Source organism: Oncorhynchus clarkii, chromosome 25, assembly GCF_045791955.1.
Source record: "Oncorhynchus clarkii lewisi isolate Uvic-CL-2024 chromosome 25, UVic_Ocla_1.0, whole genome shotgun sequence".
Classification (NCBI taxonomy): domain Eukaryota; kingdom Metazoa; phylum Chordata; class Actinopteri; order Salmoniformes; family Salmonidae; genus Oncorhynchus; species Oncorhynchus clarkii.
The window spans coordinates 14,464,741-15,041,456 of NC_092171.1; the positions used below are offsets into that span (position 1 = coordinate 14,464,741).

General features: G+C 43.9%; 9 protein-coding genes, 2 long non-coding RNA genes and 1 pseudogene across 26 annotated transcripts in view; 6 read left to right on the top strand and 6 right to left on the bottom strand.

Annotated features, from left to right (window-relative positions):
* LOC139383828 (AT-rich interactive domain-containing protein 1B-like) overlaps nucleotides 1-5,879 on the bottom strand; it is a 225,264-nt gene extending 219,385 nt beyond the window's left edge. Inside the window, exon 1 of the mRNA XM_071128404.1 lies at nucleotides 4,400-5,879. Coding sequence (XP_070984505.1) covers nucleotides 4,400-5,656 — 1,257 coding nt within the window. The 5' untranslated portion in view covers nucleotides 5,657-5,879. The remainder of the gene's footprint in view (nucleotides 1-4,399) is intronic.
* A 68,481-nt stretch (nucleotides 5,880-74,360) lies between these two features.
* On the top strand, nucleotides 74,361-120,147 carry LOC139383470 (transcription factor B1, mitochondrial). Of its 4 annotated transcripts, none has more exons than XM_071128021.1 (8): nucleotides 74,361-74,418; nucleotides 81,164-81,309; nucleotides 81,984-82,135; nucleotides 82,255-82,363; nucleotides 82,522-82,673; nucleotides 82,808-82,927; nucleotides 118,245-118,372; nucleotides 119,016-120,147. In XM_071128021.1, the coding sequence occupies exons 2-8, from the start codon at nucleotides 81,177-81,179 to the stop codon at nucleotides 119,260-119,262; spliced, it is 1,041 nt and encodes a 346-aa protein (XP_070984122.1). In that variant the 5' UTR covers nucleotides 74,361-74,418; nucleotides 81,164-81,176; the 3' UTR covers nucleotides 119,263-120,147. The 4 variants fall into 4 exon arrangements, with proteins under 4 accessions (XP_070984122.1, XP_070984121.1, XP_070984120.1 ...); XM_071128020.1 differs by having other exon boundaries at nucleotides 74,374-74,418; nucleotides 81,161-81,309; XM_071128019.1 differs by having other exon boundaries at nucleotides 74,383-74,437; nucleotides 81,161-81,309.
* LOC139383471 (claudin-20-like) lies at nucleotides 108,631-117,192 on the bottom strand. Of its 2 annotated transcripts, XM_071128024.1 has the most exons (3): nucleotides 117,079-117,192; nucleotides 110,226-110,277; nucleotides 108,631-109,608 (listed from the first exon to the last, which is right to left on the bottom strand). In XM_071128024.1, the coding sequence occupies exon 3, from the start codon at nucleotides 109,492-109,494 to the stop codon at nucleotides 108,721-108,723; it is 774 nt and encodes a 257-aa protein (XP_070984125.1). In that variant the 5' UTR covers nucleotides 109,495-109,608; nucleotides 110,226-110,277; nucleotides 117,079-117,192; the 3' UTR covers nucleotides 108,631-108,720. The 2 variants fall into 2 exon arrangements, with proteins under 2 accessions (XP_070984125.1, XP_070984124.1); XM_071128023.1 differs by lacking the exon at nucleotides 117,079-117,192 and having other exon boundaries at nucleotides 110,226-110,480.
* Nucleotides 120,148-120,774: 627 nt separating the features above from the next.
* LOC139383466 (rho guanine nucleotide exchange factor TIAM2-like) lies at nucleotides 120,775-247,588 on the bottom strand. Of its 2 annotated transcripts, none has more exons than XM_071128011.1 (27): nucleotides 247,518-247,588; nucleotides 200,426-200,546; nucleotides 198,550-199,704; nucleotides 192,558-193,023; nucleotides 191,825-191,988; nucleotides 188,657-188,881; nucleotides 185,740-185,925; nucleotides 185,341-185,487; nucleotides 177,386-177,442; nucleotides 167,119-167,286; nucleotides 163,608-163,712; nucleotides 163,393-163,471; nucleotides 163,158-163,247; nucleotides 162,795-163,028; nucleotides 155,545-155,648; nucleotides 142,513-142,698; nucleotides 138,845-138,913; nucleotides 137,727-137,852; nucleotides 137,158-137,266; nucleotides 133,971-134,150; nucleotides 133,725-133,843; nucleotides 133,261-133,369; nucleotides 132,831-132,889; nucleotides 124,410-124,512; nucleotides 124,221-124,308; nucleotides 123,837-123,982; nucleotides 120,775-123,093 (listed from the first exon to the last, which is right to left on the bottom strand). In XM_071128011.1, exons 3-27 carry the CDS (start codon nucleotides 199,696-199,698, stop codon nucleotides 122,405-122,407), a joined length of 5,157 nt encoding a protein of 1,718 aa, XP_070984112.1. In that variant the 5' UTR covers nucleotides 199,699-199,704; nucleotides 200,426-200,546; nucleotides 247,518-247,588; the 3' UTR covers nucleotides 120,775-122,404. The 2 variants fall into 2 exon arrangements, with proteins under 2 accessions (XP_070984112.1, XP_070984113.1); XM_071128012.1 differs by lacking the exon at nucleotides 247,518-247,588 and adding an exon at nucleotides 230,111-230,302.
* On the bottom strand, nucleotides 246,101-285,875 carry LOC139383467 (SR-related and CTD-associated factor 8-like). 4 transcript variants are annotated; one of them, XM_071128015.1, is made up of 21 exons: nucleotides 285,699-285,815; nucleotides 284,250-284,333; nucleotides 276,982-277,066; nucleotides 257,964-258,008; nucleotides 257,668-257,829; nucleotides 257,220-257,370; nucleotides 256,892-257,019; nucleotides 256,252-256,434; nucleotides 256,032-256,111; nucleotides 255,550-255,649; nucleotides 255,312-255,443; nucleotides 254,678-254,790; nucleotides 254,333-254,529; nucleotides 253,787-253,887; nucleotides 253,397-253,510; nucleotides 252,928-253,084; nucleotides 251,886-252,046; nucleotides 250,372-250,510; nucleotides 250,208-250,264; nucleotides 249,831-250,043; nucleotides 246,107-249,679 (listed from the first exon to the last, which is right to left on the bottom strand). In XM_071128015.1, exons 5-21 carry the CDS (start codon nucleotides 257,791-257,793, stop codon nucleotides 247,518-247,520), a joined length of 4,314 nt encoding a protein of 1,437 aa, XP_070984116.1. In that variant the 5' UTR covers nucleotides 257,794-257,829; nucleotides 257,964-258,008; nucleotides 276,982-277,066; nucleotides 284,250-284,333; nucleotides 285,699-285,815; the 3' UTR covers nucleotides 246,107-247,517. The 4 variants fall into 4 exon arrangements, with proteins under 4 accessions (XP_070984115.1, XP_070984116.1, XP_070984117.1 ...); XM_071128014.1 differs by lacking the exon at nucleotides 276,982-277,066 and having other exon boundaries at nucleotides 246,101-249,679; nucleotides 285,699-285,875; XM_071128016.1 differs by lacking the exon at nucleotides 285,699-285,815 and having other exon boundaries at nucleotides 276,982-277,063.
* A 148-nt stretch (nucleotides 285,876-286,023) lies between these two features.
* Nucleotides 286,024-359,786, bottom strand: LOC139383525 (connector enhancer of kinase suppressor of ras 3-like). 3 transcript variants are annotated; one of them, XM_071128092.1, is made up of 26 exons: nucleotides 359,511-359,786; nucleotides 331,295-331,458; nucleotides 318,184-318,386; nucleotides 317,404-317,491; nucleotides 310,749-310,790; nucleotides 309,029-309,148; nucleotides 308,829-308,888; nucleotides 307,937-308,005; nucleotides 307,579-307,725; nucleotides 305,647-305,780; nucleotides 304,808-305,028; nucleotides 304,601-304,687; nucleotides 304,087-304,152; nucleotides 303,699-303,961; nucleotides 301,251-301,288; nucleotides 299,782-299,824; nucleotides 293,523-293,576; nucleotides 292,930-292,969; nucleotides 290,308-290,477; nucleotides 289,906-289,979; nucleotides 289,587-289,658; nucleotides 289,427-289,488; nucleotides 289,158-289,276; nucleotides 288,619-288,973; nucleotides 287,861-288,051; nucleotides 286,024-287,682 (listed from the first exon to the last, which is right to left on the bottom strand). In XM_071128092.1, the coding sequence occupies exons 1-26, from the start codon at nucleotides 359,569-359,571 to the stop codon at nucleotides 287,482-287,484; spliced, it is 3,144 nt and encodes a 1,047-aa protein (XP_070984193.1). In that variant the 5' UTR covers nucleotides 359,572-359,786; the 3' UTR covers nucleotides 286,024-287,481. The 3 variants fall into 3 exon arrangements, with proteins under 3 accessions (XP_070984193.1, XP_070984194.1, XP_070984195.1); XM_071128093.1 differs by lacking the exon at nucleotides 304,087-304,152 and having other exon boundaries at nucleotides 359,511-359,764; XM_071128094.1 differs by lacking the exons at nucleotides 310,749-310,790; nucleotides 317,404-317,491; nucleotides 318,184-318,386; nucleotides 331,295-331,458; nucleotides 359,511-359,786 and adding an exon at nucleotides 310,048-310,203.
* A 6,684-nt stretch (nucleotides 359,787-366,470) lies between these two features.
* LOC139384216 (glutaminyl-peptide cyclotransferase-like) lies at nucleotides 366,471-374,868 on the bottom strand. Its single transcript, XM_071128944.1, has 7 exons — nucleotides 374,630-374,868; nucleotides 372,089-372,235; nucleotides 371,607-371,888; nucleotides 370,917-371,084; nucleotides 367,812-367,911; nucleotides 367,577-367,693; nucleotides 366,471-367,493 (listed from the first exon to the last, which is right to left on the bottom strand). Exons 1-7 carry the CDS (start codon nucleotides 374,744-374,746, stop codon nucleotides 367,315-367,317), a joined length of 1,110 nt encoding a protein of 369 aa, XP_070985045.1. The 5' UTR covers nucleotides 374,747-374,868; the 3' UTR covers nucleotides 366,471-367,314.
* A 473-nt stretch (nucleotides 374,869-375,341) lies between these two features.
* Nucleotides 375,342-381,066, top strand: LOC139383434 (uncharacterized). The gene is made up of 4 exons (XR_011628735.1): nucleotides 375,342-375,523; nucleotides 376,186-376,236; nucleotides 377,952-378,125; nucleotides 380,058-381,066. It is a non-coding gene; the product is annotated as an uncharacterized lncRNA (long non-coding RNA).
* A 104-nt stretch (nucleotides 381,067-381,170) lies between these two features.
* Nucleotides 381,171-386,285, top strand: LOC139383432 (adenylyltransferase and sulfurtransferase MOCS3-like; annotated as a pseudogene).
* Nucleotides 386,286-387,135: 850 nt separating this feature from the next.
* Nucleotides 387,136-451,785, top strand: LOC139383431 (serine/threonine-protein kinase D3-like). 2 transcript variants are annotated; one of them, XM_071127980.1, is made up of 18 exons: nucleotides 387,136-387,488; nucleotides 388,074-388,838; nucleotides 428,172-428,310; nucleotides 432,093-432,224; nucleotides 434,906-435,069; nucleotides 435,793-435,985; nucleotides 436,122-436,199; nucleotides 436,300-436,480; nucleotides 438,817-439,018; nucleotides 444,867-445,143; nucleotides 447,432-447,487; nucleotides 447,917-447,989; nucleotides 448,162-448,268; nucleotides 448,399-448,560; nucleotides 449,264-449,362; nucleotides 449,476-449,743; nucleotides 450,184-450,269; nucleotides 450,451-451,785. In XM_071127980.1, exons 2-18 carry the CDS (start codon nucleotides 388,536-388,538, stop codon nucleotides 450,622-450,624), a joined length of 2,694 nt encoding a protein of 897 aa, XP_070984081.1. In that variant the 5' UTR covers nucleotides 387,136-387,488; nucleotides 388,074-388,535; the 3' UTR covers nucleotides 450,625-451,785. The 2 variants fall into 2 exon arrangements, with proteins under 2 accessions (XP_070984081.1, XP_070984082.1); XM_071127981.1 differs by having other exon boundaries at nucleotides 435,796-435,985.
* A 25,865-nt stretch (nucleotides 451,786-477,650) lies between these two features.
* LOC139383722 (hepatocyte nuclear factor 3-beta) lies at nucleotides 477,651-480,183 on the top strand. The gene is made up of 2 exons (XM_071128278.1): nucleotides 477,651-477,889; nucleotides 478,629-480,183. The coding sequence occupies exons 1-2, from the start codon at nucleotides 477,818-477,820 to the stop codon at nucleotides 479,808-479,810; spliced, it is 1,254 nt and encodes a 417-aa protein (XP_070984379.1). The 5' UTR covers nucleotides 477,651-477,817; the 3' UTR covers nucleotides 479,811-480,183.
* A 2,592-nt stretch (nucleotides 480,184-482,775) lies between these two features.
* Nucleotides 482,776-506,731, top strand: LOC139383784 (uncharacterized). 5 transcript variants are annotated; one of them, XR_011628794.1, is made up of 4 exons: nucleotides 482,776-482,903; nucleotides 499,315-499,507; nucleotides 501,225-502,531; nucleotides 503,032-506,731. It is a non-coding gene; the product is annotated as an uncharacterized lncRNA (long non-coding RNA). The 5 variants fall into 5 exon arrangements; XR_011628792.1 differs by having other exon boundaries at nucleotides 482,783-482,903; nucleotides 501,225-502,658; nucleotides 502,782-506,731; XR_011628793.1 differs by having other exon boundaries at nucleotides 482,783-482,903; nucleotides 499,318-499,507; nucleotides 501,225-502,658; nucleotides 502,782-506,731.
* The last annotated feature ends 69,985 nt before the right edge of the window (nucleotides 506,732-576,716 follow it).

A 576,716-nucleotide genomic window follows, 5' to 3' on the forward strand; every position in this document is an offset into this window, starting at 1 on the left:
AAAATGTATTTACCAATTACAATTTGAAAGGCGTTATTCTCTGAGGCTGAAGGAGAGGCTTATTATCTAAATGGCTGCACAGCTCGGCTACGGTATGTATCATATCCAATCATTACTTTCCAAGGACTAACTATTATTATAGCCACGGCAGTTCATATTGTTTGGATGGCATGGTAAATTGTAATAAATACACCACACTGCTATTCTGAAACCTGGCATAATCTTACAAATGACTTTGAATTATTTTCCTGTACAGTAATGTAAGACAAAATGCATGACAATGTGGGGTGTATGATGTGTTGTCGATACATAGAACAGCGGTTGGTGTGCATCCCAAAATATTATTAACAATTGTGGAATGAAACCTACTGTGGCATGTGGTAATAAAGAGTATTACGAAATAGGCCTTCACATTTCCTAAATTATGACTGTACTAAAACTACTTCAGACAAAGAGTTTATGATCTGTTGAATGACATGTCTAAGATATAAAATATGGGCTATAATTACTATGGAATTACTAGGCCCACTACAATGATAACAGTAATCAAGATCCCCCATGCACACAGGTCTTCCTGGGAACTACAGAAATGTACCGTTTTGTTTGGAAGAAGGAGACCGACCGAGAGTAGGCTACACCTCCACTTTGCCCTGGGGTCAAATATCTGGGTCATAATTCAGCAGAGCGCATCATTGAGAACAAAAATGCAATCACACATAATAACACAACCAGAGGCATACTGTTTGTATTACCACTCTTCTTTATTCAATAGCTTAGAAGATAGGGCTGGGCGATATGACCTAAAAATCATATCTAGATTTTTTTGGTACATTTTCTCTACAATTAATTTGTTGCACAATTAAATACACTGCATTTCTAACGGTCAGGAAGAATCTAATGAATTATACCTAGGCTAAATATAAGCCTTCCACAACCATAAGACCCACTAATAATTCAATGTTGGTATTTTACCCCCTTTTTCTCCCCAACTTTGTGATATCCAATTACGATCTTGTCTCATCGCTGCAACTCCCCAACGGGCTCAGGAGAGGCGAAGTTCGAGTCATGCGAAACATGACCCACCAAACCGCTCTTCTTAACACCCGCCCGCTTAACCCGGAAGCCCCAATGAGTCAGAGGAAACACTGTTCAACCGACGACCAGAAGTCAGCCTGCAGGCGGTCGGCCCGCCACTAGGAGTCGCTAGAGCGCGATGAGCCAAGTAAAGCACCCCCGGCCAAACCCTCCCCTAACCTAACCCGGATGAAGCTGGGCCCTATGGGACTCCCGGGTTATGGCCGGTTGTGACACAGCCTGGGATCGAACCCTGGTCTGCAGTGACGCCTCAAGCACTACGATGCAGTGCCTTAGACCGCTGGCGCCACTCGGGAGGCATAATTTCATCATTTTGTTTAACCTACTTTTTTTTGCAATAATCACTGATCTGGCTTTCAAGTCTGTCTATGAAAATGCCCTTTTTGTTACAAAGTTAACACGATGCACATCCACTAATAATGGCCAACTTGTTGTAGCAGGCATTATAGAAATTTAACACAAGTCTCAAACAATCTCTCAAGCACAAGCTCACGTGCTAGTGAATAGCCAGCTGATATTTATATTTCAAGTCTAGCCATCGTGGATCTATTTGCTTGCTAAAGGTAGAACAGTTGGACTGTTATGAACGCACCCTTCTGTCTGTCTCCAACTGTTTGAACAACATAACTTGTTCACTTTGTTTAGATATTGAAATCAAGTGGCCTTCCTGGATAGGATGATGCTTATTTCTCAGCATGAGAACGAGTTGCCAATTCCTTATATAAATGCATATTTTTATACCGATTGCACATGTATAAAACACAGACTAACTCAGTTAGCACAAAACAGTCTGTGAAGGGCCGGCTCTAGCCTTTTGGGGGCCTTTTGCCCCCCCACCAAGTGGGCATATATTGTTTTGCGCTCCCCTCTTGACGGCAGAGAGAACAATGACTCCCCCCCTTTTTTTTTGTTTTTACACTGCTGCTACTCACTATGTATTATCTATAGTCACTTTACCCCTACCTACATGTAATATTATCTCAATGACCTCAACTAACCTGTACCTCGGTACCAATGTATATAACCTCGTTATTGTTATTTCTACTTTGCACATTCTTCCACTGCAAATCTACCATTCCAGTGTTTTACTTGCTATATTGTATTTACTTTGCCACCATGGCCTTTTTGCCTTTACCTCCCTTATCTCACCTTATTTGCTCACATTGTATATAGACTTGTGTATACTGTATTATTGACTGTATGTTTGTTTTACTCCATGTGTAACTCTGTGTCGTATGTGTCAAACTGCTTTGCTTTATCTTGGCCAGGTCGCAATTGTAAATGAGAACTTGTTCTCAACTTGCCTACCTGGTTAAATAAAGGTTAAATAAAATAAATAAATAAAAAATATATATTTTATTGCGTTCCTTTTTTAAACTTTAGTTTATTTAGTAAATATTTTCTTAACTCTTATTTTTCTTAAAACTGCATTGTTGGTTAAGGACTTGTAAATAAGCATCTCACAGTAAGGTCTACACCTGCTGTATTCAATGCATGTGACAAATAAAATTTGATTTGAGTTTTAAAGCACGTTTTCTGCAGTTATACACATTTTGCCACGTGTCAGAGAGAAAATTGAGCAATTTTATAACACATTTCATGCAATTCTATTCATTTTTCCATGGGGCAGAGAGACATTTTTGCAGTTTCAAAACACGTTTTCAGCAGTTCTACACATTTTGGCATGCGGCAGAGAGACAACCTGAATGTGTAAAACAAAAAGTAATTTTTGGGGGGTCGGAGACCCCTAATGGCCGGGTGTCCTAAGCAACCGTTTATGTCACCTGGAGCCAGCCCTGAGTGTGTGGCTAAAATGCTGCCAGTGGTATGTGGTACAGCAATGCAGCACACAACATTCATTTTCCACATGTTCATTCATACAGTACTCTAGTTTTCGTAGGGTCTGCTCTGTTCTACATTTTGGGAGTTGAGACATAAAAGGGTATCATTAGAAAGGTTAAGGTCTCCTCTATTACGGTACAATAATGTCTCTGTGTTTCGGTGTCCATTTGACCCATTCTGTCAGACCAAACCTAAAATGGAAATGGGGATGGGGGGGGGGCTTGGTGTCTGTGTGCAAGTGGGAAGGTGCACAGTGCACACAGCACAGAAGGAGACCAAAAAGACAGAATGCTCATAAAAACAAACAAAAATAAAAACCTAATTTGGAACATCGAGCTAAAACATAAAATCGAGTTAATCGAATTCATTCGATATATCGCCCAGCCCCATTAGAAGACGACATTCTATCTGTAGGCAGAGTTGTGAATGGTCCATCCCGCTCTCACCATGCCCCGGGTCGCGCACCTGAACAGAGGGTTCAGCTCGATTTACATTAGCAGCGCTCAGCACACAGTTGGGAGATGGAGCGCCAATCAGATGGCAGATTTGATGTCAACTCAGAGGCAGCCGTCTGGAGAGTATTACAGCCACTTTACCTCCAATTCAAATTCCAAACCTTGCGATGGAGACCAATAGCGCAGGCGGACAGCGTGGTACACAGACACGTCTCGCCTTTGATAGTCATAGCAGCTATTCTATTTGTGCAAACATCGATTAATAATTAAAATATATGACATTTTGAAGATAGCAATATGACATTATTGTAATTCAAACCAATATTCATGAATAAAGTCTATAATTCGACGAGAGCCTATACAGCGCGTCCTTCCAGAGGGCGTTTTGCAACGTGTCTCCAACCACGTCAGCAAGAGAGCGAATCTCCAACGCCATTAATTGTTTTTAATTTAAAAAATAATAATAGCATAATATCTTACACAAATAAAGCTCTTCAATTCAAAAGGCTGTGGTAAAGAATAAACACATAGTATAAGCAAATGCATTGCATCGATTTTAACCAAATAAACATTAATAATGATCATTTTACTCCGTTTTACGCGCCTTTACGCGCAAAATGATATTTAGTTCCCAAGCCTATATTTACGCTTCATGGACTAATAAATTCATTGTGTAAAAAATATGTTATGAATGACAATGTATTGCATTCATACGTGACTGACAGGCTATTGTTTTTCTCGCAAGAGTGACCTTGAGCAGATCTGAAACTAGACAGTATTCTCTTCTACAATTACTTTACCTGTAGATGAATATTAGAAGTGCAATATTCACCAGCACACAGCATATTTATTTGAATTCGAGAGGGACAAGTTATTGCAGTGCAATAATACATGTAACCTAGGCCTAGTGCATTTCAACAACTCTGCCAGACAGCTCATGCCAGGTGTGACACAGAGTGCCTCTCAAGTTAATGAGCTACAGCTGAGTTTGTAAAACTAGTACTCACCTGTGGTCTGCTGATACCTTGCCCTCCGTTTCCAGGACTCATGGACGGGTGGTTTCTCTGTTGCCCTGGCCAGCCATGGGTTGTGGAGCCATACTGAGAAGTCATGTCTTTGCCTAAACCGATGCCAGCTTGTTGTTGTGCAGAGGGACTGTTATAGTCTTGATGATAGCCACTGCCATAACCTCGCATCATTGGACTTGGAGACGTCAGCAGTTGGTTTAGAGTTGGGGTGGCTCCCGAGGGATGCTGAGTATGTCCTGGGAATCTCTGAAAGCCCCCAACACTTCCACCAGAACCGGAGGAAGCAGCTCCCATAGCAGCCTTGACATGGCTAGCTGGAGTGTTGCTGCCAGGGCCAATCAGCATGTTACTGCCCTGTCTGGACGGGGCCATCATACCGTAGCCCGCTCCACCGTAGCCCTGCCGGTAGCCAGGGTAGTGGTTGTACTGGCTGTTGTGGTATCCTTCGTGGGAGTTGTGCACTGGGTCCATGTTGTTGGGTCCCGAGGAGTGCATCATCCCCATCCCAGTGTTTTGTCCGCCATGTTGATCATAGCAGGCCCCTACTCTGGAAGTGCCATAGTAGTTATTAAACTCTGAAATAGCGCTGTTCCCTCCTGCGCTCTGGGGCTGGCTGCTGATTTCGGTCGTTGGTCCCAAGTTGGCATGTTCATACCTGGCACCCATTCGCTCCCCTGGTTTACAGGTATGATCCCCTTCACCTTTACTCAGCATCTGCTGCTCTGTCTGGCTCGCCAAAACACCCCTCTTCCCTCCGTGGTGCTGATTCTCACTCTCCCCCCTAGTCGCTTGGCTGTTGTTGATGTTGTTACTTTGTATCTGGCGCTGCTGATGCTGAGGAAACGGGTTAAATTGTGACTGCTGTTGCGGCGGCGTGAGGTGCAGAGGGGGATCTCCACTCACATTGTTCTGTTTATGGTTTGCTATCAAACCCGTCTCCATTCCCTCCAGAGAGGTCGTCGAATTTGACGATGTTATGTTATTTCCACTCTCCTTCTCCCGTGTGTCAGAATTGTTATTCGGAGAAGTTGAATTGACCATGTTGAGCTCGTTTTGATGGTGATGGTCTATATTATTCATTGTGTTAGTCCCATCTCCAGCTCCAAGCATTGCTCCAGATCTCGATATAGTTCCTCCTCCCGATTTCCCCGAATGTATCTCTTGCCCCAAACTGCCAGACAATTTATTTTTCTTATTGTTAGTTGTCGTCGGTGCTGATGCCACTTGCGCAGCCATTGTCACTTAAACATTTCAGACAGGGACACTGACCCACGAGAAGAACACACAACAAAAAAAACAGACTGAGGAAAAAGTCAAGCAGGTAAAAAATGTTCAATTGAAAAACGAAGCTCTGTTCTAGCGCTGTAATGCTCGTAATAATCCGCGGTGAAATGAGTCGCTTACAGTCGCGGCTGTGGCGCTGTCAGTGAGGCATCATGCTGAAAGTTTGTTGTCCAGGTTTAAATGAAACTTTTTTCCTCCAACCCGGATATGGGTAAGTGCATGTCTCCCGGAGCCCTTCTGGCCCAGCATGGCATGAGAGAGAGTAGGCTCCACCAGCTATTATCCCCCTCCAGGGTCCAACGCGCATCACAAGGAAAACCCGGACTGGAGTTTCCTATGTTATCCATCGAAGGAAAGTCACTATTATTTTGCAAAAGACAAATGTTGAATTATAGCATGGTATCAGGAGGAAATATTTATATTGAAAAGAGGAATATCCGCCATAATATTATGTTGGAACGTAGGCTAGGGCTACCTCTCAGAGTGGCTTGTGTCCTCTAAAGATGGGCAGCTCCATTTTAAATTCATGCCAAAATTCCAGATCTGGGTTTGAGTGTTGCCTGCTCTACTCCGCTCTGCACTCCCTCGGCTCAATCCAGTTTCTGCAGCTCTGAAAGACAGACACGCAACCACAGACGCTGCTGAGCGCAATAATGTTGCCATCAGAATAAGTATGTAATCACACGCTGTAACTGCCCTAGTCGAGATGGGAAATGTAACCACACACATTTGAATCATCTTCAGCCGTTATGAGCACATTTCTTTTTATCCCCTTGATGTTGAATAGGCTCCAGAATTTAAACCCGAGTGACGTCACTGCCCTTGCTTATTAGGTCCCTTTATTTTCCCTTTGTCTGTTCTCTCAGCTTGTTTCGTTTTGGGTGAAATGTATACATTGATCTAACGATTTCAGGGTCACACCGGACAGAGCACAGGCCTTTAGAACAGAGTAACTACCAGTGGATTATCTGATGTAAGCCTCTTTTTGTATTTTCTTGGAAAACAGAATTCACCATAGTAAGTACTATGTAACAGACTGCATTTACCATTTGTACTACAATATAATTGCATACGTTACTCCCTGGTAGTTCCCTACAATAATGACTGGGCCTATGTAATTAATGTAACATTTGGCCAAATATAGTAAAAGCATTGGATGCGAGAGTCCTTTGGGGTTTACATAGGTAGAGGGAGAGCAGCTCACTTGACGGAGATTACTAACAGCGGAAACGCTGTATCGAATTGATATGGAGACGGTTCATTACAGAAGTAGGATGATGATGATAGCAATAATGGCGAAGATTGGCGCTGATGAGGATGACAGTAAAAATAGTGAAGATGATGATGATGATGATGATGACGGCACATTATATCCCATGTCATAGCAAGCTTTTGAATGTGACAGTTTGACCTGACTGCTCTGAGTGAATGAGACTCCTCTCGCTCACTGTCATCTGCAGCTCCCATCGACAGTAGGGACCTAGAAAGACCCCTGGTGGGGACAGAGTGTAAGCACAAGTAGACCAGACATGAAAAAGAACATTGAAGTGAACCTGATGTTATAGTTAAGAAATAAGGCATGAGGGAGTGTGGTATATGGTCAATATACCACGGCTAAGGGCTGTTCTTATGCATAACGCAATGCGGAGTGCCTGGATACAGCCCTTAGCTGTGGTATATTGGCCATTTACCACAAACTCCCGAATAACCTTATCGCCATTATAAACTAGTTACCAACTTAATTAAAACAGTAAACAAGTAGCGGTGGTATGCGGTCTGATATACCATTGCTTTCAGCCAATCAGCATTCATGGCTCCAACGGCCCGGTTTAAAACACTCGTTGGAAAGCAGAAAAGTGAAAGCAAAATACATCAATAGAGTCTCTTCCCCATTAGTCTTGATGGGTCCATATGGTAAAGAGTAACAGAGATTAGATCATGATAGTAAACTACACAGTCCTGACACTATCTAGCGTTTAGAACTGCCTGCCTGCCCAGACATCACAGCATCAAGAGCAGATGGCAGAGAAGGAACAGCTTGATCAGGTGACTCTAGGACATCCTGGGTAGAGTTCACCTTTACGTTGGTGTGTAGTTTGTGTGTGTGTGTGTGTGTGTGTGTGAAGATTTGCAAGGACATTGTAACAGCATTATCTTGAGGGTGTTACAGATCATTAAGAATATTATAGTTAATGGTGAAATATGTGGTTATATGACACATTGCTCTTGTATATGAAAGTGTTGCTTTGGGTGTGTCATGGTAGCTTTACAACTAAAATATTCCACTCTCATTATCAAGCGCACTGTTCTCGCATTAATCCGCAGACACACTGATCTGTTTGAATGGGAAGAGGAACAATGGCTCAGCGCATTTGCATTTATGTTTAATTTATAACTTTCAGGGCCTCCTGATGCAGCAAGATTGAAACAATAATTTCACACAAACACAGTGAAGGGGAGGGACCAAATTAATACAGATCTGGGTTTTAATGTATTTCTCAATGTCTGTGTGTACGCACGCGTGTGTGTGTGCGTGACAGACAGACAGAGAACACACACACACACACACACACACACACACACACACACACACACACAGAGAGAGAGAAACAAACAGGCGTAGGCCTTGAATCCATGGGGGGATAACATGCCACTATTCTAGTCTGTCAGGAGGCTGGGGGCTGTTCAGGGGGAATCTGCCGGGATCTTCCTCAGCAGAGAACACAGCACAGCAGCAGCACAAGCCTGCCTGCCTGGCCAAGCACAGAAATTGGGTCAGCCCGAAAAACAGCTCAGGATGCAGCCCTCTTCCACAGCGCCAGTATGTGAGTGTGTGTGTGTGTGTGTTTGTGTGCACGCACGCGTTTGTTTGAATGTGTAAGAGGGAGACAGAGGGTTATGAGGGGTTTGCGTGTGTCTCTATGTGCAAGAGATAGGAATAAAATTGCAGCCGTTTCTATGGGTCTTTCAGCACATGTAAAAAAGCCAGCTTGCCATTGTGAGCACACCTTGGCTTGAGGAAGCAAGTCAGATTGATCCATAGTCTTTTAATTTCAGGGTTGGGTAAATAACAGCATTTGCATTGATCCGTCTGCAAGAACAGGCAGGGAGGCAGTGAGGACCTGAGTGTGTGTATGTGTGTGTGTGTGTCTGCATACACAAACAGGGAGCTTTAGTCCCCAGGCAGGTGGAATGCAATAAACAATACATTACATACTATTTGATAAAAAAATGCATAAAGTGAGTAAAACCTAACTAGACCTGGAGACCACAAGCGACTATGTGTGCCATACTGCATGCTAAGACCGCGTTTCAGTACGTTCAGTGTATGTGTACGATACAAACACGATACACATGATACAAACACTAATTGTTCTCCACATGAAGAGCGGAGGAAGAGAGAAACAGAGAGAGAGAAAGATGGTGAGAGGGGAAACAGAGTTCCTGTCCATGCGGCGAGGTGGCAGAGCCCACAGCCTCCCTTCTTGATGGCTGTCACTTGTCCTCTCTTCACAGAGACTCCTGTGCAGAGCACTGTGTGAAGTGTCCCCCAAGAGGCACACATCCAAAGACTGCCTTTACAAGATCCCCACCGAGCTGAGCCCACTTTTAACTGCCTGGGAAGAACTTCTACTGCTTTTGATGATGTCAAAACGTAATGGGGAGAGTTTGCAGCTTAGTCCATACAGTACTATACCATACTCACTTACACGGACTTCAGAAAGTATTCACACCCCTTGAATTTTTCAACATTTTGTCATGTTACATCCTGAATTTGAAATTTATTGAGATTTTGCGTTACTATGTCATTATGGGATATTGTGTGTAGATGGGTGAGAGAGAAAAATCTATTTTATCCATTTTGAATTCAGGCTGTAACAAAACAAAATGTGGAATAAGTCAAGGGGTATGAATACTTTATGAAGGCACTGTATACTTCAAAGTGAAATACCTCACAGGCATGGTTTACTGACATGATTTAAAAACACTGAATATAGGTACTTGTCTTTCATTTTGATTTTCCTCTTGGAGCGATCATGCCTACACGGATTCTAGAGTTCAAAGGTCGTATAGCAACGCAACATTTTAAGGGCACGTCTGCCAACAGTGCCCACACCATGTCAAGGTCCTAGCTGTAGAGAGAGAATCCATGCAAGGGTGTGGGACTGGTTTCAACTCCTGTTTTCAACTCCTCCAAGTCATAGAGCACTTTCATAACAAACCAGGGCATTTGGAACGATTCTGAATGAAGCTAATTAGGTTTGTGCTTTGTTTGTTGTTCAGGAGGCAAGATCAAAGTGATATTTCACCAATTTGTGTCATCAGCTGTGGTGGAGGGAGAGGAAGGTTTGAGAGAATGCATGCAGATGAATCTCCTCAGGTTGGGCTTATGCTAGGGACACAATCAAAACAAAAGAATAATAAATAATAATACAAATGATCAGAAAATGAAACAAAATAGAAACATTTTGGCTTTATTACCATTTTATTATTAGGAACACAATTTGATTGCTTGAGATTTGGATTTGTGTTTTTCAGAGCTTCCATCTTAGTTCAGAGCACTTTCCTTTCAGGCCTGCTGTCTCGTCCACCACTCAGCCCATGTGGGACAAATCAAAGGGATCTCGATGGCTTGACCCAGGAACTTGCCGCAGGAGAGCAAGCGGCTGTTTTGATCTCATCTAATATTTATGAATAACTTCCTTGGTATTTCATACGCTCTGTATCCCTCTGCTTTCACGGTGTTACACAATGATGTCTTAGGGATATGGCTGAGATCAAACACACGCCACGCTTCAGAATACAAAATGCGTCCTCCGTAGCCTGAGAGAAAGTAACTTGTCTAACGCAGCGTCTAACGCAGTGTGATTGAAACACAAGCTCGGCTAGCCCAGGATACAGTTTGATGATATTTGTTTTTGTGTTGCTGTCAAAGGAATGAAAGAGCACGGAGAGAAAACGCTGTCACTGTATGAGGCCTACTGTACAATACCGATGGCTCTCTGTGTACACTGCAGTGAATCCAGAGATAGTTTAAATCCCACTGTCTGCCTCTCTCACTGTAGCACCGAAGACTTCACCAGCCACAGCCAGGCATTCAAGGCTTTTTGTTCGGTAATGGCGTCAGATGTGAGCGACGATCTCTCCATAAAAGTCAAGTGTGCTCCCGTTATTTGCCGAAAGTGGCCTGATTCTGAGGCCCTTTTGTTAGGCTAATGGAGGCTAGGCGACACAGATACTGTAATTACAACAGAGACGATTGGTCTGATAATATTCAGAGCCAAGTGGGTAATTTGAGGCTGATGCGTTGAAGGGAAGGAGGGGAGTGGTGGGGGAGGAGAGAGGAGGACGGGTTGTTGCTTTCTTGTGTCGTCGCCTATTGCCCGTCAACCTAATCATTCCCCAGTGCTGCTGAGACAAGAGAGCAAAGAGCCAAGACACAGGCTCAGCTGTTAGAATACTAATGACATGGACCTCTCCGCTCTCTCCTGTTAGACAGACAGACAGGAGGGATTATAGGGCATCAACAGGTGTTGACATTAACACCACATGTTACTCACAGGCCTTCACCTTTAGGTACGCTCTCATACCTTTTCTCATATACAGTACTCAGTCTTCTCAGTCAGCCATTTCATCCAAAATTAGATTGACAATTAGGCCCACTGATAATTGAGTATAGGCTAAGTAAGTCCAGTTGGTTCATTCTTAGAACATGACATTTTAATTTCCCTAATGTAACCGATTTTAAGAGAAGGCCCATAAACACCAGTGTGTCAGGGGTTCGGGCTATGGCTTCCCTTTAGCCATGGTGAGGAGGACTGAAACAATCAACCTATCACAATCAATGATAACAGAGCGGCAGAGGAGCAGGCCGACATGCAGACACGACAGTCACTCAGCAAGCCTGTGCCTATTCTGCCAACACACATAATCAAAGACTTCTCCCCTGAGTGATCTGTCCAAACAATTAAAAAAGAGCCTCTTTGTATCACACTGGCACTTGTGTCACCAAGGATATGAAAGCAGTCTGGTATCGGCAAAATTGCACGCTCCCCGCCTCTAGTGACAACCAGGAAGAGAGGCATCCCCACACAGGAGACAGGGCGGTGGTGTTAAAATTTAAATATGTTTTGACACAAAATCAAAAGTTTATCAATATTTGAATAGAGAGACTCCCTGATCCATATGAACATTTGTTAAGCCACAGCGTGAACCAGACAGACAGCCTGAACAACACACCCAGCTAGACGCTTTTGACGTCCTCACCAGATATGTCGTTTTTCATCTTATTATTTTTCTTTTGAAAATGAGCTATCATCCCCCAGTCACATTCATCGCCCATTTCCTAGCATCTAAGTCCCATGAAATAAAAATATCCAATGATCAATGACTTTTGTGTAATACCTGTTTTAAACCAGTTCAAACATCCATAGGACACTGTCCACTCCATTCTGGACTAGCTCTGTTCTAATCTAGTTAGTCACATACAAGTATAGATGTTTGGGACAAAGATCACATGCTACAGTGTTGACGTGATCCTTCTGAATGTTGAACTGATCAGTTTGAGAATGCCGACCTGCAAATCACCAACATCCACCTGTTATCTGGGAGCCTAAACCAGAACGGAACTCAATTATTTAAACCAAAGGGGAAATGAAGTCTAAATGGCACACCGTCACATTTAGTATGACAAGGCTTTTGGCTATGACAAATGCTCTTTTTACGTTAATAAGCTTGATTCAGCCTTATAAATAATTGGAACCAAGTCCATTTCATGGAACTGAACTCTACCAAAATGTAATCCACAGGATGAAATTCATAATCTTCTGACAAATGGGGAGAGGTTTTTAAAAGCAGGACCTCAATTACGCACAGTTACAAATTAGCATGTTTAATGCACCAGAATGTTTTAATAAAGAATAAAAGTCAGGGAGCTAAAAACAAAAAGACGACCAAGTAATAAGATTATCTCTACAGAGCGGCCAGTGGACATCATTGTGTTTCATACAAATGGGAGAGATTACAAGTCACATTCAAAATGCCCTAATCCATGAAAGACTCCATTATGATTATTCTTTCATTAAGTTTGGTGACGGAGAGAGATGGATTTAACACTGAATCCATAAGTGAGAGTCTTAGTATTTCAAAATGCAACCAAACGCGACAGGAAAACTCAGTTAAAGATTTTGTTCAGTTGAATTTGAAGTTAAATGAACGAAGATACTACTGTTCCAATAGGCATAATCTTCCTAGTTCTGTACACAACCACACAACCACACAAACAGACAAACACAGACACCAACCAAGATCAAGGTCTAACATGCTAGACACTTCACACCAGAGAATTACAATCACTTCAAAATAAAATCTTATTCAGATGTACAGCAGCAGTGGTAGAAAAAGTACCCAATTGTAACACTTGAGTAAAAGTAAAGATACCTTAATAGAAAATGACTCAAGTAAAAGTGAAAGTCACCCAATAAAATACCACTTGAGTAAAAGTCAAAAAGTATTTGGTTTTAAATATACTTAAGTATCAAAAGTAAAAGTAAAACTATAAATCATTTCAGATTCCTTATATTAAGCAAACCAGACGGCACGAGTTTCTTGTTCAATTATTTTACGGATAGACAGGGGCACACTCCAACACTCAGACATAATTTACAAAAGAAGCATTTATGTTTCATGAGTCCGACCGATCAGAAGCATTAGGGGTGACCAGGGATGTTCTTGTGTGTGAATTGGACAATGTTTCTGTCCTGCTAAGCATTCAAAATGTAACTAGTACTTTTGGGTGTCAGGAAAAATGTATGGAGTAAAAATTACATTCATTTCTTTCGAAATGTAGTAAAGTAAAAGTAAAAGTTGTCAAAAATATGAATAGTAAAATAATGTACAGATACTCCAAAAAACGACTTAAGTAGTACTTTAAAGTATTTTTTACTTAAGTACTTTACACCACTGTGTAGAGTGTACAGTACCAGTCAAAAGTTTGGACACACCTGCTCATTCAAGGGTTTTTCTTTATTTTTACTATTTTCTAAATTGTAGAATAATAGTGAAGACATCAAAACTATGAAATAACACATATGGAATCATGTAGTAACCAAAAACGTGTTTCATATTTTATATTCTTCAAAGTAGCCACCCTTTCCTTGATGACTGCTTTGCACACTATTGGCATTCTCTCAACCAGCTTCACCTGGAATGCTTTTCCAACAGTCTTGAAGGAGTTCCCACATATGCTGAGTACTTAGCTGCTTTTCCTTCATTTTGAGGTCCAACTCATCCGAAACCATCTCAATTGGGTTGAGGTCGGGTGATTGTGGAGGCCAGGTCATTTGATGCAGCACTCCATCACTCTCCTTCTTGGTCAAATAGCCCTTACACAGCCTGGAGGTGTGTTGGGTCATCGTTCTGTGAAAAACAAATGATAGTCCCACTAAGCGCAAAACAGATGGGATGGCGTATCGCTGCAGAATGCAGTAGTAGCCACGCTGGTTAAGTGTGCCTTGAATTCTAAATAAATCACTGACAGTGTCACCAGCAAAGCACCCCCACACCATCACACCCCCTCCTGAATGCTTCACGGTGGAAACCACACATGCGGAGATCATCCGTTCACCTACTCTGCATCTCACAAAGAGATGACGGTTGGAACCAAACATTTTACATTTGGATTCATCAGACCAAAGGACAGATTTCCACCGGTTTAATGTCAATTTCTTGTGTTTCTTGGTCCAAGCAAGTGTCTTCTTATTGGTGTCCTTCAGTAGTTGTTTCGACCATGAAGGCCTGATTCACGCAGTCTCCTCTGAACAGTTGATGTTGAGACGTGTCTGTTACTTGAACTCTGTGAAGCATTTAATTGGGCTGCAATTTCTGAGACTGATAACTCTTATGAACTTATCCTCTGCAGCAGAGGTAACTCTGGGTCTTCCTTTTCTGTGGTGGTCCTCATGAGAGCCAGTTTCATCATAGTGCTTGATGGTTTTTGCGACTGCACTTGAGAAACGTTCAAAGTTCTTGAAACTGTCATTTCTCTTTGCCTATTTGAGCTTTTCTTGCCATAATATGGACCTGGTCATTACCAAATAGGGCTATCTTCTGTATACCACCCCTACCTTTTCACAACACAACTGATTGGCTCAAAAGCATTATTAAGGAAAGAAATTCTACAAATTAAGGCACACCTGTTAATTGAAATACATTCCAGGTTCCTCATGGTTGAGAGAATGCCAAGAGTGTACAAAGCTGTCATCAAGGCAAAGGGTTTGAAGAATCTAAAATCTAAAATCTATTTTGATTTGTTTAACGCTTTTTTGATTATTACTTGATTCCAAAAGCGTGACTGGAACTGTATTTATTTACACATCGTTTTCTTACTATACTGTAGTAAGAATGCTACAAATGTCCAAAATGTGTGTTTGACTGACATTTTGGTACCATCAAACCTACTTAATTTTCATAATAAATGACATGTTTGCATGTCTTGGCCATGTAACATCTCTCAAGGCAGGGTATTCTAGGTGTTTTTGCCATCTTCTCATCCACTACGTCCTCTTTACTTCCTCTCTCTCTAGAGTGAAGTGAAGCTCAGCCTCCTTCATTCCTGACCTCCCTGCGTCTCTGACAAGGTCAAACTTTTCCCATTAGAGGGAAGTGTGAGTACACACGCTGCAGAACGATCCCAGTCATATATCCTGAAGGTCAGGGGCTGCATAATGAACTGGAAAATGTCAATTATATTACGTACCATTTAAATAGCGGATTTCCCTGCCACAGGAACAAGGGTGATATTTACCCTTTCCCAAGCAGGCCTTGAGCAAAGACGCCTCTTAATCTATCTAGCCAGAGGTGTCACATAGAGCAGTACGGAGGGAATGTCATTCCATCGCCTGACATGAGGATGATGTGTTGCTATATGCAGTGATGCACTCACAGTAGAGGGGAAAACACAACCTAAAAATAAGGTATTAAATGTTCATGACTGCTCCAAAAACATACTGTATAACGTTGAGAGTTGACCAAACTGGCATGATGATATAAGTTAGAAAGTTAAATAAAAGTGATAGCACAATTACTCATTATCAGTATAATAACTCATATTTGCTCATGCAGACACGATGGTTCCTCAACCCCCAACCCACAACAGGAAAACCTGCGTACATTTCTCAAACATGAAAAAATAAAAAGAATAGTGAAGAGAATCTGTGGTGATGTGAAGAAGAAAAAAAACACATCCAAAGGAGAATGGTAATAATGATCCCTCGAAAACAATTTCCATTCATTTTGGTTCTTATCACTGGGGAATAATATCTACATGCCCCAGGCAGGTTTAAATTGCACAGTGTGGTGGTGAAAAGAAAAGGCGACTACCCCGTGTCCATCCAGTCCATTAGAACAGAGAGGCTGTAGGAACACCCAGGAAACAGAGACAGCACTGGACGAGCTATTATGATGGTATACTACAGAACTATAACCAAGCCTTTACTAAAGCCATACAGCACTGGAAGGACAAGCAATTAAACTTACTTAAAGCTTATTTCTCAAAAATGTTGGGCGTGGGCCAGTTCCCGCACATATCCAGAAACTTCTCACAGCCATTGAAGAGGAGTGGGACAATATTCCACAGTTCACAATCAACAGCCTGATCAACTCTACGCGAAGGAGATGTATCGGGCTGCAAGAGGCAAATGGTGGTCACACCAGATACTGACTGGTTTTCTGATCCCACACCCATACTTTTTTTTTTAAGGCATCTGTCAACAATAGATGCTTTTCCATATTCCCAGTCATGTGAAATCCATAGATTAGGCCTAACAAATGTATCCTGATATGAACTATAAAATCATTGAAATTGTTGCATGTTGCATGTATATTTTCGTTCAGTGTAGTTAGTTACAGTACTTTCTAGTTTTTTACAGCATCTGTGTGAATTATTTGTGTTTTGCTGATCGAAATTCACCCTGTCTCGAACATTACCGTCCCAAAGAACGTCTGGAGGGTTGTCAACAATGATGGAGAGGTCTTGGAACGGGCAGGCCTTCCATGGGAGGAAGAGCAGCTCCGTTGTGTTGAGATCATGGCTAGGAGGGGCTTGGCCTTTGGGGTGAGGGAGTAGTTTTCTCAGGCTCAATAGATTTTGTCTCCAGGTTTGAAGACCCAATCCCATTGGGTCATTTTTTGAGGGGTCTCCAACACAGAATGCACATATAGATAACAGGTGTTGTGTCTGCGATACATTTACATTCAGCTACTTGCTGTTCACGCAAACCAACACTGTTTCGGCTGGGAATGGTCTTTCTACTCGCTATATGAAAATCGCCATATGTATGCCATATGTATGCAGTGGTATAAAGTATTTAAGTAAAAAATACTTTGAAGTACTACTTAAGTATTTTTTTTATGTATCTGTACTGTACTATTTTTTTTTACTTTTACTTTACTACATTCCTAAAGAAGATATGTACTTTTTACTCCATCACATTTTCCCTGACACCCAAAAGTACTCGTTAAATGTTGTATGCTCAGGCAGGACATCAACACCAATTCATGCACCTATCAATATCCCTACTACGTCTGATCTGACAGACTCACTAAACACAAAATACTGAATTTGTAAATGATGTCTGAGCCCACCTGTAAATAAAAATGTTCTATTAAGGTATCTTTACTTCAGACCTAACTCAAATGTAAATATCTGGCTGTGTCATTATGACTTTGGATAATTATTTGACACATTGCTCTTATTTCATTTGAACAATTAGGTGGTAGGTGGTAAAGGGGGAGAAAAAAGACTGACTGGATCCTGAAAAAGTGACCGCAGTAGTTTTTGTTCATTGATTGTTTTAAAACTAATATAACACATAAATGACTCATGGCAGAAAGAGTGGTGGATATTATTACAGACACTGACATGGCTTAAAGGGAAACTGGGAGATTTAGAGATGTAGGTTGTCTTTGCATGCGTGTTTAGAGATGTAGGTTGTCTTTGCATGCGTGTTTAGAGATGTAGGTTGTCTTTGTATGTGTGTTTAGAGATGTAGGTTGTCTTTGCATGCGTGTTTAGAGATGTAGGTTGTCTTTGTATGCGTGTTTAGAGATGTAGGTTGTCTTTGCATGCGTGTTTAGAGATGCAGGTTGTCTTTGCATGCGTGTTTAGAGATGCAGGTTGTCTTTGCATGCATGTTTAGAGATGTAGGTTGTATTTGCATGCGTGTTTAGAGATGTAGGTTGTCTTTGCATGCGTGTTTAGAGATGCAGGTTGTCTTTGCATGCGTGTTTAGAGATGTAGGTTGTCTTTGCATGCGTGTTTAGAGATGCAGGTTGTCTCTGCATGCATGTTTAGAGATGTAGGTTGTCTTTGCATGCGTGTTTAGAGATGCAGGTTGTCTCTGCATGCGTGTTTAGAGATGTAGGTTGTCTTTGCATGCGTGTTTAGAGATGTAGGTTGTCTCTGCATGCGTGTTTAGAGATGTAGGTTGTCTTTGCATGCGTGTTTAGAGATGTAGGTTGTCTTTGCATGCGTGTTTAGAGATGCAGGTTGTCTTTGCATGCGTGTTTAGAGATGTAGGTTGTCTTTGCATGCGTGTTTAGAGATGCAGGTTGTCTTTGCATGCGTGTTTAGAGATGTAGGTTGTCTTTGCATGCGTGTTTAGAGATGTAGGTTGTCTTTGCATGCGTGTTTAGAGATGTAGGTTGTCTTTGCATGCGTGTTTAGAGATGTAGGTTGTCTTTGCATGCGTGTTTAGAGATGTAGGTTGTCTTTGCATGCGTGTTTAGAGATGTAGGTTGTCTTTGCATGCGTGTTTAGAGATGTAGGTTGTCTTTGCATGCCTGTTTAGAGATGTAGGTTGTCTTTGCATGCGTGTTTAGAGATGTAGGTTGTCTTTGCATGCGTGTTTAGAGATGTAGGTTGTCTTTGCATGCGTGTTTAGAGATGTAGTTTGTCTTTGCATGCGTGTTTAGAGATGTAGGTTGTCTTTGCATGCGTGTTTATGTAACGGTTTTCTTGATGCGAAGGAGAGTCGGACCAAAATGCAGCGTGTAGATTGCGATCCATGTTTTAATGAACAAATGTAAAACACGAATCAATACAAATACTACAAAATAAAGAACGTAATGAACGTAACGAAAACCTAAACAGCCTATCTGGTGAAAACACATAGACAGGAACAATCACCCACAAACACACAGTGAAACCCAGGCTACCTAAATATGGTTCCCAATCAGAGACAATGACGAACACCTGCCTCTGACTGAGAACCATATCAGGCTGAACATAGAAATAGACAAACCAGACATGAAACATAGAATACCCACTCAGATCACACCCTGACCAATCAAAACATAGAAAATACAAAGTAAACTATGGTCAGGGCGTGACAGTACCCCCCCCCCAAGGTGCGGACTCCGGCCGCAAAACCTGAACCTATAGGGGAGGGTCTGGGTGGGCTTCTGTCCGCGGTGGCGGCTCTGGCGCTGGACGTGGACCCCACTCCATGACAGTTTTAATCCCCCTCCTAAACGTCCCTAAATAGGTTACCCACCACAATGATAACATGGGACAGAGGGACAGCTCGGGACAGAGGTAACTCGGGACAGATGGGTAGCTCAGCACTGAGAGGAAGCTCAGCACTGAGAGGAAGCTCAGCACTGAGAGGAAGCCCAGGCAGGTAGTAGAAACTACCAGAACCTGGCTGGCTGGCGGTTTCAGCAGATCCTGGTCGACTAGCAGATCTGGAAGAATCTGGTCGACTGGCGGATCTGGGAGAATCTGGTCGACTGGCGGATCTGGGAGAATCTGGTCGACTGGCAGATCTGAGAGAGTCTGGACGACTGGCAGATCTGGAAGAGTCTGGACGACTGGCAGATCTGGAAGAGTCTGGTCGACTGGCAGATCTGGAAGAGTCTGGACGACTGGCAGATCTGGAAGAGTCTGGACGACTGGCAGATCTGGAAGAGTCTGGACGACTGGCAGATCTGGAAGAGTCTGGACGACTGGCAGATCTGGAAGAGTCTGGTCGACTGGCAGCTCTGGAAGAGTCTGGTCGACTGGCAGCTCTGGAAGAGTCTGGTCGACTGGCAGCTCTGGAAGAGTCTGGTCGACTGGCAGCTCTGGAAGAGTCTGGTCGACTGGCAGCTCTGGAAGAGTCTGGTCGACTGGCAGCTCTGGCTGCTCCATGCTGACTGGCTGCTCCATGATGACTGGTAGCTCTGGCTGCTCCATGCTGACTGGCTGCTCCATGCTGACTGGCAGCTCTGGCTGCTCCATGCTGACTGGCTGCTCCATGCTGACTGGCAGCTCTGGCTGCTCCATGCTGACTGGCTGCTCTGGCTGCTCCATGCTGACTGGCTGCTCCATGCTGACTGGCTGCTCCATGCTGACTGGCGGCCCTGGCTGCTCCATGCTGACTGGCGGCCCTGGCTGCTCCATGCTGACTGGCGGCCCTGGCTGCTCCATGCTGACTGGCGGCCCTGGCTGCTCCATGCTGACTGGCGGCCCTGGCTGCTCCATGCAGACTGGCAGCTCTGGCGGCTCCTTGCAGACTGGCAGCTCTGGCGGCTCCTTGCAGACTGGCAGCTCTGGCGGCATCCTGCAGACAGGCAGCTCTGGCGGCTCCTTGCAGACTGGCAGCTTCATGCAGACTGGCAGCTCTATGCAGACTGGCAGCTCCATGCAGACTGGCAGCTCCTTGCAGACTGGCAGCTCCTTGCAGACTGGCAGCTCCTTGCTAACTGGCAGCTCTAAGCTAACTGGCAGCTCTATGCTAACTGGCAGCTCTATGCTAACTGGCAGTTCTGAACAGGCGGGAGACTCCGACAGCGCTGGAGAGGAGGAAGGCTCCGACAGCGCTGGACAGGCGAGGCGCACTGTAGGCCTGATGCGTGGTGCTGGCACTGGTGGTACTGGGCCGAGGACACGCACAGGAAGCCTGGTGCGGGGAGCTGCTACCGGAGGGCTGGGGTGTGGAGGTGGTACTGGAAAAACCGGACCGTGCAGGCGCACTGGAGCTCTTGAGCACCGAGCCTGCCCAACCTTACCTGGTTGAATGCTCACGGTCGCCCTGCCAGTGCGGCGAGGTGGAATAGCCCGCACTGGACTATGCAGGCGAACCGGAGACACCGAGCGCAAGGCTGGTGCCATGTAAGCCGGCCCAAGGAGACGCACTGGGGACCAGCTGCGTAGAGCCGGCTTCATGGCATTAGGCTCGACGCTCAATCTAGCCCGGCAGACACGCGGAGCTGGAATATACCGCACCGGGCTATGCACCCGCACTGGAGACACCGTGCGCACCACTGCATAACACGGTGCCTGTCCGGTCTCTCTAGCCCCCCGGTAAGCACAGGGAGTCTGCTCAGGTCTCCTACCTGGCATAGCCATACTCCCTGTTAGCCCCCCCCCAAGAAATTTTTGGGGCTGCCTCTCAGGCTTCCATCCGCGTCGCCGTGCTGCCTTCTCATACCAGCGCCTCTCTGCTTTCACCGCCTCCATTCTACGGTAACCTTCCTCGCACTGCTCCAGCGAATCCCAGGCGGGCTCCGGCACTCTCCCTGGGTCGGCCGCCCACCTGTCGATCTCCTCCCAAGTAGTATACTCCATACTGTACTCCTCCTTGGGCTGTTCCTGTTGTTTCTTCTCCCGCTGCACCTTAGTGCGGCTACACTCCCCTGGTTTAGCCCAGGGTCCTCTCCCGTCGAGGATTTCCTCCCATGTCCAGAAATCCTTATTGCGCTTCTCCTCGCGCTGCTCCTGCCTGTTGACACGCTGCTTGGTCCTTTTGTGGTGGGTGATTCTGTAACGGTTTTCTTGATGCGAAGGAGAGTCGGACCAAAATGCAGCGTGTAGATTGCGATCCATGTTTTAATGAACAAATGTAAAACACGAATCAATACAAATACTACAAAATAAAGAACGTAATGAACGTAACGAAAACCTAAACAGCCTATCTGGTGAAAACACATAGACAGGAACAATCACCCACAAACACACAGTGAAACCCAGGCTACCTAAATATGGTTCCCAATCAGAGACAATGACGAACACCTGCCTCTGACTGAGAACCATATCAGGCTGAACATAGAAATAGACAAACCAGACATGAAACATAGAATACCCACTCAGATCACACCCTGACCAATCAAAACATAGAAAATACAAAGTAAACTATGGTCAGGGCGTGACAGTACCCCCCCCCCAAGGTGCGGACTCCGGCCGCAAAACCTGAACCTATAGGGGAGGGTCTGGGTGGGCTTCTGTCCGCGGTGGCGGCTCTGGCGCTGGACGTGGACCCCACTCCATGACAGTTTTAATCCCCCTCCTAAACGTCCCTAAATAGGTTACCCACCACAATGATAACATGGGACAGAGGGACAGCTCGGGACAGAGGTAACTCGGGACAGATGGGTAGCTCAGCACTGAGAGGAAGCTCAGCACTGAGAGGAAGCTCAGCACTGAGAGGAAGCCCAGGCAGGTAGTAGAAACTACCAGAACCTGGCTGGCTGGCGGTTTCAGCAGATCCTGGTCGACTAGCAGATCTGGAAGAATCTGGTCGACTGGCGGATCTGGGAGAATCTGGTCGACTGGCGGATCTGGGAGAATCTGGTCGACTGGCAGATCTGAGAGAGTCTGGACGACTGGCAGATCTGGAAGAGTCTGGACGACTGGCAGATCTGGAAGAGTCTGGTCGACTGGCAGATCTGGAAGAGTCTGGACGACTGGCAGATCTGGAAGAGTCTGGACGACTGGCAGATCTGGAAGAGTCTGGACGACTGGCAGATCTGGAAGAGTCTGGACGACTGGCAGATCTGGAAGAGTCTGGACGACTGGCAGATCTGGAAGAGTCTGGTCGACTGGCAGCTCTGGAAGAGTCTGGTCGACTGGCAGCTCTGGAAGAGTCTGGTCGACTGGCAGCTCTGGAAGAGTCTGGTCGACTGGCAGCTCTGGAAGAGTCTGGTCGACTGGCAGCTCTGGAAGAGTCTGGTCGACTGGCAGCTCTGGCTGCTCCATGCTGACTGGCTGCTCCATGATGACTGGTAGCTCTGGCTGCTCCATGCTGACTGGCTGCTCCATGCTGACTGGCAGCTCTGGCTGCTCCATGCTGACTGGCTGCTCCATGCTGACTGGCAGCTCTGGCTGCTCCATGCTGACTGGCTGCTCTGGCTGCTCCATGCTGACTGGCTGCTCCATGCTGACTGGCTGCTCCATGCTGACTGGCGGCCCTGGCTGCTCCATGCTGACTGGCGGCCCTGGCTGCTCCATGCTGACTGGCGGCCCTGGCTGCTCCATGCTGACTGGCGGCCCTGGCTGCTCCATGCTGACTGGCGGCCCTGGCTGCTCCATGCAGACTGGCAGCTCTGGCGGCTCCTTGCAGACTGGCAGCTCTGGCGGCTCCTTGCAGACTGGCAGCTCTGGCGGCATCCTGCAGACAGGCAGCTCTGGCGGCTCCTTGCAGACTGGCAGCTTCATGCAGACTGGCAGCTCTATGCAGACTGGCAGCTCCATGCAGACTGGCAGCTCCTTGCAGACTGGCAGCTCCTTGCAGACTGGCAGCTCCTTGCTAACTGGCAGCTCTAAGCTAACTGGCAGCTCTATGCTAACTGGCAGCTCTATGCTAACTGGCAGTTCTGAACAGGCGGGAGACTCCGACAGCGCTGGAGAGGAGGAAGGCTCCGACAGCGCTGGACAGGCGAGGCGCACTGTAGGCCTGATGCGTGGTGCTGGCACTGGTGGTACTGGGCCGAGGACACGCACAGGAAGCCTGGTGCGGGGAGCTGCTACCGGAGGGCTGGGGTGTGGAGGTGGTACTGGAAAAACCGGACCGTGCAGGCGCACTGGAGCTCTTGAGCACCGAGCCTGCCCAACCTTACCTGGTTGAATGCTCACGGTCGCCCTGCCAGTGCGGCGAGGTGGAATAGCCCGCACTGGACTATGCAGGCGAACCGGAGACACCGAGCGCAAGGCTGGTGCCATGTAAGCCGGCCCAAGGAGACGCACTGGGGACCAGCTGCGTAGAGCCGGCTTCATGGCATTAGGCTCGACGCTCAATCTAGCCCGGCAGACACGCGGAGCTGGAATATACCGCACCGGGCTATGCACCCGCACTGGAGACACCGTGCGCACCACTGCATAACACGGTGCCTGTCCGGTCTCTCTAGCCCCCCGGTAAGCACAGGGAGTCTGCTCAGGTCTCCTACCTGGCATAGCCATACTCCCTGTTAGCCCCCCCCCAAGAAATTTTTGGGGCTGCCTCTCAGGCTTCCATCCGCGTCGCCGTGCTGCCTTCTCATACCAGCGCCTCTCTGCTTTCACCGCCTCCATTCTACGGTAACCTTCCTCGCACTGCTCCAGCGAATCCCAGGCGGGCTCCGGCACTCTCCCTGGGTCGGCCGCCCACCTGTCGATCTCCTCCCAAGTAGTATACTCCATACTGTACTCCTCCTTGGGCTGTTCCTGTTGTTTCTTCTCCCGCTGCACCTTAGTGCGGCTACACTCCCCTGGTTTAGCCCAGGGTCCTCTCCCGTCGAGGATTTCCTCCCATGTCCAGAAATCCTTATTGCGCTTCTCCTCGCGCTGCTCCTGCCTGTTGACACGCTGCTTGGTCCTTTTGTGGTGGGTGATTCTGTAACGGTTTTCTTGATGCGAAGGAGAGTCGGACCAAAATGCAGCGTGTAGATTGCGATCCATGTTTTAATGAACAAATGTAAAACACGAATCAATACAAATACTACAAAATAAAGAACGTAATGAACGTAACGAAAACCTAAACAGCCTATCTGGTGAAAACACATAGACAGGAACAATCACCCACAAACACACAGTGAAACCCAGGCTACCTAAATATGGTTCCCAATCAGAGACAATGACGAACACCTGCCTCTGACTGAGAACCATATCAGGCTGAACATAGAAATAGACAAACCAGACATGAAACATAGAATACCCACTCAGATCACACCCTGACCAATCAAAACATAGAAAATACAAAGTAAACTATGGTCAGGGCGTGACAGTTTAGAGATGTAGGTTGTCTTTGCATGCGTATTTAGAGATGTAGGTTGTCTTTGCATGCGTGTTTAGAGATTTAGGTTGTCTTTGCATGCGTGTTTAGAGATGTAGGTTGTCTTTGCATGCGTGTTTAGAGATGTAGGTTGTCTTTGCATGCGTGTTTAGAGATGTAGGTTGTCTTTGCATGCGTGTTTAGAGATTTAGGTTGTCTTTGCATGAGTGTTTAGAGATGTAGGTTGTCTTTGCATGCGTGTTTAGAGATGTAGGTTGTCTTTGCATTCGTGTTTAGAGATGTAGGTTGTCTTTGCATGCGTGTTTAGAGACGATTGAAGTTAGCATGTCGTTAATTTAGTGCAATTACTGGAAGTCTCCCACAGTAGCCTGCTCCTCTCAAAAACAGGGAACGAGATCAATCAATTAATCAATCACATTTTTTTACATCAGCCGAAGTACACTTCACTGTTACGCCCTGACCTTAGAGATCCTCTATTTTGGGTTTGGTCAGGGCGTGAGTTGGGGTGGGCATTCTATGTTTTGTGTTCTATGTTTTCTATTTCTGTGTGTTTGGCCGGGTGTGGTTCTCAATCAGAGGCAGCTGTCTATCGTTGTCTCTGATTGAGAACCATACTTAGGTAGCCTTTTCCCACCTGTGTTTTGTGGGTAGTTTTCTGTTTTTGTGTCTGCACCAGACAGAACTGTTTCGGTTTTTGGTCGTTCTTGGTGTTCTTTTTTGTAATTTCAGTGTTCAGTTTAATAAAAATCATGAACACGTACCACCCTGCGTCTTGGTCCTCTCCTTCCAACAGCCATTACAGACACCTTCTAAGTACTCCAAAGCTCGGTGGTTGGTCATTTATAGTATTACAAAGCTTTTCATAGTATTTTCAATATTTTATAAATCGTTAATTTAACTGATAATCATAAGAAACAAGATTCTATCCATTCTATCTCATTCTCTGTCGCATAGAGATCGCAGTGTTGTATCTGTCTCGCTATGGCGGCTGTGAGCGCATGGGCAGCGCCATTGAGACAGATACAACGTTGCGATCTGCTGGCTACTATACCGGGAGACTTCCAGCAATTGTGCTATGCTAACTTCAATAATCTCCAAACTGCAGGCAGAGACATAAAAATGAGATTCATGGGTTCATCTATGGGAACTGCTGAAAACAGTCAAATGGCTGAACTGCCCTCAGAACAGCTTAATTTCATCAGAGCATGGACTCTACAAGGTGTCGAAAGCGTTCCACAGGGATACTGGCCAATGTTAACTCCAATGCTCTCCACAGTTGTCAAGCTGGCTGGATGTCCTTTGGGTGGTGGCCCATTGCTAATACACACGGGAAACTGTTAAGTGTTTAAAAAAAACAGCAGCGTTGCAGTTCTTGACACACTCAAACCGGTTCACCTGGCACCTACTACCATACCTCATTCAGAGGCACTTCAATCTTTTGTCATGCCCATTCAGCCTTTGAAAGCAACACACACAAAATCCATGTCTCAATTCTCTCAAAAATCCTTCTCCTCCCCTTCATCTACACTGATTAAAGTGGAATTTAAAAAGTTACATCAATAAGGGATCATAGCTTTCACCTGGATTCCCCTGGTCAGTCTATGTCATGGAAAGAGCAGGTTCATAATGGTTTGTACTCTGTGTAAAAGGAATAAACATTTGAATACAGCCAATTCTTGTATATTTCAACATATATATATACCAATATGTGTGGATACATATACACTATATAGAAGAGTATGTGGACACCCCTTCAGATTAGTGGATTCAGCTATTTTAGACACACCCATTGCTGATAGGTGTATAAAATTGAGCACACCGCCATGCAATCTCCATAGACAAACATAAGCAGTAGAATGGCCTTACTGAATAGTTCAGTGACTTTCAACGTGGCACCGTCATAGGATGCCACCTTTCCAACAAGTCAGTTCATCCAATGCCCTGCTAGATCTGCACCGGTCCACTGTAAGCTCTGTTATTGTGAAGTGGAAACGTCTAGGAAAGCTCCTGGACCGCCGAGTGCCTAAGTGTGTAGAAATCGTTTGTCCTCGGTTGCAACGCTCACTACTGAGTTCCAAACTGCCTCTGGAAGCAACGTCAGCACAATAACTGTTCATCAGCAACTTCATGAAATGGGTTTCCATGCCCGAGCAGCTGCACACAAGCCCAAGATCACCATGCGCAATGCTAAGCGTTGGCTGGAGTGGTGCAAAGCTCGCCGCCATTGGACTCTGGAGCAGTGGAAACGCGATGACTGATGCTTCACCATCTGTCAGTCCGACTGCCAGGAGAACGCTACCTTCCCCAATGCATAGAGCCAAGTGTAAAGTTTGGTGGAGGAGGAATAATGGTCTGGGGATGTTTTTCATGGTTCGGGCCTTTTAGTTCCAGTGAAGGGAAATCTTAAGGCTACAGCATACAATGACACTCTGTACGATTCGGTGCTTCCAATTATGCTGCAACAGTTTGGGGAAGGCCCTTTCCTGTGTCAGCATGACAATGGCCCCATGCACAAAGCGAGGTCCATACAGAAAGGTTTGTCGAGACGGGTGTGTAAGAACTTGACTGGCCTGCACAGAGCCCTGACCTCAACCCTATCGAACACCTTTGGGATGAATTGGAACGCTGACTGCGAGCCAGGCCTTAATGGAAGAAAGTCCCTGCAGCAATGTTCTAACATTGCGTGGAAAGTCTTCCCTGAGGAGTGGAGGCTGTTATAGCAGCAAAGGGGGGACCAACTCCATATTAATGCTCATGATTTTGGAATGCTTTTGGTAATGTAGTGTATTACCATGCAGTGCCTTTGGAAAGTATTCAGACCCCTTGACTTTCCCACATTTTGTAATGGTAGTGATAGTGTAATGTAATGATAGTGTTACAGCCTTATTCTAAAATGTATTAAATAAAACAATTTCCTCAGCAATCTACACACAATACCTCAGAATGACAAAGTGAAAACAGGTTTTTAGACATTTTTGCAAATGTATTAACAATAAAAAACGGAAATAGCTTATTTACATAAGTATTCAGACCCTTTGCTACGAGACTCGAAATTGAGCTCAGGTGCATCCTGTTTCCATTGATCATCCTTGAGAGGTTCCTACAACTTAATTGGAGTCCACCTGTGGTACATTCAATTGGTTGGACATGATTTGGAAAGGCACACACCTGTCTATATAAGGTCCCACATTTGACAGTTCATGTCAGAGCAAAACCCAAGCCATGAAGTCGAAGGAATTGTCCGTAGAGCTCTGAGACAGGATTGTGTCGAGGCACAGATCTGGGGAAGGGTACCAAAATATTTCTGCAGCATTGAAGGTCCACAAGAACACAGTGACCCCCATCATTCTTAAATAGAATACGTTTGGAGCCACCAAGACTCTTCCTAGAGCTGGCCGCCCAGCCAAACTGAGCAATTGGGGGAGAGGGCCTTGCTCAGGGAGGTGACCAAGAACCCGATGGTCACTCTGACAGGGCTATATAGTTCCTCTGTGGAGATGGGAGAACCTTCTAAAAGGACAACCATCTCTGCAGCACTCCACCAATTAGGCCTTTATGGTAGAGTGGCCAGACGGAAGACACTTCTCAGTAAAAGGCAGATGACAGCCCACTTGGAGTTTGCCAAAAGGCACTTAAAGACTCTCAGACCATGACAAACAAGATGGTCTGATGAAACCAAGATTGAACTCTTTGGCCTGAATGCCAAGCGTCACGTCTGGAGGAAACCTGGCACCATCCCTACGGTGAAACATGGTGGTGGCAGCATCATGCTGTGGGGATGTTTTTCAACAGCAGAGACTGGTAGACTAATCAGGATCGAGGCAAAGCTGAACGGACCAAAGTACAGAGAGATCCTTGATGCAAACCTGCTCCAGGGTGCTCAGCACCTCAGACTGGGGTGAAGCTTCAACTTCCAACAGGACAAGGACCCTAAGCACACAGCCAAGACAAAGCTTTGGTACAAGTCTCTCTCAATGTCCTTGAGTGGCCTAACCAGAGCCCGGCTTGAACCCGAACAAACCTGAAAAGACCTGAAAATATCTGTGCAGTAACACTCCCATCCAACTTGACAGAGCTTGAGAGGATCTGCAGAGAAGAATGAGAGAAACTCCCCAAATACAGGTGTGCCAAGCTTAGCATAGAGTCATACCCAATAAGACTCAAGGTTGTAATCACTGCCAAAGGTGCTTCAACAAAGTACTGAGTAAAGGGTCTGAATACTTATGTAAATGTGATATTTCAGGTTTTTGTTGTTGAAAAAACAGTTTTTGCTTTGTCATCACGTGGTATTGTGGGTAGATTGATGAGGGGGAAAAAAACAATTTAATCATTTTTTGAATAAGGCTGTAACGTAACAAAATGTGGAAAACATTGAGGTGTCTGAATACTTTCTGAAGATGCACTGTGTGTTTTCATCATATATACCCATTTAAAACATAAGTAACATACATACAGTATTTTTCCATATATAACTTTTCCGTATGGTTACCCACGACTGTGTGGCCTCACACTGTTCCAACTCCATCATCAAGTTCGCTGACGACACGACAGTAGTAGGTCTGATTACCAACAACGATGAGACATCCTACAGAGAGGAGATAGTCACTCTGACGGCATGGTGTCAGGTAAACAACCTCTCCCTCAACGTCAGCAAAACAAAGGAGCTGATTGTGGACTTCAGGAGGAACCAGGCTGAGCGCGCCCCTATCCTCATCAACGGGGCCACTGTGGAGACAGTCAAAAACTTCAAGTTCCTTTGCATACACATCTCCGAGGAGCTGGAAGGGAAAATCAACAAGGACACCGTGGTGAAGAAGGTATGACAGCGATTCTTCAACCTCAGGAGGCGGAAGAAATGTGTCCCGTCTCTTAGGGCCCTCATAGTGTTCTACTGTAGCACCATCGAGAGCATATTGTCAGGTTGCATCACAGCCTGATACGGTAACTACACTGCTGCTGACCTTAAGGCTCTACAAAGGGTGGTACGCTCAGCCGGATGCACCATTTGGTGCACACTGCCTGACATCCAGGACACCTACAGCATCAGGTGACCCAGGAAGGCCAAAAAGATCATCAGGGACCTCAGCCACCCAAGCCACAACCTGTTCTCCCCCTGGTTCCATCACTCATACGCTGGCAGTACAGGAGCATCATGGCAAAAACTGAAAGACTGGCCAATAGCTTTTTACCCCCCCCGCCCCATTTATCATTGTTACAGATCTATATTATTGTCCCATTCACATCTTTTGACCTGCACTGTTGGAGCTCAGAGCTTAAGAATTTCAGTGTGAGCCCACAATTACATCTGTGACCATGTGCATGTGACTAATAATCTCTCCAAACTAAACTCTAAACTTGAACATGAGTTAGCCAATGTCTTTCCCACAAGATTTCTGGGGATACAGTTTCAGGTCACTGTAAAGAGTAGCTGCATGCATTTAAATCAATGCTAGAAAAACGAGCTGCAACAAACGCATTACCAGAGGACAATGTCAAAGGTACAGCTTTAATAATATAATCATTTCATATTCTGATCTCCTGCCAGAGAGTCCGTCTCCCGGAGACACGAGGTCACTTATACAGTCAGTGTGAATACAGTCCTGGGGATCGAGTCGGAGAGGGAAGTCAGCCAGAACATGTCACCAACAGGCATCAGGGATCTTCACGTTCTCTCTGTCAATGACAAGTCATTCTGTACCCAAACTGGCATTCATGCACTCTGCCCGGTTACCCTGGGCATGTCTCCTGGGTGAGGGCACACCTGGCAGTCTGTCACAGGTTTAAAACAGACAAGCTGATTCATACACAGTCTACCATTGGTAATCAATCACTTCAGGAAGATCTGATCTCGTCTTGAATATGGATTTGACAAGAGGTAAAATATGTTTGCCTGTGTACTCACTTTACTGTGAATGTCCACTCTCTCTTCGCTTGGAAGAAACATGTTGTCCCCCATCAAACTTTTTCATGTCGTCCCCTCCACTGTGAAGTGGACTGTCTAATTTGCAGGCGCGTGCGTAGACATGGTGGCCAGTCTGTCCGTTGGAGGTGCTCATGGGGTTTGTGTGTTGATTAATTTCTGGAGGGCAGTGCTGAGGCCGGCCCGTCTGCAGGAGGACAGTTCTCCTCACAGACTCCCAGGGAGCAGCCTGCTGGCGAGAGGTAATGATGCATGAGGAGCGGAGAGGAGGCACAAGGACAGGCATCTCTCTCTTTCGCGCTCACCATTTCATTCAGTTTCTCTCTCTCTCTGTGTGCATCACATATACACTCAAGCTTGAAAGACACTCACAAACACACGAACGCAATTGAGTCTCTCCCTCTGTCATTCAGACAGCCTTTGTCATCCCATTTAATGTAAAACCATAATTCTCCCTTTGCCCTCTAACACAGGCCCTGAAACAGTCTGTCATGCAAACAGAGACAGGCACTCAAGGTCCTTTAACTCTCCCTGTCTGACCACATCAACCACAGACACACAATGACAATGCTACAGCCATTAAAACCACAGAGCCTGTCCTTAGTTGTGATACGAGGGCACGGGTGCGGATTAAGGGCGAGCGGCGGTGATGCAGGGGGAATGTCAGGGCCAGTCATCCCATGGGGAGAAAGGATTACCCTGCTATGAATTTTGAAAACTCCCCACATAGCTGCTCTCTCGGGATGGAATTTGACTCTCAGAGACTGCTGAGAGGGTACATCTACAACAGTGTTAACTTCGTCAAGAAAAATACTGACTAAAATATTTGTCAAACACCTATTTTTTAGTGCAGTTCTGTGGGAAGGGCGTGTCACACCTGTCAAACACAGCCTACATCAGTTGGTGTGCTGCGGGGGAGCAAGCGATGAGTGTGGGCAGACAGGCGCTGCTCCAGCTCTGCCTCCGATTATACACATCGTGCAGGCGACTCTCTTGCTTCACTTTAGCTAACCAATCACCACCAGCCTTCTAGTTAGCTACCCTTTGCCTGGTTAAGAAATACAAGCGGATTTACAAAATTAAAAACAATAGCAGCATTGAGTTTAATAGTTAAACAGTCTATCTAGCTATGTTTTTCTGTAGCCAAAATAGCCAAGTCTCCATCTTTTGGCTTGATTCTTGCTGTTAGGCTACCGTTCAAAAGACATTGCCCATAATACCATGCTGTTTTTTTTCTTTCTATTGTGTTTTGGTGGGCCGCATTTTGCATTTATAAAGCACATTGTGGGCCCTTCTAAAACTAGGCCAATTGTGAACCGGATCGTTCACCATTTGTTTAGGCTACACCTTATTCAGTCATGTTACCTCATTACCTGGGGCACATTCAGCAGGACAAGTTCAGATAGAAATATGCTATGTAGAACAAACATGCCTTTGGCATGTTGAATAAGGAATAACGTCGGCTCTACTCGTGGAATTTCTATCTGCAACATTCAAGAAGGTTTTTCAACTGAACGTGGCCCTGGTACATTGCCAGTAGCCTATGTGCAAACATTTGGTGGCACAGAAAGAAAGGAAAAGGGATAGCAAGCTATTTATTGACTAAATTCCTCTTGCCACTATGCTATATCTGACTGGGTAAAGAACTTTGAGTTAATGTGGACCCAGTGACTTAGACTTGAGCACTTGGACCAGGACTCGAGCACTGAGACTCGGATTTCAGCCACAGGGACACGTGTCTCAACCATTGGTGACTCGGACTTGGACTCGATCACAGGGGACTTGGGACTAGATTCGGACTCGAGGTTTAGTGACTCGACTACATCACTGGGCGAAACAGTCATTAGCTCCTGTTCTACTTTTGGACATTGATGTGGCTGCGGCGTCTGTGGAACGTTGTTGATAACAATGGCAATGACTCGACCGAGTGATGGAGGTGCAACATATACTACTTTGCGGTAACCCATACTACCGTCTGTTGTCTTGTGTCTCTCACTTTCTGTGTCTCTCACTATCTGTGTCTCTCTCTCTCTCTCTCTGTCTCTCTCTGTCTCTCTCTCTCTCTGGCTGTGTCTCTCTCACTCTGTGTGTATCTCTCTCGCATTGTGTGTGCCTCGCTCGGTGTCTCTCTCTTTGTGTGTCTCTCTCTCTCTCTCTATCTATCTGTGTCTCTCTCTCTCTGCCTCTCTCTCTCTGTGTCTCTCTCGCAGTGTCTCTCTCGCTCTGTGTGTATCTCTCTCGCATTGTGTGTGTCTCTCTCTCTTTGTGTGTGTGTCTCTCTGCATCTCTCTCTCTCTCACACATGGCCAGATAATTCTTATATAATATAATTCTTATTTGTTTGTTTTTAAAAATCAAGTATGATTTAGATGATTTATGATTTAGATGCCAGGATGTTATACTCATTTCAGTTCTTTGTCTAGTAGAATTCGATGCACACTTTTCCACAATGCATTGGAAGAGGTGGGCAGCGAGTGATAGTCCTCTTATAGTTCTCTTCAAACAACAAAACAAGGCTACTTAATTGGGAAGATGGCGAATAGCAAAACTTCTGCGGTGGTATTCAAATGTAGGCTAAGTAGTTTTTGTTCTCCTTGAAATGATCACCAGTATTGCATCGTAGGCTACATCTTTGAAAACAGAAGTCTTGTTTCTGTTCTCAATGAAAAGGGTTTCTTGTTCTCTTTGCCGTCGTCAGAGCTTTTAAGTGAAATACTAAACCATCTTTTTATTTCAGAATGTGTCGGCTCCGGGGACTCGGAATGTGGCTGCGTTATTGATGTCATGTAAATCAGGCCTTTTGATTAGGAAATATGGATTGTTTTAGTTTTGTCGGCTAGGCTACCTATTGAATTACTACATTTATGGATCTAGCCTTAACAATCATTCTGGTCTCGTTCTCAATGATCATTATGTTACTGTCCAGCTATTCAGAATTTGCGATGCACTGTCCACGTTTTTCTGTGCAATAGCCTTTTGATTTGAAAAGTTTTGGTGTGTGTACTAGGCTACTTAAATTTCACCAATAACCTGGGGCGCATCACTAATAGTCACTTGCCGGGGCGGCAAGTAGCCTAGTGGTTAGAGCGTTGGACTTGTAACCGAAAGATTGCAAGATCGAATCCCTTCTGCCACTGAACAAGGAAGTTAACCCACTGTTCCTAGCCCGTCACTGAAAATGAGAATTTGTTTTTAACTGACTTGCCTAGTTAAATAAAGGTTAAAATCAAATTAAAAACTCTACCTACATGTACATATTACCTAAATTACCTTGACTAACCGGTGCCGCCACACATTGACTCTGTACCGGTACCCCATCACTATTGTTATTTCTTACTTTTATTTCTTATTTTTTACTTCTCAATTTTTTTAACTGAACACATATTTTTCTTAAAACTGCATTGCTGGTTAAGGGTTTGTAAGTAAGCATTTCGCTGTTGTATTTGGCGCGTGTGACAATTACAATTTGATTTGATTTGATATAAATGTGTTGAAATGCAATCAAGTGATCAGTTTCTGTCTTCAGTCCTTTTTAAGTAGGATATATGGGCTATATGGGCTGCAGTATAGGTCGAATGTGAAAGTCTGCCTATATACCAGCCTAAGTAGGCCTATAACTCCATTCCTATTCTATTCAGAGTTTAGAGAAATTAATTGTATTGGAAAATAGCTATTATCAGCCTGGTTGGTGTGACGCATGTCTGTTAAATTTGGCCCCACCTACTCAGCCAGCCAGGAGCCACAACTATGTTGTGGCCGTGGCATACTGCATACTTTTTACTAAACGCTACATTTTAAATAGTATGCGACAATGAGTACATAGTATGCAGTTTAAGTATGCACAGTAGTATGCTAGTATGGGTATTTGGACACGGCCAGAAATGTTTACAGTGGGGAGAACAAGTATTTGATACACTGCCGATTTTGCAGGTTTTCCTACTTACAATGCATGTAGAGGTCTGGAATTTTTATCTTAGGTACACTTCAACTGTTAGAGACGGAATCTAAAACAAAAATACAGAAAATCAAATTGTATGATTTTTAAGTAATTAATTTGCATTTTATTGCATGACATAAGTATTTGATACATCAGAAAAGCAGAACTTAATATTTGGTACAGAAACCTTTGTTTGCAATTACAGAGATCATACGTTTCCTGTAGTTCTTGACCAGGTTTGCACACACTGCAGCAGGGATTTTGGCCCACTTCTCCATACAGACCTCCAGATCCTTCAGGTTCGGGGCTGTCGCTGGGCAATACGGACTTTCAGCTCCCTCCAAAGATTTTCTATTGGGTTCAGGTCTGGAGACTGGCTAGGCCACTCCAGGACCTTGAGATGCTTCTTATGGAGCCACTCCTTAGTTGCCCTGGCTGTGTGTTTCGGGTCGTTGTCATGCTGGAAGACCCAGCCACGACCCATCTTCAATGCTCTTACTGAGGGAAGGAGGTTGTTGGCCAAGATCTCGCGATACATGGCCCCATCCATCCTCCCCTCAATACGGTGCAGTCGTCCTGTCCCCTTAGCAGAAAAGCATCCCCAAAGAATGATATTTCCACCTCCATGCTTCATGGTTGGGATGGTGTTCTTGGGGTTGTACTCATCCTTCTTCTTCCTCCAAACACGGAATGGAGTTTAGACCAAAAAGCTCTATTTTTGTCTCATCAGACCACATGACTTTCTCCCTTTCCTCCTCTGGATCATCCAGATGGTCATTGGCAAACTTCAGACGGGCCTGGACATGCGCTGGCTTGAGCAGGGGGACCTTGCGTGCGCTGCAGGATTTTAATCCATGACGGCGTAGTGTGTTACTAATGGTTTTCTTTGAGACTGTGGTCCCAGCTCTCTTCAGGTCAATGACCAGGTCCTGCTGTGTAGTTCTGGGCTGATCCCTCACCTTCCTCATGATCATTGATGCCCCACGAGGTGAGATCTTGCATGGAGCCCCAGTCCGAGGGTGATTGACCGTCATCTTGAACTTCTTTCATTTTCTAATAACAGTTGCCTTCTCACCAAGCTGCTTGCCTATTGTCTTGTAGCCCATCCCAGCCTTATGCAGGTCTACAATTTTATCCCTAATGTCCTTACACAGCTCTCTGGTCTTGGCCATTGTGGAGATGTTGGAGTATGTTTGATTGAGTGTGTGGACAGGTGTCTTTTATACAGGTAACGAATTCAAACAGGTGCAGTTAATACAGGTAATGGGTGGAGAACAGGAGGGCTTCTTAAAGAAAAATGAACAGGTCTGTGAGAGCCGGAATTCTTACTGGTTGGTAGGTGATCAAATACTTATGTCATGCAATAAAATGCAAATGAATTACTTAAAAATCATACAATCATACAATGTGATTTTCTGTATTTTTGTTTTAGATTCCGTCTCTCACAGTTGAAGTGTACCTATGATAAAAATTACAGACCTCTACATGCTTTGTAAGTAGGAAAACCTGCAAAATCGTCAGTGTATCAAATACTTGTTTTCCCCACTGTATTTACTATTGGTTGATGAGGCAATACAAATGTAATGTAACTAAAATGAAAGGGCATTCATTTTACTAAAATGGCCCACTATTTTCGTCCGTTTGTCAATATAATTATTCAAATGACAAAAATGTGAATAAGACAATGATATTTTTGTCAAAATGAATAAGACTAGAATAAATAAATAAAGTGTCAACATGAACACTGATACACATGGACTTATGGGGAGAGAGAGGAGAGGAAGAGAGAGAGAGAAAATATAATTTCATAAATGAGAAGGGAAAGGGTGTAACTTCTCAAATCATCTGTAAAGAGAGGGAGAGACAGGAAAGGAAGTGAGCCCGGAAAGAGCAAGAGGCAAGAGAAAGGGAGAGGGGGGAAAGATTCAACGGTAGGGTTGCAAAGGGAGGGTATATTACTGGAAACTTTAAAAGTTTACCAGTAAACGACCATCATTTTGGTAACTTTCAAGTTTTTGGGGGAATTTTATCAGATGACATCTGACAACCTTTTTGGGCACTTCAGATTATCACAGGTGTCTAATTATCTCTGGCCCTCATTGTGCCATTATCACATGTAAAATATATAAAATACAAAAATAAGATGATTTTTAAATAAACAATAGAATGACAAAGCTGTTAAACATTATCCTAAATATAAACCATCAACTTAGTGAATACTATTGATGTTAAATAAGAGGGTTTCAGCATGAAATAGAATTGATATATTTATTTATTTTACTGTCAATATGTCTTTGTTGTAAATGTTTTGGCTCCAAACTGGTGGCAGTTTGGTGGCAGAGTTTCAGTTAATTCAAAATAATGCCATTGTTGATGATGTTTTGTTCATTAATGAGGTTATTTTCTCTTGAACCATATGGTCTATCCACTGGAAATTTATGGACAAATATATATAAATAAATATGGACAAGTTTATAAAAAATGTATACCATATATGAGGACATATTCAAGTATAAATTACTAAAGTTAACAGATAGATTGTTAATTACCTGTTAATTACCAAATTTGATCAATATTCCGGTAACTGGTAAATTACCAGTAGTTTTGCAATCCTACTCAGGGGGCAGATTTCCCACCAGCTGAGAGTCTAGAGAGAGAGAGAGAAAATACGTGATCAATTTCATGAATGGAAGGGAAAGGCTAACTTCCCACATCATCTGTAGAGAGAGGGAGAGGGAGAGGCAGGAAAGGAAGCGAGCCTGGAAAGAGCGAGAGAGATGGAGAGATTCAGAGGGCAGGTTTCCTACCAGCTGAATGTCTGCCTCTATCTCTCTCTGTCTTTGTCCTGTCTCTGCCTCAGCGTGTCATTCCCTCACATCAGATTAGCTGCAGCCCTGAGAGACAGTAAAACTCCTCTGTCAAAGTTATTTAGAACACATCTGACGGCGGGCCACGCTCCGCTCCCTCTGCGCTCTGCTCCGTCCTCGTCACCGCCAACCCTGGGCCAGCTGTGTACAGGCAAGACAAATGTCTCCCTGTGGCTCCTGAAGACGCTAGCAATCAAAGCGTCACTGGGAGAGCCTGACAGACTGCGAAGGTGTGGCAGGTTGTGATGAAGGGACTGCGGGAGACATGCATACATTAAATCCAAGCAAAATAATGCTGAAGACAAATGAATATACTATATTCTTTTTAGACATAGGGCTTGTAGGATGATGGTTCTTTGAGAAGGATTTTCAATGCCACGTTCCAATTACATTAGACTAACGTAAACCCACATCGTGCACAAATAACAGAAACCGAGTTAACACATGACAGTGCATTCTGAGATGAGTTATTGGGCCAGTCCATGTCAGCAGCCGGCTCCTGTGAAACACCCAGTCCAGCCTAGCCCAGGTCTGCCTTACTCTGACAGAGAGCGGTGGCTCAGCCCCCAGTCATGTCCTCCATGATGAATAGCCTCCACTGTTGGGGAAGGGGCATGAGAGCCAAAAACAGGATCGATACACAAACACGCACACCAGCACACACGCACACACACACACACACACACACACACACACACACACACACACACACACACACACACACACACACACACACACACACACACACACACACACACACACACACACACACACACACACACACACACACACCTGCCTCGCATCTTAAACCTGCCCTGCCCGCCATCTCCTGTCTTACTGTTGATATTTGTGCAATTCCGTGTGTGTGTGTGTGTGTGTGTGTGTGTGTGTGTGTGTGTGTGTGTGTGTGTGTGTGTGTGTGTGTGAGGGGTGGGGGTATACACATCTGCATGCATGAAGTGTGTCAGCAGGTTTCTAGAGAGGCCTGCATGTCAGCAAACTCAAGGTCGACGTGGCGCACACACACACACAGTAGGATGTGCTCAGACTATGCTTAGAGCGTATTGCTGATATTTCAGAAGCAGCAGTGGGGTGACATGTTAATTCGGAGGTGTCCGAGACGATGGATCTCTCCTTAATGAGAGCAAAACAATGACTGAACTAATGAGTCTGATAATGGGGATATTGAGTGATGGGGACTGAATTGTGTCCTGGGAGCTGCTAGATTTTGAATAAGAGCCAGTCTGAAGGCTAGGGCTGAGTCCAGATGAATGCATGCTGTGTGGGGAGGGAGGTGCAGAGGGGTGTGGGGGAGAGGTGGAGGAGAGGTGGAGGAGTGCACAGTCAATCTAAATCAATACAGCATAACTGATTTGCCTCATTGGGCCAGATATATACGAGATCCATACAGTAGCTGTTCCTCGGAGCGTAAACAAAACTTGACAAACCCACAAATTATTAAGCTAAATGAGACCCCATATTTTGTCACGAGAACTTGAGGTGCCCGGGCCGAGATGTGATTTGTTTGTGAGTTAATTGGGGCAAGAAACAAGACGAACAGAAAACTGTGACGGGCTAATAGCTGGAAAGGAATTACAGTCCAATTGCTCAGTCTTTTTCCAGGCTAATGCTACAGAGGCATTTTACCAAAGCCCAGACACTTAATATATTTGATTGACAATTTAGTCAATTAGAAGACGCTCTTATCCAGAGCGACTTACAGGAGCAATTAGGGGTAAGTGCCTTGCTCAAGGGCACAGTCATATTTTTTGAAAAGTCAGCAAGGGGAGTTAAACCAGCGACCACTCAGTTACTGACCCAATGCTTTTAACCGCTAGGCTACAGTACCTACCACTCATATCTTGATGCAGTGTGGTGGTGTCTCTCTTATCTTGATGCAGCGTGGTGGTGTCTCTCTTACCTTGATGCAGCGTGGTGGTGGCTCTCTTATCTTGATGCAGTGTGGTGGTGGCTTTCTTATCTTGATGCAGCGTGGTGGTGGCTCTCTTATCTTGATGCAGCGTGGTGGTGGCTCTCTTATCTTGATGCAGCGTGGTGGTGGCTCTCTTATCTTGATGCAGCGTGGTGGTGTCTCTCTTATCTTGATGCAGCGTGGTGGTATCTCTCTTATCTTGATGCAGCGTGGTGGTGTCTCTCTTATCTTGATGCAGCGTGGTGGTGTCTCTCTTATCTTGATCCAGCGTGGTGGTGTCTCTCTTATCTTGATGCAGCGTGGTGGTGTCTCTCTTATCTTGATGCAGCGTGGTGGTGTCTCCTATCTTGATGCAGCGTGGTGGTGTCTCTCTTATCTTGATGCAGCGTGGTGGTGTCTCTCTTATCTTGATGCAGCGTGGTGGTGTCTCTTATCTTGATGCTTTGTTTCCACAGTCTGTCTGCTGATGTATCTTTGCTGTTGCCAAGTGTGTTGTGTCTAGGTTTTCCAGCTTGTCTTACACATTCTTTCAAAGTTCCCCCCCTGCCAAAGGCTTTTTTGACTCTTGCCAGGCCATCATTGTAAAGAAGAATGTGTTGTTAATTGACCTGCCTGGTAAAGTAAAGAACATTTTAAAAAGAGGTGAGGGTGGGGCAGGCGGGGAGCAGGGCACAATGCCGTGAGTTGGATGCTGAGGCAAGGCATGGAACATCACCAACTCTAGTGTCCACAGAGTATACACCGCCAATTATCCCCCTTAATTATCTATCGACTGGGAACAATTGACGTTTCAGAACACTGATTGGATAATCATGAAGATTGGTCACAGTCATTTTACCTGGCAGTTCTCACTCATCTGTGCAGCCTGGGTCCTAACGGTACTGTTTTCAATATGTGTATTCGTGAGAGGAGAAGTATTTGGGGATTTATTGATGGGTTTTTTTGCCATAAAAGTATTTATTGTCCTGCTGTGCACAATTTGTTTGCATTAATCATAGGCAAGCATACAAAAAATGTATGATATTCAGTCTGATGACACTAGTTCTTTGTTAGACTGTCCTATTCAGCTTCCCCACTGTCTTTCACAAGCAGCTTTTCTTAAAAAGAGGGATGTCTAAGCCTGTACAGTAGCAAGACCTTTTTCCATTTTGCCCCGTTCATTACCCCTGAACTCTTCCAGCAGGCAGGCCCGTTCATTACCCCTGAACGTTTCCAGCAGACAGGCCCGTTCATTACCCCTGAACTCTTCCAGTAGACAGGCCCGTTCATTACCCCTGAACTCTTCCAGTAGACAGGCCCGTTCATTACCCCTGAACTCTTCCAGTAGACAGGCCCGTTCATTACCCTGAACGTTTCCAGCAGACAGGCCCGTTCATTACCCCTGAACTCTTCCAGTAGACAGGCCCGTTCATTACCCTGAACTCTTCCAGTAGACAGGCCCGTTCATTACCCTGAACTCTTCCAGCAGACAGGCCTTTGCTTCTCCAGAAGTTCAATTTCCAAAACAATCCTGTTGAGGACAAAATAAGCCACTGCTGCTCTCCTTTCCTATTTTTTTCAGCAGCCATTTTCTTGCGACCCTCTTGAAGGGAGTATGATTGTACTGTCACGGACCAGGCAGGCAGACAGGCCGGCAGGCAGGAGACCGAGAGGAATGACACTGATTGTGCTTCCCCTAATTAAACCCGGGCTGACCCTACGGTTGGGAAGTCAGTATTTTGCTCTCCTAATCATCACACAGCAGCAATTACATTCTATTTGGCCCCATTGCATTTACAAGATTTCCCAGAACAATCAAAGAGAACACAAAAGAGAAAAAATAAAGCCAAAGACAGTTGCACAGGTGCACTGTGATTCCAATGGATACCAGCAGGGTGCCTGGTTTGGGAATAAAATGGGCATAATATGTGAATAATACGTAATTAGCTCTGGATGTCGTAAGGGAAGAGGGGAGAGAGGTTGTTCTCAACATGCCAGTGGTCATGGGGCAGACATGCTGGGTCACAGTGCCTGGATTCTCAGCCTGGGATGATGTTCTCTACCACAGGGCCTAAATAAGATCCTGATGCGCTCTGTAAGAAGAGGGAGGAAACTATTCACCCTGGCCTGAGGAGAGCAAACCGCAGCTATGAGCTATCAGCAGACCCTGTGTGAGAACTAAGCACTGGGTGGAGGAGAGAAGGACTGGCACAGACTACAGAGACAGAACCACAAAACCTTCTCATATATACTCTCATGGAAACACCATGTATTTTATTCATATTCTGGAGGAAAAAAGTACATTCCCCATTACAAGATAGAGCTATCCATGTGAGTGTACTTCAGAAGTGCACGAGGACAGATTGTCCATCTGTATTCTGGGTGACAGTGTTCTGCTGGGATAGCAGTTCTCTCCCAGAGAGAGATGGCATCTATGGAGAACAGTTCAGCGGTACTGTGTGTCACAGCATAAAAAGCCTCTTTGAAAAGGCATGCAGCTGGCATCCACACAAACTGATTGAAGGAGATGTTTTACCGCTTATTTTCCCATGCTACCTCCGTGACTAAATCGAACGACAAGAGAGCGGTCACAGCAAGGTCGTTTCGTAAAAAAATGTAATTATGCTTGCAGATAGGCTTACCCCAGGGCCTTCAAGCTTTCCAGGAGAGAGACGGCTGTACATGCATTTTTTATACAGATTCAAATCATTGTCATTAGAGTTAGATAAACAATAGCATTGATGTAAAACACAGTAAAACATACAGTAAATCAATAGGCTCCAATTAGTAGATTTGTATAAGACTTGACTTGTAAAACAACATCAGCCATATATATCAGGCCATTCCCTCATTCCCTCGCTAAAGTTTTACCCTTTTAGGCTTCCTACGACAACCAGTATAATGGAGGATTCTACTGACCTTCCAACACCCCTCCACAGATAATATGTTGCCTGTTGGAATTGTCATGCAGTGTGCTGGACCATTAAATAATTAAGACACACAAATGACTAGAGGTAGTCCGACCAGCAATTGATTTGATTGTGCCGGGCCGGGCTCAGTGTTTAAAAACGACAGTGAGTGACTGTGACTAGCACCCATTGTCTCCCTCTCCTCCCTGCTGCAGCGACCACCACACATCAACAGTGTGCATAGTGTTGTCTCCCTCTCCTCCCTGCTGCAGCGACCACCACACATCAACAGTGTGTATAGTGTTGTCTCCCTCTCCTCCCTGCTGCAGCGACCACCACACATCAACAGTGTGTATAGTGTTGTCTCCCTCTCCTCCCTGTTGCAGCGACCACCACACATCAACAGTGTGTATAGTGTTGTCTCCCTCTCCTCCCTGCTGCAGCGACCACCACACATCAACAGTGTGTATAGTGTTGTCTCCCTCTCCTCCCTGCTGCAGCAAACCACCACACATCAACAGTGTGTATAGGGCTCTCCGTGTTGCTGAAGCTGAGAAATAATTACAGCCATTTCTGACTGAAAGGTTCTGTTATCGAAATCCCTCATTTGTTTAGGAAAAACATTCCATATTCCCTCAAACCTTGCTCTCTTTACGTGACCAATAGGGTCCGACTTATGACATATCATAATCACATCAATAAATTGGTTATAACAACCTCCAAACACTATAACAGCAAAATGGATGCAGAAACGGAGGAATGTTTTCTGGTTGCTCATGGGGTAAAGGGGAAGTCAGATGTGTGGAATAAATTTGACTAGTTGTGGAAAATACTGGAGATCAAGAAAATAAGTCAAGGAGCAAGCACTGAGTACGTGTGTGTGCCAAACAGGTGCTGTATAGATCACAATATCATTTTTCTGACCGTTTGGAACAATGTAAACAACGCTAAATACATTATAAGCATACCTTAGTCTTGTGTTGTTTTTGTCAAGTCTTTATTACAGCAAAGACTAAAAACAGTCGCATTCATTCGTGAATGCAATTTCTGAAATTAAATGGTTTAATACTTGTTTAAGCTAATTATTTAAGGCTCACTTTATTTTATTTTAAAACTAAAATGCTTGATTGCAGTTCAAATCAGTAAACAACTCCTATGCTGTGTGATGATATGAACAAATGAATGATTCTTTGATACAGTAGCATATACCGTGACGATATTAGCATGTAAATATTGGTGGGACAAACTCCCCCAAAAATTTTGACATGCATTCCAGCAAAGCCACTACACAACACAACACTAAACAATAATTAATTGCACTATAACAGTGACAAACGGTGCCCCCATCTGTTAGGGCCTACATAAAGCTGTCCCAACAGCAGAGCTATCTTTTCATTACCATGGAGTGAATCCTTACCACCGCTACACCTGGCTATCAGCGGAGCCTTGTCTGGCAGTGAAATAGTTATTTCAGCCTCATTTACTGCCTTTTTTTAAAACATAGCTGATATGGCTGACTTGCTTAAACAAATGTGGCTTCTACTGACAATTGAGATGTACAAACTATGGCATAAGGGAACGATGAGCGTCAATCCCTAATTTCGATTAATACATTACTGAGCGAGCTAAAACGAACGTAGTAGTATTGTTCAGAACTTTTCAAATGTATAGCAACAGAATTCAGAATGTGGGCCATTCTTACAGTATTCTCCCTGTACACCAAGTCAGAACCGTAGGATAAATAAAGGGGGCATATAAGCAGACAATGAAAGCTCTTACAATATTCGATGATGACATCTCTCTAAAACAGGCTATCGGCTACATCTGCACCACCAAGTCAGAACAGTAGGCTAAGTTATGAGGGGGAAAGGGACCAAATTATTAGGGTGAGGCACATGGACTACTACCAGCTTACTACACAACATACACTTAGTATTACTTTCTTAGCTACAGTATACATACAGTATTCAAACCCCTTGACCTTTTCCACATTTTGTTATGTTACAGCCTTATTCTAAAAATAATTCAATAGTTTTCCCCCCCCTCATCAATCTACACACTATACTCCATAATGACAAAGCAAAAAGAGGTTTTCAGAATTTTTTATTAATTTATTTTAAAAAATATCACATTTACATAAGTATTCAGACCCTTTACTCAGTCCTAAATTGAAGCACATTTGGCAGCGATTACAGCATAGAGTGTTTTTGGGTATGATGCTACAAGCTTGGCAGACCTGTATATGGGGAGTTTCTCCCATTCTTCTCTGCAGATCCTCTCAAGCTCTGTCAGGTTGGATGGGGAGCGTTGCTGCACATCTATTTTCAGGTCTCTCCAGAGATGTTTGACAGGTTCAAGTCTGGGCTCTGGCTGGGCCACTCAAGGATATTCAACTACTGCGTTGTCTTGGCTGTGTGCTTAGGGTCGTTGTCCTGTTGAAAGGTGAACCTTCGCCCCAGTCTGAGGTCCTGAGCGCTCTGGAGCAGGTTTTCATCAAGGAACTCATTGAAGTCTGAGATTTCCAAGTTCTGAGGTTCCAGTTGTTTTGAATGCATCAGAAGTCATGCTGGATTGACAGCATGGCCAATGTATTCAACCTTTTCTGGCCCATGGTGTTGCATGTGAATGTTTATCCTTTTAAGCTTAGAAAAGAGACTCTTAAACCCAGACTTGGACCACACACCCTCTTCAGTGAATAGCAGACTAGGGATTGCTTTGCAATGCTTGCAGTTAACCACTGATTCCTTCCAAACCCCTCATTGTTGAATTTGTTGTGTTGTGTAATGTTTATGTCCAGTGGCCGATGAGCACTTCATATGATAAGGATTGAAAAGGATTTGCCAGTAGATTGTCGACTTGATTCATGATGATTCATGATGATGACTGCTTGTCTAGCTTGCTAGCTAAGATTTTGAAAGTAGGATGTTGACATGATCAGTCCAATCAAGCTACGGTAGATATACCGTGATTTGATGTCATTTTATCTGTGGCCAATGACCTTGAGCCTTCTTAGATGGGCAATTCTAATGTGAATCTATGGCTGCACCCAAGGGGCTTGAATTTTCGTGCTATCCCCGTAGATTTTGCGGCGACATAGTGTCCCCATGAGTGACAAAACACTGAGCCAATCACGGCGCAACTAGAGAACATTACCAACCCCTACGCTCTGTATTTTTCGCTGGTTGGCCCACCACCACAGAAAACACTGAGCTAGGTGCTACCTTAAGAAATCAAAAAAATATTATATTTTTTTACGTTGTTTGCAAACTGATATGTGATACTTATTAATGCCCAAATAACATGCAAAACAGGATGCGCTCTTAGGCCTACAGCTCTGTGGTTATACAAGGCTGCTATACTAAGCCTACTAATGATAATGACATTACTTATTATTATAATAATAATAACAATAAGGAGATCAAGAAAAGGGAGAGTTATTATTATTATAAATGTTATTTCTCTGAAAATGTACAAAAAAAAAAATTGTAAAGCCTTTTTTACAGCAAAGCAAAGATTTAAAACAGCGAATTTGTGAAATTGTTTACTTGACATGTCGTTGTGTGAGGCTTGGTGCTCACGGAATCAGTAGGCTATTAAACAAACACTGTAGATATTACAGGAGGCTGCTGAGGGGAGGACAGCTCATAATAATGGCTAGAATGGAGTAAATGGAATACCATTCCGTTCCAGCCATTACTATGAGCCTGTCCTCCCCAATTAAGGTGACACTAAGCTCCTGTGGTATATATGCATTATAGGCACATTATTATTATTAGTAGTAGTAGTACTTTTTACCCATTTTCCTCCCCAATTGGTAGTTACAGTCTTGTCCCATCGCTGCAACTCCTGTATGGACTCGGGAGAGGCGACGGTCAAGAGCCATGCTTCCTCCGAAACACGACCCTGCCAAGCCACACTTCTTCTTGACACACTGCTCGCTTAACCCGGAAGCCAGCCACACCAATGTGTCAGAGGAAACACTGTACAACTGTTTTCTCATCTCCTCATTCCGCTGCTGTCTCCGCCACATTGTTCTCAACACCAATATACTGGTTAACTTTGCTATTATGCACATAACAACATTCAACAGCGCAGTGATGTGTTTCAGAACTGCAGACAGCAACCACTATCCAACGGGGGAGAATTTGTTATGAAATATTATTATTTGTATTAGTGTTGCACCATTGTTCCTACGTAATAGTAGCACATCTTAGAGTAATGGACTCCACAACGGATCAGTCCAATCAGCGCGAATCGGAGAGGTGTCTTGTACACAATGATATTTTGTTGTTGTTGTTTTGCTACTGATCGACTAAAGAAATCTAGGTTGCCCAACAACCTGTCGACCAAAAAATAGACCAGTCGATTAAATGGGGTCAGCCCTACTGGACCCTACCTAACGTTATACTTGATTGAGTGATGTGTGACATGCTGTTAAGGCCTTGTTTTGACCTTGACATATATAAATGTTTAATACACTGAGCAGTAACAGATTTGGCGGAGAGATATAGGTGAGAACTGACTATTGAGCCAAGTGTGCTATAAAATGTTGAATGAAGCATGTGAAACTAAGTGTACCCACAGTTACAACACACACAGTTTAGAATCCAGCCTGCTTGGAGAGTTTGCACTGAGGCCCGGCCACCACCAGTATATCTAATGATCTTCCCCCCAGTGGGTTTGCAGAAGCCTTCCCTCAAAAACCAAAACTCGGACAGTTAACACAAGTGCACCATTAGAGATAATGATTCCACATTATGGAGGCTGTTAAATTTAAGGGGTGCTGAGTTTCCCGTGGTATAGTACAGGCTTCCAAAACCCAGAAACCCAGTATGACCAGAGAGATCCAGGCACTAATGTGACCCTGTCTGCCTCCCTCCCAGGCCTCTGAAGCTGCCTGCCTGCCACAGGGCCTAACAAGTAGCGTTCCATCACTGCTAAGCAGGTGATAATGGGTGCCGTTTAGGCAGACAGGGTGTTCGCATGCTGAGTTTTTTGAGTCCCCTCCACACAGGGAAGGGAGGAAGGGATACACAGTTAGTTACACAACTGAATGCATTCAACCGAAATGTGTCTCCTCTGAATCAGACAGGTGCGGGGGGGCTGCCTTAATCAACGTACAATTCATCACATGTTGTTAGGGGTTAGCTGCTTTGCTCAAGGGCAGAACAGCAGATTTTTCCACTTTGCCAGCTCAGGGATTCGAACCAGCGACCTTTCGGGTACTGGAACAACACTCTTAACCGCTAGGCAGCCTGCTAGTGCTCTCCTCTCTCCTGGTCCAGACTGAGGGCTGGGAGCCAGGGCTGGAGGGGAAAGAGGATGTAGGCAGGTGGGAGGGACTTAGATGATGTGCTTAAAGGTTTGAATATTGATATGAAACTTGAGTGACATGGTGTACATGCTAAAGAACCATAAAGTATGTTCAGAAAGAGGGGAGCAGACAACACTTCTTGCACTTTTTTTTACCCAACAAACACAGTGAAAGTAATCTATTATTTCTGCAAAGTTTTCATCTTGTTCAATGTTCCGTTTAGTTTGTATTTCATAAATTCCAGCACATTATTTTTGACTTTCATTTATGTACATAGACCTAATAAAATAAGCCGTCCTTTAAAAAAATACTTGAATTACTTTGTGAGGAAATGAATCACATAAAGGCACAGCGTGATAAGGACTAATAACTGGTTATTACAGCATGCACTTTTTTTTATCTCTGCTAATAACTTGCCTCATTTCATCATGAGAGAACAAAGTGCATTATGGAGCCAGATTTCACATTAAGGCAATTTGGAATATTCCAGACTGCCTAATTCAGGGTCAGACTTCTGTGTAACTTAAATTGACAAGATTAATTATACAATTAATTCAAAACTCCTCTCAATTATGTAGAGAAATGCTGGCTGCCTGCTCAGACTGACCTCTCACCTTCTCTGAGGTGAGGTACCCGATAAGCATAATTTCGATTTGAGCTGAAGAAGTTGCTGCATATTCATGTCTCCGTGCTAGACTCAGAAAATTACTATTATTCTTTAATTATAAGCAGTCTGTGACTGCCCTTGATATGAAAAGGCCAGACATTATGTCATTCAAATACTTAAATGAACACAAGAAATCAAACCACATTTTATTTGTCAAATGTGCTGAATACAACTGGTGTAGAGTTTACCATAAAATGCTTGCTTACAAGCCCTTCCCAACGATGCAGAGTTTAAAAAGAGGAACAAAATACACACAAATGGAAAAGTATTCAGACCCCTTGACTTTCCCCCTTTAGTTACCTTACAGCCTTATTCTAAAATGGATTAAATAAAATAAAATGCCCTCATCAATCTACACACAATACCCCATAATAACAAAGTGGAAACAGGTTTAGAAATTTTGCAAATGTATTAAAAATAAAGAACAGAAATACCTTATTTACATAATAATTCAGACCCTTCGCTATGAGACTCAAAATTGAGCTCTTGTGCATCCTGTTTCCATTGATCATCCTTGAGAAGTTTCTACAACTTGATTGGAGTTCACTTGTGATAAATTCAATTGATTGGACATGATTTGGAAAGGCACTCACCTGTCTATATAAGGTCCCACCATTGACAGTGCATGTCAGAGCAAAAACCAAGCAATGAGGTTCAAGGAATTGTCCGTAGAGCTCGGAGACAGGATTGTGCAGGCACAGATCTGGGGAAGAGTAACAAAACTTTTCTGCAACATTGAAGGTCCCCAAGCCTCCATCATTCTTAAATAGAAGAAGTTTGGAGCCACAAAGACACTCCATAGAGCTGCCTGGCCAAACTGAGCAATTGGGGGAGAAGGGCCTTGGTCAGGGAGGTGACCAAGAACCCGATGAGTTCCTCTGTGGAGATGGGAGAACCTTCCAGAAGGACAACCACCTCTGCAGCACGCCACCAATCAGGCCTTCATGGTAGAGTAGCCAGACAGAAGCCGCTCCTCAGTAAAAGGCACATGACAGACCGCTTGGAGGCTCCTAAAGGACTGAGATCATGAGAAACAAGATTCTCTGGTCTGAAACCAACTTTTTGGCCTGAATGCCAAGCGTCACGTCTGGAGGAAACCTGGCACCATCCCCTACGGTGAAGCATGGTGGTGGCAGCATCATGTTGTGGGGATGTTTTTCAGCGGCAGGGACTGGGAGACTAGTCAGGATCGAGGGAAAGATGTATGGTGCAAAGTACAGAGAGATACTTTATGAAAATGTGCTCAAGAGCGCTCAGGACCTCAGACTGGGGCAAAGGTTCACGTTCCAACAGGACAACAACCCTAAGCACACAGCCAAGACAACACAGGAGTGGCTTCGAGACAAGTCTCTGAACTTCCTTGAGTGGCCCAGCCAGAGCCCTCAACAACCGTTTTTTCCGGTTTTCATGAGAAATGGGAAGAGATCCTGTGACTCATCTTCTGCTTTTGGACGTTAAGGCGACACTCCATCTTAACTACTCCTCCCCATTTACTGGATTGGTTGAGCAGTGCAGAAGAGAACCTCTCGACAGTTTTTCTCAATCTCGTTAAGTCTAGTATGTAGGGGATCTAGTTTCAGGCGGGTTTTTTTTTTACGCCTGCTACGTTAGGTTACCACATTACTCTACATGGCACATGCAAATTCATGAGCATCATGCTCTCTCCCTCCTCTGTGTAAAGAAATGTGACTCCAACCAACCACAGCACACACAAATTGTACCGGGAGGCGGGACAGACAGCAGACTGCATTTCCCTGTCATCGCTCGCTTTGTGACTGACAGGCACCTATCCTATCAATAGATTGCTAGAAGACATATTGTTCATTCTAGAGGGCTCGACAGACTGGTGAATTGAGCATTTTAAATGAAAAGTAGCCTAGTTAATATGAAGTGGAAAAAGTAGCCGGTTGAAAATTTGTCTGTAACCGGCTGATTAGCCGACAGCCGTCTTTAATGGAAAACACCAATAGTACCCGTAAAGACATTGGAAAACATACTTTTTATAAAAAAATCACCAATTTTGACTATAAAAAATATACTGAACAAAAATAATAAATGCAACATGCAATAATTTCAAAGATTTGACTGAGTTACAGTTAATACTGTATAAGAAAATCAGTCGATTGAAATAAATTCATCAGGCCCTAATCTAAGAATTTCCCAAATTGTCACAAATACCTTAAAAAGAAGTTTGGGGCGTGGATCAGAAAGACCGTCTGTGTCTGGTGTGACCATGTGTGCCTTATGCAGTGCAACACATCTCCTTCGCATTGAGTTGATCAGGCTTGTGGCCTGTGGAATGTTGTCCCACTCCTCTTCAATGGCTGTGCAAAGTTGCTGGATATTGGCGGGAACTGGAACAAGATGTCATACATGTCGATCCAGAGCATCCCACACATGCTCAATAGGTGACATGTCTGGTGAGTATGCAGGCCATTGAAGAAGTGGAACATTTTCAGCTTCCATGATTTGTGTATAGATCTGAGACATGGGGCTGTGTATTATCATGCTGAAACATGAGGTGGATGAATGACACTACAATATATATATTTGCATTTATTGTTATGTATAATTCAGGCCTTTTCATTAGGTGAGCAATGTTAAAAATTATTACAAATTGATTTGTTTATTACTTTTATGGACTTAAAACTTTTGCAGTAAAGATAATTTTTGCATTGGAAGTTGTGGAAATTGTGGTAAAATGCATAATATCTGATCAATAAGCATAATAATAATAATAAAGATATAGATAACTATAGATCCTAATCTTAGTGACCCAATAGGCATCATGGTGGAAAATGTCATTTTCCACCAATGTTTTTCTGGTCAAGTGCCAGTTTCGTGAGAATCACCCACTCAGCAGCTATGTCTGGCAATCCAGTAGTAGGGAGTACCATTACCAGATCAATGTGCAGAGGTACAAGGTATAGTATTTGAGGTAGATATGTACATGAGCACAAATTGTGTCGATATTTCAATGACTCATTACACATTACTGCAAAGGCGAAAGTTGATTTACTAAGTATTTACTAAATTCTTGAGAGAGAGAAAATTGGGGGTAGCCTACATTCTCAACATATCTGCCTCTTGTAATCTATTCATGGACATGTGTGAGTCACATTCAACAGCAATGAGATCAACATGGCATTTCTTTCATAATTCATGTGTGTAAAAGGAGATCTCGTAGTCGGCCTGAGAAACAGCAGGTGAGTTCTGAGCTCATCGTCCCTGACAAGCAGCCATTATCAACGTTTAAAGGGAGAAAATCACCAGGGATGGCTGTAAAACCTCTTTGAAAGACCTTCAGAATCCCTCTCTTTCCCTCTAATTCTCTTTCTGTTTCTCCCCCTCTTTCTAGCTCTGCCTTCAGAGCAGAGTAAGAAGGAAAATGGTCTACTTGACCTTAATCTGCCCAGCGGTGAGTGGTTGAGAGACGACATGCAACCGCAGAGGTAAAGGGCAATTGTTTCTTTTTACTCTTCTGAGAGCCAATTTGCACCCCACCCCCCCCCCAACCCGTGAAGCTGTGAACTATTTCAGGTCTGCCACATTGTTTCTCATGCTTTCAGCGGGACCGGGGCTATGGAAAGCTAGCTCCACTTTTCTGATCCTCCATCACCTCCTGACCCATTTTAGTCACTTGCTGAATTATGGAGTTCATATGAATATGCAAATCAGAATGAGATTATCCTGGCACTGGTTGCAGATGTCTGTTGGCCTCAAGACTGTGTTAACCCACTGAGCTAAAGCCTATGGGCATTAGCTTTAGGAGCAAACATGCATAACAGTAATTACACTTGTATGGACTCACTATTTAAACCAGTCTGTGAGGTCTATAAAAGAGCAAAAAGACCATAGCTGTTTCCCTCAAAGTCAGCAAAGAGCTGATAGATCTGTCAGCCACACTTATATAAGAGTCAAGAGGTGATGCATATTTAAACAACGTATAAAGCAGAGAAATTAACCTAGAGTCAAATTCGGCACAGACCATGAATAAATAATTGAAAGTTATTAAGTTATTTGTTAACAGCAAATGTTCTGTGTGTGTCCCTGAAAGCATGACTTTTGAATAGTTTGAGGTTTTTAAAACTTTAATGCCAGGATCTCCGTCTGGTAAAAATGAGGCTGAGATACAATTGATTCTTCAGGCGGGGATAGATAATTATAGTGGCTGTGTAACCTGGACCATTTAGCACTGTGTGGCTGTGAAGCCTGGACCATTTAGCCCTGGGTAAAGCAGCATTCACCCCTGATACAGCACTCTGCTCACTCACCTCCCCAGTGTCAGACTCAACACCCACACACTGAACACTGACAGGGCAACTAAAGGTTAGCTATCTTCCATTCCTCTCCCACAAACCCTGTCTCCTATTTACTTGGATATCTCCCACTGCACTCCTTTCCCTCTGCTCCCCTATACACTATATTCTTATTCTTTCCCCCTTTTTCCAAATCCTTATTGTTCTACCATTCCTCTCCTTCACTTCTCTCCTCTCCACCGTCCCATCCCAGTCACCTCTGTGAGTGTCTCCGGTGATAGCAGCAGTACATCTCACCAGGGAACGGTTTAATTCATCAGGATCTCTGTGTAATTCACTCCATCACAGGGCTCTGGGCTGGGCTGAGACTGGGTTACCATGCCCAGACACTGGAAACTTCTGCTTCTAGCCTGAGGTCAATGAGTTATCCCACCACATGTGGCCATACTGCACACTTTTCTCTTAATACAAGTCTCTGTATTGTTGCCTTCACATGACACACACAAACGTCTCTTTCTCAGAAGGGGTGGGAGGAGAAACAAACACACAGTGGCGGCTCCCCCCGGCAGGTAAAGGAGGACGGTGATCCGCGACTGATAGGGTTTCACACAGGTCAGCGTTACACACCGTTTCCCAGGGCCGCCTGCTCACCCGCTCGCCATCGTGAGAGAAACGCCAATTGTCTAGCGGCAAGGCCACTGTGGCGAGGCCGTCCCCCATCTGGAGTGGCACTGGAACAGCAGGCCTTGGTCACAGCTGCTCTCCCCCGCCTCGGGAGGAATTGCTTCCATTTGCCCTGTCAGTTTGGCCAGGCCGGCGGAGGCTTTTCTCATTTGTCAAAGAGCGGGGGCGCTCCTTTGCCTCTCAGAGCTAATCTGGGGCCGCTGGCTGGAGAATGGAATCGCTCTCTTTTTTCTCTCGCTCTCTCCTGATTGATACAGCCTTTCAGTCGCCAGGGTCTCTTTATTCTCCTTGTTGGTTCAGCAGGGAGAAGCAGAGGAGTCATGTTGACAGGTAGAAAACATCAGGGTCAGGTCAATAACCTCACATGGTCATGGTGTGTTTATAACAGCAGAACATCATACTTCACTCTATCAGTATCACAGGCTGGCTGAGAGAGAGCGAGAAAGGCTGAGAGAGAGGCTGAGAGAGAGAGAGGCGATGGGCTGAGAGAGAGAGAGGATGAGAGAGAGACGCTGAGAGAGCAAGAGGCAGTGAGACCATTTTCACATGTATTCATAAAACGTGTATATCGACTCGTGAACAGAAATGTAATTGGACAAGGTTCTGAAAATGACCTTCCGCTGAAACAAACAACGCTCAAATATCACACCCAAAACAGTCTTTGTTCTTCATTCACTTTTTATGCATGAGTGGTGCCTGGTATCTTCTTGTTTATGGGAAGATAAATACCATGATTTAATCATATTTAAAATGCCTCGCATTGTATAATAGGAGTATCAAAACAACCTTGTTTAAACTTACAGTATATAAACATATTCAGCTAACAGTATTCCATGAGTTTAAGGTTTCCTTTACTATGGTAAATAACAAAGTAATTAGTCGGCAGCAACTTCAATAAGGTCTGTGCTAATAACATTTTACAACTGAGGGAATAGTGCAGTGTAATTAGTGTGCTGTCACATGTGCTTTGAGCTAAACTAAACTAGCTAGAGAAAATGCTGTAGCCCAGAGACTGATCCTATCATTGGAGCCCAGCCTTCCTTCCTTTGAGCAAGAAACACTTTCAAGTCTTCCTCCGTTTCATTCAATGCACTGCATCCAACAGGTGCTTTTAGGAGATTGGTTTAAACTGATTAAAAGTCCAATAAAAAGCCCAGAGTCACCCTCAACCTCAGAAGTGATAAATACCTTCCCTTTGTACTGTAAACACGGTATTCACACTGTTCAGCAGTATGATTGTGTTATTAGAGTATTAAAGAGCTCACTGCAGTGTGTTGATGATCTCGGCAAGATAAAGACAAGAATATATCTGGTTGACTTATCTTGTGCTAGATCATTTCTCACAGATACTCTCGAAGGCGAGTACATACACTACCGTTCAAAAGTTTGGGGTCTCTTAGAAATGTCCTTGTTTTTTGAAAGAAAAGCACATTTTTGTCCATTTAAAATGACATCAAATTGATCAGAAATACAGTGTAGACATTGTTAATGTTGTAAATAACTATTGTAGCTGGAAACGGCTGATTTTTAATGGAATATCTACATAGGCGTACAGAGGCCCATTATCAGCAACCATCACTCATGTGTTCCAATGTCACGTTGTGTTAGCTAATCCAAGTTTATAATTTTAAAAGGCTAATAGATCATTAGAAAACCCTTTTGCAATAATGTTAGCACAGCTGAAAACAGATGTACTGATTAAAGAAGCAATAAAACTGGCCTTCTTTAGACTAGTTGAGTATCTGGAGCATCAGCATTTGTGTTTTCGATTACAGGCCCAAAATGGCCAGAAACAAAGAACTTTCTTCTGAAACTCGTCAGTCTATTTTTGTTCTAAGAAATGGAGGCTATTCCAACCGAGAAATTGCCAAGAAACTGAGGCTCTCGTACACACTGTGTACTACTCCCTTCAGAGAACAGCGCAAACTGTCTCTAACCAGAATAGAAGGAGGAGTGACCCCAATCTTGTGAACGGTAGTGTACATAGATTGTCACTTGCCTGTTTATTTAGGTGGACATCATATTAAGTCTAGATTATATTTTGTAAGTGGAAACAGTGACCAAAAGTGCTGAGTGTAATGAAATGCATCAGTGTCATTTCCAACGTTGCTCTCGCCTGTAATACAAAACGATTTCTGGCCAATAACATTCAATCAAAACAACGCATATACTGTATATAAGCACCACTGTCTTGAGTAATTCAAGTTTTGAGTAATTCAAGACAGATATTTAAGACTTACCACGTGGTATATGGGGATCCTTTTGCATCCTTGTCTTGATAGACCTTGTCCTCTCTGGATCCAGCTTTGACCTTGTTGTCCACTCTGGATCCAGCTTTGACCTTGTTGTCCACTCTGGATGCAGCTTTTTGAGACTCAGCTTGCTTCAGCTCAGAACCTAAAAGAGTAAAATGACAAGAGTTAACTACGGTTGCAGCTAGTTTAGCGGTTAAATTGTTGGGCCACTAACTGAAAGGTTGCTGGCACAAATCTTGAGCCGATAATATGAAAAATCTGCCGATGTGCCCTTGAGCAAGGCACTTAACCCTAATTGCTACTGTAAGTCGCTCTGGATAAATGACTAAAATGTACCAAGATTCACTAGAACAAATTCAGGTCACCTAACAACCACTACATACAAGAAACCCTGGAAATGATGTCCTCAAACAACATTGGAATGGTGTCAGAATGAACAATCGTCGCCTGGTGTAGAACCATATGCAACTTAGTAGCAACTCGGTGGTAGCCTAGTTGGTGAGACGCAATAGGAAATACAGTTGAAATCGGAAGTTTACATACACCTTAGCCAAATACATTTAAACTCATTTTTTCACAATTACGACATTTAATCCTAGTACAAATTACATGTCTTAGGTCAGTTAGGATCACCACTGTATTTTAAGAATGTGACATGTCAGAATAGTAGAGAGAATTATTTATTTCAGCTCAAATGTTTCGGGTAGCCTTCCACAAGCTTCCCACACTACGTTGGGTGAATTTTGGCCCATTCCTCCTGACAGAGCTGAGTCAGGTTTGTAGGCCTCCTTGCTCGCACAGGCTTTTTCAGTTCTGCCCACAAATGTTCTATAGGATTGAGAACAGGGCTTTGCGATGGCCACTCCAATACATTGACTTTGTTGTCCTTTTGTCCTGTTGTCCATTTTACCACAACTTTGTAAGTATGCTTGGGGTCATTGTCCATTTGGAAGACCCATTTGCGACCACGCTTTAACTTCCTGACTGATGTCTTGAGATGTTGCTTCAATATATCCACATAATTTTCTTACCTCATGATGCTATCTATTTTGTGAAGTGCACCGGGCCCTCCTGCAGCAAAGCACCCCCATAACATGATTCTGACACCCCCGTGCAAGCCTCCCCCTTTTTCCTCCAAACATAACGATGGTCATTATGGCCAAACAGTTCTATTTTTTTTTCAACAGACCAGAGGACATTCTCCATAAAGTAGGATCTTTGTTCCCATGTGCAATTGCAAACCGTAGTCTGGCTTTTTTATGGTGGTTTTGGAGCAGTGGTTTCTTCCTTGCTGATCGGCCTTTCAGTTTCCTCCAGAATCTTCACAGGGTCCTTTGCTGTTGTTCTGGGATTGATTTGCACTTTTTGGCACCAAAGTACGTTGATCTCTAGGAGACAGAACGCGTCTTCTGCCTGTGCGGTATAATGGCCCCATATAATGGTCCAATGGTGTTTATACTTGCGTACTATTGTTTGTACAGATGAACGTGGTACCTTCAGGCGTTTGGAAATTGCTCCCAAGGATGAATCAGACTTGTGGAGGTCTACAACTTTTTTTCTGCGGTCTTGGCTGATTTCTTTTGATTTTCCCATGATGTCAAGCAAACAGGCATTGAGTTTGAAGGTAGGCCTTGAAATGCATCCACAGGTACACCTCCAATTGACTCAAATTATGTCAATTAGCCTATCAGAAGCTTCTAAAGCCATGACATAATTTTCTGGAATTTTTCAAGCTGTTTAAAGGCACAGTCAACTTAGTGTATGTACACTTCTGACCAACTGGAATTGTGATACAGTGAATAATAAGTGAAATAATCTCTGTAAACATTTGTTGGAAATATTACTTGTGTCATTCACAAAGTAGATGTCCTAACCGACTTGCCAAAACTATTAACAAGACATTTGTGGAGTGGTTGAAAATGAGTTTCATTGACTCCAACCTAAGTGTATGTAAACTTCCAACTTCAACTGTAGGTACTTTATTGCAATTCTTGGTGATGGGGTCATTCTAAGACAGTAAGGGGTCATATACAATGAGTATCTCCTTGGCCACGTCGTCTATCTGAGCTTTGAACTCAGGGAAGCGGATCAGGACCTTCCTGTAGTCCTTGACGTACAGGGAGTAGAGCCGGCAGGTGGCCAGCGCTGTCACTTCGGCACTGCTCTTGCCGTTCGGCATCACCAGGCACAGCTCTGAGAGATCAAAGGACAGATGAGAGAAGAACAGCTATTGTTAAATCAGTATATTACAAATACTCAGGAGAAGCCTCCGAGTGGATAAGCCCTACTTTTATTTTCTCTCACAAAACACATGACACGAGATATCATTTGAGTGATGGTTGTAAACATTTAAGGAGTAAATGTGACAACCTTAATTTATTCCTAAGTTTAATTATTTCTTAATATTGACATTTCTAATTAAGCAGTGTAATTGGAAAGCCAGTGCAGTAGCAATGATTTTAGTATGCGCTGATAAATTAATACAAAAATTATTAATGAATGCTACAGTTTTTAATTGCTGTGCACCCGTATTCATAATTGCGGCACCATCCTCCTTGAAGTGACATGATGACAAATACAAGTGTCATGTCAGCGCTTTTCCTACTCATCAAATTCCTCAATAAAAATCAAACCTATTTTGCAGAAGCCATGAACAGAAAACAAATTAAGCCTGCATTTAATTTTCTACCTTCATTAATGCATCTTTTGCCTTGGTTACAATCATTATAGTAACTGAAACAAAACAAATTAATAGCACAAATGCATTTGCTGTGTAAAGAAGTAGTTGGACTCACTAAAAACACAGGTCAGCTACTTATTTCAACCTAAATGATCTCAGTGGCTCTATAAATGTTTTGCATAAAACAAACCTTTTTAGTTCTTAAAATGTTATGTAATAATAATGTTCACAGCATGAAGTAAAAAAAAATGTTTTTGTAGTGAGCGTGACCAACCATACTAAATAGCTATGTTAAAACCCTTGCCACTAATGCTTGGCTGGGTAAAAACTAACATCACCTCACAGTCCTCACAGAATTTTATGCACATAATACAACTTTGGCGTATGACATGTTACTTTTGAAGTGTATTCAGTGTGCAGATTTTCTTTGCTTGCATAAAAAGTCAAAGAAAGCCCAGAGAAACGCAAAGAGGCTGGGGGTTGAGAGGGGGAAATGATGAGCTTTCAGACTGGCCTCTTTTGCATGCAAATCATATCTGAATTTCTCATTAGCATAAATGCATGAGCAACTCTAAATGCTTTTAATTTTCAATCTCGCCAAGCAGAGGAGTAATTTGTCACTGTCAGGGTGAAAATCTAAAAGGGGAGAACCAAAGGGAGCCAAGGACTCCACACTAAATTGGAATCATAGAACGTTTCTGATTTGGTAATTGACTGATGTGCAGTTCAATCGGAGCTGTCTTGAAGGTGTAAATAATTCGGTGTATATTTAAATGGAGAAAGTGTGAGGTGGATATGCTGAAGCACATTACAACAGTTTCACCCAGGATACCCCAGGATACTCTTTTCCTTGTATACCCACGACTGCGTGGCCTCACACTGTTCCAACTCCATCATCAAGTTCGCTGACGACACGACAGTAGTAGGCCTTATTACCAACAAGGAGGAAACAGCCTATAGGGAGGAGGTAGGCGTGGTGCCAAATAAACAAACTCTCAATGTCAATAAAACAAAAGGAGCTGATTGTGGACTTCAAGAAGAACCAGGCTGGGCACACCCCCATCCTCATCACCGGGGCTGGGGTGGCGACAGTAAAAAACGTCAAGTTCCTCTGCGTACAGGTCTCAATGGTGAAACGGTCTAACCACAAGTACACTGTAGTAAAGAAGGCACGACAGCGACTCTTCAACCTCAGGATGCTGAAGAAATTAATTCTATTCCCGTGGGCCCTCAGTGTTCTACAGGAGCACTATCGAGAGCATACTATCGGGCTGCATCACAGCCTGGTACGGCAACTCCACCGCCGCTGACTGGTACGCTCAGCCGAACACACCATTGGGTGCACACTGCCTGCCCTCCAGGCCACCTACAACACCAGGTGTCACAGGAATGCCAAGAAGACCATCAGGGACTCCAGCCACCCGAGCCATGTTCACCTGCATATCCATCACTCAGACGCGGCCGATATATGAGCATCGTCAGTATATGAGCACCCCCCGCCCTCCCCCCACCGGCCATTTACCCTGCCCCCACTCCAATGGACATTTTTCATTGCCACATTTGTTAAAATGTATATATTATTTATTCTTATTTGTATGGTTTTATTTCACTTTGGCCTGCATTGTTGGAGCTCAATAATGTCACTGTACCCTGTAATTACATCTGCAACCCTGTACATGTTACTATAAACTCTAAATCACAACAACAAAAGAATCACTGATGTTTTCACATTCGGCTTATTATTTAATGAGCACACATTTTTTATTTTATTCACACACAATCAACTGGAAATCTTCTTTCACTATAATTTCCCCATTAAAACATAGAGTGCCATACATGAGCCGCACTATATGCAACAGCTCATCAGCTCTATCTCATCTACAGGCCCCATTATCTTGTTTCATATAAAAAGATCAGTCTAGTAGTTCTGATCTAGAATACTAATGATCCATGTGCTTTACAAAACCAATCAGATGTACAACCTTACTTGTTTTGGATGAGCTACCACCATTTTAGACACTTGGTCCACAAAGTCAAATAGTGAGGCACTACCTATACCCCACCAACACCGATTAAAGTTTGATAGTGGTGCCGTCCGTGATGCTGTGTCAAAACTACCTCCAAAGAAGTCTCCATCAGACAGTCTATTGGTGAATTTGAAGGTCTCTACCTCAAAGGTACCCCTGTCGATGAAATACATGCAGTCTCCCAGAAACCCCCTGCGGATGATCAGGCCCCCTGTTTGGTAAATCTCAAACTGCAGCACCTCCAGCAGCTCAGAGATGAAGGGGTCTGCGTCTTTAAGCACGGCATGTTGGAAATGAGGTTGGCACAGTTGTAGCTGATCACCTCCTGTTGAGACAAAACACACATCATAAGAAATGAAGTGACTCATTTAATACAAAATCCATTACGAAAACCAGATACGGAGGAAGACCAAAATCACAAAATGCGTCAGTGCAAAACTCTAGCAGTCTGTTGTTCTTCATGTTGGGTTAACAGTGTTGTAAAAGCTCATTATTTGGATCATTCCAGTTCGGACCCGTCTGAGATGTGCTGAGAGCTCCATGAGGGTGGGGTTCTCGTCAAAACCACTTGCCCTGGTATCTGTTCTCCAGGTGGCTGATGATCCTGGGGTGCAGGTTCACATTGTTAACCTGCACCACAGTCACAGACACACACACACACACACACACGCACACACACACACAATAAGCGATCATCTGTGCTAGCGTGGTTGCGTAGAGTAGACACCAGAGGGAAGGTATTTAATAAGTCTTGAGAAACCCATGTGAATCTTGTCGTCATGAGCTAGTGGACAGAGCGCATGGGTAAAGTTGAGAGAGACAGCACATCCACCAGTGGCAACAATAAAGCTTCGTCTTATCATCATGCTCATACTGCCCTCCGGTGTTTAAGAGACGAATGTGTAACACTACCTTATATTATGTGTTTGCTGACGCTGGTCACTATGGCAGTTATTCTGGCCACCATCAAAGCATACATCATTGTTCCAATCATCAGGCTCATGATGACTACCCACACTTCTGGTACTCCTGAAATCAAAGAGGGAGATAAACGGTATCATCCATACGAGTTGTACATTTGCACTGTATAACACAATTAAACAATGCCTATACAACTAAGAAATGTGTAGGCCTACAGTGAATGGTCTTTGGGAATTCCGATGGACCCATAGTTCAGAGTCATTATATGACATAAGGAACGAAACATGTACTTACCCTGACAACATGGAAATTCAAATGGCTGTGTTGTTCATTGCTATTGCTATGTCATTAACACAATCATAATGTAAGGTTACTGGACTGGAGCAATTAGCACAGACACTCTGAAGTAATACAGCTTGAAAATATGAACAGTGGTGCTGAGTGATATGTTTTGTTGGATTTGCCCCAAACATAACACTTTGTATTCAGGACATAAAGTTAATTTCTTTGCCTCATTTCTTGCAGTTTTACTTTAGTGCCTTACTGCAAACAAGATGCATGTTTTATGGATAATTCCTGGTAGCATCCACATTCATGTAGAAGTGTTTAGAAACATATTCTATTCTTATTTACAATAAAAATGACACATTTCACTCTGTTATTTAGGTTCGTTTTCTGGAGTAAATACAATGTTGTTGATCCATCCTCAGTTTTCTCCGATCACAGCCATTAAACTCCGCAACTGTTTGGTTTCATGTTGAAATTCCTAAGCTGTTTCCTTACTCTCTGACAAATGAGTTAGGAAGGACACTTTTATTTTTGTGGTGATACACCATCCAAAGTGTAATTAATAACTTAACCTTTCTCAAAGGGATATTCAATGTCTGCTTTAAAAAAAAACATGTTTTACCCATCTACCAATGGAGCTGGTTGGTGGTCATTTTGTAAAACTGATGGGGTATTGGGGTATTAACTGCCACTACAAATAATGATGTGGCTAGGCTATGTAGGGTTTCTATTCCATGTAGTACTTTAAGAATAGCAATGTAATTTGCACTTTGAATATTGATGCTAAAAAGCGTCACTAATCCACACAAAAAGGAGCTATTTGTACGGAGTGAGATTTGTTTCTTTATTTTGTAATGTTTACCACGATCTGTGTGTCATTATTTACTATTCGGTCTAAGGCACTGCATCTCAGTGCTAGAGGCGTCACTACAGTCACCCTGGTTCGAATCCAGGCTGTATCACAACCCGGACTTGATTGGGAGTCCCATAGGGCGGCGCACAATTGGCCCAGCGTCGTCCGGGTTTAGCCGGATTTTGTCTCGTTAAATAAACGCTAAATCATTTGTTTTTTAATTTTTATAATCCGTAATCCTGGTAGCATCCACATTAGTGTAGAAGTGTTTAGAAACATTCTTATTTACAATAAAAGTGACTCCAAAATGATACAATACATTATTTACCATTAATTTGGGACCAAATACTTAACTTTTTACTACTTTAATACACATAAGTGAACTTGTTCCAATATTTTTGATCTTCTAAAATGGGGGGACTATCTACAAAAAGTGCCGTAATTTGTAAACGTTCACCTGATATGGATGAAAATACCCTCAAATTAAAGCAGTGTGCACTTTAACCTCATGGTCATTGTGTCATTTCAAATTCAAAGTACTGGAGTACAGATCCAAAACAATAAACAAATGTGTCACTTTTCCAGTACTTTTGGATCTCAGTGAATCTCGATTTGTAGAGAACATAACATAATTCACCGTGGGGATCAAACTTGATCATAATAAACTAATTTTAGAGCCCAAAACGGCCGTCTACAAATGTTGGTTTGTCCGTTCTGGTGATCTTCATTTACATAGGCTTTCTAGGGCAAAACAAGGCACTCTTTCCTGACTGGGGTGGAGGTAAGATATTGTAACATTATCTCATTACAGTTTTTTTCGATTGCTAAACGACAGTGGGCACAACTGGAGTCACATGTGCAAAACTCTAACTACAGTCTGCACTACCAACAGTCACCTGAGCTAAACAGTTCACATCACCTGCAAAACTCATTCCAAGCAACACAACTCTTAACACATGGCTCAAAACACGCTCAGTGCAGCCAAACACTATGCACAACCCTCACTGAGATAACACACACTGTCACTCAGAACACACTGAGAGTAAAAACACTAGCATCAAACACCAATACAGAAAATACAAACTTTTCATCTTTACAGTTTGAACAATTTCAGTGACTTCATACAAAGTAATATTTTCTTCAAAGAAAAGAGTGACATTCTTTCACATGATTTATTACAATTTTTAGAACATAACAATTCTTTAAGGTAAATGAAAATTAGCAGTTTGCTTCAATAGTCTGTAGTAATTTACGGAATTACAGTAATGAGAAAAAAAAGGTAGAAACTAAAAGTACATACTGTAATTCGAACAAATAATTGAGGGGCTAATCCTGCCTCTCTCTAGCATCAGGCCACAGGTTTTCTTCAACATCACATCTAATGTTTTCTCTTGCCATGCACCTGGGGAAGAACCTTCTGGAGTGCCTTATCCATCCCTGGCAGTCCTCTGGACTCGTGTCCTCACATCCGGCACTCATGGCTTCCAAAAGAGACATTTGGTCATGTGGGTGGTGACCAAACACTTTCCACCTCCAGGCAGAGAAAAACTCCTCTATTGGGTTCAGGAAGGGTGAATATGCAGGCAGGTACAAAACCATAAATCTGTGATGTGCTGCAAACCAATCTGTGACAGCTGCAGAGTGGTGAAAAGCAACGTTATCACAAAAACTTGGGGGTTTCTTACTGCGCTCCCTGTTCTGCTGGCACTAGCTGAGCATAGAGCTGTTCTAGGAAAGCTATAAGCCTTTCTGTGTTGTATGGGCCAATGAGTGGTGTGTTGAGAAGCAAACCATCATTGGCCATTGCAGCACACATGGTGATATTTCCCCCCCTTTGGCCTGGAACCTCCACAGTGGCCCCTTGACCTATAACATTCCTTCCTCTGCGCCGTGTTTTGGCAAGGTTAAATCCAGCTTCATCGATAAATACAAATGAATGTGGTCTTTCCAGTGCTTCCACCTCCATTACTCTCTGAAAAACAGTAAGTGCACAGTTTTACTGTAGAAATGGTAGTGTTTTTTTTTACTGTAAATATTTTGTATAGCTGTGTACGTAACCTCAGACGTCTTACCTGGACATATTGGTATCTTTGCTCTTTTACCCGTTCACTGTTTCTCTCGAACGGTACAGTGTATATGTCACGTTCTGACCTCTATTTCTGTTGTTTTGTATTTATTTAGTATGGTCAGGGCGTGAGTTGGGTGGGCAGTCTATGTTTGTTTTTCTATGTTTTGGGGCATTTCTATGTTTTCGGCCTAGTATGGTTCTCAATCAGAGGCAGGTGTCATTAGTTGTCTCTGATTGAGAATCATACTTAGGTAGCCTGGGTTTCACTGTGTGTTTGGGGGTGATTGTTCCTGTCACTGTGTTTGTTGTCATAGGATAGGACTGTTTTGCGTTTTCACATTTCTTGTTTTTGTTAGTTTGTTCATGTGTAGTGATTTATTAAAACATGAATAACCACCACGCTGCGCTTTGGTCCGCTTCTCTTCCTCCTACAGACGAACGCCCTTACAGAATCACCCACCACAACAGGACCAAGCAGCGTGTCAACAGGCAGGAGCAGCAGGAGAAGCAACAGCGGCTGCAGGAGATACGTAGTAAGGAATTCTGGACATGGGAGGAAATCCTCGACGGGAGAGGACCCTGGGCTAAGCCAGGAGAATATTGCCGCCCCAAGGCCGAGCTGGAGGCAGCAAAAGCAGAGAGGCGGCATTATGAGGAACTAGCACGGCAGAGCGGATGGAAGCCCGAGAGTCACCCCCAAAAATTTCTTGGGGGGGGGCACAGGGGGAGTGTGGCAGAGTCAGGAGTCAGACCTGAGCCAACTCTCCCCGTTTATCGTGAGGAGCCAAGGAGGAGCTCAGAACCAGAGCTGGTGTTGGAGGTGAGCGAAGCAGAGACTGTGAAGGAGTTAATGGGGAAATTGGAGGAGAGTGATATGAGGGACTTGCTGGTTTGGTGCATGAGGCACGACATTCGCCCGACGGAGCGTGTCAGGGATTTAATGGCACCGGGGTCAGCTCTCCATACTCATCCTGAGGTGCGTGCGAGGGGTCTGGTGAAGACTGTGCCAGCCTCACGCACCAGGCCTCCTGTGCATCTCCCTAGCCTTGCACGTCCTGTGCCATCTCAGCACTACAGTGCTCCTAGCAGTGCTAACTGTGGCGGGCGTGGTGCTGGTCAGGCACCGTGTTATGCAGTTGTGCGCACGGTGTCCCCAGTACGCGTGCTTAGCCCGGTGCGCTACATCCCAGCTCCCCACATCTGCCGGGCTAGGGTGAAGATCCAGCCAGGGCGGTTGGTGCCAGCCCTGCTCTCAAGATCTCCAGTACGCCTTCACGGCCCGGTCTATCCGTCACCACCTCCACGCACCAGCCCTCCGGTGGCAGCTCCCCGTACCAGGCTGTCTCTCCGGCCCATCCTTGCAGGGGCTCTCTCCTCTCCAGCGCTGCCGGAGTCTCCCGCCTCTCCGGCGCTACCAGAGCCTTCCTCCTCTCCAGCGCTGCCGGAGTCTCCCTCCTGTTCGGCGCTACGAGAGCTACTCAGTCCGGCGCTTCCAGAGCCTTCCTCCTCTCCAGCGCCGCCAGTGCCGCTCGTCAGCCCAGCGCCGCCAACGCCGCCCGTCTGCCCAGCGCCGCCAGTGCCGCCCGTCAGTCCGGCGGTTCCAGAGCCTTCCTCCTCTCCAGCGCCGCCAGTGCCGCCAGCGCCGCCCGTCTGCCCAGCGCCGCCCGTCTGCCCAGCGCCGCCAGTGCCGCCCGTCTGCCCAGCGCCGCCAGTGCCGCCCGTCTGCCCAGCGCCGCCCGTCTGCCAGGAGCCGCCAGTGCCGCCCGTCTGCCAGGAGCCGCCAGTGCCGCCCGTCTGCCAGGAGCCGCCAGTGCCGCCCGTCTGCCAGGAGCCGCCAGTGCCGCCCGTCTGCCAGGAGCCGCCAGTGCCGCCCGTCTGCCAGGAGCCGCCAGTGCCGCCCGTCAGCCAGGGGCCGCCAGTGCCGCCCGTCAGCCAGGGGCCGCCAGTGCCGCCCGTCAGCCAGGGGCCGCCAGTGCCGCCAGTCAGCCAGGGGCCGCCAGTGCCGCCAGTCAGCCAGGGGCCGCCAGTGCCGCCAGTCAGCCAGGGGCCGCCAGTGCCGCCAGTCAGCCAGGGGCCGCCAGTGCCGCCAGTAAGCCAGGGGCCGCCAGTGCCGCCAGTAAGCCAGGGGCCGCCAGTAAGCCAGGGGCCGCCAGTGCCGCCAGTCAGCCAGGGGCCGCCAGTAAGCCAGGGGCCGCCAGTGCCGTCAGTCAGCCAGGGGCCGCCCGAGCAGCTGCCCCCCTGTCCAGAGCAGCTGTCGCCCCTCTGTCCCAAGCTGCTGTCGCCCCTCTGTCCCGAGCAGCTGTCCCTCTGTCCCGAGCAGCTGTCCCTCTGTCCCGAGCAGCTGTCCCTCTGTCCCGAGCAGCTGTCCCTCTGTCCCGAGCAGCTGTCCCTCTGTCCCGAGCAGCTGTCCCTCTGTCCCGAGCAGCTGTCCCTCTGTCCCGAGCAGCTGTCCCTCTGTCCCGAGCAGCTATCGCCCCTCTGTCCCGAGCTGCTATCGCCCCTCTGTCCCGAGCTGCTATCGCCCCTCTGTCCCGAGCTGCTATCGCCCCTCTGTCCCGAGCTGCTATCGCCCCTCTGTCCCGAGCTGCTATCGCCCCTCTGTCCCGAGCAGCTGCCCCTCTGTCCCGAGCAGTTGTCCCTCTGTCCCGAGCAGCTGCTTCACCTCTGTCCCGAGCTGCCCCTCTGTCCCGAGCAGCCCCTCTGTCCAGTGGGGTCATTGAGAGGGGTGGCCATGGTGAGTAAGCCAGGGAGGCGGACAATAAGGCGGACTAAGACAATGGTGAAGTGGGGTCCGCGTCCCGCGCCAGAGCCGCCACCGCGGACAGACGCCCACCCAGACCCTCCCCTATAGGTCAAGGTTTTGCGGCCGGAGTCCGCACCTTTGGGGGGGGGTACTGTCACGTTCTGACCTCTATTTCTGTTGTTTTGTATTTATTTAGTATGGTCAGGGCGTGAGTTGGGTGGGCAGTCTATGTTTGTTTTTCTATGTTTTGGGGCATTTCTATGTTTTCGGCCTAGTATGGTTCTCAATCAGAGGCAGGTGTCATTAGTTGTCTCTGATTGAGAATCATACTTAGGTAGCCTGGGTTTCACTGTGTGTTTGGGGGTGATTGTTCCTGTCACTGTGTTTGTTGTCATAGGATAGGACTGTTTTGCGTTTTCACATTTCTTGTTTTTGTTAGTTTGTTCATGTGTAGTGATTTATTAAAACATGAATAACCACCACGCTGCGCTTTGGTCCGCTTCTCTTCCTCCTACAGACGAACGCCCTTACAGTATAACTGTTTCATTGTAACTTGGTGTTTCTTTAGGACTCGAGCAATAGTTGTTGTGCTGACAGAATGAACATTTTCAAATATATCATTATCAGCCAGCACTCTATCTTGAATCTCCCGCAGTTCTATTGCATTGTTGATAACAACCATGTCAACAATAGCATTTTCCTGCGCATCTGAAAATATTTTTCCACTTCCCCCTGTTGGGGGCAGCCTTTGGGTCCTGTTGTAAAAATATATTTTACAGTCAAACTTACTGTAATATATATCTGTGTAAATATTCTATAATTGCAATACAAAATAGATTCCTGTAATGTATTAATTTACTGTAAGGATGTAACTCTCACCTGTTTGCATGATGGAAAATTCGCATTACAGATGCCACTGTGGATCTTTGCAGATTGGGTTGCACCCTCAACCCTGCCTCTCTCAATGAGAGACCATGGTTCACGACATGGTCTATAAGTGTAGCCCTTATTTCATCTGAAATAACAGCTCTTTGTCTTCTTTGTCTTCCTCCACGCATCCGCCCTCTCCCTGCCACCCTTCTCCCTCCACGAACCCATCTTCCTTGTTCCATTTCCAAAATGAGTCTTTCTGAGCTCTACCTACAGTATATATACTGTAATATGTGTGTGTGTTCACTAACAAGTCTAAAACAAGACACCTGCTTAGCCTTTCAGCTGAAATTGCAATCAGCAGTGTTTGAAAGGCACAAGGCTGAAATCTATTCCGTTTTGAATGTGTGGTTCACAGTTTTGACAGCAGTGTGTTAGCATTTGAACAAAGTGCTGTAAATCCACAGTGTTGTGCAGGTTGTGGTTAAAGTCATGGGATAAGTGTGTAGAGTTTTGAAAACTGTGTTCAAGCAATGAAAAACGAACTAGAGTTTGGTCCACATGAACTGCTGCTGTGCAGACTGTAGTTAGAGTTTTGCACATGTGACTCCAGTTGTGTCCACTGTCGTTTAGCAATCGAAAAAAACTGTAAAACTTTAGAAATTCAGCTAGCTGTTTCCTGCTCCATGTAGCTTGCTAGCTAGCCAAGTCATTTGCTGTGCATCCTTTATTAATATGTTGTTTCCTAGTCAGGTCAGGAAAATATTTGTCCTCAGATCGAGAGCATCCTGGTTGCATCACCGCCTGTTATGGCAACTGCTCGGTCTCTGACCACAAGGCACTACAAAGGATAATGCTTACGGATTTGCCAAAGACTCCAGCCACCCTAGTCATAGACTGTTCTCTCTGCTACCACATGGCAAGTAGTACTCGAGCACCGAGTCTAGGTCCAAAAGGCTTCTTAACAGCTTCTACCCCCAAGTCATCAGTCTCCTGAACAGCTAATCAAATGGCTACTATTTGCATTGACCCCCCCTTTACGCTGCTTATACTCTCTGTTATTATCTATGCATAGTCACTTTACCTCTACCTATATGTATATATTACCTCAATTACCTCGACTAACCGGTGCCCCCACGCATTGACGCTGTACCGGTACCCCCTGTATGTAGCCTCGTTAGTTATTTTATTGTTGCTCTTTAATTATTTTTTTATTTTTCTATTTTTGTTTATTTTACTAAATACTTTCTTAACACTTTTCTAAAAAAATGCATTGTTGGTTAAGGGCTTGTAAGCAAGCATTTCACTGTACGGTCAACACCTGTTGTATTCGGCGAATGTGACAAATACAATTTGATTTGATTCAATGTTTTGGTTTGAGACATGTATTCCGTGTTTGATTACTGTCAGTTCAATCCCTCTTTGCATTGTGTTGAAGGGGCAAAGTTATTCTACTCATACCGTAAAGACTTTTATCAGTAAAAATGATTAACCTGACAATAATTACGTGAGGGTTTAATTATAAAACAATGCACAGGCCATGTTAGGATAATGGTTCAAGATAATCGGATAATTGTTCTGAAGAAAATGTTTTGAAGTACGAAATTACCAATTAAAAGTAAACCTGTGACAACTTGATCAAGCTTATGAATATGTAAAACTGCATAATGATGGCAGAAACACTACATGCACCGATCAACACACATTGACACACCCAGTCATCCATTCACACACACACAGGGAAAGAGTTTAACAAGTAATTAGGAACAGCAAGCGTGTGCTATTGGCTTGGGTTTCAGTATGAGGTCCACTTGCCTCCTTTTCTTGAGTGCTCCCACACTGCTCGCGGGCGTCGAGCATCTGCGTGGCGAGGCGCTAAAATAGAAACTGGTTCTATTTGTGACGCTCAACGAGCTGCAAGTCCGGCCTCTCCCATCTCCTCATAGGTTTTTAGGAGCATATACCCATGTGGGTGATTGACAGATTAATTTAGGTCCACACTCTGATAAGTTGTAGTAATTTGTATGTATTTTTGATTTCACCTTTATTTAACCAGTTAGACCAGTTGAGAACAAGTTCTCATTTACAACTGCGACCTGGTCAAGATAAAGCAAAGCAGCGCGACACAAACAACAACACAGTTGCACATGGAATAAACAAGCGTACAGTCAATAACACAATAGAACAAATAAAGTCTATATACAGTGTGTGTAAATGGCATGTGGAGGTAAGGCAATAAATAGGCCATAGTAGCGAAGTAATTCCAATTTAGCAAATTAACACTGGAGTGATAGATGTGCAGATGATGATGAGCAAGTAGAAATACTGATGTGCAAAAGAGCAGAAAAGTAAATAAAAACAATATGGGGATGTGGTAGGTAGATTGGATGGGCTATTTACAGATAGGCTATGTACAGCTGCAGCGATCAGTTAGCTGCTCAGATTGCTGATGTTTAAAGTTAGTGAGGGAAATATAAGTCTCCAGCTTCAGCAATTTTTGCAATTCGTTCCAGTCATTGGCAGCAGAGAATTGGAAGGATAGGCGGCCAAAGGAAGTGTTGGATTTGGGGACGGCCAGTGAGAAATACCTGCTGGACCATGTGCTACGGGTGGGTGTTGTTATCGTGACCAGTGGGCTGAGATAAGACGGAGCTCTACCTAGCAAAGACTTATAGATGACCTGGAGCCAGTGGGTCTGGCGACGAATATGTAGCGAGGGCCAGCCAACTACAGCATACAGGTCACAGTGGTGGGTGATGTATGGGGCTTTGGTGACAAAACAGATGGCAGTGTGATAGACTGCATCCAGTTTGCTGAGTAGAGTGTTGGAGGCTATTTTGTAAATGACATCGCCGAAGTCGAGGATCGGTAGGATAGTCAGTTTTACGAGGGTATGTTTAGCGACGTGAGTGAAGGAGACTTTGTTGCGAACTAGGAAGCCGATTCTAGATTTGATTTTGGATTGGTCTAGCCAGACACCTAGGTATTTGTAGATTTCCACATATTCTAAGTCAGAACCGTACAGAGTAGTGATGCTAGTCGGGCGGGCAGGTGCGGGCAGCGATCGGTTAAAGAGCAAGCATTTAGTTTTACTAGCGTTTAAGAGCAGTTGGACGCCACGGAAGGAGTGTTGTATGGCATTGAAGCTCGCTTGGAGGTTTGTTAACACAGTGTCCAAAGAAGGGCCAGATGTATACAGAATGGTATCGTCTGCATAGAGGTGGATCAGGGAATCACCCACAGCAAGAGCGACATCGTTGATATATACAGAGAAAAGAGTCGGCCCGAGAATTGAACCCTGTGGTACCCCCATGGAGACTGCCAGAGGTCCGGACAACAGGCCCTCCGATTTGACACACTGAACTCTATTAGAGAAGTAGTTGGTGAACCAGGCTAGGCAGTCATTTGAGAAACCAAGGCTGTTGAGTCTGCCGATAAGAATATGGTGATTGACAGAGTCGAAAGCCTTGGCCAGGTCGATGAAGACGGCTGCACAGTACTGTCTTTAATCGATAGCAGTTATGATATCATTTAGTACATTGAGCGTGGCTGAAGTGCACCCGTGACCAGCTCGGAAACCGGATTGCACAGCGGGAGAAGGTACGGTGGGATTCGAAATGGTCAGTGATCCGTTTATTAACTTGGCTTTCGAAGACTTTAGAAAGGCAGCGCAGGATGGATATAGGTCTATAACAGTTTGGGTCTAGAGTGTCCCCCCTTTGAAGAGGGGGATGACCACGGCAGCTTTCCAATCTTTAGGGATCTCAGATGATACGAAAGAGAGGCTGAACAGACTGGTAATAGGGGTTGCAACAATGGCAGCGGATCATTTTAGAAAGAGAGGGTGCAGATTTTCTAACCAAGCTAATTTGTATGGGTCCAGGTTTCGCAACTCTTTCAGAACATCTGCTATCTGGATTTAGGTGAAGGAGAAGCTGGGGAGGCTTGAGCAAGTAGCTGAGGGGGGTGCAGAGCTGTTGGCCAGGGTAGGTGTAGCCAGGAGGAAAGCATGGCCAGCTATAGAGAAATGCTTCTTGAAATTCTCAATTATCGTGGATTTATCAGCGGTGACAGTGTTACCTAGTTTCAGTGCAGTGGGCAGCTGGGAGGAGGTGCTCTTATTCTCCATGGACTTTACAGTGTCCCAAACGTTTTGGAGTTAGAGCTACAGGATGCAAATTTCTGTTTGAAAAAGCTAGCCTTGGCCTGACTGCGTGTATTGGTTCCTGACTTCCCTGAACAGTTGCATATCGCGGGGACTATTCGATGATAGTGCAGTCCGCCACAGGATGTTTTATTGCTGGTCGCGGGCAGTCAGGTCTGGAGTGAACCAAGGGCTATATCTGTTCTTAGTTCTACATGTTTTGAAAGGGGCATGGTTATTTAAGATGGTGAGGAAATTACTTTTCAAGAACGACCAGACATCCTCGACTGACGGGATGTCCTTCCAGGATACCCGAACCAGGTCGATTAGAAAGGCCTGCTCGCAGAAGTGTTTTAGGGAGCGTTTAACAGTGATGAGGGGTGGTCATTTGACTACGGACCCATAGCGGATGCATGCAATGTGGCAGTGATCGCTGAAATCCTGATTGAAAACAGCAGCATTCATCGCCGCTTGCACGGTATGTGCACAAAACAAGACTCCTCGACAAGCTCCGGCTGGTCCCTGGTCCCACATCTCCCTGGACTTTGTCACGGTTCTTCCCCCATCTGATGGCAACACCACCATCCTGACTGTGGTGGATCGATTTTCCAAAGCCTCCCACTTAATTTCTCTCCCCAAACTACCCTCTGCCAAGGAGACGGCCCAGCTCATGGTGCAGCACGTCTTTCAGATCCATGGACTACCAGTCGACATGGTCTCTGACCGGGGCCCTCAGTTCTTGTCTCGGTTCTGGGAGGCGTTCTGCACCCTTATTAGGTCATCGGTCAGCCTGTCCTCCGGATTCCACCCCCAGTCCAATGTCAAAGGCATAATGATTAGATTGCAGCAAAAAGCTGATTCAAGTCTTTGAAAAATGTGCACATTTTAATCAGTCTGGAGAGCACTGATTTGTCCCATGCTATTCAATGCTAATTAAATAATGGCATTTTAACAGAATAAATTGTCAGAAAGGTGACTTTCCGGGAGTGACAGGGAAGACAGTAGGTCCATATGAAGCATTCTTTGAAGTTTGTGATTGGTCGACTTGTTTCCATAGCAGCAGCAGCATTCCAGACAGACTGCTTTTTACTGTCTCTCTCCTCTCAGCAAGGTCGGCCACAGAGAGATCTGTAACTGCCACTCATCTACAGACCCTCGAGGGGAGCGTTTCCATCTCAACAAAAAGAGTTTGTGACACCCTGACCCTCCCTGTACTGTGAACAGAGCCGTCAGGGAGATGAGGGACTCAGGGCCACAGGGTTCATTATAACCAACAGCTGCGTGTGCACAATGGATCCTCCTTAGTCAAAACCTGATATGATGAATCTCTCTTCTACAGTAGCTCCATCTTGCTGAGAGGATAATGTAATTATTTGAATGTGTTGTAACGTCTGAAGCTGAATTTATAATGATGTTTATACCAAGATGTTATAAGAAATCTTTATAATAAGTTCCCGAGTAAATGTTGAAATTATGCATCTCCCCATAACTGTATAACTGTACTCATCCATAAATTGTTGCTTCTGCCTGCAGGGACATTCAAAAAGGGCTCTATATGATGTAACATTGTATTGTACTAACAAATTACATTTAGTAGTAATAGCACTGCATGAAAATTGGATCACAATATATTCCATTCTCATCCCATGTCTGATTCATGCATATACAGTAGTGGTGCATTTGCATCACTATACACGTAGACAATAAACATGTCAAAATCTGTTCACCTTTCTGCCATGCATCTGTCAAATATTAATTTTTATTTCAAAAACATCTTTGGGTTACTAGACGCTCGCGTTATATGCCCATCCACAAAGATGAGTCAATGTTGTCCACAGTTGTAAATAGCAGACAGATCAAACATGCTGATGATGAGAAATCATGGCAGAACACTTAATTGACTCTCCAGGGAATACATCAATCGATAATGTATATTGTATGTAATGCACACCTTTGGATTAGGGACAGACATTTCATGGCACTTCGCTACAGCTATGACCGGAAGGGATTTTCGTAGCAGGTTAGGAAAATGTTTTTCGCTAACCCTAACCCCTTTCCTAACCTTAACCTAATGATCATATTTTCCTAACGTGTTACGAAAAAGTAACTTCTGGTCGTTACTATATCGAAGTGGCGTGAAAATAGTTTATTTCTCTTTTGAATTATACAGTATGTCAAATGTCGAAACTTGTTATCAAAATGCATCCTTCCCTCTGTTGCCCATAACCTAGATGTGGACGTTCAAAAGGAAAACTGAAGGAAACTGAAGTCCCGCCTCTCCCCAATTGATTGGTTGCAGAAGCAATCCCATTGGACGTCAACCTGCCAGTTTCCTGACGAAAGCAATATTTCAGGAAAGGACATCAACGTGGTGAGAAACGTGTTATCAGGTTAACGCTTTTACCTTTCTAGGCTTGTGGTTTAAAGTTCGCGTTTAGCAGTCATATTGCACGGACGAGTAGAGTGAACCTAAATATGTTGTTACTGTTTCAGGTCAGAGGCTTTTGACCGAAAAACAAGGAAAACGTAGCTACATGCTGCTGGCTAGTTAGCTAGTATAGCTAACGTTACACGGTTTGCGTTGCTAGCTACAGTTTCAGCAAAGTTAGTTTAGTATGGTTTAGAAACTGTGGTTTCAATTAAGAGCAAGATCTCTTCATGGTCACACTGATAATCATTAGTTACAATATATCACGTTTCCTGTTTGACGGTTACCTGACGAACGCTCCATTCTCTTATGTCGAGGAACGTTATTGATAACAGATTGCTCGATTTTCTAGCAACAACATTGAGTCACCATCAGTCGATACTTGTAAATTATGAAAACGCTTACGGAGCGGTCGAAATGTACACAATTGTTACTCGGATAAAAATGGCGGAGGTCGTGCTTTTTAAACATTTCAATCAGGGGCAGGGTTTAGTTTTTTTCTTATTTGTCCAGGGGAGGGTCTAGGAGGGTGTCCAAATGTTCCGGTTTGTGCGGGACAGTCCTGCATTTTGGCCCTTTGTCCCATATCCAAACAATTGTCTCGCATTTTATGGGTGGCCCTAGCTTTTTCCTGCGAGATGCTTAAGTAAGTGCTATGTATGTACACTGCTCAAAAAAATAAAGGGAACACTTAAACAATACAATGCAACTCCAAGTCAATCACACTTCTGTGAAATCAAACTGTCCACTTAGGAAGCAACACTGATTGACAATACATTTCACATGCTGTTGTGCAAATGGAATAGACAACAGGTGGAAATTATAGGCAATTAACAAGACACCCCCAATAAAGGAGTGGTTCTGCAGTTTGTGACCACAGACCACTTCTCAGTTCCTATGCTTCCTGGCTGATGTTTTGGTCACTTTTGAATGCTGGCGGTGCTGTCACTAGTGGTAGCATGAGACAGAGTCTACAACCCACACAAGTGGCTCAGGTAGTGCAGCTCATCCAGGATGGCACATCAATGCGAGCTGTGGCAAGAAGGTTTGCTGTGTCTGTCAGCGTAGTGTCCAGACCAAATCAAATTTTATTTGTCACATACACATGGTTAGCAGATGTTAATGCGAGTGTAGCGAAATGCTTGTGCTTCTAGTTCCGACAATGCAGTAATAACCAACAAGTAATCTAACTAACAATTCCAAAACTACTGTCTTGTACACAGTGTGAGGGGATAAAGAATACGTACATAAGGATATATGAATGAGTGATGGTACAGAGCAGCATAGGCAGGATACAGTAGATGGTATCGAGTACAGTATATACATGAGGTGAGTATGTAAACAAAGTGGCATAGTTAAAGTGGCTAGTGATACATGTATTACATAAGGATGCAGTCGATGATATAGAGTACAGTATATACATATGAGATTAATAATGTAGGGTAAGTAACATTATATAAGGTAGCATTGTTTGAAGTGGCTAGTGATATATTTGCATCATTTCCCATCAATTCCCATTATTAAAGTGGCTGGAGTTGAGTCACTCAATGTTAGTGGTGGCTGTTTAACAGTCTGATGGCCTTGAGATAGAAGCTGTTTTTCAGTCTCTCGGTCCCAGCTTTGATGCACCTGTACTGACCTCGCCTTCTGGATGATAGCGGGGTGAACAGGCAGTGGCTCGGGTGGTTGATGTCCTTGATGATCTTTATGGCCTTCCTGTAACATCGGGTGGTGTAGGTGTCCTGGAGGGCAGGTGGTTTGCCCCCGGTGATGCGTTGTGCAGACCTCACTACCCTCTGGAGAGCCTTACGGTAGTGGGCGGAGCAGTTGCCGTACCAGGCGGTGATACAGCCCGCCAGGATGCTCTCGATCGTGCATCTGTAGAAGTTTGTGAGTGCTTTTGGTGACAAACCGAATTTCTTCAGCTTCCTGAGGTGAATGGAGGCGCTACCAGGAGATGTGGAGGAGGCCGTAGGAGGGCAACAACCCAGCAGCAGGACCGCTACCTCCACCTTTGTGCAAGGAGGAGCAATGCCAGAGCCCAGCAAAATGACCTCCAGCAGGCCACAAATGTGCATGTGTCTGCTCAAACGGTCAGAAACAGACTCCATGAGGGTGGTATGAGGGCCCGACGTCCACAATTGGGGGTTGTGCTTACAGCCCAACACCGTGCAGGACGTTTGGCATTTGCCAGAGAACACCAAGATTGGCAAATTCGCCACTGGCGCCCTGTGCTCTTCACAGATGAAAGCAGGTTCACACTGAGCCCACATGACAGTCTGGAGACGCAGTGGAGAACGTTCTGCTGCCTGCAACATCCTCCAGCATGACCGGTTTGGCGGTGGGTCGGTCATGGTGTGGGGTGGCATTTCTTTGGGGGGCCGCACAGCCCTCCATGTGTTCGCCAGAGGTAGCCTGACTGCCATTAGGTACCGAGATGAGATCCTCAGACCCCTTGTGAGACCATATGCTGGTGCGGTTGGCCCTGGGTTCCTCCTAATGCAAGACAATGCTAGACCTCATGTGGCTGGAGTGTGTCAGCAGTTCCTGCAAGAGGAAGGCATTGATGCTATGGACCGCCTGTTCCCCAGACCTGAATCCAATTGAGCACATCTGGGACATCATGTCTCGCTCCATCCACCAACTCCACGTTGCACCACAAACTGTCCAGGAGTTGGCGGATGCTTTAGTCCAGGTCTGGGAGGAGATCCCTCAGGAGACCATCTGCCACCTCATCAGGAGCATGCCCAGGCGTTGTAGGGAGGTCATACAGGCACGTGGAGGCCACACACACTACTGAGCCTCATTTTGACTTGTTTTAAGGACATTACATCAAAGTTGGATCAGCCTGTAGTGTGGTTTTCCACTTTAATTTTGAGTGTGACTCCAAATCCAGAACTCCATGGGTTGATAAATTTGATTTCCATTGATCATTTTTGTGTGATTTTGTTGTCAGCACATTCAACTATGTAAAGAAAAAAGTATTTAATAAGAATATTTCATTCATTCAGATCTAGGATGTGTTATTTTAGTGTTCCCTTTATTTTTTTGAGCAGTGTGTATTAAGCTGATCATTTTTGTAATCTTATCAACACATTCAATCTCTATAACCGTCTCTTGCAGTCACGTTACACTTCTCCAATCATTGTTGAGATCTGATATTCTGTGTTATATTTCTAAGAAAATGTACTTCCTAAGTTTTTGCACTGCTAGGATGGTGCATATAAAACTAGACTACACTATATTACACCCCCATTGCTGCAATAACAGCCTCCACTCTTCTGGCAAGGCTTTCCACTAGATGTTGGAACATTGCTGAAGGAACTTCCTTCCATTCAGCCACAAGAGCATTAGTGAGGTTGGGCACTGATGTTGGGCGATTAGGCCTGGCTTGCAGTTGGCGTTCCAATTCATCCCAAAGGTGTTTGATGGGGTTGAGATCAGGGCTCTGTGCAGGCCAGTCAAGTTCTTCCACACCGATCAACAAACCATTTCTGTATGGACCTCGCTTTGTGCACAGGGGCATTGTCATGCGGAAACAGGAAAGGCCCTTCCCCAAACTGTTGCCTTAAAGTTGAAGCACAGAATTGTCTAGAAAGTCATTGTATGCTGTAGCGTTAAGATTTCCCTTCACTGGAACTAAGGGGCCTAGCCTGAACCATGAAGAACAGCCCCAGACCATTATTCCTCCTCCACCAAACTTTATAGTTGGCACTATGCATGGGGGCAGGTAGCGTTTTCCTGGCATCCGTCAAAACCAGATTCGTCCGTCGAACTGCCATATGGTGTAGCGTGATATATCACTCTAGAGAACACGTTTCCACTGCTCCAGAGTCAAATGGTGGCAAGCTTTACACCACTCCAGCCAATGCTTGGCATTGCGCATGGTGAGCTTAGGCTTGTGTGCGGCTGCTCAGCCATGAAAACCCATTTCATGAAGCTCCCGACAAACAGTTCTTGTGCTGATGTTGCTTCCAGAGGCAGTTTGGAATTCGGTAGTGAGTGTTGCAACCGAGGACAGACAATGTCTGACATTGAGGCAGTGCTACAACCTTTTATTGCAGAGGAGAAGTACAGTAATGTGATTATGTCACAATCAATTGACGTTCAACATTTTAACAGGTTATTAAACAACATACTATCTATAAATTAGTCAGGAGCAAACCTGACTTATTTAGGCTATAATATTATTATTATTATTTCAAGGCTATAGCTTGCCATTTTAAGAAATCATTTGTGAAGCGTTTGTGACAGCTATAAGCTGGCAGGAGCGCTCAGCATTTCAACAACAGCGTTTCAACACGACTATAAATGTTGCATTTAGGCTGTTAAAATGAAATTGGATTGAACCAAATGCCTTATTAGGCATACATTCATTCTACAGTGCCATTGAATTCTCTTTTAGAAACAGGAGTTTGGCCTGTCTTTGGTTTGAGGAGCATACGTGAGCTATTCATGCTTAGTTTGTTAATTTAGCCTAGCAAATGCTCTTATATTCCCATGCCCTGATCACAGTCAACACATCTATTTTGTAACAATATCATGGAATAGAAATGATAGTTTCCCAAGTGAATCTTTTTACAAGTGCATAGACACTGAGTATACCAAACATTAGGAAAAACTTCCTAATATTGAGGTGCACCCTCCTCCCCCTTTTGCCCTCAGAACAGCCTCAATATGTCGGGGCATGGACTCTACCAGGTGTCGAAAGAACGTTCCACAGGGATGCTGGCCCATGTTGACTCCAATCCTTCCCACAGTTGTCAAGTTGGCTGGATGTCCTTTGGGTGGTGGACCATTATTGATACACACAGGAAACCTTTGAGTGTGAAAAATCCAGCAGCGTTGCAGTTCTTGACACATAAACCGGTGCGCATGGCACCTACTACCCTATCCTGTTCAAAGGCGCGTACATTTTTTTTGTCTTGTTGATTTACCCTCTGAATGACACATACACTCTCCACGTCTCAAGGCTTAAAAATCCTTCTTTAACCTGCCTCCTCCCCTTCATCTACATTGATTGAAGTGGATTTAACAACTGACATCAATAAGGGATCATAGCTTTCACCTGGATTCACCTGGTCAGTCTGTCATGGAAATAGGTGTTCTTAATGTTTTGTACACTGTGTAGGCCTACTTTAAAGTATACGGCTGCTGTGTTAAAAAAAACTAATGACGTTTTCTAATTCATTGATGATCAGATACTTCAGATGTAACTGGTTCTGTTGTCGCTTAATTCTTACAGTTGACGGACAACTTTAAATCTGTTCCAGACTTAGACTATCCTCTTTTTTAACAATGGCCTGTATAGAAATCACAACGTCTGGTGCTGCAGCATGCGCTCATTCGTTGTCATGATGCTCTGTTGTGGAACTTGCGTACAGTCGTGTAAAATGACATGGAATTGAATGAAATGCGTTTATAAAATGCCATTTTTTTCACGGACCGCAAATTAGATGATAGATTCATGCAGTGCTTTTACTAAAATGGTGATCATTTCACCCTTGTCTGCGGTGGTCTGCAAATCAACAATCTTCTGGCTACTTTTCCATGTAATGCTTACAAAACAAATTTTCTAAAACTTCATATGGAAGGCTCTGGTCTGACCTAAGAGTGAGAGTATATGGTAGGCAAGTTCTCTGCTATTCATTTTATGTTTTAATGATTTGGTATGGGGGCGGGTGTCACTTGTTTTTCAAGTGTTCAGGGAGGGTCGGGTAAAATGATATTTGACTAAATAAAGGGAGGGCCATCCATTTTTATTTCAGAGTTCAGACTTCCTCCAGGTATCCGTCATTATAAATAACATACAGTCCCTTACCTGTAACCTACCTATGTTTGTCCTGTACAACTGCGGTTCTTCTGCGTGGGTGCTGAAATTCATACTTTTTTAAATAAAAATGTTGGTGGTTGTATTCAGTAAAAGTTTTTATTAAAAGTATGAATTTCAGCACCTCGCATAAGGGCCACAGTTATACAGGACAAACAAGTGTTTATAGAATTTACATTTTTACAAGTATTGACTGATGGTGACTTAATGTTGTTGCTAGCAAATCGCTCGACCAGGTATCAATACTCAACTCTGCCTCGATATAAGAGAATGGAGTTGAGCGTTCCTCAGCTAGTTGAGGGTCTGTCTATCTGTTGTAACGTTAGGTCCTATGCTCTGATTCATTTATTCAAAATTAATAGTTTGACATTGGGTTGACTTTGACTGTTTTAGCATATGACTGTTGTAATGGGTTTGACATTGTGGGGCAGAACCACCACAGAGTCATTCCACTATCTTTGGCAGGATACATCCATAACTGCCCAATATCAATTTCATAACACAGTGTAGGTTGATCCACTGGGTGGCGATCAAGATCATGTTTTTAATCCTCAGAAATGTTACACCATGTATTTTCTCTGGCTACCGTTGATCATTCCTTGACAATGGCAGTTGTGCTTTTAATAGAGTATCTTATTTCGAATTCCTAATTCATATTATCGTTGAGCTCTAAAATGGAGCCTGGATGCATGAGCATGATTGTCGTCATTATGGGAGATTAGCAGATAATCCCCGGATCTCTAAACTGTCACTAATTACTCTGACATTTACCCTCTCAGCGTAATTGCTCCCCTATTGAAGAGGTGCATTAATCATCATATTCTTACTACAGTACCGCCCTTTATATTTGCACAGCAGAACGGTTTGAGGGATGGCGGGTCCCAGAAAGATTGCATCATTTCGCCTGCCTCCCCTGCCCACCATTGGGGAGGTAATCAAACTGTACAACCTGCGAGCAGAGAAACAGCTGTCCCAGAACTTTCTACTGGACATGAGGCTCACAGGTGAGTCAGCTGCCTCCTCTAGCTGCAATGCACCAACACCTGGTACACTGTGTCTTCTACACAATGAGGACGCGATGATGTTTTTCCTTCCCCCTGTTCACATCACATTTAGTGTACTGGACTGAAGTGCCCACATAGGCTTGTCCACAAGCAGCAGACACTACCGATGTGATTCTATCAGTGATGCAGTGCTGCAGATCTGATCTGGTGCCCTTGAACAAGGTTTCTGTTTTAGATAAAAGCATTAAAGAAGCATAGCCAGCTTTGCCAAGGAGAGCTGGGAGCCAGGCATATGCCTATGCTAAAATACAGTGCCACTACCCTCCTTTATTTAGCCTGCAAGTCATATACATATGGAAGCCACTATTCTTGAATATCAGAATGTCATAATAAAAGATGCATAGTGCATTGATACAGGTAACTGCCAAAATAAAGGAAACACCAACATAGTGATTTAATAGGGTGTTGGGCCACCAGAACAGATTCAATGCTTAGGGCCCAATTACATTTATTGTTATTATTATTTATTTATTTATTATTTATTTATTTATTACATTATTGTTTCCTGTAATTTGGCAGTTATTTGTACATTGTTCACCTTTATTATATCCAACCCATTCCAATGTGAGTAAGTAGTACACCCTGGTCGCTGTGTGTTTTCTCAACTTGTGTAGATAAGATTGTGCGCCAGGCAGGCAGTCTGAGGGACGCCCATGTGTGCGAGGTGGGTCCTGGACCTGGAGGTCTGACCCGCTCCATCCTCAACGCTGGGGCTGCAGACCTGCTGGTGGTGGAGAAGGACAACCGCTTTATACCTGGACTAAAGGTACCTAACAGGAGAACATGCAGGAAAGGGTTGTCTTTCAAATAATTATAGAAATTAGAAACGGTAAAGTAGTTTTTAAATTCTCAAGTACCTGTAAGATGCCATGTCCGTTTCCTCAGCTCTTGTCTGAAGCAGCACCAGGGAAGCTCAGGGTTGTCCATGGTGACATACTCACATACAGAATGGACAGAGGATTCCCAGAAGTCATAACCAAGACATGGGAGGATGGTGAGTGAGATGAAAAAGTAGATAGGTAGATTTGTCACTTGCCTGGTTGATGGAAGTGCCTACTAGATTGCTTTATGTCTGGAACAATAAGTACATTGATTTTGTGCCATGTTTTGCAACATGCAACAGTGTTGTTGACAACATCTGTCCCTGCTCAGATCCACCGGACCTGCATATCATAGGGAACCTTCCCTTCAGTGTGTCCACTCCTCTCATCATCAAGTGGCTGGAGAACATATCCAACAGAACTGGACCCTTTGTTTACGGCCGGACCAGACTGACCCTTACCTTCCAGAAAGAGGTGGCAGAAGTATGTGTGCTGTCCAGTACTGTTTATTCTCACTCAGACGGTTTTCCTGAATTTCCATTTGTATTATTCAGCGATGATCTACTGTTCAGGGGTATAAATTATACAGACCGAATATGTTGGGTTCTCCTCTCCAGAGGTTGACAGCCAGCACAGCCAGCAGACAGAGGAGTCGTCTGTCCATCATGGCCCAGTACCTCTGTACTGTAAAGAGCTGCTTCACTATCCCAGGACGGGCCTTCATCCCCAAACCTGAGGTAGGACCCCACGCTCTGCTTTACTCTGCCCACTACACACGCACACACCATCTTAGCTGTATATCATAGATGATAATGACAATTCTCCATGGTGACAAAGATGATGATGACAAAAATCCAGACCGCGATAAATTGACAATTATTTGCGATAATGATAAATCTGCTCTAAATTACGATCAATTATTTTTTGGGGAGGTGCTACAGCTGGGCGATATGGACAAAAAGTAATAGAACTGTTTTTTGCTCGATAACAACAAATACAATGATAACGTTTTAATGGACAGTTACTTAGCGGCAGAGCCCGAGATCTTTTTTTTCCAGTGTCAAGTAAGACAACTGAAATGGTCTATGATTAAAAAAATTAAGCTATTTCATCGAACATATCCAGGAAATATATGATTATATTTTGATGTGCAACCTGTCAAAATTGGATCCAGAATTAGCAGACTTCTTTTTGGCATCTTTGTGCATATTGGTCTATAAGCTACACTGAGTGTACAAAACATTATGAACACCTGCTCTTTCTATGAGATAGATTGACCAGGTGAAAGCTATGATCCCTTATTGATGTCACCTGTTAAATCCACTTCAAAGCAGTGTAGATGAAGGGGACAGGTTAAATAAGGAGTTTTAAGCCTTGAGACTGTTTAGACATGGATTGTGTATGTGTGCCATTCAGATGGTGAAGGGGCAAGACAAACATATTGAAGTGCCATTTCAACTGGGTATGGTAGTAGGTGCCAGGCGCACCGGTTTGTGTGTCAAGAACTGCAACACTGCTGGGCATCAAAACGATACTAACTACAGCCTACTCCAGTTGTAAATGGGTGCCGTGAACTCAATATTAAGAGGTGAGAAATGCATGATATACTCCCAGAAAGCTGTGACTTTCCTCTAGAGGTCGACCGATTAATCAGAATGGCCGATTAATTAGGGCCGATTTCAAGTATTTTTGGGCGCCGATTTGCCGAATAGTTTTTTTATACCTTTTTATTTAACTAGGCAAGTCAGTTAAGAACACATTCTTATTTTCAATGACGGTCTAGGAACGGTGGGTTAACTGCCTCGTTCAGGGGCAGAACGACAGATTTTCACCTTGTCAGCTCAGGGGATCCAATCTTGCAACCTTACAGTTAACTAGTCCAATGCAATAACGACCTGCCTCTCTCTCGTTGCACTCCACAAGGAGACTGCCTGTTACGCGAATGCAGTAAGCCAAGGTAAGTTGCTAGCTAGCATTAAACTTATCTTATAAAAAACAATCAATCATAATCACTAGTTAACTACACATGTTTGATGATATTACTAGATATTATCTAGCGTGTCCTGCGTTGCATATAATCTGACTGAGCATACAAGTATCTAAGTATCTGACTGAGCGGTGGTAGGCAAAAACAGGCACGTAAACATTCATTCAAACAGCACTTTTGTGCGTTTTGCCAGCAGCTCTTCGTTGTGTGTCAAGCATTGCGCTGTTTATGACTTCAAACCTATCAACTCCCGAGATGAGGCTGGTGTAACCGATGTGAAATGGCTAGCTAGTTAGCGCGCGATAATAGCGTTTCAAACGTCACTTGCTCTGAGCCTTCTAGTAGTTGTTCCCCTTGCTCTGCATGAGTAACGCTGCTTCGATGGTGGCTGTTGTCGTTGTGTTGCTGGTTCAAGCGCAGGGAGGAGCGAGGAGAGGGATGGAAGCTATACTGTTACACTGGCAATACTAAAGTGCCTAGAAGAACATCCAATAGTCAATGGTTAATGAAATACAAATGGTATAGAGGGAAATAGTCCTATAATTCCTATAATAACTACAACTTAAAACTTCTTACCTGGGAATATTGACGACTCATGTTAAAAGGAACCACCAGCTTTCATATGTTCTCATGTTCTGAGCAAGGAACTTAAACGTTAACTTTCTTACATAGCACATATTGCACTTTTACTTTCTTCTCCAACACTTTGTTTTTGCATTATTTAAACCAAATTTAACATGTTTCATTATTTACTTGAGGCTAAATAGATTTTATTGATGTATTATATTAAGTTAAAATAAGTGTTCATTCAGTATTGTTGTAATTGTCATTATTATATAAAAAAAAAAAATAATAATAATTAAAAACATTACTTTTTTTATTTAAAAAAAAAAAAAAATTTAATCGGCCGATTAATCGGTATCGGCTTTTTTGGTCCTCCAATAATCGGTATCGGCGTTGAAAAATCATAGTCGGTCAACCTCTACTCTCCTCCCTGGAACTAGAACAACAGTAGCTGCTTTGAAAACTGCCTTTCCAGCAATACCCCTTTAAGCAACGGTCACATGCCTGTGCTGCTCAGAATGCATCTCTCCCTCCTCCGTGCGCACAGTGGGGAGAGGGAATGAGAGTCAGCAGGCGACAGTGAAACAGGGACAGGCAGATATTTTCAAAGTAGGAATCAACACAATGCATATATTGCCGTTGACCATATAATGGTTTTAGAACAATCTACAGAAACGTTGTGTAGCAAGTCGCAGAAAATGACCAACGTAAGCAAAATGCTTTGGAAAGAGGAAGGCCGTGTTGGTATAAGTCATTTTTTTGGTATATCGTCCCAGCTCTTAAACCTTACCCTTGTTCAAAACACTAACCGTAACTTTAACAAGCCGTTGGTTATCAACAGATAGTTTGTTGATAGTCTGTTAGAGCATCTACAGACGGATAGTCCGGACTATCCACATAACGTGTGGCCCCTGTTTACTCTCTGTTCTCCTCTTCCTCCATTGCCCCCATTTCTTTGTCATTCAAGTCTTTCTGCTACTGTCACTTGACTCTTTGAGACACGTACAGTACAAGGGTTCATTACGGCTGCGTTAAATCAATGTTGTCTCAGAAGTGTCTTCGGAATTGTGACAATTGGGTAATTATGCCTGGTGGGTATTTGAGATGCAGTGCTATCACACAGAGCAGTAATGAGAGCTCGATCCCTTTCACAGTCTTAGGTCTGTGAAACTGGTGAGGGGAATGATTATTATGTACAATTATAGGCCTATGATACAGACTACAGAGAATGATGTTTCTCTGTTCTTGGGGATGGGCTTTAGGTTGGACTTGGGTCCCCTGAAGAAGTTGTCCCTCTTTGAAAGCCCTCTGTTAGTAAATATTTCATCTGTATGGAATGGATGGAGTAAGGGAAGAACAGAGGAGCAGTGAAGTGAATGAAACTAGGGCTGATTGTTCATTCTCTTAGAAGAAATAGCTTCAATGATTATTTTATCACGCTGAGGCGGCTTTTACTCTATCTCTGTGTGTTCTTGTGTGTGTGTCCGAGTGTGTCTAAATGTACACGTGCCATGCGTGTATGTGGGTCTGAGTAGTATGTGTTTGTGCTGCAGTTGTTCATTTGTGCTCATGCATGGTTATGTAGGGTATCCGTGATTTTAAGTTTCAGTCATTTAGCAGACGCTCTTATCCAGACCAACTTAGTTAGTGCATTAATCTTAAGATACAGTAGCTAGGTGGGAGAATCACATATCACAGGCAACATTTTTTTCTCAAAGTAGCTGTCAGTAGAGTCAGAGCTAGAAGGGGGGGATCAAGGGCAAGTGCTGGCTAAGTGTTATTTATTTTTTGTGTGGGGGGGGGGGGGGTCGAGGTGAGGAGGAGGATAATTTAAGGTACTGTTTGAAGAGGTAGGGTTTCAGATGTTCTCGGAAGATAGGCAAGGACTCTGCTGTCCTAGCTTCATGGGGAAGCTGATTCCACCATTGGGGTGCCAGGACAGAGAAGAGTTGAGCGGGAGCTGTCCTCCCATAGGGGTGGGAGGGCCAAGAGACCTGAGGTGGCAGAACGGAGTACTCGGGTTGGGGTGTAGGGTTTGAGCATAGCCTGAAGGTAGGGAGGGGCAGTTCCTCTTGCTATTCCATAGGTAAGCACCATGGTCTTGTAGTGGATGCAAGCTTTCAACTGGAAGCCAGTGGAGTGTGTGGAGGAGCAGGGTGATGAGAGAACTTGAAAGGGAAGGTTGAAAAACAGGCGGGCTTCTGCGTTCTGGATAGTTGCAGGGGTTTGATGGCACAAGCGGGGAGCCCAGCCAACAGCGAGTTGCGGATGTTGTAGGGCAGGTATGTTGTAGGGCAGGTATTCCCAAACTGGGGACAATGCCATCGGGGGTACGCCAAATAAAAATGTGATACATTTTTTTTTTTTTTACGGGGCTATACATTTGGGTGAGATTTTTTCACTGCCAAAAATAAAATTAAACCATCTAGTGTTCAGCGAAATAACAACACAATGTCAAATACAGGTAGCCTAGTCAAATAATTAATAAAGAGTACCTGAATCTAGGATTACAGGGACTCTCTGCAACTATATTCAATGTGCGGGACAAAATGGAGGTTATGATAAAGAAGTCTGAGCTATTTTCTGTCTGCATTAACAAGGACAACACACAGGTCTTTCCATCATTGTATGATTTTTTGTGTGCAAATGAACTCACAAATGAACTAATTTGACAATGTCAAATGTGATGTAGCAAAGAACCTGAATGAGCTGGGTGCGAAATTACGCAGGTACTTTCCCGAAACGGATGACACAAACAACTGGATTCGTTATCCCTTTGATGCCCTGCCTCCAGTCCACTTACCGATATCTGAACAAGAGAGCCTCAACGAAATTGCAACAAGCAGTTCTGTGAAAATTTCATCAGAAGCCACTGCCAGATTTCTGGATAGGGCTGCACTCAGAGTATCCTACCTTGGCAAATCGCACTGTTAAGACACTGATGCCCAACTACGTACCTATGTGAGAGTGGATTCTCGGCCCTCACTAGCATGAAATCTAAATACAGGCACAGACTGTGTGTGGAAAAAGACTGAGACTCTCTCCAATACAACCCAACATTGCAGAGTTATGTGCATCCTTTCAAGCACACCCTTCTCATTAACCTGTGGTGAGTTATTCACAGTTATTGATGAACAAATAAGGTTTTATATGTAAGATGGCTAAATGAAGAGAAAAGTCATTGATTATTATTTGTGTCCTGAAGAGCTCTTTGTCACTTCCCACGAGCTGGGTCGTGACAAAAACTCACACTCTTGTCAATTAACTGCTTCTGAGGCAGTACAGTAGTATGAGAGTACATCAGTGGGAGTTATTCGGCCAAGAAATCTACTACTGACCATATCAATGCTAAGAAGCAATGCATACGAGGTAGGATGGGTATTGGAGAGTGAAGCTGTATTGCGGACGGCTGTGTGTCTCTGTCTGGGGAGGCCTGGTGGAGCAGGGTGCGTTCTTAGATAGAGGAGAGCGTTCACATAGCCGAGCTAGACAAATCCAACACATCTAATCTAATTGGTGGTGTTATCTTGCTCTCTCTGTAGCTTTGGATCAATTCATTAATACAGATGAAGGAACATTGCTGCTGCGTAGCTGTAATTATACTCGTCAACAGTTCTAAGAAAATGTGTCACAAAGAATCTGATGCCCCACACAACACACTGCTAACTCCCATTTTTAGAAGCAGGGACCGTGTCAGCCCCCCCCCCCCCCCCCCCCTCACCTTGGTGGTGAAAATGCATTTAATAGTTGTACGCTCTAACCAACAAACAACAATTAATCCATTGAATATTTTAAAACCCAATGGAGAGAAAATGGCAATTAATTAAGTGTTTAATTAAGCAATAAGGCCTGAAGAGGTGTGGTATATGGCCAATATACCACGGCTAAGGGCTATTCTTATGCACAATGCAACACGGAGTGCCTGGTAAAGCCATTAGCCATGGTATATTGGCCATATAACACAACACCCCGAGGTCCCCTATTGCTATTATATAAACTGGTTACCAACGTAATTAAAACAGCAAAAATGAATTTATTTTCATATCTGTCGTCTGATATACTACAGATTTGACCCAATCAGCATTCAGAGCTTGAACCACCCAGTTTATAATACATTTTAACCTGAGGGAAAGAGAGGCACATTGTAGCTGACTGGTGATTAGATGGGAGGAAACATTGAATCCATTTTACATTAGCAGCTGCTGGCCCATATTGACCTGTCGTGAGGAGATGGGCCTTATCCTTTGCATTATCTCACCTTTGGAATTAACGTACTGGCTACCTCTGTAACGTTGGCTGCGTTTAGACAGGCAGCACAATTCTGATATATTTTTTTAACTATTTGGTCTTTTGACCAATCAGATTAGCTCTGGAAAAAGATCTGATGTGATTGGCCAAAAAACCTATTAGTGGAAAAAATGTCAGTTGCGCTGCCTGTCTAAATGTAGACAATGTTACAGAGGTAGCCAGTGCGGTGGTGAATGGCGATACAGGTCATTTGTACATTTTTAAATGACACTACCGTTCAAAAGTTTGGGGTCACTTTGAAATGTCCTTGTTTTTGAAAGAAAAGCACATTTCTTGTCCATTTTTAAAATAACGTCAAATTGATCAGAAATACAGTGTAGACATTGTTAATGTTGTAAAGGACTATTGTAGCTGGAAACGACAGTTTGCGCTGTTCTGTGAAGGGAGTAGTACACAGCGTTGTATGAGATCTTCAGTTTCTTGACAATTTCTCACGTGGAATTGCTTTCATTTCTCAGAACAAGAATAGACTGACGAGTTTCAGAAGACATGTCTTTGTTTCTGGCCATTTTGAGCCTGTTATCGAACCCACAAATGCTGATGCTCCAAATACTCAAATAGTCTAAAGAAGGCCAGTTTTATTGCTTCTTAAATCAGAACAACAGTTTTCAGCTGTGCTAACATAATTGCAAAAGGGTTTTCTAATGATTAATTAGCCTTTTAAAATTATCAACTTGGATTAGCTAACACAACGTGCCATTGGAACACAGAAGTGATGGTTGCTGATAATGGGCCTCTGTACGCCTACGTAGATATTCCATTAGAAATCAGCCTTTCCAGCTACAATAGTCATTTACAACATACAACAGTATCTACACTGTATTTCTGATCAATTCAATGTTATTTTAATGGACAAAAAATTTGCTTTTCTTATAAAAAACAAGGACATTTCTAAGAGACCCCAAACTTTTACGGTAGTGTACATTTTTATGCTCAGAAAAAAACGAATGGTTTTATTGGCTTAATGGAAAGCACATGAAGTACATTAATGGCCGTGTCTGATTAATATTCTGACGGAGGGTCAAGGAGTTTGTGACCTCAGCTGCAGAGACCGGAGATCATGTGACACTGTTGTGGTCATTTGCCTTCAACATCATAGCGTGTTGTTTTTCAGCCAACCCTGCTTTTCTCACTGCCTTACTTAAAATTGAGGTTGATTTGTATGAAGAGTGGAAAACATATCAGCGAGACTTGCCCATCCATTTCATCCTCTCTTCTAGCCTGCACAGTTCTTTCCTGGCAGAATGTGATTAAAATCTGCCTGTAATTGACGGCTCTATAAGTCTAAGAGCCACTCCATCACGTCCTAGAGTGCTGCTTCTCCACAGTAGACCCCCAGGCCTCCAAGCTCCACACACAGCCCTGCATGAGGAAAGGGTAGGACAGAGATTTAGAGATGGAGAGAATGGGAGGTGGAGAGGGAGTGGGGGAGACAGAGCAGTAGGAGTTGGAATGCTGCGGCTTGCAGTCAGTGTGTCCTCCACATGCCGTAGGAGAGGAGAACCCCCGGAGACAGATTCATGACGTTGATGGAACTAAAGGGAGAGTGAAGCGGACCTCCAGCAGATGGTTGTCTGGGGCCGTCACCAGCCACCCTGAGTAATAGGAAACCCACAGTCTCTGTCTCTGAGGGGGAGGGCCGTACAGATGTTTTCCTTGTACACAGCCCCTACTGAGGGCCACGGGCCATATGACTGCTGGTGAAATGAATACTGCTCGCTCTGCATTGTGGATCTCTTGTGGCTCATTGGTGTCAGATACTGAGATTTGGCCAATGAAGAGCCATTCCAGACTGCCATAGATGCAGATTCCATATGCTGTTCACCATAAATGTATTGTATACTGAACATAAATATGATTTCACTGAGTCAAAGTAAGTAAATCAGTCAATTGAAATTAATTCATTAGGCCCTAACCTATAGATTTCACATGACTGGGCAGGGGTGCAGCCATGGGTGGGCCTGGAAGGGCATAGGCCCACCCACTAGACAGCCAGCCCTACCCACTGGGGAGCCAGGCATAGCCAATGAGTTTTCCCCCACAAAAGGGCTTTATTGCAGACATAAATACTCCTCAGATGATCCCACAAGTGAAGAATAGAGATGTGGAGGTGGCGTGGTTACACGTGGTCTGCGGTTGTGAGGCTGGTTGGACGTACTACCAAATTCTCTAAAATGACATTGGAGACAGTTTATGGTAGAGAAATGAACATTAAATTCTCTGGCAACAGCTCGGGTGGACATTCCTGCAGTCACGCTCCCTCAACTTGAGACATCTATGGCATTGTGTTGCGTGACACATCAACCAGCATCAAGGGGCAGGGCAATTTGTGACTTGTTTTAGTAATCAGTGGCTGTATTGGAGGGGGAGTGGTTTCATCTCTTTTCTGAGTGTTTATAACCAGCTTCTCAAGCGCCATCTTGTTTGCTTCTTTCTATAGCTAGAGGACTCCTGATATCTCCAGGAGTGAAAAGTATATAATTTTGTCTTTATCTGTTGTGGTCTAGTACTTTTTTTGTTGCTAGCTAGGGCCATCTACTTTCAGTGCAGCCTGTCTTCACAGTGGCCTACTTGGTGTGTGAAATGCTGGATCAACCAGGATCAAGGGGCAGGGCAATTTATGACTTGTTTTGGGTAATCAGTGGCTGTATTGAGGGGGGGGGGTTCACCTCTCCTAGGCAATCAGCAATTAGTGCAGGGAAGTGTGCTCTCCACCTCTGCTAGGCAATTATTGTTAGTTCTTCAGTCTCCCCTGGTTTCTCAGCGGCAGCTGTAAGCAGTGGTCGTAGTCAGTGGCTATTTTGTCTCAACTAAGACCGTCGCCGAAAAACTAAGACGGCTTTGCCGAGTTGTTCTGTGAAGTTTAGAGGAAGGAAAGAGAGGAAGGCTCCACACCCAGCTCTCACTTGAGTATCTTAGCTAGTTGTTTACAGATCTCATTTTGCTCTTTTGTAGCTTTGTCAACTGTGTGCGTTTTCTAAAGGTGTTCGCACGTCTCCCTGTAGGCTTTACAGACGCTCCCCACCACTTGGCTGCAACCCTTCTAATTTTAGTGTCCCCTGCACGCACAGCCCATGTGAAATTTCGGATCTCTGGCAGTGTTTGGGAATGGCTATCTGCGGTCAAGAACGTAGAGTTCATCTCAGCCTTTGCTGCCCTTCAGTCTCCTGACTTTTTGGCCCTGACAGAGACATGGATCACCCCAGAGAACATCTGACTATATTTTCTCTCATATTCCGAGAGCATCTGGTCGTTGCGGTGGTGGCACAGGTCTACTCAAGTGGAGATTTTCTTTCTCCTTCTCTCACCTGTCCAACTCCTCATTTGAATTCCATACTGTCACTTGTCCACTCACCTGATTCTGCCTCTTCGACCCTACTCTCCTGCCTTTTCTGCAATCCTATGACTCGCACTGTCCCCTTTCCTCCCGGCTGGCTCGGCCCTCCTGCTCCGTGGCTGAGTGACTCATTGCGAGCTTACAGAACAAGGCTGTGGGCAGCTGAGTAAAAATGGAGGGAAACTAAACTTCCGGGGGACCCATCTTCTCTTCCTCTGTGTCTGCTGCTAAAGCCACTTTCTGCCACATTAAATTTCAACCCTAGGAAACTCTTCCACATTCTCCTTCCTCCTTAATTGGGCTCCCGAGTGGCGCATCGGTCTAAGGCACTGCATCTCATCACTACAGACCCTGGTTCAATTCCAGGCTGTATGACAACCGGCTGTGATTGGGAGTCCCATAGGGCAGCGCACAATTGGCCCAGCGTCGTTAGGGTTTGGCCAGGGTAGGCCGTCATTGTAAATAAGAATTTGTTCTTAACTGACTTGCGTAGATAAATAAAGGTTGAAATAAAATAACCCTCACCTCCCTATCCGCGGACGACTTTGTCAACCACTTTGGGAGAAAAAAGGTTGACGACATCCGCTCCTCATTCACTCAGCCTATTGAGTTCACTGGTCCCACGCCTTGACCTCTGACTCCCCTCTATCTCAGGCTATGCACACTCTTGGATTGCATCCTACCTGACAGGCCACTCCTGACAGCACCACATACTCTCACTACTGGTGTCTCACAGGGCTCGGTTCTAGGCCCTCCTCTTCTCTCTATACACCAAGTCACTCGGCTCAGTCATATCCTCACAGGGTCTCTCCTATCATTGCTATGCGGATAACACTCAATTACTTTTCACACTCAACTTGGATGTCGGCCCACCACATCAAGCTCAACCTCGACAAGACGGAACTGCCACAACTCACTGTTGACTGGGCTCCCCGCTTTTGCCAGCAAACCCCTGCAATTTATCCAGAATGCATTAGCCCACCTGTTTTTCAACCTTCCCTTTCAAGTTCTCTCATGTCACCCTGCTCCTCCACACACTCCACTGGCTTCCAGTTGAAAGCTTGCATCCACTACAAGACCATGGTGCTTACCTATGGAATAGCAAGAGGAACTGCCCCTCCCTACCTTCAGGCAATGCTCAAACCCTACACCCCAACCCGAGCACTCCGTTCTGCCACCTCAGGTCTCTTGGCCCTCCCACCCCTATGGGAGGACAGCTCCCGCTCAGCCCTTCTCTGTCCTGGCACCCCAACGTTGGAACCAGCTTCCTCCCAAAGCTAGGACAGCAGAGTCCCTGCTCATCTTCAGAGAACATCTGAAACCCTACCTCTTCAAACAGTATCTTAAATTATCCTCACCTCAACCCCCTCCCCCCTCCCCCCAAAAATAAATAAAAAAGAACACTTAACCAGCACTTGCTCTTGACACCCCCCCCCCCCCCCTGTCTGTCTAATGATCATGCTGTTTAATCAGCTTCCTAATAAGCCACACCTGTCAGGTAGATGGATTATCTTGGCAAAGGAGAAATGCTTTCTGACAGGGATATAAACAAATTTGCACACAAACTTTGAGAGAAATAAGCATTTGTGGGATTTCTTTATTTCAGCTTGTGAAACATGGGACCAACACTTTACATGTTGCGTTTGTATTTTAGTTCAGTGTAAAATGTACTGTAGTTTTTTCCCAGTTTTGTATAGTGGCAAGGACACTGATGGCAGATCATTGTCTTTCTCAGTATCTTTGTAAGGGAAATAGCCAAACTCTCTCCTCAACAAATATAACCAATAGATTTATACAGTGAGCCTGTATAGGTGTTCCTCCTAGAGCACGTTGTACAACAGCACAATTCATCTAAGCCTATTCCTATCCTATAAACGGGGTCAACCATGGTATCAAGAGTATAAGAAAGTTATTTCAATGACTCGGTGCAGAGCGGTAAACGCCTGAGGGCTTGGACTCGATTCATCATAGTCCCAAGGTAAAAAAAAAGCTAAAAATACTTCACCCTCCCTCAAAAAATGCCTAGGTTGGTCGGAGTTTGCTTATCAATATCTTGAGAGATCTATTGCCCCTCTTATCTTAAATGAATGCTGGTTTAGCCGCTACTCAATGGCGTGTGTTTTCTAAATCCTGTCTGTTTAACATGAACAACATCCCATGCCAAAAAACATTTAGGTATTCTGAAAACAAGCTAGTGGAGGAATCCTGGCCATGTTTCAGGAAAAGAAGGTCAGCTTCAAACAGGCAATCACAGGCGGGTTCTGTGAAACACTATGCAAGTCGGAGAAAAAGGAGCTATAGTATTGAAAGGATCAGTCCATAAGCTGTCTACTCTACTGTGTTTTTTGAAGATACTAATTAAAACTTCAAGCGCTGTGATTTTACAACTTCTTTTCAGCCTGTTCAGTGAGCGCTTCAATTGAGCCGTGTGTTTTTCACACAAACACAATACAGTAAGCCTCCACTTCTGGGAAAAAATGTGTCTGTGGTGCAAAAACATAATTTTATATTAATTTGTTTCAGGCTTTCTAGACTAATGAAAGTACTGTAGCTCAAAGGACTCTGCATTTCACAAACAATATATATGTTTTGCAGATTCCACAATGCGTTTTTGTTTCTTTAACACTTTCCAAACCAGTCTTATCCCTCTTCAGACCATGCTTAATAATTAAGTGAGGAAAGGCCTGTTTCAATTCCCACTGTGTTTTTGTAGTGTACCTTACCTTTAGCCAATCTTTTCTGATGCTTATGGTGATCTGAAATATTAAAATGCTCCTTTGAACTGTCAGGGTGTCTTGTTTTCTTACAGCCCCCCCCGTTTGTCATCTAGCCTAGCGTAGCTCATACTGCTTCTCTCAGCGCTTTACAGCAGCAGCAAGGTCATTGCCATTACTCCCCCCAGCCTCTCGGATGTGTGCTGGAACAGGAGGGGCATAGTCTTGGACAATGCAAGGTCATTTTCAGCTGCTGTTGATGACCATATTTTATCTCTAATATGGACTCTCATGAAGATGATGGTTGTCAGGAAGAAAAAGCCTCGCATTAACGATGGTGAAATATTGGCGCGCTTTGGGTGATTTGTTTCTCAGCAACGCATTACAGCACTGCAGTTATTGCTGATTGGGTTTTGATGACTGATAGAGCGTTGAGATTCTTGGCCCAGCCTAAGTCCGTCTTTGTACCTGTCAACATCACGACTCCCGAGGTGTTTCATGGAAACATGTTTAGTGATATCATCACCCGCGCGCCTATGATTCAATCATTTTTATTTAATACCTCTGTGGTGAACTATGAAGATACCAGCTGTGAAATGTTATTGATAAAAATGTTTATGGATGAAGAGCTGATTTACGCGCACATGCTTAGTTTGTCTCATAACCACCTACATCTATACAACCTATATCATGCATCTCTTGTTGTTCGCTGTTCAAGTTATACGAGTCGACTTGATGCTCAAGGTGGGATATACAGTTAGATTAACCCTATACCTGGAAGTCTGCAGGGTTCAAAGCTCTCATCCCAGAGCTGAGCCCACATCCCTGAGCTGTCATGACGGCAACTCAAGGTGAGAGCCTTTTGAAGGAAATGTACACAGAGGAGCGGATCTTATTAACGTTTACCCAAGAGGGGAGCTGCTATTTGATCTCCACTCTGTTGCATAAACAAGAGTGCATAAACAAGAGGAGAGAGAGCCTTGAATAATCCATGTTTGTTTCAGGGAAGCACATTTCTCCTAACATCCCACTGCTGACTTGGCTGTAATCAGCTGTAATGAGAAAAGAGATAGTTACTCTGAGAGAATCTCCTATCTAGTTATCGGAGTCCTCTTGCATTCGCATGTTTTTAATGGACAATAAACCGTGTGTATAAGTGTTTAAAATAATTAGAAAATACATGACTGATTCTAGTGCAAAATAGTTTTTTGTTTTGCAATGTCTAGATCCTTTGTAAAAAGTCAGAAATATCCTCCCGGGTGGCGCAGTGGTTAAGGGCGCTGTACTGCAGCGCCAGCTATGCCACCAGAGACTCTGGGTTCGCGCCCAGGCTCTGTCGTAACCGTCCGCGACCGGGAGGTCCGTGGGGCGACGCACAATTGGCCGGGTTAGGGAGGGTTTGGCCGGTAGGGAAATCCTTGTCTCATCGCGCACCAGCGACTCCTGTGGCGGGCCGGGCCACGGTTGCCAGATGCACGGTGTTTCCTCCGACACATTGGTGTGGCTGGCTTCCGGGTTGGATGGCGCTGTGACAAAACTGACAGAGAAGTAGTCAAATGTCTAGAACAGTTTTTATTTAGCACTGTATCAAAATACCTTCTATAGACGCTATTGTAAAAATCCATACCGGTATGTGGCTCCACGCCAGTATACCTAAAAATATGATATATCACCCACCCTACAGGCTAGCACAGATATGGGGGCTTAAGACTTGAGACGCATGGATTTAGTCCCCAGCTGGGAGTAAGACCAGGATTCTTGGGTTCTTAGTAGGGTATATTTCTCTCCAGTCTGAACTGGCATTCCTGTTCATATTAGTCAGATTGCAAGTTAGCTAGGCTGTTTTGATGCTGGCTTGGCTGATGTGATGCTCGGTGGACCCAGAGGATGGGATGGGGGATACAGATGACTCTCCTTTATGGTACCCATGCTGAACTGACTGGCTCCAACAGCTGTTGCTTTTTGTTCCAGTCTACTTGTATAAACGCAGCAGCAGCAAGCCTACACATGCTGTCATTCATTATGATGATGTTCAGGCTCAGACTGAACATAAAATCCCCATTTGCAACAACTCTCCTAGGGTTAGTTATTTCATGCCACTTGCTAATGCAATAAGCGATACCTGGATTCTGAACCTGCTTTATAGAGTGATTCTGCTTTTTTCAATCCCATTTGCAGACGGTCTGTAATGTTTCATGACCACGTGTTATAAAGGGAGTGAAACCTCTTGTCTCTTCTGTCTAATTCAGCTGTTTTCAGACAGCTGCTGTGTGTGTGTGTGTGTGTGTGTGTATGTTATATACAGTGCCTTGCGAAAGTATTCGGCCCCCTTGAACTTTGCGACCTTTTGCCACATTTCAGGCTTCAAACATAAAGATATAAAACTGTATTTTTTTGTGAAGAATCAACAACAAGTGGGACACAATCATGAAGTGGAACGACATTTATTGGCTATTTCAAACTTTTTTAACAAATCAAAAACTGAAAAATTGGGCGTGCAAAATTATTCAGCCCCTTTACTTTCAGTGCAGCAAACTCTCTCCAGAAGTTCAGTGAGGATCTCTGAATAATCCAATGTTGACCTAAATGACTAATGATGATAAATACAATCCACCTGTGTGTAATCAAGTCTCCGTATAAATGCACCTGCACTGTGATAGTCTCAGAGGTCCGTTAAAAGCGCAGAGAGCATCATGAAGAACAAGGAACACACCAGGCAGGTCCGAGATACTGTTGTGAAGAAGTTTAAAGCCGGATTTGGATATAAAAAGATTTCCCAAGCTTTAAACATCCCAAGGAACACTGTGCAAGCGATAATATTGAAATGGAAGGAGTATCAGACCACTACAAATCTACCAAGACCTGGCCGTCCCTCTAAACTTTCAGCTCATACAAGTAGAAGACTGATCAGAGATGCAGCCAAGAGGCCCATGACCACTCTGGATGAACTGCAGAGATCTACAGCTGAGGTGGGAGACTCTGTCCATAGGACAACAATCAGTCGTATATTGCACAAATCTGGCCTTTATGGAAGAGTGGCAAGAAGAAAGCCATTTCTTAAAGATATCCATAAAAAGTGTCGTTTAAAGTTTGCCACAAGCCACCTGGGAGACACACCAAACATGTGGAAGAAGGTGCTCTGGTCAGATGAAACCAAAATTGAACTTTTTGGCAACAATGCAAAACGTTATGTTTGGCGTAAAAGCAACACAGCTCATCACCCTGAACACACCATCCCCACTGTCAAACATGGTGGTGGCAGCATCATGGTTTGGGCCTGCTTTTCTTCAGCAGGGACAGGGAAGATGGTTCAAATTGATGGGAAGATGGATGGAGCCAAATACAGGACCATTCTGGAAGAAAACCTGATGGAGTCTGCAAAAGACCTGAGACTGGGACAGAGATTTGTCTTCCAACAAGACAATGATCCAAAACATAAAGCAAAATCTACAATGGAATGGTTCAAAAATAAACATATCCAGGTGTTAGAATGGCCAAGTCAAAGTCCAGACCTGAATCCAATCGACAATCTGTGGAAAGAACTGAAAACTGCTGTTCACAAATGCTCTCCATCCAACCTCACTGAGCTCGAGCTGTTTTGCAAGGAGGAATGGGAAAAAATGTCAGTCTCTCGATGTGCATAACTGATAGAGACATACCCCAAGCGACTTACAGCTGTAATCGCAGCAAAAGGTGGCGCTACAAAGTATTAACTTAAGGGGTCTGAATAATTTTGCACGCCCAATTTTTCAGTTTTTGATTTGTTAAAAAAGTTTGAAATATCCAATAAATGTCGTTCCACTTCATGATTGTGTCCCACTTGTTGTTGATTCTTCACAAAAAAATACAGTTTTATATCTTTATGTTTGAAGCCTGAAATGTGGCAAAAGGTCGCAAAGTTCAAGGGGGCCGAATACTTTCGCAAGGCACTGTATATATATAGTTGAAGTCGGAAGTTTACATACACTTAGGTTGGAGTCATTAAAACTCGTTTTTCAACTACTCTACAAATTTCTTGTTAACAAACTATAGTTTTGGCAAGTCGGTTAGGACATCTACTTTGTGCATGACACAAGTAATTTTTTTGCCAGTTTACTGGCTAACGTTAGTATTCAGCTAACCACGGTTGATGGTCATCAGCTATCCTTTAGCTCGAAAAGCTATCGCCAGTTTTGTACAACACAAATCAGACCAGAACATACCGGACCTATTTTCCTCTCCATATCCCCGGATTTCAACTGAAAGCTCTGGACATTTACACCTGAATCTCGCAGCTAGCTAGTTGCTATCTGTGTGACTATTGGCTTACGTCGATCCCGGAGCAAACATAAATTATTCCGGAGCTAACTTAGCCAGCTGAAGAGTTCCATCAGCCACTCCTGGGCTACAATCACCTATCCGGACCCGTTTTGCTGCCGATGCGGAGCCCTACCGGGCCTTCACGACTGGACTACCGACGTTATCTGCCCGCGGGAGTTATCCAACTGGCCCCTCCGTCACGACGTTACCTGAACGCCCATCTGCGGCCCGCTAATCGTTGGCTGTCTTATTGGCTGCTATCTGAATAGGTCTATTCTGACAATTTTTCTTGGGTCACTAGAACTATAACTATTTTGCCAATTGGATTGATCCCCTCTACCACACGGAACCCCACTAATCTACCCTTCCGAAACGCACGAGGTGGCTAAAAACAGACCTCCATCCTATGCTAGCTTGCAACCGATGGCCCGGCTAGCTGTCTGAATCGCCGTGACCCCAACCAACCTCACTACTCATTGGACCCTTATGATCACTCGACTAAGCATGCCTCTCCTTAATGTAAATATGCCTTGTCCATTGCTGTTCTAGTTAGTGTTTATTGGCTTATTTCACTGTAGAGCCTCTAGCCCTGCTCATTATACCTTATCCAACCTTTCAGTTCCACCACCCACACATGCGATGACATCACCTGGTTTCAATTATGTTTCTAGAGACAATATCTTTCTCATCATCACTCAATACCTAGGTTTACCTCTACTGTATTCACATCGTACCATACCTTTGTCTGTACATTATACCTTGAAGCTATTTATCACCCCCAGAAACCTCCTTTTACTCTCTGTTTCAGACGTTCTAGACGACCAATTATCATAGCTTTTAGCCGTACCCTTATCCTACTCCGTTCCTCTGGAGATGTGGAGGTTAACCCAGGCCCTGCAGTGCCTAGCTCCACTCCTGTTCCCCAGGCGCTCTCTTTTGATGACTTCTGTAACCGCAATAGCCTTGGTTTCATGCATGTTAACATTAGAAGCATCCTCCCTAAGTTTGTTTTATTCACTGCTTTAGCACACTCTGCCAAGCCGGATGTTCTAGCCATGTCTGAATCCTGGCTTAGGAAGACCACCAAAAATTCAAAATGTTCATCCCTAACTACAACATTTTCAGACAAGATAGAACAGCCAAAGGGGACAGTGTTGCAATTTACTGCAAAGATAGCCTGCAGAGTTCTGTCCTACTATCCAGGTCTGTACCCAAACAATTTGAACTTATACTTTTAAAAATCCACCTCTCTTCAAACAAGTCTCTCGCCGTTGCCGCTTGCTATAGACAACCCTCTGCCCCCAGCTGTGCTCTGGACATCATATGTGAACTGATTGCCCCCCATCTATCTTCAGAGCTCGTGCTGCTAGGCGACCTAAACTGCAACATGCTTAACACCCCAGCCATCCTACAATCTAAGCGTGATGCCCTCAATCTCACACAAATTATCAATGAACCTACCAGGTACCACCCCAAAGCCGTAAACACGGGCACCCTCATAGATATCATCCTAACCAACTTGCCCTCTAAATACACCTCTGCTGTTTTCAACCAAGATCTCAGCGATCACTGCCTCATTGCCTGCATCCGTAATGGGTCAAACGACCTCCACTCATCACTGTCAAACGCTTCCTGAAACACTTCAGCGAGCAGGCCTTTCTAATCGACCTGGCCGGGGTATTCTGGAAGGATATTGATCTCATCCTGTCAGTAGAGGATGCCTGGTTAAACTTCCTCACCATCTTAAATAAGCATGCCCCATTCAAGAAATGTTGAACCAGGAACAGATATAGCCCTTGGTTCTCTCCAGACCTGACTGCCCTTAACCAACACAAAAACATCCTATGGCGTTCTGCATTAGCATCGAACAGCCCCCGTGATATGCAACTTTTCAGGGAAGCTAGAAATCAATATACACAGGCAGTTAGAAAAGACAAGGCTAGCTTCTTCAAGCAGAAATTTGCTTCCTGCAACACAAACTCAAAAAAGTTCTGGGACACTGTAAAGTCCATGGAGAATAAGAACACCTCCTCCCAGCTGCCCACTGCACTGAAGATAGGAAACACTGTCACCACCGATAAATCCACTATAATTGAGAATTACAATAAGCATTTTTCTACGGCTGGCCATGCTTAACACCTGGCTACCCCTACCCCGATCAACAACACTGCACCCCCCACAGCAACTCGCCCAAACCTTCCCCATGTCTCCTTCTCCCAAATCCAGTCAGCTGATGTTCTGAAAGAGCTGCAAAATCTGGACCCCTACAAATCAGCCAGGCTAGACAATCTGGACCCTTTCTAAAATTATCTGCTGAAATTGTTGCCACCCTTATTACTAGCTTGTTCAACCTCTCTTTCGTGTCGTCTGAGATTCCCAAAGATTGGAAAGCAGCTGCGGTCATCCCCCTCTTCAAAGGGGGGGCACTCTTGACCCAAACTGCTACAGACCTATATCTATCCTACCTACCCTGCCTTTCTAACAAACAGATTACCGACCATTTCGAATCCCACCATACCTTCTCCTCTATGCAATCTGGTTTCAGAGCTGGTCATGGGTGCACCTCAGCCACGCTCAAGGTCCTAAACGATATCTTAACCGCCATCGATAAGAAACAATACTGTGCAGCCGTATTCATTGACCTGGTCAAGGCTTTCGACTCTGTCAATCACCACATCCTCATCGGCAGACTCAACAGCCTTGGTTTCTCAAATGATTGCCTCGCCTGGTTCACCAACTACTTCTCTGAGTTCAGTGTGTCAAATCGGAGGGTCTGTTGTCCAGGGCCTCTGGCAGTCTCTATGGGGGTGCCACAGGGTTAAATTCTTGGACCGACTCTCTTCTCTGTATACATCGATGATGTCGCTCTTGCTGCTGGTGAGTCTCTGATCCACCTCTACGCAAACGACACCATTCGGTATACTTCTGGCCCTTCTTTGGACACTGTGTTAACAACCCTCCAGGCGAGCTTCAATGCCATACAACTCTCCTTGCGTGGACTCCAATTGCTCTTGAATACAAGTAAAACTAAATGCATCCTCTTCAACCGATCGCTGCCCGCACCTGCCCGCCTGTCCAACATCACTACTCTGGACGGTTCTGACTTAGAATACGTGGACAACTACAAATACCTAGGTGTCTGGTTAGACTGTGAACTCTCCTTCCAAACTCACATCAAACATCTCCAATCCAAAGTTAAATCTAGAATTGGCTTCCTATTTCACAACAAAGCATCCTTCACTCATGCTGCCAAACATACCCTTGTAAAACTGACCATCCTACCAATCCTTTACAAAATAGCCTCCAATACTCTACTCAATAAATTGGATGCAGTCTATCACAGTGCCATCCATTTTGTCACCAAAGCCCCATATACTACCCACCACTGAGACCTGTACGCTCTCGTTGGCTGGCCCTTGCTTCATACTCGTTGTCAATCCCACTGGCTCCAGGTCATCTACATATACATCATGGGAAAATCAAAAGAAATCAGCCAAGACCTCAGAAAAAAAATTGTAGACCTCCACAAGTCTGATTCAACCCTGAACTAATTTTACTGTGGATATAGATACTTTTGTACCTGTTTCCTCTAGAATCTTCACACGGTCCTTTGTGGTTCTGGGATTGATTTGCACTGTTCGCACCAAAGTACGTTCATCTCTAGGAGACAGACCGCGTCTCTTTCCTGAGCGGTATGACGGCTGCATGGTCCCATGGTGTTTATACTTGTGTACTATTGTTTGTAAAGATGAATGTGGTACCTTCAGGCATTTGGAAATTGCTCCCAAGGATGAACCAGACTTTTTCTGAGGTCTTGGCTTATTTCTTTTGATTTTCCCATGATGTCAAGCAAAGAGGCACTGAGTTTGAAGGTAGGCCTTGAAATACATCCACAGGTACACCTCCAATTGACACAAATTATGTCAATTAGCCTATCAGAAGCTTCTAAAGCCATGACATCATTTTCTGGAATTTTCAAAGCTGTTTAAAGGCACAGTCAACTTAGTGTATGTAAACTTCTGAACCACTGGAATTGTGATACAGTGAATTATAAGTGAAATAATCTGTCTGTAAACAATTGTTGGGAAAAATGACTTGTGTCCTGCACAAAGTAGATGTCCTAACTGACTTGCCAAAACTATAGTTTGTTTACAATACATTTTTGGAGTGGTTGAAAATGAGTTTTAATGACTCCAACATAAGTGTATGTAAACTTCCGACTTCAACTTTTGTGTGTGTGTGTGTGTGTGTGTGTGTAGATAGACATCTATTTAGGGGCTATAGGAACACAGAACAGCCTGACTGAAACCCTGACTATGCACAGTACAACCCATACCATCCCCAACTGTTCTCACACCCAAACACACACACGATTGAATAAAGGCGTGTTGCTTCCACAAAATAGTTTTATTATAAAAAAATATAACTAGCCTACTTGCACAAGCACATTGAGACAACAGTTACCAGAACACTTGAACTGTTGATAATCCTCTGGCAAATTTAAGAAGTGCATCCACAAAAATAAGCTGCAATTATCAAAATGATAACTCTTGTATTGGTTTTTGCTCGAGAGTGGCAACTGTTTAGACATCTAGAGGCTGTTCTTTGTTCCCAGGCAATTTGAAGCTAATGAAATGGTGCGCTGGCTGATGAACAGGCTGCACATCTATATAACGAAACAAACCTCCAGCTCACATTGACCGGCTCAAATCGCATCAGACAGAAATGGCTTTACTGTTTTTCAGACTGCCAGTTGTATTATGTACACTTGAACCGGTCCAGAGGACTTTGCAATGCTCAGCCACTTGAAACAAACTGCTGTCAAACAAGGTAACACAAGCAAAGGTGCAATTGAGTAGTGAAGAAGATAGTGTAAGACATTAGAACAAAATAAGAAAGCATGTTAGCTTGCCAGAACAATGTTTTTATAATTAGGTCCACAAATTTCCTAGACAAATGTGTACAGTTATCTGTAGAGTTGTAATGAGGAAATCCTGAAGCATGATTTAAACATTACCCAAAAAATAACGTGTGCAAGCCTTTCCCGATTTTAAAGTAAAATTGTTTATGCCTCTGGAATTGTGTGCTTTGGAATAATAAGGTTGAAAAGCCAAAGCTGGAAAGCTGCATCCTACTGTAAACGATTGCCTAGTTTACTCAACTTAGTCTTGCACAACAAACAATGAATCCATAAAACATTTGCGAATATAGAATTTATATACAAACACGTACAATAAAAAGTAAACCGCATGAAGTACAACACTGGATCAAACTTGACATGAGTCGATTTGGCACTTTCTCAAACACATACAGTACCAGTCAAAAGTTTGGACACCTACTCATTCAAGGGTTTTTCTTTATTTGTACTATTTTCTTCAAAACTATGAAATAACACATATGGAATCATGTAGTAACCAGAAAAGTGTTAAACAAATTCTTCAAAGTAGCCACCCTTTGCCTTGATGACAGCTTTGCACACGCTTGGCATTCTCTCAACCAGCTTCATGAGGTAGTCGCCTGGAATGCATTTCAATTAACAGGCGTGGATAATTAAAAGTTAATTTGTGGAATTTCTTCTTAATGCATTTGAGCCAGTCGGTTGTTGTGACAGGGTAGGGGTGGTATACAGAAGATAGCCCTATTTGGTAAAAGACCAAGTCCATATTTTGGCAAGAACAGCTCAAATAAGCAAAGAGAAATGAAAGTCCATCATTACATGAAGGTCAGTCAATACAGAAAATGTCAAGAACTTTGAAGGTTTCTTCCAAGTGCAGTCGCAAAAACCATCAAGCGCTATGATAACTGGCTCTCATGAGGACCGCCACAGGAAAAGAAGACCCAGAGTTACCTCTGCTGCAGAGGATAAGTTCATTAGGGGCGGCAGGTAGCCTAGTGGTTAGAGCGTTGGACTTGTAACTGAAAGGTTGCATGATCGAATCCCCGAGCTGACAAGGTAAAAATCTGTCTTTCGGCCCCTGAACAAGGCAGTTAACCCACTGTTCCTAATTTGTTGTTAACTGACTTGCCTAGTTAAATTAAGGTAAAATAAATAAAACATTTAGAGTTACCAGCCTCAGAAATTGCAGCCCAAATAAATGCTTCACAGAGTTCAAGTAACAGACACATCTCAACATCAACTGTTCAGAGGAGACTTGATTTGAAACCACTACTAAAGGACACCAATAAGAAGAATAAACTTGCTTGGGCCAAGAAACACAAGCAATGGACATCAGACCAGTGGAAATATGTCCTTTGGTCTGATGAGTCAAATTTGAGATTTTTGGTTCCAACTGCCGTGTCTTTGTGAGACGCGGATGATCTCTGCGTGTGTGGTTCCCACCGTGAAGCATGGAGGAGTGATGGTGTGGGGTGCTTTGCTGGTGACACTGTCTGTAATTTATTTAGAATTCAAGGCAAACCAGCATGGCTACCATAGCATTCTGCAGCGATACACCTTACCATCTGGTTTGCGCTTAGCAGGACTATCATTTGTTTTTCAACAGGACAATGACCCAAAACACACCTCCAGGCTGTGTAAGGGCTATTTGACCAAGGAGAGTGAATGTACTGTATCAGATGACCTGGCCTCCACAATCGCCCGACCTCAACCCAATTGAGATGGTTTGGAATGAGTTGGACCACAGAGTTAAGAAAAAGCAGCCAACAAGTGCTCAGCATACGTGGGAACTCCTTCAAGACTGTTGGAAAAGCATTCCTCATGAAGCTGGTTGAGAGAATGCCAAGAGTGTGCAAAGCTCTCATCAAGGCAAAGGGTGGCTACTTTGAAGAATCTCAAATATAAAATATATTTGGACTTGTTTACACTTTTTTGGTTACTACATGATTCCATATGTGTTATTTCATAGTTTTGATGTCTTAACTCATATTCTACAATGTAGAAAATTGTAAAAATAAAGAAATCCCCCAGAATAAGTAGGAGTGTCAACTTTTGATAGGCACTGTATGTGTTGTATGTGTTCAGTTTGTTAATGAGGGCACATTCACATTCTTGTCTTCATTTATTGCATTCGTAAGGCCTGGCAGGGGTTGGGGAAGTGTGTTATTGTACGGATGCCCGTCCGGTCCCCTCTGCTCTATCCCTGGCATGTTGCTTGGGGTGTGAAACCTGCCCCTTCCGGGCTTCCAGGCCCTAAAGTGATGCCTGTGGCGATGCCCGCGTTGTGCAGGCAGCCGCCTGAAGGTGGCGAGCTGGGCTTAGCCATCTGCTCTCCCCATAGGAAACAATGTGTGAGAGAATGGGAGGGCCATTGCCGGGGCCTGTCACCAGAGCAGCCATTTCAGGCCGGAGACAACCTACCTCCCTCTCCTCTCAGCCGTGTTAGACACACATGAGAATGTGACTGTGTTAATGTGCAATAGCACCCTTGACATATGAGTAGGCAGCAGGGGTGGTGTGTCAGTGTGTGTGTTGGCCAGCATGCTCTCAACATGCAAAAGTGTTCCCTGTCAGTCAAAGAGAAAGTCCACGTGACTTCAGTAAAAGGGGGATATAGGTAGAGAGAAATGGTAAAAGAGAGATTGACAGGAAGGAAAGAACAGAATGGCACAGAACGTCCTTGAACTTCAGCTGCAGGGTCTCCTGCAGGTATTACATGGTAGCATATGCACTGCTGACGGACTTGGTAAACAAGTCACATGTGGAGGAATGACTCAAACCATTTCTGGATTTGGAGGCAAATCTGCCACACCACTGCAGTCAACCATGACCGTTCAAAGCCTCTCTCTATGCCATCATACAATTCCAATAATCAGCCAGATTTGTCACAACACAGCCATTTTCCCCATCAACCCTAATTGCACGTGAAATACACTAAGGAAGGACAACAAAAAGAGAGCAGTTCCCAGACAGACCTGGGTGTAACAGTGGCTTGGTGCCTCATGTCACTGGGCTAATAAAGGGGATTAGAGGAGCAGCTCTGTGTGTGTTGAGGTTCTGCACAAGGCTTATGGGGCCATGCAGAGAGAGAGAGAGAGATGCCCCCCTACCCAACCTCAAAGCACTGGTTGACACAAACACACCCCAGACAATGAAGACATTAGGGCACAGGATTCCGTTTCCATGGCAGTGAGGAGGCGGACAGCAGGATGAAAAGCACATGCAGCCCAGTGTGTCAAAAAGGTACAGTGTGTGTTTCTGTATATTTCTGTGTGTGTTTCTGAGCATGTGTTTGGGCTTCTGTATCTGTGTGTATGTGTGGGGTTTTGTATCTGTGTGTGGGTGTTTGTACTCTATGTGGGTGTGAACTGTATGTATGTGGGGGTGTGTGTTCATTTTGTATGCCTAATGCATGAAATCAGTAGCGTGTAGCCTAGCCCAAGAAGGTAGCTTGTTTTGGGAGCTAAATGGGAAAGCAACAAACATGTCAGACAGTCCACTCTGCTGGAGGGGGAGGCTCTCTCTCTCTCTCTCTCTCTCGCTCCGTTTCTCCCTCTCTGTGTGTCTACCTGCAGGGTGAGATCCAGGGGTGGGTTTGTCTGCAGTTCTGTTCCATAGCCCAGCACCCTACTTACTCATCCTGACAGTCCTCTTTTGAACAATTTCCCCGGGAAGGATAATGTACTACGTCTTTTTAGGCACAGGCATTGTGTTTGGTTACACTACGTACGTCTCATTCTCTACCAGGCAGGCATTCCTCTGCATTATACACAGACAGGCTCCAGACAGCATGCTTAGGCAAAATATCAATGTCTATTCGCTACCAAAAATAAGACAATTTATTAAATCAGTTCCAACAACTACCATATCTTATGGATGGTTGAAAACTACAATGGCTGGCTAATGAAAAGGGAATTTCACGTACTGTTATTGCCTCTTTGAGACAATAATATCAATATTGACGACTTAGCAAACTAAATGAATGCTTATCAATTCAAACCTTTGGCAAGGAAAAGAACAGGAGGCTTGCTATCAGCTAACCCATTCTCCCGGGAACTCTTGTGATTTACTGATGATCGCTGGGGTATCTGCATTTGTTCAGCTGCGGCTCCCCTCCCATTCTGCAGCGCCTTCCTTCGTCCTCCGGCTGCGCTGCATTTCACATTCACCATCCGTCTGTCTGTTCCAAGGGGCTGCTCAGGGAATACCTCCACTGCTTGTGCTCATAGAACAGAAAGCAAAGAAAGAGGGGAGAGAGAGAGCTACAATGGGGGGGAAGAAAAAAGCCCACCCTCAAAGTCCTTCCCCCTCCTCTCTCATCTCCTCCTCTTTAAGAGCTTGGTTGGTTGGTGAACTACATGTAAGACGCAGCGGTTTTCCCAAACTGCCTAACAGTAGCGCATGGCGTGCAGTGTTGCTTTAGCCTACACATAGTCCTGCAGACTGTAGCCTGTTTTATTGTCTAGTGGGGAGAGGGAGCAGTACTGGTGCTGGAGCTGGTCCTGCTGCTGTTGCTGTAGGAGGTGCTGTTGCTGCTGCAGTAAGAGTTTATCGGGGGGCGGCAGCAAGATCATGTCCTGGTGGCCGGGCCTCTTCCCCGAGCACGACACGCAGAAGATGGACCCCCCCACAAAGAGGAAGCCTGCCGACAGGAAGGCCACGTACACGGCGCCCCCGGGCTCAAACTTATTGCTCTCGTGCACGCTGCGGTCCAGGAAGTTAGTGATGACCTCTTTGGTGAACCAGGAAGCAGGCACCAGGCACAGGAAGCCGGCGGCGATGAAGCAGCCCCCGCTGGCGATGGCCGCGTGCCTCTTGGCGCGCCGGCCGCCCCCCCAGCGAGTACATTTGAGCCCCAGGGATGCCAGGCACAGGCCCATGGCAGCCATCACACAGGACAGCACCATAGTGGTGCGGGCAGTCTGCAGGTAGGCGGGCAGCGACAGCACCGAGTACTTCAAGGTGCAGCTGAACATGCCGGTGCTGTACCAGGTGCAGTCCATCCACAGCCCCTGCATCTGGGAGATGGCCGTGATGATGTTGGAGCCTACATCGGCGCTCACCTTCCAATTGGGCAGCAGCGTAGCCATCATGGCCCCCATGATGCCCAGCAGCGCCAGGACGAAGGCAAAGATCTGCATGCCTGTGGATGCCATTCTCCTCCTTCTGCCGTGGCCCCCTACTCCTCCAGTTACCATCCACCCAGCCCCAGCCAGGCACCTCGGCTCCTCACCCCAGACGGCTGTAGAGGATTCTGGTGCTAGAACTGGCAGCAGCCGACGACTCAGTTCCTCAGTGCCGGCTCCAATGGACTGTAGAGGAAAGAAGACCAGAATGAGAAATTGAATTAAGCAGGTCTCTCTGTCTGTCTTTCTCTTTCCCCTCACTTACCCCACACACGCACAGACTTTTTTTTACAAGAACAAAGGAGAGCGTGAAACCGGACCAATTGGAGAGAGACCGCTCTTGCTGATTATTGGAGAAGGAGACACAGGTTTTAGTGCGTGTGGGCATTTTCTGTTGCGCCTGCCTCTTCCTTATGCCAGCGCCTCAACTGTTACTGGAGAGGAGAATGAGTTTCTGATATTTGCAACGCTCAATATGTGGACTTAAAGCTGCAGTGTCCTCTTCACCTCACTATAATAAGGTTACCCAACCACAGTGACTTCAACATATTAACACAAGGTAAATTCTGACATTTTGAAATAATTTTACACTGATACAATAATATAGATTTTCGTTTTTAAAAATTGTAAAAGTTTGAAATTAGACCGTTTTTTTCTCCTTCTCAAAATTGCCAGTATTGCGTTTAATTTAAAAATATATTAATTATTCTTGCCTGCAGAAAGTGTACAAGGGCAAACAAACCATCGGTTAATTAGAATTGTTTACAATGTACAGCAAGAGAGAGCAATGTTAAGGTCCTTACCTCGGCTGGTGCAGAGCTCCTTTTTGACGCGTCAGGTTGTTCGCAGTGATTTCTGTAAACACACAAAAACACGGGGTGAGGAGGGGGCGAGGAGGATTTCAGCCTTAGGGAAGCCATTCATTTCATCCATTTCCTTAGCAACAGTATATTAGAGGACATCATAGTGGTGGACCACACATGCTTGCTTGGCGCTTCTGAAGATGGGTTGCGTTGCTTCCCTTTCAGTGACGTAGAATACTCTCTCTACGTCACTTGGGTCGTGAGCTGAGCTAATACAGAATAGTGTGTGGACCGTTAAATTCACTACGGCAAACCGTACACCAGCTTTACACTCACACCGTACCTGGTTGTGTGTGTGTGTGTGTGTGTGTGTGTGTGTGTAAACTGTCTTCACACTATATTTATTTGTCTATGTGCGTTACATTATAATTGAGTTGGTGTTGGCAGTGTCACTTGTCACTCGATGCTTCATATATGCAGCAGGTGATGAACAAGCAGACGTGTTGTCATGGACCAGCTAAGTCAAACCGCAATCAATCATGAGCCAGAGCTTCTTCATTCCAATATTGACCCATATTATTAGCTGGCTACAAGACGTTGCATCTAGCTAGCGGATTGTTTGTCATAACTAGCTAGATGGCTAGCTATTGATCTGAAACAGTGCGCATTGTTGGCTTACGTTAGCGTTACTTTAATTATCTATTAACGTTAGCCTAGCTAGCTAAACTGTTCACAAATGTTTTACATTTAGCCTAATAATGTGACAGATACCCCTGTTTTCATAATGACACCGATCATGCTTCACTGGTCTTACCTCCATACTCAAATGTTTAAGCAAAATAAATGACAACTTTGGCTAACTTTACTTACCTCTAACTATTGAAACCCCAAAATAACGGAATAGTCTAAACGGGATCATTGGGACGTCCCAACTCCCTTTGAAGTTGACGTTTACAACTGGTAAGATTGGGGTTAATGTTAGGTAAAGGTTATGGTTAGTTCTAGGGTAAGGGTAGGGACGTCTCAAGTTTTTTCATGGACAACACAACCCCCAAATAACGGTCCACGAGCTGCCGAGTTTCTTTCAACCATGGGATTCGTAATAATGAACCCATTGCACCCTGCGAAGTATTGTTTAATCAACATGATCTTTACCGGTCTACCCAACACCTACAATCTCATGTCAGATATACTGAAAACAATAGGCATACAATATTACAATAATAACCATTAGAACATTTCATAGTGGCTTCTTTTATTTATGTGGTAGGAGTACATCAACGGGTCAGAGCAACACTGTTTTGTTAACACCCCACTATGCCAAAACTGACCATCCCTAGAGCAGTTAGCATCAGCAACCACTCAACGGAAGGCTAAACTCACAGCTGCTACCCCCTGCTCATCCCTCTTCCACTATTCTGCAGAGGATGTCTAGTCTAGAATGACAATGAGAGCGAAAAACAGACCAGGCTAAAGTACATGATAGCCTTTAACGCAGATGTGTGTTTCCATAATGTTGCTGCATGGGTAAGATCATCATAAACAGCCGAACCATGAAGGAAATCATCTCCCCTCTCTCTCCCCGCCTGTAATGACTAAACAGGAGTTGAGTGAGTGATTGATTGGTTTGGTGATTGATCTGCTTGTTTAATTTCGTCCAATGGTCTACCTCCATTTTGTCCCCCCCAATAACAGCATACACACACACACACACACACACACACACACAATACCACAGTATTACCTGACGACTTGGCACTGCTGACCTTCAGACTTCATACTGCAGGCCGTTGTGGGTTGGTGCGGCAGGATGAGAAAGAGCCACACTCATTTCTACACAGTAGTGTGTTTGAGTGTGTTTTACCGATGAGATTCTGATTCTGGTGTTCTATGGGGAATAAAATAAATAACAGGGACGGGAGAGGGGGGCTGTGAGGAACCGCAGTTAACATGTACCCAGGGAGTGATGTGTGATGCTGTGATGTGTGAAGACATGGCAGGCTATTATAAGCATGGTCCCTTCTTTCTCACCTCATAGCTCAGTCCTCCACAGTATAGCTCCAAGGCATGACTGGACGCAGAGATGGCCCTTTCCTCAGATGTGGGATTTTATTGTTAAATTTTCATATTGTTTATTTCACGGTGTAATTGCTTTTGTGCTCATCATTTTGTAGAAAGAAGCCTTGTTGTTCGGTTATGGTCAGAAGTGTCACCTGATAAGTGCCATGTAGTTGTCAACACAATCTTGTCCCGTGTATGGGCATGCCCATTTTCAACATGCAGGACATTTGTACACTGTCACGGGGAAAACAGACATAATATGAAATGAATTATGTTTTCTCTATTAGTTCAAGTTTTATTTGTCACATGCACAAGTACAGTGAAAACTTACACGGCCTACATTTACTCCCAAGTATACCAAGTGGTCAGACATTTTGAGTGTTTTTAAATGTCATGTAAAAACGGTGTAGCCTCCATTTTGTTTGTTTGGTAGGCTAATTTTTCCCCCAGTCCTCGTCTCTCTTCTCGTGACCTTGTGGAATTCTTAATTTTTGCCTAGTGGTATTCTCTACTGTGATGTTGGAGAGTGTTCCTTGGGAAAACATCTCAGGGGACCTGAGAATGAGATGGGCATGGATCGGGAGATGTTCTTGGTTTGCCTGTGCTGTGTGCCCAGGGCTGATCTGCGAGCGTGGGAAGCCCTGGCAGGCAGCACAGCACAGTACAGCGCAGCAAGGCACAATGGCAGGGCCCCCTCCAGCAAGATCTGCCTATAGCTTTAGATTTAGTGGTGCTGACTGCCTAGTGTCTACTCCTCGTGAGCCTGTCCTCCCCAGCTGCTGATGTAATGGAGGTTGTCTTCTGAAGGTATTGTTATGATTAATGCATCTCTTTCCCCTTGGAGGAATCTTTTTTATCTTCTTTTAACTTTCTGTATTCCCCAGCTGAGTATCCCATTGTTCCTTCCTCCCCCCTCAGAACCTGCAGCAGTTACGTAAAGAGAAATGCAGGTTGCTCAGGTGGTATCGGCTAGCCACCCCGAGGGCCTGCCATCTCATCTTGGTTACGCTCAGAGGGAGATGACAAATTATTGCTCAAACACCATTGGGTAAAAGAGTAGACTCTGGGGAAGGAGTAGAAGGTGGAAATGGGCAAGGGGACGAGGGGACTTGGAGCTACAGGGCAAACGCCAGTGTCATAGAGTTCCTGCAGAGCTCTGAGAAGGTCATACAGATGACATGTATAAGTGTTAATATGCATATATGTGCACGATTCCATATTATTGAGATGAATTGGGTCAGGGTCGCTGAGGGGGACAAAGGCAGAGCTGGGATTTTTCAGATGTGTATCGTGATACCTTGCCAGATATGGAGGGAAAGACTACTGTGTGTAAAAGAAAGGTTGAGTTAGTAAGATTATTTAGCATACAATATTAGTGTGCAAGAGGGAAAGTTGGTTGGTTCAAAGTCTCTGTAAATGTTTGACGTTTAAAAAAGGCAGGAGGACTAAATTAGCCATGGAGAGAGCTGTATCATTTTTCTTTATGTGGATCCTTATATAATGAGCCAATTTGGAGTAGCAAAATTCATCTAGATATCAATAGGGGTTATGATTTGCTTCTTTCCGCGCCGTTAAAAAGCATGTTCGTTACATCATGAGGACCTATTTACATTCCAATCATCCCAGTCTCCTCCAGCCAGGCCTCATCATACACCCTCCCAGTAAGCTGAAAGGAAGGGGGATGACGGATGAGAGTGAGAACCAGGGAGAGATATTAATGTGGTCACAGAGGCAATAAGTCAGTCTCGGATTCCTAGTTCACCATCTCCCACTACATGCAGCCTATTTGAGCAGGAGCATTTTCAAAGCACTGGCATGCAGTGTGGAGGAGGCAGCACGTGAATTTAAGATGGAAGTTTCTTGTGTGTTAAGGTTATCAGAGGAGGATTAATGGCAGGAGGGGATATATTACAGCAGAGCACCTAGTCAGGCCATGTAGCGGGCCGTCGTTCATAAATCACAAGGCAAAGTGAGTCGGACAAGCCTATGGCTGAAACGCTGCTGCCTGTATAGTCTGAATATCGACATCCCCCTGCTCCTTTTAAATCATGAAGTGCGGAAAATAAATGGCCTAATTACTCCGGGAGAGTGAAATTAAAGCCATTCTTTTCTATTACCTCTCGAGACCAGATGGTGGTCTGATGCTGCATCACTCAGTGTGTGTGTGTTGTTAAAGGCACACTGCAGTACCAGGGTATGAGACTACACCTCACTCCACCATCCTAGCATTTTTGGGTAACTGGTGGAAGAATAGATTTTCCTAATGTCAGCCTCGTTCCGCACAATTGATGCCGATGAGTCAATTTCTCATGAAGGCTCCTGTCACAAATACTATTTCCAGCCCCAGTGTATCACAAAGCAATGCAGCACTTCTTCTCCCTGCCCTGAAAGTCTATTGTAACTGGTGTCCAAAACCTTCTCGTCTTCCTCCAACTCAGTTTCTTAAACTGTGTCGGGACCAAAAGTGTGCACGTGAGAGGTGGGTCATGAGTTATGAGAATAAATCTATAATCGCACACAATTTCTTCTTAATTTGGGTTGTTGGAGGATGATTTGGGTCACGGGAGGACAGTACATTTTTTAAATTCGGGTCCTGAGCTGAAAACGTTTAACCCCTGCTCTAACTTACAGTGCATCTGAAATTATTCAGACCCTTTGACTTTTTGGGGGGGCATTTTGTTATTCTAAAATATATCAAATAGTTGTTTTCCCCCTCATCAATCTACACACAATACCCCATAATGAAAAAGCAAAAAGTTATTTTTTGCAAATGTATTTAAAACTGAAATCACATTTACATAAGTATTCAGACCCTTTACTCAGTACTTTGAAGCACCTTTGGCAGCGATTACAGCCTCGTCTTCTTGGGGATGACGCTACAAGCGTGGCACACCTGTATTTAGAGAGTTTCTCCCATTGTTCTCTGCAGATCCTCTCAAGCTCTGTCAGGTTGGATGGGGAGTGTCGCTGCACAGCTATTTTCAGGTCTCCAGAGATATTCGATCGGGTTCAAGTCCAGGCTCTGGCTGGACCACTCAAAGACATTCAGAGACTTGTCCCGAAGCCACTCCTGCGTTGTCTTGGCTGTGTGCTTAGGATCGTTGTCCTGTTGGAAGGGGAACCGTCGCCCCAGTCTGAGGTCCTGAGTGCTCTGGAGCAGGTTTTCATCAAGGATCTCTCTGTACTTTGCTCCGTTCATCTTTCCCTTGATCCTGACTAGTCTCCCAGTCCCAGCCCAAAGAGTTCAATCTTGGTTTCATCAGACCAGAGAATCTTGTTTCTCACGGTCTGAGAGTCCTTTTAGTTGCCTTGTGTCAAATTCCAAGTGGGCTTTTGTGCCGTTTACTGAAGAGTGGCTTCTGTCTGGCCACTCTACCATAAAGGCCTGATTGGTGGAGTGCTACAGAGATGGTTGTCCTTCTGGATGGGCTTTCCATCTCCACAGAGGAACTCTGGAGCTCTGTCAGAGTGACCATCGGGTTCTTGGTCAACTCCCTGACCAAGGCCCTTCTCTCTCGATTGCTCAGTTTGGCCTTGCGGCCAGCTCTAGGAAGAGTCTTGTTGGTTCCAAACTTCTTCCATTTAAGAATGATGGAGGCCACTGTGTTCTTGGGGACCTCCAGATCTGTGTCTCGACACAATCCTGTCTCGGAGCGCTACGGACAATTCCTTTGACCTCATAGCTTGGTTTTTGCTCTGACATGCACTGTCAACTGTGGGACCTTATATAAACAGGTGTGTGCATTTCCAAATCATGTCCAATCAATTGAATTTACCACGGGTAGACTCCAAGTTGTAGAAACATCTCCAGGATGATTTTATATATATTTTTTTTATTTAACTATGCAAGTCAGTTAAGAACAAATTCATATATACAATGACGGTCTACCCCGGCCAAACCCGGATGACTCTGGGTCAATTGTGCGCCACTCTATGGGACTCCCAATTACGTCCGGTTGTGATTCAGTCTGGAATCAAACCAGGGAGTCTTGCACTGAGATGCAGTGCCTTAGACCGCTGCACCACTCGAGCCCTCAAATCAATGAATCAATGGAAACAGGTTGCACCTGAGCTCAATTTCAAGGTGTCTGTTTTTTATTTTTAATACATTTGCAAAAAAAATCGAGCTGTTTTTTGCTTTGTGAATATGGAGTATTGCGTGTAGATTGATGAGTAAAATGTTTAATTTAATCCATTTTATTAGGCTGTAACGTAAGAACATGTGGAAAAGGTCGATGGGACTGAATACTTTCCGAATGCACTGTACAGTGAAGTGAGCAGCCCAGGAGTTAGCTGTACTCTATAGTCTACAATATAGCTGGCTGCTCTGACAACTAGGCTCCAGTATAGCGGTGGTGTCCCATACCACTGCGGCAGGCAGGCAGCAACATACGGAGCTGTAGATCAGATGAGATAGTAGATAGCTATCCTGGTTTACAAGCCCAGCAAGACACTGCAGCACGCCACGGCACAGGAGGGACAGAATCTAAATGGCTCATTAGAAAGCCTCCATCACGTCCTTGGACCACTTTAGTTCTCCTCCCCCAATTATCCTGCCCCTCCCCTTCCCTAGCCCAGAATAACAAAGCAAGATCGAGTAGGGTGAGTCACAACCAACACAGACGCAGAGATGCTGCGGGAGGTTGTTCCTTGGGGCAGGTTGTCTCAACAGGAGAGCTGTGCTGTAAATGAAACGCCCCGGCACCCACATACCTGTGTGGTTTTTGTTTTCTATCCATCCACTCTGTACCATCTGCCTCATATTGTATCGTCTGTATCCCCTTTCACATACCTGTGTAAATATCTGTATGTGTCCAGACTGTATCCTTCTGGCACTGTCGTGGTGTCCTCGGCTGTATCAGGCTGCACCTCCTCTCCCCTCCCCGTGGACAGAGAAGTGAGCCGTGCTGGTCCCCAGAGTAGGTAGGTCAGTCAGTCAGTCAGTGGTCCCCTTGAGCGGCGCTCACACCAGAGAAATACGGATATTACCAGGTGAAAGCAGGTAGGCTACAGCGCTCCGCTCTGTTGCCCAGTGTCTCGCTGCCGTGTCATTGGTCTATAGCTCCACTCCTCAGGCTGGCTGTGCTTCATGTCTGGCTCCCGATCTGCATTAGACCCCCCTGGAAGCCTCATGTAAGAGAGAGGGAGGAAGCTTTGCTTTCCTACTGCACATTCACAGATCCACCAAAAGAAGTGTTGCGAGTCTGAGCTCAATCCCTTTATTACGCTCAGACAGGCATAGAGCAAGTGAGGAAGAGGAGGAGTTTGTGAGGAAGAGGGGGGGAGTAGGACTAGGCACTGCAGAGTCTGGAACAATTACTTCAACAGTTTGTCATATCAGCTTAGCTATGACATGAGGATTGGGAGGGAGGCGGCTAGAGAGGGGAACCACAGCCAGGATTCCCACTGGCCCAGCGCTCCCCTTGGAAGATCTGTGTGCTGGGCCAACCCTGCCTGCTGTGTTCCCCTGTCTGGTTCCTCCATCCCTCCAAGCTACAGTACAGCAAGCCGCTGGAACAATGGAGAGAAAGGCTAGGGATTAAGAAGTGCGTTTGAACGTGTCGCCTTGTGTCTTGTCAGGCTCACTGGTATTGAACGTCGCCGGCTGAGTGGCAGCATAACAGGAAAAGGGATGGCTTTTTCTGCTATTTTACACTGGTGTTACTGTGGCAACCGTAACTGGCTTGCCATCCATCGCACGCTGCATCACCTGTTTTGTTTCCATTTCCGTTTCCTCTCCTCCACTCTCTTTCCCTCTCTCTCCACCCTGTCTCTCTTCTGCCTCTCCTCCACTCTCTTTCCACCCTGTCTCTCTTCTGCCTCTCCTCCACTCTCTTTCCCTCTCTCTCCACCCTGTCTCTCTTCTGCCTCTCCTCCACTCTTTCTGCTACAATGAGAGGATCCTATTCAGTGTTGCATACAGATCTATTTGAACCCCTGCTGCTTGTGTGTGTGTAGGTGGACGTGGGGGTGGTACACTTCACACCCCTGGCTCAGCCCCAGATCCAGCAGCCCTTTAAGCTGGTGGAGAAAGTAGTCAGGAACGTCTTCCAGTTCCGGAGGAAGCGCTGCCGCAAAGGAATCCAGTAAGCAATATTTCTACCTCCTCCCACTTCACACACTCCAGGTTCTCTCTCTTTGTTACGTTCCACATTAAGGGAACTGTTCATCCTTGACCAGCTCTATACAAAGCCGCTCATGGCTCTCTCACTCCTCCTCTCCCCTGCCGCCCCCATGCCTGTGAGGAGGCCCAGAGAACAAAAGAGAGCAGCAGTTCTGAGTCATTGGGGTGTCATAGGAAGACGAGGCATGATAAATGATGTACCTGCAGGGGGCGGAGTGACAGCTTGTGAATGAGCTCTCTGATGCTGAGCAAGCATCTGTACTGAGGATGTGGCTGTTTGGCTGTTCTGTATGCTAACTGTGAAAACCTGTGGCGTTGGTGAGGGCATCTGGGGCTATGTCTAGTCTATAGTCTGAGAACTGAGTAGAGTTATTTCCATCTACAGTACGGTACGATGGATTCTTTACTGATTTTATTTTTTTACACCCGTGTCTGCATATTTAATCATAACATTGTTTATTTGTGGCAGCATTTAGTTTGATTTAAATGAACTTGTCTGTTTTTTTTTATTTAGAAAATGATTGGTTGTAAAAACTCCTTCTAGACCTGACTGTACCTATGAGTGGCCGTGATGCCATCGGAGACTATATGTGTTATTTTCCCAGAATGCTGTTCCCGGAGGCGCAACGGCCGGAGCTGGCGGAGGTAATGATGCGTGAGGCGGACGTGGACCCCACCCTGCGCCCCACGGAGCTCTCCATCCCTGACTTCAGAGCCCTGGCGGATGCCTACAGCCACCTCTGCTCTGAGAACCAGGGTCTCCTCACCTACGACTTCAGAGAGGAACTCCGACTCAAACACCTTAACAGACGCCCGGGCAGCAGCTCTAATGGTACTCAGCAGCCCGTCTGACAGAGGCGCTTAAAGGGCGGAGTGGAAGGAACGCCTAATAGTCTCCGTTAGTGACGAGAGAGACAACGCACTGCTCTTAGCGCTGACATTTCCACCTGGCACACGCATGCATTTTTAAACGCCATTTCACTGTAGTCCCGGAGGCGCTGGATGAGACCGTGAATCTTAGATGGGATAGAAGAGAGGGACTGTGATGGAAACAACAGGGGAGAACTGAACACTGGGCTGTGGCGGGAGAGGGAGAGACTATGGGCCTCGGTCCAAACTGGAACAGCTAACACACATACTAATCTAGAGCTCGGGCACTCGTCCAGTTGTAAAGAAAGAATAGTGTGTGTGAAATTACCAGATTTGTGGTAATCTTTATGTAGGTTCTTATATTTTACATATCTCAACTCTGATTCACATTCAGAGAGTGGAGTCACAGCCAGGGTCAGCCTAGAGCAATTAGGGTTACATGCCTTGCTCAAGGGCACAGCGGCAGATTTTCACCTTGTCGGATCGGCAACTCAAACTAGCGACCTTACGGTTTCCAACACTCTAGGCTACCTGGCGCTTCAAGCTCTCGTATATTATACCCTGGTTCTTACCTCGTACTCTGGGAGATGGAGTCCGGAAACATTTTCAGGACGATTTAGAGAATGAGAACATGTTCACGTTATTCAGGCCATTCCACCTCCCTCTCACTAACTGGAGAGGAGGGACATGCTGTTGGAAAGTTGTCAGCTCTTGGTGAGGCTATTCAAATCCTAAAAAGTGAGGACTCTGTGTGCCTTGTTATAAATAAAACACTGGCCATCCGTGATGATAGTACAATAATGTTTCATTCATTTGTTTGTGCTGCACAATCCTCAGATGTGTACAAATAAAAATCCTGGCAATTTTTTTTTTTGCACGTTTCTTCCTCCAACTCTATCCTGCTTCTGTCAATGACCTATTAATTATTATGTATCGTTGGTCCAATGTAGAGGACAAGGAGTCTTCATTTTTCTTTCAGCTCAACAAGGGATGGAGCTGAAACAAGCGTTCAATGAGATGAGCTTAAAGGCAGACTGAGGCAGCTTTGAAATGAAACAAGCGCTCTCGCAGATAACGTTTATTTATAAAACAGTTCCATAAGAAAAGGGGCTTTTCACATTCATTGGTACGCAAGCGTTAAAGTGGAGTCGAGGGCAAACAGTAGCTTCCAGATGCAACGGCTAAAAAAATAAAGTACCTTTACAAAAATATACCCAAACTACTTGTGGTACTGTATTTATTGCAAATGACAGCCGTATCTACCTGTAGAAATGTCAAGTATGTGTAAGAATATAAAAGATTCAAATTAACTTACAGTACAGCTATTCTGTAAAAATATGTACACAAGTACATGGAAAAGAAACGTATGGGAGCTGCAAACAGGGCAAGTTGACAACGCCTGTACACACTGGAAGCTAGCTTTAGGAGGACGACAACCATACTCATTCAATACACTGAAAATAAATCTAATTGGGTGAAAAAAACATTCTTCAATTCAAGCCTTAACCCCATTTATTTTGCAGATCAATAAATAAACATTGCTTAAAAACAAACACAAATCCCATGATGTTTCAAATATAGGCAAACAGTGTACTTTAGTGCACAAAATACAGAAAGGCAGAGTCGCAATAAAATCTATGTCCATTCAGATGAAGGGCTTTGTTCAGTCTATTGATAAAGCATCACAGACTAAGCTTAGAAACGTAAGCTTCATTGAACATATGCAACATTTACCCAGAATGCAGTCTTCGCTAACACAGGAACATTCCCTTTAAAAAGTTAAATCACGTAACGCTGAACTTCCGTCGATACGGATTGAACTAGAGCCCTAACTCCTACAGAAAGTCCCGAGTTAAAGTGAAGCTTTTAGGGTGAATCTCAAGTGGCATCCTCATCTCCTTTCCTCTGACTGATGAGAGCAAAGTCTATCCATCAAAATTATACTCACCTCTCCTATATCGAGGAGACGAGGGGAGGAAGCCAATTGAGATGGCCCCTTAGAGAAGGGGAGAGTGAGGCATATACAGTAGAGCGCTGGGTGGAGGCGGAGCTACGTTGTGCATCAGTGCTCGGCAGATTCATTGCCGTCATTATCAGGGACAGAGTCACCTCGTCTCTCTCTAGGGGGGAAACCAACTCATCTGTCCTTTTACACCTGTGCATAGCTAAGCAGGTGGGATCTGCCTTGGTCGTTCCACGTAATGCGTCCCTTTGATATTTTCAGTAGAAATTGTGCACCAATATTGAATTTTAAAAGCCTGTTGTATGAAATGGAAGTGCTCAACTTGGAACATTCAATAAATATGCATGTTGATGTGTACCATATACGACTTCTAGAAAGATGTTAACCTACTACATTTCTCCAAGTTTCACCACCATTGTAAAAGCCCTACTTATTTTTGTTGCTTTGACAGTCATTTCTGAAGAGGATTCATTTAATGCGATTAGTGATTCATTTACGTCTGTCCCTCATTTTAAGATCGACCCTGTTACTTGAAGTGAACTCTCATTTTAACATGGTGAAACTAGTCCTTTTTAAATACAGTACCAGTCAAAGGTTCTACACAAAGAAACACCTAATAGACAAATAAAAGTTTAAAAGCAGGTGAGCTAGTTGTACTAGTTTTGTACCATTTTCTGGTGATTTGTGGTGGAAAACTGAGTGGGTCGAGCATAACACATTCAACGTGTTACTCAGACAGGCTAGAAGCTTGCATTAAATTGTCCCTCGATGTTGCACACAGCATGCTTCCATTTCCCCAGTCACAAGGGGATTTATGTCTGATTTAAGATGAAATCCTCAACCCTGTTACTATATTTGGCACTTACTATACATTGTACATCGTAGAACATGTGCTCTTCATGACAATTTTAAAATTAGGTGAAATAACCCCCCCACCACCACCAAGTTATCCTACTCAAAAGGACAAATTTCATGGAACGACCAGCCTACTGTACGCACTCACAGGAACACAGTTTAACTTCAGAGCTGAGGCACAACAGAACCCTGTGATACCCTGGGACTAGGACAGAACAGAACCGGGATTGCCCATGCCCCGAGGCAGGGAGCAGGGGCTGGGCAGAGGTTTGGTCCTTCTTCCTCTCCTTGTGTCCATCCCTGACCCTACGAGGCGTTGGGGGCACTGCCAGTGTATGTGGTGTCTGAGGAGTCCGTAGGGTCGTAGAAACAGTCTTCGTTAACCACAGAGGTGAGGCTCTGCACACTGAACTCTCTCTCCAGTAGAGCGTTGAGGTCCATCGTTGCCACGTCTGTCTGGCTGTCCAGGGAACGGCTGTGTTCCCCCAGGCTATGCCGCAGGCTGCTGCTGCCTTTCCTCTTCACGGGCCAGATGTGGCCCTGAACCAGTTTGGGCGGGCTCTCCGGGGTGTCCACCTCCGCTCCCTCTGGCTGCACGCGGGGAGCCGGCGCCCGGGAGGACGCTGCTTCCTCCGACAGCCTCAGACTGAGAAACTGGGCCTCGATGGCACTCGTCGGGGAGCTCCCTTGCCCCTCCTGCCGCCCCCCAGACTCACTGAACTCATCATTGTCCTCATCACTCAAGATGTCTGACTCCTTCACAGAGCTAGAGACAGAGGAGCGCTGGCTACCCAGGGAGCCCCGGGACCAGGCCTGTCGGGTGGGCAGTGTCTTCGGCTGTGTGGGACCGTTGGCTGGGGGAGCGCCAGAGGAGCTGTGGGTGCCGCTGCTCAGGCTGCCCTCGTCAGAGTCAGGCTGGCCAGGTTTCAGTGTGCTGGTTGGTGAGGGGAGATCCAGCAGGGGCTGCTTACACAGCCAGGAGGCTCTGGTTGAACCTGGTGGGGGATGGAGGGGGGAGAATGAGAGAACTGCTAACTGAGCAATAAACTCACTCATATCTGGACAATGAGGGCTTATAATCTTTAAGTCAAGGTCATATAATTTAAAGTTATACAACGTGTGGGTCTAATCCCGAATGCTGATTGGCTAAAACCGCATTCCAGCCAGTGTCTCTTTCAGAAGTTACAACTGGCTAAATCTATAACTTTAAAATGCCTATTTACTCTGTTCCATCTGACTGAGCAATCCAAAGTCTAGATGCTATAAAAAGCATCTAGACATTATCACATTTCTTTCAGACTAACATTTCGTTTTCAACTGCAGAGATTTGTATAGACCTTGCTGTCTGTCTCTCCGACATTTGCAACATTATTTCAATATTCAAATTCTATCTCTAGCTGAACGACTGGGTCGCGTCTCTGGCAACAGAACCGATAACACAAATGGCTTGGGTAGCAACCCTAGATTTGTGTTGGAACTATATCTTGTGGAACGATGAAATAGTATGATGAATTTATTCAAAGTAACTTTTTTAATGAAAATATGTCAATCAATATTTGAATATGTTGGTGATGATGCCCTGGAAGCCGGTATTTGGAGGATATATTGGCACAGTTTTCCAGCCCTAGACTAAACCCCCGTGCCAATATATCCTCCAAACACCGGCTTTGAGGGCATCATCACTTAAGTAGAAATCAAAGCAGTGATTTTTTTGGAACAGGGTAGGGATGGGACTCACCTATCCTGGCAGAGGAGGGCAGGGTGCTGCGTAGAGGCGTGAGGCGCTCCTTACACCCCCTCTCGGCCGGACGCATGTTCCGCCTGACGTTTTCCCGGAGGATGGAGCGGATAACCTTGATAATGTTGACTTTGCACTCTGGGACACTGGGAAGGAGACAGCGGAAATCTTGATATACCATACGCTGATAGAAAGGGGCTAATTCATTCAGTGAGTCTACAGTAGGGGGGGGGGGGGTGTCCTGCTGGGGATCATCTCCCCCTGACACTCAATGGACCACTGATTGGCTAGAGAGTCCATGCACATCCCTGACCTTGTAGAAGGCAGTCAAGGATGAGAGCTATAGATCCATAGTCTCCAGTCAGAACTGCTGCTCTCTCTTACCTGCTACACAGTTGGAAGACAGTCTCTGGCCTTCCCTCCAGTTCAGACTTGGTATGTATCAGCTCCCAGATGCAGGTCGTCTCCGTTCCTAGGAGGAAGGGATTGGAGAAGTTCAAAAGACTGTGATCTCTTCTATAGTTAATGAGAGCCACGATGGTATGTGCATGTTTGTGTGTCTTGCTCTCTTACCTGTAGTGTTGCCTAGTCGGACCTGCAGTGCAGAGAGCGGGATGAGCCAGCGGAACTTGAAGGGGTCTAGGTCTCCATGGGAGTGCGCCAAGCGAGGGGCGGTCTGCACGCACACACACACGAGAGAGATGTTAGGCACTATTGACATCAAAGGCATATGAAAGCAGGGGTGAAGGTACATTTCTTATCAGCACGGGACATGCAAGTGCTCGCACAATGTAGTGTTTTTTTTATAGCCTAAGTGTAATCATAGAATTCTATATAGAGTCCCTATTCATTTAATATCTGATGTCTGTGGGCCTAGTAGCCTGGGCCTAGTAAAGATTTGTCATATCATTTTAACATGCAATGCCTTTTAACATAGGCGGTGTGTGGGTTTCATGTTCAGGAAGCACATTTTCACCATAAAAATGCACCTTTAGAACAAAGCATTTCCTGCATCCTGGCATTTGCGCATGTAAGATATCACATTAGGAATAGTAGGCTGATTGGATAGTCATAAATTATGCTAATAATATACACAGTGTACAAAACATTAGGAACACCTTCCACCTTCTTAAAAATGTCATGTCATGGACTCGACAAGGTGTCGAAAGTATTCCACGGGGATTATGGTTGAATATTGTCCTGGTATTTTTCAAATGTTCCATCCTGAGAATAAATCACTTTTCTCCTGGGTAACCTGGTATTTTCCGTCAAAACCAGATGTGTCATTCAAAAGCCTTATAAAGCATATAAATAGTCGTGTCTGGATTTCATTTGAGCTTTGATCAAAAATCAAGCCTGATGTGCCCTACATTAAAGACATTTCATGAGCCCAAGCCAGAAAACACATATATGATATAGGCTACTGGACATTACACACAACAGAAAAACAGAAAAGCCCTTAGATGTAGCTAGCTGTATGCTCTTTTGGGTAAATAAATGAAACTAGCTCCAGTAAGCTAATCTTTTTGAGTGTGAATTGTATTACTGTACTGTATTATAATTGACAGGAATTACACACATCTTTCAAACCACACGGCCTACAAAGTTACAAGTATAGGCTAGCAAATGGCATTTTATTTTTTAAATATAATAAGTCCTATTTGTATAATTAGTAGACTGACGCATATATACCTTTAATAACATTAGGGGAATATTATGAGCCTACCTCTATCTATTGTTGCTTAATTCAAAGATTAAAGATTGAATTGTTATGGGTCTGAATAAATAACTGCTATAGCCTACCGCCATCGCGTGTTCGCTCGTCTTTCAAGCTACCAGTGAATTCTATTGGCTGCTGCATTTAACATGTAGCAAACAAGAGCTTGAGTCCCTCTTTGAATAGTCTATTGGTATAAGAAATTATATGAAAAATAAAAGTCCAGTCTAGCTTTTCCTGCATGGGACTGCATGGGACAAGAGCTAAGGAGCGTTTTTTAAGGAGAGTCCAGTGGAGCACAGGTGCTTGCTTATTGCGCAAGAGACAGAGGCTACAAGTTAGAAGCGCATTATGCATAACCCATAATTCATTAGCTAAGTATAAGGCTAATATTGCATTTAATTTATTGCCTGAAAGAGGTAGGACATCTAAATATTGGACTACATGTCAATCTAGAACAGGATTATCTATTTTGGATGTCATTTGAATGGAGTTGATGGAGAAAGACAGAGTGCTGATTTAAAGCAACAATATTGGAGTGATAGGCTGTTGTAAAGCTCTGCAGCTGCAATTTTAAAACATCTTTACCATTAAAAAACATGACCCGCTAAAGCCAGATGGAGCCAGATGGAGATGGGCACCAATGTTGTACTGGACTGTCAGTTGAACAACTGTAGCCCGTCTGTGCACAATGTGCGTCAGCCTCCTTTGTCCTCTTTCATCAATGACCCGTTTTCGACCACTGGCCTGTTGTTGGCTGGATGTCCTTTGGGTAGTGGATGATTCTTGATACACACGGGAAACTGTTGAGTGTGAAAAACCCAGCAGCATTGCAGATCTTGACACACAAACCGGTGCGCCTGGCACCTACTACCATACCCCGTTCAAAGGCACTTCAATATGTTTGTCTTGCCCCTTCACCATCTGAATGGCACACATACACAATCCATGTCTAAATAGTCTCAAGGCTTAAAAATCCTTCTTTAACCTGTCCCCTTCATCTACACTGATTTGAAGTGGATTTAACAGGTGACATCGGATGAAAGCTATGATCCCTTGTTGGATTCACCAGGTCAGTTTATGTTCCTAATGTTTTGTACACGCCGTGTAATTGCAAGAAATACTGTTCAATGCCGTGCCTAGTGGTGTAGAGTAGGCCTAGGTTATATCAGATACATTTATTCTCCTTATGTAGCTTAAAAAATAAGGTTCATGAAATCAATAACTTGCTAACATCAGATAGCATTCATATACAGTGCCTTGCGAAATTATTCGGCCCCCTTGAACTTTGCGACCTTTTGCCACATTTCAGGCTTCAAACATAAAGATATAAAACTGTATTTTTTTGTGAAGAATCAACAACAAGTGGGACACAATCATGAAGTGTAAGGACATTTATTGGATATTTCAAACTTTTTTAACAAACCAAAAACTGAAAAATTGGCCGTGCAAAATTATTCAGCCCCTTTACTTTCAGTGGCGCAAACTCTCTCCAGAAGTTCAGTGAGGATCTCTGAATGATCCAATGTTGACCCAAATGACTAATGATGATAAATACAATCCACCTGTGTGTAATCAAGTCTCCGTATAAATGCACCTGCACTGTGATAGTCTCAGAGGTCCGTTAAAAGCGCAGAGAGCATCATGAAGAACAAGGAACACACCAGGCAGGTCCGAGATACTGTTGTGAAGAAGTTTAAAGCCGGATTTGGATACAAAAAGATTTCCAAAGCTTTAAACATCCCAAGGAGCACTGTGCAAGCGATAATATTGAAATGGAAGGAGTATCAGACCACTGCAAATCTACCAAGACCTGGCCGTCCCTCTAAACTTTCAGCTCATACAAGGAGAAGACTGATCAGAGATGCAGCCAAGAGGCCCATGATCACTCTGGATGAACTGCAGAGATCTACTGCTGAGGTGGGAGACTCTGTCCATAGGACAACAATCAGTCGTATATTGCACAAATCTGGGCTTTATGGAAGAGTGGCAAGAAGAAAGCCATTTCTTAAAGATACCCATAAAAAGTGTCGTTTAAAGTTTGCCACAAGCCACCTGGGAGACACACAAAACATGTGGAAGAAGGTGCTCTGGTCAGATGAAACCAAAATTGAACTTTCTGGCAACAATGCAAAACGTTATGTTTGGCGTAAAAGCAACACAGCTCATCACCCTGAACACACCATGCCCACTGTCAAACATGGTGGTGGCAGCATCATGGTTTGGGCCTGCTTTTCTTCAGCAGGGACAGGGAAGATGGTTAAAATTGATGGGAAGATGGATGGAGCCAAATACAGGACCATTCTGGAAGAAACCTGATGGAGTCTGCAAAAGACCTGAGACTGGGACGGAGATTTGTCTTCCAACAAGACAATGATCCAAAACATAAAGCAAAATCTACAATGGAATGGTTCAAAAATAAACATATCCAGGTGTTAGAATGGCCAAGTCAAAGTCCAGACCTGAATCCAATCGAGAATCTGTGGAAAGAACTGAAAACTGCTGTTCACAAATGCTCTCCATCCAACCTCACTGAGCTCGAGCTGTTTTGCAAGGAGGAATGGGAAAAAATGTCAGTCTCTCGATGTGCAAAACTGATAGAGACATACCCCAAGCGACTTACAGCTGTAATCGCAGCAAAGGGTGGCGCTACAAAGTATTAACTTAAGGGGGCTGAATAATTTTGCACGCACAATTTTTCAGTTTTTGATTTGTTAAAAAAGTTTGAAATATCCAATAAATGTCGTTCCACTTCATGATTGTGTCCCACTTGTTGTTGATTCTTCACAAAAAAATACAGTTTTATATCTTTATGTTTGAAGCCTGAAATGTGGCAAAAGGTCGCAAAGTTCAAGGGGGCCGAATACTTTCGCAAGGCACTGTATTAACCATTTCTGAGACTCAATTAGACAATTCATTTGATGATACAGCAGTAGCAATACAATAATATAACATCTATAGAAGAGACATAAATGCTTGTGGGGGAGGAGTTGCTGTATATATTCAGAGCCATTTCCTTGTAATGCTTAGAGAAGATCTTATGTCAAGTGTTATGGTTGCAGGTTTACCTGGCACATCTAAAGCCTTTTCTTTAGGGGTGTTGCTATAGGCCACCAAGTGCTAACAATCAGTATCTAAATAATATGTGTAAGAAATGCTTGATAGTGTACAGTTGAAGTCGGAAGTTTACATACACCTTTGCCAAATACATTTAAACTCAGTTTTTCACAATTCCTGACATTTAATCCTAGTAAAAATTCCCTGTCTTAGGTCAGTTAAGATCACCACTTTATTTTAAGAATGTGAAATGTAAGAATAATAGTAGAGAGAATTATTTATTTCAGCTTTTATTTCTTTCATTACATTCCCAGTGGGTCAGAAGTTTACATACACTCAATTAGTATTTGGTAGCATTGCCTTTAAATTGTTTAACTTGGGTCAAACGTTTCACGTAGCCTTCCACAAGCTTCCCACAATAAGTTGGGTGAATTTTGTCCCATCCCTCCTGACAGAGCTGGTGTAACTGAGTCAGGTTTGTAGGCCTCCTTGCTCGACACACGCTTTTTCAGTTCTGCCCACAGATTTTCTATAGGATTGAGGTCAGGGCTTTGTGAAGGCCACTCCAAAACCTTGACTTTGTTTTCCTTATGCCATTTTGCCACAACTTTGGAAGTATGCTTGGGGTCATTGTCCATTTGGAAGACCCATTTGCGACCAAGCTTTACCTTTCTGACTGATGTCTTGAGATGTTGCTTCAATATATCCACATCATTTTCCTACCTCATGATGCCATCTATTTTGTGAAGTGCACCGGGCCCTCCTGCAGCAAAGCACCCCCACAACATGCTGCCACCCCGTGCTTCACGGATGGGATGGTGTTCTTCGGCTTGCAAGCCCTCCCCCTTTCTCCTCCAAACATAGCGATCATTACGGCCAAACAGCTCTATTTTTGTTTCATCAGACCAGAGGCCATTTCTCCAAAAAGTATGATCTTTGTCCCCAAGTACAGTTGCAAACCATAGTCTGGCTTTTTATTGGTGGATTCGGAGCAGTGGCTTCTTCCTTGCTGAGCAGTCTTTCAGGTTATGTCGATATAGGACTCATTTTACTGTGGATAGAGATACTTTTGTACCCGTTTCCTCCAGCATCTTCACAAGGTCCTTTGCTGTTGTTCTGGGATTGATTTGCACTTTTCACACCAATGTAGATTCATCTCTAGGAGACAGAATGCATCTTCTTCCTGAGCGGTATGACGGCTGCGAGGTCCCATGGTGTTTGTACAGATGAGCGTGGTACCTTCAGGCGTTTGGAAATTGCTCCCAAGAATGAACCAGATTTGGAGGTCTACAATTTTTTTTCTGAGTTCTTGGCTGATTTCTTTTGATTTTCCCATGATGTCAAGCAAAGTTTGAAGGTAGTTTGAAGGTAGGCTTTGAAATATATCCACAAGTACACCTCCAATTGACTCAAATTATGTCAATTAGCCTATCAGAAGCTTCTAAAGCCATGACATCCTTTTCTGGAATTTTCCAAGCTGTTTAAAGGCACAGTCAACTTAGTGTATGTAAACTTCTGACCCACTGGAATTGTAATACAGTGAATTATAAGTGAAATAATCTGTCTGTAAACAATTGTTGGAAAAAGTACTTGTGTCATGCACAAAGTAGATGTCCTAACCGACTTGCCAAAACTATAGTTTGTAAACAAGAATTTTGTGGAGTGGTTGAAAAATGAGTTTTAATGACTCCAACCTAAGTGTATGTAAACTTCCGACTTCAACTGTATGTGATGTAAACAGAGAGGTCTACTTTCTTGGGGACCTGAATATTGACAGGTTTTCATCAAGCTGTCCGCTCAAGAGGAAGCTTCTTACTGTAACCAGTGCCTGTAATCTGGTTCAGGTTATTAATCCACCTACCAGGGTGTTTACAAATACTACATGAACAAGATCATCCACATGTATCAATCTCATTTTTACTAATTCTGTAGAACTTTGTTCTAAAGCTGTATCTGTACCCATTGGATGCAGTGACCACAATATAGTGGCTATATCCAGGAAAGCCAAAGTTGGGCCTAAAATGGTGTAGAAGAGATCATACAAAAGATTTTGCTGTGACTCTTATGTGGATAATGTTAAAAATATTTGTTGTTCTGATGTGATTAATGAGGAGCATCCAGACACTGCACTTGATGAAATTGCTTCTTCTAATTATTGATAAACATGCACCTGTTGAGAAACGAACTATTAGAACTGTTGAGGCTCCATGGATTGAGGAGGAGTTGAAAGAGATGGGGCAAAAAGAGTGGCTAATAAGTCTGGCTGCACATCTGACTGGCTGACTTACTGCAAATTGAGAAATTATGTGACTAAATTCAACAAAAAGAAGAAACTGTACTATGAAGCCAAGATCAATGATATGAAGAATGATGGGGGAAAAAAACTTGTCAGAAAGACAAATTCAACTCCATCTTTCATCAAATCAGATGGCTTATTCATCACAAAACCATTTGATGTTAGCAATTATTTTAATGATTATTTCATTGGCAAAGTGGGCAAACTTAGGCAGGAAATGCCAACAACGAACAGTGAGCAATTGTATTCATGCATAAAAAACAAATCATGAAAGAAAAGCATTGCAAATTATAATTTCGTAAAGTTAGTGTGGGAGAGGTGGAAAATGTATTGTTATCGATCAATAATGACAAACCTCCTGGCATTGACAACTTAGATGGAAAGCAACTGAGGATGGTAGCTGACTCTATAGCCACTCCTATCTGTCATATTTTTTATCTGAACCTAGAGGAAAGTATTTGTCCTCAGGCCTGGAGGGAAGCCAAAGTAATTCCGCTACCCAAGAGTGCTAAAGCGGCCTTTACTGGTTCTAACAGAAGACCTATAAGCTTGCTGCCAGCTCTTAGCAAACTGTTGGAAAAAATTGTGTTTGACCAAATAGAATGCTATTTCTCTGTAAACAAATTAACAACAGACTTTCAGCGTGCTTATAGAGAAGGGCACTCAACATGTACTGCACTGACACAAATGACTGATGATTGGTTGAAAGAAATTGATAATAAGATTGTGGGAGCTGTACTGTTAGACTTCAGTGCAGCATTTGATATTATTGACCATAACCTGTTGTTGAAAAAACTTCTATGTTATGGCTTTTCAACCTCTGCCATATAGTTGATTCAGAGCTATCTATCTAATATAACTCAAAGGGTTTTCTTTAATGGAAGCTTCTCTAATGTCAAACATGTAAAGTATGGTGTACTGCAGGGCAGCTCTCTAAGCCCTCTACTCTACTCTCAATTAAGTTGAGAATTTTGATAACTAAATTTTTTTCATTGTCATCTCTACAGCAATAGCCATTAGCTTTCCAAACAGTTTATCCGCGATTGTATTTTCAAATATTGCAATATGCCTGGCTGGGTCTCTCTGCTTTTCACCGACAGTCACAAATCAACAATCATTTATTTGGTATTTGCAGCGGAATCTCCCCAAAATGCGGGCCATTCCAACTGTAGGCTATGCAATTTTTTTAAGCTAATGATCCTCTGTGGCCAAACCATGCTTTCTGATGAAGTAGCCTATTTTGAATGGTTGTATTTATTCCTGTTTAGATAGGACACAAGATTAGGCCTAAGCTAATTTGGCATTATCATTTTGAAAATGTAATTCTTTACTTTAGGGAAAACTTTATGGACACGCCGTCTATGCCTTTTAATGTGGCAGAAACACAACCAGTCATGAAGTTTTCATCTGATTGTCAAACAATCACTTCAAAAGGGGGCTTCTGTAGGTGAACGCTCATCCGCTCAGAAAATATTCCCAGTATCCAACCCCAACACTGTGCACCTGCCATTTGATGAATGGAAAGAGACCTCTGTTATAAAACACCTACATGTACTGTAATGACAATATCTGAATGTCATTAGGCCTACACTTGTAGCCTGATTTGCGTCCACGTGCACCTCAGTGTCGGGCCACTCATCTCTGCCTTTGCAAAATGTAAGTATTCTGGTCAAACCATAAATCAATTTGGAGCGTATACCACCCAGCTTCAAGTCAGTTCGCTCCTTTTCCATGCGGCTGACATGCCGTAATGTTAAATAATAGTGTAATGATCTATAGTTTTTAGACATGTGGTATTAATTATGATAGGGTGACATTTAACCGCTACGGCGTACCCCCTCTATTTATTTTGCCGAGGTGCCATACCGGCTAACCTTCACCCCTGTATAAAAGTAAATGAAAGCGATAGAGAGAGAGGACTCACCATCTTCTTCTTGAGCTTGTTGCTCTCCCTATAGACGAGTATCACCGCCTTCTTGAACACTGAAGAGAAACGACATGAACACTGAGGATGAACACAACTTTGGGAATGTACACGGGGAAATCCATCCCCTCAGAAGCGATCTGAATTTACAACATATTGGCACTATATCCATAAAGCCCCAAATCATAGTGGTGTAACAGGGTTAATCAGTACCATTAATATTCAGGTGGATATACAATACATGTATCTAAAAGATAGTCATTAAATGTGTGTTGGGTTTACATGCGTTTGTCTAAAGCCAGTGGACTCAGCATTTCAAATGGAATTTGATCAGAGTCCAGGCAGACAGACTGCCAACCGCCTCTGGCAGGGGCCAGGCAATCTCTTTCCCATAATGCTGCAGTAGCAGTACAGTGTCTCTCCAACTCACCAAACACGGTCAGGTCGGGGTCCTTTCTCATGCGGCCCAGCGAGACATGGGGGTTGAGCCAGACGACAGAGGAATGCATGAGGAATTCTCCCATGGAAAGCTCTGTGACCTGGGAGAGAGAAGAGCCATTGACCACAGTGTGTGAGGGACATACTAAGTACTGTATCTGTACAGGGAATGAGGCTTCGGCTAGCTCGACCAAGTGCTATCTATGTGGGGTGTATGTTGAGTATCTATAGGAGGAAGTATCTACAGGGGAACTTAGCTATTTCCAACCAGTTTCTGGAAGAGACGTATCACCAAGAACCCTTGAATAGACTGAATTGACCTTGACGGTTATGCAGCAAATGCAGGCTGTGCTGGTTTTAGCCTAAGTACGTGTCCAGATTAAAGATATGAGTGAGTGTGATGAAAGCTGCTGTAACAGAGGCAGAGGGTAAAGCAGCAGGGTACAGTTTAGCTACCTCCTTCTCAGGGCCACTCTGCTCTGCCACCAGCTGGTCAAACACAGAGCCATAGTCCTCATAGATCTTCTGCATCTCATTGATGTGGCTGGCCACCTTCTCCATGGCCTTCAGGGCCTCTGGGGATACAGGAGAGGAGAGGGAGGGGTTATTGTGTGTGTGTGTGTGTGTGTGTGTGTGTGTGTGTGTGTGTGTGTGTGTGTGTGTGTGTGTGTGTGTGTGTGTGTGTGTGTATCTTCAATGTACCTGTGAGGTGGTAGTGCTCCTCGCTGTCTGTGTCAGTAAGGGACACTAGCTCTCGAAGAAGTAGAGGGTATTTCAACACTCTCTGGACTGGTTTGATCAGGTAGGACTCCAGGGTGGACGAGTGCTGCTTCGTTGGGTTCCTCGCATCCAGAAACTCCTTAAAGGCCAGGTCAGTCTTCGCTGTAGACAACAGACAAACATACTTACTTTACCAAGCCCTGTACATGTCAGTACTTTTAATCACATCTCTCATACTGCAGCAAGCTTGGAAGACTGTGCTTGGTGGTGCTAGCATTAGACCTACCATGGTATCTTGGTGCAATAATACTTGTCCACAGGGGGGCAGTATAGGCTACTTCTCACCCTAGCATGACCACTGAAGTAAAATGGCAACGCTGCATGTATGTACAGTGCATTCAGAAAGTATTCAGACCCCTTGACTTTTTCCACATTTTGTTACGTTACGTCTAAAATGGATTATATATATTTTTTCTTCATCAATCTACACACAATACCCCATAATGACAAAGCAACAAAAGGTTTTTAGAAATGTTAGCAAATGTTTTAAAAATAAAAAACAGATGCCTTACTAACATAAGTATTCAGACCCTTTGCGATGAGACTTGAAATTGAGCTCAGGTGCACCCTGTTTCTTCAACTTGGAGTATACCCGTGGTAAATTCAATTGATTGGACATGATTTGGAAAGGCACTCACCTGTCTATATAAGGTCCCACAGTTGACAGTGCATGTCAGAGCAAAAACTAAGCCATGAGGTCAAAGGAATTATCTGTAGAGCTCCGAGACAGGATTGTGCCGAGACAGCTATGGGGAAGGGTACCAAAAAATGTCTTAAATGGAAGAAGTTTGGAACCACCAAGACTCTTCCTAGAGTTAGCTGCCAGTCCAAACTGAGCAATCGGGGGTGAAGGGCGTTGATCAGGAAGGTGACCAAGAACCCGATGGTCAATCTGACAGAGCTCCAGAGTTCCTCTGTGGAGATGGGAGAACCTTCCAGAAGGACAACCATCTCTGCAGCACTCCACCAATCAGGCCTTTATGATAGAGTGGCCTGAAAAGGCACGACAGCCTGCTTGGAGTTTGCCTAAAGGCACCTAAAGATTCTCAGACCATGAGAACCAAGATTCTCTGGTCTGATGAAACCAAGATTGAACTCTATGGCCTGAATGCCAAGCGTCACGTCTGGAGGAAATCTGGCACCATCCCTACAGTGAAGCATGGTGGTAGCCACATCATGCTGTGAGGATTTTTTTCAGTGGTAGGGACTGGGAGACTATTCAGGATCGATGAACGGAGCAAAGTACAGAGAGATCCTTGATGAAAACCAGTTTCAGAGCGGGGCGAAAGTTCACCTTACAACAGGACAACGACCCTAAGCACGCAGCCAAGACAACGAAGGAGTGGCTTCAGGACAAGTCTCTGAATTTCCCTCAGTGGCCCAGCCAGAGCCCAGACTTGAACCCCATCGAACATATCTGGAGAGACCTCAAAATAGCTGTGTAGCGATGCTCCCCATCCAACCTGACTGAGCTTGAGAGGATCTGCAGAGATGAATGGGAGAAACTCCCCAACTAAAGGTGTGCCAAGCTGGTAGCTTCATACCCAATAAGACTGGAGGCTGTAATTGCTGCCAAAGGTGCTTCAACAAAGTACTGAGTAAAGGGTCTGAATACTTACGTGCATGTGATATTTCAGTTTATTATTTTTAATGCATTTGCAAACATTCCTAAAAACCTGTTTTTGCTTTGTCATTATGGGGTATTGTGTGTAGATTGATGAGGGGGGAAAAAAGATTGCATCTATATTAGAATACGGCTGTAACGTAACAAAATGTGGAAAAAGTCAAGGGGTCTGAATACTTTTCAAATGCACTGTAGATACTGTAAAACATGGTGTCGACATGAGCCTGCCACTCCACTCAAAACACCATTCAAAAGACACCGTTTCAAAAGAATCGCTGCAGTGATTTTCATTCACAGTGTATAGAGTGGAGAGATGCTAATATTGGGTGCTGTGTGGTCTAGCACCGTAACGCATTGAAAGACTTTCTAGAGGTCAGGTGTTGACATTCCTCGCCACCTCGCTGTTCGTCTCACTATGTGTGGAAGGATTGAGATGCCATTAGAGTATTCATTATAGCACTCTGAGCCACAGACAGACATCCGCATTGACACTTCACACAGTAATTGGCAGGCAATTAACGAGTAAACGCAAAGTGTGTGTGCAGCGAGAACCCAGGGAGAACGAGAACGCGTAATTACTAGAACCGCTGACAGACACCCACGGATTCTCTGTGAGTGCCCGCATTCAGCTGTGCTGAGTTCCACTGTGCTAGGCTGTGCTGTGTACTGCTGGCCTGTGCTGTGTGTTGTACTATACTGTGCTGCAGAGTTCTGCTCTAATGCACTGCTCCCCTGTAACAGTAGTGCTGTAGTGATTTATCATGTTTACTCTGCTGTTTCCTACTCCAGTTCATTCTGATTCATCAGAGACTGTTGTGGAAAAGGCCAAACCACTTGCCAGATTCTCCCTGTGCCATTAAAACTCAATTTCGGTACCTGCTTCAAGGAATGCCGCACAGAATCTTGTAATGGGAGGAATTTAAGAGGCACAAGGGTGCGATTTTCCCACTCTGTTTAATTCATTCTGCACTGGGCAGTGTGCCCAAAATGGAGGAGGCCAACGTCATAGAAATAAATTCAGTTCAACGTTTATATTCAATCATATACACAGGGCCGCTCAAAATTACTAGCAGTCCTCGTCAGCGTTTAATAGTCTCTCTCTCATTATAGACCAGCTTCAGCTGTGCAGCGCAATGGGGGAGACTTCAGCTAGCCTAGGCACTTTCACAGTTTTACAGTGGGAAGCCTTTCACAGTTGAATTGATATGAAAGACAACGTAGGGAGTCCAGATTGATAGAGTTAAGACAAGGAGAGAGGAGGTTGAAGTGGAATTGCATCACATCACTTTTACCAAGCGAGTAGCTCCTCTCAGAGACATTTTACCGGAGTTCCTTGTTGATGCTGGACCATAGGAGCCCAGTCAACCATGTTATTTACATGGGGATGGTGGGGATGATGTCATGGAGGTACAAGTGGGTATTGTGTGCAGGTGTGGGGTTGGGGGAGGGGGGGGGGGCAGCGTAGGGTAGAGGGGAGACCCGTACCTCTCTCCAGGACTTTCTGGACCTTGATGTGGTTGGCACAGAAACCGCTGTAGAGCTTGAAGTGATCAGCGTAGTACAGGAAGGATCCACCCAGAGAGAAGAGAAGCTTCTGGAATTACAGAGAGAGAAACAGACACCCAAGAGAAAGAGCGAGAAAGAGAGACGGAGAGAGAGTGTGAAGGAGAGAGGGATGGGAGAGAACATTTGAAGTCGTGACCTGACCACGCTCACCTGCCTCCCATGGGACAGTGTTTAAAATCCCCCAGGCCCCACCCCCTCTAACCTCTGAGTCCAGTGCTCTTTGACTTGGAGATACAATTCTTCAAGTCAACATCACAAAATCAATAGGCCACACATGGTGCCTTGTCGATGCAGTAAATCAACCATGCGTGAACCTGTGACATCTCTTCAATAATGAATATCCCAAGGTGTGACAGAACATCATAGCTAACTGGTTAATAAGCCTGTGAGTATGCGGTTTCATGTCAAGTGTGATTACTGCAAGAGATGTTTAGCAGAGGCAGCTGTAACATAAGGGGCACGTGTGTGTGTACTCCAAACTACCGTACCTTAAACTGCTCAGGGGTCTCCAGGGTTCGGAAGTCAGGTGAAGAGGCGATCCTCTCCTCCAGTGTCTGCAGGAACACCCGCTGGAAGTCCAGCATCTCTGGCAGGCTGCCAAACAGACTATCCATCTGAAGGAAAGGAGAGACAGGAGCCTGGTCAAAGACCTAACAGCAGGCAGTCACTCGTTCACCTCCACCTCAAATGTCCCACGTGTGAGAGGCACTTAGGAACAGCCTCTCTTTCCTTCCACCTCTAATACAATCTCCCACTCCCTGGCTCTCCCACACCTTCATTAAAAGATATTCAGGGTGTCTTGCTCTCTCCTCCGCTGTGTACCTAGACACGTCGGAGTGTCCATAAACGGTGGTTTAATCAGCCCCCCTCCCCAGTGTGTATCGATGGATCTCTCCTGTGAGAGCATCGTCCTGAGACTGAGGTTAGCCTCAGTTTACATCAATGTCCCTAGCTCAGTGGGACTTAAGCTACACTAAAGCTACACATCAGCATTCTCCAGCCATATAGCCTTGTGGGCTCACAGGGAGGGACAGTCACACAAGGACTAATCCCAACCTGAGAGAAGAGTCAATTGTGTATCGAACAATGGAAGACAACAATGCAATTGGAGATATAAACAGAATCCTGCGCACGCTTTCTAATATGTGGGCCTATGTCAGAAAGGGACTAAATAAGAAGAGGTTGTGAGAGTTCATTACTAGAGGTCATTCAACCTCACCACCACTCCAATCTAATAAACTATCCATCTTCATCATGAACCAACCTCATAAAATTCTCCATCTCTATTACCTCCCCCGTCCTCCCCTACACCCCTCCACCCATCCCACCAACCCCCTCCCTCCTCTACCTCATCCAGAGATCCTTTACTCCCAAGTGGCGCAGCGGTCTAAGGCGCTGCAATTGCAGTGCTAGAGGTGTCACTACAGACCCTGGTTCAATCCCGGGCTGTATCACAACCGTCCCTGATCGGGAGTCCCATAAGGCGGCGCACAATTAGCCCAGTGTCGTCCGGCTTAGGGTTTGGCCGGGGGTGTAAATAAGAATTTGTTCTTAACTGACTTGCCTAGTTAAATAAAGGTTCAATATTATTATTATTTTTAAATACCTCATCCAGAGTGAGGAAGGTCTCATTCTGCAAGGGCTTCAGGTAGATCTCAAAGAGGCAACTCAGGTCCTGTAGGAAGACAAGACAGACAAGAGGTGGGTTAGTGAATCCGACAACACCAATGCCACTCTCATGACACATACAGTACATCATCAGTGCATCATATCAGTATCAACAGTTACTCCAACCGCCCAAAACTACTCCTTCATCTTCCTCTCTGCCTTTCTCCCTCCCTGTGTTTTAATGGGGCTGCGGCCCATCAGGGCGTCACTGGAGATATACTCATTAGGCTGATTTACGGCCTCCGCCGCCCAGCCAACGCAGCACATCACAGACAGATGGTTTCAGCCGCAGCAGAGGACGTTGGGAAGGCATTCCCTCCCGCCTACAAATCCCCCACCCACCGCTCGGAGCGATAGAGTGATTGAGAGGGAGAGCGATAGGGTAGAGAGAGAGAGAGAAAGATAGGGTAGAGAGAGAGAGAGAGCGAGAGATAGCGTAGAGACTAGAGAGAGAGATCATGAGAAAACAAAAATGATAATTACTTGACACATTAGAAAGAATTAACAAAACGGAGCAAACTATGAATAGAAGGACTATAATGGAATGCTATTTGGCCCTAAAAAGAGAGTACACAGTGAAATAATTCCTGACCACTGTGATCGACGCAAATTTGAGGAAAGCTTTGACTATGTACAGACTCAGCATGAGCATAGCCTTGCTATTGTGAATGGCCGCCATAGCCGGTCTTCTCTTGAGAGCCAGGTCTGCCTATGTGCACACTGCCCACAAAACCGAGCTGCACTTCCTAACCTCCTGCCAAATGTATGACCAGAGAGAGATATTTCCCTTAGATACCACAGACCCACAAAGAATTTGAAAACAAATCCAATCTTGATAAACTCCCATATATTTTTGGAGAAGTATCACAGTGTGCCACCACAGCAGCAAGATGTGACCTGTTGCCACAAGAAAAGGGAAACCAGAGGAGCACAAACACCATTGTAAATACAACCCATATTTATCTGTTTATTTGCTTTCCCTTTAATACTTCAACTATTTTCACATTGTTACAACACTGTTCAAATAATATAACATTTGAAATGTCTATATGCGTAAAAAGAAATAGTGAGTGTAATGTTCATTTTTGATTGTTAAATTCCCTTGTTTATTTCCTATTTCACTTGCTTTGGCAATGTAAACATGTTTCCTATGCCAATAAAGCCCTTTGAATTTAATTGAAATGTTATTGAAAGGGTAGAGACACGAGCTATAGGGTAGAGAGAGAGAGCGAGAGAGAGAGAGCTAACCACTTCTGCGAAAATTGAAAAACACTAAACAAACATGAAGAATTACCTATCCAAAATGGAGATATGGGTAAACAGCTTCTCTAATCTTTGTGGCCCTATAACAAAGAACAAACATCAAAACCATATACATGATCAAATACAAATCTGCGAATCAACTATTAAAGAAAACCAGAACCCACTGGATTCTCCAATTATCTTGAATGAGCTACAGGACAAAATAAAAACCCTCCAATCCAAAAAGGCCTGTGGTGTTGATGGTATCCTCAATTCAATTATAAAATATACAGACAACAAATTCCAATTGGCTATACTAAAACTCTTTAACATCATCCTTAGCTCTGGCATCTTCCCTGATATTTGGAACCAAGGACTGATCACCCCAATCCACAAAAGTGGAGACAAATTTGAAACCAATAACTATCGTGGGATATGCGTCAACAGCAACCTTTGGACAATTCTCTGCATTATCATTAACAGCAGACTCGTACATTTTCTCAGTGAAAACAATGTGAAAACAATTATAAAATCCATGTACACAAACAACAGGTGGCAAAACACACACATTTCTTCCCGCCGTGGGGTGAGACAGAGATGCAGCTTAAGCCCCACCCTCTTCAACATATATATCAACGAATTGGCGAGGGCACTAGAACAGTCTGCAGCACCCGGCCTCACCCTACTAGAATCTGAAGTCAAATGTCTACTGTTTGCTGATGATCTGGTGCTTCTGTCCCCAATCAAGGATGGCTTACAGCAACACCTAGATCTTCTGCACAGATTCTGCCAGACCTGGGCCCTGACAGACCTGGACCCTGACAGACCTGGGCCCTGACAATAAATCTCAGTAAGACCAAAATAATGGTGCTCCAAAAAAGGTCCAGTCGCCAGGACCACAAATACAAATTCCATCTAGACACTGTTGCCCTAGAGCACACAAAAAACTATACATAACTTAGCCTAAACATCAGCGCCACAGGTAAAGTCCACAAAGCTGTGAACGATCTGAGAGACAAGAAGGGCATTCTATGCCATCAAAAGGAAAATACAATTCGACATACCAATTAGGATCTGGCTAAAAATACTTGAATCAGTTATAGAACCCATTGCCATTTATGGTTGTGAGGTCTGGGGTTCGCTCACCAACCAAGACTTCACAAAATGGGACAAACACCAAATTGAGACTCTGCATGCAGAATTCTGCAAAAATATCCTCTGTGTACGTAAAACACCAAATAATGCATGCAGAGCCGAATGGGTAACCAGTGAAGAAGGGCAACCAGTGAAGAACAAACACCACTGTAAATACAACCCATATTTATGTTTATTTATTTTATCTTTTGTACTTTAACCATTTGCATGTCGTTACAACACAGTATATATACATAACATGACATTTGTAATGTCTTTATTCTTTTGGAACTTCTGTGAGTGTAATGTTTACTGTTCACTTTGATTGTTTATTTCACTTTTGTATATTATCTACTTCACTTGCTTTGGCAATGTTAACATATGCCAATAAAGCCTTGAATTGAGAAAGAGGGGGTAGAGAGAGAGAGAGGGGGTAGAGAGAGAGAGAGAGGGGGTAGAGAGAGAGAGAGAGGGTAGAGAGAGAGAGAGAGAGGGGGTAGTGAGAGAGAGAGGGGGTAGAGAGAGAGAGAGAGAGAGGGGGTAGAGAGAGAGAAGAGAGAGGGTAGAGAGAGAGAGAAGAGAGAGAGAGAGGGGGTAGAGAGAGAGAGGGGGTAGAGAGAGAGAGAGAGGGGGTAGAGAGAGAGAGAGAGGGGGTAGAGAGAGAGAGGGTGGGTAGAGAGAGAGAGGGGGGGTAGAGAGAGAGAGAGGGGGTAGAGAGAGAGAGAGAGAGAGGGGGTAGAGAGAGAGAAGAGAGGGTAGAGAGAGAGAGAAGAGAGAGAGAGAGAAGAGAGAGAGAGAGGGGGTAGAGAGAGAGAGAGAGAGAGAGAGAGAGAGGGGTAGAGAGAGAGAGAGAGAGAGAGAGAGAGAGAGAGAGAGAAAAAGAGAGGGTTGTAGGACAATCAGCCGACTGACACAAATTAAGACTGACGAGGTGGAGATCATGAGAGGAGGTCCTTAATGTACTCTGAGAAAAGGGGTGAGATGGAAAGTTGAGCTGTACAGGGCCTCTGAATGATGAGCCTATGTACTGTAGAGCATAATGAAACAGGCTACTGCTGTGCGGTAGGTAGGGCTTCTTTGTTACTCCCCATGACACCACAGAAATAGATCATGTCTTGTTACTCTTCAGTGGCTTTGCTTTCCTATGCCCTGTCTCTTTATCCTGGCTCAACTAAATAAACTGAATTGGGAAATTGGCCATTATCTTCAAGAACTATAAAAAAGAATGACCTTGACGTAGGACTTCTCTGTGTCCACCAGCTCCTGGATGACCTTGCTGAGCCTCTCGGTGGAGCTCATGTGTCGGGGGCAGGTTCTGAGCAGGGTGGGCTCAGCCCCTGGGTTTGGGGGATCTTTGTGGCCCTCCATCAGGCCCCCGGAGCCCTCTTGGAAGGTGTGGTACAGCGTCTCCACGCTCTGCAGGGGGCGATAGAGAAACAGAGTGGTTAGGGACCACAGGAGAACAGTAACATGTAGACACAAAGCTTATTAGGATCACAAGGACTTTTGTTAATACATCAATCATAAAACAATATCCCCATCAATCAGAACAGTAATACGGTATCAGACAGAGCTGTCATCGGCTCCTGTAGCTCTATGTTTCCAGTACTCACAGGCTGCTCTCCACTGCAGAGGAGCTGCCAACATGCCCTGCAAAACCTCTACTCAGACCTATCGCGCTGTGTGTGTGTGTGTGTGTCCAGTGAGTATGCATAGAGACACTGCAGGAGAATGCGCTTTTGAGTGAGAGAGACGCTGATTGTTACACAAGCAATTCTCAGAAAATACCCTGCCTGTCACCATCAATATTGCACAGCAACAGCGCAGATACATTCACACACACACACAAACCAAATCGATTAACAGCCCTCACAGTAAAACAACCCAGCAGAACCCAGATAGTGTCTAAAACCCAGTGTGGCCTATACCATAGAGACAGGGGACAAATCAAGTCCTATATTAAGCTAAGCCAGTAGTTCATCAGGTAATTAGAAACCGGGTGGTTTGAGCCCTGAATGCCGATTGGCTGAAAGTTGTGGTATATCAGACCGTTTACCATGGGTATGACAAAACAATTGCTTTTACTGTTCTAATTACATTAGTACTCGGTTTATAATAGCAATAAGGCTCCCTCGGGGGTTTGAGGTAGTTGGCCGATATACCACGGCTAAGGGCATCCAGGCACTCCGCATTGTGTCATGCAAAAGAACAGCTCTTAGCCGTGGTATAATGGTCATATAACACACACACACACACAAACACACGCACACCCAGGGCCTTATTGCTTAATTATAGCATGGTTACTCAGGAGGGTGCCAAATCAGCTTCCATACTAATCTGTAGAGAGGACAGAACTAGGCAGCACTGTGGGAGCAGCATGGCTATGGCAGGGGTCTTGGGGCAGGGGGCTGGTGGCTCAGGCCCCCACTGAGGGGAATGGGATTCAGGCTAGGAATAGGCTAGGCTTGGCTGGCCTCTAGACATGACCACCCAGCCAGCAGCTCTGGGTCTCCGCGTGAGCTAGGATAATTACAGAGACTAAGCTGACCCACTGTGTTAACACACTGAAGGCTGTACACTGTAGATACACAAAAGAACAGACGCAGGGCAAGCATCGGCATCCACACACACAAGCTCAAGCACACTGAATGTAGTGAATATGTTTCACCCACACACTAACACAGACCAAAGCTTCTCCATATTGCAGCTGAAAAGACTATGAGACTTGGATAGGATAACTTGTTGACATATTAATCAGATACCCTGAGGCAGCTTCAGAGGCAAACTAGCCTCACACAGACAGATAACGTTCGTTTCTGATGCCACACTCACAGGCGCACACACACAGAAGGATTTTCCCATTCTCGCAGCATGACCTTTCAGCAACTTAATACGGGCGACCTGTGAGAACGACTAGGGGGGGGGGTTTGACTCAGAAGTCTCCCTGTCTCACACAACAATCTGACCAAGTCTGAGCCGAACGCCTGACGGCTAACCCAAATATCCAATCAATTAAGATCTGCGAACAGGCCGCTCGGGAACCATGGAAAGGGGGAGCGGGAGGCAGCAATGCACCCGGAGAATGGACAAGCACATCCGACAGCGCTAGTCTCAACTCTCCCTCCCTATTCTGCTTACGCTTGACAGCTCCTGCTACATCTGGGCTCCTCTCACAGTTTTAGCGCTTATACTAAAGCCCACTTACACAACATAGGGAACTGACTGTTTTCTTCTGATTAAACAACCATGAAGCCTGTGGGGATTCTAAGAAGAATTATCTAAATCCTATCCTACCAATTAGCCCATCTGCTCTCCCTGTTGTAAAGCCAGACATCTCCCTCTCCCCATGAGGAATAGTTTTAACCTCTCTGTCACAACACCTACAGCCCTAAAACATGTTGAGCCCGAGGTTGATACCCATCGCCACACTTGAACAACTAAACAGTGAAAGGCTAAACCCCACTAATGCTGTCCTTCCTTCTTTGGATGGTCATTTCTACTCCCATGGCAAGCCTCTCGTCCCTCTCTGTCCTACTCACCATGAAGAGTAGTCTGTAGAGGAGCCTCCAGGCTGCTGTGGCCTGTCTCTGGGTCCTACAGGCCAGGTTACAGCCTTTCCTATGCAGCCTACCTGACCTGCACGCTGGCATCACGGCTGGACTGGACCTGACCACTAAAATGGCAATTAGTTGTTCTTGAGTGGACAGTACTTGATAGTCCTAATCAGATCCTCACGTTCAGTATTCCCACACTCCGCCTCTTCCTCATTAGTAACTGAACCCCCCTGTCTGTCACATCGTCTTCCTCCTCCTCCTCCTCCACCAGGCCAGGAGAAGCCTCAGTCTACAGAACACCTCACTCTCCAGGGGCCATTTGATGGGAGCTAGCCATTGATCCTGAGTCTAGAGGTTCTGTGAGCGTAGGCATTTGACTAAAAACTGCTGCCCGCACCAATCTGCATATCTATCAATCAGACGGCCGGACCGAGCGGACAGTGCGAACGGAGGGGAATTCCTCCCTCGCTCTCTTTTTCTTTCTGTCGGTCTCTCTCACCCCATCTCTGGTCCACGTGACCCTTGTCAGCTTCTAGAGGGTATAATGCAGAGGTCAGGCTGCCAGTGTCATGCTGCCACAGGCCTGAGGCCTGGCCTCCCAATACATCAACACAATGAGGACTCTTCTGGCCCGCAAGCCTCACTGTTGCACTGTCACACGGTCAGGAACAGCGGTGTCTGTTCAACAGGCCAGAGGTGGTCCTCGAATGAACAATTGTGGGTGCTTTTCAATAAAAACATGAGTCCAAGCCTATGTTAAGAAGCTATGCTTCCTGGTAAACAACATCGTACTGAGGGGTGTCCTGCTGCTGGGTCTGCTGTTTGCAGACAAAGCCGAGTGACAACTAGCTGATTGTTCCAAATCCAATCCAGGACTGGAAGCTTAGGCCTGTGTGGGCAGACCATTCCAACACAACAACACAATTAACTAGCCTAACTACGGTCTCAGTATAGAAGCAACATATTCCATTAGATTCCACTACGTCCCCACCCCTTGAAGTGAACAGCATTCTCACAACGCAGCACAAATGTGTGTCCAAAAAGGTGTCGGAATGTCTGAAAGTGTGTGGATAACTTTGTTGAACATTTAACACTGGAAACAGTTGGCTGATATTTATTTGGGTATTGTTCATGTGAAGTCCTAGACGTGTTGACATGGGAGATGTCAGAAGAAGCGGTTTGTGAAGAGGAGTCGTTTGTGGAGAGATTATCGCTCCTGCTTGACGTGCCAACAGTGCGATTATCCAGTCTGGTATTTTCCACCCACGGGCAAGGTGTCATTCACACACACACACACACACACACACAACCTCTCTTCTGCTCGCTCATACACCCAGTGGCAGCCAAACACACCCAAGAGGCTCCTAATCCAAGGTCAAAAGGCCTCCACTGACGTCATATTAAAATAGTACTCAAATACAGTGAGGTTAGAAACAAACCCAGCCCAAAGAGAAACAAGAGCTGTCAAACAGTTGAGTGACGCCGGATACTGTCCATTCTCCCGTATCTCTGCCAGACATTAAAATAGAGTAATTAAAAGCAGAAGGGTAAGCCTACTTTAAGAGATGAATCGCTTTCAAATTAAAGAAAAGAATCCTCCCGGCGCCAAAAGACTCTCTTTAAGAAAATAAACAATCCCAAATGGAAAGTCTATAAAGTATAAAGCCAGGGATAAAATATGGGGTGTCCCTCGGGCCGGCTCAGCCCATTGCTCAAAGGAGAGTGTCCTGTCACACCACAGTAAGGCTCTAACAGAGGCTGATTCATCCCTCAGGTTAGGCCCATTGTGCAACGTTGCCATCTGCTTTTTAAAGCTCAATAAATAAAGAGAGTTTCTCATAAATCAAACAGGGAGGGAGGGCCCCAGTCTTCTATTCCCATTATACGCTTTATTTTTCATTCTAAACAAATATTATTCCACCGGTTCTTCAGAGTGCGTGGAATACTTCAGAGAATGTCGGAGACTTCAGAGTGCATGTTTCATGATAAGTCCCCATAGGGGTGTGAGACAAAAAGCATTACACCCCCCCCCCCAGATCACATCAATATCAAATGACAGCAGAGGAACGGTAGCATAGCAGCAAACCACTTCCCTCAACATGAAACCAGGTCCAATCAATTGAAAGCAGTCGGGAGCAGTCAATGATGGGTAAGCCTTCTCCTAGCCGCATGACCTGGTGCCCGGATAGAACATGTAGCTGGGTGATAGCAAACACTACCTACCGCTGGTCCAGAAACCTGCCACAGGGGATGTCTGATAACATCTGACTGAACATCTAGCAGGCTATGGAAAGGACAGACTCTGATATAAAGCAAAAGCATAAAAAAAGAAAAGCCAAGTCAACCCTCCAGAGACAGGCTGGACAACCAGTGGACTGAGTAAAATAAATAATACTAGAGAGTAAGAAGAGTGACACAGTGACTCAGTTGTAGCAGCACACCCTCAAGATCTACTGCAGTATGACAGTGAATTGACCATTTCTCCCATGGGGAGCTGCTACATGCACTGTATACAACATACTTAACTATAAACTGGTTGGTTCGAGCCCTGAATGTTGATTGGCTGACAGCCGTGGTATATCAGACCGTATACCACAGGTATGACAAAACATTTATTTGTACTGCTCTAATTACATTGGTAACCAGTTAATAATAGCAATACGGCACCTCAGGAGTTTGTGGTATATGGCCGATATACCATGACTAAGGGCTGTATCCAGGCACTCCGTGTTGCGTCGTGGATAAGATCAGCCCTTAGCCGTGGTATATTGGCCATACACCACACCCCCTCATACCCTGACTACACCGCTCGCGTTGCAAAATAAATTTAGAAATCTATGTTATTCAATTATTGCACCCACACTGCTCCTGCGCGCCAACGAGCGTCTGCGTTGCCAAGGGTTAAAATAGAAGTCCTTTCCCATCTCCTCATTGGTTTATAGAAGCAGGTACCCACGTGCCATCTCCTCATTGGTTATACCCACGTGGGTGATTGAAAGACAAACTGTGTTGCCGGTCGTCGTGGTAATACTATGAAAGTTAAGATGCCAATCACCATATAAGTTCAAAGATGAAAAGGCCTGGAAGGAGGAGAGATGACTAGAAACGATTCGGTTGACCGTTTTGTGTGTGGATTCATTGTCGGAGTAGAGGACCTTGTGCATTTCAGGTAAAATAACAACTCAATGTTATATCCCAGGACAAATTAGCTAACAGCAAGCTAGCTAAATAGGACAAATTAGCTAGCAAGTGCAAGCTAACTAGCTAAATTGCCATAAATATTTCATGCTTTTTGACCTGTCCCCAAATTAATGTAATTGGTTCAGAGTTTGTTTTGATATTTTAAACTGCGTGTCGTGATCGCGTTTGGTGTAGGGGAAAATTAATTTATACACGATGGCGCACAAGCGCAGCCGGTTTGGTTTCCATGTCAGGCCTTATTGCTTAAATTAATCATTAGTAGAGGCAGGTTGGACAAACAGGGACGTGTCAGCACATAAAAACATTGACACCTACTAACACTATGTGACCTGTCCTAAACATACTAACTAAAATAACCATGGCCAAACAACTAGAAAGGACAGTGTTGGGTTACCAGGAGTCCAGCGCGTGGGTTGGGTACTGTAGGTTTCTCACAGGCCACACATCCAGCCATGTCATCCAGCAGCAGGTCCAGCTTGTCTTTCAACAGCTGTCTGAGGGTGAGCAGGGCCGAGCCCAGAAACAGATCCTTCTCCTCGGCCTCACAGCCACCTGACCAAAACCAGCACATGGCCAGCATGGAGCACAGGGCCTGGGCTGGGGACTGGTCCCTGATGAACAGCTGGATCAGGGTGGTGAGGTAGACGCAGGGCCTGGCCTCTTCCTCCTGCTCCTCCGCCACCGTCCCCCTCCTCCTCTCAGCAATCAAACCTCCACCCGGCCCTGAGCCATGGTATAAGGCTGCCATTCCAATGCACACCAGCTCGCCTCTTCTTCTCCTCCTCCGGCGAGCCCTCTTAAGCCTCTCTCGATAGGTCTATCCCTCCTCTCCCTCAGTCTCTCTGCATTAGGGCCGCTCCAGACGCTGGGGCAACTTCCCAGCAATAAGCCCAGATTATTAGGCTAGTCACAGCCATATGGTGACTGATAGACTTAGTCATCATCACCGCCACCCACTACACCCCCTCCAATAGGCAGGTCCCGGAGGAGGGACTGGGGACGTCGGAGTTTCCCAAGGAGGAGGTAAGTAGGTGGGAGAAGTTTAATGAGGCTGTAGGTCTTTCTTTCTAGAGTCCATTGGTCTTTGCTGGCTGTTGTGGTTCAAAAGTCGTAAAGAGTTGAGTAGTAATAACGCAGTAACTGGAGAGCATGTCTCACCTCTCACATTCACACAGTTTAAAAAGGTGATGAAAACACCTTTCTTACGTTCTTAGCCTAGAACAGAGCAACGGATTTCTTAACGGGTATAGCACCCAAAATACACGCTGCCATTTACAGTACGCTGCCCAGTCAGTTCCTGTAAGGATCATTTGTGGATTTCCCACAATCACTAAATCATTGGTGAAGCAAACCAAGTAATTGGATTAGGGCTGACCCCATTTAGTGGTTGATTGTTTGGTTGGTCGATAGGATGTTGGTTGACTGAGATTTCTTTAGTCGAGCAGTAGAAAACAAATCATGGTGTACAAGACACTGGTCTGATTGGCGCCTGTCTGAGTGGACTGATCCATTGTGGAGACCGTGGGGGTGGCACAGTCCATCACTCTAAGACATGTGCTACTTAAATTGTATATGGTTATATTACGCAAGAACAATGGTGCAACAGAAATGGCTGTAATTATGTTGCAGCTTCAGCAACACGGACAGCCCTGTACACACTGTTGATGTGTGGTGGTCGCTGCAACAGGGAGGAGAGGGAGACAACACTATACACACTGTTGATGTGTGATGGTCGCTGCAACAGGGAGGAGAGGGAGACAATACTATACACACTGTTGATGTGTGGTGGTCGCTGCAGCAGGGAGGAGAGGGAGACAACACTATACACACTGTTGATGTGTGGTGGTCGCTGCAGCAGGGAGGAGAGGGAGACAACACTATACACACTGTTGATGTGTGGTGGTCGCTGCAGCAGGGAGGAGAGGGAGACAACACTATACACACTGTTGATGTGTGGTGGTCGCTGCAGCAGGGAGGAGAGGGAGACAACACTATACACACTGTTGATGTGTGGTGGTCGCTGCAGCAGGGAGGAGAGGGAGACAACACTATACACACTGTTGATGTGTGGTGGTCGCTGCAGCAGGGAGGAGAGGGAGACAATGGGTGCTAGTCACAGTCACTCACTGTCTTTTTTTAACACAGTGGTGCAAGTCTGAGCCCGGCCCGGCACAATTAAATCAATTGCGGTCGGACTACCTCTAGTCATTTGTGTGTGTAAATGATTGAATCACACAGTGTGCTTAAAGCATCAGACAAGCTCAGTGAATAGAGCTAAATGTGATTAAAACACATAGGATGTGTCTATATGGAAAAATTGGACAGGCCTACTTTCGATATTGGCGGCGAGCGAGGCTACAGTAATGGAAGGATGTGGTTACTGCTCTATGCACTGTCAAATCCCTCTTAGTTAAGGGTTGGAGGAAGTTAAGGAGCTTACTCTACTCAGCCTGTTGGCAAATGGTATGTGTAGCACAACAACTTCACGCCATTGCCAGCCATTTCATACAGTTGTACAGCTCCTGTTGGGAGTTATGAGGTTTACTACACACCCTCATGGAGCTGAAAAACTATCACGAGGACTGTGCACTAGAACCTAACGCACTGGAACCTAACGCACTGGTACCTAAAGCACTGGAACCTAAAGCACTGGAACCTAAAGCACTGGAAGCTAACGCACTGGAACCTAACGCACTGGTACCTAACGCACTGGTACCTAACGCACTGGTACCTAACGCACTGGTACCTAACGCACTGGTACCTAACGCACTGGTACCTAACGCACTGGAACCTAACGCACTGGAACCTAACGCACTGGAACCTAACGCACTGGTACCTAACGCACTGGTACCTAACGCACTGGAACCTAACGCACTGGCACCTAACGCACTAGAACCCAACGCACTGGAACCTAATGCACTGGTACCTAAGGCACTAGAACCTAACGCACTGGTACCTAAGGCACTAGAACCTAACGCACTGGTACCTAACGCACTAGAACTTAACACACTGGAACCTAAAACACTAGAACCTAACGCACTGGAACCTAACGCACTGGAACCTAACGCACTGGAACCTAACACACTGGAACCTAAAGCACTGGAACCTAACGCACTGGAACCTAACGCACTGGAACCTAACGCACTGGAACCTAAAGCACTGGAACCTAAAGCACTGGAACCTAAAGCACTGGAACCTAAAGCACTGGAACCTAACGCACTGGAACCTAAAGCACTGGAACCTAAAGCACTGGAACCTAAAGCACTGGAACCTAAAGCACTGGAACCTAACGCACTGGAACCTAACGCACTGGAACCTAACGCACTGGAACCTAACGCACTGGAACCTAACGCACTGGAACCTAACGCACTGGAACCTAAAGCACTGGAACCTAAAGCACTGGAACCTAACGCACTGGAACCTAACGCACTGGAACCTAACGCACTGGAACCTAACACACTGGAACCTAACGCACTGGAACCTAACGCACTGGAACCTAACGCACTGGAACCTAAAGCACTGGAACCTAACGCACTGGAACCTAACGCACTGGAACCTAACGCACTGGAACCTAACGCACTGGAACCTAACACACTGGAACCTAACACACTGGAACCTAAAGCACTGGAACCTAACACACTGGAACCTAAAGCACTGGAACCTAACACACTGGAACCTAAAGCACTGGAACCTAACGCAACGTCCTAAATAATAAGGTGACTGTCCGAGGCAACATCATTCCATATGGAGCAATGTAGCCAAAGAAATGCTACTGGTCAACTACCCCAACCTCACAAAGTCCAATAAGAAATATTACACTGGTATTAATGACTACAACAGCCTGGTGTTACAACAAAATGTGGTAAATGTGGTTTAAAAAGAGTTTTGGTTGTGTCATGGTGTTGATGTAAACAGTGTTGCTGTAGCAGAAGTATCTAGGTGATATTCTGTGATATTCAGTGTCAGCTCCCTCAGTCAGGTGTGCTGCTGCTGTGTGGGCTGGCCAGGGTGTCAGTCTGCTCCAGGCCATGGGACCTACAGTACCATACTACCGGGGGGGGGGGGGGGGGGGGGTGTGTCCCAAACAACAACAACAACTTGGCAGCATGGCAGTGGGGAACCTCATCTAGTGTCAGAGCACTAGGGTAAATACTGAGTTAACTGTGCTTTGGTAGCAGCTGCTCACCGTTTTAATATGAGAAAATTGGAAACCACTAGACCAATTAATCAAAGTCAGTCAGTGTTCCGCGGCAGGCTGTGACAAGAGGCTTGAAATGAGTCTTTCCTTCCCATCCATCTCCATTCAGTCACAGGCTGGCTGGCAGGCTGCGGTGGGCACTGATTCTGCCTGAAACACAGGTGATTTTCTACCCATTGACTAGATTGTTTTGTTTCCGCTCCGGGGCACAAACTGACTCCGGTAGTGAGGCGAAATTCCAACCGTTCTTGACAGCTATCAGATTTGCCACAACAAAATCTCACAGTGCTCGCTTTTACTGCATGGTACCTATTTGTCTCAGTATCTCTCGTTCACACACGCATGCAATTGTACAAACACTCCTTCCCACACACACACCTTCCAATTACACACAAGCCCACCCGCACAGCCTCCGGTACCGCTCCGCTGGTACGAAGACAAACACTGTGTCCGGTGCAGCAGCAGCAGTCAGAGGTACTGCAGTGCAGATCCCAGTGCAGCGGGACTCATTCTTGTCACTGGGCAAACAGAGCGAGAGCTGAGGAGCCGGTCTTTTCTAATCCACCTCTTCACTGACCTCAGACCTGCTATTACAGAGACTTAACAGAGCCCACTGGGACATACCATGCCTATATGGTTTAGTGCATAGTATCACTGTAATGTCTAATGGAACAGTGTATAGGGGCATTACATTACACATTGACAACCTGCTGTCTACAAGTTGTAGACACAGGGGTGCAGGCAAATGGCCAGCCTAGATATTCACTATTTCCAGCCCGTGTTTACAGTCTCGAGAGAGAGATTTTTAGGAGCATCAAACAGCATACAGATCGTTCTCTCTCCTCTGAGCTGCAATGTTACGTTTCTGTCCACTGAAGTGAGGATCATTAAAACCTGGCCCTCCAGATGACTGGTCTCATTAATGCAACCCTATAATAAAGCTTGGCATAGATACTTTTCCCCATCTCTAAAATCGGTCGGTTTTATTACCATAATGCAGAAAGCTTTCAAACATGACGCATAAATACACTTTAATGACTTAAATAAGTTATTATTTACATAAAAAAACTTTTAAAAAACTGACAACAACAAAAACTCCCTGAGACAAAAATAAACATCAATTGAATCATCACTGGACAGCAGCCATTTGCATCCTTACAGTAGGAAAAGTGGAGCTGTGATGAAAGCTGAGGTGCACTAGCCGTCACCTAGTCTTTCCCTGCTACAGAGATAACCTAGTCACTAAGGACTCCCAAAACCGAACATGATCACACAACAAGCTTGAAATTAAAAAAGTAGGCTTGATTATAAAAACGCTTGCCAACAATTATTTACCAAGATAGGAAGGAACAACAACCTCCAGACTAATCTACTGTTCTAATTCTAATACCTACAGAGAGAGAACAGCTTCACGTCTATTCTCCCTCTATGCCAGGGGTCGAGCCAGGGAGCTAGCAGAGGGCCAGGCTTTCAGGTTCAGTACAATGCCTCTGCTGCTTCTACTGAGGGCTAGGACCCGGCATGGCCAACCCTGACTCTGTCATTAAAACTTCCTGCTATTCTGGGTGTCTATCTAGGGTGTTGGGGCCTCAGACAATGACAGAGTGAAGGTTAGTAGCAGGCAGAGGGAGTGTTGACAGTATGGGCGTTAGACTGAGACAAAGGGCATCTCTCTCGGAGTGTGACAGTAATAAGCTGTCTGTAGACTGAGGCCAGCGTAATTATATGGAGATCTTTAAGGGTGGTGCCAAGACGTCTTCAGCCCCGCTGCCACAGCTGTCCCTGATGAGGGGTTCCAAGCACACATTTATATATGCACAGCTCACACACTAATTTGCACACATATATACTTTATTAGGTACACCCATCAAGTACTGGGTCAGACTACCCTTTTGCCTCCGGAACAGCCAGAATTCTTTGGGGTGTGGATTCTACAAGGTGTGGCGTTCAAATGTTGCTCAATTGGTACCAAGGGACATACCATGTGCCAGGGAAACATTACCCACACCATTACACCACCGCCACCAGCATGTACCGTTGACACCAGACAGGATGGGTCCATGGACTCATGATGCGTACTTCAAATCATGACTCTGCCATCAGCATGACGCAACAGGAACCGGGATTCGTCGGATCAGGCAAGATTTTTCCACTCCTTAAATTGTCCAGTGTTGGTGATCGCATGCCCACTGGAACAGCTTCTTCTTCTTTTTAGCTGATAGGAGTGGAACCTAGTGTGGTCGTCTGCTGTGTATATTGATTAATGGGACCTTAAGATTCACATGCTTGTACTGTTGCTATGTGTCGGAACTCTGCCACTATACTTTGCACAAGCTATCTGTATTAGTCTTTGCGGTTAAGCCCTAGCTGTTGCAAGAGTGTGCTAGGTGTGTGTCTGGTTTTGACATTTTGATCTTGTGTGACAGTGGACAATGCTACTGAATTCAGAGAAGCTACTGTCCTAAGTTACTTTATAAAAGGTAACCTCAGCTTATTGCTGCACAAATACATTGACGTAGGTGATCACACCACCAGGGAGTGATCACGTATATAATCAGCTGTGCCTCTTGGTTGGTTGCAGAACTTACTGAGACATACGCGCTGTGCTTCTATTGTCAACTTCTGTCTGCCCATTGCATTAATAAAGGTTTGCTTGATTTACTTATTGTCTGATATCGTCTGATTGCTGATTTCCCCAATAAGCCAATGATTGACAAGGAACCTACCCCGACAGCTGCAACAGCCTATCCTATCCACTGTGCCGTTGCTTACCCGTTTGTGGCACACCTGTTAGCTTGCAGGATTCGTGCCATTCTCTTTCGACCTTTCCCAGCAACGGGCTGTTTTCACCCACAGGACTGCAGCTGACTGGATGTCTTTTGGGTTTGTCGCACCGTTCTCTGTAAACCCTAGACACTGCCAGGACGCCCTGGCACCGATGATCATACCACCCTCAAAGTCGCTTTGGTCACTCGTTTTGCCCATTCTAACGTTCAATTGAACAGTAACTGAATGCCTCGATGCCCGTCTGCTTTATATCGCAAGCCACAGCCACGTGACTCACTGTCTGTAGGAGCGAACCATTTCCGTGAGCGGGGCAGTGTACCTAATAAAGTGTGTACATTAGTAACTGTTTTTCAAAATTGCTTGGGGCTTGTAGTGTGTTGGTTCATGGTCTCAAAGATCTTGATTATTCTGTCTCCCCCGCTCTGTCTCTAGAGCTCTCCGACTTCCTCTCAGTATGTTTATGCCGACTCATTGAACCCAGTATGGGCAGTGCCAGCGGGCGCAGCGTTCATTCAATCTTACCTTGCTGTGTTGTACGGCCCTGTGGCTGTGGCGGGAGTGTTGTAGACGATTCTCCAGCCCAGAACCTAGGGACTCACCAGGGACCTCTGGCACCAAGGACACATCTGAGGAGAGAGAGACACAGCATTGTTCAGTGTTTTTTCTTTAGTTGACCATCTTGGCCATGCAGCATTCTAACAACCGTCACAATAAACATCACAGAGAAGAGGTCTTCCCACTAGTCAGACAAAAAAACAAATCCTCTAGTTTGTTAGACGTGGTCTTAGGAGAAAGCTGTTGATAATATACTCTTGTTGTATCTTTCCTGAAAATCCCATTTTGGGAAAGGGCTCAGCCACACGCTGCTCCTGGTTAAAAAGGCACCTGGCTGGATTAACTGGGGCTAGATCGGATTACAGTTACTGGGGCTGGTAGGGACATCTACCCTCCCTCCCTGTTTCTAACAAACTCACAGGCTTGTGGGAAATCAACTCAGCACATGAGCACAATCAACGGGCTTGACCTTTTCATTGTATTCTGAGAGATAAAGATTTGGTTGACACTCAGCGTTACAACACTTTTTATACATTTTATTTGACCTTTATTTAACTAGGCAAGTCAGTTAAGAGCAAATTCTTATTTTCAATGACGGCCTCGGAACAGTGGGTTAACTGCCTGTTCAGGGGCAGAACGACAGATTTGTACCTTGTCAGCTCTTGGATTTGACCTTGCAACCTTCCGGTTACTAGTCCAACGCTCTAACCACCAGGATACCCTGCCGCTGACACAGTCATAACCAGGTTATCACATGTCATAACAGCTGACATAACAAGGTCATAACACTGTCATGACATATATTTAGACCTGTCATGACATATATTTAGACCTGTCATGACATATATTTAGACCTTTAGACCGATATGTACGGCTGGTTATGACACCTACACAAGAGTGTCAAAACCCACCACACATGGCAACAACATTACACCATAGCCTATTTGTCAACACTATGTTCATGTTATATACAATTTTCTGAAATTGACCATATTAAAATGAATATTATTGTAATTGTGCACACATTGATGTCAGACACGCACTAAGTAAAGTGACACAGGATGGTCATAATGCTTTATGACAGTGTCATAAAGTGTATTTCCTGTAGGCTATTTCAAATATGATGAAACAAACATGACTGTAAATAATTCATTACAACAACAGAGGACTTAAGAAGCAACCTAAAACGAGAGGAAACGTCTTGGCAGGGAAAAAACATTTCAATAAACGTTGGTTTTAACCCTCTTATATAAGTGTCATAACCAACCGTGCAGTGTATGTCACAACAGGTGTAAATATATGGCTGATGACAGTGTTACAACCATATTATTTCAGGTTATGACAAAATATGACTGTTATAACCCTGCCACGCACATCTCAAGTCAATATAACATGCCACAGAACATTTCCAACACACACCAGGGGTGCTGCCTTCTACTATAGAGTGGTATAGCGTGATGTTGGCACACTCCAGGATGGTTCAGAGTTTACCTCTCATCACCCTCATTAGCCTGACTGGGATAGCACCCCCTCTAGAGGTAAAGGAGGAAACTGCACCCATGTTGCTGGCCTCTATCTCATCTCTCACTAGTGTGTGTGTGTGTGTGTGTGTGTGTGTGGGGGGGGGGGGGGCACTGTGTAAGATGGTTTTATCTTCAACTAAGTGAAAAGCCAGTGGCTACACAGTTTTCGGTAAGTTTTACTGCATGTCATCACCAGTCCTGCAGTGTGAAGTGTTTGCCTGTGGTTTTGGTTCAGGATGTTGTAGTGACAAATTACTGTATTTAACTCTCTCCAGTACAGTGGTTTTCAACTAGTTGATGGCAAGATATTTTATATTATAAATATTCCGCAACCACGCAAATGGTGGTCCGCGAGAGCTTTTGATGAGGATTCGGTGGTCACCAGAACGGAACAGGAACCGCTTCTCTAGTACAAACTGTGAGAACTCAACACCCCAAATACTCGAAAGAGAAACCTTCTCAGTTCTCATACTCAGAATAAATTAAGCATAATGACATGAAAACCCTATCTGTATAAATAGCATGGTGAGAAAATCCCTCATATTTAACTTGCTGCATGGAAATTCATCCTAATTTCACTATCGAGCAAAACTACACAGTGTTCAAAAGATTAGGAACTCTTCTCATTTCATACACTGACCAGGTGAATCCTGGGGAAAGCTATGATCCCTTATTGATGTCACTTGTTAAATCCACTTCAAGCAGTGTAGATGAAGGGGAGGAGACAGGTTTAATAAGGATTTTTAAGCCTTGAGACAATTGAGACATGGATTGTGTATGCATGCCATTCAGAGGGTGAATGGGCACACAAAACATTTAAGTGCCTCTGAACACGGTATGGTAGTAGGTGCCAGGTCAACCGGTTTGAGTGCGTCAAGAACTGCAACGCCATTGGGTTTTTCACGCTCAACAGTTTCCTGTGTGTATCAAGAATGGTCCACCACCCAAAGGACATCCAGCCAACTTGACACAACTGTGGGAAGCATTGGAGTCAACACGGGCCAGCGTCCCTGTGGAACGCTTGACACCGTGTAGAGTCCATGCCCCGACGAATTGAGACTGTTCTGAGTGCAACTCAATATTAGGACGGTGTTCCTATTTTTTTTGTCCACTCAGTGTAGAAAGACTATAGACTGAAGCATCACCAGCAAAAGAAATGACACAAACTTCATTTCCAGTCTATAACAGGCACTTCTTTAAAAAGACGTGACACATATAGATGTGTGGCGAAAAAACATGGCCATTTACTATGATACCCTTACCTTTGAAAGTATCGCCAACCAGAGAAGTGAAATGTTGTGCAATTTAAAAAAGACCAAAGCATGCTCATCCAACTGTGACTGTCCCAGCTGGCTGCATAGGGGGTAGGCTTTACTCCAGAACACTGCCTCACCGTGTCAGTCCTGGAAACTACGCCTTCAATACAGAGACCTTCAGTAATACTCCACCTTATCACAACACTGCCTCTCTCCCCTGAACACACGTGTTCCAAGCCTTCCACACCTTTTTTGCTGCTGACTTCGGTCCACATGACTCTGAAGGGCCAATAGGGCTGATGGGTTCTGAGGAAGTATTTGACTCTCAAAGCAGGAAGTCTGTGGTTCATTCGCAGGGCGTAAGTGACAAAAAGATCATCTAAGTCCGCATCTCTACAGACATAAGCAGACGTAGGGAGGACTGTGTGTGAGGGTGAGAGAGTGAGAGAGTGTGAGAGAAATGTCAACCAAATCCTTTGTTAAATGATTGATTTGTTTATTTTTAATATAATGTTTAAAATGTGTTTGTTTTAGTTGATTGTGTTTTGTGTATGTTTATGTTTGTCTGTGCAATATGTGTCCTGCTGTATTTTACTTGTTTTATATCGTATTCGTTTTTTTTGTCCTATGAAATTGTATATACAGTGGCAAGAAAAAGTATGTGAACCCTTTGGAATTACCTGGATTTCTGCATAAATTGGCCATAAAACGTGATCTGATGAACTTAGTCACAATAGACACAGTGTGCTTAAACTAATAACACACATATTACTGTATTTTTCTTGTCTATATTGAATACATCATTTATACATTCACAGTGTAGGTTGGAAAAAGTTTGTGAACCCCCAGGCTAACCACTTCCAAAAGCTAATTGGTGTCAGGAATCAGCTAACCTGGAGTCCAATCAATGAGAAGAGATTAGAGATGTTGGTTAGAGCTGCCTTGCCCTATAAAAAAAACACTCACAAAATTTGAGTTTGCTATTCACAAGAAGCATTGCCTGGTGTGAACTATGTCTCAAACAAAGGAGATCTCAGAAGACCTAAGATAAAGAACTGTTGACTTGCATAAAGCTAGAAAGGGTTACACAAGTATCTCTAAAGGCCTTGATGTTCATCAGTCCACAGTAAGACAAACTGTCTATAAATGTAGAATGTTCAGCACTGTTACTACTCCCTAGGAGTGGCCGTCCTGCAAAGATGACTGCAAGAGCACAGCGCAGAATGCTCAATGAGGTTAAGAAGAATCCTAGAGTGTCAGCTAAAGACTTACAGAAATCTCTGAAACATGCTAACATCTCTGTTGAGTCTACGATATACGTAAAACACTAAACAAGAATGGTGTTCATGGGAGGACACCACGGAAAAAGCCACTGCTGTCCAAAAAAAACATTGCTGCACGTCTGAAGTTCTCAAAAGAGCACCTGGATGTTCCACAGAGCTTCTGGTAAAATATTCTGTGGACAGATTAAACTAAAGTTGAGTTACTTGGAAGGAACACAACAACACTAAGTGTGGAGAAAAAAAGGCACAGCACACTAACATCAAAACCTCATCCCGACTGAAAACTATGGTGGAGGGAGCATCATGGTTTGGGTCTGCTTTGCTGCCTCAGGGCCAGGACAGCTGACTTTCACGGACGGAAAAATGAATTCCCAAGTTTATCAAGACATTTTGCAGGAGAATGTTAGGCTGTCTGCCTGCCAATTGAAGCTCAACAGAAGTTGAGTGATGCAACAGGACAATGACCCAAACACAGAAGTAAATCAACAGAATAGCTTCAACAGAAGAAAATACGCCTTCAGGAGTGGCCCAGTCAGAGTCCTGACCTCAACCCGATTTAAAATGCTGTGGCATGACCTCGAGAGCGGTTCACACCAGACATCCTAAGAATATTGCTGAACTGAAACAGTTTTGTAAAGATGAATGGTCCAAAATTCCTCCTGACCGTTGTGCAGGTCTGATCTGCAACTACAGAAAACGTTTGGTTGAGGTTATTGCTGCCAAAGGAGGGTCAACCTGTTATTAAATCCAAGGGTTCACATCCTTTTCCACCCTGCACTGTGAATATTTATATGGTGTGTTCAATAAAGACATGAAAGCGTATAGTTGTTTGTGTGTTATTAGTTTAAGTCAACTGTGTTTGTCTATTGTTGTGACTTAGATGAAGATCTGATCACATTTGATGACTAATTTATGCAGAAATCCAGGTAACTCCAAAGGGTTCACATACTTTTTTTTTCTCCACTGTACATTGCTCCAGTGGAGGCTGTTGAGGGGAGGGCGGCTACTAATAATGGCTGGAATGGAGTCAATGGAATGATATCAACCACATGGAAACCTCATCTGTGATGTGTTTGATACCATTCCATTGACACCATTCCAGCCATTACTATGGGCCATCCTCCCCTCAACAGCCCCCACTGGAGGGCTATCTTGAAAAAGAGACACTGGTCTCAATGGTGACTTCCTGCTAAAATAAAGGTACAAAATAAAATTAAAAACATGGTATGGTAATTTCATACCAAAAACACATTTCCACAGAACCCATCAGCATTTTTCTGATATTCTGGCATCATTTCAATTATGATATCACACTGGTGGAGAAAAGCAAGGCAGGGCAACAGCTTGCCGATAGACCGTTTCCAGAGAACGTGTCGGTGGCACCCACACATGCTGACAGTAGGCTCAGTCCTCCCACACAGTAGCTGCCAAGTAGAAGCAATTCTGTGGAAGTATGACCCTGACTCTCTCTCACCAGCCACCTGCCACAGCCAGGAACACTTGCAGTATGTTTACTGCACTCAAAGAACAGTAGATGCAGTATACAATACTAAGCCAAGGTCAACATCAATGCATTATCAGTCTGTCTGTCTACTGTGATTGTTGGTGACAACTCAGCTTCACAGTACACCAGCTGATGCTGAGCTCCGTCACACAATATAGATGCCAGTTGTAGTAACTGTGTTAAGACCTGTGAAGTGATGCATACCAGCCTTTTGGCAAAGACACAGTACTGGGTGTGTGCGTTAGTGAGTGGGTACGCACAGTTGAAGTCGGAGGTTTACATACACCTTAGCCAAATACATGTAAACTTCGTTTTTCACAATTTCTGACATTTATTACTAGTAAAAATTCCCCGTCTTAGGTTAGCTAGGATCACCACTTTATTTTAAATATGTGAAATGTTAGAATAATAGTAGAGAGAATTATTTATTTCAGATTTGATTTATTTCATCACATTCCCAGTGGGTCAGAAGTTTACATACACTCAATTAGTATTTGGTAGCATCGCCTTTCAATTGTTTAACTTGGGTCAAACGTTTTGGGTAGCCTTCCACAAGCTTCCCACAATAAGTTGGGTGAATTTTGGCCCATTCCTCCTGACAGAGCTGGTGTAACTGAGTCAGGTTTGTAGGCCTTCTTGCTCGCACACAATTTTTCAGTTCTGCCCACATATTTTCTATAGGATTGCGGTCAGAGCTTGGTGATGGCCACTCCAATACCTTGACTTTGTTGACCTTAAGCCATTTTGCCACAACTTTGGAAGTATGCTTGGGGTCATTGTCTATTTGGAAGACCCATTTGCGACCAAGCGTTAACTTCCTGACTGATGTCTTGAGATGTTGCTTCAATATATCCACATCATTTTCCTCCCTCATGATGCCATCTATTTTGTGAAGTTTCTCCAAAAAGTATGATCTTTGTCCCTGTGTGCAGTTGCAAACCGTAGCCTGGCTTTTTTATGGTGGAGCAGTGGCTTCTTTCTTGCTGAGCGGCCTTTCAGGCTATGTCGATACAGGACTCATTTACTGTGGATATAGATACTTTTGTACCCGTTTCCTCCAGAATCTTCACAGGGTCCTTTGCTGTTGTTCTGGGATTGATTTGCACTTTTCGCACCAAAGTACGTTCATCTCTAGGAGACAGAATGCGTCTCCTTCCTGAGCTGTATGACTGCTGCGTGGTCCAATGGTGTTTATACTTGCGTACTATTGTTTGTACAGATGAACGTGGTACCTTCAGGCGTTTGTAAATTGCTCCTAAGGATGAACCAGACTTGTGGAGGTCTTCGCTGATTTCCTTTGATTTTCCCATGATGTCAAGCAAAGAGGCACTGAGTTTGAAGGTAGGTCTTGAAATACATCCACAGGTACACCTCCAATTGACTCAAATTATGGCAATTAGCCTATCAGAAGCTTCTAAAGCCATGACATCATTTTCTGGAATTTTCGAAGCTGTTTAAAGTCACTGTCAGTATGTAAACTTCTGACCCACTGGAATTGTGATACAGTGAATTATAAATTAAATAATCTGTCTGTAAACAATTGTTGGAAAAATGACTTGTGTCATGCACAAAGTAGATGTCCTAACCGACTTGCCAAAACTAAAAACAAAACTGTATGTATGTATGTATGTATGTATGTAGGCCTTCTCACCTGTGGTGGACTTGGCGCGGTGGTGTGTGTCCAGGAAGTCCTGCAGCAGCTGTGATTGGTTGAGAAGTGGGGTCGGGGTCGAGGGACCAGAGTTTAGGGGTGAGGTGGACGCGGCTTCCCGTCTGAGGGTCAGCTGGAGGGTCTGCTCCGAAAACAACATCTGGATCAGACCCAGGTCCAGAGTGGACACGCCTCGACCGTTCAGAACCACAATCTCATCATCTGGTCTCAGCCCTGGGAGAGGAACGAACACAAAACAAACACAGGAAGAAATAAGGGCACACTATAATTACACAGTACTATCGAGATACGTATGAACATTTCAATATGAATCATGTTGAAGTCAAAGTCAAGTGAACATACCTTCACTAAAGGCCAGTCCATCAGACAGCACCTCACTGACAAAGACGCGGCTGTTCCTCTGTCCGTCTATGTGGCCTGTCACAGCAAAGCCTGACAACAGAGACGAGAGAAGGAGCCAACGATGGTTCGCAGGGTGCAATGACCATAATAATTACATACAGCCAATTATTTATAGGATGTCTGTGGCAATGACACACATACGGTTCCCTGTCTGCTAGAGAACAAAAACACTCACCAAAGTCCCCAGTGCAGGCAGGTCTGGTCATCTGCAGGGTGAACACATTCAGCAGGAACACCTCAAGCTCGTCATACAACTGCACAAAAGAGGGACAACTCAGCTTAGAAACCACAACTCCACACGTCAACCAGTGATGTTAAACACAACTTAAACAACGTTAGTGTTCTATGCATTTCCAGGGAAGTATTATGCTGAATAGTGCGTTTTCTCACCAGGTCATGTAGTAGTTCGCTCGGTGCAGGGGTGCGGACCTCTACGTTCTGGGCCAAGCATCTGTGTAGTCTGAGGCAGTGCAGGCTAGGGTCCAGCTGATTCAACTGTGACAGGAAAACACTGTCAAACGCCCTGAATGCAGCAACACACAGCAAATACAACTAGTCTAGGCCAGATACCTGGTCTCAACAAAAAAAGGCATTTGGTTATTTCTGTGTTGTTGTATCATGTGACATGGGATGTCTTCACTTACAGCTCCAAGGTGATTAAGATGAAGTGGCATCGAGTATGACCTGTGGAATTAATAAAGTGTGTGTGTACATGTGTCTGTGCTGTGTGTAGGGCTGTGACAATACCAGCGTCGCGAAATGGCAAAAATGAAAACACGGTCCTTTAAAAATCTGCTGTATAAATATTGTGTGCTTTAGCTTGGAAAACAAATGTGACTCTGGATTTATGTTTTATTTCACCTTTATTTAATCAGGTAGGCTAGTTGAGAACACCTTTATTTAACCAGGTAGGCTAGTTGAGAACACCTTTATTTAATCAGGTAGGCTAGTTAAGAACACCTTTATTTAACCAGGTAGGCTAGTTGAGAACACCTTTATTTTAACCAGGTAGGCTAGTTAAGAACACCTTTATTTAACCAGGTAGGCTAGTTGAGAACACCTTTATTTAATCAGGTAGGCTAGTTGAGAACACCTTTATTTAATCAGGTAGGCTAGTTGAGAACACCTTTATTTAATCAGGTAGGCTAGTTGAGAACACCTTTATTTAATCAGGTAGGCTAGTTGAGAACACCTTTATTTAATCAGGTAGACTAGTTGAGAACACCTTTATTTAACCAGGTAGGCTAGTTGAGAACACCTTTATTTAACCAGGTAGGCTAGTTAAGAACACCTTTATTTAACCAGGTAGGCTAGTTGAGAACACCTTTATTTAACCAGGTAGGCTAGTTAAGAACACCTTTATTTAACCAGGTAGGCTAGTTAAGAACACCTTTATTTAACCAGGTAGGCTAGTTGAGAACACCTTTATTTAACCAGGTAGGCTAGTTGAGAACACCTTTATTTAACCAGGTAGGCTAGTTGAGAACACCTTTATTTAACCAGGTAGGCTAGTTGAGAACACCTTTATTTAACCAGGTAGGCTAGTTGAGAACACCTTTATTTAACCAGGTAGGCTAGTTGAGAACACCTTTATTTAACCAGGTAGGCTAGTTAAGAACACCTTTATTTAACCAGGTAGGCTAGTTGAGAACACCTTTATTTAACCAGGTAGGCTAGTTAAGAACAAGTTCTCATTTGCAACTGCGACCTGGTCAAGATAAAGCAAAGCACATACACACATACAACACAGAGTTACACATGGAATAAACAAACATACAATCCATAATACAGTAGAAAAATCTATATACAACATGTGCAAATGAGGTAGGATAAGAGAGGCAAGGCAATAAGTAAGCCAAGTAATAGGCAAAGTAATTACAATATAGCAATTAAACACTGGAATGGTAGGATGTGCAGAAGATGAATGTGCAAGTTGAGATACTGGGGTGCAAAGGAGCAAGATAAATAAATAAATACAGTATGGGGATGAGGTAGATTGGATGGGTTATTTACAAATGAGCTATGTACAGATGCAGTGATCTGTGAGCTGCTCTGAAAGCTGGTGATTCAAGCTAGTGAGGGAGGTAAGAGACTCCAGCTTCAGAGATTTTTGCAGTTCGTTCCAGTCATTGGCAGCAGAGAACTGGAAGGAGATGCGGCCAAAGGAAGAATTAGCTTTGGGGATGACCAGTGAGATATACTTGCTGGAGCGCGTGCTGCTATGGTGACCAGTGAGCTGAGATAAGGCGGGGCTTTACCTAGCAGACGCTTGTAGATGACCTGGAGCCAGTGGGTTTGGTGACGAGTATGAAGCGAGGGCAAGCCAACGAGATCATACAGGTCGCAGCGGTGGGTAGTATATGGGGCTTTGGTGACAAAACCGATGGCACTGTGATAGACTGCATCCAATTTGCTGAGTAGAGTGTTGGAGGCCATTTTGTAAATGACATCGCAAAGTTGGGCATCGGTAGGATGGTCAGTTTTACGAGGGTATGTTTGGCAGCATGAGTGAAGGAGGCTTTGTTGCGAAATAGGAAGCCGATTCTAGATTACATTTTGGATTGGAGATGTTTACTGTGAGTCTGGAAGGAGAGTTTACAGTCCAACCAGACACCTAGGTATTTGTAGTTGTCCACATATTCTAAGTCAGAACCGACCAGAGTAGTGATGCTAGACGGGTGGGCAGGTGCAGGCAGCGATCGGTTGAAGAGCATGCATTTAGTTTTACTTGCATTTAAGAGCAGTTGGAGGCCACAGAAAGAGAGTTGTATGGCATTGCAGCTCATCTGGAGGTTAGTTAACACTGTGTCCAAAGAAGGGCCAGAGGTATACAGAATGGTGTCGTCTGCGTAGAGGTGGATCAACGAATCACCAGCAGCGAGAGCTACATCATTGATGTATACAGAGAAAAGAGTCCGGCCGAGAATTGAACCCTGTGGCAAGCCCATAGAGACTGCTAGAGGTCCGTACAACAGGCCCTCCGAATTGACATACTGAACTCTATCAGAGAAGTAGTTGGTGAACCAAGCGAGGCAGTCATTTGAGAAACCAAGGCTGTTGAGTCTGCCGATAAGAATGTTGTGATTGACAGAGTCGAAAGCCTTAGCCAGGTCAATGAATACAGATGCACAGTACTGTCTCTTATCGATGGCGGTTATGATATCGTTCAGATGACAATGTTTATTTCCAACAATAGGGCTGTTTTCCTAAAGAAGTTAAAAATCGTCTTTGTGTCTCCTTGCTATGATACTAACAAGTATCGCGATCCTGGTATCGTCCCGGCACAAGAAGTGTGGGTGAGAATGAACTAGCTAGCCATCCACTCTGTCACACACCTGATGTGTGACAGAGGCATGTGAGTGTGTGTCACATGTGCCAACACACAGGTCAGAGAGTGCAGTGTGTGTGGGCCGGGCGACAGACGGACAATGAGACGGGCGGCCAATGAGACGGACGGCCAGACAGACAATGAGACAGAGACGGCCAGACAATGAGACAGAGACGGCCAGACAATGAGACAGAGACGGCCAGACAATGAGACAGAGACGGCCAGACAATGAGACAGAGACAGTAAACATCTGGAACTGTCTACTGTACAAGCCAGAGCTCTACAATGGGCATAAGAATAAATAAATACATGAGTGTGTCACAAACGGCAGTAGAGCGTGGGTTGGTCAAATTACTCACAGATTGGAGCTTTTAACATGATTACATTGACAGAGTGTCGTTTAAAAAATAAATAAAAGCAGGGTTAATAAAAGCAAGGCATAACCTAAAGTAAAAGCTTCTCTCTTAAGTGCCTCTGTTCAAGTCAAACATTGATCTGCCATTATATTAACACTCACAGGGCTTAGTTTTGGGAACGTGAACATCATAACAATCCCTTCTCTGTGACTCTCACCTTGCAGGCTAGGGAGACGACATCCGCCACTGTGTGGTCTCGTCTCATAGGCACTTGGATGGCGTGGCTGTCGGGCATGTACACACAGGTCAGTGTTTCTCCACTGCTCTCCCAAAGGCCACCCTCGGGGGGAGCCAGAGAGTAGTGGTTGGCCAAGCTGTCCAGTCTCTGAAAGTAGAGAGATGGCGGGAGAGAGAGAAGGTGAGTTAGAGGGCAAGATGGCGAGAGAGAGAGAGGGCGAGATGGCGAGAGAGAGAGAGGGCGAGATGGCGAGAGAGAGAGAGGGCGAGAGAGAGGGCGAGATGGCGAGAGAGAGGGCGAGATGGCGAGAGAGAGAGAAGGCGTGATGGCAAGAGAGAGAGAGAGAGAGGGTGAGATGGCGAGAGAGAGAGCGAGATGGCGAGAGAGAGGACAAGATGGCGAGAGAGAGGGCGAGATGGCGAGAGAGAGAGGGCGAGACGGCGGGAGAGAGAGAGGGCGAGACGGCGGGAGAGAGAGAGGGCGAGACGGCGGGAGAGAGAGAGGGCGAGACGGCGGGAGAGAGAGAGGGCGAGACGGCGGGAGAGAGAGAGGGCGAGACGGCGGGAGAGAGAGAGGGCGAGACGGCGAGAGAGAGAGAGGGCGAGACGGCGAGAGAGAGAGAGGGCGAGACGGCGAGAGAGAGAGAGAGAGAGAGAGAGAGAGGGCGAGAGAGAGAGGGCGAGATGGTGAGAGAGGGCGAGAGAGAGGGCGAGATGGTGAGAGAGGGCGAGAGAGAGGGCGAGAGAGAGAGGGCGAGACGGCGAGAGAGAGAGGGCGAGACGGCGAGAGAGAGAGGGCGAGACGGCGAGAGAGAGAGGGCGAGACGGCGAGAGAGAGAGGGCGAGACGGCGAGAGAGAGAGGGCGAGACGGCGAGAGAGAGAGGGCGAGACGGCGAGAGAGAGAGGGCGAGAGAGAGGGCGAGATGGAGAGAGATGGCGAGAGAGAGAGGGTGAGAGAGAGGGCGAGAGAGAGAGATGGCGAGAGAGAGGGCGAGATGGTGAGAGAGGGCGAGAGAGAGGGCGAGATGGTGAGAGAGAGAGGGCGAGAGAGAGGGCGAGATGGTGAGAGAGAGAGGGCGAGAGAGAGGGCGAGATGGTGAGAGAGAGAGGGCGAGAGAGAGAGGGCGAGAGAGAGAGGGCGAGAGAGCGAGAGGGCAAGATGGCGAGAGAGAGAGAGGGCTAGATGGCGAGAGAGAGAGAGGGCAAGATGGCGAGAGAGAGAGAGGGCAAGATGGCGAGAGAGAGAGGGCAAGATGGCGAGAGAGGGCGAGAGAGAGAGAGAGAGAGGGCAAGATGGCGAGAGAGAGAGAGCAAGATGGCGAGAGAGAGAGAGAGAGAGAGAGAGAGGGCGAGATGGCGCGAGAGAGAGAGGGCGAGATGGCGGGCGAGAGAGAGAGAGGGCGAGAGAGTGGGCGAGAGAGAGAGAGGGCGAGAGAGTGGGCGAGAGAGAGAGAGAGGGCGAGAGAGAGAGAGGGCGAGAGAGAGAGGGCGAGAGAGAGAGGGCGAGACGGCGAGAGAGAGAGGGCGAGATGGCGAGAGAGAGAAGGCGAGATGGCGAGAGAGAGAGGGTGAGAGAGAGAGAGGGCAAGATGGCGAGAGAGAGAGAGGGCAAGATGGCGAGAGAGGGAGGGCAAGATGGTGAGAGAGGGCAAGATGGCGAGAGAGAGAGAGGGCAAGATGGCGAGAGAGAGAGAGGGCAAGATGGCGAGAGAGAGAGAGGGCAAGATGGCGAGAGAGGGCGAGATGGCGAGAGAGGGCGAGATGGCGAGAGAGGGCGAGATGGCGAGAGAGGGTGAGATGGCGAGAGAGAGAGAGGGCAAGATGGCGAGAGAGAGAGAGTGCGAGATGGCGAGAGAGAGAGAGGGCGAGATGGCGAGAGAGAGAGATGGCGAGAGAGAGAGGGCGAGAGAGAGAGAGGGCGAGAGAGAGAGAGGGCGAGAGAGAGAGAGGGCGAGAGAGAGAGAGAGGGCGAGATGGCGAGAGAGAGAGGGCGAGATGGCGAGAGAGAGAGGGCGAGATGGCGAGAGAGAGAGGGCGAGAGAGAGAGAGAGAGAGAGAGGGCAAGATGGCGAGAGAGGGAGGGCAAGATGGTGAGAGAGGGCAAGATGGCGAGAGAGAGAGAGGGCAAGATGGCGAGAGACAGAGAGGGCAAGATGGCGAGAGACAGAGAGGGCAAGATTGCGAGAGACAGAGAGGGCGAGATGGCGAGAGAGAGAGAGGGCGAGATGGCGAGAGAGAGAGAGGGCAAGATGGCGAGAGAAAGAGGGCAAAATGGCGAGAGAGAGAGGGCAAGATGGCGAGAGAGAGAGAGGGCAAGATGGCGAGAGAGAGAGGGCAAGATGGCGAGAGAGAGAGAGGGCGAGATGGCGAGAGAGAGAGAGATGGCGAGATGGCGAGAGAGAGAGAGGGCGAGATGGCGAGAGAGAGAGAGGGCGAGAGAGGGCGGGATGGCGAAGGAGAGAGAGGGCAAGATGGCGAGAGAGAGAGGGCAAGATGGCGAGAGAGAGAGAGGGCGAGATGGCGAGAGAGAGAGAGGGCGAGATGGCGAGAGAGAGAGAGATGGCGAGATGGCGAGAGAGAGAGAGGGCGAGATGGCGAGAGGGCGAGAGAGAGAGAGGGCGAGATGGCGAGAGAGAGAGGGCGAGAGAGAGCAAGATGGCGAGAGAGAGAGAGGGCAAGATGGCGAGAGAGGGAGGGCAAGATGGCGAGAGAGAGAGAGGGCAAGATGGCGAGAGAGAGAGAGGGCAAGATGGCGAGAGAGAGAGAGGGCAAGATGGCGAGAGAGAGAGAGAGGGCAAGATGGCGAGAGAGAGAGAGAGGGCAAGATGGCGAGAGAGAGAGAGAGGGCAAGATGGCGAGAGAGAGAGAGAGGGCAAGATGGCGAGAGAGAGAGAGAGGGCAAGATGGCGAGAGAGAGAGGGCAAGATGGCGAGAGAGAGAGGGCAAGATGGCGAGAGAGAGAGAGGGCAAGATGGCGAGAGAGAGAGAGGGCAAGATGGCGAGAGAGAGAGAGGGCAAGATGGCGAGAGAGAGAGAGGGCAAGATGGCGAGAGAGAGAGGGCAAGATGGCGAGAGAGAGAGGGCAAGATGGCGAGAGAGAGAGAGGGCAAGATGGCGAGAGAGAGAGGGCAAGATGGCGAGAGAGATAAACAGTCAGAGGACAGATCAATAGGTTTCCATTAAACCGATGCGAGAGAGAGAGAGATGGCGAGAGAGAGAGAGAGGGCGAGATGGCGAGAGAGAGAGGGCGAGATGGCGAGAGAGAGAGGGCGAGAGAGAGCAAGATGGCGAGAGAGAGAGAGGGCAAGATGGCGAGAGAGGGAGGGCAAGATGGCGAGAGAGAGAGAGGGCAAGATGGCGAGAGAGAGAGAGGGCAAGATGGCGAGAGAGAGAGGGCAAGATGGCGAGAGAGGGAGGGCAAGATGGCGAGAGAGAGAGAGGGCAAGATGGCGAGAGAGAGAGAGGGCAAGATGGCGAGAGAGAGAGAGAGGGCAAGATGGCGAGAGAGAGAGAGAGGGCAAGATGGCGAGAGAGAGAGAGAGGGCAAGATGGCGAGAGAGAGAGAGAGGGCAAGATGGCGAGAGAGAGAGAGAGGGCAAGATGGCGAGAGAGAGAGAGGGCAAGATGGCGAGAGAGGGAGGGCAAGATGGCGAGAGAGAGAGAGGGCAAGATGGCGAGAGAGAGAGAGGGCAAGATGGCGAGAGAGAGAGGGCAAGATGGCGAGAGAGAGAGAGAGGGCAAGATGGCGAGAGAGAGAGGGCAAGATGGCGAGAGAGAGAGGGCAAGATGGCGAGAGAGAGAGAGGGCAAGATGGCGAGAGAGAGAGGGCAAGATGGCGAGAGAGATAAACAGTCAGAGGACAGATCAATAGGTTTCCATTAAACCGATGCAGAAACTGGCAGTGGCTCAAAGTTCAGTGCAGAGATGTCATGCAATTAGCCATTTAGACATTGCAGGGTGGAGTCATTTCATATAATAACCATCATAATGATGGTGTACACAAGAGGATTGATTACAGGGGGCTATTGGCAGAGTTTGCGAGGAACGTGTCTAGACGGGCGACATCTGCACAGATCTACAAAAAGACTTAGCATCATCATGATAATAATAGCCCCATTTAGTTCTAAGTGCCATCCAGATGATTTCATGTTTAGTGACGGATTAATGGCTGCCTTTACAGGCTCTTTCCAGGAGACCATCTGAGGCCCTTAGGCCAATTATTCCCTATCCACATTAACAATGAGGTTGGGGTTAGCATTAATGCTGGGTTGTGTCCTGCCACTGGGCCTCAGAAGCTGCAGTATTTGGCTTTTGGTTGCGACTCCATGTCTCTGAAGGGAAAGAGATTGTGGGCGACGCCACAGTAACACCACAGACCACAGCTGCTATACAGGCTCCACATCGCGAAGAACCACTCAAACATGTTTCAAAAGTCACAACGAGATAGACATTTCCAGTTGCTATGGTAAGGTCTGGAGGAGAGAGGTGGAGGTCTGCCACTTAGAGAGCCAACAGAGTGGTGTGTGTGGCTCCTGGATGTGGTCTGTCTGTCTGCTGGTGTGTCACAGAGGAAAACCTTGGGAGACATTCTCCCCCAGAGGTCTCTTTGACTCGGTCTATGTTTGTCGGGCATAAACATATGCGTCACACTCACGCCATACGTTTTACTATCCTTGTGGGGACCTAAAATTGAGTTCCATTCAAAATCCTAGTTTCCCTAACCTAACCCTAAAATAGCCTTTATCCCCAGGTCCCAACAAGGGACAATTTTCCTTTTTTAACTATCTTTGTGGGGACTTTTGGAGATTTCACACACACACACACACACACACACACACACACACACACACACACACACACACACACACACGGTGGCTTTCTGACCAAGGTGGCTAGAAAAAAACATGTACAAGAAAACAGTCATTGAATTTTCCAGCAACATGTCCATTTGGAAAGAATAACCTGACAGAACACTGCCAGCATAAAGCCTACCAATGTTTTGGCCAATGTGTTGCTCAAACCTTTGGGTAGACAAGCAACAGAGAGCTGGTTCTTCTACAACTTTCTGTCCACTCCTGTGGGTTAATGAGGCCATGTTTATACATTCAGAGAGAAAAGCGGGTTGTCATGGCAAAGGTTGCATAACATCCACCCTGTCTGTCCATCTAACACGGTGTGACTGGAAACTAAACGTTCAGTTGGCGCTTGGTGACCAGTCTGCCTCTTCACCTCAAGCCCAGTAGCTGCCGAGTGACTGTGCACTCATTCATGGCCCCAGGCAGGGTTGTAATGGCCTGGTCAACTTTCCACAGGCCAAGCCAAGTCTCAGCATGCGTCAGCCCTCAATGTGTTGTGTGTTTGTTTGCAAACCCAAATCTATACTTCAGTATTTCCTCACTTAAGAGGGGAAATAATTTCTAGCAGCCAACCACCATCCGGTACGTTCTAAAATGGAATCAAGAGTCATGGACACTTCATGTCAGCGCTAACCACCACTCCAAAACACTTTCAACTCTGAACAGTACCTTCTAGCAATAGACTAACATACAAATACTACAGCTCGGGCAAATCGTCGTGTAACATCGAAATGTACCATTTTTTTAAACGAGAGGAAATGTATGAACTTCTTATGGATAGGGGGCAGCATTTTCGTGTTTGGATGAAAAGCGTGCCCAGAGTAAACTGCCTCCTACTCAGTCCCAGATGCTAATATATGCATATTATTAGTATTGGATAGAAAACACTCTGAAGTTTCTAAAACTGTTTGAATGATGTCTGTGAGTATAACAGAACTCATATGGCAGGCGAAAACCTGAGAATAAATCCAACCAGGAAGTGGGAAATCTGAGGTTTGTGGGTTTTCAACTCAGCCCCTATTGAATATACAGTGGGATATGGGTCATCTTGCACTTCCTAAGGCTTCCACTAGATGTCAACAGTCTTTAGAACGTTGTTTCAGGCTTCTACTGTGAGGGGGGGCTGAATGAGAGGGGAATGAGTCAGAGGTCTGCCAGCAGCCTCAGTCTTGTGACGCACGGCCATGAGAAAGTTACCTCTCGTTCCATTGCTTTTCAACAGACAAATGAATTCTCCGGTTGGGACATTATTGAACATTTATGATAAAAACATCTTAAAGATTGATTCTATACATCGTTTGATTTGTTTCTACGACCAGTAATATAACTTTTTGGAATTTTCGTCCGACATTTCCACTGGACTTGCTCGCGCCTCGTGAGTTTCGATTTGTTTACTAAACGCCCTAACAAAAGGAGAAATTTGGACATAAATGATGGACTATATGGAACAAATCAAACATTTATTGTGGAACGGGGATTCCTGGGAGTGCATTCTGACGAAGATCATCAAAGGTAAGTGAATATTACTAATGCTATTTCTGACTTATGTTGACTCCAACATGGCGGATATATTATTGGGTTGTGTATGTCATCTGAGCACCGTACTCAGATTATTGAATGGTTTGCTTTGTCCGTAAAGCTTTTTTGAAATCTGACACAGCGGTTGCATTAAGGAGAAATATATCTTTAAATCTGTGAATAACACTTATTTTATTAATGTTTATTATGAGTATTTCTGTGATTTGATGTGTCTCTGTACAAATTCACGGGCTGTTTTGGAGGAGAAGCCAAATGTAAACTGAGGTTTTTGGATATAAATATAAACTTGATCGAACAAAACATACATGTATTGTGTAACATGTTGTCCCGGGAGTGTCATCTGATGAAGAATATCAAAGGTTAGTGATGAATTTTATCAATATTTCTGCTTTTTGTGACTCCTCAAATCACTGTATGCTTTCTGTGACTAGTTGCTAACCTAACATAATGTTATGTTCTGCTTTTGCCGAAAAGCTTTTTTGAAAGCAGGGAGAAGCTAACATCACCGGCACTTCCTTACCTCTGACCTCACATGCAGTAAGGTGGCGGTGCTCATGGGTAACAAAGCATGGCAGAAAAGGAGGGATGGGGGAGGCAACAGCACAGCGGCAGAGGAAGGGGGTGAGAGATCAACTACAGTACAACAGGTCAGAGAGCTGCTGGTTGAATAGAGGCGGTGACAGGTGGAACAGGGGCATGGTGGGGGAATGGGGGTCAGGGGGATCTCACAGGACTGACATGGTCTGTCACAGTCTCTGGAGAGCCAAAGATTTGTACAGGAGCACCATGATGCCATTCATTCCTAAGGGATACAGGTGATGATGGTTCGCTGGCAGCCACCATCAGAGCCCTCCATATCCCTCATCAACAAGCTGAAGCTCCCCCCGATTCCTTCCTAGCCTGTTTAAACAATGTCAACAGATCACCAGCCTGTTGAGACAGCTGTGGAGAAGCCCATCTCATAAAAGAACATAGCCACACACACACGGCCCCCCATCCACCCAATCCTTCAGTGGGTTATGGGAGTTGGAGATGATTGATTAATAGAACCATTGAAATTGAAATTAAGATCCAGAAAGACCCAAAAACGGTAGAGAACAAGTCAAAGCCATCAAACAGGAGACAGTGTGTTGACTGGATAGAGAACAGAGAGACAGGTTGAAACGCAAATGGGGCTACAATCAATGAAGCTGGCTCGTCTCTTCTCTGAGCCATTAGATCATAAATCTCTTCATAAATTAAAAATGGCCTCTGGGAAAGACGTGTCCTCATCCAACTCCCGGGTGGAGGGGGAAACGGGTATTGTGACACTTGTGACACTTTCCCAACAACATTGAAAGCTCATCCTGAAGAAAGGCCACCTTTGTCCCTTCTTCAGCCACATCCTACTCTGTGGCTGGGTGGAGCATTTGGTGTTAGAGGTGGCTATGTGGTTTTAACATTGGCCACATTCACCCTGGTCCGCTACTCTGACTCCATCTCAATGCAGAGCTTTGTGTCCAGAGGGGTGACGCGAGGCTGCCGCACAGATATACTGCTCTCGCTGTGTGTTCATTGTGACCAGACCACCCGCTTGCATGTCAAACTATCTGTCTCATAGATCCCAACACATTAAGGACAAGTTGTTTTGTATGGCAGAAGAGCCACAGACAACAGAGGTACAGTGCTATCTGTGTGAGAGAATTCTAGACAGTATTTGGAACTGCCTGACAACAGGTGTGTTACCACATAATAATTCCAATGTGTGATCCAAGGGGGTTTACAGTTGCATCTACATTATGTTAGCGCTCAGATTGTGAGAATTTGTGGTATTCACTCCCCACTTCCACATTGAGAGAGCTTCTCAACACTGTCTCGCAATACTTTCGAATTATCACCTTCACGTTGTAGAGGAGCCCCCAAATACACCACCAGAACAAGTCTGGAGGTTTAACCCAAGCTGCTTAAGGCGGCCGCATAATTCCTATCCCAAACAGTTCGGGGGGGATTCTTCAATAAGGTCTTCGTTGGCATTCAACGAGAGACGATTCCTTTTTTAAAAATGTTCTATTGCGCGACTAAGATCTCTTCGGCAAAATGAATGACAGATTTCTTGGGTTATCTTAGATGAATTCTGAGTATTTTGAGGAGGTGTATACTAGCTACGACATCTCAAAAAATTGGCAAACATTATTATTGGCTGCTTTTTTCTTGTTTTTCAAGCGAAGGTCTTTTAACCCTCCTGCTGTGTTCTAGTCGAATAGGACCGATTTACAAGTTCTCTCTGAAAAATGTAGGTCATTTAATCAGACTGTCATAAGGATCCATGACTTTGTCCACACAGGGCATCTGAACACACAAAATACATTTGGATCATTTTCATTACATTTTGGGTGTTTTATTTAACTTTTGTACACCTGTGGTGTTCCCGGTCAAAAGTGACCGGTCATTAGAAATGAATGGGTGAGACTACAATTAGTGTATAAAATTGAGTTCAGGCACATGCCCATTCATCAGATGGAAAGACTTCCTCTCCCAGACCCCCACATGCATGTGTGTTTGAGCACAAACACACACACCCCTCACACACACACCTCACTCCCCTTCTTGGCTTCCATGGCAACCCCCACGAGAACCTTTCCCCAATAGAATCTTTCCCCCACGGGAACCACGCCTGTTGGCATTCTCACAAACAATCGCTGCATTGTTTCAATAATATATAGAACTTTTCTCGCAGCTCTGGTACATAAAGCTTTTTTGAGGCCTTGCTCACAATTCATTCTGTGGCAGCACAATGACCAAGCGATATACTGTATGTGAGGCTCTTGATCATATCTTTGATCATGACACTGGTGAGGAGGAGAGAGTCCTTGTTAAACTTTGACACGCAGTAGTCAGTGATAAATAGCGCAATATGTTACAGTCTAAATAATCCATACATTATGCTTTTTTTAAAACTCAAAAACTAGTTGTATGAGCTCAGGTCAATGAGGCCTACAGGCCATAAATAGCAAATAGAAGTTCAAAACTTATCAACTTAAGTTGATAAAAGATCTAACACAACATTAGGTGATAATATATGTATTATTATGGATTTCTAATCAGCTATAATGCGGCGGTCATTTTGGACCGGGAACACAGAATGAATGAACATGAAACGAACACAACAGGACAGTGAAGGGAGTATGCGAGCACACTCGTTCGGTTCGGCTAGGCGCCAGCCCAACTCCAGCACGCCTTTAGACAGTGAGGGGTAGAATGTCAGCGTGGGCTTCTATCGGACACGGTGTCTAAAGGTTACTCGTGGGTAAGACGCTGATGATGACCAATTGGTTCCGGTAGGTTAAATAACTCACTTTAGCGCTCTATGATCTTGTCTTTGTATAGTATCTCTTCTTGTGGTTTATGTTCCCCCTTAGAACCACTGGGGTGCAGGTTTTTCTCCTTTTGATGTACAGAAATGGCAGTCGAGTTAGACCACTGCAGATGGCAATAGAGGGATCTCAGCTTTCATCCTGATCACGCCCTACGTGAGACACGACATGCAGGCATGACCCCTACCCCCTGACCTGTGATAACACCTGGGAGATGTCATCACGCGGCTTGTCATCGTATTTCGTAACCATGAAGCTTGCTGAGACACATGATTCTCCTGTTCCATGTTTCAGCCATATGCACTCACTCAGAAAATCTGGACGGTAGACGATCAGTCAATGAACCATAAGATTGTTTGACACTTGTTTGATATCTAATCCGAAGCAGACATCAAAAAAAAATATATATGGTATTTTGACATTTTGATATCCATATTTCTTAAAAAGGTCATACCACTTTTTTTACATGACCGTTTCATAAAATGGTAACAGACTCACCTCAGAACTAGTGTGTGGGAGGCAGAAGGCCTGTCCGCCTTCATCACTTTCAAAGATCTGCAACGAAAAGAAACACACATTGACTTGACTCGTAAAAAAATCCCCTTAGTCATCTATTAAAACAGCAGTGGCCCATAGCGGCAGACGTATTACACAGACACACACACACTGTTATTATGTAGCTAATTAAAAAGTGAGCCGTGAGGGCCCGGTGCTTTGATATCATTCCCATGGAGGATGGGGCAGAGGCACAAGGCAGTAATAAGCAGTGTGGAGATACAGAAACAGGACAGAGGCTAATAAGACTTGTGTGTGGCAGGAGAAGAGATGAAAGGAGAGACCGCCCACCAGGGCAGAGAGGAGGGTGTGGGACACCTCTCCCTCTCCAGACCCTTTACTCTAGCTCTGGAGGGGATTTGCAACTTTTCTGTTTACACATACCACCCCAACAGATCCACAGATAACGCAGTCTCTATTGTACTCCACACTGCCCTTTCCCACCTAGACAAAAGGAACACCTATGTGAGAATGCTGTTCATTGACTACAGCGCAGTGTTCAACACCATAGTGCCCTCAAAGCTCATCACTAAGCTAAGGACCCTGTGATTAAACACCTCCCTCTGCAACTGGATCCTGGACTTCCTGACGGGCCTCCCCCAGGTGGTGAGGGATAGGCAAGACATCTGCCACGCGAACCCTCAAACGGGGGCTACACCTCTTCCCCCTCAGGAGGCTGAAAAGGCATGGGCCTTCAGATCCTTCAAAAGTTATATGTCTACACCATTGAGAGCATCTTGACTGGCTGCATCAATGCGTGGTATGGCAACTGCTTGGCATCCGACTGCAACGCGCCACAGAGGGTACTGAGTATGGCCCCAGTCCCTGCCATCCAGGTCCTCTATACCAGGCGGTGTCAGAGGAAGGCCCTAAAAAAATTGTCAAAGACTCCAGCCACCCAAGTCATAGACCGTTCTCTTTGCTACTGGGGTAGTGTGGACATGGCTGGGGGTAGTGTGGGCATGGCTGGGGGTAGTGTGGGCATGGCTGGGGGTAGTGTGGGCATGGCTGGGGGTAGTGTGGTCATGGCTGGGGGTAGTGTGGGCATGGCTGGGGGTAGTGTGGACAGGGCTGGGGGTAGTGTGGACAGGGCTGGCGGTAGTGTGGGCATGGCTGGGGGTAGTGTGGGCATGGCTGGGGGTAGTGTGGGCAGGGCTGGGGGTAGTGTGGGCAGGGCTGGGGGTAGTGTGGGCAGGGCTGGGGGTAGTGTGGGCAGGGCTGGGGGTAGTGTGGGCAGGGCTGGGGGTAGGGTGGGCAGGGCTGGGGGTAGTGTGGGCAGGGCTGGGGGTAGTGTGGGCATGGCTGGGGGTAGTGTGGGCATGGCTGGGGGTAGTGTGGGCATGGCTGGGGTAGTGTGGGCATGGCTGGGGGTAGTGTGGGCATGGCTGGGGGTAGTGTGGGCATGGCTGGGGGTAGTGTGGGCATGGCTGGGGGTAGTGTGGGCATGGCTGGGGGTAGTGTGGGCATGGCTGGGGGTAGTGTGGGCATGGCTGGGGGTAGTGTGGGCATGGCTGGGGGTAGTTTGTGCAGGGCTAGGGGTAGTGTGGGCAGGGCTGGGGGTAGTGTGGGCAGGGCTGGGGGTAGTGTGGGCAGGGCTGGGGGTAGTGTGGGCTGGGGGTAGTGTGGGCTGGGGGTAGTGTGGGCTGGGGGTAGTGTGGACTGGGCTGGGGGTGGTGTGGGCTGGGGGTAGTGTGGACAGGGCTGGGAGTAGTGTGGACTGGGGGTAGTGTGGACTGGTGGTAGTGTGGACATGGCTGGGGGTAGTGTGGGCTGGGGGTAGTGTGGACTGGGCTGGGGGTAGTGTGGACAGGGCTGGGGGTAGTGTGGACAGGGCTGGGGGTAGTGTGGACAGGGCTGGGGGTAGTGTGGACTGGGGGTAGCGTGGACTGGCGGTAGTGTGGACATGGCTGGCGGTAGTGTGGACATGGCTGGCGGTAGTGTGGACAGGGGGTAGTGTGGACATGGCTGGGGGTAGTGTGGACATGGCTGGGGGTAGTGTGGACATGGCTGGGGGTAGTGTGGACAGGGCTGGGGGTAGTGTGGACAGGGCTGGGGGTAGTGTGGACAGGAGGTCGTGTGGACAGGGCTGGGGGTAGTGTGGACAGGGGGTAGTGTGGACAGGGCTGGGGGTAGTGTGGACAGGGCTGGGCGTAGTGTGGACAGGGCTGGGGGTAGTGTGGACAGGGCTGGGGGTAGTGTGGACAGGGCTGGGGGTAGTGTGGACAGGGCTGGGGGTAGTGTGGACAGGGCTGGGGGTAGTGTGGACAGGGCTGGGGGTAGTGTGGACAGGGCTGGGGGTAGTGTGGACAGGGCTGGGGGTAGTGTGAACAGGGCTGGGGGTAGTGTGGACAGGGCTGGGGTAGTGTGGACAGGGCTGGGGGTAGTGTGGACAGGGCTGGGGGTAGTGTGGGTAGGGCTGAGGGTAGTGTGGGCAGGGCTGGGGGTAGTGTGGGCAGGGCTGGGGGTAGTGTGGGCAGGGCTGGGGGTAGTGTGGGCAGGGCTGGGGGTAGTGTGGGCAGGAGGTCGTGTGGACAGGGCTGGGGGTAGTGTGGACAGGGCTGGGGGTAGTGTGGACAGGGCTGGGGGTAGTGTGGACAGGGCTGGGGGTAGTGTGGACAGGGCTGGGGGTAGTGTGGACAGGGTTGGGGGTAGTGTGGACAGGGCTGGGGGTAGTGTGGACAGGGCTGGGGTAGTGTGGGCAGGGCTGGGGGTAGTGTGGGCAGGGCTGGGGGTAGTGTGGGCAGGGCTGGGGGTAGTGTGGGCAGGGCTGGGGGTAGTGTGGGCAGGGCTGGGGGTAGTGTGGGCAGGGCTGGGGGTAGTGTGGGCAGGGCTGGGGGTAGGGTGGGCAGGGCTGGGGGTAGGGTGGGCAGGGCTGGGGGTAGTGTGGGCAGGGCTGGGGGTAGTGTGGGCATGGCTGGGGGTAGTGTGGGCATGGCTGGGGGTAGTGTGGGCATGGCTGGGGGTAGTGTGGGCATGGCTGGGGGTAGTGTGGGCATGGCTGGGGGTAGTTTGTGCAGGGCTAGGGGTAGTGTGGGCAGGGTTGGGGGTAGTGTGGGCAGGGCTGGGGGTAGTGTGGGCAGGGCTGGGGGTAGTGTGGGCAGGCCTGGGGGTAGTGTGGGCAGGCCTGGGGGTAGTGTGGGCAGGGCTGGGGGTAGTGTGGGCTGGGGGTAGTGTGGACTGGGCTGGGGGTAGTGTGGGCTGGGGGTAGTGCGGACAGGGCTGGGAGTAGTGTGGACAGGGATGGGAGTAGTGTGGACTGGGCTGGGGGTAGTGTGGGCTGGGCTGGGGGTAGTGTGGGCTGGGGGTAGTGTGGACTGGGGGTAGTGTGGACATGGCTGGCGGTAGTGTGGACATGGCTGGCGGTAGTGTGGACAGGGCTGGTGGTAGTGTGGACAGGGCTGGCGGTAGTGTGGACATGGCTGGCGGTAGTGTGGACAGGGGGTAGTGTGGACATGGCTGGGGGTAGTGTGGACATGGCTGGGGGTAGTGTGGACAGGGCTGGGGGTAGTGTGGACATGGCTGGGGGTAGTGTGGACATGGCTGGGGGTAGTGTGGACAGGGCTGGGGGTAGTGTGGACAGGGCTGGGGGTAGTGTGGACAGGGCGTAGTGTGGACAGGGCTGGGGGTAGTGTGGACAGGAGGTCGTGTGGACAGGGCTGGGGGTAGTGTGGACAGGGCTGGGGGTAGTGTGGACAGGGCTGGGGGTAGTGTGGACAGGGCTGGGGGTAGTGTGGACAGGGCTGGGGGTAGTGTGGACAGGGCTGGGGGTAGTGTGGACAGGGCTGGGGGTAGTGTGGACAGGGCTGGGGTAGTGTGGACAGGGCTGGGGTAGTGTGGGCAGGGCTGGGGGTAGTGTGGGCAGGGCTGGGGGTAGTGTGGGCAGGGCTGGGGGTAGTGTGGGCAGGGCTGGGGTAGTGTGGACAGGGCTGGGGTAGTGTGGACCGGGCTGGGGGTAGTGTGGACAGGGCTGGGGGTAGTGTGGGCAGGGCTGGGGGTAGTGTGGGCAGGGCTGGGGGTAGTGTGGGCAGGACTGGGGGTAGTGTGGGCAGGACTGGGGGTAGTGTGGGCAGGCCTGGGGGTAGTGTGGGCAGGCCTGGGGGTAGTGTGGGCAGGGCTGGGGGTAGTGTGGGCTGGGGGTAGTGTGGACAGGGCTGGGGGTAGTGTGGGCTGGGGGTAGTGCGGACAGGGCTGGGAGTAGTGTGGACAGGGATGGGAGTAGTGTGGACTGGGCTGGGGGTAGTGTGGGCTGGGCTGGGGGTAGTGTGGGCTGGGGGTAGTGTGGACTGGGGGTAGTGTGGACATGGCTGGCGGTAGTGTGGACATGGCTGGCGGTAGTGTGGACAGGGCTGGTGGTAGTGTGGACAGGGCTGGCGGTAGTGTGGACATGGCTGGCGGTAGTGTGGACAGGGGGTAGTGTGGACATGGCTGGGGGTAGTGTGGACATGGCTGGGGGTAGTGTGGACAGGGCTGGGGGTAGTGTGGACATGGCTGGGGGTAGTGTGGACATGGCTGGGGGTAGTGTGGACAGGGCTGGGGGTAGTGTGGACAGGGCTGGGGGTAGTGTGGACAGGGGGTAGTGTGGACAGGGCTGGGGGTAGTGTGGACAGGAGGTCGTGTGGACAGGGCTGGGGGTAGTGTGGACAGGGCTGGGGGTAGTGTGGACAGGGCTGGGGGTAGTGTGGACAGGGCTGGGGGTAGTGTGGACAGGGCTGGGGGTAGTGTGGACAGGGCTGGGGGTAGTGTGGACAGGGCTGGGGGTAGTGTGGACAGGGCTGGGGGTAGTGTGGACAGGGCTGGGGGTAGTGTGGACAGGGCTGGGGGTAGTGTGGACAGGGCTGGGGGTAGTGTGAACAGGGCTGGGGGTAGTGTGGACAGGGCTGGGGTAGTGTGGACAGGGCTGGGGGTAGTGTGGACAGGGCTGGGGGTAGTGTGGGTAGGGCTGAGGGTAGTGTGGGCAGGGCTGGGGGTAGTGTGGGCAGGGCTGGGGGTAGTGTGGGCAGGGCTGGGGGTAGTGTGGGCAGGGCTGGGGGTAGTGTGGGCAGGAGGTCGTGTGGACAGGGCTGGGGGTAGTGTGGACAGGGCTGGGGGTAGTGTGGACAGGGCTGGGGGTAGTGTGGACAGGGCTGGGGGTAGTGTGGACAGGGTTGGGGGTAGTGTGGACAGGGCTGGGGGTAGTGTGGACAGGGCTGGGGTAGTGTGGGCAGGGCTGGGGGTAGTGTGGGCAGGGCTGGGGGTAGTGTGGGCAGGGCTGGGGGTAGTGTGGGCAGGGCTGGGGGTAGTGTGGGCAGGGCTGGGGGTAGTGTGGGCAGGGCTGGGGGTAGTGTGGGCATGGCTGGGGGTAGTGTGGGCAGGGCTGGGGGTAGTGTGGGCAGGGCTGGGGGTAGGGTGGGCAGGGCTGGGGGTAGGGTGGGCAGGGCTGGGGGTAGTGTGGGCAGGGCTGGGGTTAGTGTGGGCATGGCTGGGGGTAGTGTGGGCATGGCTGGGGGTAGTGTGGGCATGGCTGGGGGTAGTGTGGGCATGGCTGGGGGTAGTTTGTGCAGGGCTAGGGGTAGTGTGGGCAGGGTTGGGGGTAGTGTGGGCAGGGCTGGGGGTAGTGTGGACAGGGCTGGGGGTAGTGTGGGCAGGCCTGGGGGTAGTGTGGGCAGGCCTGGGGGTAGTGTGGGCAGGGCTGGGGGTAGTGTGGGCTGGGGGTAGTGTGGACTGGGCTGGGGGTAGTGTGGGCTGGGGGTAGTGCGGACAGGGCTGGGAGTAGTGTGGACAGGGATGGGAGTAGTGTGGACTGGGCTGGGGGTAGTGTGGGCTGGGCTGGGGGTAGTGTGGGCTGGGGGTAGTGTGGACTGGGGGTAGTGTGGACATGGCTGGCGGTAGTGTGGACATGGCTGGCGGTAGTGTGGACAGGGCTGGTGGTAGTGTGGACAGGGCTGGCGGTAGTGTGGACATGGCTGGCGGTAGTGTGGACAGGGGGTAGTGTGGACATGGCTGGGGGTAGTGTGGACATGGCTGGGGGTAGTGTGGACAGGGCTGGGGGTAGTGTGGACATGGCTGGGGGTAGTGTGGACAGGGCTGGGGGTAGTGTGGACAGGGCTGGGGGTAGTGTGGACAGGGCTGGGGGTAGTGTGGACAGGGGGTAGTGTGGACAGGGCTGGGGGTAGTGTGGACAGGAGGTCGTGTGGACAGGGCTGGGGGTAGTGTGGACAGGGCTGGGGGTAGTGTGGACAGGGCTGGGGGTAGTGTGGACAGGGCTGGGGGTAGTGTGGACAGGGCTGGGGGTAGTGTGGACAGGGCTGGGGGTAGTGTGGACAGGGCTGGGGGTAGTGTGGACAGGGCTGGGGGTAGTGTGGACAGGGCTGGGGTAGTGTGGACAGGGCTGGGGTAGTGTGGGCCGGGCTGGGGGTAGTGTGGGCAGGGCTGGGGGTAGTGTGGGCAGGGCTGGGGGTAGTGTGGGCAGGGCTGGGGTAGTGTGGACAGGGCTGGGGTAGTGTGGACAGGGCTGGGGGTAGTGTGGGCAGGGCTGGGGGTAGTGTGGGCAGGGCTGGGGGTAGTGTGGGCAGGGCTGGGGGTAGTGTGGGCAGGACTGGGGGTAGTGTGGGCAGGACTGGGGGTAGTGTGGACAGGACTGGGGGTAGTGTGGGCAGGACTGCGGGTAGTGTGGGCAGGACTGAGGGTAGTGTGGGCAGGACTGAGGGTAGTGTGGGCAGGACTGGGGGGTACTACCCCCGTCCTGCCCACACTACCCCCAGCCCTGCCCGCACAAGACAGCGAATGTACCTGGGGTCATCCTTCTACAACCCCTTTGAAGCAATTAGCCACTCTTAACGGGAATCAACATCATAGTGGAGCAGAAAAGTATCCCAACTGGAGAGCTACGCTTAGGAGGGAAACCTGTGAAAAAGCGTGGAGCTGTTTTAATATTTAGTGGACTTACACAAACCATCTGTTTGTCGCTGCAGGGCTCGGTACAGCAGGATGCAGTTTACCACATATGGCTTTTAATAATTCATGCTACATCACTGCTTCAACTCGCCGTGTGTCACCTCAGCCTTCTGCGCTGTGAAACCAAACTGGGTCTCATTAGCTAACCTGCTAGAGCTTCCAAACACACCTTAAACAACATCATATAACACCACACACACACACATATATACTGTAGCCCCCCGCAGAGGGGGAGGGGTGAGGAGCGTACTGGGAGGAGCAGGGAAGACCCTGCTGTTGGCATTAAGGACACATGGCCTCTTATGAAGAGAACTAAGGAGAATCCGGGGCAGGAAGTTAGCAGTGTCTACAGTTTAGATGGGTGCTTTATGTTCCCTACAATCACAGATACACCAGTCAGTCAGCTCCAGTGACAGCTACGACACGGCAGGAGAAACATTTATGAATCGACAAAGTGAAGCCTCCCTCACAGAAGAATTACATCAAGGGAAAGATCGTAGTGGTGTCCTCAAAATATTCACCTACTTCGGTCTAGGAACCACACCATTATCTAAAATACATGGATTTTCCTAATAGGCTTGATCATGGGAACCAGGTCTTTTCCTTGTCTTAAAATAGACCACCTACTGTACTGACTCTCCTGGGCAGTACCTTCAGGGTAGAGGGGGGTGGACTGAAATCTACATCAATAAATAATGTGTGGAAGTGTAATTACTAAGCTGAGAGAATTTACTCCCCCTGCACCTGTGGTTGAAATGCTCTCTGTTTACATAAGAGTGGATTATGCACTTAATCCAGTTTAATAAACAAAATCTTATTGATGGGGGGAAAAGCCCCCCGGGGCCACATTTCAACTTTCTCCAAGAATTGTGAGAAAGTCATGATTTGATTTCCTCGCAGGAGTGTTATAGACAGGGCCAGTGTGTGTGTTCAGTGTTTGTTCAGTTTGTGTTCAGGTACTGTACCTGTTCTGTAGACGGCCTCTTGTCGCGGCCCTTCTTGGTGAAGTTGTCGAGGCCTTTGAGGGAGGAGAAGAGGCCTCTCTTGTTACGTGACCTCTGGCTCAGGGACATGGAGCGCCGCCTCAGTGTGGCCTCATCCCTGGAACAGATCTGACGACATAACACACCGTCAGCACTAGGATCGAACGCAGCAGCTAGACTTACAGCAATCAACCTGCTTCAACTTCAGTCTCCTACAGCAATTTGAGAGTTTACACCTTAACTGAACATCTTTAGCTACTGTAGAAAACCTTTCGCGCCAGACCAGACTTCTAAACGACAAACTCTGGTAAACTAGAGTACTTTCTATATAATTTGGAGAGACAGCCCTACCCCTCAACCTTGCCATGTGAAGGGCCTCACCAGTGCGTGGAAGGAGGACACAGAGAAGATACCCAGGCGTCCCAGGGCGGTCTTGGAGGGCCGGCTGGCTGCAGCTAACAGGCTCTTGGGGTTGGGCAGCTCGCCCCCCTGCAGGCTGGCCAGGTAACAGCGCATCCTGAACAGGTCCATGTTAAACTTCTCCAGGTTCTGCTCCCATTGCTGGATCTGTAGGGAGAGCGGGAAGGAGGAGTGGTGATAAGGGACAGTTGGAGAGGTGGGGAGATGAGAACAGGGAGGGAGGGACAGTTGAAGAGGTGGGGAGGTGAGAACAGGGAGGGAGGGACAGTTGAAGAGGTGGGGAGGTGAGAAGAGGGAGGGGTGATGAGGGAGGGAGGGACAGTTGAAGAGGTGGGGAGGTGAGAAGAGGAGGGAGGGACAGTTGAAGAGGTGGGGAGGTGAGAAGAGGAGGGAGGGACAGTTGAAGAGGTGGGGGGGTGAGAAGAGGAGGGAGGGACAGTTGAAGAGGTGGGGAGATGAGAAGGGGAGGGAGGGACAGTTGAAGAGGTGGGGAGGTGAGAAGGGGAGGGAGGGACAGTTGAAGAGGTGGGGGGGTGAGAAGAGGAGGGAGGGACAGTTGAAGAGGTGGGGAGATGAGAAGAGGGAGGGGTGATGAGGGAGGGAGGGACAGTTGGAGAGGTAGGGAAGTGAGAAGAGGAGGAAAGGACAGTTGGAGAGGTGGGGAGGTGAGAAGAGGAGGAAAGGACAGTTGGAGAGGTGGGGAGGTGAGAAGGAGGAGGGAGGGACGGTTGAAGAGGTGGGGAGGTGAGAAGAGGCAGGGAGGGAGGAACCGTTGGAGAGGTGAGAAGAGGGAGGGACAGGCAGAGAGAGGAGATAGGGGGAGATAGTTTAGGGGGCATTCCATCAAACTGGGATTGCTTACAGATGTGGTGGTAAGGGTGGGGGGGGCACAAGCTGCCGCTGGGTGAGGGCAGGGTATTAAGGTTGATGATAGTGAGGGAGGGTTGTGGAGCGTGTATGTGGTGTGTGTGTGTGTGTGTTTAATGCAGTCTCTCTTATTCTCTGCAATAAAAGTCATGGAAGGGAGGTTCCAAGCACCAGACCACCATATAACCCTCCCCCTAAATACACACAGCACACTCACCAACAAGCACACGCACAGAGAATGAACACATGCCCTTTTAACACTAAGTATGAGAGGGTGCTTATTTTGTTAGCTTCGGAGGTTCACTTTAACGAGAAAACCCTGGAGTTAAACGACTCTCTATATAATTGACTTTAATAGTGCTGGCCTGAAGAGAGTTCATTTACAATACAGAACCGTATGGAGTCCTCCCGTGAAGGCTGATTCACATTGATGGAATTCTTCATGGTTGGGAATGACTTGGGGAGGGGAGCTGTCTGAGCCTAGAACATTCCACCATCACAACAACAGGACTGCAAAGACCAACAATGAGCCTGCTGCACAATGCTGAGTGTTCAGACAGCGCTAACACACGCCAGCCCAATGACATGATCAACATCATGCCCTTCAGGAGCCCATGTGATCCTGGTGTACAGACATCTAGTGTATGGGCATGTGTCATTAATATAGTGTCATCCCAGGGTCAGAGTCTGGGCAGGGCTGTGTTGTCCTAACCGTCATGCTTGGTAAATCTGCTGAGATAACCCTGTATCCCCATGGCTTCTCTAAAGCCATAACAATGGTGTATTCTGGGGGACAGGAGAGGATACAAATGGGGAGACAGGCGGATTAGGGTTTGATAGTTGATACTGTTTAATATTGGACACTGCATCGTCACAAATGGACACGCCACACTCAAATGTCTGATTGATTCTGCCAGGCAACGTTAATCCGTCATCGTATCAAAGAAGCATGGCCATTATCGGATTGAGAATCAGAGAGAGGTATGTATGTGTGTCTCTGTGCAGCTGGCAAAACCTGGACTAAGGCAGAGAGACGTTATCATCACAGTGAAGGCATGCTGCACCCATCTGGCTTTAGAGAAATCCTACCTAGTCTCTATTTAGTCCCATATCAGGCCCATTAAAAAAGGCAGGAATGGGCCTTCCCTTAGAGATACAGCCTCCTTTGATGTTCCTCTCCAACATCTTTTCTCCCCCCCGCTGGCACTGATTTTGAGAAGGGGGAGGGTAGACATCAAAGTGCCCCTTGTAGCACCCCCTGCCCTCTAACCTCCCCTCATCATCAGCCGTGGGCGTCCGTCTCGGGTCCTAACCCCGCCCTTTCCCCTCTGACCCTATCATTGGCTCCAGAGTGCTCTGTCTCTCTGTCCCGAGGTGCCGTGACAGCTAACATGGAACAGACACTAAGTCAGTTGGGAAGACAGACACTGCCCTCCATGTCTTTCCCATGAGCCATTCATCTTTTTCGCGTTTTCAGATGTTGAGCTCTCATGTCTTGCAGTGGATGTAGATTCCCTATGAATCTGATATATACTCTTAAGTAGGTGGGGAGTTGATAAGCTAATCTTTAGCCATCGCCGTTACATGTACAAGACAGTTTTAGCTGTGGGGAGAATCAGTGATTGGTTCTGGTTTCTCTCTACAGGGGATAACGCATGTTGAGAGCCCATTGTACACAACATCTGGATTCCCAATATGATGCAATGGGAAGAAGCAGCCTGCCTCTTCTCTCCCCTGAGTATGTGTTTTGACGGCCACTAGCTACATATAGGCCACTTCTACCGCTTCCAGAAATAAGACATGGGATTTTAGTCGCATGGTGTGATTCACGTCACATATTTTTAGGGCTGCTAGACTCCCAACAAAACAACCTTAACAGAACAGAACAGGACATTAAAACAACAACGAAAACATGTTTCTTTCAGGGACACTAACCAATACTTCCCTGTGACACCACAACAATCGCTATACAATCGCTATAACAACCGCCAATCCTCATCATCCTCCTCACCTGGTTCTCGATGGCCTTCCTGTTCTTAGGGTCACTGACGATGGACAGCTGCAGCTCAGCCATCTTCTTCATCTTGCCGTCCATGTCTACCTTCTGCAGCAGGCCTCTGATCTGGCTCCTCAGCAGACGCAGCGTGTCCTCCTTCCCATGGCGCTTAGCGAACAGAGAGGCACTGGCAGAGTGGATGGCTGTCACCCAGTTCTCCATGTCTGTCTGGTTGCCGGCCTGAACACACAGAGGTGAAGGTGGGACATTAGACGATGGGAGGTTTGAGATTAGATCATAAAATGTACAAACTAGATTATTACGGTAAAATAATCTGTTCTCAACGGTTATGCGATGGTATGAGCACTGCAGGACGCAGCGATGATAGTGACGTCATGAACGACGTGTTAAGGGTTGGGGCTCTAAATCCGGATGATTGACAGCTATAACGCATATTGTGTTCCTATACTCCTCACGGCATTTCACCACAATATCAGATTTCCCCAATCTATGGGCTAATACGTAACTTCAGTCAATACAGTCAATCTTGAAAGGATAATAAACCTATACAGAAATTACCAGAGGACATGGTATGAAATCTGCTAGAAAGCTGAGGGAGGAGTGACTCGTGCAGGACACAATGAGAGAGAGAACACAGGGTTCTACAGTGCTCCAGTTTAAACTGTCAGTGGTTTCCTGACCTCTTAAGACTCTCGAGAAATGTTAAGTCCACTTCACCATTTTACTAGCTTTACCCCGAACACCACAACTGGGATTTCATGCAATACACTCAGAAAAAGCTCAGAAACGTGAGAGGGGAAAACTACCTGGGGGGCAAGTCAAGGCCTCAAGAATCTCTGTATCAAACAGAGAAAATAAGGTCAGGGAGTCAGATGCTCTTCAAAATATGAACACAAACAGAAACCTTCCAGCTGGATTTGAAATCTTCTCCATATAATCATTTACGAGCTAGAATCATTAACTTGAACTACTCGATTATACAGCTTAAAAATACACAACAAGTGTGTGCGAGTGCGTATGTGTGTAACTACACTTGTAAAACATCTCCATCCACTATTATACAGCCTGAATATGCTGAATAGCGTGTTTGTTCGCCTCACACTAGGGATTCATACTTTCCTGAAAGTCTACCAAATTTCAATACCGGGAGCAATTCATATAAATATATTCACTCCCGAGAGTCACGAGAAATGCAGCAAAAATCGGAAGTGCACATGTACAGCTTTTAAAACCAAGATGCCAGAGCTCTCGGAATAAGAGGGGCGCGGCGCCATCTTGTCGACTTGGCTGCGCCGCTATGTAAAGGTTTCAGAGCAAATTAAACTGATATTTAGTCATTACAGAGTAATTATCTTTGTTCGTCAATGACCTTGTTGTGAATTATGAAACAGACCATTCAGAAATTCTGAGCGTTGACATGTTTCCTCAATTAATTCAGCGCATTTCTAAGACACTGCATCTCAGTGCAAGAGGCATCACTGCAGTACAATTGGCCCAGCGCCGTCCGGGTTTGGCCAGGGTAGGCCGTCATTGTAAATAAGAATTTGTTCTTAACTGACTTGCAAGAGTTAAAAATAAAAGAAGAACCTTTTATTTAAGAAAAACAATTCGGCAGAAGGTTCTCTTGACACAGAGCGCCTCCCGAGTACAGCGTTGTCGAAGCATACACACTTTGTAACGGCAGTCGAAAAATAAGTGAAATGGCCAACGTTGCGAAGCCTGCTAGATAACCTCCGTCAATATGGCAAAATATAGCTGACGATTATACATACAGCAGATCAGCTCATGAATAACGGGGAGATGAAGAGTGGACATAGTTTAAATATCAAGGTATCTTAATGAGGAACAACTCTTGTTTTAAAAATACCCATTTCTACTCCCATACGGTTGGTTGATCACACATTCTCTACCGACACTCTCATACGGGCAGGAAGTACGAGACAGTGCAAAGAAGTGGGAGAAACGTCAGAGGTATTTTGAATAGGCAAGAGACATGCTTTGATAATACAACCTATGGATTAAAAAAATAACGTTAGGAATTTTCATTCGAGACAGGAGTCAGGATTTGGGGCTTCAGTGGGATTGGGACTGGATAGGACTCTAGCCTAGACTCTATGACAGGAGACAAGATAATTTTCCCTGATGCCTCTGAATTGTTAACAGACTTCATGGTCTGACAGAGATGCCTATGTAGTGGATTGTGCAAAGACCTATCAAATGTGGGACTGTCTGAAGGGCCACAATGTCAGCTCAAAGAGGCACACATACTTTTATAGTCTATACAGTGGAGGTTTCCTGAAGGGTTCATTTACTGCATTCTGGTTGCATGTGCAGTCTGGCGGTGTCTATTATGCGTGTGTGAATTCATGGCGACTTTGTGTGAAGTAAATACGCTAAAGAATTCCATGAAACAACCTGTTTGGATAATGTACATGTTTTGCTAATCTGATGCTGAGCATGTTGTGGAATTGCATTCATTCTGACATTGGGGGAAATGTTCATTTGCCGGGTCTTGTCCTTTTATTTTTTCCCGGGAAATGTGAAGTGTTCCCAGGACAGTGCTGGAATCCCGGTTACCCATGTTAAATCACAAAATGACACAGTCAGTGTAATCTAGCAGCAGACAAAAACCACTGTGGACACGTCACCAGAACACGTTCCGCTTGACTGCCCAAGCAGGAAGAGGCTATCAAACCAGGTTAGCTGCCACAGCAGCACAGGACACACATTCCTTTCAGGGTACACAAAACATTCCCCACTAAGTGACAGCTTCTGCTCCTTAATTGTGTGTTGAATTAGCTGGAACACTTAGCTTGACAGGGAGCCGAGCAGAGCGATGGGGTAAATCCGACCGTCAACACCACGACGTGCTCAGGGAGCTAACGCCGAGCTAACGCCACGCTAGCAGTAACTGTGGAGGAGTGACCAGCTGGACTGAGCAATGCAGTTCAAACAGTGGTAGTATGACCTAGTGTGACCTCTGTGAGCACATGGCGACGTACTGTATGTATACAAAACACGTGGATTTTTTTCCAGAACAGACAGTTTAGCATCTACAAGCATCTACAGCTTCTCCGGCATCTCCATCAATTGAGGTAACTACTGTTGGCATCGACAGTACTTTGTTCAGTTTGGAGAGTGAGGTAAGTCGGCACGCATCACCTGGAAGAGGTAGACATCGCCGTAGTTGTTGCTGAGACAGAAGACGTTCTCCTTCTTGGGGTGCTCAGGAACGGCCTGCACGATACTGTCCTCTGCGAACAGGGCGTAGCGCGGAGACAGCTCCTGCTCTGGAGAACCCTTCCCATAGAACAACAAGGTACAACCTGCAGGGAGAGGAAAAGGATGGTTGTTAGAAGGAGGAAGACCACACCTCAGAAGAATGACTTCAAACTGTAATTTATTTGTCTCTGCTGATCTTGAGTCATTTTACAGTAAAGTGGAAGGAAGGCTGAGGGTGCACATACCCATTTAGCACCTGGTCTGAGGTTTACCCATTTAGCACCTGGTCTGAGGTTTACCCATTTAGCACCTGGCCTGAGGTTTACCCATTTAGCACCTGGCCTGAGGTTTACCCATTTAGCACCTGGCCTGAGGTTTACCCATTTAGCACCTGGCCTGAGGTTTACCCATTTAGCACCTGGCCTGAGGTTTACCCATTTAGCACCTGGCCTGAGGTTTACCCATTTAGCACCTGGCCTGAGGTTTACCCATTTAGCACCTGGTCTGAGGTTTACCCATTTAGCACCTGGTCTGAGGTTTACCCATTTAGCACCTGGTCTGGGGTTTACCCATTTAGCACCTGTTCTGAGGTTTATCCATTTAGCAGGTAAATACCTTGTGGCAATGTGCCAAACCCTGTTTCCCTCTGCTCACCCACCCCTACAGTACTCGCCTTTCAGGGTGACCCAGTACTGTTTCCACTTCCTGCGTGTGACCATCTCCAGCTTCCTGTCCTTATGCAGGGTGAGGAGGGGTTTGAAGGACAGCCAGCCGGCCCTGCGTACCACCCCCTGCTCCTTCTCAAACAGCAAGTCCAGCTGCTCCAGAGAGCCCCCTGCAGACTCACTGCTGCTCTCCCCCTCTTCTGTCCCCGTAGACGGGTCTCTCCTTTCACCAGCTCCCCCTCCTCCACTACTGCCCTGTCCGGTCCCTGTCTCCAGCTCCCGCATGAAGTTCTCATAGATGTTCTGACGAAGGGCATCGTTGCTGTGGTGGAGGGCCCCTGCCGACTGGGCCCGGGAGGCCCCCACACCGCCAGGGTACCACAGGCTGGATACTTGGGAGGAAGAGCTGGTGTCAGCTGTCAGGCCATCCACTCCACTGTCAAAGACCTCGCTTCCATCCTTATACCGGGGCTCCTGGAAGCACATAGAGAGAAGAAGAGGGTAGGGAGAGGGGGTGGGACAAGGTGAGAGAGTGAGGAGAGGGTATGGAGAGAGGGTGGGATGAGGTGAGAGTGAGGAGAGGGTATGGAGAGAGGGTGGGATGAGGTGAGAGAGTGAGGAGAGGGTAGGGAGAGAGGGTAGGATGAGGTGAGAGTGAGGAGAGGGTAGGGAGAGACGGTGGGATCAGGTGAGAGTGAGGAGAGGGTAGGGAGAGACGGTGGGATGAGGTGAGAGTGGGGAGAGGGTATGGAGAGAGGGTGGGATGAGGTGAGAGTGAGGAGAGGGTAGGGAGAGAGGGTAGGATGAGGTGAGAGTGAGGAGAGGGTAGGGTAGGGAGAGAGGGTGGGTGGGATGAGGTGAGAGAGTGAGCAGAGGGTAGTGAGAGAGAGTGAGGAGAGGGTAGGGAGAGAGGGTGGGATGAGGTGAGAGAGTGAGGAGAGAGTGAGGAGAGGGTAGGGAGAGAGGGTAGGATGAGGTGAGAGTGAGGAGAGGGTAGGGTAGGGAGAGAGGGTGGGTGGGATGAGGTGCGAGAGTGAGCAGAGGGTAGTGAGAGAGAGTGAGGAGAGGGTAGGGAGAGAGGGTGGGATGAGGTGAGAGAGTGAGGAGAGGGTAGGGAGAGAGTGAGGAGAGGGTAGGGAGAGAGGGTGGGATGAGGTGAGGGTAGGGAGAGAGGGTGGGATGAGGTGAGGGTAGGGAGAGAGGGTGGGGAGAGAGGGTGGGATGAGGTGAGAGAGTGAGGAGAGGGTAGGGTGAGAGGGTGGGATGAGGTGAGAGAGCGAGGAGAGGGTATGGAGAGAGGGTGGGATGAGGTGAGAGAGTGAGGAGTCCCACAACAAAAACACTTCAATTCCTGAACCTGGCACTCTGGCGACTAAAGTTCTTGAGACTGAGACAATTTAATTGCGTCTGTGAGGGCACCCTGGTTTCCTGACCCCAGTAGAACACTACTTCATGGGATTGAACTCTTTCTCTTTCAGGGGTAATGAAAGCCCACCTGCACTCCAATAGATTGTAGCATCTGGTCTCCCCTGGCAACTGGGTTGAGTGCACTTCAAACACAGTGTTCTGATGCCTTTCCCCAGTCTCTCGCTCAGTCTACCCTCTTCCTCCCGGCTGTCCGTCAGTCTCCCTTTCTCCCTCAGTCTCCTCTTTCTTCCAGCAGTCTCCCCTAATCATCCCTTTCCTACCACGTCTACCCCAGCTGTTTCTCATAAGGACCTGGACTGGACCTAAGAGGCTGGCTTGGAGGGTGCAGTGTGCCCCTAAACCACAGCTGAGCTCTGGAGCCCAGCTGGAGGGGAACAAGAGCTGGAATTAGTCCTGATTTGGGTTGACTCGTTGAAAAGGGGCTGTGATGCTGTGATTTGGTGATATATGAATCAATGAGCCAACTGGAAGCTGTGGGTGATTAAGTGGCCTTGGTGAAACAAGAGCCCCAGACAGGAACAGAACAAGGCCAGGGTGGGCCCCTGAACGGTCTCTGTCCTTGACTCCAGAGTCACCAGAGGGCAAAGAGACCCAGTGAATGTGTCAGCATGAAGCTATAAAAACTCTGAATGGCTCCAATTAAACTATCCAGAGCTCAGTTGGAAACATCACGCTCCAACATTTGCCCATGAAGAATTCACAGTTTGAGTCAGAACACTGAAAGAGACCATTTATCTCTAAAAATATCCCTCTGCTCATTACTAATCTGTCCTGAAGGCCAGGGTTGCCTAACGCCTACACAGGACACACATTTGAGGTAGGGTGGAGTTTAAAGGAGAATGGGGGTTTGAGTGTTACTCGGATTGACCAGGGTTTGTTGGAGAGTTTCTCATGGACCTATGAAGCTGCGCTGGGAACCAGAACAACTTCAAATCACAGTCCTCCATAAGCCCTCCTCCTTCTCACTGAAAAGGTCAACAAGTTCAATAGTGCAGGGAAGCTGTGAGTCCTAGGTCTCTTCCCAAACCCAACACATGGCAGGAGATTATTAGGATTTAAGTGAGGTCTAGTAGTTTAGAGTGAAAGCTTTACCCCCAACGTGGGTCAAACCCAAATTAATGAGCACATATCCTTCTCTGTGCGTCAGGGAAGTCCTTTTTACCTTCCCCGATTTCCTTTGTCAGACCCTAATGAACGAGCACCTATCCATACAGAACATACTATGGACTGGCTCTCTGGAGAGCAGGACAGGGTGGTGAGTAGAGCCCAGAGCAGCTCCACCATATCTTAATCACCATGACAACCTCATCGTTATGAGTGTTTTGGAGTTTCTAAATCTTGAGCTGGGACATAGTTTCACTGCAACAGAGATTTAAAGTCTTACAGCAATTATCTTGGCATTGTCTGAAAAGTGTGTTCAAGTTTAAAAGAGCTATTGAATTGGTGCATAATGTTTGATTTAAAGACAAAGTCACAGAGGACCACGTTTTCGAGCAGTTCAACTAATTTGGGAAAATCTTACAACGCACAGTTTTAGCAATTACCTACTTAGCCTTTGTTGCAGAAAATATGACTATTGTGGTTACATTTATGGGGCTAAATGCTCTAAATAAGCTATTGCAGATCCATAACACAAATTTACACAAACACACTATCCAGTGATTTGGCATACAAGTCATGGTTATTCCTATCCTGTACACAACAGTCTGGTGTCCTTTTCAGGTCCAGTTCTCAGCCGTCTGACCCATGCTGCAACACTGAACTATACGTCATACAGACCTGCTGTAAACTGGTAAATAACATGCCGTTTCAACCAATCACACCAACACACAACAGCAAATCACCTACAATGGCAAGCTATGCATCCAACACATGGCATTTAGCATATTCCCTCCATTAGCATGGGGTTAGCAACAACACTAAACTGACATGATCTCTTGTACCCACCCAGACGTAGTCATGGAATCTGCAGACCCCTTGGCTTCTCATCCTTCCTCTCGGTTTCATGCCTTACTCTCCGTTAGACGACTGCATCTCTAGTCCCTACACAATGCACCATCCGCGTTGCAAATTTCATTTTGCGGTACCCTGTGGTTTTCGGTCCTCAGACAGCTGGTATTGTGGTCCTCGGGACCGGGGACGACGTTGTGTTCCTGGCGAGACGACACCGACCACTGAGGCACATGGCCCAGGTAACCAGTGACAGTCCCCAGCCAAGAATATGCCAGAGAGTTGCTTCCTCTTCCCTCCTCCCTAACAGGACACTAACAGGGTTGGAACACTGGTCTGTGCCAAGCACATAATAACCATATTCTCCTGTGGAGCTACAGACATTCATATCTCAAACAGGGAAATTCCAAAGGAGACTAGACACACCTCCTGTGGCTCAGTTTGTTGAGGGTGGCACTTGCAATGCCAGGGTTGTGGGTTCGATTCCCACATGGGGACCAGTATGAACTAAGAACCCGGTCACCAGTTCAATGGTGTTTCCTCCGTCAGTGTTGTGGCTGGCTTCCGGGTTAAGCGTCCGGGTGTTAAGGAGCGCGGTGTCATGACGTGGCCCTTTCTGGGTATAGATTGTGGCTTCCCCCTCTCTCCTACGCCCAGGTTCTGTTATCTGAGGTCGTACATTCCTGGCGGAGACTCTCTCCCCGTTTCATGCAGAGTTTCACAGAAGAACAAAGGAACTCCCGCCAAATTCTACTACATCACAGAATTTGAGAACTGAACAATATCCATATTTTGGAGGATGTGTAAATTGTCGGTGGAGAAGCCAGCTACGACCCGGTCCATTTTGTTTCATGTTTGTGACCTCATGAAAGACAATACAGCCACAATACCATAACTCTGTTTATACAGGTGCCTCAGTTATGAGGTTTGCATCTAATTCTTGTATAAAATGAATGAGTAAAGATTAAACTATTTGTGAAATGACATAATGTGATGTTAAACCTTTAATGTGAGAGAATTGTATTCCCAATTAAGTTTAACTTAAGTCATTGGCCCACCACCGAGAGCACAGACAGAAAAGGCGGTTCCATGACGCCAGATCATATGGTTACGAATAAAACACCCTCCTAAGAAAATCATCTTCAGACTGAGCAAACCCACAGAGTGTGATTGCAATAGTTATTGAATTCCTAAACATACCACGTGGAGCGTTGGCTACACGGCTGGAAAAGATGAAACTGACTCTCGATCCCTACAGAATAGGAGCAAATCTTAGGTACTAATTACTAGTCTGCAGCGAGAAATTATGTAAACCTGGAATGCGAATACCGACAACCGCCGAAATATATATTCTATGAGAACATTTCTGAATGGTACTCTGAAGTATCCATTCTAACCACGAAAGAGCGAGCGACTCGGATTAACTCTCCAACAGATGGACTGACGATTCCAACAGAGATCACAATGACACATGGGCGTAAATATATATTGATTGCAATTATTCCCGAATGAGTGAGCGTTCATGTGCAAAGCATTTCAATTAATATAATTATCAACTGTGTGTAGTGATCCCTTTTGTCTTTCCCACTCTCTCAGTCCACACCCACTTCCCTTTGTCCACCAAGCCGTCATATCGGCTTAGCCCACAAGGGAATCATCCCTATCCTTGTAACCAATATCTACTGTTTGTTTATGCATTTCTGTGATTATTTAGTTAGTAAATAAATTATTAAACCAATTGGTGGATGATTCATAGTAAAGTCTGGGTTCGTGCAGATAACCAACAATTTATGACATTTGGAATGAGACTGACATGAGGTATAAAATAATTCATTAATAGAAGACTAATTGATCAGATATTAAAATATTTGAAGAGTTATATTCGGAAAATTCTAACTTTGTAATCTGAAGATTTTCCGTGGTGCCCCGACTTTCTAGTTCATTACATTTACATGATTAGTTTAATCACGTAATAATAATGACAGAGAATTGATTTGCTAAAATAACAGTCTTCACTTTTAATGATGCCAAAGATACGACAGCAGTTATGCGGGTCATGTTTCGGAGGACGCATCAAAATATATACCACAATTATCAAAAGAGAATGTCATTCCTGAGGGTACTATGAGAAGGAAATATTGTAAAACACAAGAGTAGTCGAGGTGAAAACAGAACAACATGCTGTGCTTCTGGTTGCTGCTTTAGAATGGCCTCTCTCGAGCCCGTTGGGGAGTTGCAGCGATGAGACAAGATCGAAATTTGGGGGTAAAAAAAAGCTGCAAGTAAATCTAAGGCAATACCTCTATTACAGACTACAGTTGGACTACATAGAGACTAGCAATATGCTATGGCTACAGAATTAACTGCAAACAAAGCTGTACTGGTTGTACATACCAAGCCATGAAGATAGTTCATAGATCTGTATACACCCTGTGAAGAACATCATTAGTTTAGAACCCGAGCGGAAGTGTTTCCTTGCCACTTCTGCTTGCTCTTTGTGGGGTTAGTACTTAGGGACATTGACAAATGTTTCAGAAAAAAACTTCACAATTTTGGATGTAGATGGTTTGAGCTGTAGGATCCTGACCTACACAGACAAGCCCATACAACAGCCCCACTCACCTGTGTCTTCCTCTTCTTCCTGCTAAGACTTCCAGTCCAGTCGCTGAGGCGTCTCATGCGACTTCTGACCGCGCCAGAGCCCTTCTTCAGGGTGGAGCGCTCTCCGCTGGGCCGGGCCTTGCGGCAGGGCAGGGTGTAGGACGAGTACTGCCTGGCCTCCGGACACTCCTCCTCAGTAGGCACGTCCAGGGCCGAAACAAAGGAGGCCCGGTGCTGGATGTGATGGGGGGATTCCCTGTACTGTGCCGACAGGTCCTTAGCCGTGGGGAAGGTGGCAGCCATACTAGGGTCCCTGTAGAGATCTGATATGGACACTAGGGGAGACTGTTGGCCAAAGGCCTCCAACTGGTCAGCACCACTGTTCCCCATAGTCCTACTGGGGGAGCAGGACTGGTCCTGGTCGCAGAGGTCCGCACTGTGCCCCCAGGGCGAGTCGTACCAGGACCCCTCGGAGCTCAGCGAGCTGCCCTTGCTGGTCCTGGTGGTGGAGGTTGAGGCTGGCTGCGGAGCTCCGTGGTGGGCCTCAGGCCTCCTGCTGCTGCCAGGAAGGCTTGGGGTGGACTCTAGGGTGGGGGAGAATTTGAGCAGCTGCACCGGCCCAGAGGCCTCGTCCAGGAGCAGACCACTGTTAGTGTTGGTGAACTCCACCCTCAAACTACCATCCTTCTTGATGACCACCCTGGGACTGCTTTGCTCCTCCAGCCCCTCACCCTCTCCTGGCATCCTCTCTGGGTTCCTGTGTCCGTTCAGAGCATGGTCGTTCAGCTCCCCTGATGCTCTGCTGTCCAGGCGTCCACTGCCTTCAAATGGGCAGCAGCCATTCTCAGATGGGAGTTGTGAGCCGCCTCCTGGTGGGGAGTCATGCCAACGACGGCAGTTTGGACTGCCCTTCACCCCCATGGTGACATAATCGTAGTGTCTGGAGACGTACGGCTCTCCTCTCCTCTGCGGGGGGGAGAGGCAGCCTCGGCCAACAGTCCTGGCTTTGTAACCCGAGCCCCCTGGCCCACCTTTCCACCACGTATGGGGGGAAAGAACCTCCTCTTTGGTTGAGCGGAACTTTAGTGAGTAGGGTTTTTGTTTCCCGGGGAGGATTAAGCTGGTGCCCTTGGGCCCCTGAAGGCTGTACTGGCTCTCAGAGTTTCCCATTGCGATCTGGAAGACAAAGGAGACCAATTCTGTCAGAGATACTATGGAAGGCAAGGCAGACATCTGTTGGGTGACATCATTTCAGGTGTCGTCACACTACTGTGCTGAGAGGCTACTGTAACTCAGATTGGTCATGGTTGAGCAGACTCATTCCAAATAGACATTACCACACTACACTTACCGACTAATGATTCCTATGGGAGGCCATCAGTCACGGACTAAGTTTAATCGGATAACATCTGAGTGAAAAGACCAAAGAAAAAGGCATAATTGTGCAGGAGAGCATCTAATAATTACAAAGACAGCCTGTTCTTCTTATTTTAGACATTTTCCAGGAAAGGTACCAAGGCGCCAGTGTGACCAACAAGCCTTCATGGCTGTTATGTGTGAAATGACTTCCAGGGAATCTCAAAGGGCTTTAGATTAGGGAAGGATGGGGCATGACCAGACATCTGAAGGAAGTGAATCAAAGCACTGTAAGGTGCGGTTTGAGACATAGAAAGGCTTGATTTGACAACTGCTTGTCAACTGTAATGTGTTACTGAAGATAGCTACGGCTCACTTACTGTAAAGTCACTGCATTATCAGTCTAGTTGGCAACACTACAATAGCTATAATCTTCCACTCCCTGCACTGCTTAAAATGTACTAAGTGACTTACCTATAATCACTACCACTTATAGAAGCACTGTTAATATCTCTGATAGGAGACAGAACTGTAGACTCACCTGTGTGTCCTACAGTGTCTCGTCAGAGTGTGGACTTCCAGCGGGCATGGTGGTCCTGAACTCCTCCGCTCTCAGACAACTCAGACAACACTATGTCCTCCTGCTGCACAGCCAGGATCATCTGAGGGACACACAAAGGAGAGCGCTTGGGATTAGTGGCTGGGTTATCGCTATGCCAACACAGATTTGTTAACTGCCTGTGACAAACTCCCATGTTTGATGACAGGTGTTGCAATTAGGGCCGAGTCCTAATCCAGCCGTCGGGAGAGGACTTTGGTCTTTTAGTGGTTAAGAAGAGGACACCCAAGCTTTGATCAGAGGACTACTCTAAATTAGGGCACTGAGGAGCAGATTCACTTTACAAAATCCTCAATGTCTGTTGACAAGAGGAATAACACTACAAGGCCACTGTACCTCACCTGAAGAGAGGGCATGCATGGCATACAACACACCAAAATTGAATAAGTATCTACAAACTTTAGCTGTCAAAGACAAAAATGACACGCTTCCATGTGTTAGGCTCAAACCTGCACCAGGTTTCCATCACAGTGAACCTAAAGGAGCCCAGGTCTGTGCTGCTGTGCCATTCTGGGTCTATGACTACTGTAGAAACTCACTCCTCCCCTCTGACTCAATGCCTCCTTATTCCCTCTCCAAACTAAACATGATTTCCAACTCTGCAGAACTCAATGACGTCTTCTTTGATCAGTTGGGAAAGTTTTTGAAGAGCTGGCTACAGTTTGCCCCGCTGTTTATTTTTAACACTGGAAATCCAGCCATTTTTTTTGCGCCCCAACAGCCAAATATGTCCAGGGGCGGATTCAGAAAAACAGAAACCGCTGCAGAGCTTTCTTACTGTAGTTATGGTCACAGCTGATGACAGAGCACAACCCTTCCACTATTACACATCTACATGCGTGTAGCTCACAGTCCAGGAAACAACTTGCATGATAGCCATCCTCCACTGGTGTAGCAGCACACGTACAGCCTGTGTGAGAGGACATAGTGTAAATACCCTGCTGCCAACAGACTAACCCCGGGGATGAACTGATCTGTGGCATTACTGCTCTTTATCTCGCCTTCCTACTATACGCATGTACCTTGACTTTAGAGACCTTAGAGTCAAGCAGGGGATAGTCTGCTGAATGACTAGATGTAATGTACTGTAGCATATAGGCTGAGGGTAATGGGAATCCAGAAGCTCCAGCTTGAGGGTAAAGGTGGTATTGTGGCAGAAGACTGATGTCAAAGTCATAAAACATTTTTTGGGGGGTATCTGTGACCTTTCCAATGTGTTAAATCTTGGACATGAAGTCTTGGTTATGATAATGTATAATCAGGTTTCTATGAAGCGGGTCAGTCTGGCACAAGGTTAACAGTTTAGCCATGTTTGTTTTTAGTCCTGATCTATACACACACACACACGTGTATGTATATATACAGATGTATGTATATATACAGATACATACATACATACATAGATGTGTACACACACACAGACACATATATACACACACACACATATATACATATAATATATACACATATATACATACACACACACACACATCTACATACACACAAAAGTATGTGGACATCCCTTCAAATGAGTGGATTTGACTATTTTCAGCCACACCTGCTGCTGACAGCTGTGTAAAATAAAGCACACAGCCATGCAATCTCCATAGACAAACATTGGCAGTAGAATGGCCTTAATGAAGAGCTCAGTGACGTTCAATGTGGTACCGTCATAGGATGTCACCTTTCCAACAAGTCAGTTCGTCAAATGTCTGCCCTGCTAGAGCTGTCAACTGTAAGGGCTGTTATTGTGAAGTGGAAATGTCTAGGAGCAATAATGGCTCAGCTGCGAAGTGGTAGGCCACACAAGCTCACAGAACGGGACCTCGGAGTGCTGAAGAGCGCAAAAATAGTCTGTCCCACAGTTGCAACACTCACTACCGAGTTCCAAACTGCCTCTGGAAGCAATGTCAGCACAAAGAACTGTTCGTCGGGAGCGTCATGAAATGGGTTTCCATGGCCACACACAAGCCTAAGATCACCATGCGCAATGCCAAGCATCGGCTAGAATGGTGTTAAAGCTCGCCATCATTGGACTCTGGAGCAGTGGAAATAAGTTCTCTAGAGTAATGAATCACGCTTCACTGTCTGGCGGATGAATCTGGGTTTGGCGGATGCCAGGAGAACGCTAGGAGAAAACATAGTGTCAACTGTAAAGCTTGGAAGAGGACTAATGGTCTGGGGCTGTTCTTCATGGTTCAGGCTAGGTCCCTTAATTCCATTGAAGTGAAATCTTAACGCTACATCATACAATGACATTCTAGACAATTCTGTGCTTCCAACTTTGTGGCAACAGTTTGGGGGAAGGCCTTTTCTTGCTTCCGCATGACAATGCCATTGTGCACAAAGCGAGGTCCGTACAGAAATGGTTTGTCGAGATCGGTGTCGAAGAACTTGACTGGCCTGCACAGAGCCCTGACCTCACCTTTGGGATGAATTGGAATGCTGACTGCGAGCCAGGCCTAAATCGCCCAGCATCAGTGCCCGACCTCACTAATGCTCTTGTGGCTGAATGGAAACATGTCCCCGCAGCAGTGTTCCAATATCTATAAGAAAAGCCTTCCCAGAAGAGTGGAGGCTGTTATATCTTCTGTTATATCAGAAGAGTGGAGGCTGTTACATTATACCAACTCCATATTAATGCCATGATTTTGGAATGAGATGTTCGACGAGTGTCCACATACTTATGATCATGTATTACAAAACCGCTGCTAACCATCACCAGCTATAAACGTTCCCACATCTTGTACAGAGACACTGGTGGCAATGATACTGAACTTGACTTCAAGTGAGAGTAAACAGAGCAAATAAGACTCTGGCATCTATTCTCATGAGAAATAACAGAGTGATAAAAGAGACACTTGTTACAGAGATGGCACCACTGGGTCAATGGAAATGTGTCTGCCAGGAGGAGGCTGTTCTCAGTTTCAAAGAAGCAAAGCAGCTTTCCTGACAGAAAGTGTTCTCGGGGTTGCCAAGTCTAAGGCCTTTAGCTCTGACAGATACAGTGAGAAGGGTTGCCAAGTCCAAGACCTCTAACAGCCAGAATTACCAGGGTTGTCAAGTTAAGGCCAGAGGCAACGTGTCCAAGGTTAAGAGCCGGCAGCGGTCGACCACTCCACTAGGCTAATAGTCCCTGACCTGCCCTCCACAGCATTCTGGATCTGTGGGAAAACCAAAGCGCCATCTATCACGGACGGATTTACAATCCATCTTCCATAGTCTCATCTCCTCCCTCCGACTTTCTCTCTGATTAGCATTGACAACGATTAGCCCCTTGAGTTTGAAGTAGGGAAATGGCTCCAAATCCCTCAAAATGAATTAGGAGAACCTAAACAAAGCACTTCGGGAGCAAATAGACACATTCTGCTGGGGTGCTGCAGGAGTCAGAAGAAAGGCTGCCACAATAGCTACTTCCAGTTCCTTTCAATGCTTTTTCTGACACAGAGCTAACGTCTGACTGTTTATTCAGGTAAGGGAAGGCTGAACGTTTGAAAGGCTCAAAGCCACAAATACACACACATTCATGCAGACGTCAACCTGCTGATGTGGGCTGAACCGGAGCATTGTAACAATGTTTTGTAAGGGGACACACATTTTCCTTAGCCACAGCACTGAACCCCTGCCCGAGGCTCTGTGCTCCTCAACAGCCCCTCCGATAGGCCATCTGTTCAGGCCGTTCCTCCCCCAACACCCTATGACCTGGGATTCTCCTGCTAATGGCCCAGGAAGACTCCCACGCCTTTCCCTGTTCAGTCTGACAGCGTGTCTCAGGGATGGAGCCTTGGGCCAAGTCAGTGAGGACACAATTCCACAGGGTATAAACACAGCATAGTTATGCTGTAGGAAAGAGTGGGAGGGGGTGTAGTAGTGGGGTGTCTATGTCATCACTGAATTTTTCCTTCATGAGCAAACTTCATTTCCTTGAGACAGGAGCCATAAAGCCCCCATACATGCCTCTGCAATCGCGCGCACACACACACACACACACACACAACACGGCCAAATCTATATCAGAAAAACCCCTCCTGTCCTTCAAGGTAAACTTGAGAAACAAACCCTCAGAAAACCCTAGACACAGCAGGGTGAAACATGGGGCTGGGTTGGGCCTTCCTTGGAGGACACAGCCCCAGCACTACAATTCCATGCTAGTGGACTTCTTTTTTAACCCACTAAACTACAGAGCCCTAGAGATTAGGAACCAACCCCTTAGCATTTCTCAAAAGGCTAGGCATAAGTGGACACAGACACGTGTGGTACAATATGAAATCCCAGCATGAAGAATGCATCTGCATAGCCCTATCAGGGGAAATGATTGATCTATCAAAGCAGACAGACAGCTTGGTTTTGGCTTCAATCTGACATGAAGTACACTAGAAGAATAGACAGGTAAAACTACTGTCTCATTAATCATTTAGAAGGACACAATGGATGTATTGAAAAGGTTTCGGGTCTCATGAACTCCATTGTTCCCTCTGACCCATACCGTCGTCTATTATTATAACTAGCTATCCAGCTCTCCTTCATGTTACCTTCCCTTCTGTCAAATTAGTACCCAGGGGACTTCTCCTTTCTCACTTATCACCTTCCTGTGGCACAGAGCCTAGCTTAATGCTTAGCTAACTCTTAAAGGAGCAGTACAGTATAAATCAATCCCACGTCTGTTTTAGAAGCAGGAAAACACTGTCTGAGAGTGAGACCCACTTTCACCAGACAAATTCACACGGACTGACAAAAACAGGAAGTAAACAAAAAAAGTCAGTAGAATGTTGTTGGAAGGTGGAGATCTGACTCGGGCCTGAGCTCTGTCATACATGCTGAATACAGAGGATCCTGTGGACATTCGGTTATAAAGGAGGAAACAAAGTCTGTGAATCAGAGTGCAGGCATATTTTACAATTGTGGTAGATTGTACTGTATTGCCAAAGCCACTGAGCATCAATCCAACTGCTTGTTAGTGTCTTTTGGGCTTTTTCATTATACATTTAAGAAAGGCCTTCTTCGACGTGCTCTGATCCTCTGAACCAAGAATGACATGACGCCCTACAGAGATATTGCGGGAGCCATTTCAGAATCAGACAAATGCCAAGAGAGTCAAAACAGTTCTTAAAAACAATTCCTAAATAACAGAGCACTGATTATACCAAAAGTCAATGTTGCCAACTTCACTATAGGATCTAAATCATGGGCTATGCGAAATCACCACAGAAAATGTCAAATAATCCATCGTAGCAAACAGCAGCAATAATCAGTGAGCCTGACGGACTCTGCTGTGAATGAATATAATGCTGGCAACAGTGAAATGTACGGAGTTGATAACGAGGTAGCCTACACTCCAGCTGTAAACATGCCAACATCCCTAAACAGTACAATAGACGCCGTGTTGAAGTCTGCTCGTACACAAACAAAGCACCAGACACACAGACCTGTCTACACCTGTGCACCTGGATAAAAGACAACCGTAGTAAAAGTTTTTTCCCCCTGTTTTATCTTAATCCTAGTAATAGAGCAAACAGAGGGAAGGTAAAAACAACCCTTACCTCCGTCCAAAGCTTTCATCTAAAAGCTCTTTGAAGAGCAAAGCAAGGAGAATCTAGAGCTCTCTGATCTTAAAGTGGAGTCAATGAAGTCAGCCTGCCGGTCTTAAAGTGACACGCACACACACTGGCTGAGGCACATGTGGAAACTTCCTCTCCTTCCACCCAGATTCTAGGCACAGCGAATCGTAATCCTCCAGGGTAACGCGGGGCAACAGAGCGAGGTGAGGAGGCGGAAAAGTGCTCAAGCCAGCCTCACTCACTCTCTCTCTCCAGTTGGAAGTTAGGACCAGATATGTTTTATTTAGTATAGGAACACCCTCGGTGTTGTATCTCCTTTCTCCTGCTTTTCCGTTGGCCACAGCAGAGGATGCAGGAAAAAAAAGAAAAAAAAAAGCCCAAGGCAGTTTTCCATGGGCACTAGATATTATTGGGCGAGACAAGTTGGCGTATGGAGCTGTATAATGCCTGGGAGGCACCAGGGAACGCTGCTATGACTGGGGCTCGTCTGACCCGACACACCACAACGACCCCAAGAGAACACGGTGATAGAACGCTCTGAATCCAGGCTGAGGAGATCCGTCAGAGCAGAAACAGAGAGAGGAGGAGGATAAAGACCTCTGCATGCTTCGGTTGGCACCTACCGGAACTCGGTTAGGTGAACTGAACGAGTGTGCTCGCATACTCCCTTAAAAGATATTCGCTTGACAAACGAGAAAAAAAAGCAGTAATAGTACAATTTGTCCATCTTAAGATGCCTCAAAATAGTAAGAATTATTTTAAAGATAATTGAAGAAATCTGTCATAAATTGACATTATCGCAGAGGAGATCTTAGTCCCGCAATTTTACATCTAAGATGTTTGGTGCACTATTTCTCGAGTGAAAACATGACAACGAGTCTTCTATCGTTGAATGACAACAAACACTTCATTAAAGGATATCTACTGTTGACCAATGACAGTCGAAAGGGCGGAGACTTCGGCTACCAAAATGTGTCTTGCCACGAGAAAAAAAGGTAATGTGCACGAACAGCCAGAAAACCCTCGCTGAAGACTAAAAATAACAAAAACGTCACAAAATGGTCATAATACACAGAGTGTACAAAACAGTAGGAACACCTGCTCTTTCCACAACAGACTGACCAGGCGAAAGCTATGATCCCTTATTGATGACAGCTGTTAAATCAGTGTAGATGAAGAAGAGACAGGTTAAAGGATTTTTTTACCTTTAGACTTGGGACTGTGTATGTGTGCCATTCAGAGAGTGAATGGGCAAGACAAAAGATTTAAGTGCCTTTGAACGAGGTATGGTAGTAGGTGCCACCGATTTGAGTATGTCAAGAACTGCAACGCTGCTGTGTCTTTCACACTCAAAAGTTTCCCGTGTGTATCAAGAATTGGTCCAACGCCCAAAGGACATCCAACCAACTTAACACAACTGTTGGAATCATTGGAGTCAACATGGGCCAGCATCCCTGTGGAATGCCTTCGACAACCTTGTGAAGTCCATGCCCCAACGACAAATTGAGGCTGTTCTGAGTGAAAAAGGGGGTGCAACTCAGTATTAGGAAGGTGTTTTTTACATTCAGTGTACATGCACAAACTGTTACGAATTACTTATGATGGGAAGCATGAGGAAGCCTTAAAACAGATAGAAAAACTAAGGCCTGGATGAAGAGAAGGAGAGGAGGAGAGACGAGAAGGAGAGGAGGAGAGACGAGAAGGAGAGGAGGAGAGACGAGAAGGAGAGGAGGAGAGACGAGAAGGGAGTAGTGAAGGGAGACGAGGGGGTTGGGTTGAATAGTATGCAGAGCCAGAGGGCCAGATCTGTATCCATTTTAAAAAGCTAATTAAGGTGAATGAGAAAAGGCACAGAGACAAAAGTCCACATTCCTTCCCCGGGATTAACGTCTCTGAAAAGCAGACCAAATGGTGTGCTTTCCTGGCAGGTCCAAATTGTGACCACCTTTCTAAAAACACACATGCTCCTCTACACAGAACCTTCGTTGAAACTGGCCCATTGAGAAAGCCACAGCACAGCAGGGCCAGTTGCTGGTCTGAAGTATGCCAGACATTTCCAAAGGCTGTTCCTTCTTTTCCCCACCAGGTTGTGTGAGCCGCTCCTTTATTTTCTAAGTACCAACAGGAATAGAGTGACCTCTGGTGCTCAAAACAAATGCATTGCTTAGATTTAAACCGCACAGTCAAGTCAAATTGATGTTCAGCAGGTAATTAGAAGCTAGAAATGTTTATCATAATTCCGGGCTTCGAAACGCCATCCTAAAAGACTGCAACATCTTCACGTTGGGGGGAAGATAAGGGACTCACAAAATAAATGTCAAACAATACTGCTGCTTATACAAGGGACTATATAAAGACCATTCCCTTCAAGATAGGCATTCCGAATTACAGAGGCGTATACTATGTGGTTATTTGATATGGTGGAGGATCTACTCAGATCCAATAGTGGGTGCTCTTCTCATGATCCTCCCTACTCTCTGACCAGAGCCAACCTCCACACAATCCAACCAATTACTTGAGCAGTGGAGTGTATTACAAAACATTTACGAAGCAATTTTTTTACAAAATAATGTATATTTCGTCTCTCTGTGTTCCGTAAATTTCCTTCAATTCGCATGAGTCAATGTATCTCACTGGAGAAAGCGTCCGAGCAAAGGAAACAGCGCCCCTCTGTCTCAGTATGTGTAGCCCATCTATCTGATGCTGTCTGGTCAAAAAGGGTATGACATTGTTGCCGCCCGTAGCATTGAAAGCAAGGGAAGCCAGCGAGCATTTGGCCTCCCTTGATATAAAAATAATAATAATAATAACCAGATGGAGAAGATGGAAGTTCCACATGTACAGAAGATGGAAGTTCAACATGTCCTGAAGATGGAAGTTCAACATGTCCTGAAGATGGAAGTTCAACATGTACTGTAGCTAATGCTAATGTTAACTAGCTGGCCTGGCGCATCGTTGCCCATGAAGTTAGGCTAGCAAGACAACAAAAACTAAAAGTGTGAACTGAATGACAGAGTCATAGACAGTTTAAGAAACATGAAAGAGGATGGCATTGGCATTTCTCTACAAGTAGGGTGAGTCAACATGTGTTTTCTACTTGCATGCGCACACTTAGAAATCAGTACCATGGACAGCCACATCATATTTAGCTTACAGTGATTGGACTAAATTGCTTATGGTCTTTTTTTTAGTTGTCACGGTATTAGACTAAGCAGAGGTGATTAGATGATGTTGAAGTTGAAATGGTGCTGGAATAGTGGAGGCAGCACCTGTTTTCTTATTGACAACTCTCCTTGGTTCTAAATCAATAGTTTAGTAGTTGGAAAATGTCGGAAACATTTTGGAGGTCATGTAACTGTTTGTTACATGCAATATGCTTTGAGGACTTCACCAGACAGAGGTTACTCTCCGGTTTTGTGATGAAACAAAGGTGTGGTTTAATTTATTCTGCCACGGTGTCTTCTTATTGTCTTGGCCTTTAGGCCTATAGATCACAGTGTCAAGGCATACGATCTAACAGGTTATAGAGCAAACAACGCAATTATCACAACACAGAGGTTGTAATATGACTTTTTCCCCCCTGGCTTGGCTTCCCTGGTAATTTACCCACGCCACCGCTACTGTACTTGAGACCAATCAAAATTAGCTGATTTGTGAAACTCTTACAAATGCCAACATTGTAACCTAATATTTCAAAACATGATCCACTAATGATGCTTGTAGTTGGCCCATTGTCCACGAATAGCTGTAAAATAATAAGCTGTTCTTGGCCGGCTGCATGTGCAAGAGGAGTCAGGTTCACAATGTTGGCAACAGTAAGAGCAGCATTCAGAGGGTCCAAACAATGTCAGCAGCATAATGGCCCTCGTGGACTCGTCTGGGAAATCTCAAAGGCTTTTGTAGAGGCTTTAGAGTGGAGGGGGTTAGCTAACACACTTTCAGAGGCAGAGAAGCAGAAAGAGAGACAAAGAAAGAAAGAAAGAAAGAAAGAAAGAAAGAAAGAAAGAGAAAGAAAGATCATACCAGTGACAGTCAAAACACACATTCAGAAGCATAGAACCATAATGCAAAGAGTGTGAGGAAGGAAGAGAGAGCAGCATAATACATATTCACACAGAGCAGGTGTGGGTAATTCCGTTGAGCTCAATGAAAGGACTGACCATAATTAGGCTCAATTAACAGGCTGAATGAGCTCTGAGGGGGCAGGATCTCATCGGGGGATAATCTCTCTCCCCTCTCCTCTCAGACAGGAGCCTCATGCAATGTACATCAACATGCCATTTGGGCTGACTCCTACTCAGCACCCTGACAGATAAAGTCCTTGAAAAGTGCAGAGGCACATTGTAGTACATAATGATAGTAATGGACTGCATTTATATGGCGCTCTTCACTAGCTAGGTCTAAAGGTGCTTTACATAGCAATGGGTTTGGGCGTGCAGGGCTGGGAGAGTGTGAGGGCCGAGGTTTGGTGAGCTGTAGGGTTAGTCCTTTCACACACCACCCTGATAACGCGTCCAGTGATACCCCTCAACCCGTGACCTCCACCGTTCAATCCCCCCGCTCAGTGAGAGGAGACACACTACCGGGACAAAACTTCAGCATTACCACCCACCATGGACGGCCTTCCCCCTCTCCTCCCCTCCCTCTGTATAATCACCATAGTAGGACCAACCCGGCTTGCCCTCTCGTCCTACACTGAGACAGTGAGTGAGGGTTAAGGAAATCAGGGAGTGAATCACGGTTTCTCTCTATCCAAACTGTCATAAAGAACCAAGAGAGAGCAGTATGGATGCCGATGCAAGTGTCTTCTGGTGATGCTTTTGCCATCTTAATTCAGACTTCCCAGGTCAGTGTGCTCCAGGAGACAGGACCTAGTAAACGGTAGACATTTTCATTTAGGGGATTGTGTAATGGCAGTTCATGGAAAAGCCATCAAATTAATTTCACACCTCATCTCAGCCCCATTGATAATGTCTAAACCTCCCTACAATAAACTATCGGCTGACACTGAACCCCATGGGAGAGAGAGAGAAAACAGAGAGAGAGGCATTAACTCAGCATGCTAATAACCCAGTGTCTCTCCCCAACACTGTGACAGATGCATTCTGGTAGCTGGGCGCCATTTGTAATCTGATGACATTGATTATACAGCTCGTGGGGGGATTTGAGTAGCAACACTCAGCGGGATTGAAATATTCACAACAAAGACTGTTGATGGAAATTACAGCTTTGGAGGGAGGTAGGATGGGAAGATATGGGAGAGGGAGGGAGAGAGAGAGTACGAGAGAGAGCGAGAGAACAAGAGAGAAAGTGAAGGTGGAATTCAGACCCCATGATGTCAATGATCCAGGGTCAGAGTTTAGAGGTCAGGTCTCTTGTCCTTGTCTAAACTGAACTACCTCCCTCCTGTCTCTGGCCATGTTGGTCTGGCTCTCCTCCTGAGAGGAGGATGTCGTCTGTGGGCTAAGCTTAGTGTCCGTCCGTCTGTCTGCTAGCACCAGGAGGACAAGTGGAGACCGATGGATCTCAGCACATCCTGACACTAAAGCTCTCTAATGTGGACAAAGCAACTTAAAACCCAGGCAATTCTACACTATGAATACATTTGGGATGAACAAAGCACAACCACTAAGAGTCATCACATGTCCCTTTCTCAGTGCCATGTTGTGAGAACTCTATATTACCTCCCTGACTTCCCCTACTGTCTGTTAGCTCTCCTCAGTTATACCAAAGTGGAAGCAGTAAGCCCAGATCGACAGCCTGATCAACCTCCTTTGTCAAGTCCCCTGTCAGATCAGGCCCCAGTGGAAGGAGTCTACAAAGAGCTGCGTGTCAGAGATGCTCTCGCCCCAGAACTACTTCAAGGCAGCCTGTGTGTTTTCCTCCCCACTGACAGAGACGGTACTAGACCCGAAGTCGGAGCTGGGAGTAAACAGCACATCTACTGCCATGTTCAGTGGAGAGAGAGCCCTATGATCCGCCCAGGAGTGTCACTATCCATTTAGCATGGCTTCTGTCAGCAGTGTGTGTGTGTGTGTGTGTGTGTGTGTGTGTGGTGTGTGTGTGGTGTGTGTGTGGTGTGTGTGGGTGTGGGTGTGTGTGTGTGTTTAGCAGAGAAAGGGAATGTTGCTTGCATAGAAAATACACACCTTCAAAGTTGCAATCAATCAATTTGATTGATCAAAAACAAGTGTGTGTGTGTGTGTGTGTAACGCGTGTGTGAAAAGTTTAACCCCCAAGACAACCTTACTCTGTCCATTAGGCAGCTTAATGAGGACTGAAGCTGATGGAATGCTGATGTGCACCTGCCGTTCTCCTGCTGTGGGGAAGATGACACCCTCAGACACTCAGAAGAGAAGCTGTGACATGTTTAACTCTCATAGTTCGAGCTGAAAAAGACACACCTCAATCTCATTATCTCTGTGGGAGAACCTATTATGTATCAATCATTCAATGTCTGCAGCAGGAGTATTGGACTATATTAAATGTCTGGTAAACCAGTGAACAGTTCCCTGGTCTCTTGTATTAGTCTGACCACTGGCAATTGGGGGGGGGGGGGGCTGAGGTCGAGGTGGGAGCCGACACGACATCCCTCCCATGAGATAGCAGTGAAGCCACAGGCTCCATGGTCTAGGTCTGAGGGCTCTGATTGCCAGAGAGCCAGATAAGAGGCTAGAGGGGCCCAGGGAAACAGTTCTCCACCCAGCACTGTGGGGCTAGCCCAGGAAGACACAACACGGCTGTCAAACACGCCAGTTTCCTCCTCTACATGGAAGATGGGAGCTACAGAGGCTGTAGCAGATGCTCACATCCGTGAGATCAGCTTTTCTTCAAATCCTCAAGGTCAACTCTTCAAACCCAAACAGCCGTATCTCCAGCCCACACCGCCATCCCCACCCCTACAATATAACACATTGGGCACGTGAGTTGTGCTGGCGGGGTGTCTAAACTGTTCTCTGGTCTTTCAATTGAATCAGGTTGACTGGGTGTCCGGTGTATGCAGTAAGCCCAAAGGACAGGTTGACGTTAACTGTTCCAGCTCCACTGTGCCAAGTGGGTCCATATTTTGCCTGTAGGTTTCCAGTAGGAGGTTTCTGTTCCCTTTGAGGAAAAGGAGTCACCATTTTGGCTCTAAATAGAGCCAGAGTCAAGCCACACAGACATTGAATCACTAAAGTCACTCTTTGATCCAATTCACCACGGGCTAGATCACAAGCTCCCCAGGGGCACCAGGTTATACGACTGGGACACACGAGCAGATTGTGAATAATTTAATTGAATGAATAAAAATGGGAATTGATAAATATATGAATGACAATGAAAAGTAGTGCAAAGGCAACGAAAGGGTCAATGTCATAGACCCTTCCATGTCCGCACTACGCGGTCTCGATGGCACTCTGACCGTGGCCTGACCGTGATCTGACCGTGGCCTGACCGTGATCTGACCGTGGCCTGCTTGGGAGTCGCCCGGTCTGCTGTGGCTGTTCCACATGCATGTAATGGAACACACTTTAGGTTCTCTCAGAGGAGAGGGCAGGGATGTAACTAGATGGCTAGCGGTGTTCTGACAGGGTCTACATCAGAGCCGTGTAAACAAAAGGCCAGAGACAACCCTTTGCAACATAAACCATCCATCAGGACTAATTTAAGCTGTTTAGAGACCCCGACATGCTGCGCCTGGTCTACACCACTTCTGGAGTACACAAACAAACACTGATAAGTAGACACACATGAGTAGCCTACACACACACATGCTAAATGAGTAGACGCCATGGTTAAAGTGATACGATGTAAACAGAACTCTATACCACCCAGGAGAGAGACAAAGGTCACGGAAATCTCCACTGTAGCTGAGCTTATGTCACAAATAAGGACTTTGGTTCCGAGAAGCGCAACTGACAAACCTGCTGTATGCTTCCGTTCTGAGGTATACAACAATACGTCTTAAATAAGGACAGTTAACCATCAATGAAGCAAAGTAGCCCTGTGTCATTAAAAAGGTGTCTCCACATACCAAGCTTATGCTATATGGCGGTTCAAAGTCCAGTGTACCTGGTAGATGAATAGATACAGGCTGGACTTTAGGCATAGGTTAGGAATGTGATCCACTCTGCCTGATCATGTTTAAGGCGTGGAATGCGTGATGGCCAGGAGCCAGCCTCAGTCCATCTGTCCACACGCTTCAGAGAGCTGAGCTGACTGAGGAATTCTGCTGACCACACCGGAACGTCTCTCTGAAGAGAGGTTACCCTGCCTGCAAAAAAAACTCTCTCCACACGCCAACGGAGGGACACTGACTCACAGCAATTCTGTGTTATGGAGAATTTTCCAGAATAGTTCAACGAATGCCTTCACGTTCACAATCCATTGACAAGCTGATGACTTGATACCAGATGGGAGGACCAGGACTACGATTCCCTCATTGCCATCTCATTATCTGTAATCAGTTGGATTGGACTTCATTCATTCATACCTCATTCCACCTGGTCATAAACGCACAGCTGTGAGTGGCTATTCCATCCAGGTTGTGGGAGCTCTGCTCTGGGGAGCCCCTGGTTGTATTGATATACAGAAGGCTGGTTGGTAACAGTCTGAGAAAAGGAGGCCACGCTGGACCATCCCACAGAGGAGTGCTCAGCTCAGCCCCACGAGCAGAACAGCTTGACCACCTGCAGAGCTATACAGCAGATGCTCCACGTCCAACCAGCAAAACAGATTACTTACAAGAACTGTGTCAGGGCCAGCCTACAAGCTATACACACTGGTACTCATGCAATGTTATTTACTTTCGCTGTGTGTGTGTCCGCGTGTGCAGTTTTCCTCAGGCCTCTTCTATTCAATTTGAAACACATTTAGTCTCCTCTGTGTTTCATTTGGCAGAAATGTCATAAAACCGATCCAAAGAGCAGGGCTAAAATGATTCACTGTTGAATAATTATCACTTCCAATGTCGACTTATGTGTATTTATTAAAATATATAGACCCCCTCAATCTATAACCCAAAACAACTACTATACGGCAAACCAGCAATGGGATCGACTTAGGGGCTGAAAAGGACAAACACAGGCAAACAAACACTGACACTAAAAAACACTTACACCAGTTTCTCTGAGTCTGGGACAAGGCAAGTGTCGGCTGATTAGATTTAAACCACAGTCAAACACAAGTCTTTCATACTCTCAACAGAACCTATCACTTCAATAAAAGGGCAACAATACAGCTGACGTAGGACCAGACTGGCACTTCGGCTAGGGGGTAAGCACTAGCAGCTGTGCCACATGTGCAGCCTTTTACTGACGTGATTGAATTAAAGCCGATGCCAAGCCCATTATTAACCCAGCCATGAAAGCCCAAAGAATGTCAATGAGACCCACGCTCGTTAGGCAGTCATGCAAGGACTCTGACGAGGAAACACACGCTAATATCACCACGAGGTTGAATACTATGACACAGCGGTGCTTAGGGAACATTTAGAGGACAGCTAAAATCATAAGGCAAGTCAAATATACTAATTTATAGAAATGAACAAATCGGGTGTCGTATTACTGTGCTCTGGCAGATGCTCTGGCAGTCTGGCCTGTCTGTGGCATGTAGAGCACGCTGGTAATGGTCAGGCAGATGCTTCAGCCCTGGAGGTCAGAAGGGTCAAGCTGATCCTTCATAAGAGGACAAGGGGGGTCTTTATTCTGCGCCTTCATTCCTTAATCTGGCGTGGGTGGGATACAGAACACTTTCTGTTTGGCTCCTCACAGGTGGGCAGATCGAGAGAGCAACTGGTCCGTCACTAACCAGAGAGAAAGAAAGAGACAGACCCTCTCTCTCTCTAGCTCCAGGTTATCTGCCCCTAGACTAGCCTATAGCGTGTTCTGTCATCCAGCCTCGGACACATCGACTCCTAAGAGGGAGTTGATTAATGACAGGAAAATGCAGGAAATAAGGGAATTTGACATCACTGGAAAGCATACACACGGCCAAACATCAGCCAGGACAGCAGTACAGTCCAACTCTGCAAGCTCTAATAGACAGTCAGACACACACTGTGGTATGCCTACAATATCTAAAGTACAGACTGCCTGCATTTATAAGTTTCTCTATGTTGATGAATGTGTGTGGTTGTCTGATGCAAGGCATGTTGAGTGAGCGAGCTCCTACTGTGGAAGTGTAGCATAGAAAAGTGGTGTGTGACTGTGTTATAAATATGTAAGCACAGTTGTAGCAGATCTAAAAGCCCAGACACTTGGCAGGGAGGGGGGTTAGCCGTGAGAAGCCTGTGGGACTACAGGATAGCATAATTAGCAGAAACAGGCAGGCCTGGCATTAAACCATCCCCCAACGGATGAAGAATAACTCTCATGGACTTTCTCATCGCCATGTCAGATATAGCTCCCAAGTGGCACTGCATCGCAGTGCTAGAGGCGTCACTACAGACCCTGGTTCGATCCCGGGCTGTATCACAAACGGCCGTGATCGGGGGTCCCATAGAGCGGCGCACAATTGGCCCGGCGCCGTCCGGGTTTGGCCGAGGTAGGCCATCATTGTAAATAAGAATTTGTTCTTAACTGACTTGTCTAGTTAAATAAAAGTTAAATAAAATAAAACATTTATAAAAATAGCCGCCTGGTGTATAATACATACTCTGAGTGCATTAAAATGGCTTCTCCGACTATCTTAGACGAGGAGGTTCTCCATTAACAGCATACTCTCACACCAAACCTCCATTAGATGAAGGTAATAAGGAAGGTAATAATGAAGGCGATGGAGAGAGCGGGAGAATGAAGGCAGTAGAACAGACAAACCAGAGAGAAAGTCATAACATTCCAGGAATCTATAATGTTTGCTTTGGACCGAGGCTACAGCTAAAGAAACCCTAGTTCCTGGCTTTTCACGACACTGTTATTATCAGTAAATGGACATGGATATGAAACTATTTACTGTAAAATATCATTGTTAGTATGAAAAAGAACCACAAGTTTCCAGCGAGGCTGACCTCTCCACGCGAGCAGCTAACCACAGAGCCTGCTGCTTTTCCTCCAGTGTCCTGCCCAGCCCGCCTGCTTCTACTGAAAACACACAGCCAGCCTAAATTAGCCCTCGGGAGTCAGACTATCAGCTACAGAATGACTTAGAGGGACAAAAATAATACCTCGTGGAATCATTCCATCATAATAAGATTCCGTGCTTGCCAGTAATAAACATAGGATATCAGATAAAACGGGCAAATCTGTACAAATAAAGATCTGTCTGCTAACTCTGCATTACAGAGACTACTGAAGCCCAAGCTAAGATTGACAGAAACAAGCCAATGCCAAAACATATTAGGCTATATTCACTTAAATGAAGACTTGCCACACCTAGTACTGTCAGACATCCATGTCTCCTCTCCCAGTTCCAGCTGACATCAGGCTTATGAGTCGCCTGATAGGGTGTGTTCCATTAATCACTGATCTCATCCAACTGTGAATAAATGATTTTACACAGCCAGCGGTTGAGTCACACGCATTACAATGTGAGGATGAGATGAGCACTTAACTAGTAAACATTAGGGCTGGGAATTGCCAGGGACCTCACGATACGATACTATCACTATACTTTGGTGCCGGTAATATATGCATCGCAATTCACGATTCTATATGTACTGTGATTCGATACTGTGATTTTATTGCGATTAGATGTTGCAAAATATATTGCTCACCATACGTCTGCTGCAGAGGGACAAGAAAGAGCTTAGACCAGTCATGGAAATAAAATCACTGAAAACAAATTGGCTCCCTATTTAAAAAGATGAGAACAAGCTATGAAGGCAGGTACAGCCAACTAGAGTTAAAATAATACTCTGATATTGTCAAAATTATGTCATCAAAAATAATGTCCCGATACGTAACTGTATCAATTTCGTCCCGCATCTCTAGCAAACCGTCTGCTGTTCATTCACAAACACATCTGGGACGGCACTGCAATTGAGTAATCTTTATTGGTAAAAGACATGTTCTGAGGTAACGAAACACACACAAGATCACAAAATGGAAGAACTCAGAAACACATAGAATGAAGGACGTTTTTAAGCATAGTTGCGGAGACCACAGCAATACGGCTAGATGACAGCCGTTCCGTCGACATAGGGGATGTCCATGGTAGGCCATAGGGTTTTACACACAGTTCCTATTATTCAGTTGGGTGGACTGCAGTTAGAGGCAGTGCCACATAACACAACATGTGCTACTGCTGCCGCCCCACACACTCATCTCTACCACTTCTGAAGAGAGGGTTTCTCTCACCAGAAGAAAAAACACACATGGTCACACACTTCTCCAATGGCCAGCAGTTGCTTAACTGCACACAGGATATGCAAAAAGAAAAAGAAAAAATCATTCGCCTGTGACTCAATCCTTCCTTTCCCCAAGAGAGCCGGGCTAAACTGAAGGCACTGTGCCCTCGCACATTCCCCCCCGTCCAGGCCGGCCCATCTGGAGCTGCCAACAAAGGGCCTGTTGAGTGTGGACCAAACCACGAGGGACTGTGAGAGATGACCCGCAGCCACTAATCCTAAAGGGTAGCAGAGTGTCAGGCCTGGGCAGAGAGAGGGGTATTACATCACAAATGCATGGACACTTCCAACTAACTGCAAGCTTCTCAGAGAGAGGTGAGCATTCTGCTCTTAAAGGGACAGTGGTTGGACTGAGGAGTGGAGGACAGTCCATAAAGGAGCTTCTCAGAGAGAGGCGAGCATTCTGCTCTTAAAGGGACAGTGGCTGGACCGAGGAGTGGAGGACAGTCCATAAAGGAGGCGGTCTCTTTATTTGCTCTCATACCTTTAACAACTTTCGGATTGAGTGGCTACAGATTAGGAGCCACCGTCTCAAATGACAGCTGAATGTCAACAGACAGGAATAGCCCGTCATATGTGCTACTATACACCACACACACACCTGTTATGTACTGTTACATACTGTACTGTTATGGGAAGGACGGTTCAGTGATCATCACAGGCCTCATATTTAAATGAAAAGGGTACAAAGCAGAGCCTTCTTAAATAGTGACCCGGCAGTGAACCCTCTCTGGCTAGACAACTAAAATGTTAAAATATGGCATTTTAGAAAATGGAAGCGCTTGGCTGTCCGCGATAACATCATTTGAGAGATTCATTAATATTGCACCAACGGCTGGGTCAGTCACAATCAAGGTAGGCCTAACACCCAGGGTCAGCATGACCCTCCACTGCTGGACACCAACAGAAGGGGGTGACGAGACCGACGATGACGAGATTCACCCCGTCGATTCTGTTTAAAGGTAGCACCCTTCCCATCTCTGTTGATCTGGAACACAACTCACTTGAGATACAAGAGCCATCAATTACATGAGAACAATTCCTGCGGTGGCTGAAATGAAGTGGAACACTATGAGCAGGTGAACTGTGTGCATTGCAGAGTGCAGACTGAAACATATTCTGTGTCACACAGTAGCACTACGAACGTAATCAAGAGGAGAAACAAAACATCTGTCTCCACTCCTCCAGACCACCTTGTTCTGTCTCAGCTCAGCTGGTAGGGACTCATTCATTCCTGGAGAGGAACTAACTAAATGTTCCCCCTTCGCACCTGTAACTGCTGAGAAAATAAACCCAGCCGAGGGTCGAGCAGGGTGGGTCGATCAGGCTGGTATGGATGTATAGAGACCATGAGCCAACCCGCTTTGTCCTGCTAGCCAGGGAACAGTGATATAGAGTCAAACCGTCTTATGTAACGATTCTAGAAAAGGCCAGCCTTGGGCCTTGGCACAGACAGTGCATGCTGGGGTGTTCTGGCCTGGGTGGACTGCGTTGAGAAACAGAGGATGGGGCGAGTCTCGTGACATCTGGAGGGCACAGACAGACACACCCACACAAACACACATTAACAGCTCCCGTTTCCCATGAATGCCTCTCGACATTTCTAACAGGACGTTGCGTTTGTAAGCCAAAGCAAATCTAAACCAGCCATCTACGCAATCATTGTACCTGAAGCTCCTCCGATGCCAAACAGGCTCCCCTGCAGCGGCTGAGCTTCAGGCCAAACCAGGCATAAAGACAGTATCTCTCCAGGAAACATGACTGATACATTTTGCTTCTTCATTCAATTCTAATTGAGCTAATTCAGTGTTTGGATTTCAGGGTTGCTGATGACCGAGAGCAATCAAGGCCTCCGCTGTTTACATTGGTCTGATGCCAAATGACTGAATGACAAAGTCTGAGACTGGGGGTGGAAGGAGCTCTCACTCCTGCATCAAACTAAGCTGCTAATGTGAGAGAGTGAGAGCGGCGTTGATGAGGCTGAAAATGCATCTCACATTCCACACAAGTGCTGCTGCAGCCAAGCTCTCAGCCAGTCTCCACAGCTCTTCATTTCTCAAAAAAAAAGCCAGAACCCTTGAGCCGGAGACTCGCGCAGGCTGTTCTGCATGGTAGGTGACTGACCAAAGTGTTTATCATCAACCCACATCAGTAGCCTTTACACGTGACAGTTTACTGTGGTCTGTTTTGTTACTAGAGGTGTCGGCTGCTCTTAGCCCTGATGGTGGAGACAAGACAGGGTGAGTCGGTGGAGATCGGTCATCAGAGCCTCACTGATGAGCAGGTAGGAAGAGACTGCATCATCCGCATCCATTACATAGAACAATACTGGACAATACATAGCGCCTAACGGAGCCCTTCAGCCAATAGCGTCCCATCTGTGCTGTGTTTACTCTTCCAATAGAGGTAGATGGTCACTGGGGCCTGGTGGCTACTGGAGGGTTCGGCTAGCTCAATCACAATTACCATTGTTGTGCTTGACTGGTAAAGTAGGTTAGGAAACAGGGATGGGGGTGCACTATGGCAACTACCAACTGCCTTTCTTCCTCCCGTCTGGACTAGTGTTCATATGTTTAGATATTCCCTGACACACACACACACACACACACACACACACATTCAAACCTAAACACACAAAATACACACAAACATGGACCTGGCAATGACAAGTATATGCATGCAGCGGGTATCACACCTGTGTTAGTGTCTGTGCTGCTCATTATCTGTATTACACCCCTGGCTGTTACCTGTGGCCCTCAGTACAATAACCCTACATCACTGATACCATGTGGAGCTGACAACACAGGGGCTCAGCCAGAACTGCAGCTTGGGCAGCAACCTGAAGTCCCGTTGCGGAGGTAGGGCTTTTACCAAAAATTACACCTTATCTCACACACTGCTGTTATGTTAGCTGCCACTTCATAGCTGAAGTCTATAGCCTTGGCTTGGGATTGAGGTTTCAGGTGATCTACCACATTATGACAGGTAATGGATGTGAGGGCAAATAGATTAGCATGTGTGATCCTCTGTAAATGTAAAGAGTCCTGCTGCAGGATAGAGGACAGGCCGGTATTGAAATAATCCTGAGCTTCGATGAGCTTAGGACCCGACACGGAAAATCTCCACTCCGTGACAAGACTCGGGAACCGTCCATCTTCTGCACCATGAGGCTTAACCTTGCGAGCTCACTTGGCACGTCGCTTAAAACCCTCTACTTCATTCGATCTTCGTTTCCCCACGCAAGAAGCCCACTTCAATTTGAACAAACACATTCAAATCTTCTCAAAGGCTTCAATCTGTAGCCATTTAGGGGTGTCAACCTGGACATGAATAAGCCATGGACTATTCAGCTGGACACCAATACCGCTAACCAACAATACGCTTGTGTAGTAGAGGATCAAATACTGGGACAGATTGCTAGACATACTTGGGGAAATCTTTCATTGTAGTCATGTCTCAACGGCCTGACCAATGAACAAAATGAAATGAATAGAACCCTAGTCCCAGGGCATCTGGCGCGCAAGGCCTTTCACAGAAGTGATTTTAGGAAACAACAGGGCCGTTTCACAGACGGATATTAAGCCTAACCCTCGAGTGAAAAGCACTTTTAAATCTTAAATTGAAGATCGAAATCTTACAAGAGAGACTTGATTTGAAAGGGCTTTTCAGGCCAGAAGTTGGCTTAAATCTGGGTCCGGACATCCGCCCCTATGAGTGAGCCAATGGCAAACTATGGTTTGGTGTCCTGTGTCCTTTTCGCGATGGGAAGGAGCCAACGGGACAGGAAGTGGTGGTCGTGCCAGTCATTTGCCTGTCAGTATGGTAGCCAGGCCGGTGGTGAAGTCCCTGCCAGGACACTGTTGACACCGGCCTGAACTCACCTGCTTTTAATAGCTCTACTCCACACACAGCTGCCCAAACTACATGCACATCACTCTTCTCCCATTGCCTCAAAGGCCAAATACAATTCCAGCCACAGGGGCAAAAAACTGCAATACACATGCCATTATGCTTTTCCATGGTAGCCAAGCAGCTCAAGTAAGTCAGTACAGTGGTCCAATCGTGTAACAGTTGAAATGGCCTTGAATAGACCATCAATAATAGCGGAGCAGTGTCAGAGTCAGGATGTACAGCAGAGAGAGAGGGAGCTTCTGTGGTTCCCCTAACAGTGCCTCTACCTACAGACAGTAAAAGGCCGTGTGGAACGTGACAATAAGCACAGATATTACCAACGCCTGATAAGTCCCGGCCAAACACCCTTATATGGAGAGAAATGTGCAGAGGGAAGACATGAAACATTTGTGCTTCTCTGAGAGTTGCTAGCACTTCAGAATTAACGATGGGCCGTTGCAGCACACAGCCTTCCAAATGGCTTATGGGGAGGAGAACAACCATGCATCAAGATGTCTAGCTTGACATGGACCTAAAATACAAACTGTTGGAAGTCCATAGCTCCTTTCCCTTTGGCTAAATAGGTTCAGTCTAACAGATTACACAAACATGAGCACACTATGTATTAGGAAATAACTTGAGTAAAATGCTTGTTTTAATTATCTTATTGTTCCATAATGTGTCAACACTGATTAAGTGAATTAACTTGAGCGATGAGTTGCAGATGCCTCGAGACCATATGTGCCACCCAGCGAGAGGGTAACATTACAACAACACTTTAGAGCCTCTTTGAACTACACGACTAGGTCCAGGAGAGATACTTGTGTAGTGTAAAAATACATAGCTAGACTCAAATCTCTCTTTAAGAGATGTCTCGCACACTACTCCGGAAAATATCCACACATTCGTGAATCGTTGCATTAATCACGTGTGCAACATGATGTGCAGTATGGTTTAGATGAGAAGCTACTGTATTATTTGAATTGCTATTCTTGTGTTTGTCTATATACTAAGAAACACCACATGGCCAAAAGAATGTGGACACCTCCTCGTCAAACATCTCATTCCAAAATCATGGGCATTAATATGGAGTTTACACTTTACAGTTGGCACTATGCATAGGGGCAGGCAGCGTTCTCCTGGCATCCGCCAAACACAGATTCATTCGTCAGACTGCCAGATGGTGAAAAGTGATGAATCACTCAAGAGACCGTGTTTCCACTACTCCAGAGTCCAATGGCGGCGAGCTTTACACCCCTCCAGCCATCGCTTGGCATTGCACATCTTAGGCTTGTGTGCGGCTGCTCGGCCATGGAAACCCATTTCATGAAGCTCCCGACGAACAGTTCTTGTGCTGACGTTGCTTCCAGAGGCCTTTGGAAGTCAATAGTGAGTGTTCCAACCGAGGACAGACGATTTTTACATGCTACACACTTCAGCACTCCTGTTCTGTGAGTTTGTGTGGCTTACCACTTCGCGGCTGAGCCGTTGTTGCTCTTAGGTGTTTTCACTTCACAATAACAGCACTTACATTTGACTGAGGCTGGTCTAGCAGGGCCAAAATTTGACTAACTAACTTGTTGGAAAGGTGGCATCCTATGACGGTGCCACATTGACAGTCACGGAGCTCTTCAGTAAAGCCATTCTACCGCCAATGTTTGTCTTGGTGCGGCAGGGTAGCCTAGTGGTTAGAGTTGCAAGTTCAAATCCCCGAGCTGACAAGGACCAAATCTGTCATTCTGCAGATTGCATGGCTGTGTGCTCGATTTTATACAGTGGTCAGCAGCAGGTGTGGCTGAAATAGTAATTTGAAGAGGTGTCCACATACCTTTGAATATAGTGTATTTACGATATGCTAATAACTGCACACACATGAAGCAGGAATGTGGATTTGCTCACACCACAGTCAAGGCTAGTATAAACAGAAAAGTAGGGCCTCCCGGGTGGGGCAGTGGTCTAGGGCACTGCATCGCAGTGTGTGCCATCAGAGACTCTGGGTTCGTGCCCAGGCTCTGTTGCAGCCGGCCACGACCGGGATGTCTGTGGGGCGACGCACAATTGGCCTAGCGTCGTCCGGGTTAGGGAGGGTTTGGCCGGTAGGGATATCCTTGTCTCATCGCGCACCAGCGACTCCTGTGGCGGGCCCGGCGCAGTGCACGCTAACCAAGGTGGGCAGGTGCACAATATATCCTCCGACACATTGGTGCGGCTGGCTTCCGGGTTGGATGCGCGCTGTGTTAAGAAGCGGTGCGGCTTGGTTGGGTTGTGTTTCGGAGGACGCATGGCTTTCGACCTTCGTCTCTCCCGAGCCCGTACGGGAGTTGTAGCGATGAGACAAGTTAGTAGCTACTAAAACAATTGGATACCACGAAATTGGGGAGAAAGGCGGGTAAAAAAAATAGTAAGAATAATAATAATAAAATAAACAGAAAAGTGTAACTGATGTTGAAGAGAGATAGATCTCACTAGACATATTTTACTAATGTAAATCCACCTTTACTTTGTAACAAAAATGGTAGGGGCAGATGCGAGGGGAACACATCCCATTCTTGAAAGGTCACATCAAGAGCGCGAAAATAACACAATCATATGGTTTGGTATGTTCCATAAAGAAAATCAAGAAACTCTGTCCATATCAATTCTGACTGCAGACCCTATCTGGGCAGTACAAATCGAATGCAATGTTCCTTGTGGTCACACATTTCTCTGCTGTAAAAAAAGATGATCCGCATGCCTGGGTCTTTGTGGTTTTGTCTCTAACCCTACAGTGGTGTTAAAGCCCTCTGAAAGAGTTGGCCCCTCATGACAATAACAACAATTATGTGAATGAGCATGTGCTGTGTAAAGAACGTCATGAAGGGGAGTAGAGTAGAGTTGTCTGCTGAAATATAAAGCCCTTCAAGTATACAATCAAGAAACATTCTTGGATAACAGTGAACTGCACTCCATTTCTGGACAATGTTCCTTGGACAGACATTAACGCAAGCTTCACAACTTCTAAATAAGCATTGAGGTCCCTTCTGTAGTTGAACTTAAATGCATATTTGTGTGAGTGAGGGTGCAAACTCAATGAGCAAATGTTCAGTGCCAGCCAGGTGAGTTCTCTACCGTGGTATACAGTACCAATGCGGCTTCTCAACTAACACCAGTGTTACGGCATCCGCGTGCTTCCCAGACGAAACTATTTGGAAAAACAGCTTGTGCCTATATTATGACAACATTTTGTGACGTTTTTGTTCGTTTTGGACTTCGGCAAGGGGTTTTTGCAGCTGTTAGGGCACAATTTTTTTTCTTGCAATTGTGTTTCCATTGATAGGGCTGACAATGTGGACTTGTGAAGAGCAGAAACAACATCTGCATAATCACAACGTACCAGTGGCTTGGCTTGGGCCCCAAGAGAAAGCAGATCTGCAGGAGCTATGGCTCACTGAGACACGGGTGCCAGCCCACGTAGAGGGAAACAGAAAAGTCTGTAAAAAAGAGGTAAAATCCTGTATGGAATGCGCCACAAGGACTCATAACTCCACAGGAGACTTCAGACAGACAAACACCAGTAATAAGCAGAGTCTCCCAGTAAAACATTAGGCTGTGGTTTAATGAAACCCCTTCTCTAGGCAGCAGCATGTAGCACTGAGGGTGTGTGACAGTCAAACGGACACCAGGTTGCTGGGTTGCCATGACAGAGAGCCCACTGCGCCAAAAGGCATGCCTGGCCCATCCTCCAGTCCCTGCTTTCTGCTCCCTGGGTGTGTTTGCTCTCGACAGCCCTGCACTACAGGGTTCCAGGGACCCTTTTGTTGCCTCTCTGTGGTCCCGGAGCACCTCGACATGGCGACAGCCACCATCCCAGTTCCCCAACATTAAAAGAGGGTAAAGGCGTCCGCAGGCTTCCCAGCCGAAGCGGTTTGGGAGAGTTTGTGCAAATATTATGAGGACATTTTGTGTCGTTTTGGACTTCGGTAAGGGTTTCTTCGGCTGTCCGGGCACAAACGAAAAGCCAAGCTGACGTCGGTAGCTGAAGTCTTCGCACCTTCGTCTGTGATTGGTCAAACATCGGGATTAATAATGAAAGTTTCATTCATTGAGAAATACTGCACCAGACATCTTAGATATATGTAAACTTGCACGACTAAGACCTCCTCTGCAAAATTACTATTACTGCTTTTTTCTTGTTTTTCCAAGCGTAAGTCTTTTAAAAGAGTGTATACGAGCACACTTGTTCGATTCTCCTAGCCGAGTCCGGCTAGTCACCAGCCGAACTGAAGCATGCCGACGCCTTAAAATCAACTCAAACAACTCACCGAGGAAGGGAGCAGGCAGGCCCACTGAAGTTTACGGTCACGCTGGGCTCATTTATGGCCACATAAATCAGCGAAACAAAAACGGAAACAATAAACACCCTCTCAGACTAATGTCAGCTACATGTTGAACATCCCCAGGCCTTTCATAGTCACAGGTTGATGTCTTTTCACTGTTCTATTGGGGCTTTGTTATGCATAGCAGAATGCCCAGTGCTTGACTTGGATTGAAATCGGTGCCGGTACTCATCGTGGGTGGCGGTACCGTTTTTAGTGAGGTGCAGGAACACCACATAACTTCTGAGCTAATATCCTTTAGGAGGTGCAGGAACTCAAGCCTTAGAAAAATCGAGGTATCAGCACTAACAGTAGTTATTTTAGCTGTTCTTGTCATAATATGGACTTGGTCTTTTACAAAATAGGGCTATCTTCTGTATACCACCCCTACCTTGTCACAACACAACCGATTAGCTCAAAACGCATTAAGGAAAGAAATTCCACAAATTAACATTTAACAAGCAACACCTGTTATTTGAAATGCATTCCAGCTGACTGCTGAGTAACTCATGAAGCTGGTTGAAAGAATGCCAAGAGAGTGCAAAGCTGTCAAAGGCAACGGGCGTCTACTTTGAAGAAACTCAAATATAATTTAATTTGTTAAACACTTTTTGGTTACTACATGATTCCATGTGTTATTTCATAGTTTTTATGTCTTCACAATTATTCTACAACGAAGAAAATAGCAAAAAATAAAGAAAAAACCTGGAATGAGTAGGTGTGTCCAAACTTTTGTGAGCTCATGCCCAAGGCAAGCACTGAGAACGCCATTGCACGGAGCCTAATTATTTCAATGCAGTGAGTGTGTTTTAAAAAAAAATGTAGATAGAACTGACTATGGGCTCCTCAGGTGGCATTTGATCATTATGCCTACAGCAAAGCATCCACTTAGCAGCAGCAGGATTGTGTTATAATGTTAGAGTCACATAAGAACACACACAGCATAAGAACACAGCATAAAGCCATGGCAAAATGTGTAGAATTGCAGGAAATTACAATATCTTCAGAAAGTATTCAGACCCTGTGACCTTTTCCACATTTTGTTACGTTACAGCCTTATTCTAAAATGCATTAAATAAGAACATTTCCTCAGCTATCTACACACAATACCCCATAATGACAAAGCGAAAACAGGTTATTAGAATTAAATATCTTATTTACATTAGGTATTCAGACCCTTTGCTATGAGACTCGAAAATTGAGCTCCGGAGCATCCTGTTTCCATTGGTCTTCCTGTTTCTACAACTTCATTGGAGTCCACCTGTAGTAAATTAAATTGATTGGACATGATTTGGAAAGAAGCCCACCTGTCTACATTAAGGTCCCACAGTTGACAGTGCATGTCAGAGTAAAAACCAAGCCATGAGGTCGAAGGAATTATCCGTAGAGCTCCGAGACAGGATTGTGTAGAGGCACAGATCTTGGGAAGGGTAGCAAATCATTTTTGCAGCATTGAAGGTCCCCAAGAACACAGTGGCCTCCATTCTTAGATAGAAGACGTTTGGAACCACCAAGACTCTTCCTAGAGCTGGCCCACCTGGCCAAACTGAGTAATCGGGGGAGACGGGCCGGGCCGTCAGGGAGGTGACCAAGAACCCAATGGTCACTGACAGAGCTCTAGAGTTCTTCTGTGGAGATGGGAGAACCTTCCAGAGGGACAACCATCCCTGCACCACTCCACCAATCAGGCTTTTATGGTTGAGTGGCCAGGCGGAAGCTACTCCTCGGTAAAAGGCACATGACAGCCCACTTGCTGTTACCCAAATGGCACCTAAAGATTCTATGCTCTATTGAAACCAAGATTGAGCTCTTTGGCCTGAATGCGAAGTGTCACGTCTGGAGGAAACCTGGCACCATCCTTACAGTGAAGCATGGTGGTGGCAGCATCATGCTGTGGGGATATTTTTCAGCGGCAGGGACTGGGAGACTAGTCAGGATCGAGGGAAAGATGAACGGAGAAAAGTAGAGAGAGATCCTGGATGAAAACCTGCTCCAGGACAATGACCCTAAGCACACAGCCAAGACACCGTAGTAGTAACTTCAGGACAAGTCTCAAATGTACTTGAGTTGCCCAGTCAGAGTCCTGAATTGAACTTCTCTGGATCGAATATCTCTGGAGAGACCTGAAAATTGCTGTGCAGCAACACTCCCCATCCAACTTGACAGAGCCTGAGAGGATCTACAGAGAAGAATGGGAGAAACTCCCCAAATACAGGTGTGCCAAGCTTGTAGCGTCATACCCAAGAAGACGAGGCTGTAATCGCTGCCAAAGGTGCTTCAACAAAGTACTGAGTAAAGGGTCTGAATAATTATGCAAATGTAATATTTACTTTATTTTGTATTTTTTATAAATTTGCATACATTTCTAAACCTGTTTTTGCTTTGTCATTATGGGGTATTGTGGAGATTGATGAAGGGGAAAAAACTCATACATTTCAGAATAAGGCTGTAACCTAACAAAATGTCAATGGGTCTGAATAAGGCACTGTAGCAAATTTTCTCTCAGCCCCATGTCAAAATGTGTAGAATTGCAGGAAATTAGCTTTAAAACTGCAATTTTCCTATCAGCCCCATGACAAAATGTATACAACTGCAGAAACTAGCTTTAAAACGCTAAAAGGGTATCTCTGTCCATAGCAACAACAACAAATTTGCAGGAAATTAGCTTTAAAAAAATAAATGTCTCTGCGGCCAGGATGATGGTCTCTAAAATGTTTGGTCAGAGACTGCCATTCTTTCAATGCAGTTAGTGTGTTTCGCTACAGCCGCAATAACATCTGCTAAATATCTGTATGTTACCAATAACATTTGATTAACTATGTCCCCGGCTAACTTTGCCACCACTGCTATAAAAAATATATATTTTAAAAACACATTGAAGTTTGTCATAGGAAAATATATATATATATATATCCATCTAGGAATAATTTGGTATAGACCCTTAAGTGACTCAAATTATGCATTCTAAACCACACAAGCCAAATGATGAATGGGAAGAAAGCAAATATAGAGACCCAGACACATCACCAGTGATTCAACGTTTAGTTCAATGAGAGCGACCAAAGGGGTCAAGAGGAAAGTACACTGAGGGAGGACACTTGCACACACATCTACGCAATCTTGTGAGAGAGATCACCACCACATTACGTTTAAAATAGTCCCTTTCAGGTTCACTTGGTGAGCAGCTAGTCTACAGCTGGTAGCTAATGCACAAGTAAGTATAACGCTTTATTGTTTGGGTACTGCTGCAACAGCTATAATGGGCACAATTACAATGACAGTACTTTGGTTTCCATAAAAGTTCACAGAAATATTTTCTAAAATTCATTTATTAATAATGCAACTCAAAGAAACGCAATTCAACGAAATACTAGCCTGTAGTGTGTTTACTGTGGACGATGTGGAGACGCGCACGCTTGCCTAAATGAAAGAAGTCGCTTCTTTTACAATAGCAAAATAAGTTCGTTGATCAACTTACCGGTTTACAATATTGTCAGAGAAGACTGTTCTTAACTCCCGTTGAATAGCGTTCCGTATTTTGCGTAAACTCATAAACAGTGGCTACACTTAGTGGTCTATGTAATTTGTCTGATAACACCAGCGCTGTCTCCGGGTCTCACCCACCGTGGTCCCATGCTTTCCAACGCAGTGTTCTCTAGGTTACGAGTCACTGCCAACGCCGAGATAGTGGACTCCTCCCAGATGTGGAGGGACTTCACCACGCCTCTAGCTGACGGACACCAGACTCGACTCGACTACCAAGCGAAGTCATGGAGCAAATGCACAATTACATGGAAACGCATGCATCTCTACTTTTATTCATGGTCTCGTTTGAATGTTTTAGTTTTTTTAAAACTGAAAGTACTTGTCGTAGTAATAAAGGCTACTTTAGAGCGGTCTATAGACCCTAATCAGAATCCAGCAGACTGCAGCCTGAACATATTTTCCATGTCCTTTTTACAGCTGTGTCTTGTCTGTCACGAAACATTTGTGTGATCAACAGATAAGCACACCAAAAGGAAACAGGTTTTGTTCACGACAAAGAAGATAGATAAGACATGTTATGTGGCTGTGACTCAGGTAAACTGCATAGTGGGCATACAGCAGCAAAGCACGGTAGTAAATGCTTGTCAGATAACACTACCAGAGGGACAGGTATTGCTGGTCTCCCATGCTCATTAACATGATCTGGCCTTGTGTTTCATGTTCTGCTGTGAGCCACATGACTGCCACCAAACACACACACACACACACATCTATGGTTGCCTCCCCCCTCGCAGCCACAAGTACTGTAATCTGCACATCATATTTACAGCAGCTATTGAGGGCTGAATGGAGATGTTTATCTGTGGCTGGTCTATTGTTCTGGCAGATACTGTATGTCTAGCTCTGCTCTTTAATGTAGGACCATCATCCTTCAGCACACAGCTGCGGGGGGGGGGGGGGGGGGGGATTTACATGACTATACAAAATGCCCTCTGGCTAATAAACTAACTAGATAATGTTATTCATATGATATGATTATGCCCGTCAAAGATATGTGTTAACGTGATAAATTGCTAAAAGGTTATATCTGAATACATACAATAAAAAAAATGTAGTTCTGTTATTCGGAGTAATACACTCACTATATAATTTGGCTCAAATAGGACCAATTTTCTTTAATACAGTCATAGAAATATTGATGTATATATGACAGATAATGGATGTTATAATAAGTTAAACATATATGCAGCAATTGATGTGACACAGATCCCCATATGTGTAGTGTCCGGTAATCCGTTCCATTCTGGACAGTGACATGCAGAGCCTTTGTCTGCTGTCGTCTGGCAGCTTTCAGGAGAGCTCCTGGCTGCTCACAGTCACCCTGCATCTCATTACCTCTAATAGGCACTGACGGACATCCTGTCTCCTATCAGGTCCTTTCTCTGTCCCCAGACAGTAACACTGTCCTGGTCTGGACAAGGTTTAGCCTGGGCATGTCCCAGTCCAGGCCAGCTAGACAGTTAGCACTCACCCTACACGCACAGGCACACACCTCTGTCTACCCAGCCCAGCTATCAACCTTCCCTGTTTGAATTGAGGCTGAGACTTGAGAACGACTCCGGTACAGGACATCCAGTCCCACCATTCACTTCCGGCACTAGTTTCATCTCCAATTCTGGCTGCTGTAATAGGGTCGTCAGGGGGGAGCAACCCCCTGCTAAGTGATTTTCTCACCCTTTCCTTCTCGCCAGTGGCTATTGTACAGTGTGATCCAGTCATTATTACCCACTACTAGACCGTAGTTTGGCTGTTCACTGTCTGTAATTGCCATGGTAATTTATCATGTGGTGTATATAATAGGGTAGCTGGGAAAAATGAGTGAGCTTTGTCTGGTGCAGTCTTTGTGGGATAAAATGTGTATTTGAGTATTTGTTATTTAAATGCCCTTTTCTGTGTATTTGAGTATTTTTTAATACACAGCCCAAAACAAGTACTTATGAGTCTTTTTCATGTTTTTTTTGTTGTAAAAAACAATTTGTCAACCAAATTGTATTTGGAAGTATTTTCCAAATACGTATTTCAAATACCTGGGTTAAATGCAAGGGAGTGTATTTGAGTATTTTCTTTCCAATACTTTCCAAGTATTTACATTCAACAACTAGTTTATCTGAATACTTGTTTTGAAATGCATTAAATGAATTGAAATACCAGAAATAGTATTTGAACCCAGGTCTGGTGTGAGTGAGTCTACAGTAAGACTGTAATCAGACACATAAGTCACTCACCACACCCAAAAACAACTGGCTGCCTGTGTCCCGTTTCTAAAACGGAGCATTCTGTATAAAAAGCCCCTTCTATATACAACCTCTGTGCATCTGCGGTATACTACAAATGACATAGCTAGGAATCTCTGCATAGACTACAACAGTACAAAGTCTGTGAACGCACCCAGGGGTGCGGTGTAAAAACCCACCCCTTTGAAATGCCCTTTACATGTAATTGACCAAGACAGGTCTTAAATGCAGTCCCAGTAATAGAGCATACAGTCTCCTAATGTGCCAACTAACAAGGAATCAATGGTGACAAATAGAGAAGTGCATCCGAGCAGCTCGTCGACAGTGACATCCAAGTGCAGGACAGTATCTGTGGTAGATGTCCTTGTGACATCCCTCATTGTGTTTGGATGCTGTCAAGGGCTGACATATCAAACTGTATGGACTTAACCTTTATTTTAACTGGGAGTCAACACTGAGACCGAGGGCCTCTTTTCCAGGTAAGCCCTGTGTACACAATACACATCGAGATACAACATACACATTTAAAACTTCAGAAATACGCAATAAGCAGGATGAGTGTGAACAGGAAACCCCGAGACCTGATGGGCCTCACGGGTGATATAACTGTACTGTAGTCATCGCCGTGTCACTACTGAGAGAGACGGAGGGAGAGGACGTGTTCCTGATACGGATACCCTGTGCTCATGTTGTGGGAACAAAAACTAAAACACAGGAGAGACAGAGCGAGAGAGAGAGAGTGAATGATTGTGACTGCTCCCCTAGTGACACAAAACCACAAGTCACGTTACTGATGCAGATACAGTAGTGATATTTTTTTTTAGGTTTGATGGGAATGAGGTAACCTATTGACCTGAGGCACACTACAGGATTGGAGCATGTGATCTGACTAGCGATACCCTCACACCGCAAGTCATGCATTTGTGTCAATGGAAGGTATGTGGGAGGTTTGAGTTATTTATGAGAAGCTCAAGTTGTAATGTAACCCTTGCGGCTTGTGTCGAGATCTCAAAGACCCACTACATTATAAAAACACATGATATTGTTCGTAGAGGGAACATTTGCAGTAGAGGTCCCCTGCTGTTTCAGTGTAATATTGCGGGAAACCTATAGTACATGACTTTGCCACTGACGCGATTGGAAATTTGCCTGTCGGAAAAATGCTGTTGGTCTTGCCGTTAGACCATCACAGTCTGGCAGTGGCACACAGTAGCAGGTCAGACATGTCCAAAAATGGGAAAATAAAATATAACGTTTGGTGGTCAGCATGATGTGTGGCCATGACATCACTCGGTAATCTAAAAATGTCCTGAAGACCATGTACAGTAGTGGCCTTTCTGATTCCACCTCAGCTAATATATAAGTCAACATTAACACTGTAGCTTCACAGAGGCATGTAGACATCCAAATATAACATTTCGCATGAGAAAGTCTTCCGTCTTGAAATAAGGGCCATTTGTGATTCAGAAAGAGACTGCAGAGCCCAGAGAATGTTACTTCAATGAAAGCTAAATCATTTGAAGCCTTTTAAATAGCTGGTGTCTTAGATGTGTCAGTGATAGCTTGAGAGTTGAAATGACTAGCTTATCATGTTAACCTACTTCTAGTTCCATGACTCATTGTATAAACCCAATAATTTATTAGTTCACAGGAGTCCATAAGGGGCTAGTGCAACAGGTCTGGTACACTTACACAGTGTCTCTATAGACAAATAGCCAATATTGGGTTAGTAGAATGTTCATAGCTTATAGTCAACAAGAAATATAGCGCAAATAAACAGTGATTGGGAACTGAGGTTACGTTATGTCAGAATTGGACAAGCCTGATTCCAATGAGCTAAATTCCATGAACCACTTAGGAGCTTAATATGATTTAACATATCAGGCATTGGCACAATTATGCCCTACTCTAACGCTGTAAGACCAGCAACAACCTAAACTTAACTACCTTGAAAAGGTTATTAGGTTTGAAAATGAAAAACAGCCGAGATAGTGATTTGCACAAAATGAAAATATGTATGACGTAAATAGAGCTCTTCAACTGGATAGTTATGAGTGACTAAACAAAAGAAATGGCCCTATAAAGTGTAAAGTGCTGTATTGATAGAATTCTGACTTCCGTTTTATGACGGTATGTTTTGTTGTTGCAAGGTAACACTCCACACCCCCATTACCCAGAGTTCCTGCTAAGCATTACTTTCACACCTATACAAAATGAGTAGAGCAGAGGCCTGCTAATTTACGTTATTAAAGTCATGCGCTGTGGCCGTTAATTTCCCTTTCACTAATGAAGAATGAACCAAATCCTCAATTCAGAATCAGAGGTGATGGAAAACAGTCAGTAATGACAACCTCCACATGCCTGTCTGTCACAGAGACCGCTCACCTCACAGACATAGGAAATGACTGACTGACCAGGAGGAGCTAGTTGTTAATATGGCACCAGCATGTCGCTAAAACGGTCTGACCCGGGCTAGCCTGTCTCTAGCCTGCATGTTAATATGCATTGCGGAGGTGTCCATGGCAACTGTGTTTACGGTCCAAAAAAACTTAAAACACCAACAGGTTCAGCTGCATCCGGTACAGAAAACAACAATTTAGATAATTACAGGCTTATTGTAAAAGGTGTTTAAACCTAATACAACTATGTCTTCATACCAATTCTTACCTATTTATTATGCTATTAATAGATAATGGATGTGCTACACGAGGCTCTGAAATGTTTTCATTCATGTGAAATCTGCTAATCTTCCCAGTGGTGGAGCTGCTGCGCTGGGCTACGTTGGGCTGTCTGACTCAGTCAGATGATAAGAGTGTGTGTGTCTGGCGCTAAAGTCTCCTTGAGAAGGGCAAAGGACGCGACCACTCTCCTATCCTCTGACCGATAGCCAATAATAGCAGCGAGGGTCTACGGCTACCACTGCGTGGGATACTCACTCCAACCCGGTGTGTGTGTGTGTGTGTGGTTATCTGGGGGTGCGTGTTGAGTTTGGACATGTGTGTATGCATGTAGAAGAGATAGCAGGACAACCTGTGTATTTTATGGCCACTGCAGTAACCTATTGCATCCCTTTCCCTCATTTGGCACAGAGCTTTCCCTTCCAGTAGCATTGGCCCTAGCAGCTTGACAAATGTCTACTCTTCCCTCCCAGCCAGGCCTCTCCTCTCTGCCCCCCTCACAGTTACTCTTATTGGAGGCGAGCTCTCGGACGGCGTGTGCCAGGTTCATGTTTCTAATTTTCACCAGCCAGGGAATGGGGTGGGGGTGTAAAGGAGGGGTGCAGCAGGCAGACAGACGCCCGGGCAGAAACCTGTTTATTCATGCATAAGCTAACCCCCGCCCCTCTCCACTACCGCCTCCCTCCTCGTCCTGATCGATACACTAGGCAGCCCACGCAGAGTAAGTCCCTGTTGTCAGGCCACCTGACTGGGACAAGGAGCGTCTGGTCATAAATCGACCTGTTGAGGAGGGGAGAGGAGACACTATGCAGCATCAGCACTACTCTAATATGCCATCCCATTACTCATCTGTCATCTCATTTGCCGGGGTGGAACATGCATAGTTTTCCACATACATAGTGCATGATGGGAGAAAATGCCCCTGGGGATGGAGTAAGGCTGAGAGGAGGGGAGAATGCGGCAGTGTGAAAATACATGTTTTTCAATCCTCCATACTCTCTAGGACATAGACTTTCTTCTCTGGCTTGACGGTCTCTGGCTTACGTTAATGGCATCTGCTCCAGATCAGGCCCTGTTCCTTCCTGTCACAATACCAGCCACGGGCCCTGACCGTCACAGAGGCTGTTGATTCCTCAGCCCTTCAGAGATGTCAGCCCCAGTCCTCAGAGAGGATGGAACCAGGGAAGCTCCTCTATTTAGTGGATGAGTGGATACATTTCTGAGGCCTCGTTAACGGACGACGGCCATTTCTAGCACTCCCAGTCTCAGAGCTCATTGGAAATGGATACTAAATCAGTGTGAAGGAGGGAGAAGGAAGCCCAATCAGATTAAATATGGAGGGGAAAGGGTTCCCAGGGGACCCCAGATGCCCGCTGGCCATTATGAAACATAATCATTAATGTTTCATCCCCATCAGTGGGGTAGAGGAACCCTCATGGGCAATATTGACAAGCCACACACAGCAGATTGGAGCACGCCACAGGAGGGGAGGTGGTTTGAAGCACTCCACATGGGGTTAACTCGTGAGCACGACATTTGATTTCCTGCTTCATGCGAGCACGAGCGCCGAGATTGAGATATGGCTTTAATTGATTGGATCACAAGGCAGGCTTTTCTCCTGAAGACGTCTACACACTGACATTCAGGGTTCCCAAATCAGACTGAGTTAGCTGTGGGCTCCATCCTTTTTGGAGCAAAAAAAGTATTTTCCTGTTTGAACCAATTGCACAACATGCAAAGATAATGACTTTTAACTTATAACCTGGAATTGAGTATAAATAATTTGATTTTGCATCAGTAACCTCAATATGTTTATGAATCAAAACGACTCCGAGGTCGTTGATGTTGACGTTTTTAAGAGTGTGTGTTTATGCTGAGTGAAGTCCCATTCCCACGAGGCAATCTGCTCCGCCCACTTATAAACAAAACAGCAAAAAGGCACTCCTCCAGGGCTAATCACCAGTTGTGTGTTTTATGTGAACGCAGTGAGGAAAAGGGACAACCTCTGACGGGGATCTCACAGCCATTCCCTAATGGAAACAATGAAGCGTTATTCTCAGAGGCTGCTGAACCAGGTGGCATGTCCTGAGGCACTGTTAGTCAGAGAGTATAACAATCAGTTTTTACAGACAGTTCCTTGACAGACTCTTGGTGTTCTGAGGTCCTTTGTTGGATACGTGTGTGTGTGTGTTAGACTGTGTAGGTGCAGGACTGACACAAATGTCCTGTGGCTCGCCAATCCCTCTGTCAATCTTGCCCTGCAACATTTGAGGTTTAGAAATTCCCAATTTTCATGGCTCCTGTACTATGCTGTTGAGCACTTGCTTGCTCTCTCCATCTCTCGCTCTCGGAGCACGTTTAATAAACTCCCTACCCCTGTGCCTGCAGAGAGATATGATAGAGAGAGAGGGGGAGGACTCAAAGATTGGGAGTGCTTAGCTTGTTAAATGTCGTCTCCTTGACTGCGGTCACCTCCCTGCTCCTTTCTCAGAGTCCTCTGCTCTTCCACCCTGAACCTGCTGAACTCTCAGGAGGGGTGATGAACAATGAACTCTAACCCCAGTCTCTCCCTAAGACCTGCCTGTCTGTTTCAGACAAAGGACAGGATCGCAGAGAGGTGGTTTAATAAGACGGACAGCCTAACTGGTATTGGAGAAGCCAACCATCCCTGACAATGTCACCTCTCTGTATCTGTCTGGCATACAGAGGACAAGGTCGTATGCAAATAGCTGAGATATGTGTTCACTGATATTTCCGCAATCCATGCACAGAAACGAATAGAAGGCTGTCCCTAACAGTGAATGTGCACACGTGTCTGTAGTAGTAGTAGTAGTAGTAGTAGTAGTAGTAGTAGGGGTTCAAATTGTAGTGACTGAAATATTGTATTCAGGCTGTGATAGCAGGAGTTTACATGGTCACGTCTGCTAACATCCTGCGAGACTGATCTGCAAGCAGAGCGCTTCCCTGAGATTGTGAGCTGTCTGCATGCTTCTGCTCAGAGCTAGTGGTTTTTCTTTTTTTATTGAACTTTCCTTTTCCAAGAGTAGCTGACACTCAGAGCAATATCAAACTGCTGCTCAACTTATTCACTGTGTACTTCTGAATGTACGATTCGAGCCCTCTTCATTTAAATGAGTGTTCTCCTTGGTAACTAGATACTATACCCATATTAATTAGATGAGACGGTAAAGAACATGAATCTGGACTCAAAGACCTTCCTCCTTTGTTAATTGGCCATCCCAGATATATATTGCGGTAGGTGAATCTTTGACTGGGCTTTAACTCTGAGTAAGGTGAGGTGCGGACGGCTCTGAGGGCCGTGAGGTGGGGCCCTAGCCAGCCTGCTGTGTGTGATAAGAGACCCTATCCAAGTCCTCCTGGAGACAGCAGTTATACTGAGTCCCATAGAGGGAATAATTACTCTGCCAGCCTCTGAGCTCAGATGGAGATTCCACCGACGGCCCTCAGTGGACTCTCTCTCAGTGGACTCTCATATGCATTGAGGCAGCTACAGATATGCAGGCTGATTTCAGTAAAGATATTCTGGGCGGCAAGGAATCGAGATTCTCCCTATTAAACCGGTACAATCTGTATAAGAGGTGAGCATTGCAGATTTCCAACACTGTCTGTCTGTCGCACACAAGTCACGACTGAAGAACAAAAAGGCCACATACCGGTAGATGTGACTGCAGTAGCCCCACACTGACCCCTGATGGACAACTAGTGCACCTACACTGTCTTCTACACTACAAATCACAAACTTCTCAATCCAAGGTCCTCATACTCCTGTACCGTAGACATCATATGCTCATTAGTACAGCGAAATAAGGAAGAAAGAGTATTTGTAGATCTCTGGAACAGAGATGGAATTATGAAGAGATTGTGAAGAGGAGATAAGGTAATTCCTCCTCATGCAAAAGTAAAAAAAACTATTTGCAAAACAACCTACTGCAGTCTGTGTGTGCCAAAGACTAATGAAGTTCCTCACAACAGGGAACTTCTCTGCCTTAATCTAACCCAACAGATAATCACCTCCACCTGGGTATCACTGCCAGCTAGGGAAGGAATGAGTTCTGTTCCTGCTCCACTCCTTTTCATTCTGGTGCCAGTCTCCCCCGCTGAGTACTCCAGCCTGGCAGAGGTCGGCCTCTGCTATGCCCCTGTGGGCCTGTGTGGGGGTTGTGTGTGGCATGTACCCACTTGGCACAGACCAGACACCCTGGCTGGTTGGCACTGGAGCTTCATAGGATTCCAGTAAAATGAGCGGTCTATGGCTCTGAGCAGAAACAGGCTCTAATATACTGTAGGGATGGTAATCAAGGACTGTCTGAGGCTTGACATAGCATGGAACAGTATAGCCAGTATAGCCACATTCATACCTTCCCACGCTACGTTCTTATTTACTCCCTCCTCCTCTCATCTAGTGTGAAGATAGAGCCCTTAATCACATGGTAAAGGAGGGCTTGGGAACCAGTAGGCCTATTTCATTAACACCTTCGGCTGCGTTGGTTATACTTCAGACAACAAAACATCTTAGTTCCCCACGTTTGAGATGACCTTCAAATCGCTGTGTTTTATTAGTTAGGCCATCTGTGAATGCCAGTGATTCCTGAGGGACACAAACTGAATCCCATGATCAGGGCTTCCGTTTTCCACCACACTACCAGAATAGCTGTTAGTGTGTTAGTTCCCATAGATGTTAAAAACTTGTATTGCAGTGTGATGGGAGGGCTGGCTAGCTCTGTGTGTTTAGTGTGTATAGGCCTGTGTTTGTGTGCATGCATGTGTGTATTACTGTGTGTGTGTTTGTGTGCAGGGCTCTAAAGTCCAACCATTTTGGTTACATATGCTCCTAAATATTTTAATGTAAGACCTGATATTTTTTATTTGGGCGAACCAGTGCCCCCCCCCAATAATTGATCTAATGATTAGGCTTCCCTGTACAGTAGTTTCCGAGTGCAAGAGAGAGAAAAAAGTGAGCGCAGATCAGTTAGAGTCATGGTTGCACCACTACTAAAGCAAAAAGTACTTTTTCCCAGCCCAATCAGTTCAAAAGATAGGACCTGGGGGGGGGGGGGGGGGGGGCTCAGAGGGACCGGTTTGGCTACTATGGTGCTGAAATGGACAGAGCTTTCTAAAGGTGCTGATTAATTCAAAGCATTTGACGCATATGCATATTAGTGCCCAAGCCCCCAAAGAAAGCCTGAATTAAAACATTATTGTGCCATTATACAATAGCTTACATTGCATTCGGTAAGTATTCAGACCTAGACTTTTTCCACATTTTGTTACGTAACAGCCTTATTCTAAAATTGATTAAATCGTCCCCCCCCTCATCAATCTACACACAATAGCCCATAAGGACAAAGCAACAACAGGTTTAGACATTTTTGCAAATTTATAAAAAACTGAAATAACACTTTTACATAAGTATTCAGACCCTTTACTCAGTACTTTGTTGAAGCACCTTCTGCAGAGATAACAGCCTCTAGTCTTTTTGGGCTTGTCGTTACAAGCTTGGCACACCTGTATTTGGGGAGTTTCTTCCATTCCTCTCTGCAGATCCTGTCAAGCTCTGTCAGGTTGGATGGGGAGCGTGGCTGCACAGCTATTTTCAGGTCTCTACAGATATGTTCAATCGGGTTCAAGTCCGGGCTCTGGCTGGGCCACTCAATGACATTCGGAGACTTGTCCCTAAGCCACTCCTGTGTTGTCTTGGCTGTGTGCTTAGGGTCGTTGTCCTGTTGGAAGGTGAAACTTTTCCCCAGTCTGAGGTCCTGAGCAGGTTATCAAATATTTATCTGTCCTTAGCTCTGTTCATCTTTCCCTCGATCCTGACTAGTCTCCCAGTCCCTACCGCTAAAAACCATACCCACAGCATGATGCTGCCACCACCATGCTTCGCCGTAGGGATGGTGCCAGGTTACCTCCAGACGTGATGGTTGGTTTCATCAGACCAGAGAATCTTGTTTCTCATGGTCCAAGAGTCCTTTAGGGGCCTTTTGGCAAACTCCAAGCAGGCTGTCATGTGCCTTTTACTGAGGAGTGGCTTCCATCTGGCCACTCTACCATAAAGGCCTGATTTGTGGAGTGCTACAGAGATGGTTGTCCTTCTGGAAGTTTCTCCCATCTCCACAGAGGAACTCTGGAGCTCGGTCAGAGTGACCATCTGGTTCTTAGTCAGGGAGGTGACCAAGGCCCTTCTCCCCCGATTGCTCAGTTTAGCTGAGCGACCAGCTCTGGGCAGAGTCTTGGGGGTTCCAAGCTTCTTCCATTTAAGAATGATGGAGACCACTGTGTTCTTGGGGACCTTCAATGCTGCAGACATTTTTTGGTACCCTTCCCCAGATCTGTGCCTCGACACAATCCTGTCTTGGAGCTCTACGGACAATTCCTTTGACTTAAAGGCTTGTTTTTTGCACTGATATGCACTGTCAACTGTGGGACCTTATATAGACAGGGTGTGTCTTTCCAAATCATGTCCAATCAATTGAATTTACCACACATGGACTCCAATCAAGTTATAGAATTATCTCAAGGATGATCAATGGAAACAGGATGCACCTGAGCTCAATTTTGAGTCTCATAGCAAAGGGTTTAAATACTTGTCTGTTTTTATTTTTTATAAATTAGCAAACATTTCTAAAAACCTGTTTTTGTTTTGTCATTCTGGGGTATTGATGAGGGGGGAGAAACTATTTAATCCATTTAGAATAAGGCTGTAACATAGCAAAATGTGGAAAAAGTCACCTGGTCTGAATACTTTCCGAATGCACTGTACATAGCCTTCCGAATATTTTGCGCGGCAGAAAAACTAAAAATACCATATATTTAATACTTTCTTAAAACTGCATTGTTGGTTAAGGGCTTGTAAGTAAGCATTTCACGGCTAAGTCTACACCAGTTGTATTGGGCGCATGTGACAAATAACATTTGATTTATTTGGTACATAATTGGTCGAATGAACATTTTTACCAACTAGTAAATCACCTTTCAGTGTGGAATGTATTATTATGTATACTGTATGGACTGGGATAGCTTATTCTACATTAAAACATTCTATCCATGAGGCTGGGAGAGAACACCGTAGCACAATGCTGTTGGTTCATTGATTGTACTTACAGATTAGTTGGCCTACAATAGTGATTTTTTATTTTATATAGTAATAGGGTCTATTTAACTTTTATCATCATTAATAGGCTGAAACATTACCTTACAGAATCTCACCACTGTGCGTTTCCATTGCAGAATAATTAAAGAGAGTCAAATCGGATTTAACTCTGATCCTTTTTTCCGATTATATATATTTTTTATATTGTTCACGCCACAAAAAGGTACCGAATCCTGGCAAATAGGGTCCGGAACGCAGCAGTCCAAAACAGAGGTACCGAATCCTGGCAAATAGGTTCCGGAACGCAGCAGTCCAAAACAGAGGTACCGAATCCTGGCAAATAGGGTCCGGAACGCAGCAGTCCAAAACAGAGGTACCGAATCCTGGCAAATAGGTTCCGGAACGCAGCAGTCCAAAACAGAGGTACCGAATCCTGGCAAATAGGTTCCGGAACGCAGCAGTCCAAAACAGAGGTACCGAATCCTGGCAAATAGGTTCCGGAACGCAGCAGTCTAAAAAACAGAGGTATCGGATCCTGGCAAATAGGTTCCGGAACGCAGCAGTCCAAAACAAAGGTACCGGATCCTAGCAAATAGGTTCCGGAACGCAGCAGTCCAAAACAGAGGTACCGGATCTTGTTCCAGCAGGATCTGGCTCAAAATAGGCACAACATGTATTTCAGAAGTAGCTAGAATTCATAGCACTAATATAGGCTGTGTCTCAATCAATTAAAACTATTGTTTCTGGTGCTCCTAAATTTAATGATGTGCGCCTAACTTTAAGTCAGTGCTACCAATTAAACATGTTAACTTATAGCCAGCCCTGTGTGCTTTCTCTGTGTGCACTGCAGCCTCCTCTCCTCCACCCCTGAAGCCAGATGTTGGTTTACTGGGTCTCAGCTTACATGTCTCCTGCTGGGAAGTAAGTACTGAACTGAACTGACTGCCTGGATTGATACAGTAGTGGGAGGAAGGATTTAGTAACCTCTATGACTCTGTACAGATTTCATCTTCGCAACTCAGGTACAAGCCTCTTGAATGAGAGGACAAGCCCTGGTCATGATTCCATAATTCATCTGCATTGACTGACTGAGTCGGAGGTAGAACAACTACTGTAGTAGGTTGGATGCTGCATCGAGATACACTGTGTAGCAAAGGGCTGCTCTTTTAACTTGGCTGCTATACATGTTTACATTTGAGTCATTTGGCAGACGCTCTTATCCAGAGCAACTTACAGAAATGAGTGAATACATTTTCATATTAGTTCGTACTGGTCCCCCGTGGGAATCGAACTCACAACCAACAGCCACACAGGACCGTCTCTCAGTTGGTAGGGAATGTATACTAGAATATATATATATATATATAAATATCTATATTATATATATATAAATATATCAGTTATAACCTACAATAACTAGGCCTAGAAATCTATGAGACAGAATATGATTACCATGTATCTGGTTAGCACTACAAGCTAACTATAGTCAATAAAGGATGTTGTTTCCTGCCGTTAAACAGGGGGAGATGTGCTCAGACAGAGAGAGCTCTGCTGACTAAGCACTTCCCTCAGCCAGGCACAGAGCGCCTTTCTGGCATCGCAGTGGGCTGTGGGCTGGAGGAGATGCGGCGAGCAACACAGCAACCCCCCCCCCCCCCTCCCCTCTAGCCTATCCCTCCTCTCTTTTTGTTCTGCTATGCGGCCGTATGGCAACAGCAAGAACCAGATGGCTGGTTTATGCGTATCTTCTGAGGAACAATCCTCTGCCATGTCTATAAGACTTTTTGCACTACGTATGTAATGTGCAGCGATGAGAGTGCTAGGTCAGCATATTGCCTCACTGCTGAAACGTTTAACCGTAAGTACCGAGACATGATGTAGTGTGGAATTGACCTTTATATAGTGCTTTAGTGCTTGACAAGGTCCTTGATTGGGCCTATTGAATTTCAAAATGTCAGCCATGAAAACATGTTCTCAACTCGATGGAATATATAAAGAAAACGAATGGCTGATGACTCACAGGCGGTAACGTACCTTTATTACAACGTACTAAGGCGGCAATTATCCTTAGAAAGGTATGATTAGGAAAGTATGAGTAGGTTCCCTAAGGAGAGTTAAGGGTTCAGATATAGTGGTGGGCTGTCTTCTGTGTTCCCATCGTGTACCAACTGTCCTTCGCCCCTCCAGCCTGCTTTGTAGGCCAGAGAGGTTGAATGCCAGGGGGTGTAAAGGTGTGTTCACTTGAACTCAACGAGTGAACACGCAATCTCAGGATGCAGACAGTAAGCTGTGGTCCACCCTCCCCATCTCCCAGAGTGATCAGCCAACCTAAGCCTTACCATCATGGCTCCCAGCTCTGGGCCCGGGTGATATGTGGGAGAACGTGAGGCTCCCAGTAGAGAATATGCTTTTATTTCAGTGTCATTGGATTAATGCCAGTGACATCTATAATTTCACAGCCTTACCTAATAGGAAGGAACGTGGGCTAGTTGTCAATGCAGAGACACTTCCCGGAAGTCTAAACAACCAAGTCACATGATGAGAAGTGGAAGCACTGGCAGGTGGAATCTTCAATAAACATGGATTAGAATAAGTTCTGGAGGGGAAGAGTGACCGACAAAGACGTTGACCACTTCGAGAGATTCTGCACCATTCTAAAGCCAGGCGTGAAGCCCGTAGATAAACATGTATTCTGGTAGGGCGTGAGAAACACAGGGTGAAGTTGAAGAGGGCAAGGACGGGAGAGCTGTAAGAGGTGCCGAACACAATCGGCTCTACGGTGGACTATGTTGCTTCATCAGTAACATTGCTGACCATCAAGACAAATAATGCACAACCATCAAGTCCTGGAGCTGTGGATCCCTTGACCACAAGGCCAGAGAATGTAACACCAGCAAATGGACACTGTGATAAAAACGGCCACTCCTCCTTCGATTGCACAGTCCTATGCACATAGGGAGAAGGGAAGAGGGAGACCAAGTAGAACCACCTATAGCCCACCCGACAGAGAGAAGACAGCTTCCAGCGAAGAGCCAGCAGGGCAGGAACGCAAGCAGCAGAAGCCCGAAGACAAGCAATCTGAGAGAGACCAGTCAGTCATCGAACGAGAAGGAGCGTGAGAGCACAGGGAGAGACTATTTCGACATCGCTTCCTATAGTGAGTACACCAGCAACTCTTTTCTTCCTGAGAGCAAGGTTAACATAGGTGAATGGTCCTCCAACGGGGACCCAGAAGGAGTCGGAGACATTGACTGGGAGGCAAGTTCAAATGGAACTAAAAGGGAGAAGACCCATTTAAATGAAATTTGGAAGGGGTGAACAATGGAATATATATATTTTTATATTCCTTAAATTGATACTTCCCTTTATCTACTTCCCCAGAGTCAGATAAACTTGCAGAGACAAAAATGGTATCCACGTGTGGTTTGAAGGAAGTTGCGCAAATAGTAACTAGCGTTAGCACAATGAATTGAAGTCTATGGGTATCTTATACAGATACAAGTTTATCTGACTGCGGGGAAGTAGATAAAGGGCCTCGTTGCTAAAATTTTGAAGTATCCCTTTAAAATCAATTATCTTTTATTATTATTATTATGAAATGTAAATGTACTGTATTATATTGATGTTAATCACTTCTTAATCCCAAAAACTAGCTAAATAAACAAAAACTAAGAATCTAAAGCCTACTGAATATGAAAGATATTTTTTTACACAAAAAAGTAAGAAAACCACAGATGATGCAAAGCAAATGTCTATCTCATGAAAGAGAAAATAATCAGAGCGCTGTGAGTTAAAGCTGATCTTGTTAAACACAAAAATGATGGTGTGTGGAAACGGGGTCCCCGGTCTCTAACTTGGTCCCGATTAGGATTTACGACAATAAGAAGAAAAAATATATATGCTGATATGTACCTTACACTTTATTCAACTTCACAACTCTGTTATAACATTGGCTTGTCTGAGAAATTCAGACTACTGAAACGTTCCTGGTAGTATAGTGTCTCAACAGAAATGCACTGAATAGTATGGAGAACAACACAAAGGAGAATAAATGGCTACAGGCCTGCATGCACACAGCTATGGAGTAAACAGACTGGTTGGTTCCCCCTACACACAGGCTAAGCGCTGTATAGACTGGCCAGCTTTGATCACACACACAGACAAGGGAGATAATTGTCTGTGTTACCAGCTGGATGGACAGACTGCCATCTCCATGAGGGGCTGTACAGTCTCAGGAAAATCAAAGCAGCACTTTGAGCACGTGTGGTGTATTTGGAGGCATCATGCTGAACAATAATCAATTCAAAAAGGCACAATCCGATCCCGAATAGTCACCCACCCAACAAAAGCATAGGAAAGTACAGAGTGAGCAGAAACTAAGTCATAAACAAATGAATCCATGGTCGCAAACAACAAACTAAAGAGCGGTGTAGATAGAATAGATTGATGTCAAAGCACTGGCACGTGCCTGACATCCTGCCTGACTTAATGGGGTACGACAACATCAAGTTAATGGCTTAACTACTGCAGTGACACAGCTGTTTGTATGTCACACCACCGCAAAATGCATATAGCATATAGCACATGACTCCACTGGTCCTGGGTCAGAAAATACACTCCTAAAGCATGTTAACAAACAAAGCATGTTTATTTCAAACTAAAACAGAATGCACCCAACATCCACCCTCTTATTTTGTTACGTTTTTTACTTTGTCCTTTGAATTCACTGCATTATGATGCACAAATCACAGACATTTATTTTAGGGATAACAGGTCATGTTTTTAATCTTTTAGGATGTTCCTTTTTAGAAGCAATTGTACTGGTCTCACTGTACGTAGGCTATATTCTGCTTATAGACAAGAAGCATATAGGACACCACAAAGGCATTCATTTAAAACGTTGCTGCAGTATAATTTAAAAGAAGAGACAAAACAGGCCAGCGACAGCTGTTTTCAAGTATTCCCTCATCTGGATTCAATCCATTGGAAACAGCCAGGATCCGTACACTCTTCCATAGGAAGGTCAACGCTCTTTTTCTCATTTACAATTCAAACATTTTGGCAAGCAATTTTCATTAAAAGTTCACCTTGCTTAAAATCGTGTGGGAGGCATAAAAAAGAAAAAAATGAAAACAAACAAAAAAAAATCACCTACCATTTAATCAGCTAGCGAGCCATCTATTGAAGTACACGTTATGTGAGAGATAAAATCAATTGTTAGGTTATCAGACAATATTATGTGAAATTACTACCCAGGGTCCATTGGGTTGCTGACATGAGTACAGAGAAGAGACAACTTTACAAAATTATCTTTACCTACTGAGTGATGATTGTCCCCTCAGTGTCTGTTTTCTCTACCACTGGCTGTTTCTCAGCTTCCTCCATCGGCTCACTCAGTCCATTGTCTACATCCTTTGTGGAGGAGCAAGAGGCGACATGCTGCGAGGGATGCTGCTGGTCCAGGGGCTCCGGCAGGCATTGGGGCTCCACAGGGCTGTGTGTGAGGACCAGTGACATTGAGAGGGCAGGATTGGGGGACGGGGTAGTGGTGGGCTCAGCCACTGCGTCAGTGTCCATCCTCGACCCTGTTCCATTGACCCACCGAGATGGAGGTTCTACCATGGGTTCAGGTTCTTTCATAGGTTCTTCCTGAGGTTTCCCTGGCTTCTCTGGCTCCCCATGGGTGTCAGTGATCTCCTCTGGGGTGCGGGGGGTCTGTAGGGACAAGGCCTGGGGTGGTGACTGTGCACGTGATGATGACTGGCCCTGGGGAGGGGACTTTGTCTGGAAAGAGGAATGGGCAGGGTGCAGCAACTGGGCCTGAAGGGAAGCCTGGTTTTGGGGTGGTGACTGGTTCTGAGGAGAGGACTCAGACTTGGGGGACACATGTGTCTGGGGAGAGGAATGGAACTCTGCCTGGGGCTTAGGACCGGGGCGAGCTTCATTCTTGGCTTGAGTTGGAAACTGGGTGGACTGGGGTGGAGCTTTAGGTAGAGACTGGGATGAGGTTAGAGGTGGAGACTGGGATGGAGCTTGAATAAGAGACTGGGATGGGGCTTGAAGAAGAGACTGGGATGGGGCTTGAAGAAGAGACTGGGATGGGGCTTGAAGAAGAGACTGGGATGGGGCTTGAAGAAGAGACTGGGATGGGGCTTGAAGAAGAGACTTGGTTGGGACATGAGATGTTGACCGAGTTAGGAGAGTTGGAGTTTGAAGCAGACCCGGTTTAGTTAGGAGTCCAGGTTTAGGTTGAAGCTTGGACTGTAGTTGCAGCAGGGCCTGGGGTTTGCCTTGGGTGAGGGAGAGGGTTGGGGTCAGGGTAGGAGTAGGGAGCAGGGGTTGTGGTAGAGGAAGAAGGGGTGTCCAGGCTCCACGCTTGTTACGTTCCCTCTCACGTTCCCTCTCCCGATCCTTCTCCCTCTCCTTTTCACGCTCTCTCTCCCGGTCACGCTCCTGCTCTCGTTCACGGTTTCCACGCTCACGGCCACGGTCCCTTTCTCTCTCGCGCTCCCTCTCCTTCTCACGGCTGTCTCTCTCACGCCGGTTGCCATTCATCTCCTTCCTGAAGTCAAAGTCCCTGTCCCGTTGCTGCCTGTCCCAAGGGCGCCGGCACTCATCCAAGTCCTGGGGCATGTCAGCATCAGTGAACTGTGCTGCAGCATCAACTCCACCACGACTCCACGCCGGGCCCCCTCCAACACCACCAGTACATACTCCTCCTCCTACCGCTCCTACTGATCCAGCGCGGTTCTGGTTCTCAAAGCGGTTGGGAAAGTTCTGCCCTTGGTTAGAGCCAGGGCGCGCTTCCTGGAAGCCCTTGGAGACCGCGGCCGGAGAGCTCCGCATGTCACGCTCATCAAAGTCCCCTCTGAGTGGCCCCCAGCGACTCGAGGTCTGGGGGGTGAAGCCGGCGAGGGCCTGAAGCCGCCCTGCCACGCTGTCTCTAGCTGGCTCTCTCACTGGGGTCTGGAGCAGGGCAGGTCTGCCTCCGCCCAAACCCCCACCACCAGCTCCTCCACCCATGGACTCTCTATGCTCCAGGGGAGGGGTCCTCAGTAGGCCTGTGCTCTGCTTCTCCTGGGGCGGAGGGAAGCGGTAGTCTTGGTCCCCTCCCTGCTGGCTATCGTCAGCTCCAGAGGAAGGCTCCTCCTCAGCCTTGGACATGCTTTCGTTTGGGGGGTTGGGCCCCCGGTTGAAGGCCTCCTCGGCCCTGTTGAAGCGTTCCATCTGGGAGGCCGCTCTGGCGCGTGCCTGGGCATGGAGGGACGCTTCCAGGAGGCTCTGTTGGGACAGGCCCTGCTGCATCAGGAGGGGGAACCGGGCACCGGCACCCTGGAGCATAGTAGGCCGGAGGTCCAGCGGCATCAGCCCAGGCATCCTCTGGCCAGGCAGGCCCTGCTGGTGCAGGGGGTGGGTAAGGGAAGCTGAAGGGTGCATCCCCAGAAGACCCATACCACGACTCATTGCATTCTGCATACCTAGAGAAAGAGGAACACTAGAGATTATTTAACAGTAAAAAGCAGGTCTTATCAGCGAAGTCTTGAGAATGTGAGAAGCTTTTCAAAAGTCATTAAGAACTAACAAAAGAAAGTCAAAACTTTCCTAGGTTATTGTTTGGTATCCTTTTACCTTGCAGTACTAACTCTGCAGCTGCATCCATGCCGTCAGCAGATTGGCCCATCTTGTCATTGGCTGCTTGCTGCGTCTGGACTCCAGGTTGAAGCTGGTTGAAGACCCCTTGTCCAGGGAGGGCAGAGGGCATGAAGCTCCCCGGCATAGTAGCTCCGTATGGGGAGTCCTTCATGCTGTCCTGAGCCTGCGACATGGAGGCCGGCACCAGAGCTGCAGGAGCGGGACAGAACATATAGGGCAGTATCTTTCAAAAAAATCAATGATGTTTAAATAAAGCAAGTCGCTGGCTTCTTACAACAATTTAGGCAATATTTACTCCAAATGTAATGCATGTAATGACTTCTATAGACTCAGTCAGGTCATGCAGAACTTACATATAGGAGCTGAGCCCATGCCTGCTTGCTGAGGAACACCTGCTGTCTGCATGAAACCTACAGGAGGGAGAAACACCACACCATTATCTGCATTTCTAAACAATATATATATTCTTTAATTCAATACTCTTCACTGGCAGCTGCATCAGACTGCTGTGTTTTACCTGGAGGAGGCTGGGAGGCGTTGAAACCCGCTCTGAGGAAGGGGGGCAGGGGGCCATAGCCTGGCGGGGGCATCGCCATGGAAACAGGGAAGGATGGAGGCACAAGACCCACGGCAGGGACAGCCTGAGCCACAGGGAGCTGAGAGGGAACAGGCAGGGGAGTTTAAACTATTGAAATGAGGGATGAGATGAACATGCAATGATGCGCTGTGATTCCTGTAACATCGTTTAACAATCAAATCACAGAATGTAGAGGAACAATAGTTTCCCACTGATAATCAGGTTAAGACCAACACTGTGAAAAAACACAACAGCAACATTAAAATGCTCTGGCTGTTGAGATGTTGAATAAGGCCTTAATAAACCTGTGTGTGGGTAGGTATGCATGTCGGAGCTTAGTAGTAGGGATGAGCATTTGAAGTCATGTCACTATTCAAACAATATAATATATATTTTTTCGGTCGGTTTCAGCAGAAGGATGGAGGAGGGGCGAGAAAGAAGCAGGGGTGTGTGGGAGAGTGAGTGAGGCGCCATACTGGTTATCTATCATACCATCTGATAATGCTCCTGTCTTGACTGCATCAAATCACTGTAAAATAGCTAGCTAACTACAGTAGCCAGCTAGCTAGCTAAAGTACAACAATTACACAGGAAACAACGGCCTACCCGTTGGTTGATCATTGTAGCTTACCCCTTCTCATTTAGCCAACTAAAATCCATCATTTTTATTCCACTTTGCGTCGGCTAGATATCTCCCACTTGACTTGCTACACATGGAGCCTCTGACTCTAGCGCCACTGATTGACCGACAATAACAACAAGATAAAAGTCTGAAACGTGCGTGTGGGCTGCCGGTGAGGGGTGCACTCATTAAAACTATCATTTTATACAAATGTCATTGTCTGTCCTTCTAGGCTATATAGCAATGTTACATATTTAAAAAAAAAAAAAAAATTCAGACAATGTCTCTTCATTGTTAAAATAGGCCTATATATATGGGGTATTTAGTAAATCGAATACCAACGTCCATTCAGATATTCGAATAACCAGGCATACCCCTACTTAGCAGACACAGATTAACTCTGAGGTGAGTTGAATACTAATTACCTAAACACTTCCCCCATCTACTGAGCCAAACCTTCTCACGAGGCCCACCCAAGAACAAAGAAACGGGCTGGGTATCCTGCATTCCCTCAACAACCCCATCACAAAGGAGTCAGGAAGAGAAACCTGAGGCCACTCTAAACACTTGAGGCTAAGCACCCCCACAGACAGGGCAGGCAGCTAGCACTAATCACAGGAAGACTATGGTGTTCAGTTTCACACCACTGACTGGCCTCATGGTAGACACTTAGTACAGAGGAAATGGAAATGTGAGGGGCCCGGTAAATTCCACCCTCTCACTCACTCACTCACACACACATTTAAAGGATGATGAAAGCAATGCACAAAACAACGTATTTATGCCTAAACGTTGAATGTTAGTTATTGGTAGATATCTGAGGTTTGGGTACCTGTACAGGCATCATGGAGACCTGTTGGCTGAAGGCCTCCTGTTGGCTGAAAGCCTCCTGTTGGGTCTGTTGGGTGTTGGTGGCTGTCATGGGTTCAACACTCACAGCCTGGCTCACAGCTTCCTTCATTGGCTCTGGCGCATTCTTGGCTGCTTCCCACTCTACAGTTAAAATAAAACAGAGGATTAGAGAATAAGATTGAATGTACGACACTTGAATGTTAGTTTTTTGTTACTTTTATTTCTTATCCATATTTTTTTTAAACTGCATTGTTGGTTAGGGGCTCAGTAAGTAAGCATTTCACTGTAAGGTCTACCTGTTGTATTCAGCATTTCACTGTAAGGTCTACCTGTTGTATTCAGCATTTCACTGTAAGGTCTACCTGTTGTATTCAGCATTTCACTGTAAGGTCTACCTACACCTGTTGTATTCGGCGCATGTGACTAATAACATTTGATTTGATAGTCACATCTACCCTGCCCTGCTGGGGTCTATTTATCCAGTGTCATGTTTCTCTGTGGGAAGTCCTTCTCTGATAAACTTAAATCTTAACAAAAATAAGCAAATGCCAGGAAATATGTTTAGTGTCAAGAGAGTTAATGTGTGTGGGTGAGAGAATGTGTCTCCTGTTTTTTTTTTTGTGTGTCCAGTGTGTGTGGGTGAGTATATCCAGTGTGTGTGTCTAGTGTGTGTGGGTGTGTATATCCAGTGTGTGTGTGTGTCTAGTGTGTGTGGGTGTGTATATCCAGTGTGTGTGTCTAGTGTGTGTTGGTGTGTATATCCAGTGTGTGTGTCTAGTGTGTGTGGGTGTGTATATCCAGTGTGTGTGTGTGTCTAGTGTGTGTGGGTGTGTATATCCAGTGTGTTTGTATAGTGTGTGTGTGGGCGTGTATATCCAGTGTGTGTGTGTCCAGGGTGTATGTCCGTGTATATATATGGGTGTGTCTTTTGTTTGTTTATAAGTCATCTCTAGTGTTGATCCTGCGTGTCCTGTGTTTGTATATGACAGGGCATCAGCATGTAGCCTGCTGTGTCTGCTCACCGGCGTTGACAGTCTCCTGGTCGATCATGCCTCCCTCAGCAAAGCCGTCCAGGTCGTCCAACTTGACCTTCTCCCAGGGGATGTAGGTGACCCCCAGGTCCATGTCCCAGAACTGCTTATACTCCTGCTTCACTCCCTTATTCAGCGCCCACGCAATCTGAACACAGCAAGAGAACACACACATACATACAGAACATACAATTGTCAGGGGATGCATAAAAGAGCAGAAATATTGAGGCTATTTGAGTCCCAACAGGAGAGAATAAAATATGTACCAGCTGGGTTGCTATGAGGTGAGTGGTATGGTAAGCGAGAAGCCCAATAATTTAAAAACATTACACACACAGGAGGACATGTTCTGACTGCAGCCAAATGGAAATCACATCACAGTACAACATGGAGCGGGGGGAACCTCGGCGGCATAGTATAAAAATGAGCAGGAACTGTAAGGAAAAATAACAGACTTCACCTTGATAATCTTGGAGACGACCTTGAATGAACCAGTGCTGAGTTTCTGTCTGGCGCAGTAGGCATCCTGTCTGTGGACCATACAGATGTAGGCACAGCCACGAGGAGGGATCATCTATAGAAGGAAAGAGATAGAGGGATGTAGACAAAGAGTGGATGAAAGTAAGATGGTTAGGCAGTTAATAACCCACAGTAATGTCAGAATTTGCTAATAAAAGGTTCCTGCTCTGGCTTACAGAGCCAAGTGAGTCCTTTAAACTGGACACAGTTGTGATGATTCACATTTCCCTCAGGTCAGAGGTGGCAAACGCCTGCTAAACCACATAACGAGCAGAGGTTAATGGAGTCAACTCAGGCTCACTCGGAGACGGAGAGAGGACGCTCTACTCACATTGATCGACTCAATCTGACCAAACTCTTCAAACAGGTTGGTGAGGTCCTGCGGACTAGCCTTCTTGTCCACCTGTCCCACCCACAGAGTGGTGCTGCACACTGAGGACAAGGTAGAGAGGAGATGGTGGCTTAAATCATTAAAAAGGTGGTAAGTGTGCACCAAGTCTGGAACCAACAGGACCCTGAACATATTCTACCCCCAAGCCATAACACTATAGACTATCTGCATTGACCCCCCCCCCCCTCTTTTTGATCACATACCTGCTGCTACTGTTTATTATCCATCCTATTGCCGTACCTATATGTACATATCTACCCCGTGTATCTAACCAAGTTATTCTTACTCATTGTGTATTCATTGTTAGTCTACACCGGTTGCTTACGAAGCATGTAACAAATAACATTTGATTTAAAAAATCTAAAGAAAGAAGTGACTGTGGACATTTCTATGATTAGGGGTACACAGAAACAGGGTAGGAGTTATTAGTCAAGGTGAAGGGGTCAGCGAAGAGGAAAAAGGTGCCGTATTGAAAGCTTGTTTTACCACTGAGAAACCTGGATCGGATGGGAGGCAGTCCTTTCTTCTGGCGCTCTTTCTCTCGCTCGCGGGCTTCTTGTCTCTCGCTGGAGTAGGACCGCGACGACTTCCTCTTCCGCTCTCTGGAGCGTGACCGCGACCGCTTACGGTGTTTCCGTTTCCGAGAGCCTGACCGTGATCTGGACCGTCTCTTCCTGGGAGATCTAGAGTAGAGGGTTATTCTGAAGGTAATTGTGATGCCAGTAGTTGTGGTATGATCAACATGGATGGTGGTGCTATAATCTGCGACTCTGCAAAGTGTCTCAGGTAGCCTTATGAACCGTTTCTCTCAGATTGGGTCCCTCGACTCACCTTGATCGTGACCTAGAACGTGTTCTTGACCGCGTGGCGACCGTCTTGGACTTCTTGTCCTCTGGTTCGAAACGCTCTTCCTCAATCTCTGGCCCGTCATCCAGGTCCATGTCCTATAACACAGGCATCATTTACCATGGAGCTCTACTTACAAAGACAACAGTGCTCGAACAATCGCAGAGATTATTTATTTATTATATATACACACACACAGTCAAAAGTTTGGACATACCTACTCATTCAATAGTTTTTATTTTTTACTATTTTCTACATTGTATAATAATAGTGACGACATCAAAACTATGAAATAACACATGGAATCATGTAGTAACCAAAAAGTGTTCAACAAACTTTGGGGAATGCCAAGAGTGTGCAAAGCTGTCATCAAGGGAAAGGGTGGCTACTTTGGTGAATCTCAAATATAAAATATATTTTGATTTGTTGAACACTTTATTGGTAACTACATGATTCCATATGTGTTATTTCATAGTTTTGATGTTTTCACTATTATTCTACAATGTATAAAAATAGTAAAAATAAAGTAAAACCCTGGAATGAGTAGGTCTGTCCAAACTTTTGACTGGTACTGTAAATATTGGTTCAGCCAAAGTCAGTGAGGGAAACAAGGGCTTACCTGCTGCTGGTTGTCAATTGAGTCGTCTGTCTTGTTTTGCGGCGCCGGGTGCTGTGATTGGCTGCTGCTCTGTTGGGGCATGGCCGTGTTCTCAGACCCAAATATTCCATCCTGCCCTTCCATGTTCATGGACTGGAAGAAAATCAAAAGGTTATACTGTCAAGAGGGTTTCAATACATGGATATGACAAGCAAACAATAATTGACCCCATAAGTCTCTGGAGGTGATATGTAGGTACCTTCTGCTGGTGCTCCATGAGCTGCTTCTGGAAGTGCTCCAGGTTCTGCTGCTGCAGCTGCTCAGCCAGCTGGTGGAAGATGGAGTCAGACACCATGGGCCTGGAGGGAGACGGGGAAGACAGACAGGGGAGACGGGTCAATAGTTCAGTTAACTACCGTTCCGTCACACAGGTAGAGGGCAGTCAAAGTGCATACACACAACCGGTGACATATTCCACAACAGGGCTCTCCAACCCTGTTCCTGGGTTGTCCAACCTGGGCTCTCCAACCCTGTTCCTGAAGAGCTACCGTTGTGTAGGTTTTCGCGCCAACCCTAATCTACAGCACCTGGTTCTAATAATTAGTTGGTTGATAAACTGAATCAGGTTAGTTACAACTGAGGTTGGATTGAAAACCTACAGGAGGGTCACTCTCCAGGAACAGGGTTAGAAAGCCCTGTTCCACAGGATCTTAGATGTTTTAGGTTGATGTTCACGCTTACATCTGGGATGATTGGGCGTCCTTTTTGGGGTCTTCAGAGCGTTCTGTATCGTTCCCAAAGTCAAAATGGCCCAACATTTTCTGCAACAAATGGAGAAAGACAATTATTAAAATACAGATCTGAGAGTCACGTAGTACGTAGTTATCACACAAAACATTCAAAAGTTAACAACCAAACATACTTCCATTCCATGTATGTGTCTGTGGCCTTGATCTCTCACCTTGTTGAAGGAGGAGATCCTCTGCTCCAGGGGGTTGAGTTGCATGGGGTTGGCCGTGGCGGCTGCAGTGAGCTGGGCCGTCAGAGCCTGCAACTGGACCACCAGTCCTGCATCCAACGCCTGAAGCAGAGATGGCTGGGGCTTCTGCTGCTGCATTTGCAGGCTCTGCACCAGCTGCTGGAGCTGTTACACAGATACACAAACAGATAGGCAGGGTTAGAGTAGGAGACTTTGCAGGGCTCCATCTGGTCATTTTTCAAAGGAACGTTTTGTAAACAAAGGAGCATCAGAAAGGTCAGAAGTTCAAGATCAAAAGTGTTTGTGTTCACTATCATTGGTCTCCATTATACAGACTCAAGTCGAAACAAAAAAAAGGGGTACTGGGAGATTCTGGCAATTGAGTAGTTACTGTACCTCGAGACTTCATGTTACTGCGCTAATGCTAGTTAGTTTTGTGAGCCAATATTATCTCCAACTTCGGTCATAACGCACTCAAGAGTTAATCTGACTCTGGGTAAGAAAAACTTAATTGCCAGAATCTTGCAGTATCCCTTTAAAACATGACAACAATCTGAGCTGAGCTTCAAATTAGATATTGAATTGACAGGCTGAGGATCAGGGAAATGCTGTGCAGACCGACCTGTTGGCCGTGTGGACTCTGCAGGATCTGGGCCACAGCAGCTACAGTGTCTGTGTTGGAGAACTGTGACGCCCAGTCAGGCAGACTGGATACGATGTTGGCTGGGGTGGCTGGAGTCGCTGGTGTACCTAGACACAAACACAGAACATCAATCATGAGAAATCAATAACAACAAAACAAACATCTACATTTGAAGCTGATTAAAGAGCCAATACCTAAATCACAAGGCAGCCTCTGAGTATTTTGTGTCAGTTCAGGAGAGAGGACTATTTCGCCACTAGGTGTCAGTATAGAGCTATATGTCTTATGGATATGTTGTGTGACTGACCAGGCGTGTTGACTGCAGCATCACGGCTGGTCATGACTGGGGTAACACTGGGAGGGGGCAGTCCTGCAGCCATGTCGAGCAAAGGCTGGATGATGTCACTCTTGAAGACGGCGTTCTTCTGCCAGAGGTTGAGGACCCTGACAATCTTACTCTGGAACACAACGGACGGAAGAATAAGCTCCTAGACAAGATCTGACTGACACAACCAATTAAAACTAGACCCCTGCAGCGAATGAGTCTGTCTAAAAGTTAATGCTGTATACAAATTTAGAGTATGAAAAGAACATATTCATTGATAATATGGTTTTTCAAACAATGCTACAGACCAGATCTATCACTAACAATACAGAGGATATGTGTAGTCAGAGCTAGAAGAGGAGGTGAAAGCTAGAACAGTGTTTCTGAATAGAGAAACCAGAGAGCTGTCTTTGTTCCCAGTGTGACCCACCTTGTCATCTGAGGGGCAGCGGTAGAGATGTTGGAAGGTTCCGATGATGTTTTTGCTGAAGCGCGGGGCAAACACATCCTTGTCCTGGCCAAACTGGTGCCGTGACTGCCGCACGATGGAGTCCATGACATACAGGCCTGGGACCTTATACTCTGGCTTGCACTGTCAACACAACAAGGCTGTTTAGCGTCTGTGGGGTGAACGACCTATGAAGTATCCCATTCATATGGGTAGCACAGATTGTGTTCTATTTTACTCTGTTTGGGACTGGTAAAACTAAAAGAAGAGAAACTCACTTTCTGAACAAATTTTTCCACGCCCTGGACAACATGTTTGTAGTACTGAAAGAGAAGGGGGAAAAAAATAAGAAAAGACGCCTTGTGATACCCCACCAAAACATCAACTACAAGCATCCCTGGAGACAAAGACCTGAAACTGGTAAAAGACAGCGGTTACAGCATTACCAACAGCAGTATCTGTGAAACCAAGAGCAATTACATTATGCCAAGTGACACAAACTAGGGATGGGTACTTGAAATAATTTCACTATTCGCAAAATATTGCAGCAGTGCGATTGGCAGGGAGTTTTACACGGGAGGGAGAGCGAAAGAGAGTAGCCATACAGACTCACGGGATTTAGACAAAATTGTAGATTCCATTTGTTATGTAGGCTACCTGGGCGGCAGGTAGCCTAGTAGTTAGAGCGTAGGACTAGTAACCGAAAGGTTGCAAGATCGAATCCATGAGCTGACAAGGAAAAAAATATGCCTGAAGAAGGCAGTTAACCCACTGCTCCTGGGCCGTCATTGAAAATAAGAATTTCTTCTTAACTGACCTGCCTAGTTAAATAAAGGTAAAATAAAAAATCCTATCTGGTAGTGCATCCATCAAATTGATGTAAAGAAGCTAGCTATGTCAGCCAGCTAGCTGGCTACCTAAGCTAAAAGGTAATGGAGGCTATTTTGCTGATCTTCCTGTCCTCGGCTTCCCAACCTTGTAGTTGTTGCCAACTCATCTAACTAATTCCGTAAATTGTAATTGACAAGAGATTTCCAACGTTGGAGACATTGAGTAGACAGTGCCACTTTTATTGGCTGACAACAACAAATGTGTGAAACCCATGTAGGCTATGTATTTTTACGGGGCTCACATCATTAAATCCACAATCAAAAGTTAGCTGTTTTACTGAATTAAGAATTTCAAATGCCATGGTATATCCCATTGTCTTACGTACGTTAACGTGTCAATTCCACCTGCACTGATCGGTTGAGGGACGAGCGTCGCGGAGGAGTGACATCATCTGACGTGAGATTGTGTAGCAATGTCACATAGATCACTTAATTTAGACAAAGCCTTTTCATTGTTAAAATACACCTATGATTTTTCTTTCTTCAAAAATGAATAGCAGCCCCCATCCCTAAATAACAAGCAAGTATCCACATTAGGGCTGCATTAGTTGATTAATATTTGCGTAATGAATTACAGTACATGACCAAAAGTATGTGGACACCTGCTCGTCAAACACCTGCTCGTCGCCATCCAAAATCAAGGGCATTAATATGGAGTTGTTCCCCCCTTTGCTGCTGTAACAGCCTCCGCTCTTCTGGGAAGGCTTTCCACTAGATGTTGGAACATTGCTGAAGGGACTTGCTTCCATTCAGCCACAAGAGCATTAGTTAGTCCGGGCACTGATGTTGGGTGATTAGGCCTGGCTTGCAATCGGCATTCCAATTCATCCCAAGGGTGTTTGATGGAGTTGAGGTCAGGGCTCTGTGCAGGCCAGTCAAGTTCTTCCACACCGATCTCGACAAACCATTTCTATATGGACATCGCTTTGTGCACGGGGGCATTGTCATGCTGAAACAGGAAAGGGCCTTCTCCAAACTGTTGCCACAAAGTTGGAAGCACAGAATCGTCTAGAACGTCATTGTACGATGTAGCGTTAAGATTTCGCTTCAATGGATCAAAAGGGCCTAGCCTGAACCATGAAGAACAGCCCCAGACCATTATTCCTCCTCCACAAAACGTTACAGTTGGAGCTATGTGTTTGGCAGGTAGCGTTCTCCTGGCACCCGCCAAACCCAGATTCATCCACCAGACAGGGAAGCGTGATTCATCACTCCAGAGAACGTGTTTCCACTGCTCCGTAGTCCAATGGCGGCGAGCTTTACACCACCCTAGCCAACGCTTGGCATCGTGCATGGTGATCTTGTGTGCGGCTGCTCAGCCATGGAAACCCATTTCACGAAGCTCCCGACGAACATTTATTGCGCTGACGTTGCTTCTAGAGGCAGTTTGGAACTCAGTACTGAGTGTTGCAACCAAGGACAGACGACTTTTACGAGCTACACGCTTCAGCACTTGTTGGTCCCGTTCTGTGAGCTTGTGTGGCCTACCACTTCGCGGCTGATTTGTTGTTGGAAAGGTGGCATCCTATGACGGTGCCACGTTGTAAGTCACTGAGCTCTTCAGTAAGGCCATTCTACTGCCAATCTTCATCTATGGCGATTGCATGGCGGTGTGCTCAATTGTATGCACCTGTCAGCAACGGGTGTGGCTGAAATAGTCTAATGTACTAATTTGAAGGGGTGTCCACATACTTTTGATTATATAGTGTATTTTGGAAAATACTGTGAAATTCTTGGGATACATCACAAAAACAATTAATTGGGAATTAAATTGATTTAATGTTTTCCTTTCAAAACTACGGTATAGGCTAAATAGGATTATGTCTTGATGTCTCAGTCTAGCTAGGCCTATTTCTCGCGCCTTGAAGGGGAAAACACGAGAAGACCAAATAACTGATTCACAATAGGAGAAAATCAAGTTGACCAATGAAAAACAGAAGTTATACATTGGCATTGACCCAATGCAATATGCACTGTTGAAAGTAAGGTCATTCCTTTGCATTCAAGCCATGTTCTCAGCTGCCTGCCACCATATTAAAGAGTCATTGATTCCTTTGATTAATTGGTGCTGTAGTGTTTAGGCAACACGCTGGTATGGAGGGGAGGAATGGGGGGGACTGCAAAGACCTTTGGGGTGACTAAAGTATATGCAGAGGTAGGCTATGCTGTCTTAGACATAGTGCAGCCTGGGTTATTGAAGACTCCACAGAACAGTGTAGTCTGGAGGATTGTGCAGAATCATTTCACAAGGCTTATAATGTGTCATGTGTTTGTGTGTGTTTGAATGAGTGAATCGTTCAATTTCTTTGCCTCATCCAGAGTTAATAGATACTTGCCGACTCGTGATGCACTACACCTGTCCCATTACAGCTAGTGATGTAGGTTTACTACAGTGCGGCTGGGATAAAAATATTTAGGAAAGCAAAAAAAACAATAACTGGCTTCAGCGCTCACCTACTGCGCTTCTGACCAACAGGTGTAATAGTGTTCATCAGTGAACACCCCGTGAGGTGAAGCCAAAGGCACATTCCCATATTGGGGATGTAAATAAATAAAAATAGGATACACCTTTCTTATCTAATCATGATTCCCAGCCCATGCATCCCTTCTACTCTCTTTACACACACAGTAACATGTTCACCCCTCTTATTACACACAAATCTACAGTGCAACATTTACTTGATAATTGAAAGCTCTCAATAGATTGTGTGAAAGGTAAAACAAGTGATTCATACATACAAGACAAGCACATCAGGCAAAAGTGGACCACAGGGCCAAATGGGATAAGTGGTGCCATGCAACACTAGCAGAACTGCTAGCAGATGGCTCTAAATGCAATTTATTCCTCCAGATTACAGAACCAAGTATTTCTACAGGTTGCCTATACTTTGACAAACATGCATTACAGTGCAGGGCACTTTGGACACACGGAGGAGCTATAAAAAGTGCCAAGGAAATATTACTTCGATACCTTGTCCTGCATATTTTTCTTAAGAGCTAGTAGTGGGTCTATATTTTGCACGGTGACAACTCCAAGGCCGTGACAGCAAATATACATTTCAGTCATCTGCACACATTCTGCAAGCAAGTTCACATCCATTCTCAGGGTCAAGTCAGAGCTGCTAGACGTCATATAAGACCAGTTAATATTACTAATATTTGTTTTTTGGTTTTCACTTGCAAACAGAAATGGAGGCACACACAAGAAAATGATCTTTGTCTCACCGAAGCAAATACATTAAACACATAATACTAGTGAGTGAAACTCCCAACATGGTAGCCATATAGAATAGCCAGGCTACATTGAGGGAGGGTTTTGAAAACTTGAGACAGACACTGCTCACAGATGCTTTATAACAATAGGATTAAGGAATGATTCAACCTATTAGTTGCCTGAGTTGTTCAACTACAACCTCTATTGGCCATTCAAAAAAATGTTATGTTCAAATGACTAAACCAATGAAGCCGATAACATGTAGGCTAAATGAGCTCATAGCCCTGTCTGAAACTAGTTCAGTGTCAGTGAGCCAAAAAGACAGAGCTCCAATCATCCCAGCAACACAACACGGTCAGAAAGCTATGATGAGTTGTACATACATTCTTCAAAACATGGCCAAATTTGCACAGAATGGGGTTTGTCCAATTTAGGTCCTAATGATTTCTACAGTGTGTGAAAATAGTAGGCCTACATTTCTTATAGTCAATCCTGCCAATGTTATTTGTACCTGGGTTTCTAAACTTGTAATGCAAGGCAGCATAGCCATTGTTGTTTATCCCTACCCAAGTTGTTTAACCCTACCCAAGTTGTTTAACCCTACCCAAGTTGTTTATCCCTACCCAAGTTGTTTATCCCTACCCAAGTTGTTTAACCCTACCCAAGTTGTTTAACCCTACCCAAGTTGTTTATCCCTACCCAAGTTGTTTATCCCTACCCAAGTTGTTTAACCCTACCCAAGTTGTTTAACCCTACCCAAGTTGTTTAACCCTACCCAAGTTATTTAACCCTACCCAAGTTGTTTAACCCTACACAAGTTGTGTATCCCTACCCAAGTTGTTTAACCCTACCCAAGTTGTGTATCCCTACCCAAGTTGTGTATCCCTACCCAAGTGTTGTGTATCCCTACCCAAGTAGTGTATCCCTACCCAAGTAGTGTGTCCCCCTACCCAAGTAGTGTGTCCCCCTACCCAAGTAGTGTATCCCTACCCAAGTTGTGTATCCCTACCCAAGTAGTGTATCCCTACCCAAGTAGTGTATCCCTACCCAAGTTGTGTATCCCTACCCAAGTTGTGTATCCCTACCCAAGTAGTGTATCCCTACCCAAGTAGTGTATCCCTACCCAAGTTGTTTATCCCTACCCAAGTTGTGTATCCCTACCCAAGTTGTTTTTCCCTACCCAAGTTGTTTTTCAGTCAAGTATTGTAGCACAAACTGCACACTATGTGGGGCAACAGAACTGCCATATAATTTAGGCTAGGTTTACTTACCCTATCATCATCATGTTCTGGGAATAAATCACATTCTCAAATGGCTGAATCAACTTCAAATTCAAGCAACTCAAATGTTTGCAAAACATCTCAAACGGACATCAATGCATGGTTTAGGCCCGACTTCTCAGTGCACAAATTAGGCTCAATTTTTGGGGATTTTAAATGAACATACCCTATTATCCCATAAGAACACACAGAAAAAAAGGCATTATGGAAACGTCGATACAAGTGGCAAGTAGAGAAGCAATAACCAGAAAACGTACTCACTCAAACACACACATTTTGAGTGAATAATGAGATGAGTCTATTTGCAATTGGAAAAGCTAGGCCTTATCTTTACAGTACGTTGGAAATCTGGACCGAAAACCTGAGCAAACTGGGTTACATTTAAAACTTGTTACCCCTTTAAAATGCCACCACAATATCTGTGCTGAAATGGGCCAATTAGGCTACAGTCACAAACAGCGGGGGAAAAGGAAAATGGTGCTGGGAGTGACAGAGAACATACTCTTTCTTGCTTTCAACAAATGTGTTAGACAGGATATGTCTACAATGACTGACAGTGAATGTGTAGACATGCCTAGCATGTAATTCAATGCTAGCAAAGTTGTAAATAAAACACAATACCAATAAAACTGAACAGGGGCTCGTTTGATTGATGCATTGGTAGGCCATATCGATATCAGTCAACTCTGAATGGGTTATTGTTGCTCATGTATTTGTTCAGTGCCATGTTGGGTGCAAAAAAACCTCTGTGGCAACTAGGCCTACAGTCTAGTAAAAACACTGATTAAAACGTTATGGTCATGGAATAGGCTATTTGGTGCAACATCATAGCACTCAAGACACAGTTTGCCACTCTCTGTAGGCCGGTATATCATTCCCCCCCCCGGGCTAGAATAAGACTGGGCTAGGGAGAGATCATGTGTCAAATGTCAAGATGACATTCAGACTGCAATCTTGGTACACACTCATTTTCAAAGACATGAGCAACACAGAGTTGACTGATATCAACCTATAAATGAAGGCCATTAATCAAATGAGACCCACTAACAGAGAGTAAACACTGCGTTTTCTTATGGGTCTTTCTATAAAGAAATGGGACCAACGTGTGACACGGGGATGAACATTTCAAAATGTTTCCAAATTAAAATAAGAATTTATGCAATTCCAAATGAATACATAGAGGAATAAAAGTTAATATATGCAAATGTACCCTTAAATTCAGCTATACAACAACATAGGACTATACATCCTTTAAGTAGGGCTCAAACAGATACTGGCAAGTCAAATTCAAGGACTTTCAGGAACTATTTCAAGCGATTAATTGTAATTTTCAAGGACCTCAACCTTACACAATTGTATCATTTATATAATTGTACATACAGTGCAGTCGGAAAGTATTCAGACCCCTTGACTACTTCCACATTTTGTTACGTTACAGACGTATTCTAAAATGTATACAAATATTTTCCCCCCTCAATCTACACACAATACCTCATGAGCAAAAACAGGTTTTTAGAAACTTTACAAATGTATTAAAAATGAACTGAAATATCACATTCACTTACAGTTGAAGTCGGAAGTTTACATACACATCAGTGAGGAAGTTAAAGCCTGGTCGCAAATGGGTCTTCTAAATGGACCAGATAATCTCTTTTCTCATGGTCTGAAAGTCTTTAGGTGCCTTTTGGCAAACTCCAGAGCTCTGTCAGAGTGACCATCTGGTTCTTGGTCACCTCTCTGACCAATGCCCTTCTCCCCTGATTGCGCAGTTGGGCTGGGTGGCTAGCTCTCGGAAAAGTCTTGGTGGTTTCAAACTTCTTCCATTTAAGAATGATGGAGACCACTGTGTTCTTGGGGATCTTCAATGCTGCAAACATTTTTTGGTACACCTCCCTAGATCTGTGAGCTCTACGGACAATACATTCGACTTAAAGGCTTGGTTTCTGCTCTGACATGCAGTCAACTGTGGGACCTTTGATAGACAGGTGTGTGCCTTTCCAAATCATGTCCAATCAATTGAATTTACCACAGGTGGACTCCAATCAAGTTGTAGAAACATCAAGGATGATCAATCAAAACAGGATGCCCTGGTGCTCAATTTGGAGTCTGGGTTTGAATACTTACGTAAATAAGGTATCAGATTTTTTATTTTTAATACATTTGCAAACATTTCTAAAAACCTGTTTTCACTTTGTCATTATGTGATATTGTTTGTAGAATACTGAGGATTTTTAAAATAAGGCTAATGTAAACTAAATGTGGAAAAAGGTCAAGGGGTCTGAATACTTTCTGAAGGCACTGTACAGGACCTAATATAGAACTCCCTGCCCCACAAAAGTGAAGAGAAAAAAGTAGGCCATTACCACTAAGAATAATGCATGTTTTAGGCCTTGCCAATGCATTGATATTCAAATTATTATTACATACTAAAATATGTGAGAATAATGTGAGCATCACCTGACTAAATAAATTGGACACATACACAGTGAATTTTCTGTTGCATTAATCTCACTATCTGAATCTCACCATCGCTGTTTTTAAAATGAGTAAGTGACAAAAAACTACGTTTTTTTTAAATTGAAGGTTTTATATGGAAAGCCAAGTTGAAGCCAACAGATGTTGTCATCCTCATAATGCTCATAAACCTTCATCATTGGACTATCAATCGAAAGATTCCTTCCTGGATCAGATGATGATGTGTGAAAATATCACAGCGTAACTATTCAGCTGGACACTAAATGCGCATCCACCAAATATTATGCAAAATTATTGAAGAACCACATGAAAGTAATCAAGGTAAGGTGACACTTTCGGTTAGACACATTTGATTTTGCATTCACATTTATTATTTTGGATTTCGGTGCCCATGAAAACTGTTTTCACCCAGTAACATAAGGAGACACTAAATGTTACATAGTTACACTGCATTTCTGAGATCTCTATACAAAAAAATTAAAAATAAAAAAACTGTCCCAACCGCTAGATCCAGGATTCTTACAGGGTTGAAGTTCAATGTCTAACTTAACCGATTAACCGACAACTTACACTGTCATAAACGCAAGGACAGAGAAGCAATGTTTTAAGTCGCGATTTTGGACAAATCTGTCGAGACACCAAACATGATAAAAGAGTTAAACAGGTGTTAAATCAACCCGCGAATTTTATTGAAAATAGCTATGATTCTCCATAATATCTTAATGTAATGACATGGAAATCAATTGCAGATTATAATCAATGACCTATCAACAGCTGGAACAAGTTGTCCAGTGTAGGAATTCCTCACTGGTACCCTCGTTTATAGAAAGACCTTTACGCAGAGCAGACGCATAGTGTCAAACGCACACGTAAGCACATTTTGATGCACTGGAACTAACTTTAAAAACATAACTGAGCCGACACTTTATGGAAACGTTTACATTCAGACAAGGCATATTAGTCAAGCCAGAGGTATTGGCACACAGCATGAGGTTTTGCGGCAGTCATGTGAGGTCTACTGGGGTATGGATGGGATTTTCTTTGTGTGCCATTTGCTCCCATTCAAATTAGCCCAGGTTATCTTGTTCAATCTCATTCGTTCTCTTAAACTAAATACCATGAATGTTTTCTCATTAAGTAGTAATGTTAAGATTCAACATAATTTGGCTGATATAGTTTTCAACAAACTGCATACCTCGTAGACTAGAGGAGGGGGTAGAGCAGAGGAGGGGGTAGAGAGGATAAGGGTGCTTAATGAGGTCTGTGGGGATAGTCCAGCTGGGCTCCCCTGAACCCCCCACCCTTCCCTTGACAGAGAGGCACGTACCACCCGCTCACAAGCACAGACAAAGATTAAAAAGACAAACACGCGCGCCGTAGCCCTCGCTAAGTAGGGCTGTCTCCAAGCAACAGGCCTGTAATAGTGTTTTGACTGCAGTGCCAGTGTGTGACGAGAGCCCCCCCCAACCCCCCTATACATGATGTACTACTCTGTGTGGTGAAAGGTCAGTCTGCTTTTAGTGAGTACATGCCTTATGCTAGCAGTAATCACTGTTTGGTTCCTGTATATTTACAACTGGTTAAGAAGGAGCAGTGGGATGGAGTATAGACTACTACAGCATATTGTATGTTATTAAAGCTCCACTCAGATCTCTTGAGGTTTCATGTTCAAGAATTGAGATGCATTACAGTAGCTATACCAGATATAATAGGACGCTTAATAATCACCTCACTCTACACTCTATTTAGCTGCAATTGGTAAGCAGTGAATTTCATACTCAAAATGCTGCTCGCTTCAAGGGTGTGTGTGTGTATGTGCTAGAGAGCAAATGTATCATTCATTTGATAAGAGTGAATGAACACTGGCTAAATCATGAACGATAACTTTCATTGTGACCTGAGAAGTGGCTGATCAAGGAGCGACTAAAGCTCAAACTGTAACAATAGGTTACATTTCACTTTCAGTCAAATCATCCAGTTTCAATGGTCTCTATATCATTCCAATCAAATGTCAAACATGTACAATCTTCTCCATTTTCTTTCTCCATGAAAGAAAATATAACTTGAATTGCAATTCAACTTTAACTGACTGTGGTAAAATCAATTTCATCTATTCAATGCCAACAAATCATTTCCTGGCTGCACCTGCCAGTATAGAACAGTATCAGCAGCATTCCCTGGCTGCACCTGCCAATATAGAACAGTATCAGCAGCATTCCCTGGCTGCACCTGCCAGTATAGAACAGTATCAGCAGCATTCCCTGGCTGCACCTGCCAATATAGAACAGTATCAGCAGCATTTCCTGGCTACACCTGCCAGTATAGCACAGTATCAGCAGCATTTCCTGGCTGCACCTGCCAGTATAGAACAGTATCAGCAGCATTCCCTGGCTGCACCTGCCAGTATAGCACAGTATCAGCAGCATTCCCTGGCTGCACCTGCCAGTAGAGCACAGTATCAGCAGCATTCCCTGGCTGAACCTTCCAGTATAGAACAGTATCAGCAGCATTCCCAAGCTGCACATGCCAGTATAGCACAGTATCAGCAGCATTCCCTGGCTACACCTGCCAGTATAGCACAGTATCAGCAGCATTCCCTGGCTGCACCTGCAGTATAGCACAGTACCAGCAGCATTCCCTGGCTGCACCTGCCAGTATAGAACAGTATCAGCAGCATTCCCTGGCTGCACCTGCCAGTATAGAACAGTATCAGCAACATTCCCTGGCTGCACCTGCAGTATAGCACAGTATCAGCAGCATTCCCTGGCTGCACCTTCCAGTATAGCACAGTATCAGCAGCATTCCCTGGCTGCACCTGCCAGTATAGAACAGTATCAGCAGCATTCCCTGGCTACACCTGCCAGTATAGCACAGTATCAGCAGCATTCCCTGGCTACACCTGCCAGTATAGCACAGTATCAGCAGCATTCCCTGGCTACACTTGCCAATATAGCACACTATCAGCAGCATTCCATAGTGATTCTACAGTCACAGTGGCATTAGCTGGTGTTTTCCAGAAGCACATGGAGTAGCCAGCCAAGCTCCCCCTGTTTCTTTTGCCGAACAAGCTCTACTTTCGTGGCCTCTGGTACATTCTAATGCTAGATTGTATTTTCAATCTGCAACTACCAGGAAATAACACTTTTACAGTGTTAGTTTCATCAGATGTTGTACAATGAGATATAAAAACACAGGAAAACATTTATTCTGAATCCACAGGGCCTTTAAAGAATCCTGTAAGAGTCTGACTTCCACAGGCGTCAAGCTTCTTCTCAAGAGGCATTTTCTCAGCTATCAGAAATACAGCTATGATTGAAGAATTACGCAGGTGTTATCACAGGCTTTGTTACACAGAAAATAGCAGTTGACTACTCAATTGTCAACATTAATTAAAATCAGCAGACCTACAGTAATTGCTATTTCTTTTCTCAAATTTTGGACCTGAATGAGGCTCTCTTCCTGCAGTGAGGACTCACCATCTTCATACAATGTTTTCAAAATTATCTGCAGATAAATCACAAAAAAACCTACCAGTTCCAAAAAACCCTACCAGTTCCAAAAGAACAGATCTCTTATCGATTTCATTAGGTAGGCAATTGAATTGACTTCATATCGAAAATACAAAAAAAACATTTAATTTTCTCCCCAATTTCGTGGTATCCAAATTACAGTCTTGTGCCTCTCCCGAGTCCATACATGCGAATGTGTTGCCTTGCGTCCTCCGAAACACAACCCAGCCTAGCCGCACTGCTTCTTGACACAATGCCCGCTTAACCTGGAAGCCAGCCGCACCAATGTGTCGGAGGAAACACCGTGCACCTGGCGACCGTGTCAGCGACCGCCCGCCACAGGATGGGACAAGAACATCCCTGCCAGCCAAACCTTCCCCAAACCCGGATGACGCTGGGCCAATTGTGCGCCACCCCATGGGGTCTCCCGGTCGCGGCCGGCTGCGACAGAGCCTGGACTCGAACCAGGATCTTTAGTGGCACAGCGAACACTGTGATGCAGTGCTTTAGACCACTGCGCCACTTGGGAGGCCCACAAACAGATCTTTAGTTGACGTGTCTCGATGTGATATCATGGATATATAACTAAGTTGTATGATTTATGACTGGCAAAATAAATATGAGATTGACTTTAGCCATTTAGGTCAACACATTTTATAAACTAGTCAAGCTGACTGTTCCTCATGCAAAGCACAGTAAATAGCCGATGTGCACCATTCCGTGGCTGCATATGAAACACACCAGGGTCCAACGTTAACTGGCCCCAAAAAATCTACTGGCCGAACATAACTTCTACTGGCCTGGACATGGTGAAGTTGTTAAATGCATTGGAGTCATGCAGGGCCTATACGTTGTCATGCTTTCTCTTTATATTCAGCTATTAACAGGCTACAGTTTGGTTATTATCATACGTATTAAAAAGCTGTGTAATATAATTTAGCAACGCAAGTCATTACTCTATTCTTTGGAGTTGCATTGAATTAATTGCATACATTTTTGTTTCTAAAGTATGTCATTAAGAAGATAAAAAAAAATAGGACGCACTCATTTTAAGACAAACTTTTCAAAAGAGATGACATGGTTTAGCCCAATACCATTGCTAGGCGTTATTTTTGTAGCTTTCCTTTCAGCAGACTATCAACCGTAACCAGCATATTGCTAGTATGTTCACTATTGAAGGTTTACTTTGGTAAAGAACTTTCCCTAAAATAGATAAGCTCAGAGAGTAGATATATACTTTTTGCTCTAGATAGCTCCTGTGTGCTGTGTGAAGGCATCAACTGGTACTGCTCGAGAAGTTGTCTCGCGGGAGCGTGGAGGTGCGTGAAAGAACAGCCAATCAATCATATGCTCAAATACAAATAGAGTGACAATTACGAGTGTAGTCGTCAATGGTTTTCAATGGTAGACTGCGACAGAGCTGGTAAAAGTTGGACTGGAATGCAAAAATGTACTGAAAAGTTACTGTCCCTATGTGACTGAAGAGATCCACTGGCCCGAAATGTTTTTACTGGCCCGGGTAGGCCATAATCAATGTCGGACCCTACACGCCAAACAAAATAAACCAATGTGCCAGATTTCAACTCATCGTTACCACATTATATGGGACGTGCAAATTCACGCTCTCTCCCTCCGTGTAGGAATTCGACTGCAACCACAGCGCACACCACACCCCCAGGTACCGAGAGGCGGGACAGACAGCAGACTGTCAAACCAGCAGTGTTACTACTTGATCCCTATGACTACACAAAGCCAAAACCAACAACTAGACCTACTAGCTACCACTACCATGCACACCACAGTGATACTTGGCTGAGATATTTATGTGCGATACAGTAACCATCTTATTGTCTGGATGGAATACACCTAGTAGTGTGAAGCAGGGGTACTGGGGATAATATGCTGGGATATTAGGGATAATATATTGTCCATTAATCACCCATCAAGAAACCAATGGAGGGTACTGCCACCCTCATTGGATGTAGCCTATAGACAGCCTGCTTGCAGCAATACCAAAGTAGACTGATAAGTGTTCCTCAGACATTACACTGGCACAGGCGGCATATACACGCCAATCTGATGAAAACCTCAGGTGGATTTGTTTGGAGAGCGCTAACGTTGCATTATGGTGTGCACAAACATGAAGTGTAGTACGATCATCTGAAACAGCCACGATAACGCTATAAAAAAGGTGCATTTTGTACCATCAAAGTTCGTTGTGCTTGAGGGCTTTCTCAATACCATAAAGGCTGCATTCTACTTTAAATCAGGAAAGAAGGGTGTGAGTAATGTGCACATCCTAAACTATCAAACAGATGTTGGGCCAATATTAAACACTATGAAAAAAATAAATAAAGCTCGCAGACAGCATGTGCTGCTTCCAAGTGTTGCAGCTGCAACATATTCTGTACTGTGGTGCAGGTTAAACAAAAGTACTTGGGAGCAGCATATACCATAGCCATGAACGGTTAATTATGCATTTAATAAGTCTATTATGAAGCAGACTAACTTGAGACTTGAGCCAAACAATTGCTGAACTAAAATTGTGCAGCAGCACACCAATTGAGAAGAGACCCATAATGAAGAGACCCCAGAACCTAAGGTTCTTCTCTAATTGCTGTAATAAAATTCCCCTGCTTCTCTTTTGGCCTGAGTAGAGTCAAGTTCTTCCAACCTGGTGAGACTCTAAACAAACTGACCCACACTCCTATGCAACGTAGAGGCCGAACTACTGTAGCCTAGGTAAAACATTGCTGCTGTGCTCTCGAGTTATAAAGTCATACTTTTCAAGGGTTGAAAGATTTTTAGGCCACCGTTAACCAACATGGCTCAATAACGGCTTAGTAAGTACAGGATCTGACAGCAGCTCATGAATGTAATCTAGCCTACATCAAAACAACATGTTAGAACAGCCTATATGTCACAGCCAGCCGAGACAGGGAGACCTGAAGGGCGGTGCACATTTGGCCTTGCACCATCTAGGCTCGTCAGTTGCAAGGTGTTTCCTCCGACACATTCAGGGTTAAGCGAACAGTGTTAAGAGGAGGACCCATGTCTCGAACGGCACCTCTCCCGAGCCCATTGGGGAGTTGCAGCGATGACACAAGGTCATAACTTCCAATTGGGTATCACGACAATGGGCAAAAAAAAAATACATGACTAATAAATGCAGCAAATATCTTACCCAAAGATATTGAGAACAAACATGTAACTTCCTGCCAACACACCAGGCTTTGGAAAAAAATAAATAAACAATTCCCCCCTAAGTGCTTACATTTCCGAGATGTATACAATTCTACTTCTGGATGTTTACTGTGAGGAAGCTGAAGTTGAGCCTTGTGAAAAGGCAAAGCAGCAAAGTGTAAAGGTCCGTTTAAAAATCAACCCGATTTGATTGACACACCCGGACCAACTCATTGGAATGCCCCCGCCCTATGACCCAACTAGCTATTCAGTTCTGTAAAAATATTTCAGGGATAAATACACAAAGCAGAGGACGAGAGGTCAATAGAGCACTAAAGGTCAAGAGGAGTAAAAGTCAATAGAGTAATAATGATCAATGGAAATAGTGTTTTTTCTGTAATAGGGGATTAATGATCAATTGGTCAGAGACATGGGAGGAATTTCAGTCCGGGACTCATAGCTACATGGCAAATTCTCATTGGTTCAAATTGTTGAAACATTGAGCCGGAAATAGGATACTTGATATTTGGCCATTGGCCCAGTTTTATTGCAAGGATTTCTAATTGGACAACCACAGGCTAGTGCTGGGTTATAAAACTACATCCTCTCCTTTTCTTCTGTGGAGAGAATCACTGAGGACATGGGAGAATGAACATCTACCTCTCAGCATAACATCTATGATTTGTCCACTTTGAATAAACCGATTTTTCTCCCCCTGATTCGCTTTGGGGTCTGTGTTACTGAAGAGTAACATCAACTTGAACATCAACCACCAACAGTCCGATGTGGCCGCAATGAAGCGCAAAAAAAAGGGGCAGTGCGTTTAGCTTTGATCAGCATGAAAATTCAAGCTACCTGAGCCCTACGTTAAAGACATTGTATGAGCCCAAGACCAAAAAGAAACAAATAATTGTGCTGTTAATTGTAATTATCCAAGGTCCCTCTTTGTGGCACCTGACCACACTACTGAACAGTAGTACATGTGCGACAAAACGGGGGCCTGTAGGACCTGCCTTGTTGATAGTGTTGTTAAGGCAGAGCAGTGCTTTATTATGGACAGAATTCTCCCCATCTTAACTACTGTTGTATCAACATGTTTTGACCATGACAGTTTACAATCCATTGTTACTCCAAGCAGTTTATTCACCTCAACTTACTCAATTTCCACATTATGTTTACATTACAAGATTTAGTTGAGGTTTAGGGTTTGTCCCAAATACAATGCTTTTAGTTTATGAAATATTTAGGACTAACTTATTTCTTGCCACCCATTCTGAAACGAACTGCAGCTCTCTGTTAAGTGTTGCAGTGACTGCACTCGCTGACTTGTATAGTGACGAGTCATCCGCATACATAAAGACACATTGGCTTTAATCAAAGCTAGTGGCATGTCACTAGTAAAGATTGAAAAAAGCAAGGGGCCTAGAGAGCATTGGCTTTGTCCAATGAACCATGGCGGAGTTTGTGCTTACAAAAAGACGCCACTACTATAATTTTCTATTACTTTTCAGAATATTTATCCACAAGGCATACATTTCACTTCCTGTCTCTATTGTTGCTTTGTTTCTTCCTTGCTCTCAACAGTTAAATGAAGTGGTGTGTTCCTTTTTTCCATTATTGTAATTACATGGTTGAAAAATAGACTAGAATAAGATGTAGACTGCTTCTCGAGGATGGAATTTGGATCTGACTAAATAACTGCTATATGCATTCAGACCATCGCACACACTCTCAAACTGCCCATGAGTTCTTTTGGCTGCTGAATTTTACATTCAGCAAACAAGAGCAAGCTTGAATCCACCTTTGAATATATATTTTTTTTTTTTATCATCTCAAAATAAAAAATGTCAGACAAACTATTCTAGTCTTTTTCTTGGGACTCCACAGGAGCGAAGGAGAGGCCAGTCGGGGGCGGGTGCATAATTGAGAACAGTGAAGACAGTAGTGACGGGGGGTAAAAGGTACATGTCAAAATATTATTTTTAGACAATACTATAGCGATATTTGACTCAAAGTAACTTTGTCAACAAAAAAAAAAAACTACTGTAGGCAGCGCTAGTCGGCTGTACCTGCGACAAAACTCTGGTATTTTCCCTCCTATAACGTGTTCATCTATTTTAAATACTGGGCCAACATGTTTTCTGCACTTATTACGTGAGGTTCCTGGAAATTCCCAGCCCTAGAAGACAGAGGCTATAAATTAGAAGCTACAAATAAGGATAATACTGCATTGAATTGATTACCTGCACTATGCAAGACAAAGGCTGAAACATTACCTTTCAGATGAATTCCTCATACAGTGCATGCGTTTCCATCACGGGCCATCACTTGCTAGCATTGGCGCCTTTTCTTAATATTGTAATGACATTCTTGAATAATACTGTATATGGCCTATTTGGGACTAGAATAAGGTGCAGACAGCATTTGCTTCTCATCATGACTGAATAAATAACTGCTTTAGGCCATGCATTCAAGGCTACTTGTTGTTGGTCATAAATGTGACAGGATTTCAGCAAAATAATAAGCAAGACGTTGATTTGACGAGGGAAAGATTCCAGGAAAATGGATGGGTGGCCAGAGGTAGTCTATGACATGTTTGTACACTGAGTGTACACATATTAGGTACACCTGCTCTTTCCATGACAGACTGACCAGGTGAAAGCCATGATCCCTTACTGATTTCACTTCTTAAATCCACTTCAAATCAGTGTAGATGAAGAGGAGAGAGGTTAAAGAAGGATTTCTAAGAGGAGAGATAATTGAGACATGGATTGCATGTGTGCCAACCAGGGGGTGAATGGGCAAGACAATTTAAGTGCCTTTGAACAGGGTATGGTAGTAGGTGCCAGGCGCACCGGTTCGAGTGTGTCAAGAACTGCAACGCTGCTGGGTTTTTCACGCTCAACAGTTTCCCGTGTGTATCAAGAATGGTCCACCACCCAAAAGACATCCAACCAACTTGACAACTGTGGGAAGCATTGGAGTCAACATGGGCCAACATCCCTGTGGAACGCTTTTGACACCTTGTAGAGTCCATGACCTGATGAATTGAGGCTGTTCTGGGGGCAAAAGGGGGTCCAACTCAATATTAGGAAGGTGTTCCTATTGTTGTGTACACTCAGTGTGTGTGTGTATATGTATGTATGTATGCATGTATGCATGTATGTATGTGTGTGTGTATATATATATATATATATATATATATATCAATCTTGAACAGTATTATCTATTTTGGTTGCATTTTTAACGGAATTGATGGCGAGATAGTGATGTTCATTCATATTAATCCATCATGGAGATACTGTATATCAGGCCTATTATTACGGTAGCATAGGCAGCACAATAATTTTTTTTACCAGCTGATGAGATGATACATGCATTGTGAAGTCCATACCGAACTGTTCTCCATACCGAGATGCGCAGTCGGTCTCCACCCCAATCCCCACGGGCCACCAACTTTCGAACACCACCTCACTCTGTGGTGATTGGCTCGTGATATGCTAGTGTCAAAGGAGGCCGAAAAAACGAGAACATCAGATTCTCCGGAATAATTTAAACCAATAGCCCCCACACTCCCGACAAGAGTAGAGTAGCAGAATGCCCATTCACAGGGATTTGAAGTGAAAGGCACTCACACATTCAGAATAGGTTATTTGTGGGTGCATTGTAGATATGAAACAATAGCTAAAGATGCACTACGGAGAAATCTCTAATAGTTCGCCTAAGCTCAGTTTGACACACAAAACAAGCAAGTACAGTGTAGAGAATCATTGTAACATCTGAACCGCGTTGAAATATATTTTCCATAACCAAAAATATTGTATTTACAGCTGTTTGAAGCTGGTGTACAAAACCAAAAGTAAAAGACAGAAAAACAAAACGGGAAGCATAGAAATAGCTCACATAGAACATATCTACCGCTTCTTAGAATAGCTTTCAATGAGAATGACAGATCAATAACACACATTTCCATGTGCATTTGGTCGGGTCGCCCAAAAAGTTACATATTAAAGCTTTAAAACTCCTGCACACTGAGCACGCAAAGTATTATTTTTTTATGATGCTTTGGTTTCGGCCTCTCGACTGTCTTCAGAGCCTCAGAGGTCGAAATGTTAGCAAAAAGTGATCATTTGCTAGAGTAGTATGCAGGAATCTCATGGAATTTGAGCCGGTGGTCGCGTGAGTCCTGACAAAAGACTACTATCCCTGAACATCAAGCCATGCCAGCCTCTGACAACTTCAAAACTACAAACCATACTAAGAACATGTTTCACCTGTCAGTGATAAATCTTCACCTTCTTCTGCAGTGTTGTCCTAATGTCAACTGTGATTCTCCAGTGCATGGTGTCCAACAGCTACTTCGCATTAGTATAAAACATTTAAAAAGGAGATACTCTTCTAAGTCCACCTTGGCCGAATACTCTCATAAGAATGGTGGGAACAGTGACTGGTCAGCTTAACTCAGGAAGCCACAGAACATTAATTAGCCTACACTATGGACTGAACACGGATTACCAACTTTCCAAGTTCAAACAACAGCTAGGTTTATTCAACTCAGTCCTAATTCAGTCAGAACTGACCACGTATGAAGCCAGAGAAAAGAGAAAGCGTTGCTTGGGTACTGAACAAGACCCAGAGAGCCAAAAGCTCTGCAGCCAGCCCCATCTCCCTCTGTGAAGGAGCAATTTGAGTCTCATTGATTTGGCTTCTTCCATGTTCCTTGTTTGAAACAGCCCATCTCCTACCTAAGCTGGTTAGGGGTTCCCTTATCTCTCTGTTACTCTCTGCACCCCATCCTCCTGCTTCACTTTCAGTGCTTTGGGAGAGCTGCTGAGGGAAGGGGAAACAGGAGTTATTCACAGGCAACACAGGCAAAGCAATAGCAAGATTACACTAATTCGTACAGATTTAGAAACACAAACATATTGAATGACCATCCATAAATGGGTTAGTTTTGCACTTTATTGTGGTGCACTTTATTTTGTTATCTGCAACAAAGTGGGAGGAGCCGTTCATAGAGACCGAGAAAGATTTGCGAGAGGCGGGCCTATAGCAGAAAGACAGAAAGATGAAGACGATAAGCGCTAAGATTATTTTAGTGATAGAATGTCTTTGTAATACTGGTCTATGCCCCACAAAAGTATTATGACTGTTTAAGCGTAGCTAACCAGGAAATGATTGATTAGGATGAATATACTATGAAGTATTTCAGTTCAAAGTTTAAGCCAGCAGTGATTTACTTGCACTGTGAAAGTATCGGAGCTGATAAAGTACACATCCCTGAAATTGGAACCAATGCTAAAAATAACGCATATTTTTTGTTGTGCTATATTTCCAAAGCTGATGTTGTTAATAATGCATTTCTCCTGCATTTTCATAGCCACACACTGTTTGTGTTTGGTGGAATTTGGGGGAGAGCTCTGCAGTAGTTGATGGGCTCACATCATCACAGGCACTAACTACACAGATGAGCTATCAAATTATGTTTGTGAGTGAGCTGGCAACAATCTTTTGACAACTAAAAATACTCCTCTATACAGGCTGCCTATGTGATCTGACGAAAATAAATAGCTTATTATTCATAAACCTAGTCTGTAAATGTTTTCCTCTTGTTGAATTAACTGTGTTATAGCTAATTAGACTGCATGCTGAGCCGAGTAGACTCAGTACAATCATTGGGCCACAATGCACAGGGGTGGACTGGCAAGGCCTGTAACAGTATAAAACAGCAGCTGAAAGATTAAAGTTTCAGAGAAAATCTACATGAGGAGAATAATGTGATACCAAACATACACACCCTCTTCATAACTTTTGGTGGTTATGACATTTTCAAATCAAATAGAAGCAGCTTATCTGCATCATCTTAAAATAGGCGTCCACTAGAGTTTCAACCCATTGCTACTCGTCAGCATAAGGCACCGGTGTGGAAAGGAAACACAAGGACTTATACCATAAAAGGTGGACGCATGTGATCCTTGAGAAATAAGGCTGTGATTTAGGCCTATTGAAGCGGGCACCAGTCCTAGCGTTTGATTTGTGCTTCTTACTTTGTCTAGGCCTACAAATGTGTAGTTGAAGAAGTACTCAAACAGCATAAGTTACTATTTAGCATAGCGGCAAAAATAAGAACTCTTCTATTTGTGGCGAACATAAGTTGGAGTTTAAGTTGCCAACAACACCCGACAGTAGAACCCTATTATAATTATGTGTACAGATAGTTTTCTCAGTTGCAGTGAAAAATGGCATTGGGCCACAGGACAACTGTAATAACTTCTCCATTACCAACCAAAAATAGTTGCTTATCTACGTAGCTACTGGTACTAGATACTTCAAATGACATGATCAACATTGCGGCACATTCTTTAGTGGCACTTTCAATTTAGGCATTTTATCAGTCCTAGTTATCAGCATGTTTTGCCAGTGTTTAGGACAGTAGTTTATGACCCATTTTGAAATTAGCGTTATCACATACAAATGACAGAATTTATCAGTCTGACAAAAAGGTGCTTCAGTTAGGAAAAATACAAAATGTGCTTTTTTTGTCTGAAAGACTATGCCCATAGCTTACCCATGTTGCTGCACAACAATTTAAGTCAATAAGTCAGCGTTTTAGTCAAAGTATGATATATTTGGGCTTGAAGTTGGAAATTCAGATATTTTCCATGTCAATGGCGTGTTTCCCCTATGAGATGACATGCTAATACTTTTCCATCTACGTTTATTTTCAGAGCTGGGTTTTATTTGAATATTACCACCCTCCAGCATGGTATTGTTTATTAATAAGAAACACCTGCAAAGTTCTACCCCTTCACGAATCGGGATTGAGCTGAGCCAAACATGCCTACACCTGAGCCATAGAGAAAAAAGACAATTTCATAAATGGTAAAATTGTGTATGATATGATTGCATTTTTGAACCACGCAACCACCAAGATGAATGGTTTGACCATACTCCACTGCTTTGATTGGTGTAGCTAGAAACCACAAGTGTCTATCCTATAACAAAAAGGCACCCGTGAAAGAAAATTCCACTATCATGTTTATCTATTTTGTTGTGCTGTTGTTACATTTGTATTGGTATTGTCTTGTTTCGTGTCTGATACGCTCAGGGTGTTGTTACACATCATTTACGGCGTGCATCATGAGCAAAGTCATTGTAGCCCATCATTTCACTTCCACTAGCTGTGAGAACCATGGCATGAGCACGGGCTGACTTGGTATTGCTGTAGCGCAGCTGAATAGCCTGCCAACATCCTACCAAAGGTTGCACTGTGTCCATTATAATGTTGAAAAAATCTAGTCCAGTGCTACTAGTGCTACTCATTACCAAACCGTTCAGTAGCCAGGCTACTCATATTACCAAACCGTTCAGTAGTTAGGCTATTCATATTACCAAACCGTTCACTCAATAGCCTTGGTTTTTCTAATGACTGCCTCGCCTGGTTCACCAACTACTTTGCAGACAGAGTTCAGTGTGTCAAATCGGAGGGCATGTCATCCGGACCTCTGGCAGTCTATGGGGGTACCACAGGGTTCAATTCTCGGGCCAACTCTTTTCTCTGTATATATCAATGATGTCGCTCTTGCTGCGGGCGATTCCCTGATCCACCTCTACGCAGACGACACCATTCTTTATACTCCTGGCCCTTCCTTGGACACTGTGCTAACTAACCCCCAAACGAGCTTCAGTGCCATACAACACTCCTTCCGTGGCCTCCAACTGCTCTTAAACGCTAGTAAAACCAAATGTATGTTTTTCAACCGTTCGCTGCCCGCACCTGCCCGACTAGCATCACCACCTTGGACTAGAGGTCGACCGATTAATCGGAATGGCCGATTAATTAGGGCTGATTTCAAGTTTTCATAACAATCGGAAACCGGTATTTTTGGACACCGATTTAGCCGTTATTTTTACACCTTTATTTAATCTTTATGTAACTAGGCAAGTCAGTTAAGAACACATTCTTATTTTCAATGACGGCCTAGGAACGGTGGGTTAACTGCCTTGTTCAGGGGCAGAACAACAGATTTTTACCTTGTCAGCTCGGGGATTCAATCTTGCAACCTTACAGTTAACTAATCCAACGCTCTAACCACCTGCCTCTCACTGCACTCCAAGAGGAGCCTGCCTGTTACGCGAATGCAGTAAGCAATGGTAAGTTGCTAGGTAGCATTAAACTTATCTTATAAAAAACAATCAATCAATCAATCATAATCACTAGTTAACTACACATGGTTGATGATATTACTAGTTTATCTAGCGTGTCCTGCGTTGCATATAATCGATGCGGTGCGTATTTGCGAAAAAGGACTGTCCTTGCTCCAATGTTTATCTAACCATAAACATCAATGCCTTTCTTAAAATCAATACAGAGAAGTATATATTTTTAAACATGCATATTTAGCTAAAAGAAATCCAGGTTAGCAGGCAATATTAACCAGGTGAAATTGTGTCACTTCTCTTGTGTTCATTGCACGCAGGGTCAGGGTATATGCAACAGTTTGGGCCACCTAATTTGCCAGAATTCTACATAATTATTACACAACATTGAAGGTTGTGCAATGTAACCGGAATATTCAGACTTATGGATGCCACCCGTTAGATCAAATACGGAACGGTTCCGTATTTCACTGAAAGAATAAGCGTCTTGTTTTCGAGATGATGATTCGACCATATTACTGACCTAAGGCTCGTATTTCTGTGCGTTATTATGTTATAATTAAGTCTATGATTTGATAGAGCAGTCTGACTGAGCGATGGTAGGCACCAGCAGGCTCTTAACTTCTTGCTCCTACTTGAGACGCAGATGTCTCAAGTAGACACCTGGAAATGCAAATGCGCTACGCTAAATGCTAAATGTACTCGTTAAAACTCAAACCTTTATCAAAATTCACATGCAGGGTATTGAATTAAAGCTACACTCGTTGTGAACCTAGCCAACAAGTCGGATTTTTAAAATGCTTTTCGGCGAAAGCATGAGAAGCTATTATCTGATAGCATGCAACACCCCAAAATGCCTGAATGCGATGTAAACAAAGATATAGCTTAGCCGGCGCTACACAAAACGCAGAAATAAAATATAAAACATTCATTACCTTTGACAAGCTTCTTTCTTGGCACTCCTATATGCCCCATAAACATCACTATTGGGTCTTTTTTTCGTTTAAATCGGTCCATATATACCCAAAATAGCTTTCTATGGAAGCTGTGTCATTCAGAAAAAAACATTTGTTTTTAAACGCTGCGTCATTTTTTTAAATTAAAAAAGTCGACGATAAACTTTCACAAAACACTTCGAAATACTTTTGTAATCCAACTTTAGGTATTAGTAAACGTTTATAATATATCAAAATGATTACAGGGCGATGTATATTCAATAGCTCCTCGTTTTCAAATCAATGGCTGCCAATGTGCACATTCAAAACATCCTGGTGGAGACCGGAAGAAACGGAATCCAGTTAGTTGGATTTACCAAGAAAAAACTCCTTTGAAAATGACGACAATGGCGACATCGTGTGGAATCTGTAGGAATTGCATGCAGGTCGATAATAAATTTTGTGCCCTTTTAACAACCCATGAAAGTGACGCATGGAAATAATTTTTAGCTTTCAGAGAGCAGTTTTTCTTGCGCTTTTCAATGAAACACACGATCTGTTATAGTCACAGCCATGATTTAACCAGTTTTAGAAACTTCAGAGTGTTTTCTATCTACACATACTAATCATATGCATATACTATATTCCTGGCATGAGTAGCAGGACGCTTAAAAGTTGCGCGATTTTTAACAGAATGTTCGAAAAAGGAGGGGAAGACTTAACAGGTTTAAGCATTCATTCAAACAGCACTTTTGTGTGTTTTTTCAGCAGCCCTTCTCTGTGCTTCAAGCACAGCCCTGTTTATGACTTCAAGCCCATCAACTCCCGAGATTAGGCTGGTGTAACCGATGTGAAATGGCTAGCTAGTTAGCGGGGTGCGCGCTAATCGTGTTGCTTTGCATGGGTAACGCTGCTTCGAGCCCAGGTAGGGGCGAGGAGAGGGACGGAAGCTATACTGTTACACTGGCAATACTAAAGTGCCTATAAGAACATCCAATAGTCAAAGGTATATGAAATACAATGGTATAGAGGGAAATAGTCCTATAATAACTACAACCTAAAACTTCTTACCTGGGAATATTGAAGACTCATGTTAAAAGGAACCACCAGCTTTCATTAGTTCTCATGTTCTGAGCAAGGAACTTAAACGTTAGCTTTCTTACATGGCACATATTGCACTTTTACTTTCTTCTCCAACACTTTGTTTTTGCATTATTTAAACCAAATTGAACATGTCTTATTATTAACATGTCTTATTTATTTATTAAGCCAAATTTATTTTATTGATGTATTATATTAAGTTAAAATAAGGGTTCATTCAGTATGGTTGTAATTGTCATTATTACAAATAAATAAATAGGCTTTTTTGGTCCTCCAATAATCTGTATCGGCGTTGAAAAATCATAATCAGTCGACCTTTACCCTGGACGGTTCCGACCTAGAATATGTGGACAACTATAAATACCTAGGTGTCTGGCTAGACTGTAAACTCTCCGTTCAGACTCACATTATACATCTCCAATCCAAAATCAAATTTAGAATTGGCGTTCTATTTCACAACAAAGCCTCCTTCACTCACGCCGCCAAACTTACCCTATCACAGTGCCATCCGTTTTGTAACCAAATCACCTTATACCACCCACCACTGCGACCTGTATGCTCTAGTTGGCTGGCCCTCGCTACATATTCGTCGCCAGACCCACTGGCTCCAGGTCATCTATAGTTCTATGCTAGGTAAAGCTCCGCCTTATCGCAGTTCACTGGTCACGATAACAACATCCATCTGTAGCACACGTTCCAGCAGGTATATCTCACTGATCATCCCCAAAGCCAACACCTCATTTGGCCACCTTTCCTTCCAGTTCTCTGCTGCCAGTGACTGGAACGAATTGCAAAAGTCGCTGAAGTTGGAGACTTATATTTCCCTCAATAATTTTAAACATAAACTATCTGAGCAGCTAACCGATTGCTACAGCTGTACATAGTCCACCTGTAAATAGCCCACCCAATCTACCTACCTCATCCCAATACTGTTTTTATTTTATTTACTTTTCTGCTCTTTTGCACACCAGTATCACTACTTGCACATCATCATCTGCTCATTTATCACTCCAGTGTTGATCTGCTAAATTGTAATTATTCGCTCCTATGGCCTATTTATTGCCTATCTCCTCATGCCTTTTGCACACACTGTATATAGACTTTATTTTTTCTACTGTGTCATTGACTTGTTTGTGTTATTGGCTCGTTTATTGTTTACTCCATGTTTAACTCTGTGTCACACCGCTTTGCTATATCTTGGCCAGGTCGCAGTTGCAAATGATAACTTGTTCTCAACTAGCCTACTTAGTTAAATAAAGGGGAAATAAAAAATAAATAAAATAAAATTCATATTAACAAACCGTTCAGTAGTTAGGCTATTCATATTACCGGAGCATAATCTTAATCTCTCTATTTCTATGGTGGATTCGCTGTCGCAATTTATGGAAGATTACAAAACTTTGGAGAAAACAATAGATTGCAAAGTCAAAGATACCCAATTCGTTAATATGTATTAGCAGCCTGTGTAATTCTTCAGAGGCAGAACCCAAACAAGTATTTCCCAAGCTCAGGAATTACATTGAAATAGGGGCAGGGGGCATTGCCCACTGGTGGGGCCTTTAAAGTAGTATCTTCATTTGTTTTGGTTAGAGTGAATAGAAGGATGCTGGCTGACATTTGTATACCTTCCAGAGCTAGAATTGAATCAATCTATGCAATTGAACCAAATAGTGCATTGCAAGAACATGTCAGACTGACTAGGAGGTTAGTTAGTTCAAGTAACAAGGGTTATTTGAACCCCATTCATTGTACGGCTGGGAGACGGACTCTCTGTCCACGATCACTCCAACTCTTTAGTTTAATTTCTACATACTTACTTTTATAGCTTTTATTGCAGACTTGGTAATATTGGTCATTTTCGCCTTGGAGATTGGAGGCTTGTACTCATTCAACGAGAAGAGCTGAAAGACAAAAAGCGAAGGAAACAAACCGTTCAAACACATTTTAATATAAAAGTGTTAAATAAGACAAGAAACACATTACTCAGGACTGAAGCTAAGACTCAAGAGGAATGGCAAACATTTAGTTTGTACAGTAGGCTACATAGGCCAGGGAAAGGGTGTCGTCAAAAAAGTGTTTAAAGACACTTGGGGCTGTCTTTATTATGCACAAAAATAATATTCAAGCAATAGCCTCCAGTGAAATATTAGTAGCTGAAAAAGTAGAGCGTGTATTGGGCATGATGCTGGTGTTTTAATTCGCTGTATGTTGTCGACGATATCTGATTTTATGGTTCATGTTATGTAATTCTATACAGGCACACCGTGTTGTGGCCACATTCCCCTTTTTCTTACTAGTTTAGTCATGCATTATTACTACAGAGATCATAACTAGATGTGTGAATGAATGCATATCACCTACTAATGACTATGGAGACTCGATTTTGCGAATATTTACCGTCATCGTTTGGCTTCAGCAACAACCGGGCCACACAGAATGCTTGACATTTAGCAAACGAACTGAAGAACAGACCCAGTTGCAAAGTCTGGCACATTTCTACCAACCTCCGTTATTTTGGAAGATAGAAATCAGCTAGCTAAACTAACCAACGGATCAGTAAACCCGTCCTGCCCTTGCTAACTGAAGTGAGACGAATGACTCGACCAGTGTGACTTGGCTGAAAACTACTGGGCCCCCAAAATGTATTTAGAACAAAATACAATAGCTTGCTAGCATGCTATTTTGGTTACCTACAAAGTGATACAGCATCAGTGATTGTTTTACTGCATCATTTGCTAACTAACTGGAATCATTGCACCGGCCGCCACGCGAAAACAGCTAACTGTCTCACGTTTTACCAGGCCTTGCTCCCTAGCTATTGTCTGGCGAACATTGTTAGCTAGCTAGCCAGCTAACCTTTACAGTTGACTGAGTTAAGAAAATAGCTAAGTAAATTAGGGTGACGTAGATAGCGACAGGGGTTGTTTTGATTTCGAAGTTCAATTGAGTTAGCCTACTGTAATCTAAATTAGCTAGCTAGTTAAACATTATTAGCGCGCTCTACCAGATGGCAATCTAGCTAGCTACAGTTCACCGAGTTTAGCTCAGTATTGCTGACCAAATGACGGTATAGTAGCGCTTACATTGAAAAGGACTAACTGGGTGATCAATATTCATGGTGGAAGCAAACCGTGTCTACTGAAAGGATGCGGCCTTGTGTCTAGCTGCCCTTCTCCCCCTTTCTGCTTTACGCTAGCTAACGTTAATCATACATTTCACTAACATTAGTCACTTGCATTGAAAAGTGGGGGAGAAATCATACAAACCTCGCCGTTGAATGCTTTGACAGCCTCCATGGTGTTGTATTTGAGTCTCGTTGTAAGCTGTAAAATGTTTATATTGTTCTTCTCGACAACCGGTTTGATGCATGCTCTACGTTAGCTTGGTGAGATGGAGAAGATTGCCAATATGGCGCACAACCTCAATGAAATCCGAACAGCAGCACAGAGACCAGCGAACCCAAGTGTCACACACTTGCATTGCAGGTCCAATGAAAGTAGTTAACTGGCGACGACTCGTGGTCAAAAAACGCTCTAACACCCCGCTGGATTATTTTAAAAAGCATGTCTGAAGAAAAAAAAAATGCTGATATTTATAATGCAGAGCATTTTAACTCTTTATTACTCGTTCGATACAGTCACTTAATTAAAATGTACAAATTAAAATACAATAGAACTGTACACACTTTATACCTATGTACAATGACTTTATTTACAATGCTAAAACAACAAAATATTTTCCACAGCTAAATCATATAAATTACAATTCAGGATTCATTGTTGCTGGCACAAAATGGAATGCTTACATAACAACGTCTCCATGAAAGTATCAGGACCTGAATGTAACAGCTATCACATACAGCAATGTTGAATGATCAAATGTCTCTAGGAAAACCACAAAGATATCATGATCAAAATATAACCAAGATAACAGTCACAAAAGTTTGTATCAAAAGCTTACATACTGTACATTTCAAGGCAGTGCAAGTCTGTTGAACTGTTTGTAAAACTATTAAAAAATAAAACCTTGTCCTATGGGCAACCGAACATGTTGCAAAATAACAAACACTTGTGGAAATTAGCTTTCAGAGATGGACATATCTACCCAATGTTCCATCACTCACTACTTGAGATAACACAAATGCAAGCAAACACTGTACATATCACAACAGACGAAAACGTAAATTGTTACCTCTCTAAACCTAAAAAGATAAATGACAACATAAACAATATAAAACCATATAATGTCATCCAATCAACCAAACAATGTTTGCATCAACTCCAACTTTAAAAAAGACACTTTCCTCTTACGATTCCACTTAGTGGAGTCAACACATGAGCTGCTTCCAATCATATGTAGTTAGATAAACATGCGGCCTGTGTCAACCTGGACTTGGTGGTAGGAGTAATAGTAAATGTAAATCTGTCTTCCTTCATTTAGTATGATACGTATTAATTTGTGGCTGCCAATCAATTTCGGATGATATGCCATGAATTACAATTCATATGATATGTTACGAATTGCAATTCGCTAGGTGGCTAATGCTAGCTAGGCTAAGGGTTAAGGTTAGGAGTTAAGTTAAAGGGTTAGGGGTAGCTAACATGTTTAGTAGTTGCAAAGTAGCAAGTAGTTAAGTTACTAATTAGCTAAAACGCAAAAGTTGCCTTTGGTGTGATTTGAAGACGCAACCTTTGGGTTGTTAGACTTTCGCGTTATACACCCACTCATCCATGATCCAACCCGACAAACCACCCTCTTTGTTTTATTGTCTTAAGTAATCTTCTATTTTATGTAACATATCATGCTAATTTCAGCATCCTGGACTTATGTTTACTATGAGACCAGGCTGCCTGTGAACAACCCTTAGTGCTACTGGGTTATGGGTAGACAATAACGGCAGTGAGTCTCATAAACATTCTGAGTAAAAATTACCCATAGGCACATGAACGCAATCTGCTCATCCATCCCAAATCTTAACCATAAGCATTAGTGGGGTAAACTCAACACTGACCTTAGATCAGTGTTTAGTGGCAACTTCATCCTACTCCATTATAAACTGGTCTCTACAAAGGGGACAGCAATGGCATTGGCTGCTGCTGCGGAGGGCTCTCCCTCTGCTGCCACCTGGTGTCCATGCTTGAGACAGATCTCCTGGAGCAGAGGTGTGTTGACTTTTTTCCATTCCCTGAATCTGGAGGGGGTGGGTTCTGACAGCACCTGCTCAATGGTCAACAGGTCTGCCTCCTTTGCCTAAATCAAAGGGGAAGAACGGAAGAGTGTGTAACTATGCTCAAGGGTCTCAATACTAAACAGCACATACAATTTGTACATAGAAAACAAGGACATACATGTGATCCTGCCACCTATGTGGTGATAAACTGATAAAAACAAAAGCATATAGTAATTCTAGTCAAGTTGGCAGATGTACCTTTAGCGTGCTGTTGAGGGTCCTGATGAGGTGCAGTTTCTCGTTAACGTCCTGGTTTTTGCATCTCTTTATAAAGGAGGCTCTGAAGTCCCTCTTGGTGGATGGTTTGCGTTCTCCTATGGGAGAGAGGTTGGCCTGCTTGATGTGGATGTACAGTCTCTCCATCTCATCAGATGTGGCTTCATGGTTCACTGCAAGAACAATACAATTGACTTCAAGAAATGTATATTTCTGCAGATACATATTTATAAGTTTACCACTTTTAAAGAAAGTATGACAAGGTTTGAGGTCAGTACCCTTACTCAAAACAGGTTAAAAATAACATTGAGCTCATTGACGGGATTTAAATAGACTATAACTCCACTTCGTTTCATATTTTTTTCCAACTAGTTGATTGACAGTTATGAGACAATGTAATGTTTGACAAAACTGTGAAAACAGGATGAAGACTAGGATGTTTTGGTATTCAAATCTGTTTAACAAAAATTCCAAGGCCAGGGCAGGATGTGTAGGCAGACATTCAAACTAACTCACATCTTACAATAAGCACAGCTACCAATGTGCTGTCAAAGACAGAAGCTGTGACATTGCACAACAGGAAGTGTGGTCTACTTGCACTTCTCCTATCCACAGGCCTGATCAAGTAAGAACTAAAGGCCTCCAGGGAGCACACAAATATTTTTCCTTCACAATTTGTATTGTGATTAATATGTTCCCCTTATTTAAGTCAACAGCCGTTAAGAAAAAAGCATTCTCACCATCTTCTGTTCCTATTTCTAGCACAGCCATCTCCTTTATCTGCTCCCTGGGGTTAAAGTCCTCCTCCCTGGCTGTGCTGCCTGGAGGGTCCTGGTAGGATGAAGCCTCTTGGTGGTGCTGTAGGGGCCCCTCGTTCTCTTGATTATGTGGGGGCCGATGTGTGTGGACCTGCACAGAGCACACCACCGTTTCCCCGACAACAGGAGAGGCCTGTGAGACCAGGTCCAGCCAGGACTGACGATGCTTGGCCAGTGAGGACACGGAACTCTGTGATGTCATTGTGCTGACAGGTGAGGAGAAGGAGCCATTGGTCTCACTGGGAAGGGGAGAGGAGTAGGGGGGAGGGAGGGTACCCTGAGAGAGAAGAACATAAAGGGGTTGTTCAGCAAGGTTAATACTCAACACTTAGAAAAAAATGTATGTAAGTCAGTGTAACTAGGGCCCAGAGGTTTTCTTGGTCACGTCACACGGTTAGGAAAAACTTCTGGCCTTAATTACCAGAGCCTACTCGGCTGCCCGGTGCATACGGCCTACTGACCTGATGTCCACTGCCAGGTGGACCATCCACAGAGCCCTGGTTCATCTGCTCAGAGTATGGGGGAGGGGGAGCCTCTGTCGTCTCAGCCTCCTCGTGATCACTTTCCTCACTGTAGCACTCTGGACAGTCAAAATGTCATTAGGCTACATACTTGACAAACACATATCAGCAGTGATACTGAGGCAATAGTAGTAAAGAACAGAATGAGTCGATTGGTGGAATGGACCACAGCTGATAAATCATGCCGACTGATCAACATAAAAGCTTACCAGCAGTGTTGCTCTCTGTTGGTACGTATTGTATTGAAGCAAGCCCAAGCTTATTCAACCAACTACAACAGATAAACAGAGAGAGACTGTCACATTCCTCACTGTCTCTATGATGACACTCTTAACATGACTCACATTAGAATCTTTTCATGCGACTTACACGTTCATCTCCTCGTAGGTATCAGCTGCAAAGTAAAACATCATGACTTGCGGGTGACATGCTTTGATGGCACTGCAAGAGACAGGGGAGAACATAACTCAGATGATTCAGTTTCTCACTTTGCGTTCGATCATTTACACTGCGTTCAGGAAGTTACACATTCACGCAACCTATAACTTCCTGTCATTATGAGAGTTGGGCGTTCTTGTCAAACTGAAAGTGTGGCAGTAAATGGTCAGTAATTACCTGGAATAGATGCATTGACCAGTTTTACACAAACAGCAACATGATTTAGTGAAATAAGAAACAAGTTTCTTACAATTTTTTCTTGCACTCCAAGGCTCTGTCGATGATGAAGTCAGTCAGGTTAATGTATCCCTCTGCTTTCTCTGCCTGAAAATAATATGGGATTGACAGATTCTTAGCATTAAAAGGTATTGGTATTTCAAAGCAATGAAAAGAGGCATTATTCAACCTTTTATCCATTTCTAGTTCCCTCAAATTAGTTTTGACTCATGGTAAACAAAGGCTTAATTAATTCCTCCATCTTGCCAGTAATCATGCCTCTGTAGAAGAAACTGACAGACACTTTCAGCTCCAGGAAACACCATGTCAGACTCAGACAGACTAATTCCCAGCAGTGACGTAGCAGAGGCAGCAAGCAGCTGTGGAAATGATATGATGACTCAGCATAGAGGGTTAAATTATGAGTATTACTCACCAGTTGAGTAGTGTACCAGTACAGGGAAGTCTTCTTCAGCACAAACCAGTACTTTTTCCATTTGAAACCCAGGAAGGCCTTTCCTTCTTTCTTCCTGTAGAGCCAGCCCTGGTAGTCCGACTCCCCCAGCTCTTTAACCGAGACCCTCCGTCTGCTCATTGCCACATTGCCTGAACACAGAGGAGATCGTTCCTGAATTCATGCACCGTGGTTGCAAAGCAACAATATACCCTCTAATATACCTTTATTGCTATGCAGACATTTTGATATGACACTATGATTGGTTAAATAAATCCTCTTTAGCAAGTTCAGCAAGGTACAAACAATATTACAATGCCACGATTTACAGAGGGATACAATATAATTCAAATAGTCCAATGACTCCAAATTGAACATTCTACGCAACAGATTTGTTCAACAGATTTATGGTTCACCTGCTGATTGATTGTAAGCTACAGTTTCCAAGTACAGCAGATTCAGAATCTCTTTCAGCCTACCTGTGTCAGATGGTGGTCAGACAAATCATTTTCAAATAAGTATTCCAAAGGGCATACAGGTAAATGCCAAAATGAAGGAAACACTAACAAAGTGTCTTAGTAGAGTGTTGGGCCACCACGAGCCAGAACAACTCCAATGCACCTTGGCATAGATTCTACAAGTGTTTGGAACTCTATTGGAGGGATGCAACACCATTCTTCCACAAGAAATTCCATCATTTGGTGTTTTGTTGATGGTGGTGGAAAATGCGGTCTCAGGCGCCGTTCCAGAATCTCTCATAAGTGTTCAATTGGGTTGAGATCTGATGACTGAGACGGCCATGGCATATGGTTGAACATTTTTTTTATGCTCATCAAACCATTCAGTGACCACTCGTGCCTTGTGTCATCCTATGGGGGTATGGCCATGGTAGCTATGGCAGGTTAGAGCATTGGGTCGAATACCCGAGCCGACAAGTTGAAAAATCGGTTCGATGTGCCCTTGAGCAAGGCACTTAACCATAATTTGCTCCAGGGGTGCCGTACTAGTATGACTGACCCTGTAAAACAATGCATTTCCCTGCACCTATCTGGTGTATGTGACAATAAAAATTTACTTTTTTTGCAGGGCAAAATAATCACCTGCCCAGCATTTTTATACATGGCCCTAAGCATGATTGGATGATAATTCCTTTCCTTAAGTCAATAACTGCAAGTGTGGAAGCACCTGTTTTCAATATACTTTTTATCCCTCAGTGTATCCATTACTTTGGCAGTTACCTGTTTATCACACACAATGAAGCACAGACTGCTCAGCATACAGTAACTGCCCATAAAGGCTAATAATATTGGAATATCTTGCTGAGCCTGTTCTTAACCTTTTACACTAGTGGAAATTGGCCTTTAGAGATAGGGCTAAATTGAAATGTTTCTTCCAGAAGACATATGAAAAGCATGGTAGCAATTGAAAGGAAATAGTTTGGAGATAATGGGAATATCATTAGACGACAGTTCAGGACACAACAGTTCAACAGCACCTGCGCATTTGTTGATAACTAAATCATAAAATACTCTGGATACATTCAGTAACATTCCTGGAAAATGTGGGGTAGGTGTAACATAAACCCCAAACATGACATGGGGTTGAGAGGACTAACTGGTGTCTCCAAGTGGTCACACACCTCTCCAAAGTGTGCACAGTTCCTAAATAATTTCAATGCTCTTTTATGACTCAAAGAAGAGTCTACAAACAAGTCTTTTTTTTTTGTTCTCCTAGCTGTGCCGTTGAGGAACTAGAGCAAGCACACTTGTAGTTGTTTTGAACACAGCCCTGCAATCACACAATTACTGTTGTTGTTTAAGCAATCCAAAAACATCCCATTATCAATTGCAATCTGGGTCAGGTGGGCATCATTTAAAAGCTTGTTCTATTGCCAACATGACTAGCTAAGTTATAAAATATGACCTTACAGTGTTAGACTTTCACAAGGCAATTCATAGAAACAGATCATTTTGGTGCGCATAGAAACGAGTCATGAGTGCATTCAGGTGCTTTTTCCGCAGCAAATTCTCTTCACAATAGACAAACAGGCTCATTCTGTTCAGAACAACCCAGGGTATGACGCCAACTCTACACCAATCATGGGGATCATAAACGGTGACACTGTATACGACATGGGTTTTATGATATGGAAATGTGAATTGTACATTTGGACTCAAAGCAGTATTCAATACAATCCTCAACGTCTGATCTTTTAAAATAGATGGAGTCCTCTTAAATTTACAGCATTTCCCTTAGACAACAAAACATTTGGAAAAGTTGCCCAATTAACAGGAGGGAGGGGGACTAAGTTCAGAACAGCTGTCAGTCAAAACCCAATCACAGAGCCTAAGCTCTGACGTCATTTATAGCATGTTACTGTACAACCACTGCATTCCAATTTAGACGTTTATCAGTGCCCAGATCTGCAATTTTCAGCGTGTATACAAGTATAAAGGTCTACGGCATTATCAACACAACCCTCCACACAGACACTCTAATCGTCCTGACACTTCACACACGCCCAAATCAGTGGGGATAAATTACAGTTGAGGGCACAGACAGCAAGCAGGCAGGCAGCAGAATCAGGCCTGGACACCAACTTACCTCCTCGAGTCTTCCTCTTGGGTTTCTGTCTCAGGGAAACCTGATAGAACAGAAGGTAGTGAGAGGTCAGATAGTCCCTAGTTCACGAGATGGGTGATTGAAGGTAGAGCTTCCCCAGACAGTGCAGCTCGATCAGACAGTCCCTCACCCTACCTCAGCTATAGTCTTTGAAACATCCTGTTTCACACCACCAGTGTCACTCGTGTGTGTGTGTGTGTGTGTGTGTCTCTCTCTCTCTCTCTCTCTCTCTCTCTGCAGTAGTCACAAGCAATCAAGTATAACAGTGGTTTGCCAACTTAAAAATGTATATGTGTGTGTGTGTGTGTATATATATATATATATATAATCACAGTACTTTTTTAAAACAATAAATAAGCTTTTTATTTAATTCCATTGTCCTCCAAGAGTTGCTGAATCTCCACTACTATATCTTGTGAGATCTCTGAGGAAGCTGTAATGATGACACCATATGAGAAAGGAATTGCAGACGCAATTTGTGACTACTGCCTGTTTCAGGAAAAAAAATGGCCATTATAAAAAAAAAACATCCGTAATAACATATAAGAGACCTATAGATAATCTCCAGTACTTACAGGGTTGTAGTCATCACCTGCCATGGAGGGAGCCAGAGATATAGGGAAGGCAGCCTGCAGGTAGGGAGAGAGAGAGAGATAACTTTTCAGTTTATCGACAGACCTTTCAATTCAAAACATTATTTACCCCCATGTTAAATGAATAGACTGAGTACAATACTTCAAGTCTCAAAGGGTCCACTTTGACATCTCTTCTGATTTAGAGAAAAGGGGGAACTGCTTTGCATCATGGATGAGTTGGTGTCCATTTATAGCATGACCCTTGTACATTGCATTTAGTCTTCATAAGTGAACTTGCACAAGATTGTAGTCAGCCCTTTTTATAACAGACTACGACCCATAATGTCTTCAAACCAAACTGACATTGTCACTGACATTGAGAAACAGTTTCCTTCACATTGGCATTATTGACAAACTTCCTCCTAGAAAACCTCCTCAGGGGGACTGCGTTCCTCACGGAGAACATTGACGAGTCTGATGGAGGGACCCTCAGACCCTGGAGCCACACAAACCAAAATGTAGGTCACATCAGCTGATAAAAACATGCAAACTAACTCTTTCCAGGTCCATGGTCATGATGTAGCCATAGTCCATGGATGGACAAAGAAAATGCCTCCAATTTGACACTAGATTTTTGAAAGAACTGGTAGCTCAAAATACACATTCCTACCACACAGTTCCAAAACGCTGCAATGAAAGAACAATATACATATTCATTAAGTCTAGATGAATCCCTGATAAATCAGTATCTGTTGCTTTCAAAAGAGGTTAGTCATATATTAAGAGTGTCAGCTTCATAAGGCTGGTCTTCACCAAATGACACATACTAAAGACGAGAAACATATCTAGGCTACACTTCTCTGTCCGTCTTGCTCAACACACTTGCATCTCAGTCAGCAACATGTTTTGTTAGCCAGCTGATGACTGTGATCCTTCATCACACTATAACCACAACCGCAGCAGTATGAACTAACTGCACCTGTTATCAGATGACATAAATAATATAACCAGTTTAACAGCGCATCAAGAACTGTGAGTACTGACTGAAGCAGAATGCCACATCAGACAGATCAAGAGTTCAGGATTCAAATGCGTCCGCACCAAATATCTGCCATGATTGGAACTAAACAAGAATCAGATATCACAAAAACAAAATGATTTTAAAAGACTAGCTGGACTGAACGGGGTTCAGGGAAGTCATGTAGGCCTATAACCGTTTACTCAAAATGTGTCTTTCTTTGATGGATTGACAGGTTAAATTGATTGACTCAAGCTCTGTGTTTGTGTTAGTTTAAAAAAAACGTGTAGGTAAACGAAAAACACAGTTTGTCTTCAAACATTAAGGTGATAGTCTAGCCCTCGAAAATCACCCTGAAACATACCTGCAATTTAGATATGAAAATACGTATTTTAGTGCGGATAACGTCTCTGTTGAAGGACAACTTGCGCTTACAACGGCGAATCCCCGCTATAACTTTGGTGAACATTAGGTTGCAATAATAGTAGCAGTGAGTCTGAAGTTGTCCGTCGAGTTAAAGTATGCACCGTAACCCAATAACCACTAGATGTCACTCTAGCGCATCAAATATGGAAATGAGATTGTAGGTCACACCTGTTCATCAAACCTCTTGACATGACATTCGTTGAATTGTCACAGACTCTTGCTGTTGACTATATACACTACATGTATTTGGACACCTGCTAGTTGAACATCTCATTCCAAAATCATGGCGTTAATATGGAGTTGGCATCCCCTTTGTTGCTATAACAGCCTCCACTCTTCTTGGAAGACATTCCACAAGATGTTGCTGGGACTTGTTCCCATTCAGCCACAAGAGCATTTGTGAGGTTGGGCACTGATGTTGGGCAATTAGGCCTGGCTTGCAGTCGGCATTCCAATTCATCCCAAAGGTGTTCCATGGCGTTGAGGTCAGGGCTCTGTGCAGGCCAGTCAAGTTCTTACACACCAATCACAACAAAACATTTCTGTATGGACCTTGCTTTGTGCACACGGACATTGTCATGCTGAAACAGAAAAGGGCCTTCCCCTTTGTTGCTACAAAGTTGGACGCACAGAATCGTCTAGAATGTAATTGTATGCTGTAGTGTTAAGATTTCCCTTCACTGGAAGTAAGGGGCTTAGCCCAAACCATGAAGAGGACAGTTCATTTGAACTCGCTACACGCTTCAGCGGTACCATTCTGTGAGCTTGTCTGGTCTACCACTTTGCGGCTGAGTCGTTGTTTCTCCTAGATGTTTCCACTTCACAATAATCAGTAGTGTAAAGTACTTCAGTAAAAATACTTTAAAGTACTACTTAAGTCGTTTTTTGGGGTATCTGTACTTTGTTTATATTTTTCCCAACTTTTACTTTTACTTCACTACATTCCTAAATAAAATAATGTACTTTTTACTCCATACATTTTCCCTGAACCCCAAAAGTACTCTTCACATTTTGACAGGAAAATTATCCAATTCACACACGTATCAAGAGAACATTCCTGATCATCCCTACTGCCTCTGATCTGGTGGACTCACTAAACACAAATACTTTGTTTGTAAATTATGTCTGAGTGTTGGAGTGTGCCCCTGGCTATCTGTCAATACAAATAAAAAAAGACAATGGTGCCATCTGGTTTGCTTAATTTAAGGAATGTTAAATGGCTTATACTTTTACTTTTGATACTTAAGTACATTTTAACAATTCCATTTACTTTTGGCACTTCAGTATATTTAAAAACAAATACTTTTAGACTTTTACTCAAGTAGTATTTTTCTGGATGACTTTCACTTTTACTTGAGTCATTTTCTATTAAGGTATCTTTTCCACCACTGACAATAACAGCACTTACAGTTGACTGGGGCAGCTCTAGCAGGGCAGAAATTTAAAGAACTGACTTGTTGGAAAGGTGACATCCTGTGACGTTGCCATGTCAAAAGTCACTGAGCTCTTCAGTAAGGCCATTGTACTGCCAATGTTTGTCTATGGAGATTGCATGGCGGTGTGCTCAATGTTATACACCTGTGTGTAATAGGTGTGGCTGAAATAGCCGAATCCACTAATTTGATGGGGTGTCCAGATACTTTTGTATATATAGTGTATATATCCACAGTCTGTTTAAACAATTAAATCATGCTGGTATTACAGACTGGTAAAACCATCATCATTAAGTGAATTTCACAAAATATACCATTACGGAGGTGCCTTAGGAAAAAGGAAAGAAAAATGTGTCACATCACGGTCCACTTATGGTTTTCTGGGAGGCAATATGAGAGGAAACTAAAGAAGCCTGCAGCATGGCTATCAACACTCTTTTCTCCCTGTTGGGAGCAGAACCTGTAGCCATAACATTTGTCTAGAGCTCTGACAGTGGCTATAATGTTTGTGGGTGGTAGCTGCTATCTGCTAAGAGGATCGGATGTGGTGGGTTCTCCCTGTGATAGAACACTAGTGGTAAACTAGACACATTCCTGGACCTGGAGAGGACAGCTCTCTCTGTCTCCCCCCGGACCTCAACCCTCATGGGGCTCCTGAGTCCTGACATGCCCCACTGTGCCCATACAGTGACAGGTAAACTACAGGGACATTCTCCTTTCTCTCGCTCTCCCTCTACCCTCTCTCCTCCTGTCTCTCTATCATTCTCTCTATATTTCTCACATCCCCCCTCTCATCCATATCAAGTAACACCATTGTCATCACCAAGTTACAATCATCTGGGCCATGGCTTTTGAAATGGATAGAAAGATGGTATTTAAAGATTTACACTCAATTCTGTTCCTATTGTTCTCATTCATTCTAGAACAAAAGTCTAAGCATGTCACATTAGAATGATTTAGCACAGAGTATTGTTTTGGTACATGAAAAGGCACAGTGGGGGAAATAAGGTAAGCTCTCCACCACTCATGTCAGAGCCCAATAGACTTCCTGGGAATGTGGATTCGTCACACCATTGTGGACTAAATCTCCCATCATGTTCCATGCTGAGAATTGTCACAGCACTTAACTAATATCCCCCAAGCCCTGCTCCAGAGCAAGAGGAGCGAGGGGGTTTCACTGGCAGACACAAGAGTGGCCATTCTTTACTCGGGGTCTCTCACGCTGGGCCAGGGCCTCGGGCCGCAGAGCTGGTATCAGGTTCTTTACACTGCTCAGTGTGCTGCGACTACAGGAGATTGGCAAAGGCCCCAATGCGCTGTAAGACCCTGTTTATGGCAATTGCACTGTTGCCTCACACTGTGGCTCAACCCCCGCGGTAAGCACAGTTGACAAATTGATTTAAAGATCCAGTGCAGTCTAAAACGTGAGGTCCAGCCTGTTTTGTTGGGATGGAAAGACCACATGAAATTTCAGCCTGCTTTGGTGAGATGGAGTTTTGGTCTGCCTGGTGATGTCACCAGCAATAACAGCTAGTTTTCAGTTTCCCCTCCCCACTCAGACCCCTCCCAGACAGTCCTAGCAACATTCTTGCTTGAGAATTTGCTATTTGCTAAGAAGCAATTTTTAATTTTTTTTTGACAATTTTAATTGAAAACAATAATTTCTGTTACCCAGAAATGATTTGATATCGAGATAAAAACAGCTGCATTGGACCTTTAACTCTGAGTACTGCAGTGGTCCATAATTCACTGAGCAATAAATATTCTCACTCTCACCTACATACCGTACAGTCCCGTGAAAAAGCATTTGCTCCCTTTCTGATTTTCTATATTTCCTCTGTCATGCAGCAAGACAATGATCCAAAACACACAATCAAGTCTACATGAAAATGGTTAAAAATAAACAAATTAGAAAGTTTTGGATTGGTCTAGTCAAGTCCAGACCCAATTCCAGTTGAGATGTTGTGGCAGGAACAAGCAGTTCATGCTTGAAAACCCACAAATGTTGCTGAGTTAAAGCAGTTCTGCATGCAAGAGTGGGCTAAAATTCCTCCACAGTGACGTGAGAGACTGATCAACTACAGGAAGCGTTTGGTTGGAGTCATTGCAGCTAAAGGTGGCACAACCAATTATTGAATATAAGGGGGCAATTACTTTTTCACACGGGCATTGGGTGTTGTATAACGTTATTTATGAAATAAGTATGTAATTGTTGTGGTATTTGTTCACTCAGGTTCCATTTATCTAATATTAGGTTTTGGTTGAACATCTGATAACATTCAGTATGAAAATGTTCAGCAATTTAGAGAACATTAAAAAGGGAGCAAATATTTTTCACGTCACTGTACATGATTCCACACTCCTTCTGAAATTATTCAGAGGAATTAAAAAAAAAAAGTAATGTATGTCTATAGCACCACTTTCTCGCTCTCCCTGTGCCTTGACAAAGGCTTGACTTTTATTTCAAGGTTTTCTTGTTTGTGCACAATAAGTCTCGGAGATCATGAACCTGTGGAGTAGTGATTTGTTCCTTTGTCACTAGCTGCTCTGTGGCCACATATCTGACCCCATGGATGTGTATGCCTGCTAAGTATGACAAGTATGACACAGGGACTGGCATTAACATGGTTCTCTGGGATATGACAGGAGGAGAGGAGGCAGGAAAGTGATTCCCAGAGGCTTGGCCGCTGAATGTTCAGGTATCCCCCAGCCAGGTAATCCAATGCCCACATCGGTCATGGCCAGTAAGGGACAGATCAATTTCCACTATGGCTCCTTTTTGAGGCTATGGGTTATGTCCAGCTGCTGATAATAGCCTTCAGAATGGCCACGTTCATGGTTAGCTATTAACTGATATTGACTGGCAATGAAATGGCTCAAGATTGTAATGAAGAAGACCATAAAGAATATAGAGGATAGTTTTGTGTCAGTGGTTGAGTATATGTACCACGCCTCTAGTTCAATGTCTTATCTGTGTGATATAATGGGATTGTCTCAGAGGCCAGAGACATTCCTCACATAGCAGGAGGAGATAGATTATCTCTCTCTCTCAACTGCGGTTAAAGGGAGGGACACATGGTGCAAACACCTCAGTAGTCTGTTCTCCGAACCACTGGACCTCAAAAACGACCCTTTAATTGATAGAGATTTATAATTTTGCCATATCTTATCATTGTTTATTGAATTGTGTAAACAATGCTAAGTCTGTGTGTTTCATTCATCCAAGAGTACTTAGGGCTTCTCATCACCACTGTGTGTGTGTAGATGAACAGGATCATGGGGGATTGGGAAGTGAGGATGGAGACACGGAGCCAAGAGGAGCCACTCTGAACCAGTGGAGTGGAGACTGAGTTTATGGACACAAGACAGATTATGTCCTTACCGCTTGAGAGAAGGACCAGGTTCGATTATGAGGTTGGCTGTATCTGAGGAGGAGAGAGGAAAGAATGAGGCAAGATTAGGAAACAAAGCATCTAGTGTTTAATCTAGTCTAGACCAATGACAAATTTAGTCTGTGGGCAAAAGGGTTACATTGACTAGATAAAACCACTCATTCTACCCTCTGCACCAACCTCAACATACCACAGAGTCACTTACTGTACCATTTAGGTTTGGGGATGACAAATACAGTAAGTAAAACATCTAGAACACATACTTAGTGCATCCTTGGCTCATACATAGGCACTCATTATCTTGGTTCCATTTCAGTTAACCTTCATATATAATTTGCTGCAATAAAATGGATCTTGTGGCATGTAATAGGGCAGTTATTTTCTGTCTGTGTCGGGACAGTGGTGATATATCAGGCAGCCACTTCAGTATGGTACGCAGATAGCTATCGGTCAATTCTCAAAATACATAGATTTACGTCAGCAGGTTACAGGCCTCGCCCTGCAATTTCAGGGAATGAAGTCGTCTTCACTTGTTTTTCCTGTCTGTCAATTGCTTACATCTTTCCCTGCAGAGTTAGAGGTAAAAGGTCTGGATTTGCTGTCTCATATGGTTGGTTTAAGATGTCTGAGACATACTGGTGAGTTAATACTTCTGTGGATGTGCCTTCATCTGCTTTTTGGCTGTGGAAAAGAATTCACTTTGTGTGTGCAAGTGGATTAGCTAGCTACTTTTGAGTGTCCTAAACATATCGAATATCCATAATCAAGTATTTTAATGTGTTTCAATGAAAGGCCATGGAACCTCTACCAAACAGAAGGGGGTGACTGTTCCCTCCATTGTCACAGTCAGTAGGTTGGAGCAGATGGAAAATCCTAATTTGTCATACCCCGTCATTTTGGATGCCTCTTGTAGGACGTCATCCAAGTGAGGTTAATTTGATTTCAATAAGGGGAATCAGATGTCTTGAATGATTTAAAATCCCCAAATAGGAACTGGCCTCATTCAGAGCCCTCTATTTCCAAACAGAAGGATCTGACCCATTCCTTCTAGGTCTTACTCATTTGAAGAATGTCATGCTTGAGGTTGTAATGCTATTTGAGGCCCTGTCTGTCTGTGGTCTAGCATGTCTCCCAGTAGTGCATCTTGTCTGGTCCTCTGAGACGGAGGTTCGTTTTCTACCACATACTTTCACTAGTTGTTAAAATCCAGTTCAGACCACCCACCCAACCCCCTGGTTAAAACATGCCACTACTCCCTGACTGACTGGTGGCTCCATAAATGAGATGACACCAACTATGAGGCGTATTTAAACTATACCCCTCCAGCATATCCCATTTGACATATAGACTTCATACATCACATGCTTACAGTACAGCGCAACTAAGTGAGAATGGGTTGTAAATGAGAATGGGTTGTGTTGCGAGTTATGGTTGACTAGGAGTCAGATGAGTGACCCACCTGTTGAGGAAGCCACTGCTGGAGCACCAGTCGGACACCTGTGTGAGTGACGGACACAGAGAATTAACTCATTCATTACCCAGCACTGACCAAATTGGCCACTTTCCCTGGATCTTCAGGCTTGTGGGTTGGTTACCACATTAGATTGTCTTGCTCAGATCATTGAAAGGCAATGGAGGCAAGAGCTGCTCTACAGTAGCCCCAGAATTGGATATTCAAGTAAATCCTTGATGTTTTAATGACATAACACCTAAGCAGCTAATTCCTATCAGTGTTGATTTACTAATGTGTTAAGTGCATGAAACAATCGCTGATTTTCCCCAAAGCTTATTGCATATATAAAGAAAGTAGGGAGCATGTCACTGAACCCACCAACAATTCTCCTGCAAAGAAAATGGTGAATAGAAGAGGGCAAATCTGTCAACATACATCTTTCCCTTTTCACATCAACATCATGCAAGGCTGTGGCTTTTGTTAGACGCAGGTAAATATAGCAGGGAGAAGCAGCAAAGATCAGGTGGTATAATGTTCCACCACAGACACTCAGCACATGCAGATTAGTAAGGACGGCAGGTTATCATAGCTGGGCAGGCTAGGGCAGGGCATGGCTCAGAGAAGGTTTGGAAGAAGAGACGTTAGATCATTAACAGGTGGCCCCCAGACAACCAGTAAAATCATGCAGGGAAACAGAAAGAGGCAGAGGGGCAGGGAGATGAATGAATAATTCCTTTTATTTTGAATTAGAAATGTGCCAAAGTCAGTGTTGTTCTTTTCTAGTGTTATGATTTAAATACAATTGGTCTGCCAGTTTTTTTGGATGAAATGTAACAAATAAAATAACGCGAAGGACTCGCGTGCAATTCAGATGTCGGTGAAGGCATACAGAGGTTAAAAGGCTGCATATGTCAAGCAAGATATCTTGACAGTCCAATAAGACATATACATAATTCTCCCTAAGTAGAACATATGTTCATTTAAGTTTGTTTTAAATGCAGTTGCATAATAAGCATGGCCACAGAGACAGAGGGAGAATGTAACTTTAGCTTGGCTATCCAGTTTCACCACATGCTTCGAAAACAGAAGTAGAGTTCATTCTCAAAGGTCAAGCAAATTAGGCCAGAGTCCGGAATAGGTTCATGCCCCTGAAGTGCTCCTCTATGGTGAATACAGACACTGAAAGTGACAATTCTAACTAACACTCAGAGGTTTTGGACAAGTACCAATATAACAATACATTTTATCTAGTTCGTCAGTAAAAAAAAAACACTAAAATAAAGACAAAACAAATTAAAACTGGAATCAACTGCACCTTTAATAACATACTATCGAAATGTTACAAAAGGCAGATAAAAAGGTACAATTGTATTTAAAAAAAAACAAAAAACATTGTGACATCGTGGTATTTAATAACACTGTCAGTTAAACTCGTGTTTTAACTCTTGTTATAAGCTATCCATAGTATCTCGCTAGGCTATCTGTGCTGATTACAGAAGACTTTCTAGCCAGTGACTCCAGAAACATATTTAACCTACACATCTTTGTTCACACGGCTAATTGTCGGCAAACAGCTGTGAGCATCCTTTGAGCAGGGTGATCACAGAGCAGTGTGTATACAGCCTCCAGAACAAGGCAGGCCATGGGACAGTACAGAGAAGAGTGCATGGCTTTGAACACAGGGAAAATAAAATCACTGGTACGTCGAAACAGTATTTTGTCACTCGCCAATGCAACATCAATCTGTCAAAGGACAGTAAAGAGTTCCTATATGCATAACTTTTAAAAGAGGCAACCACTGGCAGTGTATAGTTTAACAATGCTAACAAGGACATGACATGAAATAAACAGCTAAAAGCTAATACAAGTACAGCAAAACCTGAAAAAAAGCATTTTTTCTTTCTCAAACAAAAACACACCATTGGCAAGTTAAAATGTAACAATTTTGCAGGGAGTTGCCTATCTCAGTGATAACAAGGTGATATAACTTAAAAAATGTTTTTTTTTATTTTAATTGTTCCTGTGAAGGTACAAGGCCAAAATGTGCTAAAAACCTGAATAACTTGTCCATTTGTAGACAGATAGACATACATTTCCTCTACCTCCAAATACAAGTTTGCATGCATGTGCTGGTGTGGCAGCCAGCTCACTGAGTATTCCTATGTTTATCTGACTGTGCAGCTGAGATGGGATTGGTTGGTAGGGGACTGGGATTGGTTAGAAGTGATGCAACAGAAGACAGTGAGTTAACTACTAACCCATGGTGGTATAGTAGTACAGTAGTAGTAACGCTGGGGAGGCAGGGAGGCAGGGAGAAAGTGTGAGAGGGGAGAGCCCATTGCAAACAGCCGGAGGACAAAAGGCACTGAGGAGGAGACAGACAGGAACAGGAAACCCCAGACAGGAAGAGCATCATCAGTGAGTCAATAGCTTAAGCCGCGTGATCCAACTGACCAGTAGCGAGGGCTCTGCAGGGGGGCGTTTGGAGGCGGGGGCTACGGGGGTCTTTTTGCTGCCCAGGTCATGGTCCTGGTAGGGGATGGTGGCGCTGTTGTGGAGGTCCTGGTTGGCATAGTAGCGGCTGCCCCGGATGTGGTCCACCCCTCGGACCAGCTGCTTTTCCCCCACTGGCCTGTACGGCGGCGCCACTGATGGGACCTCCTCAGCAATGGTGGGGATCCGCTCGTTGCTCAGGTATCTGTACAGGAGATCCTCGCCTGGAGGGGAAATGCACATCTTTAATACAATTATCTTACAAAAAAAAGTAATACTTTGTACAAATGCACGTTATTGAGAATAACTTGTTGATTTTAGGGCATATCTTACATCTTACAGGCCTTACATGTATTATAGAGAAGCACTGTCCCATTAAAAGAGGACGACTCTGGATCTCTACAGCATGTGTTGGCTGTGGAGGAGAATTGCACAGGCATCTCAGCCAATTAAAACATTCACCCACTCCTCTACCATTGTAGTATAATTGGGTCTCCAGCAGAGAGACTGTTTGAAAGCTCTGTCTGTGCATTCATAGCCATGTGTCTGTTCTCTCCAAGGAAACCAGAGGATGAGGAACTGATCTTGTTGGTGTAAACTCTATTTAATCCAATCCAGGCAAGAGCTAGAGTATGGCTCTCAGTTGACACTAATCACATGGTTCATTCATTGGTAAATTAAGCAGAGCTACCATGCCTCCAAGGTCATTGGAGGGGTGAATTATATCATTTGTTCTCATGTATTTAGCTGTTGAAGGTGTGAACTGGATAATCTGATTTAGGTTGTGGTTAATTTGATTTCTGGTGGTTAAGTTGTTGTTCTGCAGTAACTCAGAAGATGGGTCTATGGTGTGTGTTTGTTACCTTTCCGGCCTTGTGTCCAGGGCTTAGCATAGGTGTCTGCCACTCCAAGACAGGTGTCCACTGGCATGGAGAGGGGGCGGGGCTTACCTATGCAGAAATACAAAACGTTTGAATATTTTGGTTCACTGGTTTGAATATTGCCTTGAATTCTATAACATGTGGGCCTTGTGCGTGTGTGTGGTTACTGTGGGGTAGGATACTACTAACCACGAGACGAGTTGATGCGTTCCCTCATCCTGGGCTGAATTACATTGGCCTCGATGGGGTAGGCCACGCCCATCTTCTCGTAGTCTGCGATGGTGAAGCGTTTTCGACTCTCCAGGTCCAGGAAGGAGTTGGGCGACTCTGAACCCTTTGGTCTGATCTTACTGATGCTCGAGTACGAGCTGATCTTACCGATGCTCGAGTACGAGCTGATCTTACCCTCTCTGTGGACAGAAAATACTGATTAGCATCAATGTCCCATTTCATATAGGTGAGAGCACAAGGAGGGAGATGAAGAAAAAAAAAAATCAGTCAAATTTGCTTTATGCTTTTGCTCAGTCCCTAACTAAAGTTGCTGTGGATATGAGAGTCCACTAAATGGCAAAAAAAAATATGATTCACTATCTGGTAAACATGGTGAATGCAGCAACAGCCTGGTCACTGGCATACATGGACAGAGAGGGAGGGAGAGATACAGCGAGAGAGGGAGTGAGGGAGGGAGGGTGTCTGAGGAGGCAGATGAAACAGAGAGGCTGTTGCATAAGGTCTGTCTGTGGCGTGAGCGGAGCTGGATGGAGACGGCACAAATTAATGTGCTCTGCTGTGGGGGTTTATAGGCAAGAGGAGAGTGGCGAATGATCAGGGGGCTGAACCACTCATTAACCAGACTTCAAAGCCAGGAGCATAGAGCTGGAGAATGAGTGTAGGCTGTCTGTGGGCGCACGGGCCCACACAGACCCCTGACTCACCCTGTAGCATAGGGCCAGAACACAGCAAATTCTAAACCTATAACTTGAGCCTAAGGTTTTTCCTGGTAACCCTCCTGAGCATAGTGTACTTACAGGGGTACACATCGTGGGGTGTAGGGTACAGAGGGGGGAGGGGGAATGTACAGGTCTAGGATGGCTGGTTTCTCCTTGGTGGAGCTGTCTGTGGAACAGCCGGGAGACTGGGTTTTGTTCAGGGAAGGGGTGCTCTGAGAAATAAAAAAGAACAAAAAAAATACAAAAATGTCAGAAAAATGCTCCCCTCATAGGACCTATTATAATTGACGGTGGGCAAACAGCCGACAGCCTAGCTACATCAAATGGATAAATGTCTTAAAAGGTGTCTACTATAAAAAATCTAAACATAACTTGTTGGCAAGGAAGAGTGTTTCCCCATTTGTTACATCCTATAGTCTACTCTAGCCGATGACTTTTGTCTTTTTAAACTTCCAACATTCATTACAATAACGGATGGTTGATTACCTAAAGTCTCTTCTGCTGTATTTAAATACCCTAACCAAGTCATTCTAAACACTACTTGCTAGGAAGGAGCTGGATTATCCTACATATGACAGGTCACTGACTAGGTATCCCCCTTCCCCTTATTATATTTTGCCTATGGCTCTTTAAATCTATACAACCCTATTTAGAGAATCAAATCACGTTTTATTGGTCACATACACATATTTAGAAGATGTTATTGTGGGTGTAGCAAAATGCTCGTGTTCCTAGCTCCAACAGTGCAGTAGTATCTAATGAATGGAAGGATTTTGAGGATAATCCAAAATAGCTGCAGCAACATAGTTTTAAGAAACCATACTATTCTACCACAGCTTATGGTGCTATTTTAAAACCACACTACTTGGTAAATTGACCATGTTCAGTTTCACTCTGCATCAAACAAAGAAAATACTGGTACGTCTACGCTCACCTCCTCCCCTATTACCAGGATACCTGTAGAACTCAGTGTCACTCCTGAATCACTGTGTGTGATCCACCATTGTTTAACACACCGACGCCTATCTCTTATCATTAAACCCAAGATGTCGTGCTTTGATTCCTGACACCCTGTTCAAACACGGTGGTGGACAAGTCCAGAGTGATCTGGTATCTTGGTGATGAAAGGTTCTTTGTTAAGTGAAACCATCTATGGTCTGATATTATGTGATCTGATTTTCCCAAGGCAGAAGCAGCCTCCAGAGGCATAACGAGGCAGTGCCAGGACCAGAGCACAGGTTCGGTTACAACAACCTATTGTTCCCTTTGGAGCCCCAGTTACTGCACTCATGGCTCAGGTGCATTGCTGTGGCTAAGAGCTTAGCCAGATCCTAATTGTCCCCATATGAGAAAAGTGGTGAATTGGATTACCATTACATAACTTTATTAACACAGGATTTGTTTGGACCCTCAGAGACTTGATTCTCCGCTAACGCAAACCTTTGGGGATTGAACGTTCTCAAAAGAGGGTGTACCCAAGCCCTTTGTGAGATGAATCACTGAGCGACCTATTGAAATACTTGTCATCCATGGAAACTGGCTGACTAGCCCCATCAATACAGGCCATACTGAGGATTCCCACCCTACTGCTGGATGTTGATCTGATTCTACACACACCTACACAAACCACCTCCAAAGCAGCTATATTATCCACTGAAGGAGATGCTATCTCCTGTCTCTGCAGACTGACTCTCAGACTGCTGGCTGCCACTACTGATGACCCAGTCTGAGTGACATCATCACTAGTGTGTGAGTACAGTAGCTGTTGTTTTATTTGGATGCCGTCACTGAATGGAGAACAGCTCTGCATTGTCCTCAGCCCTGCAGCTTCCGGGATATTTTCCTCCAACTCTCAGGCTGGTTCCTACACTTGTCTAGGCTTGTTACACTCAAACATTTCTCCATACTCCCTCATGAGTCACATCCAACAAAAGGTAATATGAACAATAACCTAAACACTGCCTTGGTAAGAACACCTGAGTAAAAGATTAAGGGGTTTGGGGTTGGCACCTGCGCCATGGGCGGTTTCCAGCGCATGTTCTTGAGAGGGGCAGGTGTGAACCCGCAGGTGCCTGTAGGTCTCTTCTTCAGCAGCAGGACTACACCTTTAGGGTCCTCTCTCAGCTTCCCCACCAGGTTCTTCAGCTGCCAGCCCACCTGAGACCAGGCACAGCAGCACAGATCGATCAGTGTCAGTACATCATAGCGGAGGACAACAGAAAGAGGCACAGCAAGAAACTAGGAAGAGACTTCCCCCTGTGAAATCATTATGTCACACTGTAGTCAGGTCGACTGCAAGGAACACATTCCAACTGCTGGAACCTTTCTCTGTGACAGGTTTCAGAGATAACAGGTGCCGGGCGCTCACCACTGTCTGCTGGTTGACCTGGATCACCTCATCACCCCCATGGATCTTCCTGGTCATGTCTGCCGGGGACTGACAACACAGAGAGGAGAGGACAGGATTAGTATACAAACCCCCCTAGCTCAGAGACAACGCCTTCATGTAGTATTAGCCCCTGGATAACTCCACCTTCATCTGTTCGCTTTGTCATCAGAAGTGCCATGTATGGGCTTGTTATGAAACAGACCACTTAATAAGCCCCTGAGGAAATATACGTTTTACATAACTCTGACTAAACAACACAAACGCCCTCTTTATGAATACGTCGTCACATTATGCATGTGAATGTCAAAGGAATGAATGAGTCATATGATGAGTTAAGGTTTGATTCATCCTTAACGACTGGGGGCATGATAATTAGGCTGTAATAGCACTGCTGCCAACGTTCCTCTGAAGGAGGATGCTTTACTGTTAAAAGTTTGTGATTCTTAAATGGATGATGAAGACAGGAACAGCTATATTATTTAACCTCTAAACACCTCCCTCTCTCCACTGCTTGGTAAGGAACACATTTACACTGCTATCCTAGCTCAGTGGTAAACAGCAATGCCCTTGAGCCCCCTCAGAATGGGAGGAGGGGGAGGGGGGGGGGGGGGGGCAGGTTGGGTTGGAAAGAAGATGTACTGTTTGAAGCCCAACCTTAACTGTCTCCCCATCAGAACTTGGCAACTATTGTTTATGCATAACATTAAGGGAGTTGCTATACCAACAGGATGTATATTGAACCGTGAGAAGTGGATAAGACCGACAAAAAGGTGCACATTTAGACTAACTGAACAAAAGGAGCAAGGTGCGTTCACTAGGATGGTTTTCACCAAAATCTACTAATTTGTTCCTCTGTGGCCACCATACTTACATGCTCTGTGGTCCCCGTGATGACATGAAGTCCATCATAGGTGGATTTGATGTACATACCCTGTAGGAATATGAACATAAGGAACATGAATTTCTGAGACAGTTTGAACTTGTGAGAAAGTTGAGGTGCACTACATAAATGTAGCTTGTAATTCAGTGGGTTTGGGGTTAAACTGGAAACTCCCATGCAGCATTCCTCACCAGTCCCTCCCCAGGCTTGATGTTGTTGAGCTGAACTTCATCCAAGCATGCGGATTGGCTCATCAGAGGGTCAGAGGTTGTTCTCATGGTCTGGTCACAGATGCTGTTCAGAACCTTGGACTGCAATGAGAGAGGGGGGAGGAAACCCCTTTAAGCAAGACAGGAAAACCAAACAAACAACCCAAAGAATGAAAACAAAATATCATGGAATTTCATGAATACATCTCATCAAATTAATTTGATTTAATTTAAGTTTTATTGTCAAACAGTGACTGTGTGCTTTTATGACTGCTGTGATTACATGACCAGCCCAGTAATTTAATGTCCTGTCACGTGATTGTGTTTATGCAGCCACCGCCTGTCACCAGAGGTGTTATTTCTTTGGTCGTCTGCATTCAGGTCAGTGTTAGAGAGGTGGCGGTCTGGTGACGAGAGGCCCTGTCCTTCAGCAGCAAGTCTCTGGGGAAATTATCACCCTCCCCAGAGAAGAGGGGTGAGGGCCATTAATGTCACCCCCCCACCCCTTCTAGGTCATTATGGACAATCTCACCACTTTGTCATCATTAGTGGGGGCATTTTAGTGACGCTCAGAGAATAAAGAGCTTTTTCTTCTCAGGCGAGTAACAAGCATCATGTCTGAACACTCACAACAACACAGTTGTGCCTACATACAGATGTGGACAGTCAAACGTTAAATCAAACTTATTTTAGCTCTAATCAAATTTTCGGTTGACCACACAAGTCTATAACCAGATCACTTGACAGGGATTTGTAAAGAAACAAGAAATCACTGAAATGCTACTATTCACCGTTGATTGGGACCAGGCTGTAACTAGAACAGTTTTTCCGGGACAGTTCATTGAACAACATGTTCGGCATGGAGAAGACTCTAAACAGTGTAGAAAGAAGTCTAGCTATTTTGTGTGTCTGCAGCAGAGTTCATCAAGGGTGTCAGAGGGGGGCCTCCCGAGTGGTGCAGTGGTCTAAGGCACTGCATCGCTTGAGGCATCACTACAGACCTGGGTTCGATTCCAGGCTGTGTCACAGCTGGCTGTGGTCGGGAGACCCATGAGGCGACGCACAATTGGCCCAGCGTCGTCAGGGATAGGAGAGGGTTTGACCGGATGGGATTTCCTTATCCCACCGCGCTCTAGCGACTCCTTGTGGTGGGCTGGGCACCTGCAAGCAGACTTCCCTCGCCAGCTGGACAGTGTTTCCTCCAACACATTGGTGCGGCTGGCTTCCGGGTTAAGCAAACAGTGTGTCAAGAAGCAGTGTGGCTTGGCAGGGTCGTGCTTCGGAGGGTGCATGACTCTCGATTGCCGCCTTTCCCCGAGTCTGTAGGGGAGTTGTAGCGATGGGACAAGACTAACTACCAATTGGATATCATGAAATTGTGGAGAAAACGGGGTAAAAGTACCAAACAAAAATGATTACAATAAGGTTGCCAGAGGGAAGAAGTCCAGTGTCAGCTCAGAGTCTGGAGAGTGTCAGGGACAGGAAACTGATTGATGGCCAGGGTGCATTTTACTCTTTTACCAAAGTGCAATAGCCCCTGCCTATACTATTAACGCTAGCAATAGCCCCTGTAAGCATGTCACCTAATCCCCATGTAACGGATTATAGAGCTCCGTCTCCCCAAAGGTTCAAACAGACTTTCCCGGAGTGCTACCATAGAAAGCGGGAATGTGGAAACAACAAAGAGGGGAGATATACTTACAACATCCAGGATCTTTTCCTCCATCTCGTAAACAGTGCAGTCCTGTGGAGGAGGAGAGACATGTTAGCTGGGCTGCATTTCAATGCTCCATGTCAAAACACAGGAAGAGGTTATTTGACAGCAAAGAAAGTAAATAAAAACCATGTATAGGGGATAGGCAAATATGTGATCAAATATCCAGATATACAGTTTAAGTCGGGAGTTTACATACACCTTTGCCAAATACAGTTTTTCACAATTCCTGACATTTAATTCTAGGACAAATTCCCTGTCTTAAGGTCAGTTAGGATCACCACTTTACATTTAGAATGTGAAATGTCAGAATAATATTAGAGAGAAAATGATTTATTTCAGCTTTTATTTCTTTCATCACAGAACTCAATTAGTATTTAGTTAAACATTTTGGGTAGCCTTCCTCAAGCTTCCCATAATAATTTTCATTAATTTCATTCCTCCTGACAGAACTGGTGTAACTAAGTCAGGTTTGTAGGCCTCCTTGCTCACTCACGCTTTTTCAGTTCTGCCCACAAATTATCTAGAGGATAATTGTGATGGCCACTCCAATACCTTGACTTGGTTGTCCTTAAGCCATTTTGCCACAACTTTGAAAGTATGCTTGGGGTCATTGTCCATTTGGAAGACCCATTTGCGACCAAGCTTCAACTTCCTGACTGATGTCTTGAGATGTTGCTTCAATATCTCCACATCATTTTCCTCCCTCATGATGCCATCTATTTTGTGAAGTGCACCAGTCTCTCCTGCAGCAAAGCACCCCCACAATATGATGCTGCCACCCTCATGCATCACGGCTGGGATGGTGTTCTTCAGGCTTGCAAGCCCCCACCCCCCTTTTTTTCCCTCCAAACATAATAATGGTAATTATTGCCAAACAGTTCTATTTTTGTTTCATCAGGCCAGGGGACATTTCTCCAAAAAGTATGATCTTTGCCCCCATGTACAGCTGCAAACCGTAGTCTAGCTTTGTTATGGCGGTTTTAGAGCAGTGGCTTCTTCCTTGCTGAGCAGTCTTTCAGGTTATGTCGATATAGGACTCATTTTACTGTGGATATAGATATTTTTGTACCAGTTTCCTCCAGCATCTTCATAAGGTCCTTTGCTGTTGTTCTGGGATTGATTTGCATTTTTCGCACCAAAGTACGTTCATCTCTAGGAGAAAGAACGCGTCTCCTTCCTGAGCGGTATGACGGCTACGTGGTCCCATGGTGTTCATACTTGCGTACTATTGTTTGTACAGATGAACGTGGTACCTTCAGGCATTTGGAAATTGCTCTCAAGGATGAACCAGACTTGGGAGGTCCCCAATTTTGTTCTGGGGCCTTGGCTGATTTCTTTTGATTTTCCCATAATGTCAAGCAAAGGAGGCACAGAGTTTGAAGGCAGGCCTTGAAATACATCCACAGGTACACCTCCAATTGACTCAAATTATGTCAATTAGCCTATCAGAAGCTTCCAAAGCCATGACATAATTTTCTGGGATATTCCAAGCTCTTTAAAGGCACAGTCAATTCCCACTGGAATTGTGATACAGTAAATTATAAGTGCAATAATCTGTCTGTTAACAATTGTTGGAAAAAGTACTTGTGTGATGCGCCAAGTAGATGTCCTAACCAACTTGCCAAAACTATAGTTTGTTAACAAGAAATTTGTGGAGTGGTTGAAAAACGAGTTAACGACTCCATCCTAAGTGTATGTTTATTTTTATGTATTTTACCTTTATTTAACTAGGCAAGTCAGTTAAGAACAAATTCTTATTTTCAATGATGGCCTCGGAATAGTGGGTTAACTGCCTGTTCAGGGGCAGAACGACAGATTTGAACCTTGTCAGCTAGAGGGTTCAATCTTGCAACCTTTCGGTTACTAGTCCAACGCTCTAACCACTAGGCTACTGTAAACTGTAAACTTCAACTGTATACACAAAAGTATGTGGACACCCCTTCAAAATTGTGGATTCAGCATTGTCAGCCACACCCATTGCTGGCAGGTGTATAAATTCTAGCACACAGCCATGCAATCTCCATAGACAAACATTGGCAGTAGAATGGCCATATTGAAGAGCTCAGTGACTTTCAACATGGCACCGCCATAGGGCACCGTCATAGGACACCAACTTTCCAACAAGTCAGTGCATCAAATTTCTGCTCCGGTCAACTGTAAGTGCTGTTATTATGAAGTGGAAACATCTAGGAGTGTAACAGTATAACTTTAGACCGTCCCCTCGCCCATACCCGGGCGCGAACCAGGGACCCTCTGCACACATCAACAACAGTCACCCTCGAAGCATCGTTACCCATCGCTCCACAAAAGCCGCGGCCCTTGCAGAGCAAGGGGAAACACTACTTCAAGGTCTCAGAGCAAGTGACGTCACCGACTGAAACTCTATTTAGCGCACACTACCGCTAACTAGCTAGCTATTTCACATCCATTACAGGAGCAACAACGGCTCAGCCGCGAAGTGGTATGCCACACAAGCTCACAGAGCGGGACCACCGTTTGTCCTCGGTTGCAACACTCACTACAGAGTTCCAAACTGCCTCTGGAAGCAACATCAGCACAATAACTGTTCGTCGGGAGCTTCATGAAATGGGCTTCCATGACCGAGCAGCAGCACACAAGCTCGCCGCCATTCGACTCTGGAGCAGTTGAAACACTTTCTCTGGAGTGATGAATCACTCTTCACCATCTGGCAGTCCGACGGACGAATCTGTGTTTGGCGGATGCCAGGAGAACGCTACCTGCCCTAATGCAGTGCCAACTGTAAAGTTTGGGGGAGGAGGAGTAACGGTCTGGGGCTGTTTTTCATGGTTTGGGCTAGGCCCCTTAGTTCCAGTGAAGGGAAATCTTAACGCTACAGCATACAATGGCATTTCTAGACAATTCTGTTCTTCCAACTTCGTGGCAACAGCTTGGGGAAGGCCCTTTCCTGTTTAAGCATGACATTGCCCCAGTGCACAAAGCGAGGTCCATACAGAAATGGTTTGTCGAGATCGGTGTGAAAGAACTTGACTGGCCTGCACAGAGCCCAGACCTCAACCCCATCGAACACCTTTGGGATGAATTGGAACGTCAATTGCGATCTAGGCCTAATTGCCCAACATCAGTGCCCGACCTCACTAATACTCGTGGCTGAATGGAAGCAAATCCCAGCAGCAATATTCCAACATCTAGTGGAAAGTCTTCGCAGAAGAGTGGATGGAAGCTGTTCCAGTAGCAAAGGGGGGGGGACCAACTCCATATTAATGCCAACGTTTTTTGGAATGAGATGTTCGATGAGCATACCTTTGGTCATGTAGTGTATCGGACTGTGGGAGATGGACAAGGCCTAAAATAAAACAGCTTTCTGAGTCAAATTACATCTCTATAGAAACGTTGGGACAATATAATTATAATTGCAGAACTTGTAGTGGGGTTTCAGTGTAAATAAAGGAACCTTACATCTAGAAAGCACAACTTGGTACATTGTAAGAACCATATCCTCTAACTTCAAGGTGACCAACAACCCACACTCACCCCACACTTTTTTATGGGGAATATTTCTTTGGAGACTTCAGTAAATAAAATACTGTTTAGCACTGGGTTCCCATGTATTTGATAGATAGGCGAGCCTCCTGCAATTACAAGAAAGAAACAGTAGCTGCTGTGTGACTACCAGGGGGGTGGAGAAGTTGGGAACATCCCATAGTAACTGCTGTGTCATCCACAGACAGAAGCCCCTCGGCCCTGGCCCTCTCCCAGGGTCCCCCTTCCCCAGACTGCAGCTGGGCCTGCCTGGGCTCACAGCTGAATGAACAGCCTCCTAAGACAGCTGGAGGACTTGGGGCCTGTGGTCCGGTGGTGAAAGGACCCCCGGTTATGGCTGGTCAGAGGGGGCCACTGTTGCTTAGACACTGCTGTGAAATATAACCCATGGAATCATGTCGTAACCAAAACAATTGTTAGCCACCCTTTGCCTTGGTAACAGCCTTGCACACTCTTGGCATTCTCTCAAACAACTTCATGAGGTAGTCACCTGGAATGCATTTCAATTAACAGGTGTGTCTTGTTAAAAGTTAACTTGTGGATTTTTTTCCCAATCAGTTGTGTTGTGACAAGTTAAGGGGGTATACAGAAGATTGTCACTTTTACCAAATAGGGCTAACTGCCAGAACAAACATGGAGGGAATACTAATAAGCATAAAATACCAACATAGGTTTCAGTTTTGGTACCAAAACACAATGCTTCCCCCTCAATTACTTTCAAACGTGGCCAAGGACATGTGATGGTTTTGGAAAGAATTTGGCATGACTTCCATCACAAACCAGTACATATTTTTGCCATGAATAGGTCTATATTTGGATGCATTCTACACGTCAAGATGGATATGCTAAAAAGACAAATGTATTGGGTTTGAGGTCAAAAACATTGACTAAACAGTATCATAATATGCCACGGATTTGATTTGTATAAACTGTGCCAAAGTGAATCACATGCAGACTGTTTTATATCAAAAGCAGAAAATTATTGCATAATATGAATGTAATATTCTTGGACATAATCTTTCAGATCTGTGTTTTTTTACATAATCGCTTGGAAGATCTGTGGAACACAAAATCGTCTCGTATCTGCATCAAACACAGAACTAAAGCAGTCTTCATACATATGCCAGATTGAAACCAAGACCAGAGGGAAAGACTGAGGAAACGTTCTCTGGGTATAGCAGCGAGTCCTCAGCCTCCTCACGCCCTGGTTGTCCTCCCACAGCAGACTAGGATCAGATGACTCCCCAGACAGCCCTGCAGCCTTTCATCTGTAACCAGAGATTTGTCCAGCCGAGAGATGAAGTGGCAAAAAGAGAAGACTGCTGGTACAACATTCCAACATGGAGCCATTCATACAGCTGACCAGACTGGACTGTTGTACAGGATCTTACAGAACATGATATCAAAACACCATGAGGACTCAGACCTGCCCTCCAGACTTCCCTTTCCTCCCACAATATCTCTCCACCTCATCACTTAGTGTTTGACCCGACTGCCGTCATGCAGGAAGACAGAGCAATCTCTCACCTCACGGGTCAGATGAGATGGCTGCATGTTCGCTGTTTTATTGGGGTGCTCTATTGTGCGTGTATACATAGGGTTCATTCAGCCAGCAGGACATAAATTGTCCATCCTGAAAGCCCCGTTCTTGGTAGAGGTTCATGAAAAGGCCATGTCACCTCATGAAGCCCGCCCACACCATAAAAATCACAGTGATACTCCCCCACAGTGCGTTTGGGAGAGTTCAAGAGTGTAAAGCCTATGTGAGATACCTCCAATGCATGGACCAGTGTAACTTCCTGCATGTGTTTGTGACAGGATAATGTAGCCCCTGGGTGAAATGTAGAGATATCCACCTGGGCCTCTCGCACAGCTGAGTGCCATGGAGGCCAAGGAGTCTCCTACAGTACAGCACAGCAAAGCTGCAACAAAAACCCTTCACTTCAAACGCCTCCGTGGGAAATTTCTCCCCTCAGTTCCCCCTCTCCTCCTCCACACCCAGGGTGAGACCCAAAACAGTAAATCACCGGGCCGCTGAAATCCCAGACATCGGTGAGGCAATCGGCACTCTGGGAATGGAAATTACTCGATGCAATAACCCTTCAAAAGCGGCACCTGCAGTCTCAACAGCCATTTTCACTACGTGTATAAAATGTAAACGCCTGTTTATCAATTGTTGGGATACCCTGGGGAAAGAAACTGTCAAAAAGAAGCTTGGCAATGTGCTACTCTGTTGGGTCTTTAAATAACCCCTTTCGTTTTCTTTCAGTGCATGCATACATGCATACACGCATACACGCATACATACATACATACATACACGCATACATACATACATATACATACATACATACATATACATACATATACATACATACATATACATACATACACGCATACATACATACATACACGCATACATACATACATACATATACATACATAACCAGTTTGGAAAACAACCTGGAAATATTCATTCTATAAATCTGATATAAATAGACCCTTAGCAATCTGACAGCCTGTGGCCAAATCAAACACATTTAACCTAGAAGGCTGTTTGCTGATTTGCTACTTTTTAAAAGGAGGTAAACATCTAATATGTGGCAGTGAAGGAGCGCACCGCACTACCTCAACCCACCGTGCATTAATCCTCCACAGGATGTACACACAGATAGTATGCTCTCCCGCTGGGGGGGAACTGAAACCACATGGCCAGGGGAATAATGCAGCCTAAGGAATGTTGGCAGATGCTTTTTAAAGAGCACCAGAGGTTTTTATGAAACTGTAAACGCAGAGGCTGCGATTGCCGTTAAACACCACCACGGTTGGGGGTCTCCTCATTAGCTAACCTGTACTGTGTTCAGACAGGCTACTGGCTTCAGGCTGATGTCATATCACAGCCCCCACTCTCCCCAGTTCCCATAACCCCCTGCCCCTTTACTTAATTCTACATGTGTATGCCTACAGGCTAGTCTGCCTTGAGTGGAAAGAGGTAAGAGGTGGTTTTTCAGGGTAGAGCTACACGTGCACTGTTGTGTGTGTGTGTGTGTGTGTGTGTGAGTGAGTGAGTGAGTGAGTGAGTGAGTGAGTGAGTGAGTGAGTGAGCGAGCGTGCAGACCTGTTGAACTGTGGTGGTGAGGTCCAGACACAGCTGAATGATCTTATTCTTGGTGGTGGTGAAGTCACTGATCCCAGTCAGGGGCGTACTGCAACAAGAGAGAAGATTGAAAGGCCATTTTGGCATGACATCCTCAGGTCATGTCCCTGACAGCACTGAGACACAGTAGTTGTCAGGAGAGCTTGATAAGGGGGTAAATCTTACAGTGGAACAACAGAGTGACATAGAGCCACCTCGAGGATGCAGTTCATAGGAAAAGAACAGTACTGGTGAACCTTTAATCACATCAGAAGAAAAAAAAAAGAATAAGGTCAACATGTTAACATGACTACTACTACTTTCAGAAAATACTGCCTTTGGTTAAGTTAACTGACAGTGATCTTGAAAACAAATGCTATGAAAAGAATATGCATCTGTATGGCTAGATTGATTCTGAAATCTCATCTGGATATTCTCTGGACAATGACTAGACAGCGTTAGAGGAAACCACCAGACTTGTATTCAATTTCCCTCATATGTCCTCAAACCCTTTCTGGAAACTCTCCTGAGAGAGAAGAGCTGCGTTTCTGGTGTAGTCTGTAGAGGCCGAGGAAAACCAATGCCTGTAATGTGTAGCGTAGCAGCATATTGTAGTCAATAGGGGATTCAGTGAGCTCAATGACGCCTATGCGTAGGGAACACTAACGTTACAGCTAACCCCAATGGCAGTCCGTGGGCTAGAATATATAGAGCAGATTTTATGTAGCTAGGACTATCGTTACCATGGAGGTTAGGTCTTACCTGTCCAACCAGGCCAGGAGGCTCTTGGCTGCTCCGATGAGCTCCACTACAGAGGTTAGGAAGTTATTGGGAGGTTTCCGGGAAGTGCTGCCGTCGTACGTCGGGCTCTTCCTGTGGTCTGACGTGGACATGTGCAGGCCGTTGGTGGCCGCTCTCATCCTCACCACCAGATCCTTTAGGTTGTCGGTCTCCACGCCGTAGTTCTGAGAGGGGAAGAGAGGAGAGAAGAGTTGAGTTTGAGAGGTTATCGTTTTAGTCATAGAAGAAAGTGTACAGTATGTTACAGTGATCACAGTGAATGTTAATCAATCAATCAATCGTCATAGCAGCCACATTCTTGATCGGAACAGAGTTTCCAGATTTTTATGGCTCGATTTCATTTCACAGACAAACATGTTGTTTCCTGCAGAGTAAATGTGGGTTATTAATTGTAATGCTATATGACACACATGATTTAAAAGAAGCCATGTCTCACTCGGCACCTCTGAGGTGAAATTCCCCTGCATTCTTCATGTCCATCTCTGGCTCAACCCTCGGGAGTGAGGGAGGCATCACCCCAGATTCCCACACCTGATTCCCATATAGCAGGCAAAGTTTGCATTCCTGTGCCAGGCTATTTCCTCCTTGCGCAATCCACTAATTTACAGACCCTTCACACGGTCAAAAGGAAGAGGCTTCAGAGGTCACGAGCAGCAGACAGACAACGTGTAGTTTACTGTATTGTAGTCTAGGCCTCCTGCTGCTGTGATCAGACTCTTAACAGAAAGGTGCGGTGCATCGGAGGGCAGAAGTGCAAGTGAAGGCAAAAAGCGTGAGGGCAGAAGCGTAAGTCCGGCCCCAGATCTATATACTGTTCATTCATATTGCCCTTACAACCCTGACTTGCTCCAGGAAAAGTGATTAGGCAAATGATTGACAGACACACCCAACCTAGTTTTCACTTCAACTGTGTAGAAAGAGATTTTCGCTTTCAGAGTTATCGACCCTGAAAATACCAAGCTGATATAATGGGTCCTATTGGCCAAAGAAATACCTTATTTTAGGCAATTTTATGCCCTGTACCTGCCCTCATGTGGCCCTAACGACAGTCTTAGCGAGAGTTCAAACAACAAACCAAACAAGAATCCAACAAAAAATATATATTTTTAATATTTTTATTTTATTTACATTTTTTAACTCTCCAGATACCAACGTATACAAACAAACAACTTAGAGACAAACAAGGACTACATCTCATCTGCCATCTCGCATGCTCACACCCCCATCCCTAGTGCCTGCATTAAATTGTACCAATGTTTTTCTTCACTCATGCTGTTTCAATATTAAAACATTAACTATTTTTCCATTATGTCAATGATGGTGGATTGACTGACTTCCAAGATGAGTGATAAGAGAATTGTCAAGCCCATTGGGAAACTAACTACACCCCCATATGCCATGTCTTAAAATATGCAGAGAGATGGATTAAAAGTACATTTACATTGTAATACTTCTGACAGACAACTTTCTAGCTATGCCCACAATTTCCGGACTTTATAGCATTCCCAGAAAGCATGGATCATTGAGTTATTAATTTGTTTTACACTTAAGCCATAACTCTGCAGTTGTGCTGTAGAATTTGTGAATTTTGTATGTTGTAAAATACATTTCATACATTAGTTTATACTGGATTAAGCATGCATTTTCATTAACAAATTTGTTAGTTATGCTCCAACTTTCCCTCCATCTTGTGCCAACATCAGGTATACTGTTTAGAAGTAATAACTAGAAATGGAACTAAATACTTTGTAGATAACTAGCTGGCCATGTGCTTTTTTTCTCTGTGACCAAAACATGACTTTCTGTGTTTAGCTGATATGGGAATGAATACACAAGCAGTATATCAAACTGGGATAATGTTTTCGGTTACACTGGCAAGCATAAGAATATTTGCAAGGGCATCTTATTTTAATTAGAAATCTGATTACTTCACATGGAGATGTGGGAAGCTAAAAAGGCTAGCCAGACTGGCGCAGTGGTTAAGGGCGCTGTACTGCAGCGCCAGCTGTGCCATCAGAGTCCCTGGGTTCGCGCCCAGGCTCTGTCGTAACCGGCCGCGACCGGGAGGTCCATGGGGCGACGCACAATTGGCCTAGCGTCGCCCGGGTTAGGGAGGGCTTGGTCGGTAGGGGTGTCCTTGTCTCATCGCGCACCAGCGACTCCTGTGGCGGGCTGGGCGCAGTGTGCGCTAACCAAGGTGGCCAGGTGCACAGTGTTTCCTCCGGCGCATTGGTGCGGCTGGCTTCCGGGTTGGATGCGTGCTGTGTTAAGAAGCAGTGCGGCTTGTGTATCGGAGGACGCATGACTTTCAACCTTCGTCTCTCCCGAGCCCGTACGGGAGTTGTAGCGATGAGACAAGATTGTAGCTACTACAACAATTGGATACCACGAAATTGGGGAGAAAAAGGGGTAAAATTCAAAAAAAAATTTAAAAAAAGGCTAGCCAGACTGCCAGCGAGCCAGACTGCCAGCGAGCCACTTCAGTGAGCAACTTCAGTAGCAAGGTGAGCCTTCTTTGCTTTCACAAAATGAAAATAACATTTCTTTTTTTACAACTTTGCTATCACCCCCTTGTGGATGGGAGTGGGCCTGGCGAGGATATCATGTTCTCAACTGTGTAATCAAAAATCCCACTCCACCAGCATGCAGGTAGATCAAAGGAGTGAAGCTTGTAGTAACCTTAACCAGGGCCAGAATACCGCATTTGGGCCCCCAAATTTGAAGTTTTATGCTATTCTACACATTTTGTCATGAGGCTAAGAGAAAATGTTGCAGTTTTACATTCTACACTTTTTGCCATGAGGCAGATTTGTTGAGGTTTTACAGCTCATTTGATGCGTTTGTTCACATTTTGTCATTAAGCCGAGAGAATTGTGCCGATTTAAAGCTAATTTCCTGCAATTCTACAAAGTTTGTAATTATATACTAACTATTTGTTATCAAATCAAATTTGATTACAACAGTGAAATGCTTACTTATGAGCCCCTAACTGACAGTGCAGTTTAGTACAGAGTCAATGTGCGGGAGCACCGGTTACATGTAGGTAGAGTTAATTAAAGTGACTATCCATAGATGACAACAGAGAGTGGCAGCGGTGTGGAGAGTAGGGGCAATGTGAATCATCTGGGTAGCCATTTGACTAGATGTTCAAGAGTCTTATGGCTTGGGGGTAGAAGCTGTTAAGAAGCCTCTTGGACCTAGACTTGGCACTCCGGTACTGCTTGCCGTGCGGTAGCCGAGAGAACAGTCCATGGCTAGGGTGGCTGGAGTCCGACAATTTTCAGGGCCTTCCTCTGACACCGCTTGGTATAGAGGTCCTGGATGGTAGGAAGCTTGGCCCCAGTGATGTACTGGGCCGTTCGCACTAGCCTCTATAGTGCCTTGGGGTCAGAGGCCGAGCAGTTGCCACACCAGGCAGTGATGCAACCAGTCAGGATGCTCTCGATGGTGCAGCTGTAGAACCTTTTGAGGATCTGAGGACCCACACATAATCTTTTCAGTCTCCTGAGGGGGAATAGGTTTTGTTGTGTCCGCTTCACGACTGACATGGTGTGCTTGGACCATGTTAGCTTGTTGGTGATGTGGACACCAAGGAACTTTAAGCTCTCAACCTGCTCCACTGCAGCCCCGTTAATGAGAATGGAGCCGTGCTCTGTCCTCTTTTTCCTGTAGTCCACAATCATCTCCTTTGTCTTGATCACGTTGAGAGAGAGGTTGCTGTCCTGGCACCACACGGCCCAGTCTCTGACCTCCTCCCTATAGGCTGTCTCGTTGTTGTCGGTGATCAGGCCTACCACTGTTGTGTCATTGGCAAATGTAATGGTGTTGGAGTCGTGCCTGGCCGTGCAGTCATGAGTGAACAGGGAGTACAGGAGGGGGCTGAGCACGCACCCTTGAGGGGCCCCTGTGTTGAGGATCGGCGTGGCGGATGTATTGTTACCTACCCTTACCACTTGGGGGCAGCCCGCAGGAAGTCCAGGATTAATTTTTTATTTTTATTTCACCTTTATTTAACCAGGTAGGCTAGTTGAGAACAAGTTCTCATTTACAACTGCGACCTAGCCAAGATAAAGCAAAGCAGTGCGACACAAACAGAGTTACACATGGAATAAACAAGCGTACAGTCAATAACACAATAGAAAGAAAGTCTATATACAGTGTGTGCAAATGGAGTGAGGTGGTAGGCAATAAATAGGCCATAGTAGCGAAGTAATTACAATTTAGCAACTTAACACTGGAGTGATAAATGTGCAAGTAGAAATACTGGTGTGTAAAAGAGCAGAAAAGTAAATAAAAATAATATGGGGATGAGATGGGTAGATTGGATGGGCTATTTACAGATGGGCTATGTACAGCTGCAGCGATCAGTTAGCTGCTCAGATAGCTAATGTTTAAAGTTAGTGAGGGAAATAAGTCATCAGCCTCAGCAATTTTTGCAATTCGTTCCAGTCATTGGCAGCAGAGAACTGGAAGGAAAGGCGGCCAAATGAGTTGTTGGCTTTGTGGATGACCAGTGAGATATACCTGCTGGAGTGTGCGCTACGGGTGGGTGTTGTTATCCTGACCAGTGAGCTGAGATAAGGCGAAGCTTTACCTAGCAAAGACTTATAAATGACCTGGAGCCAGTGGGTTTGGCGACAAATATGTAGCGAGGGCCAGCCGATTAGAGCATACAGGTCGCAGTGGTGGGTGGTATATGGGGCTTTGGTGACAAAACAGATGGCACTGTGATAGCAAACTGGATGCAGTCTGAGTAGAGTGTTGGAGGCTATTTTGTAAAAGACATCGCCGAAGTCAAGGATCGGTAGGATAGTCAGTTTTACTAGGGTATGTTTGGCGACGTGAGTGAAGAAGCTAAGTTGCGGAATTGAAAGCCGATTCTAGATTTAATTTTGGAATGGAGGTGTTTAATATGAGTCTGGAAGGAGGGTTTACAGTCTAGCCAAACACCTAGGTATTTGTAGTTGTCCACATATTCTAAGTCAGAACCGTCCAGAGTAGTGATGCTAGTCGGGCAGGCGGGTGTGGGCAGCGAACGGTTGAAAAGCATGCATTTAGTTTCAGAGGGAGGTGTTCAGTCCCAGGGTCTTTAGCTTATTGATGAGCTTTGAGTGCACTATGGTGTTGAACGCTGAGCTGTAGTCAATGAATAGCATTCTCACATAAGTGTTCCTTCTGTCCAGGTGGGAAAGGGCAGTGTGGAGTGCAATAGAGACTGCATCTGTGGATCTGTTGGGGCGGTAATGCAAATTGGAGTGGGTCTAGGGTTTCTGGGATGATGGTGTTGATGTGAGTCAGCCTTTCAAAGCACTTCGTGGCTACAGACATGAGTGCTACGAGTCGGAAGTCATTTAGGTAGGTTACCTTCGTGTTCTTGGGCACAGGCACTATGGCGGTCTGCTTAAAACATGTTGGTATTACAGACTCAGACAGGGAGAGGTTGAAAATGTTAGTAAAGACACTTGCTAGTTGGTCAGCACATGCTGATGTATGTGGACCCGTCTTAAAGGTCTTACTGACATCGGCTGCGGAGAGCGTGATTTGTCTTCCGGTACAGCTGGTGCTCTCATGCATGTTTCAGTGTTATTTGCCTTGAAGAGAGTATAGAAGCAGTTTAGCTCATCCGGTAGGCTCGTGTCACTTGGCAGCTCTCGGTTGTGCTTCCCTTTGTAGTCTAAGGGTTTGCAGGCCCTGCCACATCCGCCAAGCGCCAGACACGGTGTAGTAAGACTCGATCTTAGTCCTGTATTGATGCTTTGCCTGTTCGATAGTTCGTTGAAGGGCATAGAGGGATTTCTTACAAGCCTCCGGGTTAGAGTCCCGCTCCATGAAAGCGGCAGCTCTAGCCTTTATCTCAGTGCGGATGCTGCCTGTAATCTATGGTTTCTGGTATGTTCGTACGGTCACGGTGGGGACGACGTCATCGATGCACTTATTGTCATTGAAGCCAACGATGCCATCGGAGGAATCCCGGAACATATTCCAGTCTGTGCTAGCAAAACAGTCCTGTAGCTTAGGATCTGCTTCATCTGACCACTTTTTATTGATCTAGTCACTGGTGCTTCCTGCTTTAATTTTTGCTTGTAAGCAGGAATCAGGAGGATAGAATTATGGTCAGATTTGACAAATGGAGGGCGAGGGAGATCTTTGTATGCATCTCTGTGTGTGGAGTATAGGTGGTCCAGGGTTATTTTTCCTCTGGTTGCACATTTAACATGCTGATAGAAATTAGGTAAAAACAGATTTAAGTTTCCCTGCATTAAAGTCCCCGGCTACTAGGAGCGCCACCTCTGGGTGAGCGTTTTCTTGTTTGTTTATGGCGGAATACAGCTCATTCAATGCTATATTGGTGCCAGCCTCTGACTGTGGTGGTATGTAAACAGCTACAAAGAATATAGATGAGAACTCTCTCGGTAAGTAATGTGGTCTGCAGTTTACCATGAGAAACTACCGCAGGAGAGCAATGGCTCGAAACTTCCTTAGAGCTGTTGTTTACAAAAATACATAGACCGCCGCCCCTGGTCTTACCAGACACTGCTGTTCTATCCTGCCGGTACACCATATAACCAGCCAGCTGTATGTTGATATTGTCGTCGTTCAGCCACGACTCCATGAAGCATACGATGTTAGTTTTTAATGTCACGTTGGTAGTTTAATCTTCCCAATAACTCTGCCATTTTACTGTCCAAAGATAGCATGTTTGCGAGCAGAATTTAGGGGAGTGGGGGTTTATTCGATTGCCGCCTACTCTTCAGAAGGAAGCCTTCCTGCCTCTCTTTCTCCACCTCCTCTTCACGCATATCACTGGGGTCAGGGTCTGTTCCCGAGGGAGCCGTATATCCGAGGGGAAGGGTGCCCCTTGGGGGTCATGTGCCCTGTGTGCAGTTTGGTAATACAGCCCTGTTCAGACTGCAATGCTCTTATCAAACATCACAGCGGCTACATTCATCATGACGTCAGTAAGCTGCTTGTTCTGGTTAGTGTAGCGCTGCATTAAAAACACTTCGACATTTTAGATTTTAGTCTGGCCAAGTTCCCCCCCCCAAGAAAAGAAAAGTAAGATGGCTCACAGGGTGTTGCATCCACACCAGCCTCGCTGGCCTCAGCCTGACTGGCAAGGTAATGGCTAAATACGCTAAAGAGCAGAAAATAGCCTGCGCTCGCTCAGACCAACTCCACACTGAGGAAACCTGCAAGTGATCAGCAGCTAACTCCACTCAGCTGCCGTTTTATATCAGGAGAGTTTACTCAGGAACAGATTACATATTACTTACCTCATCCTAGAGTCGTCCCTATCGAGCTGCATGGGGCTGAGGTAGCAATCAATCCAATTTTTTTATACATCAGCAGATGTCAAAGTGCTATACAGAAACCCAGCCAAAAACCCCAAACAGCAAGCAATGCAGATGTAGCAGCACGGTGGCTAGGAAAAACAGCCATATGTGCAAACTCATAACACGTCAAATTTACCACATCTCAGTATCCAAATTGCTCTTTCAGAAGGCCACTGAGACACGCAGAGCCTTAGGTCATTATGGAAACTTCATGAACGTTAGGCAGATTTATACCAGGAGAAGAAATGGAGAAAAAAAATGTCTAAATATCTCAAAGCCCACACGGATCAGGAAAAGACACACAGCAACTGTGTTGAACCAAAACAGAAATAGTGAGACTGACACTAAGCTGTAGAGAGTGAGTTAAGATCAAACAGCACCTCTGGCTTTGTCATTAGCGGGCCAATCACACACAGAAACGCCAGCTCGGACTGCTATGCAGAAGTTCATTACCTCCACTTCAGCAGTAGCAACTAAGAGGAACAGTCACCAGGTGAATAATGTGCGTATCAAATCAAATCCACTCCATTTTAGTCCGTCTTATTATGCTGAGCTAGCGTCGAAAAAGCAGAGAAGTGACTGTTCTGAATAGGATCTGCTCGGGCCTCCAGATAGGCCCTGTATCCTGACAGACATGGAGAAGTGTTCACAGGAGACCTGAGGAGGCCCATCACAACAGGTTCTTCCTGCCCCTCACCGCAGGGGCCAACGGTACGCATCACCTGACACCACCAGAGGAACACGGCAGGAACATGGCCCAAAATGGGCATTCCCCCACCCCCGTCAATCAGCCAGGTGGGGGCCACATCTGTTTTCTGCTCCTGAAGAGAGAGTCTGGTACGCTCCTCGAAGGGACAGGTCCACAGTGGACAGTAAAACACCACGCAGCAGTTTCCACCGCTCTACTTAGCCACTGCGCCTTTAATATCTATTCCATGGCTCTGGGAGACAATAGGGGGGGGGGGGGGGGGGGATCTTCTCCTATGAGCAGACTGCTGGGGTTCCAAAGGAAAAACAGAGGTGTTGGGTTTCAAGATGGATCTCTGCAGAAGTCATTATGTTTCTGAGAGTCCCAGTTTGAATAATTAACATGTTCTTCCTCTGTCTCCGCAGACCAGCTTGCTCAGATGACTTCTGCCTGTGTGAGCTGTAATCTGAGTGGTACCGAAGGGCTACATTAAGTCAGCCAGTCTAACATCCTACTGAGGGAAAGGGACTATGGCAACGAGAGCCAAGTTAAGACACGTGTGATAGAAGGTTCTACTCATTTACGAGACGAGAACAGATACACAACTCTGATGTAAGAACATGCTTCTAAAAGCATTCAACAGCAGAGAAGGTTCAGACCATCTCATGACCATCGACCATGTGGCTCCATGACCAGTACAGGGGATATCCTGTCTACTGTGAAAGGACTGTTGTGTGACCACAAAGAGAAGAGATGGACTGTTTGACCCCCACAGCAAGAGGGGTCTGATGTTTGTCAGCTGGTTGTTCCACTCATAAGCCGTGACCTCTCCCCAGTTAAAGTTAATTGAAACGAGGGTGTGTCTTCCTCCCGCGGGGTCAGTGAGACAGAGGCGTCTGTTAATAAGAGGAGCCACAGCAGACCAGCACGACCAGCTTGTTTACCCAGGGTTCCTCAATCGGGGGTGCGAGGAGCGTTTCCATGCCACTGCTGGCCCGGCATTCCAAACCCAGGGTCACTAGCGGGGGAAACGAGTACGACTAAACATCCTCTCTGATCCTCTGTCTGAATGACATAACATAATCATCCTCTCCTAACAGACTCAAGTTATTTTGAGAAATAACAAAGGCTCTGGACTGGGGGAAGATTTGTTAACCATAACAAACACATGCTGGGGAAACACGAGGGAATACGGGTTAAATTTATGAAGCTCATCAAGAGAAAACAAAGAGGCTTCACTAAATCGCTGGCTCTGGGGGTGAGCAGAAATCTGGGCACAATTACCCTGAGCATAGAGTAAGGGATGCTGGACTCAGTGTTGGGGAGTAGTGAACTACATTTAGTTCAAATGTAATTACATTTTGCAGTAGCATGGTGGTAGTTGAACTACATTCAAATATTGGTAGTGTTGTCATGTAGTGGTGTAGCTAACTATTGGAACAACAACTTTTTTTTAGCAAAAATAAAATGTGTGAAGTAGGCAAGAATGTCCTTTATTTTTCAGCATCAGACCTGCCCAATTCTCACGTGAAACACTATGTGCCCAATTCTTACCTGTTATGTTTAATAGGCTAAATTACACATTCTGTTATATTATGACTCCAGAGTGATCTGTTCTTGCAATTTGTATTTGACATTTCAGATTTAGATAAAAATGTAACTAAGTACTTTTTCTAAGTTACTTCAGTTAAGTAAGCTATATTTTTCTTAATGGTAGCTTTAGTATAGCCTAAATTCTTCCAGGATGAAGTAATTGGTAACTTGGAAAACTACATTTTCAGAGTAGCTTCCCCAACACTGGCTGGACTGAAGGATGTACGGTATGGTGCATATAAGGTATGACACAGATTCATCATAGCATAAGCATTACCTTCTACCCCTGTAAAAAGCATTTCCATGTGTCCGTTCCCAATGATCACAGTAACTAGGGTCTTCTCTTCAAGCGGTTATCACCATCTCTGCTCCAGAGAGGGATGCTCAGACTAGAGGTCGACCGATTTTTCAACGCCGATTCCGATTATTGGAGGACCAAAAAAGGCGATACCGATTAATCAGACGATTTTATTTATTTATTTATTTGTAATGACAATTACAACAATACTGAATTAACACTTATTTTAACTTAATATAAAAAAAATCAATAAAATCAATTTAGCCTCATAATAATGAAACATGTTCAATTTGGTTTAAATAATGCAAAAACAAAGTGTTGGAGAAGAAAGTAATATGTGCCATGTAAAAATGTGTGCCATGTAAAATATGTGCCATGTAAAAAAGCTAACGTTTCAGTTCCTTGCTCAGAACATGAGAACATATGAAAGTTGGTGGTTCCTTTTAACATGAGACTTCAATATTCCAAGGTAAGAGGTTTTAGGTTGTAGTTAATATAGTATTTATAGGACTATTTCGCTCTATACTATTTGTATTTCATATACCTTTGACTATTGGATGTTCTTATAGGCACTATTGTATTGCCAGTGTAACAGTATAGCTTCCGTCCCTCTCCTCACCCCTACCTGGGCTCAAACCAGGAACACATCGACAACAGCCACACTCGAAGCATCATTACCCATCGCTCCACAAAAGCCGCGGCCCTTGCAGCGCAAGGGGAATAACTACTCCAAATCTAAAAGCGAGTGACGTTTGAAACAGTATTAGCGCACACCCAGCTAACTAGCTAGCCATTTCACATTGGTTACACCAGCCATTAGGCTGATAGGCTTGAAGTCATAAACAGCGCTGTGCTTGCGAAGAGCTGCTGGCAAAACGCACGAAAGTGCTGTTTGAATGAATAATTACGGGCCTGCTGCTGCTCAGTCAGACTGCTCTATCAAATCAGACTTAATTATAACATAATAACACACAGAAATACGAGCCTTTGCTCATTAATATGATCGAATCCAGAAGCTATCATTTCGAAAACAAAACGTTTATTATTTCAGTGAAATACGGAACCGTTCTGTATTTTATCTAACGGGTGGCATCCCTAAGTCTAAATATTCCTGTTACATTGCACAACCTTCAATGTATGTCATAATTACGTAAAATTCTGGCAAATTAGTTCGCAATGAGCCAGGCAGCCCAAACTGTTGCATATACCCTGACTCTGCGTGCAATGAACGCAAGAGAAGTGACACAATTTCACCTGGTTAATATTGCCTGCTAAACTGGATTAGTAGTTATAACTAGTGATTATGATTGATTGGTTTTTATAAGTTAAGTTTAAATGCTAGCTAGCAATTTACCTTGGCTTCTACTGCATTCACGTAACAGGCAGGCTACTCGTGGAGTGCAATGGTTAGAGCGTTGGACTAGTTAACTGTGCGGTTGCAAGATTGGAACCCCTGAGCTGACAAGGTGAAAATCTGTCGTTCTGCCCCTGAACAAGGCAGTTAACCCACAGTTCCTAGGCCGTCACTGAAAATAAGAATGTGTTCTTAACTGACTTGCCTAGTTAAATAAAGGTATACATTTTTGTTGTTGTTTGTTTTTAATTTAAAATAAATACTCGGAAATCAGCGCCCAAAAATACAGATTTCCAATTGTTATGAAAACTTGAAACCGGCCCTAATTAAATCGGCCATTCCGATTAATCGGTTGACCTCTAGCTCAGACACTATCCAACAATACTTTCCAATTAATATTACCTAGAGATGATGAATCAAGGAACAACAGGCTTCAGAGGTCCGTCTCCAAACTTTTGTCAGACAATTCCAGGATCAGGATTCCACAGCTGGACATAGGGTCCTTAGACTGGCAACTACCATGCTGGGATTAATCTATGTGTTGCTCTCCCCATCTGAATCTCAACCTTAATCAGAAGCAAACTAACCAGGATCAGATGACATGGGCACAAACACCACTCATGTCTAACCAGACAACACCAGGCTCCTCTGGCATTTAGGTGGTGGGTATTTAGCAGTGCCAGCTAAATTAGATATGTTTGGGTAAAGTGACCTGTTGGTCTACTGCTTAAAGTTTGCTTAAAGTTTCCTTTTCTACAGAATAAATACAAGATCAGGGAGAATTGCAGGATAAAATCTGAATGGAAATGCTCCTTTAAGGAACTTGATAGAGGAAAAATCAGTAGTGCGAGCCATTTTAAAGGAGCATAAGGATTTCAAAATAAATGCTGACACTGATCAAAACTTAAGACCGCAATCTGGGCTGACACAGGAAACGATAAAAACCCAAATCAATCCCATCTGTTTGAAAACCTGGTTCTGTTTCAGTCTGAGCTTGGTGAATGTTTTAAGAGCACCTCTCCCTCTGCTTCTGTCCCGCTCGCTCCCTCTCTTTGAGCTTTAAGACAGTGGTATTGACCATAACTCTTCTCCTGGCAGCTCTTTTGATGGATGTCCGGACGCCAGGCTAGAAGGCCGTATCAGCGTTCCCATGAGCCACTGGGGTGAGACACAAGGCTGAGGCCAGGAGTGCACTGGGAATGCAACAGCTGACCTGACATTTCACCCCCTTTCTCTCTGTGTGTGTGTGTGTGTGTGTGTGTGTGTGTGTGTGTGTGTGTGTGTGTGAGAGAAACAGAAGAGATATAGCTAAAGAAAGAGCACAATAACCCCTTTCTTCTCTTCATCCCCTTCATGTCCTGTGATGTCTAAGTGATGTGATTCCCCATCTGACCACTACTAATCACCAGCTCAAATCTAACCACCAGACCTGGAGCCCATAGAGCCTGATTACAAAGCCTGGTTTCCTTCCATCTGGACTGAAATACAGCTTTCCTACTCTAATGTCCTGGAGCAGTGTTCTACACTGTTGTGTGGGAAATGAGAGATTCTGCACCACTGGTTGCCAACTACAATCTGGGCCTATTTCAAACACGCACACACTGGCACCAAGGGAGCGAAAGAGGGGACAGCAGGGCTGATGACCTTAGCTCCATCTCCAGAGATTCTCACTGAACAACCAGCGAGCTCCTGGTCCCATCATCCCTTTTTCACACAAGGGCTTTCATGATTTGTCATGCTATTATTGACCTGCAGGGGGGGCGGGGGGTGAGCGAGAGATTGAGATGTGAGCACCATGTACGTACCAGAGCACAGAGCAGGTCGACGGACTCCAGCACCAGCTCCTGGTGTCCGATGCGGGCCACACCCAGCTCCTCCAGGTCCTGATGGGAGATCTTCAGGAGCTGCTCCCCGCTGATCTTCTCCCGCTCAAAGTTAGGCACATACTGCTGCAAGCTGTCATCCAAGCCTGGACACAGAGTGGGGGAAGGAGAGAACGAGTGTCAGTACCTTGAGACAAAGAGCACCGATAAGAAATACCTTTGTGATAACATGAAATAACAGTAAAAGCTGTGTTTTTTTTAATGCAGGCCTCTAACATTGAGTGATACAGAGGCCTACCCAGAGTAGAGACGCAGCACATGAATCTCCTTAAAGATGCAACAGGATTCGTGGAAGTCGGTCTCCACCTGTCTTGACACAAGCCCAGTTCTAATAACGGACCTGACACCTGACGACATAGGGGCGGCTGTGTAGTACACAGACCAATAGCAGAGAGAGAGAGACAAACAGGTGCATCAGATCTAGCCCCAAGATAAACACGCCATAAACAGACGAGCGGTTAAACTGCTCCTAACTCTTTTGGGACAGTTGAACAATGGGCGGCTCTTTGTCCAATTACAGTTGGGGGATGTCTCTTAGCTGTTTTTTAAACCCCCACACTGTTGGATGAGTTTATCACAATAGCAGCCACTCTGCCCACTCAAGGAAAGGCAATTTGTTCTACATTACACTCACACCTACTAAGGGCTCAGCTGGATGAATTGGTCCAATGCAATTTTTATATTTTATAGCCCCATTAGCAGAAGTCTGTGGGTAACACGCAGTGCTTTCGACAAGACAACTGCAAAAAAATGTCTCCCAAGTGAGACAAACACAAATGCTTCTTGTTCACAATAAACCATTTGGGGGGTGGGGAGTAAACACCATCTAGTCCATCAATGAGGGCACAGAGAGGGGGCAGCTGCAGAGCTATGGCCCTGAGCCCTGGCCCTCTGAATGGCCCGTCAGCTGCACAACCCCCCTGATCCTGACAGATGTACATATACACACAGACGTGCTGTGAGTATGGCCATCCAAAACCCATCCATTTCTCCGTTGACAAGTATTCAAGGAAAGAGCTTTGGTTTCATACATTCTTTCCAGTCTAAACTGCAGCCATATTAACAACACTCCATATATGAATACACTATGAGCATTATGTGTATGCAGATGGGGGTATGTTCTGTGGTAAGGAGCCTTCTTTAGAAATGGTACCTCATTTTCACACCTGTGTGGCATTCAATGTGTGTGTGTGGTGTGCTGCTGCTGCGGCAACGTGTGTGTGTGTGTGTGTGTGTGTGTGTGTGTGTGTGTGTCTGTCAGCGTGGTGAATGGCTTAGTGCTGCAGGATATCTAGCTGCAGATACCAGAGCAGACTGTTAATTCGTCTGGCCTGCAGAGCAGAGAGCCAGGGGCTCCCAGGACACACCACAGAGACTGTTGTGCCAATCATATGTCTACTGGGTTGCAACAAGAGTAGCATACGTTGCTGTGACTGTCCCCTTCACACACACACACACACACACCTACATTCAAACCCACCAACATGGAACAGCCAAGTCTTTCACAAAATACTACACATCTGCAGAAGAATCTCTAACAGTCCATTAACTGTGCTTTTTACGTTGAAGTTATTTTTTAACGACCTCTTATAAAACCTCAAAACGCTAGAAAGTCTGCAAGGCTTCTGCAGTGAAATCGACAAAAGACATCAAACTGCTCAACTATAACCCATAACGCAACCAGTCAAGTTCACTTACTGTCTAAACATTTTTCACATTCCTGGCTTGAGAATTCCCAGGGCAGACTTTATGCAATTTGGGCTTAATCCCTAAGATGGACTGAGTTTTGGCAGCACAGAGGGAGCTCACTTCAAAAGGCCCAGTGGAGGAGAGTATGAGAGAGACCCAGTGAGCGCTGTGTGGCGGAGGGGGACTGAACGCAGCCCAACACAAACACAGCCTCAGCCTCTGACTGGGCCAGCTGCTGGTAATGGGATTAAAGAGAAACAAAAGAATGGAAACACAGGGCTAAGGTTTCTCCTTCCTGCATTACCCTCGGCGTGTTAAGAAGGCATTTCCTGTGGAATGATGCCATCCTTCTGCGGAATCTCTCTACGGATGAGTTAAGGGGAGAGGGGAAGGAAAACTAAGTTTGGGCTACTAGGCCTGCTCTGACTGTGGCAGTTTTCCTTCTCATAATTAATCAACTCTGAGATTAACTTCTCCTGAACAGCCTACAGGCTTATTACAAAGCTTTGGGTAGACTAACAAAACATCTTCCCAAAACAGAACTTCCCTTCCACCCTCAATACCTATATAAATTGCTTCATTCGTTTAAGTGTTTTTTTTACACCTCCCCAAATCCGTCTCCAAGAGCAATGCCCTGACTTTGGAATTCTGGGTCCAACCTGTAGGGTAGGGTCCAACCTGACTAGCCTGGCGATCTAATTCGGAGAGTTTGAACAAAAGCTGCCACTTCAAAACAGCCTGTGTGTGTGGGTCCCCTCGATGGGACTAATTGAGAGGATCCCGCTGGGGAGAGAGTGGGAAACATGGGTATCCCGAGTAAGACTGCATTATCCCAATAGGTATACAAGTCGAAGTGCATTTATCCCATAGGAACCACAGGCTACATTTGCTCCCAGAGTCTTAAGGGACAATACCATGATCTCTCTGGCCCGTACTCTTGCCACATCCAGAAGAAAAGACGCACCTTCTCACATAGACCTGATAAAAGTATATAGAGCGTAGACCAATGGCTACAGGGTGTGTGAGAAACTATTAACGTCCATTAAGGACATAAAAACAAGTGAGGGAGGTGGGTGTCACACTATAGTGAATTGATGAAGGGGGTGGAAGTGGGATAATTTGTGAAAGCTCTTCAAAAAGGCCAAACCAGGCTTAAAACATTTTAACGCCATCCTGAAAACAGAATTTAACACGCACTTAAATGCCAAAGCTGAGATGAAGTGTGAAGAAACATGCAGAAACACAAAAGACAAATTCTGTCTCACAAAAATGTTATGCATTAACCCAGGCTTCTCCTCATTTGAACATCAGTAGAAAATGGAGCTTATGGTCTGTGTGTGTGTGTGAGTAATAGTGACATTAGTGAGTCCAGCGGAGACTGAATAATCCAATTGAGTAAATGGTCCAGCATAAACATGTGTTTTCAATGTAACATATTAGGAGGAAGTTCCGTTTCAAAGCACTTTGAGTGATCGATTTTCACAATATAGGGGATGATTAGTAAACCTCGACACCCCCCCACCCCCCATCTGTCATTACCTCACCCACTCTGGAGCAGGGGGCTGGATAGACGGGCGCCTGCTGTTACTGTGGGGTCCTGCTGCCACAAGCTACACCTATTAATTGGGGCCTGGAACTACACTACATTTATTCCTTCATTCATTCATTTCATTGGGAACAACGCACATGAATTAACATTCATATTACAATAATGCAACATCCCAACATGTAAATGTGCCGGGGTTAGCCGAAAGATCATTTGCACCCGTAGTCCCAGGGCAGCTAAGGACAATTACACAGCCACAAAGAAATACACACTAAAACAATACAACATATTACATCCAATAATATATTATTCTAACAACTACACTATTATCAACTGTCGTCTTACGTATGAGGAACCACAGATTACTCAGGTTTGTACAGGTTTGGATAGATTTAAGCCATGTTTTCAATTTAAATGTAAAAGTACAATAATCAGTGCAGCTTCTCAAGTCCATGGGCACTGTATTCCAGTATATTGTAGCTCGAACAGAAAAGTCCGATTGACCGATTTTACTGTGTTGAAAAGGGAGGTGCTTTCTTTGAGCATGATATGCCGGCATAGGGGTGGAGGGGCAAGACCATGTAGGATCTTAAAGACAAGGCTTACATACTGTTAAAAGCTATCCAGACTAAATCAATTATGTTTCTAAATGATATGACAATGGTGGTCACTGTTTGGTTTGTTATCAAAAATCTTAAGCGTTTGTTTGTAGAGTGATTCAATTGGTTTCAGAATAGTAGCTCCTGCTTGTGACCAGTATGTGAGGAAACATCTCAGATGTGAGAAGATCACAGCATGCATATATAGTTTGGCGGCCTCCAGAAGAAGGAAAGGTCTTATAAACCTAAAGTTGGATAATCCAAACTTGACCATGTTCACCACCTTCACATGTTTCTTAAATGTCAAGTTGGAGTCCAAAATGGCACCAAGATACCTGAAGTTAGACACAACTTTCAGATTCTCCCCATTAAGAAGAACAGCTCATTGGGAAGAATCAAATGATTTCTTAGAGAAGAAGAACATAAACAGTCTTGTCGATATTTAAATGCATGCAAGAATTGGTCATCCATTTAGAAACATGTATCATAGCTTCAGTTAACAACTAGTTGTCTATTTTCTGAGTGTAAATACAGAACTGTATCGTCTGCATACATCTACATGTTACATTGGGGGCCTAATATTGTCCCTTGTGGGACCCCAATGTTATAGCAAAGAGAGTCCGACTGTGTCTCCCCAAACGAACCCTTTGACTTCAGTTTCTCAGATAGGAATACATCCAACTAATGACTTCATTAAAAAGGGAGGATAGTTTGGATAGGAGGACCTCATGATTCACAGTATAAAAGGCTTTTTTAAGATCCAAAAAGACTGCGCTGACTTCACCACTATCCAAACTATCCTCCCAGTTGAGATTGAATGCACTCCAGAAAATAGCAATTGGCTGTTTCGGTAGAATGGTTTGATCTGAATCCAAATTGTATTTGATGGATGGCGTTGCCCTGAATGAGGTGATCAGCCAGATGTTCAACCACCCATATTTCCGCTACTTTCGATAGCACTGGAAGAATGCTTATATGTTTTCCACCAGTGTTGGGTTACCAGATTTTAAAAACAGGCATCACTGCAGCAGATTTCCAAGCACCCATATTTGATGGACAGACTAACTATATGTACAGTAGCCTCGGTTTTTCTAATGACTGTCTTGCCTGGTTCACCAACTACTTTCCAGACAGAGTTCAGTGTGTCAAATCGGAGGGCATGTTGTCCAGTCCTCTGGCAGTCTATGGGGGTGCCACAGGGTTCAATTCTCGGGCCGACTCTTCTCTGTATATAGCAATGATGTTGCTCTTGCTGCGGGTGATTCCCTGATCCACCTCTACGCAGACGACACCATTCTGTATACTTTTGGCCCTTCTTGGACACTGTTATCTAACCTCCAAACGGGCTTCAACGCCATACAACACTCCTTCTGTGGCCTCCAACTGCTCTTAAACGCTAGTAAAACCAAATGCATGCTTTTCAACCATTCGCTGCCTGCATCCACACGCCCGACTAGCATCACCACCCTGGATGGTTCCGACCTAGAATATGTGGACATCTATAAGTACCTAGGTGTCTGGCTAGACTGTAAACTCTCCTTACAGACACATATCAAACATATCCAAAATCAAATCTAGAATCGGCTTTCTATTTCGCAACAAAGCCTCCTTCACTCACGCAGCCAAACTTACCCTAGTAAAACTGACTATCCTACCGATCCTCGACTTCAGCGATGTCATCTACAAAATGGCTTCCAATACTCTACTCAGAAAACTGGATGCAGTTTATCACAGTGCCATCCACTTTGTTACTAAAGCACCTTATATCACCCACCACTGCGACCTGTATGCTCTAGTCGGCTGGCCCTCGCTACATATTCGTCGCCAGACCCACTGGCTCCAGGTCATCTACAAGTCCATTCTAGGTAAAGCTCCGCCTTATCGCAGTTCACTGGTCACGATGGCAACACCCACCCGTAGCACGCGCTCCAGCAGATGTATCTCACTGATCATCCCTAAAGCCAACACCTCATTTGGCCGCCTTTCCTTCCAGTTCTCTGCTGCCTGTGACTGGAACGAATTGCAAAAATCGTTGAAGTTGGAGACTTTTATCTCCCTCACCAACTTTAAACATCTGCTATCTGAGCAGCTAACCATCCTCTGCAGCTGTACATAGTCCATCGGTAAATAGCCCACCCAATTTACCTACCTCATCCCCATACTGTTTTTATTTATTTACTTTTTCTGCTATTTTGCACACCAATATCTCTACCTGTACATGACCATCTGATCATTTATCACTCCAGTGTTAATCTGCTAAAATTGTAATTATTCGCCTACCTCCTCATGCCTTTTGCACACAATGTATACAGACTCCTTTTTTTCTACTGTGTTACTGACTTGTTTATTGTTTACTCCATGTGTAACTCTGTGTTGCTGTCTGTTCACACTGCTATGCTTGATCTTGGCCAGGTCGCAGTTGTAAATGAGAACTTGTTCTCAACTAGTCTACCTGGTTAAATAAAATGTGAAATATATATATATATATACACACACACATACACAAATATATATATAAATATACAATAGGGGCAATCAGAGAATGTGTCCCTCTTCAGGAATAGTGTCTAGATCAAATACATATTGTTCTATAGCTTCTGAAGAAGCTAATAATACTGTCCCCTACTGACGCTGAGATTTCAGGAGTTCTAAATATTGGTTTATTGTTATCTATGGGAGTGAGAACTGTGGTCTTGGTTGAAAATCTTTGCGCCAGTTCCCTGACAAAGTCAACAAAATATTTTTTTTTAAAGATGGTGGATATAAAAATCTTGAATTAGTATCCCTTAACTCAAGTTGTTTTTGGTACTTTTCAGCTCCTTTTCCTGTTAGTTTGTTGAGGTTTCCCACATCACTTTGCCATTTCCAATTGCTTCATTGATCACTAAGAAAGAACTGGCTTTTTTCAATATCCCTTTTACCACCTTATTTCTCAGTGCTGCAAATATACGTCTGTCATCATTCTGACCATACTTCAGTGCTTTTTTCAAGGAAAGATCACGTTCTCTCATCTGCCTCCAGAGGTCCCCGTTGAGCCATGGTAGAGAAGTTTCCCGTCTTGGCTTACGTTGAAATTTCCTTGTCAATAGCTGATAGAAATGTTCTGTATGCAGACTCTGGGTCTTCATTGCTTAACAGATCAGACCAGTCAATTTGACTTATAGCTGCATCGCAGTTACTCTGCTCACCTTTCGGGATTTTTTTTATCGTACTGTTGCACATTAATATGGTTATTCTCTCTTGAAAAGCCATGTTAGTGACAGAGGTAATGCTCACATACACATAATGTCCTTCTCTGAAACAGTTCAAATCAAATCACATGCGCCGAATACGACAAGTGTAGACCTTACCGTGAAATGCTTACTTACAAGCCCTCAACTCTTTCTTAAACTACTGTACTGTTGGTGAAGAAAATATTTACCAAATACACTAAAATAAAAAATAAAAACAAAATAGCAATAACGAGGTTATATACACAGGGGGTCCTGCAAGTTTTGTTTTCGCAGTTTATATTGAAGTCGCCCATGAAGATGGATCTCCTTATGATAATACAGGTTACTCAAATATAGATTATTTCAAATCATTCATGTTCCACCATTCATCAACGATTGAGTATGTGGACACCTGGTCGTCGAACATCTCATTCCAAAATCATGAATATGGAGTTGGTTCCCCCTTTGCTGCTATAACAGCCTTCACTCTTCTGGGAAGGCTTACCACTAGATGTCCCCACAGCAATGTTCCAACTTGTTTCCATTCAGCCACAAGAGCATTAGTGAGGTCGGGCACTGATGTTGGGCAATTAGGCCTGTCTCGCAGTCAGCATTCCAATTCATTCCAAAGTTGTTCAATGGGGTTGAGGTCAGGGCTCTATGCAGGCCAGTCAAGTTCTTCCACACCAATCGACAAACCATTTCTATATGGACCTCGCTTTGTGCACGGGGGCATTGTCATGCTGAAACAGGAAAGGGCCTTCCCCAAGCTGTTGCCACGAAGTTGGAAGAACAGAATCGTCTGGGATGTCATTGTATGCTGTAGCATTAAGATTTCCCTTCACTGGAACTAAAGGAGCCTAGCCCGAATCACAAAAAACAACCCCAGACCATTATTCCTCCTCCACCAAACTTTACAGTTGGTACTATGCATTGGGGCAGGTAGCATTCTACTGGCATCCGCCAAACCGAGATTCGTCCGTCAGACTGCCCTATGGTGAAGCGTGGTTCATCACTACAGAGAACACGCTTGCACTACTCCAGAGTCCAATGGCGGCGAGCTTTACACCACTCCAGTCGACTCTTGGCATTGGGCATGATCTTAGGCTTGTGTGCAGCTGCTCAGCCATGGAAACCCATTTCATGAAGCTCCCGACGAATTGTTATTGTGCTGACGTTGCTTCCAGAGGCAGTTTGGAACTCATTTGTGAGTGTTGCAACCGAGGACAGACAATTTTAACAGTACCGGGTGGTCCCGTTCTGTGACCTTGTGTGGCCTACCACTTTGCGGCTAAGTCGTTGGTCCTCGTAGAGATTTCCAATTCATAATAACAGCACTTAGTTGACCTGGGCAGTTCTAGCAGGGCAGAAATTTGATGAAATGACTTGTTGGAAAGATGGCATCATATGACAGTGCCACATTGAAAGTCACTGAGCTCTTCATTCTACTGCCAATGTTTGTTTATGGAGATTGCATGGCTGTGTGTTCGATATCAGCAGCGGGTGTGGCTGAAATTGCCTAATACACTAATTTGAAGGTGTCCAAATACTTTTGTGTATGTACAGTTGAAGTCGGAAGTTTACATACATTTAAACTCAGTTTCACAATTCCTGACATTTATTTTAAGAATGTGAAATGTCAGAATAATAGTAGAGATAATGATTTATTTCAGCTTTTATTTCTTTCATCACATTCCCAGTGGGTCAGAAGTTTACATACACTCAATTAGTACTTGGTAGCATTGCCTTTAAATTGTTTAACGAGGGTAAACGTTTTGGGTAGCCTTCCACAATAAGTTGGGTGAATTTTGGCCCATTCCTCCTGACACAGCTGGTGTAACTAAGTCAGGTTTGTAGGCCTCCTTGCTAAGACATGCTTTTTCAGTTCTGCTCACAAATTTTCTAGCTTCAATATATCCATTCAATATATCCATGTAATTTTCCTCTCTCATGATGCCATCTATTTTGTGAAGTGCACCTGTCCCTCCTGCAGCAAAGCACCTCCACAACATGATGCTGCCACCCCTGTGCTTCACGATTGGGATGGTGTTCTTGGGGTTGTACTCATCCTTCTTCCTCCAAACACAGCGAGTGGAGTTTAGACCAAAAAGCCTTATTTTTGTCTCATCAGACCACATGACCTTCTCCCATTCCTCCTCTGGATCATCCAGATGGTCATTGGCAAACTTCAGACGGGCCTGGACATGCGCTGGCTTGAGCAGGGGGACCTTGCGTGCGCTGCAGGATTTTAATCCATGACGGCGTAGTGTGTTACTAATGGTTTTCCTTGAGACTGTGGTCCCAGCTCTCTTCAGGTCATTGACCAGGTCCTGCCGTGTAGTTCTGGGCTGATCCCTCACCTTCCTCATGATCATTGATATCCCACGAGGTGAGATCTTGCATGGAGCCCCAGACCGAGGGTGATTGACCGTCATCTTGAACTTCTTCCATTTTCTAATAATTGTGCCAACAGTTGTTGCCTTCTCACCAAGCTGCTTGCCTATTGTCCTGTAACCCATCCCAGCCTTGTGCAGGGCTACAATTGTATCCCTAATGTTACACAGCTCTGGTCTTGGCCATTGTGGAGAGGTTAGAGTCTGTTTAATTGAGTGTGTGGACAGATGTCTTTTATACAGGTAACGAGTTCAAACAGGTGCAGTTAATACAGGTAATGAGTGGAGAACAGGAGGGCTTCTTAAAGAAAAACGAACAGATCTGTGAGAGCCGGAATTCTTACTGGTTGGTAGGTGATGAAATACTTATGTCATGCAATAAAATGCTAATAAAATTACTTAATCATACAATGTGATTTTCTGGATTTTTGTTTTAGATTCCGTCTCTCACAGTTGAAGTGTACCTATGATAAAGATTAGACCTCTACATGCTTTGTAAGTAGGAAAACCTGAAAAATTGGCAGTGTATCAAATACTTGTTTTCCCAACTGTATGTATGTATGCATGTATGTATGTATGTATGTATGTATGTACGTAGAACAGGTTTAGTCCAGATTTGACATACAGACATACAGGATTCTGGACAGCTGGGAAAGCAAAGATCCCAGAGCCAGAGGCTCCGTTTGGACTGTAGAAACGGATCTGGCTCACACTGAAGGCCATGGAATTTCAGCCTACTTAAGGCTATAAGCACAGGTTTTTGGCAATGTAAACAGTGAGTTTCCTCTCGGCCTATAACGGACTGGCTAGTTCTGTGATAATCCTAACATTTCCTGGTTCACATCTGTACAGAAGCACTAAAAACCACAGGTTTCCTCTCAGTTGCCAGAACATGACAGCCCAGGGAAAATCAAGGAATGACATTGGAAATGAAGTCGAGACAAAAAAAAGTGCCTCACAACATTGAGTCAAGCTGGTATTATACTGCAAGACATTTAGAAGCAGATGTCATGTGTAAGGTAATTTACTATAGGCTACAATGAGAGCATTCTGAATACCTTAGTGTGTCCTTTTACAGAAGAACACGCAATCATGCAATTAGATAATCCAGGTCTTGTCCTTAAAGGCCCAGTGCAGTCAAAAAGATGAATTCCCTGTGTTTTATATATTTCCACGAGGCTGGGATAATACTGTGAAATTGTGAAAATTATGATAATGCACTTTTCGTATTAAAGCTCTTTGAAAGGACCACCTGAAATTTCAGCCTGTTTTGGCAGGATGGATCTTTGGCCTGCTTGGTGATATCACCAGGAGGTAAAATAGTCCAATAAGAGTTCCAAACCTCTCTGCCAATAACACCTAGCTTTCCATTTTCTACTTCCCACTCAGACCACTCCCAGGCAGTCCTAGCAAAATTCTTGCTTGAGAAATTGCTCTTTGCTAAGAAGCTATTTTAGTTTATTTTAACATTTTAATTGAAAACAAAATCACAGAAAGGCACTTAAGTGTTACCCAGAATAGTTTTTATATTTCAATAAAAGCGGCTGCATTGGACCTTTAAGTATCTGTTCTCTGAAGCAGACCTGCAGACTTTGATCAGATCACCGGTAAATCCTACATAATTGATTATGTGCTGCAGCTTTAGGATGACCTGCACATCAGTTCCTTCCAACAGTATACGAACACACTGGTACATGCATGTTCACACACCCCTCCCCCTTATCTCCTCTCAACACCAGTCTCACATCCGCCACCAGGCACACACCATAGACTCAAGCAGGCCTAGCTTGGGTTCTCAGGGGTTTGATTACATGGGTGAGAGCACTCTTTCACCTCCCACCGAAAGAAAAGGCCTGCCCTCCTCATCTCCCCCCTGCCTCCCCTCTCTGTTTTCCCAGTGGGGGCTCTGGCCATCTGCCCCCTCCCATCCTATCTCTGGTCCTACCCTGCCAGGGCTGGACAGTGGGAAAGCTGCTAGGCATACAATAGCAGGGCCACTGTAACTCTGCATCTTCTTATTTAGCTCGGCAAACCTGTGGGGAATCGGAGGAATTCAGCCACTGTTCTCAGGAGTTCCTTTGTGGGAATTCCAGCACAAAGGCTGGGGGAAGCCTGGGCTGTAATTAGAAGAAGAGACAGGCTTTCCTCTGATGCATGACTTCCCATCACAGGAGCAAAACAAAGCCCATACAAAACACAGTGGCCACTGTGAAAGCGGCAGTTGTACAACAACAGTACCATCCCCACTGAGCAGCTAACCCCAACTGTGTATGTTGAGCTTCTTTAAACTATATCAATTTTTCCCCTAGTGCTATAAGGAAAACGTGTGGATAGGACTGTCCAAGTGTACATTCTGACATCATGAACCATCCTGTTTACTGCCTAAACTTGTCCTGAATAGGCTTTTGGTGAGATTATCATCAGCTGATCTGTTGGTGTGTTTCTGTACGCTATTTGTGTTTGGTCCTTGACTTTAAAGTGTAATTTGCCATCAATGACTGATAAGGGAGCAGACATCACACTCCTGGCTTGTGTTAGGTGAGATTCTATGGCTGGGGGGGGGGGGGGTTAGACCTGTGAATGTACTCGCTGTGCTCGGCATGTGAAAAAATAATAAACATCAACAGAACGATAGACAGAGAAAGAGACCAAGGGGAGAAAAGAGTGCCACAGGCACAGGAAACCTCCCTGACAGTTACTGCTGGCTAGTCTCCGAGCATGTCAGTCACCTCCAAGTTTCAACAGTACGCAAAATGGAAAGACCAGTTCTGGGTCGCCGAGTTTGTTCCTGTACTCCTATTAAGTCCTTTTTCACAGCTCTGGCTTCCCCTGCATGGGCTGGTGAACAACAATTAGAGGACATACACGGCAATGGGCAGTTCTGTGGACATTCTTATTCAGTGAGGTCTGGAGCTGTGCGTAATGCTGGTGGTTTTAGAACTACCTCTCACCCTCACATTAACATGCATCCCTCTGCAGCCAGCCACGCTGCTCATAAACCTTGCACAAACAACCGCTAAAGACAGTAACAAAAGAGCCACCAAAATGTCAGAAAACTGTTGCGCCACAACCCCACAACTTGTCTTTTTCCTGGCCCTCCATGCTCATATTGTTGCAGGTCTGTTTTTGACAATAGTCTTAGCGCAGCCAAAGTCTTTGTGCGACTAACACACCTCCCAGAAATTGCCAGTCGCTTGAAAAACTGTTTTGACCATGTCAACAACTGCTCTCAGCCTCCACCATGCCAACAACTGCTCTCAGCCTCCACCATGTCAACAACTACTCTCAGCCACCATGTCAACAACTACTCTCAGCCTCCATGTCAACAACTACTCTCAGCCTCCATGTCAACAACTACTCTCAGCCTCCATGTCAACAACTACTCTCAGCCTCCATGTCAACAACTACTCTCAGCCTCCATGTCAACAACTACTCTCAGCCTCCATGTCAACAACTACTCTCAGCCTCCATGTCAACAACTACTCTCAGCCTCCATGTCAACAACTACTCTCAGCCACTATGTCAACAACTACTCTCAGCCACTATGTCAACAACTACTCTCAGCCACTATGTCAACAACTACTCTCAGCCACTATGTCAACAACTACTCTGTCTCTACTATGTCAGCTTCTAAACCATTACTACATCCCTCCAAGCTAAACCATAATTGCAGTCTTTCTGAGGTTGTCCCTTCAGTCTTCACAGAGAGAGAAAACCGCCAGGCCTCATCCCAACGAGGCAGAGGACACCTACACTAGGCCCAACCATAGGCTCATACTGTAGGATATGGCAAGGAGGTTTTCCTGACGATGAAACCTGACCAAGGAAGAACTCTTGACCCTACTCAGACAGCTAAAGAGTCTGCCTGTACAGTGAACTGAGAACAGTGGCCTCTCCTCTCCGTGTCTGGTGTATGATCATGGTGGCCTGGTATGCTGATTACAGGCTAGTGGAATAGGTCTGTCATGGAAGCCAACAGAAACCACAACAAAAACATGCAGGCTGGGGAGGGAGAAACGTGCACAGCTCATTTAGGTGGTTATTGACAAACCACATTTCTATGGGAACCGTATATGGTTCAGTCTCAAACAAAAGACACTTGTGAAGATATCAGCTGCCATTGATGAAACGGGGGAGGGGGAAGAGGGGAGAGAACAGACATCTTGTTTGGAAAGATTTACAGCCTACACACATCCAGGTCAGGGATAGAGGAGAAGGGGGGGGGGGGGACCATAAAGTCATCAGCACACACAGGACAGAAAACACCATGTCATTAAACACGAGTAAAAAGCAATATGCTGGAAATCAACACCACAATGACGGGCTGTATCGCTTTCATCGAAATTTCACAGTCACCCAAATGCCCTCTTACTCAGATTATACACTGTACATTGGAACTGAAACGAACATTTGAATGTAATATGAGTCCCGACAGCTAGCGCTCAGATCCTTCGGAACAGAGGGAGATGAGTCGATCCTGTTCTCTGTGTGGGAGAGACTGATGGTGAGTCACCTTCAGTGGTATGCCATCTGTGAGTGACAGCGTGACCAGCCAGTGTGACACAAACAGGGCACAACGCAGACAGACATCCATATCACTGCCAGGCAGTGGCACAGCACACAGGCTCCTTCTCTTCCATGTTAATGACATGCCTGGGTCCAGTGGTGGGAAAAGTACCCAATTGTCATAATTGAGTAAAAGTAAAGATAACTTAATAGAAAATGATTCAAAAGTGAAAGTCACTCAGTAAAATACTACTTAGATCAGCCACCTAAGTATAATTTAAAAACAAAGCACTTGTGTTTAGCGAGACCGCCAGATCAGAGGCAGTAGGGATATTGGGCCATTTTCTGCCCTGCTAAGCATTCAATATGTAGAATGTAGTGAAGTAAAAGTACAAGTCAAAAATATAAATAGTTTAGTAAAGTACAGATGCCCCCCCCCCAAAAAAAAAAATTACTTGTAAAGTACTTTCGTAAAACTACTTTATACCACTGCCGGGGTCTCACGCTCTCTCTCTGACACACAACGTGTTTCTAGATCTCTTATGATGCATGTGAGTGACACACAAACAGATAGGAAGAACTCCCACAAATCCTGAATGATCGACCAGTTCCTTCCGGCAGTTGAACAGTAACACGGCAATAATCTTCTTTTTTTTTAACCACAAAAACACACCCTTTTCATTTCCAGGTGTGCTTCTCTTGTTTGAACCTTTCTACGCACCTGTTCCATGTCTCTCAACACTATCATGACAGAACAAAAATGATTAACAGATTATTGTAAATTAAATCCACCGAAATTCTCTGTCAAAATAAATTTACTGAACAGAGAAGTCTGCTCACCTCCTCGATTACCTACTTCAGCAGAGAATGCACAAGAGTATCCTTTTGGGTGCTAGCACGGAAGTGTTTGAAATCCTCCATACCCCCCTTTGAATCAGCTGTTTTCTCTGAGGAAAAAGCATCCACATATTTAAAAATGATACGCTACTTATCCTTTCATCTATAAAATGTCTTGCACATCTAGTTCAATTTGCTTTTATAACTTGAAACATTTATTTTGGGATTCCACCCCATTAATGATAATTTGCCTGATGACGTGAGAGTGGAAAAGGAGAGTCATTTCAATCAAGAGCATTTGTTTCTACGTTTCCTGCCCTTAGCTCCTTCTACCTCTGACCTTTTTCAAAAGTAGGCGTTGAGAGGACGGAGGAGAGAGGTGATACGAGTCGAGCAAAACCAATTGAGATTTTCTCTTTGTCTGAGTCAGGCCGCACCCCTACCCTTCCTGTTTAAACAAATGCAGGTGCTGCTGGGTAGCTAAATATTATAGTTTGACCATTCAAAACACACCTCAATTATTTTGTAGTGCCCATTCAGCGTAGGTTGACAAGGAAAAGTGTGTTGTTTGAAATTCAAGGGCTTAGTACTTCTGTTTGGGGAGAGGATTAGTATGAATTTGACATGATATTAGCAGTTGAATTCATCAGATAATAGAACACAGCAGGCCATTCGGCACCGCTGCAAATACCCACACAGAACATGACACAGCACTAACAAGTACTCTATGAAGGAGCAGACCTCTGGAAAAGCAAATGTGCCAGTGAATTCTTCCAAGATATTGGTGGAAAACTAGGTTGATGGTCATTCCATGAAAGCCCAGTCCCTGGAGGGTAAAGGGGAACCCTGGCGGAAGGAACTAAAGACAAAGCCTTTAAAGCATGTGTCAGTTTTTCCCCTTAAGAGGTATGACTTCAAATGGGAGGTATTGTGAATATTTCTCTGTGTGAAATTTTACATTCAAATTTTCACAACTCTCCTTTAACTACAAAACAGAAAAAGGTGACTCCTAGTCACATCACATTTGAATGAAAACTGAAGCGTGGCACATCCATGTTGCCTTATCTACCCCTTGTTAGTGATGTGATAAAACTGTAACACACACACACACACACACACACACACACACACGACTTGTAATTAACCAAAAAGACAGTGGGATTTCCCAAGGGTCCACCAGGTGTTTTTCATATCCTGGTTGAAGCCCGCCAAACCTCCCTCATCCATCCATTTCTCTCACCACCCTGCTTGCCATGGCCGTAGGGCCACAGTAAGGAGAGCCACACCAGGGAGCCCAGGGACTCAAAGAACTGCTAGAGGAATGTGGAAAAAGAAAGCGGGTCCATCACAGCTGCTTTGTACATCAGGACATTTGAATGTAGGAAGTCAACAAGAGGTGGCTGATCTAAAGAGGCAATTACAGTGTGTAAACATCTCTAGCTAGATATGGATGCTTTCCAACACTTAGAGTACATTGACAGACCTGAATGGATGGAAAGAAGCACATTCTGAATGAAAAGAAGCACACACCAATCCTAGTTATAGGAATGTTTTGAACTACTGAAATGATAATATTCTCCTTGAGACAGGAGATATCAGTAGTCTGAGGGCTAATATATCAGTTAAACTACAAAAAGGCAGACATTACTAGGGCTGTCTTCGACAAAAAAAAAGAAAAAAACTTGGCCAACGAAGAGTCGTCTGTCATTTCGACAAGTCGATTGGTCAAAATGTTTAAACATGCATTTTCCATATGTAGACACATTCTATGTTTTTTTTAAAATCAAATCAACTATTTTCAATGAGCTTGTCTGATGCTTTAAGCACACGGGTTGATTAAATAATTAGGACACACACTTGACTAGAGGTAGTACGACAAGCAATTGATTTGATTGTGCCGGGCTCAGACTTGCTGCGCTGTGTTTAAAAACGACAGTGAGTGACTGTGACTAGCACCCATTGTCTCCCTCTCCTCCCTGCTGCAGCGACCACCACACATCAACAGTGTGTATAGTGTTGTCTCCCTCTCCTCCCTGCTGCAGCGACCACCACACATCAACAGTGTGTATAGTGTTGTCTCCCTCTCCTCCCTGCTGCAGCGACCACCACACATCAACAGTGTGTATAGTGTTGTCTCCCTCTCCTCCCTGCTGCAGCGACCACCACACATCAACAGTGTGTATAGTGTTGTCTCCCTCTCCTCCCTGCTGCAGCGACCACCACACATCAACAGTGTGTATAGTGTTGTCTCCCTCTCCTCCCTGCTGCAGCGACCACCACACATCAACAGTGTGTATAGTGTTGTCTCCCTCTCCTCCCTGCTGCAGCGACCACCACACATCAACAGTGTATAGTGTTGTCTCCCTCTCCTCCCTGCTGCAGCGACCACCACACATCAACAGTGTATAGTGTTGTCTCCCTCTCCTCCCTGCTGCAGCGACCACCACACATCAGTGTGTACAGGGCTGTCCATGTTGCTGAAGCTGCAACATAATTACAGCCATTTCTGACTATAAAGTTGTTACTGAAATCCCTAATTTGTTTAGGAAAAACATTCCCTATTCCCTCAACCCTTGCTCTCTTTACGTGACGCATGTATGCATCGCATGCACATGGCCAATATGGCCTGGCATGTCAATCACATCAATAAATGGGTTATAACAAACTCTGAACACCATAACGGAAAAACGGATGCAGAGGACGTGACAAATAAACTCGAAAACTGAGGAATGTTTAGGCTACTGGTTGCTCATGAGGTAAAAGGGGAAGTCGGATGTGTGGAATTGTTCTCAACACCAATATAATGGTTAACTTTGCCGTTATGCACATCGCAACATGGTCTAGGAAAAGGCACCAATTCAACAGCGCACCGATGTGTTTCTGAACCGCAGACAGCGACCACTATCCAACGCGGGAGAAAGCTCATTTGTTATAAAATAATATTATTTTTATTAGTGTTGCACCATTGGTCCTATGTAATATAACCATAAACACTTTCAGTAGCACATGTGCCATCCCCACGGCCTTCACAATAGATTAGTCCACACAGACAGGCACAAATCAGACCGGTCTTGTACACCATGAGATAGATATCTATCTATTATTTTTTGGGGGCTACTGCTCGACTAAAGAAATCTCGGTCGAGCAACCACCTTTCGACCAGTCAACTAAATGGGTGCAGCCCTAGACATTACTAGGGTTGCAAAGGGTCGGAATTCTTCCGGAAATTTTTCATGGGAAGTTAAGCCCTGGAATTTTGCTTAAATTCATAAAAAAAAGTTAGCTTATAACAGTGAACCTTTTTTGTGGGATACACGTAAGGCAATTCTAGGTATTGTGGAATTTTTGTTTAAACTATCCCCAATTCAATGGAATTGCCACCCTCTGCACCCTCCCTTTGCCACCCTCTGCAGACAGCGACCACTATCCAACGCGGGAGAAAGCTCAGTGAACCTTTTTTGTGGGATACACGTAAGGCAATTCTAGGTATTGTGGAATTTTTGTTTAAACTATCCCCAATTCAATGGAATTGCCACCCTCTGCACCCTCCCTTTGCCACCCTCTGCAGACAGCGACCACTATCCAACGCGGGAGAAAGCTCACAGTGCATTCTTCCATCACATGTGCAGTGCACTCTTCCATCACATGTACAGCTGATTCTCAAGATCTGGCACACTAATGAGATGCTATTGAGCCCACACTACTACACTGTCTGAGCCAAGGACTGCATGCTTTCTGGTAAGTTTTGATTACAATACTTGGTGGGGTGAATATATTTTATGTGACATACATAATTTTCTGTTAACTTGTAAATAGTAGCCTACAGCAAAGAGTGTTTAAATCATTTCTAACTTGTTAATTTCTGCTAGTTAGCTTTTGCTACCATGTGGGTTTTAGCTTGCTTGAGCCTGCTAACTGAGGAGTGTTAATTCACCTGTTTCCATACACGTTTCATTTTCAAACATTTCTTTTACAAAGGAGTTGTTTAATCGAACTGCTTAACTATTTATCTGTTCATGGAATTGTATTTTTATTGCTAATTTTTTTCCCAAATCTTTACAGGAAAATGCCACGGGAACTATCTGACGTGTGGATACATTTCACTGCAGCTAATGTAGAAGGAAAAGCTGTGTACATTTGAAAATACTGTGCCAAATCATGTGAAGAATGCAACAAAGATGCAGAATCATCTGGCCATGTGCATAAAGCTCACAACAAGCAACCTCTGATAAAAGTCCCTTTACAGTGCCTTGCAAAAGTATTCGGCCCCCTTGAACTTTGCGACCTTTTGCCACATTTCAGGCTTCAAACATAAAGATATAAAACTGTATTTTTTTGTGAAGAATCAACAACAAGTGGGACACAATCATGAAGTGGAACGACATTTATTGGATATTTCAAACTTTTTTAACAAATCAAAAACTGAAAAATTGGGCGTGCAAAATTATTCAGCCCCTTTACTTTCAGTGCAGCAAACTCTCTCCAGAAGTTCAGTGAGGATCTCTGAATGATCCAATGTTGACCTAAATGACTAATGATGATAAATACAATCCACCTGTGTGTAATCAAGTCTCCGTATAAATGCACCTGCACTGTGATAGTCTCAGAGGTCTGTTAAAAGCGCAGAGAGCATCATGAAGAACAAGGAACTCACCAGGCAGGTCCGAGATACTGTTGTGAAGAAATTTAAAGCCGGATTTGGATACAAAAAGATTTCCCAAGCTTTAAACATCCCAAGGAGCACTGTGCAAGCGATAATATTGAAATGGAAGGAGTATCAGACCACTGCAAATCTACCAAGACCTGGCCGTCCCTCTAAACTTTCAGTTCATACAAGGAGAAGACTGATCAGAGATGCAGCCAAGAGGCCCATGATCACTCTGGATGAACTGCAGAGATCTACAGCTGAGGTGGGAGACTCTGTCCATAGGACAACAATCAGTCGTATATTGCACAAATCTGGCCTTTATGGAAGAGTGGCAAGAAGAAAGCCATTTCTTAAAGATATCCATAAAAAGTGTCGTTTAAAGTTTGCCACAAGCCACCTGGGAGACACACCAAACATGTGGAAGAAGGTGCTCTGGTCAGATGAAACCAAAATTGAACTTTTTGGCAACAATGCAAAATGTTATGTTTGGCGTAAAAGCAACACAGCTGAACACACCATCCCCACTGTCAAACATGGTGGAGGCAGCATCATGGTTTGGGCCTGCTTTTCTTCAGCAGGGACAGGGAAGATGGTTAAAATTGATGGGAAGATGGATGGAGCCAAATACAGGACCATTCTGGAAGAAAACCTGATGAGTCTGCAAAAGACCTGAGACTGGGACGGAGATTTGTCTTCCAACAAGACAATGATCCAAAACATAAAGCAAAATCTACAATGGAATGGTTCAAAAATAAACATATCCAGGTGTTAGAATGGCCAAGTCAAAGTCCAGACCTGAATCCAATCGAGAATCTGTGGAAAGAACTGAAAACTGCTGTTCACAAATGCTCTCCATCCAACATCACTGAGCTCGAGCTGTTTTGCAAGGAGGAATGGGAAAAAATGTCAGTCTCTCGATGTGCAAAACTGATAGAGACATACCCCAAGCGACTTACAGCTGTAATCGCAGCAAAAGGTGGCGCTACAAAGTATTAACTTAAGGTGGCTGAATAATTTTGCACGCCCAATTTTTCAGTTTTTGATTTGTTAAAAAAGTTTGAAATATCCAATAAATGTCGTTCCACTTCATGATTGTGTCCCACTTGTTGTTGATTCTTCACAAAAAAATACAATTTTATATCTTTATGTTTGAAGCCTGAAATGTGGCAAAAGGTCGCAAAGTTCAAGGGGGCCGAATACTTTCGCAAGGCACTGTACTTCTATTTGAGGTGACACCTTATCGATAGCAACAGCTCACGGTCCTCCTGAAATCAGTTTTTATTTTGACAATGGAGGAACGTAGTCAGAGAAATGCTGATGAGTGTCTTGCTCTAGCTGTGTATGCAACTGGTTCCAGTCTGATGCTCACAGGCAATGTGTATTGGAAGAGATTTCTGAATGTTTTTCGCCCAGCATACACACCCCTCCAACCAGACATGCTGTATCTACTCATTTGCTGGATGCAGAGTTCAACAGAGTTCAAGTGAAGGTCAAGCAAATCATAGAGAAAGCAGACTGTGTTGCAATCATCTCTGATGGGTGGTCGAATGTTGTGGGCAAGGAAAAATGAACTACATCATCGCCACCCCTCAACCAGTATTTTACAAGAGCACAGACACAAGGGACAACAGACACACAGTCTCTACATTGTAGATGAGCTGAAGGCAGTCAATGACCTTGGACCACAGAAGGTATTTGCACTGGTGACAGACAATGCTGCGAACATGAAAGCTGCTTGGTCTAAAGTGGAGGAGTCCTACCCTCACATCACACCCATTGGCTGTGCTGCTCATGCATTGAATCTGCTCCTCAACGACATCATGGTACTGAAAACAATGGATACACTCTGCAAGAGAGCCAAGGAAACGGTTAGGTATGTGAATGATCATCAAGTTATAGCAGCAATCTACATCACCAAGCAAAGTGATAAGAATAAGAGCACCACATTGAAGCTGCCCAGCAACACCTGTTGGGGTGGTGTTGTCATCCTGTTTGACAGTCTCCTGGTGGGGAAGGTGTCTTTCCAAGAAATGGCCATATCACAGTCTGCCAATATGGACAGCCCCATCAAGAGGATCCTCCTGGATGATGTATTTTGGGCGAGAGTGGTAAGCAGCCTGAAACTCCTGAAACCTATAGCAGTAGATATTGCACAGATTGAGGGAGACAATGCCATCCTGTCTGATGTTCAGACTCTGCTTGCAGATGTAAGATATTAAATCCGTACTGCCCTGCCCACTTCACTGTTGCTCCAAGCAGAGGAAACTGCAATTCTGAAATGCATCTAAAAGCGTGAAGACTCCTGCATGAAGCACATACACGCCGCAGCGTACATGTTGGACCCCAATTATGCTGGCAAGAGCATCCGGTCTGGTGCAGAGATCAACTAGGCCTATGGTGTCATCACTAGTGTGTCTCGCCACCTTGGCCTGGATGAGGGCAAGGTTCTTGGCAGTCTGGCGAAGTACACTTCCAAGCAAGGGCTTTGGGATGGAGATGTTGTCACCACTGCCTTATTGCATCAGCCACCTGGTGGAAGGGACTTTGTGGATCTGAGGCGCTTTCCCCTGTTGCCTCAATCATCCAAATCCCACCAACATCAGCCGCCTCAAAGCGCATTGGGGATCATTCAATATTCCCTTTTGTTGTTGTTCAGTGAAATCATCCCATGTGATGAGTCAACTCATTTAAAGTTAAATTCATAACAAAAAATTATATTGGAAGGATTTAATCATTTGCAATTATGTCTACTGATGATAAAGGTAAAATGTTTATATTTCTGTCTCCATATGATATGGTAAATATATCCAATGAAAATAAACATCTACATTTAAATGGAATGAATATTAATTTGCATATATCTTCATGAATTCCCATGGAAAGTTTCCACCTCTGAATATTCCCCAAAATATGCAACCCTAGACATTACATGTGTTAATGTCAGCGGTGGGGATAGCCAACATGAGGAATGCAATCTCTTGGGACAGCCTGTGGTTGGTAGAATGTAGACTTGCCTAGACATGTTCTCAACATGCGGTCTCACATATCATACAGTATATATGACCATCTAGGCATACTTGAGAGCCACAAAATATTGCTCAATTCCCAGTATACAACATATGTTAATTTAGTTGTAGCATGAGAGCGCTTAGGATAAATGAGCGAACAATAACAGTGTGAGGGGGAGTGAGAGGACTTGGACTTGTATGTGTATATGCAGTGTGTTCTTTACCGAGAGAGGCTGAGCAGTCATTCTGGCTCAGGCATGTAAATCCTCTAGAAGCAACTGGTGGGGCAAGTGCATAGAAGGACATTCATGCGTGTTTTCACTGCTGATTCACTGAGGCAGTAGTTTGGTTCAGTAGCAGAAAGCCAGCCCAACACATTCCTGTCATATCCAGTGACTGTTATAGCATAGCTGACTCCATAATGCTTTGGTATTACCAGCAACACCACTGTAGTTTGCACTTCCTGCCCTTATCGAACAGGCCTATTTGTCACTGATGGCTTATTTGTTGTCACTGTGCATAACACAAAACACAATTAACAGACATTCTATTGTGAGGTCAAAATTAAATACCAACCATTTCAGTTGTTTACAACACTATGTTAAGTCTAGAAATATCCCTCAGATGATTCCGAAGTTGAGGTACACCATCTTTCGCTCTCAAGCGCACACACAAACAACTCTCTGCACGGGCAGTCAACCACTATGCTGCAGTGACCCGTGTGTGCCCTGTGCAGTGCCACCTCAGGTTGCAGTTCTTTTCAGTCCCCAAGTGTTAAGCTCTGTGTGTGTTTGAGGCCAATACTCTTAGGGCAGACTGGGGCCAAACCTCTAGCAGCACCGCTAAACTCAGATGATCTGGGAGATTTGCGATGCACATGAAACGCAAACTGCCGCTGCCCAGTTTCCAGAGCATCATAAAATGAATGTTGGTGGATCATGCAAATGTCAACGGATTCTGGTTTACAGTTTACAACCTTTATTCAACCTCAGAAAATATTGTGCACATTCTAATAAATGATTCAATCCTTGGCCTAACCACCAACTCACCCAATCCAACACTGTTGCACACAACTAGGACAAAGGAGAAATATTAACGATGTATTAAGTCGTCCCCATATGGTGAGCTCTTACCGGCCAGGTTAAACACATGGGCCTGTGAGAAACAGGACAGGCAGGGCGCAACCATCGTCATCACTTTCAAATCCCTGTCCCCCGGTGAAAATCCTCTTTACACAGCTTCCCAGAGGTCTAAAACCCTTCCCACTAGGAAGTCCCACAGATCTCTCTAGATCAATAATGCTGCTCTAAAGAGAGAGTGACAGGATGACTGGAAATTGGTTAGTGACAAAGGACATGGTTGTATCTGAATGATTTCCATGGAAAAACCTGCCTCTTTCATTCTATGAACGGGACACTAGTAGGGTGGAGGGGAGTTCCGTGGCGCTAAGACCAGTTCAGGTGACATGAACACCTGCCTCTCTGCTGGCTGTGTACACAGTCGATGCAGGTTAACATAGGGGATTAATAAAGCCTTCATTGTGAGGACTGTTCAAACATGTACCAGCGTACGGGAGGAGAGAGAAGTGCATTCTCATGTGTAGTAGAGAGACGCATGGCTTAATAAGGGTCAACACTACGCGGCGACACGATTATTGCCTGATAAGGATCATGAGAAGGCCTCGGACATGCTCCATAAGCAACGGCACTGGGCATGAGTGCACTGCATACATAGCCTCGAAAAAGGTATTGCAGCACCCCCCACCCCTAAACATCTTATTGCGGCTATGGTTGTACACTCATACTGCATGCACAATCCAGTACACACATGCTAATCACCGGATTTGGCATGCCAATGCACACGCTTTACTTTTGACATTTCCATCCTGTTACCTCATTGGGACAGATGTAGGCCACTAGATCAACCACTTGCTAATCGTGGCCCATTGCTTAAAAATAAACCTGTCGCTACATTTCTCACACCAATTACAACAGTCTGCATGCAAGAGGAGTTGCGATTGGAGTATTTCGTTGTCAAATTATGAAGACCTTGGAACATATCGTTACTGTAACAATATACTGCTGATATTTATCTTAAAACTACAGTCAGCAGACAGCAATGTGAGTTTTGCCACACAAACTATGATTGCCTCTTCTTACTCACCAACTTGAACAGTATGTGTAAATTTACATATTCAGAATGCCTGAACAAACTTGACACAATTCCCCATGTAAGTAGGAGGTAGGGTGAAAAAAAATGTATTGAGTTGAAAGTGTGAAACTACTCAGCTGAATTTTGAACTAAACATTCTCAGAATATCATTAGCTCACCTCAGTCTGGGCATTCGTAATCGTTTCAAGACAATATTTGGAAAATGACTGGAGTCTGCCATCAACTTCTAAACCCGGTGTGGTGTGCTTTTGTTTGTTAGTACCTATTGCAAAGGAACATTTGAATTTGAATTCAAACTTTATTAAGTGAATTTCACTATATTAGTGCATAAGGTAGTAAGGTGAGTGGTGGCAGGTAGCCTAGTGGTTAGAGCATTGGGCCAATAACCGAAAGGTTGCCAGTTTGAATCCCTGAGCTGACAAGTTGAAAAATCTGTCATAAGCAAGGCATTTAAACATCCACAACAGCAGCTCCCTGGGAACCCAATGTGGCAGCCCCCACACCTCTCCAATTCAGAGGGGTTTGATTTAGTTAAGACCCCCATTAGCCGGCGCCAATGGCGACAGCTAGTCTTACTGGGGTCTGACAACGAAAAAAAGTTGACATGCATTACCATGTAGTGTGCGTGTGTTTCCATCTGTCAGTTAAACATACATGTCAGTACATACACACAACAAGTAGGTCACATTGGGGAAAGGCGTTGTGAGGTGTTGCTTTATTACGAGACAGTTAAAAGAGGAAGTCAAGTTTCAGTTGGACCTTGTGTGCTATTGACGATAAAAATAAATGTAATCCTTTTAATGATCACTTGACGACCTGGTGAGAATGGTGCCACAGGACATCCAGTCAAACACAATGTTAAATGGAGAGATTTAACTAGCCTTTCAGTCACAATATACATTCACGGACCACAACTAATAAGCTTCCAACAATCAAGTCAACAAACGTCTGTTGACCAAAAACACACTGAAGCAACCATGATCCCTCTGAAGAAAACAACCTTAGGGCAATTAGCACAGGCATCACTGGTGTTTGTTGAGTTCAAACCGCATGTTAGGCACAAATGGCCCGTTGTCATTTTAGGCACAGCGGCTGTTCATTGGCTGTCCACTGAACAGAGCCCTCTAAAAATCCAGTGGTAAGACCCTCCAGTGGATAACTGCTGAGTCAGACAGGACCTGCTCGTTCTTCTCTCTGGCTGTGTACGGAGCTAATCCACCCTCCATCCACTGAACTGGCTCTATTCATTGGGCGCACAGAGTAACCCCCCACAATCCCTTTAGCACATCTACACACTGAACAGGAAGAGTAGGTTGCCTACACACCAGGTTTGCTTCATTCAGCAACTACATAAGAGCGGGCGGCTGTGGATTTTCAGTTCAGGGCAGTGAAAGAAGTAGAAACTATCAAATAACATTACTCTGAAAAAAATCAAGACCCTAGGATATATCAAACCATTTCAGATCTGACTTTTCTCTTGACATACAGATACTCAACCTGGTCTTATTCTGTACGTATCTCTGAGACACACCATTTAGTATGACATGTTACGTTTGGTATTGTTACTTAAGGCAAAAAGGAAAGGGAGGGTGGTTGGTCGGGTGTATAACCCGAACATCAAGCAACCCAAAGGTTACGAGTTCAAATCTCATCATGGACAACTATTGCATTTGAGCAACTTTTCAAGTTAGCAAACCCTTCCCCCTAACTCCAAGCTAATGTTAACGAACCAGCTAACGTTAGCCACCTAGCTATAATTCGTAACATATCATACGTTTTGCAAATTCGTACCATATCATACGAAATGGGTGATGGACATCCACAAATTAATTAGATACCATACGAAACATAACATATGAAACTAAATGGAGTGTTTCGGATTTAAGTAGAGAATAATATGAAATGCTCTGAGACCAGGTTGAGATAATTCACTGGCAGATGGCCTTGGGTCATGCTGACATATTGTAATTGAAAGTTGAAACACCTTTTGAGCCTTCAGATTTTGATAAGGGCGAGCACAAGAGGCACTTCTATCCACCTAAAATGTTTCATATAGTTCCCATGACATCTCTTGAAGCAAAGGTGGAGTGTAGCTGTGTATAGGGGACTGTTGATACTTCATATACCAGTAGCAGACAGTCACTTTACATGCCAACCTTGTGAAAGGACTCCGGTAGTTCAAAGAAAATAGTCCCTTGGCGATGTCATACATTTCCATAACCAGCATTCCAGATTGAAGTCTCAGAGCAAGAACCTGCTGGGTGTTCCATACCACATTTATATATGATAACTTCATGAGCACCTATTGACGATAGTATCTTCTGGTCAGGGGGGTTTTCATAAGATCTTGGTGATCCTCTGAACGTTAAAACGCATTGCTTGAGGCATGGTTTTGGAAACACAAGGAACTTATCTTTCATATCAGCAAAAAAACAAAAGGTTAAACTACTACACACCTTTATTAGGGTCAGTGTTCCCTCGTAGCCTTATCTGCATGTTTACATCCCTTGTTCATGGTAAGACGTAGGATGCAACCGGTGGTAATTAGCTATCTAGTTTGCACCGAACACCTGTGTGTAAGCCTAACTTGGGAGGAAGTGTAGTTTGACAACTGGAGGCACACACAGCTTGTGGATCTGTGCAAAATTGCTACAGTAAGTGTATCTTTTTTATTTGAAAGATTACTTCTTGCTGATATGAGAGGCATATCAGCATGTTTCGAAAACCGGTTTGAAAGCGATGATTACTGACGTTTCTAAACGTAAATACACTGTGTCTGAATTGTAACATTAGTTCACATGGAGCCCACAGTTGGTGAATGTAAGGGCTGAAAACTAAATATGGATTAAAGTTTGAGAGCTAGGTGTTCCAATACAACATTTTGCTAGCTGTGTTTGTTTGACCCAAATATCACAGTTTTGAGTTGAGTCCAGTGTTTCAAGCATTTTGTCATAACTAGCTGACTGGGACAATTATACTTCATTAAGACTCATATTCAACTCAATTATGCCTATAGTACAAAATAACTATTGTAACACATTGTGCTTGCTAAGTTGTGAACCTACATATGACTGCACTGTTTTTGGTTATTACTCTAACAGTCAGATGCCAAAATGTATCGCGGTCTGAAGTCGACTTCTCAAAGAACAGTGCAAGTGGCAATACTGCGCCCTTCTCAAACAATGTTGCAATCTGGCTGGAAACGTTGTTCCACTTGTCGCAATCATTTTGAGTGTCTGTCAAAGATAACACAGCTGTTACTTATATTATATTTTGAATCAAACTTCAAAACATTAGTCATTTACTATGTGTATATAATAATATCTAAATAGAATATGCATATGTTTACCTTTGTTCTATGTGCAACAAGTTGTCATGGACGACAGTTTGCGGCTGCACATAGTGGTTAACGAAACTTGAAATAACAAAAAGCGCTTTGCAGGGAATGGCGAATATGCGGTATTGGGTGCTGGTTTCAAGTTTCATATAGGGGTTAACATGGGCAATTATTGTGAAAGTAATCCATACCTTTCATCCAGTCGACAACTTGCTTTGGTGTCCACTTCGTTATTGGATCCATTGCTTGCATCTCAAACGAACTTAAACAATAATTAGAAAACGACCATACAAAACACTTTCGGTAGCCTACGATTGTCACTTTATTAATTTATTATCAAACTCCCATTTCTTCTTGATCTTCTCTGTATAGCAGCTGTCTCTCTGTGATCCTCTTCTCTCTAGCTCGTATCCTCGGCGCACTCAGTGACTGGGAACTCTTTCACACGCATGGCTAGAGGCAGGAGTGAACCCCCCCATGGTTCTTCACTAGGCTTGAGATCAAGTTGCACAGTTTCTGCTCAGCTAAAACTACCCAACGGGGCGGAGCAATCAACACCACCACAAATAATGTGCGACGGGTACAATTGCGGACCATATTTCTGGGCGTTCCTGCATATCTTTACACTTACATGGTAAATTTTTAAGTTAAGACAGGTGGGAGGCGTGGGTGCTCCAGAATAGTTGGTGGCGTTAATGTACCAATGTCTCATTTGCCCCTGCCAGCTGGCTGGAGCAACACTGTGTCGCTCACTAGCAAGCAGTGTGTCGCCATAGCCTCCCGTCTGCTGTGCAGTATAACTTTAGACCGTCCCCTCGCCCATACCCGGGCGCGAACTAGGGACCCGCTGCACACATCAACAGTCACCCACGAAGCATCGTTACCCATCGCTCCACAAAAGCCGCGGCCCTTGCAGAGCAAGGGGAACTACTACTACACCGATTGAAACGCTATTTAGCGCGCACCACCGCTAACTAGCTAGCTATTTCACGCCCGGTAAACAGTGTCCTTCACTCCTCCCTGTCGGGCACTGTTTTCCCACAATTCTATTAACGATGGTGAGGGCAGTTGTTCGGCAGGCAGGAGCGAAGGACACTGTCTACCGATGTTGCTCCCGTTAGCTAGCAAGAGGCCTCCGGTGGAGAGGGGTGAAAGAAAACTCAGAAAATACTATTATTTATTTTGACCCACATTCAAAGGTGCCACACAGGCATGAATATGTCATGCTTCGTGGGGGGGTGGATGTTCATGCAGGAACCAATGGGGTGCTCGAGGAGAGGGGGGTTATTCCAACATGCAGGAACGCCCCCGAATTGCGGGCTGCGGTTGTACATTATTGAATAATGTTGGCAAGGGCCATGTCTGAGACATAGATATCAAATCTATAAGGGATTGTGGGAAATTGATGACTGATTGATTGATTTACAAATAATAATGAGTAGTTATTTTTGGTGCAAGGTGATTTGTAGTCGGCAGCTGCCTGCTCTTTCGGCTGCCAAGCCCACAGACAGTAGCAGGCCTATGCTATAATAAAGTGTTGCATTCACAAAAGTTTGAAAATAATAACATTCTTGAATTTTGTTTACCGTGTGTTTCTGTCTCTGCAGATTCATATATTATGAGTGATGTAGTCTATGTTCTTTTTTTAACAAGATAAATATTATAGACTGTTTCATCACACCACAACTTTTCGGGTGCGTTCCAATTCTGATATTTTCTTCACTAATTGGTCTTTTGACCAATCAGATCAACTCTGATAAAGATCTGTTGTGAAAATATCTGATGTGATTGGTCAAAAGACCAATTAGTGGGACAAAATATCAGTGTTAGGTTGCCTGTGTAAACACAGCCTTCGTAGCCTACACTTTAACCTAACTAGCAGGCTAAAAGAAAATGCCTGAGTGGAGTTCCCACATCCGGTTTTCAGTGGAAAATGAAGCTAGATTGAATTAGCTGTATCCCTGAAAACATTATACTCCCGGTTGTGCCTACACTTTGATCCGATTAATTCTTATCAGGCCTATCATTGGTTACAACTCACGGCTGCGCTCTGTTGGTGAGCTATTACTCTGCAGGCAATTATAAGCCACTCACTTCTGAATTGTCCTACTACAAGTTATGCTTTGCTTATTATAACAATGAGGACTTCTTGTCACATTGGAAAGCTCCTTTTATAATAGCAAAGTTGTGATTGGATCTGGGATGTTTGTGATTGGATCTGTGGCAGTGTAACGGATGTGAAACGGCTAGCTTAGTTCGCGGTGCGCGCTAAATAGCGTTTCAATCTCGCTGAGACCTTGAAGTAGTAGTTCCCCTTGCTCTGCAGTTTTGAAACTGCCACAGATCCAATCACAAACATCCCAGATCCAATCACAACTTTGCTATTATAAAAGGAGCTTTCCAATGTGACAAGAAGTCCTCATTGTTATAATAAGCAAAGCATAACTTGTAGGCTTTTGTGGAGCGATGGCTTCGTGGGTGACTGTTGTTGATGTGTGCAGAGGGTCCCTGGTTCGCGCCCGGGTATGGGCGAGGGGACGGTCTAAAGTTACTGTTACAGCAGCTTCATTAAATAGTATCCGCAAAACACCAGTCTCATCGTCAACAGTGAAGAGGCGACCCCGGGATGCTGGCCTTCTAGGCAGAGTTGCAAAGAAAAAGCCATATCTCAGACTGGCCAATAAAAGATTAAGATGGGCAAAAGAACACAGACACTGGATAGAGGAACTCTGCCTAGAAGGCCAGCATCACAGAGTCGCCTCGTCACTGTTGATGTTGAGACTGGTGTTTTGCGGGTACTATTTAATGAAGCTGCCAGTTGAGGATTTGTGAGGCGTCTGTTTCTCAAACTATACAGTCTAATGTACTTGTCCAGTTGTGCACCCGGGCCTCCCACTCCTCTTTCTATTCTGGTTAGAGACAGTTTGCGCTGTTCTGTGAAGGGAGTAGAACACAGCGTTGTACGAGATCTTCAGTTTCTTGGCAATTTCTCGCATGGAATAGCCTTCATTTCTCAGAACATAGATTAGACTGATGAGTTTCAGAAGAAAGGTCTTTGTTTCTGGCCATTTTGAGTCTGTAATCGAACCCACAAATGCTATTGCTCCTGATACACAACTAGTCTAAAGAAGGACAGTTTCATTGCTTCTTTAATCAGAACAACAGTTTTTAGCTGTGCTAACATAATTGCAAAAGGGTTTTCTAATGCCTTTTAAAATGATAAACTTGGATTCGATAACACAATGTGCCATTGGAACACAGGAGTGATGGTTGCTGATAATGGGCCTCTACGCCTATGTAGATATTCCATTGGGAATCAGCCGTTTCCAGCTACAATAGTCATTTACAACATTAGCAATGTCTACACTGTATTTTTGATAAATTTGATGGTATTTTCTTTTTTTTAATGTGCTTTTATTTCAGCACATGAAACCAAAACTTTACGTGTTGCGTTTATATTTTTGTTCAGTATATTTCAGGTTCAGAGTGAAGACCCAAAGCTGACAAGGTTAGGTTAAACTATGCTTGGTGTGACAGTTTGTACAACTGTATTATATTGTGTATTTCCTGACCGTTTTTGACCTGTTTTGTGAAATGCCAGAACTTCATGTCACTCTATTTGCCATAGGGGTGAAAATGTCGTACCATTCAGTAATTCATAAAGTATGGGGTGGTATCTGTGTTTTCAGTAAACAGCAGAATGAGGGGGGTATATGTTGTAATGGTCTTTGTTCCCACAGGTAGCCATAGTGAGTAACCAATAGCAATAAGGCCTAAGCAACAGATGGTTTCTCATACAAACCCAATATATTTTCCTTAACCCCCTCCCTCTCTCTAAAACACATCTTGGGAGAGTCTCCTACCAACCCTCTCCTCTGCACAGCTGGAAGGTACAAGCTACACTTTAATCATCAGCTTAAATTACACCTGAGCACATATCACTTTGCTGCCGGGCAATAAAATACTAAAAACCACAATACTATTCTACTGTACTATTCTGCTTTTTCTCCTCCTTCCTGTTTGAACATGCTGCTCATTATGCCTGCTAAACTGAACAACAGGGACTAGAGAAGCAAGGGTGCGTGTCAATGCTCTTCCCTCAAGTTAGAGGGAATGAAAGATGGAGGCTCCCGGGTGATGCAGCGGTCTAAGACACTGCATCTCAGTGCTAGAGGCGTCACTACAGACCCCGGTTTGATTCCAAGCTGTATCACAACCTGCCGTGATTGGGAGTCCCATAGGGCAGTGCACAATTGGTCCAGTTTCGTCCAGGTTAGGATTTGGCCGGGAAAGGCCGTCATTGTAAATAAGAATTTGTTCTTAACTGACTTGCCTAGTTAAATAAAATAGAAAATAAATAAAGGTTTGGATCACATATTTAAACACACTATTCTGACCACCTGCACAACATACCATGAAAGGGTTTGTTTATGACTAGGAGATACAAAATGCATGAGACAGGATTTTGGAGGAATTTGAGAGGTTACCCAGACCTAGTCTGGTGATTTGACCTGTTTGACTATAACTACCTGTAAACTTGCCTGGCAGGGAGTTCTCTGTTTGATCAGGACACTAACAAGTGAGGGGGAGGGGACAAATACAAAGAAAATATGAAAAAATAGGGACCAGAGAAAGAATCCTGATATACGGATCCCTTTGAATAACCCCACCACCCACCCACCCACCTCAAACAGGAATAATTCATTTACAATAACAAGGCTAAGTTGGGCTGTGATGAGTAGGTGGATCAAGGGAGCAATCACTCACATCACGGCATGCCAGTTATATTTGTGGACATCCCACACCCATGGTAAACAAAGCCATTGTGGGGGTGTTGTGGAGTATAACTTGCTGAGACATGATGAGAACAATTAGTGTGTGAGAGAACACAGGCACGAATCTCCAAGGGAGGCCAAGGAGAGTGAATTCTGTAATATCACAGGAATATGATGAAGGCCAGGAGATGTTGAAGAAGGGTGAACTCTTCATTCAAGGTGTCTGGGGTGAGAGAGGCATCCACAAATGAAAGTGTTTGTACTGTATTATGTTGCTAAGTAAAAAATAATATCACAAACTATTGTATAACAAAACTATGTTAAGATCCAGAGAAGGGGATAATACTTCACTTCAGAATGTAGAGTTTATGTTTGATGATATTTAGGTTATGATGACAACATGCCACAGATAGTGATATGAGTGTTTGACAAATGGGGTCTTAACAGTTAGTACACCATTTAATCTCTCCCATGGCACAGCATATGTCCTCTAGTGTTGCTAGGCATCATAAATATGTCTGAATGCACTGAAAGGGGGAGTCTGTAGCCTACTGCAGCTCCACATTCCTTCCCAAGGGAATGTGGTAAATCCAGAGGATTTGGGAAGCGTAGAATTCAGGAGAGGTCCTGGTGGGATTACTGAATTATGGGATTGTTGTATGGAGGAGGCCTGGGGGGAGAGCAGGCCCCTCGGCTACATTGTAGTGGCTGAGGGAGGTGAAGGGGGACATGGGGTGAGGAGGTGGAGAAAGGGTGGGGATGAGGAACGTGAGGGGGGGGGAGGGAACGCACGATTCACACGGAGCACAAAACTAATCTGAGAGTTGGACCGACCTGAGGAGAAAAAAGAGTTGTCATCTCTTCCTGTTTGTGAACAGGATTTCAATAGGAGTGTGTGCTTCGTCCTGTACAGCACAGGCCACCTACAGTTGAAGCCGGAAGTTTACATACACCTTTGCCAAATACATTTAAACTCAGTTTTTCACAATTCCTGACATTTCATTTAACCACTTTATTTTAAGAATGTGAAATGTCAGAATAATAGTAAAGAGTGATTTATTTCAGCTTTTACTTCATTCATCACATTCCCAGTGGGTCAGAAGTTTACATACACTCAATTACTATTTGGCAGCATTGCCTTTAAATTGTTTAACTTGGGTCAAACGTTTCGGGAAGCCTTCCACAAGCTTCCCACAATAAGTTGGGTGAATTTTGACCAATTCCTCCTGACAGAGCTGGTGTAACTGAGTTAGGTTTGTAGGCCTCCTTGCTTGCACACACTTTTTCAGTTCTTCCCACATATTTTCTATAGGAATGAGGTCAGGGCTTTGTGATGGCCACTCCAATACCTTGACTTTGTTGTCCTTAAGCCATTTTGCCACAACTTTGGAAGTATGCTTGGGGTCATTGTTCATTTGGAAGACCCATTTGCAACCAAGCTTTAACTTCTTGACTGATGTCTTGAGATATTGCTTCAATATATCCACATAATTTTCCTCTCTAATGATGCCATCTATTTTGTGAAGTGCACCAGTCTCTCCTGCAGCAAAGCACCCCCACAATATGATGCTGCCACCCCCATGCTTCACTGTTGGGATGGTGTTCTTCGGCTTGCAAGCCTCCCCCTTTTTCCTCCAAACATAATGATGGGTCATTATGGCCAAACAGTTCTATTTTTGTTTCATCAGACCAGAGGACATTTCTTCAAAAGTACGATCTTTGTCCCCATGTGCAGTTGCAAACCGTATTCTGTCTTTTTTATGGCAGTTTTGGAGCAGTGGCTTCTTCATTGATGAGTAGCCTTTCAGATTTTGTTGATATAGGACTCGTTTTATTGTGGATATAGATACGTTTGTACCTGCTTCCTCCAGCATCTTCACAAGGTCCTTTGCTGTTGTCCTGGGATTGTTTTGCACTTTTTGCACCAAAGTACGTTGATCTCTAGGAGACAAAACGCGTCTCCTTCCTGAGAGGTATGACGGCTGCATGGTCCCATGGTGTTTATACTTGCACACTATTGTTTGTACAGATGAACTTGGTACTTGAAGGCGTTTCAAAATTGCTCCCAAGGATGAACCAGACCAAATAATCTGTCTATAAACAATTGTTGGAAAAATTACTTGTCATGTACAAAGTAGATGTCCTAACTGACTTGCCAAAACTATAGTTTGTTAAGAAGACATTTGTGGAGTGGTTGAAAAGAGTTTTAATGACTCCAACCTAAGTGTATGTAAACTTCCGACTTCAACTGTACGCTCACTGCTCTGACCTGCTGTCACACAAACAATGTCAACCGCTTTCGTTTCTCTCTACTGGCAGCGACGACCAAAGCAAAAAACAAGATCTTCAAAGGTCAACAGGACGTGTGGAGAGGCATTATTCTTATTTTTTGGATCAACATTTATTTCTGACTCTAAGGTAGAATAAATTTGGCAGTGTGTATTATTCCAAGATCAGCATCAACATGTGGCGAATATTGTCATAAAAACACAGCAGGCTTTTCAACTTAAATTTCCATCTGAACTAGTAGGGTATAAGGATCACGTATTAACAATACAAATATAGATAATATCTCCTGACCTCAGCAAGTTTTTCTATGCTAATATAAAGTGGACAGTGTAATGCCATGTACGTTCAGATACAGAGAGCGAGGGCCCCATCAGTTGTTTGTGTGATATAGAATTACAAGGCTTCTAGGAATGACGTCAGGCTCTGTACATTAATGCACCGACATGAGCCACTGTCTCCTGCCACAGCTGTTCCAAACCCCCCTCCAATTCATATCGAAATGATCACCATCCCTCTGGAATGCAGGGGTAGAGGCCTCTTTGTATTGCCTATTATCAGCTTGGATTATCAGATAGAAGGCAGACCGTAATGTACCAGTATTAAAACAGAAATAACACAATAGCAAGTCATAAGCCACAAGGTATGGAGCTAGTAATCAATGTTTATCTTGTTAATCTATCTGCATCTCTCTCTCTTCCTCCTGGCTAGTGGGGCACATACATTAGCACAAAGCATGGCTCCTCAGAAAGAGAAGGGGAAGTAGGGACATAGAGAGAGCACTGTGGAAGCAGACACACAGAAGATCCTTTAGGGAAGTCTGCAGGCTAGGGACAGAGCATTGATAGGGCTGTGTGTGTGTGTGTGTGTGTGTTTGTGTGTGAAGAGAGAGCTGTGTTAAGGGGCCCCAATAGAACCAGGGAAGCCCTAACATTTAGGGGGCATTTTGGGGATTCAGGGCTTGAGGTGTCATGTTGAGGTACTCCAGCACGAACACCTGCAGGATCTTGTTGAGGTTCTCGATGGTGGAGCGGTCCAGGTTCTGCTCGTTGTCATCAAACGTGTGCCACACAGAGGGGAATGGGGTGGGGATGAGATGGAGGACACGCACACCTGAGAAGAAACCAGAATACAAAGCTCATTAGTACCCTACAGAACACAGCCAAGCTTATGTCAGACCCAGTGTGTAAGTTTACCTCTGTTGAGGAATGGCATGTGGTCATCCTGCACCGGACCCACAGGCATACCGGGCCAGAAGTACTGTACATCGTTTGGATGGTCCTTCAGGTGGCCCGTGTTGTGCAAACGACGCTCTGAAAAGAGAAGGAACATTCAACATAGTGCAAAGGGCTTAGCTAATATGAGAGAGAGAGAGACAGCCAGAGCGAGCGAGGCTGATAGAATAACAGAGAACAGAGAGGGAGTGCTCACCGATGTTCTGCATTCTGGTGAGCCACCGGGCAGTGTTGGGGAACTGGTTGCCAAAGCGTGGGCTGGGGCCTCCAATCAAGTCTAAGAGCAAAAACAGGTCCTGGAGGAGAAAGAAGGGAAGAGGAGGGTGAGGAGAGGAAGAAATTGAAGATAAAGGATCCCCTCAGGTCAGTGTGTGAGAGGGTCCACCAGCCAGGTCTCATGGGAAAGTAATTCTCCAAAGCCTGGAGATAACTCCCTAAAAGTCCACTACCTCGAAGCTTTGAAATGAAGGATGACATCATGCTTTCCACCATGTGAAACACTACCAGGGCCGGTATTATGGGTGGGCTTAGGGGGCCGGCCCTCTAATACCTCCTTGCCTGTCCAAATTAAATATTGATAATTTATTTGACCAAGATGAGCTCCGATAGAAAGACGCATCAATCTCAGATAAACCATCCGAGCGAGCGAAAACAGTGCCCCTCTCTGTATTAGTCTGTTATTTCTTAATTTCTTCCTTTTTACTTTTTGGATTATGTGTGTATTGTGTTGTATTGCTAGGTATTACTGTATTGTTTTGTATTACTGTTTTGTATTGCTGTATTGTTTTGTATCGCTAGGTATTGCTGTATTGTTTTGTATTACTGTATTGTTTTGTATTATTAGGTATTGCTATATGGTTTTGTATTGCTGTATTGCTAGGTATTGATGTATTGTTTTGTATTGCTGTATTGTTTTTTTATTGCTAGGTATTGCTGTATTGTTTTGTATTGCTATATTGCTAGGTATTGCTGTTTTGTATTGCTGTATTGTTTTGTATCGCTAGGTATTGCTGTATTGTTTTGTATTGCTGTATTGTTTTGTATTGCTGTATTGTGTTGTATTGCTAGGTATTGCTGTATTGCTAGGTATTACTGTATTGTTTTGTATTGCTCTATGGTTTTGTATTGCTAGGTATTACTGTATTGCTGTATTGTTGTATTGCTGTATTGTTTTGTATTGCTAGGTATTGCTGTTTTGTATTGCTAGGTATTGCTGTATTGTATTGTTTTGTATTGCTGTTTTGTATTGTTTTGTATTGCTGTATTGTTTTTTTATTGCTAGGTATTGCTGTATTGATGTATTGTTTTGTATTGCTAGGTATTGCTGTATTGATGTATTGTTTTGTATTGCTGTTTTGTATTGCTGTATTGTTTTGTATTAATGTATTATTTGGTATTGCCGTTTTTTATTGCTAGGTATTGCTGTATTGTTTTGTATTGCTGTATTGTTTTTTATTGCTAGGTATTACTGTATTGTTTTGTATTGCTGTATTGTATTGCTGTATTGTTTTTTTATTGCTAGGTATTGCTGTATTGTTTTGTATTGATGTTTTGTATGGTTTTGTATTGCTGTATTGTTTTGTATTGCTGTATTGTTTGGTATTGCCGTTTTTTATTGCTAGGTATTGCTGTATTGTTTTGTATTGCTGTATTGTTTTTTATTGCTAGGTATTACTGTATTGTTTTGTATTGCTGTATTGTATTGCTGTATTGTTTTTTTATTGCTAGGTATTGCTGTATTGTTTTGTATTGCTGTTTTGTATTGCTGTATTGTTTTGTATTGCTAGGTATTGCTGTATTGTTTTGTATTGCTGTATTGTTTTGTATTGCTAGGTATTGCTGTATTGTTTTGTATTGCTAGGTATTGCTGTATTGCTAGGTATTACTGTATTGTTTTGTATTGCTGTATTGTTTTTTATTGCTAGGTATTGCTGTATTGTTTTGTATTGCTAGGTATTACTGTATTGTTTTGTATTTCTGTATTGTTTTGTATTGCTAGGTATTGCTGTATTGCTGTATTGTTTTGTATTACTACGTATTGCTGTATTGTTTATTGCTGTATTGTTTTGTATTACTGTATTGTTTTGTATTACTGTATTGCTGTATTGTTTTGTATTACTATATTGCTGTATTGTTTTGTATTACTGTATTGCTGTATTGTTTTTATTGCTAGGTATTGCTGTATTGCTGTATTATTTTTTATTAATAGGTATTGCTGTATTGTTTTGTATTGCTGTAATGTTTTTTTTATTGCTAGGTATTGCTGTATTGTTTTGTATTGCTGTATTGTTTCTATTGCTGTATTGCTAGGTAATGCCGTATTGTTTTGTATTGCTGTATTGCTAGGTAATGCTGTATTGCTAGGTATTACTGTATTGCTGTGTAGTTTTGTATTGCTGTATTGTTTTGTATTGCTAGGTATTACTGTATTGTTTTGTATTACTGTATTGCTAGGTATCACTGTATTGTTGGAGCTAGAAACACAAGCATTTCGTTGCACCTGCGATAACATCAGCAAATCTGTGTACGACCACTAGTCTGTGTATTTGATTTGTATGTGTAGCCCATGTATCCGGCATGTTGTACTCTTTTTGGCCAGACAGCATCAGATACATGGGCTACATACAGTAAGACTCAGGGAACTGTTTTTCTCGCTTGGATGCTTCTCCGGTGAGATTGTTTCAGCCACTTGTGAATTTAAGGAAAGTTGGTGAGTTCAGTGTCACTGTCTGTAGTGTCAGATAAACATGTTCTCTGTTATGGAATTATTTTGGAAGAAAGTGCGAAGGTAACCTATTGAAGTGATTTGTTTGACAGACAGAGGAATACATCATGACTGGTTGTGTTCATGCCACATTAAAAGGTAATATATTTGTATAGTTAAATTATGTCTTTACCCCCCCCCTCTCTAAAACACACACATACCTCACTGCGGGACTATGAGCCTCTCTGAAACAGTCTCCTTTATCTCTTCCCTGACAGGAAAGGTGCTCTACTTGTTTAAACAACAGTAGTACTAGCTCTCCATAGCTAGGATACGGCAAGAATACCGAATAACACATCTTATACTTATTTGACATAATGTTATTGTAGATGGCATGATAAATGTCCAAATATATTCCACTACTCAAGCCTCCCTAATGGTTGCTTGTCAAGGCTGAAAGATGTTTATAAATCAAACATATGAAGGACAGATGCTTTAAGATGGCACTGCAACTGGGTGAATATTAGGTCCCCATGTGCTGAATTGGCTGAATTTGTGCTTAGTTGTTTGAATATATGCCTGTAATGCCTGACATACAATGCCATGCAGTTGGTTGGTGTCTGTGGCTCCAGGTGGGTGTGCTGTGTTCTCCATCGTCTGGGCCAGGTGGCGGGAGCCGTACAGGGAGTCTGTAGAGGTCCACTGGAACAGAGCCTCCTCTCCATCAAAGAACAACAGCTGGAGAGACAGGTTGGGATTGGATCCCTGGTAGGGGATGAGCGGGAGAGAGACAGAGAGAGAGAAAAAGAGAGGTGGTGGCCAGAATGTGAAAGAGCTGTTTATTAGTCACTGCAAACAGTACTTGGGGAACTACTGGTTTGAACTTTTAGCTTTGCTGCCACCTATTGGTTTAAACAAAACACTGCTATGAAGAAATCGGTATTCAGTTTGTCAATTCAGGGTGGCCTTTGTCACTGTCTGTAGTGTCAGATAAACAGGTCCCGTAGCCTGACCCTATGGCTGCCCCTGTCACTCAGGACCCATCCCCTCAGATTGAGGTCAGCTGACCCATGGAGCAGGACAGCACAAACAGCAACGTGAGGAGGCTCTGTGACGGCTATGTCCATCTCTTTTCATCTCTCATCTCTCAATTCTTTGTTGATCTTGGCTACAGGTGTGTAAAAACTTTGAGTGGGTTTTTACAAACTTTTCTAATATTGCTTATCAAACATAAATTATTGTACAGACTAAAGTGGACACATGAGAAAATTCTAAACCTTTCCCCACCTTCAGAGTCTTCAGCTCCTGGTCCAGAGCCCGTACCAGCTCCAACATCATGGCACAGGGCACAGCTGAGTCCGTGGCACCCAGGAACTCACGCCCATGCCACTGGGGAGGATAGTACTTGGAGTCATAGTGGCACGCCAGCACCAGATGACGCTTGGCGGAAGGGTTGAGGGTAGCGATGATGTTGTTGAAGGTCATGGGACCGTAAGGGGTGTGTGACTCAAACTTGTCCTCCTTAACATCCCAGCCTGCCCTCAGAGAACCCAGAGTGCTCTTGATGTGCTAGTGGGAGACAGACATGTTGCACAATTAAATAGACAAAGCATTGGGGAACACATTGGGAAACGTTTATCCTGGTAAATGACTAAAAAGAAGTGACTAAACCCCCTCTCCTACATACACTGACGAGTCTACTCACGCCAATGACATAAGTAGACCGCACACAGTCGATTGTTCATGCTGTCAGCCATGGGGATACCGACCTGTTGCGCTGCCAGGCTGCCTGCAGAGTTGGGGTACCGTGTCACTAGCAGAGGCCTGAGGTCCCTCTGCCACATCTGGTTCAGGTCTGTGTGTGACAGGACCCTGGTGATGTCACTGGAGCTGAGGGTGCTGGGCTTGTGGCTGATCTAGACAGACAAGTGGAGAAGAGAGAAGAAAGCACAAGATAATCAGGATTAGGGGTGCTCTGACAACCATGAGGACAGGAACAAGTGGCTTTTCTTCATTACCACCTGTTTAGTTGAGACAGAGGCCCTGGCAGAGAGGCTGTCATTGAAAGAGGCACCAAGGATGCTCCTCATTAATAACAATCAGTTCAGCCAAGGTAGATTAGTTCAACCTCTCAGAAAGCGATTAACAAAGACAGCCATGCAGGGAAACTAAGACCATGGCTAATCACTACGACCTTGTTCCAATATCTACAGTGTGCAAATGGAAATATACAGTTTAAAACACTGTGAAAGAACATTGTGCTACAGTTGCAACTTGCACATCTTTAAAATGGAGAAAGGGAAATCTCTAGTGATGCATTCAAATTGAGGAACAGGCTAGGCAGGAAATACACATGACGCATAGATCATCACAGTTTCTTAATATACTGTAGCTTTGTCGAATATCTAGAGTTCAGGACATAGGCTACTGTATGATTTCAAACTCTCGGTCTGGCTGATGTCTACCAAGACAAGCTACAATACAACACAATATTTGCTTTATTGGTCCATTTGCACAGAGATTGTTTGTTTTTTTGTTGCTGTCACAGTACCCAAGCTACATCATTAGACAAGGTTAACCAATCGTTGAAAACCCCAAGGTTACCCAACAATTGAAAAATCCAAAGTGATGCAAGTGAGCTAGTTTATTCTTGTTTTCATATAGGAATGATACACTCTGTGTACATTTATGGTTTGACAAGACTGTTCATGACTGATTTGACAAGATTGTGTTTGCCTGTAGTGAACTCAAGCAACTTTGCTGCGAGACATTTCAGGAGACGAGAAGCAATCACAGATCCAGGAAACATGATTGAAGGTTTTAAATAAACTGGCAGGTTACTACAGCTGCGGCTTGTGTGAAAGGTATGCTAGCCGGCAGCTCAGAAATATGAAGGGTGCTTGCTAATACATTTCCCCTGCCTCTCACAGGTAGCCTCCCATAGCTACATGATGGAATGATTTTTATACCTTGGAAGACAAAGCATATCACAATTATTTTGTAGGCTTGATGATGAGGGAGAAAAACAAACAAGTCCACAAAATAAGCCTTAATAGCATTCTAGGAAGAAACCCATGGACACAAGGTATTGATCATATTCCGTTCCACCTGCCCCGATCGTTTTTGTTTGGTCTCAAAGTTCACCTGCCTCTTGTGCAGTGATCCTCTGTTGTCCTGGTAACTGGGACTGAGCGCCAGGACAGTAAGTGGTAGAAAAGATGGTGAGTAAGAGAATAACACCACCATTTCAACAGCCTTCCCCTGTAGCCTGAACTGTGCTCTGAAGATCAGCAGCTCTCTATGGTTTCAGTGTATAATTTGCATGTGGTGATCTGGCTGAGGAGATGGATCTGTGTTATGAAACTGATGTCTGGGTTCTCTGGGGCTCAGACTGAAAGGTCAACATCAACATGAACAGAGCATGGTCTTTCTTCTATCTCCATTTAGCAGGTTAAATTGCAAAAGGTAATAACAGTGTGGGCTAATAACATATTAACACATGGTCTATTAACCAATGAAAAACAGTAATACACTGGTTATGAACCTGGTGATAATATTTCAATTGGTCACAATCATGTTTTGTTATAGGATTACCTGTAATTACCTACTCTTGTAATTTCTCTGCCAACCATCCCCATGGTTTGATCACAGAGACCTAAAGACAACACTGTGGGGATATAGTATTGCAATGTTTCTTTCCAAGAGATGTGCTTTAAGGGAATGGGCTCACACATTGATCTGAGAAAGGGTTAAAAGGGGCTCCACTTTAGATCTATAAATATCAAGATCTGCAATTGGTGGATCAATGATGACTGTGCTGCTATAGCAACGAGACAAAGAGAAGAGAGGATGAACAACATGGGACCTGAATGGCCAAGCACCCTTTATATCAAAGAAATTACACATCTCTTGCAAATGAAGTGTAGGCCTATTAAGGATGCATTAAATGCCATTTGAGGTGAGAGTTGTAAAAAACAAACTGTGGTTTATTGTTATTTTTGAATGGATTATATTATTTAAATCTGTGAAAATAAATGCTTTGCAATATTATTAAATATATATAAATTGAAATGCAAACATTCTAAAGACTGCCTGTCTACTATCATCTCTCCTTAGTCATTCATTGCCTTTTCCACCTGTCTAGAAAATTACAACTTTGTGACATATTCTAAATAAATGTAGGCTATATCAATCATATATGTTATGCAATATAAAGGAGGAATTTAGTAATAACTTTTTTTGTTTTGATAAAAGCAACAAGAACATGCACACAATCATTGAACCGTGTACTGTAATATTTTTTAGCCTACCTTATCTTGTGTCCATGGGACCTGTGCTCTCTGTCCATTGATATTATCGATAAATGTTGCACAAATGCTCACTACATAAAATAAATGTATACGCGGACTGGAGCGACGTTCAGTCATCGCGGCGGTTTCTCTCACTGAACATTCAAAGCTTCTCCTCAGTGTAATCTCGGATCATGTGAAAAACATGAGGGAGGACCAGAGGCATTTTACAGGCGTCACTGTTTTTTTTTTTTTATCCCAAGGCGCCACAGAGCAGAGGGTCTATTTATGTGAAATTGCCTTTTTGGTTTCATGTTTGATTTGTTGTGAAGGCTTCAATTCGATTTAGCTGATAATAACATATTAGATCAGAAAAGCTTGCATCTATAAATGTATCTGCATTTTATGAGGCATGGTAATCAAGCAATACAAGTAAACGATTGTAAATTCAAATGTAAGCATAGCCTTTCCAAGTGAATTCATAATTTACATTTGAGATATTTCAATTAGCCTACTTTCCTATAGTAAAGTAATCAAACTGTGGGAACTGAACTGCGCAGCGACAACAGCGTATGCAGTGCCTCGATCTCCCGCTTGATTTGATGTGGCGCGGGAATAGACTACTGTCATTGGGAAAGCACCCCCAACTGGCACTTGGTCTCATCTCACGTGGGTCTCTTCTGTAGACCAGGAAGTGCCGAGTCCGACTTCTACAAAGGAGAACAAACATGAATCACTAAAACAGTTGCAATCAGTACGATTGTGGCATTATTTCGCTAATTGTGTAGCAGTTTTGTATCTCACGTGTCTTATATCGTATTGCAGCTATTTTGGAAGAGGTTTCCTGTTTTGAAGTCACGATTTATGGAAAAACAGATCGTTGCATTGAAGGATAAATTGGCACAATTATGAAAGGTATGTCTCTCTTTACATTGATTGAATAGCAGTAGGCTAGTTAGCTGTTGCCTAAGTGCTTGCTGTGGCTATCAGCAGACAAAGTTACAGTGTGGGGTTGGATTTGAGCATAGAGATAGATAGAGGACTCTAGTGCCAAAAAAATCGTCTTAGCATGGGCAGCGCCTTTGAGGACTTACTCAATTTTAAAGTAGTCAACTGGGTGGGTAGTAAGGATGTGACAAATGGAAAATGTTGCGTAATGTTTAAACAGCCGTTTTTTAAATATTTTTTTTCCTGTTAAAATTATAAGAACAAATCATTAAATTCCACAAATTTACATTACAGAATAATAGTCCTATAGCATATGTATGACCGCTAGGGCTGGGCAATGAAGTTATGTCTACCGCAACCCATTACAGATATAGGCCGCAGCTACAGTAACATGTTGATACAATTGGTAACTTTTTTTTTTTAAGTAACAGAATTCTGCTAGGGCATAACATTTAGTGTTTTTTCCTAACAACAATAAACATCGCTGATTGATGTGTTGCTGTGCTGTTTTTTATGGTATGGTAGCTAGATATGTTTTATTTCTACTAAATGTCTTGGTAAGTCACAGTATTTAACAAACTTTAAAGTACACTGAACAAAACATAAACACAACAATTTTGCAACGGCAGATTTCCTCCTCTTCGTCTGAAGAGGCATGGATCGGACCAAAACGCAGCGTGGTAAGTGTCCATATCGTTTATTAAAAACATAAACTGAACACTAAGAACTACAAAACAATACATGTGAACATGAACGAAAACCAAACCGAAACAGTCCCGTGTGGTGACAAACACAGACACGGAAACAAACACCCGCAAACCAACATTGAAACCCAGGCTACCTAAATATGGTTCTCAATCAGGGACAACGATAAACAGCTGCCTCTGATTGAGAACCATATCAGGCCAAACATAGAAATGGAAAAACATAGAAAAACACACAGACTGCCCACCCCAACTCACGAACTGGCAGCTCCTGGCTGGCGGCTCTGGCAGCTCCTGGCTGGCTGATGGCTCAGGACAGACTGGCGGCTCTGGCAGCTCAGGACAGACTGGCGGCTCTGGCAGCTCAGGACAGACTGGCGGCTCTGGCAGCTCAGGACAGACTGGCGGCTCTGGCAGCTCAGGACAGACTGGCGGCTCTGGCAGCTCAGGACAGACTGGCGGCTCTGGCAGCTCAGGACAGACTGGCGGCTCTGGCAGCTCAGGACAGACTGGCGGCTCAGGACAGACTGGCGGCTCAGGACAGACTGGCGGCTCTGGCGGCTCAGGACAGACTGGCGGCTATGGCGGCTCAGGACAGACTGGCGGCTATGGCGGCTCAGGACAGACTGGCGGCTCTGGCAGCGCTGGACAGAAGGGAGACTCTGGCAGCGCTGGACAGACGGGAGACTCTGGCAGCGCTGGACAGACGGGAGACTCTGGCAGCGCTGGACAGACGGGAGACTCTGGCAGCGCTAGAGTGGAGGAAGGCTCTGGCAGCGCTGGACAGGCGGGAGACCCTGTAGGCAGAAGACGGAGAGACAGCCTGGTGCGGGAGGCTGCCACCGGAGGGCTGGTGCGTGGAGGTGGCACTGGATAGACCGGACCGTGCAGGCGCACTGGAGCTCTTGAGCACCGAGCCTGCCCAACCTTACCTGGTTGAATGCTCCCCGTAGCCCGACCAGTGCGGCGAGGTGGAATAGGCTGCACTGGGCTGTGCTGGTGAACTGGGGACACCATGCGTAAGGCTGGTGCCATGTACGCCGGCCCAAGGAGACGCACTGGAGACCAGTTTCGTAGAGCCGGCTTCATGGCACCGCTTGGTCCTTTTGTGGTGGGTGTTTCTGTAACGGCAGATTTCCTCCTCTTCACCTGAAGAGGAGGTGAAGCAGGGATCGGACCAAAACGCAGCGTGGTAAGTCTCCATATCGTTTATAAAAAACATAAACTGAACACTAAGAACTACAAAACAATAAATGTGAACATGAACGAAAACCAAACCGAAACAGTCCCGTGTGGTGACAGACATGGAAACAAACACCCACAAACCAACATTGAAACCCAGGCTACCTAAATATGGTTCTCAATCAGGGACAACGATAAACAGCTGCCTCTGATTGAGAACCATATCAGGCCAAACATACAAATGGAAAAACATAGAAAAACACACAGACTGCCCACCCCAACTCACAAACTGACCATACTAAATAAAGACAAAACAAAGGAAATAAAGGTCAGAACGTGACAAATTTTAAGGTTTCTTCTGGGTTATAGTTCATATAAGAATATATGGATTTCACATAACTGTGAATACAAATATGCATCTGTTGGTCACAGATACCTTAACAAAAAGCTTGGTATGTGTATCTGAAAACCAGTCAGTATCTGATGTGACAACCATTTGCCTCATGCAGCGCGTCATCCACTTCACATAGAGTTGATCAAGCTGTTGATTATGGCATGTGGAATGTTGTTCCACTCCTCTTCAATGGCTGTGCGAAGTTGCTGGATATTGGCGGGAACTGGAACACGCTGTCGATCATGTCGATCCAGAGCATCCCAAACATGCGCAATGGGTGACATGTCTGGTGAGTTGGCCTCTAAAATGACGTTACAGGCGGCTTATGGTAGAGAAATAATAAACATTATAATAAATTAATAAATAATAAACATTATCTGGCAACAGTTCTGGTGGACATTTCTACAGTCAGCATACCAATTGCACACTCCCTTAACTTGAGACATCTATGGCGTTGTGTGACACAACTGCACATTTTAGTGTCCTTTTAAAAATAAATCCCAGCACAAGGTGCACCTGTGTAATGATCATAACATTTAATCAGCTTCTTGATATTCCACACCTGTCAGGTGGATGAACTATCTTGGCAAAGGATAAATGCTCACTAACAAGGATGTAAAGAAATGTTTCACTACATTTGATAGCAATCATATTTTTGTGCCTATGAAACATTTTTGGGATATTTTATCAATCAAATTTATTTTATATAGCCCTTCGTACATCAGCTGATATCTCAAAGTGCTGTACAGAAACCCAGCCTAAAACCCCAAACAGCAAGCAATGCAGGTGAAGAAGCACGGTGGCTAGGAAAAACTCCCTAGAAAGGCCAAAACCTAGGAAGAAACCTAGAGAGGAACCAGGCTATGTGGGGTGGCCAGTCCTCTTTATTTCAGCTCATGAAACATGGGACCAACACTTTACATGAAACGTTTATATTTTTGTTTAGTACACGTTTTTAGGAGATTGTTCTGCGCGTAGGCAGCAAGGCAGGCTGCGCGCAGCAGCTCACAATTATTTGATTGACAGTTCTGGTCGCCTAGTGGATGTTAGTCCCGCTTCAGAAGTTTCATTCCTTTACGGAAAAGTAAAATAAATGCCTGTTCATATGTCAAGAGAAGGGTTTGTGTCGGCATTTAAAAACAGCCTATCCTAAAATACGGACAAACAAACATGCTGTAGCCGAGGTGCATTCAAGGGGCCACATTCCATTATGTCTGAAAGGCGTAATCGATAAAGGCTACCGGTAGCCTACTGTAATTTAATATTATGCGGCAAAAACGAAGATTAGGCTAACACGTGCTCGCAAGACTGACCCGAAGATGCCTCTGTGTCCCGGCGACATCGGTTCCATGAATAGGCTATTATATTCTACACGCAACAGTCCGAAGACTGAACACACAGGTGCAACATTAACAAGGAGTCAGAGAATGCAGGCCAGCGCGAGGTGGAGAGAGTTTTGGTATTCTGCATCTCGAAATGTATTGTTTTACATGCCTTGCAAATTCACGAATGTAGCCTTAAGTTTGCATCGTCTTTTCTAGTTTTATTTGAATTACACAACTTTCCCAGGCCTCTATAGCCTATCAATCATAACTCAGAAAATAATATGTTTTGTGATAACTGCACTGTGCTTTTAATTAAGTGGGGGGGGAAACAAATAAACTTTTTTTTCCGGTGAGGGATTTTTCTCAACGTTAAGGATCCCAATTTCGTTTAAACGTTTTAACATTCACCCCCATAGTGGGAAGGATCACATAATTATATATGGGTCATCAGGAGGGATCAGCCAATTAATTATGATCTTGCGCAAACATTCCATTACTGCGGGTAGCAGTAAATCGCCAACCTTGGCTTTATACCTGTTGAAACAACACACTCCAGGTGGCAGTAAGCACACTGTCAGTTTGTTTTCCAAATCATAGAAGTAGTAGAAGAAAATTGACTACTAGATCGCCTTAAATTCGCTGCCCGTATTCAGATGCCACATAGGATAGATACAAAGAAGAGTCCTCTATCATTCTCTATGGATTAGAGTTAACAAAACCGGATTTGGAAGGAGAGCCTCGCGAGACTAGTTTGCCTACAATTCAATTGACTTTATAGCACTTGTCAATTTAACATTTGGTTATGAAGTGACATTTCACATTGTCTATAATAACCACAACTTTTATTCTGAACCACTAAATACACCATACATGCTCTCTCCATTCTTTCTCCACAGAAATCAGAGCCGTTTGACAGCAGTGGCGGATCAAGAGTTTTATACAGGGGGTGGCTAAGGCTACTTCAGGGGGTCCATAGACCATGACAGAAAATGTGTGTGTAACCCTAAACTGACATGTAAGGAGCATGAATGAATCCTATGAATCCTATGATTCACTTAACCCGGAGTTCTTCAATGTGGCAGATAGTGTGGTCCAAAAGGGTTACTTCACTAGAATTCTTTAAAATACTATGAATAGTCAGTGTCTCTACCTCGGAACTGCAGCTCACTTTCTCTCTCTCTCTCTCTCTCTCTCTCTCTCTCTCTCTCACTCACTCACTCACTCACTCACTCACTCACTCACTCACTCACAGTACTCACAGTACTCACATACTGGAGAGACTTGGGTCACTCTGTTTTCATGAGTATATAATCTGGGTCTATAAGTGTTGAACGTCCAACATATTTTCAGAAAATAAAGCTCAAGCACCAAGGAGATAAGATAGCATTTGTTTGTTACATAAATTTACAAAAAAGTACATTTGCCTAAAAACACACTGCAATTTGACATACCAGGTATCAAGCAGAAATGGACTTGAAATCGACAAACTTACAGTATCATATTTATGCTCATATATATTATGTTAACTAATAGCAAAGAAACATTTTTGAATTGTCCTAAGGTGGGTTTTAATCAGTTCCAAAGCTGAGAAGCTTCTCTCGCAAGAAACACTGCTGACTGGTGTAACAACAGAAATCTTACAAAGTCTAAATAGCTCATGGAAGGCCTCTTTTTATAAGGTTCTAGAAACACAACAAAGTCAAGGAGAGTAGAGGGTCTGTCCCTTCCACTTTTCTCTCCCCTATCAAGAAGCTGCCTGGTTTGATGAACCTCATGTTTAAGGTCCCCTAAATCTGACTCAAAGGTCTGAGGAAAGGCAAACAGAGGTGAAATGAGATGTCAATCAGCATCAAACTGCTAGTAGCAAATTACATTTTGGGGTGCCACCCGGTGTGGCCAATCAGATGTCAGGGGTGTCCAGTGCCACCCCAGACACCCCTCTGGCTCCGCCCCTGTTTGAGAGGTCTACAGCTGCAGGAGAAAGTGACAACACCTCCACCTCTGAAACCCAAGGCAGCCCTGTCCAATGAAGACATCATGCGCTACAGCAGACAGCTTCTGCTGCCAGAGCTGGGTGTACAAGGTAACAATGGCAGCTTTCACCCAATCTCTGAAATAAGGGTGTTAATTTAGTGTGACATTATTGAACACATCTTTTACTCTGCAGGCAGGCCAGCTGAATCTCTCCCAGACATCAGTGCTGGTTGTAGGGTGTGGAGGACTAGGCTGCCCCCTGGCACAGTATCTAGCTGCAGCAGGAATCGGTAGGTAGATCCCGTGTGGCTCAGTTGGTAGAACATGGTGCTTGCAACACCTGGGGTTGTGGGTTCTGCCCATGCTGTCAGAAGGTATAGGAGGCTACTGGGGCCTGCACAGGCTGATGCAGTACTGTGAATAAACTATACGTCATAGCTATAGCCACTAGGTGGTGCCATTTACCCAAACAGCAACGGCTTGCTCTCAGATCAAATCAAAATGTATTTGTCACATGCTTTGTAAACAACAGGTGTAGACTAACAGTGAAATGCTTATTTCCGGATCCTTTTTCAACAATGCAGAGTTAAAGATAGAGAAGAAAAAATAGAAACAGTGACAGGAGGAATGAATACACAGTGAATAACAATAACGAGTAAAAATAACATGGCTATGTACAGGGAGTACCAGAACCGAGTCGTTGTGCAGGGGTACTAGGTCATTGAGTTAGCTATGTACATATAGCCAGGGTTAAAGTGACAAGGCAACAGGATAGATAATAGACTGAGCTGTTGCAGCAGTATATGTGGGGTAGCAGTGTGTGTTGTGTGTGGTGTCAGTATGCATGTGTGCACATTGTGTGTGGTATATGGTGTGTGTTTGGGTGTCAGTGTAAATATGTCTGAGTAGAGTCCAGTGTGTGTGCATAGTCAGTGCAAGAGAGTTTGTGCAAAAAAAGGGTCAATGCAGGTATTCCGGGTAGCCATTTCATGAGCTATTTAGCAGTCTTGTTTAGCAGTCTTATGATAAACTATAGTTCCCTCTCTTTTTTGTTAGAGTGAATGGTAACGCAATTGAATGTTGAAGGGAAAATATGCAGTTACTACATCCATTTTGGGATTTATAAATGAATGATATGTACCCATTGATTCTTAAATAATATAACGTATAAATGCCTCTTAGTTCAACTGTTGTCCCGTATCAGAACCCAAAATATAAGCTTGTAAACGTAAAGAAACACTATATAGCCTCAAAACATAGCTCTGTCTATGAATTTAAGAGTGGTTACATTTCTCCAGCCCCATCCCTCAGCTTTTTACCAAAACAAGGGTGGAGAAAATGCTTTGTTATTGTTTCAACTGTTCATTGCTCCTTTCAGGCTTTAGGTATTCAGAGGAAAATAACATTAGCCAGTCAATATTCTGTTCAATACTTTCTTACGCTCCAAAATTAGTTAGATATAAGGGGTGGGATGGGTGAGCGTCATTTGGTTTTAATGTGAATGGCCTTGTGTCTGTCCTTTTTATGTGTGTACAGGTTGAACTCCACTGTAGAATGCATTCCCTACCACCTCCATCTCTCTCCAGAGAACACCTTACAGCTCATCCAACAGTATCCTCCCTCTCTGCTTTGAGCCTTATATTATCTTACAGGAAGTAAATAAGAGACTCTACTATCTGTCACACAGGTTTACTGTGTAATCAAATCCAAGAGTCAAACAATTAGCATAACACTGACTTTCAGAAGAAAAATCACTGCATTTGTACTCCTTGACATTATCCACCTCATATACGATATTGTGGCTGACTGTTCAGACAATGTTCCCACCCGCTATAAATGATGCCTGTGTCCTCAGTGGCAAGTGCCTAGTATCTGCCAGTGCCCTGAGAATGGAGGGCCAGGTAAGGATCTAGTTACATTTAAGTCTCCACATTTAAGTCCCCGCATGCATACTAGTAAATTACATATGTTTATTGCTACTCATCCTTTGAGCATAGTAACCCCTGTTGTCTGTGTCTGTAGTTGACAGTGTATAACTACCGTGGAGGCCCCTGCTACAGGTGTTTGAACCCAAAGCCTCCACTCCCGGAGAAAGTGACCAACTGCTCTGACGGAGGGGTCCTAGGAGTAGGTGAGTCCTCTTCTGATTCATGTCTTCACCCTTTGATGGAGAAAGGAATTGATTGTTGACGTTTCACTCTTTTGTCTCAGTACCAGGGATCATGGGATGCTGCTTCCAAGCGTTGGAGGTCCTGAAGATCGCCTCAGGACAGGACTGTGTCTTTCCCAGTGGAAGCTCCCTGAGTCATTCCACACCCCCACTACAGCTTATCTACTGTACAATGGAACGTCACATTATGCTTAGTCATGGTGCTGACTGGATGAATGAAGGTCTGAATGAGTCAGTGTAGCATGGGAAGGAAGGGGTGTTCATGACCATGCCCATCTGATAAAGCTAGACTAGAAGAGAGGAAATTCTGTAGATTTGCTGGACCTTTTGAGGTATGTTTCTGAATATACAAAGACCATTATAAATCAGTGAAGTGGGTCATGCTGTGAATCATAGTGATGTGTGTCAGTCAGACAGGAGCCCCTTCCTTGACTCAGTGTGACAGCTTCCTGTGGCCAACAGCTGTTGATGTTTGACGCCCAGGATGCCAAGTTCCGGTTCATCAGGCTGCGGACCAAGCAGGCCAGCTGTGCTGTGTGGAGAGAGAACCCCCACTGTCACACACTTAGTGGACTATGGGAAGTTCTGTGGGTCTACTGCCACAGATAAGGTCAGGGGTTACTGAAAAGAGGGCACTGTGGGCAAAGCATTGGTCTTGCATATTCATTGTTAAGGGGTTAGCATTTTAAAGTAAAGGGGATTTTAAATTACATCTGAATTGGCAAACGTGTTATCACTCACCTTTAAACCCCTTAGTAAATAACCATAGCGCATGGAATGTAGAGCCAGGAAAATGTGCTCATTATCTATAATTCAGATAAATAGCAGATATATATGCTGTATGTCAAAGGAGTTTTCTGTACTTTACTGGAATAAAAAAGCTAAGTAACATTCTCATTTTCCATTAATTATAGGAAAATGTTGTTAAGAGATGGCTTTGAATATATTTACCTAATATTTTCTGGGTTTTCTTTCAGTGTCAAATACTAAACCTTCTCTCCAAAGACCAGAGGGTATCCGTGCAGGAAGAGTATAGTCCGTGACTTTCTGTTTTTTGACGATTACTGCATGATTACTAATGCTTGACTTGGGCCAAATCTCACATTTTTTTACTGCTTGAGCTCCTGTTTCTCTTATAGAATATTAGCTCAAAAGTATTGTGGAGCTCCTGCACCTAAATGGAAACAGTACCAGCACCCAAAATGAGTATCGTCACCTATTTCAGTCCAAGTCAAGGACGGATGATTACACTTGATTTTCTGTGATTCGTGGGCATTCATAAACCCAGATTAAATCTAAATGCTTACCCAACCCTAAATGGGAAATTACTAAAACGCGATTGTACGTATTCTACGGAAAATAATAACCTCTTTTTTTTGTTGGCGCTGACAGAAATGGTTGTTTGGATTTCTACTAAATTACAGCTTTCAAAAGCATTTAGCCATTAAGAGAAAGTAGATGAAGATTGTGATTGATTGGCCTATAATAGTGATTGTGCAAGGCCTGGAGTCGGAAACAGTTTTATTTCCTATAATTGAAATAATGTAACAAAACGTTAAGCTTACTCCACCCAACTCAACAAAAAAAAGGCAACCAGTTGCACTATGCATGTAGTTATCTCACAGAACTAGCAACTTCCATTCTGATGTCGCAGACCTTTAAACCTGACATTGTCATTAACAAAGTGAAGTGTTGTAGGTGACCATTGACAAACATGAGAATTTCTCCTTTCTATTGCCAGGAGTATAAAGCTATAGTGGACAACACGGCTGTTCATCTCCTGCTGAACGTACGCCCTCTAGTGGAGGTGGATATATGTTACCTGCCCACCTCCCTCAGTATCCTTCTGCTGGCTGAATGCCCTCCAGGCATTGTACTCCATTAACTCTATACAATTAGCAAGATATGGAGTTAATTAGGAGGATATTAATACTTCTTTCCCATTAATTACATCTGTCATCACTGTGCTTTCATAGCTGTTCTGATCTAAATTAGTAATCAAGTAATTGTCCTCAATTCAATGGTAAAATGGTTTATTTCCTTATATCATTGCTAGACATTCCTCTCTCCTGTTTAGAGAACAGCAACAATGAACACATCCATGTGCTGAAGGAGAGAATTGGCCAAGTGAAAGAGCAGATGTCGAGTGCATCCCAGGTCCCAGGTCCCAGGTACCATGACTGATCTGGTCTCCATCTAGCTCCGCAGGTCACAACATGTGGAGGCTCTTCAATGGCTAGGCTTATGGAGTGGCTCCATATTCACTGAACAAATAGGAGTCATTTGAGTGCTAATTAAGTCTGTGTAGCCTTGTCCTGCGAGGGTGTTCGCTTATTTTGGACAGCCAATGACGGGAGTTGATGGAGTTGCTAGGTGATCCTTTTTCCAACACAAAAATATACCGTCATCGGCCTCTTTTTATTGAATATTCATCTTGGTCTTTATTTCAGCAGAGTGTATTTCCAGCAAACCTGTGTATATTTTGCTATTAATGAGCTATTTTAATGGCCAATTTCTGGGAAACACTTTATGTAAACAGTTGACACAGTTTAGTTGAACTGGTACACATGACACCCTTTTAAGTTTCAAGAGTGAAAGAAGTCCTATCATGTTCATAACACACCTAATAGTGAATTTGAATTAAAATACCATGCAATAGCTCTGCTTCTGGCCAAGCATCAAACAAAGAATATTCCCTACACATTTTATTCATTCAACTCACGTAGTCTCGCATAGCCAGCCAGACGTCGTAATCTTGTGAGAAGCCAGGAAATGGAAGCTGCTACTACTCATTTTGATTCGTTTGTCTTTCCCTGTTGCAGTTTATGTGATCTGTAAGCTGGGTAATGACTCCCAGAAGGCAGTTCAGGTCTTGGAGAGAATGTCAGGTTCTGAGGTAGACTGTGTCACTGCGAAGAACATCTGTGGGGGACTGATGGCCTGGGCCCAGAAGATAGACCCCTCTTTCCCTCAGTATTGACTCAACGTCACAGGTTCTACACCGAGGTTTCATCACGGAAAGCTTAAAGATCATGTAGGTTTTTCTGAGAGTGTGAGATATCATTGGTTCCATATTTCAGTCTGTTTCAAGAGGAAATTCACGCCAGTCGGTCATTCAGATATAATGTCCATACAGTCCTCTTCCTCCACCAGCCCTGCCTTGTAAGTAGTGTATCATGTAATCATAACAACCGTTTTTCTGCCTTAACTTGTTTTATGTATTCTGGTTGCATTGGGTATTGCTTCCCTGACAGACAATTCTTAGATGAATTAGTTACATCTCACTGAAAAGTGAAAGAAATCGTTTCATGTTTTCAAGATTGTGCTTTAAATGGCAAGTGAAATGTTGTACAGGAAAAAACAAAACATTGTAATCCATTGTCATAACCTTGTTCCTGTTCCAGATTGTTCTATTTGTATAACCCCAATGTATTGTTGAGGGCATACAGGGTAATATAGTACTTAATTATGTATTTCGAGTTATTTGGGAACAGAGCAGTTACACATCTATACATCCATACGGTGTTGTCATTTCCATATTTGAATACGAAATAATATGCTGATGTATACCACCACCCTCTCTAAAAGATTAGACGCAACAGTGCAAGGGATAGAGGATGATGGCATTTTTTCTACGTTGCTGGCAACTGATTTTCAGAACTGAAGCAATAGAGGTCGGGTAACTACTGTTTTTTTTCTCTCCAGCATAACCCGAATAACGGAAAGATAGATGAAAGAGGCATGCGCAATGTAAAGATAACTTTTTCGAGACGCCATTGCATGTGAGATTGTAGTTTGAATATGTATCCTCACCGATAGAAACCCAAAGCACCAAATAGGTAATAGAACTTCAAGCCCCAGGAACCGTTCTCTCCTCCTTTTCTCTCAGAAACAGTGGGAGTAGTCACAGCTGGAAGGATAATAAGATGCGCATGAATCTGGCAACCACGAATAGACGACAAGAGAAAGTTTCAAAAAGTAGAGAACTCGGTTGTGAGTCTTGGCACGCTTTTAGACAGTCCTGCTAATGCATATGGTTACATTGTTGCTCATTTGTATGATTTAGCGAAAAGGCGAATGAGCTTGAATATTTTTTCTGTGTGATTCGATTGTTGGAGTTTTTGGAGAAGTTCCTGCTGTCCACTGGCCATGAATCCAACGACTTCTTTTGAAGAAAGTGGAGGTAAGTAGGCCAATGATGTGTTAGACATTATTTTATGGACGATTGGAATATTTAGGGTAATTCATAGGATAATGAAGAATATTTCAACAAGCTTTTATTATGCAAAAACAGGTCTTGTTTAACTTGTGTTGCTGGCATTCGTGGACATGAGGTCGTCTTCTGCCAGCAATTCAATCGAAAGTGGGATGGTCCAGATGTTGAGAAGCCTTGATTCCAGATGTTGGTTGTGCATGATGAATAGATAAATAGAAAACATTCCGTAATGTATGGTAAACTACACCATGTCTCTAATTTGTCAGATTAAGTTATTGAACATGATGCATTGTTTGTACTTGCTTACAATATAATCGAAGTTTACAATTACAATTATTTGATGTGTTTATTGTATCCAAACCTGATCATGTTTATTCCTCATGAATTGCATCACTTATTGTTAGTGCATAGCCTACTCCGAAAGTGTAAACAGCTTTGAGGTCATGATTTGTTTCGCTGAATTTTTTCAGTTTGGTCAAATCAACTACATCTACAAACCTAAACATATTCTATTCTACCACCATTAAATGTACTGTATCTGTTTTGTGACAGGTTTCCTGTGGCCAGGGCAGATATGTGACTCTAGTACTGTGAGGGGACACCATTCAAGAACATGAAGTTTGGAATGGTGACCGCCTCTTGCAGTGAGCGTTGGGGAATCAATCTCGGACGACTGGAGCATCCACAGTATCTCAGCAGTGCAAACTGCACACATCTCTTGCCCTAGAGAGAGAGCTGAGGCCATTTAGTGGAATCATCAGGCTTTGTCCGTGATTTGATTGCCAGGCATCTGAACAGTCAGTGGGGATGAACGTTTGACTATTGCTATTGGATAACACTGCTCGTGATACTTTGAAGACCTTGCATTTCATATCTCCTAGAATGAGGATTGAATGTTTCTTCAGACTTGTGTATGTTCTTAGTAGTTCGGTGGTGCCTGATTTAAAAAGGCATCACTGACGGTTACAATACTTTACATTTTGCATCATCATCTCTGCCATTGGAAGAAACCCAATGTCTGCCTGCAGCAGCTCAGCTCCTCCGTCCTTTCCTAAAGCCTACCTCCACTCACAAATCCCAGCTGTGCCTCTGACACCATCGCCGAGCCCCCCGGGACCCCTCTACAGCCGCCTGTCCAACGGGAGTCACGGGAGTCACACTCACAGCGCTCCCAGCCCCACTAACTCCCGCAGCTCCTTCCATGGAGTGTCCTTCCTCCTCCAGATTGGCCTGACCAGAGAGATGGTGAACCTGGAGAACCATGACCTGTCGCTGTCTGCTGTCAAAGACCTGGTCTGCTCTATAGTCGACCAAAAGGTAATTACACAACCCTTTCTTGTTATAACACTTGACCTACTACAGCTAATGCATAATGACATACTGAATATCTATAAGGATATCGATAGAGTGAAATGCAATAAGTAGGCCTGAGCAAGAGAAAGTTAATTCACTGTAAACCTAAACGCTTAGTTGTCTTTTTATAAAGTCAATTCAAAGTTTCAATAAAGATTGGAAAGTCCACTGGAAAGTCCACCAAGCATACTGCTAAACAAATCAGTGGCATAGTTCGGCACTGAGCAAATTTCAGGTCTGCTGAGTGCAAACTTGAGCAGTGTGAAAATGCTGTGCAACTTCCAGCATGTGTTTTACTATGAACACTGATGCTGTACCCGCTTTAAGTTACAGCTTCAGACAGTGGTCAAGTAGGCTACTGTGGCTATTTGATCGTAATGTAGGCCTACCAGAGTGGCCTGCCATCAAAAACAATGGAGAAAATGCACCCCATAACATTTGAACATGGAAATAGCTGTTATCATTCAACCTACAGTAGCAGCCAATGTGTGGGATTTGATTTGTGGTGTTCAGTATAGTTAAAAAAAAACATGCAGGGCTTGACATGAACCTGTTTATCCACTTGTCCTTCAGACAAGGAGGTGACTGGACATGTTGTGTTTCATCCAAGAAACCACTTTACAAAATAAAATGACAGAGAATCAGACAAATTATGCTACCCTCTGCCTATTGGCTTCTTAGCTTATTCAAGCCTATGTGAAAATACAACACTGCTCCTTTAAGAAAGAAAGCTGTTTACCTGATTCGCTTTTCAAAGCTGTCTAGAAATGTACATGTAGAAATGTACATGTTTTCTGCTCTTGCAGGAAGCAATCATTCCCCCATTGCTGACTACAAAATGATCTATAACTGGGCTAATATCTCACTAACTAGCATAAGATATGAACAAATGTGCACACTTGGCTACATGCAGCTCTCGCTTTCATCTCAAAACAAGTACTTCTACTCATGACCGCTCATTCTGTAAACACAGTCCAGTTCAAAGTGAATGGCACATATGGCAATGGTCTATTTGCATATTATCCTACTGCAGCTCTGATTGGTTTTGCCGTACCGGTCTGTGTAGAGTACAGGCTGAGTATAGCCTGTCAATGCAATAAAATCATACTCCAATGCGTTCTGCCTTCATCAACATTTTATGTTGCATTGAAAGCGGCTAATATTGCGTTGATTTGATCACAATTCCCACAGTAAAGGGAAACGTTGATAATGTTGATAGCTAAGTTGGGAAACTGTCAAGTTGAGTGACGTTCAATCTCGTGTTTCTCTGCGCAGGCTGATATTTCTTCTGTGGGGCAGTCCCGGGAGCGCGCAGCTTAGAGGGAACATTGGTTGCAAGTTGAAATGAACTCTTCAAAATAGTGAGACAGTTATATTGCGGGCAGGGTTGGCCATTTCTGTGCCATTCTTGTCTGTTTACACTTTTTTGTGACAGTTTTTTTGTTGTTGTTGCAGACATCTGTGTCTTGTGCACAGAATGAGTTTTAAGCACCACAGCAGCATGCTCGGCAGCAGTGAGGCTTCTCCAGTTGGCGTGCACGGTCTAGTAGCATCAGCTATTTACATTGTGGTGTACTCTCACTGGCGACACTAACACCACTCAGTGGTTTATTCCTCTCAAAGTCATCCACGATGTAATGCATATGCCAGGTTATTTTCCATGACAATTGTGGCTGTCGGTAATGACTTTGGGTTATGGCTCCTGCATAAGAAGAGGCTTTGAACAACTGAAAGATAGACTGCATCAATCAACAGTGGTTGCCTATGTACCACTGGCTAGAAAGATGCAAAGGCAAGTTTGGAAAATCAAGAGCAAACCAGTGGAACCAAATATAGTTGGCTGACTCCATTTGTTTGTTCTTTAAATTGCATTGGTGGCAAGCAGACTGTCTCTGTCCATTATAGGGTTGCCATTACCATGCATTGGTCTGTTTTTTTTAACTCTTAGCAATCTAGAGATGGAGTTGAAGAACATTCTCAGGACTGGCCATTTGTTCAAAGAGTGCGTCCTTGTGTCCTCCTTGTGCTTCTTTACACATCAGTGAAGAAAATAACATACAGTATGAACGGCCTTGCCTCAGACTACAGACGACAGATCCACATTCAGATGTTCACATCCAACTGATACCATACATTAGACTTCTTATTAGATCCTGAACGTTTAGATAATAGTTTTTTCAGCTTATGAAACGTAATAAGTTCTACGGCCATGGACTCAATCTTACTCTCTCTTATTACATCCGTTACTCAGTGCCATTTTGTGGGGGGGGGGGGGGGGGTTCTCCTGGGTTTGTGCCGTTCTGTCTGATGGATGGGGTGTAGGCCTTACTGTCGTTATGGGTGGATGTTCTTATCACAGATTCCTGTTTTAATGAAATTACATTCACACGTTCACCTTTTGTGTCATCGTCTTTCATCCATAAGGAAGATTACTCTATTTGTGTCCATCATTAATCAGCGACTGAGTGAGGGGATGAGATTATAGAACTCATTCCGTCGTGTCTAGTGGATGAAAGGAAGGGAGGGGTGGGAGCAAAGGGATCAGGTATTTTGGAGAAATGGGTGAGACATTTTTCTCTGTGCATTCTGGCTGGCCCACATAGTCTCAGTATAGATACTTTGTTCACTTCTCGTCTCTCCTTACTCATCACCTCTATAATGCAAATACTCTGTAACATTTTCCTCTCAAGAGAATCATTGTTCTTAGAAAGTGGAGTAGAGTTGAGCTACGTTGAACTGACACGTTCCATTCAGTACAACGGAGCAGGTGATCACTCCAAGGAACATACTTTTTAACCAGTAGAAAGGCCTGAAACCCATAGATCTACCAGGGCCAATTCAGAGTGCATTTCCTGTGTCCTTTACTGTAATGTAGGCCAAGTTCACAGTCCTCCAGGCCAGTGTAATGTTGTTGTTCTTTATGGGGTCTGCTGATACTGGTCTGCAGAGCATCTGATCACTGATGATATTTTCGTAGGTCTTGTAACGTATTGGCAAGGTTGCTAGAGTCAGCTACAAGAGATAAAGAAAATGTTGTAAATATGATATGGAGAAAGTTATTTTAGAAAATCAACACAGTCAGTTTGCCTTAACCTTAGACGAGTTATTACTTTAAAATCAGCTACTTACATTAACATCTGCTGAATAGGCACTGTACTTTGTTACAAATGATACAATGGTTATATAGTCTGCAATGTGTTTATATGGCTAGTGGTTGTTCTATATTGCTGCTTTTGTAGCAGGTCACAGTATTCTCTGTCTGATGAAATCCACCCATATGGCTTTGAAATCAGTGGAAAATATCACTGTGCTCTTTTCGGTCCATCAAGTCCATCCTCACTGAACTGAAGTATGCATGACTATTGTTAAACCTTTTATTAAAGCAGCAGCTGGATTTGCCTCTGTAGCTTTTCCAGCTAACAAACTCTGACCCCATCTCTGCCTTTCTAGATTCCTTCCAGTCAGCAGTAGAGAGCCCAGGGTTTCTGTGTCAGTGGTGAGCGGACAGGGGAAATGTTTCATACGCTAATATCTCAGTAGATAGTCTGGACAGAACTTTGCCCCTGTGTGCTATTATTTCACACACTGAGCGACTGTGTAGTTGGTAAGCGATCCACCAGTCAGTTACTGGGCCAGGCAACAAACATGGAGCAACATTAGTCAGAAGTATATGCTGTTTGAGCAGTTGTTTCCCTTTACATGTTTTGAAACGGAGTAGTATTAGATTTGAATTTGCGCTGTCTTTGGCCTCGTCCTAGATTGACAGAGTAGTTTCTCTCCCTTGTTTCCACTGAATACGTACATGGGCTTACATTGTTAACACAGCATTGACATTTTATCGCATGGCTGAACCCTCTTTTTGAATCCGACTATTCAGAGAATGCAATCAGTTATTACTGTGTATTCTATGGACTCCATACAGCTCATTCATCGTCCAACTGACTGCCAAACCACTGGGCCCCTTTGGGATGTGCATTGAATATGCCCTTATTCACTGATCCGAGGTCTGTTTTGTCTCTCTATGGTTAATGTAGGTAACCGACCATTAAGGGAACTTTTACAGTACCCCGAAATGAGTAAGATTGAACTTGGGATAACCTGATCCTCAATCTGATTCTAGATGTTAACTTCTTCTTCAAGTATTCTGCGTGGCTGTAGCCCCCTCTGCTCCACTTCAGTCAATGCGATGATGACCCTTTGAGGGTATCGTCAGTTGGCGTGAGACCACCATCCTTCACCCACCCAGACCAGGCAGGCTCCTCTGGGACTGTGAGGTGACACAGCAGAGAGAGTGAGTGACGTGACCCAACCTGAGGGGAACCAGGCTGCCCTGGTTAGGCTCTCTATCTGTGGCTGCCTGCCACCAGACTCTGGGTCTGTCTTTCAGTCTGGCTCCTTGGCCCCGGCCCTGGGTGTTTGGTTGGGTCTCTGTGCGTGATGAATGGGGTATAAACAGTGATAGCGTCAGCTTGTGGAGCTGCTTCCTGTTTGGTGTCGCCCAAGTCCTCCCGTGCAGCCAGAGAGGGAGCAACCGCGGGACAAAAGTTCATGACTTCCTGAGAATGACTTGTCTTTAGCAGCCAGCCGGCCCAGCCAACCAGCATTCCTCCGCTCCCCATCCAGGCATACTTGAAGGATGATGTTATGTTGTTGGGATGGGGTGCCATGACATTTAAATATAACAAATTCAACTATAACACTGGGTTTCTGGATCGCGTCAGACAAATTGTAGAGGATGGTGTAATGGTTATGGCACGCTCAACATGCCTTGATATCCTGTCAATGCGGCATTAAATAGCAGGTGGGGATGTTTGGAGGCGAAGGTTGGAAATCCTAGCCTTGTCAGTTGAAAGATTGGAAGTGTTTGATATAAAACGGAAGGTTTACAGAGAGGGTCTCAGCCTCCATGTTAACGTTCCTCTCTAGCTGTTCGAGGGAGAGGATAAAGCTTGCAAGAAGGAAGGACATTTGAAGTCCTTTTGGCATAGACAATAGGGGGAAAAAACATCAAACCAAGGCAGTTTTATGAACATTCTACTTTAGCCCTTGTCCCTAAGATAGTCCTGCTCTGTTCTGAACATATTCATCACAGCTGGATATACTGTACTGTGAAATGTGTCTGTCTGGCACAGCACAGCACACCCTTGCTTTCCTACTGGTTTGTTAGTGCAGTAGAATAACTCCCAGTTCCTGGTTGAGAGTAGCACAGCTGCCTGTGTAATTAGCTGAACAAAGGCCTTTTGAGAAGCAGACACTCAATAGGTCAAGCTGGACAACATGAAACAGTATGGTGAAAACAGAGGGATTTGGGTAATATTTTGAGCCTTTGAGTAATATCAAGCCGCTCGAAATAACGTTTCATCAAAAACTAGAACTTAAACGGACAACAACGGATGATAAACAAGGGATTTTCACCTCTTTGACGTATGGAACAGTACATGCATCCTAGTGATTTGATTTGCCACGCACAGCGTTTGTTTAGTTTGTACATCGTCAGCTTATGGCCCTTAAGTCGTCAACACACGTTAATAGTTTTACTCACCACATATTAGATTAAAGAATTCATCAAAACGACAGGAGCAGAACTGATTTCTGCGCGCGAGAGAGAGAGATGAAAACAAAATTAGAAAACGAGAGAGTGCAGATGGAAACTGGAGAGTGCTCCTCTCCCACAGGCCATAACTAACTGGAACTCACAGGAAATAAATCACGTCCATCCACTCCTCCCCTCCCCCAGCCTGGACAGCTCAGCCCAGCTCTGCTCAGCACACATCTGCATGTTCCTATGGAACAACCATATTTCACCCTGAGCACGGCTGGGCTGAGCTCTGGGCACTATGTGTTATATACATGGGGTAAGACACATCCTGGAAAGCACATTTGGTTGCTTCTGAGAAATAAAGTTCACCCTAGAGTCAAAACCTGTCCGTGTTATAAGTTATGGGAATTGCTTCTGAATGGAGACCGTTACAGTATATATGATTTCAGGGTTCATTTTTCCAGCTTGCATGTTTTTCTTCGAGTTCATGTGCATGCTTAATGTCATATTTCAATTTTCAATCTTTCTAGGCCAGTGCAGGCAAAATTATGGTTGTATGAATGCTGCAACTGAGGGATACCTGTATCACTATAAGCTTTCACTTATGTCTGGAATAACCATGTGTGCAAGCAATCTATCAATTTTTCCAGTCCTGAGTCATTTGTGGGAATAGAGAGAGGGATAAAAACACTATAGTTAAGTGAACTGAGTAATGTCTCCCATCTGCAGTTCACATTTCTCCAGTCTCAATCTCCCCAATTGTAGAGTGGCATGGCAGAACAGAACACTCACCCACAAGAGTCACAAAATGACAGACTGGGGCATTGTGACTGGTCCTCCTTTGGGAGGGAGGACGGCTATGGCCAGCTTGCCTGCTGTATGCCCAATGGTGCCCAGCTGTGTGGTAGGAGCCAGACCCAGCCATAGAATTCGCCACCACCCTGTGGTTGGTTTGTCTCTGCACTGGCAGCGTCAGTAGGCCACTGGGACGGATGCCCTTCACCATATTCTATGAATGTACAGCTAGAGATAATCTAGACTTGCTCCAGTCTCTATTGCTACTGGTTGAATAGTTCTAAGTAGGGGTTCAACTCTGATTATATTGAAGGGACAGGTGTATATATTTTCAAGCACACACTGTACAGTAATCAACCTCAAACAACTTTATATTTACAGCTGTGCTCACCTATCCCTTTAGAACAGCCTATGTAAAGTGATTGGGGACATATAAATTGTAGAGCGAGTAATTAAAGTAACATCCCCTCATAAATCTTACACCAGCGTGCAATATATTCCTGTTTATAGAAGGATGTCACATTTCCCTCATTGATTTGGCTGGCGGCTGCTCACTCACTTTTGGAGTTACAGGATACTTCCCCCTCTGCACAGACAGGCGTTCCACCTTGTCTGCACTCTCTGACCTGGCCCGCCTTAATGGATCGCTTAATGGATCGCAACCTTGACCAATGCTGAGGGCACTTGCAGAGACGTGGCCCAGTGCCAAGTTCACAGACTAACAGAGAGGGGATTCAGGCGTCCGGCCTGGTCCTATGTTGGTTGATTTGCCTTGCCTCTTTACAGTTAAACCCTAATGACATTACTGGTCTCAGAATGGAGGTCAGTGTTCACAGAAGTCGTGGAGACACAGTAGCAATGGGGGAACTGTTAGTTCTCAGAAACAATGTGATTTACCCCCATTAAGTTAATAGCAGCAGGTTGATACGAAACCATACGCAGCCTAGTGTTTTCTGTCAGACGGCAGCACCAGCGTTGGCGTCATCGGTCCCCGACGTGGCGGGCGGCAGGTTTGAAAATGCATTCGGAGGTGTTTTTTCAGAACTGTTTTCCTCCCCTGTTTGTCAGCTCACTGGGTGATCTACCAGGCTGGTAGTAAGGTGGCAGAGGAAGTGCAACAGGGCCTCGATAACAAGCAGCACGAAACCCGTAACCCATTGAGAACTTAAAGGACAAGTACGATGCTTTTATGGTGACATTGAGCCACAATGGATCTGATCTGATCTCATAGTGGTTGAAAAAGCTCATGTGTTTCAGCATCTCTGGTCGCCGTGTTCTTTTAACTTGTATTGTGTTTACTTTTGTCTCAGCCACAAGTTTTAAAAAAGTCAGTTGGTGTGACGTCTGTCACCATGTTTCCGCAGCCAATACATACTCTTAACCAAAGTCCCTCTCCAGAGCCTCTCCCTGTTTCCACAGCAGGCTCTGTTTTCGCCTGCTTCTCAATCAGCTGCCTGTGGTTAGTGGAGAAATACAGTGTGTTCAGTGGCCCATTTCGTCTGTGTGGTTCTGGCTCTGTCCAAATGGATTCTCTGTCCGCTGCAGTGGCTTGTATTCCTGTCTGTATCTGTGTGTCTGTCCCTGTGAGTGAAGGTTATCATGAGCAAAGTGGGTTTTTACAACATGTTGACCTAATTTTACCTACAGTGTGTGCATGTATTCTGTGTCCTGTTTAGACTACTATTTAGCGTTTAGAATGATAAGCAGTGAAGATGGTCAGCAATGATATGGAGTCATGGTCACCTCGTCTACTGTCAAACCCTACAGCTCTTTATACTAGCAGAGCACAGAGATAAACTCTGGATCACCAGCAATATCCTTTTACCTAAATCAAAAGCTTCACATGATTATTTAATCTGTGTTCGGAATCAGATCCACCTGGCCGGCACTAGTCCCCTGCCATTCCCAGACAGAGAGGAGAGAGTTTTCCTAGTATATCTTCAAGGCACACTGGGCTGCAGAAGCATCACCAAGGGCCCATAACTCAAAGCCCAGGGCCTAGCAGAGCTGCTTAGATCACACTGCTCTCTTCCTCTCTTCCTGAGAGGTCGCGGCTCCTGTGACTCAGCCTTCTTCCTCTCCTCCCCTCCTATCAGCCCCCGGACACATTCACTTTCTCCCTCACACACTCACAAGACAACCAGGGGAAGAGAGCCAGTCTCTCTCATCTCTAAAGAATGGACCGGGGCTCTCAGCTTTCAGACAGCTCTCGTTAAGGACTCGTTAAGGAGCTGGCCACCAAGTAGTGACCTCATCTCCACTATCTCCTCTCCACTGAGGACTGGACTGGAGCACTTGATCCACTTGAGGACAGGAAGGAGTAGTGTTGAGTTGTTTTGAGTCTGAATCCACACAATACTCAAAAGAGCAGTAATAGATCACAGTGCAGGCTAAAGGTTTGAAGAGTCTCCAATTAGAGCAGTACGACCACCGTGAACAGGAAGAGAGGGTCCATTTCAGGCTGAGAAGTATCCTAGTATCCTAGTATCATAGTATCATTATCACAAATGCAAATGAAGTAATAGGAGTATTCCCCTATGGTTTGTTCTGCTAGTGGAAGTAGGTCTATGCTGACAGGTGTATGTGCTCTCTTCATGAGTACACTGTTCTGTGGTTTGGGGAGAGGCCTAGACTTAAGCTCAGTGGTTAGCACTGGGATTTCACCTTGTCAGCACTTGGTATCTCAGTACGGGTTGTTCGAGGTAAGGGCCCCACACCAGCACTGAATTAGTTACATATGACGGTTTGGCATGCTTTCAAGCTCTGTTCTTTTCATCTCACAGTGGACTGAACCTATAAGATTGTGGTGTTCACACTTTTCTTGAAACATAGTGAAAATGAGTAGAAGAAGGAGCTAGTGTAATAGCGCTCTGCAAAGTTGGTCAGACAATAAGTTACTCTGTCAGTATGGTGACCCTTGTCCACAGACAGAGTGGAATGTGCAAGTTCTGCCTTTTTGTTCCAAATCCTGTCCTGAGCAGATAAATGGGAAACGTTTTAGCAGAGGAAGCTTTTTTGCTTCATAGTCTTTCCACTAACACAGTCTACCTTATTGTGTCACTGATGAATTCAAAACTTTTCCATTTTTCCATTGACTTCTGCTATGGGATTACACAGTAATACATTTTCAGATGTATCTGAATCGTCATACCACGTGGAACTGAACTTATGGTATTTTCTGAGCAAAAAGATAATTAAAAAAAAACATCAACACTCCCCAGCCACATAAATGTCCTTTTCACTGCATCTTGTTGCACTGGGCTCAATTTGTTACCAAGATGGATTGTCTTCCGTTTATTTTTCCTGCTGTGAAAAGTGTCTACCAAGGCCTGTAGCGGAGCAAATATGAGCGAGAGACTGCGAGAGTAACAGATAAACACAGGGAGGGAGGGAGGGAGGGAGAGAGGGAGGGAGGGAGGGAGGGAGGGAGGGAGGGAGGGAGGGAGGGAGGGAGGGAGAGAGGGAGGGGAGAGAGAGAGAGAGAGAGAGAGAGAGAGAGAGAGAGAGAGAGAGAGAGAGAGAGAGAGAGAGAGAGAGAGAGAGAGAGAGAGAGAGAGAGAGAGAGAGAGAGAGAGAGAGAGAGAGAGAGAGAGAGAGAGAGAGAGAGAGAGAGAGAGAGAGAGAGAGTGAGTGAGTTGGTCTGTCCGGGAAGTAAAGCAGTAGTATGTGTGAAATGTGAACCATATGTGGACTATAGTGCTATGCAGATGGGCTGTGCAGTTGGCTGCTCCCAGTCTCTCTGCCTCTCTGCTCCAGCTGTAGTGTGTTTGCCTTGGCTCCAGCCTGCAAAATAGGGAGCGATTAGTTTGATGTAATGCACTGTAATGCTCTCTCGCTTTCTCTCTCTCCCTCTCTCCGCCCACTGGCTGCTGGGCTGGGCAGAAGGGAAGGCACATGCTCTGCAGACGCCTGGCCTCAGAGATTATAGGAGCAGTTTATTATATTACATAAGTGTGATTCTGCATATACTGTACAGTATAGAAGGCCTACTGTATGTGGGAAGAGCTGTGGAATGAACAGATGCATTTTCTATAAAAGCCCCAGGGAAGCAGCATGTATCTACTCTAGGCTACTGTACATTAGATGTCTCATGATTAGGGCTGTGGCGGTCACAGCATTTTGTCAGCCATGATTGTCAAGCAAATAAACTGTTGGTAATTAACCGTTAATTAACATAAAAACAGTTAGCATCTCCTGGCTTCCACACTGTCGTGACTTGACTTTAACATTAATCAGAAGACTGTTATTTGTCTAATGAACTAACTATGTTTAATCGTTACCAGATTAAATTAATCATGTAACAATTAACTCATTAGGATCTGGGGCAACACGAGAGCAGTTCTTGAAAGAGTTACCATCTCCCGAATTTAACTCTAAAAGGTCTTTACCTATCACATCTATAAACAGTCTACTTATTAATTATAACCTTGTATCATATCATCATTGTGAACAGTCGTAACCTCCTTGCATCTGCAAAAACCCGAGCCTTACTTATGATTCAGTACTACACAAATTGGTTTAATTATTTATTTACTAGCTAATTAAATGGGAACACAAGGTAAACATACACACTTTGCACCGGTTATTGACTAGAGACTTAATACGCTGTAAACAGGTCCCTGCGGAATGACAACAACATGGCTGCTAGTTAAAGGAGAGATGGAGCGGGAGAGAGACAGAGACACTTAACATTAGAACAGAAACTACTCTCACCTACACAGTAACTAGTGGTGTAACGGACCGTAGTTGATCCGTGATTCGTACGCATCACCCCCCACGGTTCGGCACGCATGTGAACCGCGGATCGATTACAGAGTTTAACCATCATAGTGTGAAAAACTGTTTTGCTGCCGCTGTTACTTTTTAAAGTAATTATTCCCTAAATCTCTGCAGAGTTGCAGTGAAAAGATAAAGACAAGACAGATGCTGTGTTTTACTCTGAAGCCTGAAGGTTGATTTGATTTTTTTTTAAAAGCAGTTGTGTGTACTGTTCATGTGAACGGGGCATGTTGAATCCCAACGAATCAATCCTGGACGCTCGCGTTGCAAAGAGCAAAGAAGAAAAAAGAGCAGTGACAGCCATGTCTAGCGGAGGAGCTGAAGAACTGGAAAAGCCTCCCGCTTCATTCACAGTTGAAGTCGGAAGTTTACATACACCTTAGCCAAATACATTTAAACTCACTTTTTCACAATTCCTGACATTTAATTCTAGTAAAAATTCCCTGTCTTAGGTCAGTTAGGATCACCACTTTATTTTAAGAATGTGAAATGTCAGAGTAATAGTAGATATAATTATTTATTTCAGATTTGATTTATTTCATCACATTCCCAGTAGGCCAGAAGTTTACATACACTCAATTAGTATTTGGTAGCTTTGCCTTTAAATTGTTTAACTTGGGTCACACGTTTCGGGTAGCCTTCCACAAGCTTCCCACAATAAGTTGGATACATTTTGGCCCATTCCTCCTGACAGAGCTGGTGTAACTGAGTCAGGTTTGTAGGCCTCCTTGCTCACACACGCTTTTTCAGTTGTGCCCACAAATTATCTATAGGATTGAGGTCAGGGCTTTGTGATGGCCACTCCAATACCTTGACTTTGTTGTCCTTAAGCCATTTTGCCACAACTTTGGAAGTATGCTTGGGGTCATTGTCCATTTGGAAGACCAATTGCAACCAAGCTTTAACTTCCTGACTGATGTCTTGAGATGTTGATTCAATATATCCACGTCATTTTCCCTCCATGAAGCCATCTATTTTGTGAAGTGCACCAGTCCGTCCTGCAGCAAAGCACACCCACAACATGATGTTGCCACTCCCGTGCCTTCGGCTTGCAAGCCTTCCCCTTTTTCCTCCAAACGTAACAATGGTCACTATGGCCAAACAGTTATATTTTTGTTTCATCAGACCAGAGGACATTTCTCCAAAAAGTACGATCTTTGTCCCCATGTGCAGTTGCAAACCGCCAGTTTTGGAGCAGTGGCTTCTTTCTTGCTGAGGGGACTTTCAGGTTATGTTGTTATAGGACTCGTTTTACTGTGGATATAGATACTCTTGTACCTGTTCCCTCCAGCATCTTCACAAGGTCCTTTGCTGTTGTTCTGGGATTGATTTGCACAATTCGCACCAAAATACGTTAATCTCTAGGAGACAGAACGCATCTCCTTCCTGAGCGGCTGTTGGCCCGGGGTTGGGGTAGCCAGAAGGAAAGCATGGCCAGCCGTAGAAAAATGCTTATGGAAATGTTCGATTATCATAGATTTATTGGTGGTGACCGTGTTACCTAGCCTCAGTGCAGTGGGCAGCTGGGAGGAGGTGCTCTTGTTCTCCATGGACTTTACAGTGTCCCAAAACTGTTTGGAGTTAGAGCTACAGGATGCACATTTCTGTTTGAGAAAGCTAGCCTTTGCTTTCCTGACTGACTGCGTGTATTGGTTCCTGACTTCCCTGAACAGTTGCGGAGACTATTCGATGCTATTGCAGTCTGCCACGGGATGTTTTTGTGCTGGTCAAGGGCAGTCAGGTCTGTAGTGAACCAAGGTCTATATCTGTTCTTAGTTCTACATTTTTTGAAAGGGACATGCTTATTTAAGATGGCGAGGAAATTACTTTTAAAGAATGACCAGGCATCCTCGACTGACGGGATGAGGTCAGTATCCTTCCAGGATACCCGGGCCAGGTCGATTAGAAAGGCCTGCTCGCAAAAGTGTTTTAGGGAGCGTTTGACAGTGATGAGGGGTGGTCGTTTGACCGCGGACCCATAGCGGATGCAGGCAACGAGGCAGTGATGGCTGAGATCCTGGTTGAAAACAGCAGAGGTGTATTTGGAGGGCAAGTTTGTCAGGATAATATCTATGAGTGTGCCCATGTTTACGGATTTAGGGTTGTACCTGGTGGGTTCCTTGATGATTTGAGATTGAGGGCATCTAGCTTAGAGTTTAGGACTGCCGGGGTGTTAAGCATATCCCAGTTTAGGTCACCTAACAGAACGAAGATACATGAGGGGCTATCAATTCACATATGGTGTCCAGGGCACAGCTGGGAGCTGAGGGGGGTCTATAACAGGCGGCACCAGTGAGAGACGTATTTACGTATGACGGCTGCGTGGTCCCATGGTGTTTATACTTGCGTACTATTGTTTGTACAGATGAACGTGATACCTTCAGGCGTTTATAAATTGCTCCCAAGGATGAACCAGACCTGTGGAGGTCTACAATTTTTTTCTGAGGTCTTGGCTGATTTCTTTTGATTTTCCCATGCAAAGAGGCACTGAGTTTGAAGGTAGGCCTTGATATTTTATCCACAGGTACACCTCCAATTGACTCAAATGGTGTAAATTAGCCAGAAGCTTCTAAAGCAATGACATCATTTTATGGAATTTTCCAAGCTGTTTAAAAGCACAGTCAACTTAGTGTATGTTAACTTCTGACCCACTGGAATTGTTGTGATACAGTGAATTATCTCTCTGTAAACAATTGTTGGAGAAATTACTTGTGTCATGCACAAAGTAGATGTCCTAACCGACTTGCCAAAACTATAGTTTGTTCACAATAAATTTGTGGAGTGGTTGAAAAACTAGTTTTAATGATTCCAACCTCAGTGTATGTAAACTTCCGACTTCAACTGTAAGTCTCATGTATGGGAGCATTTTGGCTACCCTGTCAAATATGATGATGGAAGTTGGGTGGTGGACAACAACATTACGGTGTGTAGGCATTGTGCCACAAGAAAGCCGTATGATCATGGAAATACATGGAGCATGGCCACACATTTAAAGCGTCATCACTCTGGTGTGTCAGTGACGGGAGCCTTCTCAGCCAAGAGACAACCACTTCTCACCGCGGCATTTAAGCCCTTTGCTGCAGAATCAGACCGGGCTAAAGTCATCACCAAATCTATTGGGATGTTTATCGCTGTAGACATGAGGCCATATTCTGATGTGGAAAACAAAGGGTTTGGTGAAAGTGCTTGAGCCACGCTACGAAATCCCCTGGTGCACCCACTTCAGTATGAAGATCGTGCCAGATTTTTATGAACAGGAAAATATCGAAATTGTCGACAAATTATCCAAGGCATCCTCTGTTGCCCTCACCACAGACGGGTGGACCTCCAGGGCAACGGAAAGCTACGTGACTGTGACTGCTCACTACACCTCAGAGGAGATGGAGATGCGAAGGCCGGTGCTACAGGCACTCCCCCCATATGAGAGTCACACAGGCACAAATCTGCTGCAGGTACTGCTAGGAGCAGTAGCAGAGTGGAAGCTAGAGAGGCCCAATAGCAATATCCAAATCATCACAGATAATGCCAAGAACCAAGTAAATGCAGTGATAGAGGCTGGACTGGGGCCACAGATAGCTTTTTCCACCGAAGCACAACAGCCGCTCATGTGCTTAAGACCAAACAAAAAATTCTACAACTACTGACCCACAAGCTCATACACAATGTCACAACAAGATGGAACTCCACTTATTACATGTAGGAGCGCTTTCTTGAGCAGCAGGCAGCTGTATACTCTGCACTGACAGACAAGACGCTGAAAAAAAATAAAGACTTTGTCACCTTGTCTGATGATGTGAAAGTGGCAGAGGAGGTCCTCCAGGTGCTCAAACCCCTCGAAACGGTTACAACCCTATTGAGCACTGAAACTGCACCGCCTGTGTCCATGATCCTACCTCTGAAAACAAGGATTCTACAATCCATGGCCCCAAGTGAGGAAGACAGCACCATCACTAGAGATGTCAAGGCTGCCATTAGAGAGGACCTGAATCCTAGATACCCCCCTAATGTCCAAGACTACCTTCATAGATCTACTGCATTGGATCCAAGGTTCAAGTCCCTGTCTCACCAAGACCCTGCCCTACACCGGAGGACATACAGTGATCTCACCACTGAGATTGTGGCCACTGAAGAGGTTCAAATAAAATAAGAGTGAATTACTTAAATTAATAAATATACTGCAGTCAAAACTGGACTGGTTCTTAGTCTATGCTATTGCTATTAGAATCATAATTTTTTTATTTGAATAGTGACTTTTATTAAATGTTATTGCCACAATTATAGTTCTATGAAATATTAAAATAAATAATTTGTTAGTTTAATAGATCAAGTCCATTTTTTTCTGCATGGTCAAGCCACAGAGCCGACGGGAGCAGACTCAGAGGCATCTCGTCCACAAAATATCTTTCCCGGGGAGACCTTTGCAAGCAAGGACACAGGCAAGACATTTGCCAACACCATCAAAGAGGAGGCATCCTACAAGGCAGCAAGCAGCATTCCAGTGGATGGTGATCTACTGGCATGATGGAAAAGCAATGAGCGTAAATACCCTCACATTGCCATGATGGCAAGATGCTACCTGGCTGTGCCTGGCACTTCAGTTCGCAGCAGGGGACATAGTGACTGCAAAGAGGTCCACCCTCTCACCCAGACATCCTCATCTTTTTTTTTTTATAATTTGAAGTTATAAGCTCAGGTCTGCTTTGCTTTCTTTCTTTTTTTTACTTTGCAAAGTTATATTTGTCTCCCTTTTTTTTTCTGATCCTTAAAAATAATCCGATCCGTGACTCAAAACCGTGATCCGAACCGGGAGTTTTGTGATCCGTTGCACCACTAACAGTAACCATATACTTTGCACACAAACCGCTGCCCGCTTTGAGTAAGAAATCATGAATGTATTTACGTGAAATGCCTGGGTTCACCGGGGATCTCTCGGTGAACAGGGCAGCCTTGGAAAGGGGATTGGGCCTTTTTGTGGCACGCTTGTAAAGCTCTGATTGTCCGAAATGGTTCCGACAAGTCTTCTACTGTTGTCCTTCTTTGTAGTTGTTACTTGGTTACATGTTGTGTAGTCCTGAACAGAACTTTATTTTCTTTCCATTCGCTCTTGAAGATGCTTCTTTGAAGATAGACTTGCCAGCTGTATCGATGGCTTGAGCAGAGTAATAGGATGGACCTACTTAAATTTGCTTTCGAAGATACTTTACTTAGGACAGCTAATCAGCCGTACCAGTGATTGCCCGGGAGGTGAGTTTATCGTCTCCACCTTGTGTTGAGATTCATTGTAGAAACCGCTTTAAACATGCAGATGTAGCTTCACGTTTTTCTGGCCTGGTGTGTTTTTTTCTTAACCCATCATTTATACAGTTTGCTGGAAAGGAGCGTTTCCGGCAGGCTGGCATGCTTCCTGACCTCACTCCGGGCGGTAACTACTCACGGTGCAAAATTAGGTAAAATAATTATCTCTTATAGCTTCTCAAATCACATCCCTCTCTTAACAAAAACACTTTCATCATTTTTTAAATGCAGAGTATGGAAACTTCATATATGTAGTGGGTATACTTTCCAAGTTACAGTATTTAGCTCGCCTCTGACCATTCCCCACATTCTCTGTTAGAAATATTGTTCCAGTATTCGCTTTTGAACATGTTAGAGTTTCAGCGGGAAAAAGTCTGTTGAAACAAAGGACATTCCTTTAGTGAATCTTGAGAGTCCATGTCTGAATCTTCTCCCTTGATTTGCAACAGGGCGTGAGTTGTTAACCCCCACTATTTATTTTATTCCCCCTCTGGGGTGAGAGGGAGTCTGATTTAAGTTATTAATTGCAAACCTGATCTGACCTATTTGGATTCTTATGGACAGTCATGACAACACATACAGTGGGAAGAAAAAGTATGTGAACCCATTAGAATCACCTGGATTTCTGCATAAATTGGTCATGAAATTTGATCTGATCTTCATCTAAGTCACAACAATAGACAATAACAGTCTGCTTAAACTAATAACACATAAACAATTATTTACAGTTTATTTACAGGTTGACCCTCTTTTGGCAGCAATAACCTCAAGCAAACATTTTCTGTAGTTGCGGATCAGACCTGCACAATGGTCAGGAGGAATTTGGGACCATTCCTCTTTACAGGACTGTTTCAGTTCCACAATATTCTTGGGATGTCTGGTGTGAACCGCTCTCTTGAGGTCATGCCACAGCATGTCAATCGGATTGAGGTCAGGACTGACTGGGCCCCTACAGGAGGCCTATGTTTTTCTGTTCAAGCCATTCTGTTGTTGATTTTGGGTTGTTTTCCTGTTGCATCACCTAACTTGAGCTTCAATTGGCGGACAGATATCTTTACATTCTCCTGCAAAATGTCTTGATAAACTTGATTTCATTTTTCCATTGATGATAGCAAGCTGTCCAGGCCCTAAGGCAGAAAAGCAGCCTCAAACCATGATGCTCCCTCCACCATAGTTTACAGTCGGGATGAGGTTTTGATGTTAGTTAGCTGTGCCTTTTTTTCTCCACACATAGTGTTGTGTGTTCCTTCCAAATAACTCAACTTTAGTTTAATCTGTCCACAGAATATTTTGCCAGTAGCAGGTGCACTTTTGCAAACTTCAGATGTGCAGCAATGTTTTTTTTGGAGAGCAGTGGCTTCTTCCATGGTGTCCTCGCATGAACACCATTCTTATTTAGTGTTTTACGTATTGCAGACCCATCAACAGAGATGTTAGCATCTTCCAGAGATTTCTGTAAGTCTTTAGCTGACACTCTAGGATTGTTCTTAACCTCATTGACCTTTCTGCGCTGTGTTCTTGCAGTCATCTTTGCAGGACGGCCACTCCTAGGACTTTCTTTTAGACATACTTTTGTAACCCTTTCCAGCTTTATGCAAGGCAACAATTCTTAATCTCAGGTCTTCTGAGATCTCTTTTGTTCGAGGCATGGTTCACATCAGGGAATGTTTCTTGTGAATAGCAAACTCAAATTTTGTGAGTGTTTTTTATGGGGCAGGGCAGCTTTAACCAAAATCTCCAATCTCGTCTCATTGATTCGACTCTAGGTTAGTGGACTCCTGACTCCAATTAGCTTTTGGAGAAGTCATTAGCCAAGGGGTTCACATACTTTTTCCAACCTACACTGTGATTGTTTAAATGATCTATTCAATATAGACAAGAAAAATACAATATTTTTTTTATTTTAGACAGATCTAAAGAAACATGATATGAAGAAAATGTAGTCTATTTCGGAAGAACAGAATAGCATACTTTGTGTTGTCTTTGCTATAGGTCCTGATCTGGCTATGCCAAATGGCTGTGGGCTACACTAGTTCATTTAGCAGGCAAGATTTGCTTAGAATTCCATGGCATTATTTTATAGTATGAAGAATGAAATTGAACAAAGCTAAATAAAATATAAATATTTTCTTCCAACGATTTAAGGGAGCGAGCACATGCGGCTATTCTGTATTAAGCGGATAACAAAGAAATAGGTAGTCCTATATGCTTAATTTCAAGTTATTAATGTAACTTCAGTTGTTCTACAAATGTTCTATGTTTTGATTTTTTTTTATTTAAAAGCTGCAGATTTCATGGTGGCATCCCTTTTGTGGCCTTTATTTATTTATGCCTTTATTATAGAGGCGCATTTTTGTGGTGGAAATTATCTTCCCCAAACTTGAAACTCAGACACAGCTGATGTATGCCAGTTAGGCTCTAAACCCCTTGTAAAGTAGATTAATGTACTTCATTTTAAGAAGTTTTTTTTTTAGGCTATATGAGGTGTGTGACTATGATTCAGGGGGGGGGGGGCTTTTTCTTGTGCTGGGTATCATTCACAAGTGATAATACATAGTTCACAAGTGATAGGCTATCATTCACAAGTGTAAGGCTAATATTGTCACTCATCCGACTATTCTTGATTTATACAAAATAATATTTGTGAAATTCGTTTTGATTTAGAATGGACCATTATCATGCACCTGTCTCAAAACAGGGGCAGCGGGAAAAAATACATGTCATCTATGCACTTAAACAGCGGATGGAGGACGTCATTCATTTTCATGCCTGCCAGGTAGGTTATACTCCTGTTGTAAAGATAAGCAATGTTCTTAATATTAGGAAAGTTGATAAATAAATATAGTAGAAATAGCCTATAGAAATGTTGCACAACATGAGCTCATGGGCTCTCATGAAGTGTTTGATTTGATTTTCGATTACATTTGCATTGATGTCAGAGTGATTAGAGGGACACTAGAGTGCTGCGTACCAGGCAGTTTGTATGTTTGGTAGGCTACTAATGGCAATGAGCAGCATCAGAGCTTGGAGAAGCTGGCATTTGACTGCGTTCGTGACCTATGGTGTGGCGGTAATATGGTCACCGCAACAGCCCTACCCATGATTCCATTTAGCTTAGTGTTGCCTCCTTAGCGTCACAAACGAACACAAATCTCCTGAAGCATCAAGGAATTGTGGATGCTTGACACTGTCCTCATGGCCTCTAGCCTCCAGCTAGCAGCCAGTATGGATCAGTCATAAATACAGTGCCTTGCGAAAGTATTCGGCCCCCTTGAACTTTGCGACCTTTTGCCACATTTCAGGCTTCAAACATAAAGATATAAAACTGTATTTTTTTGTGAAGAATCAACAACAAGTGGGACACAATCATGAAGTGGAACGACATTTATTGGATATTTCAAACTTTTTTAACAAATCAAAAACTGAAAAATTGGGCGTGAAAAATTATTCAGCCCCTTTACTTTCAGTGCAGCAAACTCTCTCCAGAAGTTCAGTGAGGATCTCTGAATGATCCAATGTTGACCTAAATGACTAATGATGATAAATACAATCCACCTGTGTGTAATCAAGTCTCCGTATAAATGCACCTGCACTGTGATAGTCTCAGAGGTCCGTTAAAAGCGCAGAGAGCATCATGAAGAACAAGGAACACACCAGGCAGGTCCGAGATACTGTTGTGAAGAAATTTAAAGCCGGATTTGGATACAAAAAGATTTCCCAAGCTTTAAACATCCCAAGGAGCACTGTGCAAGCGATAATATTGAAATGGAAGGAGTATCAGACCACTGCAAATCTACCAAGACCTGGCCGTCCCTCTAAACTTTCAGCTCATACAAGGAGAAGGCTGATCAGAGATGCAGCCAAGAGGCCCATGATCACTCTGGATGAACTGCAGAGATCTACAGCTGAGCTGGGAGACTCTGTCCATAGGACAACAATCAGTCGTATATTGCACAAATCTGGCCTTTATGGAAGAGTGGCAAGAAGAAAGCCATTTCTTAAATATATCCATAAAAAGTGTTGTTTAAAGTTTGCCACAAGCCACCTGGGAGACACACCAAACATGTGGAAGAAGGTGCTCTGGTCAGATGAAACCAAAATGGAACTTTTTGGCAACAATGCAAAACGTTATGTTTGGCGTAAAAGCAACACAGCTCATCACCCTGAACACACCATCTCCACTGTCAAACATGATGGTGGCAGCATCATGGTTTGGGCCTGCTTTTCTTCAGCAGGGACAGGGAAGATGGTTAAAATTGATGGGAAGATGGATGGAGCCAAATACAGGACCATTCTGGAAGAAAACCTGATGGAGTCTGCAAAAGACCTGAGACTGGGACAGAGATTTGTCTTCCAACAAGACAATGATCCAAAACATAAAGCAAAATCTACAATGGAATGGTTCAAAAATAAACATATCCAGTTGTTAGAATGGCCAAGTCAAAGTCCAGACCTGAATCCAATCGAGAATCTGTGGAAAGAACTGAAAACTGCTGTTCACAAATGCTCTCCATCCAACCTCACTGAGCTCGAGCTGTTTTGCAAGGAGGAATGGGAAAACATTTCAGTCTCTCGATGTGCAAAACTGATAGAGACATACCCCAACCGACTTACAGCTGTAATCGCAGCAATAGGTGGCGCTACAAAGTATTAACTTAAGGGGGCTGAATAATTTTGCACGCCCAATTTTTCAGTTTTTGATTTGTTAAAAAAGTTTGAAATATCCAATAAATGTCGTTCCACTTCATGATTGTGTCCCACTTGTTGTTGATTCTTCACAAAAAATACAGTTTTATATCTTTATGTTTGATGCCTGAAATGTGGCAAAAGGTCGCAAAGTTCAAGGGGGCCGAATACTTTCGCAAGGCACTGTACCATTCTCCTTCCTGAACAATGTGTGGTGGCAGAATCAAATACTCCAGAACAAATGGCTGCTCCCCATCATGGGTGGTGGGCTCACTGATCAACAACATTGTCAAGAGTGAGGGATGATTTTTGCCCTTTTTTTTCATAAAAGCGCAATGAGGGTGTGTGTGTGTGCTTCTTCTTCTACCACTAGTACTACTACTACAACTACAACACCAACACCACCACGCCATAAGGCTGCTGAACAATTAATCAAATGGCCACCCGGACTAAATACATTGACCCCCCCCCAGTATATAGCCTCGGTATATTGTTTTGTCTTACTTTTTATTGAATTTTTTACTTTAGTTTAATTTATGAAATATTTTCTCAACACTATTTCTTGAACTGCGTTGGTGGTTAAGGGCTTGTAAGTAAGCATTTCACGGTAAGGTGTACTACACCTGTTATCGGCGCATGTGACAAATAACATTAGATTTTATTTGTGTTCTTTTTGTACATGATCAAAAGGCCTAGAGGAATTAGACAAGCTAATGATATGGTACATTAGCAGTCATGGGAAACACTTAAAAGCACATTATTGTCAACAAAACACTTCAAACACATTGGAATATGGCGTGGTTTTTAATGAACCCCATAGATCTGAACTAAGACGACTAAAACCAGCAGTCTGCCAATAGAGAAGTTCGATTTTCAGTTCTGTCATTTTTATGCTTGTGGGTAAACCATACGTTTATGTTCTAAAATAAGCAGCTCATTCGTATTTCTTCCACCCTGCCAGCCTCCTCGCCTCCTCAAATTCCTCTTGAAACACTTTGTATAATGTCCAGTACACAATATCATAAAGTGTCAAATGTTTATTATACAATCTTCATTGCCAGGAACAGGGTTTTGATATGAACAGTCTACTGTTGCTTACATGTAGTTTATGTTAGTGCTCTCTCTGCTATGTGGGGTATAGGATGTTGCTGTTTCCAATTATATGAATCATGTAATGAAGACCAATGCAATCATTTCACTGGAGACAGAGGGGAAACTTCATTTAATAATTAACACAGTTTTCCATTTCCACTAAATGTGCTTGATGTGACTCACACACACCAATTTCTTTCCTCAAGGCTATATCGAGCACAATGTGAGCTTTTCCTATGTGGAGCTTTTAGACCATGTATTCAGTGCATTTCCCACTGATGTGTTCTCTAACATGTGCCACAAAGTTAAACAGCAGTTTTGTTTGACATCAAAACAATCTTCCTCTTTGTCATAGACTTTTAGTCTCACATATTGTAGTGTCGTTCCGTTGCACTTAAACCACACAGTGCAGCTTAGCTCCTTTTCACATTTAACATTCAAGCTTTAACCCTCTGTGTCACATTCAGGAATTGAACCTTTAACTTGTAGTGGATCCTTCTCTGACCTATTGCTCAATGTATAATGCCTTACCACCGCCACATGACAACAGTGACACATCCGCAATCAGTGTCTTAAGGTCTGCTTCCTCTTTTGACTTCATCGAGACACTTTAGTTAACCAGGCAACTAAAACAACTGAATAACATCTTGTGCTTCCCGGTTGGTTGGTTGGTTGGTTGGTCTGGGGTTGAAGGGCCAGGCTGTTCTTTGTGCTGATAAACAATGTCAGCTATGAATGGCTGCATTATGGCAGAGAAAAACACCTCGTTTCACACTCCAGTCTTGTGATGGGCTTTATCGTCTGACTTCTGGCGCTCAGTACCTTGATGAACCTACAACACTGCACAATGTGATTTGAGTGTTTGCTTAAAGTAATAATATTCTACTATATAATTACTGTGGTTTTGACATGAAAATGACCCAAACATATTGACCATATATGTCAGGAGGAACCAGATCTGTTTCTTTCACAGGAATCACCAGAACTCACTTTGCCGTACAATATTTTGCTGCTTGGTGGTAGAGTCCTAGTGGAGTAAGCAGTGAATATACAATATATTATTTGGACAGTGAAGCTCAAACTTTTCATTTGTCTCTATACTCCAGCATTTTGGATTTGAGATAAAAACATGTTTTATATGAGGCGACAGTACAGTACATCTCTTTTATTTGAGATGATTTGAATTAATGTATTTTTTACTGTTTCGACATGAATGCACTTTTTGTATCTAGTGCCCCCTATGAAGCTGTCATACGTATTTAGACAAAGTCACTTATAGTGTCAAAAGTGTAGTATTCTGTCCCATATTTCTAACATGCAATGACTACATCAAGCGTGTGACTCTACGAACTTGTTGAATGCATTTCCAGTTTGCTTTGGTTGTGTATCGACTTATGTTGTGCCCAATAGAAATGAATGGTAAATAATGTATTCCGTCACTTTTGTTGTAAGCAGAAAAATATATTCATGCCGCTGTAACTTTCTCACTTGTCATTATTCAAGATTCATTCAAGATGACCCATAATCATGGTAGCATCCACGTGAATGTAGATGTTCAGAAGATATAAAACATGATTTACAATCAAAGTGACTCCAAAATGACACAATACACTATTTACCATGAATTTCTATTGGGCTCAACATAATCCATAACACAACCAAAACAAACTGCAAATGCATCCAAAAAGTTTTATCCCGATTTACAAAATGCTTGAGTATATAGCCAAATAAAAAAAGTTCAGCATCACTGTCCAAATAAATACGTAGGGGAGTGTAGGTCATTTGATATGGTTTGTTTTAATGTTCTCCTTGCATATCATCCTTCATAGTACAAAGCCATAAAGCAATACCAGTTGCTTGTTGAAACATGGGTTTGATAAACAAAGCCTGTACTGTCGCTGTCCATCACTGCAGACTTGGCCCAGAGCCACCCTCATAAAGGTGTCAGGCAGCCCGGGTCAGTGTAATCATGTGTCCATCTGTCAGACCCTGCCTGCTCCTCTCTCTCCTCTCCGACAGGTTTTCCCTGTTACCACCCTCCTCTCGCACTGATGACTGATAGCCTTTGGCCTCCCACACAGACACACACATACCAGGGTTTTTTGGCGGTGTAGAGACATTTTGGCATTTGTTAACCAATTTCCTGCATTTCTCTATGGAGCTGAGAGAAATTTGTTCCGTTTTAAAACACATTTTTGTGCAATTCTACAATTTTTGCGATGGAGCTGAGAGAAAATATTGCCGCTGTAGAGCTGATTTCCTTGCAATTCTATGTATTTTGCCATTGCTAATGTTGTTTTGGGAATTTTGTATTCTCCCTCACTGTCTAGCTTTTATTTTGGTGATTGTTAGTTCTCAAAGATTATATTATTTAAAAAATATGCAGTGCCTTTTCCACATTTTGTGTTACAGCCTGCCTTTAACATTTATTCAATTGAGATTTTGTCACTGGCCTACTCACATGGACTCACTGTGTGCAATAATAGTGTTTAACATTATTTTTGAATGACTACCTCATCTCTGTACCCCACCCATACAATTATCTGTATGGTCTCTCAGTCAAGCAGTGAATTTCAAACACAGATTAACTACAAAGACCAGGGAGGTTTTCCAATTGTCAAAATTGTTGAAATGACTATCATTACCACGCCCCAACCAACAGAGAATAAACAGCTCTCTATGGCCAGGGCGTGAAAGTACCCACCCCCAAAGGTGCAGACTCCAACCGCAAAACCTGACTCAATATGGGAGGGTCCCGGGTGGGCATCTATCGTCGGGGGGTGGCTCCGGGGCGGGGAGAAGTACCCACTCCGCTCGCAGATATGACGTCTTCCTCCATGGTGGCTCTGGTGCGGGGATCATCGCAGGAGGAACCGGACCGTGTGTCGTCGCCGGAGGCACCGGACCGTAGATCGTCGCAGGAGGCTCTGGCGCTACACAACAAAATGTGGAGTAAGTCAAAGTCAAGAGCTCTATGGCAGGGAGAGAGAGAGGTCATGAGCAGATGAGCTCCCACATTTTTCAGCATGTTTAAAAAAAAAAAAATAGAATTAGAGTGAGACAAACTTAGATTTTTGGGCAGGGACATATACAGGATGCTACCCTACACAACATAACCTTCACTCCAAATCAAGACTCCAAACCTACAACTTGAATTACCTGGAATGCTTCTTACATCCAAGGATTATTATTCCCAAACTATACAGCTTTGAGAATCCTGAAAACACCATCCAACCTGGAACTGAGACTGAATGCTAAGCCTACCAAGTTTGCTAGGACAATGAGATACAATTCCCCCCCCCCCCCCTCCGAGTGAATCTGAACTTACAATGGCTAGCCCCAAGTCGTTATATATTACTTTTTTTCTTGTGCATTTTGCGATATTGCTATTTACCTCATGACTCCTGCATGCTTTGTTGACTACGACCTTTCTTTACCCAACCGTGGGACAGACTGTTTGTTCCCACATTCGGGACTTTGACTCTCTATTGGTTACACAGACTTTTGGCCTCCCATTCTATAACCACCTCTAGCCTGCTTTGTTGATGATATCTTCAAATGTTCATGTACACCCTGGCCCATCTAGCCCTAATCTAGCCCTAATTCTGACTTGTGCTCTGATATCTGCTTCACTGATTTCTGCTCTCGTTAAAGCCTGGGTTTTCTGCACGTTAGAACACTAGAAGCTTATTACCTAAAATGTATCAATTGAAAGTGTGGGTTCACAGCTCCAATCCAGATGTGTTGGTCATTGCTGAGACATGGTTGAGGAAGAGTGTTTTGAATACTGATGTTAACCTTTCTGGTTATAACCTTTTTCAGCAAGACAGATCTTCCGAAGGTGGGGGAGTGGCAATCTCTACCAAGGATCACCTTCAGTGCTTGGTTGTCTCCACCAAGTCTGTCCCCAATCAATTGTATTTGCTGGTTTTAAGCATTAAACTTTCAAATAGCTCTTTTTTGACTGTTTCTGGGTGCTATCGTCCTCTATCAGCACTGGCATGTACCCTACCTGCCCGAAGCTCTCTCCTGGCCCCTTATACTAAGTCTGAATTTGTCCTGCCAGGTGTCCTAAACTGGGACATGCTTAAACCACCTGACCAAGTCCTAAAGCAATGGGTGTCCTAAGTCCTAAAGCACCTCCCTAAATCTTTCTCAGGTTTTTACCAATTTCATGGTATGACTCCAAAAACTCAGGAAAGGCTACTCTCCTCGATGTCATTCTCACAAATAATCCTGATGGGTATCAGTCTGGTGTTTTCTGTAATGACCTTAGTGATCACTGTTTTACAGCCAGTGTTCGTAATGGCTGCTCAGTGAAACGACCTGTCCTGATTTGTCATAGACACTTGCTAAAAAAACTTTACTGAGCAAGCCTTCCTTCATGAACTGGCCTCTGTAAAATGGTATAGAATCAGCTTGATCCCCTCTGTCGAAGATGCTTGGACCTTTTAAAAAATATATTTTCAGTGGTATTGTTAACAAACACCCCCATAAAGAAAATGAGAATTTAAAACAGGTTCAGCCCCTGGTTCAACTGTGATCTAACAAAGTTACTTCACCTCGAGTTGCATTTGGAGAAACGCTCGACACACGCATACTCAGGCTGACTGGCTCTCGTTCAGGCAAATGAGAAATAAGTGCTTTAAGGAGTTACTTTAAGGAGCAGTTCTCTCTCTCTGGGTCTAACCCCAAGAAGTTCTGGAAAACAGTTGAAGACATGGAGAACAAACCATCCTCCTCACAGCTGCCCGTGCTGTCCCTTAAAGTTGATGATGTGGTTGTTGCTGACAAGAAGCACATGGCTGAGCTCTTTAATCACCACTTCATTAAGTCAGGATTCCTATTTGACTCAGCAATGCCTCCTTGCCCGTCCAACATTTCCTCATCTCCCACCCCTTCTAATGCGACTTTCCCCGATGCTTTTTTCCTCCGCTAAAATTCCGCTAAAAATTCCGCTAAAATGTTTCTCTCTGCAGGCAGTCACTGAGCCCGAGGTGCTAAAGGAGCTCCTGAAACTTGACCCCCAAAAAACATCTGGGTCAAATGGTTTAGACTCCTTCTTTAAGGTTGCTGCCCCTATCATCTCCAACCTTTTTAACCGGCCTCTACTTTCTATGGAGGTTCCCATTGCTTGAAAGGCAGACACGGTTCGTCCTTTATTTAAAGGGGGAGATCAAGCTGATCCTAACTGTTATAGGCCTATTTCTATTTTGCCCTGTTTATCAAAAGTGTTGGAAAAACTTGGCAATAATAAACTGACTAGCTTTCTTGATGTCTATAGTATTCTCTCTGGTATGCAATCTGGTTTCCGCTCAGGTTATGGATGTGTCACTGCAACCTTAAAGGTCCTCAATGATGTCACCATTGCCCTTGATTCTAAGCAATGTTGTCCTGTTATTTTTATTGATTTGGCCACAGCTTTTGATACGGTAGACCATTCCATTCTTGTGGGCCTGCTAAGGAGTATTGGTGTCTCTGAGGGGTCTTTGGCCTGGTTTGCTAACTACCTCTCTCAAAGAATGTCTCAGCCACTGCCTGTCACCAAGGTAGTACCCCAAGGCTCAATCCTAGGCTTCTTCTCAATTTACATCAACAACATAGCTCAGGCAGTAGGAAGCTCTCTCATCCATTTATATTCAGATGATAGTCTTATACTCACCTAGCCCCTCCCCGGATTTTGTGTTAAATGCTCTACCACAAAGCTTTCTTAGTGTCCATCAAGCTTTCTATACCCTTAACCATGTTTTGAACACCTCCAAAACAAAGGTCATGTGGTTTGGCAAGAAGAATGCCCTTCTCTCCACGGGTGTGAATACTACCTCTGAGGGTTTAAGAAGTCCAGCATCCCGTATTCACCTCTTCACTGTTGACATTGAGGCTGGTGTTTTGCGGGTACTATTTAATGAAGCTGCCAGTTGAGGACTTGTGAGGCGTCTGTTTCTCAAACTAGACACTCTTATGTGATTGTCCTCTTGCTCAGTTGTGCACTGGGGCCTCCCACTCTTCTTTCTACTCTGGTTAGAGCCAGTTTGTGCTGTTCTGTGAAGGGAGTAGTACACAGCGTTGTACGAGATCTTCAGTTTCTTGGCAATTTCTCGCACGGAATAGACTTAATTTCTCAGAACAAGAATAGACTGATGAGTTTCAGATGAAAGTTATTTGTTTCTGGCCATTTTGAGCCTGTAATTGAACTCACAAATGCTGATGCTCCAGATACTCAACTAGTCTGAAGAAGGCCAGTTTTATTGCTTCTTTAATTAGAACAACAGTTTTCAGCTGTGCTAACATAATTGCAAAAGGGTTTTCTCATGATCAAGTAGCCTTTTAAAATGATAAACTTGGATTAGCTAACACAACGTGCCATTGGAACACAGGAGTGATGGTTGCTGATAATGGGCCTCTGTATGCCTATGTAGATTTGCCTACCTGGTTAAATAAAGGTGAAATAAATATTCCCTAAAAAAATCTGCCGTTTCCAGCTACAATAGTCATTTACAACATTAACAATGTCTACACTGTATTTCTGATCAATTTGATGTTATTTTAAAGTACAGAAATGTGATTTTTTTTCAAAAACAAGGACATTTCTACTTGACCCCAAGCCTTTGAACGGTTGTGTATAAGATTAATTTTTTAATCCCAACCCTTTTGCCTTTTGGTAGGCCGTCATTGTAAATAAGAATTTGTCTCTTAACTGACTTGCCTAGTTAAATAAAGGTTAAATAAAAATGTAATAAAAAGTTCTGTGAATACTTTCTGAATGCACTGTAGGTCCATTTAACGTAGTTTATAGTGTATCTGTTTTTAGTCGTCATCAAAACTATGAAAACTATGAAACACATGGAATCATGTAGTAACCAAAAAAGTGTTAAACAAATCAAAACATTTGATATTCCTCAAAGTAGCAACCCTTTGCCTTGATGACAGCTTTGCACACTCTTGGCATTCTCTCAACCAGCTTCATGGGGTAGTCACCTGGAATGCAATTTCAATTAACAGGTCTTCTTAATGCGTTTGAGCCAATCAGTTGTGTTGTGACAAGTTAGGGGTGGTATACAGAAGATAGCCCTATTTGGTAAAAGACAACGTCCATATTATGGCAAGAACAGCTCAAATACGCAAAGAGAAACGGCAGTCCATCATACTTTAAGACAGGAACATTTCAAGAACTTTGAAAGTTTCTTCAAGTGCAGTTGCGAAAACCATCAAGCCCTATGATGGCTCTCATGAGAACCGCCACAGGAAAGGAAGACCCAGAGTTACCTCTGCTGCAGAGGATAAGTTCATTACAGTTACCAGCCTAAGAAATTGCAGCCCAAATAAATGCTTCACAGAGTCCAAGTAACAGACATATCTCAACATCAACTGTTCAGAGGAGACTGCGTGAATCAGGCCTTCATGGTTGAATTGCTGCAAAGAAACCACTACTAAAGGACAGAAATAAGAAGAAGAGACTTGCTTAGGCCAAGAAACAACAAGCAATGGACATTAGACCGGTGGAAATCTGTCCTTTGGTTTGATGAGTCCAAATTTGAGAGTTTCGCTGTGTCTTTGTGAGACGCAGAGTACGTGAATGGATGATCTCTGCATGTGTGGTTCCCACCGTGAAGCATGGAGGAGGAGGTGTGATGGTTTGGGGGTACTTTGCTGGTGACACTGTCAGTGATTTATTTAGATTTCAAGGCACACTTAACCAGCATGGGTACCACAGCATTCTGCAGCGATACGCCATCCCATCTGGTTTGCGCTTAGTGGGACTATCATTTGCTGTCATTAAGGCAAAGGGTGGCTACTTTGAAGAATATCAATAATATTTTGATTTGTTTAACACTTTATGTTTGGTTACTATGTGATTCCATATGTGTTATTTCATAGTTTTGATGTCTTAACTATTATTCTACAATGGTGAAAATACTAAAAATAAAAACCCTGAATGAGTAGGTGTGTACAAACTTATGACTGCTACTGTATATATATTGGGATTTTTTAGTTTGGGTTTAGGCGACCTGAAAAAAACACTTAGGCAGCCCACCCAAGGATTTACATGCCCCCCCCCCCCCCCCACACACACACACACACATCCATAGCTGCATACAGCATGCAATACATGTCCCATTTCCTTGGCTGAATTTGAAATAGTTTTGCTTTTAAAGGCATGAATAGAATGTGTTACTTTGTCATCAATGATCACCATACATGGGAACCAGCCAAGATACAGCATAGGTTTATCTGGTTTGTACTTGTTACTTTTACTGAATACTAGCAATGCTGTGTGTTATTCTTACTTTGAGCAGTCTTGGTGATTTATGACAACATAAATACTCAAATTCATTTGCATGTTAGATTCATTGTTATTTTTAAATGTTTCAGTTAGGCAAGAAGTAAATCTCTTTTCTCAGAGACAAACTGCAGCCTGAGACTAATGGTTTTGTTCATTCAAACCAGAACGAACAGTTGTGTCAGACTCGATTTTCCACGTCTGTTCCTGGGCTATTTGTTTTTGGGACTCATTGAAATGTACCATATTTCACGTCTGCCCCATACATCCCTCCCTTCCCTCTCTTTCTGCTTTTAACGGGATTTAGCATATCAATGGCAGATTAGTCAGTTTATCAAAAGCTTACCACGTCAAAGCTCTTTTCCACTCTGCTTTCCAGTCTGCCGCGCGGACCTCACACACAGATTCTGCATACTGGTGTCTTTGGTGTGTGTGTGTGGTCGCGCTGCGTCTCTGTGCGGAGTGGGGCTGAATGGCTGTATGCTATTAGCGCCACAGTGTGTGTTGATTACAAAGGCCATGCTTAGTCACTATGGGACCTAACCCGAGCTGTGTGTCATTTCTTTAACCAGCCTGGATGCCACTCGGTTACATTAGTCATCTTTATTGCCTAACAACAACAAAGCAACGATAGAGCTTGCCAATGCAAGTGCCTCCCCGTGCAACCAATCACCAGGCTATTCCCCATTTTGGAACTACACTATTCAGTAACTTGCACAGCTTATTCTCTTCCCTCCTGTGTCCTCATACCCCCATGGTCTTTCCTAACATGGGCTTCCTCATACCAAGAATGGAGATGTACAGCCCTTTCCCCAGTACTGAACTATACCCCTCTGTAGCCCTGAGCTGCATGCGGCTGCTCCCGTGCTGGAATGGGAACCACGTGCAGTGGAAAGTGTTTTTTCCTCTCATTTAGTTTGGTGACATTTATGATTATGTTCAGTACAGTCATTGCCAACAGGAGGTGACTCCAGCTGACCAGGTCTCGGAGCAGTGCAGGAGGGGAAGTGGAGGGGGCTGGCCCCGGGCACCGGGTCTGGAGAGCAGGCATGTCAGACGTATGGAGGAAAACCTCACCCTGACATCTCACTTTGGACACAGGAAGAGCCATGCCATCAATCACTTTAAAGTATGACAGAGTTTAGGTTGGGCCTTTTGTTTTGGAAACATAAAGCTGTGTAAAGGTATACTTTCTGGATGTTGTTTAGTCATATCTACATTATTATAAACCCCTGCAATCTTCCTCAATAAAATCCCAAAGTGCTGAATTCACCAAGTCTGAAGTGGGATCTTGTGGAAAGCAGGGCAGCTATCATAAGATCCCTATCCACTGAGATCTCCTCGCTCTCACAGTCTCCTATCAGCACCCTGTCGTCACAGCCATTGCCAACACACACAGAGCCTTTGCGGTCGCTTCTCCTCCTCTGGAATCTTATCTCTTTTCTCCCATAACTCCCTGCTCTCCACTGGACCCCAGCTTATCTCAGCTACATTAAAGCCAGGAGCAGTAGCCCTAACCCTGGGGTCATTGTTATGGTGTGTTTGAGCGCCCTCACTGTCCCTTACCATTGCCTCCTCGGCCCTCCTTCCCACTAGTCTACAGTCCTAGTTCTGGCCATGGATGGATTAGCCTACTAGAGGTCGACCGATTAATCGGAATGGCCGATTAATTAGGGCTGATTTCAAGTTTTCATAACAATCGGTAATCGTCATTTTTGGACACCGATCATGGCCGATTACATTGCACTGGCTGACTACCTGTTATGCGAGTGCACCAAGGAGCCAAGGTAAGGTGCTAGCTAGCATTAAATGTATCTTGTAAAAAACAATCAATCTTAACATAATCACTATTTAAGTACACATGGTTGATGATATTACTAGTTTATCTAGCTTGTCCTGCGTTGCATATAATCGATGCGGTGCCTGTTAATTTATAATGAAATCACAGCCTACTTCTTCAAACGGGTGATTTAACAAGCGCATTCACGAAAAAAGCAATGTCGTTGCACCAATGTGTACCTAACCATAAACAACAAAGCCTTTCTTAAAGTCAATACACAAGTATATATTTTTAAACCTGCATATTTAGTTAATATTGCCTGCTAACATGAATTTCTTTTAACTAGGGAAATTGTGTCACTTCTCTTGCGTTCTGTGCAACAGAGTCAGTGTATATGCAGCAGTTTGGGCCACCTGGCTCATTGCGAATTGTGTGAAGACTATTTCTTCCTAACAAAGTCAGCCAACTTCGCCATACGGGGGATGATTTAACAAAAGCGCATTTGTGAAAAAAGCACAATCGTTACACGAATGTACCGAACCATAAACATCAATGCCTTTTTTAAAATCAATACACAGAAGTATATATTTTTTTAAAGCTGCATATTTAGTTAAAATAAATTCATGTTAGCAGGCAATATTAAACTAGGGAAATTGTGTCACTTCTCTTGCGTTCATTGCACGCAGAGTCAGGGTATATGCAACAGTTTGGGCCGCCTAGCTCGTTGCGAACTAATTTGCCAGAATTTTACGTAATTATGACATAACATTGAAGGTTGTGCAATGTAACAGCAACATTTAGACTTATGGATGCCATCCGTTAGATAAAATACGGAACGGTTCCGTATTTCACTGAAAGAATAAACGTTTTGTTTGCGAAATGATAGTTTCTGGATTTGACCATATTAATGACCTAAGGCTCGTATTTCTGTGTGTTTTTATATTATAATTAAGTCTATGATTTGATAGAGCAGTCTGACTGAGCGGTGGTAGGCAGCAGCAGGCTTGTAAGCATTCATTCAAACAGCACTTTCCTGCGTTTGCCAGTACCTCTTCGCAATGCTTCAAGCATTATGCTGTTTATGACTTCAAGCCTATCAACTCCCGAGATTAGGCTGGCAATACTAAAGTACCTATTAGAACATCCAATAGTCAAAGGCATATGAAATACAAATGGTATAGAGAGAAATAGTCCTATAATAACTACAACCTAAAACTTCTTACCTGGGAATATTGAAGACTCATGTTAAAATGAACCACCAGCTTTCATATGTTCTCATGTTCTGAGCAAGGAACTTAAACGTTAGCTTTCTTACATGGCACATATTGCACTTTTACTTTCTTCTCCAACACTTTGTTTTTGCATTATTTAAACCAAATTGAACATGTTTCATTATTTATTTGAGACTAAATTGATGTTATTGATGTATTATATTAAGTTACAATAAAAGTGTTCATTGTTCATTCAGTATTGTTGTAATTGTCATTACTATAAATATATATATAAAAATCGTCCGATTCATCGGTATCGGCCTTTTTTGGTCCTCCAATAATCTGTATCGGCATTGAATAATCATATTCGGTCGACCTCTAAAGTCTACACAGACCAAACGCATAGCGACACTTCAGTCTATGGACCTTCATCAGACTGAATCAGGCCTACAGGAGGAGATGCAGACTGGACTGCTGTGTATAAAGGCTTTAGACTAGAAGCTACGGCTAGCCTCTCAGATTAGAGCCAGGGCCCTGGCCAGCTGGGAGCACTGGGGATGATGATGCAGTTATGTAAGGCAACAGCTAACAGACAGATCCTTTCATGTTCCATACACATTGGGGTTAAAGGAGGCCTTTTAAACACAGGAGTTTATCAGTGTTTACGTGATTTCATGGCCTTCAGCCGGGCTCTGCTCTGCTGCTCTAGGGACTTAACTGGAAGTGGACGGGGAGAGAGGATGACTAAACACATTGAATGAGCTGTTTAAGGGTGTGTGTATAACGATTTTATTTAACGGTTAATCCAGTAGAGCAATTATGATTTATAGTCATTTAAAAGCAGTTTGCATAGTTTGTCAGTGTAGCCGCTACCCCTGTCCTCTTTCCTGGTGTCCTCTTTCCATGCAGCCGTGGCTCCACCACCCTGGAGATTAGCATTTTAGGAGCTCCAGGTGTTCCCCACTGCCGTACCGTGTGCCTTCCCTGGTGTCCATGGGCCTCGTTGTGTTACGCCTCACATTGTTCCGTGGGCATTGTGTGTGACCCTGATAGGGAAGCAGCTGTGTTAGGTGGCCCTGCCAGAGCAGCCATCTTGGCAGCGAGACACAGCCCTGCACGGGCCCTCCACCAGGGGCCCGCTTTGATGAACTCCACACAGGATGGCCTCCTACATCCATCCAGGACCTTCTCTGGCGGTCTTCCTCCCTGACAGCCCCTATCAACCCCTTCCATCTGACGATGAAGGCTGGCTGGCTGGCAGAGCAGTTGGGGAAACACACTTCATCATTACATGAAGGGAGAGATGAGAGGAATGAAGAAAGGCATTGCTGCCCTTCACAGAAACTGGGCATCGTTTTCCTGCCAGGCTGAGGGCACGACCTCCCCTTTGAGGTAAGAAAGTGAGTGGGAGATCCATGGTTACAGTGTCATACAGCGTAGGCAGGTTTAGCAAGAGACTAGAGGTCGACTGATTAATCAGAATGGCCGATTAATTAGGACCGATTTCAAGTTTTCATAACAATCGAAAATCTGTATTTTTGGGCGCCGATTTTGCCGATTTAAAAAAAATCTTTATACCTTTATTTAACTTTTTAACTGGGCAAGTCAGTTAAGAACACATTCTAATTTTCAATGATGGCCTAGGAACGGTGAGTTAACTGCCTTGTTCAGGGGCAGAATGACAGATTGTCTCCTTGTCGGCTCAGGGTATCTTATCTTGCATCCTTACAGTTAACTAGTCCAATGCTATAACCACCTGCCTCTCGTTGCACTCCACAAGGAGACTGCCTGTTACGCGAATGCAGTAGAAGCCAAGGTAAGTTGCTAGCTAGCATTAAACTTATCTTATAAAAAACTATCAATCAATCATAATGATGATATTACTAGTTTATCTAGCGTGTCCTGCATTGCATATAAACGATGCAACGCTGGGGGATGATTTAACAAAAGCGCATTTGCGAAAAAAACACAATCGTTGGACGACTGTACCTAACCATAAACACCAATGCCTTTCTTAAAATCACTACATAGAAGTATATATTTTTAAACCTGCATATTTAGCAGGCAATATTAACCAGGTGAAATTGTGTCACTTCTCTTGCGTTCATTGCACGCAGAGTCAGGGTATTTGCAACAGTTTGGGCAGCTTTCGAGTGTAGCTGTTGTCGATGTGTTCCTGGTTTGAGCCCAGGTAGGGGCGAGGAGAGGGACGGAAGCTATACTGTTACACTGGCAATACTATAGTGCCTATAAGAACATCCAATAGTCAAAGGTATACGAAATACAAATAGTATAGAGAGAAATAGTCCTATAAATACTATATTAACTACAACCCGAAACCTCTTACCTTGGAATATTGAAGTCTCATGTTAAAAGGAACCACCAACTTTCATATGTTCTCATGTTCTGAGCAAGGAACTGAAACGTTAGCTTTTTTACATGTCACATATTGCACTTTTACTTCTCCAACACTTTGTTTTTACATTATTTAAACCAAATTGAACATGTTTCATTATTTATTTAAAGGCTAAATAGATTTTTATTGATGTATTATTAAGTTAAAATAAGTGTTAATTAAGTATTGTTGTAATTGTCATTATTACAAATAAATAAATAAAAATCAGCCGATTAATCGGTATTGGCTTTTTTGGTCCTCCAATAATCGGTATCGGCGTTGAAAAATCATAATCGGTCGACCTCTACAAGAGACAGGCTACTTTTTCAGGGTACAGAACTGCATGTCCAGTGGAAATGTTGGATTTAAATGTCCTACTTTGATACATGAAATCACAATGGATTTTGCATTTGTGTGTATGAACAGAAGATGTACTGTAGGCAGATGTGTGTGAGCCTGTGTAGGTGTGCGCAAGCCAGTGATTTAGTGAGTGTTTGTGTGCATGTATGTGTGCATAACCTGTGTGTGTTTAACGTCTGTCTTGACATGAGCAGTGGAAGGTGTGTGGAAGCTGTGGGTCTGGGAGCAGGAAGTGGCTCAGTATTGACTTCGCTCACTTCCTGCCCGTGTTGCAGGAGGCTGCTGCTCCTCTGTCACTCCTCTCGGGATGTTTTCCGCTCCTCCTCCTCCCTCCCTCCTCTGTTTCTCTCACTATAAGTATGCTGGCCTGGGTCATTACCTCATCCGAGAGTGCAGAGCATGACCCTCCCCAGCCCGGCACTGACTGACTGCCTGGCTGCCTGGAGGTTACATCACAGCTACTGGATAATACCGTTGAAGTGAGCGCACCTCAGACTGCCTGCTGAGAACCAAGGCTACTCACTCACTCAGTGTCAACGAGTAGGACAGTTCTGTCTTTTCTAGGGCAATTCCACAGCAACAGAATGACTCTGAAACTCAGATTTTTCACATTAAAAGTATACCAAACAAATACCATTGATTGCAAAGTTAAACAAGCCACACACCTCTATGCACAAGGACTACTTTTGACAATTTCCACTGACAATTGTACAAAAACACATTTACTCAAAGAACAGTGCAGATGTAAAGTTTAGTAACAGAATGACGGTAAAATCTCCCTTTTTGTGTGACCATATCTGCTCCGAATAAAGATTCATAGATGTCTGCAGAAACAATGGGCTGTAAAGCTATGATATGGCACCTTGAGATTGGAAAATATTTATTTTGGTTGTTGAACTACAGTAAGTGAAGTGGATTAACACCCGGGAACAGAATGATGGTAACAGAATGACATCACGGGTCGCTGATCTGTACAACAGTCGTGGCCAAAAGTTTTGAGAATGACACAAATATTAATTTTCAAGTCTGCTGCTTCAGTGTCTTTAGATATTTTTGGCAGATGTTACTATGGAATACTGAAGTAAAATTACAAGCATTTCATAAGTGTCAAAGGCTTTTATTGACAATTACATGAAGTTGATGCAAAGAGTCAATATTTGCAGTGTTGACCCTTCTTTTTCAAGACCACTGCAATCCGCCCTGGCATGCTGTCAATTAACTTCTGGGCCACATCCTGACTTTTTTTCTGAGTGATGGCAGCCCATTCTTGCATAATCAATGCTTGGAGTTTTGTGTTTTTTTGTTTGTCCACCTGCCTCTTGAGGATTGACCACAAATTCTCAATGGGATTAAGGTCTGGGGAGTTTCCTGGCCAGGGACCCAATATATCAATGTTTTGTTCCCCGAGCCACTTAGTTATCACTTTTGCCTAATGGCAAGGTGCTCCATCATAGATGGAGATGCACTCACACCTGATGCACTCACAACTGCCTGCTGCCATTCCTGAGAAAGCTCTGTACTGGTGGTGCCCCGATCCCGCAGCTGAATCAACTTTAGTGGAAATGCAGTGGAAATGTTTTTTGGGGATTCAGTTCATTTGCATGGAAAATAGGGACTTTGCAATTAATTGCAATTGCAATTCATCTGATCACTCTTCATAACATTCTGGAGTATATGCAAATTGCCATCATACAAACTTGAGGCAGCAGACTTGCCACGACTGTATACAGAAATGCATAATTAACGTCATTCTCTTCATAGTAATGTATCCTGAATAGGTACACAAAGGTAGAAATACCTTAATATCCTCCTTTGCATGTTTAGGTATTATTCTACACAATGGCTATTATTCTAATGAGCTCCGCCCCCTAACAAGACCAAATTTGGTTGGTCCGAACTGGACCAAATCTGTACCCATCATAGACATCTATGTTTCACAAGTTTGGACCTCAGTACAGCACAGTAGAGCACAGTAGAGTAGATTAGAGTTCAGTACTGTAAAGTATAGTACAGTACTGTGCTGAATTGTACTTACATACTCTACTTTTATTTTCTTTACGGTACTGTACTGTACTGTATGTACTGTGCTGTCCAAACTTGTGAAAGAGACATCTATGATTGGTTTAGATATAGACTCTTAGATTTTAAACTTGTGAAACAGACAATTAGTGATAGTCAGTAACTATTCCACACCACCAACTAGAAAAGTTATTACAGTGTTATTACAATGGCTATGTCAGTATGATTTTGATAACTTTTTCATTATCAATAGCATACCCCTAATGGGCACATTTTGAGCTCAATAGAGCAAAATGAATAGCATTCTGCCTACATTAATTGCTGTATGGAAAACGATGGCATGCTGTATCGAATGGCCATTTGAGTGGTATCTCCTGCTGTTTTCAGCGCAGTCCACTGTTGCAGTGTTTCAGGGGAATAAAGGTGTTTGAATGTGAGCTCTTTTCCGGAGCCAGTGGATTTTCTTCCATCCTCCACGTTGACTGCTGACGTGAGCCACAGGAAGTAGTTAACGGGAGCAGGAGTGTGTGTGTGACTCGTTGTGGCTAGGGTGAATTAAACAGCTGTGTTTCAGGCGCACTCTCTCTCTCTCTCTCTCGCTCTCTCTCTCTGCGGTGATATTGAGCCTGATGTTCATTCCACACACATCCACTGTGACTTCTCCCCCGTTCTGTTCCTACACCACTGGCCTGCTGGTTCTGGCTATGATGACTGAATGAAGGCAGCCATTACTCCATGAATCAGAGAAGCTCTATACAATCAATATAAACAACTCCTCATCAGATGGGGGCCCACCACAAATTTGTAGCGCTTGTCTAGGAAATATGACAAACCGCACTGAACATAATCATAAATGTCACCAAACCAAATGAGTGGAAAAAAGAAGAGCAAACAACTGTTGAATGAATATGGTGACAGGGCCTTGATCAGCTGATGCCAATATCAAAAAGTGTATATGAGTTATTGTGTGTATACTGTTGGTTGAGTTGTAAATTAGGAGTGTTCCCACCCAATGTCTTCTGCACATAGTGGAAACTCACAACTATTCTTCTTCTTCCTCCCCAGTTCCCAGAGTGTGGCTTCTTTGGCATGTATGACAAAATCCTGCTCTTCCGCCATGACTTGAACTCTGAGAACATCCTCCAGAGGCTGACGTCAGCAGAGGATATCCACGAGGGAGATCTGATAGAGGTGGTGCTCTCTGGTGAGTAGTACTGATCTGAGTTCAGCTCTAATGGTTTTATTAACTTTTTCACTTGTTCTGTAGGCTATCTGTACTAATTCAGTAAGGCTTCTCTAAATCAAATCTGTGTGCCGTACAGTACTGTTTCACTCCTGTCTAAAGCGCACCTCCAGAGACACAGGTGGCTAGTTTCCCCTCTCTTTTCCTGTCACACATGATTTCAGTTTCCTGCTGACTATTAAGTGTAACAAACACTGTCTTGAAAAAGCATTCTGTTCCATCCGTCTCTATTGGGAAGCACCTGGACTGGACATCCCTCTCTCCCTGGTGTAGAACTAGAAGTCTGCATGGATCCAGACATAATATAACTCTGGTCCCGGATCGATCTGATCTGCTGGTGTATATCAGTGAGCCCCAGGCGAGTCTATTCATGAGACCACTGGTTTCCTCTGTCTCCTTCCCTCTGGGTTCAAACGGTTGACAGTTGTCAGCCTCAGTGCCGCACCTGGATGACTGTGTGAGGTCAGAGTAATTCCACATCCGCAAGCTCTACACCGACACTGCTACTTTGTCTTAGCCTTGTAGTTGGCCTACATCTGCTGAGGAGATCGACGTGTGTCAAACTGGTGCAATACAATCTCAAAAATGTGTTGCTGTTCTAGTCTGGCAGACTGAAAACAGGAATTTTCTAATTATACTATTTATCGTTCCCTTAGTTGCTTCTCATTTAAATTAATACTTTAAACACACCATTCATTCCGGTGAATTCTTTGAGACCTGTTGTTCAGTTATGTGACTGAGAGAGACAAACAGCTCAGTGGTTTGGTCTAAAACCTCCCTCACTGTTAGAGGCCAGAGCTGATTTCTCTTGGCGCTGGACTCAAAGGGCCTGGCTTGTTTTCTCTGCAGTAAGTGATTGTAGTGGACCAACTGAGTATAAACATGCTGGGCTGTGCAGGGCGGCTCTGAAAAGAGTGGACAGGTCATCCCTAACCAGGGGGTTGGACATGGCGAGAGGGCTGTTTGCTCCAAGAATCCCACTCACTGTTGGTTTCCCACTCAGTTTCCCTCTTATTTTTACAGGATATGACATACAAAATGGATGTATACGCATGTGAAAATTATATTTATTTTATAGATCTTTTAGTCTGTGAAGAATGCTACAAACAATAATCTTTTGAATTATGTCTGATGGACACTTGTGAAGCCTGATTAGTCAAAAATGAAAACAATTTCAGGCCTGCTGCTTGTGAAAAACTCTTTATTGGCTCAATCTTCTGTGGGGATTGATGCAAAATATCTCAAACTCCATTTCATAAAATTGAGGCCGTTAATTTTCCTTGATGTGTTTGAAAAGCCCATGAATACCTTCTTTCATATGTTTATGCCAGGGAGCTATGAACAGTGTGATGGCATGTGATTTTTTTAAAGTTCTTTCTCCGCTTTGAAGTTTAACCCAAAATCTGGTTCTCCAAAGACATTTTTTGTTTCAGATGTCTCATACCTTAGCTCAGGGGATCTCAAAGTGTGGTGTGCAGGGGGTCCGTGGCCAGATAAATAAATATATACAGTATATCAACATTTTTAACCATATTAGCTAAAGTAACGCTCTAGTCAACATAGATAATAGAACTAATGTGTTAGTTAACCTGCTACAGTCATGTAGTAACGTTATAGTGTATAGTCAGTAAGCAGTTACACGGGCGGTCCCCAGGGGCAAGAAATGAATAAAACCAAAAGCTAACCTTGACTTGGAAGAGTTCCAGTGTTGTGTTGGATAGTCATAGCCAGCCAGCTAGCATAGCATCCCTCTGTTTGAGCCCGGTGTTTGAATAACTAAGCAAGTCAGCTGCATTTGCTAGCTAAGTAAGTGAAACTGAAAGTGAAAAAAATGACACTCTTTCTCCTGCTTCTCCTTTATTTTTGAAGAAATTCATTTGTTCAAAACTGTTAAACTATTGTCTTTCTCTCTCTTTGAGTCAACTACTCAACACATTTTATGCACTGCAGTGCTAGCTAGCTGTAGCTTATGTTTTCGGGACTAGATACATTCTCTGATCCTTTGATTGGGTGGACAACAGTTTATGCTGCAAGAGCTCTGATAGCTTGGAGGAAGTTTTTATTTATTTAACTTTTATTGAACTAGACAAGTCAGTTAAGAACATATTCTTATTTACAATGAAGGCCTACCCGGGCCAAACCCAGACAACGCTGGGCCAATTGTGCGCCACCTTATGGGACTCCCAATCACGGCCGGTTGTGATACAGCCTGGCATCGAACCAGGGTCTGTAGGGACTCCTCTAGCACTGAGATGCAGTGCCTTAGACCGCTGTGCCACTCAGGAGACGTCCTCCGGAAGTTATCATAATTACTGTGTAAGTCTATAGAAGGGGGTGAGAACCAAGAGCCTCCTAGGTTTTGTATTGAAGTCAATGTACAAAGAGGAGGACGGAAGCTAGCTGTCCTCCAGCTACACCATGGTGCTACCCTACAGAGTGCTCTTGATGCTACTATAGACCTTTATTTCAAAACAGTGTTTTAATCAATTATTTGGTGACTTGAATATATTTAGTATAGTTTTATCTAGAAAGGATAACTTTTTTAATGTTGTAAAATGTTTATTTTTATGAAATTAACTGAGGCGCATGGTCCTCCTTTTCCTCCTCTGAGGAGCCTCCACTGATAAAGTTAATGAAATATATATATTCATATGGAGTTGGTGTGTCCATATGTATCTCGTCATGGCAACAGCTACAGAGAATGTCCCTGGTGCAGCTTGCATGGGATGCTGGGATTTCATCTTGATCTTATTAGAGAACTGAACCTGAAAAAAACACCCATGAACTCACTGAAACACAAAACCCCACACAAATAGTTAGTGACATCATACAGGGTTTTTCACCTAAATTCTGGTATAAAATATTCCCTTGTTGGTCAGTGGTAACACCACAACAGCATAAATGATTGCAAAAGAATTGTGAGAAAAAGACTTCTCTGTATAGATTATATTGATTTGGACCTGCTCTGCTACTTCTCACTGCCAGTTCTGGCCCTTAGGGGATGCAATTGCACAGGTTTGGTAGCAAATATCTATCTCTTATTCACATCTTGGATGAGTCACTCCTGTGAACTAACTGTCCCTTCCAAGAATGACCTCATAAAGTCCCTCTAACACAAACCACAACAGCTATGAACTCAACCATACTATGAACTCATCTCAATAACCCATTATCATTATGTGATCCTGTTCTGTTGAATGTCTGTCTGTCTGGTCTTTAGTGTGCTCTGTAATGCCAGATCACTCTGAAACAGATAACAGTGAGACAACCTCATTTCTGCTGTACTGACCCCTACTGTAAGGAGGCTGTTGTAGCACTGTGTTGTTAATGGGATGTTATAGCACTGGCCCTAGTGAGAAAAACCATGACCTCGGAACAGAACAAATTTTCCCTCTGGCGTCTCCCGCTATTCCTGAGTGCCTCCCATATGAGCTTATAGGGAGGGTACTTCCCAGGTCAGACTGTCAGATACGGATGCGTTGACTCCACCGTGTGAACAGTTGGTTCCCTGGATCTGAGTTCTAGCTAGTTCTATGCGCACAGACATACCAGATCATCTGACTATTAACGGATGACAAAACAGCATCACATTCCTTTGCATTACAGTGTACACTAAACATATTCACTTAATTCCTTTTCTTCTTTTTGTCATTTTCATTCTTTGGTTCCTGTGTTTGAAGTTTATGTGCTTTCCTTTAGTTTTGTTTGCCATGTGTTTGTTTTAAGTTGTCTCTGGATTGCAGCTTTAGCCACAGTAGGGGACTTCCAGATCCGGCCTCATGCTCTATATGTCCACTCCTACAAAGCGCCCACCTTCTGTGACTACTGTGGGGAGATGCTATGGGGCCTCGTCCGCCAGGGGCTCAAATGTGAAGGTAAGCACACACACACACACACACACACACACACACACACACACACACACACACAGGAGACTGCTGAGGGGAGGATGGCTTATAATAATGGCTGGAATGGAGTGAATGGAATGGTACCAGACACATGGAAACCATGTGTTTGATGTCTTTGATACCATTCCATTGATTCCATTCCATCCATTACTATGAGCTCATCCTCCCTAATTAAGGTGCAACCAGCCGCCTGTGGCACACACTCACACAAGCTGTCTTTCACATGAAAGCCGGGGGGAAATGTGAACCTAAGCCCAAGGTGCCAAATTTTTACCTGACTCATACACTCACGCACACACAAATCAAACAGGCCCTTCTCTTGGTCCAGTCTGAGGGGTACATTAAGGCTGGTAGGGCCGTGCAGCAGGAAGCCTCAGTGGAGTGTGTGACTTCCCCCCATTACTAAAGCAGGCCTTTGAAGAGCCGGCCTCTTTGAATGGAGCCCAGTGTACTAATGCCAAGCGTTGGAATCAGCCTTCAAAGGCTCCTTAGTGCTGCTCTACCCTCTCAGATGGATCCAGCCTGTCCATCAGTATAGCACAACCTTTCCCAGGGCGAGTCAGGACAGGAATGCAACAAACACTCAGATTGGAGGAAAGAATTGGACTGTTATAGCTAGTCAAATTACATTGAAATGTGGAAATGTGGAATGTAGAATTGCATTTAGTTTGTTATCAGTGGATCAGACCTATTTTATTCCCTGCTATTTTCATGCCACTAAAAATCCTTTCAAGCTTTCTCCGAGGAAGAATGTGATCCATTGACTGCATGTAAGAGCCCTCTTGTGGACATTTAAGAGAATGGTGGGAAGAATCAAATTGATGCTGCCCTACTGTACTAACGTACTGATTTTCCTTCTTGAGACAGATTATTCCAAATCAAATTTGATTTGTCACATACACATGGTTAGCAGATGTTAATGCGAGTGTAGCGAAATGCTTGTGCTTCTAGTTCTGACAATGCAGTAACCAATGAGTAATCTAACCCAACAAGTGTAAAGGGATGAAGAATATGTACATAAAGATATATGAATGAGTGATGATACAGAACGGCATAGGCAAGATGCAGTAGATGGTATCGAGTACAGTATATACATATGAGATGAGTAATGTAGGGTATGTAAACATTATATCAAGTGGCATCGTTTAAAGTGGTTAGTGCTACATTTTTTTACATGTATGGCAGCAGCCACTTAATGTTAGTGGTGGCTGTTTAACAGTCTGATGGCCTTGAGATAGAAGCTGTTTTTCAGTCTGTCGGTCCCTGCTTTGATGCACCTGTACTGACCTCGCCTTCTGGATGATAGCGAGGTGAACAGGCAGTGGCTCGGGTGGTTGTTGTCCTTGATGATCTTTATGGCCTTCCTGTGACATTGGGTGGTGTAGGTGTCCTGGAGGGCAGGTAGTTTTCCCCTGGTGATGTGTTGTGCAGACCTCACTACCCTCTGGAGAGCCTTACGGTTGTGGGCGGAGCAGTTGCCGTACCAGGCGGTGATACAGCCCAACAGGAGGCTCTCGATTGTGCATCTGTAAAAGTTTGTGAGTGCTTTTGGTGACAAGCAGAATTTCTTCAGCCTCCTCAGGTTGAAGAGGCGCTGCTGTGCCTTCTTCACCACGCTGTCTGTGTGGGTGGACCAATTCAGTTTGTCTGTGATGTGTACGCCGAGGAACTTAAAACGTTCTACCCTCTCCACTACTGTCCCGTTGATGTGGATAGGAGGGTGCTCCCTCTGCTGTTTCCTGAAGTCCACGATCATCTCCTTTGTTTTGTTGACGTTGAGTGTGAGGTTATTTTCCTGACACCACACTCCGAGGGCCCTCACCTCCTCCCTGTAGGCTGTCTCGTCGTTGTTGGTAATCAAGCCTACCACTGTAGTGTCGTCTGCAAACTTGATGATTGAGTTGGAGGCGTGCAAGGCCACACAGTCGTGGGTGAACAGGGAGTACAGGAGGGCTCAGAACGCACCCTTGTGTGGCCCCAGTGTTGAGGATCAGTGGGGTGGAGATGTTGTTACCTACCCTCACCACCTGGGGGCGGCCCGTCAGGAAGTCCAGTACCCAGTTGCACAGGGCGGGGTCGAGATCCAGGGTCACAAGCTTGATGACGAGTTTGGAGGGTACTGTGGTGTTAAATGCTGAGCTGTAGTCGATGAACAGCATTCTCACATAGGTATTCCTCTTGTCCAGATGGGTTAGGGCAGTGTGCAGTGTGGTTGCGATTGCGTTGTCTGTGGACCTATTGGGGCGGTAAGCAAATTGGAGTGGGTCTAGGGTGTCAGGTAGGGTGGAGGTGATATGGTCCTTCCTTGACTAGTCTCTCAAAGCACTTCATGATGACGGAAGTGAGTGCTACGGGGCGGTAGTCGTTTAGCTCAGTTACCTTAGCTTTCTTGGGAACAGGAACAATGGTGGCCCTCTTGAAGCATGTGGGAACAGCAGGACGTGTCTTAAGGTGTCTCAATATGTCTTCACAAATATCTCAAGACATGTATATGGCTATGAAGTGTTGCATGGCTGAGTTTATCAAGCCCCAATGCCGACATCCAAAGAAACAGTCTGTTTGTGTTTGTTGCGTGTAGCATGTACTGTACAGGATGTGTGTTATTCTTCATGTGTAATTAGTGACCCCTGTGTCCTGTGTACTTCCAGGTTGTGGGCTGAACTACCACAAGCGCTGTGTCTTCAAGATCCCCAACAACTGCAGTGGGGTGAGGAAGAGACGTCTGTCCAACGTGTCCCCGCCGGGCCCCTCGCTCTCAGTCCCCCGGCCCCTCCCTGGTCCCACAGAACATGCTGTGGTCGTCCTGGAGGAGGTAAGACCTACGCTTCCATTGGTGGAGAGAGATGTCCTGTGGTAAAGATACATTCTGTACAATGTAAAGAGCTTTGGGACCCAGTCAAAGGGTCTATGGAAATGCATTTCCTTATAAAGTTACACCCTTGCACAGTTTATTGCTTACAAAGTGAAAATGGTGTACCTCAACGTCCCTTATACTTGTAGCGTTTTAATCTACAGTACAGTTACTAACCAGTTCTAGTTACTTTCTTATATGTTCAATGTGATTGTAATCTAACTGTTATTCTGATTGAGACACATTTGTCAGTTGGCAAAACATCAACTACTAGGTGTAATTGTCTAAGTTCGTCTGCCAAATCTCTTGAAATATCTTATTGTGAAACACGACAGCAAATTGAATTTAATAAACTAGGATTATGAAACTTGTTTGTATGAGGCTAGCTGGATGGAATATTCTCAATGGTGACCAGTGCTTATGAAAGGTCAATGCAAATTCAGTTAGACTAATGAAATGAAACACTTGTTAATTCTAGCCCATGTTTGTGTATTTTGTACTGTTTTCCTGTCTCGCTCATTGAATGGACACGCCATCCCTCCCCTCCTTCCCTCTTTTGCTATGTCCTTCCTTCCTCACTCCCCCTTAACCTTGGTTCACATACTTGTTCCATCTGTCCCTCCTTCCCTCTCTCCTTTCTTCCTTCCTTCCACCTCCTCCTCTCCTTCCCTCTGTCCCCTGCAGCAGCGCTCCCACCAGGAGGCAGGGAAGAGGATCCTGTCGTGGAGTGGCCGGCCCATCTGGATGGAGAAGATGGTGCTGGGGCGAGTCAAGGTGCCTCACACCTTCGCCATCCACACCTACACCCGGCCAACCATTTGTCAGTACTGCAAACGTCTGCTCAAGGGCCTGTTCCGCCAGGGCATGCAGTGCAAAGGTAATATCCTACCTTCCTTTGTCTCTGTTTCTCTGTATATCCCTCGGTCATTATCTGCCTTGACCGCTTGACCTTACTGTCGCTAGAGCTCCAGATTGTGCTATTGAAATCAATGTTTTCTATACTTTCTTTTCAGATTGTAAATTCAACTGCCATAAGCGGTGTGCAGCAAAGGTACCAAGAGACTGCTTGGGCGAGGTTTCCTTCAATGGAGGTAGTTTCTGTTTACCTGTTTTATTTCACATTGATATCATGCCCATGTCATGAGTCATACAGTAGCTGAGTAGCACATCTGTCGTTGTGTGTGTCCACAGAGCCTGCCAGCCCAGGACCTGACTCTGACAGTACCATGGAGGTGGATAGTAGTGATGTGGAGAGCACCAGAGGACTACTGGATGACGCTGAGGAACCTTCAACCCCAGAACACAAGATGTTCTACATAGACTCTCCTTTCCTGGACCGCGAGAAGGACGAGGAGCCCATCAAGACCATCAGGTATTTACGTTAACTTATAGAGTAATAGTTGTGTACACAAAGACAGTTGAAGTTGGAAGTTTACATACACTTAGGTTGGAGTCATTAAAACACTTTTTTCAACCACTCCCCAAATTTCTTATTAACTATCTATAGTTTTGGCAAGTTGGTTAGGACATCTACTTTGTGCATGACACAAGTCATTTTTCCAACAATTGTTTACAGACAGATTATTTAACTTATAATTCACTGTATCACAATTCCGGTGGGTCAGAAGTTTACATACACTAAGTTGACTGTGCCTTTAAACAGCTTGGAAAATTCCAGAAAATGATGTCATGGCTTTAGAAGCTTCTGATACGCTAATTGACAGGCGGCAGATAGCCTAGCGGTTAGAGCGTTGGACTAGTAACCAAATCCCCGAGCTGACAAGGTAAAAATCTGTCGTTCAACCCCTGAACAAGGCAGTTAACCCACTGTTCCTAGGCTGTCATTGAAAATAAGAATTTGTTCTTAACTGACTTGCCTAGTTAAATAAAGGTAAAATAAAAAAATATAAGAAACTTGAGTCAATTGGAGGTTTACCAGTGGATGTATTTCAAGGCCTACCTTCAAACTCAGTGCCTCTTTTATTGATCATGGGAAAATCAAAAGAAATCAGCCAAGACCTCAGAAAAAATTGCAGACCTCCACAAGTCTGGTTCATCCTTGGGTGCAATTTCCAAACGCCTGAAGGTACCACGTTCATCTGTACAAACAGTAGTACGCAAGTATAAACACCATGGGACCACGCAGCCATCATACCGCTCAGGAAGGAGATGCGCTCTGTCTCCTAGAGATGAACGTAATTTGGTGAGAAAAATGCAAATCAATCCCAGAACAACAGCAAAGGACCTTGTGAAGATGCTGGAGGAAACCGGTACAAAAGTATCTATATCCACAGTAAAACGAGTCCTATATTGACATAACCTGAAAGGCCGCTCAGCAAGTTAGAAGCCACTGCTCCAAAACCGGCATAAAAAAGCCAGACTACAGGCCTCCCGGGTGGCGCAGTGGTTAAGGGCGCTGTACTGCAGCGCCAGCTGTGCCACCAGGGACTCTGGGTTCGCGCCCAGGCTCTGTCGTAACCGCGACCGCGACCGGGAGGTCCGTGGGGCGACGCACAATTGGCCTAGCGTTGTCCGGGTTAGGGAGGGTTTGGCCGGTAGGGAAATCCTTGTCTCATCGCGCACCAGCGACTCCTGTGGCGGGCCGACACATGACTTTCAACCTTTGTCTCTCCCGAGCCTGTACAGGAGTTGTGGTGATGAGACAAGATAGTAGCTACTAAACAATTGGATACCACGAAATTGGGGAGAAAAGGGGTCAAAAACAAAAAAAAGCCAGACTATGGTTTGCAGCTGCACATGGGGACAAAGATCATACTTTTTCCAAACGCCTGAAGGTACCACGTGTCTGATGAAACAAAAATATGACCATTGTTATGTTAGGAGGAAAAAGGGGGAAAAGCCGAAGAACACCATCCCAACCGTGAAGCACAGGGGTGGCAGCATCATGTTGTGAGGGTGCTTTGCTGCAGGAGGGACTGGTGCACTTCACAAAATAGATGGCATCATGCAGGAGGGACTGGTGCAGTTCACAAAATAGATGGCTTCATGAGGGAGGACAATTATGTGGATATATTGAAGCAACATCTCAAGACATCAATCAGGAAGTTAAAGCTTGGTCGCAAATGGGTCTTCCAAATGGACAATTGACCCCAAGCATACTTGCAAAATGGCTTAAGGACAACAAAGTCAAGGTATTGGCGTGACCATCACAAGGCCCTGACCTCAATCCTATAGAAGATTTGTGGGCAGAACTGAAAAAGCGTGTGTGAGCAAGGAGGCCTACAAACCTGACTCAGTTACACCAGCTCTGTCAGGAGGAATGGGTCAAAATGTACCCAACTTATTATGGGAAGCTTGTGGAAGGCTACCCGAAACGTTTTACCCTCGTTAAACAATTTAAAGCCAATGCTACCAAATACTAATTGAGTGTATGTAAACTTCCGACCCACTGGGAATAAGCTGAAATAAATCAATCTCTTCTATTATTTTCACATTTCACACACTTAAAATAAAATGGTGATCTAACTGACCTAAGACAGGGAATTTTTACTTGTATTCAATGTCAGGTATTTTGAAAAACTGAGTTTAAATATATTTAGCTAAGGTGTATGTAAACTTCCGACTTCAACTGTATCTATCTAACTTCTTCCTTGCTTCCTTTCCATTTTTTGCTCAGGTCCAGGTTGCTGCTAAGTGCTTTGTGACAAATGTTTTAATAAAAATAGCTGTGTGTGTGTGTGTGTCCAGCCCATCCACCAGCAGTAACATCCCTCTGATGCGGGTGGTCCAGTCCATCAAACAGACCAAGAGGAGGAGCTCCACCATGGTGAGGGAGGGCTGGATGGTCCACTACACCAGCAGAGACAACCTGAGGAAGAGACACTACTGGAGGCTGGACACCAAGAGCCTCAGCTTGTTCCAGAACGACACTGGAGCCAAGTTTTATAAGGTGAGAGAGCAAGGTAGCGGTAAGATGGTGCCGGAGAAGAAGGCAGACATTTTACGTGCCCCCAACCGATTGTGTTTTTTGTTTGCTGATTTGTATTGTTTGTAACATATTTTGTTACTTATTTTGTACATAAAGTTGTCGCTACCATCTCTTATGACCGAAAATAACTTCTGGACATCAGGACTGCGATTACTCACCACGGACTGGCAGAATCCTTTTGTTCAGTAACGAGTCTGACGAGGCCGACGCGAACAATATGCTGCTTTCTCGGGAACAGGCCCGGATCCCCGTGATTTGCGTGAAGAGGAGGCAGAGAAAAAGGGGCCGGAGGGCAGGCTGCCTTCTGAGAATTCGTAGGCGATCGAATAAACCCTCACTTCCTTCCATTCTGCTAGCAAACGTGCAATCTTTGGACAATAAAATGGATGACCTACGGGGAAGATTGAACTACCAACTGGACATTCAAAACTGTAATATCTAATGTTTCACAGAGACATGGCTGAACGATGACACGATCAACATACAGCTGGCTGGTTATTCGCTGCACCGGCAGGATAGAACAGCGTCGTCTGGTAAGATAAGGGGCGGCGGGCTATGTATATTTGTAAGTAACAGCTGGTGCACAATATCTAAGGAAGTCTCAAGCTATTGCTCCCCTGAGGTAGAGTATCTCATGATAAACTGTAGACCACACTACCTACCTTGAGAGTTTTCATCTGTATTTTTTGTAGCTGTTGACATACCACCACAGTCAGCATACCACCACACTAAGACAGCATTGAATGAGCTGTATTCCGCCATAAGCAAACAAGAAGCGCTCACCCAGAGGTGGCGCTCCTAGTAGCCGGGAACTTTAATGCAGGGAAACTTAAATCCGTTTTACCAAATTTCTATCAGCATGTTAAATGTAAAACCAGAGGGAAACAACTTTGGACCACCTTTACTCCACACACAGAGACGCAAACAAAACTCCCTCGCCCTCCCTTTGGCAAATCTGACCATAATTCTATCCTCCTGATTCCTGCTTACAAGCAAAAATTAAAGGAGGAAGCACCAGTGACTAGATCAATAAAAAGTGGTCAAATGAAGCAGATGCTAAGCTACAGGACTGTTTTGCAAGCACAGACTGGTATATGTTCCGGGATTCCTCCAATGGCATTGGGAAATACAGCACATCAGTCATTGGCTTCATCAATAAGTGCATCGATGACGTTGTCCCCACAGTGACTGTACATACGTGCCCCAACCAGAGCCATGGATTACAGGCAACATCTGAGCTAAAGGCTAGAGCTGCCGCTTTCAAGGAGCGGGACTCTAACCCAGAAGCTTATAAGAAATCCCGCAATGCCCTCCAACGAACAATCAAACAGGGAAAGCGTCAATACAGGACTAAGATCGAATCGTACTACACCGGCTCTGACGCTCGACGGATGTGGCAGAGCAAGCAAACCATTAGAGACTCAAAAGGGAAGCACAGCCAAGAGCTGCCCAGTGATACGAGCCTACAAGATGAGCTAAACTACTTCTATGCTCGCTTCGAGGCAAATAACACTGAAACATGCATGAGAGCACCAGCTGTTCTGGAAGACTGTGTGATCACACTCTCCGCAGCCGATGTGAGTAAGATATTCACAAGGCCGCAGGGCCAGACGGATTACCAGGACGTGTATTGCGAGCATGTGCTGACCAACTGGCAAGTGTCTTCCGTGACATTTTCAAACTCTCCCTGTCCGAGTCTGTAATACCAACATGTTTTAAGCAGACCACCATAGTGCCTGTGCCCAAGAACACAAAGGTAACCTGCCTAAACAACTACCGACCCGTAGCACTCACGTCTGTAGCCATGAAGTGCTTTGAAAGGCTGGTCATGGCTCACATCAACACCATTATCCCAGAAACCCTAGACCCACTCCAATTTGCATATCGCCCCAACAAATCCACAGATGATGCAATCTCTATTGCAATCCACACTGCTCTTTCCCACCTGAACAAAAGGAACACCTATGTGAGAATGCTATTCATCGACTACAGCTCAGTGTTCAACACCATAGTGCCCTCAAAGCTCATCAATAAGCTAAGGACCCTGGGACTAAACACCTCCCTCTGCAACTGGATCCTGGACTTCCTGATGGGCCGCCCCAAGATGGTAAAGGTAGGTAACAACACATCCACCACGCTAATCCTCAACACAGGGGCCCCTCAGGGGTGTGTGCTCAGTCCCCTCCTGTACTCCCTGTTCACTCATGACTGCAAGGCCAGGCTGATGACACAACAGTGGTAAGCCTGATCACCGACAACAACGAGACAGCCTATAGGGAATATGTCAGAGACCTGGCCGTCTGGTGGCAGGACAACAACCTCTCCCACAACGTGATCAAGACAAAAGAGATGATTGTGGATTACAGGAAAATGAGGACTGAGCACGCTCCCATTCTCATCAACTGGACTGCAGTGGAGCAGGTTGAGAGCTTCAAGTTCATCACTGGGGCCAAGCTTCCTGCCATCCAGGACCTCTGTACCAGGTGGTGTCAGAAGAAGGCCCTAAAAATTGTCAAAGCATCCAGCCACCCTAGTCATAGACTATTCTCTGCTACCACATGGCAAGCGGTACCGGAGTGCCAAGTCTAGCTTCTACCCCCAAGCCATAAGAATCTTGAACACCTAATCAAATGGCTACCCAGACTATTTGCATTGCCCCTCCCCTCTTTTGCACCGCTGCAACACTCTGTTGTTATCATGTATGCATAGTCACTTTAATAACTCTACCTGCATGTGCGTATTACCTCAACTAACCGGTGCCCCCGCACATGGACTCTGTACTAATGCCCCCCTGTATACAGTCTCGCTATTGTTATTTTGCTGCTGCTCTTTAATTACTTGTTACTTTTATTTCTTATTCTTATCCATTTTCTTAAACTGCATTGTTGGTTAGAGGCTTGTAAGTTAGCATTTCACTGTAAGGTCTACCTACACCTGTTGTATTCAGCATTTCACTGTAAGGTCTACCTACACCTGTTGTATTCAGCATTTCACTGTAAGGTCTACCTACACCTGTTGTATTCAGCATTTCACTGTAAGGTCTACCTACACCTGTTGTATTCAGCATTTCACTGTAAGGTCTACCTACACCTGTTGTATTCAGCATTTCACTTTAAGGTCTGCCTACACCTGTTGTATTCGGCGCATGTGACTAATAACATTTGATTTGATTTGGGAAATTAACTTTGTGTTTGATTTGAACACCACAGAACAACTATTGCCTGACATAGACAGAGGCATGGTGGAATGAAATGGAGAGTCTGCATTTACATGGAACTTTCTTACAATCCATTAAAAATATCACAGAACAACATAACCATAGACCATTCATTTACATTTATCTGAGTCTATACAGTGTCTACAACCCAATGAATGGTTTCAACCAAACACTGAATTTCCCCTAAATAAATGTACCATTTTTTTTTGTCTCTGATATTTCAAGATGTGTTTTATTGTCTGGTGTGTACAGTGTGTAAAAGATCCTGCTGAATGTAATGGTGTCAGTGGTGGTGTGAATAAGACTGGGGGCTGCTGTGTTGTAAACTACAGTGAGGTCAGTGACACAGAGAAAATCCCCCAGCCTGCCTCGTGTGGTTTCACAAGCAGTCCACTGACATTTCTGTGTGGCTGCAAAGTGAAAGGGCTTTTGCTTCTGTCTGTAGCCACCTTGTTTGTCATCAGCAGTATTTTACTCTGAAAATGTTAAGGGTTTTTGCTGGGGAAATCTGATAAAAAATGGGATGTCCAACACATTATTAAAATACATTGTAACTTGTTGCATCATCCATATCAGATATCCTTTTTCAAATGCCTTACCAAACCATCACCATAAACCTTTCTTGTCCAGTTCAAATACATTTGACACACAAAGTGAACTGTGTAATTATGATTTCCAAGTGCTATAACTCCAGCTTCTGAGAGTGTGTGTGACAGTTCCATGGTGACACCAGTGGTGTAGGCAGTCTTTACCATGCCACAGGGGCTTAATAGCTGTTTAATTAGACACTGGGGACTGAGGTATCCAGGCAGGCAGGCCTCGTTCCCTCTGTGTAAAGGCTTCCACATGTTCAGTACAGCCTTGCAACTGGGAGCCTGTACCAGCCTCTGTACCATATGGCTGTTTCACTTTGACACCTCCCCCGATTGCAGCTAGAGATGTGACGGAGTGTGACAGGGTTTCTGTTGCTACAGTTTCTAGCTACGTGTGTTTGTATGATCGCCTGATCCCCACATTGGGGCTGCCATTTTCAACAAGTTTAATAGGTATTTTCTACTCTGAGGTCCACTCTCGCAGTGGTAAACTAGCTGTAACCGACACACCCTCCATCTTCCCAGCAGTGACAACAGTGGACAGGAAAGGCTGCTTTACATTATCGTTTACTTTCAACTTGGCATTCAGCTCAGCGCTCAGTACTTAAAGACGCTCCGGAGACTAATTGAAGACTTGCTGTTTGTGAATGGGTTTTTTCTTATTCTTCTGTCAAATATTGTCATATGGGTCGTTCTGTCTTATATGTTGTTGCGAGTGTGTGTACAGATTGGGCCAGTGGTGACATTAGGTTATCCAATGTAGCCTCTGTCTCTTGGGCGTTTCCACCCACTGTCTCTCAATACGATTCAATGTACTTTATTGACATGGAAAGTAAAACACTTACGTTGTCAAAGTAAACATATAACAGCGATGGTCAATGGTGGCTCATTCTCTCTCTCACTCGCTCTCTCTCTCTCCTGTTCTTCTCAGCCCCTAGCCCACTGTCGTGTGGCTGTCCCCTCCTCTCCTCTCTCTCTACCTCCAGTCATCTGATTAGTGGTGGTGGTTGTGTGGCGACGCATCAGATGGCTGCCCTGTTCTACATTTGGAAGTCATATAGGCTTCTTTTTTGAAGACAAGACCCCTGTACTTGTGGTTTCCAAAACCCTTTTATGGGGGTAAGGGGGCTTCACTGAAATTACCCAAACCTTCTCCCCTCCCAATCCCGAGGTTTTTGGTGTCCGATGGTAGTCGCCCTGTCTCACGTCTTGGTGGCTGGCAGCGAGGCGGCTCATGCCCATATAGGGGTCTGGTGTCCTTCCTTGTAATCATGGGGCCTCTTCTCTTCAATGGGCCCGGGCCTGGGTCATGTGTGCCTGCCCTGCTAACCACAACCACTTCATCTGACACTCTGTGGTGAGCCACGCTCAGGGGACCCAAAGGAGAGGAGGATGGTGAGACGAGGCACTACAGGGACTCCTATTGGCTAGGGACTTCCTCCTTCTTCTTTGATTTGCATTTGACAGTGAGACTGGAGGGAAGGGGGACTTTTAAAGTGTGCTCAAACTGCCCTTTGCACCACATATCTTCTAAGGGGCTGTCAGATCAAGGCTATGCACTAGGCAGGGGCTGTGGATACACTACACTGTGGAAAGGGACTAGGACCCACTTTGAATGACTCTTTCTGATACGCGTGCTAAGCTGAGGGAGATTTTTCTCTGACTTTACCCGGGGGATTTGGTGTCTGCTTCTGTCTGATCTGACTGTCTATCTTGTGAGTAATTGATTCAGTGAATCTTGTCTTTCTCTGTTTTTCTCTTGTCTTTGAGTATTCACTGGACTAGTCTTTTCTGTGTATCATGGTTGTATTCGTGGTTGTATTTGTCTTCTGTGCCTCTCTCGCCCCAATCACTAGCGGTGATGTCGTGGCTTTCTTTGTTTTTGTCTGTTATGATCCTGATCTCTCTCTTTCTTGCTATTTTTCTCTTTCTTTCTTTCTCTCTCTTTCGCTCTCTCTCTCTTTCTTTCTCTCTCTTGCCCCTCCCTCATGGCCCCCAGGAGATCCCTCTCTCAGAGATCCTGCAGGTGGAACAGTCGAGGGACCTCAGTAGCCTAGCCCAGGGCAGCAACCCACACTGCTTTGAAATCATCACCTCCATCATGGTCTACTACGTTGGAGAGAACAACGGGGGCCAATACCACAGCCCCGCGCTGACAGCCTCAGGCGTGGGAATGGAGGTGGCCCAGGGCTGGGAGAAGGCCATCCGTCAGGCCCTGATGCCTGCCACACCCCAGCCCAGTGTGGCCACCGCAGCCAGGCAGGGGAAGGACCACAGTGAGTACAGTACCGTTCTCTACTGTTAACATGGTAGACATGTGGCTATGGCTATTGGAAGTTGTACTGACTGGCTATTGCTCTGGTTTAGGCTACTGATCATAGAGTGTATACGGTAGTTATTTCGATTAGAGGTAGCACTGACATGTATTTGACATATTGTAGCTATTGGCACTAGCACTGGAAAGGTGGTATGAGATTAGTTTATGTGAGCAGTGGAAATAGTACTATTTGTGCCCATAAAATGGGTCATTGCCGATATTGGTAATTTAGTGGTTTGATATATTACATGAGTTTGGGTCAGGAGAGACCCTGCTTGAATCCCCAAGTTTTTTGAGTTTTTTTAATTGAACCTTTATTTAACTAGGCAAGTCAGTTAAGAACAAATTCTTATTTACAATGACGGCCTACCCCGGCCAAACCATAACCCGGACGACGCTGGGCCAATTGTGCGCCGCCCTATGGGACTCCCAATCACAGCCGGTTGTGATACAGCCTGGAATCGAACCAGAGTCTGTAGTGACGCCTCTAGCACTGAGATGCAGTGCTTTAGACCCCTGCACCACTCGGGAGCCCTGAGTTAAGGTCAAGTGAGGTGATGTTCTGGAGTGAGAAAGCAGTCAGTCTTGTTTTGAGATAACAAAAAAAGGCATCATCAGAAATGTGACTGTGCCTTCAGACACAGCAAAGCCTTGAATTGTGAAGCCATGGTTGACCTTTAACCTCCTGTGGTTGTAATCATAAGATAATACGATAAGATGTACTTTGTTGTTCATTAACGTACAAAGAACGCAAAATTGTCTTTTTGCTCCCAACCCAACCCTCTGAGAAACACACTCATAGCCCGAAGGGCTGGAAGCAATGGGTCAGCGCCCCGGAGCAATTATAGGATATTAAGTGCCTTGCTCAAGGGCACAACAACAGGCGGTGGTATCTAGGATGATGCCAGCAACCCTCCGGTTGTCGGCTCACTCCGCACCAGATTATCCCGTCTGAGCTGAGATTTGAACACTAGGCTTCCTGCCACCCAATCAAATTGATCATCATTATTATGATAATGACGGTGATGATCAACTAGATTCAGTGGCGGGGCGTTTTTTGATTGGATTGGATGGTTGGGCGTAATTATAATAAATTGTACAAAAAGAGAATGTATTTGAAAATAATAATATTTTCAAACCTTGATTAAGGTGAGATATATATATCTTTTTTGTGGGAATACTTGGGACCTAAATTGAACAAATGTTTCGCTCAATTCCTGGTGATTTTGGAGTCTTTTTAACTACCCCTCACTCCAATTTTTTTTGTTTATGATTACTTTAACATTTTTACTAAAAACTTTGGGGCGACAGAAATAACCAAGTTGCGGGTTTTCCTGTTGCAGACGCCTGTCTTAAAAGCTATAGAGCCAAGGTGGCACATTCAACTGGTCGCTCTCCTGTGGGCACATGGTGCAACACCTGAAACCTGACATAGATTCAGCGGATTATCTGTGTGTGTTAAAATGTGCGCTCCTCTTCCATCGCATCCAATACACTAATGCATATTCTAATAATGAAGATGGCCGAATCAGATGAGTGGTCTTTTGTTCCCTTTCGGTTATGAAATTAACACACTTCTGGTTCAGTGCTCACCATCACCATAGCAGGTTCTAATGTTTATTAATCATTTCTGTTAGAGTAGATATGAGATTAAATGAGCGCCATTGCCTGCCAGCTCATGTACTATATGTCCCCGGAGGCCATTTGTCTGGCTGTACCTACTGGTGTAAAGCATATGGTGAGGGTGGCAATGCCAAACAGATGAGATCCACTACCTCACTACCCCTCAATATCCAACCACTCTGAAATGACAACAAGGGCTTGTGCCCTACAGTCCTACAATATGGTCCTTCGCCAATGAATAAGTACAGGTGGGCATACTTTGTTGTCCATAGAGAAGATGAAAGCTGAGACTCTGTTATTTGATTATACAATTATGTTTTATTGTTTGGCAAGACATGACTTGGGAGCCTCATGACTGAATATTGGCCTCAGGAGGCACCCATAACCTTAACTATGAAATGTAACACATAGTTATGCTGTTCGAAAAAAACAAATTTGTCCCAATCAATTATACAGGGTCGTTATTGTTTATGTAATGTTACAGCTGTGATAGGCTTGAAGGACATCGAAAAAAAAGTGAGAAATGCATCTCTGTTTATGATTCATTAGGAACGCGTTGGGTCCTTTATGCATTTGTAATGTACAGTTGTGTAAAGTAAACACTGCGTTGGTTTTCCCCTCTAGAACAAGAGGTGTCTATCAGCATATCTGTGTCCAACTGCCAGATACAGGAGAATGTGGTGAGTGTGGTCACTTTTTCAGATCATCTTGCTCAATTTCTCAGTTGTGTTTGTGTGTGTTCAATCTTGCTCAATTTCTCAGCTGTATATATGTGTGTGCGTGTGTGTGTGCAGTCGTAAAAAACAAATCTGATACTTCTGTATTCTTCATGGACCATTAAACATTGTCCATTGTAAAAAAAAATCTATATTTAAAACAAATGAAGGAAGTCACTCATACACTTATGGGAAAGGGGGATTCTCATACGTACTGTACTTGTGCATTGAGTGAAAGTGACCCATTTGTCATATCAATGACCACACCAATACAACAGCATCTATCCAACAATGATATAGCAGAATACATCCACAGTTTAATGTATATTAGCACTAGTAATACCCTTTAAGATAATAAACTGCAGTAATACAGAAGTGTTTCCCTCTCTGTAGGATATCAGCTCTGTATACCAGATCTTCTCTGATGAGGTGCTAGGATCTGGACAGTTTGGGATTGTGTATGGAGGTGTGTTCCTGGATATCCATGTTTTGATGTATTGCAACTAAACATAATGTATTCTCTCAACCCAAACCAAAACACACATCCACTTTATGCCAGGTACTCACATCTATCTTTATGATACTATACAGTATACAACATAAGTACATGTTGACTCATTATTTATTTCTGTTGGCAGGGAAACACAGAAAGACTGGAAGAGATGTGGCAATCAAGGTGATTGACAAGATGAGGTTTCCTACCAAGCAGGAGAGCCAACTGAGGAATGAAGTGGCCATTCTCCAGGTAACACATAGACCCTCATGCTGTACCAGTCAGATGTATACAGTAGTCATTCTTGCTGATTTTCAAACAGTGAAACTGTAACATGGTACAGTATGGAGTGTTGAAGCTAAAGGCTTGTTCCCTCGTTTAGAACCTTCACCATCCTGGTATCGTCAATCTGGAGTGTATGTTCGAGACGCCCGAGAGGGTGTTTGTTGTCATGGAGAAACTCCATGGAGACATGCTGGAGATGATCCTGTCCAGTGAGAAGAGCAAGCTCCCAGAACGCATCACCAAGTTCCTGGTCACACAGGTCTGTCTTTCTCTCTAACTTCCGTCCCTTCTATTTCTCTGTCCTTCCTCATCTTTCCCCCACTTTCTCTCGTCCTCCCTCCCCCTCTCTCTCGTGGTGTGGTAGTCTATATAAGCAGTAATAGACTCAGCCCTGGGCCTGTTTGTTCTTGTGGTGTATGGATACGGGGGGATTGTTTACAGAACAGGCTGGTCTGGATGGCATCATGGCCGCATCATGGCCTCCTGCTGGATTACAGCCTGCGGTGCCATAGTGGTGCGCTGTTCTGCCCTGCTGCCTGGTCTCTGGTCTGTGGGCTCATTAGAAGAGAGGGGCCCTGGGACCAAACGGGAGCGGGTTCATTAGGCATGGAGCTGCACATGAAAATGAACAGCAGCAGGTCCGGCTCTGATGTGGTTTAACAGGACTTTGTCAGGAGTTGGGCAGCAGCATGGAGTTGTTGGAGTTGCATGCAGCGCAAGCAGCTACAGTTGATGATTCCACTACAGCTGAGAGGAGACAGTGATGAGGTCGTGTCCATATGGAAACTAGGAAAGTGACCACCCTAGAAATAGCTTAGTGAACTACTAAAATAGTTATGCAGCTCTCATTATCCATTACATTATATTCTGGGAGTCCATACTGTTATATGAGGAGATCATTGTGTGGTATTATGTGGTCTGATCTCGCTAACCCACGAGGGTTGGGCTATTTTCTGTAACAGATCCTGGTGGCTTTGAGACATCTGCATTTCAAGAACATCGTCCACTGTGATTTGAAGCCCGAGAACGTGCTGCTGGCCTCAGCAGAACCCTTCCCACAGGTAACCAACATGCAACATCTCACCTGTCAGACAAGTTTTCTATCTTTCTAACAAAATATTGCTTGTATGTGTATGGGGGAGACAATGTAGCATTGTGTTGTGTGTCCCGGCAGGTTAAACTGTGTGACTTTGGCTTTGCCCGTATCATCGGTGAGAAGTCGTTCAGGCGTTCGGTGGTGGGTACCCCCGCCTACCTGGCCCCAGAGGTGCTGCGTAGTAAGGGCTACAACCGCTCCCTGGACATGTGGTCTGTGGGGGTCATCGTTTACGTCAGCCTGAGCGGGACATTCCCCTTCAACGAGGACGAGGACATTAACGACCAGATCCAGAACGCTGCCTTCATGTACCCACCCCAGCCATGGAAGGAGATCTCTGCAGATGGTAGGAAGAAAGACCTGCTTGAATAATATTCAAATGCATGAATGCTAAGGAAGACAAATGAGGACAAACATCTCTGTAAAGCGTGCAGCGCAACTAATGAGTCCAGTCATACAGCTAAAGAAGTAGACCAATGGTGTGATACGACAAGCAGTCATTTGAAGCAACTGGAAGTTATTTTGTCTTAGTTATCACTTGTATACCAGGTTGCACTATGGTTTTTCATATCCACTATTGTAGGTGTTTGTGGGGGATATTTATTTGGGGCAGCTCGGGAGAGTTGTCAGTGATTCATGTAAACCACACACAACAGAAAAGTCAAAGAACCGCAGGGTCTGAATACCATGCTGGTAGATCCAGACGTGTGGGTAGAGAGACAGCACTGATGTTTAATGTCTACCTCTCACTTTGAGACTAACATTACATCTATATTCCTCTCACAGCTACAGATCTCATTAACAACCTCCTACAAGTGAAGATGAGGAAGCGGTACAGTGTGGACAAGTCCCTCAGCCATCCTTGGCTACAGGTATTATAATAGCTTAATTATACTGTAAGCAGTGCACAGGCACATCTAACAAAACATTCACACACATTTCATGATGTGACCTAGAACAAGGCAGACATTGTATTGGATCCCTGCTGTAACTCCTGCTTCCCCCTCCCTCTCCCTCACTCCCTCTCCCCCTCTCTCTTTCTCTCTCTCTCAGGACTACCAGACGTGGCTGGACCTCAGGGAGTTTGAGACACGGCGTGGCGAGCGTTACATCACCCACGAGAGTGACGATGTGCGCTGGGAGGAGCATGCAGACGAGCATAGCCTGGTCCACCCTAAACACTTCATTATGGCGCCCAACCTGGACGATATGGAGGAGGGCCCCTAGTGGCCAAGAGGCCAGGTTACAGGTGTGGCCAAGAGGAAAACATCAGGAACCTCTGCAGGTTGTTGACCTTTGGAAGCATTCCCTCTAAAACTGGTTGGGAAAGGGTCAGACACCCCTGTGCAGGGACTGTGTGACAGGGGATTCTGACCCAAGACTCTGTGATTAGACATACTGCCACAGGGAGCAGACAGGTGGCTCTGTGGAGGCCCCTGTTTCTTTAGGACACCGCAGTGGAACCAAAAACTTTGGGAGAAAGACATTTCTTTTTTTTTCTTTCTTTTTTTTCCTTATCTTATAGAATCATTCCAGCTCAACTTCATTGGTCCTTTTGGGAAAAGCATCATTATTATAAACCAAAGGACAATTCAAGTTGAAGGGATATAATTTCCTTAACATTAGGAGTGAGTAATGGTATGCCATTCTACCTGTGAAGGGCTTACAGATTAGTGAGCTTAAAGGGCACTTATCACAAGGGATTTGTATCCACAGAAAGATTGGAATGCGTAGGTATTTGCAAACACAACTTTGTGCTTATTCCAAGACAGTTTTTAACCATGTCCTTTGACAGTATGAAACTGGAGCTATCATTTGCATGTAGATGTTGTACTTTACTAATGGGAGGTAGATTTTTGCACTATGCTACCATCAAGTCTAACAATTTGAAAAGTTAAAGCTGCTACATCAGGTTCTCTAGAGAGAATGACAGAATGACAGAAAGTGTTGACTACAACATAACTTAAAGTTTGTGCTAAGAGCTTGATACAGTAATGCCTAGGTGAGTAGCATAGAGATTATGAAAATGGCTACAATGCAAAGCCTTTAGTAGAGCACCTGTCATAAACAGTGAGCAAGTAAATCAAAAGGTGCAGGGACCAAAGACTGAATCCAGCTAATTGATATTATTCATCTTCAATTTCCCTGTCTTCTCATGACCAATAACTCATCTGTTTTTCTAATGGCTGTCTTATCGTTGTGGTTCACTCTACTTCGTTGTCTAGAAAGTGGCTTGACTATTGTACATTCCAAGCAGGGTTCGAGCCAAACCTGGTGATGGGGCCACTACCCCTCAAGGTATTACAGTAGCTATCTACAGTTGAAGTCGGAAGTTTACATACACTGAGGTTGGAGTCATTAAAACTTGTTTTTCAACCACTCCACAAATTTCTTGTTAACAAACTATAGTTTTGGCAAGTCGGTTAGGACACCTACTTTGTGCATGATACAAGTAATTTTTCCAGCAATTGTTTACAGACAGATTATTTCACTTATAATTCACTGTATCACAATTCCAGTGGGTCAGAAGTTGACTGTGCCTTTAAACAGCTTGGAAAATTATGTCATGGCTTTAGAAGCTTCTGATAGGCTAATTGACATAATTTGTGTCAATTGGAGGTGTACCTGTGGGTGTATTTCAAGGCCTACCTTCAAACTCAGTGCCTCTTTGCTTGACATCATGGGAAAATCAAAAGAAATCAGCCAAGACCTCAGAAAATACAATTGTAGACCTCCACAAGTCTGGTTCATCCTTGGGAGCAATTTACAAACGCCTGAAGGTACCACATTCATCTGTGCAAACTATAGTACGCAAGTATAAACACCATGGGACCACGCAGCCGTCACACCGCTCCTAGAGATGAACGTACTTTGGTGCGAAAATTACAAATCAGTCCCAGAACAACAGCAAAGGACCGTGTGAAGATGCTGGAGGGAACAGGTACAAAGTATCTATATCCACAGTAAAACGAGTCCTATATCGACATAACCTGAAAGGCCGCTCAGCAAGGAAGAAGCCACTGCTCCAAAACCTCCATAAAAAAGCCAGACTATGGTTTGCAACTGCACATGGGGACAAATCATACTTTTTGGAGAGATGTCCTCTAGTCTGATGAAACAAAACTGTTTGGCCATAATGACCATTGTTATGTTTGGAGGAAAAATATGGGGAGGCTTGCAAGCTGAAGAACACCATCCCAACCGTAAAGCACAGGGGTGGCAGCATCATGTTGTGGGGGTGCTTTGTTGCAGGAGGGACTGGTGCACTTCACAAAATAGGATGAGGAGGAAAATGTGGATGTGGATATATTGAAGCAACATCTCAAGACATCAGTCAGGAAGTTAAAGCTTGGTCGTAAATGGGTCTTCCAAATGGACAATGACCACAAGCATACTTCCAAAGTTGTGGCAAAATGGCTTAACTTCTTATGGATAGGGGGCAGCATTTTCACGTTTGGTTGAAAAGCGTGCCCAGAGTAAACTACCTCCTACTCAGTCCCAGATGCTAATATATGCATAGTATTAGTCTTATTGGATAGAAAACACTCTGAAGTTTCTAAAACTGTATGAAAGATGTCTGTGAGTATAACATAACTCATATGACAGGCAAAAACCTGAGAAAAAATCCAACCAGGAAAAATCCTGAGGTTTGTAGGTTTTCAACTCAGCCCCTATTGAATATACAGTGGGATATGGGTCTCTTGCACTTCCTAAGGCTACCACTAGATGTGGCTTCCACTGAACGTTGTTTCAGGCGTCTACTGTGAAGGGGGGGCTGAATGAGAGGGGAATGAGTCAGAGGTCTGCCAGAAGCCTCGGTCTTGTGACGAGCGGTCATGAGAAGTTACCTCTCTTTCCATTGCTTTTCTACAGACAAATTAATTCTCCGGTTGGGACATTTATTGAACATTTATGATAAAAACATCCTAAAGATTGATTCAATACATCGTTTGATTTGTTTCTACGACCAGTAATATAACTTTTTGGAATTTTCTTCCGACATTTCCGCTGGACTTGCCCGCGCCTCGTGAGTTTCGATTTGTTTACTAAACGCCCTAACAAAAGGAGAAATTTGGACATAAATTATGGACTTTATGGAACAAATCAAACATTTATTGTGGAACTGGGATTCCTGCGAGTGTATTCTGAAGAAGATCATCAAAGGTAAGTGAATATTTATAATGCTATTTCTGACTTATGTTGACTCCAACATGGCGGATATATTCTTGGGTTGTGTATGTCATCTGAGCACCGTACTCAGATTATTGCATGGTTTGCTTTTTCCGTAAAGTTTTCTTGAAATCTGACACAGCGGTTGCATTAAGGAGAAGTATATCTTTAAATCTGTGAATAACACTTGTATCTTTTATTAATGTTTATTATGAGCATTTCTGTGATTTGATGTGTCTCTGTGCAAATTCACGGGATGTTTTGGAGGCAAAGCCAAATGTAAACTGAGGTTTTTGGATATTAATATGAACTTGATCGAACAAAACATACATTTATTGTGTAACATGTTATCCCGGGAGTGTCATCTGATGAAGAATATCAAAGGTTAGTGATTCATTTTATCAATATTTCTGCTTTTTGTGACTCCTCTCTTTGGTTGGTAAATCGCTGTATGCTTTCTGTGACTAGTTGCTGACCTAACATAATGAATGATATGTTCTGTTTTCGCCGAAAAGTTTTTTTGAAATCGGACACTGTGGTTGGATTAACAAGAATTGTATCATTAAAATGGTGCCTAATACTTGTATGTTTGAGAAAATTGAATTATGAGCTTTCTGTTGACGGAATTTGGCGCCCTGCAATTTCATTGGCTGTTGGCGAGCGGAACCCCAGTCCTAGACAGGTTAAGGACAACAAAGTCAAGGTATTGGAGTGGCCATCACAAAGCCCTGACCTCAATCCCATCGAAAACTTGTGTGCAGAACTGAAAAAGTGTGTGCGAGCAATGAGGCCTACAAACCTGACTCGGTTACACCAGCTCTGTCAGGAGGAATGGGTCAAAATTCACCCAACTTATTGTGGGAAGCTTGAGGAAGGCTACCCAAAACGTTTTACCCTCGTTAAACAATTTAAAGGCAAGGATAACAAATAATAATTGAGTGTATGGAAATAAATAAAAGCTGAAATAAATAATTCTCTTAAAATAAAATGGTGATCCTAACTGACCTAAGACAGGATTTTTTTTACTTGGATTAAATGTCAGGAATTGTGAAAAACTGAGTTTAAATGTATTTGGCTAAGGTGTATGTAGACTTCCGACTTCAACTGTATGTGAAAGAGGCTTGGTTATACCAACAACAATGATCTCAATACAGGAGCTCATCATGGGACCAAGCCTTCATTACAAGGGCTCCATATTGGCATGATGAACGCTTATACCAAGCATGGGTTCAAGGTATACACCATTGCCCTATTTTTTTCATTTGAATTAGTGAAGCAAATTGAGAGACGAGAAACACATTTTACTCTTTGGTGAGTGTCTTGACAGTGTATGGAAAGAATAGCCTATACAAAACATATTTGTACTGTGTTTTTCTACAAAATGTTCAAGATTGTTTAATTTCTTTACTTTAGTTTATTTTGAATATCACAGTTAAAACACCCTTACTTCTGGAATATTTAAAGTGCACTGGGCTGTTCGTGTCTCTAACATTCCTGTACTGCTTTTAAGTACTGTATGTGTCCTCCAAGGTTACCAAAAGATGTTACACCTAACATTCGGTTATGATGACCATTAACTACATTTCAATGCCTGTGTCCATTTCAAACAGTCCCTAGACAAACATGTAGCCTAAAGCCTGTGGTGTTGGAATGGGTTCAGGCCCTAACAGCGTTATTTTGGGAGAATGTAGGTGGATCTTTTCCCCATTCTCCTGTTCCTGTCCGTGTTGCCGCTGGATTGGCAGGTGTCAGTGTTTTTGTATATTTTAGTACATACAAATTTCATAAAAAACTCTACTTCTTTTACATGCCTATTGAGTCTCAGTTTCTGTGTGTCATAAAACTAGATTTGTCTAACACTCAAATCCAAATTCTCAGTTTGACTTTACAGCATGATTTAATCGCTTTGACCTCAACTGCCATAAGCTATAGCGAACTTGTACAAGCAGGATCCAGATATGCAGCCTTGCTAGCATCACACACCCAAGAAGACCCATCATCAACCTCACCTTCCAAAAGAGTGCATATCACTTCCAGTTTAAAGGTGTCGCTCAGTTTAAAGGTGCAGCTCAGTTGCATTTTAAAAGTGTCGCTCAGTTTAAAGGTGCAGCTCAGTTCCATTTTAAAGGTGTAGCTCAGTTACATTTTAAGTGCTGCTCAGTTTAAAGGTGCAGCTCAGATCCATTTTAAAGGTGTAGCTCAGTTGCATTTTAAAGGTGTAGCTCAGATCCATTTTAAAGGTGCAGCTCAGTTCCATTTTAAAGGTGTAGCTCAGTTACATTTTAAGTGCTGCTCAGTTTAAAGGTGCAGCTCAGATCCATTTTAAAGGTGCAGCTCAGATCCATTTTAAAGGTGTATCTCAGTTGCATTTTAAGTGCTGCTCAGTTTAAATGTGCAGCTCAGTTCCATTTTAAAGGTGTCGCTCATTTTAAAGTTGTAGCTCAGTTTAAATGTGTAGCTCAGTTCCAGTTTAAAGCTGTCGCTTAGTTTAAAGATGTAGCTCAGTTGCATTTTAAAGGTGTCACTCAGTTTAAAGGTGTAGCTCAGTTCCAGTTTAAAGGTGTCGCTCAGTTGCATTTTAAAGGTGTCACTCAGTTTAAAGGTGTAGCTCAGTTGCATTTTAAAGGTGTCGCTCAGTTGCATTTTAAAGGTGTCACTCAGTTTAAAGGTGTAGCTCAGTTCCAGTTTAAAGGTGTAGCTCAGTTGCATTTTAAAGGTGTCGCTCAGTTCCAGTTTAAAGGTGTCGCTCAGTTGCATTTTAAAGGTGTCACTCAGTTTAAAGGTGTCGCTCAGTTCCAGTTTAAAGGTGTAGCTCAGTTGCATTTTAAAGGTGTAGCTCAGTTCCAGTTTAAAGGTGTCGCTCAGTTGCATTTTAAAGGTGTCGCTCAGTTCCAGTTTAAAGGTGTAGCTCATGTTCATGTAGCTAGAGACTGATGGCTGATATGTCATTTGAATAAAGGTTTAACTCATTCTGTAAATCCATGCTTTACAGTAGGAGGATAGTTTATATAAATGTCTTTAAGAAATCAATTGTACCTGATAACTGCTAATGTGTTTGACCAGTAAAGTGTTAACAAATTGCCAAGAGATGTAGTATACGTAGCTCAGAAAATGATGCTATTTTTGTTACATTTCTGTTATATTTCTCAACAAATATGTACTGTATATTGTACTATGGACACAGGAGGCTGCTGATGGGAGAACGGTTCATAATAATGGCCGGAACGGCGCAAATGGAATGGCATCAAACATGCTAAAAAATCTTCTTACAGATTCAAAGGAATCCACTCTGGTTAAATGGCCTGTGGGACAAAATAAAAATAATTAGCATTACTGTTACTTCAGCCATATGCTATGTTAAAGGCCCAGTGTCGACAAAAACATGATTTTCATATACAGTGGGGCAAAAAAGTATTTAGTCAGCCACCAATTGTGCAACTTGTCCCACTTAAAAAGATGAGAGGCCTGTAATTTTCATCATAGGTACACTTCAACTATGATAGATAAAATGAGAAAAAAATCCAGAAAATCACGTTGTAGGATTTTTAATGAATTTATTTGCAAATTATGGTGGAAAATAAGTATTTGGTCACCTACAAACAAGCAAGATTTCTGGCTCTCACAGACCTGTAACTTCTTCTTTAAGAGGCTCCTCTGTCCTCCACTCGTTACCTGTATTAATGGCACCTGTTTGAACTTGTTATCAGTATAAAAGACACCTGTCCACAACCTCAAACAGTCACACTCCAAACTCCACTATGGCCAAGACCAAAGAGCTGTCAAAGGACACCAGAAACAAAATTGTAGACCTGCACCAGACTGGGAAGACTGAATCTGCAACAGGTAAGCAGCTTGGTTTGAAGAAATCAACTGTGGGAGCAATTATTAGGAAATAGAAGACATACAAGACCACTGATAATCTCCCTCGATCTGGGGCTCCACGCAAGATCTCACCCCGTGGGGTCAAAATGATCACAAGAACGGTGCGCAAAAATCCCAGAACCACACGGGGGGACCTAGTGAATGACCTGCAGAGAGCTGGGACCAAAGTAACAAAGCCTACCATCAGTAACACACTACGCCAGGAACTCAAATCCTGCAGTGCCAGACGTGTCCCCCTGCTTAAGCCAGTACATGTCCAGGCCCATCTGAAGTTTGCTAGAGAGCATTTGGATGATCCAGAAGAAGATTGGGAGAATGCCATATGGTCAGATGAAACCAAAATAGAACTTAAACTACGTAAAAACTAAACTCGTCGTGTTTGGAGGACAAAGAATGCTGAGTTGCATCCAAAGAACAACATACCTACTGAGAAGCATGGGGGTGGAAACATCATGCTTTGGGGCTGTTTTTCTGGGGACCAGGACGACTGATCCGTGTAAAGGAAAGAATGAATGGGCCCATGTATCGTGTGATTTTGAGTGAAAACCTCCTTCCATCAGCAAGGGCATTGAAGATGAAACGTGGCTGGGTCTTTCAGCATGACAATGATCCCAAACACACCGCCCGGGCAACGAAGGAGTGGCTTCGTAAGAAGCATTTCAAGGTCCTGGAGTGGCCTAGCCAGTCTCCAGATCTCAACCCCATAGAAAATCTTTGGGGGGAGTTGAAAGTCCGTGTTGCCCAGCAACAGCCCCAAAACATCACTGCTCTAGAGGAGATCTGCATGGAGGAATGGGCCAAAATACCAGCAACAGTGTGTGAAAACCATGTGAAGACTTACAGAAAACGTTTGACCTCTGTCATTGCCAACAAAGGGTATATAACAAAGTATTGAGATAAACTTTTGTTATTGACCAAATACTTATTTTCCACCATAATTTGCAAATAAATTCATAAAAAATCCTACAATGTGATTTTCTGGATTTTTTATCCTTATTTTGTCTGTCATATTTGAAGTGTACCTATGATGAAAATTACAGGCCTCTCTCATCTTTTTAAGTGGGAGAATTTTAACAATTGGTGGCTGACTAAATACTTTTTTGCCTCACTGTATACAGTACCAGTCGAAAGTTTGGACACACCTACTCATTCAAGGGGTTTTCTTTATTTTTACAATTTCCTACATTGTAGAATAATAGTGAAGACATCAAAACTATGAAATAACACATTGGATCATGTAGTAACCAACAAAAGTATTATACAAATCTAAATATATTTTATATTCTTCAAAGTAGCCACCCTTTGCCTTGATGACAGCTTTGCATGCTCTTGGCATTCTCTCAACCAACTTCATGAGGAATGCTTTTCCAACAGTCTTGAAGGAGTTCCCACATATGCTGAGCACTTGTTGGCTGCTTTTCCTTCACTCTGCGGTCGTTGAGCAAATAAAAGCGCAAGACTGTAGGTTTACCTGAGACACGGTCAGTAAAGTGAATCTGTCACACTGATATATTAAAGCATACCCAAATGTAGAATGCACTTCAAGCCAATCAGAATCGAATATTTAACAATGCTGTAGTGTAATGCATGGTTAGATGATATGTCACAATCATTTGCGTCCCAAGTTACAGTAAACATGGGGTTAGAATAGAATACAGTAGAATAAAACAGAATATAATGCAGTAGAATAGAACAGAATGTGTGTGTGTGTGTGTGTGTGTTCGCTTGTGTTTGTGTGCGCACGTGTGTGTGTTTTCGTGTGTGTATGTGTGAGTGAGTGAGGGAGGGAGGACTTAACTTCTCCATTATAATGGCACCACATGTCAAATCCCATTTTCAGCATGGATGTAATTGTTGAACCACAGAGCATTTGGAGCAGCAGCCTGTGTTGTGCCTACCACAGGGGAGTAAGGAGATGAGGGGGAGAGGCAATAGGCACAATGTAGATCTTCTAAGAGTAGAGTCACTTTACCAGGAAGTTAAAATAGCCAGCCAGCCATAGTTTACCAAGTGCCTTGAGGTCTCAAATGTCTCTGAAGGTTCCAAAATGATAATTGGCAGGGTTTGCAATCACAACAGGCTCACTGTAACTCAATCATCTAATTGCTACTGGTGAGCCTCCCCCTCCTCTCAAGCTGACGAGCTCTTTGATAAAGCTCTTGACTATCAGCTCCACTGAAATCGCTTCAAGATGTGGCCAGCAACATGAGGCTCACTGACCCTGTTCACCCTGACACAACAATGCTAACAGATTTTATTAGACATTGGGAACCATGTACTTCACAACTCTCCAAAGGTAGCCTAGAGGTACACATCAGCAGAGAAACCCATGGCTATACGCTCTGAACTTTTTCCTATGGGGTCAAAACAGGAAAACTTATTTTATTTGACTGCTAAGAGAATACATTTTGATTGAGTTGTATATCATTCTGGTGCATCACGTATAAACATGTACTTCTGGCCTCCCGGGTGGCGCAGTGGTCTAGCTCTGCTGTGCCACCAGAGGCTCTGGGTTTGAGCCCAGGCTCTGTCGCAGCCGGCTGCGACCGGGAATCCCATGGGTTGACGCACAATTGGCCCAGTGTCGTCCGGGTTAGGGAGGGTTTGGCCGGCAGGGATATCCTTGTCTCATCGTGCACTAGCGACTCCTGTGGCAGGCAGGGCGCAGTGCACGCTGACCAGGTCGCTAGGTGTACGGTGTTTCCTCCGACACATTGGTGCGGCTGGCTTCCGGGTTGGATGTGGGCTGTGTTAAGAAGCAGTGCGGCTTGGTTGGGTTGTGTTTCGGAGGACGCATGGCTCTCGACCTTCGCCTCTTTAACATAAAACATCAATAATGTTCCAACCGGAGAATTCCTTTGTCTTCAGAAAAAGCACTGGAACGCGGAGTAACTCTGTCGGGAGCGCCCGTCATGAGATCGAGGCACTGTTCCAGACCACTGACTCAAACAGGTCTCATGAGCCCCTCCTTTATAGTAGAATCCTCATTCAAGTTTCAGAAGACGGTTGACATCTAGTGGTGGAAGCCCTAGGAAGTGCAACCTCATCCATATCTCAATGTGTAGCAAGCTTTGAAAAACTACAAACCTCAGATGTCCCACAACCTGAGAAAAATCCAACCAGGAATTCACCTGACATATGAGTTCTGTTATACTCACAGACATCATTCAAACAATTTTAGAAACGTCAGAGTGTTTTCTATCCAATACTAATAATAATATGCATATATTAGCATCTGGGACATAGTAGGAGGCAGTTCACTCTGGCACGCTATTCATCCAAAAGAGGAAATGCTGCCCCCTATCCCAAAAAGGTTCAATTGTACTGTTCAGCTAATATTACATTGTAAAATATAAATTCATACATGGTAGGTAAAGTAACTGAAAGCCACCCTACCTGTCATAATTGATAAACACAAAGTTAATTTCACAAATCAAATCAAATCAGATTTTATTAGTCACATGCGCCGAATACAACAGATATTACAGTGAAATGCTTACTTACGAGCCCCTAACCTACAATGCAATTTTAAAAAATATGGATAAGAATAAGAAATTAAAGTAATTAAAGAGCAGCAGTAAAATAACAATAATGAGACTATATACAGGGGGGTACCAGTACAGAGTCAGGTTAGTTGAGGTAATATGTACATACATGTAGGTAGAGTTAGTAAAGTGACTATGCATAGATGATTACAACAGAGAGTAGCAGCGGTGTAAAAGAGGGGGAGTGGGGGCATTGCAAATGGTCTGGGTAGCCATTTGATTAGGTGTTCAGGAGTCTTATGGTTTAGGGGTAGAAGCTGTTTAGAAGCCTCTTGGACCTAAACTTGGCACTCTGGTAACGCTCTGTTCTTTCTGCAATAGCAGAAATAACAGTCTATGTCTAGGGTGGCTGGAGTCTTTGACAAGTTTTAGGGTCTTCCTCTGACACCGCCTGGTATAGAGGTCCTGTTCGTACTACCCTCTGTAGTGCCTTGCGGTCGGAGGCAGAGCAGTTGCCATACCAGGCAGTGATGCAACCAGTCAGGATGGTCTCAATGGTGCAGCTGTAGAACCTTTTAAGGATCTGATGCCAAATATTTCAGTCTCCTGAGGGGGAATAGGTTTTGTCGTACCCACTTCACAAATGTCTTGGTGTGCTTGGGCCATGTTATTTTTTTGGTGATGAGGACACCAAGGAACTTGAAGCTCTCAACCTGCTCCACTGCAGTCCAGTTGATGAGAATGGAGGCGTGCTCTGTCTTCTTTTTCCTGTAGTCCACAATAATCTCCTTTGTCTTGATCACTTTGAGGGAGAGATTGTTGTCCTGGCACCACACGGCCAGGTCTCTGACCTCCTCCCTATAGGCTGTCTCTTCGTTGTCGGTGATTATGCCCACTACTGTTGTGTCATCGGCAAACTTAATGATGGTGTTGGAGTCGTGCCTGGCCGTGCAGTCATGAGTGAACAGGGTGTATAGGAGGGGACTGAGCACGCACCTCTGAGTGGCCCCTGTGTTGAGGATCAGCGTGGTGGATGTGTTGTTACCTACCCTTACCACCTTGGGGCGGCCCGTCAGGAAGTCCAGGATCCAGTTGCAGAGCAAGGTGTTTTGTTTCAGGGTCCTTAGCTTATTGATGAGCTTTGAGTGCACTATGGTGTTGAACACTGAGCTGTAGTCAATGAATAGCATTCTCACATAGGTGGTCCTTTTGTCCAGGTAGGAAAGGGCCGTGTGTAGTGCAATAGCAATTGCATCATCTGTGGATCTGTTGGGGCGATATGCAAATTGGAGTGGATCTAGGGTTTCTGGAATAATGGTGTTGATGTGAGCCATGACCAGCCTTTCAAAGCACTTCATGGCTACAAACGTGAGTGCTATGGGTCGGTAGTCATTTAGGCAGGATACCTTAGTGTTCTTGGGCACAGGCACTATGGTGGTCTGCTTAAAACATGTTGGTATTACAGACTCGGACAGGGAGAGGTTGAAAATGTCAGTGAAGACACTTGCCAGTTGGTCAGCGCATGCTCGCCATAATAATCCATCTGGTCCTGCGGCCTTAAAGGTCTTACTCACATCGGCTGCGGAGAGCGTGATCACACAGTCTTCCAGAACAACTGGTTCTCTCATGCATGTTTCAGTGTTATTTGCCTCGAAGCGAGCATAGAAGTAGTCTGGTAGGCTCGTGTCACTGGGCAGCTCGCGGCGGTGCTTCCCTTTGGAGTCTGTAATGGTTTGCAAGCCCTGCCACATCCGATGAGCGTCAGAGCCGGTGTAGGACGATTCGATCTTAGTCCTGTATTGACACTTTTCCTGTTTGATGGTTCGTCGGAGGGCATAGCAGGATATCTTATAAGCTTCCGGGTTAGAGTCCCGCTCCTTGAAAGCAGCAGCTCTAGCCTTTAGCTCAGTGTAGATGTTGCCTGTAATCCATGGTTTCTGGTTGGGGTTTGTACGTACGGTCACTGTGGGGACGACGTCATCGATGCACTTATTGATGAAGCCAATGACTGATGTGGTGTACTCCTCAATGCCATCGGAGGCATCCCGGAACATATCTGTGCTAGCAAAACAGTCCTGTAGCTTAGCATCTGCGTCATCTGACCACTTTTTATTGATCTTGTCACTGGTGCTTCCTGCTTTAATTTTTGCTTGTAAGCAGGAATCAGGAGGATAGAATTATGGTCAGATTTGCCAAATGGAGGACGAGGGAAAGCTTTGAATGTGTCTCTGTGTGTGGAGTAAAGGTGGTCCAGAGTTTTTTCCCTCTGGTTGCACATTTAACATGCAGATAGAAATTTGGTACAACGGATTTAAGTTTCCCTGCATTAAAGTCCCCGGCTACCCTGAGTGCCGCCTCTGGGTGAGCGTTTTCTTGTTTGCTTATGGCGGAATACAGCTCATTCAATGCTGTCTTAGTGCCAGTCTCTGACTGTGGTGGTATGTAAACAGCTACGAAAAATACAGATGAAAACTCTCTAGGTAGATAGTGTGGTCTACAGCTTATCATGAGACACTCTACCTCAGGCGAGCAATAGCTCGAGACTTCCTTAGATATCGTGCACCAGCTGTTATTTACAAAAATAAATAGTCCTCCTCCCCCTGTCTTACCAGACGCCGCTGTTCTATCCTGCCGGTGCAGCGTATAACCAGCCAGCTGTAAGGGACCCTATTCCCTATATAGTGCAATGCTTTTGACAGGGCCCTGGTCTAAAGAAGTGCAATATAAAGGCAATAGCGTCATATTTGTGAACCAGACAAAGGGAAGCAGGGGACATTTTCCATGTTTACCTGTGTGCCTCATCTCTAATCTCCATTGTAGAGAAGCCCTAAAGTTTGGCTGGAGACAGCAATTAAAGGTTACATAGGCTGACTTGTAGATCACACACCAGGATAAAGGTAGTGGTTATCCAGGAAAATTAGATATGACATAATGAGACGTAACAATAGAGTTCAGCATACTTGACAGTCCTAAGCAAACAGCTGGAGGCAGGGCTTTCTCCTATAGAGCTCCATTTTTATAGAATGGTCTGCTTACCCATGTGAGAGACACAGACTCGGTCTCCACCTTTAAGTCTTTAATGAAGACTCATCTCTTCGGTAGGTCCTATGATTGAGTTTAGTCTGGCCCAGGAGTGTGAAGGTGAACGGAAAGGCACTGGAGCAATGAACCGCCCTTGCTGTCTCTGCCTAGCCGGTTCCCCTCTCTCCACTGGGATTCTCTGCCTCTAACCCTATTACAAGGGCTGAGTCACTGGCTTACTGGTGCTCTTCCATGTCGTCCCTAGGAGGGGTTTTTCACTTGAGTGGGTTGAGTCACTGACGTGGTCTTCCTGTCTGGGTTGGCGCACACCCTTGGGTTGTGCCGTGGCGGTGATCTTTGTGGGCTATATTCGGCCTTGTCTCAGGATGGTAAGTTGGTGGTTGAAGATATTCTTCTAGTTGTGTGGGGGCTGTGCTTTGGCAAAGTGGGCGTGGTTATATCATGCCTGTTTGGCCCTGTCCGGGGGTATCATCGGATGGGGTCACCTGACCCCTCCTGTCTCAGCCTCCAGTATTTATGCTGCAGTAGTTTATGTGTCGGGGGGCTAGGGTCAGTCTGTTATATCTGGAGTTTTTCTCCAGTGTCCTGTGTGAATTTAAGTATGCTCTCTCTAATTCTCTCTTTCTCTCTTTCTTTCTCTCTCTCGGGGGACCTGAGCCCTAGGACCATGCCTCAGGACTACCTGGCATGATGACTCCTTGCTGTCCCCAGTCCACCTGGCCGTGCTGCTGCTCCAGTTTCAACTGTTCTACCTGCGGCTATGGAACCCTGACATGTTCACCGGACGTGCTACCTGTCCCAGATCTGCTGTTTTCAACTCTCTAGAGACAGCAGGAGCGGTAGAGATACTCTCAATGATCGGCTATGAAACGCCAACTAACATTTACTCCTGAGGTGCTGACCTGTTGCCCTCTTGACAACTACTGTGATTATTATTATTTGACCATGCTAGTCATTTATGAACATTTGAACATCTTGGCCATGTTCTGTTATAATCTCCACCCGGCACAGCCAGAAGCCCCCCTCATAGCCTGGTTCCTATCTATGTTTCTTCCTAGGTTTTGGCCTTTCTAGGGAGTGTTTCCTAGCCACCGTGCTTCTACACTTGCATTGCTTGCTGTTTGGGGTTTTAGGCTGGGTTTCTGTACAGCACTTTGAGATATCAGCTGATGTAAGAAGGGCTATATAAATACATTTGATTTTGATTTGATTTGATTTGACAGGAAGAGACAATCGAGTTTAGGCTACTTGACAGGAAGAGATAATAGAGTTCAGCTTCCTTGACAGGAAGAGATAATAGAGTTCAGCATACCTGACAGGAAGAGACAATAGAGTTCAGCATACCTAACAGGAAGAGACAATAGGGTTCAGCCTACTTGACGGGAAGAGATGATAGAGTTCAGCCTACTTGACAGGAAGAGACAATAGAGTTCAGACTGCTTGATGGGAAGAGATATTAGAGTTCAGCATAACTGACAGGAAGAGATAATAGAGTTCAGCATAACTGACAGGAAGAGATAATAGAGTTCAGCATACTTGACAGGAAGGGATGTTGCCTAAAATTAACAGGGAAAGGTTGGCAAATTGCCTGAGTGAATTTACAAATGCACCATGGGCATAAATAGATGACTTTATCCTAATGCAATCTCAAATCTCAGTGTATTCCTCCAAAATGAATGCATTTCATTGCTACATTTTTTCGCTCCAGCCTCCATCACCTGACCAAAATGACGTACACTAATGGAGAATCCCAATAGGGCAAAAGTCTGTCCTCTCATCAACTCCTCCGTCCTCCTCTCCTCAGTAACCTGGATACCGATAAGTAGTCGAGTGGTCAAGGAGAGTGTACCGAATAAGCACAAGAGTATCCTCTCGGCTCTCTATCTCAGAATCGTTTTGAAATCCACCACATCTCCTTTGAATTAACTGTTGTTTTCTCAGAGGAGAAATGCACGCACATATTTAAAAATGATACGCTACTTATCCTTTTATCTTGCACAACTAGTTTAATTAGTGTTTATAACTTTACAAATTATTTTGAGATTCCACCCCTGTAAAGGTAATTTGCCTGATGACGTGCAAGTGGAGAAGGACAGTCATTTCATATAAGTGCATTTGTTTCCATGTTTCCTCTCCTTGGCTCCTCGACCATTGACCTTTTTCAAAGTGTTGAGGAGAGGACAGAGAGGAGGTGAACAAAACCAATTGGGATTCTCCCTAAGTCAAATTTGAAAAAGATACTCATTGCCACAGACGTTAATTCAGTGTCTATTCCACGTTGGTTCAACGTCATTCTGTTGAAATGGCGTGGGAAAAAACGTTGATTCAACCAGTGTGTGCCCAGTTAGTAAGGAGATTCTCAATTGGGCAAAAGTCTGTATCAGTATCAGCTAACAACATCATACGTTAGAGCAATCTGGTTCCCGACAGTCGATTATGTACAACACAACCATTAGTAGATGCATGCAACTTCCGAGCATGGGAACACAACCATCATGTGGTTAGCTGATACGTAAAATACCTATCCAGGCATTGTAAGATCTTGCATAGGTCAGCAAAGCCTGGGCAGAGGAACGCGCCCGGAGAGTCTAATTTCATACAGAGTGCATTTGTTTCCCCGTTTCCTCTCCTCGCCTCCGGTCCTAGATTACCTTTGACCTTTTTCTAAAGCAGGCGAGGAGAAGACAGAAGAGAGGCGATAGGAGTTGAGCAAAACCAATTGAAATTCTCCCATAGATTGTATTGGTTGCAATGAGAAACATCGTCAATCACACGACTATTTGAAGGGAAAGAAAAAGATCATGGCAACACACTTGAAACAAAATTGCTGGATAAAGAGAACGAAGTAGCATCAAAAGTTCTCAATATCACTCTGTACTACAGATAAATAGTGTAAGTTATTTCTTACCAAAATGAATATGATATGATATGCCTACCCATATGTATATCTATAATATGCCTACCCATATGTCAGGAATGGTCCATACAATGACTTTGTATTTAAACCAACTGGGCTCACTCTCTAGTCTCCAGCCAAGGTTTATACCCATTCCAGTGTTACTCATGATGTAGGCCTAAGGCTTGGCAGTCCATCAAAATGATTTAAAAGATTTGCGAGAGCCCAGATACAGGCAGGTTTGTATGTATATATTGTATAAATTCAGGTAATAACTCCAGATGTAGCCCCCAGTGGTCGTGAGATGGTCATGAATTGAGTAAGCATTTTTTCAAGTGATCAATTTCTTATATAATGCATAATGGCTCCCTCCTCTGGACACATGCTGAACAACATCATTAAACCCCATCATTGCCTTGTCACCAGGTGTCGCTCTATACAAGAGGATAGTCAGGTCAGGGGCCTGTAGCCCCAGAGAAGCACAGGTTCAATCGGGATTCTGTACGGTGAAACACTCCCAACAACGCATTGCTCTAACAAAATACTGTATGTAATAGATATAATTTCAATAAAGATTGTGATCTCTCAAACTGAGGTGGTGGAACAGGGTTATAATCCGTGGTGGGAAAAAGTACTCAATTGTAAAAGTAAAGATAATTAGCTCAACAGAGAAATACTCATGTAAAAATGAAAATCACCCAGTAAAATACTACCTGAGTAAAAGTCTAAAAGTATCTGGTTTTAAATGCACTTAAGTACAGGGATGTAAAAAGTACTATATTAAAAGTTAAAAGTAAATTATATTAATCAAATTCCTTATATCAAGCTAATCAGATTGCACAATTTTCCAACACTCAGACATAATTTACATGCACCGTATTTGTGTTTAATTAAGTGAATCTGCCAAATCAGAGGCAGCACCTAACCATAGAATGCGTTATATTAATAGCTGTGTGAATAGAATCATATTGCTGCCCTGCCTGAACTTTTGGGTGTCAGGGAAAATGTATGAGTAAAGAGTACATATTTTCTGTAGGAATGTGGAGTATAAGTTGTCAAAAATATAAATAGCAAAGAAGTACAGATATCCCCCCCCCCCCCCCAAAAAAAAAACGACTTAAGTACTCAAAGTACATTTTACTGAATGACTTTAATAAGACGATGGCACTGATAGACATGGCAGCTCTGTTTCTAGCTCCTACACCACTGGTTATAATGTCCTTTATTATGTTTTTCATCTTTAGCAAAAGAAAATCAATATGCCTCTGTGAGGATGGCTTATATTGCACACAATATATATAGTGATATATTGTGAATATATGTATGTTTCATGACACATTAAATGACTGAAATGTATATATTTTTTCTACACAGCAGATATTACAATTGACCCTCTTCACGTACCCTTTGTCTATGCACTTACACAAGTACATTTTTGATTACCTTTTTATTTTCTCATGTGTATTTTGTGTGTGTATTTCTTTTATATGAAGTAATGCAAGTAAGCATTTCACGTGACAAAAACCCATTCATTTTTTTTCATGTAACAAAGGATCATGGAGATGGACGTCTGTCTTCGCGACGTCCTCATGTCTGCTTGTATTTGTACTAGACCAGCTTTGCTCAAGAGATTCACTGCACTTATCGTCTTCTTCTCATTTCCTTCTCCATGCCAGGTGTCCACGGGTATAAGACCAGACAAGCAAACAAACAACACAACAGCAAACCACCTCACAGACAAGATTTGTCTGGGCTTTGGGAGAGATGCGAAGAGATCTTGTTTGCACCGTGGGCCAGTTCCATTTCAGTGTGATGACAGAGGAACCCTCTCAGGACAGGACAGGCCTTGAGTGACTTCTGGGTGATACAACTGCCTCAAAACTATATCACCGAGCACCACGAGCCCCAATACACTTTGTTATAGCCCTAGTCTTTATCTAAGCTAATCAGAAATATCTTTAAGATGATAGTAGCATTTCGCTGCCATTCAGAAGTCTTCCTCTCAGGACAGACTGTGTTGTAGCTCTCAGCATCCTTCCATCCTGCCACGCGTCATCTGATTAGCCAGTCCATTAATGACATAGTGTGAAGAAACTTGAAACAGTCAAAGACTTGTTTAAAAAATGTGTTGGATATAGAGTCTATTATAAACCATCCAAAATATACTAAGGCACCCTTACCAGACAGCCTAGGAAACCAAAGAGCACCTAACCATATGAACTACTAGTACTCTGATATCACAAACATGTTTTAAGTTGGTTAGATTCTATGAGACATTGTATAAACTGACAAATAAACAGACATAGCTATTTCAAAGTTGCTTATTTCAAAGTTGTAGTTATGTAGTCTTTGAACATTCCCTACGTGTTTGTTTATTCTGTCCTTCCTGGAGGACAAAAGTCCATGTCTCCAATCTCTAATGCAATCTCACAGCCTACAGTATTTATTTCTCACATCTTTTTCCCACATTAAGGCCCAGGTGAGAATTGAAAGCAACGACTCGGGTCATTTACACCTTTGCGTATGTGTATTAGGGACAAAGGTGTTTTAAAAATGGCAAGTGGCTGACAAGATCAATTTTCAATTCCTCTGTCTCTTTATCAGTCATGGCAGTAGCATACAGTAAGTGCCCATTTTCCCCAAAGGCTAATAAAGTAGCATGTAAGTTAGAGAAGAGATAATCAATTAGGATTCATAACATGGGTTTGTCACTAAAGTCAGGTTTCCACTATGCAATGCCAGAAGCAATATCTTACCATTGGAGTCAGAAGAATGCAAAAGAACGCAAAAGAGTGCACGTCCAGGTTTACTTCTTGATATACTACAGTATCATGACTGTGGAGGATGACACCAGTTTTATGTCTATTATGATTTTGAGATGACTGCAGGAAATAAAGTCAGGAAGGATTTCCTCAATGGTAGTAAATGCAGATGAAGTATATTGGAGTGTTAGATTTGCTGAGCCCAGCTGTGGCTGAAGGTTTCCCATGACCTTGCAGGGCTGCTGTGAGGGCCACACATACACCCTCCTGCAAGCAGGCACAATACGCAACCCCTGAAAGGGATGGCCATTGAACTCTCAGGCAAGTGGCAATATTTGCTCACCTGAAATACACACATCTTGCCAATTGGTGTCGGGGTGGGGAAGGGAAGGGCCCCTGGTACAGCTGCGGCCTGGAGAAAGGGCAGAGCAGGAAGTTTTGTGGGGGGCTCCCCTGCTGAGCGGCTGTGGCGGACCCATTGTGTTTTATGTGAGGCAGGGCCATATTTGTTCCAAGCTGCAGGAGGCTGATGAGGTGCTAATCTGTTGAGTGGCCGTGTCATTGGGCCTCCTTTGCCAATGGCCTGTTAGCTGTCAGGGCCTGTAAAAAGGCCACATTTACGGGCTCCGCAAGACTCTGCCAAGGGTGTTCATGGGTAAGCAAACACAGATTGGACACTTATGTTGTTGGGCCGGCAGGGAGGCTTTATCGCCGAGCTCCTGGAGTGACACGTAGGGAGATCTCTTTGAGCCCTCTTCCTTACATAGCCGGCCCCCGCAATGTTCCTCAGTAAACACTACAAAAGACCCATATACACATCTACATATGGATTGCTACCGGAAAATACAGGAAAGATGTTGGACTACTCCTGAACATACAGTACCAGTCAAAAGTTAACACACCTACACATTCCAGTTTTTTTTCTTTTTTTCTGTTTTCTACATTGTAGAATAATAGTGAAAACTATGAAATAACACATATGGAATGATGTAGTAACCAAAAAAGTTTTAAAAAATCAAAATACTGTATATTTTATAGTTGAGATTCTTCACCCTTTGCCTTGATGACAGCTTTGCACACTCTTGGCATTCTCTTAGCATTCTCTCAAACAGCTTCATGAGGTAGTCAGCTGGAATGCATTTCAATTAACAGGTGTGTCTTGTTAAAAGTTAAATTGTGGAATTTCTTTCCTTCTTAATGCGTTTGAGGCAATCAGTTGTGTTGTGACAAGGTGAGGGTGGTATACAGAAGATGGCCCTATTTGGTAAAATACCAAGTTCATATTATGGCAAGAACAGCTCAAATAAACAAAGAGAAATGACAGTCCATCATTACTTTAAGACATGAAGGTCAGTCAATATGGAAAATGTCAAGAACTTTGAAAGTTTCTTCAAGTGCATTCGTAAAAACCATCAAGCGCTATGATGAAACTGGCTCTCGTGAGGACCACCACAGGAAAGGAAGGCCATGAGTTACCTCTGCTGTAGAGGATACGTTCATTAGAGTTACCAGCCTCAGAAATTGCAGCCCAAATAAATGCTTCACAGAGTTCAAGTAACAGACGCATCTCAATATCAACTGTTCAGAGGAGACCGTGTGAATCAGGCCTTCATGGTCGAATTACGGCAAAAAAAACACAACTAAAGGACACCAATAAGAAGAAGAGTCTTGTTTGGGCCAAGAAACACAAGCATTGGATATTAGACTGGTGGAAATCTGTCCTTTAGTCTAATGAGTACAAATTTGAGATTTTTGGTTCTAACCACCATGTCTTTGTGAGACACGTGTCTTCCCACCATGAAGCATGGAAGAGGAGGTGGGGAGGTGCTTTGCTGGTGACACTGTCTGTGATTTTATTTAGAATTCAAGGCACACTTAAACAGCATGGCTACCACCATCCCATCTGGTTTTAACTTATTTCTATTTTTATTTAACTAGGCAAGTCAGTTAAGAACAAATTCTTATTTACAATTACGGCCTAACCTCAGCCAAACCTGGACACTTCTTGCACTGAGATGCAGTGCCTTAGACTGCTGCACCACTTGGGCGTGGGACTATGACTTGTTTTTCAACAGGGCAATGACCCAAAACACACCAAGAAGGAGAGTGATGGGGTGCTACTTTGAAGAATCTAAAATCTATTTTGATTTGTTGAACACTTTTTTGGTTACTACATGATTCCATGTGTTATTTTATAGTATTCATTACTTCACTATTATTCTACAATGTAGAGTAAAAATAAAGAAAAACCCTTGAATGAGTAGGTGTGTCCAAACTTTGACTAGTACTGTATATCAGCTCTCAACAGATGCACCATCTTTTCATTTCACCTTATTCTGTTAACTCACGCACATGACTTATAAACAGAGGTAGTCCGGTGTGGCTGTAGAAATGCATTTCTGCCTCTGAGGCAGTGGGATCTAGTGGGGGGCCAAATGAAAGGCTCTGCATCTCTGATGGCAGGCTCAGGTCAGCTGTGGCTGTGTCAGAGGTAATCCCAAACATGACGTTTTCCATCAGCCTGGAATAGAGAGAGGACAGATGCAGATATGGGACTGGTGGAAAAGGAAATGGTCAAATGCCATCAGATGTATAACCAAATATTTTCTAAAGGCCCTGATGTTTCTCAGCTTCAGCTCAATGGATTTCAAGATCTCAAGTCGTTGTGATGATTACAATAATCTTTTATGTTTCAGACTATCAAAATGTCTGCATGTGGTGAATCATATGATCCCCAACTATTCCCTATGTATGAATCCAACCAGGTGTTAGTGGCTTTTGGAGAAATCCCTTGATAATGTTTACCATTAGATGGGCCATTAACTGTTGGATTCATTTCCAATCAGCCCTCCTGATTGGTGCCTGTTTTCTGAGTCCATGGCAGGTGAGTGCGAAGGACATTAGCTGACTGATTATCAGGGTTGGTTGGAGTGACATTAGACACAGTTCTTCCCATGGGATCACACCAAGTTAATTAGCATAGCACTACTTTGCCTCATGTTTAATTGCCTTCTGTCTGTGATTAAATGTGTATTGACATTGCAGTTCACTTCTAATGAATAACAATGGATAATTAGGCAATATTAAATATTTTTCCCAATACACATCCGTTCATATGGTTTAACATAACATAATCAGACCTGGAGCACTATGCAAATGTATTGTGTCCAAGCTACTGTACAATATGTTAGCAAAAATAGAGGCTCATAGACAAAGATAAGAATTGTTCAGTAACTAACTTCACAAATAATGCTCCCCACATTATACACTGAGTGTACAAAACATTAGGAACACCTGCTCTTAACATGACTGACCAGGTGAATCCAGGTGAAAAATATGATCCCTTATTAATCCACTTCAATCAGTGTAGATGAAGGGGAGGAGACAGGTTAAAGAAGGATTGTTAAGCCTTGAGACAAATCAGACTTGGATTGTGTATGTGTGCTTTCGAAGACCTTGTAGAGTCCATGCCCCGACGAATTGAGGCTGTTCTGAGAGCATAGGGGGGTGCAACTCACTATTAGGAAGGTGTTCCTAATGTTTTTGTACACTCTATGTAGTTATTGTTGTATTATGTCCTTGTATTACTGTAAGTCCTTTTCTCTTAACCTTTTTGAGATGCCATCTGATGTTAGCCACACTCAAGATGTTGGGTCCCATGATATCTCCTCCTGTGGTCCACTGGGTAGACAAACACCAAGTTGGATCGATACAGATCATCACTCAGCTTAGGCCTCCTTTCTACATGACAAGAGAAAAGTAGCACAAATGAAATTGCCAGGCCCTGGATACAGCACACATAAAACGTAGGCTATTGCGTGGCCTTCCCGAGCGCATTCCTCTCAATATCCAAAGGTGCGTATTTGAGGAAATCCTTAGGCCATTTGTGCCCGTGTTTGCCCCAGGACCCAGTGGGGTGAGTCGGTGTAATAACTGCTGCCCCCTCCCTCTGAATCACATCACTATGGCTGTCCTGCCTATTTATTTAGCCGGGTTGTGTGCCTTCCCAGTCTAGTCGCTTTTCAGATTCATTTCCAGGTAAACACACTGTGGCAAGCCGCAAACCTGCAGCCAACAAGCGTTGTCACAGCTGTGGCAGATAATGGGAAGTCCAAACTCCGGGCCTGTTCTGGAATGTTTACTGTCACCACAGGCACTTGGCAGCAAACATTTTTCCATCGCTTTCCGAAGAAAGAGGCTCACTTTATTAATTGTATTTTTACGAATCACAAGCTTAACTTATTGACCCCAGTGTTTTGTATGAGGTAAGGCAACAGAAACTCGAAAAGGGGGAAACTAAAGTGAATCTTTAAAGCTCGCTGAAAACTGAAGCAGCACAGTGGCAAGAAATCCTACTCTGAAAGCGAAGCTTGAAGCAACACATTTCTGCCAACAACTTCTGGGTGTTTGAAGGAATGTTAGATGGTCCTACCTTTCTCACAAAGCAGAGAGGAGGAGCGCACCCAGTTTCCATCCCCCAGCCCGTGATATGATGACGTGATAAGATGACACGATATGATTATGTAATTGAAGGTGTGTTGTAATAGCACAACCAGGTGTCAGACTGACACCTTTCCATTGGTCCACAAGGGAATCTCTAGTGTGGTAAGGACTGGAGTGTTCAACTCCGGTCCGTTAGGGCCACAGTGTTTGAAAGCGGCCTTTGAAGGCTGGAGCTGTGCAACTGTGGGTGAGAGACTTAAATTCATATTCAATGTTTCATTCATGGGGGCAGACAAGAAATACATGTAGCCTATCCCCCAAGAGCTGCCATATCCCCTTAGCTTCCAGTACCTGGTATGAATATCAAATTGGCTGAGAATAGAAGCCAAAATCTCCATAAAATCAAAGCATAAAGTGCCCTGATGTGAAGCTGACCATCCAGTACCATCCAGTTTTTAAAGACCCTGAACCATAAAGATCCAATACCATGCAGTTTGTAGAGTCCCTAGTGAGACTGGCCATGTAACATATTGTACAACCAGTATTCCTCTTGTATGTTGGCAGAAAGGTAAGAACCAGCTAGCGGGATATTGCACTGCAATGCCAGCGCTGAAGTATTATAGCACAACCCCTTCTGAAAAAGGTGAAAAAAAAGTTGGATATCCTTTTCTGTCACCCATTGGACAAATTATTATTGCACTCACCTCCATCTCACACATTACAAAGTATTGATGCATATGCAAGTTTCATTAAAATGGTCTACATCCATTGTTGCAGGCAGAGGTCTGGCCCAGAAGTCTGGCCCAGAGGCCATTTTAGCTGTTATATATAAAATAATGATATAAAAATATTGATGTCTAATGTTTGTAGACAAATTATGAGATTAGGATAGGTTGACTATTTTATTATTGATTGATGTATTTGTTATATGTTGTATGGTGCTGTTTTGTACTGATTATTGTGGTTTCCTTGTGTTTATAAGTCTGTATTGTGTTTTCCATCAGGCACCAGGTTGGAAACAAGTGAATTTTGCTGTAACGTGTGTTTTATTCAGTGCATATTTTTTCCAATCAATATGGACATGATAATGTTATATTATAGTTTTTGTTTTTATAGTAATGAACAAATGTGTGAAGACATGTGGAGGGGATACGCTGGTTAACAATTAACTCTGGAATTAGCTAAATATTTTACAAGAACATTGGTCATATTGTCATTTATAGCATGTTTTTTTTAAGAACATTACTTTGTGATAGTATGGCCAGTCACATTTTACCATATTTATGTACAGTTGGGAAAGAGGTCAATGACCTATAGTTGTCATGGACACAATGTATTCAGAACTCAACACTCTTATAAAAAAGGTTTCCAAAATGGTTCTTTGGCTGTCCCCATACGAAACCCTTTTTGGTTCCAGGTAAAACCTTTTTGGGTTCCAGGCAGGTAGCCTAGTGGTTAGAGTAGTGGGCCAGTAACAGAACGACTGCTCGATGAAATCCCAAAGCTGACATGGTAAAAAATATGTTTTTCTACCCCTGAACAAGGCAGTTAACCCACTGTTCCTAGGCCGTCATTGTAAATAAGAATTTGTTATTAACTGACCTGCCTAGTTAAATAAAGGTCAAATAAAAAATACACTTTTGGGTTCTGTGTAGAACCCTATGTGGAAAGGGTTCTACCTTGACCCAAAAAAGGGTTTTTCAAAGGTTTATCCTATGAGGACCTGCAGCCTAAGAACCTTTCTAGGTTCTAGATAGCACCTGAAGTGATCCAACAACGTCAGCATGAATATTGCAATGCTCAGCTTTTTAAAACATTGTAATGCAAAAAATAATATATATATATATTTTTATAAGAACAATACTTTTCAATGTCTATACCATGACGATTTCGGCTTATATTACGCCTCTCAATAAATGGAAGTAACTGTGTTGAATGTGTAGGCTATGTGGTCCTTAGACACACCAAGGGGTGGTCATGATCTCATTTCCAAGTTAAGCAGACGGTCTGTTGTCCCCTCGTCAACACCGAATGGTTTACTCTCCTTTACTAATGGGTTTTTACCGATAGTTATGCTCTTACATCTTATATGCAGTCAAATAGATGTTCAACCAACGGCACGTGGCTGGCACCATTCTGTGTCCTCACCTTGATCCTGTAAATAAGATAGGAAGTTATTCTATAGTTGATTAATTAATGTAACGATAGGCTATAGAGATTTTAGAGGGTGTTGTTTTCTGTACGTAGTCTAATGCACCACTAACAATTATTGTTGGACAAATATAACCAAGAGAGGGCGCTGAAACGTAAATCTTCCTCTAATTGTTCTCGCGCACAACACTAATATGTTATCACAAAAACATATAAATAATTCTAAATAATAAGGAAACCTTAAGACATGGCCATTATTATTATGTTTTATGAAATCTGTAGTGAAAAAAACATGGAACATGTTATTACTGATTAGGCCTATTTGTCATTTATCTGCCATGATTTTAAATGTTTATTTTTCATATTTGTTGTACTTTATTTTAATTTTATAATTTCAAATAGGCCATTCCCTATTCCCTAGGCTACACCAAAATGTAAATTCGTTAGTGGCTGGATTGATTTAATTCTAGCCTAAATCATTCTTACTTTTTTTCCTAAAGCCTATCAGCCGACATCGAGGCAATCCGTTAAATCGTCAGTGCTCAAACACCTTGAATAAACTTTACTTTGTTTAAGGTATCTAGCGCTTGTGTCCTGGGAAATCAATAGTCCACACCTTGACACACACGCGCGTTCACGGACGACACGTTCTCTTTCCTATTTTAGTCCACACATTCAATAGCAATAGAAGCTACCAAGTGAATATTACCTTAAAATTGTAAAATGCAAAAATGTGGCAATATGTTTTGATATAGGCTACATATTAGGGCCATATGTGGTTATTGCTTGCAATTGAGGTTGAAAATATCAATATTATTCTTAAGGGGACAATAATATACGTTTTTACCGTAAAACTGGTTGTGAAACCTGAATTGCTTAGGCTACGAATGATTCAGACTAATGGATCAAACTTAAACTAAATAATTTCTCTATCACTTTACCAAAGCTATATGAAATTGGGTGGCTTAAGATGGAGTAGACTTCGATAAGATCGAGTAGACTAATGAAATAGTACATTACCTCGTCAAATACTCAACTAAATCTAGGTCCTTGGTGGTAGGGAAGAAAAACAATTAAGATGCATTTAAATTCCTTTTTCAAGCAACGTCTGAAAAGAACATCACAAGAGAAATAACGCATGATAAAAAAGCAGCGCCAAAACAGCAATTAAACCCCCCCCCCCCCCTTCTGAAATTCAATAAGATTATAATGAATATTTTTATATGAGACTGTTATTTTTATTCAGCGCAGGTGTACAATAGGGGGGCAAGTCGAGGAGTCTCACGCCTAGGTGTGAGGAGATTATTCAAATAGGGCAAGTGAAGAAGTAGGGATTGGAGGCTCGCCTGGCGCACAGAGCTATATCATAGCGTTTACAGCCAGCTCGGAACGTCATTTGAACTCCGGTCATCATCAGACGCTTTTCAGCGCCCGTGGGCACGGCTGGCTGAAAGACACACATGCGCCAGTCCTTGACTAAGGATCCTACCAACGACCCGAATACCCCGTGGTCCCAAATCACCGTTTGTTAGAGCGCGTTTTGCCATTTCTTCTGCGGAGAAACGGTTTGACAACTATTTGGAACTTCCATGATGCTTGGAGCAGTTAAAATGGAAGGACACGAACACACAGACTGGAGCACCTACTACGGAGAGCCCGAGGTGGGTACCTTAAATATTTTTTTTCGTCTGCAGCCGATCCCATTTTATACAACTCAATATTAGCCCAGAGATAATATTAACTTTGTGATCAAATATTGACTTGAGGCGCCTCCAAATCCTGCCCCATCTCTACGCACGGCACTATCCTAACGAAGTTGTGCTTGACATGTAGGGAAAACTTTTTACTCAGATTGTAATTCCATATGTCTACATTTATCTTTACAAAATCATACATAGTTGTGTCATTTTACCCAATGAGCAAACATTTGTTTAACCGTTTTGATTGGTGAACGATGAATTCAAATATTTGTGTTGCATGTTCTATAATATTGTCCACACACTAGAACAATTTAATCAATGTTCTCTTTGTATTTAAGCTGATTACCTGACGTAAGATATGGTGACAATTCTTCGTTTTTACTTCCTTGATGTAGGCTAGACATTTAAGCTATTGGTCACATCATCGAGTGAAATTATATTTCTGTCAAGCAATTTGCTTTACCAAATTTAGCATTGGATTTCAGAAGATGGAACTGCGCCGGGATTGCTTGCTTTGACATCAATTTCGATAATTTATGTTTACCATTATAATAATACTGATTATCATAGTTTTGCTGGTTGTTATAATTTTTGCTGATATATTTGATATTATGTTATTATCATAGATTTATTAGGTTCAATACACATGAACAAAATTTAAAACAGGCTAACAATACTTGTTTTCTGTCTTGCTTTCCAGTGTTACACCTCGGTTGGCAACATGAACACAGGCCTGGGCATGAACTCAATGAACACCTACATGAGCATGTCGGGCATGAGCACCACGGCCAACATGACAGCCAACCCCATGAACATGTCCTATGTCAACACGGCCATGAGTCCCTCGATGACCGGAATGTCACCGGGCACCGGGGCCATGAACGGCATGGGCGCTGGCATGACAGCCATGAGCGCCACGCTCAGCCCCAGCATGAGCCCCATGACCGCGCAGCCTCCGTCCATGAACTCCCTTACGTCCTACGCCAACATGAACGCCATGAGCCCCATGTATGGACAGTCCAGCATCAACAGATCTAGGGACCCGAAAACATACCGGAGGAGCTACACTCACGCCAAGCCCCCGTACTCTTACATTTCTCTCATCACTATGGCTATCCAACAGTCCCCCAGCAAGATGCTGACGCTGGCCGAGGTCTATCAGTGGATCATGGATCTTTTCCCGTTTTACCGACAGAACCAGCAACGCTGGCAGAACTCAATTCGCCATTCTCTATCGTTCAATGATTGTTTCCTCAAAGTGCCTAGATCTCCGGATAAGCCCGGTAAGGGCTCGTTTTGGACCCTCCACCCCGATTCCGGGAACATGTTCGAGAACGGCTGCTATCTGAGGAGGCAGAAGCGGTTTAAGTGTGACGGCCAAAAGAAGATGTGCAAGGAGTCAGGAAGGAAGACATCCGAGGGCGGCTCGAACAGCAGCTCGGAGAGTTGCAACGGCAACGAGTCCCCCCATTCCAACTCCTCCCCCAACGATCACAAAAGGTCTCTGTCAGACATGAAGTCGATCCAGGCTCTGAGTCCGGAGCACGCCGCCTCACCGGTGTCCCACTCCCAGGTGCATGGGCACCTCATGTCCCAGCATCACTCGGTCCTCGCACACGAAGCGCACATGAAACCCGAGCATCACTACTCGTTCAACCACCCCTTCTCCATCAACAACCTCATGTCTTCGGAGCAACAGCATCACAAAATGGACCTAAAGACTTACGAGCAGGTGATGCACTATTCCGGCTACGGTTCCCCCATGGCCGGGGCGCTATCCATGGGTTCGATGGGAAAAGTGGGTTTAGATTCCTCGTCAATACCCGCTGACGCATCTTACTATCACGGTGTCTACTCCAGGCCTATTATGAACTCCTCATAAACTCAGTCCCCAAACAGAAAACGGACTCTTTCCAGCAATTTGTACATTTGTAAAATGATAGTTTGTGCATGTAGGACTATTCCATATATTTTTGACGTTTCCCACTGATTTAGTTGTCAAGTTGGTTTAGTAATTATTTTGTAAAGGGATGTTAATAATAATGTGACAAAATCTGTTTAAAATGCGGCGTTAAGAATGGACCAAAAGACAATAAGCCTAGTGTAAAATGCATCTGTATAGGCCCGACCTACCGGGATTCTTAAATGAATTTAAATGCATCGTGGGAGACTGAAGTTCTTCAATCATTTGTGTAATTCTTATTTATGGCTTGTAAATGTGTGTTCTTGTAGTTGACGACAAGAACAGAATCTATATTAAAGTGTTATTTGGATTTTTTTCTGAACACAATTTTGTTATTTACACAGTTGGTCTAGGCCTATTACGCATCAATAAAATAATAGGCCTATTATTATTATTATTAGTAGTAGTAGTAGTATTAGTAGCATTGGTATTATTATTATTATTAGTAGTAGTATTAGTAGTATTAGTAGCATTAGTAGTATTATTATTAGTAGTAGTTGTAGTAGTAGAAGTAGTAGTACTATTCGTATTATTAGTATTAGTAGTATTAGTAGCATTGGTATTATTAGTATGATTAGTAGTAGTAGTTGTAGTAGTAGTAGTACTATTAGTATTATTATTATTAGCATTAGTAGCATTGGTATTATTATTATTATTAGTTGTAGAAGTAGTAGTAGTAGAAGTAGTGGTAGCGGTAGTAGTAGTAGTAGTAGTAGTTGTAGTAGTAGTAGTACTATTAGTATTATTATTATTAGCATTAGTAGCATTGGTATTATTATTATTATTATTATTAGTTGTAGAAGTAGTAGTAGTAGTAGTAGAAGTAGTGGTAGTGGTAGTAGTAGTAGTAGTAGTAGTAGTAGTAGTAGTAGTAGTAGTAGTAGTAGTAGTAGACCTAGTAATATGCAGCAGTGGCAGCTTCAGATATGCCTAATATTTTAAGATGACAATATTTTTGTTCAGGTCTTCACTCTTATAAAAGTGTTCCGTTGTGTCCAATAAAATCATATTTAGGAGGAGTTACGTCTTTAAACACCACGAAAAGGCGCGTTTTATTTGGTGAGCTGTGTGCTCATAACGAGACCATGATCATCTAGTTGTGTAGTGAGGATGGAGGGAAAATGCGTTTTTATCCTCTCAATGACCAAACCATTTTCGAAAACATAAAGAGCAAACTATAGGCCTATTGATAAGTGGTAAAATGTTGACAATGACAACAACAAAAAACACTAGGTTTATGCACAATATCGAACATTTACGATTTCTTTCAAATTTTGGATTGCAGTTATTAATCTGCATTTTCATTTCCCCTGAGATAAAAAAAAAAAAAGTCGTACAACTATCTTATAAGTGTTTCTTTGTGCCTCCCATGGGTAACAAGTGGACTATTCTCACTTTGGCCAAAGATGGTTCATTTAATTCCATCTATCATATTGTAATATTTAAAATGTTAATGAAATTCATATAAATACTAAGTATAGCCTACTTGAAAAATAACAGGAAGGCCCACTCACTGAATATGCTCCCAATCACTGACAACGATCTTCGTCAGGTCAAACAGAATGAATGATCCCATCCACATGATCATTAAGCAAATTATGATATAATTCATATTCACACAATTCCTACGCGAAAGAAACCAGAAAAATGGACCTATTTATCCACATGGCTCCTAGATATTTAGCAAACAACATAACGTATATTAACTAGCTGTAGGATATGTTACAAACTTTGATTCCAAGTGACAGTGGTGAAATAGGGGTGGATGGAGGGCAGAGACAAGGATAGGCGTTGGAAATGGTCACAAGCAGTCAAGCTATGCTATAGAAGTGAGGACATGCACCAAACAACAATATCCAGCTCAGCTCAACACAGGCATGTGTTTTCTATTATAATATTATGCTAACGATCTTTTCAAACGTGATATCAACAACAGTTAGGGGCGGCTCAATGTCAGATAGCAGAAACAACAACAAGCAATGTTAAAATGTTCTTCATGCTATAAGGGCTCTATACCGTTATTATATTAATAATTACTAGGCCTATACAAGTAATTACCTCGGCACACGGCTTTTGCTTTAGTCATGTCTTTAGTCATGTTACAACCTTAAAATGCATTATGAAACGTATTCCCCCCCCCACACACACACACCCAGTGAGTCCCCCCTGATGGAAGACACACTCATGTTGAGATCTTCGGATGAAATGTGTTTAATTATCACATAAAAGTGTCCCGTGGGGTCAGAGAAAAGTTGTGGGGAAGGGGGCTGATTGAGAACAGTCTACTGAATGTGATGCTCCGCCTGCTTTGTTCTGTATCACTAAGCCATTGTCTAGGGGTACTTTTAAACTACTGAGAGATGCCTTCTCAATGAGCCTAAAGATAAGATATAGTTATAGTCGAAATGATTCAAAATCCGTACATTCCCAAAACGGCAAGACACCAATTATTTTCCTCCACGGACCGGGGGATTCCAAGCCCCTGCCGGTGTACTTAGAAATCCAAGGGCAGGGAGTTTGTCCCTTTGCCAGATAGGACACTGCTTCACCTTCTGAACACGTAAAGGGTGCATGCGTTTATTCTCCAGTCCCTCTCACAAATCGTACTTTAAACACCCGTGATCTGCGAATAAACAAAGGCAGTAAACAATGGAGTGGAGGCTATGCCCACAATATAGGAAGTACATGCACAACCAAATTGCAGGAGTGTAAACTTTGAAGAGGACGTCACCGCTCAGTAAATGTACACAGACATTCAATTTCGTTCTCTTCATTTTAGACATAATGCGTAACTGATTATTTTTTTAGCACACTGATCGATATCTCGGTAAAATAATCTTCTTTTTTTTTAACTAGCGGGGCAGTGAAATCTTTGCTTTGTGCTAAAGTCAACAGTGACAGAGTTTGAGCTCAAATAAATGCCGTGATGTCTCCAGCCCTTTGCAGAAGGCTGAAGGCGAGGTTCCACATTGGGCTCCTAGCTTGCCAGTAAGCATCCACCGTATTTCACAGGTATGGACATTTGATTGTATATTTCCTAACTTTGTTTCAATTCAATCGTTGTGTGATGATAGTTATTCGTTTGGGGCCGGGGGTATGCTAGATGAGAATTGAGCAATGGCTGAAATCCTGGTTAGAAAGGTCCTCGAGCAGGCCCAATTGGGTTTCATGACAATGGTTGGTTCAAAGCTTCAAAAAGGCTGATGTGATTTGCAAGTTCTGTGATAGAGGTTGTTGCCTCTTCATTCAGTGTCTTTCAATTGCATGTCAGAGAGCTATTGCAGCTGATATATATCATTGATGTCACGAGAGGAGCACTTGCTCCATTGCGCATGGAACTCTGTTTTATAGCCTACAATGAAACCCTGCGGCTCCAACATTCAAATGTTAGCGTCCGAGCGGTTTATAGCCTGTCAGTTTTTTAATGTTTCATTGCTATCCATTTTTGAGTGTTTTGCTGTGTGCGTCAGGTTTTCAGGAACCCATTGAGTATTTTCTATTGGCTTTCTTTTGGGGATGATTTAAAGATAATTTTACACACACTGCTTGAAAATAATTCAAACACTAATCAATATTGGAATTCCAAATGTCAAGAACATTTATTTTAATGAATTAGCTATCATAAATTATCGTCATTGTCTTCCCCATCTCATTCATGATACCTATTTACAATTGTTTGCGGACTTCTAATGATAACATATGGCTAATAAAATAATGATGATAATAACAATAATAATAATAATAACAATAATAATAAGAAGAAGAAAAAGCCTGCGTAATAGGCTTAGGCTACTGTATAAAAAATACACCATTGTGCTCAGAAAATAGTAGTAGCCTAGTAAAAGTTGTAATGTTGAGATGAAACCGTATGATGCGTCCAAAACACTGGGGACCGTTTTCAATAATTAATTCCCCTCCAATCTCGCTCTCACAAGGAGCAAGAGCCCTCGAAAATACCCATTACCCATTATTAAAATAGCATATGCGGACGCACTTCTACTCCGATCCTTTGATGGAGGTGATAACCTCAGTCAAGCCTCCTCCAGGATGGAGTGAAATGGGAATGGCCTTTAGGAACCCTAGTTCAAAGGTAACCGGCCTTAATCGGCACTGGAGAACCTTCTTACCAAAAGTGCACGAGAGTTTACCCACTGACATCAGCCTCCTAGGCCTACATCATCCAATTTATTAGTTACCTGAGATAGCTAGGCTACACGACATGAAGGACCAGGACCTTCATTGTTGTGGGGAACCATTTATAAAGGCCAGCCTCCGAAAAGTTTTTTGTTTTCGCTTAAGTTAAAAGATATCGGCAATAGAAATATATGCATGAGTCCTCGCTGGCTGTTCAGGCAGATGCACGCGCGTATAAGCACGCGTGTATAAACACACACACACACACACACACACACACACACACACACACACACACACACACACACACACACACACACACACACACACACACACACACACACACACACACACACACACACACACACACACAAAGGGGTTTCACATTTCAGCGCAGAGATGCCTCTGCAAAGGGCCTGGGCACACCATCACAGGCAACCCCTTCACTGTTGTTATAGCAACAAGATGAGCGATGGTCCAACTTGTTGATCCCTTTACTTTGCTAACCCATTTTAATTACATTTCTTACCGGTGGCCCTATTTGCATATTTCTAGATTAGTTTGAGTAACACGAGGAACCAATGGCATTTCTCAAGACCGAAACCTAGTCTGGATTTATTGGAACAAGTTGTGGTCAAACTTGGATGAAATTCCTCTTGCTGTGAGGACGCCAGGTTTTGTTCATTCATGCTCCCTTCTAGACTCTGAGGCTGAACTCGCGGATGCCTTATCTGTCCTTCTGTTTGCATTTCTATTGCATGAGCTTTGGAACAAAATTCTCACAACACTGGGACACATCGATATAAGGTCTATAAGCATCAAAGCAAAATGTTGAAAACTGGTTTGAAATAGGTTTTCATTTTGATAACAGATATCGTTGGCCCGGGGTATTGCTCTTCATGATGGAACCATGGATTGCATCATTTGAATTAACCAAGTTTATTCATAGCAGTAGATGCACATGGTCCCATAGACCTATAGGCCCATAATAATATCATGTGTGACGGGTTACCAACTCTGGCCCTATATTCCCGTTGAAAGCACTAGTAGCCTAAACTCACATGCAGCCACCACCAGGACCTGGAACACCCAAGTAGAACGGTCTCCCGGGTGATAGCGGGACACCGGTCTAACAAGCTGTAATTCGGTTTTAGCCTATTGCAGGGGTGGGACCGTCCACACTGCCCCAATTTAACTCCTCTTTCACGCGAAATACTCCTAATCCCATATTTTAGTAAGGGAAACTGCTATCCTACAGTATATTAAAGACAATAAAGTGAAAACTCAAAGCCATCCATGGTTTCTCAGCAGTCAGTTAGTTCCTCGTCATGATTTACGCCCATCGCGTCCACCCGTCTTGCTTCAATTAACACTAGCTTTAGTGGCCATTTAATTATCTGACACTTAGCATGAATAATGCGGGAGCGCGAGTTTATGCTATTCAAATAAGTGCATACATTTAGGATCCAGTACATATATACATTTATTTAGGCAAGGGATATAATTCCTTTAGCTAAATAGATTTCTAGAAATAAATCAGCAACATAGATTATGTCTGTTGCTGGTGGCAAACCTATTTTCCCTCTGGGAATACATTATTATTTTCATTATTATTATTGTCATAATTTTTTTAAATCACAATTATTATGACTATTTATTATTATTATTATTATTATTATTATTATTATTATTCATGTAGACTATTAATAATTAGGCTACTGCTTTAAAATTGATGATCGAATTGCCCATAGACTAAATAACAGACGTTGAGACCATTAGGTGCAAACGGAAAAAAAATATTCAATATCGAGAAAGGTTGATAATGGATCCTTTGAGAACTACAGATAACAACACCAATTGATTTGCTGATTTTCAACGATAAGCATTTTGACTAGAATAATTTGACACTTTCAATTAGATGGGGGGAAAACTAGATGTAAAAAAAAGAATGATATACATTTTCGTTTTCTGTAATCCACCTAATATTGGTATGCACCCTGCTATAAAAGCCCATAGATGATGATGAAGGAGAAGAAAAAAGTGAAAAAGCTAAGAATAATCCGTTCATAGGTTACCCCAATCATTCATTCTATAGCAAATACAATTTGCACTTTTTCTTACAATATTTCTAATTTGGTATGATAATTATCCGAAGTACAAAATTGGAAAAGATACCTTATACACCTTTTAAAAACATGAATGTATTGCCAGGTTTCACATGATTTTGACCAATATTTTCAATGTATTTAGCAATTCATATCGGAAGTAGTATGAGAAATTAGATTGATTTGAGTCAAATGGTGATGATAAATATGGTTGCCTGAATGGTGTGTGAAACACCCTGTGGTCAACCCAATATGGGAAACTGTGTCTGCCTGATTCTGTGGCAGAAGCCTTCTCTGTTCACTTTACAGTAAACCTCCTCATTGTCTGTTTGTACCCTAATTGAGTGGGTCCTAAATGTTAGTTCCTCCAAAGCTCCACCTTGAATGAATCATTGGCTGTTCTAATGGAAACAAAACGCTATGGAGAGGGATATGGAGAGGGCTCTCAGAAGCATTGAGAGTAGGCAATTGTACACATCCCAATGTAGCACAGAAGGGCGTAATGTAACAGGATGAAAAGAGAACAGATGCCCACTCTACTCCCTGTGTGTTGCTCCGGAGAGGAGTCTGTATTTAGCTGCTGATACTGTTTCAATGGAGACTACACTAGGAAGTATCCCATTCTCACTGATAACTATCAGGAATTAGCAGAGTCATGTCATGTGCCACACACCTCTCTATCATACCCAGGTGTGCAACTTTTGTAATAGAAGTGTGGGGGATAATACAACCTTTGTAATAGAAGTGTGGGGAATAATACAATTTTTGTTTTGTTAGCCGGTCGGATAAACACTCCAAACAGCCTACCTGACCTCTCGGAGGCGTCCACATGTTCCAAAAGCACACCTTTGCCTCGTTATGTATCACATTCCAATGATAAAACTGGGTGGGGGGGACAAAAAACATAATTCTGCTGTACACACCTCTTAACTTGACATCTCTTTCCCATTCATTTGAGAATGTCTGAATTCTGAACAGACATGTCAGAAGAAATATACAGAGACAGTTTGGAGGAAACAACTCATATTTGAAGTACAGCTTGGAGGAAACAACTCCTATTTGAAGTACAGCTTTGAGGAAACAACTCATAGTTGAAGTACAGCTTTGAGGAAACAACTCTTAATTGAAGTACAGCTTTGAGGAAACAACTCCTATTTGAAGTACAGCTTTGAGGAAACAACTCCTAGTTGAAGTACAGCTTGGAGGAAACAACTCCTATTTGAAGTACAGCTTTGAGGAAACAACTCCTATTTGAAGTACAGCTTTGTGGAAACAACTCCTATTTGAAGTACAGCTTGGAGGAAACAACTCATATTTGAAGTACAGCTTTGAGGAAACAACTCCTAGTTGAAGTACAGTTTGGAGGAAACAACTCCTAATTGAAGTACAGTATTGAGGAAAAAAACTCCTATTTGAAGTACATTGTGGAGGAAACAACTCCTATTTGAAGTACATTTTGGACGAAACAACTCCTATTTGAAGTACATTTGGGAGGAAACAACTCCTATTTGAAAAACATTTTGGAGGAAACAACTCCTATTTGATGTACAGGTAACACCATTCACATCTGGCTTGCTTTTCTCAGATGATAAATTCCAGCCATATTTTCAGGTTTGACCCACCAGAGCAGGTAGAAATCAAAGGTCAGAGGGTCAGTATGGGAAAAGGAGGAGTGTGAGATGGGAGAGGGGGACATGGTGAGAATGCAGCCGGTGACTGTGATGTGTCCGTACCTCCCTAACACGGCAGTGTGACATTACAGACCAGCGATTCCTCTCAGCCTGAGCCAGGCCGCATGGCCGTGTGGTCCACACATCCACACACACAGGGCCGCACTGGCGTCACAGAGAAACAAGTCAACAATGCCCATTGACAGTACCGAGGCAGCAGCTGGTGGGACAAGCACTAACCTAAAGACAACCTATTCTGGTCAGGACGGGGTGCCTCTCAGTACCCCACTGCTTTTGTATCACTCAGAGTGGAAGGATTGTTGGTGCTTGTCCATCTACTGTATGCACTGTAGAAATAATCCTAGATTTATAGATGTAGTATCTTAATTTGACCACCCTGTTGTTGTAGGACATTTCCTGTATAGCCAATAGATATAGCAGAAAATGCAAACTCGTAGTGTATTCAAGGTATAAAATGGCTTCTAAAGTTTGTAAATTTCACTTAAACATTTCCGACTTGATTTGCCCTAACTTTAAATGTATCAACCAAAATGTTAATGAATTATAATCCAAACAATAACTCACACTTCCTGTTGCTGCAGCATTATTTTCCTGCTGTGAACAAACTGGCTCAAATTAAGATCCTACATCGGCATTGAAGAGTCATTTGAAAATATATGCAGTGATATGGATACAAAGTAATCAGCAAAAACAATGGACATCCTTGTGGATAAATAGGATGAAAGGATAAATAAGACCACAGACGTACAAGTGGTGTTGATTCTGCTTGAATGAAGCAGATATTGCTTTTTTTAGGTTGGTTCGGCTTTGGTTCATTATAAAAATACAATCACCGTTTTTGATTGTGGTTTCAATGATTTGGGTTTAATGCAGTAACAACACAGAATAACATAATTAATAAAAGTCCCATGATGGTAGTGACTGACCATTATTGATGTCACTTATTAACCATCATTTATTCACGTTACTTTACTTTAAAACAATATTTCAGTTGTTGTGTATATTACTCTTTTGTTTTATTTGATTACTTTATTATTTCATTCCAAGTCATCTCATCTCTATAGAGCTGCTTCCTCTATGCTGTCTGACAAAATCACGATTTTTTTTTTAGTTCTTCAAAGTTAATATGGCATACATTTATGACTGCTGAATACCAACTATCAATCACTTAGATCGTGTATTTTCAGGTAGAGATAGCTGGCGAATCAACAGCTGCTCTATATCCCCTCACGATCGCGCATTCTTCTGTCTCTTCGGTAGCAGGTTTAAAACAAAGACATACCCGACAAGTCGTTACTCAATGAATTATGGTCATTGTAGTTAATTACCACGTTTTATGTGCTAAACAATGTAGAATATTAGCCTGTTGGAAACTACAACTCTCTTCTACATAGCATAGTTCAGGCTGGATCTGATTTATATCTAGAGAAATGTGCAATGTGCCACGTTGAGCTCACAAAAAAATAAAAAAAATGGAAAATTCAAACGTCTGTCAATTAGTTGTTACAAAACGAAAAAATAACCTACATTTCAGTTAATGCTCAGTACTAAAAGCAGATGAACATTTAATGGGGATAACAAGCAAGAGAACAGTGAAGAGAGTCTCAGGCATGCTAGAAAGGAAGATAAGCTTCTCAAGGAGATATATGAAGCTCAGGAAACCCATGGCAAGATAATACATGTGTTCAACCATGCAGCAAGACACTGCATTAAATCAAGATTAGAGAAGTCCAAAATATGAATCTAACTATTTAGCGGGATCAAAATTGAGAAATGTGTGTTGTGTTATTTAAGTGCTTTCTATAGCCTTTTTCGGTAACAGAGTATTCTGCAGTCACATTTCCCAATGGGTTTGATGCGAGTGTTTGAGAGTGAACCCTGTTGGCAAAGCCAGCATAGAACAATATGTCATTCAGCTGTGTTAAAGAGATTCCTGCTCAGCTGTGATTGATCCGACATGCTTGCTTTATTCCCCCCGAGGCCTGAAAACCATGGGGTTTTAGATTCAGACTCTGGCAGTACTGATGGATATCTCTGAATGTTTCTCTGCCATAGACTCAGACCATCTTTTATTGCCTTCTTCCTCTGTTTCCACCCAGTGCAGACATTCACACACAGACATGTCCCTGGCATGTCTGCCAACCTCTCTCCTCGCCCGACTTCTCTCCCCCAGGGAACTGAGGCCTGAGCCCTACAGGTCAGTCACAGCCAAGGACACACAACTCATTAAAAGTTAATGAAACCTAAAAACGCAGTGCGCCAGCGATTCATTTAAACTCCAAACCAATCTCAGCTTCCAGCAAAGGCAAACAAGCCCATGTGGCCAGCGTCGTAACCAGGGTTTGAGTTTCAGTGCGGTCCGGAAGATACATTTTCTAGAAGTTGAAGCTCATTTGCTGCATTTCTATATAATTAAAAAACGTCAAAATGCTATTTGGAGAACAGAAAAAAACAAGCAAAAATGACCCCAGCCTTTATCACCTTGGCTACTGTAGGTTAATTCACCTCAGTCGATCTACAAACACATAGCCTATTAACTATACACTTGTAATGTTATACCCCTGAAAGGGGGAAATTATTCTAACTTAATATCAGTGCCGAAACGAAAATGTATGGCATTTTCAGAACTGTATTGTTTGTGTTTTAATGTAGGCCTCGTCCTATAGGCAATGTAGGCCATTTGGAGATGTAGATATTGAAACATAGCTTTTTTTTAAAGTTCCTAACTTATTTGATAAGATTAGTACAGATTTTCTAAGGGGACCCCACATGGGGCCCCAACCTCAAGTTTGGGAACCACTGTACTAACCTCTCTCTGCTTGCTTCCTGTCTCTCTGTCTCCACTGCTTCCTCCTGCATGCATTGCCTCCTCCATCAGCCTCACCACTGAGCGCCAAATCACTGTCTGTCTCAGTAGTCTATCTGTAAAGCAAAGTTATTATGAAAACCTAGTAGCCTATTCTTTTGCTCATGCTGAGGTAGGCTCCGTTTAAAGTTAGCTTCTTACTTCATCCTAGCTGACTAAGTAAATGAGCCAGAGCCCTTCAACTTTACTGCAATAGAAGTCTCTGACGGCAGCTAGCCACTTGACTGACTGATATATATCTCTATTAGCGACTATTTCCAGTTGTGCACTCATTCTCCGAGAGTCGGTTTTTGTTTGTTTTGGGATGTCTGTAGACGGCAGGAGTCACAGGACGATTTTTTAAATATGTTTTTCCCCCGGTATCTCGCAAACAAACTGACTGCAGTGTCTCTAGTTGCCTACTTGAGTGGACAGAGAGCTGGGGTAGTTCGTTTTACGTCTCAGGCCTTTAGCGTAGTTAGCCGTTCGAGAGGGCGTAGTTAGCCGTTCGAGAAAGTGGTGAATGTGCTGCAAAAGAGGAAAATCCGAGGAGACAAATCGGGGGACGCACGCGAACATAAAGAACAAACCGCTGTTTATGATTCCGCTCGTATACAAAGAGGCTGGCGCTAATATAACGCACTTAGATCGATAATATACCCGTTCTGAGCTTGGATCAACGCTTGGAACAATATTTAGATGTAGGACCAATATTTAGATGTAGGATATATATATATATTTTTTTTTCTTTCTTTTCTTCAAATTATAAATAATTACCGAGGTATATATATATATATTTATATTATATATATATTTTTTTTCTTCTTCAAATTATAAATAATTACCGAGGTCCGGACCTTGGTGTCCTCATTTGTAGTTACAGCTATGTGTGTGGCCCCAACACTCTACTCTGAATAACAAACTACGTAATATTTTCTTCTGTATATGTTCCCTATGCAGACATGTTTGGTGTGATAGGCTATCTTACAATAGAACTTGTCCAATTTATTGAATGCGAGGAAAGAGTGTTCTGCAGGGATGAATTCTGTAATCTGCTTCCAAGTTGAATGTAATATCTCTACACCGCCTCAGCTTGTCAGGAAGGCTAAAAGATATGCGATTTCAACATTCATGAGAATCACTGACATTCAAATAATGTACTAATTTGAATACCATAGAAGTGGAAGCTAAATGTGTGTTAAGTCTTGTATTTGTTCTTCTTCATGGGTATACCAGTACAGAGGACTGTTCCTGATCTGTGCATTGTTTAACATGCATAGGCTATTTCGCCACGTTTAAATAACCCACTCCTCGCTCTTTTTCACAGGGAAGCACTCATCTAATAACATTTCGACTAAATTTAATAACAACCAATCAACAGCAATAACATGTCAATGTGTGTAAAGATGAGTGTCATTCGGGAAACCTAAGCGTATTTGTTTCTTTAAAACCTCCACTTTAACATGACCCCCCCCCCCCCCACACACACACACCCCAATAGAGGTGTCCTCTGAGGACTCAAATTAAATTCCCTCCATGTATACGCCACTGTCAGCCTTTTAATGAATTCACATACCCTGACTTGAATTAAATTAATCCCCAATTTAATCCCATATAAATGGCTGTGTCGTTTATCACGTACAGGCTGATGCTCAGCTGAAGGGTCCTGGAAAGCTGGTTGGTGTCTATAGAGCAGTTGAGCAGATTACCATTAAAAGACAAGAGCTGTACATTTCCTCTAACAGAGTATTCCCCTGATACATACTATTTAACCCATTGTCTGTTCACGGCTGACAGTGACATAGTTTTGAGTGGGATTTAATATCCTGTCAGATGAAGAAGTAATCCATCCAGATGTATGTGTCATGATCCGATACCTTTATTTTCCTATGTGCAAATAGAGGCATTGAACAGATTATACCAAAAGAGAGAAACAAATGTGTGGATGCAATGTTATTTCTGGTTTCTTCAGTGTATTGGTGCAACACACCTTTGATATTGTTCTGGGAAATATTGGTTACAGTTACAGCAGCTGTGTGTTTGGACTTGTTTGAGGTCATTATTCCAGAGACTGTTGCGTTACTATATTGATGCAAATTTCAGGTGGGGTTAACATGCAAAGCAAAGCATTACTTAAATGATGAACTCTTTGAGGCAGTGAGCTGATTGATAGTAGTTTCTCAACAACTAATCCATACAAATGCTATAGTATCATGTGGTACGGTCAAATATTTCTAATGCGCTTAAGATGCAAATGCATACCAGCCTCTCACAGAGGTTTGAATAAGAGTGTGTTTTTGTTTTCATGATTAGACTTGAACTATAAAATCAACGTGTCCAATTTTTTTGCCATAATCAGTGTGGCGTTGAATGCCGTTTGTTCCATAATTCAAGATATAGCTAATGATAGAGGAATTGGTAGGGCAAAATAGGAACAGTTGTCTGGTTTGTTGTCTCTGGCATTAGACGCTGAGCGTAGTTAGCCAACAGATATGGCAGTGTCACATCTCCAAAATGTCTAATATATAGCTGCTAAGTAAGCAGTGATTTGGGATGATTTTGTGAGTGACAGATGGTACCTAAGTTCACGTTAGCTGTTCTGACGGAGGTTCCAGACTCTATATCCCATTCCACCAAATGTCTGACCAGATATACTTTTTGGAGGAAGCTTGGTCAATTCTCTGCCAAGCCTGGCTCGTGTACCTATCATTATTATAGAAGAAAATAAGAAACTTTGCAATTCACTCCCATACCAACAAATCCTTGACAGATGCTGTTCTGTCACTATTCATACTATTGTGCTGCCATTACAACTAAATGCATCATTTGAGTTTCAGAAATCCATCCTGTATGTATCCATCACCAAATGTTTGGTGACTGAAAGCCTACGTTGCAGGGCGGGGGTGCATAATTGCTAGGAAACATTTTACTGAACATTTGGTGATAAAATGCAGCCCCCCCCACGCACACAGCTTAAAGCAATTAATTCAGGATCCTGACACAAACTCTCCAATCCTTTGACAGCTTGGAGCTGAAATAAAAATGCTAGTTCTCCTGGGAACGGCAGGAGATAGCCGGCTCTTTTCTGGACTGTTTGCTCACTGGCCCTGAGAGCAATCTTCCCCAGTCAGAATGAAATGCAAGGACACAAACAATGTACCTCAGAGAGAATGGGAGATGGGGAATGAACAGTTTGGACTATTTGCTCAGCAGAAGGGCAGCCACAATGGCTGGCCGATGGCTTTCCCATGCATCAAGCCTCTTAGTCTTAGGCCTCCCTTTGTTGCCGGGTTTCATCGCTCTGGCCAGATAAGAGCCCAGCTGCCCTATACTTTTAATTCCCATTGAACACCGTACTGTATCGTCATTTATCTGCCTACATACTGCCTGCCATGATGTCGTTGTCTGATTGAATGGGTTATCGCCTGTGTGTCTCGGTGGCTAAGGTTCACCTTAGCATGTGCTGTCGTTTAAGTCTGAATCCCTCTCTCTTCGATAAACAGCGGGCGGTGGTTAGGGTGGGGGGATAACGCCTGATCCCTCTTCTCTACAGAAAAGGAGGCAGCACAAGTCAAGCACAGGATACGATAAAGATACCCATTTACATACAGTTGAAGTCTGAAGTTTACATACACCTTAGCCAAATACATTTAAACTCAGTTTTTGAAAGTCCTGCCATTTAATCCTAGTAAAAAATCCCTGTCTTAGGTCAGTTAGGATCACCACTTTATTTTAAGAATGTGAAATGTCAGAATAATAGCAGAGAGAATGATTTACTTTAGCTTTTACTTATTTCATCACATTCCCAGTGGGTCAGAAGTTTACATACACTCAATTAGTATCTGGCAGCATTGCCTTTAAATTGTTTAACTTGGGTCAAACATTTCGGGAAGCCTTCCACAAGCTTCCCACAATAAGTTGGGTGAATTTTGGCCCATTCCTCCTGACAGAGCTGGTGTAACTGAGTCAGGTTTGTAGGCTTCCTTGCTCTCACACACTTTTTTAGTTCTGCCCATACATTTTCTATATAATTGAGGTCAGGGCTTTGTGATGGCCACTCCAATACCTTGACTTTGTTGTCCTTAAGCCATTTTGCCACAACTTTGGAAGTATGCTTGGGGTCATTGTCCATTTGGAAGATCCATTTGCGACCAAGCTTTAACTTGACTGATGTCTTGAGATGTTGCTTCAATATATCCACATCATTTTCCTCCCTCATGAAGCCATCTATTTTGTGAAGTGCACCAGTCCCTCCTGCAGTAAAGCACCCCCACAAGATGATGCTGCCACCCCCGTGCTTCATGGTTGGGATGTTGTTCTTCGGCTTGCAAGCCTCCCCCTTTTTCCTCCAAACATAACAATGGTCATTATGGCCAAATAGTTATATTTTTGTTTCATCAGACCAGAGGACATTTCTCCAAAAAGTTTGATCTTTGTCCCCATGTGCAGTTGTAAACCTTAGTCTGGCTTTTTATGGCGGTTTTGGAGCAGTGGCTTCTTCCTTGCTGAGCGTCCTTACCTGTTATGTCGATATAGGACTCGTTTTACTGTGGATATAGATACTTTTGTACATGTTCCCTCCAGCATCTTCACAAGGTCCTTTACCGTTGTTCTGGGATTGATTTGCACGTTTTGTGCAAAGTACATTCATCTCTAGGAGACAGAACGCTTCTCCTTCCTGAGCAGTATGATGGCTGTGTGGTCCCATGGTGTTTATACTTGCGTACTATTGTTTGGACAGATGAACGTGGTACCTTCAGACGTTTGGAAATTGCTCCCAAGGATGAACCAGACTTGTGGAGGTCTACAAATCTTTTCTGAGGTCTTGGCTGATTTCTTTTGATTTTCCCATTATGTCAAGTAAAGAGGCACTGAGTTTGAAGGTAGGCCTTGAAATACATCCACAGGTACACCACCAATTGACTCAAATTATGTAAATTAGACTATCAGAAGCTTCTAATGCCATGACATTATTTTCTGGAATTTTCCAAGCTGTTTACAGGCACATTCAACTTAGTTTATGTAAACTTCTGACCCACTGGGATTGTGATACAGTGAATTATAAGTGAAATCATCTGTCTGTTAACAGTTGTTGGAAAAATTACTTGTGTCATGCACAAAGTAGATATCCTAACAGACTTGCCAAAACTATAGTTTGTTAACAAGAAATTTGTGGAGTGGTTGAAAAACAAGTTTTAATGACTCCAACCTCAGTGTATGTAAACTTCCGACTTCAACTGTAGGACTACATTATTCTGCATGTGGATAGTTCATATGGAGCAGGGCTCACCATGAAGGAGATTCAGCTCAAACACACAACTTACACAATGGGAGGAGCCGCGAAAGTGAAATAGACATTTCAACATTGTATTTCAGCCTTTTGGAGCCCACTGCTGAGTACTGCAAGACGGCCCTTGAGAAAGAGGTGAGATAAGGTCATTAAATGACCTAATGCCAACTCGAGAGAGTAAATAAAGCTAATCGTTCCTCTGACTGAGAGCAGGAGCCATGTTGTGGTCTTTTGTTACAGTCTGTTAGTTTGTGTTCGCATTTACATTGTTTCGTTTTTGGTGGAATGTGTATTCAGACTGAACGTTTGTAATGTCTATTTGACAGGAATTACTACAGTTCCCTCTCGTAGTCCGCTGAAGAAATGTAGCTAACAATGATAACAGTTTCTTGAAAAAACGTCTCATGGCATACACACACCACGCACACACTCAAATACACACCCATCCCCCACTAATGTCAGAGTCCCTCTGGGTGGTCAGGGCCAGAGGCTGAGTGGATGGTGGTGACTCTGACGCCCTGTAGAACAGTGTATCTAATGGAACACGTTGCAGTTGAATCATTGTCACTGTTAACTTTCTCAGGTTGTTTCCGTTTTGTAGGTCATTCTTCTCATTGGCTTGTCATTTTCTGTTAAGCACTTTGCTCATGGATTCATTCAGAGGGACAGCATGGCGTTGGAGTGGAATGTCCAAAGACAGAGCAATTTTATGTCAATCACATTTTCCATTTTTTAAATGAGTTGTTATTGTACATCAAATATAAAATACAGATTAAATGTAGCTTGTGTGTTAGCAAAGAGAGCATAATCATTAAGAAACCATAAGTGCTTGTTTTGGTTGAGAGTGAGCAGCTTCGCAGTTTGGTGAACGCCTCTGAACGTTTAGTGAGCATGTCAGAGCTCAGGTATGGGAGGATAAATAGGTGTGCTACTGGGCTGTGTGAGCGGAGAGGCAGCCACCTGTGTGGTGGGTGGTGCGGGCCCTGGCAGCCCTCTCAGCTTCACGCTCCACTGACCCTGAAATAAAGCTCTGTTCAAGGCATTTCAACCCTGCTTAAGGTTGTCCGTGGCCGTGTAATTTATGAGTTCTGAGAACATGAGTTATGGGCTCCGTACAATGCACAATGAGTCATACAAGAAATTTACAACACTCCTCCAATTACCCCAGGCGCTGACGACCTCGGGCTCACCGGGCTATTGTCTTGTGTCAGAGAGCACTCGGATGACTCACTCAGTGTTGATGTTATGATGCTTAAGGTCATCTGAAATGTACTGTGTTCATGACGGTCTTTAGTCACCTGTATGGTTGTCTGAAGCCAAGAGGCTGCAGTCACAGCCATCAAAAATCATGCCCTGCAGCTCCTAGTGGGTGGTCAGACACAGCTGCTCCTTTGACATCCCAGAGCAGAGAACATGACTCGATGCACTTTGCATTAACTCTATTTTATAATGCATGTTTCATTGTATTGGAAATACAGGGATCTTAGCAGGTAGATTTTTCAATGAAATCATATCGTTTTTTTTCTTTAAGTAAGTACATATTTTCAAGGGAATTATTTTCATTTTTATCTTAAATTGTGGCTCGTGGTGGATTGATTTAACAGCTGATTTAATCAACAATTGCATGATTTGAAACGGCATAAAATGGCAATGTCACTCACAATTTGATAACCACTAGAACATAATATTGAATGAAATTGCAGAATAATACATTGACAACTTAACTGTATAACACATAGCAATATGTTGACTTTGATCAACTGAAAGACTGTACAATGTAAGGCAAGGCTTGCTTGTTTTTATGAAGCATTTTACAAACTTCGAATGAAAATGTACAATTATGTATCGAAATGAACACTTATTGGAGAAGTACAAGTTGACCTGGTGTATTATTTAATGTAGAGGCAGATAGATACATAATTAAATGCCCTCACTATGTGGATAATATTACACATCTGTTGGACCACGCGGTTTTTATTTTTGCCAGAGCTCTAGAAGAAGAAACAAAAAGGAAAGCATTTTGTAGTATTCCACAAATGCAATGATTTATTTCTATCATTTTTGTGCGATAGTAACATTGTTTTCATAGGAGATTGAGAATAAGTACACTTAATACAATGACCCATTTGTCAACAATTTGTCTGTAGCTAGGGTTAAATTAAAATAACTATTTGAATGACAGGACATTTGACTATAATTGTATCATTGTATTGTTTTTCTTGAATTATAGAAATAGGAAATGAACAAAAAGCTAGTAGAGTGCTATTGCTATGTCCAAAAAACATGTAATATGTGTTTGAGGTGTGCAAAAACAGAGACAATTATTGAAGCCCTTTCTCTTCTTCAGCATGTAGGGTTATAATATCATTTCAAAATAAATGGTACCGGACCATGGTGGTGTTGGTTGATTAATTGACAGACGAGCATAATTCAAAGAAGCTATGCAAATGCACATTTTTACCTGGTTGACAGTGTTCTCTTATAGAACACGTGGCTACAATATACATTCATCCCTCAATTTATCAAAAGGATGACAGTTGTTAGCTTTCACCAGTTGCAAAGATCTTGTTTTCAATTAATTTTTACAGACAAATTACCATATATTATATACATGGGAAATGTTTTATTTTATGACTGCTGTTTGATTTTAAATCATGCTCAATATTCTCATTTGTTCTATACCAGTGTGCTTAATGTATGATACTTACTAGTTTTGGGATACTTCTGAGTGTTGTGCTTTTTTGCATTGGGTCCGTGAAACACACCTAGTACTCATCACAAGCAGCCCACTGATGATGTCATTCACCTTACCTCCTCTCTATCTGGAGGTGTCAACACCCCGCAAACACCTTTGACACACGTGCTTGAATGTTGCAGGCGAGTTAGCTAAACATTCCTGGGTGTTCCCCATTCTCCTATCTATACCTGCTTACCACTACTCACACTGAGCTGTTTTAGCTTCGTCTCTGTGGCCGACACAGCAAAGTCAACTCTCTCACAGGAAAACAAGCAACTCACATAACCAGGCTTTTGACAATACATGTTTTTATGTATTGTCCTATTTTATGTCCTATTTTGTACTAAAACATTACAACATGGTATACAACTTTATTAAAGTCAGCCTCAAATGTATATAGGTTTTGAGTTTTCTCCCCATTCTTAAATGTGACTGAATAAAATGTTTTGCTCTGAGGCTTTGGGAAAGATTGCTGCCATCCCATGCTTATCGGCACATTCAGCTTGTTTGAGTTGATTTGAGGTGCTGGGTCTCTGAGGACGGATCGCAGAACTGTAACCACATCAAATAATGAAGGGAAAGGTGTTTCTTGAGCCTCTCTCTTTCTCTCTCTCTGTCTAGCAGGGCTCTGCTGGGGAGGGCTCCATGGCTGTGCTGTCAGAGAGGTTCCTTCAGAGAGAAGAGGGATAGGAAGGAGAGGAGGCCATAACGAGAAGAGGAGAGGTTCGAAAAGGAGAAGCAGATGGATCTGCCACCACACACAATGTCCCTTCTGTCGTGGGCTGTGCTGTGACCGCCCCATGGCAGCGGCCAGGTATGTCAGCTATGTTTACCAAGCCATCCATCTCCTACCTGCCCTTCTGAAACAGGAACCTTTGTTTGAACCATACAGTCGTTAAGCCACTCGTTGACTCAGATCAACACAATTTATTTCCTGGTGGGTGCAGCAGGATGGGATTATGGTCATCTTAGTTTTGACCTTTATTTGACCTTTTTTTTCTTAACCCCCCCCCCCCCCCCAATGTTAATGTGTTTAGATGATTCAGAAAAGATTGTCTGATTGTGGTCAGGCGAGGTGCTGAGTTATTGAGGGGACACACCAATGGTCCTTATCATGGCTGGCCAGGGTTAGCAAATAAACTGTCCATGGACGACAACACACATACACTGGGAGGATTAAGGCTCTGTGACTTTCATACATGCGTGGTATAAACAAAGAACATGGTACAAGTGTATGAAAAAGAAAAGAAAATGGCTACCAATATAAGACAGCAAATATGGATAAGAGGATCTGAAAGGAACCAATTATTTCCAAGTCACTGGAGTTGATAAATAGATTTTTATTTCTGTTTGCCAAACGCCTTTACATGTTGTCGTATTTGTGTAGGAGGAATTTCAATCCACTTATATTCTACTTTTTATTTAAAACAAATTATAGATGGAGATTAAGTGAGTTGAGGCAAGGAGAAACTGAGATGAGAGGGGATGTTGTAAAACCTTTTAAGTCAAGGCAACAACATCAGTGGTTCATAGCAGTGTTTAATAAAACCATTATCAATATAAGCACTGACTCATACCAGAATGAATCACCTTGATCTAATTGTTGATGGAACGAATAGCTCGATACATTTCCTAAGTGAGATTCTGGCATGAAAACCTATCACAAAACTCTTCAACTGCTGTGTGCAAAACTGTTTTCATTTATCTTTCACTTCTATTCACTAGGAGAGAGCAGATATCTGAATGCGCCACATTAATGATTGACTCATAGCTTGCAAAGTACCCTACATATGGTGTCCACTTTGTTCACTTACGTTTCACTATATTTTTAGCCTTACACTCAAGTTTCCACCACCCTCTCCAACTCTCATACAGTATTATTGGCTTTGGGGGTTGGGGTGGGTGGACCGAGACAAACTCTCTTTAGAAAACCATCAGCAAGTTCAGGCAAATGGGAGATAAGAGCTGTCGCTGGCTCTTTTAGTGGGTTATAAGAATGAGGCTGTGTAGACTTAATTCTCTTCTAAGATAAATGTGTCCAGACTTTTCTGAAAGCAAGTTCATGTTTCCCCTTTCTGCCATAAAGCCCACGTAGACAGGCATGAAATGAGCCCTGGACTTCTCATTCACACCATGAAGTAGAGAACAAACCAAGAATAGGGTCCTTTAATTAACTACGGGATGGTAAAACAGGAGCAAACTTTGAATGACTTGTTTTGTTCATGGTCATATTTTCTTTTCTCAGGCACCATGTTGAGCAAAAAATGGAGGTGGTCCTGATTAGATTCCATTGCCATCACATTTTCTTTGGAAATGTCAAGCTCTCGTTCTTATCACCACACCATTTCAGTATGTTTCTGACACTATATGACATATTGAAAGCTCAATGATAATGCTTTGATAGTTGAAGTCTTGTGCTGTTGTGTATTTGAGGAAAAGAGTGTCGCACCAGTTTTTCTGAGAGATGTATCCTATGGCAAAGGTGTTTTGTTGGGGATTAACTTGTGTTATTTTGGCTTTATCCTCCACAGATGGAGGTGGAATGGGACCAATGGGATCAATGTGTTGCTGCCTACAATCTTCTCCCTGCATCACCTCAGATCCACAGACACAGAACCACAAAGCACTTTCTTCTCTGAGTACTTGTCTACCTGGCTACGTCTGCGTCTGACCTGTCTGGATCTATGAAATATCAAAGCTTGTGTCAGGCAGCGTGAATAGGGAGAGAGAGGCACCATTAATGATTAACTGTTCTAAAAGCCTATCAGGCAGGCCATGTGACATGCTCGCAGCATTTTTTGAGCAGATTGGGGGAAGCTAGTGAGCAAACACAGGTGCTTTGGACTGGAGTCGCCGACGCTGTCAGGGACAACCACAAACAAGAGCAGCACTGCCGAGCTAAATGAGAGCCCACCCACTTTACTTACTCCCTGGCTAGCTTAGCTTAGTCACTGACTGCAGTGGCTGGAGATCCTCACCAGAGACCAAGTCCAATGTTCCCCCCCCAGTGTTCCATAACCTTTCACACAAACAAATCAACCGGGAGGATTGGAGTCGCTGTGGTCTCAAGCATAGGGGAAAGCAAACAAATTAATTGTGTTCCAGTTCTCACTTTCTAAAACAAACCAAATGTGGGTTGAACACTTGTTCTTGAGAATAGTGGAGGCAATGAGAGATATTCCGAAAGGTGCTAAGGGTGTTCAGAAATATGCAGGATGACAAACTGATTCTCAGGAAATGGAGTGGTTGATTTGATTGTTTCATTAATGTTTCATGGCAGGTGGATGACGAATAGATCATAAAGACACAAAAGCATATTTTCTGTCAACAAAGTAGACTGTTTTGTTGCCCTGAATTTGTTTAGATTTTTCTGGAGTTGTTTTCAAGATTTTATAAACACGGTCAAGGTCCAGACACTTAACCTTTTTCTCCTCAATAACGCCTGTCCCTTTGTAAAACGACTGAGTGCCTTCTGTAGCACAACTTTGATAACACAATCAGATGATATGATGGCGTTAACTGAACACGGCTTTCCGGCAGCGAGATAAATGAACAGCACGATAACGCTAACAAAAGCCTAGCTCTGATTGGTAGGTCTATGATTGGAAAACAGGCAGCATGGAAAGTCTACACAATAAGGGAAATTCATTAGATTTGTTATTTTCTACATGACCTGGGTCAGACGGACACCTTTTGTATCAGTCAAATATTTCTTTGTGTGTTTTACAGGTCTTTCATTTCATACCCAGCAATTACAGTGAGCCTGTAAAGCAGAGATGATAAAAGTGTTTTAAAACAAACACTCCAAATCAACAGGAGAGGAGATGAAGTTGTAAAGGCAGAGCGAGACAGAGAGAGAGAAGCTGAGACAGAACAAGAGGCAGAGCGAGACAGAGAGAGAGAAGCTGAGACAGAACAAGAGGGAGAGCGAGACAGAGAGAGAGAAGCTGAGACAGAACAAGAGGGTGAGCGAGACAGAGAGAGAGAAGCTGAGACAGAACAAGAGGGAGAAAGAGACATAGAGAGAGAAGCTGAGACAGAACAAGAGGGAGAAAGAGACATAGAGAGAGAAGCTGAGAGAGAACGAGCGGGAGAGAGAGACAGATAGAGAGAAGCAGAGAGAGAACAAGAGGGAGAGCGAGACAGAGAGAGAGAAGCTGAGACAGAACAAGAGGCAGAGCGAGACAGAGAGAGAGAAGCTGAGACAGAACAAGAGGGAGAAAGAGACATAGAGAGAGAAGCTGAGAGAGAACGAGCGGGAGAGACAGATAGAGAGAAGCAGAGAGAGAACAAGAGGGAGAGCGAGACAGAGAGAGAGAAGCTGAGACAGAACAAGAGGCAGAGCGAGACAGAGAGAGAGAAGCTGAGACAGAACAAGAGGGAGAAAGAGACATAGAGAGAGAAGCTGAGAGAGAACGAGCGGGAGAGAGAGACAGATAGAGAGAAGCAGAGAGAGAACAAGAGGGGGGGGGGGGTAAAAACAGGGAATGGACTCAGAGGGTATGCTAATTTGGTATAGAGCAGACCTAACTCACTCTATTAAATGTATCAAAACAGGAACATTTTACATTAGGCTAGAAATTCAAAAGGAAATTATCTCAACAGAGAAAAATGTCCTCCATTGTGCTACCTATATCCCCCCACTAGAATCCCCATACTTAAGGAAGACAGCTTCTCCATCCTGGAGGGGGAAATCAATCATTTCCAGGCCCAGGGACATGTACTAGTCTGTGATGACCTAAATGCAAGAACTGGACAAGAACCTGACATCCTCAGCACACAGGGGGACAAACACCTACCTGGAGGAGACAGCATTCCCTCCCCCATATGCCCCCCTAGGCACAACTACGACAACATAACCAACAAAAATGGGTCACAACTCCTGCGGCTTTGTCTCACGCTGGGTATGTACATAGTCAATGATAGGCTTCGAGGGGACTCCTAAGTTAGGAACACCTATAGCTCATCTCTTGGTAGTAGTACTGTAGACTACTTTATCACTGACATCAACCCAGAGTCACTCAGAGCGTTCACAGTCAGCCAACTGACACCCCTATCAGATCACAGCAAAATCACAGTCTACTTGAACAGAGCACTACTCTATCATGAGGCATCAAAGCCAAAGGAACTGAATAATATAAAAAAATGCTAAAGATGGAAGGAAAGTAGTGTGGAAACCTACCAAAAAACGATTAGGCAACAACAAATTCAATTCCTTTTCGACAACTTCCTGGACAAAACGTTTCATTGTAGTAGTGGAGGTGTAAACTTGGCAGTAGAAAATCTAAACAGTATATTTTACCTCTCATCTTCCCTATCAAATCTGAAAATGTCAAACAGAAACCGAAGAATTATGAACAACAATGACAAATGGTTTGATGAAGAATTCAAAAACCTAAGAAATAAATTGAGAAACCTATCGAACCAAAAACATAAAGACCCAGAAAACCTGAGCCTACGCCTTCACTAAGGTGAATCACTAAAATACAGAAATACACTACGGAAAAAAGAAGGAATAGCACGTCAGAAATCAGCTCAATGTAATCCATTGACTCTAACCACTTCTGGGAAAATAGGAAAACACTAAACAAACAATAACACAAAGAGTTATCTATTCAAAATGGAGGTGTATGGGTAAACCACTTCTCCAGTCTTTTTGGCCCTATAACAAAGAACAAACAGCAAAAACATATACATGATCAAATACAAATCTTAGAATAAACTATTGAAGTCTACCAGAACCCACTGGATTCTCTAACTACATTGAATGAACTACAGGACAAAATACAAACCCTCCAATCCAAAAAGGACTGTGGTGTTGATTGTATCCTCAATGAATTGATAAAATATGCATACCACAAATTCCAATTGGCTATACTTAAACTTTTTAACATCATCATTAGCTCTGGTATCTTCCCAAAGGATTTGGAACCACAAAGGAGGAGACAAATTTGACCCCAATAACTATCGTGGGATATGCATCAACAGCAACCTTGGGAAAATCCTCTGCATTATCATCAACATCAGACTCGTACATTTCCTCAGTGAAAACAATGTACTGAGCAAATGTCAAAATGGCTTTTCACCAAATTACCGTATGATAAAAACCACATATTCACACTTCACACCCCAATTGACAAACAAACAAACCAAAACTAAGGCAATGTCTTCTCATGCTTTGTTAATTTAAAAAAAGCTTTCGACTCCATTTGGCATGAGGGTCTGCTATGCAAATTGATGGAAAGTGGTGTTGGGGGAAAACATACGACAACATAAAATCCATGTACACAAGCAACAAGTGTGCGGTAAAAAAAAGAAAACACATTTCTTTCCACAGAGCCGTGGGGTGAGGCAGGGATGCAGCTTATGACCCACCCTCTTCAACATATATATCAACGAAATTGACGAGGGCACTAGAACAGTCGGCAGCACCGGCCTCACCCTACACGAATCTGAAGTCAAATGTCTACTGTTGTCTGATAATCTGGTGATTCTGTCCCCAACCAAAGAGGGCCTACAACAGCACCTAGATATTCTGCACAGATTCTGAAAGACCTGGAACCTGACAGTAAATCTCAGTAAGACATAAATAATGGTGTTCCAAAAAAAGTCCAGTTGCCAGGACCACAAAGACAAATTCCATCTAGACACTGTTGCCCTAGAGTTCCCAAACTTTTTATTGTCCCGTACCCCTTCAAACATTCAACCTCCAGCTGCGTACCCCCTCTAGCACCAGGTTCAGCGCACTTTCAAATGTTGTTTTTGGACATCATTGTAAGCCTGCCACACACACACTATACGATACATTTATTAAACATAAGAATTAGTGAGTTTTTGCCACAACCCGGCTCGTGGGAAGTGACAAAGTGCTCTTATAGGACCAGGGCACAAATAATAACACAATCAATCATTTTGCTCTTTATTTAGCCATCTTAAATATAAAACCTTATTTGTTCATCAAAAATTGTGAATAACTCACCACAGGTTAATGAGAAGGGTGTGCTTGAAAGGATGCACATAACTCTGCAATGATGGGTTGTATTGGAGAGAGTCTCAGTCTTAAATCATTTTCCACACATAGTCTGTGCCTGTATTTAGTTTTCATGCTAGCGAGGGCCGAAGTACCTGTGGAATTGCGAATCCAACTCACTAAGGTGCTTTGCTATATCACATTTGACATTGTCCGTATGCTTGAGTTAATTTGCACACCAAAAATCATACATTAATGGAAAGACCCTAATCTTAGCCTCAATTTTGTCCCGCACATTGAATATAGTTGCGGAGAGTCCCTGTAATCCTAGATTCAGATCATTCAGGCGAGAAAAAACATAATTCAGATAGGCCAGTTGTGTGAGAAACTCGTCATCATGCAAACGGTGAGACACGTGGAAATGATGGTCAGTAAAGAAAACTTTAAGCTTGTCTCTCCATTCAAAAAAACCTGTCAATACTTTGCCCCTTGATAACCAGCTCACTGCTGTATGTTGTAAAAGCTTTACATGGACCCTGCCCATATCATTGCAAAGTGCAGAAAATACACGAGATTTCAGGGGCCTTGCTTTAACAAAGTTAACCATTTTCACTGAGTGTCCAAAACGTATTTCAAGCTGTCAGACATTACCTTGGCAGCCTCTCAATGGATGCTGCATTGTACCCAAGTGGCGTCGGGAGCAACTGCTTCCACGCGCGTTACCACTCCACTATGTCTCCCTGTCATGGCTTTTGCGCCATCAGTACAGATACAAACATGAGCAGCAGCTACGTTTGGCTACATACAGACCGTTAGTGGAATTCCCACAAGAGAGTAACGGTTAATGTGATTGGATGTTAATTATTTGACTAGGTTACCTGTATTTGACTACCTGTATTTGACATTGTGTTGTTATTTTGCTGAACACTAGATGGTTGAATTTTATTTTTGGCAGTGAAACGAGGCTACTCAGGCAAGAAAAAAACCTCACCCAAATGTATAGCCCCGTTGGAAAATATAAATGGACTGAAAATGTTAAGAAATATATAAATAAAATAAAAAAATAAAGTGAATCACATTTTTATTTGGCGTACCCCCGACGGCATTGCGCGTACCCCTGGGGAATAACTGCCCTAGAGCACACAAAAAAACTATACATATCTCGGCCTAAACATACCCTCCCTGGCACTCGAGGGCGCCAGGCTACCCTTGGACTCACCTGGACTCCTTCACGTTGTTGATTACCCCCTGTATATCTGTCTGTTCCTTGGTGGTGTTCCCTGTGTCCCCATTAATTGTTGTTATGTGTTCCTGTCCAGACGCTGTTCCTGTTCCGTTTCATGTCCGTCAGCTATTAAACCTTCACTCCCTGTACCTGCTTCTCATCTCCTGCGTCAATCCTTACACGCCGCAGGTAACTTCCACAAAGCTGTGAACGATCTGAGACACAAGGCAATAAGGCCCTTCTATGTCATCAAAAGGAACATAAAATTTGACATACCAATTAGGATCTGGATAAAAATACTTGAATCAGTTATTGAACCAATTGCCCTTTATGGTTTTTAGGTCTGGGAACCGCTCACCAAATGGGACAAACACCAAATTAAGACTCTGCGTGCAGAATTCTGCAAAAATATCCTTGTGTACAACATAAAACACCAAAAATGCATGCAGAGTATAATTAGGCTGATACCTACGAATGATCAAAATACAGAAAAGAGACGTTAAAGGAAAGGAAAAAGGAAAAAGGAAGCGATTCCCAAACATTCCATAACAAAGTCATCACCTACAGAGAGATGAACCTGTAGAAGAGTCCCCTAAGCAAGCTGGTCAGCAACACAATTAAACCCAGCCAAATCATGAGAAAACAAAAATATAATTACTTGACACATTGAAAAGAATCAAGAAAAAACTGAGCAAACTAGAATGCTATTTGGCCCTGAATGGAGTACACAGTGGCAGAATACCTGACCAATGTGACTGACCCAAACTTAAGGAAAGCTTTGACTATGTACAGACTCAGTGAGCATAGCCTTGCTATTGAGAAAGGCCGCCGTAGGCAGACCTGGCTCTCAAGAGAAGACAGGCTATGTGCACGATCCCCACAAAATGAGGTGGAAACTAAGCTGCACTTCCTAACCTCCTGCCAAATGTATGACCATATTAGAGACAGATATTTCCCTCAGATTACACAGACCCACAAAGATTTTGAAAACAATCCCAATTTCGATAAACCCCCATATCTACTGGGTGAAATACCACAGTGTGCCATCACAGCAGCACGATTTGTGACCTGTTGCCACAAGAAAAGGGCAACCAGTGAAGAACAAACACCATTGTAAATACAACCCATATTTATGTTTATTTATCTTCCCTTTTGTACTTTAACTATTTGCACATAACATGACATTTGAAATGTCTTTATTCTTTTGGAACTTTTGTGAGTGTAATTACTGTTCATTTTTATTTTTATTCTACTTTTATTCTACTTCACTTGTTTATTTTCTACTTCACTTGCTTTGGCAATGTTAACATATGTTTCCATGCCAATAAAGCCCTTAAATTGAAATTTAATTGAGATAGATGAATAGAGAGAACAATAGAGAGAGGAGGGGAGAAAGAGAGACATAGATAGAAGCAGAGAGAACAAGCGAGAGAGAGGGGGGGGGGGGGAAGAAAGAGAGACAGAGAGAGAAGCAGAGAGAGAACAAGAGGGATAAAGAGAGACAGACAGACAGAGATCAAAACTAGGTCAGCAGTACCTCTGGAACTCTACTGTCCAGCTGACTTTTTGAGCCCAATTCTCAGTGTGTGTGTGTGTGTGTGTGTGTGTGTGTGTGTGTGTGTGTGTGTGTCTGTGTGTGTGTGTGTGTGTACACACACTCCAGGGGCTCACTCAAAGCTGTGTTTGTTTTTCCTTCTGAATCTGATTGAAGAAATATTGGGGTCTTGGTATAGAATATTGGAAACTTAAAAAAAAGCCCAAATGTAATTTTATATTCTAAGAATAAAAACACTATATATAACTTAAAGTACTATTTTGAAGAAATATAATATTGTCTAACTTTTTGTGTCTGAAATTCTTTGCAATTCTTTATTCTAGCTACCTGGTGCATTCAATTTGCAAACATTTCAATTTGTTTTGGTAAGAAGACTGTTTAAAGAATAACAGTATGTTTCACTTCTTGTAAGCTTTCTTTGTGGACATGGTGTCCAAGCCTCAATAGAAACTAACGAAGTAGACCCATTGATCAGCTCAACTCAGTTTATGCAGAAGATCCCTGTGGGGATTTACTGTGATGTGATCGTGAAGAGTCTGATCTGAGGAGTTACGAATCCTCACTTTCAGGGACTTACTGTAATTCAAATGCAGGAGTTGAGTCAAAGCGTTGAGGGCTGAGTTAAAGCGTGGGGGCCTAACATCTCGAGAGGATTTCAGACAACAGCTTTGTTGCCAAGTCATTGTGCCACTGTGAAAGTTGTAATGAGGTAAAAAGATGAAAGCTTAATGAACATAGCGACCCGCTCAAAGGCCCTTTTGATGTCACAGGCACAATACTCAAATTTGAAAAGAGCAAAGTGTGTCCTAAGCTGCAATACACTGCACTAACCCCTAGTTTTTTGTCAGGCCTACACATACAACGAAGGAATATTCCATTCTGTGGAAAACGTCATTCATTAATGGTGAGTTGCTCTTTGAAAGGAAAGCTTACCGCCAATGTACTTGACTCTTATCTAGAAAAGGTGATCAAAGGGATGGATAGTGTTCACTTGTATTTAAAATGTTGTTGTAGTTACAAGGAAATATGCTTTTTGTTTGCTATACACTGAAATAAATCATTTCCCCACAAATGCATGGAAATACACAGAAATGCAATATGTAAAGTGGAAATGACAGCGTTTAAACTACTTTGCAGACATTAAACCAACAGACAATCATAATATCAGTCAAAAATATCACATTCCCAGTTTATGCTACAAAACCAACTTCATAAAGCGTTTTTAAAATATGTTAAATTTGACTCAAAATTCCATGGGATTTTTCAGAGAATAGATGGCTGCAGTTCAATGCATGATTAATATAATTCACCAATACATTTGTTGGAAACCCGGTAAATATTACTATCAGGTTATAAATCCCAGCTGGCCTGGAACATTGTATTTTATCTCCATCCATTCACTTTCAGTTTCAATGACTCAATATTTTGAACAAAAACAGACGACTGTAACTAAGGCTGGGAATGTCAATACAATCAAACCACAGGAGGTTAGTGTTACCTTAATTGGGGAGGACGGGTCCGTGGTAATGGCAGGAGCAGAATTAGTGGAATGGTCTCAAATACATTAAACACATGGTTTTCATGTGTTTGATGCCAATCCATTTATTTCGGTCCAGCCATTATTATGATACGTCCTCCCCTCAGCAGCCTCCACTGAATCCAACTAGCAAGGGCAATGATCACAAGTCAGTCATAAAGTGGCTAATAGGCTAGTGAACATATCAAACACAAGGCCCTTGGACTGAATAGGACAAACAAGCGAATATAAATAAGTAAAAAGTAGAGTTATCTACTTCATGAAATTACAGCCTGATGTGCTTGCATTGGAGAATTCAACTGCTTTAGTTTTTCCTGTTTGTAGCGTGTACACGTTCCTGTTTGTAGCGTGTACACGTTCCTGTTTGGAACGTGTACAGACACATGCCACAGTCCTAGCTAGGCTACTAACATTTGGCAGTCTGGCTTCGCTTTTTAAAGCTTGACAATGAATACCCAAAAAACACTAAACCTGCAGCAAAACACCATGCAAAGGTAAAACATGTAGGCCTATTACAGCAACATTTGAGCAGTAGCCTCGTCTGGCTACTCAACCACAAGACATTTTGAGTGCACCAAATGTTTAATACGGCCCGTGCGCTGATTGAGTTTGATACCCCTGGGCTAGCATATCTATTTATGTAGCTACCTATTTATTTAGCAAGCTAAAAACAAGGAGCCTAACGTTAGCTAACTAGCTAGCTAGCTGCTGGGAGGATGTCATTGGAGGAGTGGGGTAGTGACCGACTTTTCCCCCTCATATCATTTTTCAGTGGCTACAGCTAGAGATGCAGGTGTCATTTGGTTATCTAGCAAGAATGTGAATCGCTTTGCTATCTAGCTATGCTGAACTTGAACGACTGCTATCCACAGTTAGCATATATCTTAGTTGTCAAGCAAATGTATTTGGCAGGCAGGCAAGTTCCCATTCAGTTCTCAAAAGATGGGTTGGGACAAGAATGCATTGGCAGGCAAGCTGCAGAAGGACGAGCTGGCTACTCTTCCCCATCGTTTATCAGTAAAAATTTGATGGCCAACTACAAGCTGAGAGGGTTTATCTAGTGTTCCTTCGTTAGATTTTAGCTCATCTTTCTCCGGCTAGCAGTAGTTGTTGATATTGTTGTTGTTGATGTGCATAGGCAACCCGAGGAAGAGAGAGCCTACTGTACCAGTTCATGGTTGTTTGATCAATAGGGCTGTGAAGTTTCCAAATGTAAGAGGACTCCCATGGTATTTACATATTTGCAGAAATCCATTCAGGTGATTTTTGTGGCTTTTGGCGAATGCGATCAAATGATTTAAAGTTGCGCTGTTGCTACTGCATATACGTAAACACACAGTCCAGTTCAAAGTGAATGATGGCAGGTCTGTGTGGCAAATGGCTTACTTCCATATAGGCCTACTGTAGCTCTGACTGGCTATGATACACCGGTCTGCTTAGACAACTTCCTGGACAAGACAGATGTTTTTATTAGGTTTTATTTACTGCAGTGTCTATTAATTGTCCAAACTCACATCTGTTTTCCCACTCTATATTTCTATAGAACTTTCACAAATGCCCAAGTACACGTAATTCCCAAACATTCTATGAATTAAATGAAAATGTGAAAATGACTATATTGAATGTGTCATATTCTTCCTGGGGTGTTTACACTCCTAGGTTCTTTGGCTGTCTCCATAGGAGAACCCTTCTTGTTTCCAGGTAGAACCCTTTTGGCTCCAGGTAGAATCATTTTGGTTTCCATGTAGAACTTTCTGTGGAAAGAGTTCTACATGGAACCAAAAACGGGTTCTTCAAAGGGTTCTCCTATGGGGACAGCCAAAGAACGTTTTAGGTTCTAGATAGCACCTTTTTTTCTAAGAGTGTATGAACAGATTTGAATGAGATTTCATATTGCTAAAATGCTGTCAGTTCCACTTTAAAAATGGTCCAGTGAAAATCTAACTTTTAAAAGTTCCTATTCTGTTAACTCATACACAAATAATGTTGTTGAACTGTCCTATACTTGTGTATTCGTGGCCAAATTATCAATTGGAGAAAAAACACTTCAAAACCCCAAATCAAACTTGTATCTCAAACAGACCATTTCGAAAAATGCTTGCTATTTCCTCGTTGTTACGGGTGTGTACGGGAGGCGAAATCAGGTGCAGGAGAGCAGAGTATAGTTAACAGGAGCACTTTTATTCCGGTCAATAAATAAGCACAAAATGACATCAAAGTGCTCAAAACACGGAACATGTACAAAAGTCTAGCGCGTGAACATACCCACATAACAATAAACAATTACACACAAAGACATGGAGGGGAACAGAGGACTGAATAAATGCAGTGTGATTAGATAATGAAAACCAGGTTTGTATGGAAACAAGACAAAACAAATAGACATATGAAAAATGGAGCGGCGATGGCTAGAAAACCGGTGACGTCGATCGCCGAACACCGCCCGAACAAGCCGACTTCGGTGGAAGTTGTGACACTCATAGAGTATGTACTTCTGTGGAGGATGAGCTGGCCATCAGTGGTCTAGAGGAAGATGAGCTGGCCATCAGTGGTCTAGAGGAAGATGAGCTGGCCAATCAGAAATCTACTCACATTAATATTTTTTATGACCGGTATACACTCACACCCTTCTGTCGTTGGGGTACGCCCACACCATTCCAACACAGAAAAGCTGCTTATTTACATACCTGATTACCATTGGAAGGAAAACTATTTCACTAATATTGAAATAAATTATAGGTCATAGTTCATAGAACTCTGGAAACACTGGACAGTTACCTTAAGAAGTTCGTAATTGAAGGGATTTAATTCATCTTGCTGAAGATATCAAAGAACTCTGTAAAATGTATGGATGTAAAACCCAGTATCAGGTGTTCTATTTAGTCTCTTGAGATCAGCTGACTGAAAAGACATGCGCTACCTCAAAGTGAGAAAATGTATGAGCAGTGGTCAAATCTTAATAGCGTCACATTGGAGGTGGCAACGCACACAACAGCCACACTTGTCATGGGTCACTGCAGGGCTGACTCTGAGCACAGCCACCGTCAAGTAAGTGGCCCACTATCTCTGCACACCAGGCATCTGCAGATTTTTCCCAGACAAGAAGAGCAATCAAATAGATGAAAGCGATAAAGCGATTAGGTTATAAGGTAAAAAAGGACAAATACCTTTTGACCCACACAGACTTCAGAAAATCTGCCTTGAAGGATACACGCTCAGTCTAGAAATAGATCAGCTTTGGACATCAACTTCCCTTCGTTGACTGTGCTACTCAGAGTTATAATCACCTTGGTTAGGGCAGATGCCACTGCCGTATAACATCCTAACGAACATGGAACAGAAGGTACATTTCGGTGTACTGGGTAGCACCTTTTCCCCCCCTGGAACACTGGGATTTTTTGAATTTCATCTGGTATCTGATTTATTCTCAGTGACAGGTGTACCTCCGGCCAGGTAGGTGTGGACAGGTAGGAGCAATAGATGCAGTCTACTGACCCCCCTCCACCTGCACCTCCCCCCCAATCGCCTTGTCTGTCAGCTGCCCCCTTTCTTCCTTCACAGTGCCATGCTGCTCAACCCATTAGTGAGTATTCATTTTCCACATGGCGCTTAGACAAAGGCTGTCTGCTCGGGTAATGGAGAGAGGTCGGGGTCGAGAGAGGGCAGGCAGGAGACCTCTCTGTAGCGATCGTCACGTCTGAACTCAAAGCGAATGACAGGTGTACAGCTAGATGCCTCGCCGTCGTTCAATTACTTGAGTCAATGCTGATCTATTGGTCTCCTGCAATTGAGTCACATCATAAGGTACAGTACATCTCAGGGCTGAATGTTATGACTGTCACAATGAAGCATGGACAATGACAGAGATGCATCAACTAGTCTAGCCAAGTCATTTAAAAGAGATATAACAGTCATAATAATGAACAGTGAACAGTTTTATCAGCAGAAATTCACTGGCCTACAAGGCATTCAGATGTTTGTTTTATAATATCTAGACGCAATGTGCATCTTTATGGTTCGGTGCGGAGTAGAGAATGTTTGTATTTTTTACATTTGTGTGTGTGTGTGTGTGTGTGTGTGTGTGTGTGTGTGTCTGTATGACAGCTGTTGTAAGGTAGGCTCACACAGGTAGCAGCTGGGCTGGCTCACCTGTCGTATAAATGAACATGGCCAATCCCTTCCATCAGCAGTAGAGAGGCAGGAAAAGACTGGACTAAAGCACCCAGAGACATAAACAAAAGGACTGCATGGGAGGGGCAGAGAAGGATTCAGGAGCAGGGGAAGAAAAAGGCTCAGAGAGGAGAAAGGTTCACAGTAAATATGTTTTAGGAACAACATTGGATCAGGCATTTTTCAGTCATGTTTTATAATCTGGCATATCATCACCTTTTTTTTGGGGGGGGGGGGGGGGTTGGGTGTTCCCAATTACTTACCTGGCTTAAGGTTGAATTAAAAAACAGTGACAGTACATCATCTCAATCGTATAGCCAATTGTTTTGTGTTTTTCACCTTATAAATAGAGAGAAGTCTCTTAATGAATCTGGTCAAAATGTCAAAAAGTGTAGAGGAAAATGCAGTAGCAGTTTTCATGAGATGGAGGACCCAGGAGTCTCAGCAGCACTGAGCGATTGAACAAGAGACCCGATCTAGATTGGAGGGTCAGGATTTAAACGATAAAGAGATGACAATAGAGATAAGATAAGTAAAGCACTTTGGAGACTTTCAGATGGTCTCTCTCATCGACCAAGGCAACCAGATAAAGTAAGAGGGCCCTGGAGAGAGAGCAAGAGAGAGCAAGAGAGAGAGAAAGAGAGAGAGCAAGAGAGAGAGAAAGAGAGAGAGAAAGAGAGAGAAAAAGAGAGAACAAGAGAGAGAGAAAAAGAGAGAACAAGAGAGAGAGAAAGAGAGAGAGCAAGAGAGAGAGAAAGAGAGAGAAAGAGAGAGCAAGAGAGAGAGAAAGAGAGAGAGAAAGAGAGAGAGCAAGAGCGAGAGCAAGAGAGAGAGAAAGAGAGAGAGCAAGAGAGAGAGAAAGAGAAAGAGAGAGAGAGAAAGAGAGAGAGAAAGAGAGAGAGAGAGCAAGAGAGAGAGAAAGAGAGAGAGAAAAAGAGAGAGAGAAAGAGAGAAAGAGAGAGAGAGAAAGAGAGAGAGAAAGAGAGAGAAAAAGAGAGAGAGAAAGAGAGAGAGCAAGAGAGAGAGAGAGAGAGAGAGAGCAAGAGAGAGCAAGACAGAGAGCAAGAGAGAGAGCAAGAGAGAGAGCAAGAGAGAGAGAAAGAGAGAGAGAAAGAGAGAGAGAGCAAGAGAGAGAGAGAGAGAGAGAGAGAGAGAGAGAGAGAGAGAGAAAAAGAGAGAGAGAGAAAGAGAGAGAGAGAGAAAGAGAGAGAGAAAGAGAGAGAGAAAAAGAGAGAGAGCGTGAAAGAAGTGGAGCGAGAGAGAGAACAATGGGAGGCAGCGAAAAATGACAAGCAGTGTAAACGATTGCTTCCTGAAAACATCTGACAGAGCGTGCTATGCCATGGAGACCAGGCTGCCCTCCCCATCCATTAGCCCCTATGACTGACTGGCTGCCCAGTTGCCTAGCGCTGATTCATCGAACACACTGACGGATAGCTGCTCCGTGGGTGGGATCCATGTGTATACCTGTACCTGTACGCTCAGAGGTTCTGAGTCAATTCCTTGAAGGATCTGATGTGTCACTGCTGACAGCACCATCAAAACAAACACTCTGCTTTTCAAAATCATCCGACCACCAAATAAGAGTTGATTCATTTGTCACATTTTGACACCACTCCTCTTATGTGAATTGAGAGCACATTGTCTTTTAATGAATAACATATGAATGTCTTTTATCATTTCTACTATTAATTAAGAGAAGGTTTAGCTGGCATTTGGAAAGGTGTAATAGGTAACCAAAGACTCAAACATAGTAGTGAGTGATTAGGCTGATTACCTACATGGGTCTACTAGCAAAATGTGTACAAAGAAAGGCGTAGGAGGAAATTCTACATAAAGAATCTTTAAAGACAGACTGGCAGGCCAATGAGTGATCATAGATTTATGGATCAAGACACAAAACAAGAAAGTTCCCAGTGTTCATCGGAGGGCAGTGAATCCAAAATGAACTCCTTTTATGAGGCTGACTTTGCCAGTGCGACGGCGCTACAACAAAGCGGGTAACAAAGCAGGGAGTAAAGGAGGAGTTGGGACAAGATAGAGGCACAATGAGAGAATCAACTTTCACGTGGCTGAATGGGGGCAGAAGCCCGGCCCAGCTGTTTTTAATGGCGCTGCATTGACAGGCTGGCAGGCTATTTTTAACGGTGCGCATCGCTCCTTTCAGACACGCACACAAAACTCCCTTTTCACAGAGCTTTGTCAGTAACCTGCGGTGACCTGCATTCAAGGCTGTTTCAGGGTCCCCTGCACAAAAGGTGCCAGTGAGGGGGGAGTTGCAGCTGGATGATGACCACTCCAGTCCTCACACCCCCAGACCCCCCCCCCCCCCCCAGACCCCCACAGACCCCAGGATGGACAATGGTTGGGAGAGCAGAAAAACGACCTTCTACTTGAAAAGTTTGAGAAAAAAGTAAACAAACAGACGTGCGTGAACTTACACACTTGTTTACCCTACTTCTCTGTCTAACACACACACACACACACATATACACACATACACACAAAGAGTGTACAAACAAATCAGGAAACAAAAGGGCTCTTGTAACAGGGCTTGGGATCTTGATGAAAAATATTAAATAGAGAATGTCAACAGCACACGCACTCCTGGTGAGGGCCTTACAAACAGACAGAGTAACTCAGCACACACATTACCTCGCCACAGCTCAACCTCTCAATGTAATGATGGCTGCTTTAATGTCGGCTTTTAAAACCTGTACACACCGCAAACACACTCCTCCTGCAGGGGTAAGAGGTCAGGGTGGGGCAGGCAAGAGGTGTCCGGGCCTGTTCTCTCCTTCAGACGTACCTGCCAGCCAGCGTCATGGGTCACCAGTGTCCCCGCCTGACCACTTCAACAGGAGTCACCTCCTGAAAGAAGCAGATTAAGATATCAACGCTGTGGCATTCCAACTGTCCTCCGTCACAACATGGTCCTATAATACCTCCTGACAGGAGAGCTTTACCACCAGGCATCAGATTCTCACATCCATCAGTAAGCTCTCTTCTTAGGGAATGGGGCAAAAGAAACAACTCACAGAAATATGCGGACCCACCACACTCAGAGCAAGGACCAAGGACCAAGGACCAAGGACCAAGGACCAAGGACCAAGGACCAAGGACCAAGGACCAAGGACCAAGGACCAAGGGACCAAGGGACCAAGGACCAAGGACCAAGGGACCAAGGACCAAGGGACATGGACCAAGGGACAAAGTAGGGTGCTGAGGGTGTGAATCACTCCCTCAAAAATAATCACAAAAGTAGTGCACTGGGTCTTTACTGGTCCTGTATTAGCAGACCCATATAGACGTCTGTAGTAGGAGCAAACAATCGTTTTCAGCATCTCAGCTTTGGCAAAAATGGTAGTTGTTTAATTAAGAACAGTATCTTGAAGGATTCAATAGTTGGAATTGTAAGAGTTGTTGCCTTGTCCCTTTCTCTGTGATCACCATTCTAATGGGATCCAGAAAGAACAAAACCCTGTCCCTTTCTCTGTGATCACCATTCTAATGGGATCCAGAAAGAACAAAACCCTGTCCCTTTCTCTGTGATCACCATTCTAATGGGATCCAGAAAGAACAAAACCCTGTCCCTTTCTCTGTGATCACCATTCTAATGGGATCCAGAAAGAACAAAACCCTGTCCCTTTCTCTGTGATCACCATTCTAATGGGACCCAGAAAGAACAAAACCCTGTCCCTTTCTCTGTGATCACCATTCTAATGGGATCCAGAAAGAACAAAACCCTGCCCCTTTCTCTGTGATCACCATTCTAATGGGATCCAGAAAGAACAAAACCCTGTCCCTTTCTCTGTGATCACCATTCTAATGGGATCCAGAAAGAACAAAACCCTGTCCTCAAACATTTACATCAAAAAGGTGCAAAGTTATGGGTAAAGACAAAAAACATTCACATCAAACAAAATATTTTTCTTGATCAAATATCAATGAAAACCACCACTTTTTGTGAAGTATTAATTTACCATCCTTAAAAAAACACCTAATGTACATGTGCATTACTGTATTGTACATAGGCTGGGGTTTGTACCTGTAGACTTTCCATCACCGTGAAGAAATACAATGACCAATACAGTAATTGAGTACATTGAGACATCAAGTCGTTTGTGATGATTTGATGATGTGGCTCAGTTGCGGGTTCGATTCCCACGGGGGACCAATACGAAGAACAAAAAGATGGAAATGTTGCTCTGGATGTTGCTCTGGATAAGAACATCTACTAAAATGGAAAAGGAATGAATAGACCATTTCAGTTTTCACATAGACATAAGTTGCATTTGCAAAGTATTTCAAGAAACTGGAAAACATATATCAAGCATTTTTATATTCCACAATTATTATCAGATAAACTGTTATAAAATGCTGGTTAACACTGAAATAGCAATACATTAAGTTAAAACATTTTCACAAAAGTAGCACACTGGGCCTTTACTAGTCCTGTATTAACGGACCCATATAGATGTCTTCTGCCTGGGCTAGTAAAGGACAGATAATAAAGTGAGTGCATGTGTGTCAGTGTGTGTGAGAGTGTTTATGTAAATGTGTGTGCGTATTTGCGTAAATGTGTGAACATGATGTGTTTCCACATGTGTACGCGTGTGCGTGTACGTCAAAGTTTGGCCTCAACGTTTTGCCTCACCCAGCGGTCACGCTAAACAGGGTCAGTGACTCACCACCTGCTGTTGGGCTGACAAGGAGGAAGGGGCCATAGACAGGGACGTAGACAGGAAGCAGAGGCAGCAGGTGCTGTGTTATCATCTCAGAAGAAGCACAACCCGGCCGCCGATTGGCTGAATACCTGGGGTGGTTGGAGTTGTCAACAAAGCAGCATGACAGAAATATGATGCTAAGTTTTCGAACTACCGGTTGTTTCTTTGAGAAGATAAACTGCATAAAGCGATCTGTTGCATATGCTGCCACTGTTTTGAACAGATTAGATTATACTATTTAGAATTAGCAGCCAGGGAGAACAAACGACTGCACCAGGGAGAACACAACAAGCATACAGATGCAATAAGTGAAAACACATTACCTAACATGGCAGTGGTGATTTTAGCATGTAAATCTATATAGGGCAAATTCAACCAGTTTTTTTTTTAGATGCATGACAGCAAAGCCACTACATAACACAAAACTAAACAATACATTAATTGCACTATAACAGTGACAAACGGTGCCCACAAACTGTTAAGGCCTACATAAAGCTGTCCTGACAGCAGAGCTTTCTTTTCAGCACCATGGAGGGAATCCATAGCACCTCTACACCTGGCTATCAGCGAAACAGTTCATTCAGCCTCATTTACTGCCTTTTAAAAAAACAAAGCTGATATGGCTGACTAGAAGTAAGAGGTTAAACAAATGTGGTTTCTACTGACAATTGAGATGTACAAACTATGGCATAAGGGAAAGATGAGTGGATAAGAGGCAATCTGTAATTTCAATTAAGACATTAATGAGCGAGTCAATTTAACTATTTGTTCAGCGCTTTTGAAATGTACAGCGACAGAATTCAGAACATGGGCCATTCTTACAGTATTCCCTGCACACCAAGTCAGAACCGTAGGATAAATAAAAGGGGCATATACAGTGCATTCGGAAAGTATTCAGACCCCTTGACTTTTTCCACATTTTGTTATGTAACAGCATTATTCTGAAATGGATTAAATAGTTTTTCCCACTCATCAATCTACACCAGATAGTCCCAAACGGGGGTACGCGCAATGCCGTCAGGGGTACGCCAAATAAACATGTGTTTCACATACATATACATACACATATATACAGTTGAAGTTGGAAGTTTACATACACCTGAGCCAAATACATTTAAACTCAGTTTTTCATCATTCCTGAAGTTAAATCCTAGTAAATACTCCCTGTCTTAGGTCAGTTAGGATCAACACTTTATTTTAAGAATCTGAAATGTCAGAATAATATTAGAGAAAATTATTTATTTCAGCTTTTATTTCTTTCATCACATTCCTAGTGGGCCAGAAGTTTACATACACTCAATTAGTATTTGGTAGCATTGCCGTTAAATTGTTTAACTTGGGTCAAATGTTTCGGGTAGCATTCCACAAGCTTCCCACAATAAGTTGAGTGAATTTAGGCCCATTCCTCCTGACAGAGCTGGTGTAACTGAGTCAGGTTTGTAGGCCTCCTTGCTCGCACACACTTTTTTAGTTCTGCCCACACATTTTCTATAGGATTGAGGTCAAGGCTTTGTGATGGCCACTCCAATACCTCGACTTTGTTGTCGTGAAGCCATTTTGCCACAACTTTGGAAGTATGCTTGGGGTCATTGTTCATTTGGAAGACCCATTTGCAACCAAGCTTTAACTTCCTGACCGTAGTCTTGTGATGTTGCATCTATATATCCACTTAATTTTATTTCCTCATGATGCCATAAATTTAGTGAAGTGCACCAGTCCCTCCTGCAGCAAAGCACCCCCACAACATGATGCTGCCACTCCCATGCTTCACGGTTGGGATGGTGTTCTTCGGCTTGCAAGCCTCCCCCTTTTTCCTCCAAACATAACGATGGTCATTATGGCCAAACAGCTCTATTTTTGTTTCATCAGACCAGAGGACCAGATTTCTCCAAAAAGTACAATCTTTGTCCCCATGTGCAGTTGCAAACCATAGTCTGGCTTTTTTATGGCGGTTTTGGAGCAGTGGCTTCTTCCTTGCTGAGCGGCCTTTCAGGTTATGTCGATATAGGACTCATTTTACTGTGGATATACTGTAGACACTTTGTACCTGTTTCCTCCAGCATCTTCACAAGGTCCTTTGCTGTTGTTCTGGGATTGATTTTCACTTTTCTCTAGGAGACAGAAGGCTTCTCCTTCCTGAGCGGTACGACGGCTGCATGGTCCCATGGTGTTTATACTTGGGTACTATTGTTTGTACAGATGAACGTGGTACCTTCAGGCGTTTGGAAATTGCTCCCAAGGATGAACCAGACTTACTTTCCCGAAACGGATGACACAAACAACTGGATTCCTTATCCCTTTCATGTCCTGCCTCCAGTCCACTTACCAATATCTGAACAAGAGAGCCTCATCGTAATTGCAACAAGTGGTTCTGTGAAAATGTAATTGAATCAGAAGCCACTGCCAGATTTCTGGATAGGGCTGCGCTCAGAGTTTCTTGTCTTGGCAAATCGCGCTGTTAAGACACTGTTGCCATTTGCAACCACGTACCTATGTGAAAGTGGATTCTCAGCCCTCGCTAACATGAAGGCACAGACTGTGTGTGGAAAATGATTTAAGACTGAGACTCTCTCCAATACAACCCAACATTGCAGAGATATGTGCATCCTTTCAAGCACACCCTTATTTTTTTCATTTTCTTTATTTCACCTTTATTTAACCAGGTAGGCCAGTATAGAACAAGTTCTCATTTACAACTGCGACCTGGCCAAGATAAAGTCATGCAGTGCGACAAAAAACAACACAGAATTACACGTGGGATAAACAAAAGTACAGTCAATAACACAATACAAATCTAGATACAGTGTGTGCAAATAAAGGCAATAAAAAGGCAATAGTAGCAAAGTAATTACAATTTAGTAAATTATCACTGGAGTGATAGATGCGCAGATGACTATGTGCAAGTCGAAAGAGCAAAATAGCAAAAAAAGTAAATAAAACAATATGGGGTAGGGTAAGTAGTTGGATGGGCTATTTCCAAATGGGCTGTGTACAGCTGCCGTGATCGGTTAGCTGCTCAGATAGCTGATGCTTAAAATTAGTGAGGGCGATACAGTATGTCTCCAACTTCAGCGATTTTTTCAATTCATTGGCAGCAGAGAACTGGAAGGAAATGATGCTGCCACCACCATGCTTCATGTTGGCTTTGGGGATGACCAGTGAAATATACCTGCTGGTGCGCGTGCTACAGGTAGGTGTTGCTATGGTGACCAGTGAGCTGAGATAAGGCGGAGCTTATCTAGCAAAGACTTATAGATGACCTGGAGCCAGTGGGTTTGGTGACGAATATGTAGCGAGGGCCAGCCGATGAGTGCATACAGGTCGCAGTGTTGGGTGGTATATGGGGCTTTGGTGACAAAACGGATGGCACTGTGATAGACTGCATCCAGTTTACTGAGTAGAGTGTTGGAGGCTATTTTGTAAATGACATCGCTGAAGTCGAAGATCGGTAGGATAGTCAGTTTTACGAGGGTATGTTTGGTAGCGTGAGTGAAGGAGGCTTTATTGCGAAATAGGAAGCCGATTCTAGATTTAAATTTGGATTGGAGATGCTGGAAGAGTCTGGAAGGAGAGTTTACGGTCTAGCAAGACACCTAGGTATTTGCAGTTGTCCACATATTCTAAGTCAGAACTGTCCAGAGTAGCGATGCTAGTCGGGCGGGCGGGTGAGGGCAGCGATCGGTTGAAGAGCATACATTTAGTTTTACTAGCATTTAAGAGCAGTTGGAGGCCACGGAAGGCATGTTGTATGGCATTGAAGCTCATTTGGAGGTTTGTTAACACAGTGTCCAAAGAAGGGCCAGATGTATACAGAATGGTGTCATCTGCATAGAGGTGGATCAAGGAATCACCCGCAGCAAGAGCGACATTGTTGATATATACAGAGACAAGAGTCGGCCCGAAAATTGAACCCTGTGGTACCCCCATGGAGACTGCCAGAGGTCCGGACAACAGGCCCTCCGATTTGACACTGAACTCTATCTGAGAAGTAGTTGGTGAACCAGGTGAGGCAGTCATTTGAGAAACCACGGCTGTTGAGTCTGCCGATAAGAATACGGTGATAGACAGAGTCGAAAGCTTTGGCCAGGTCGATGAAGATGGCTGCATAGTACTGTCTTTTATCGATGGCGGTTATGATATCACTTAGTACCTTGAGCGTGGCTGAGGAGCACCCGTGACCAGCTTGGAAACCGGATTGCACAGCGGAGAAGGTACGATGGGATTCGAAATGGTCACTGATCGGTTTGTTAACTTGGCTTTCGAAGACTTTAGAAAGGCAGGGCAGGATGGATATAGGTCTGTCACAGTTTGGGTCTAGAGTGTCACCCCCTTTGAAGAGGGGGATGCCCATGGCAGCTTTCCAATCCTTTGGAATCTCTGACGATACGGAAGCGAGGTTGAACAGACTAGTAATAGGGGTTGCAACAATGGCGGCGGATAATTTTAGAAAGAGAGGGTCCAGATTGTCTAGCCCAGCTGATTTGTACGAGTCCAGGTTTTGCAGCTCTTTCAGAACATCAGCTATATGGATTTGGGTGAAGGAGAAGCTGGGGAGGCTTGGGCAAAAAGCTGCGGGGGGTGCAGAGCTGTTGGCTGGGGTTGGGGTAGCCAGGAGGAAAGCATGGCCAGCCGTAGAGAAATGCTTATTGAAATTCTCTATTATCATGGTTTTATCGGTGGTGACATTCAACCTCCAGCTCCAACCCGACAGTAAATCTCAGTAAGACAAAAATAATGGTGTTCCAAAAAAGTCCAGTTGCCAGGACCACAAATACAAATTCCATCTAGACACTGTTGCCCTAGAGCGTTAGTTCCCAAACTTTTTATATTCCCGTACCCCTTCAAACATTCAACCTCCAGCTGCGTACCCCCTCTAGCACCAGGTTCAGTGCACTCTCAAATGTTGTTTTTTTGCCACACAGTCTTGTACAAGACTTTAAAAAGTTTGGGAACCACTGATCTACACAACTCCCCATAATGAGAAAGTAAAAACTGGTTTTTAGAAACGTTTGCAAATGTATATAAAAAAATATGAATATCACATTTACATAAGTATTCCGACCCTTTACTCAGTACTTTGTTGAAGCACCTTTGGCAGCGAGTACAGCCTTGAGTCTTCTTGGGTATGACGCTACAAGCTTGGCACACCTGTATTTGAGGGGTTTCTCCCATTCTTCTCTGCAGATTCTATCAAGCTCTGCCAGGTTGGATTGGGAGCGTCGTTGCACAGCTATTTTCAGGTCTCTTCAGAGATGTTCAATCGAGTCTGGCCTGGGCCATTCAAAGACATTCAGAGACTTGTCCCGAAGGCACTCATGCGTTGTCTTGGCTGTGTGCTTAGGGTCGTTGTCTTGTTGGAAGGTGAACCTTTGCCTCAGTCTGAGGTACTCTGGAGAAAGTTTTCATCAAGGATCTCTCTGTACTTTGTTCCGTTCCTCTTTCCATCGATCCTGACTAGTCTTCCAATCCCTGCCACTGAAAAACATCCCAACAGCATGATGCTGCCACCACCATGCTTCACCGTATTCACTGGCGTTGGCCAGGTGATGAGCGGTGCCTGCTTCCCTCCAGACGTGACGCTTGGCATTCAGGCCAAAGAGTTCAATCTTGGTTTCATCAGACCAGAGAATCTTGTTTCTCATGGTCTGGCAGTACTTTAGGTGCCTTTTGACAAACTCCCGTCTGGCCAGTCTACCATAAAGGCCTAATTGGTGGAGTGCTGTAGAGATGGTTGTCCTTCTGGAAGTTTTTCCCATCTCCACAGAGGAGCTCTGGAGCTCTGTCAGTTTGACCATTGGGTTCTTGAACACCTTCCTGACCAAGGCCCTTCTCCCCCGATTGCTCAGTTTGGCCAGGCAGCCAGCTCTAGAAAGAGTCTTGATGTCACAACTCCCAACGAAGGTGGCTCCCCTGCCTGTTCGGGCGGTACTCGGCGGTCATCGTTGCCGGTCTACTAGCCGCCACCCATCCCTTTTTCCTTTTCTATTAGTTTAGTCTTATTAGTTGCACCTGTTCCTTTTTGTGTTTCTTGATTTTTGTCTACTTAAACCTGTTAGGCCCGCTTAGGTTTGTGCGGGATTATTTGTTACTCTGTTGGTTGTGGATGTGTTTTCGTTTTGTTTTCTCCGGACTGTTTGTCCTGTGTTTTGGGCTGGTCAGTGTTATGCTCCCTGTATTTGGCGTGACCATTTTGTGCTGGAGAATAAATAATTACATCTCACCGAACCCTCTGCTCTCTGCGCCTGACTCCTACCCACCACTCCTAGTAAACTTGATGGTTCCAAACGTGTTCCATTTAAGAATGATGGAGGCCACTGTGTTTTTGGGTACCTTCAATGTTGCAGAAATGTTTTGGCGACCATTCCCCAGATCTATGAATCAACATAATCCTGTCTCGGAGCTCTACGGACAATTCCTTCCACCCCATAGCTTTGTTTTTGCTCTGACATGCACTGTTACCTGTGGGACCTTATATAGCCATGTGTGTGCATTTCCAAATCATGTCCAATCAATTGAATTTACCACAGGGGGACTCCAATCAAGTTGTAGAAACATCTCAAGGGTGATCAATGGAAACAGAATGCACCTGAGCTCAATTTCGAGTTAAATATCAAAAGGTCTGAATGCTTATGTAAATAAGGTATTTCTGTGTTTTTTATATACTGTAAAAATTTGCAAACATTTCTAAAAATCTGCTTTTGCTTTGTCATTATGGGGTAAATTGTGTGTAGACTGATGAGGAAAAAAGGCTCTAGTGTAAAAAGTGAAGGGGTCTGAATACTTTCTGAAAGCACTGTAAGCAGACAATGAAAAATCTTACAATTTTTGATGATGAGAGTTCTCTAAAACAGGCTATAGGCTACATGTGCACCACCAAGTCAGAACAGTAGGCTAAGTTATTAGGGGGAAAGGGACCAAATTATTAGGGTGAGGCACATGGGCTACTAACAGATATTCACTTAGTATTACTTTCTTAGCTGCAGTATACATATCTCCCTGGCATATTAAATCATTTATGCAGCAGCATAGAATACATTTTTGGACTGTTGTGCTGTGCTCACTGTTTTATTTTTTATAACATTATTTTACTAGGCAAGTCAGTTAAGAACAAATTCTTATTTACAATGACATCCAAACCAGGACAACACTGGGCCAATTGTGCCCCGCCCTATGGGACTCCAAATCACGGGCGTGATACAGCCTGGAAACGAACCAGGGTCTGTAGTGATGCCTCTAGCACTGAGATGCAGTGCCTTAGACCGCTGCGCCACTCTGGAGCCAACAGGAAGGTGACACGGCGATCCGTATTGTGGGCAAAATTTGTCATGAAACTTTGTCATTAAAGGCTGGCATTCTCTGGATTTAGGTTGCTTTCAATACAACTGGAAACTGGAAGAAAACAAGGTTGAATCATGACATCAGTGATCTTCAGTTTAGAAAGACTTTAATTTGTTGTGGGAGCTAGCTAACTAGCTAGCAATTTACCAGCTAGTTATAGCTAGCTAGCTGCTTCTCAAAGGCTAATTGGTTAACTGGTTAATTTCCCTAAAAATCGACCAAACTATTTCCCAATGTTATCTCAAAATAACTGTAGCGGGCTAATTCATCTGATCGTGCTTTGTAATACACACAGTTTTATGCTGTTTTAGTCCACACAACATGACACCCTGCCACCTACAGTAGAACCAGATGTACACCGTGGGGGGGAAACTATACAATTGACCACCGTCATGCTTTTTCCCCATACCAGATCCGCGATGAGAAGGTTGTAGCTAGTGTATCCCTGTCCTTCAACTGTTGTTGGATGTAGATGTCGGTTTATCAGGTCTCAGGCTCCAAAGACATGTACTGTATGAATATTTATATACAAGTTCATTATAATTTGTGTTTTGCTTTAGCGCCATCTGTACCTGATAGAGCGCGAGTAACTCATTGGGAGGGAGACTAGAGCAGACCCAAAAGTTCTGATTTAGTGCACATTTGAGCACCACAGGACAGTGCAGTTACTTTGTGCTGTTACAATCTATGCTGTGGCATCCTGGGATTTCATTGCGGCAGTTCCCCCTCGTAGCAAATAGCTGGCAAAACAAATTGTTTTGCCAGCTATTCCAAGCAATGTTCGCATGGCCTATGCGCAGCGGAGGGGCAGAGTAGTATTTGTATTTATTATGGATCCATTAATCACCTACTCTTCCTGGGGTCCAGCAAAGAACTGAACAGCTTGTTTTGAACAATATATTTTTCAAACAGGAAAATGTACACACCTACCACACTTTTATGAGAATTTAAAACATAATCCGTGAATTATATAATATATACAAATATTTTTTATACTACTTCTACTACTACTGTAGTCCCAAGCATAAATTACTTTGTTAAATTACCTATTGGACTTGACCTCCAAAACGTCTACTGAGAGACAAGGTGCATTTGGAAAAAATACGCAAACAATATATAATTTTATAAAGGTTTTGATAAAGGGAAAGGTACAGTACAGTATGCTGTACTTTGTTTAAGCGTGATGTCATGAGTAGGACAGGGTTTCAGTTGAATATGTTTTGGAAACTACCTTTCCAGATGCTCTCCCTTATAGAAGAAGTATCCCTTTGTTTCAGAGCAGAGTCTATATAGACTCAAAGCATTGCGACATTTACAGGCTACTGCTTTGAAGAGGAGCCAATTGCTCTGTAAGTAGTAAAAGGACCCACCTGTTCTGCTTCACCTGCTCTACTGCTGTGGGTTGGTTATGGAGGATAAAAAGACCCTAAAGGTTAACGTCATGGACTCCCTTCTTACTAGCCAATGTGTAAATTCAAATTGTAACAGACAAGTAGAATTGTATTTTCATTGTCTCCTTTCGGCTAAGGCCGGAGTAAGCCTGATGAGTCACTCACAACAGGTGGGCTCCATGTGTTCGCAATAATATCCACTCCAGTTTGAGATGATTAATGAATAATAATATGTGTATTTGCAAGTTTTGTAGCTTGTAGGGCAGTGTAGAAATGCAGATGTGTGAGAACTTGCAAAGTATTTTTCCATTGCAGGTGATTATTGTGAGTTTGCTGAGATGTGTCAAATGTACGCCAGACTTACAATGTATTCAATCAGGTAATGTACACATTCATCTATCAAGGTCTCTTACATGTTAAAATAAAGAAATTAGCACTCTGCAACACCTAAAACCCAGCAACATGATATTGGTGTCTCACATCAGTCTCTGCCGGAAGAATATAAGATGGTGTATGTGTGAGAGAGTGTTTGTGTGTGTGTGTGTGTGAAGGAGAGAATTGGCACACTGGCCCACCTAATTGTTATTGCGTCTGTGTTTGGCCTGGAGACAGTCGATAAGAATCAGGGATCAGCCTGGGGGTTGTGTCTCCCACTCCCAGTGTCTTAGTTGTAATGCATCCCTCCACTAACAGGGATCAAGGTATTAGGGATTCAGGTTATTTGGATTGATTTTATGTGCTGTCATGCTGGGCTGCCGACAGCCTCATATTTGAAGAAATTGCAAATTCCTCCTCTGAAATGTCAGCAGCATTTAATCTTTCCCTGAGTGGTCAATACAGGATTCTCTCCACGATCCCCGATCCGACCACGTTTATTAAACCGAGACCCCTGCAGTGTTCTCTCCGTTACCCAGTAACCATGACATCAGGCAGCACAGAGAAGGATTGGACCAGGCTGGATCATAACATGGGGAGTGAGGGTGTCAAAATTCAACATGAATAACTTTTCATAAAATCTCTGACCATTGTAGACAGATTGTGTATGGATTAGGCAGTTTGCTGTGGATTATTTTTGTCCATAGGGATGTTCGGTAATATAAACGAAATACAGGAAGTGAAGATCAACCTCTCTCAGGTAACTAAGAGGATGCAGAACACCTTTTACAAAAACACAACAATTTCCGTCCCTGTAATCCCTGTAAACGTACAGTATATCCTTCAGAATGAACTTGCAGTGAGTCAGAGCCTTATACCGCTGTATCACCAAACAGTACTAAATGCATTTATAATAATATGATAATAATGTTCTCACCTTTATCGGAGGTCAATGTAGCCATCATACCTGAGACACTGCAGGTCCCTAATGTCCAGAATGGCTCTGTAAAGGACAACCGCTCAGTTGCGTCTAGCAGCATTTGCATGCCATCTCTGTCCTTTCGTTTCTCCGTGTCATAGCAAATGTTTCTCTTCTTTACCCAGTGTTGACAGGAGCAACTGAGTACCCCCTCCATTCACCACAATCAAATTTACTCTGGCTTGAGTACACGTTTACTGGGGCCATGTGTTTAAGGCAAACACTTAGGGTGCTGGTTTGGTTTGTCATTGACCAATATCCACAGATATAATCCCATCAAGTTCACTGGGAGCATTTCAGATGATTCACTGTGTCCTCTATGCAGTGAATGAAAATAAGCAGAGATTTTTCTGACATTCGTATGAAGTAACTCAAGTCTCTCCCCTTGAGTTTGTGTGAGTGGGTCTGGACAAACTTACTGATGATATCATGGCAGGGTTTCACAAACAGTAAAGTTACAATGTTGACATCCACCACGCTTTAAGTATCTACAGTACAATTATAGGAGCGGTACAACTAGCTAACAAATATTGGCTGGGTCCGGATACTGTGTGTGAACGGCACCCTGCTCCCTGGTTGGTTGTTGATAAACCCCTGGCTGACACCAGCCAAGCAGCCCTCCTCTGACATCACCTACAAAGAGAGAGAGCCTTAATAAAACAACCAGGACCCATGTAAATATCCAGGGCCCAACAGTGGCACACTCTGTTGGCTTACATACTGCAGGCTGTGTGGTCTTTTTGCTCCAAATTTGCTCTGAAAACTAATCATGGCCTGATAAAGCCCATGGTAAATATGGGAGAGATTGACATCCACATGTCAAAGTTTACATAGCCCGACCAAGTGTACATATAGGACAGACCAGGGAGTCAGGGGACCTGGCTGCAGTGGCTGGACCTGGTTGGGTCCAGGCTGGGGAGAGACTGACAGACCATGTGAGATACAGCCATGGAGGGGAGAGATCAGAGGAGGGCAGTGGCTGGAGTTGGGCTGTTTGGGAAATGCAAGCACTGGAAACAGCAGGGATACCCCAGGCGTTTCCGCCGTTTTCACATTTGACCACTGACAGAGAGTATATAATAATATGTGTATGATAAAGGAATGATACAGACAAATAAAATGCCTCTATGTGGCCACCAAAGTAATGTTTTCTTCTCTCAGGCTACCACAAATTGCATTGAAATTGCATTAACCAAGATAGTTGATAGCTCTTTCCGGCATACGCTCCCATCACCCTTGAAATTGCCTGATAATCCACAGCAAAGTCTGTAGTGCTAACACTGATGTGTCTGATGTTAATCTATAGATCATTTAGGGAGAGGCACATTGGGTCAAGCTACAGATATTGCAGTGGCTATTAGTTCCTCTATCTGCCATTATTACACAGTCACATGCTCAAACATTGTGCAGGGTTGGTATGCCAGGCACAGATGCCTAGGGTAAACAGACAGGCCTGTGAAGCTTGCACAAAATATTGATCCAACAGCAGATGGGAGCCTTGATATCAGCCATTCAGTTTTTCTATGTCTGTGTGGTCTTGTTGTCTGCATGTGCTGTCGTGTTATTACATCGTGTTATGTTGTGTTGTTAGTGATGCTCCAAAAGGTTTTGTATAATTTCAGCCAGTACATTTGAAAGTAGTGCTCACGAGTTAAAACTGCTTTTTTTGCAATTCGTACAATATTTTACGAATTCCAATTCGTACACTATGTTACGAATTTGTAAGTGCTTAAGATCCCGGACCTCAACTTTATTTATATTGACATTTGTGTTTGGAAACTCATTTAGCAAGATGTTTTTCTTCCTAAGTAGAAATGGTAAGTGAAGATATCTGAATGATCTCAAATCTAGCAATGCAGTGCTGAGCGGTGTGGAATTTCCTTTCACTATTGAATTCAATATAAAAAAAATATATTGTATATTTGATTATTACTATTAGGGCCTATATGTTTGTAGGAATGAACAGATGATTGAAGCTACTGCAAAATAAACACACCTTTAAAAATGCTTACTAGGCACACATTGATGCACTTATGCAGGCTACAAAATCATTATTTTCCAAGAACACAAGAACAGTTTTAATTTCTCTAACTGAACTTTTGCTCTTCCTTCCGTAATCCCATTCTATAGCCAGATGTTTTCTTTCCATTATAAAACACAATGGCGAAACACATGCATCAACTTCCTTTGTCAGGTTAAGCTGTGCTTAAATGCAAGATGTCATTCAGAGAGGAAAAATGGATTGAATTTTTCCATGACTTCATTCAAAGCTCCGATCCCCTTTCAGAGTCGGACTAAATTCACTTCGTTGTGAAATACCTTGGTGAAGAGAGATGGAATAATGTGGATATGGAATTATGGCTTGTCTTTTGCCAGGACAGAGATTCCAGTCCTTAAGTCCTCTTATAGAGGGGTCTAGATAGTTTCACGTATTCAAAGTCATTTGAGTGTGACAACTAATATCATGCTGTGAAATATTTAAAGATTTCTGACCCTTTTACTGGCCAGGGAAGATAATTTCTTTGCAAAGCTGACATGTAATATTGAAGCATCACGTCATCATAAAATAAATGTATAGATGAGTTAAGAATAGCCCATCTCTCCATCTGATATGTGGAATTCTTTAGACCACGATAGGGGGTCACATATATTGTTGGACCATACAAGTGTATGCAACATTTCAGACATCTTGTCAAAATAGCATGGGCAGGATAATCCAACATTCCTCAATTGAAAAGCCTTATTGAATTATCGCTGCATATTCACGACTAATTATGTTTTTATATCAGGCTGCTCCTCCCAGCTCCCCTTGGTCCAGAGGCCCATCATGTGTGTAGGCCAGGCCCTTCCTGTGGATCAATCGCCCAGAGCTGCCTGGCCAACCACGCCATTGATGGGCCGACGCTCTGCAAAGCTTCCCCATCGCCTCCGTGGCATGCCGCCATTCAATTAGTCTTGGTCAGGGCCTGGCATTATTATTCAGAAATTAGCGATTATTTCCTTGCGCAAACACGCTGGACCGAGGTGTCATCCCTGGCGCGCCCCGCTGCTGGCTACACAAAGAGGCCGGGACTTGGAGAAGAGACCCAAGCACCGCAGGCTGCTTCCCCTGAAAGAGGGGCCTTCTCCCCTTGCTCAGTGCTGGACCTCACGGCTCCTCACAGCCTGGCCTGATAAAGTGGTATTTGCAGCATACAAAGGAGCCATCAGGCTTAACTCCCGGCCCAACCCACTGCCCCCTTTCCTCACAGTGTGAAAACACAATGAGCCGGGACCTTGTCTTCATCCAAAGGTATATCACAGTAATCTGACAATACATGGTGATCAAAGTCTATTCAATGCTAATCAGGACAACAGATCAGCATTATGGTCTAATTAGAGACAGCCTATGTCCTATTCTAGTGAAATACCAAAGCATTGTCAATGGAGTAAAATAGCATTAACTCTACAGTAAACAATGGATGACTGTGAATTAGCAATAAGGCTGCTTCAGCATTTTGAAGCTGATATAACGGTCTGTGGTTTCTACAGTCCAGAATAAACACGTCTGCATGTTTCAACCTCCTGATCCACATGTTTTAACTTCTGGATCAACCTCTCTGGAGAGTTTGTGCTGTTGAAGAACCTGGCTTAACTTCACGGACCTGTTCTGTTCTGTTCTGCTCTATTCGTGCCCAGTACATCACTGGGGCCAAGCTTCCTGACACCTAGGACCTACAGTATATACTAGGCGATGTCAGAGGAAGGACCAAAAAATGGTCAATGTCCAGTCACCCAAGTCATTGACTTTTTTACACTGCTACACAGCTACTTGCTGTTTATTATCTATGCTTAGTCACTTTACAAATGACCTCAACTAACCTTTACCCCTGCACATTGACTCGGTACTGGTATATAGCGTTGTTATTGTTACGTACATTCTGTGTGTTACTTTTTACTTGATAGATTTTTTTTTTTTTACTTTAGTAACTCCATTTCTCGAACTGCGTTGTTGGTTAAGGGATGCCTGATGAACAAGCCACAGGTCAAACATGGTAGAACAGCATCCCACCTCATGTTCTTTGCTGTCTCTGACTGGCTCTCTATCACCAACTACCTTAGAAATACAAAAACACATCTCCAACACATTCAGCGTTTTAAATGAGAAAAGAGATAATTAATTGAGATATTGCTATCTCTCATTAAGAAAGCACTAGATCAACTACCCACTTGCCTTCTGGGAGGGGGGGGGGGGGGGGGTCACATCGTGCCTGTAGATTTATCCCTCTAGATCTCCAGAACCTGGGTGGTCACGGCTCTTTCAAACTCTCTCTCCGGCTGCACAATACAGCCCTGCATTTAGTATACTAAGTCTACTATAACAAGGCTTCCAGCTACAGCTAATCCTATCAAAATTGACTCCTTTACAAAAACAATAAAAGCAAGTGCTGGCTAATGACAGTGATATGTTACGCATGGAATGTAGGGAAGGCAGGAATCAGTGTGTGATGGAAATGCTAAGCGTGGAACCAGGACATCCTTCCACCTGGGCCTAAAACAACAACGCGTTTTTTTTTGATTCACCAATGTTTAGATACTCCTTAGCTACCAAAATAAAGGCCAGATGCGCAGGCGGATCGTCGTGTGGCAACATGTACACGACGAAAGACTCGACAGACGCCGCTCTGATAGAAGACTTTCCCTTTCAGACAGGGCACACAAAGATGCATTAACCCTTTCGTTTTGACAGAATGTACAAGCACATCACTCTATTCGTCATCACCCCACGAGAAAACATGCCAACATTAACGCTTCTTTCTCGTTCAATGTTATTTGGTCATCTCAGTATGTAGAAGAGCAGACCCAAGACATTTTATCAGCCCAGCTTCACATCTGGCAGCTAGCATTACAAGACAAACCTGGGGTTAAACAGGAGCCATCACAGACTACAGACAGACTACAGACATTTTGGGTCCAATAGGAGACGCGCTTTTTACCTCCAAAAATAGCAGTATGACCCCTAAGCACTAGCTAGTGCACCCCCCTCCCTAACTTCCTTGTAGTTTGTGATGGTCCTGTTAAGGTCAACTCAGTGCATGACCCCCACCCCCAGTCCCACACACAGGCAGCCAAGAAAAAAGACCCACATCAGTGTGGCCGTATCAATGTCACCGCTTTGTGAGCAAGTCTTTCAGAGTACATGGAGTGGCTTCAGCATCAATGAGATCAATAGCAGGGTTGATTGTGTAGGAGACACTGACACACAGGGACACACAGGGCAATGCAGACGGGACTGAGATAGAGCTGGTGAGGCTCACCATGTTGTGAGATCTCTATAATTAATATATATTTATACATATACAAAAATAGATACATACAAAAATAGATATACAAAAATAGATATACAAAATTAAATATATATAACAATATATATTCAATATACAGAGTATATTAAAATGGTGCAAAAACAAAACATAGGCTATTTATTTTTTTCTCGTTCCTTAAACATCTCCACTGAATAAACAGTACATTAGTAGCTCCGTATATCTTGTAATAGTCTTTTCCAACCCCTATCTTTACTCAAAAACTGCTAATATTTACGTACAGCAAATTCATTGGTTATTTGTCCATAATCAGTTGAGTATATTTCATTTTCTTAATATTGGATATTGATGTACCGTATCATGTTATAGGATTTGTAAGAATGTCTCAGTTTCCTGTGTACTCTGCTGATCCCGACCTCTCCTGGCTGTGACCTCAGTCTTCTAGATACACGGTGCTGGACAGGTCAGCTCTATTGATTTCCTATTCATTCTTGGCTCGGTGGAGACTGTCAACTCAAAACTAAGTCCTTGACCACAGAATAACCTACACTTTTTTCCCCCACTCTCCATTCTGTTTGGGTCAATATGAAATAACACTGTCACTCCCAGACAGTGGTGAGAAAAGTACCCAATTGTCATAGTTGAGCAAAAGTAAAGATACATTAATAGAAAATGACTCAAGTAAAAGTGAATGTCACCCAGTAAAATATTACTTAAGTATCATAAGTAAGGGTATAAATCATGTCAAATTTCTTATATTAAGCAAACCGGCACCATTTTCTTGTTTTTTATTTCATTTAAATTTACGGATAGCCAGGAGCACACTCCAGCACTCAGACATAATTTACAAATGAAGCATTTGCGCTTAGTGAGTCCACCAGATCAGAGGCAGTAGGGATGACCAGGGATGTTCTCTTGATAAGTGCCTGCATTGGTCCATTTTTAAGTCCTGCTAAGCATTAAAAATGTAACGATTACTATTGGGGTTCAGGGAAAATGTATGGAGTGAAAAGTACAGTATTTTCTGTAGGAATGCAGTGAAGTAAAAGTAAAAGTTGTCAAAAATATAAATAGTGAAGTACAGATACCCCAGAAAACGACGTAAGTAGAACTTTACAGTAGTTTTACTTCAGAACTTTACACCACTGCTCACAGATAACACAAAAGGCCCAGTACTATGTTGTTGTAACCGGAGGGTAATATACCTCTATAGCCATATACAGTATTGAGTAAAATGCTAATTTCCTTCTTCATCACTATCACTTTGATGTTACATTGTTATCTAATGTATGGTAACCACAGGTGAATATATCATTACTAAAAACCAGAGACCACCAAGTTTGCTAGTCTTCAGAAGTTGCTCTTGCTTCTTTTAATAAGAGAAAAGCCCAGACCTAATTTGCTATCATCAGGTTCCTTTGTCAGACCTGGGACTGGTATTTGGGAATAATCCTCTTCCATAGATAGAATATTGTCTCAACAGGCAGCGACAGGACTCTGTCAAAACCTTCCCAGAGACGATCCTTTGTGCCCTATATCATGTTCAAGGTTGAATAATTTCTTCTTCATGGCCAATATGAGATTTGGCGACTCAAGCTAGTTGTTTTTGCACATGCAAATCCACTATATGCATTCAGAGTTCTGGGAAACAGACAAGATGGAGAATGGGACCTCAGTTGTAGGATCTCTTTTATGTATTTTATCTAAAGCCTAACTCAATTATCCCTACAATAAAACCATAGTAGCATCAATGATTAATCAATCACCAAAAATATTTTTGTTAAACTTTAATGATACAAACTTAACTTTACATTTTGGACTAATCCACTATGTAATGATCTGCTCTGATTTTCATATTTTTGAAATTGAATCTTGATAAGATGTTTTATTGTCACACACACTGGATAGGTGCAGGGAAATGTGTTGTTTTACAGGGTCAGCCATAGTAGTACGACACCCCAGGAGCAAATTAGCTTTCTCACCTTTTTGTCTTGGGTATTCAAACCAGCGACCTTTCGGTTACTGGCCCAACGCTCTAAAGCCGCTTGGCTACCAGCTGCTCAATCTGTGAATAGTTTCCTTTACTGTATATTGAAAGTTTCTAGTTGTCCTTCCAAAAATGCCATGTATAATGTCATGCATAATATGTGCCAATATGACCTTAATTTGCCGAGCTGGCATGGGTGTCAACAGAGGGGTAAATAGCAAGTTGCAAATAGCCATTGATTGTTTAGATACTCCAGGTGACAGCTTGTCAGTGGAAGGAACTTCTGTTTACACCTCAAATTTCAGAGAATGTTGTGGGTGCATTAAATACTATTGATGCATTACAAAAGTGTTTTGGCTATAAAAAAGGATGTCATTTTTTTGAAGATGAGCATTTAATTAACATTAAAATAATAAAAAGCTGAAACTTAATGGTGATTGTTTTTCAAAATACATCATATACTGTATATTCTTTACAATTATTACTGTAAAATGATATAGATAAGTGACCAATATCACCTCTCTAACTGATCTCTGCCTACAGCTGGATATAACTTGTAGAATTGAGGGGGAAGGCTGTTTTAAATATATCCCTTGATTTGTGTTTTGTTTTGTTGGTTGTCACATTTAACAGATGGAATTAGATGGCTCTCCTATATAGCAGAACACAGTACAAAGCGTGTTGTTTACATGCAAATTAGTCAATATATTTACAAGATATTTGAGGAACTTTATTCAGGGGTTTGATGTAGACAATCCTTTTGTTCGTTAAAATGTCCAAACTATTCAAGAGATTTATTTTGTTCTTATATTTGGAATGCATTAAGTTCTGAAAAATGTCTGTCATGGCTGACAATGAAGGGTAATAGATGTTAGCATTGATGGTAAAGAGGACAAAAAGAAACAGCTCTCCATTGCGCACAAACTTCACTAAAAATGAATCCATTTACTTCAAATTGTTTACTTTGTACTTTTGGCTGTAAAGGAAAGAAAAACCTTCAATTCATGAGCAGGAGCCAAGGCCTCAGCTTTCCTTTCATTTGCCACGTTTTTAAAAACTCACACGCCAAACGCCCTGGCAGCCAGCGCCGACAATAAGCTGGGGAAGAGAAAAGAGGGAGCGAGGAGACAAAACCAAACACAAAAACAGTAACATCTGCAGGCGCTTCTAGCCAGACAGTTTGATGTGAATAACTCAGCACTGCGTGCCCTGACCTCAACGAACAAAGGAGAGATGCCTCAGGAGCGGAGCGGGACAACCCCGGAGGCAGAGACCGAAGAGGGCCCTACTCGTTTCAGGAAGCTGGATTTATTGTCCCCAGCCCAGGCGAAGAGGTGCCACCAGGGCACCAGGCACTGCATGCCACTTGGACTGTCATAGTTTCAGCACAAAGATTGCTGCTTGACAAATGAAGCAGAGCCGTGCTGGAATAAAACATACATTTTAGATCAGTGAACTGGGATCACCATGCCATATGAATGCAGATCAGGGTCAGACAGATAACTATAGGAGCGTCTGTTAAATAGATTAGTAAATGTATAGATAGATCAATGCATGGGGACGAATGAATATTTACCGATCTCGCTGAAGAACGTAAATGCAGATACTGATTTATTTTGCCTAACCAAAGTAAAAAAAAAAAAAGGCAAATTCTTCCCCTCCAAATCAAAGGGAAGTATAACAAAGAAACTGTTTACTTCAAGACTTAAATCTTACAAGTTCCTAATCCTTCTGAAGTCCACATGGGACCTTTGGTCTCCATGGCAACGCTGGAGCATTCAACCAAGTGATTGCCTCCAATGAATTTCAGATAAGACGAAATGGAAGTGAATTGATGTGATTTTAATGCAGAAGTGAGCGGTGGAGGGGAGGTCCACTCGGTTCATATTTGAATAAAGCAAACAGAGCAGACAAAAGGCTGACAGACGTAAATGACATTGTCAGTACAAAAATGATCAGCCAGTTTACAATCTGTTTGCTCATGTAGAACAAACAGAATGTGTGTGGCATCCCCTGGCTTTGTGAATGGCAGAGCCTGTGGCAGGCAGCGGGAGAACAGAAGATATCAGCTTCCCCTGCAGACCTGCTACAATTAGATAGCAATTTGACAGGCACACTCAAAATGTCAGGATGTTGTTTTCTAGCAAGGGCATGTTTTTTTTTTTGCAGAGGAAAGGAAGTACATAGATTGGTCTTTAAGAACCAAGATGCTGTGACCTCCAGGCAGGGGACTTGCAGGGTGGGATATCAGAGACATGGTGGGAGACGCATTCCAAACAACCGACCCTCAGTTACCTAGCAAGGGCTCGAACCAAGGTCCCCTTTCTCTCCCCTCCTTTGGTGGTATCGGACGAACAGGGGGTTCCTCCTTAAACACAGCAACTTTAGGCCTGTTCCTCCCTCCTTCCCTTTGTTGTGTTTTGTCACTTGTTTTGAGCTTGTTAACTTCTCAATAGCCGTGCAGACACCAGCAGCTGCCGAGCTCGCGAAGGGCCGCAAGGCATCAATTTTACCCTGAGGACAAGGCGTGAAAACAGGCGCCGCTTGCAGTTGACAGGACCTTGAACCTCCCCACTGTATCGCTGTCACTCAGCGTGGCCAAGCAGCAGGCCAACAATATGAGTCCAGTCAATACCCAGACTAGACAGTGGCCTTATGGCTGTGTGGTGTTCTGACTCAATGAGGTCTCAAACTCATACGCTGAAGGAGAGAAAACAGAATAAGAAAACACTACAACTTCTATTATTTTTGGTGCCGCTTGTGGATTTCATCCATAGGGCCTTCTGTGTCGGATGTCGTTGTGGGTGGCATTGTAGAAATGATACATCATTCAGTTTCTGCTGCATGTCTAAACTACGTTGATATGGAAAAGGCATCAGCTTATTTTTACTGAGTTTGTGTTGGTTGAAATAGCCTCCTTGAGAATAAAAGAACACAGGGACACTGAAAGGAAAACTTGCACTAAAAGTCAACAACGAAAATGTACACTGTCTAAAAAAATAGAACCTGTGTACAACCATGAAACGAGAAGAAATTGACAGTGGTTACAACCCACTGTCGTATTGCCCAATGACTCAGAACAAGAGCATGTCTGACACTGATGGATAGACAGATCTGAAACCAACAGACAATGTCAGTTAAATCCTGTCCAGGGATGTGGTGTGTCAGGCGACAAAGTGTCTTAAAACAGTGTGTCATGGTGTTAATTGATATTCCTCCCATCATTCCCCTCACTGTTCTGTGAGCCCCCCAGGCCCGCTCGCGGGCTGTGGAGATGCTATTTAGTCTTATTAATAAGTTGTTTGATTATCGGGGCCTGGAATGGCAGTCGTGGAAAGGTCTGGGCAGAAGCAGATAAAAGGGAAATGATAAATAGGCAAAAAGACGGGTGATTGACCGTCAGGCACTAGAGCATCAAAACACACCAATTTCTCAGCAAAGTTGATCCAATTATTGTCAGCCGCTCACAGATAGCTACAAAGCTTTACTCCTTTCATTCCCTGCTAAATTGGTCTTCCCCTTTTTGCCGATACGGCAATCGGTCATAAAGGGCCAGCCATCATTAGTGCTGTTTGAATTGGAGCCCTGTAGTGTTTGGTTAAGAGGGTAAATGCAAATTTAATGAAAGAATAAGTCTGCATTTACATATCAGCCCAAGCTCACACGGGGAATGTAAACATTCTGTTTATCTCGAGTGTCGTTTTATGATTTCAGTAGAATATAAAACAGACCTTGGCCCAGTCAGTGCAAAAGACCAAGGAAATGTACTGTTGTCAAAACACAATTTGTTCAAGTAGAACTTGTCAACAAATCCCCTTTAACTCAGCAAATAGGATACGGATATCAGGGTTGCCGGAAATCCACCCCTGAACCCCAATGCTGCCAAATCAATTTTCCTTTTATGAATTTGCACTTTCAAAACTGGACTAATTAAGTGCATTGAAATAAAATCACCACCACAATTCATGCTTTAGAAATGAATACATTTGTACCATTTGTACGTTTTTCTCTTATATGTCTTACATACATTTTTTTGGGGGGGATTCCCTTTTTTGGTGGACACTAAGTCGATGGTAATATTCAAATAATTACAATCGTATCCAGTGTAGGTCCTGAACATACAATTTTTATACACTACCCACTTGAGGGTAAATAATCAACATGTATTCTACAAGACTTAACAAATAACTCACCAATTACTATTTTTCGACTAGTAATTTTTAAACAATTTTTAAATCTACAGTAATGCCCAATTATAATGCCATGTTCATACAGATGGATCTCCCGGTATATATCCACACTGACCAAGGCAGACATTTATGTCGATGAATGTCCCTCCCTATAATTACAGTAAGTCACGACAAAGCTACCACTCTCCTCAGCTGTAACAAAGGCATTCCTCTCTTTCTCCCTCTTTTTCTTGCGTTGAGTCTGAACAAACAACATGCTCTCTATATCCTCCTAGTCCCACTGAACGAAACACATTACAGCAGCATTTCACAATCAGATCACACACTGTATGATGACGATGCACCTGACCAGGACCAGTAACCAATCAGATGTGCATTTTATTAGTCTGAATGCAATACATTATCAATAGAATAATGTAAATATTAGTACATTTGGATAATACAAATGCCTTCGTCTTTTGAAATTATAATCAGTTGACTTCAAAACAATTTAGCTGAAATTGTGCCTATATCAGGGTGTTTTTTTGTCCTTAACTGAATTATACAGTAGCACTTGGACTGCATTAGCTCCTGAAAATGAAGCAAAATGCTGCCATCTATGGCTGTGTTTCAAGCTATGCTGAATGCAGACCCTTCTTCCCAAACAAAGATGAAACGTGTATGGTTAAGTTACTGGCATCTTAACGTCATCAGTATGGAGTATTCTTAGTACATATTTTGGTGGAGTTTGTTGTCTTCATTATCTTTCTGATAGCCAAGATGTTGCCTTGTTTTTTGGCTGATGGTGTTTGAATTTAAAAGAAAGAGATGATTGGAAAGTTAAATGCTTTTCCAAGTGGGCATCTGGTGGTAATATCCTTTAATAAGCAACCCAATTCTGCACAGATCAGGGGTTCTGTCAGAGATTTCTTCACCACCTGCTGTATACATACGCACATCAAAAAGAGAGCCATCCTTTTTGTGTCTCATCACTTCTTTGTCTTTCCAGACCTTCAACCACATCACAGCCTCATCGTCTGAAACAGACAACTGACGTAAAGTGAAGCTGTAACTAGCTCAGTGTGCAGATTTTGGATACATTAACTCTCCCCAAACTGATCGATGACTGAAGCTGAAGTCTTATTGATAAGGTGGTGATGTATTTTCAGCATAGTAGAATTCAGACACAATAACACGCTACATATAGCTGCCAGACAGGGATAGCAGGTTGGCGGCTGGCTAGAAGACAGCCAGATGTCAGGGGTTCTATTGCTAAGGCTTGAACCAGGCCTTCGTCGGCACTGGGCCTTTATGCAGCTCCCTGTCTGTCTGATGCTCAGGTCCCTTCTGGCAACCCAAAGGCTTTACTGGTGAGGAGACACGATCTGGCCCGTCTGTCACCCTATGCATCATATTCTACACAGCCATACATACAATAGGCCATTAATCCATGTCTCCCGAGGTAAAACAGACAGACAGACGGATGATGGAACCACTAGTATGTATGACAGTCACTGGCCCAAAATTTGATGTCACTGGAACACTGACACACTTACTGAACTCCTGCAGACTCCTTTATGGCCAGGTGTTCAGAGAGTTAATTTACTCAGCACATTATCAACTGGTGTTTACAACCAAATACAGAACGAGTTTATGTAATGCATTTATTTAAACAGGCCCGATGAGAAAATGGATCATTCTTATAACTTCTTATGGCTGGGGGGCAGCATTGAGTAGCTTGGATGAATAAGTTGCCCAAAGTAAACGGCCTGCTCCTCAGTCTCAATTGCTAATATATGCATACTATTATTAATATTGGATAGAAAACACTCTTTGAATGATGTCTGTGAGTATAACAGAACTCATATGGCAGGCAAAATCCTGAGGAGAAATCAAAACAGGAAGTGAGAAATCTGAGCTTTGTATGTATTCACCAGAGTCCCCAATGAAATCCCCTTGAGATATTAATGATGTTGCACTGCCTAGGGGTTCCACTAGATGTCAACCATCCATAAAAATTTGAATGAGACTTCTACGGTGTTGTGGGAGTGAATGAGAGCAGAATCTATCAGCTGTCTGGCAGTCAGCCATTTTCTGATCACGCTTATTCCTCATGGTACCCACTTGCGTTCCATTGCTCATGAAGACACGAAGGAATTCTCCGGTTGGAACTTTATTGAAGCTATATGTTAAAAACATCCTAATGATTTATTCTGTACTTAGTTTGAAATTTTTCTTCGACCTGTAATATAACTTTTTTAAGTTTTTGTCCGATGTAACGCTGACCAGAATGAGCGTTTGGATATGTATACCAAACGCGCTAACAAAAGAAGGTATTTGGACATAAATAACGGACATTATCGAACAAAACAAACATTTATTGTGGACCTGGGATTCCTGGAGTACTTTCTGATGTAGATCATCAAAGGTAAGGGAATATTTATCATGTAATTTCTTGTTTATGTTGACGCCATCATTGCGGCTATTGTGACGTTTACTTCTGAGCGCCGTCTCAGATTATTGCATGGGTTTCTTTTTCCGTAAAGTTTTTTTGAAATCTGACACAGCGGTTGCATTAAGGAGAGGTATATCTATAATTCCATGTGTATAACTTGTATTATCATCTACATTTATGATGAGTATTTCTGTTGAATGATGTGGCTATGGAAAATCACTGGATGTTTTTGGAACTAGTGAATGTAACACGCCAATGTAAACTCATATTTTGATGAATATTAACTTTATCAAACAAAACATACATGTATTGTGTAACATGAAGTCCTATGAGTGTCATCTGATGAAGATGATCAAAGGTTAGTGATTCATTTTATCTCTATTTGTGGTTATTGTGACTCTGGCTGGAAAATATTTTGCTGGAAAAATGACTGTGTTTTTCAGTGGCTATGTGGTGACCTAACATAATCGTTTGTGGTGCTTTTGCTGTAAAGCATATTTGTCTGTGGTGGGATTAACAACAAGATTAGCTTTAAAATGGTATGAGATACATGTATGTTTAAAGAATTTTAATTATGAGATTTTTTATGTTTTGAAATTGGCGCCCTGCACTTTCACTGGCTGTTGTCATATCGCTCCCGTTAACAGGATTGCAGCCATAAAAAGTTTTAAGGATACTTTACATTGCAAACATCATATATTGCCGCCCCTATTTCCTACATGTAGGGTATATCTTTAACCAAAGCCTTATGGATTGTGTGTCCACAGGCATGGAAGGAAGCTAAAGCAGTTTGGTTGCTCTAACAACCGCCCAACAGTTCGCTGCTTCTTTTATTTTTATTTTTGTGATGTAGATCAGCTTTTGTATTGCAGATAGATTGTAGCTTCCATCAATGTAATTTGTATTTGTATTTTGTATTTATGCCAAAGCAGCAGCTACTCTTCCTGGGGTTCAGCAAAATTAAGGCAGTTTATACAATTTAAAAAATATTACAATACATTCATAGATTTCACAACACTGTGTGCCCTCAGGTCCCTACTCCATCACTACCACATATCTACAGTACTAAATCCATGTGTATGGATCCATGTGTATAGTGCGTATGTTATTGTGTGTGTGTGTGTGTGTGTGTGTGTGTGTGTGTGTGTGTGTGTGTGTGTGTGTGTGCATGTGTCTGTGCCAATGTTTGTGTTGCTTCACAGTCCCTGCTGTTCCATAAGGTGTTTTTTTATCTGTTTTTTTAAATCTAATTTTAGTGCTTGAGTCAATGACTTGATGTGGAATAGAGTTCCATGTAGTCATGGCTCTATGTGGTACTGTGTGCCTTCCATAGTCTGTTCTGGACTCTTTGTATACATCCAAGGGACAGCCGTGCTGTCCTGTTCTGAGCCAATTACAATTTTCCCAAGTCCTTTTTTTGTGGCACCTGACCACATGACTGAACAGTACTCAAGGTGCGACAAAACCAGGGCCTGTAGGACCTGCCTTGTTGATAGTGTTGTTAAGAAGGCAGAGCATCGCTTTATTATAGACAGACTTCCCCCCATCTTAGCTACTACTGCATCAATATGTTTTGACCATGACAGGTTACAATCTAGGGTTACTCCAAGCAGTTTAGTCATCTCAACATGCTCAATTTCCACATTTATTGCAAGATTTAGTTGAGGTTTAGGGTTTAGTGAGTGTTTTGGCTTTTAGTTTTAGAAATATTTAGGGCTAACTTATTCCTTGCCACCTACTCTGAAACTAACTGCACCTCTTTGTTGAGTGTTGCAGTCATTTCAGTTGCTGTAGTAGCTGACGTGTATAGTGTTGAGTCATCCGCATACATACACACTCTGGCTTTACTCAAAGTCTGTGGCATGTCGTTAGTAAAAATGTTAAAAAGCAAGGGGCCTAAACAGCTACCCTGGGGAATTCCTGATTCTAAATGGATTATATTTGAGAGGCTTCCATTAAAGAACACCCTCTGTGTTATGTTAGACAAGTAACTCTTTATCCACATTGTAGCAGGGGGTGTAAAGCCATAACACATACATTTTTCCAGCAGCAGTCTATGATCGAAAATGTCAAAAGCTGCACTGAAGTCTAACAAGACAGCCCCCTCATCAATTTCTCTCAGTCAATCATCAGTAATTTCTGTAAGTGCTGTACTTGTTGAGTGTCCTTCCCTATAAGCATGCTGAAATTCTGTTGTCAATTTGTTTACTGTGAAATAGCTTTGTAACTGGTCATTTTTCCAGAAGTTTACTAAGGGTTGGTAACAGACTGATTGGTCTGCTATTTGAGCCAGTAAAGAGGTTTTTACTATTCTTGGGTAGCGGAATTACATTAGCTTCCCTCCAGGCCGGAAGGCACAGACTCTCTAGTAGGCTTAAATTGAAGATGTGGCAAATAGGAGTGGCAATATCATCTGCTATTATCCTCAGTAATTTTCCATCCAGACTGTCAGACCCTGGTGGGCTTGTCATTGTTGATAGACAATACATTTTAAAAGGCGAATTGACCATTAGAAAACGCTTTTAGAATTATGTTAGCACAGCTGAAAACTGTTGTTCCGATTAAAGAAGCAATAAAACTGGCCTTCTTTAGACTAGTTGAGGATCTGGAGCATCAGCCAGAAACAAAGACATTTCTTCTGAAACTCGTTAGTCTCTTCTTGTTCTGAAAAATGAAGGCTATTGCATGCGAGTAATTGCCAATATGTTTAAGATGAGGGAGAAGATTATCATTTTTTTATGAGCATGGCCTTATTTCTATTACATCATATTGGATGGCTGTCATTCATATTCCATTCACCCAGCTCAATGTAACATTTATAGGTTTAGGCTACTACATAATACTAAAATGTTCCCTGTACCCATCATGAGGTTGCTACAACCTAGCCTGTGAATGAAAGTTTACAACGTAGGTGCACAGGTTGAGAGAATATTGAGTAATCAAGGTGACAGACAGTGACACATTCAATACCGCCTTGCACACTCTTGCCTGCATGTAGCTGATCTAGGGTGTAATCATTAGTCCAACAGTTGCAAATGAGAGTTTCTTTTGGACAAATTTAGGTATGTTTATCCCCGTTTTTTTTGCTTCCTTTTAAGAATTGTTTTCAATTGATTTGGTTGAAATGATCACAAGCAAACAGTTCACTCTCATAGCAGCCACATCAAAACAGCATGATCACTTTGCTTGTTGTATATATAAATCTCTCTCTCTCTCGCTCTCTCTTCTCCGTAATTTTGGAAGAAATGTATTTGTTCAAAGTTGTATCGGAAGACTGTGGGATCACGCTCGCCGCAGCCGTGTGAGTAAGACCTTTAGACAGGTCAACATTCACAAGGCCGCGGGAACAGATGGATTACCAGGACGTGTACTGCGAACATGCGCTGACCAACTAGCAACTGTCTTCACTGACATTTTCAACCTCTCCTTGTCCGAGTCTGTAATTCCAACATGTTTTAAGCAGACCACCATAGTGCCTGTGCCCAAAAACACTAAGGTAACCTGCCTAAATGACTACCGACCCACATCATTCACGTCTGTAGCGATAAAGTGCTTTGAAAGGCTGGTCATGGCTCACATCAACACCATCATCCCAGAACCCACTCCAATTTGCATACCGCCCCAACAGATCCACAGATGATGCAATCTCTATTGCACTCCACACTGCCCTTTCCCACCTGGACAAAAGGAACACCTATGTGAGAATGCTATTCATTGACTACAGCTCAGCGTTCAAAACCATAGTGCCCTCAAAGCTCATCAATAAGCTAAGGACCCTGGGACTAAACACCTCCCTCTGCAAATGGATCCTGGACTACCTGATGGGCCGCCCCCAGGTGATAAGGGTAGGTAACAACACATCCGCCACGCTGCCCCCCGGCCCCTCAGGGGCCCCTCAAGGGTGTGTACTCCCTGTTCACTCATGACTGCACAGCCAGGCATGACTCCAACACCATCATTAAAATTGCCGATGACACAACAGTGGTAGGCATGATGACCGTCAACAACGAGACATCCTATAGGGAGGAGGTCAGAGACCTGGCCATGTGGTGTCAGGACAACAACCTCTCCCTCAACGTGATCAAGACAAAGGAGATGATTGTGGACTACAGGAAAAAGAGGACAGAGCATGCCCCATTGTCATCGATGGGGCTGCAGTGGAGCAGGTTGAGAGCTTCAAGTTCCTTGGTCTCCACATCACCAGCAAGCTAACATGGTCCAAGCACACCATGTCAGTCGTGAAGCGGGCACGACAAAACCTATTCCCCATTAGGGGACTGAAAAGATTTGGCATGAGTCCTCAGATCCTCAAAAGGTTCTACAGCTGCTCCATCGAGAGCTGGTTGCATCACTGCCTGGTATGGCAACTGCTCGGCCTCCGACCACTAGGCACTACAGAAGGTAGTGCGAACGGCCCAGTACATCACTAGGGTCAAGCTTCCTGCCGTCCAGGACCTCTATACCAGGCGGTGTCAGAGGAAGGCCCTGAAAATTGTCAGACTCCAACCACTCTAGTCATAGACTGTTCTCTCTGCTACCACACGGCAAGAGGTAATGGAGCACCAAGTCTAGGTCCAAGAGGCTTCTAAAACAGCTTCTACCCCCTATCCATTAGACTCCTGACCATCTAGTCAAATGGCTAACCAGACTATTCACATTGCCGCCTTCCTCCCCTTTCCACACCACTGCCACTCTCTGTTGTCATGTATGCATAGTCACTTTAATGAACTCTTCCTACAGTGGTGGCCAAAAGTTTTGAGAATGACACAAATATTATTTTCCACAAAGTCTGCTGCTTCAGTGTCTTTAGATATTTTTGTCAGATGTTACTATGGAATACTGAAGTACAATTACACGCATTTCATACGTGTCAAAGGCTTTAAATGACAATGACATGAAGTTGATGCAAAGAGTCAATATTTGCATTATTGACCCTTCTTTTTCAAGACCTCTGCAATCCGCCCTGGCATGCTGTCAATTAACTTCTGGGCCACATCCTGACTGATGGCAGCCCATTCTTGCATAATAAATGCTTGGAGTTTGTCAGAATTTGTGGGTTTTTGTTTATCCACCCGCCTCTTGAGGATTGACCACAAGTTCTCAATGGGATTAAAAAAATCGATGTTTTGTTCCCCGAGCCACTTAGTTATCACTTTTGCCTTATGGCAAGGTGCTCCATCATGCTGGACAAGGCATTGTTCGTCACCAAACAGTTCCTGGATGGTTGGGAGAAGTTGCTCTCGGAGGACGTGTTGGTATCATTATTTATTCATGGCTGTGTTCTTAGGCAAAATTGTGAGTGAGCTCATTCCCTCGGCTGAGAAGCAACCCCACACATGAATGGTCTCAGGTCTTTACTCTTGGCATGACACAGGACTGATGTTAGCTCTCACCTTGTCTTTTCAGACAAGCTTTTTTCCGGATGCCCCAAACAATCGGAAAGGGGATTCATCAGAGAAAATGACTTTACCCCAGTCCTCAGCAGTCCAGTCCCTGTACCTTTTGCAGAATGTCATTCCCAATTTTTTTTATTGGAGAGAACTGGCTTCTTTGCTGCCCTTCTTGACTCCAAGCCATCCTCCAAAAGTCTTCACCTCACTGTGCGTGCAGATGCACTCACACCTGCCTGCTGCCATTCCTGAGCAAGCTCTGTACTGGTGGTGCCCCAATCCCGCAGCTGAATCATCTTTAGGAAACGGTCATGACGCTTGCTGGACTTTCTTGGGCGTCCTGAAGCCTTCTTCACAACAATTGAACCACTTTCCTTGAAGTTCTTGATGATCTGATAATTGGTTGATTTAGGTGCAATCTTACTGGCAGCAATATCCTTGCCTGTGAAGCCCTTTTTGTCCAAAGCAATGATGACGGCACATGTTTCCTTGCAGGCAACCATGTTTGACAGAGGAAGAACAATGATTCCAAGCACCACCCTCCTTTTGAAGGTTCCAGTCTGTTATTCAAACTCAATCAGCATGACAGAGTGATCTCCAGCCTTGTCCTCGTCAACACTCACACCTGTGTTAACGAGAGAATCACTGACATGATGTCAGCTGGTACTTTTGTGGCAGGGCTGAAATGCAGTGGAAATGTTTTTTGGGGATTCAGTTCATTTGCATGGCAAAGAGGGACTTTGCAATTGATTGCAATTCATCTGATCACTCTTAATAACATTCTGGAGTATATGCAAATTGCCATCATACAAACTGAGGCAGCAGACTTGGTGAAAATGTATATTTGTGTCGTTCTCAAAACTTTTGGCCACGACTGTACATGTACATACTACCTCAACTAACCGTGTACCGGCACCCCCCTGTATATATTTTTTATTTGTTACGGCTCCTCTTTAATTACTTGTTACTTTTATCTCTTATTATTATCTTTTTTTTTTTTTTTTAAACTGCACTGTTGGTTAGGGGCTCATAAGTAAGCATTTCACTGTAAGGTTGTATTCGGCGCATGTGACTGATAATACTTGGATTGATATCCTCTGTCTTCCGGCTACACCATGGTGCTAGTTGATGACGTGAATATATTTGATGGTGTGAATATGTTTAGTATAGTTTTATCTAGAAAGGATAACTTTTTGAATGTTTCACTATGTAGATTTTTATGAAATTCACTGAGGAGGATGGTCCTCCCCTTCCTCCTCTGAGGAGCCTCCACTTATCCATACATACCCCACAAGTCATGCCACCTGGGGTCTAGTCACAATTCCCAAGTCCAAAACGAATTCACGGCAACACACAGTTTTATACAGAGCCATGATCACATGGAACTCCCTTCCAACTCCAATTACTCAAGCAAACAGCAACATTACCTTTAGAAAACGGATCAAACAACATCTCATGGAGCGGTGGTGACTGTGTGGAGACACACACACACACACACACACACACACTGTCACGCCCTGGTCGAAGTATTTTGTGTTTTCTTTATTATTTTGGTCAGGCCAGGGTGTGACATGGGTTTATTTATGTGGTGTGTTTTGTCTTGGGGTTTTCGTAGGTATTGGGATTGTGGTTTAGTGGGGTTCTCTAGCAAAGTCTATGGCTGTCTGAATTGGTTCTCAATCAGAGGCAGGTGATTATCGTTGTCTCTGATTGGGAACCATATTTAGTCAGCCATATTCTTTGAGTGTTTCGTGGGTGATTGTTCCTGTCTCTGTGTTTGTTGTCACCAGATAGGCTGTATAGGTTTTCACGGTCCGGTTGTTGTTTTTGTATTGTTCGTTTTGCTTCGTCATTAAACATGTTTCAAAATTACCACGCTGCATTTTGGTCCGACTCACCTTCTACCGAAGAAAGCCGTAACACACACACACACACACATCATCATCTTCTGTTCTGTATTGTTTGTATTATTTTTGTTGTATTGTTTCTATATCAGTGTATTTTTTATTTGCGTGGCTATAGCTAAGGCTTGAACCAGTCCTTCGTCGGCAGTATGTCAATGTTTTGTTGCTTGTCATCTGTTTTTTTTTTTTTATGGAACCCAGAAAGAATAGCTGTTGCTTCTGAAAAAGATTATGGGGATCCATACAGAAAAACGGTATGCCAAAGTTATCTAGGTAAGCCTGTGACTGACATCTGAAGGTTTCTGTAGGTTTCTGTTTGTCATGCCACTGAGTAGTTTCCCTTTTGTCTGTGTGTCATTGGCCTGTCAAGAGATGTTATTACGTAGGCAAGAGTGAGCTGTTCTTACCTTACCTACCTGAACCTGATCACCCCTGTCCAACGTCGTGACAAAGACAGTGACCTGTGAGAGAGACAGGGTCACCTCAGAAGCTATTACTCCGCTGTCAGGACAGTGTGCAGATGAGTGCCACAGTTATATACAGAGAATGATTAATATACTATGTTTGGGAGAATCAAATAAGAACATGACTTAACAAATAATAGGCTAGTGTGGTAAAGAGTTAAAGGGGCAATTAACAGTTGCTACATCCATTTTTGGACTTAATGATATGTACCCATTCATTCTTTAAGAATGTAACTTATACTGAGCTTAGTTTCAGTTTCATACCCCATCAGAACCCAAAATATAAGCTTGTTTTACTCCAATGTGTGTAAACAAATTAAATGTTAACAAATACTGTATAGCCTCAAAACATGATTAATAATTTTTGATAGCATGGATGGTCTGCCCTTGCATCCATAGCTCTGTCTATGCATTTTCAGAGGGATCAACATTTTGGTGGTGGTGCTGAGGAGTATTTCAGTAACAAAGCCCTTTTGTGGTGGAAAACTCATTCTGATTGAATGGGCCTGGCTCCCCAGTGGATGGCCCTGGCTCCAAAGTGGGTGGGCCTATGCCCTCCCATGGCTGTGCCACTGCCCAGTCATGTGAAATCGAGAAATTAGGGCCTAACAAATGTATTTAATTTGGCTGATTTCTTTCTATGAACTGTAACTGAGTTAAATCTTTGAAATCGTTGCATGTTTATATTTTTGTTCAGTTTATATATAAAAAATACATATTTTCTGCATCAGTGGCAACAGTACAGCAGCGGTGAGCTGCCGCTGCTAAATTAATATAGGGGAAACACTGGCTTTGTAATTGTTTAAACTGCTGACTGGCCATTCAAAGGTAATTTGAACCATTGTTAATCCCTTTCTGTCAAAAAAGAATAATGCAGAATAATAATACTATCCCCAAAATGTTGAAATATAGAGTATGTGTCTCTGTGTGTACGTGTTTGTTGGCGTATGTGTGATGTGGGAGACAGGGAGGAGCCAGTAACATTGGAGCCAAATAGATTTTTTCAGTGGGGATTTGTCACTCAGCAGTCCCAGGCTCAGGCTGAGTCACTTAGCAGGACACACCTGCCTTTCTCTACCTTTCCCTTTATTTCTCCTTCCAAATTAGCTGTTTCTGAGGGTTTCGCTCCAGGGCAACACTATTGACACACAAATGCCGTGACTTGACTTTAACATTAATCTGAAGACTGTTATTTATCTAATTAACTAACTATGTTTAATTGTTACCTGATTCAATTAATCAGGTAACAATTAACTCGTTAGGATCTGGGGCACCACAAGTGCGGATCTTTAACCTCTTGAAGCTAGGGGGCACTATTTTTATGTTTGGAAAAATAACTTTCCCAAAGTAAACGGCCTATTTCTCAGGACCAGATGCTAGAATATGCATATTCTAGATTAGGATAGAAAACACTCTAAAGTTTCCAAAACTGTCAAAAAATTGTCTGTAAGTATAACAGAACTGATATTGCAGGCGAAACCCTGAGAAAAATCAAACCAGGAAGTGGCTTCTATTTTGAAAACTCCATGTTCCATAGCCTCCCATTGCTCCATTTAAAGGGATATCAACCAGATTCCCTTTCCTATCGCTTCCTCAAGGTGTCAACTGTCTTCAGACATAGTTTCAGGCTATTCTTTTGAAGAATGAGCGTGAACGACCACATTGCGTAAGTGGATAGGTGGGGGCTCTCAGAGTGAGTTGTGTGCAAAAGAGAAAGGCGGCCATTGTTACTCCCAGTCCTAGTGAAAAGCCAACTGTCCCGGTTGATATATAATCGAATAGATATTTGAAAAACACCCTAAGGATTGATTATAAAAAACGTCTGACATGTTTCTGTGGACATTATGGATATAATTAGGAATTTTTGTCTGCGTTGTCATGACCGCTCTTTCCGGTGGATTCCTGGGCATAATGCACCAAACTAACGGAGGTATTTGGATATAAAAAATATCTTTATGGAACAAAAGGAACATTTGTTGTCTAACTGGGAGTCTCGTGAGTGAAAACATCCGAAGATCATCAAATGTAAACGATTAATTTGATTGCTTTTCTGATTTTCGTGACCGACAGAGATTGCCGCCTCGCATCGCGTTCCTAGGAAACTATGCAGTTTTTTGTTTTTTTACGTGTTATTTCTTACATTGGTACCCCAGGTCATCTTAGGTTTCATTACATACAGTCGGGAAGAACTACTGAATATAAGAGCAACGTCAACTCACCATCAGTACGACCAGGAATATGGCTTTCCCGAAGTGGATCCTGTGTTCTGCCTTTCACACAGGACAACGGAATGGATCCCAGCCTGCGACCCAAAACAAAGACGTCGTAAAAGAGGGAAACGAAGCGGTCTTCTGGTCAGGCTCCGGAGACGGGCACATCGTGCACCACTCCCTAGCATACTTCTCGCCAATGTCCAGGCTCTTGACAACAAGGTTGATGAAATCCGAGCAAGGGTAGCATTCCAGAGGGACATCAGAGACTGTAACGTTCTTTGCTTCACAGAAACATGGCTCACACGAGAGACGCTAACGGATTCGGTGCAGCCAGCTGGTTTCTCCATGCATCGCGCCGACAGAAACAAACATCTTTCTGGTAAGAAGAGGGGCGGGGGCGTATACCTTATGGTTAATGAGACGTGGTGTGGTCACAACAACATACAGGAACTCAAGTCCTTCTGTTCACCTGATTTAGAATTCCTCACAATCAAATGTCGACCACATTATCTACCAAGGGAATTCTCTTCGATTATAATCACAGCCGTATATATTCCCCCCCAAACAGACACATCGATGGCTCTGAACGAACTTTATTTGACTCTTTGCAAACTGGAAACCACATATCCTGAGGCTGCATTCATTGTAGCTGGGGATTTTAACAAGGCTAATCTGAAAACAAGACTCCCTAAATTGTATCAGCATATCGATTGCGCAACAAGGTAAAACCTTGGATCATTGCTATTCTAACTTCCGCGACGCATATAAGGCCCTCCACCGCCCTCCTTTCGGAAGCTGACCACGACTCCACTTTGTTGCTCCCTGCCTACAGACAGAAGCTAAAACAAGAATCTCCCGCGCTGAGGTCTGTTCAACGCTGGTCCAACCAATCGGATTCCACGCTCCAAGACTGCTTCCATCACGTGGACTGGGATATGTTCCGCATTGCGGCGAACAACAACACTGACAAATACGCTGATTCGGTGTGCGAGTTCATTAGAACGTGCATTGAAGATGTCGTTCCCATAGCAACGATTAAAACATTCCCAAACCAGAAACCGTGGATTGATGGCAGCATTCGTGTGAAACTGAAAGCGCGAACCACTGCTTTTAATCAGGGCAAGGTGACCGGAAACATGACCAAATACAAACAGTGTAACTATTCCCTCCGCAAGGCAATGAAACAAGCTAAGTGTCAGTATAGAGACAAAGTAGAGTTGCAATTCAATGGCTCAGACACAAGAGGTATGTGGCAGGGTCTACAGTCAATCACGGATTACAAAAAGAAAACCAGCCCCGTCACGGACCAGGATGTCTTGCTCCCAGGCAGAGTAAATAACTTTTTTGCCCACTTTGAAGACAATACAGTGCCACTGAAACGACCCACTACCAAAAAATGAGGTCTCTCCTTCACTGCAGCCGACGTGAGTAAAACATTTAAACGTGTTAACCCTCGCAAGGCTGCAGGCCCAGACGGCATCCCCAGCCGCGCCCTCAGGGCATGAGCAGACCAGCTGGCCGGTGTGTTTACGGACATATTCAATCAATCCTTATCCCAGTCTGCTGTTCCCACATGCTTCAAGAGGGCCACCATTGTTCCTGTTCCCAAGAAAGCTAAGGTAACTGAGCTAAACGACTACCGCCCGCCCCGTAGCACTCACTTCCGTCATCATGAAGTGCTTTGAGAGACTAGTCAAGGACCATATCACCTCCACCCTACCTGACACCCTAGACCCACTCCAATTTGCTTACCGCCCAAATAGGTCCACAGACGATGCAATCTCAACCACACTGCACACTGCCTTAAAAAAACAGACACGGAAGTGGTTTCTGGATGTAGAGTTGTTTTTAGTTGTTTAAGGTTCCAAGCATATCTCATTTTTGTTAACCCATTTAGTGAGACAGCAAAGATTTCAAGTATCATGCTAGCTAGTCTTGGGTGTTAGCAGTGGCGCTTCTAGCATGTACATTTGGTGGGGGAAAAAAGTAAAACATTAGATTCATGCCATCAAAGCCACAACACAACACAGCACTAAACAATACATTAAGTGCACTATAACAGTGACAAACGGTGCCCACAAACTGTTAGGGCCAACATAAAGCTGTCTCAACAAGCAGAGCTTTCTTTTCATTACCATGGAGTGAATCCTAACCATCGCTACACCTGGCTATCAGTGGAGCCTTGTCTGGCAGCGAAACAGTTCATTCAGCCTCAGTTACTCCCTTTTAAAAAAACATAGCTGATATGGCTGATATGGCTGACTTGCTTAAACAAATGTGGTTTCTACTGACAATTGAGATGTACAAACAATGGCATAAGAGAACGATGAGCGGATAAAAGGCAATAAGCAATTTTGATTAAAACATTAATGAGCGAGCTAGGGCGGACATATTTGTTCAGCATTTTTTAAATGTACATAGACAGAATTCAACACGGGCTGTTCTTACAGTATTCTCCCTTTACACCAAGTCAGAAACGTATGATAAATAAAGGGTCCATATAAGCAGACAATGAAAGCTCTTACAATATTCGATTATGACATTTCTCTAAAACAGATTATAGGCTACATGTGCACCACCAAGTCAGAACTGTAGGCTAAGTTATGAGGTGGAACGGGATCAAATTATTAGGTTTCGGCACATGGGCTACTAACAGCTTACTACAAAACATACATTTAGTATTACTTTCTTAGCTACAGTATACATATCTCCCTGGCATATTACATAATTTATGTAGCAGCATACAAGACGTTTTTTTGGACTTCCCTTGTCGTGCTGTGGCGCGGCGGTCCTTCTTGTGGGAAAATGTTGTCATCAAACTTTGTCATCAAAGTCTCGTGTTCTCTGGATTGGTGTTGCTTTCAAGACAACTGGGAACTCAAAAACAAGGTCAAACACAAGGTCAATCATGACGTCAGTGATCTTCAGGTCGGTGCTCTAGAAAGAGGCCAGAGTTCACAACTTGGATGACAGTTCAAAGTGTATTTTCCCAGTCGGAGCTCGTTTTTCTCAGAGTTCCCAGTTGTCTTGAACTTACTGAAGTCTGAGATTTCCCAGGTCCGAGTTTACAGTTGTTTTGAACGTGGCAGAAGTCATGCTGGATTGACAGCATGGCCAATGTATTCAATCTTTTCTGGCCCATGGTGTTGCATGTGAATGTGTATCCTTTTAAGCTTAGAAAAGAGACCCTTAAACTCAGACTTGGACCACACACCCTCTCCACCGAATAGCAGTGATTTATTTGCAATGCTTGCAGTTAGCCACTGATTCCTTCCAAACCAGTCATTGTTTAATTTGAGATTTCTAACTTGTTGTGTAATGTTTATGTCCAGCACCGATACGTTTTATCTGTAATTTATCTTCATATGACAAGGATTGAAAAGGATTTGCCAGTAGATTGTCGACTTGATTCATGATGATGACTGCTTGTCTAGCTTGCGAGCTAAGATTTTGAAAGTAGGATGTTGACATGATCAGTCCAATCAAAGCTACGGTAGATATAACATGATTTGACATCATTTTACCTGTGGCCAATGACCTTGAGCCTTTTTGGATTGGCACTTCTAATGTAAATCTATGGCAGCACCCAAGGGCCTTGAATTTTCTATCTCTAGATTTTGCGGTGACGTAGTTTCCACATGAGTGACAGAACACTGAGACAGTCACGGTGTAACTAGATAACATTACCAGCCCCTATGCTATGTATTTTCCGCTGGCTGCCCCACCACCACAGAAAGCACTGAGCTAGGCTGAAACACCTGCATTTTGTAGCTGCTCAAGAAAGCACAAAAAGAGACCGTGTTTGTATGTGGCTTTATTAACTCAAAGATACCATTTTTTTTTACCTTGTTTGCAAACTTATATGTGACACGTATTAATGCCAAAATAACATGCACAACAGGCAAAAAAATTAGATATATCCATTTATTTTTTTTAGCTAAACAGGTGGGGCTCAAAAAAGGTGGGAGTCATATTGCTTTTATAATGTTAGCAAAATATCAACAAGTGACTAAATGTTTGAAAATTATATGACATAATTACAATTAAGTCAATTGACTTGATCCATCAGCCTCTCACATAAGCTTTTATCGACAGGTTAGTGGTTAAAAAATATATATATTTACAATTCTGGGGGTCAAGTACCTTATTTCAAGCCATATAAATGTGATAAGAATGATGAGTTTGCTGTTTGTGAAGAGAATAAAGACGGTTATTCTATCAAGACACGAGGAGCATGACAAGGACAGCTGGAGGGCACCTGATTGGTAGGACTAAGCATGAATAGTCAATGGAAATGGTAAAAAAAAACATCTCCTACTACATTCCTGTTAAGGTGAGATGAGAAAATGATGGTTAATATAGCTATTATGTGATCCATTTTAGTGCAATGAATATTGTAAGTCAAAATATTGTGGTTGCAATGTTGACGCATGGTTCATTTTCATAAATGTCAAACCTATGGCATTAATTATTCAACTCGACTCGAACATGAAATTATGACTGATAGTACGTTTGTTGAAAGTAACGAGAAACATGGAGATAAGACAGATATTGTGCACTTCTTGTCAGCTGTTGCTTCCGTCCCAAGGGTGTGTTACTCCCGCCCCACCAGCAGGTACAAAAGTAACGTTGCGGTAGTTCTGCTTTCAGTTTATTTAATTTAAACAAATTTACCCTAGAAATTAAATTAGAGTTTATAATGGTAGAGAACATACATACATTGTTTGTCTTAAAATATGGTGTCTCTAGCTCTATCGCTCTCGGATTAATTAGGAGAAGAAAAAAAAGTTCTACTTTCATCATGATGTAAGCTTTTCCATAAGCAATCATTTCTGATGAAAAAACACACGTGAAAAATGTGTGGATATAGAGTTTTGGAAATAAACTCTTCATATGTAGCTCAAATATGTGATGGCAAAAATGATTTCCCACATCTAAAGCTCTCAAAGGTGTGAACTAAGGTCCACTAACCCATACAAAGTGAAGTGTGTGAACTAAGGTCCACTAACCCATACAAAGTGAAGTGTGTGAACTAAGGTCCACTAACCCATACAAAGTGAAGTGTGTGAACTAAGGTCCACTAACCCATACAAAGTGAAGTGTGTGAACTCTTGTCATGGGAGACTTCTTCTTACCTGACGTAAAGGTTCAAGCAAAAAGCCAACCCATTTTGAAAACAAGTTCATTCCTTCAGTGAGAAGCTGAGAGCAGAGCATAGATGTGTGCTATGTTTCCAAGGGCGTGGTGGGCCGTTTGTTTGTGTTTTATGTTGTAACTGGTTTTCCCAACATTGCGTGGGATGGAGAGATCTGGATGGAGAATACAGAAACTGGAGAATGACTAAATGGAGTTGCTCATACAGCAATGAACCACAGAAGGGATATGCCAAAGCCCACAATGCCAATTCATCACCTTTTGAAGTGGTTTCTAATGCATTGTGGCACACACCTGTGATGCAGTTATGAATGCATCCATTGTAACTACCTTATAGTGCCAGAAATATTGCAATATTTAAAAAAGTATAATAATTCAATCTTACTAAGATTGATTCAATTAACTGGTTCCTTTTAATATTGTGTTCTTGACATCATGAGGTAGAGTATTATGAAACCACATAAACATAAAAGTATATGGTTCATTCTTATGAGCCAACCAGTCTGAGCTCTTTGCTTTGTTATTCCAAAGAGAACTCTACATCCACACAAACATAGTGTCTATAGGAACCTGTGATCTAGCAGTGGGACACTTTGTGAATAGGATTCTGTGGCTCCACGAATACCACTGCCATGGTACACTCGGTGAGCACCCAGCTGTGTGTTACGTTTGTTGGGGTGTGCGATAAAATTCTCAGCCACGAACGTGCAAACATTTTTTTTCTGAGGAATTATTAGGAGACTCCAGCCACAATGTCACATTATGACCTTAGTTTCTTTGTTTTGTCTTTGTTTTAGTATGGTCAGGACGTGAGTTGGTTGGGCAGTCTATGTTTGTTTTTCTATGTTGGTTTTTGAGTTTGGCCTGGTATGGTTCTCAATCCGAGGCAGGTGGATGGCAGATGTTCATATTGTTAGTACAGTACCAGTTAAGAAAACATCAATGTGTTTTCTATGTTAACTTATTGTCCAATGGTTCAGTATGGATGCCTACTTACAAAAAAATGAGAGCAGGATGCTGCAAGACTGGGGATTTGGAGGAAGGATTCATTTTTGTAAAAGAAAAATGAACATAAAGTGTTTGTAAGCTAATGTAAGCTAATATTTTGTTTTACACTGAGCAATTTAACAAGCATCCATGCTGTTGTCATTCCGCGAAGGACCTGTTTTTATTACGTCTCCAGTCAATAACTAGTGTGGTGTGTGTGTGTTTATCCTGTGTTCCCATTTAATTAGCTAGTAAATATGTAATTAAACCAATTTGTGTAGTACTGAATCATAAGTAAGGCTGGGGTTTTTGCAGATGCAAGGAGGTTACGACTGTTCACAATGATGATATGATACAAGGTTATAACTAATAAGTTGACTGTTTATAGATGTGATAGGTAAAGACCTTTTAGAGTTAAATTTGGGAGATGGTAACTCTTTAACCTCTCTGAACCACCCATACCGGATCCGGGATAATTGTCATCAGCAACGCTGAATAGCATAGCGCCACAGTCCAATAATATTACTAGAAAATATTCATATTCATGAAATCACAAGTGCAATATTGCAAAACACAGCTTAGCCTTTTGTTATTCCATCTGTCATCTCAGATTTTGAAATGATGCTTTACAGCGAAAGCAATACAAGCGTTTGTGTAAGTTTTCGATCGCTCGACAAAACAATAAGTACACTTAGCATCAAATCAAATCAAATTTATTTGTCACATACACATGGTTAGCAGATGTTAATGCGAGTGTAGCGAAATGCTTGTGCTTCTAGTTCCGACAATGCAGTAATAACCAACAAGTAATCTAACCTAACAATTCCAAAACCACTACCTTATACACACAAGTGTAAAGGGATAAAGAATATGTACATAAAGATATATGAATGAGTGATGGTACAGAACGGCATAGGCAAGATGCAGTAGATGGTATCGAGTACAGTATATACATATACATATGAGATGAATAATGTAGGGTATGTAAACATTATATGAAGTAGCATTGTTTAAAGTGGCTAGTGATATATTTTACATCAATTTCCATCAATTCCCATTATTAAAGTGGCTGGAGTTGAGTCAGTTTGTTGGCAGCAGCCACTCAATGTTAGTGGCTGCTGTTTAACAGTCTGATGGCCTTGAGATAGAAGCTGTTTTTCAGTCTCTCGGTCCCAGATTTGATGCACCTGTACTGACCTCGCCTTCTGGATGATAGTGGGGTGAACAGGCAGTGGCTCGGGTGGTTGTTGTCCTTGATGATCTTTATGGCCTTCCTGTGACATCGGGTGGTGTAGGTGTCCTGGAGGGCAGGTAGTGATGCATTGTGCAGACCTCACTACCCTCTGGAGAGCCTTACGGTTGTGGGCGGAGCAGTTGCCGTACCAGGCAGTGATACAGCCCGACAGGATGCTCTCGATTGTGCATCTGTAGAAGTTTGTGAGTGTTTTTGGTGACAAGCCGAATTTCTTCAGCCTCCTGAGGTTGAAGTGGCGCTGCTGCGCCTTCTTCACGATGCTGTCTGTGTGGGTGGACCAATTCAGTTTGTCTGTGATGTGTACGCCGAGGAACTTAAAACTTACTACCCTCTCCACTACTGTCCCATCGATGTGGATAGGGGGGTGCTCCCTCTGCTGTTTCCTGAAGTCCACAATCATCTCCTTAGTTTTGTTGACGTTGAATGTGAGGTTATTTTCCTGACACCACACTCCGAGGGCCCTCACCTCCTCCCTGTAGGCCGTCTCGTTGTTGTTGGTAATCAAGCCTACCACTGTAGTGTCGTCCGCAAACTTGATGATTGGGTTGGAGGCGTGCGTGGCCACGCAGTCGTGGGTGAACAGGGAGTACAGGAGAGGGCTCAGAACGCACCCTTGTGGGGCCCCAGTGTTGAGCGGGGTGGAGATGTTGTTACCTACCCTCACCACCTGGGGGCGGCCCGTCAGGAAGTCCAGTATCCAGTTGCACAGGGCGGGGTCGAGACCCAGGGTCTCGAGCTTGATGACGAGTTTGGAGGGTACTATGGTGTTAAATGCTGAGCTGTAGTCGATGAACCGCATTCTCACATAGGTATTCCTCTTGTCCAGATGGGTTAACTTACATTGCTCAAAACCACTTTTTGTTGATGACTCCGAGAAGTCAGACTGGGCTGTTTTGTTGCAGGGAGGTCGTAAAAATCTGCTGACTTCACTATGTCATTCTAGCTTCTGTATTATCTGAGCAAGTGGGCGTGTTACTTTCGTCCTGGCATGTGTAAAATATGATTGTTCTCAGATTTTTTATTAATAGATTTTGGATATATGTTTGACATACAGATCTCATTACTGTGTAGACATTTTTTTTTCAACCTTTTTGAATATTGACGTCACAAATGTATTATCTGTAAATATCTTTATTAAAAATAAAATTAGCAAAAAAACATTCTTATTTGTCTCTCTGAAACGGAACCATTAAGTGATAAATACAAATCCATTGAACAACCCAGTGCCATGATTAAATAGTGAAAAAACACACCAATCTCTTTCATCATTTATTTAAACAATAAAAGCGAATTTACAAACATTTCTGAAAATGGATATATAGCGTTTTGGAATGAAACTCTTCAATATGTCGCTCTTGCTGCTGGTGAGTCTCTGATCCACCTCGCCAGGTCGCAGTTGCAAATGAGAACTTGTTCTCAACTAGCCTACCTGGTTAAATAAAGGTGAAATAAAAAATAAAATAAATAAAAATACGCAGACGACACCATTCTGTATACTTCTGGCCCTTCTTTGGACACTGTGTTAACAACCCTCCAGGCAAGCTTCAATGCCATACAACTCTCCTTCTGTGGCCTCCAATTGCTCTTAAATACAAGTAAAACTAAATGCATGCTCTTCAACCGATCGCTGCCTGCACCTGCCCGCCTGTCCAACATCACTACTCTGGACGGCTCTGACTTGGAATACGTGGACAACTACAAATACCTAGGTGTCTGGTTAGACTGTGAACTCTCCTTCCAGACCCATATCAAACATCTCCAATCCAAAGTTAAATCTAGAATTGGCTTCCTATTTCGCAACAATGCATCCTTCACTCATGCCAAACATACCCTTGTAAAACTGACCATCCTACCAATCCTCGACTTCGGCGATGTCATTTACAAAATAGCCTCCAATGCCCTACTCAACAAATTGGATGCAGTCTATCACAGTGCAATCCGTTTTGTCACCAAAGCCCCATATACTACCCACCATTGCGACCTGTACGCTCTCGTTGGCTGGCCCTCGCTTCATACTCGTCGCCAAACCCACTGGCTCCATGTCATCTACAAGACCCTGCTAGGTAAAGTCCCCCCTTATCTCAGCTTGCTGGTCACCATAGCATCACCCACCTGTAGCACACGCTCCAGCAGGTATATCTCTCTGGTCACCCCCAAAACCAATTTTTCTTTGGCACATTCTTCCACTGCAAATCTACCATTCCAGTGTTTTACTTGCTATATTGTATTTACTTTGCCACCATGGCCTTTTTTTTGCCTTTACCTCCCTTATCTCAGCTCATTTGCTCACATCGTATATAGACTTGTTTATACTGTATTATTGACTGTATGTTTGTTTTACTCCATGTGTAACTGTGTCGTTGTATGTGTCGAACTGCTTTGCTTTATCTTGGCCAGGTCGCAATTGTAAATGAGAACTTGTTCTCAACTTGCCTACCTGGTTAAATAAAGGTGAAATAAATAAATAAAATACAAAATATTTATTCCTAAGTCACTCTTAGATGACCAAATAAATGCTTTTAGAGAACCATGTGGAAATCGCAGAAACTTGGGTCAAGTGAAGCAACATGGATGTCTGTCATCACATCAACTCTGTTACTCACCAGCTACTACTAGTTAGTAACATAACATGGAGACAGCATCTGTCACTGGACAACTTTTAGTCTCTCCTCCACTAAAGGTGTCCATTGCAGGCAGCTAATTGATAGCATGACCCAGACAATGGGAGAGTAGAGGGCTGCCCAGCCACATTCCACACATGCCAGTCAGTCTATCAGTGACCCCGAATGGAACCCACTTTCCCAATTAGGGTCATTAGTGTGAGCCAGTAAGTGCCCCGGTCACACGTGGCTGAAGACGAGGCCCACTTTGGCACCATGGAAAGACCCCAAGCGAAACCCTACAAACACAGCTATTTATTCCCTTCATATTGTATAGTGCTGCCAAAGGCTTCTGCAGATGCCATAGAACATAGGTCCACAGGGAACATGTGACCAGAAAACTTCTTTAGTTCAAGAAGTATTCATAAAACACTGGAGATGTGTGTATATATGTTTTATCATGCTGCTGTATAGGGAAGTATCTGACCTCTGCGGGTAGTAAACAAATCGGCTATGCTCAGCAAGCCCCGGTGGCTTCCTTTCATAATTGAGCTGACAGTACTGGATGCGGGCAACATGAAAACAAAATGGTGACTACCTGTATGTCAAATGGCAGTTGATGGCAGTTGCTTGGTATCTCTAGTACCTGGAAGGACAGTTGGCTACACTATTTACAAGGATTTACAGTATGGTGTGTTTTCATGGGCACGACTCAACGGCAGGATCCTAAACGGCCGGTCCCAGTCGGACCATCTGGATGGGCTTACCGGTGTATTATCATTGTCACGTCATATGGAAATAGATATTGATTCCGTGAATGATATTTTACTATTCATCACAATAGTCATCACTATTATAACCATTTTAAAAGAGGAAAATGAAAAGAAGGTATTTACATCTGCGGCCACATCTTTTCTGAATCATCTTTGAAAATATAATTGCATTAACGACTCGCACAGATGTTGTTGCTAATTTGACTGCTAATTTGTTTGGCCAGACTTCCTGTGGCATGGAAACATCCGTTTATGGTTATTAACTAAACGACATTACTTTCCTGAATGGGCAGCATCGCCATCATGTGATTGGCTGGAATGGAACAATGGGAAGGCACACTGATCAGTGGAGTAGTCTTATATTATATAGTAATAATAATATCATTACATTTTAGCAGACACTTTTATTCAAAGTGACTTACAGCAATGGGTGCACACAATTTCTTATGGGTGTCCCCTGTGTGAATCGGACCCAGGATGTTGAAAGCACCATGCAATAGCTACCAACTGAGTCAGTTAACTTGATCCATAAATCAAAAAGTTATTCAAGTTCTGTTATAGTTAGGCTACAGTGTAATAGTATAGAGATAATTAATTAGCCATTATTCTTACTGGGATGTGAGATGACAACACGTATTGTCGGTGTAATATCAGTCCCCACAACTTTATGATGCTGAGGCCCACTGGATACTGGCTGTATTAGTTAGAAAGGTTGGTTACATTAACTCTAACAAAAGTATGTACTTGGTTGGCTATCCAGGTACTATGCAATCTTTGTTTTTTGGGGGGGGCAATAGCTTGCTAACTGCTAACTAGCTTGCAAATACAGAAACATGCCATAAATTCAATTTCAAACCATTGCTAATGATTTTGCTACTGTTGTAAACCGCGTGACCAATCGTAATACCAGAAGTTGCACAACACCGGCTAGTCGCGGCAAAAAAGGCAGTTCATTTGTAGCTTCACACGGCGGAGTCAGTATGTTTTCTCTCTAGTTGCTACTAACTTTACTGCTATGTTAATTGACATTTGGCTAGTTGTAGGTGGAAAAGGAAAGCAAAGATTGGTGATGAATCTTGAGCATCATAATAATATGGGGCTAGGGCCTCACTGCTATAACTTTCTGCTGGATTTTGGAATAGGCCTATGGAAACTAACCTATGACGTGGCTCTTTTTATAGAATGGGACATAATATCTTTTCCTTTGTTAAATTAAATGGTGAGTACCCATGCTTCATGTTTGATGACGATTCATTTCTTAATGCCCCAATGTGCCCTAAAATGATCACAGTATGCACCTGTAACCACTCATATCATTCATTTGGCATGATATCTACTGCAATTCCATGATGTGATGGCACATTGAGGGATTTGACACTAAATCATCACTCATCAACATTAACATGCTGAGAGAGTGAGAGTCAAGTGGGGACTATATGGGAAAATAATTGAAAGTGAAATGAATTAAGATTAGTTTTAAGGTTGCTGGTGAAAAGAGGAGGGCTCACCTTTGTACTGCACAGGTGGGAGTCGGTGCTGGACTCATTGCCAGATAGCTCGTGCCAAAGGTGTTGGAAAGGTGGTAAAGCCCCTGGTTTAAAGATGGTGCCACCCTATTTATAAATACTGAACCATTTCTTAATATGTGTCAAGCAATGAAACTACACCATCACCTGATTTATGGTCTACTTATGACAACAGTTTTGGATAAGGTGATGAGAACTGTGCATTTATAAAAGGTAAAGCAGGTATTCATGTGCTACAGTCAATAGCCAAAGACTAAAATATTGAAAACAAGTGTATTACTCATAATGAATGTGACTGCTTCTTTTCTAATCCCTAAACTGAAATAATGTACAGTACTACCGCCTGGCAATAACAGCATTGCACATCGTACGTGCACTTGCCTACAGCAGCACTGAATGTTTGTTCGATGAGTTTTGTGAATTGTAGACCCTGAAGCCTTCAGCACAGCTCTGTATAGCATGTGATAAAAAGCCTGTTTGCTCAGGGATCTACGGACTTACTGATTCTCACACACTGAAAATACAGCACTTATAGAGCTGGCTGTTGATCTCTGGATTTAAATGCAATGTTGGTGAATCAGACTGAAAATACTCACTGTTCATTGTGTTTATATAACCGTTAAGCCAACCCAGTCTTGGCAAACAAAGTACAAGTATTGTATACAACTTCAGCTGCAATATCTTTCTGATAATCTGGCAATATGGACAGTGAGGAAGCATCTTTGCTTAGTGCAAGGTCAATATTGAAATAATACTTGCAAATAATGTTGTTTTATGTTGAACAAAGTAAAACATACATTTGTATAGGGCAATTGTGGATCAAGATGAGTTTAGTTGGATCTCGTAAATGAAAACCTGGCCTGGTGATGAAACACTTTCATGTGTTGGTGTTTGACACCAATTACAAAATCAGACATTGGAGAATTTCTTCATCTGGAGATGAAAGACTTGTATGTTTCTGAGTGAGTGACAAACTCTCAACATACAGGAAGTATCTGGTTTCCCAGAAGAAACAGTTTCATATTGTAGTGAACAGCGCTCTCCAGTGGACATCCAGTGAAATGTAATTTCAGCTCACTAGTTTTTCTGGACATATGACAAGGGACTGCTGCATCCTCCTCACCTCCCTCTCAGTGTGCATGAGTTCTCCTCTCCTGTTATCATAGTTCTGACAGGTGGTTTCCTCTGGCTGCTGCTGCAGTGACAGAAAGGTGGGCAGAGTGGGGAAATGAAGAGGAATAAAGCCATAACCCACTGGTCGCATCAGTGAGGCCCCCACACCTGCTGCTGGCTGTGTGCTCTGGGAACACCTTTACACCAGCTGTGTTGTGCTTTAAAGCCCCTCTCTCATTCAGTGGATGGCCACTTGTCATGATTACTGCCTAGCTCAGGAGCTGCTCTCTGATTAGACACCATTTGGACCAGGGTTGACATCCTCCTCTATATGGACACTATCACCAGAGAAAGCACTGCTAGCTGTCTCTGTAGGCCTGTCTGTTATGAATGTATAGTTATAAGTTCATTCATGCAGTAGTATACTTAAGCAATAAAGCCCGAGGGGTGTGGTATATGGCCAATATACCACCGCTAAGGGCTGTTCTTAGGCACGATGCAACATGGAGTTAATCATTTGTTTCGCGTCACATTTAACAACAATGCAGAAGAAGCCATATCCATTAATAAGTTAATATAAATGATAAAAATTGATCCTGGTTAATATTTATGTATTATATTTATAATGTATTTCTTGAAAAAGGAAAAAGTTACAAAATACAGCTCTAGTAAAAAAAATGTTACATAAGATTTTAATGAAAGGCATGTTGAATAGTTGCTGCAGAAAATCTTATTCTGTAGCACCATCTTGTGTTTACTAAAGTGTATGACAGGGGTTGTAGTGGTTAGTTGTCTATTCACTGCAGACTGCACTACAACCAGACAGTTCACAGTCACTGGCACAAAGACATGGTCAGGCAAATGTAACAAATCATGTGTGTTTCGTTGCCTCTCAGACAATGCAAGACATGTGGATCCAATACACCACATTGGCTTCCAATGGGTGTATGAATTCCTAAAGACATACAGTGCATTCAGGAAAGTATTGAGACCATTGACGTTTTCTACATTTTGTTACATTACAGCCTTATTCTAAAATTGATTCAATCATTCTTCCCGCCTCATCAATCTACACACAATACCCCATAATGACAAAGCAAAAACTGTTTAGACATTTTTGCAAATGTATAAAAATAAAATAACGAAAATATCACATTTACATAAGTATTCAGACCCTTTACTAAGTACTTTCTTGAAGCACCTTTGGCAGCGATTACTGCCCCGAGCCTTCTTGGGTGTGACACTACAAGTTTGACACACCTGTATTTGGGGAGCTTCTCCCATTCTTCTCTGCAGATCGTCTCAAGCTCTGTCAGGTTGGATTGGGATCGTCACTGCACAGCTATTTTCATGTCTCTCCAGAGACATGGGTTCAAATCCGGGCTAAGGCTGGGCCACTCAAGGACATTCAGAGACTTGTCCCGAAGCCACTCCTCCGTTGTCTTGGCTGTGTGCTTAGGGTTGTTGTCTTGTTGGAAGGTGAACCTTCGCCCCAGTCTGAGGTCCTGAGCGCACTGGAGCACGTTTTCAACAAGAATCTCTCTGTACTTTGCTCTGTTCATCTTTCCCTCGATCCTGACGAGTCTCCCAGTCCCTGCTGCTGAAAAACATCCCCACAGCATGATGCTGCCATCACCATGCTTCACCGTAGGGATGGTGCCAGGTCTCCTCCAGATGTGACGCTTCGCATTTCGGCCAAATAGTTGAATCTTGGTTTCATCAGACCAGAAAATCCTGTTTCTTGTGGTCTGAGAGTCCTTTAGGTGCCTTTTGGCAAACTCCAAGTGGGCTGAGGAGTGGCTTCCGTCTGGCCACTCTACCATAAAGGTCTGATTGGTGGAGTGCTGCAGAGATGGTTGTCTTTCTGAAAGGTTCTCCCATCTCCACAGAGGAACTCCGGAGCTCTGTCAGGGTTACCATCGGGTTGTTGGCCATCTCTCTGACCAAGGCCCTTCTCCCATGATTGCTCAGTTTGGCCGGGCAGCCAGCTCTGGGAAGAGTCTTGGTGGTTAAAACCTTCTGCCATTGAAGAATGATGGAGGCTACTGTATTCTTGAGGACCTTCAATACTGCAGACATTTTTTGGTACCCTTCCCCAGGTCTTGTGCCTCAACACAATCCTGTCTCGGAGCTCTACGGACAATTCCTTCAACCTCATGGCTTAGTTTTTGCTCTGACATGCAGTCAACTGTGGGACCTTATATAGACAGGTGTGTGCCTTTCCAAATCATGTCCAATCAATTGAATTTACCACAGGTGGACTCCAATCAAGTTGTAGAAACATCTCAAGGATGATCAATGGAAACAGGATGCACCTGAGCTCAATTTCGCGTCTAGTACCAAAGGGTCTGAATACTTATGTAAATAAGATATTTAAAATATATATATATATATATATGATTTCATCCATTTAAGAATAAGGCTGTAACGTAACAAAATGTGGAAAAGGGAAGGGGTCTGAATACTTTCTGAATGCACTGTTTGTGGTGTAGCTCAGATGATGGGCTTTATGTGTAATTGAGGCTGTGTAATTGAGGCTATCCAGTGTTCTTTTACTGCATTGAGGAAAATTCAATGATGTGACCCCCTTCTCATTGTCCAAATACTGTGTTTTTAGTACCATTTTATTCAATGATATATACAGTATGTGACTTCATTAAAACCTACAGTTTGAAATATAGGAAAATATTGAAATATCTCTAATAGAAGTAATTAAAGGAGTGAAACGGATTGTAGCTTGGACGCCATTTTGTTGCTGGGGTGCTATTCAGAGTTGACTTCTCGAAGGTGTGAGTGGAGTCTGTTGCTGCCTTGAATTCTAATCAACAGAAGGCAATTAAAAAACTCCCTCCTCCTCCTTCTACTCTTTATAAAACGATGTTCTGCTAATGGCTTTGGATCTCAGTTAAGCCTTACTGCAAATGACTCTTAATCCAGTGAGCCTGCATATGGTTACCTGAGGGAAATACTATCCAGGATCTTACTCTCCTCCCAGCTAGCCTCCAGATTAGTTCAATATATATTAATCTCCTCATTTATCTTTGTAAACGAAGGACAAAAAATAATTTGGAAGAGAGTAAATAAGAGGGAGAGCAATAAGAGAGGGGTGGGTTATTAAAAATGGCAGAAGGCAGGTGCTTGCCACCACATACTTGACTGATTGGGTTTGGCTGGTTAATAAGTATCTCTGCATTGCAAATACGCCTTCGTTCATTTTCCTCATCAACATTTAATGGGCAAGAAGAAGATGACCATTTTCAAGTCAACAAGACATGTTGCAGAGTATCTAGATGAAAAATATGATGAAAATAAAAGCATATGGCTCTTCTGCATTAAAAACGTTGTGTTTGCCTATTAAAGGGGAATCATTCTGATTCCATTCAAACACACATACAGTTGGAAAGACGGAAGTTTACATACACCTTGGCCAAATACATTTCAACTCAGTTTTTCACAATTCCTGACACTTAATACGGGTAAAAATTCCCTGTCTTAGTTCAGTTAGGATCACCACTTTATTTTAAGAATGTGAAATGTCAGAATAATAGAATGATTTATTTCAGCTTTTATTTATTTCATCACATTCCCAGTTGGTCAGAAGTTTACATACAATCAATTAGTATTTGGTAACATTGCCTTTAAATTGTCAAACGTTTCGGGAAGCATTCCACAAGCTTCCCACAATAAGTTGGGTGAATTTTGGCCCATTCCTCCTGACAGAACTGGTTTAACTGAGTCAGGTTTCTAGGCCTCTTTACTTGTACACACCTTTTCAGCTCTACCAACACATTTTCTATAGGATTGAGGGCAGGGCTTTGTGATGGCCACTCCAATACCTTGACTTTGTTGTCCTTAAGCCATTTTGCCACAACTTTGGAAGTATGCTTGGGGTCATTGTTCATTTGGAAGGCCCATTTGCGACCAAGCTTTAACTTGCTGACAGATGTCTTGAGATGCTGCTTCAATATATCCCCATACTTTTCCTCCCTCATGATGCCATCTATTTGTGAAGTGCACCAGTCCCTCCTGCAGCAAAGCACCCCCACAACATGATGCTGACACCCCCGTGCTTCACGGTTGGGATGGTGATCTTGGGCTTGCAAGCCTCCACCTTTTTCCTCCAACATAACGATGGCCATTATGGCCAAACAGTTCTATTTTTGTTTCATCAGACCAGAGGACATTTCTCCAAATAGTACGATCTTTGTCCCCATGTGCAGTTGCAATCCGTAGTCTGGCTTTTTTATGCCGGTTTTGGAGCAGTGGCTTCTTCCTTGCCAATGTCGATATAGAACTCATTTTACTGTGGATATAGATACTTTTGTACCCGTTTCCTCCAGCATCTTCACAAGGTCCTTTACTGTTGTTCTGGGATTGTTTTGCACTTTTCGCACAAAGTACATTAATCTCTAGGAGACAGAACGCTTCTCCTTCCTGAGCGGTATGATGGCTGCGTGGTCCCATGGTGTTTATACTTGCGTACTATTGTTTGTACAGATGAATGTGGTACCTTCAGGCGTTTGGAAATTGCTCCCAAGGATGAACCAGACTTGTGGAGGTCTACAATTCATTGTCTGAAGTCTTGGCTGATTTCTTTTGATTTTCCCATGATGTCAAGCAAAGAGGCGCTGAGTTTGAAGGTAGGCCTTCAAACTCAAATGATACATCAACTGTATCATTTGCCCTAGGCCCTAGGTGCAACTACAGACATTTTCACTGCAGGTTCCTTACATGAAGAAGAGGACAAAGTTATATTGTCAGATCTTAAAACATCACACCTTGTTGTCATTTAAGCTTTATAAAAAAATCCCTCTATGCGCTTTCATTTGTGTACATTATAGGAGTGGACCCAACATGACTCATCGAAAGGTTGACATTTACTGTATCTTGGTAAGCTGATAAATATCCATGTAAAGTGTATCACAGGAGGAATGTGTGTGATGTCCTGCCAAAACATTCAATATTAATCCAATGTGATTTCAGGAAGCCATTAGTTCTTAACATGTTTTTAAAGGTGATCCCGTTAACTCCAGCAACATGACCGGCACACGTCATGGTTTTTTAAAAGAAGATAGCTGGAAGACGACTCAGCAAAAATGTAAGGCCTGTGGGGACTCCTGCCTGCGATGCCCTCCTGTCCTTGCCAGTGGAATCCATTATGAGCGGCACGACTTGGCTTCACACCCACTGAGATGCTGGCGCTTCCCCAAGGTTACCTGGCATGAGGCCGGTAGACCATCAAAGCAGGGATTCCTGCATAAAACATCTAATGTACTCAAGGTATGCTACTTCTGATCTTGCAGGTTTTCCCTCTGAAATGTATGATGGCAATAAATACATTAACTACTGAAAATATATCATAGTTAATTTGCTCTAACGGAGACACCTGTTAAATACTGAACAAAAATATAAACGCAACATATAAAGTGTTGGTCTCGTGTTTCATGAGCTGAAATAAAAGATTCCAGAAGTGTTCCATATGCACAAAAAGCTTCATTCTCTCAAATGTTGTGCACAAATTTTACATCCCTGTTAGTGAGCATTTCTCCTTTGCAAAGATAAACCATCCACCTGACATGTGTGGCTTATCAAGAAGCTGATTAAACTGCGTGATCATTACACAGGTGCACCTTGTGCTGGGGACAATAAAAGGCCACTCTAAAATGTGCAGTTTTGTCACACAACACAATGCCACAGATGTCTCAAGTTTTGAGGGAGCGTGCAATTGGTATGCTGACTGGAGGAATGTCCACCAGAGCTGTTGCCAGAGAATTTAATGGTCATTTCTAAACGTCATTTTTGAGAATTTGGCAGTATGTCCAACCGTCCTCACACCTGCAGACCACTTGAGGCCACATGAGGAGTATTTCTGTCTGTATTAAAACCATTTTGTGGGCATAAAACGTATTCTGATTGGCTGGGCCTGGCTCCCAAGTGGTTGGGCCTATGCCCTCCCAGGTCCACCCATGGTCGCGCCCCTGCCCAGTAATGTGAAATCCATAGATTAGGGCCTACTACATTTATTACAATCGATTTCCTTATATGAACTGTAAAAAAAATATTTGAAATTGTTGCGTGTTGCATTTATAATTTTGTTCAGTATAGTATGGATAACACCAACTTTCAGTGACCTTAACTGCATAAACAAACTGTGTATTCCATAGTGGACCTACAAGCAGATTTTTTTGTGAGGGTTCAGATGCACACTGGCTTACTTACTCAGATTTCACATGTGTGGTTGAGAAGCTTCAAAAACAAAAATACATTGCTTTTTTGAGGGGGGGGGGTCCTGTTTTTCTAAAACCTATGTATTTATTTTCCAATCCAAGATTTATAAGCTGCCATCTGTGGTATGGTATGCTCAGTTTGATTATTTACCCAAGAAAATATGGCGGTGAAAAATTCATGCCTGCGCGCTAGTTTGACCTCTGGTCATCTGCTGCCATTCCCACCTCTGGGATGAGAAAACAGGTTCAGTGATGTTGAGAGATGAGGGGAGAGACGAGCTGGGCCAAAGGTCCCGCTCTCCGCGGCCCCTGACATCCTTTCCCACTCTCCATTAGCCTTTTCACCATGTCATAAATGAGGACAGCTAGCTGCTATTATCCAGGTCCATCTTTTTTATACACAGGCACTTTAAACCTAACCTGGAATTCTAGACATGGATAGATATGGATACCATTGTCAGGTCAAAAATCTCATTTAATTAACCTGCATCTACAAAAGGACTATGCCAAAAATGTATTACGACTAAATTTGCGTTAGTTTATGATTTACTATTTTACTCTCTGTTGAATTCCACATTTGCTTCTGCAATATTCATTATCACATTGCTGTATAATATATTATTCTCAGCTTTTACATGAACCTCGGACATTCATCTGTGTCTGCGTATTGATACCTTGACGGTAATTGATCCTCTAGGTTGTCAGCGAGTGAAGCGGCTGTGTTATTGCATCAGGGCACAACAGTAAACAGTCTCATCCGTATTTCTGTCCACGACAGAGATCGAGTGTGTCGTGTCATTGCTCAGAGGCCCACTGACTTGCAGCCAGCAATAACTGTCAAGTTCATTTGGAAGTAAAGTAGTCAGTGTGGCCGGTGAAAAGGAACCCTGTGCAATTGACAGACCAGCGAGGTGGGCCTGCCAATAGATTAAGTGGTCACTAAAGGCAACATGGAGTCGTCTGTGTATTTCACATGAAAGCAGTATTTCCATATCCTACTCTCTGTTAACCACTTGTCTAAATTGTCATAAATCATTGCGAATTCCTGCTTTTATTTGGAAAACATTGACTTCAAAAGCTACCATGTGAGCCTCTTATGGAAGGAGAAAAGGGATCTAGTTCACTAAAAGTAGCCCAATGCTGAACTCAAATGACCAAATCACCGTCTAGTCGCCTCATGGGTGGAATGTTATTCATATTTTTCATAACTTCGTAATAAATAAACATTCTATAAAAATAAAAAACGCTGAAAATCCGGTCTTTCTATTTCAAATGGTTTTGTTATATTTCAGTCTTCAGTGATGTATATAAAGTGTAATATTGGGATGCAAACTCAAAATTGAACACATTTTAACTCTATATCTGACATGGTACAGGTGTGTTCTTTTTTTAAGCCCTTAACCATGTGTGTGAGGTGTACACTTTTGTTTCATAGTAGATTTGTTTAAGACTACCAAGCAGGAGTAAAAGGTTAAAGGATTCACAAAACTAGGATTATCTTTCAGATAAATGACTTCACAGAACCATGTGCTGGAAATGACATCTGCGAGCAGAGCAGTCAACAACACCATTTTTTTCAATGGGTGAAAGGGTTGTTTGAATTTGAGAGTTTGCCTTTCGGTAGAAAACCTGCTCCTAAATAGTTGAATAGTTTGATTAGTACTTCAAATAATGACACGATGTCATGCTATGTGCCACATGTAGATGGGTTTAATGCTGTCCCTTTTGTTGCAAGAGACTGTAAGAACCCAGGAGGATTGCCATGTACCACATTTACAACAGACTGCAACATTCATTGTACGTCACTAATCACAATATATCAACTATTCCCACATGCAGTACTCCCGTCCATGTACTCACAGCACCACTACCACACATACTCATATGCACACGCAGAATACATTCACATCCCAGCCCCTCAGTGTTGCCTTTGGAAAAGAAAACCACCTCCCGGAGAGAGAGGAATAACTGAGCGATCAGTTTTTTCCCACCCACAGCCGAGAATGTTAACAGGTTATATCCTCGTTCTCAGCTGGGATTGCCATTTCCTTTTCCTTTGACCTGCACATCAGATCTCTGACTTACAGGAATCAGGGTGAAGATGAACAAATATGCTGGCTGGAAAATGGAAGGTCGGCCCTGCCTGGGGTATGGGGTGTGAGGTAAACCAGCTGCTCTGTGCAGCCTGCCAGCCTATGACGGAGGTTAGGAAAACTCATCATCGGGAGCCAGGGCCAGAGCCGCATTTAAACATGGGTGGTCACCAACACAAAGTCTCAAAACAAATGGCTTTACATGATGTGATCGCTATCTGGTGTGCCATGAGAGGCAAAGGCAGCATAACTGGCACTTTCCTGTTGAAAGATGGGATTATGGGTGATGTAACAGAGGAGCGTTTGAGGATGGCCAGGGAAAACAGAGATGAACAGGGCTCTGTTTGTCTGCTGCACGGCTCGACGGGCTCCACACTGAAGACTGTATTTGGACTTTAATAATAAAACGGTTGGTGCGGTGGGGGGTGGTGGGAGTGAGGGGAGTTTGTGGGTTTCTGCAGTCGGCTTAGTGTGTATAGAAGCAGTCAATAGGGTGTAGGCAATAAGAGGTGAATTACATTTAGAAAATAGTTTCATTGATATTGTGATACAGTGCCTTCAGAAAGTATTCACACCCCTTGAATTTTTCCAACAACAAAAAAAAAGTGTTACAGCCTGAATTTAAAATGCATTAAATTGAGATTTTGTGTCACTGGCCCACACACACAATATCCCATAATGTCAAAGTGGAATTCTGGTTGTAGACATGTTTACAAATTACAAAAGCCTAAATAAGTTCAGGAGTAAACCTTTGCTTAACAAGTCACATAATAAGTTGCATGTACTCACTCTGTGTGCAATAATAGGGTTTACCATGATTTCTTTTATGACTCCTCATCCTTGTAAGGTCCTTCAGTTGAGCAAACACAGATTCAACCACAAAGACCAGGGATGTTTTCCAATGTTTTGCAAAGAAGGGCACCTATTTGTAGATGGATAATAATTTAAAAAAGCAGACATTGAATATCTCTTTGAGCGTGGTGAAGTAATTCATTATATTTGGATGGTGTATCAATACACCCAGTCACTACAAAGATAGAGGCGTCCTTCCTAACTCAGTTGCCGGAGAGGAAGGAAACCTTTCAGGGATTTCACAGTGAGGCCAATGGTGACTTTGAAACAGTTACAGAGTTTAATGGCTGTGATAGGAGAATACTAAAGATTGATCAACGTTGTATACAAAAATATAAACGCAACATGCTGGTCCTGAGTTTCATGAGCTGAAATAAAATATTTTTCCATATACTTAAAAAGCTTATTTCACTCAAATATTGTGCACACATTTGTTTACATCCCTGTTAGTGAACATTTCTCCTTTGCCAAGATAATCCATCCACCTGACAGGTGCGGCATATCATGAAGCTGATTAAACAGCATGATTATTACACAGGTGCCCCTTGGGATGGGGACAATAAAAGGCCACTCTAAAATGTGCAATTTGGTCACACAACACAATGCCACAGATGTCTCACATTTTAATGGAACGTAAAATTGGCATGCTGACTGCAGGAATGTCCACCAGAACTGTTGCCAGATAATTCAATGTTAATTTCTTAACCATAAGTTTCCTCTAGGGTTGTTTTAGAGAATTTGGGAAGTACGTCCAACCGGCCTGAGACCAGCCACCTGGACAGCTGATGAAACGCAGGAGTATTTCTGTCTGTAATAAAGCCCTTTCGTGGGGGAAAAAATCATTCTTATTGGCTGGGCCTGGCTCCCCAATGGATGGGCTTGGCTCCCAAGTGAGTTGGCTCGGCTTGGCTTGGCTCCCAAGAGTTGCTTACCATGACAACATTAAATGTTCCTGAGTGGCCTAGTTAGAGTTTGGACTTAAATTGGCTTGAAAATACATGGCAAGACGTGAAAATGGCTGCAATGATCAACAACCAACTTGACAGCTTGAAGAATTTTTTAAAGAATAATCTGCAAATATTGTACAACCCAGGTGTGCAAAGCTCTTAGACTTAACCAGAAAGACTCACAGCTTTAGTTGCTGCCAAAGGTGATTCTAACATGTATTGACTCAGGGATGTGAATAATTATGTTAATGAGATATTTCTGTATTTCTTTTTCAAAAAACATGCAAAATGTTCTAATAACAGGTTTTCACTTTGTCATTATGAGGTATTGTGTGTAGATGGGT

Bases quoted from the DNA above. Each gene is read 5' to 3' on its own strand.
- LOC139383722 (XM_071128278.1), top strand. From the start codon at position 477,818: ATGATGCTTGGAGCAGTTAAAATGGAAGGACACGAACACACAGACTGG. The intron at 477,890-478,628 runs GTGGGTACCTTA...CTTGCTTTCCAG, and splicing joins CCTACTACGGAGAGCCCGAG to TGTTACACCTCGGTTGGCAA.
- LOC139384216 (XM_071128944.1), bottom strand. From the start codon at position 374,746: ATGACTGAACGTCGCTCCAGTCCGCGTATACATTTATTTTATGTAGTG. The intron at 372,236-374,629 runs GTAGGCTAAAAA...TTGTCTGTCTAG, and splicing joins TCCCATGGACACAAGATAAG to ATCAGCCACAAGCCCAGCAC. The intron at 367,694-367,811 runs GTGAGCACTCCC...TTCTCTTTTCAG, and splicing joins CACCAGAATGCAGAACATCG to AGCGTCGTTTGCACAACACG.
- LOC139383431 (XM_071127980.1), top strand. From the start codon at position 388,536: ATGTCTGCCTGCAGCAGCTCAGCTCCTCCGTCCTTTCCTAAAGCCTAC. The intron at 439,019-444,866 runs GTGAGAGAGCAA...CATGGCCCCCAG, and splicing joins CTGGAGCCAAGTTTTATAAG to GAGATCCCTCTCTCAGAGAT. The intron at 447,990-448,161 runs GTGTGTTCCTGG...TTCTGTTGGCAG, and splicing joins GTTTGGGATTGTGTATGGAG to GGAAACACAGAAAGACTGGA.
- LOC139383471 (XM_071128023.1), bottom strand. From the start codon at position 110,342: ATGGCTTCCCTAAGGCTGAAATCCTCCTCGCCCCCTCCTCACCCCGTG. The intron at 109,609-110,225 runs GTAAGGACCTTA...TTTCCTCTACAG, and splicing joins GGAGCTCTGCACCAGCCGAG to TCCATTGGAGCCGGCACTGA.
- LOC139383525 (XM_071128092.1), bottom strand. From the start codon at position 359,571: ATGCAAGCAATGGATCCAATAACGAAGTGGACACCAAAGCAAGTTGTC. The intron at 309,149-310,748 runs GTAAGTATATCT...CTCTCATTGCAG, and splicing joins AGGAAAAGATCCTGGATGTT to TCCAAGGTTCTGAACAGCAT. The intron at 301,289-303,698 runs GTCAGTTGGATC...TCACTCACACAG, and splicing joins CTGCAGAGCCCTCGCTACTG to GTGTCCGACTGGTGCTCCAG.
- LOC139383466 (XM_071128011.1), bottom strand. From the start codon at position 199,698: ATGGGAAACTCTGAGAGCCAGTACAGCCTTCAGGGGCCCAAGGGCACC. The intron at 191,989-192,557 runs GCGAGTACTGTA...CTCTCCCTGCAG, and splicing joins GTACTGGGTCACCCTGAAAG to GTTGTACCTTGTTGTTCTAT. The intron at 163,713-167,118 runs GTGAGAGTCACA...TTCCTGTCACAG, and splicing joins TCGTCTCCCTAGCCTGCAAG to TTGAATCAGCTGGACCCTAG.
- LOC139383470 (XM_071128021.1), top strand. From the start codon at position 81,177: ATGGCGGGTCCCAGAAAGATTGCATCATTTCGCCTGCCTCCCCTGCCC. The intron at 82,136-82,254 runs GTACCTAACAGG...CCGTTTCCTCAG, and splicing joins GCTTTATACCTGGACTAAAG to CTCTTGTCTGAAGCAGCACC. The intron at 82,674-82,807 runs GTATGTGTGCTG...TCTCCTCTCCAG, and splicing joins TCCAGAAAGAGGTGGCAGAA to AGGTTGACAGCCAGCACAGC.
- LOC139383467 (XM_071128013.1), bottom strand. From the start codon at position 276,951: ATGGAAGAAGCCAAATCAATGAGACTCAAATTGCTCCTTCACAGAGGG. The intron at 258,009-276,816 runs GTCAGTTCTGAC...CTTCTCTTTCAG, and splicing joins TTTCTCTGGCTTCATACGTG to TACTACAAACATGTTGTCCA. The intron at 257,371-257,667 runs GTGGGTCACACT...GTTGTGTTCCAG, and splicing joins GCTGCCCCTCAGATGACAAG to AGTAAGATTGTCAGGGTCCT.